General features: G+C 45.0%; 4 protein-coding genes and 1 long non-coding RNA gene across 12 annotated transcripts; 2 read left to right on the top strand and 3 right to left on the bottom strand.

The window, feature by feature from the left end:
* Positions 1–3448: 3448 nt before the first annotated feature.
* Positions 3449–40176, bottom strand: Traf5 (TNF receptor associated factor 5). 2 transcript variants are annotated; one of them, XM_051186656.1, is made up of 12 exons: positions 39857–40176; positions 25175–25321; positions 21103–21321; positions 20452–20509; positions 16542–16643; positions 13520–13684; positions 12503–12580; positions 12145–12219; positions 10263–10355; positions 6643–6783; positions 4730–4898; positions 3449–4261 (listed from the first exon to the last, which is right to left on the bottom strand). In XM_051186656.1, the coding sequence occupies exons 3-12, from the start codon at positions 21318–21320 to the stop codon at positions 3684–3686; spliced, it is 1677 nt and encodes a 558-aa protein (XP_051042613.1). In that variant the 5' UTR covers position 21321; positions 25175–25321; positions 39857–40176; the 3' UTR covers positions 3449–3683. The 2 variants fall into 2 exon arrangements, with proteins under 2 accessions (XP_051042613.1, XP_051042612.1); XM_051186655.1 differs by lacking the exon at positions 25175–25321.
* Positions 40177–50113: 9937 nt separating this feature from the next.
* On the bottom strand, positions 50114–89630 carry Rcor3 (REST corepressor 3). Of its 6 annotated transcripts, none has more exons than XM_051186658.1 (12): positions 89402–89630; positions 89095–89151; positions 81683–81760; positions 79264–79316; positions 77844–78005; positions 75964–76088; positions 75253–75331; positions 71323–71541; positions 67163–67240; positions 60063–60120; positions 53146–53261; positions 50114–52532 (listed from the first exon to the last, which is right to left on the bottom strand). In XM_051186658.1, the coding sequence occupies exons 1-12, from the start codon at positions 89562–89564 to the stop codon at positions 52188–52190; spliced, it is 1533 nt and encodes a 510-aa protein (XP_051042615.1). In that variant the 5' UTR covers positions 89565–89630; the 3' UTR covers positions 50114–52187. The 6 variants fall into 6 exon arrangements, with proteins under 6 accessions (XP_051042615.1, XP_051042614.1, XP_051042619.1 ...); XM_051186657.1 differs by having other exon boundaries at positions 53020–53261; positions 89402–89629; XM_051186662.1 differs by lacking the exon at positions 89402–89630 and adding an exon at positions 84029–84152 and having other exon boundaries at positions 53020–53261; positions 89095–89224.
* Positions 89063–98163, top strand: LOC127223957 (uncharacterized). Its single transcript, XR_007834675.1, has 3 exons — positions 89063–89176; positions 90248–90342; positions 95770–98163. It is a non-coding gene; the product is annotated as an uncharacterized LOC127223957 (long non-coding RNA).
* Positions 98164–136277: 38114 nt separating this feature from the next.
* On the top strand, positions 136278–399720 carry Kcnh1 (potassium voltage-gated channel subfamily H member 1). 2 transcript variants are annotated; one of them, XM_051186665.1, is made up of 11 exons: positions 136278–136579; positions 162493–162616; positions 166456–166562; positions 177340–177468; positions 181162–181280; positions 207746–208219; positions 252596–253025; positions 311395–311594; positions 317727–317979; positions 332620–332816; positions 398688–399720. In XM_051186665.1, the coding sequence occupies exons 1-11, from the start codon at positions 136501–136503 to the stop codon at positions 399543–399545; spliced, it is 2970 nt and encodes a 989-aa protein (XP_051042622.1). In that variant the 5' UTR covers positions 136278–136500; the 3' UTR covers positions 399546–399720. The 2 variants fall into 2 exon arrangements, with proteins under 2 accessions (XP_051042622.1, XP_051042623.1); XM_051186666.1 differs by having other exon boundaries at positions 136279–136579; positions 207746–208138.
* An 8120-nt stretch (positions 399721–407840) lies between these two features.
* LOC127223885 (protein-cysteine N-palmitoyltransferase HHAT-like) lies at positions 407841–471667 on the bottom strand. The gene is made up of 3 exons (XM_051186576.1): positions 471469–471667; positions 444402–444546; positions 407841–407932 (listed from the first exon to the last, which is right to left on the bottom strand). Exons 1-3 carry the CDS (start codon positions 471604–471606, stop codon positions 407841–407843), a joined length of 375 nt encoding a protein of 124 aa, XP_051042533.1. The 5' UTR covers positions 471607–471667.
* Positions 471668–520337: the final 48670 nt, after the last annotated feature.

The following is a 520337-nucleotide window of genomic DNA, read 5'->3' on the forward strand; positions in this document are numbered from 1 at the left end:
CCCTTACATACCCTCCTTGAGGATATTAACCCCCTTTTGTCTATTTTATTTATTTTCATGAGGAACCAAGATTATATGAAATGAAAATAAGAGCCTTAATCTTATTGTTATCTAGTGAAGATAACTATTCAATGCAGTAGAGAAAATTTTATTTATATGGATCCACCTTTTCTAGAATGAACCCTACTACTTTCATTTTGTGAAAAAGCCTGCTGTTTACTGTTTTGTCCTGTGGTCACTACTTTAGTGACAGAGGGACCCTGAACTTTAAGCAAACCACACCCCAACATTTTATATGCAGGGAGCCAGTTAAAATTCAAGGCCAGTCAGTACTTTGATAGGTTCACTATAAAATGTTTTCCATATCAACTACTTAAAACTACTTACAGTATGGGCTGGTGAGATGGCTCAGTGGGTAGAGGGACTTGCTACCAATCTTGACAACCTGAGTTTGATCCCCCGGACCTGAATGGTAGGAGAGAACCTACTCCTAAAAGTTGTTCTCTGCCCTCAACTGTCCCTAATAACTGTTTTTCTCTTTCCTAAAGCTCAAGTCACAAAATGACCTTCTACTTTAGAAGACACAGGGAAAGAAAGACCTTGGAAATTGTGTTGGCTATTTGTGGTTGTCATCTTGACTACATCTGGTTTGAACTCCAGTCTAGAAATGGTGAGAGATTATTTTTGCTTTGGTGGAGCCACTTCTAGTCTGGATTTTTGAGGCAGAACACATACCTTTGATTGGATCAGAGCCAGGAAGACACAACTTTAATCTGGGCCACACCTTCTGTTGGAAGATTTTATAAGGAAATAGAAAAAGGAAGCTCTTGCTCTTTTCCTGCTTGCCCTCACCCTGCCAGCACATCTGTTCCTTCACTGGCAACAAAGCCTGCTTCTCTGGGATCCCAGTGTCCACTGAAGACCAAGGAGGTACCCAGCCCTTTGGACTGAGCAATTACTGGCGTCTTGGACATTCTGTTCACAGGTAGTCATTGTTGCATTAGTTGTACTTAAGCCTATAAGTTATTTCAATGAATCCCACACATGCACACAGAGATTCATTCTTGCTACTCTAGAAAACCCCAACTAATACAGAGATGAAATAGTGAACAAACCTACAGCATGCCCCCAGTCTGGCATTGTGGGCAAGAGATTGGGCTTCTGGATTATTCTGAGGTCATGGGTAGCCATTGCTGTTCCAGAGCTCACCAGCAACCAGGTACTATGTGTTTCTAAGATGCACTGGTTTTCTGGGTCCTGACCTTTGGTGTGGTTCTATTGTCTTCACAGAAGAGATTGAGAGGGTTCCTGGACACCCAGGAGCTGGTCAGGTAAGTTGTTTCTACTTAAAATCAGTCTTTTATTTTATGTGTATGGGTGGTTTGCCTCCATGTGTCTGCGAATGCAAATGCAGTGCCCACAGAGGCCAGAAGAGGGTGTCGGATCCCTTGGAACCCAAGTTATAGGTGGTTGGGAGCCCACATGTGGGTGCTGGGAATTGAAACTGTTCTCCATAAGGGCATCCCGTGATGAGAGATGTCATTCTGTAAATATGTTTCTCTTATTTGTTAATGAATAAAGCACTTCTGGCCAATAGGAAAGCAAGATAGGTGGGACTAGGAGACAAGGAGGTTTCAGGAAGAGGTAGGGAGAATTAACATGTAAGACCAAGAGAGCAGAGGTCTGGATCCTCTCTCCGGTAAGATAAGACCACGTGGAAATACTTAGATTAATAGAAATGGGTTAGTATTTAAGACAGAGCTAGCTAATAAGAAATGCTAGTAACAGGCAAACAGCCTTATATCTAATACAGTGTCTCTGTGTATTATTTGGGGCTGGTGTGGCTCTGGGACCAGGATGGTTAAAAAACCTGCTTATAACAACCCAGTGCTCTTAATACTGAGCTGTCAATCCATCCTTCATCCCTATGTTTTTTGAGACAGGTTTTCTCTGTATAGCCTTGTCCTGCTTTGTAGACCAGGCTGGCCTCCAGCTCACAGAGATCCGCCTGCCTCTGCTTCCAAGGTGCTGGGATTAAAGGTGTGTGCCACCACCACCTGGCCCATATTTTGTTTTTAAGGTTCATTTTTAGTTATGTGTATCTGTGAGCACCTGTGTGAAGGTGTATGCAGGTGTGAGTGCAGGTGTCTACAGAGACGGCATCAGATCCTCTGAGCTGGAATTACAGGTGTTTGTGAACCACCTGATGTAGGCACTGAGAGCTGAATTCAGGTCCTCTGGAAGAGCAGCAAGTGTTCAACCATTGAGCCCTCTCTGCAGTCCCAAATCCCATTTCTTATATAAGTAAGTACTAATTGCAAGGTGCATGGCCATCATCCAGGTGAGCTCTGAATGGTCCTGAGCCATGACATTTGTCCTTCTGTGCTAAAGAGCCAACTGTACTAGAGCAATAGAGATGGCATAGCATGCATTTCCAATTGGAGAAGGTTGGCAGATGTCAGTCCCAGGCTTATTGAGTTGAAAGGACAGATGATGGCTTGTATTTACACACAGACCCAATAGACCAGTGGTTCTCAACCTTCCTAATGATGTGACTCTTTAATATAGTTCCTCATGTTGTGGTGACCCCCAACTCTAAAATTATTTTCATTGCTATTTCCTAACTGTAATTTTGCTACTATTATGAATTGTAATGTAAACATCTGTGTTTTCCAGTGGTCTTAGGTGACCCCTGTGAAAGGGTCAGTTGATGCACTCCCAAAAGGGGTCACAACTCACAGGTTGAGAGCCACCACAATAGACGGATACACAAAAACCTGGTCATTTCTGGTCACAGAGTATGCAGGAATCTGACAGGAAACTCCACAAGTTTCTACAAACGCCCATTTTCTTGTCAATACATGAATTATAAGTTCCTCCAAAAGAACAAGAGTGACTGCTGTACCAATGTTAGGAGCTGCTACCACAGCAATTGGGGTCCCCTTTGTCCTCTTCTCACATCTCCTCTATCATAAATTTTGATAATCTTCACACTATTATACAAACGTTACTTGGTTGAGCTTCGTGAAACTGAAATAGTTGGCCAAAGAGATGATTTTCATCTGGTCAAACCTAATGAAATCTGCACTCTGGTTCACTAAACATATACAGTTTGCACCTTCTGTCTTGTGTCAGTAGAAAGGGTGAAATGTTAACCCCATCTACCAGCTGTAATGCAACTTTGAAAATGGTGCTCACAGACTGCTAGTGAATCATATCAAATAGGGAAGTGGTGCAATTTCGAAGGGACAGGTACTACCCAAAGAACTGTACTCCAAAGGCAGCCTGTAGCTACATCACCCATACTTAACTGGGGCAGCCTGCCTGCCTCTGAAAAGATATATCTTGTCCACAAGGAATTCCAACTCTGAGCACTCAGGCACACTCAGCATTACACACCCCGGTGTCAAGTCCCTGACGTCAGTGAGAGAGAGAGGAGCCCCGGACCTTATTGTCAAGCTCATTATAATTTTTCAGAAGATATAAAAATATAAATAACAGCAATATTCTAAGAGTTTGAAGTTTCAAACCAGGGGCAGGATCCAAGAGAAAATGGTAACACTCAGACATTAAAGGCAAAAGGCCAACAACAAAAGCATGTTCAGTCTTAGAGGTAGGGCTTAAAGGATAGTCACCTGCCCCCTGTGCTTCTGGACCCCATAGGCATTTTTCTCTGTTAACACTTACAGATCCTCTAAGTCAGTTAAATCCACAGCCACTTTCAGGAACAGGGTATCGTCTTTAATGTAGGTGTTCTTGGAATTCTCCAGAGTGGAATGCGACACAAAGCGGGGACAGCCAGAGGCGATGTTCATCTCACCATCAGGTCTTCTGAAGCTGCTGCTGTTGGGGTCAGCTTTAAAGGTCTCCACAATGTGGTTCTTCTTGCCACTCTGGTCCAAAAGCATCAGGGTCACCCTCTGCCTGAATGGCCACTGTAACAGTGAGTCAAACTCACCCCGCATCACCACAAAGTACAGGGACAAGTGCGTCCCCTTCCCAGACCCATCCCCATTCAGGTATGCTCTAGCACAGAGCCGGTAGCCACAGCGGCTGGTGTAGAAAGGCTGGCTGAAGACAGACACAATGTGCCCCTCCACGGCCTTCCTCTTCTTCATCTTGTAATCTGTCACCTTCCAAATGAGCTTGCCACTATAGCAGGTGCCCTCCAGCAGCTTAAATCGTTCTTCGTTCTTATTCAGCTGGGCTTTGTGGATATTAATGTGTGCGTCATGCTTGCTGGTCTCCCCCTCTAAGACAACTGAAAGGAAACACATAACAGGAGGCTGTAGCTATCCAAACACTGCCAGGGAAGAAACACTGGCATGGATAGCACCCACACATGTAGCACCCACATTACTAACGTTAACTCAGGGGATGCCACGCCTGGTAAGCTGATGCCAAGCAAACAGGGATGTGTCCTCTTAACCCTAAGCTTACCCAAGTATAAGATGCACCGGGCATTCACCTCCAGTGGATTCTCATGCTGAGCGCTTTAACTAGTGTGTTCATGGGTGTGATGGAAATGTCTACACATTTCTGCATGTGTGTGAGGCACATGTGTGCATGCAGAGGCCAGAGTTGATGTTGGGTGTCTTTTTCAATTGTTCTTTAGTCTTTTGAAGCAGGTCTCTAGCTGAATCAATCCCTGCTGTTTTAGCTAAGCTTGTCCTGGGGATCCTGTCTTAGCCCCTACAAATGCACACAGGCAGAGTGGACCAACACACACCTAATCTCTGGTCACTGGCCTCCAGCAGGGTGATTTTCTGCTTGATGCTGTCAATCGCTTCCACCAGAGAGCGCAGGTCAAATCTGTTTTGCTGCTGGTTAACTATTTGCAGCAGCTGCCGCACCTGTGTTTCCAGCCAGGCCGACTTGTCAATGTGACTGGTCAGAGCCTGGCGGTGCAAAAAAACCAGCATATTTGGAAATTAGACAATTTTTGATCACTTGTTAAGGTCGAATTTTAACACAGATATTCTACATATAATCCACTAAGGAAAAGAAAGGGACACTGTCGAGACAGAAAAGTCAGTGAGCACGCCTTCCCCCCTCATCTCCGTCTGACCCTTCTGGTGAGTTTGTGAACTTTTCTTAATGTGTCTAAAGTGTCCCCTCCACTTACACACATGTTCTCTCTCTGACTGTCACTTCCTTCCCTGAGCAGCCAGTCTCTCAGGCCCCTTTCTGTAAGGAAGCTAACACTCAGCAGGGCCCCTGTTCTGGCCCAGGTAGAGCAGGACAGGTCCAGAAGAGCCCTACATGCTCTCTCAGATGGCATTAATCTGTCTGTCTTGCCCATATATAGTCTTAATCCCATCCTGGTGGCCTCTGTTTGGAAAGAAGTCAGGACTAACAGTATGATAGTTTCTTTTTCCTGAACATGTTCATACATGCAAATGCCTGTGTGCACACACATCTGCACATACATGTACAGCACGTGTAGAATATGTGTGTGTGTGTGCACGCACACACACACACACACACATATATATGATGTACTGAACAAGTATAGAGTTTATGTGGCCTAGATTTCTGGAACAATACAAATTGCAAATATATTGCCCACATTATGTCTTAAAATCTCCCACTGCCAATCTCGAAATGATGACTTTCATTCATTTGTGATTATCTAACATTTGTGATCCACCCTGTGAGTTTTTATGCTGTTTTAGTGATGTTTAATGCATGCTCTTCCCAGGGTAACTGACAATTTTGCTCTGTTGTCTGCAGAATGCAGAACTATGTCCTTAATATGCCTCAAATAGGGAAGTATTAACCCAACATTAATTAAAACCCGAATCTTCATACATACTATGAAAGCATGGTGTAAATGTTACAGTTAACAGCTGGGTGGTGGTGGTGTATGCCTATAATCCCAGCACTGGGGAGGCAGAGGCAGGCAGATGTCTCTGAGTTTGAGATCAGCCTGGTCTATGAGAGCTAGTTCCAGGATAGCTTCTAAAAAGCCACAGAGAAAGCCTGTCTCGGGGGTGGGGGGGTGGGGAGTTACATTTAGCAGCATTGGTAAATATACTGGGCCATGAAAGTGATTGCTGTGAGAGGCAGAGGCCACAACACATCCAGTATTCTTTCTGGTGGTGCATGGCCATACAGCCAGGGGAGGGGAGAGTGACTGGGACAAGGTGTTGTTGGGGACAGGACAAGGCTGTACAGGTGCTGCTAACTCTGGCAGCTTCTCTACACATTTGAAATGGTTTCCATTTAAAAGAGTTAAGAGGAAATACCCTAGTGAGGGAGTTCAGAGCATGTCTCACCTGGGTGTTTTATTTTATTTTACATGTGAGTGTTTTGTCTGCATGTATGTCTGTGAACATTGTATGTGCTTGCTTCCTGCAGCAGTCAGAACTGGAACTGGAGTAATGGATGGCTGTGAACTACCATCTGGTGTGTATTGGGAATTTAGCCCTGTTCCACTGCAAGAGCAGCACATGCTTACCCACTGATCCCTTCTCCAGCCCTTCTTTTCTTTAAAAAGTAATTCATTTTATGTGTGTGTGTGCCTGAGTATACAGACACGGAGGCCAGAAGAGAGTATCAGATCCTCTGAGCTGGAGTTACAGGTATCTGTGTGCCATCGAGTCAGCACTTTCAACCCCTGGCCATCTGCCCAGCCCTTACCTGGACGTTTGAGAGGAAACTTCCATTTTTGCCAAACATCTGTGTGAACTGCTTAAACTCCTTTTCGAACTTCTTCACTGTGTCTGCCAGCTGCTGGATCGTGCTTTCTTTCTGTTCGAGACTCTGATGTAAGTCAGAGATCTAATCACAGGCATGTGAGTGAAGAGAGACAAGCTGTTAAGTGTGTGCACATAGGCTAATGGGGGAAATGGTGCACATGCATTTCCAGGGTAGTGTTCATAGGCAGAGTTTTGTATAACTCAAGAAAGTATTTGCTGGTAGTCCCCCAAACCAGACCCATAGAATGTTCCATCCCTGACCTGTGGTGAGGGCCAGCCAGTCAGGGGTGTCTTATGGCTGAACTCAATAAAGTGCCTGGTGTACCCTTTTACTGCGTGCTGTCAGACAGCCATGACACATGTCAGTGCCTTGTTGCATTTCTACCAGCTCTGCCTCTGTCCTCCGAGTCCCCAAAGAGCTCCCTGTGGTAACTGTCAGCACACAGCAAGTGTAGCCAAACTAGGTGAGCACTGCTAAACTTAGACGTCGCGATCAATCTGTGTGCACACATGCATGTCTGCTGCTTCCTCCGCTGCTTTGGACCTTCCCCCTTGAGACAGTCTCTTACTGAGCCTGGACTTAGGCAGCTAGCCCTCCACTCAGGTCCTCATATTTTGTGTGGCAAGTGCCCTTACCCACTCAGGCAACCTGCCAGCCCAGAATTTGTAATCTATTTGAGGGAAACAACCAAAAACCCAAGAGTGATCCTATTCATTCTGAATGCTGGCCAACTTCCACTCACAACATTAGACACAGAAAAGTTCCTACATTCATTTCTCACATTGTCTCATTTGCGAATTTGGTTTCATAGGATGACCTGGCTTTCTTGCCTCCACCTTCCAAGTGTGGGATTTCAGATGTGTGTACCACACACATATACATGCAGACATACACACAGATACACACCACTCACACATCACATATACATACACATACTGACACATACAGACACGCACGTATAGACACACATCCTATCTGTTTTAGCAGTCACAGTCTTCATCAATTTTTGTCTAGGTTGTGACACTGCTCACCTGACCCTACCCTGAGAGCTACCCTCCATAGAAGCTGGGATCATCCTGCATCTCAAAGCAACTGGGTGAGCCTGGTATCAGTTGGTGCTTGGGAAATATCTGCTTAGTGGCAAATGTTCTCCAGTTCATACTCTGTATCACAACCAACAATATCAAGAGAGAAATCTGGTCTTATGTCTCTCAGTGGCATTTATTTATTTATTTATTTATTTATTTATTTATTTATTTATTTATTGAAACTTGGGGCTCTATATTATCTGATACCATTGTGGCTTCACACTCATTTCTAACCTACGTGTACCCAGCAAGGCTGCACAGCACCTAACTAACCCATGTGTACCCTGCAAGGCTGCATAGCACCTGGCTCCCATGAGGGAACTTCCCTCATCCAGAACTACCTTTCCAGTGAAGCCACTAAAAGGCATAGCCTCTGGGAATATTTCCTTACCTACATCACCCACCCAGGCCCTTCCAGTCCCATTGGTATCCACCCATAGCCTGTTTCATCCCTGTTACAGCTTGCTTTTATTGTTGTTTTTGTCCTTTTCCTCCACTAGCATGTTTGCTGAGTCTATGTCTCACTTCTTTATTCTCTGAACCCAGCACGATACCTTATTTGGAAGACACGGGATATCTGTTTCACAAATGATGTACAAATGGCCATAAGGCTTTCTTGACAGTCCCTCTCCTTACCTCTAACTTGTCCCTGTTCTTGTAGTGCCCACCTCAGTTGATAACATTCCCAGGTTCTTTGCCTCCCAAGCTTAAAGCAAGCCACTTTAACCTCAGAGTATCTCCATGTTATGTGCAGTCCACTGGCCTTATGGTTTCTACCATCACCTCTTCCAGCATCTCAACTCCTCTCAAAACTGAAATGCTTCTGGTGCACCGGGGACTATGCTGAGAATGCGGAAACATTCCCTTACTCCCATCTACCACACCCCAGTTACAAGCGAGGAGCTGGGGGCAGAGATGTGGACTGGGTGGGCATATACCCTGTAGCCTCAGGCCTTCTGGCTCTGGCACCCTCAATTATCAGCTGCTGCCATGCTATGACTTTTTTGTAAACATAATAATAGGCGATAATACCCATTTTAAAGGTAATACCACTATCAAATATTTAAACAGCCAAACACTGAAACTCATTGGTCCTAACTTTTGATCCTTAAATCCCTTCTGAATCAAGGCAGAATATGAATGAGTAAAACAGTAACTGAACAATGTCCGTCAATCTCCAGACATTCCTGTCTCACACTCCATTTCCTGAATCTTCAGCATCCTGTCTGGACACAAGCCCTCCTCCTGCACATTCCGTTTCCCTTCAGTGTCAGCTTGGAGATCTGGAGAGATGGCTTGGTAGTTAAGAACATGTACTGCTCTGCTCTTGCAGAGGATCTGAGTTTGGTTTCTAGAACCCAAGTTGGGCAGCTCACAGCTGCCTACACTCCAGGATATCTGACACTTTCTTCTAGCCTCCACACATGCACACACCTGCACTCATGCACACACTCCCCATACACATAATTAAAAATAAAATAAGTGAAGGTACATCTTGGGTGTCCTACCCTGAGAAGCCTACCACAGTTTCCCCAGAGTGCCTTGCTGTGGCCTCTGTACCCCACACAGCATTACCACAACTTATCTGCTGATATTTCCATGATTCATCATGGAGAGGCTATGTCCCCTGTGACTCAGTGTCCCTAGCAATGAATCCTATACCTTGCACATACTGTCTGTTCAATCAGTGGATGGATGCATAGGGAGAACATAAAGAAACTGCAGTTCCCAGGCAGCAGGCCTGTAACCAGTTGTGTCAAGATTTCTAATTTTCTCCTGGCGGTGACCCTGAAAAGCACACTGTAATGTGGAATTGGACATCACAAAAAAAAAAAAAAAAAAAAAAAAAAAAAAAACTGCAGTGGCAAACTCCTCTGGCAGTGGGCCTGAAAAGTCTTCTAAAATGGTTCTGCAACATAATTAACTTCCATAGCAACTACTCCTTAACAACAGTCTTTACAGATGCTATGGGTGCTCCAGGAACTGTGACACGCTTGGTCAACCATGGTCAGCGAGTATGTATGAAGTTAGTATATGTTTATCAGGTTACAAAGCTTTCTCCAAGGTAGATTAGGTCTATATCAAAACTCACAAAGCTCATAGTACTTGGAACAGATTGTTGAATAATGTAATGGGCTGACTGATTTAATTTAAAAATGTCGAACAGTAGGTGCTTGGTAATGTGCAGTGTACAGTAAGCCACTGAGAGTGCTGGCTTGAGATCCAGTCTGCCACTTGCAGTTTACAAACTTCAGATCTTAGTTCATCCTCAGGAAGTGATTAACTCAAAGAATTCACAGGCACCTTCTAGCTCAAATTTTCTATAACATCTAGGGCATATCTGGCCACAAGCAGAAAAGCACATACCTTTTTAAATCAGCTTACATGGAACCAGAGAGAGCATGGGAAAACACAGAGTAGCTAAGATGTCAGCAATTTTTCTGCCCCTTGACACGAAGTACCAAGACTCACCTGCTGTTCTAGTTGGAAGTTCTTTTCTAAAACCAGAAGCATGTGGTCCCTCAGGGCTGCCTGCTCATGCTCCTGCAAGTTCCCCCTCTTACCCTTCAATACAAGCAAAAGTGAAGTTCAGTTATCGAGAAGCTCCCCAAAATGAGGCAGACGACAAGTACTCTGTTAACACAGAACCTCAGCGACTTTGCAGACTTAGTTTCCCTATGCACTCTTTTTGTACAGAGCTGCAAGAAAAAATGACTCCATTGGGCCCTTCCCCTTCTTTAGACTTCTCCAGAAGCCAGGACCAAATAGGCTGTGTCAAAACTCTGCTGCTGACTTTCTTCCTTCCCGGGTTCAGGTACCACTGCCACTCAGCTACCCCTATGCATAGTCTCAGCAGACTGGTTTTAAGCCTGGGTCAGTTCCCTCTTCCCCAGAGCACATTTCTACACTGTCCTTCCCGTTGAGCCTGCAGCCTGCTTTTAATTCCAGCCTGTGCAAATTTGTCATACAACTGAGAGAAGGGATGGTTACATCTCCCCTGATGGTTACAGTTACAATGTTTATTGACCGACAGGTAACAATGTTTTTTGACTGACAGAGTCTATTGCTCATAAAGGCAAAGGTTCACATTCCCCTATGTTTCAACTTCCCTTCAGTGGAGTGCAGGCCCCTTGGTAGCTAGTTGGATGTTCCAAAGAAGGTTCCATAGAACAAGTTCCCTACCCACGCTTAGCTCCTGACACTGAGGTTAACACTAGAACACAGCCCAGCAGGAGGTGGAGCCTGACCCTAAAGAGTCTTTTCAGCACCAAAGGCAATGCTGTCATACTGCCCTGAAAGGTAACCCTTTTCTGTTGCTAACACAACCGCAGTTTTCACAATCTAGTTGAAGACTCCTAATGACATACATGTTGGGGTGGTGCTAGGAATCAACCAGCATGCTGTCCACATGCTCTAGCACTGAGCTACATGGCAACTAGTCAAATACCTTTAAACTAAAAAAAAAAAATGTGCTTATGTTAAAATATAATTGGGGTAATTAAATTTATAGAATGTATGGCTTATACTCAGCATGATGTCTCAATTTCTGTTCTGATCCAGTGGAATTTGCCAAGAGGCTTGAAGTAGAGGTCAAACTGTTCTCTTTAACTTATTTTATCCAACTTATTGGATAATTATTTTAAAGCATGATTTGATTTCAAATCACTTTATTTCATCAGTTTCTTTCCCCAGTGTGAGGACTCAAACCCTGTGCCTCCCTCACGTCTGCCAGGCAAGTACTTCACTATGGAGCTAGGACCATAGCCTCAAATCGTTTTGTTTCAAGACATTTGGTGGTATAAGGTGGTATAAGGTGGTTTAAGCATAAACCCAGGAATCACGGGAAGGATGACTCTGAAGGGTTCTGAACCCCTATAGACAAAACAGAGCAGGAGTTACTGCCATGGTTGGTTTTATGTGCTAATTAGTTAGATTACTATAACTGGCCAACCTTAAGTAAAGACGACCCAACCATAATGTGGGTGGGCTTTGTCCAGTCAGCTGAAGGTCTGGGCACAAACCCTGAAGCAGCAGACTTCTTATGACCTCAATATAGAAACTCCAGCCCAAGAGTTCACACTGCTGGGCTGATGTGCAGATGTGAGACACAGGAACCGAACAGTGGCAGAATGAGTTTTCCCACACATCCATAGGAACAGATATACGAGCATAACGTATACATATGTAAGTGAGCCTGTATGCATGTAAAAGTTCTGTTTCTCTGCAGAGCCCTAACTCCACTGTAGTCCAATAGTTCTAGTGTCCTTCTGCCCTCCCATATCCTGAAGAGAGTTAACAAAGTGAACTCACCAGGGAATTACAGCAGCAGAGATGAAGGTGACCCACACCTTACCTTGACAGTACAGCCATAGTGCTGAAACGGACAGTCTTGTTCGGCCTCAGGACACACAGTAAGGTGTTCATTTACCTACAAAACAGGACGGCCTATGCTGTGGAAACACATGGGTTCTTCATCTGTTTGGTATCATCAGGGAACCAGGGGCTACTTGGGAGGAAGTAAGGGCAGGAGAAACTCTGGTGAGGCAGAGTTAGGGCAAAAACAAAAGGGTGTACAAGGGGTGGCCCCAGAAGACAGGCAGGCATCCAAGGACCACACAGTCCCCTGCCTTTGGCTACAGTTCTCATCAAACCCCCACCACAAGGATTGCCAAGCATTTCCCCACACTCTGTAGGGAGGACTGTCTACTCACCTCAGTTCTCGGAACAGTCCTCAGACACTTGTTGGGACAAGACACTGGGTACGCAGGACACAAGTTTTCCTCATGATCCTGAAACAGAGCACGTGAGAAACAAAGCCAAGCTCTCTGGCCTCAAGGTATTCCTACACGTGTCTCAGGATATACACACCATGTGGCTTGCTCTCCACAGGAAATTATAGCCCAGTTTCCAGAAAAGATTAGAGATGTCTGCTTTCTTGATGTAAATTAATTTAACTAAAAATTTAAAATTTATGAGTGCCTGAAAGATCAGAAGGTTTGAGACTCCAAAAACAGTCAGCCTGGGGGTGCATCAGTGAGGCTCCTCCGAATATGTAAAAGTACCTGTGATCTCTATGTTGATATCCTGCTGCTCCAGCCAAATAACTGAATCCAGAGAGCAGCCATTATCATCGCCTCTATGTGACCCAGGCCTTGTATCTCACCCCCCACATTGCAGCAGGGGCCCTTATGCTATTTTCACCACCAATAAATGAAAGGGCTTAGAGTTCTTTGTGTAATCTCAAACTACTCCCCTCCTCTCCCCCCTATTTGAGAACTACCTATTTATGCAGCCAAGGATGAGCCATCCTTGAACCTCAGATCCCCTGCCTCCTGAGAGTACAGGAATATATCAACTGGTTTGTAGGGTGGGGAGTGGGGCAGGGTCAAACCTACGGCCTTGTGAATGTTAGGTGAGCATGCTACCAACTGACCACTTCTTTTTAGAGCCGGGGTCTCCTATAGCCCAGGCTGGCCTTAATGCTATGAAGCCAAGGATGAACTACTCATCTTCCTGGCTCCAAGTGCTGGGATGAGAAGTGTGAGCCATGCTGGATATCAAATCCAGGGCTTTCCATGTGCTAGTCAAAGACTCTATCAATGGAGCCATACCCCTAGCTAGCCAGGCAATTCTCCTCCTTAGTCCAAATTCAGAACAAATAAGTAAAGAGTGCACTTCCAAGTTCCATCTGAGCTGCATGCATGGCCACCCATGGTGGATGCTCTCACCTGCAAGTCAGTAACCACCACACCCTTCTTGCAGTAAAGGCATTTCTCCTCTCGGAACCGGCAGTATGCACTCAGATGCTCCTTCAGATCTTTCCGGAGCATGGCTTCCCGGCAGCTCTCGTTAGGGCAGGTCACGGCTTGGAAGGAGCAGTGTTGAAGATGATCCTGTAACAGGTGACAGTAGCCCCAGAGGCTGGGAAGACAGCCAAGTGCCAGCTGGGCTGGCCTCTCCCCAGCTGTCATGGAGACCCACTGTTTCTTCTGAGGACAAGGGCAGAGAGGCCACTGGGACTGGCACTGTGAAAGCTAGTCTGGCTCGTTGGAAATTAGGGGAGGGATAAAGATCGAGTGGGGTGGGGGTCTGGGAGGATTTGGGGAGCAATAACATGCAGTTTGTTTAAAGAATCCAGTGGCCTGCTCCTGTATGAAGGTGCCGGGCCATGCACGTTCTCCAGCCTTTCCAGAGGGTGGCAGGTCTCGGTGGCATTTCTGTCTCTTTTGTGTTTTATTTTCCCACCCTCATCCCCAGCACCTTCTATTAGTCTCTGCAGAGCAGAGGCAGGACAATCAGAAGGGAGGGAGGGAGCACGCCGACTCCACAGGGGTGGGTATGGAGACATGTAAGCAAGAAGGGAGCATGCCGGCTCTACAGAGGGGGGCACAGACTGACGGTGGGGACACACAAAGAAAGAGAAGGCAGGTCCCTGGACAGGAGGGGGACGGACGGTCAGGCTTTGTTCAGTTACTTGGAATGTTCTTCATCGGAACAGAGTGAACTGAGGGTATTCATTCAGGGCTTGTCACTCAAGACACTGCAAACACCTCACCACTGTGACACTGTGATGCTGCTAAGTCTTGAGAACCCATCCATGACAGCTTCACACAGCTGGCTCTCTAGAGCCCACGGCCAGATGTGGCCCCACTGCTTACCTAAGTCTGTAACCACCTCTTTTCCCAAGCTGTTTCACTCACATATGGCTATGGCAGGTTTGCTCTGAAGGGCGAGGGAGGAAGACATGGGAGCCATGCAGAGCCTGCTCTTACCGTCTGGCTCTTTTGTCTAAGTGCCATGTGTGGTGGCGCATGCACACCTTCAACCGTAGCACTAAGTGGGCAAATGGATCTCTGAATTCAAGGAGCCTGGTCTCAATCAAGAGTTCTAGGTCACTCAGAGGTACAGAATGAGACCCTATACATATATTTTAAAAAGTACAAAATTCCATTACATTTATTTATTTGTGGAGAGTGTGGGGATAGGTGGCTTGGTGGTGTTTGCAGAGGTCAGAAGACAACTTGTAGAAGTTAGTTTCCTTCCATCATGCAGATTCCAGGAATCCAGGTTAGGCCCTCAGACCCGGAAGCAGGCACCTTTCCCTGATGGGTGTTTCACCCTCCCTACTGTCAGGCTCTTGAGGGAGGGGCTGGCTGAGGAACTGGGAGAGATGCAGAGCCTGCAAAGCCCAAGTCATTTTTACTATTGACTCTCTTTGAAAATTTATTTATGAGTATGGGTATTTTGTCTGTGTACCACATGCATGCCTGATGCCCAAGGAGACCAGAAGAGGCACTGAATCCTGTGGGACTGGAGTTAGACACAGCTGTGAGCCACCATGTGGGTGCTGAGAATTTGAATGAGGGTCCTCTGGAAGAGCTGGTGCTCTTAACTGCAGAGCCACCTCTCCAGCCCCTACTAATAGCTCTTAACAGAAACGGCTTGCCACTGTTCTCAAGGGAAAGCAACCGAGTAGCTTTTCTTTCTCAGCACGAGACTAACATTATTTTCTTTTGTCCTTTGTAGTAAGAAAAGTGAAAACCTGCAGTAACTTGACAGTCTCCATGACACACGTAACTGCTGACACCCAATCAGACCAGTGAGACCCTTTACCTCACCGCACAAGCAGCCGGAGACAGGAGTGAGAGAGCTTGGCAAACAGCCATGGAAAGCAGGCCCGTTCTCCTGCAGCCTGTTCTGTGCTCTCCACAGCCTTCTGTGGTGGATGCAGGCCTCGTTTGTTATGCTGGCTTGGTGACAACACAGCTGGACAAGAGGTCCTGTCTAGAACTTGTCACTCAAAGCCATTGACAACAGACTCTTGCACAGAAAACAATAGTTCTGTGAGCTCCTCCAGGGGGACAAGGAAATCACCTACACATCTATCACCTCAGTGCCCAGGGTGTGTGTGTGTGTGTGTGTGTGTGTGTGTGTGTTTCTGGAGGCTTGATAAAGGGCTGAGTCATCTGACATGCATGTCCTAAACTGTGTGGGTGTGAGGGGAAAATCTCAGCAGCGGCCAAACAATTCCCTGGAAGCAAAAGGTGTCTGAGTCACTTGTGGTTCGACTGGGTCTGACAGGCGCTGTGCCTTCCCCAGCTGGAGGAAGCTGTACCTGGCAGGACTCCTTTTACCTGCACCTCCCTGATACCTCTGAACATTCCCACCAGTGCCTCACTCTCGGAGCACAGCCTGGGTGATCCGGCCCAGTGTTCTGTCATGGGTAGCAAACATTGGAGCAGAACTCACCGTCCCCAGCACCAAGAGACAAAGCAAAGGCTTGGAGGGGAGGGCCTTGCCTTCCTGATTGTGCTTTGTGCCAGTCATGCCTGCCTCCCATCTTAGGGTCCCACAATTATGCAACCCTGCTGGATCCTCTGTTTTTTGTTTTGTTTTTTGTTTGTTTGTGTGTGTGTGTGGTTTTTGTTTTGTTTTGTTTTTTCCAAGACAGGGCTTCTCTGTATAGCCCAGGTTGTCCTGGAACTCACTCTAGACCAGGCTGGCCTTGAACTCACAGAGACCCCATGAATTTGGCCTAGCATACAGATGGTGCTCTCTCCATGCTCCTAAAAAACAAACCCTTTGGTTATACCTCCACCCTTGGTGCTCATGGTACTGCTAGATTGGGGACAGTCTGAGAGAAACCCCAGGGAACCATTTACAGGGCTCAACCAGGGCCCAGCATAGAAAGATTAAGTGGGTGTCACTAGAAGGACGGCATGGGCAACACTGGTCACAAGTGATACCAACCTGGAATCGCCCCAGAATAATCCTGGCATTGCATCCAGGGGCGTTTTTACAGTAGACATATAAGTTGAGGACTTCCCTTTTGCAGCAGTTGTCTTTGAACACCTAAAACACAGATATGGTCAGTGTCACACCCTCTGGTGCGCCACTACGGTGCAGAGGAAGCTATGGTAAGATTGCTCTTTAAGTCTATCTCAGAAGCAGATGGAAACTTCCAGGCAGTGGCTGAAACGGAAATGTCACAAGACCACATTGAAGTAAAGGCTGCCTCAGACACACGCTTCTAGCAAGTCATATTAATTCAGTGCTTAACACAGCAAAGCTGCAGCTTAGGGGAGGCACAGGGTGAGCTTGAGGAGGCTGAGGCCAAGGGCAGAGTGTCATTTCTCACTCTGGTGTGTCAGTGCCCCCTCCCCCCCCAAGGCTGTGCTGGACTGTATAAGAAAGGTAGCTCAGCAAACGAGGAGAAGCAGTATTGCTTTGTGGGTTTTGTGGCCCAAGAGCACGCTGGAGATGCCAGGACCCTGGGAAGACTATTAAGGACAATGGCAGGTTCCTGAACTTACTGGAAGAGCTGTGTGTCGTGGACAGCACAATCAAAGTGTGACCACAGCTCTCCCTAGTTCAGAGAATGGTGAGTTCTAGACTTCAGATGCTGCACGATTTACCCTGTTGAAATTTGGTTGTGCTTTGACTCTAACTGTTCCCTGGTACTTCCTTCTTGGAGTAAGATATTTGACATTTTTGTTTGTTTTCAATGGGAGCCCACAGATTTTATTTGCTTTTGTTTTGTTTTTCAAGACAGGGTTTCTCTGTGTATCCCTTACTCTGTAAACCAGGCTGGCCTTGAACTCAGAGATCCACCTGCCTCTGCCTCCCACGTGCTGGGATTAAAGGTGTGCACCGCCACTGCCTGGCTAGGAGCCATAGTTAAGAGACTGGGTATTTTAAAGAGATGTTAAACTTGTTTAGTGTTTTAAAGATGGTAGGACTTTTAAAGTTTTAATTTGTTTGACATTAATATTAACATAATCTTGGTGACAAAAAAGAAGGGAACTGTTATGTATCTGTGTGTCAAGCTGACAAGGGGTCAAACTGTGCTGGTTACGTTTTTTTTTTTTTTTTTTGTCAACTTGACATGAACTAAGGTTGCCTAGAAGAGGGAGCCTCAACCAAAGATCTACCTTCATCTGACTTGTCTGTAGGCAAGGCATGGGTCATTTTCTTGACTAATGATTGATATGCAAGGGCCCAGCTCACTGTGAGCTATGTCAGCCCCGGGCAAGTGATTCCGAGTGGTAAAAGGAAACAGGCTCAGCAAGCCATGGGGGCAAACCAGACAAGAGCTCTGCTCCACGGTTCTGCTCAGTCCCTGCCTCCCTTGAGCCCCTGCCTGGACTTCTCTAGATGATGGTTTGTGACCTGGAAGTGTAAGGTGAAGTAAACATTTCCCTCAAGTTGGTTTTGTTCATGACATTTATCATAGCAACAGAGAAGCAAACTAAGACAACAGCAAAACCCACAAATAAAGAAAAACAGATAAGGCCTTTGATTCCAGCACTCAGGAGGCAGAGGCCAGCCTGGTCTACAGAGTTAGTTACAGGACAGCCAGGGCTGTGACACAGAGAGACTGTCTGGAAAAACCAAAAAAGAAAAAAATAACAGATAAACTAAATTTCAACAAATTGAAAGCCATATGCTTCAAGAAATACCAACAACAAGGTGAGAATAAATCATGTAATAAAAGAAAAATATTGGCAAATCTGATAAAAAAACCTGGTAATAATTCAAAAGCCTTGTAATAATTCCACACTTAGAGACAAAAGTCTAGTTACAATGGGCAATGGTAAGGCTGGAGAGATGGCTCAGGGGTTAAGAACACTTATTGCTCTTGCAGAGGAATCAAGTTCAGTTCCCAGCACTTGATCTGGTGGCTCATAACCATCTTTAACTCCAGATTCAGGGGATCTGATTTCTTCTTCTTCTGGCCTTCATGGGCACTGTGCAGACAGACACACAGACACACACACACATACACACAAAGAGAGGGACAGAGACAGAGAGAGAATCTTAAGGGGCATCCTGAAAGAGAAGACACACAGCTGGGCAGCTAAGCTGATTATGTCGCTAGCCATTAATGAAAGTGACTCCCACCCTGGGTAAGAGAGGGTTCACATCCATTAGAGAGGTGCATCAGAAAAGCTGAGGACTTGTTTTGGCGAGCTTTTGCTACCTAGAAACCACAGCATATGCTGTGGGAGGAAGGTACAAAGGGGGGCAACTGTCATACAAAACAGACTAGCACTTGCTGAAATGTTAACACAGCCTGGTGGTGGTGCATGCCATTAATCACAGCTCTTAGGAGGCAGAGTTCAAGGCCAGCCTGGTCTACATAGTCAGTTCTAGGGCAGCCAGGGCTACAGAGACCTGTAAAACCAAATTAAAAAAAAAAAAAACACAAAAAAACACACCTCAAAACAAAACATAAACAAACAAACAATTAAAAAATTAAAAAGAGACCTAGGTGGTGATGGTGTACATCTTTAGTCCCAGCACTCGGGAGGCAGAGGCAGGCAGATCTCTGTGAGTTCGAGACCAGCCTGGAACAAGAGCTAGTTCCAGAACAGCTTCCAAAGCCACAGAGAAACCCTGTCTTGCAAAAACAAACAAAAAAATTAAAAAGAGAAACGTTAAACCCCGGGCTATCACATTACCAAGGAGTTGCACTCTCAGGGACACATAGAATTGAACATCTGAGTTACACACATTCTGAAGCCGACATGTAACAGCAATGGTAGCTTCTTGAAGTAGACTTTACTGTCATGGATATAATCATATATTCGAAGTGTATTTTCCCTCCAGTGCTGGAAACTGAGCCCCAGTGTGATGAATAGGAACACACAGAAACCATACCCTCAGCTCCTAATATCAGATACCAACTTTTCTTGGAATCTACATATATACATCTCGTGTGTGTGTGTGTGTGTGTGTGTGTGTGTTTGTGTGTGTGTATGTATATATATATACATGTATATATACACACACACATATATATATATACACATACATACATACTATGTGCATGTAGTACCTGTGGAGGCCAGAAGAGGGCACTGGATCCCCTGGGACTGAAGTTACAATTGGTTGTTAGCCACGATGTGGGTGTTAGGAACTGAACTCATTGCTCTGGAAGAGCAGCCAGTGCTTTTAACCATTGAACCATCCATATCCCTAGCCCCATATTTAAAAAAAAAAAAATGAAGCTTCATACATGAAAATTTACAACAGCATTATTCATAGTAGTCCACAAAGTAGATACACTAACTGCTGACACAGAAACCAAATGTGGTATATGCACACAACAGACTAGTACTAATACAACAAACCATATGCATGAACCTTGAGAACCTGCTGAGTGGAGGAACTCAGACAGAAAAGGCAGATTTCCATTTAAATCAAACATCCAAAAATGCAGCTAAGTCAAGGCAGAAACTAGACAGTGATTTTTGTGGGCTAGAGGGGTGTGGGAGGACATGAGATTTCTTCTTGGGGGTCATTACATATCACAATGGCTTCTGAAAGCAGGAAAATCCGTCAAACCAGACATTTGAAAGGTAATGAACTGTAGTGATAAAGTTGTTACTACAAGACAACATGTCTTAGGGATTAGCCATTGAGGAGGTGAACCCAGGAAACATGTGTTCTACCTTTCTAGCAGCTTGATGTGGCTGGAGCTAGTGTAGGAAGGTGATGAGACCTGGGTGTGGTGTGGTCCAAACGGTCAGGAGGACCCACAGCAGAGGACTAGGGGTAATTACTTAATTCCTCAGTGTCTGTCCTGTCCCAGCCTGGATGTCAACCCCAAATGCTGGTGCTTTCACCAACACCCAAGCCAAATCAGTGACCTGCTCACCTCCTGAGGCTTGATGGCCTCCTTGTCTACAGGGCAGATCGGCACTGTGTTCAGCTCCCTGGAGAGGAAAGTAAAGATTTTAGGCTAAAGTTAACAGTCCTTCCAAGACCATTCAGGCACACATTAGCCCTGAGTACCCAGTTTCTGTACAGCACAAGCTGTATACTCTACCCAGGCGGCAACCTTGCACCCCACTTTGGCAACCTCACAGTCTCATAGCCTTCCTGGAAAATACTGTGAGCCAAAACATACCTTCCTGAGCTAACTACCTTGAAGATTTTGATGGAGTGATGCTACCGCAGGCTTTGCAGCTGCCTTGGCAGTGGACAGCCCCTCGGCAGTCAGGTCCCTTATAGACATGACAGCCTGCTATCTCAAATATGTAATCATCAGGGAAGCCACAGTACAGCTATGGTGACAGGCTGTGTCTGCAGGACAGGTGTAGTGTGAATTTTAAGGCAGGGTGAATGTTCATGAAGAAGTGGCGAGCAAAGAGAATTAGACTTCAGTTCTTGGCCAGGAGCCTGAGAGAGCCTCTCTGGAGCCACAACTTCCCAAACCTCAGTTACAGCCCCGCAGCCACAGCACCACCGGGAACACCTCCAGCTGTGTGGTCAGCTACGGTCAGCGCTGCAGGCCCTGGCCACTCACCTCAGAGACAGGACGCAGTGCTGGCAGAAGCGGTGCCCACAGCCCGTCTGGTGGGGGTTGTGAAGCACCGAGTGGCAGAAGGCACATCTGTAGCGCTCTTCTAGCTGTTCCACAAACTGGTACTCTGTGTTGGGCTCAAAGTCTAAGGAAATGGAGTTGGCGGAATTTTGGCGGATGAAGGCACAGGGGGCAGCTCCTTGCTCCTCAGATTGAGCCATTCTGGGGAGTCAGAGAGATGGAGCATTTCAGTGTAAATTAATAACCCAGGCAACAAGCAGTCACTATGCATGGGTCATAATTATCAGTCACTATATTCATCATGTCAGGATTATAACAACTTCCTGCCACAGGGGGTGTGCCTACAAGGGTGCAGATGGCTTTTAGCAAGGCTGTGTGATGGCCCCTCCTAGCTGGACTTAAAATCCCCTTGAAGACTTTTCTAAGGGGATTGATTAGCTAAGAGAGGACTCACCCAGAATGCAGGCAGTACTATCATGTAGACTGGGGTCCTGGGCTGAACAAAGGAGAAAACGCCGGCTGAGCCCGCATTTCCCCTTTCCCTGCTTCCAGATCCATGGACATGTGAGCAAGCAGCCCCAGGGCTCCCACCACCACAGCTGTGCCTCCCTGCTGTTGGGCTTCGCCTGCCATGCTTTGCTGTACCCTCTCTGTCTTAGTTAGGGCGTCTGTTGCTCTGAAGAGCCACCATGACCACAGCAGCTCTTATAAAGTAAAATGTTCCATTGGGGTGGCTCGCTTACAGTTTCAGAGGTTCAGTTCATTATGATCATGAAGGGGGGCATGGCGGTGTGCAGGCAGATGAGAGTGCTCCATCTTGCAGGCAACAGGCAGTTGACTGAACCACTGGGCAGTATCCTAAGCATAGGAAACCTCAAAGCCTGCCCCACAGTGACACACTTCCTACAAGGCCACACCTAAAGCCACACCCCTAGTGGTGCCACTCCCTGAAATTATGGGGTCAATTATATTCAAACTACCACACTCTCAAACCCTGGATCAGTAAGCCTTTCTCGATTGAGTTGCTTCTTTAGGTATTTGGACACAGTAATGAGGAATATTACAAATACACTTCACAAGGATAGGTCTTCATCCATCAGCATTTTACTGGACACCAAGTAGTCCAGTCAGTTGGGCCAGAAGCTGAACAGAACACACCCAGTTGTTAACTGTGGGATAAGCAAGTGGTTATGCTAAGACCTCTCAAGGGAACCTTACACTGTACACTTCTTGCCACCCATCTCAACCTCTCACTTTTCATCTCTCTCCCTCTTATCCACCGCTGCAGTCAAGTGATTGTATGTTTGCACAGAGACCTCTGTTGAGAAACTCATTTTCAAGGTGATGGTGTCTGAAGGTGAGGCATTTGAGAGGATGAAGTCCCCTCATGGGGAGGGTCCAGGAAACCCCTCTCCCTCTTTCTTCCTGCAACAATGCAAGGGGAGCCTCACCAGAGTCTGAGCATGCTCGACAGTGTTGGCACCCCATCTAGATGCCCAGCCCCCAGACCTCGGGGAAACAGATGATGCTCAAGAGTCACCTGGCCTACCACACCTGTTATTCACAGTGCTAGGACAGCACCAAGTCGCACCATGTCCCACTCAAACTAAGTAAGATCGAGTTGACTGCTGTCTCCTCCAATCCATTCTCCGAGCTATACAGCAGGATGGTGTTTTCAGTGCTACTATGATTCAATTGAGGATTCTTCTCCTAGCTCTGATTAAAAAAAAAAAAAAAAAAAAAAAAAAAAAAAAGTCTACAATGAAGGCTGGGCAGTGGCGGCACCCACTTTAATCCCAACACCGAGGAGGCAGGAGTAAGTGGATCTCTGAGTTTGAGACCAGCCTGGTCTACAAAGTAAGTTCCAGGACAGCCAGGACTGTTACACAGAGGAACCCTGTCTCAAAACAAAACAAACAAACAAACAAAAAGCTAAAATCTAAGGTCTACATGCTAAACAGACCACAGGACAACCCCTCAGCCACCTGCTGAAAATACCCAGGACCTCTCTTGCCTTTGTCTACACTCCAGACACACAGAATTCTTCTAGTTCTTCAAACTCACAAGCTTCCCTCTACCACAGGGCCTGTCAAAGCTGCTGTCTGTGCTGGGGGTGTGCCCCTTATGTGGAGCATTGCTCTCTAGGAACCACATGGCTATTGCTGTCTCACATCAAAGCAACAGCCATTTGCCACAAGAGACTCTCACAAGATTGGGGTCACTGACATTCCCTCAACTAGAGGGGTCTGATCCAAAGGGCTCATGAGCAGCTCAGGAGGTGGGGCACATGACGCTCTGCCCTTTCCTGAGGCTGTGTAAATGGTGAGGGATTGCTAGTGGGAAGGAGACGACTCTGGTAATATAACAGCCCACAGTGTGCCCACACTCCTGTTTGCAACACCTCGCCTGCACCCTTGTAAGGAACCTCAGTTAAACTCAGTGGATTTCCAAGCCAGACTGGTCTGTCATTGGTCCTACCTGGGACCACATACCCCTTTCCAGGCTTCTACTTAAAAGCACTCACTTGGGCTTTGCCTGACCGAGATTCCTCTTAGTCTCACAGCAGAAGGCAGACTAAAACCTCTTGTCAGATGTACACATGGCCTTGTGATGGTTTTTGTGAATTCCTACATAAGAGGAAGTCTACAACTATATATAATCCTTTTTAATTTTTGAATGAGTGCATTAGGAATTCAAAACTAAACATCTAAAACCAGAACATGGATGAAGTAAGGTCACCTTTGCAGTGCAATAACCTGCCTGAGCTTGAATGTACTTCTTTATGATGACATGGCTGATGATGCCTGTGTCCCTCAGGGATACGGTTCACATCTGGTGTTGCTCATCTCCCATCCCACCCCTCGAACCACACCTGCTGTGGGGACTCACTCAGTGATGGACATGGTAATTCTGAACAGATTTTTAAGAGGTAGCTGTGTTAGTGCTGACTTCAGAGCAGTAATTTTAAACGTGTGTGTGTGTGTGTGTGTGTGTGTGTGTGTGTGTGTGTGTGAGATTCCTACTTATGAAGCACCTGTGGTAAAAACTGCCTACCCACTTTGTGAGTGCACATACATTTGGGGCCTTCTGAATGTGCCTGGCCCTCAGCTAAGGAGCAGTGGCCTCTGCAACATGAATGTGGTGCCTCAGGCCATGCTGTGTCAGTGGTTTTCAGAGTCCAGCAAATGGTTAAACATGGGAGCCTCCTGGGTGATCCCTGGGGTTGTCATCCTTCTACATGTCTGAGTCAGGAGGCTTGCCCTACAGACTCACTCTGGTGGATTGTCCAGGCCTAGCAGCAGCTGTGTGGCCTGGCAAGCAGGGCAAGAGGTAAGTGGCCTCTGCTGTGGTCATCTGCCAGCCTTTTCTTCCCACTGCAGTCCTGACTCAGTTTTCTGTGAACCTAACATTGCTCTAAAATGAAATCTGTCTTTAGTAAAAGGAGAATGCCTAAGACTTCCTGTCTGTGTGGTCCTCTCTCTTTTGACTTCTGCTGTATTTGAGATTAAGATAGAGGAATTTAAAACATTTCATTAATTTAAAATTTCTAAATTTATTTTATGTGCACTAGTGTTTCACTTGCATGTATGTCTGTGCAAGAGTGTCGGATTCTCTGGAACTGGAATACAGTCACGAGCTGCCATTCAGGTGCTGGGAATTGAACCTGGGTCCTCTGGAAGAGCAACCAGTGCTCTTTACCATTGAGCCATCTCTCCAGCCCCTCATTAATTCATTTTAACATGATCCAATTATATGTTAACATAAGTAATGTTTAATGAAAAATCAACAGAGCCACACTCTTTCACCTTTTTTTGTTCCTATTGATGCTCAACCAGCCACAGCTGAATCCTCACTGGGTACTATAGCATCCCGCCCTCAGGAAAACATGGCTGTGCATTTGGGGGGGGGGGGCAAAAGTGGCCAACAGTGTGGTTTATTTGCATTGTGGATTCTCTAAACAGGAATTAGACAGCCCAAGGCAGAGCCACACCAATATTCTCCCACCATGGCCACTTCCACCGGCCAAAGCCAGAAGCCACCAGACTCTTCTTACCTAATTAACCAGAAGCCTCCAAGTATCAGCAGTGCTTTGCCAGAAGGTGCCTAGGCACCATGCTCATTTTGGGAAACATTTGGTTTGGCGCTGGACCTGTGGCTTGCAGGGCTAGCAGTTCTCATTGTCATGGATACCCTCTTGCTCCTAGTGAACAGAGAGCAGGGTGTCAGGACTGAATGTCTTTCTTGGCTCTTATTTGCACGTGCATTTCCTAGACCTAATCCAAACGCCGTTGCCTGTGCCTGTTAGCACTGAACACTCCGGAGTCTACTGGGGTCCAAACATTTGTGACTCAGCATGCATGTTCAGTTGTCAGGTAGGGATTTCTGATAGCTCAGGACAGAGTTCCTATACAGGAAAGAAAGTGGGGTGTGTCCTAAGGTGGGGTACTGCTCCTTCCTCCCAAGCTTCCTCAAGCCTCCACCCACTTGCTCACCCACAGGAAAGACCAGCAGAACCACAATAGGCAGGCATCTTTTCTCCTGACATACCTTCTAGTTAACTAGATGCTTCCAGTTGGAAAGGGGGAATACATGAGCACCCACTGTGTTAAAACCTTCCCCTCTGATTTACAAGAGCTGTGTAACAAGACCAGCAAAGGAGTCCAGTTCTACCCAAAAGGAAGAAGCCATAGATCACATTTATGCTCTCAACAGTGACTCTTCTGCCAACAACTGGCACACAGATCGCCAGAGTTACTCAAGAAGAGAAATTGCACACATCTGCTCTCTGAAAACTCAGTTTTTTAACCTTTTCCCATTCATAAACAAATGTATCTTTTTTAGGATTCATGAATTCTAAAGGAGAGCCATGAGAATCACATTTTAAGTACTTAAAAAAAGATTTCAGAGTGTATGTGTGTGTGCCTGTGTGTCAGATTCCATGGAGCTGGGGTCATGGGAGGTTGTGAGCTGCCAGATGTGGGGGATGGGAACTGAATCCAGCCCAGGAGTAGCAGCCTCTCCTTCACCTCCGAGCCATCTCTCTGACTCCCAAAAGTTCAAGTCCTTAACTCACCTTATGTTATTTGTTCTAACTCATTTTTAGGAGCACATAAACACTCTGAAATGTGGAAGCTGTGGGCATTTAGCTTTCTGCTGGGGCATCTTTGTTGAACTCGGACTGAGGGAGGCCATTTATAGATGGAAAATATAAAGGAATTTCAGAGGACATCATACAAAGTTCTAGATTACTTAATAATAAACTATACCCAGTGTGAAATGAAAGCAATGAACCAGTTGTTTGATGCTTGCTGAGAGCCATCCTATAGGCTTGCTATGCTGGGGTCTGTACCTGGAGGCAGGGTCAGGGTTGGCACCACGGACTCTTTCTTGTAAAGAGAATGAATCTAGTAGATGATGGGGCAGCACCATTATGTGACCTCATCAGTGTGGTTCTCACCAATGCCAGATGACCAGCCTTTCTCCACAGTGAGTTCTCAGGAGGTTAGTTAAGCACTGTCCCAGATGGTAATCAGCACAACCACTGACCATGCCTAGAGGGTGTGGCTTCAGCTGTGGACTGCCTCATCTCTGGGCAGCCTTACACTGGGTCTCCTGCTTGGCTTCTCAGTTTTCTGTCACCTGTGCACCTGATTCCTATATGACTGATCACACTGTCGGAAGCAGCTCAGAAAGTCACTGAGATCCCAGTGTGTAGAAGGAGGAGCCAGTGCAGATGCCACAGCTGGGGCTTTCACACCTTGTCTCTGGATTTGGTCTTGATAGGCTTGCTATATGTGGGGGATGGGCAGCTGGGCATTATGGGAAGAGACTACAATGGCGCACGGGACAGCCCTGCTGAGCCAAGGCAGAGCCCTCATTTGGGAAGCATTTCTGAGGTTCCATGCATAGGACTAGAAGCAGATCTGAAAAGAGGGTGAGACAGAGACAGAGACAGAGAGGGGTAAGATGAGGACAAGGCCCCAGCTCCAGGGAAGAACAATAAACGGGGGCAGGATGAGGAGGAAACCAAGGGGGAGGGCAGGAGATCGTCCAGGACTGGCTACCGTCCAGACCATCTTAGCAGGATGTGTGAGCTGGGAGGCAAACCAGCAGACTTAGCACATTCCTTGTACCAGAGCACAATTTATCACATTATAACAATTATCAGGGCCGCAGAGATGGGTCCATTTGTAAAAGGCTTGCTTTGCAAGCTTGAAGACCTGAGTTTGCTCCCCTGAACCCACATTTGAGAGCCAGGCATGGTGGGGCATGCAGGCCTGTAGTCAGTCACGGCGCTAGGGAGGTAGAACAGAGAACCCCTGGGGCTCACCAGTTAGCCAGACTAGACCACTTGGCAAGTTCCAGGTCAGTGAGTCATGTACCAGTTCAGAAGACCCGAGACTGGCCTCTAGCCTCCACATGCATGTGTAAAAGTGTACAGACAGACTCATGCACACATGAACACATGTGCGCACACACACAATTATCAGAATAGATCATGATTCCTCAGATCAAATATTCTTACCTACTTTCAGCTTCTAAGGTCAGGTGTCCTTCGTAATATCAATTTAAAACCTGCCCACAGATTGTTTAGCATATCACTGAGAGGTGCATTCCATGTCATGTGGATTTCACTTCACAAGACATGATGCTATGTCTAAGAATACCAGGATGTTCCAGTAAAGATACAGAATTTACCAACTAAAACAATAACAAAAGTATGCCCTCTTCTACCTCTGCAGGCACAGACATAAAACATTCATACATATGGAATAAATAAATCTTAAAAAATGGAAAACAAGTCAGCCAAAACCAACTGAACAGGATATATGGCCCAGCAGTGGTGAGTGGTGAGGTGGGTGGGGGACATAGGAATAAACAAAGGTGGCAACGACAGAAGGTGATAAGCTCTTTGAAGAAAATGAGGAGGAGCTGTGAGAGCCATCCCTGGGGGGGGGGGGCAGGGTATAGCTTGTCTGAGAAAGGGAAGGGAGGCCTTGCAGCCCAACTGCCTTAGGTGGAGGAGGGTGTTGGGAGAGAGCAGGAGCCAGTACTGTGGCAGCCAGGTGGACCAGGGAAGCCCTCTGGCTTGTTCTTCCAGCAGGATGCTGAGACTGGCTGCTCTGGAACCTAAAAAAAAAAAATCCTCTCCAACCAGAGGATGGTGGAGGTTCAGAAGTGTAGGGGAAATGCCAGGAGGCTGACTCCACCCAGGTGTGAGGGAGACAGGGCAGGCCCATGTGATGTGGGACTTGAGGGAGAGAAACTAAGGCTGACTTTGGGATTCAAGTCCCCCACACCTGGAGCATTTGGGGGCCCTAGAGAGATGGCCTAGCTCCTTTTCTCAAAGATACTGCTCACCTCTAAGCAAAATGTGCCACGCCTCCCCCTTCTTCCTGCCTTGCTTCCTCACCGTCTGTCTGTCTGTCTGTCCTGAAGCATGCTCTCTGGGTATGCCCTCTCCCCTTGCACTCAGAATGTGATGGCCCAGTGTGGCTCCAACACAGTCAAATACCCAAGTCTGGAATTCTGTGGAGGCTGGGGCCACAACTGTGGGCCTCCAGGAAGCACAGCTCCCTGCTGGCTGGCTGGTATGCACTTGAAAGTGGTGCATGTGTAATTCTAGGGTTTCTCTGGGTCCTGATGTATGTTTGAGCTTTTCATCTGGTACCTGCTGCCCCAACAAGCCCTTTCAGTAAGTTGCTTTCTTGTTGCCGGTTATCTTATCGGTGCATTTTCCTGCTCCCTTGCCCAGTGAATTGCTTAGAATTCAGTGACATTGGACCATCCCACCACTCAGTCAGTCAGACAGCTGCTGTGTGCAGACCATCCCTTCCCTAAAGATATACTGCCGAGTCAGCTCCAATTTTGCATTCCTTGGGCCCCATCCAAAGGCTACCCTCAGCCCAGGAGCATCTCCCAGCCAACTTTTCCATACTCTTCCTCATCCCTGGAGTTCCAGGGCATTGGCTGACAGAACCACACCTTCCCACAGGTAGCAGCAGATCCATGTCCCTTACCAAACAACCCCAGCACCTTCTGAGGTCTTCCCCATCCTCCTGAGCACATCTGTATTCTGCTCTTGAATAAACTGGGGTGTGGGGCTGAGTCATCTTGGGGTGAGGGTAAGCATGTCATAGCAGCCCTTCTGCCCTTTGAACTAGTGGTCTGTAGCATCTCCCTCTTCAGTCCTCCTGGCCTTGGGGACACCGAAGTCCTAGGTTCTCCTCTTGCCCAGCACCCCATTTCCTGCAGGGTTCCCTAGACAGAGCTGGTTCTCTGTCCTTGGTCTTGGCCACAGCTCCCAGTTCTCATCAGAAAGCCTCCCGCCTCTGAAGCCAGACTCCTAAAGGCAGATAGGCACCTCTCCATCAAGTGATGAAGTGAACAGCACAGATGCACAGTGCTTTCTCCTATTTCCCTTTCTGGCCATCCAAGTTGTTCACACAGACAGATATACAGGGCACATACACAAAGACTGTGAGATCCCAGTGACCACGCAGACACAGAACTATACACAGCCAACAACAAACAGGCTAGATTTAGCTTAGAATTCTGAAGCATTTTCAAGTGAGCTTGGTCCCTGGCCTCCTCCCATGGTCTGGAGGTGTCCTAAAGGAAGAGGAAACTGAACTCACTCTAGTCAGCTTCCAGAACATGCATGACAGTGAGTACAGTGGCTTCCCTTATCTACTGTTTTGCTGTTTGTGGTTTCTGTTACCTGAGATCAATGTCTCAAAATATTAAGGGGAAAATAGTTACAAAAATATGTAATTCTTGAGTTTTAAGCTGCACACACCATTTCTTGGTAGCATGTTGAAATCTAATGCCTTCCTACCTATCTTGCTTGTGATATGGATCTTCTCTTTTTTTGGAGGGGGGGGATCTGAGACAGGGTATTGAGGCTGTCCTTGAACTCACAGAGATATGCCTGCTCTGCCTCCTGAGTGCTGGGATTAAAGGCATGTGCCACCACCAGCCAGGTGGACCTTCTCTTTGTCCAGAGTATCTAGGCTGTGTGGACTACCCACCCATTAGTCACCAGGAAGTTGTCTTGTTATCAGATCAACTTCTGATTTCTCAGAGCTTCAATATTACTACACACAAATAAGCAATGATACTAGCTGTTTATTACAACATGTTGTTCTATTCTATTAATTATTAGCTGTTGTTCATCTCTTACTGTGATTAATTCATAGACTAAACTCAATCATATGTGTAGGAAAAACATAGGTGTAGGTTCAGTGTTGTCCAAGGTGTGAGGCAACCCCAAGGTATTTTGGAAGGAGTCCTTTGATACTTAGTCTGTCTTGGTTTGACAACTAGTGGCTTTTAGCTGCCAAAGGTCATATTCCAGCTTCATGTTTTTACTGATGCCTCAGTCCAGGCTCAGTAATACATATCCATTTCAAAGCTGGAAACTGGCCACAGACATGAGCTGAAACATGAGGCTCTATTTTATGAGAGGCAGACAGGGAAACCCCCTTCTAACTGGCAGGGAGGCCAGCATTGACTCAGGCCCATAGAGAAAACAGATGGACCAAAGATGATACTCACAGCCCAGCCTCACAGGGTCCACTACCCAGACACGCCTCGCCCATGTAGAGAGCATTCCAGGATCGGCTCCAACACCGTATCCCTTAGACGTGAAGCACTGGCCACTACCAGGATGGGTGGGCTGGAATAGAACCACAGGGAGAGGAGTAGCGGGTGCCCTGTGAGGCATTGTAAGAATGAATTCAGGGGGGATGAGGGGTGGCTCTTTCCTCCCTCAATGGGACAAGCTTCAGAAAGAATCATGAGATGAACTAGCCACAGACTTTACAAATAAATACTAGGCAAAAGTATGATAAAGCATGGTCAAGAGTGTTGGCACACACCAGCACTTGGGAAAGGAGGCCAGAGGATATAGAGGCCAACTGGGCTATATGTCAAATAACAGACAATAAAGAAAAAGAGAGGGACAGAAACTGTGTCCAGAGGGGCTGTCCTAGATAAGCAGTACCCGTGAAGGTAGTTCTATGGGACCTATAGTTTGCTTTCTTTTTTAAAAAGTAATTTATTTTATGTACTTTTTTTTTTTTTTTTTTTTTTTTTTTTTTTGTTGGCCTGTATGTTTGTGCTCAACAGGCATCATGCAATGCCCACAGAGGCCAGGAGAGGGAGTCCAGTCTCCTGGAACTGGAATTACAGCCAGTTATTAGCCATCATGTGGGTGACAGGATACACACTGGAGTCTTCGGGAAGATTGGCCAGTGCCCCTTTAAGTACTGTACCAGCCCTATAGCCTATTCTTCATCTGTTACAGTTTTAGCTTTCACATACAGTCTCTGTTGAAGCCTTTTACCGTGTAACAAAATAACTTGCCTCATTAAGTGTATTAATGTTTTGTTTGCATGTGTGTAAATGCACTGTGTGCGTGCAGTGCCCACAGAGGCCAGAAGAGGGTGATGGATACCCTGGAGTTAGAGTTGTGGACAGCTGTATCTCTCCATGTGGGTGCTGGGAAGTGAACCCAGGTCTTCTGCAAGAACAGCAAATTGTTTATTTTTGGTTTTTGTTTGTTTTCAAGACAGGGTTTCTCTGTGTTGCTTTGGAGCCTGTCCTGGAACTTGATCTGTAGACCAGGCTGGCTTTGAACCCACAGAGATCCACCTGCCTCTGCCTTCCAAGTGCTGGGATCAAAGGCATGCACCACCAACAACCAGTGTTTATTTATTTATTTATTTTAACCACTGAGCCACCTCTCTAGCCCCTGAAATAAAGATTTAAACACAGATTGCTCATTCTTGATCCAAAACACGTGGGGGTGATAGTGCTTTTGGATTTTGAAATTTTTAATTTATTTTAAAAACTTTGGAGTTTTGAAACATTTGTATATACACAACAAGATAACTTGGAAGTGAGATTTTTAAATTTAAAAACTCACTTAGGTTTCATAAACACCATATATGTATAGCCTGGAGCTAACTCACAGAGTGTGTGCACACATGCATGTACCTGAACCTAAGATCTCACATATGCTAAGTGAGTGCTTGAGATAGTCTCTCACTAAGTTGCCCAGGTTAGCCTTGAACTTACTCACCCTGGACACCAGACATGCTTGAATTTGCCATTTCCTGCCTCAGCCTCTACTTGTTCTGATCCTGTCTTAAGCCCCTCTCTTGAACCCCAGGCTCATTTCAGTCTAGCGCACTCCTTCACACTGGCAAGTATCACAAACCTAGCACCTAGTGCTCACTCCCACCTGCTCCTGGTGGCCTTTCCCCATCCTAGTGAAACTTTGCCACCTTCACCCTTCACCCTGTGGCTCCCTGCTATCTCACAACACCAAATCCTATTGACCTTCTGTCCCCAGCCAACCCCCATGGGACCACTTTCAATGTACCCATCCTCACCCAGGCTGAAGCCTGTAGTGAAATATCTATCCTGCCCCCTGTTGCACTGACCACGTCCATTGGGGCATGGGGATAGGTGCATGCATGACTTTGGGGGACTAGGTCTGGGGCCGTAGACCCCAACTCACTCTCTTACTTCCTGGTTAGAGACAGAGAGCATCCAGAGCCATCACTCCACTGGTGACATCAGTCTCAAGGCTGGTCTCTGAAGCTACTTTACTCCTTTATAGCCCTGTAGCCAGAATGACCCTCTTAAAGACTGGAAGTCGGTGGAGCCCAGTCCCAGGAGATACATCTATAAAACACTCCCATAGCCAAGGCTCAGGGAACACTCAGGAAGAGGAGGTAGGAAGGTTCTAAGGGCCAGAGATCAGAGAGTTTGCTGTGAGATTGTGTTCCCTAGTAATTGTCAGAAACTACACCTTTAAAGTTTCGCCAGCATGGGTACTCAGATGTGAGTGGAACAAAGATAACAACAATATACATGCCAAAGAAGATGGGGTTGGGGGACAACATCCAAAAGGTCTCAACCCTATACAGAGAAACTATAGGAAACTAACGAATGCGGTGAGTGGGAGAAATGGTCTTCCCCAGGGATTAGTGCACCAAGGAGATATCCAACACCAAGTGGTCAACCCTGAAAACATATGTACAAGTAACATACAGAGTGAACAGGTTATACTTAGGAGTATACACCACACACACACACACACACACACACACACGTAAAAACAATGAGAAAAGAGGTCAGGAATTTGAAAGAGAGCAAGGAGGGGTATAGAGGAGGAGTTGGAGTGATAAAAGAGAAGTGAGAAATGAAGTTGGCTGTCGCTGTTGGGCTCTCAGGGTCCCTCGGCACACAGGGTCAAGGCCGCTGTGCTGTGGTCCTCATTCTGAGTTCTTATTTTCTACCCCCCACTTGTCTACTCACTGCAGCCACAATAGCCTTCTGTGGGCTGTGGCAGCTGAAATGCCTTCTGTTTGCTGCTCTACCTGCCAGCACTCCTGCTCCTCTGCTTCAAACGACCTCATCAGCCGCCCCATCCCTATTGCAGTTTTCTCCAGGGCACTTATTTCAAATATATACCAAATGCTCCTGCCTTTGCTCTCTGACTTCCCTACCAGAGTAAAAACACTGTGGGGGCAGGAGTGTTTCTTCTGCTTCCTGGGGTCCAGGTCTTGGTGCATCATTCACCATAGGTGCTCAGTAAGTACTCACTGAGAGAAATATTTCACAGCCTCTGTATCACTGAGTACATGACTCAGGGATTAAGAGTTTTTATGCCAGTTATCTGTAAGCCTTGAAACCTTACAGGAACAGCAAGGCTGGCTAATGGCGGCTGGCCTACAGTGGGGTCTGAAGTGTGAACAACGTTCCCCACTCACAGGGAAGAGCCACAGAGGAGGCTCCAGCCTCAGAGCACTGTGCCTGGGTAAAGGTGAAAGGGCTGAGAAGGATGTACAAAGACAGGCAACAGTCCATGTCACCCAGTGTTCATGGGACTCTCATCTAGGTCCCACAACCTGAGGCACTCACTATGCAAAGTGCCAGGTCTGGAATCCCATTTACCAGGATCCCTTTTCACTGTGACAATAGTATGACACCAGCCTTTCGCTTTTAGCCCCTCTTGTTTTCAGTATCTATTTCAAACGTTTCTCTGCTAGTTTTGACCACTCCCTCCAGCCTCCCCGGGAAAGCTTCACTTCCTACCGCACAGAGAACACAGAAATCATCAGACCAGAACAGCCTCTGCTTCCTGCCAACACACCTGTATCTCCCAGCCTGGGGCCCCTGATCTGCCTCTCACAGTCCTCAGAATTCAGCCAATCTCCCCAGCTGTCAAACGCCTGCCCTGGACTCCTGGGCAGCGCCTGTGGTCTCTTCTCATGCATGCTCACCTGCTCCACCAAGTACCCTCCACAAGGACCAGCTCCATCCTCCAGCACTGGGTGCTAATTCTCTCATAGGACCAAGGAAAGCCAAAGCCTCCGTACCCTCAGATGTCACCGGAATCTGCTTGCCTTGCCCCCACTAGCCCACATCTCCTCAATCCACACAAACTCAGCTTCAAGAGAAAGACTTACACTCTCACCACCCCCAAACTTCTCTTTTCAGGGCCACTTGTGACTTCACTAGTACGGCTGGTCAAACTGGCCTTCCTCTTATCTGTCCTTGAGGCAGCTTGTGACACAGTTAACCCCTGACTACTCAGACTTAACACATGCACTTTAAAATACTGAAGAGTTCCCTTGACACCACCCTGAGCTGGCATGGAAGACAGTGTACAACAATGTCCTCTCAATCCGGACACCCTCCCTGAGAGACCCACCTGCACACCTGCAGCCCTCAGACAGTCCAAAGTCAGCCCGTCCATAAAGGAACAGACATCCCTGCCCTGGGTTGCTTCCTCCAGAGTTACTTATAGGAGAGAGTTCATTCTCTTCTCTAGTCAGCTCAAAGCACCTCACATACATGTTCTGCCCATGTCACTCAAACCCCACCTCATTCTGTAGTCAGGTCATTTTGTTCTGCTTCTTTTACTAAAATACTTATTTTTATGTGCAGGAGTCTTTTGCCTGTGTGCATGTGTGTGCACCACAGGGACACAGTGCCTGCGGAGCCCAGAAGAGGGCGTCAGACCATTGTGAGCTGCCATGTGGGTGCTGAGAACTGAACCCAGCTCCTCTATAAGAGCAGCCAGTGCTCTTAGCTGCAGAGCCACCTCCCCAGCACAGCTGTTTCTTTTGTCTTTGATTTATGCTGACTTGGGAGGTAGAACAAATTTTCCTAGGCTGTAACCAAGCTGTGCTCCTAGTTTCTCCTTCAGAAGAAGGTAGAAGGCCCTTTGCAATATCTACTTGATTTGGTCCCATTCCCTAACACCCACCTCCTCCAGTTCTAAGCCATCCATGGGGGCAAAAAAGAAGGGGGCGGGCCCTGGCTGGTGACTACAAGTAAACCCAGTCCCACTACTGCCTGCTCCCAGGGACCTGGAGTCCCTGGTCCAATTCTCAGGTCTGCCTTATTTCCCATGCTGGGTCCCTGTGTTTGCCTTCTGCCAACTGCTATTCTTCCTCAGTGTAGCAATCTGCTTTGGGGCTTTCCAAGGACCTAGAGTCCTGGCCCTAACCCCCAAACCTCTGAAGCTGCCCTGGACTTATTCTAGCTAATCCCCACTGTGTCCTGTCCCAATCCACCCACCCTGCCCCCGAGGTCTCTGGCCTAGATTAAGAAGTGACAGCATAGGATGGTGTAATTTCTGGTCTACCCTGGCACATGGAAGTTCATCTGTTAGTCTGTATCTGCTTTTATTTAAACCCAAATGGCTTTAGGCCAGGTGTGCCTTTCCAAGATCCACAGAGATCTCACAACTCTGGTCTGTTAAACACACAGCCTTCCTGAGCTCTCGGGTACCTCGCTTGGTGTGGATACTGACTCATCTTACCTGTTCAGGTGGAGACATCACCGTCTCTTCAAGCCAGTGGGACTACAGATGCTTATGACACTGGACAACTTGCCTTGATCACATGGCCACACCCAGAAAGTCAAAACCCCAGATCTGATTGCCTCTTGTGCCAAGGCACCAAAGATACACAGCCCCAGCATTTGGGAGACCAAGGCAGGAAAACTGTTGCCAAGTCCCAGACCAGTCTGGGCTACATAGTAAGTTCAAGGGAAACCTGGGCTATGTAGTGACATTTTAATCGAAAAAATAAAAGAAAGTGATCCATATTTGAATCCCAGTTTATGCAACCCACACTCTTCCACTCTGCCAAGAGAAGGTAATGTGTGCTAACCAGGCTAAGGCTTACAGAGCTCCTTTGCAGCATCATGGAAAGAAAACCAGGATATAGAAAAACCTGGGGCCCAAAGAGAGTAAATGGCTATTTCAGACCATCTAGGAAAGAGGTTCTGAGCCCAGTCAGGGAGCTGACCAGTACATAGAGACAGCAGTGGGCCTTGAATTGGCTGGACAGAAGAAGTAACTTGATATGCATGCCGAGGGAGCTCTTGAAAAACCACCACATTGAATCAAGGTGGTGAGCAACACTACAGAAATTAAGTGTCTCCTTAAGAGTGGAGGTTTAAACAGAGTGACCAAAAAACACCACCAAGAGAAGAGCCTAGGGATGGAAAACTGATTTCCAGACAGCACCACATCAGCACCTCCAAGGCAGGCAGAGGGTGGGAGGAGTAAATCCAAATTAGGGAATCCCAGTGGAGACACAGCCTGCTCCAAGGACATGGTTGACAGACAGGCTGACAGACAGCTGCAAGGTGCCTGCTGGCAACTGAGGATTACCAGGCCTCAGGAGCCTTCACAAGGCCTCGGAACAGCAGCACAGCAGGTGCAGGGAGCCCAGGGAGGCTGAAGCTAATAGTGCAGACATCTCTTCCCATATATCGGCTTTCAGTGAACCCTGGGAGAAAAGGAACTCTGGGAAACACAGAGCCTTCAGGTCAACAGCAGAGTGTAGAAGGCTGAGGCCAGAGAGCAGGGGTGGGAGAGATTGGAGGGAGCTGTAGAAGGACCTTGCCACAGGAAGAAGACAGACAGTTGGTTCTTCACAGAGGTGGAGGTTTCTGGCTGGGCTGGGAGGAGAGCAGGTTGGCCTTGAGAGAAGAAAAGGCTATGGGGGAGATTCCAGAGGTGTTTTGAATTGGTGAGGAGGCTGCTGTTATGAGGGTTGCCCTCTGTGCTGTCACAGATGCAGAGGACCTACCAGCACGTCTGAGTGCGCTGCACGGGGCACAGCACCACAGGTGCACACTGCCTTTGCTAGAATGTCACAGCCAGCTGCCTGCAGATGCTAATATGCAAAATGTGCCCGGGACTAGAGTTCCTGTCAGGACTAATGAGTGTTTTCACTTTTATTTCTTGAAGTCTGCCATTCTACTTCCTCATAAGACAGGGCCTGCCAGAGGCCATACATAGGAATTCCTCTAGCACTGTTTTCTTAGCAAAGCAATACAGAAATGCTGGCAAGGTCCTGGGAGTGGTGGTGGCAGCAGGTGCCCCAGCCCTCAGGATTCCTTTCCTGTCCCATAGAATGATTCACCTCTTCTTGTCCCTGTCATGCTGTAGACTTCCCACTGCTACCCCTCCCACCCTGACCTAAGCTCTGTAGGGTCACCAGCTCCTGTCCAGGGAACCTTGGAAAAGCAACCGCCAGGACAGAGGAAACACTTAAGAGACTGTGTCTGGGGCTGGAGAGATGGCTCAGAGGTTAAGAGCACTGGCTGCTCTTCCAGAGGTCCTGAGTTCAATTCCTGCAACCACATGGTGGCTCACAACCATCTGTAATGAGGCCCTCTTCTGGCCTGCAGGCATACATGCAGACAGAACATTGTATATGCAATAAATAAATAAATAAATAAATAAATAAATAAAATCTTAGCGAGACAGAGACTGTGTCTGTCCCTGTGTCTCCTTCCTCTGGTTTCTTAAGTCTTTAAAACTACAGTTTGGAGCCAATGTCTGGCTGGTTCTCCCATCCCTCATCTTGATAATCTTGGCTTCTTCTTGTCAACATCTAATGGCAAGAACACAGGAGCTGAGTCAGAAGACTTGGGCTTGGGTCCTGCCCACTCCTACTTGCTGGGAGAATTTCTCATCACTTCTGAGTCCCAGCTTGCCATCAGGAGGAGTGGGAGGAAAAGCACCTGCCTCTCTCTCTGGGGCAGAGAAGCTAGTTTGATGTGACAAGTTATTAATAACCTGCATCGTTAGTCTGCTTCCTGGAATCTAATTAAGTCTCACCAACACCTGTCCTCAGTAGCTGGGAGGCACACCCCAAATAAACTGAGTGTAACTCAGCCAAGGTCTTTTTAGGCTAACCAATGCCAGATCCCAGGCTAGACAAAATCAGACACAGGTCCTGCCCCAGGCACTTGGCTGGCTGAGGGGACAGAGTAGGTTTGTTCACACAGCAGGGGGAATCTGCAGAAGACTGTTGCCCACATTGCTGAAAACAGAGGCTCCAGGTACTTATGGGAATCTGGGTCCTCCTGCTGACCCCTCAGACTAAAGAGGAAGGTAGGTAGATGTGGCTCTCTGAGAAACCAAGATGACTCAGTGTCCTGAAGCAGAAACCTCAGAGTCCCACGCTTGGCCCAGCAGTGGAACTCAGGGGTTGTTGACACACGGTGCTCCCCCTCACCATCTGGAGGATGTGGAAAGTTGCCGTGACTCACAGGGTGTCATGGGGGACAAAATGAAGACAAGTGACATGAGTGATGAGCAAATGGGTTGAAAGGGACAGCTTCACTCATGTTCAGGAGGCTCTTTTTTTCCTTCAAGATCCCCCTCAGTAAAGCTGAGATTATAACTACATAAGGCTTATTTCTCCCACTAATCTAAAGAGACTGACTCAAAGGCCTTGCCCTCTCCTACCCCTGCAAGTCACCCCTGAGACACCCCAGACACCAAGGTTCCTACTCCTGGTGGCTGGGCCCCTGTGTCATCCACCCACATCCAAGGGGTTCTCCTCTGGTGTTGGGCATGCTTCTCCCATACCACAGGCCTCAGCCCGGGACTCTGAGAAAGTCACTCCTCTCTATCACAGTCCCTTTCTACAAGCCAGTCCTACAAGAGACCCAGGGAGACCAAAGTCCAGGACCTGGGGCTGACTGGCCCATCTTCTGAACTCACCACATGAACAAAACCTCGACATTTCTGACCTTCATCTTCCATTCATCTTTCCTGCTTTAATTTTTGCCTTTTTTATTCACACCAGTTGTCCAAGGTAGCAGGTTTGCACTCAAACCCTCAGTTGTATTGACACTCCTGGCTTTGGGCTGTGTGATGCAAGTCAGACTGTGGCAACGGGATTGGAGAAGTCTTATTAACCAAACTTTTGTTGTCTAAAATTATCTTGAAAATACCCAGAAAGTTCTATTCTCAGAAATCTTTAGCCAATTTCTTTGCATTTTAAGCCTTCCCTAACACTTCAAAATGCATATATTCCTGGAAAAAGGAACCATCCTCTTTGGCCCTAATCCAATTTTCACACAGCACCTATGCCCAATATTTACTACAATAAGCTCTTGGCTGGATGCAGGAGAGTTGGGGAGAAGGGAGCCTCTCCTCATCTCACCGACCTGGCCCGTGCCTGTCGCGGCAAAAGATACTGAGTTCTCACGAAAGTAAATCTGAAATAGCCAAATATGGAAAGTCAGCAGGAGAGGAGAGACCGAGGAAGAAGCCGACCAGGGTGGCCACACCACAAGAGTCCTCACTCACCAAGAGTCAGACCATACAGCTGGGTGGCAAGGGGGGGGGGGGTGTCAAGCAGTGGTGTGGAAACTGTCTCCGCCCACCTTGCTGGGTGCTCACCTCCTGGCGCCTGGGTCTTCTGAAGTCTGGAACTCAGCTTCTGGAAAGTCGGGTGCTGTCTCCAAACAAGCTCGCTCGCTATAGCACCGGTGCAGCTTTGCCTCTCTGGCATTAAGCTCATGTTAACGGGGTCCGCTCGCAAAGTGTTTCATAGGTGTCCCCAGTCGCCTCAGTCTGCCCGCCTACCACACACGCCTCCGGTCCGCCGTCCTGAGCCGCTTTCGGTTTCAGAGTAGTTGAGACTGTCCGCTCAGCAGGCTTTCGCCACCAGCGGGTTTCAAAGGGCACCACGGGCGCCCTACCGTGGCCGGCCAGCACCTGGCTGCTTAGCCTCAGCCGCAGGCGCCGTCAAGCCCCAGCGTCAGGCTCGGGGAGGGGCGGGGCTGGCATGGGGGCGCGGTCAGGGCGTGCAAGGGGCGGGGCGCGAGGCCCGGGGGCGGCCCGGAACTCTAGCAGGCTGGTAAAGAAGCCCGGTGCAGATTGAAAGTCACCCACACCCTTAAGCCTAGCCTTGTCTTTCTAAGACCATCAGTACCTCATGTGTCTTAGAACTGCATGTATTTCACTCTCCAATCAGTCTTTCTCCTGCCCCCCCCCACACCTGTCCGTTCTGGAGCAGACCCATCAAGGTCATAGGTCTGGCTCAAATCACATCTTCCAGGAGCTTCCTGCAGAGCAATACAAACCCACCACCAGCAACATGAGCAGTCCTAGCATTCATCTGTCAAAAGCTCCCCAGACAGCTCTTCTGGCCTTCAGAGCCGACTGGTGCCTGAATTCTAGATGTGACCCAAGTGATCTACCCAAGGACAGAACTTGAATCCTGGCCTCCCAACTCCGAAACACAGGGCTGTTAGAACGTAATCACTCTACACAGTGACAATAATCTCAGCCTATATGAATGAAACAGGCTAGCATCCCAGTTAATAGAACACATCCCCAGAGGTCTACTGACTCCTATGCTATCTCCCTCAGAGATCACACTATATTCCAGGCCTTTTAGCTATAGAACCCATCTTCATAGTCTCAAGTACTTCATTCATAAAGAGGTTTCTTTGTAGTCACACCTTAAGTTTTATTGTATATGTGGAATGGGAATGATTGTCACATGCAAACTGTTATCCAAATTCTATTGTGTTTAAACTGCCTGGCAAGATTCCCTGAGATTTGATCCAGGTTGTATGTCACCTCTTCGAAAATGGCTCCTTTGCCTGCCCTGACACCTGCAGAGACACCTTCACTTGTTTCAAAACAAAGCAAAACAAAACATGAAAATTTTTGAAGGTATATGGGAAGCACAAAGTATAAATACACATAGATAAGAAACAAAGCTGGATGTGGTGGTTTAAGCCTGTAAACAGTATTCAGGAAGCAGAGGGACAAAGATTAGTTCAAGTCAGCCTCAGATATATAGCAAGTGTGAATCAGCCTGGGCTGCAAGAGATTGTCTCAACAAAGCAAACAAACAAAACAAAAAGCCAGGTGCCTTTAATCCTGCCACTGGGGAAACAGGAAGTTTCCTGTGCTTTCAAGGCCAGCTGACCTACACAGCAAGCCCCAGGATAGCCAGTACTACATAAAGAGCCCCTGTTAAATGTGCACGTGTAGCTGAAAACTACATGTACTGAGGCTAAGTGTGCACAGAATGTCCAGCACTTGACCCATATTAACCCACTGTCTTGGTTGGTGTTCTATTGAGACACCCTGACCAAAGCAACTCTTAGAAAAGACACATTTCATTGGGGCTTGGTTACAGTTACAGAGGTTCATTCCAAGTCACCATGGTGGGAAGCATGTGGGCAGACATGTGCTGGAGACATAGCTCAGAGTTCTGCATCTGGATCTGCAGGCAGCAGGAAGAGCAAGCCACTGGGCCTGGCTTGGGCTCTTGAAACCTCAGAGCCCATTCCCAGTGACACACTTACTCCACACCTACTCCAACAAGGCCATACCTCCTAATCCCTTTCTTTCTTTTTTTTAATGATGTATTTTTTTGTTTAAATTTGAAACAAGGTTGTTTTACATGTGAATCCCAGTTCCCTCACCCTCCCATCCTCCCCTATCACCCCCACCAAACCCTAGCCCATCCCCTTTCTGCTCCCCAGGGAGGGTGAGGCCTTCCATGGGGGATCTTCAAAGTCTGTCATAGCATTTGGAGCAGGGCCTAGACCCTCCCCCATGTGTCTAGGCTGAGGGAGTATCCCTCTATGTGGGATGGGCTCCCAAAGTCCATTCCCATACTAGGGATAAATACTGATCCATTACCCGAGGCCCCAATCCTTTTCAAGCAGTGTCACTCCCTGATAACTACACATTTGAATAAATGAGCCTGTGGGGACCGTTCTTATTAAAAAACACATCCCAACTTAGTCACCATAATTTTGCAGATATGAAAATTCATCTGTTGGGCAATTTTCTCCAAACCACAATACATTGAGAGGTGGAAGATGGACCTAGGAAGTCAGGTTTGGGCCACTTAGCCACCATGGTACCCTGCCTTCAAAGCAGTGGTGAGTGGGAATTCAAGCAAAACAGCCTTAAGACAGAGGCAAATTTGAGCAATTTTATTATTTTAAAATATTACGTATTAATTTCCATGTCATATTTAACAGTCAATTAATTTACTAGTCCTTAAACTAGATTCACCTACAAAGAGAAGGGTTGAAAACTGTACACAAACTCTGTACTCTTGCCTACAACCAGTGGTTTAATTTACTGGAATTGACTAGCCTGGGCTGCCAACTTGAGGGCAGGCTGATGAAGAGAAGAGGCTGCCACCTGCTGGTCAAAAACATTATTTTCCCCATTCTACACCTCAAGATTGGTGAGGTTGTTCGTGGAGAACAAAAAGCATACTTCCAATCACCTAGCCATAGATGTGATCAGGCAAGGAGAAAACATTTTTTCCTTGGGCTTGAAACTGCACCTTTAACTGCCATTATGTGTGGCACATGGTAAGTGTGGTACAGCAGCAACACAATGGAAAGCTTTCCCAGTGGGAAGCAAGCCTGATTGTGGTGCCTGTAAAATACTCACTGGCTTACCAAGTGTGCTGCACTCACCTGTGGGCTTTCTTCCTGACCAGTGACAGGTGATCCTTTCTATTCCATCAAATAACCACCCTCAGCTCTGGCTGTTGGTAGGTTGACATCTTCCAAACGACAGGCAGCAGGCAGATCTTCTCCCCAAACTGATATTGGAGCTGGAGAGATGACTCAGTGGTTAAGGGCAATGGCTGTTCTTCCAGAGGACCCAGGTTCAAGTCCCATGGCAGCTCACACCTGTCGGTATCTCCAGTTGCTCCCTAGTGGCTGCTGCCCACACTGCATTCACCAGTGCAGATACAAGCAGGCAGACATACAAGAATTCCTGCCTAAGAAGTCACATCAGGAAAACCCACCCCTTATCAGTCACCTCTAATTTGTTACTGACAACTTGCAAATACCTCAGTGCAACTACCATCTCTCTTCATTGTTTCCTAATTAAGTGTTCAAGGATAAAAGAGATGCTGAGGAAAGAGGGGAGGGACAAAAGACACCACGTGACATGAAATTAGAAAGGGGGGTTTAGATGCAAGAGAGGGCAGGGGGCTGAAGATGAGAAAGTTGGCTTGAAAATTCCATGACATCTAATACTTTGTGTGATAAATTAAAAAACACAAGTAAAAGATCACCAGGAGCCATGGTCTTTCACTAAGGTGCTGATAAAGATGAAAGTTAGGGTGAGCTGTGTGAGTGATGGCTGGTCTTCACTGTCAATTTAACCACATCTGGAATCAACCAAACCCAAGCAGTTTGGGCATACCTGTGACAGATTTTCTTGATTGGGAAGAGTCATCTCAATATGGACCACACCTTTTGATGGGAAGCCACCTAAAAATGACATAGGAGAAGCTTTCTTTTGCCCTTTCCTGCTTGACCCCCACTCTTTGTGGCAAGTTCAGCTATCCTGTCGCTGAGGCATTTCTTGAGTGGTATTAGAACCCACTTCTTTTTGTTTGATTTTCAAGACAGGGTTTTTCTGTGAAGCCCTGGAACTATCCTGGAACTAGTTCTGTAGACCAGGCTGGGTTTGACCTCACAGAGATCTACCTGCCTCTGCCTCCCAAGTGCTGGGATGAAAAGTGTGCATCACCACTGCCCTGCTAGAACCTACTTCTTTAGGGTTCCAACACAGAGTGAAGACTGGCAGCTCTCTCAGAGATCCCCTGGACTCCAGTACCAGGTCAGGGCTGTGGAGACATCCTGTGTTGTGACGCAGATCCTTAGACTTTCTTCAGCAGCCATGGTTGGGCTACTCAAACCCTGCCTTGTAAGCCACTCTAATAACCCTGTATCTATATGGAAATGTGTGTTTGTACTCCTGCAGGTTAGTGGCTGTCAAACAGACTCCTACGCTTGATTATGGTCCTTTCTGCACTGGTGACTAGCACCTTACAGACAAGGTGATCTGTAAATGTCTAAGTTAAGAAATCTAACACATTCTGGTTTCTTGTTCATGTGTTTCCTGTTTCCTGCAGTCAGAATGTGGCTGTCATTTATTTTGGGAGTACACAGAGAAGGAAAAATCTTCAGTCCTAAACTACCTTCTTTCTGAGGGCCCTGGTGTCCCTATGTTAGCCAGGGATAAGAATATTTAAGGGACAGGAGAGAACATTAATATAGCATACTGTGGGTGCCCATAAAGATGGCTGCACTCCATCTTGGCACAAGGACAGAGTTCAAAGTTGTCAGTAAGTCACAAGACCTAATGGTCAAAGGTGTGGCTACAGAAGGATGTTTCAGCCATCTTAGTCTAAATAACAACAGACCTGAATCTGAGGTGTGGCTACTCCTGACCTCAAGGCTAGTGAAGGAGAAGTTAGAGCTAAGGTGTGGTTACTGAACCCTTAGAATGAGTAAGGAAGAAAAGTCTGTTCTGTATACATGATACTGTGTCCCCCATGTTGGTTATTGTATATAAGACTGGTGAAAAATAAACTCATGGCATTTTAGTATTGACTGATCTGCCCTCCTGACCTTTATTCAGTTTCCCTCTCTTTATTATTTACAGCTAGCCTTTCCCTCATCCACACTCTCTCACTCAGGTACGGACTTGAGGCTGTTCGGCTGGCTCCGATTGCAGCCCTGCAAAGACTGCTTCTGACAAATGGCGCCCAACGTGGGACTGAGTGGGGGGGGCATAAGTGATGGACACTGCAGAAGAAGACACCATAGGGGTGAAGTGAGCACTCGAAAAAAGAAGTGAAGTGCTGTGAGTGAACGTCAGGAGTAAAACTGTATATAATTGTAGATGTGAAGCAGAAATATCAGACAGATGCTAAAGAAGTGAGTTAGTTAACCTTGAGGGTAAATATGTATATAACTAGAGATACAAGACAGGGAAATATTAGTCAGATGGTTGTATATTTACTTGGGTATATTTTAATAGCTGGGATAGCTGGAGTAAAGTGGGAGCAAGTACAGAAATGTTCAGAATTTGAAAGTTTTATAAGGATCCTTCCCCCTTTCAGAAGCTGCCACCGCAGCTGTCTCAGTGCTGCACCAGGGATTGGGGAAGCAAAGGTGCGGTCCGGCATATGCACTAGGTCAGCAGGATCTGGGGATGCCAAGAACTCAGAGTTGCTACAATGAGCCCAGAGAGCAAAGGTAGGACGGGACCTAGAAGCCTGCAGCTTTAAGAGCTGCTGCTGTGGCTAATGCTCAACCAAGTGTATGGAAAAACTAATGCATCCTGTCAGAAACTGTTCTAAGATCTCATAGAAAAAAGAAAAAAAAGTGACATAGATGAATTTATTGGGATTTGTTTAAATTTAAGATATTCATAATTCAACAGTTATAGCTATCACAGCTGCATTACAAGAGATTTCAATTAAGGATGTTCTATTTCAACAAATTAATCTTGGCTTAAAGAAAAGGAGAGCTGAAAGATATATGTATGTTCTGTATGTATGGTGTGGACACACAAGTTTTTCTGAAGTGTGATTATGAATGTGTGAATCCCAACAATAGGTAAAACTTGAATTGCTTGGGATATAGTAAAAAAAAAAAAAAAAAAAAAAAAAGACATCAGGTCACTGTCTTAATTGGAAGGATTGGCAATCTGGGCCTCCCACAGCTGGCCTTCAGAGCAGGTAGGCAGGAAATGGTCAAAACCAGCATGGCTTGAGAGCCAGAGGAATCTGTATGGATGGTTCAAAAGAATTTAGCAGAGGAGAGGATAGAGAAATCTTTGTAAATTTTGATGGTTAAAAAAAAAATTGAGAGAATAGAGGTTAATATAAGACTTGAGAAAAGCTATTGAGAAAAAGCCTCAGAGAACTGCATCCCTGTTAGGCCCCACCTAGAAAGGTATCAATGAAGATGCAAATGAGACCATGTCAGCTAATGAAGGCTTTACAGGTGAGATTAGAAAAAGTCTGCGAAAGTATTTGGGACATATGTTACATCCTAAAGAAATTAGGTCTCAAAATTAGAAATTAGAAAAGATAGCTTACGATCATTGAATGTTTTTCATACGTTATTGGGAAATATCCGATGGTTATGTACTTTTTTTAAAAGCACCTACTGGTGATTTGAAACCTTTAAGTGATATCCTGAAAGGAGATAGTGATCCCAATTCACCTAGACAGCTGACTGAAGAGAATAAACAAGTTCTCTTACAATTGGAGAATGCAATACAGTATCAGCAGGTATGTTATATTGACTATGCAAAACCATGAAGGCATATATGCTTCCCACAAAGCATAGCCTGACTTCTATCTTATGGCAAGGGGGACTATTGTTATGGTTGCATTTACCTGTTTCCCCAGCCAAAGTGTTAAATCCTTATTTTGAAGCAGTAGCTTGTATGGTACAAAAATGCCGAATGGAGTCTAGGAGATATTTTGGCAGGGAACCAAGTGTAATACACGGTCCTTAAACCAAACAGCAAGTTGATTGGTTATTTCAAAACAGTGATTCATGGGCAATTACTTTTGCTCAGTTTTTGGGAAAAATTGATAATCAGTTTCCAGCTCATAGACTGTTGCAATTTATGTTAATGCATCCTTTTGTATTCCCTAAACTTATAAGGAGTAATCCTGTAAAAAATGCTATGTTAGTTTTTACTGATGGCTCTTCTAATGGAAAAGCAGCTTATGTTATTGATGGAAAAGAATATGTAGTACAGACAGATCCAGCTTCAGCTCAGATAGTTGAGTTATGAGCTATTGCAATAGTTTTTTCAGCTTCTAATGAATGATTCATTGAACTTATATACTGATAGTCATTCTTCAGAGCTCTTCAAGTTTATAACCGTTCCATACACTGAAACTAGTAATAATCAGGTTAAAATTCTGTTTGAGCAAATTCAAAGTGCCATTCACCAAAGAAAGGCACCGTGCTTGTAGGTCATATAAGAGCTCATTCAAACCTTCTCAGCCCACTGGCTGATGGTAATAAGTCAGCTGATAGATTGACAAGAATGGTTGCTTTATCTCAGGTAGAATTAGCTCAGCAGTCACACACCTTTCATCATCAAAATAGTAATAGTCTAAGAAAACAGTTTGGTTTAACTAGAGAGACGGCTCTGCAAAAATTGTCAATGTGATGTGTGCCCACAATATTTACCTGTAACTAATGTTGGAGTAAATCCTTGAGGCCTGCTTCCTAATCATTTATGGCAAATGGATGTTACTCATATTGCAGAATTACATATTTTAATCTGCCAAATGTGCACGTGGCAGTTGATACATACTCAGGCTTCTTAATGGCCACTGCACAAACTGGAGAAGCCACTAAGCATGTGATAAGTCACTGTTTAAGATGTTTTGCTAACATGGGAGTTCCAAAAATTATAAAGATGGACAAAAAAAAAAAAAAAAAAAAAAGCATTTCAGCAATTTTGTGCTCAATGGAAAATTGAACACAGAACTGGCATTCCTTATAATCCACAAGGGCAAGGAATTGTGGAGTGTGCTCATAGCTCCTTGAAAACACAACTTCTAAAAATAAGGAGAGGGGAGTTGTGCCCCCAGTCTCCACACCAGTCTCCACATGATTCATTAAATCATTCACTCTTCATTTTAAATTTCTTAAATGTGAATGTCCATGAGCAATCTGCCTCGGGCGGAGTCTGGCATGATGGAACTCGAGAGACATTTGCTCAAGTCAAATAGAGAGATCCATGCACTGAGCAATTGGAAAGACCTGGTCCTGTCCTAATATGGGGTCGAGGGCATGTTTGTGTTTCTAAGAAAATGAGGCTCGGCTGCCAGACTGGTGAGATTCGTGGAACAGAGAAAAACTGGACCTGAGACCACCATGGAAACCTGTCCAAGCCAGTTCAAGTGAGACTTGCTTAACTGACTTTACAGTCCGAGAAAGAAAGAAAACAATTGGTTTGAGATTTTCAGAAGGAAAGGAGATTAGAGACTTTCAGTTAGGTTCAAGACTTCCAGTTTCCCAACAAGTCTGCTGCACTGATCAGTTCGTTACACTACATCTTGGGACAACTGAAAGCTATTGTGAATGTGGTGTTGGGCAAAAGTCCATCTTCAATAATGGACAAAAGTTTTGCAGTTAATACTTTAGTACTCAAGGGCTGTGGTATCTCAAACTTATCTTTGAGTGCATTGGACTTCAGAGAGGTAAAAAGAAAGGGTTTAGAATTGTGGAGTTATTTGTACTTCATTTACCATGAGAAGATTTTATTGAAATTATGAGAATTGTAATTTAATCAATTATGTGTCAATTGTTAATGGACATACTGGAATCATCAATGTTTACAACCTTTGCTATACTAGATATGCTATGAAGGAAAAAGTCAGCTCATTCTGTAAGAGTCAGACATGATTATGAATCATTAGATACAATACAATTGAATAGGAAGATTTAAATTTTGATATAGCAAAAGCCACTCAAGACCATTTTTTAAAGGCCATTTTATCTTGATTCATCTACTCCTTTTGCAGATGCTGTGGCCACAAAAGCATATGCATTATCAAGCTTGCTTGTGAACTCTTGATGAAAAGTTGGCTCAGGTGTGTTGGCATCAAGCTATGCACTATCCCCTAATGTTCTTTATTACAGAGGCTGGTAGTCAGAGATGGATAAAGTCTTTTTGCCTCCAAGCTACCTAAGCCAGGACACACATGACGGAATGTGTGCTTCTCATGACTGGTAAGGCTGTAAGGTTGAAGAAGACTACCTAAGTAAGACAAACACAGTCATCTGTCCTGTAGCAGAAGCACAGGTACTTTTTTAATTATATTAAGAAGGGGGAATTTGTGGGTGCCCATAAAGATGGCTGCACTCCATCTTAGCACAAGGACAGAGTTCAAAGCTGTTAGCAAGTCACAAGACCTAATGGTCAAAGGTGTGGCTACAGAAAGATGTTTCAGCCGTCTTAGTCTAAATAACTTCAGACCTCAAGGCTAGGGAAGGAGGAGTTGAATCTGAGGTATGGGTACTCCTTGACCTCTAGGCTAGGGAACAAGAAATTGGAGCTAAGGTGTGGTTACTGAACTCTTAGAATAAGTGAGGAAGAAAAGACTATTTGTTCCATTTACATGATACTGTGTTCCCCTTTTTGGTTATGGTATATAAGACTGGTAAGAAATAAATTGGTGGCATTTCAGTATTGACTGATCTGCCCTCCTGACTTTTATTCTGTCTCTCTCTCTTTTTTTATTATCTATAGCTAGTCTTTCCCTCATCCACACTCCCCCCACTCAGGTACAGACTTGGGGCCGCTTGGCTGGCTCTGACTGCAGCCCTGCAAAGACCGCTCCCGACAGCATACCTACCTAATCATTGAATTTTGTACTTTTAGCCAAAGAAATTCATAATTTTAGAAATAATGACTGTCATTCTTGGCTTACTCCATACATGTATTATTACTAACTAAAGGAGCTCCACATTAAGACAGAAGCTTGCTGCCTTTCACCTTCTTGTATGCTGTTTTCTAAATCGTAAGGTTATTCTTGACCATAACTTACCTTTGTTTCCATCTATATTGCTGTTATTGGCATAAACAGATGTAGCAATGGTATGATTTATTTTTAGTTATGCTATAAAAACACTTTGGTGTAGATCCCTCAAAAAAGAAAACTTCAGAATTAACAAAAATGGTCATCAAGAGATTTCTAGGCTTTGATATATGTGTGTGTATGTGTGTGTGTGTGTGTGTGTGTGTGTATCTGTATTTAGAATTTCACAGTGAAGAGGTCCTAAATTCTCATACAACATAAGGTTATGTAAAAATAGAAGACATGGACACCTTTAAATCTTTAATCCTTTAGGCAGCAAGCATATTACTCTTCCAGGACAAACACTGCTCAAACAAAAAAAGAAAAATAAGGACGTGCAAAATATTTACAAAATATGCAAAGCACACAATAAAGACATTTCACTATATACATGTGTGATATCACTAATGGAACTACAACTTTCCTATGGTATGCTCTAGTGTTCGTAAATAAAATCGCAACACATCCCTCAGATACGGCACCTAGGACCACGTCTGGGATAGAACACATTTTAAATGAACCACAAGACACTGAACAACGGGACAGACACTGGTACCGACCAACTTAACTGACATTTCCCAGACTGTACTGAAGGTCTATTGACAGGAGACAAGACAATGAAGGCTGTCAAGGTGTGATGTGCACAGACACAAGACAAGTGCTTAAAAAAAATGCTCTTGACAGCTTAAGATACAAAACTGTCTTCCATGGCTTTTAAAGTAAAAATAAATCTTTAATATTACACATTATATGGGACATAAACTATTCAGATGATCGAATGAGAAAGAAAGACCCTTCCTTTCCTGCAAGCTACTCTCAATTATGTCAGAATGGAGTGTCCTTACGAAGGAAAACTTAAAAATTAAAACTGACCAATGAATTTAAATCTAGGGCTCTTTATGGCTGGGAAACCTTTACACAAAGGAACTATTTTTCCAACACTCAGGGAAAACGTGACCCCTTTGCTGTGGGTAGCCTGTGACACTAGCAATCTTTCTCTCTGCAACAAGCCATGCTTCCAATATGAGATTATTCTACCAAAACTACCAGTAACACACTTGAAATGCTATCATCATAAAATATTTTTTGTAAGTGCTAATGATTTCGTGCTGGAATAAAAAGACTTTCAGTTTCTTCTTAAAAATGGGTCTCAGTACTTTAGTTAACGGCACAATTATTGCAATAACACAACGGACTCTCAAGTTCACCTAGTGAAGGGTGATGATGGTTTAACCCTAAATCAAATCACAAGCACAGGTTGGCTGCAAGGATCCCACAAATGTATCCAAACATATAGTAGAGATTTATCAAGAAGAAAAAAAAAACCACAACAACAAAAAAACACCCTTTATATTAAATGAAGACCCTATTAATGAGTATGAGGGCAACTTTAAGTTCATAATATAAACTGTAAATAATTACTTCTATAACCACCACCTCCACATAACTGACAAAATACAATCTGTTCTAAATTTCCAGCACAGGCAGATACTAGCTAAAAGCAAATAGCATTTAGAAACATTTTTTCCCCCAAAATTAACATCTTCGAAGAACTTAAAAACATATCTCACCAAATTTAAAGTCCTTTTTCTGCAAGTAAATGATTCCAAACCTCTGTTACCGATAGACAACAGGGCCAGTGACCTTTAAACAAGGACTTTGCGCTAGGACCCCAAACTATATTAAAGGATTATTAGGTTCAATACATTCTTTGTGGTTTCATATAATTGCTTTGCAATTGATTTAATTGCTTTCTTTTAAAGGAATATATTAGAGTTCCTTTAGAAAAAAAGCAATGTATTTTGAAAAAAGGATATGAAGCTATAATTTCTTAAATATGAATATGAACATATCAAAAATCTGAAATGCAGGCTATTTATTCTTGCACTCCTAACATAGGAAAGTTTTTTTTTTTTTTTTTTTATTTAAACTAAAGAAAAAGGCAAAAAGCTAAAAATCCTTAAGAAACTTAAGGAGATTTTTTTTTTTGTTTTTTTTTTTAAACAATTCCTAAGTCAATATTTTTGTATTAACAGCTTTGAGTATGAAGAGGCAGGAAAGTAAGAAACCTCAACAAAATAAATACAGTCAAAATAAACAAACCCCTGGGTATATAAAACCCTTTTTGCTCCCATGAGATCCCACTAGTGAACACTGGAAAGGAGGCTCCCTGTGGTGTCACACCCACCTGCTCTGGTCCACTGCCACAGAGCTAGTTTGCAGCCTCAGTATCTAGGGAGGATGTTTTCCTCTTTTGGATCAGTCAGACGAGTGACAGTATAGTGATGGCTGAAAAACAACTGCCACTTTGTCCAGGTTAAGTCAGTGCAGTGGGGACTGTGACTCTGTCTGGATCCCAATGAGTGACGGTGGCTGTTGACCACCAACCGTGGTCAACACTGGTCTTGGATTTAGGCGGGGTGGCATAGAGTTAGCGGGGCGGATGAGAGGTGGTGGAGGCTGGTTGAGAGTTGGCCGGGGCTGGATGAACCGAGCCTGCTGCTGCAGTGGAGGAGGTTGCCGGTGAAGAGCTGGGGCAGCAGGCAGTGTTGGACGGAGAAGTGGTGGGGGCTGGTTCAGAGTGGCAACGGGGACTGTTGGTGTTGGAGTAGGTGATGGGGCAGGAGGTGATGGACCCAGAGTCCGAGGAGCCTGTGCAGTCTGTGCCTAGAGGTGAGGAGACAAAAAATATGCGTGTGAGATTTAAATCCTAACAAACTTGATAAATATAGTTTGGGCTGTCACAGGAAAAAAAAAACAAAACAAAACCAATCAAAACAAAACAAACCAGTGTTTATTGGAAGCACAAGCTTCTTTTATTTTTAACAAAACAAAACAAAATAAACCCTCCTTCCCCAGTAAAAAAACAAAATAAAACTAAACAAAACAAAACAAAAAACCCAAAACCCAAAAAAGTTACCAGACATCTTATTAGTAAACAGCTTAACAGTAGAGATAATACACTTTCCGCTCTGCTAGGACCAGAAGTTGGCATGTCATTATGACTTAGCAGCCACGAGAGAAGTGTCACTGAGGAAGTGTATTGTCAGCCTCAAGCTCTTTTAGCTAGTCCTCACATACTGCCCTCACAAAGCACCACACAGGAGGGTGGCTCCTCAGCTCAGATTAGCTCAAGTTGCAGACACAAACACACCTCCTCTTCTTCGCCAGCACTCTTCCCTGAGGGCACATTAGAAGCACTTTTTGTCTCCTCCCCTAAAGCAGAGGCATCACCATTAGAAGCCTGGGTTCCTTGTTCTGCTTCCCACTCCTGCAATACCTCCTCTAAGTTAAACCGGCGCCTGTAGTTTACAAAGAAGTTCTTCACTTGGCCAACAGTCTTGTTGCCAATTACATCTGCAATAGCTTGAAAATCTTTACCATATTTTCGGACACCTGGAAGGCAAAGTAAATAATACACCTGTGAAGGATCAGTAAGGAGAGCTGTGTGTACTACACATCATGCACACACAAAATACCAGCAACCAACAACCTTTCTGATAAATGTTGCTCATTTCCCGGTTCTGAGACAGAAGCTAAGCTATTAATCAGGGTCACAGTTGAAAGCCGTCAATTACGTCATTTCGTCCAGCCAGCCACTTGCCTTCAACTGAACAATCAGAAACTTACCATGTTTTTACATACTCAGTTATTTCCTCCATTCCTCTCTTGAACTCTCAAATACAGTCCATTTATTGTAAAGCATTGAATTCTTTGTTCCATACTCAATTCCACATTCATTTATTTCCCCCTAGTAGCCAGTCACCTAAATTTGAGCAACACCGTTTGTAAACAAAACTGGATGGGAAGGAACCATCTCTTTATCCCCATAGTGGACTGACTGAGTGTGCCATATTATCCTCCTCAGTGGGCTGAGCTGAGTGTGCCATAAGGTCCTCATAATGACTGAGTGTGCCGTATGATCCTCCTCAGTGGGCTGAGTGTGCCATAAGGTCTCTATAATGACTGAGTATGCCCAATGGTCCCCCTCAATGAAAAGCAATGCAATTTGGGCTTAATAGTAACCTTACCACGATTACTTGCTGACCCCACCAGGTTACCAACAAATACAAGTAATTAAATTATAAAATCAGAATTATCACGATGGATGGGATGGGTTAAGGAAAGGATCTACTCTCACTTTTAGCCCATGTAATCGCTCTAAGGCCCTGTGTGTGAGGATTTTTAGCCCATGTAATTGCTCTAAGGCCCTGTGTGTGAGGACTTTTAGCCCATGTAATCTCTCTAAGGCCCTGTGTGTGAGGACTTTTAGCCCATGTAATCGCTCTAAGGTCCTGTGTGTGAGGACTGCTAGTCGCTCTTCTAAAGGGTCAGGTCTGTGCTTATCACCCTGCCTTAAACTACAGTATGAAAGGCAGCAGCTGGTTTATGGATTGAGACCAACAACTGTGCTTCAGAACTTAAAACCGGTGCCAGTCTGCCCAGGTGAATTCCAAAAGAAATACAAGGATTCATATTTAGAAATGGATGGACCTAATTCAAAATGAAGTCAAAAGTTTTTCATCTGTACTGTATTGATGTCAGAAAAATAAACGTTCATGAAAGGAATGAGAAAGATGACAAAAAAGGAAGTCTAAATAAATGCCACTTAATGTAATCAAAGATGAGGGCATGCGATAACACGTTCAATACTCCAGAAATGCTGTATCCTTACTGATATTGGCTTATAGGAAACTACCAAAAACACCAACAGAGAATCTGGGAACAAATATCTCCAGATAAATTCACCCAGCTGGGCTTGGCGGATAGGGAGTCAGTCATCTCACTGCAGACAGAAAGGGGTTTGTAAACTATGCTCACATGTCCTGTACTAAAGGGGAGACGTGCATGACAACAGACATCCGTTACAATATTTAATTAACATAAATCAACATACTTTCTTCACATCCAAACTGATTTGCATGGTTTAAGGTGAATTCTAACAGTGACCTAGTTACACGGAGGGTTTATATGGCAACAGAAATACCAGCTTACCCACAATAGTTACTGTTAACACTCAAGTAGTTTCCCATTAAGTGTTCTTTAGGAAGTGGCAGCTTCAAAAGGGTTCTGTGCCATCTAAAGACAGACGTGAGAAAGCTGCACAGAACAGAGCTGATTTAGAAGCCAGGCAGGGTGCTCTCTCCGCACTAATTTTCACAAGGGCTATTTAATTTACAGACACCCCCTTCCAGGAATTTGATTACTTTTGACTGCTCCCTTCCTCCCAAATCCTCTCTTGTTTAACCAGCCTCATTTCGCATCGGTACTGCCACATTTGCAAAATCATAGACTCTAAGCTGAAGACTACTTCCTGTGAAAGTGCCGTATTTCTGAGGACTCTGGTGCCAGACTTTCCCGTGTTTACCCAGGCATGTTTATGATGAACTCTTGAGAGATTCTCACTGCCCTGCAGACCCCTCTGGTTTGGTAGATGACCCCAACTAGTGTCCCAAGGACAAGTGCACCCAGGAGCCTATCTCCTCAACCTGCAGGGCGGGCTTTGTACTAGCCAGTGCTCTTTAGTGGTCTCCTCTAGACTATGGTAGTCCCGCCTGCTTGCTCCTGTGTTCTCAGAGTTTCTCAATGTGGAAAAAATCCAGAGAAAAAGTAGAGCATCCCAGCTTCCTACAACGCTGTCTGTGCAATGTGCCCAGGAAATGAGATTTTCTTTATCATGAGGCTGACTCTCTGGTTCTTCCTCAAACTAAGGGGCCACACACAGTGGCCTGAAGTGTGTGTGTGCCTGTGTGAATGCCTGTGTTCATGTGGTGTGTGTGTGTGTGCACATGGTCTGAAGTGTGTGTGTGTGCCTGTGTGAATGCCTGTGTTCATGTAGTGTGCACACACGAGAATATGGAAGCCAGAGGACTAGCTTAGATGCTGTTTCTCAACTACCATCCACCTAGTTTCCTGAGACAGGGTCTCTCTGTGTCCTGGAGCTCACCAAGTAGGCTAGGGTGGCAGGCCAGAGTCCCAGGGATTGGCTGGTCACTACTGGGACTGCAAGTGCACACACTACCATAGCTTGCTTGCTTCCCTCCGTCCCTCCGTCCCTCCATCCCTCCGTCCCTCCCTCCTTCCTACCTTCCTTCCCTCTTAACCTTGGTTCTAGGGATTGAAACTAGGTACTATGCCTTGCAATTCCCTGGCTCAACAGTCTGTTTTGCTAGAAGATTGAATCCTTTAAAAATTATAATCTGGAAGCTGAAATACTTAAGGTCTATATCACGGTGAGCAGACAGCTGGTGTCCGGGGGCTGCTTCTTCAGAAAAGTCTCCATCAGGTAACCAGAGGACAGCCTGGTGCAGTAAGTGGCAGGGACCAACTAGACTAAAGACATGGTACTGCACTGGAGCCACCAAGTCCCACTCTGTACCCTGGGGAGAGGTGGCCCAAGCTCTTCAAGTGGCCTGTAACAAGCAGGGCAATCTATTGCTTCCCCCAGGAAAGGACTTAAATGCAATGGTTAAGTATGTCAAATGGTTTAAGACATATCTGAGTGAAAGTCCCACTGCTAAGACTAAGAGGTCAAATTTCAAAGGTCAGTGGGGTGAACATCTGGGGACCCCCTCCAGACCCAAAGCTGTAAATCCCCAGAGAGGTAAATACTCTTCTCAGTCAGCTTTCCCAACTTCCTGTTCTTGCAAGTGATTACTCCCAATACTTGGTAGATTTTTTTTTTTTTTTTTAAAGTGTTGTCTGGGAGTTCAGAAAAATGGAACCAAGGGATTGTTTCCATCACATTTTATGAAGGCCCACACTTCCTCATCACTATTCTACATTACCCAGCATAAACACACCACTACACAATGAGTTTTAAACATTCTATTCTCTGTCTTTCTTCTTTCTGTTAAAGGTAATTTCCTTACCAATAAAGACTGATGCAGGCAAGACCCGAACAGCCTGAACTCTGAGTTGGGGACTGCTCTAAGAACATGTAGACCGTGGCTCCCAATTGCAGTCATGGACTCCAGAGAGCATGGCATGGGCACCGCTTCTGGCACTGGAGACAACAGAAAGCCAAACACTCCACTCTCAATGCTGAGGAGCTCAAAGGCAGGAGAGCTTTAGGGGACTTTCCCCTGCTTCTCACATCAAAGTTTCTTAAAAGAGTAATTTAATGGATTGAATGTAATTGGGAAATACAAATTTATCAAAAGTCAAGTTTTGAAATAGAGTATGCTATCTAGAACCTCTGAGAATATGGTTCTTTTCAATAACCGAGAGATACATTCTAAACTCACAACTCTGGGATGCATATTTTGTTTTGTTTTGTTTTTGTTTTTGTTTTTCTCTGCCTCCAGTAGACTTCTTTATTAACTCAGCACACAGACAGTAACAGCTGTGTGGACAGTGAAGTCCAAAGCATGACTTCCCTTCCATTGTCTCCTACTTTCTCTCTGGGCCCTGTACTCACACCCGCCATGTTGTAAATTTAAATCCACTGCAAACACAAAACGATGGGAAATCTGAGTGATTATCGGAGGTAAGCTGACAGAGACTGACAGACTCTAGGACGTCCACTTTTATGGCCCTATTGCAACACAAGGGATACTTCAAATCAAAAGCGTGTCTTTAAGACAGAAAAGTTAAGAGTTTCCTATGTCTACCTCCTATTGATTATTCATGTACTAGATTTACCATCTTTACCTTTTTAATCAAAGGCCAAACCTACTGCCTTCCACTTTATGAACCATTCCAGTTTAGGGCTAACTAGGAGATAAATCTAAAAGAGCAATTTCTAGATTTGCAACTTCAACAGTGCGAGCTCCAAAGTGACGGCGACTTAAGCACGGGCGGGCGCGGCCCTCTGGACACTGCTTCCAGTCCCTGTTTTAAAAGCCATGGCTGGTAAAATGAAAACTAAAGCTGACATCTCTATAAAATTTTGTTTTTCCTGAAATAGCATAAAGGTCAGAGAGCTGAATCTCTAAGCACTAGGACATGAGCACACCGCACTCCTGAGCTATCACACAAACGTATGTTTCCCTGAGGATGGCCAATAGCCAGAACTTGTTCCACTGCACGAAAGAAGTCACACACATGGGTGGGAGAAGTGGGATAAGAGCTGTTCCTATTGGCGCACACACTAATGATGCCCCCTTGGACGCATAAAGAAAGCCACCGAGCTCACGGCAGAGCTAGAATGGACACACGGAATTTAACAGGCACAGAAACCTGCCACAGCCGGATGACTCCTGGCTCCACTTTCCACGAGGGGAGCGAGGAAGGGGGAACGCTTCGGCAGTCAGCAACTGGCTGATAACAACAGCAAAGGTGCTTATGCTATTTAAAACCTAGGGATGAAAGTGACTTCTTTTGCTTTCTGCTTTTAAAAGAGTTATCAAGGAAGTGCATTCAAATTGAGTTGCTGATCTCAACAATGGTATCCATTCATTTCTTTAGATCACTGTAACAGTCCATTATGAGCAAGACAGAGCATTTTACAAAGGGTATCATAGCAGTACACATGTATTAAATATCCTGAATGTAAAGTGCCACACAAATTAAAACATGTCAATATCAAAACAATTTATTATTGCTTTACAGTACTGAAAGGACTGCTAGAGGATTTACCACATAAAGATTTATCATAAATATTAAAGAAAAAAACTGCTCACTAAGTAGAGCCTTACTAGCAAAGTCTACATGTTAAACAGACACTACAGTTACCTGTACGCCTCAACCAATGAGACTCAAGCACAGGACACTGCCCTTAACAAGATACACTTCTAGGTATTTATGTAAATGTGTGGGCACGTAGGACAAAACAGTGCCATTTAGACATTTCTAGAACAATTACTTTAAGCACAAATAGACAGTTTTATTTTATGTACTAACAATAGAAACAAAAAGTCCAAACAGAATGAAAACAAAAATTCCAAATAATTTTAGTCTAAAGAACTAAAACCGAGGCATTAACACATTATTTTATGAGGACCTTTAAAATCCTAAGATTGAGCATCCTTCCAGGCAGATGCTGTTAGATTAATTTACTTAATAGCCACTTTCTAAATGTGCATCCTTGAACCCGCGCATGCCTCAGCAGGAAGGAAAGGCTTGGCTCTGAGCACTGGCACTGTCTTCTATCGTTTGAATACTTTTAGGATGTCTGCACACAGACAGCTCCTTCCATGTGTGCAGGTTTGTATAGTCCAATCAAGGTGGGCTCTGCCCCTGAAAGCTGTCAAATCTCAATACCATCAAATCTCAAGTGCTACGGGGAGAAAGATCACTCCAAATTTCCTTTGGGGATCCTATTCAGAAAATCCTTTGCCGGAATAACTCCTATTACGGCACAGAATTGACATATTAGCCAAACACTAAAAATCAGGGTTCGGTCTTCTCAGGTGACACTTCAGGGAGGAGAATGGCTTTGCATGAATAAAAGAAGGCCTACTCAAACTCTTAGCAGAGTTCTAAATGCACATGATGCAACCTCTACACAAAGAGAAGGATGAGTGTTTGGAAATATTATAAACTATGTGCTCACACTTCCCACGAGTGTCACTCTCACAGCAGTTAACCCCGTAAGAAAGCTCTTAGTGCTCAACACAATGAGGGCTCACCAAACAATAAGTAGAGCACATTTAATTTACACAACAAATTCTGCAGATAGTTCATCTTAAAGAGAAATAAAATCTATGCTCAACAGAAAATGTACAATTTGCCCTTAAGCAGCTCAAACAGAAGACAATCCAAGTTTACAGTGTTCCCGTTTGCCCATGGGTGCATGCCTTTGGGTGTTGTCACAAACCGCACCGGCTACGGTAGTGCACTTCCACCGGGTCTGCGGTCGCTTAAAGGTACTCAGTGGTCTGTCTCTTTGTGAGCCATGACACACCAAAAGCACATAGTTAATATTTTCACAACCTCACGCTTATCAAATAGAGAAACAAAGAGGGACTAGACAAGTAAGAAACTTATAGTTTATACTATACCGAGTCACCAATGTGACAGTAACACACCCCGTAGCTGAGCCACAGGGTGCCACATGATTGGCTGCACTCCTCAGGACCCTAAATGAACAAATTCAGTATGCTGCACCAGAGACAGGACACACAATCCCTGGTTACCAGGGCGGCGTGGTGAACGCAGCCCTTTCTTGACCCACTTCTACAGGAGGGAGAACTATGGCAGTTGCCTTTCATGACAGTCAATAATGAACAACAATACTGCTTATCTTTAGTATACCTTGCACTGCTAGAAGCTGCTCCTCTGTGGTCCAACGGGCATTAATTTTCTGATTTGACTACAAAATTAAAAAGAAGTTTCCTAATGAGGATATGAAGACAGACATTTTTCCAACTTGTTTTTTTAAAAACTTTTTTCACCAAATCATAGACATGAGACCGATATGCTGACTCATGGAGGTTTCACTTTCACAAGGCTTCAATATGTCTTGAGTTACCTTTTATACACATGAAGACTATGAGAAAAATGCACCCACTTGGGAGACTGAATAACACTGGTACATCACTCATTTTCAAGTTACAATGCTCCTGTTACATATCACAGTTTTTAACATCTAAGAGGCCATTTTCTTTGAGAAGGTCTGTGGCTCTAATATTTCGTCGCTTCACATTAAATAAAACCTATGCTTTCTCCTATGACAGTTGTATAAATCAGGTTGAGGATGGAGGATTAACTCAAGCCCTAAGCCATTTCTTTAAATTCCTGAGCTGAGGCAGAAAATGATTCATTGGTAAGACCTTTTATTTTATTGTTTTTTTTTTTTTTTTTTTTAAATCCCAGGACTTCCTAATGTTTCTCTCCAAGTCACTGTTAAAGCAGTAGCCACCACCTAGCCAGGTTTCGGTAGTTCAGTCCACTGATGAGTAAGTCAAGAGCCTTTACTTTACTAGGAGAGGGAGAGAAACCAGTTCACCGGCTCATAGATAAGCAGAGGAGGCCCTGCCAAGGTAAAGGCAGCTGAAGCTGGCACAGTGCCTGGACCCACTGGGCAAACGGGCAGGCAGTGTCCTTCCAGAGGGGACATCAGTTCTCACCTCTGGGTGACACCAGAGAAACAGGTTTACACTTCCTTATAAACAAGTATTCAGAAGAAAGAAACAACTCCAAAGTCAGAAACAAAATTTTGAGAGGACTTTTAAGGAAAAAGCTTAAAAAGACCCAGAGCAAGGAAGGAAGGACAAAAAAATAAAACAAAACAAAAAACCAAGGAAACAGAAATGACTGAATTTCAGGAGAGATAAAAGGGGACGACATACAGCCCAGGCAGCAGCCAGGTAACAAGCTTCAAGGACCTTGATGTGAGGCGAAGGATCACAGGTTCTGAGACACACGGAGCTGGCCAGCTGGGCCTGCCTGGGGTTGCAGGACTGTAATTCCAGCTACTTGGGAGGCTGAGGCAGGCAGTGTTCAAGGACAGCCTAGACAAGTTAGTGAGACCTATTTCAAAATGAAATATACAAAGAGGTCTAGCGACACAGATCAGAGAATATTTCAGTCCCCATTCCCCGCCCCTCAGTGAAAAGGAAACAGTGTAACAAACCCGGAAACTCAAGCAGGTTCCCTGAAAGACAGCAGCCTGGAGGAAGGGGCAGAAGCTGAGCTACTGCTGCTGCTGTGTGAGTACCTGAAGCTGCTGAGTCCAAAGCACAGGAGCTCACTGCTAATTCCTGGGAATTGGAACTGGAACCATTTAAAATGGGTCCAAATATTTCAGAGTGAATGGTGAAAGAAAGAAGGGGTCTACTGAAACTTAATCTGACCCAGGAAAACAAAAACATAAACTGGCTCATTCTTTTTATACAATACTTATTTATTATTGTTGTATGTATGGTGCATGTCTGTGCTGTGCACGCATGTGCATGTGTGGAGGTCTGAGAACAACTCCGAGAAGTCGCTTCATTCCTTCCAACCTAATGTGGGTTCCAGGGATCAAGCTCTGGTTGCCAGGCCTGTGTGGCACGCTCCTTTACCAGATGAGCCCTCTTGAGGGGGCCTGGCTCCTCCTTTGAGGCAGTGAATGGTTTGGTCGACATGCTTTCGCTTCATTTTGGGCATTGCTTTTCTAACTATGGATGGAACAGTATACTTTGGTTTTGAAAAACCACATGACCATGACATGGGGCTTTGTGCTTTGAAGGCTTCAATATTTTTCTCGAACTCTTTAACTCTCTGTTGCTCAAATCATTCTTTTTGAAGTGCTTGACTCATTTTTTTTTTTTTTCCAGCTGTTGCTTCTGAGTGAGTTACCTGTCAAGTCTTGTGGATGGTAGAGTCATTCTCTTGCACAGACATTGTCAGGTTTTCATCTGGGCAAAGTCTGCAGAGTTTCAGTGAGTTTGTACTGTATGTGCTTATTATCTATGGCAATAGACACGCACAGAGCTGTGATGGTCAGGCAAGCTCCTCCTACTGGGAGTCTCCTGGACAAACAGCAGTACTCACTTCACAGACTGCTCTGAGTGAGATAGGAGACAGTGCCCAGGTCAGTGAACAAAAATGAAACAAATATGCACACTATAAAAGTGCACTTTCATGTAAACTTTGCAGAGAGTCCTCAGGTCTGTGTGGGGAGAAGGGCAACTCCGCAGGGTTTAGAGCAGAGCAAAGGCCACCCACCACAGGAAGGTGACAAGAACAAGGCTGGGGAGCCTGCACTAAGACCGACAAGCCAATAGCTGTGTTGGGCAGGAGTGGGGGGAGGAAGAGGACCTGCAGTGGGGGCATGGTTTTACCAGAACATGGCTCTCAAGCTTGGAGAGCCAGCAGAAGGCGGCGAGGCTGAGAAGTGCTCATCTGGCACAGGGAAGAGGGGGAAAGGTGAAGCTGAGTTTCATTTGGGCACTGGGACATTCAGAAGGAGCTCCGGTTTCACGTGGACAAAAACACAATATTCATGTATCCAAACCACTTTTGAAGGTTTGAGAAAAAAATTTTTTAACAATGGAGCCATTCACACATTACTTAAATGTGAAGGTTTTATGCTAGCCTATAAGCTTTTTAAAAAAAGTTATATTGTGTCCCCTCCTAAATGGCTTCCGAGGACACAATGCTGTCCTCACATATCTTCAGCACTGGGACAGAACACTAGGTTTTTGGCTGAACCCAAATATGGCTGTTAAACTGATATGGAGCAGTGTGGAATGAAGATATGCATCATCCTGGAACAGTAGGAACAGCTGGCACACACGGGGAGTTGTGTGAAAACTACAAAGTGACTGAAGGAACAGGACTCAGTTTCCAGGCACTGCCATAACTACTACCACACATGCCTGCTGTCCGTAACCCTAACGCTGTGGAGGGATGAGATTATATTCCTCCAGGAGAAAGAGAGAAAAGTGAATTCTGAGTATAAGATCTGAGACCTGCCTGTATACATGTGTGTAAAAGCAACAAGATAACGCAATACCTCAGTGTTAAAGGGAAGGAAAAGGAGGGCCAACCATTTAAAACAGAACTCAGAAAAAGTTAAATAGTTAATGGTCTTTAAACCCTAGCTCTGGTGGGAAATTGCAGGAAGGGGATGCTGAAACTGGTTAGGCTTAAATGTTTGTTAAATGGAGATAGGAGGGCAGGGGAGGGTGAAGAGAAAGAGGACAAGGAATTTTAAACATACCGGAGTCCTTTACATTACTGACCCCAGAAACTTTAAAGAAAGGATAACTAGAATATGACTCGTGACCGAAAGCTAAACTCTGTAGTTGTCAGAGCACAAACTAATCCGAAAAGCCTGTTTCAAAAGCAACTACGTGGAATAAGACAGTAGGAGTAACAATATGCACTGAACCCTCCCTGTGAGTCAGTGTCTTCATCTGACAGTCCATTTTGTCAGTTGTACACTCACGTCCTCTCAGAAGGGCTGGGAAGTTACCAAGTCAATCTCCCTGCCCAGGGCTGGGAGCCTGAGCACCACCATAAGTCTGGAAGCAAACAAGGGGGGGGGGCGGGACTGCAAGTGTCTTCCCTGTCAGTTATCGCCTCCTCCCTCCCAGAGCCATGGATTTCACTGCCCCCCACCTCTCTGCCACAGTCATAAACCACACACAGCTCCTCCACCCCAGCCCATGTTTTCAGAGAGAAACATGCATTTCTAATTCTGAAGTGGATTTATCTCTTGTGTTCGTTCCCTCGTTCCTGTGGCTAAGCTATTCTATATACTTGTTACCACACACCTCACATGCCCAACATTTTAGCAGCAAGCATGTTTGCCCGGACACTGCCAAAACAGTTTTCCTATAATGACATCATTTCATCACCTATGTCTACGTTAAAGAAGCTGCAGGGCTTTCCCCTTGTACCCAATTGAAAGACATCTCCTGGCTTTCATGAAAGCATCTACACCCTGCTTAGCATCTCTATAACATCCTTGTTTATGTTTCCCATACCAGGTGTTCATTCCTCTCTGCATCTAAGATTGCCTTTCTAGGCAGGAAAGATTCTTGAGAAAAGACAAGCCCTATACTTTCACTGAATCTCAGTATCAGTTCACCTGTTACCCTCTCTCTGCCTGGGACCCCCTCTGAACTTTTCATAGGTGCACAAACCCCGTTTATCCCGTCCTCATTAGAGTCTCTCCTGAGGGTTCCAGGCAGAATGAGTAATGCTCAGTGGCTTTCCTTGAGCGTTTGTTTTTAGGTCTACACTTTGATCTGTTATGAGATGATATCTAGATTACAAGTATATTTTAATCAGGTGGGGGAAAATTACCTCATCTCTATGTGTTTTCTCCTCCTCCGACCCTTTACACAGTACCTAAGTCCTGGCTTGCATGAAATAAGTGATTGATAAATAGTTGTAGAAGTGAATGAATTTTCTTCATCAAATCTTATTCTAGATAAAATAAACTTCAAACTAAATTAATAAGCAAAGCTACTCAAGAAGGATGAATGCTGCGTTTAATGACATAACTCTCAAGGGTCATTAACAGTGCTCTTGGTGAAGTCTAACCTAAGAGTGAGAAGGTTGTCTTTCTATGTCCTTCATGTGATGTATTTCAGAATATAGCTAGAAAGCAGCAAGAACATGCTAATCACAAATTTACTGTGGAGACTTTCTGGATGATGGAGTTGCATGCACTTCAAGCTGGGTGAGATCATTAACTCAGCCATGTGCGTGCATCCAGACTGCAGTGAACCCACTTTGCTCATTGTTCTTATATCAAAACATTTGATAATTTCTATCCCGGTAGCTGACTTAAAATGTGAAAAATGACCAAACAGTTTGCTGTTCTATGACACTTTCTGCACATTTACAGTAGTACTATGCACATTAACCAATTGGGTCTAACAACCTGAGCTACAGGACATGCCACTATTTACTACATGGTGACCCTGAGTAAGTTAGCAACCTCTCTGAGGTGCTGGACTCCTGGCACGCAGCAGCCATACCACTTCAGTTGACCATCTAAAGACCAAGGGAGCACACAGTCAACGCCAGCTGCTTACGGCACTTTCCCATCTTAAACCATGGTAATGAGTGAAGCTACCCTGCAATATTATGGAAAACTTAAGGTTAGAATTTACTTTTCCTTGGGCTTTGGTATGTTTTTCTGTAAAATTATCTGGGCTTTCCCCACACCTCTTGGAAGTTTTAGTACATCTAGAAATTCTCTATTTTATTTAAAATCCTAAACATTGTTTTTGTTTGTTTTAAAATTTTATTTGTGTGGGTGTTTTTGTCTGCATATATGACTGTGTGCCAAGTGCATGCCTGATGCCTGTGGAGGCCAGGAGACAGCAGCAGACTCCCTAGAACTGGAGTTGCAGATGGTTGTGAGCTCTCATCATGGAGGTGCTGGGAATTGAACCCGGGTCCTCTGGAAGAAGAGCCAGTGTTCTTAACCATGGAGTCATCTTTCTCCAGCCTTTAAATTCTCAAACACAGCATACAGTTCTTATTAGTAGTCCCATAGTTGTGTTTTTTATATATAATGTTTATTTACTTATTTACTTGGGGGGGTACGTGTGTCACGATGCATATGTAAATGGGGGACACATGTGTCATAATGCGTGTATAGATGCATGTGTAGAAGTCAGAGGACAACTTTCAGGAATCAGTTCTCTGTTTTTGTCATGTGGGTCTTGGGATCAAACTGAAGCTGTCAGCATCCGCCTGAGCCAATTCCCCCCCCCCCCACCCCAGCTTTCTCTTTATGAAGTGATGCCTATCCCTCTGGCTTGTCCCTATGGTCTCTGTCTCCAGAGCGCTGATATTAAAGGCATGCACCACTACGCCTGGACCCTGTCCTGTGTTTAATACCTGCTGTACTCAGATAATTTTTAAGTTAGGAAATTGTTAGCATCTGAAAATTTGCTTTATATATATTTACTGTATGATTAGATATAAAATTAAAATAACTAATTCAAATTTTAAAGTTTTCTCTTGCAATAATATAGGAAAATAATATATCTTGTATTGTACCTCTCTTAATTGAGTGTCACTGGAGTGTATTTAGTTTACTTATGGGGCTTGAAATAAGATCCTGGGCTATGCATTTTCCCTTGTTGCCCTATCTAATCTTGAAGTGGGGAGCAATATCTACTCTATTGTTTTCTTCCCCCATTTTCTCTTTAGATATGTCAGTCAGATGTAGGAGGCATAGACAGGACCCACAGGGACACATACAATATTTGGTTACTATATACATAGAAAGACCAATTCAGAATATGAATTGAACTTGGAAGTCTTTAAAAAAAAAAACCAAAACCAAAGATTTTTACAGCCAAAATTTTATAAAAAGACTTGACTGGATTTTAGGGGCATTTAAGTTCTACTATAATTACTATGAACATAGAAACAAATTACAAATAAGGCTGAAAAAATGGGTAATACATATCTTTATATATGAGACTTTGTATTTTCAGGCAGAATATAAAAAAATAAATATGCACAGTAAAACCTTCATTGAAATTTAAGCCAAAAATAAGTGTTTTAAAATAAGACTTTGAGAAAAATCCCTTGTGATTTAGTCTTGCAGTGTTACCAAGTCACAGGGCAGAAAAAAGTCACAGGGCAGAAAAGGGCTTGAGCAAATACTGCTTGTTCCCAGACTGTGTATGCTTTTCCCTCCCCAGACCTTCTAGTCTCATGCTTGTCCTCAATGATGATGCTTTTCAAAGAACTTGCTGAGGGCAGGGGGAAAAGTGAATTAATTTAAATATGAAAACATCAGCCAAGACTCAAAAGATAACTATGTGAATGAAAAATTAGTCATGATAAAATGTATACATTGTGAAACGTTCAAAAAGGACAGGAGTAGAACCTGAGCACTGGGAAACTCAAAAGGAAAAGGTGCTTCATCACATGCGTGTTCAGCATCATACCTCAGGAGGTTTGAACTCTTCAATCCCACCTTCCATTTTCTGCTTAAGCGCACTGTTTACTTGCTTAGCGTTCTGAACCTTCACAAAACAACAAGATGTGAGTCAGACCATGTACTTGGTACATCTTTGTGAGCACTACAAAAATGAATAGCACTACATAAAAACAGGACATATGTCAAAACCTTCTTAGGGTTAGTTGAGGAGGACAGACATAATTATCACTGCGAGGTGTGCCCTGCTGCCACATACTTGGTAGATGGGTAAGTCTGAGTAAGACAATAACAGATTTTTTTTTGTCAGGGGAGGGGTCAGTGCTGAGTACTGATCAAGGTTTCTCTCCTGGTAGGCAAGCGCTTTACCACTGAGTACTCTGATCTTAAATCACATAATTTCTTTCTTTAAGAAATAAAACAAATTATTTGAAAAATACATATATGCTTCAAATGAAAAGTCCTATTGTTCTTTTTTGTTTGTTTTATTTTTGAGGCAGGGTTTCTTTGTGTAGTCCTGGCTGTCTTGGAACTTGCTTTGTAGACCAGGCTGGCCTCAAACTCAGAGATCTGCCTGCCTCTGCCTCTGAGTGCTGGAATTAAAGGCATGAGCCACCACTGCCTGGCTCATCCTATTGTCCTTTAAGCACCCACAGGGTCTAATACACAGTCTTTAAACATCATTTAACAGTGTCTTTTGTAACCAAAGGTAGCTGGCATACACAAAGATTAAACTCTATCACCATTTCTCATTACTATAATGTTCTGACAAAATGGCAAATGTTCCTGTAATAATAATGATAATAATGCCCAATATTTGCTAGGTATAAAACATCATTCTTGATACACTAAAAAACCACTCAATTCTCACAACAATTCTGTGAGGTAAATACAATTAGTTCTGATATAACACAACATACATGTTCTTAAAAGTTATTACATTATGTAAAATCTTCAATTAAAAAACCTACATCTTTTGGGGAAAGGATATTTATTGGGCAGAACATTCAAAATCTTCAATGAGAAACATGAAAAGATAGGAATGTAGCAAAAATGGTAATTTCATATACTTTAAATGGTTAAGAAATGAATAAATGCTACAGTAAAGATGGCACTTGGCCTTATAAAGATATTCAGGCTAGTGTGAAGATGGGTGTCAAACTGACTGCAACCTCTGAGTTACTATACGGTAGAATAAAGGTTACTTGTGATTCTCCCCGCATCCCACATCAGATGTGTGTGGTTCCCAACATACAGTGAGCTGCTATGGCTGCCACACAACGGAGGTGTGTGGGATGTTTAGTCAACTCGGTGTAGTTTTTCACTGACAGAAACCATATATTGGCCAACACGAAATTCACACTGTGCTTAGATTGTTCCCCGTCTATCAAAGCACTGGAACAAACAGATGTGACTCTGCTCCCATTGGGACCATTCATGGAAGAAACCTTTAGGGTAATCATGTAAGAGGGGCAATCTAAGGGTAAACCAAGTTTTAAACTATCACTCTATGATGACAGTCCCCTTTTAGAACACTACATGTGGGGGAGAACCGTTTGTTTACTACACCCCACCTCACCCACCCATCCTGCTTGGTTTGCTTTTCACCAGGACGAGCAGCCATTTTTTCCCAGAGTGTAAATCAGTTGACCATGTTAAAAAGACACACAGAGGAAAAGGGAGAGCGGATAAGACGATAAAGGTGGGGTGGGGTGGGGTGGGTGGTAGGGAGATATGTTCCAGAAGAGATAACAACCTAAACCAAGTTTGATAGCATTCAGCCAGGCAACTAAGGTTGGGAGGCAGAATGAACTCTAGGCAAACAGCATTTAAGAAAAAGGGAAGAATGTAGGACCAGAGCAGAGAACCAAAGTATCATGAACTATGCCAAAGAATTTCAATTTTGCTTAAAGACTGAAGAAAACAGAAGATTTTTTAAATCAAGATCATGATCACATTTGCTTTTCAGAAAGACATTTCTAATAGCAACGCAGAAGACAGAATGAGATGAGAATTTAGATTAATACAATTCAAATCAGAAATATTAATTACACAATTAAGAAACCTCTCTTTAAGGATAGGAACGATGGGCTGGGCGTTGGTGATGCATGTCTTTAATTCCAGCACTTGGGAGGCAGAGGCAGAGGATTTCTGTGAGTTCAGGTTCAGCCTGGTCTATGTAGTGAGTTCTAGGAGAGTCAGAGCTATGTAGAATGACACTGTCAAAACAATCAAACAAACAAACAAAAAAAAGCACCAACAAGAAACAAGAGTAATTTAGAAACAAAACTGAGACCCTTTTTGTTAAGATGACAGTAGAAACTCAAAGGAATCACGGATGGTGGTCAGTAAGTGACAGGTGGTGGTCAGTGAGTGACAGGTGGTAATGAGTGAGTGACAGATGGTGGTGAGTGAGTGACGGATGGTGGTAGTCAATGAGTGACAGATGGTGGTGGAGTGATGGGAGGTGGTCAGTGAGTGATGGGTGATGGTCAGTGACTAAGGGATGGTGGTGAGTAAGTGACGGGTGATGGTCAGTGAGTGATGGGTGATGGTCAATGAGTGACGGATGGTGGTCCGTGAGTGACGGGTGATGGTCAGTGAGTGATGGGTGATGGTCAATGAGTGACGGATGGTGGTCCGTGAGTGACGGGTGATGGTCAGTGAGTGATGGATGGTGGTCAGTGGAGTCAGTGAGTGTGTGATGATGCTGACAGATGCCAGGGAAGTTGGGAGACAGCCACTTGGTCGGTGTGAGAGGAAGTGCTAATAGAAAACTTTACTATGTCACAATTACATGAATAACCAAGGAAAAAAAACTTAAAATAGCCCACATGGGGCTGGTAAGATGGCTTAGTGGACAGGGCTGAGCCACCAAGGCTGATGACCTTAGTCTGATAAAGAAGGAGAAAACTGCATGCTGCACGTTGTCCCCTGACCTCCACAGGGTGCTGTGCTATATGGCATGCACAGACAAACAAACACAAAAAATGAAGGACTGAATAAATGTTAAAATAGATTATAAGTACAAAAGTGGAATTACAAGTGGAGATCATGGGCCTCCTCCCTCCCTCCCTCCTGTGGCGTTTCAAAAGATTACAGGCAAAGTAGCTATATCACGGTCCACAACCTGTGGCTTGAGACCCCTTTGGGGTCAAAGAGCCCTTTCACAGAGGTTTCAGAAAACAGATAATATAGGTATGAAGTAGCAACAAAATAATTTTATGGTTGGGGGGTCAACAGAACACAAGGAACTACATTAAAGTTTCGCAGCACTAGGAATTTAAGAACCACTGATCTAGAAGATATCCATGGAGAAGTGCTATAGTTTTGAAGATGGGAGTCTTTGATAGCAAAACTAACAAGAAATAGGAAAAGAACATAAGAAAGATCAGATGCTTAAGAGCTACATGGAGAACAAACTATGTCAGTCAGTGCTTTAAGTTCCCATCATACGTGGTCTTGCTTCCAACCCTGTATGCTAACTCACACCCAGATGACATGGAAGCTGAGAGAAGGTAAAAGCCCCCTAAGGGAAGACAAGCTGTAGTCAGCTTACACGAACTGACTCAGGTAGTTCATAACTGAAACCACTTAATTACGGCAACTGTTTTTTACTAATAGCAGAAATTATCAGTTGATTTACATAAGGTTTTATGGGTCATCCTCAAAGTTTACATACTAGGGTCTTAGCATTAAAAAGCCATGTGGACATGTAAAATCTACTGTTACTACTGCAACCCACAATGAGGGAGGCAGCAGTGATGACTCACTGAGGAGTTGCAGTGTGCCAAACAACCTACACAGCATTACAAACAGCCTTCAACAACTTTCAAAACAGTATGGTTATTGTTCCTTATTATACAGGAATACTGAAGGCCTGTGAGCTGTGGGATTTGCTCAGAATCCATGTTGATGGGTGGCCATACTGGGGTTTTTATCTAGAATAGCAGAGGAATTTCATCAGCTATACCAAGCTGGACATGTGGCTCAGCAGTACAGTACCACAGTTGAGGCTCTGGGGTCAAGTCTGCACTCAAAAACAAATACCGTCCCCCCCAAAAAACCAAAGACTGTAACTTCTAGAAAAGAGCACCTGAAAACTACAGAGTTCAATCCAAACAAAAGCAGATGGATAAAATCATAAAAGACGACAGTTTTATAAGATACCTGACGCTTTAGAGAGATCAATTCCATGTCCAGTTGCCTCAGGATGGTGTTGGCTGCATTGGGACTACAGGAAACAGCCACCACGTCCTCCTGGGTTAAATACATGCCCTTAGGTGGGCGGCACTTGGAACGCTGTGAGTGATGGCGGTGTTGCAAACTCTGGTAGTCCCTCCTCCCAAGGCCAACTTTGCTGGTTTGGACGGGCTGTTCAGTATTACCCTAAGGGAACACAGGTAGAAGTATAAGACCTTTGATTTTCACAAATGTATACAGAGTAAACAATCTACTACAAATAGAAAAGTCTTCAGTACTTCAAAATACTTCCAACAAGTTTTATTATTTATTAAGTCCAAATACAACACACACTGGGGTTAGGTGACACTGTGACAAAATATATTTTTGATTAACTCAATAAGATGTTTAGTTTTTACATCTTGAGGACTATGAATACAGAAAAAAATAAGTTACACTGTAAATTCTTCCCATTTTCTTATGCAATGAAGAACAAAACCTTGCCCCAAACTACAAATTATACATATAAAGGTCTACAAAAAGAGCCACACAAAAAAGACAATTTAAGAACTACATGTGCATATTAGGTAGCTGGTAAAAAGAAAAAGGTTTTATTTTACTTGGAGTTTCAGAACAATGTTTGGCTTTTGAGGACACAAGATGATCCTGGCTCTGATGATAAGGGCACTGTCAAACGTGTGCATGTGACTTGTAGATAACAGAACTCCAAACCCAAGTATTAGGTATCATCAGCTCATGCCCCAGAAGAGTTAGAAAGGTTGTTCCAGTAATGATGACAATGGACTATTAAGTAGCATCAATACTTAATGTTCTAAAATGCAAACACCAGTGTCACTTTGTGTTTCTGAGAGAAATCCATTGAGACCTGACACATCTCATTGATATCTCGAGAAGCGTTATTTAGAAAGTGGAGTTGAATTCATAGGACTGTAAAGTCAAGTGTAATTCACCTTACTGCTTGAAACTCAAAGCAATTAAGGCAAATCTGATGTTCAGAGATGCCTCCTAAAATCTTTGAATCAAAGATTTTTCAAGCTGGCAGTGAAGTGTGGCCATTCCTCAGCAGCTTGGAACCATGAGACAAGAAATCAGAGGGAGAGGGCATAGGCCTGAAGCTCCAGGCTTCAGTGGTGGCTGCGCAGGGCACAAGAGACAAGGGCAGAGTGCTAAAAGGTGCACCTGTCAATGTGTAAAGCAGGGAAAATACCCCCGTTTGCTCCACCACAGGAGAGGGCTAGAACCAGTCATGTCTGTACCAGTCTTGGCTGAAGAAAAGAAAACTTGAGAAGTCTTCCCTGAGACTCCCCATCCAGAGTCTTGCCTCAGCCAGGGTTAGGCCCTAAACTTATATGATCTTTGTAGCTTGAGAAGTCCCAAATAAAATATTTTAGAGGTTTAGGATGGTAGTGCCTATACACACTTAGAAACAAATGCAGATGCTATTTGGAAGAACATGGTCTAACCTCAGGTCTTAGAGATGTGTATGAATTTCTAAAGGATATTCCTTGGGGGGGGGGGTGACAAAGAAAGGACTGAATTAACAAAGAATGGTGAGCCAAATAATCAATAAATATACATGTTAAAAACAGCAGCTAAAAAGAAAACACCACATTTAAGTTTGAATAAGTTAAAGATAAAACCAAAGCAAGATGTGACTATAACTGTGGGTTTTTACACAAATCACAAACTGGTAGGGTTTGGAGTCGAAGTGTCTGCTGATCAGAAAGTCACTGGGAATACTAGTACTGGAATCTAACTTAAATATAGAAGATAAAATATCTTGAGTACACAAGAATAGAAATACAGAAATAGCTAGCTCAGAGTAGCAGACAGTAAAATGATGGAATATATACATCTCTAAAATAGGCCACAAAGGAAAGAAGCTGGAAAAGGCAAATAGGCTTGGGGAACAAATTCAGCCCAGAGTTTGCTGTGCAGCAGAAGGACCGGGTTGTGAACCCCAGTCCCCACAACAAAACATGGCATAGCAGCACATGTCCACAACCCCAGCACTGGGCTACAGAGATACAGGGGTCCTGGAAGCTCATTGGTCAGCTTTGTTCAGTTAGACCAGCAAGCTCAGTGAGAGGACCTTGCCTCAAGAAGAAGGAGGAGAAGGAATGAAGGCAGGCAGGCAGGCAGGCAGGCACGCGCGCACACGCGCGCGCGCGCACACACACACACACACACACACACACACACACACACACACTTTGGTTCTAAGAAGGCTACAGTAAGAAGAGTGAAGAGGGGAATTTAAAAAACCAGAAAAACCCCGGGAGATGGTGGTACACACTTTTAATCCCAGCACCAGGAGGCAGAGGCAGGGTTCCAAGGCCAGCCTGGTCTATAAAGCAAGTTCCAGGGTAGGCTAGAAAGTTACAGAAAAACCCTATCTCAGGGAAAACAAAACAAAACAGGAAGAAACCATTCTGAAAAGTGAATCATGGGGCTGAAGAGACACCCAGTGGTTAAGAGCAGGCCCTGCTTTTGCAGAGGACCTGAGCTGTCACCATCACCAACACTGGGTGACACAATTGCCTGCAGCTCCTGGTCCAGGGGCTTCCACAGGTGCCCGCACTCATGATGCACATATTCACACACAGCACACACACACACACACACACACACACACACACACACACACACACACACACACGATTAATGTGTCTATGGCTCAAGGAAGCAAAAGTAAAGCCAACAGGAGTGGTGAAAAAATTAAGGGATCTGCAAGTAGCTTGGCACTCGAAAACTATTAAAGTCTGAAAGTTAGGAAAGTTAGCAAACACCAGGCTGAGGTCATTCAGGATTTTAAAATGTCATTAATGGAGAATCTTCTTCAAGGCAAGGTAAGGAACCAATAGGCAGAGTCTTCTGACGGTGACGGTTGCTGGGGACATTATATACTTCACACACATGGATACCCAGGTGAAGACAGAGACAGTGGCCACCTCCATGCCAGGGCTGTGACAACTGCTCGCTCCAAAGCTGCCTCATCTGTCAATGCTTTCAACACTTTCCAAATGTATAACTCCTTACCTGATTAAACAGCATGGGTATCAATTTAGCCTTTTCTTAATGACTGAAAGTCTCCTTACCTTGGGCATGCTGAGAGAGCCCAGCACCTTCCTACCGGGCTCTCTCACCTCTCACTGATCAGCTGTCAGTGTTCACTCCACATACCTGCCACTACTTTCTAATTGGCTATAACACGGAAAAAACACTTCTGAGAAACCTTGGGTAACAAAATCAGAAACCTTAAAATTTTACCTAACAAATTTTACTATACAAAGGTGAGTTTAATTTTTTTCTAATGGATTCAAGACTAAGAATTGCAACAGAGCCATTCCATCTGTGACTAGAGGAGATAAGCCAATACTACTACTTAACTGCTAGTAGAGGTTCTAAATGTTACAGATTTAAAATCTACTTCCTAAACCATTATACAAAAAGTTTTTCCTCTTTTCCACGAAGATTTAGTTTTAATTATTTGTATGTGTGTGTTTGTGTGTACACTGAGGACAGAGGTGTTGGCTCTCCTGGAGTTGGAGTTAGAGGAAGTTATAGGCCAGACCAGAGCACTGGGAACCAAGCTCCAGTCCTCTGAAAGGGTAGTAAGTGCTCTTAACCATTGAGCCATCTCTCCAACTCTCCTTTTTTTTCATCTTATTTTTGAAACAGGGTCTCATTGTGTAGTCCTGGCTGGCCTGGAACTCTCTAGACCAGGCAGGCCCAAACTTCAGAGACCCACCTTCCTCTGCTTCCCAAATGCTTGGATTAAAGGCGTGCTCCACCACGCCTGGCTCTAGGCCTCTTTACCCCATTAGTATAGAGTGTTAGGTCAGTCTTTGTGGTCAGGCAACTATAACAGGTACAAGGACTTCTAAGGGTCATCACCTCTTTTTTGGCTTCTTTTTTTGGGTCATAGTCACTGTCGTTCCCGTCCATTGGGTGTGTTTCTTCCACATCATCATCACTGAAAGAAACAAGATTAGTGGACCTTCTGGTAACTTCACTACACATTCCTAAGAATTGTCGCTAGGAAGAACAGCTGTAACCTGGATTTCAAAAGTTCTAAGAAACATTCTTCCTTTGGGGATTACAGAACTATTTATACAACATTGTTAGCTAAAAAGTAGAGATGCAGTGGGAAAGAAATTTACAAGTAGCACTTGGGGAGAGAAGACATGCAGCTTGATATAAGGCTGTTAACTTCAGCTGTCTGTACTTTGTATAAGGAGACAAAATACAATTATAGTAATGGGGCCTTATCTGCTCAGGGATGATACTTCAGTAAAGGTACAAAGCCAATCTTGCACAGAACATAGTCTCTAATATATTTGTGTGTGGAGGATTAGGGTGGAACCCAGGCCTCACGAATACCAGTGCTCTATCACTGAGCTACATCCCCAGGGCGCCTTTAATTCACACTGAACAGCCAACACAAAGGAAGCCTTAAGAGTAGAGAAGTTCTTACAATCCAGACTTCGGACCACTTGCATCTTCCTCACAGCACTAACAGTGCTGTGGCAGCTTTTTGTTTTATGAAAAATACAGAACCCAATGAAAAGTCCCCAACAGTGCATCAAGGTAAAGCATTCAACCTACCTGTCACCCTGATTATGTCTATTGGCTAGTTTACGGGCCTGGCGATCCATCAAACTTGTCCTTGAGCGAGTTTTTTTCCAAGAATAGTAATATTTTACAAGACTTGCAATTGTCTTATCTGGAAGCTTAAAAAACATTCCTGTTATTATTAGAAAGTTTAATTCATAAACTCTGATCAACAAATGAATACTAATATCATATTTTTTGATAACCAAGGCATAGATGAAAACTGTCATGGGTACCTTTATGAATGACAAGAACTTAGACTTCTGAGTGACTGGGCAGTGGTGGTGCACACCTTTAATCCCAGCACTTGGGAGGCAGAGGCAGGTGGATCTCTGTGAGTTCAAAGCCAGCCTGGTCTAAAGAGCACAGTGAGTTCCAGGATAGCCAGGGCTGTTACACAGAGAAACCCTATCTCAAAAAACCCCAAAAGACTTCTGAGCAGCAGAGGAGATGTAAGAAATGAGCTTGAGAGTCATGCATGACAAAAACCAAAAAGTACTGTTAATAGTCACAGTATCCATTACACCAGCAACACTGACACTCCTGAACCAGTGTTGCTGTCTTTTCCTGGGGTGGTGGTAGGGAAGATGTTACAAACTAACTTAATGAGAACATCCCCTTACATCCCCAGCACAGCCATACTGGTATTCAGCATTTGCTTCCTCAGAGTTACTCAACTCTCTTTTTTCTAGTTTAGAGCCTTTGGTAAATGATGGACATCAACATAGGCTCATATCATAGACTCACAGGGTGTGGGCCCTTTGAGTCTGGCCTCTCCCATGTAGCAAAGAAGAGCTATTCGGTACTTCACAGTCAACTTTTAAAGTCACTTTCGGTTTAAATCTAGATCTTTTAGTAAATAATACAGACAGGTCTTAACCACTGACCGGCCTTTGAATATTACAGTAGCTAACGATCACATATACTGGTGTGTCACACTGGCAAGTAGGATGAGAACTAACCACCAAAATGTTTATGCAGATGTAATAACATCATCTGCCGAGTGTCCGCTGCTTGATGTACATTATTTTGATGCAACACTAAACATCTAAGAACTAGCCATATAGAATATGGCAACTGGCAGTGTAGACATTTTTCCTTGAGAAAACAAGTCAAAGCAGCACCAACAATCCCCAGCAGTTCCCAGACAACGCTGACATAACACCTAGACTTAAGATGTACTTCCACATCAGAATCCTGCCAGTCTTTCATTTCTGTGTTACTTCATTATTGCCCAGGCACTGCCTTCCAGGTCAGCCCTGGATACATGTACATACAAGCAGTATCAAATGGTCTCAGTAGGTTGTATGTACCTATGTTAGTGCCTTTCAACTGGTCTGTCCAAGTTTAGTGGTCAGCCCTGTACATATAAGTAGTATCAAATGGTCTCAGTATGTACCTGTGTGTGTGAGTGTGCATGTACATACACAAACATGTAACAATAATTAAAGTGCTCGTGAACATGAAAGGGAGTTGGGGAACGAGGGAATTGTGGAGGGGAGAAGCGACATACAATGCTCATGTATTCTTTCATAGACTAAAAATGTGGACTTTCACATACAAAATGAAAGAAAATCCTAAAGTTAAAAATCAAAACATGCAAAAATAAAGTTACTATTCCCCTATAAAAACAACTACCAAACTAAGTAACTATTACTCAATTGAGACCAGATCAAAGCCAATTCATTTATGTGGAAGCATATACCTCATATACATGGATGATTCCAGAAAATATTATATGCTAATGCACCAACTTCAGATACTTTTTAATATTAAAATGGAAAACGTTTTATATTTAACAGGTAGGTAGTATTCAATAGTGTCATAAGACAATTATTGTAACGATAACCTGAGTAAGATGGAAAACACCATACCATTTGCTGAATCCTGTGAAAGCTCTTCCCGTGAAAACTAAAGGCTTGTTCAAACAGGACTCTGTCTTCCACGGTCCACTCATCCGGAAAGGGAGTGAAGTTAGGGAGGTCAGCAAGGGACTTCTCAATGTTATGTTTATGCCAGAACAGCATGCCAAGTGCCTTTGAAGGGAAAACACCCCTTTACTTTAAGAAGCTAAACACAAATCAGATTACAATTCTGAGTCTATGACTTCAACTTAAGATAAACTCAGCTTGGGGCCTTTAATAGGTAACATTTTAAATTGGAGCCTCAGAACAAGTCTTTGTACATATCATAATTGTTGCAGAAGTAAGAGGAGAGTGCAGTTTGGAGTGACTAACTCTAAAGCTCATGACAATTTTATCAACTTGTTAATATGTAGGAAAAATAGTCCAAAAGAAAGCTATCTAGTAAGTGACTGCAACCAATAGCTGAATAAAATTATTAATTATAACACAAGAGCCAGAAATAACCAGTTGAACTTAGCAGAGAAATGTCAAGCTTTTAACCTTTTAGAATTGTTATATGCTAGACAATTCTAAGATTTAAAGGTACTTTCACAGCAACTACCTCAATTTAATTATTTTGTCACATATTTAATAAAATATTGGTATATTTATTTTGCTGTTAACATTATGAATACATACAACATTAGAAGTCATCTAATTCATCATTAATAATTCATTTCTAAAACTGTATTATTCTTCCCTCTATTTTAAGCAGCAAGGTACTACTACCTTTACTACAAGGTATTAAGAATTGTTTAATGAATAAACTTTCATTCTGTCAAAAAAAAAAAGAGGCAGAATTTTTAGTGGTGAGTTTAAAAGTAAATGTCTGTATTTTGATAATAGAATTGTAACATAAAGATAAAAATAAACCAATATACACTCATATTTTGGAAGATTAACTTTCTCAAAGATTAACAAAGAAGGCACATCTCTAATCCCAGCACTGGGGAGTCAGAGGCAGGAGGATTCTGTGAGCTTGAGGCTAGGCTGGCCTATATACTGAGCTCTAGGACAGCCAGGAATACACAGAGAGACCCTGCCTCAAACAAATGAACAAACAAGATGGGTAATAGGCATGGCTATAATCCCAGCACGGCGGAGGGAGGCAGAGGTAGGAGGACCACTGCAAATTCCAGGCCAGTCAAGGTTATATATACACAGCAAGACCAAAGCAGGAGATAGGAGCATACACCTACAGCCCCAGCTGAGGCGGGACAGTTGCCAGCTTGGGTAACATAATGAGCCCTGGTCTTTTGGGATGAAGGAAAGGAAGAGGAGGAAGTGATGGAAGTAGACAGCCTGACAATGACCTCTGGCCTCCATAGGCCCACACGCTCCAGCACACATGCATGCATGCACAAACATATACACACACTTCTCTACATACCTGTTCCACATTGTAGCCATGCTTCTCCTTTGCAATGGCGATGTATTCGTCCACTATAAAGGAACAATGGTACGTCATTACTTCATTACTTTCATAACCTTCAATTTCTCAGATCTAGGTTTTTTTTTAACATGCCAAAATGATTTATTATTCTGAGTTTAAAAAAAATAGCCAAAGCTACCAAAGCTAGCATCCATGAAATGTTACTAAAGGAGACTTACACACAGCATCAGTGGCTCCTTACCTGGTATAAAATTTCATTTAACCTGACAACCCTACAACCATATATGATACAATTACTAAATTACTATATTACTAAATTAAGTGACATTACTATAATTATTTTTGTATGCTGACAATCACCCACGTGGAAGGAGACAGTGGAACTTAATTACACTGTAAAATCCTAAAATAGTCCTTGAAATACTTGTCTGTGTAAGACCCTTTCTCATATTTATAAGTGAGAACGGCTCATCTACTGTTCTGCAAGCTATACAGGATGGTGTGATGATGTGTGTAAACATCCCTGCCATGCCTTTAGCTGCTTCTTTAGTTCTTTTGGTTGTTTCACAGTGCTGAGGTACCTAGTGTTCATTTATCTGCCACACATAGTTAAATGAACAGAATAGCCCAGGCACACAGCTTTAATGGTGGTGTGATGGCTGCTTATTGCCTTGCCATCTGTGGCCTTCAAAATTCACTTTTAGGTGGGTGTTCACAATCACTCATTTATCTTTGTAAAATTATTTTTTAAAAGCATATGCACATGTAATTTATTCTTTAAATGTATTTTTAAGAAGCAGGAATCTTAAGTATTCTGACCCCGGAGTAGCTTAGCTACTGTCTACCTGAACTTGCTTTTCTGTTCATTTCTATCATTTCTAACTTTGGTGGGGGGTAATTTGAACTTTTGCACCTTAATTTCTGGCTTTAAACTCATGATAAAACAATACAGTCTCTCAGGATTGAATGAGTTAACACCCAGAAGATGCTCAGTAGTATGTGACACTTCCTAAGTACTTCTAAGGATCTGCTGTTATTATTGAACATTACAATTAATATACTAATATGCTATTAAAAATACAATAGCTATTTTTAAGTGAATGCTGTATTATACTTCCCCAAGTATAATCTGATACAGAAAGTCCAAGTATTATATTTTGTTTAGAATCCACTTAAGTACACTACAGACCTAGATAGATGCTGATTGAATACAGCAAATTAAGTAATACCAATTGACCAGAAGTGGTCTCAGGCCTGGCTGGGCATTAGAACCAATGACAGAGCTTTAAAAGCATGTGCAGGTTTTGCCTCTGAAGATGTGGGCCAATCAGACACCAGTCTTTTAAAAGGTTCTAACATACAATATAACCAGGATTGATCACTGCCAAAGATCCACTCTGGCCCTCTCTGTGGACACTATCCTAATGGTTACATTACCTTTGTGCATTTTGTTTTTCTGCTAGAAATGCACCATCGTACCAAACAGTGAAATCTGTTTTATGAATGAGCCTGGTATGCAACAATGAGCAAACCTCTCTTATTGAATGCCTCCAGGGCACAGGATCCCTAGCTTTGCAGTGGATGGCCTAGCCTAGCCCTCTAAAGCTTAAGTCAGAAAAATCACTAGGCATATAGACACATACTAACTTTCCATTTTTTAAAAATCTTGATTGCATCAATTGGCATGATGTACAGGATAGATAAGACATGGTTATTTTTCCTCAAGACATACACGTTCAAACAATGCTAGGAAATGCTTTTAAAGACAGGCCTATTTTATGTCTGCTAGAATGGCTGTTTGGTGTAGCTGTTGTTGTTATCTAGTAAATTTGATAGCTGAATGGAGGGGTGAGGATCTTAGTGTTGTTACCTGTGTGTTTCCTATATCTGATGTGCCGAAAAGGGTTCAGGTCCGCTACATCACACTGAAGTCTAAAGCCATGAGTCAAGAAGTGCATGGTCAGGGATCCGGAAGGTCTCAGTCCAGAAATGGAGAGCACAAGATGACCTGATGGCTGCTGCGGTCACTCCTCTCACCTTCCCTCTTTAAAATGGTGATGAGAGTGGGCTCTCTGAAGCTTGAAGGCATTTCTTTTACTGCTCCATAGACTGAGGAAAAGCCTGTGCAGATGGCTACTTAGTAACTCCCTCCCCTGCTCGAGGATATAAGCAGCAGAGCCATCAGAGCCTAGGTTTTGCATTCTTCATGGGCCTGACACAAAACTGAAATGATCAAATTCACTACCTTTCAAAAGGAGAAACATCCTAATATAATGGAGGTTTTCATTAAGAGAAGAAAACAAAGGTAATTCTGTTCTTAAGAGAACCTAAGAGACTAAGAAACAAACGCAGATTACATTTTGAACAGGCAGATTCCCTATGGATCTTAACATTCAATCTCAGAAAAAAAACTTACATTTGGCATCTGGGACACTGTGGTAAGGCGACCACACAAGCATCCCTCCATTGTCTTTATCTGTGTACTTGGTAGCACCTGAGGAAAAATTAATTATTTTGAATATGATAGTTTTTTACTTATATTCCAAGTAAACACAAGCAAACTTTTATTTGTTTCGGTATAATACCTGCAAGTAAGGACAAAGATACAAGGAAACAGAATGAAAAGATTTACATGAAATACAGTAAATCAACTGTTTGTGGAAATGAAGGAAACTGCTGCAAACACTCTGCTCCCATTTTATAGACTTTCTGAAGCAATCACACCTTCCAGCCACCTGGGAGAGGTGTCTAACTCATCTGGCTTTCTGTATGCTAGGTAGGGATCTTCACTCAAAACTGACCTTTCCCTGACAGAACACGAGCCTCACTGGTATTCCGCTCTGTGTCTAGATGGGCCATGACTGCTGTGACTTAAAAACAGGAGAGTCTCCTTTCACGTCTTGTATTTTATCTCATTCCTAAGTCTACCAGCTTCCTTTTCAAACTTAATTTCATTATGTTTTATATTTATAAAAATATGTGCTCCAAGTCAAAGGCATAAAAGTAACACAATTTCTTCTTCACATGATCTGGTTAAGTCTAAAAATACATTGTCTTGTATTATAATCTATAAAGCCCTCATTAATGGAAGTTGATAGTGAACAGCATGAATGAAAGCCTGCACAGCTAACCTGGGGTTACTTCATGCCTGTAGATACTTTTAATTAAGCAAGGAGTCTTTCTGGCTTCTACTCAATCCTTAGGTACAAGTCAGTTGAAACTGTTAACATGTTAAGCACTATGGTGTTTTAAAATCTCTGCTCTTCATGAGGAAGATAGCTATTTACCACAAACAGCAAGAATTTCAAATTAGCTACATAAAATATTAACAGAATTCTGAGGTTAAACTGTTATTATTTGGCATGTGGAATAGAGACATTCCTTGCTATAGTTTGTACACAGAGATGTTAGTTATGAGTCAATAATTTACTTCAATTTGGAGAATCATTGTATAACTACTACTAAATGTTTGGTGAGAATTTTTAGTTGGAAGAATCATACTAATAAAATATTATTTTAAACCTATGTTTTAGGATATGAAAAAGTAAGAGTGGTGAATAGGTTATCTAACTATTAGGAAAAACCACAACTACAAAATACAGTTAAAAGCAAAACCTTTGTATTGTGTTGTAGCTTTAAGAAAAAAGTGACAAAAAGAAGAACTTAAAGTTTTTACAAAAAATCTGAGTCAGAAGTTTATGAAAATGTATAGCCAATCAAAGTAAACTTTGAGATATTCTTTAAAAATTAGTATATATCTATAATCCCATTGTTTGGGAGGCTAAGGCAGCAAGATTGGGAGTTCAAGGCCAGCCTGGGTTACAGAGAAACCCAGTGTCAAGCAAATCTCCAGCATCAGCAGGGTGTATGGCACCCTCAGGAGTGGAGGATTAGACAGGAAGATCAGGAGTTTGATCTGGCTTCCGTATTAAGAGTTTAGTGAAAATCTTCCAACCAATCAAGCAAGCCAACAAAATGCCAAACAATAAGGTTAAAAAAGGAAAACCAAATAAGCTCAAAACAAAACACTTTCAATATTAAAAGATTTAATTCTTAGTCATGGGCCTGACAGGTTAAAAACCCAAACAACCAAAGCTTATAAAGGCAAAAGTCATCTAACTCAATGGAAACCAAACAAATGCCATCTAAGCCTTTAGAAAATCAATTTTTTTTCCCAGTGAATATCCTAACTTCAATTCTTAATCAAAGAACAGATTCTTTTTACAAAAATTGTGTAAAAACTGTGACAATAAGATCATTTGTGCTACAATGATAAATAAATGTATTTTCTTGCACAATATATACGCATATATATATATATATATATATCTTTTTCTAAAAAAAAAAACCACACCTTTTCACATTAGTATGTGTGATGCTGTGTACATGGTACAGACTACGTATGGCAGGCAGAGAGAGAACCCATGCTCGGTGGCAAGCATGTCTTTCCACTGAGCTATTGTTCCAGTCCTTAGACCTCATCAGGAATTACACAAAGTCTAATGTTTCTCATTAAACAGTTCTCCTTAGACAAACATCTTTTTCTTCACTTAAAATACTGATTAGATTCTCCCCCAAATTTTCTGTATTGGGATTAAGGGTCTGATATGATGGAACCAGTGTCCCTGCTTGAGGACACTGACTGCTCTGCTAATGTGGGATGATAAAGGTGTTTATGTAATCGGCCTGACAGTGGAGAACATCCAAGTAGGCATTTCACAATGTTAATCATGGACCCCCTACCTTTTCAATTATACATCACCTGTCAACTAGGCCCAAGAAATAATGATGTTTACAGGAAAGAGTACAGATTACAGATTTCAGACTCCTAGTCACGGCAAGAGTGCCACCTTGGAGATGTCTTCTTGTGCCTCAGTTCCCCTCATCTATAATAACAAGGAATATATAAGTATCTATTTCAGAGCTGCTCAAAAGTAAAATCGGTAAGTTGATTATGTACACATACAGGACAGTCAACTACTAAGATACAAAGTAATCAACTACTGAGATACAAAGTGGTCAACTACTGAGACACAAAGTGCTTCCTGAAAGGGAGGATTTCCAGTCTAAGGCAAAATGCAAAAAGAGCAATCTGTTATTTTCCAAGACTGCCTTTGAGAGATTAAAGGACTTTGGTGCACAAATAACTACGCTAAGATTTTGGATCCTGAGACTAAGATGCTCTCAACACTTAAAAACTGTTCATATACCAGGTTCTATATTGTATTCTGGGTATATATCTTTAAATGGAGGGTGGTGGTGAAGACTTTCTTCATGACATAGAAACATGAACAAATTATGTGTGTGCACATGCATGTGCCTGTGCGTGGTCAGAGGTCAGCAGAGAGTGTCTTCTCTCAGGCTCCTATATTTTTATTTTTTTTCTGAGACAGGGTCTATGTAGCTCTAGGTGTCCCAGAACTCATTGTTACTATGTACACCATGTTGGTTTTAAATTCACAAGCAATCCATCTGCCTCTCCTGGAATCAATGACATTCATCACCACACCTGATTATAGACATTTTGGTGGTGGTGGTGGGGCAGGATTTCTCACTGAACAAATGCTAGCCATTTGTTTCCACCTTCCCAGAAATTGGTATGTGCTGCCATATCTAGCTTTTCTGTGTGCCGAGAATCTGAGCTGAGGTCCTCACACTCTGTGGGATAAGCACTTTGTCTACTGAGCTATTTCACCAGCACCATAAATTTTAAGGGATTCGACTTTCAGACTTTTTTTGTTCTCTTTCTCAACATAATCTGCCTAAAACCTCCCTCACCTGAGACCTAAGCTACACTGTAGTTTCCTTGACATCCGAGTCTCCCAAACCCAGAAATAAAAAAACAGGTAAGTTTAAACTCCACATTGATCTGAATAGCATCATGAACTTCACTCAGTGTTGCCTAGGAAACCTGTAACCCTGTATGCCAGGAAGACAACCACATGGACATTCTAGCTGTCATCACCTGTACTAAATGCCCTTTCACATCAAACAAAAATGTTTCTTACCTTACAGAGACAACATTCCTAAGAATGTAAAACTCCCAGGGTTCCAAGATTCTCATTCAAGCTCTGCTTTACTGAGGAAATCACAACTACTGGAGTTTTAGTCAATTATGCACTAAACCAAGCCAGAAGACACTTAACACCCAGAATGTTACATTCACAAGGATGCCTTATGAAAAGTTGGACATATGTAAAGAAGTGAAGGAGTTGGACAGTCCATCAATAAAGCACTTTGTGTATCTGTCTCAGTGTACATGGGCCCCTGTGGAGGCCAGAGGAAAACACCAACAGGACATCCATGTCTTCCCCCTACCACTTTCTGCCTCTTTGCTATGAGAGAGTCTTTCACTGAACTCAAAGCTAGCAATTACTGCAAGACTGGCTGGCCAGGAGCTCCCTGGATCTTACAAGCATGTGTAGCCAGTTCTGGCTTTTATGTAGATGTGGGTGATTCAGACTCAAGTCTTCTTGCCAGTATAACAAGTGTTCTTACCAATGGAGCTATCTCCCGGGTCCCCAATAAAGCATTTTTAAATATGCAAATATATTATGGAAGATTCTGTGGGGAACACGCACAAAAATTACTTCAAAGCCAAAAATTCCATGTATTTTATAAAATGGAGACGATCATATTGTTTATATATAGATGAATTTAAAAATAAAGAGTAATTTTATTTCAAAATATTAATATTTTAATACACCAAAGATTACATTCTTTATCAGTTATTTAATTCAGCAACAATGAAGATATGTCAGCTTTTGAACATGTAATTCTTTGTCTCTTCAGATTTCTTTTATGGGTCTACAGGTCACTGCTTCATACTTCTTTTCGCTTAATCTTGTGATGAACAAGAAAAAAAAAGCCTCAAGAAGTCAGGCAGCTCATCCCTGGTAACTAAATGTACCTCAGTGCCTTGAAGGCAAATGACCACCCAGCAAAGCAAATCATCAGGGGCAGCACAGTTAAGCAGCAAAGCCAAGAACTAGTAAAACAACTGATTTACAACTGATAACCTTCAGAACTAGTTAACAACTGATTTACAACTGAAAAATGACAATCACAAATCCAGTTAGTAAACCATAAAGACATTAGCATGGCCACTTACCATAAACTTTCCCTAATAGCCAAGCTCCAGGAACCCAATACAAACCTCCACTCCACCAGCTGGGGATTTGTCATGGGTGTCTGAGCACTAAGGGTATTTGGTTATCTATTCTATAGTGTGATTTCTACACCACCATTATCATCTTACTTTTCTACACTCTCATCACAATAGTCCCAGCATCTAAGGAATTTTTTCTTCCAAGTGACTTACATCTATGGCTGTAGTGAATATTTCCATAAAAATCGTGGTTTATGGGGAGAGGGTAGAGGTGCACACATTTTTAATCCCAGCACTGGGGAGGCAAAGGCAGGGGGCTCTGAGTTCCAGGACAGCCAGAGCTATGTAGAGAGAACCTGTCTTAAACAAGAAAAACAAACAAAAGGAGGTAATGAAGGAGAAAAAGAGAGCTTACTATTTCTCAGTTTCTATCAGTAACTAATAAATTCCCCTTCCTTTCTATTATGTTTTCCACAGCAACACTTACACCAAGTCAACATGAAATAAGACCTTCAAAAAATAGTAAAATAGTACGACACAGAATAGAACAGCAGCAAGAGGTGCAGGAAGCAGTGCTTCCTGGAGAAAAGCATCTCAATGATTCATGTAAAGAATAAATACTTTTAATCGTATCCTTGACTACACTGTAAAGCAGAAAATAAGCAAATCTAGGCAATATGAGGTTTATCCTTATTCTATTAAGAACTTACAGTCAGTGTAGATACATCGTAAATTCTAATTTAGAAACAGTAACATTTCATTGTGTGTGTGTGTGTGCGCGCGCGCGCGCGCGCACACACACACACACAGGTGGGGGACAGTGGTGGGTGGAGGGGGGTTGACACCTTTCACAAATGTTCTATGTAGGCAGACAAGCAAATCCAAATGATGGAATATGAGACCACCTAAATAGATGGACTGACTATACTTCCCAGTTTGAAATTTGTTGCATGATTTACATTTAAAATGACAAGTGTTTTGTTGCTGAATTGCACACAAGCCCCTCACCATTGCACAGTTACGGTACACTGACTGAAACCAACCTAACTGGGCAGAAAGGTGTATCTATGACATAATTCAGCTGCTGAGTGCCATCTGGAAATGACTTCACCAATATTAAAAACAAACAAACAAAAAACCCAACTGAGTCTCAGTGAAAGCTCCAAATAGTTCTTCATAATTATGAAATCTAATCTTTAGTGAGTAACTGCCTAGTCATTTAACCCTGGCAAGAACTCCATGCAATAGCTTTTTACAGCTAGGAAAATGGAAGCCCAGCGAAGGCCAGTGACTTGCTCAAAGCATAGAAACAGGAGTTGAGAGTTAAATTTTGTCTGTGTTGAGGCGAAGGTGTCTCCTTTCCAAAGTCTAACTAAGCCCCAAAGCATCTTGGTAATGCGGAGGAACCCACCTACTAGCTAGCTATGCCAACAAGAAGAATAATTTTTACAAGAAACATTTAGTACTTTTGGAAGCCCACCACGACAAAATATTCCAAAAGCTGTGTCACTCTGAAGTCGACCCAAATCCGGTGAGCACTCTGATGTCAATCACCAAGTGAAGAGAGCTCTCCTGCTCACCACCTCAACCTTCTCCCTCCAGAGAGGGGGTGTTACCTAGCTGGTAAATATCACATATCGCATTGTCTTTATGGGGAGAAGGATCGAAGCTCCTTAGACCCTTACAACTCAATAGACACGATTGTTTCTCTTGTGAGATTACAGGTACGCCCTGTGCATAGCTACTAAGGACAACTCGAGCGGCTGACCCTGGCAAAGCTGTTAGAATGCGCTCTGAACAAAAACTGACTGCAGTGGGAGGGCGGCCCAGGCAGGGCAGAGCACACCGAGGGAGCGAGCAAGCGGCGAGTCTGGCTGGGTTAGAGCAGCCTAGCACTTTAGGCCCAGAGGCTCCCACAAGGGCGCCTCCATATGCGGAACTCTCGCCCAATCCCCGAGCAGCCTCGCATCCCGTGACCGCCGGGGAGCCTGTTTGGAGAAAAGTAGAGAGGGAGCCCGCAAGCTGCGCTGGCGGAGGGCGCTGGAACCTGGCTGCTCCGGAGAAAATGTCTCCTTGGCAGCCGCGGCCGGTGTCCTGTGGTCTGGCTCCCCCGGGCCGGGTCGGCGCTGGGGGAGGGGGTGGCGGTGTCGGGCGCGGGCGTTTCCCGGTCCGGGTTCACTCGGCCGCGACGGAAAGAAAAAGCTAGGATTCTGTGTGCGCGGGGGTCGCGGGGCTCGCCCTTGCACGGGGCGGATGACAGCAGCCCAAGGCTGCCGAGCATGGTGCCTGCGGAGCGCAGCCGAGCCCCGGATTCCCGGGCGGGTCGGTGTGGCATCTGACCTGGGATAGGTTCGTGCACACACAGCCCGTACGCCCTTTTCTGCAGCCCTCGGCTCTGCAGCCCCCGTGCCCCGAGCCTTGGACCCACGACCTCGGTGAGATGCCAGCGGCGTGCAAGTGCCGCGGGAGGGAACCATGTTCACCTTGCCATGCACACACATCTACCCCCACGCCCTGTGTCACTGCCCAGCCGAGCCTTTCAGCCTCCCAGCCCTCGATGCCCTGCCCTGCCCTGCTCTGCCCTGCCCTGCCCTCTCTCGGTGCTCCCCACACCCGTATCGGTAATTCCCCCATTCCGATGCCGGCCACCCCAGAGCAAACCCGAAAAAAAAAAAGCAGAGACAGAGAGACGGGATTTTCCTGTGAGCAAATATATCTACCTGGATCGAATTCAGGGATCCGAGCTTGGTATTCAGCTCCGACTCTCATCCCAACATCTGTAAAGCAATGCCAAGAAATATGGTAAAATGATAATAAATAAGGAGAGGAGCGGGGAAAGGCAAGGCAGAGGCTCTCAAGCCGCGGGAGCGCGGGCGAGGCCGCGGCCGGGTGGGGGCGGGGAGGCGCGGGTCGCGGGCTGCGGCGGCACCGGGAGTTCCGGCGGCCGTGGCTCGGCTCCGAGGGGAGGAGGGCGCGGGGAGGGGGCCGGGCGGGCGAGCGGGCGGGGCGGGGAGCGCGGCGAGGTACCCCCGTGCTCGTCGTCGCTGCTGCAGCCGCTCTCGGGCTCCGAGAAGTGCAGCCCGCCGTTGGCCGAGGAGCCGCCGCCGCCGCCCGCCGGGCTCTTGGCGCCGCCGTTGGCCGATCGGTTCTTCCCTAGTAATTCGGGCCCTTTCTCCATCATGCCGGGCATGGTAGAGGAGGGGGAGAGGTGGCGTCAGGGAAGGGGGAGCCGGCTGGCGGGCGGGCGGGCGCGGGCGGGAGCGCGGAGGAGGAGGAGGAGGTGTTAATGTGGAGCCGCCATCACCGCCCCGGTCGGGCCGTAGCGCAGTCGCCCCACAACAACCCGCCCCGGCCCCGCCTCCCCCTCCAACCCCCGCCGCCGCCGCCCCGCGCCACCCGGCCGGCCGGCCCGCCGAGCGCCCCTCGCGGCCGCGCGCTCCCCACGGGGCGGCCCTGAGCTCTCCGCCGCCGGCCGAGACCGGAGATCCGAGACCCTGCGCGGTCCCGGCCGCTCGCACGCCCGGCGTTCCCCAGCGACCACAGCTCCCGGCTGACAGGCGAGCCCGGGGCTCTGGCCTCGCTGCTGGGCCGCACGGAGGGCTGCGAGCGCGGCCGGGGATGGCGTCCGCGGCTCCAGCAGGCGGGTGACGGGTGGCCGGAGGTGGCGGCTGCTCGGGTGACGGTGACGAGCGGCCGGGGATGGCCTTGGTGAGGAGGAGATGGCGGCCTCGGGTTGGTGGCGGGCCGCGTTCACTCCCTTGCACGGCCGCCCCGGGACCCGGCCCTAAGGACCTGGCGAGGCAGCTCATCTCTGCAGTGAGATCAAGAGCGACTAAGTCTTTCCACTTGGCATTTCCTCTTTTGCTGTCTTAGAAGCGAATGCCCTGAGTGGAGACAGACCCTTGCCAGTCCCAGTGCGACTCTGGCCTGGAGCAGTTCTTGAGGCAGTGGAACCCTGCGGCACAGAGGTGAGGCCAGCTGCCATCCAGCTGGAGGAAGATTCCCTGGGTAGCCTCGGCTGAACTGCATTTCCTCACCAGATTTAAGAGTGTCTGCTTTATGATATGCTGCCTGGCCTCGGAGGGGGTATTTGTGTTAGCCTCTCTTTCCAGGAGGAAGAGGGAGAACTTACAGGCAGGTGCGTGCATGTCCTGCAGAATTTGGGAGCAACGGTAAAATAGTTGTCAAAATTGTTCTTGAGGATTCCGTTACTGAGATATAGCATGTCTATATCTACTGAAGAGTTCAGCCAAGAAAATTCTAGGATACAAGTATCAGGCAGGTCACGTGTCTAGAGGAGGGCGTATTTTGTCCAGGAGCAGAAACTGATTCTGGAAATGGAAATTGTTGAATTTCTGTCTGAAAGCCTTATATTTGTCCGTTACTATTTGAATCACAGTCAACTTTTGTTTTTTAAACAAATGGGTTCCTGAAGAATATTTTAATTTTGTGATTTTTATTTTCTTCAAGGAGAAATGTTATGGACCAATGGATAGCAGGTACCTTGGGGGCAGCTGCATTTTTCACCCTGAATTATACATCCACATTTTGGTTTTTATATTCCTCCTAATGAACAATGTGATACATCTCAGCCTTGTAACATCAGCTCTTTTGGTCCTGGAACACAAAAGCCAGACCCTGTGTATAGGAAATTCTAGGGTGGGGGGTGGGTGGGTGGAGAAACCACTCCAGGTTTCTTAATAGGCTTTCCAACACCCCAACTCTGCAACGCTGTCCATGCTCTTTTCTGTAGGAAGAAGTCTGCAAATGGAACCAAAACACTGTGAAGATTCAGGACCTTTGTAACAGTTTCATCTTGCCTAGTTAAAACTTTTGAAGTGGAAAGGTTCTGCTGGAATATAGAAAAGGACAGAACAAAGATGACCACATTCACCTTTGGGGGAAGGAACTTGGGGCGAAGGGGTGTGTGTGTGTTTAAGGAAAAATATTTCCTGTTTTGCTTCTCAAGAAAAGGAAATCACCTTAAGCTTGCCTGGCTAGGAAGGGTGATAATAATGGACTTAAATGGTCTCTCAACAGATAATAATGCATTACAGACTAGACTGCTCTAGGGAGAAAGTGCTGAGAACACCTGCTTCTAGGTGCTGAGGAGGAGGAAAGCGCTGGGGTAGCAATGTCCAGTGAGACCGGTGGAGGATGTTGATCTGTTGACAGGATTTAAATTTTTTTTTTCTGATTTAACATTTTCTCAGTTACAAGGACCAAAGATAAGGTAGAGGATGGGGACTGGCTAACTTGTATAATGCTCTCCTATCGATGCCTGGGCTTGTCCTTGATAAGCACGGCAGTTCCAGAAGAAGCAAGGATACAGGCAGAGAGAGACCTTCCTTTCAGAGAGGACATGTACAAGGCCAAGGGATTAAGAACCCGTCTCTTTCAGGATGACTTGTCATGTTACATCTAGGAATGAGTCTTGTGAAAGACACCCAAGAACTGCTGCAAACAACACTATTGAGAACAAATGGCAACTCAGGGCATGCAGTGACCAGATCCCCACAGGGATCTGTAAGTCTCATTTCAATGAACCCGAGAAGGTTTCGTGTAAATTAACTGATTATAAAATTTAAATGGAAAAATATAAAGGTTAAGGGCAGCCAAGACAATCTAAAACATCGGTTCTCAACTTGTGGGTCACAGCCTCTTTGAGGGGCATTGAACAATGCTTTAGTTGGGGGGGGCTCTCCTAAAGACCATCAGATATGAAGTAGCAACAAAATAATTTTATGGTTGGGGGTCACCACATGAACTGTGTTATAAAAGGTTGCAGCACTAGGAAGGCTGGAAAAGCACAGATCTAGAAGACCAGTAAAGCTGGAGGACTTATTCTAACAGCTACTGATAATTTAAAAAGTATAGGCCTTGGAGGTAATCCAATTAGTAAAGTAATTTATGCAAACATGAGGACCTGTCTATGGCCATACCACCCTGAGCATGCCCCATATCTTTTCTGATCTCTGAAGCAAACATGAGGACCCAAATCCTCAGAACTCATGCAAAAACCAAGCCTGGGGTGGTGGCTTGGGGAAGGTGTGATAGGTGGCCAGTCTAATTGGTGAGTTCTAGGGACCATGTCTTAAAACGCAGGATGGTGGCACCTAAGGTTTAACTTCTGGCCACACACACACACACACACACACACAGACAGAGAGAGAGAGGCGGGGGAGGGGAACTGGCATAAGGATGGAAAATAAACACAGAAAAGGTGACCATTGTAGTAAATGACTCTGGGACAACTGAATATCTACGTGTAAAGACAAAAGTCATTGACACTTCTTCATTTGAAAGGGCTGGAGAGATGATTCAATGGTTATTCTTGCCGAGTACCCAGGTTCAATTCCTGGCATCTGCATGGTGCCTCCAGTTCCAGGGGACCCAGTGCCCTCTGAGGGTACCAGTCACACACAAAATTCACACAAATGCATCCAGGCAAAATGTTTATATACATAAAATCTAAAAAAAAAGTATAGCATAAATTTCTAAGAATTCTTAATAAAAACTCAGAGACAGATATTGGGGTTAAAGCTGAAGGTCAGAGAAGCAAAGCAGCCAGCCACTAGAGACTTCTCACCTCTACCAGTGCTCAGACTGAATGGACAATCCTGTCCTTAGACTGCATCTCCAGACTGCACTGCCCCTCACCAAACCTCAGACTGCACTGAGCTCCTGTCTCCTCCCTCCTTATATTCCCCTCTAGTTCTGGGATTAAAGGTGTGTACCACCATTGCCTGGCCTCTGTGGCTAACTAATGTAGCTAGATTTGAACTCTGATCTTCAGGCAAGCTTTATTTGTTAGATCAAAAGGTAACCACATACTCAATGACATATTTGCCCTCTAGTGACAGCCCCCTTTCTCCATCTTTACCAGTAAAGCACAGGTCACAGACTGCCAGTGCGAGTGAGAATTTAACTCATAATCCTCTAGATGGTTGTATTGTTTACTTTCCCATTTCTCTGACAAAAGCCTCCGGAGGGAGACAGGAGCTACTTTGGCTTATAGTGTGAGGATATGTCCTTTATGGCTGTATCATTTCACACAGAAAACATAGCAGCGAGATCAGTGAGTGCTGCTACTCTAGTAACTTTTAAAAAATCCATTCTGAGATTCAAGCATTGTAGGGTGGTGCCACTCACATTCACCTCTGTCCTCAGTTAAATCTCTGAGATATTCCCCTCCATGTACCCAGGGGTATATTTAAGTAATCCTAAAATCCAGCCAAGTTAACAGTGAAGATTAACTATCAAAAGTCCACTCCTTATCAACTTGACTCCCAAACACATCACTTTTAAACCATTATGTTTCACTTCTGTGTTGTCACATAGTTCCACAGGCTCACTGCCATACCATAATGTAAAATTCATCCAGATTACCTCCATAAGTCTCCATTACAGGAACACTGTTCCTACATCTAAAGTCTCTTCTAAGACTCAAGGCAATTTCCTAACTTTATATACTTCCAGTACACACAGAGTAAATATTACCATTCCAAATAGAGAGCAGCAAGATAAGATTGAACCAAAGTAAGGGCAAACACCAAACCCCACAGCCTCATGTTTATAGTGTGGGGTTTGTAGTGGCATCATTCCAACTTCAGTGAACGTGGGTAGCCTCATCACTCGTTTTTCTACTTGTAGTACATGTAGTCTCTGTCTCTCTTCACATACCTATTTTTTTTTCAGTACATCTGTGGTCTTGGCACCTACAATATTTTGGAGTCTTTGTTGCAACTTAGACTTAAGATTTATAGATTCACACTGTAACCCCTCAGGGCCTCCTTGTAGAGAATCTGGCCCTGCCACATCTGACCCTGTCACCTGTTGCTAGCTTTAGTAGCCTTCTGCAACCTTGGGGAAAGTCTTTACTACCCCTTCCTACTTGCATTTTCATGCATGCAAAGCCAGCACCATGTAGACAATTCTGCAGAATTCTGCTGCCAGGTCAAGATGCCTGGCTCTCTTCTACCACAGCTGCAATGTAACTCAAATAGTGCCAGTAGAGCCCCTTTTCCCCTCTGACACCTCCGGAGCCAGTCTTCCACTGAATGTATACTGGCATGTTAACCTTCCCCCTATGATAGCCCACTGAGCCCTGCTTACAGTATTCTAGGCCTTCTGTAGCTCACAGCTTCGAGCCCCTGAAGACCAGTTCCAAACAGTTCTGAGTCACACAGTTTAATTTCCCATGGAATGATCCACCTCTCAGTAATGTAAGCAAGTCCCTCCAGCCATATGAGTGGCCAGCCTCCCCACCCCCCAGAACCTCTAACTGCTAGATTCCACCCACAGCATACTCTAACTGCCCTAACTGCTGGACTCTGCCCTACAGAGTAAAAAGCCCAATCTCTGGACATGAAATCCCACCAATTTCTACCCTGAGAATTTCCACCCTCTTCCTGTTCAGTCGCCTGCTGTTTCTTACTCAAGCACAGGCAGCCACCCTCCTGGTTTTTCTCTCCAAATAAATCTCTTGTGTAAGGTTTGTTGTGTAGGGTGACTTTGGTATTCCTTGGCTTCCAGCTGCCAGGATACCTTTCCATCCAAGCTGCAATGCTTACATTTTCTGTATTAGTTACTTTTCTTACTGCTGTGATGAAAATACTGACTTAAGCAATTCAGAAAGGAGGGTCTAATTTAGCTCAGAGTTTGAGGGTGCAGCCCATCATGTCAGGGGCATTCATCCATTACTTTTCCATGGCTTTGATAAATCACTATTGCCAAAGAATAAAAAAGGAAAAGAGTTTATATTGGCTTATGGTTCCAGTGGGAATGGAGTCATTCATGATTAGGTGGAGCATGCCTGGAGTCAAGAGCAGGAGGAAGCTTAGAGAGTAAGGAAGTGAACTGAAAGAGGGGGCAAGGCTTTAAACCCTAAGAATTTGTTCCCCCCCCCCCCCACAGTGACATACTTCCTCCATCAAGGCTGCACGTGCTGCTGGGGGAGGCCAGAAGAGGGCGTCAGATCCCTTGAGAATAGAGTTCAGGTGTTTGGGAGCCACTACATAGGTGCTGGAAATTGAACTCACAGCCTGTGCAAGGGCAGGCTGTGCTTTTAGCCACTGGGCAGCTCCCTGGCCCCTGTCCTCACTTATTAATAAAACAAGAAAGGCTTGGCTGATGCTTAAAGTTTTCCTTATTTATAATTTCTTGGTTTGAAAGACAGTAAGCACACACCAAAGCCCAATAAATCTCAAGGCTTTAAAATTCACAGATTTATTCATCATACATTTGGGATCTCTGGGTAACAAAGATGAATAGTAAATAGCTCATGACTTTGTCAGACTCACAGTCTTGCGGAAGAAAAAGAGCACAGTCCTAGAACATCAGTGTAGAAGATCTTTCTTTCTGGTCACTCACCCTGCTTGCTTCTCATTTTACAGATGGAAATGGAAATCAACTGGTTGGGCAGACTGTGGTGAGAAGATCAATGGGCAAAAAAGGACTCTATCTGGGTGACCACTCTTGTGAGTGTGTACCGGGCTCCAGTGTAGCCTCAGAGAAGAATGCAGCTGTGTACACTGACTGGCACTGACCCCTGCATCACCTGCAAGCGTCCCAACAACCACTGCATTTTAGTTTTCCCTTAAACTCTGTGTGTGTGTGTGTGTGTGTGTGTGTGTGTGTGTATAGATGGCTCAGAGGTTAAGAGCACTGGCTGCTTTTCCAGAAGTCCTGAGTTCAATTCCCAGCCACCACAGGGTGGCTCACAACCATCTGTAATGAAATCTGGTGCCCTCTTTGGTATGGAGGTATACATGACGCAGGCAGGTGAGATCCAAGTCAGAAGAAGGCACCAGAACCCCTGGAGCTGGAATTGTAGGCATTTGTTATCCACTCAACATAGTGCTGGGAAAAGAAACCTGGTCCTTAATAAGAGCATCAAACTTTCTTAACTGTCAAGCTATCACCCCAGACCCTCCCACTGTGTTTTAAAGTCACCCTTTTCCTCAGCAAGGAATGTTTCAGATATTTCCCATGCCTCCAACTTCACTGCTTACCTTTCCTTAGTCTTCAGGGGTTACTTTCTTACCTCTTCCCACTCTTCCCCCAACTTACCTACCACCAAAAGGCTAGTGCCCCAATACTCTGCCACCAAAATCGCTTTCTTCCCTGTGAGATGGAGTGCAAGGTCGGCTCTTAAAATTCCCCAGCTATCTGTTCACCTTCCAGCCAGCACATCTTTTGGCCAGTTGTCTTTCCCATAGTTATTTCTGTGTAGTCACTGGGGTACAATGGGACAGGGGATACATAGCTAGACTGGAGATATGTACTGGCTGGTTTTGTATGTCAACTTGACAAAAGCTAGAGTCATCAGAAAGGAAGGATCCTTAGTTGAAGAAATGCCTCCATGAGATTCAGCTCTAAGGCATTTTCTCAATTAGTGATCAAGGAGGAGGGCCCAGCCCATGGACTGATGGTCCTGGATTCTATAAGAAAGCCATCTGATCAAGCCAGGGGAAGCAAGTTAGTAAGCAGCACTCCTCCAAGGCCTCTATATCAGCTTCTATTTCTGTGATTCTGCTCTGTCTGAGTTCCTGTAAGCCAAATAAACCCTTTCCTCCCCAAGTTGCTTTTTGGTTATAGTGTTTGGTTGCAGCAATACAAACCCAAATTAAGACAAGAAATATGAGTGTGTTCTAACAGGCTGGCCCAAATTGAAAACTTCAGCTACTGTGTGGGGTAGAAAAGGTTAAAAACTCTGCACTGAATGGACTTTGAGCTCTCTGTAGCCTTCTTTGCCTCAGGGCTTTCTTGCACCCTGGGAGCTGGCTTAGCTGTAGGCAGGCAGGGTATTGGAGTGAGTTTGGGTTCACCTCCAGAGGGCATGTGTGAAAGATAAAATCAGAAACTGCTCCTCCTCAAAGGTGCCTTGAGCTAACTTTGGTTCAGCTAAAAACAAAATAGAAACACCAGACCCCTGCCAATACCTTCTCCTCTAGTTATCCCCCCCTCCCCAAACTAGAAGTCTAGAGCAGAAACTTACAGCCAAGCTCATCTGTATTTGACAAGCTGTAAAATAAATAGGATGTAAAAATGCACAGATGAGAACATACACTATTTTTGTTGGGGAAAAGGTAAACACAAGAAAAGAAAAGACCTAGATAGTGTATAAGATTGTCCTGGTTATTAAAAAAGGGAGAAAGGGACACACATCTAATGTCATGGATGGATCTCGGCACTCAGCATAGCTGCCATTCTTGGCTGCATGGGTCTTAGGAAGTGAGGATCGTTGTTTCTCAGAGATGAATGGTAGGAGTGGATTCAGTCCCAGCTGTGTTCTTCTGGGCTTGAGAGGACCTTCATTCAGCAAGGTTGGTTCCCCATCACCAAATGAGGCAGCCAACTGTGTCTAACTCGCTTCTACTGGGTGTTCCTCCCTTCCTGGCCCTGCCTTCTCCATTCCTACGTCTGTCCTTGTCTAACTTCAGTCCTTGACTGAGATTCTCCGCCCATGCCTACCCCCACCCCATCCCTTTTCCAACAGAATCTTACTGGGTACATTAACCATACTTGGGTTGGCCTCACGCCTACAAGTAGATGGTAGATGGACGACACAAAGTGAACTCAATGACATTTTTGTAGTGAGATATCCACCCTGCCTGCACCCAATCGTGCGTGGTCACAGGTGTGGACCTGAGGGTGTGGGTGTGGGTTTAGGTCTGGGGTCCAGACAGGTGGCTCACTGTCTTGGTCTGGTTGGGTCACAGGGAGCAGCCGGTATGGATCCTTAGAGCAGGAACCTGTGGCAGCCATTTGCTTCTCCTATAAGAGACTTCTCCCCGAAATAAATTATATTTAATCTATATTTGAGCCTAGTCCTGTGAATCTTTATCCGAGCATCCACACATTTTTGTAGACATTTTATCTCAAATTGCATTGCTTTGCCCACTTTTTTTTTTTTTTTTTCCTTAATTGGTCTTTTTAGACAGGGTTTCTCTGTATTGCTTTGGAGCCTGTCCTGGAATTTGCTCTGTAGATCTGCCTGCCTCTGCCTCCTGAGTGCTGGAATTAAAGGCATGCGCCACCAATGTCAGGCTTTTTAAGAGAGAAAGAAGGGCACTGTAGGCAGAGAGATGGAAAGGATCTGGAGGAGTTGGAGGAGAGAATTGTCATCAGAATATATTATCTGAAAACATTGTTTTCAATAAAAAAAATTAGGATACAGAGTTGGGTAGATGGAATGAGTATGGATCTGGAGGAGTGAATTAAGATGACCAAAATACAATTATACACAAATTTCAAAGATTTAATAAAAGCATCTTTTTTACAAAAAGAAACTCAAACTAAGACAACACTGAAAATAGGATTCTTCAGGAAGAATATAGTATCCATGAGTTTCAGGCTAGCCTGGACTACACAGTGAGACCAAATCTCCACATGTGAAGGAGGAAGAAAAAGAGTCCTCTGATTTGAAGAATGGGTTAACTCTTTGTTGGATCCTCACTATGAGGGAGATGGTGAAAGGTTGGAGGCAGGGCCTAGCCATAAGATTTAGTGGGGTGTATCTTTGCAGTCACACTTCAGGCTGGCTATGTTTTGTCTGCTACAACGTTCTTGGTTCCTGGTGCCATGATATTCTTGCACAAGCACATGGGGGCAGGACCCCTTGAAACTGTGGGCTAAAATAAGCCCCTTGGGTTGTCTGTCATACATTGGATCATAACAATGAAAGCCACCCAATACATAAGTTTCTGTGGAGTGGGAGTTCTGAGACCCTAAAACACTGTTCCCGTTTTCAGGCCTATTTCTGTCGAAGATGCTCACAAACCAAGGCTGAGGATATAGCTAAGCAGGAAGAATGCTGACCTAGAATGTGGGAAGCCCTGGGCTGGGTGCTAGGACTTCAGAAGCTGGGTGTGGACTTATGTGCTGGTAACCTCAGCACCTGGTTGTAGAGGCAGGCACAGCTCAAGGTTACCTTCATTTATCTAGTGAAGTTGAGGCTATCCTGCGCTAAAAAGAAAGATATCCCAAACTGTTTCATAGCCTTGTGCCCCATATTTCATTCCAGTCACTGCTTTAGTTACCAGTTCTCTGTGCACCAGTTCAGTTTCCTCCAGATGCAACCTGGTCATGCCTTGGTGGTGGTGGTGGTGGTGGTGATGGTGGTGATGGTGATGATAGTAGCAGTAGTAATAGTAATCTTATAATGCATAATTGACACACAATTTAAAAGATATTATGCATTAATCTGATTTTCATGATTAAGGCATTTTTAACTAGTTTGCATTTATGTATGTATGTACTCTCTCTCTATTACTGTGTGTGTGTATGTGTGTGTGAGATGAAGGTATTCTCTCAGCTGAGGTTCCTCTTCTCTTATGCCTGTAGTCAAGTTTTGTCAAGTTGACAGAAAACTGAACATACTTTGGCTCACAATTTTCATTGTTTTGAAGTTTGTGGCAATTAGTACACCAAAGTGAGAGCATGTGTCAGAGGGAGCTGCTTAAGTTATAAAGTCACAAAACAGGAGAGAGAGAGAGGGAGAGGGAGAGGGAGACAGAGGCACACACACATATGGGTCCAAACATCCCCCAAACTCCTTAAGGCCTCCAACCAGTCCCTATTTCCTAGGTTTCCTATAACCCACCAATAGTGCCACAGGCTTGTATCCAAACCTTTCTACATACACCATCAAGGACCATATGAGTGCTAAACTATGTCAGATGTGAATCTTTCATGAGTTCACGTCAAAGTTCATCCTAGGACACTATGGTTTAGTCCCCTCAGCAAATTGAGAAACCACAATATTCTATTGAGACTGTATACACAGATCTCTTTGGATAGAATTGCATGGTCCTGGATATGTAGAAACTAGGAAGTAAGTTTATGAAGTACAGAGGAGAACTCCTTTCAGTCTTGTTGAGGAAAGAGGAGAGGTCTGGGAGCTGGTCCTTATCGGGATGTAAGACAGAACTGAATTTGCACCTTCTCAGCCTGCACTTTGCCAAGGCACACCAGCTAGCACCGACTCAGATGATTCTCTTAATTTCCACAGTGTCTAAAACTGGGGAGCATCTGTGTACATAGTAAAGAAAGAGTTACAGTTTTTATAGTGGAAGATTTGAAAGTTAATGTATCTGAAATATATACTGAAAAAATAGTAAGGGCAAGATGCTTAAATATCTTTTAAAATTAAAAAACATTTCATTTTTGTATTATTTAACCTGTTTGGTAAACAGCTTAGTTATAACCAAAATGACAATACACATGGAAAGAATATGCAAACTACATGGGGACTCCTCTATTTATTTAAAAACTATGGTTTTCCTTCTTCCCTAGAAAGAATAATTTTGAACTGCTAAGCTTTTTTTTTTTTTTTTTAAACTTTTTTATTTTCAGCCACACAAATTGAAACCTCACTGGCTAGTTTCCTGCTGCAGGCAGTTCTAGGTTTCACTTATTAGAGTTCTAGTTTTTAGACATAAGGAACACTGTTTATTTCTTGCTTTAATATTGGGCTCAATCATGTGACTATTCTTGGTAGTGCTTGCTTGAAAACCTAAAAAAAGAGTAACTTTAAAATTATTCTAGATAGGAAAGAACATTAACTCACTCTTGTGATCTCCAGAGGGCACAGTGTGACATTTTAGATTATGAAGAAAGAGAATCTTTCTTCATTTATATCAGATATTGATGACTTCTTAGCTACCTACCAACAAAATTTGTTACCAGATTCAGTATCCCACTATCTGTAAGCTTTTCAAAACTTAAAAATTATTTTCTTGAGAATTTGATATATGAGTATTGTCCTTACATCATGTCTACTCCCTTTTCCTGGCAATTCCTCCTATGTCCCCTTTTCTTCCTCAAAAATTTGTGACTTCTTTATTAATTATTATTGTTACACACACACACACACAAACACACACACATACACTCTCTCTTTCACACACACACACACACACCTTACTGAGTGCTCGTACTTATGTACATGTTTAGGGCTGGCTACTTGGGACTGGTTAAAGCCTGATTTGCAATTCTTGCACATAAATGCTCACTGATTGTTTACCTTGTGTCACTTTCAGTTTGTCTTAGAAGAAAGAGACAAGTCTGTATCCCTGATGAACATTGATGCAAAACTACTCAATAAAATACTGGCAAAGCGAATTCAAGAATACATCAGAGAAATCATCCACCATGACCAAGTAGGCTTCATACCTGGAATGCAGAGATGGTTTAACATACGAAAATCTATCAACGTGATCCACCATATACACAAACTGAAAAAGAAAAATCATATGACTATCTCCCTAGATGCTGAAAAAGCCTTCGACAAAATTCAACACCCTTTCATGATAAAGGTATTGGAGAGGTCAGGGATAACAGGAACATACCTAAACATAATAAGAGCAATATACAGCAAACCAACTGCCAACATCAAACTGAATGGAGAGAAGCTTAAGGATTCCTCTAAAATCAGGAACAAGACAAGGCTGCCCTCTCTCTCCATATCTCTTCAATATTGTACTTGAAGTTCTAGCTAAAGCTATAAGACAACAAAAGGAGATCAAGGGGATCCAAATTGGAAAGAAAGAAGTCAAACTGTCTCTATTTGCAGATGATATGATAGTTTACATAAGCGACCCAATAAACTCTACCAGGGAACTCCTACAGCTGATAAACACCTTCAGCAAACTAGCAGGATACAAGATAAACTCAAAAAAATCAGTAGCCCTACTTTTTTCAGACGACAAAGAGGCAGAGAAAGAAATCAGAGAAACATCACCCTTTACAATAGCCACAAGCAACATAAAGCATCTTGGTGTAACGCTTACCAAACAAGTAAAAGACCTATATAATAAGAACTTTGTGACTCTAAAGAAAGAAATTAAAGAAGATACCAGAAAATGGAAAGATCTCCCATGCTCTTGGTTAGGTAGGATAAACATAGTAAAAATGGCAATCTTACCAAAAGCAATCTACAGATTCAATGCAATCCCCATTAAAATCCCACCACAATTCTTCACTGACCTTGAAAGGATAATAATCAACTTTATATGGAGAAACAAAAGACCCAGGATAGCCAAAACAACCCTATACAATAAAAGAACTTCAGGAGGCATCACCATTCCTGACTTTTAGCTCTACTACAGAGCTATAGTTCTGAAAACAGCCTGGTATTGGCATAAAAATAGACAGGTAGACCAATGGAATCGAATTGAAAATCCTGATGTTAATCCACGCACCTATGAACACCTGATTTTTGACAAAACAGCTAAAATTATACAGTGGGGCAAGGACAGCATCTTCAACAAGTGGTGCTGGCACAATTGGATGAGGGTGTGTAGAAGACTGCAGATAGACCCATGTCTGTCGTTGCCATACACAAAACTCAAGTCCAAATGGATCAAAGACCTCAACATCAATCCAGCCACATTGAACCTCTTAGAAGAGAAAGTAGGAGGTACCCTTGAACAAATTGGTATAGGAGACCGCTTCTTGAGCATAACTCCAGGGGCACAGACACTGAAAGAAACAATTAATAAATGGGACCTCTTCAAACTTAGAAGATTCTGTAAGGCAAAGGACACAGGGACAAGACCAAACAGCAGCCCACAGACTGGGAAAAGATTTTCACCAATCCTATATCTGACAAAGGGCTGATCTCCAAAATACACAAAGAACTCAAGAAACTAGTCAACAAAACACCAAATAACCCTATTAAAAAAATGGGGTACAGAACTGAAGAAAAAATTCTCAATGGAGGAAATAAAAAAGACTGAAAGACACTTAAGAAAATGCTCCACATCCTTAGCTATCAGGGAAATGCAAATCAAAACAACTTTGAGATACCATCTTACCCCTGCCAGAATGGCTAAAATTAGAAACACCAGTGATGACTTATGTTGGAGAGGATGTGGAGAAAGGGAAACACTCCTTCACTGCTGGTGGGAGTGCAAACTCATACAGCCATTTTGGAGATCAGTATGGCGGTTCCTCAGGAAAATGGGAATTAGTTTACCACAGGACCCGGCAATCCCCCTCTTAGGCATATACCCAAAGGATTCACATCCATGCAACAAAGACATCTGTTCAACTATGTTCATAGCAGCACTATGTGTAATAGCAAGAACCTGGAAGCAACCTAGATGCCCCTCAATTGAAGAATGGATAATGAAGATGTGGCACATCTACACAATGGAATACTACAATGCGGAAAAAAATAATGGCATCTTGAAATTCGCAGGCAAGTGGATGGCACTTGAAGAAACCATCCTGAATGAGGTAACCCAGTCACAAAAAGAGGAACACAGTATGCACTCACTCATATATGGATTTTAGACCTAGATCAAATGATCACCAGCCTATAATTCACATCACTAGACGAACTAGGATACAAGGTGTATTCTAAGAGATTCATATAAAGTCCCTCACAGAACCAGGAAGGGACAAGTCCCCCAGAGCTCAGGTGAAGTGGGGGAGGACAGCGAATGGAGAGAGAAGTAGGAGAAAATGAGGGGGAGGAAGGGAAAACATGTGCGACCAGGAAGATTGAGCCTGGTTAGGAATGGAAGATAGGAAAGAGAGAGAGAGAGAGAGAGACAGAGACAGAGAGAGAGAGAGCATAAAAGAGGGAGCCAATATTGGTTTGAAGATAAAATTGAACACAAAGAAAGGTAGAGAGAACTACAAGACTGCTCCCAACTAACAATCTCAGCTTCCGTGGAAAGGCTATCATAAATGCCCTTCCTGGAGAGTGAGATCAACAACTAACTTCTCCATGGAGCCCTCAACTAATGCCAGTTGAAAATAGGAGCAAGCACCCATACATAAACGCTGAGTCGAACTAGAACCCAGAAGCAGAGGGAGAGGACAAGACCAGGCGGAAGAAACACATAGAGACAGCTGACCTGAGCAAGGAGGAGCTAACGGACCCCCAGACTGATAGCTGGGAAGCCAGCATGGGACTGACTCAGGCTCCCCTGAATATGGGTCTCAGCCAGAAGGACTGAGCAGTCTAAGAGACCTCAGACAGTGGAGCCAGGATGTATCCCTGGTGCACAAAAGGACTTTGCGAACATATCCCCCATGCCTTAATCTAGAGACAGGAGAGAAGCCCTAGTCCCTACTTCACAGGACCTGTCAGATCTACATGACCCCAACTGGATGGCATTCCCCTACATATGGAATTGGGATGGGGGGATGGGAGGGGAGGGTGTTTAGAGTGCATGTGAGAGGGCAGAGAGGGAAAAGGGAGGGAAGGAGAGAGGGAGGGGGAGGGAAGGAGAGGGAATTGGGATCGACATGTAAAATAATAAATTAAATTAAAAAAAATGCTTTGACTCCAAAATTTAAGTTGAAGGACAAGTTACTGGGGATTTCTATTTTTGTTTCCACAGAAAATGAAAAGATGTGGATTCCTTCCAGACTAATGTGGCTTGATCACGCCAGACCGCCTGAAACAGAGTACAAGCTGATCCTACATTCAAAACAGCTGGACAAAACTGCCCTACAGACTACAGCCAGGATATCTGAATCTTCTTCAAATCCCCCATGACAGTGCCCCTTACCAGCAGGAAGTAGTTTGGAAAGAACGATGCCCAAATTCCCAAATATTGTGTATAAATGTTTGTTTTCATTTAATTGGACTTTGTTATATAAAATAAAATAAAATAAAATAAAATAAAAAGAGACAAGTGTGTAGTGAGATAGTCCTTCTGTGGCACTGACCACGCCCATTGGGGGTGGAGCCATGGGCGGAAGTGACCTGTGGAAGGAAGTCGGAGGGAGAGCTGGGAAAAGCTCTCTTGCTTGCTAGCGTGACTCGGAGAGGATCGGGTTGAATTTCCTGGTGTTCATCTGTCTAGGTTGTAAGTTATTTCTCCCTGAATAAACATCTATTCGGCCTATTTGTTTATCCTGATTTTTATTTAACCATGATACAAGTCCCCTAAGAGTGGGAAAAGAGGAGGGGAGATGGGGAGGGTTCCAGTCAAAGGATACAATGTTTTAGTAAAATAGGACAGAAGGAGTATGTTCCAGAGCTCTGCTGTCCAGCATGGTAAGTGTAATAAATAATGATACACTGTTGTTTGAGACTAAATTACTATAAAGGAAAGAAATTCACTTTTTGCATAGTTCTAGAGGCTTAAAGGCTTAAGATGTATTTATGTATGTGTATGTATGTATATGTGTACCGCAAATGTATAGGAGCCCACAAAGTCCAGAAGGGGGCACTGGGTCCCCTAGTACTATAGTCACAGATGGTTGTGAGCTACAATGCGGGTGCTGGGAACTGAACTCAGGTCCTCTGTAAGATCACTCAGTGCTCTTCATCACTGAGCCATCTCCAAAGCCCCTGACAGCAGCCTTCTTACTGGAAAATTTCTAACACCAATTGTCATATGATGATGAGGGATTATCACAGTGAGATTAGCCTTTGGTCATGGCTTGGGAGGAGCTGTCTTAGTTGCCTTGAACTGATGTAGGAAGATCCAGAGGACTTGTGGACCACACAGTCTGGTAGTGGTCAAGATAAAAGGCCATGGAGGAAGCAAACTTGCTTTTTCTCTTGCCTGGCCTTCGCTCTTGCAGGTGAATCCTGTGGCTACTCTGGGTGTTCTAACCATTGTAGTGAGGGGTCATACATGAGTGGGATACAGGGGATGGAAGATGGCACTGATGGTGAAATGGATTGTGGTACAGATTTACATCTCCACTCAGGAAGCAGAATGAGGGCGGGAGGGACCAGGCCTGTACCTTTTATAATAATATCTCATTGGGCCTTAAGGGGTCACCAAGGATGCATGTGAATGCATTACATTACTGATGACCTAAAGACCACCCAGTACAACTCATCCTCTAGAGGTTCCATCATCTCCTGGTGCTTCTACCTGGGAACCAAGTCTTTGACAGCAATTCCATAACCCTTTCTCCTTCCCTAACTTTTTTTTATTATTATTTCTTTTATTGAGAATAACTGAATTTAACTAGGGTTCTTACAATAACATGAATAGAGGGGCATTATTTACAGAAGCACAGGCACCTTACCTGTGGTTAAACTATGGAGGAAAATCTCTCCTTCTCCTATCAATCATTAACTGCCTTATGTTCTCAGGGAGAGTGAAGCCTCCTCCCCTACCCTACTCTGAAAGAGTGTCAAAGGGCTCACTTTTAGCAGGTCACCAGAGTATAGTGAGCATGTCATGTCTGCAAGAAAGTACTTCACAGCTCACCACCCCTTCCTCTGGTTCTCACATTCTCTCTATCTCCTCTTCTGTGATGTTCCCTGTGCTGTCTTGGAGAAGTTGATGACCCATTTAGGTTTCTGCTTTCAGCATTCAGTTATTCTCGGCATTTTGGCCAGTTATAAGTCTCTGCAGTACTGCAGTAACCAGGGCCCACTGGGGGAAAAAAAAAAGCCTCTCTGGGGAGATGACAGTAGCTCTGACCTACGGCACAAACATAAATATTTAGAAGGCAATTTGACAGGTATATCATGTCCACTTAGTAAAACAACAGCAATATCTGGGTGTGGTGGCACATCTTTAATCATGCACCGGGGAGGCAGAGGCAGGCAGATTTCTTGTGAGTTTGAGGTCAATCTGGTCCACACAATGAGTTTTAGCTCATTTAAGGTTACACAGTGAGATCCCGTCTCTAAAGAAAACCAAAGGCAAATGAACAATGGCAGCTGCAGCAACTTCAGCAGTAGCATTGCTGTGACAACCAAGCCATGAGTTTTTGGCCAGGGTTACCTTCTCAGATATGAATTCCTTCTTGTGGAGCAGGGCCTCAGGAAGCAATTGGTTACTCCCATGACATACTTGCCATTATTACACCAGAGAGCATGTCAGAGAAGCTGGTTCCAGCTTCCATGGCACAACCCATGGTTGTGGTTATCATAAGTTACTTTTCAAAATGCCATCAATACCTCTGTACTTTCCACTAAAATTTATTATTCACAACTTTAGATACTTTTTGCAATTTGGTATCAACATGATTATCCATGATTCATTGGTTGAATGTCTGTCTTATTCTGGGCACTGAGCCTGTGGTGCTAAACACACAGACACATGATGATTCTAGTTTATGGTAAAAATGAGAGCAGAGGCAGGTAGACTATAACCCCTATAACCCCTCTCCTTCCTGAACGCCACCAGGCTGCAGCAGTGCCTCTGAAAGTCCAGGTTTGCTGGGCTGTGTGCCTCCCCACTGCAGGCCGCTATTCTGCTTTGGGTGATGGCAATTTTCTTTCCTGTTGGTACTTTTCTTCTTCTTCTTCTTCTTCTTCTTTTTTTTTTTTCACGGTAACTTTTTTTAATACTGCCTGAAGGATGAAACTTCTTTTCTCTTGCTTTCTGCTCAGCACCTCCTGTCTAGTTGCCAAGGGAAACCAGATAAGCCCTAAGTGCTATGTTAATTTAATATCCTGGGGCTAGTTCAAGTGCATGAGGCCCATGTTATCTCTTTGGCACTAGCCAGGCTCTTCCTGCTTTCAGGGCAGGTTCTTTGTCAACCCCATAGATGGTCCAAGGTTGAGGTTGCTGGGGTCTAAACTTCAGAGGTGAAGGCTCAGACAAGGTCTCTGAGGACCAGACAAAGCAGTGAGGCATATTTAAGATGGTCCTAATTTTGAGAAAGACTTCTCCATGAATAAGGGTGAGCCTGAAGTTATTTGTCACTCGTCTGAACAGCTCCTTCTATTCATTCCTGACTCTCAGAAAGAACTGGTGGAAATGCAGGCTGAATGAAGTCTGGGAACTCTGTCCTGTTCATCATTCCCCTCAGACACCACTTACCAGTGTCTCTCGGTCCTGGGATTTTGATTTGCCTTTTCATTTTGTGACTGTTAATACTTTCTGTCCCAATCCCATTGTTCTGTCCTGCACCCTGTGTTGCTGGACTGTGAAAACTGGCAAGCTATGGTAATAGGGATGCTAGAAGAAGACCACAGGGCTGGAGGGAGCCCTTGCTCCCTCTCTTTACTGTACCACCCCCCGTGGTGTCTTCCTCTCCACACTGATAGTTGGAGCATCTCTAGCACTGTAGCGCCATTTGATCTGTGTGTGGACTTCCCATGTTACCTTTCTGTGCAGTTCAGACACTGGCACCAGCTGACCCACTATCATCCCTCCCGGGGGCCCTGGTTCCAGACTGTACATTTTGCAAATGCAGCACCTCCCCTTTGTTTCCACACCAACAGTAAATTTGCTTCCTGCAGTGATTGCCTTGTGATGTCCCAGCTTCCACAGTTTTTCAGTTCTCAGTCTTCTATGTTAAAATCTTTCTTTGAAGTAGTTTTTATAGTTTCTCTTTGGACCTGGACCCTGACACTTGCACACATGCTAATCTGTACAAGAGATACTGTAGGTTTATGGTACACAACAGATGCACAGAGGGTGGCTAGCATTTCTGTTGCTGAATCCAGAGTGCTGTGTTCCAGGGGGAGGAGAATCTCTGCTTCATAAAGCTTCCTTGTTCCAACAGGAGCATAGCAGTTTGTAGACACTGATTCATAACATGAATTTATGCACGTTAATCCTCCCAGTGAAAAAGATGTGGTGTGGTGTATCACGGTCCACTCTGTAGAATACCTTACAACATTTCAGCTTGTTCCATGAAGCCAAGCAAGCAAAAAGGCTAGAACATAGAGACAACATACAAGTAGATGGAAGGAGAGAGGAAAGGATGGAGTGAGGGAGAACAAGCCACCAAAAGGGGTCAGATGCTTGCAGTTTAATCATGGAAGCAATATTTTGTTAGTGTTGCTGTATTCCGTTAATTGGAAACAAACAGTCAGGTGTTCTGGTTTGAGTAGGGAATGTTCCCCAAAAGCTCATGTTGGCTGCTTGGTCCTCTACTGATGGTCTCACTTTGGAAGAATGTGCAAACTCTATGGGTATGGTACCTGGTCAGAAGACCCATCCCCTGCTTCCTGACTGCTGTGATGAAAAAAAAAAATGTCTCTCATAGATACTTCCATAGCATCCTGCCTAGTCTCATGGGGCCAATCAACCATGGACAGGCCCCCTGAAGCTACAAGCCCAAGCCAACATTACTTCCTTCATGTGGTTTATGGCAAGCCTTTGCCACATCAACATGAAGACTAATGCAATAGGTTTAGCCTACCCCCTGGAGTAGTGGCTTGCACATGTGTGTGACAGAGGATGAGATCAATGGGAGGCCATGACTAGGGTTGCTTGGACACAGATTTCCTTGTATTTACTCTGCTTGGTGTTTGTTGAATCTGCAATTGATGCTTTTCACGAAATTTGGGAAAGTTTGTTCCTCATATTTTTTTTCTATCCCATTTCTCCTGTTAACTTTTATGCTTCTAGTTTCCTGTATCCATGTCCCTTTCATGTTATCCCTTAGCACTTAAGTCCTTACTAACTTTTAAAATATATTTCTATGTATTCTTTGAGAAGTTCCTACATGCATACAATGTATTTTTATCATATTCACCCCTTTCCTGAATTCTACCTCCTGAGTCCACTTCCCTATCTTCCTCTCCCAACTTCATTCATCTGATTTTGGTTGGTTTCAATAACCTGCTGAGTCCCATTAACACTGCCCACATATGCATTGGTGTGGGACCATCCCTGAGTATGGTAAATCCACCAGGACCACACCCCTAAAGAAAACTCAGCCTTCCTTCCCTAGCAGCCATTAGCTCCTGTCATTAGCTTCTCAGCTAGAGGTGGAGGCTCCTGTGCCCCCTTCCCTAACAATGCTTGTGTGTTGACTTGCTTGATCTTGTACATGGCCTGTGTGGGCAACCCCAGCTACCCTGAACTATGAGTGCAATGGCCGTCATGCCTCAAAGACACTGTTTTACTCCATTCCTCACTCACCTCTGGATTTTAGACTAGGTTACTATTTCTTAAACTTCTTAACTTTTACGCATGTATTTATATTTTAATTATGTGATTATTTGTGGGTGTGTGCACATGGGTTGCAGGTGCCTGAGGAAGGGAGACATCACACTCCTTGGAGGTGAGTGAGCTACTAACATATTCTTAACTGCTGAGCCATCTCTCCGGCTCCCATTTGTTATAGACTGAATAGTTTCTATTATTCTAACTTGAAGTTCACTGACTTTTTAAACCTTTGTTCTGCAGTAAAACCTGTCTACTGAATTTCAAAGTTCCAGACATGTTTTCAGTTTTAACATTTCATTTAAAATATTAATGTGTGAAGTTTCTTCACACTGATTTCTTCAAAGTCTTAGGTACAGCAACTTCAGGGATGGAAGCGTGTCTACTGAGATCTCTAACGGTTAAAATGTTTGCCAAATAAGCAAGAGATGGAGAATTGGCTCCCCAGAACCCAAGCAACTGTAGAATAGGCATGGTTGCTTTGGAAGTGTGAGACAAGGTATCCCTGGAGTAACTGGCTAATGAGAGTAGCTCTAGTGGCCAGCTCTAGGTTTGACTGAGAGAATGTGCTTCAAAAAGAATAAGGTTGAAGAGCAACAAAGAAAAACTCCTGACATCAACCTTCATACTGCCCACTAAGATGTACATGGGAACATGCATGCCCATACATGTGAATATGCACACACAGGTTAACATACATGCATATATGTGCATACACAAACCCATTAAAATTGGGAGCAGTTAAGATTTTTATGACATTTCAGAGAAAATCGATATCTAGAAGGTATTCAATGAGGTAAAACTACAGTTTCTAGGACTCTAAGTAGAAACCCCATTTACAGCAAAAGATGTATCTTAACTCCCCCTGTGTAACCTCTATGACCCATGCTTTTCTCTTGAAAGATAAAGATACAGTTCTATCCAAGGTACTGCTGGAGACAACTTCTAATATCACCTATCTACAAGGAAAAAGAGATGGTCGGGAGGTGGGATGGGGTGGGGGGTGGGGAACCTCTTAGATGCAAACTGATCAGTTCCAAAAGCATTTGATATACCATTGATACTAAGACACTTAGGTGTGTCATATAACATGGATAAATAAGAATCTGGGAAAATAGGCTGATGGATGATTATTTGGGGAGAAATCACTTATACCAGAAGCAGATGACTGCTGGCAGGTTCCTGTCCCAAGGATGCCTCTGGATGTTCTCTGTCTCCGACACGAAAGAGAATCGAGCTAGGATCCCCTTTGGCCACCCCTGCACCACCCTAATGGGCGTGGTCAGTGCAAAAGGTGCAAGTGGGGTTGGATATCTCACTACAGTGTTGGGTGGGGTGTCTTTCCTGAGAGGGCCACACCCTTCTCGGGCATGCCTCGTCATTTCCCAAGCAACCATCTTTCTATTAACTTGCTGTTTAAACCTGTTTAAACATTCTTCTTAATGAGCTCCAACTCTGCTTCAAAAGGCTTCCCCTGGGTGGAGGGCTCTGTGGGGAATTTCCCAGACTGCTGGAAGTTCCTGCTGCATCTCTGGCTTAGGGAACATGGTGATATATGACCAGCTTCAGGTATGGAGTAACTCCCGACCTTTTAAAAATTTGTTTCTTTTTCTGCTTTGATACCTGGGCTTTGGGTTTGCTTTGGCTTCCATAGAGAACAGGGTCAGGCTTCTGGAAAAACAAAGGCAAGTGTGTTTTCCACACTCTGGCTAAGGAAGCAGTGGGGGGGGGGTAGCTATACAGAATTGGGGCACTCAGGAGAGAGGGAGGGAGAAAGGGAGGGAGGGGGTGGGGAGAGAACCAGTCTGACTCTGAGGGCTAAGTCAGGGCTGCTGACAGCTCCTCAGCAGTAGTTTTCAAATCCCTCTGTCTTCCAACAAAGAAGCGTGGGTTGTGCAGGGAATGCAAGGTAAACTCCCTCCCCAGGTGTCGTGCGTTAAAGAGTGCTGAGGAAAACGAATCGACCAAATCAGAATGTACAAGAACACGTGTTTCCAGTGCATTTCAAGGACTGAAATTTCTCCCTTCTGCATCTCAAAAGCACATATTGTCCAGCATTGGATGGTGACTTGTACTCCAGGCTGGGAAACAGAGTCACTGTTCCAGTTTGCTTCTCGGTGGCTGTGATGAAGCCCCACAACCAAAAGCAATCTGGGGAGAAAAGGAATTCTTTCATCTTATGCTTCCAGGTCACAAGTCATCATTAAAGGAAGTCAGGACAGGAACCTGGAGGTAGAAACTGAACAAATGACCACAAGGGCATGCCTCCTACTAGCTTGCTTCCTCTGGCTTGCTCAGTTTTCTTTTGTAGCCCAGACCTACCTTCCTAGGGATGGTACCACACACAGTGGGCTGGGTCCTCCTACATTAATTGGCAATTAAGAAAATGTTTCCAAGCTGGGAGGTGGTGGCACAAGTCTTATTTAATCCCAGCATTCAGGAGGCAGAAGCAGGCAGATAGCTGTGAGTTTGAGGCCAGCTTAGTCTACAGAGCTACACAGAGAAACCCAGTCTCAAAAACAAAACAAACAAAACCCAAAAACTTAAAAACAACAACAAAAATAAAATGTTTCCATTTCCTATTGTAAAAGAAGGATCACAGTGGCTTTCTCCTAAGAACCCACAGGATGAATGTGAACAAGTTTATTTATGTAAAATGTATAGAATCCTGGCTAGTGCAGACCATGCTGTCCACAAAAACATCAGCTGAGGTGGTTGCTATCATTAACCCATTCACCAGAGCACAGCTTTCAGTCTCAAAAGTGACAATACTACTCCATGTACCATGAGTGGAAAGAAACCTTCTCTGTCATGTAGATTACAGGCACTACCTTCTAGCATTTGTCCCTCTGGACTCTCCTTTTATTTTAATTACTAATTAATTTTTGAGACAATGTGTTGCTATGTGACTCCATAGACCCGGAACTCCCAATCCTCTTGCCTCTGCTTCCTGAGGGCCGGAAAGCAGGCACACAGCATCATGCTTGGCTCCTCACAGTGTCTTCAGTCCATGGCACTGCCATCCTATTAAGTGCTTCATGCAGTGGACATACCTCCTCATCCTAGACGGTTCAGTGGGCTGGAGAGGATGAGGCAGCTCAGGGACACAGCTGCCCTAGCCAAGGATCCTAAGTTGTGTAAGATACCCATGTCTCCACGGACACACATGCTGACCCTGATCCTGAAAATGGTTATAGCCCTGACGTTAACTGCGCTAGCTCATTTCTCACTCTCAAATCTAATGAGGCATTTCATTTAGCCACACTACAGTGTGTTCTGGTTAGTTTTATGTCAACTTAACACAAGATAGAGTCATTTGGGAAGAGTAACTCTCAATTGAGAAAATGATCCCATAAGATCTGTCTGTAGTCAATCGTGTAGACATTTTCTCAAATAATGATTCACATGGGAGAGTCCAACTCATTCAGGGTGGGCCATCCTTGGGCAGGTGGTCCTGGGTAGGATAAGAAAGCAGGCTGAACAAGCAATGGGGAGCAAGCCTAAGTAAGAAACACCCCTCCATGGCCTCTGTTTCAGTTCCTGCCTTAAATTCTGCCCTGAGTTCCACTAGTGATGGACAGTTAGCTGAAGTTTAAGTGTATAAACCATCTTTTCCTCAAGTTTCTTATGGTCATAGTGTTTTGTCACAGCAACAGAATCCCCATCTAAGACATGGTGTCGCTTAAGAAATGGAATTCTATTCTCCTTTGAGTCAGGTTCTTGATGGGGGAATGTCCTTCTGTATATGTTTCTTTTATTGGTTAATGAATAAAACACTGATTGGCCAGTAGCCAGGCAGGAAGTATAAGCAGGGCTACCAGATGAGAATGCTGGGGAAAGGATACACAGAGAGAGGCTGCCAAGAGATGCTGTGCAGCCAAAGGAGTAACATACCGGATGGAAGCTATTTTTGTTATAAGATCGGAACAAGTTCATTTCTGTTTGCTGCAAAATTCAAATTGACCACTCTTTAACCTGTTTCTGGAATTTGACATGCTCCCCACCCAAATGAGTTTGACTAACACCTTGAATATACCCTGTTAGATAAGATGTTCTGCCAAACAATTTAAAAATGTTCAGCCAAGTTTCTATGTAACCAAAATTCCTCTGGAAATCCTCCAACCCTTAAAAACCCCTTAGTTTTGCAGTTTTGTTTGTTTGAGTATTGTTAATACAATCCCGTGGAGAATAAGACCACCATGACAATTCAAAGCCAAATTTGAATCAAGCTTTAATTAAATACTGACCAGGAGGATGAACTGGCCAGGTCCATACCTGGGTTTCCAGAAAATGGCCAGGAGTCATGTTTTTCAGGGCTTAAAAAGGCCAAACCCACAATTCACTGTATTTCCCATCAGGTCCAATTAGGGGCAAGCATACACCCTGATGCATTTCCTGCCTATTTATCTCCCACCTACATCCAATCAGGGGCAAGCATACATCCTGACTGTGCACCTCCTGCCCACACAAGATGAAGCACATCCAGTGCAGGTGCAGATGGGTCACACCAGCCTTTTTAGGGAGTGAAAACATAAATGACCTCTAGCATTTATATAGTGGTTCTCACACTATATAAACCCTACATTCTCCTGTGTTTCATGTTATATTTTCAAACCCCACTCTAGCGAAATAGCCTTTTCTGATAGAAAATAAAGCTTTCTTAATTTGATCAAAGTTTGGGTAATGTTCTTTATTCTTTTTTGGTGGTGTGAACACAGATGTAGAACTCTCAGCTATTCTCCAGCCCCAATTGCATGCTTTATAAGAGTAGAGTTGCTGTGGTCACTGTGTGCGTCACAGCAACAGAAACCCTAAGTAAGTAAGGCTGTCCTCTGATTTGTCCTGAAATTCCCTTCTGTAGTTTGCTCAGAATGCAGCATTATCTCCCCCACTTCTTTTTTTAAATAAGATTTATTTTTTACCTGCATTGGTGTTTTCCCTGCATGCATATCTGTGTGAGGGTGCCATATTCTCTGGATCTGGAGTTACAGACAGCTGCCATGTGGGTCCTGGGAATTGAACGCAGGTCCTCTGTAGGAACAGCCAGTGCTCTTAACCGCTGAGCCATCTCTCCAGTGTTACCTCCTTAAGGGAGGACTCCTCAGGCTGATATGAGCTATGTCTCCTCATAGTCATTGAAATGTGTATGTGGAGTGTGATGGGGGAGAGAGAGAGACAGACAGAGAGACAGAGACACAGACAGAGAGACACAGAGACAGACAGAGATTTCTAGTATGGCTCACACTTCACACTCTTTTGTCCCCCTCACAAGTCTCTTCACCTTGCTTCATTCTGAAATCAACAAAACACTGTCAATGAATTTGAAACAATTGCTTTTGCATTTTTTATGTTGAGTTTTGTGTTTCCAAATAACTAAATATATGCAGCCCCCCCCCCCAGGACTACAGTTGTAGGCCACATTGCATACCGGCATAGAAGGATTATGGGATTTTCATATGATCATTTGGAAAACCGAGTTTCCTCCTTGCTATCAACCAGCACTTAGACTTCAGCTCTTGTTTGTTTGCATCTGTTTTTAAAACTCACTTGGGAAGCTCTTCTATGGCCAGAGACTTATTTGTGCATTTCGTCATTGTGTCACTGTGAAGAGCAGATGGCGGTACATTTTCATTTGATTTAAGAACTCAAATTCCTGTTGCTTTTATAGACTGTCATTTTTAATGCTGCCATGCCTTTTAAAATTGTTTGCTCATGAACCTCTAAGAGTATATGATTCAAATCTGTTTCCTATATCTAATCTAGCACTTATGCCCGAATGTAGAAATTAGCAGATAGGGTGGAAGTGTCCAAATAAGTTACAGCTGGCTTCACACCTGGCTCTTCAAGAAATGGCTGAAGGTGTTTGGGTACATCTCTTCCTTTGTGGAATATTGACTGTCCTGTCACCAAAGACCACCTGAAAGCAAAACCACACCAAACAGATCTAAGTGTATTAGACTTACTTGAGTAAAGATCATATATGCTTAAGATACTTAGTTGTTACGAGTAGTTTTCCCCGCCATGGGTCTTGTCCCACCACCACACCAGCCCCAGTTACTTGTTTCTTGTCGGCTATCTCTGTCTTTAAGTATTAACCCATTTCTATTAATCTAAGTATTTCCACGTGGTCTCATCTTACCGGAGAGTGGGGCTGGCGACTGCTCACTCCAATCTCTACATGCTGACTCCTCCTTTCTACTTCCTCTTTCCTCCTTGTCTCCTAGTCCTTCCTATCTTCCTTTCCTATTGGTCAACAGTGCTTTATTCATCAACCAATAAGAGAAACATATTTATAGAATGGCATCTCCCATCACTTAGTAACGTCACAGAAGGAAGAAGCCAGGGGAGAATAATTACAGGGCATGGTCTAGGGCATTCATGCTGGTTAATTCTGTCAACTTGACACAATCAAGTCACCCGAGAAGAGGATCTCAGTGAGGAATTATCTAGACCGAGTTGGCCTGTGGGGACTGTCTACATTGTTAACTTATCCAGCCCACTGTAGACAGTGCCATTCCCTGTGCTGGGCCCTGAACTGTATAAGAGTATAGAAACTTGGCCAAATATTAATCAAGCAGATTGCAGGGGAGCATTCATTTTTATCTGCTCTTGTCTGTGAGCATGGTGTGACCAGCTGTTTCAAAATCTGAAAAAAATTTTAAACTTATTTTATCTATGTAAGTGTTGGCTTGAATGCATATCTGTGTATCATGTGTATGCTGTGCCCCAGGAAGTCAGAAGAGGGTGTAGGATATTCAGAACTGGAGTTACACAGGGTTGTAAGCCAACATGCAGCTGCTGGGAATTGAACTCTGGTCCTCTGGGAGAGTGGCCAGTGCCCTTGACTACTGAGCCATCTCTCAAGCCCATGGGCTCAAGCTGTTGCTAGTGACTTCTTGCAGTAATGGGCTATAACCTGGAATAGAATTGTGTCTTATTACGGTGTTATGTCACAAAGATACAAACGAAGCTAAAACAAGTGTGTCAACAGCACAGAGAGGGCTGAGACTCAGCAAATGTATGACATGGTGCACAGCTTCACACTGAGACCAGCACGTGATCACATAGTCCAGTCGTTGGGTATTTCGTTTGCTTGTTCAAAGTGTTGACTTACAAATGGGGGTGGCTGTCTCTGGATTCTTTCACATAGCATAAGGACTTTTTCTGACTTCAGTCTTTATTGATCATATATGCTGGGATTACTGTAGGTATGAGATACAACAGTATACTGGCAGTAAATGTGTTCATTATGATGTTAACTCTCTTCCTTCTTCCTTCTTCCCTCCCTCTTCCTTCCTTCCTTTCTTCCTTCCTTCCTCTCTTCTTTCTTTCTTTCTTTCTTTCTTTCTTTCTTTCTTTCTTTCAACACAGTATTATATGGTAGCCCAGGCTGGCTCAGAGCTATGTATCCCAGGCTGGCCTTGAACTCATAGCAATCCACTTGTCAAAATTGAAGGGTAGGAAGAGACACGGTTCCGCATTCCTACTCTCAGTTATGAGACTTGATTCTTCTAAACTTTATTGTCTTACTAAATGTAACTTTCTCACTAAATACTGCTAGAGGAAGACATCCTGGGAATTTAAAGAAGTTTAGATTTGGATTTCAAATATTTAGGGAAGTTATGTTAACTCCCATGATGCAACAGACTTCAGCACAACTAACACCATGTTGGAGACAGCACTCTAACCTTAAAGCCTGGCATGTAGACCCCAACACCTGCCCAGAGAGAAACAAAGACCTAGTCCATCAGAGACCTATACCATAGTTTTGGGATCCAGGAAAAGTCCCTAAGTGTACTAGTCCTGCTTTTTGGATTTTGTTTCTTGCTAACTCTCTTGCTAACTGAAGTGTGTCAACCAGGATGTCGTTTTTGTGCATAAAAGAAAAAAGAGTGGTGAGGGGCTTCATGACTTGGGCAAGTTCCCTGTGCAGCCACTGGCAGAAATACAGACTTTCTGTTTAGCTTTAAGGATGTCTGTGTGTTCTCTGGTGGATCTACCTTGCAACAATAGGGGAAAAGTTAATCAAATTAAAGTTCATCATTTAAAGAAACTAAGGTATTGTTAAAATAGTACAATATCAGAACAAAGTAGGACCATGTAAGATAGGTTTTTTGGGGGCCCATTTTCTTCTTTAAGCTTATATTCTTTGCTTCATAAAACATTTTAAATGTATTCTTTAAAGATTTCCTGCATGTATACATTGTGCTTTGATCTTATCCATCCCCCTACTACTTCCTTCCAACTCTTCCTGGAACCAACCAAATCACCATCCCCCAACCCATGTCCACTTTTGAAATTATTGTGATTATTCATTACTCCCCAACTCTAATCGTGCATGGATACGGGGCCATCCAATGGGGGCATAGGTAAGCTACAAATGGTCACATCATCAGTGAAAAGTGACTCTGCCTCCCTCATTGGCCATCAGCTGCCAGGAGCAGCAACTCAGCTAGGGGTGGGCTTTGAGTCTTTTACCCATCGATGCTGGGATTTTGACTGTCTTGAGCTTGTGCAGTCAACTAAAGCTGCTGGAGTTGATGTGTGCACCAGCCATGCCATGTCTAAAAGGCAGCATTCCACAGATCTTACAATCCTTCTGCCTGCTCTTCCACAGTGTCCTCTGAGCTTTGATGGAGGGAGGCTGAATAGATGACTCTCCACGGTTGAGCATTCACTGTTGCTTCTTCTCAGCTCTTTGGCCAGTTGAGAGCTCCTTGCATTAACCATTTTGTGCTGCAAAACAAAACAAAACAAACCATCTCTGACCAAGGTTGAAAGTAGTATAAATCTGTGAGTGTAGGTACTAAGAAGATGGTTTGGCAACAGGGTCGGTTAATGGAACAGAACATCATCACCAGTTCCCTTTCATTAGAAAGTGACTTCAAAAATTGCTCCTTCTGTTTGCTTCTGAAGATCCAAGTATAATTTGTCAGTTTTCTACATTTATTGATGAATGTTCTTATATCCAACACTCACTCTTTGTGTCTCTCTCCCTCTCCAACCTCTCCCACACACACACTGAATAATGTTTTCTTTAAAAAAATTATTTATTCTTATTTTATGTGCATTGGTGTTTTGCTTGCATGTATGTCTGTGAGAGGGTGTCAGATCTTGGAGTTATAGACAGTTGTGAACTGCTTGTGGGTATATGGGAATTGAACCCAGGTCCATTTAGAAGAGTAGTCAGTGCTCTTAACCACTGAGCCATTTCTCCAGCCCCAGAATAGTGTTTTCTTAAGGATATTTCAACCTAGAATGTCCGTGGTTTCAGAGCCACCCTTGGTCCTCACTTCAGGTGCAATTGCTTTGATGATTTTCTTTCTGTTGCTATTAGAGTTTCCACAGATGCAAGCAAAGCATGTCTAGTTCATAAATTGTAAGGTTAATAGGACTGTGACTTTCTTCCAGGGATAGCAGAAGTAGTAAGAAGGACAGCAAAGGGAAAATAACAAGTTCCATTCATATATTTCAGAACTAGAACTCCTTAGTCAGCCATGTGCACCAGTTTAGAAGTTGAGGTCTCAGCTTGTAGCTGATTATAAAAACTTCACCAGGGGTGTCTTGGTGCCACAGAGTTTAAAGGCCCAGACTGTTCTAGTCTATTCTAGTTTCCAGGCAGGAGCTTATACTTATAGCTACTACAGCCCTTTCTTAGTCTTTCATATGGCATTGGTTTGACAGTAGCTACCATTTTTCCACAGGTGCCATGTGCTGAGAACAAATACAGCATTTTCTTAGCTTTGGATCATTTAATCCCCACTACAATACTGAGGCCTGTTATCTTCCTATTACAGAGGAGAGACCGAGTAACCGAGCAAAGGCTAGACCGCCTAATACATCTCAGAGCAGCATTGGGGTACAGGGGTTGCTAGCTGACAAATGCCTCCTGAAGGCAGCAGGAGTGCAGTCTCTGGGCCTCCTGCCTGAGCTCAGGCTCAGCTGTGGGTCTTGGGGACTCAGTTGAACTCCTCTGGGCCTCAGTTACCTTCTTGAGGAATGAGGGGTTAAGTCAATCAAACTGGGCGAAAGATCTGGACCAATGGTATGAAAGGCAGCCTGAGCTACAATTTAAAAAACAATAGAAACAAAACAAAACAAAACAAACAAACAAAAAAACCAAAGCAACACAAATGGAATACAAAACAAGCATATTACCTAAAAAAGACTCTATTTTACACCCCAACCCCCCACGTGCACATGTGTGTGCAAAAGGTAATCGTGAATATTTGTTGCAATAGAGCAACAGTGACTGTTAAATGCCAGGGGCTGTATAGGTGAGAATGACGATTGCTACAAAGACATCTCTGATAGTCATGATAATATGGCTAAGATGATGATAACCACAGTGGTGATGGTGACGATGACTTCTAATGCTTAGTTGGAGATGATCTAGATATTTGCCTTATTGTTTCTGGGGCCTCTTGAACTTGGATTAGGGTTAGGCTATACCTCTGTTTCCTCTTCTGTAAAATAGAGTTAATAACTAGATTGCTGTGCAGATTGAACACATATACAGGATCAGGTATGTGAGTGTGGTAGTTTGAATGTAACTGGCCCCCATAAGCCTACAGGGAGTGACAATATTAGGAGGTGTGGCTTTGTTGGAGTAGGTGTGGTCTTGTTGGAGGAAGTGGGTCACTGTGGGGGTGAGCTTTGAGGTCTCCTGTGCTAAGGCTTTTCTCAGTGTGTTGCTGAGTTCACTTCCTGTTGCCTGAATGATGTAGGACTTTCAGCTCCTTCTCCAGAACTATGTCTTCTTGCATACTGTCATGGTCCCCACCATGACGACAATGGACTGAACCTCCGATCTGTAAGCTACCACCTTAATTAAATGTTTTCCTTTATAAGAGTTGCCATGGCCATGGTGTCTCTTCCCAGCAATAGAAACCCTAACTAAGACAGAGTTGGTACCAGGGACTGGGGCATTGCTGTGATAGATAGGCCTGACCGTGCTTTTGTTTGAGGAATTTGGGTTAGGAAAGCAGTGGACTCTTGAGCACTACTTATGGAAGACAGTGATGCTGATAATGATCTGAACTGGGGGGCCTGGCTCAAGAGGGTTCAGAGGAGAAGAATATTAATATGTGGCCTAGAGACTAGTCTTGTGATATTTTGGGGAAAAATGTGGCTGCTTTTTGCCTGTGTCTGAAAAGTTTGCCTGAGGCTAACATGAAGAGTTTTGAATTAATTCTGTTGTCATAGGAAATCTTAAAACAGCCTAGTTGGACTCTGTTGTGTGGTTATTGGTGCTGGCTGTAATGAAGATTTATAAGGAAAGGGAGCAAGCTGTGTAAGGAAAAGTATCTGGTGATAGAAGGAGCACCAGGGAGTGGAGCGGAGCTGAGTCCTGTGTTCAAGGAGGTAACAGATTAAGGAATGCAATAAAGTGAGTGGTGACCTCAGGACAAGGTCCCACCCAGCTAAATTTCTAATTTGTGGAAAGGAATTAAAGCCAGCTGTGGTGGTACATGCCTTTAATACCAGCACTGGGAAACAGGAAGACAGAGGCTGGTGGATCTCTGAGTTTGAGGCTAGCCTGGTCTATAGAGAAAGTTCTGGAACAGCTAAGCTTAGTCAGTGAAGGAAACCCTCAAAGGAGAAAGTTGGTGAAGATGCAATTGAATAAGGGGGTGATGTTCCAGCTCCAGCAAGCAGCAGAACTTGACAGCTTCTGGCTTTAAGGATAGAAGAAGGGGGTTGTGGAATTTTCTTCTGTGACTAAGGAAAGCCACGAGGCATGTGTCAGGGGTGTCCCTGAATGGAGGCCTAGAGAGGCCATTGCATGAAACTGAAGTTGAAGCCTGGATTGCCTGGGGAGACCCCAAGATGTTAGAGATGGCAGAGCTGTGGGAAACCTGCAGAGGAGAGCTGATACCGTGAGTGGAACCAGTCCAAGAACTAGGGGTACATCAGACATGGAGATGGAGAGTTTGAAGTTTCCCAGCTGGTTTTCAGTCTTGTGCTGGTCCAGTATTTCCTCACTGTGCTCCCTTCCCTACATTTTGGATAAGAGTTGCCATGGTGATGGTGTCTCTTCACAGCAATAGAAACTCTAAGATAGCAAGTGTATATGAGCTATTAGCTACCTAAACAATGACCGCTTCAAGCCTATCCCATGGCCTTCACATTTCTTGGAATCCTGCTCAAACACCCCACCTAATTGTCCTTTGCCTTTCTTTGTTTCCCATTAGCTCATAACCCCTATTTCTTAACTCTGTCTCGGGCCTGCCTGGGGCCAGAGACCAGAGCACGAGGAGAGGATGAACAGATGGGTTGGCAGAGCTCCAGCAAATAGGACTGGGAACAGCACTTCTCTTGCCGGATGCTTGGTATACAGCGCCTTGAGAATGGGTTGAGGCCTTAGTTACAGTGTCCATGTCCTATCAATGCTGAGTGATGGGCTTGCTTTCCCCCACATGGAGTTCCTTTATTATCCCCCTGAAACTCTTATTTTTTCTTATTTCTTGAATCATGCTAACACACTGGCATGTTCTCTCTAGTGTACTCTCCTCTCCTCATGGGGCTTGCTTTCCAGACTATCCTGCAATGAGTATCCACAGGATGATAGATGATTGTCCAGTGGCCATAGCTTCCTGGCTTATTGGTTGAACTTGAATTTAAAAGTATCTGTCTGGTAGACTGACCCCAATTTAATTGAAAAGAAGTTTATCTGTAGTATAACTTTATAATTTTAGATTTCAAACACCTTTAATAAAAGGGACAGAATTGTCATTTCTCCTAATCTCTGAACATGACTGTCTTTGTACTCTAGCCACCTCTGTGGCTTTCTGCCATCCCCAAGATCAAGTCAAAACTCGTCCTGCTTAGTTTGTACCATCCATGAGTTACCTATTGAGAGCTGAGTTAGGTCACCTCAAGACCTAGGAAGTCTACACTCCCCTCTACAAGGGACCTCTTTCACAATAGCGCCCCAACTTTGGATGCTGATTTTAGTGGGCAACCTCTGCAGTAAAATTAAGATTGGAACACTTGTTCTTTGTTAACAACAGATATCCAGTCCTAGAGAATTTTCCATATAATCCATGATGACAAAGCTGATTCTGGAAGGGTTTACACTGCTTCGGTACAGTGGTTTCATGCTGAGCCACAGACATTCCTATTTTGAACTGCTCTTTGGCTACTCCTTCACAGAGGTTCCTTACGGGCTCTTCATCTTCCTAATCTCCAGCTGTACACTGAATCCTAGTGACAACCAGGCCTTGCCATCAGCAAACAGCTCCCAAGTATAGTGGAAAATTATAGTAATATCTCTACAGGAAACTATGGCACAGCTGTTCAGACAATGTGGCTGTCACTGATGTTGTCACAAGGTTGTGTTAACCTAGCCTCTGTCATTCTAAGTCTCATCCCCTGTGATACTTTGGATCTCGAATATTCTCCAAGGCCTGCTATTTGGAAGTGGTGGAATGTTTAAGGGTTTGGTGGAAGGAAGGCAGGATGGTAGGGAGTTTGAACAACTTCTTCCCTGGGGAAACAGACACAATAGCTTCCCTCTTCTGATTAGGTCCCAACAACAAACCAAAGCACTGTGTCACTAAAACTTATGCAGTAGAACCAATGGGTTTATTGGCTTACATACAGATTATAGTTCAAGGGTTAAGGGCAGAATCCTGATGAGTCTAAAGCACCTGTATTGGGAAGTCTTCACATAGCATGGACAATGGCTTCCCCACAGCCATAGAGATGAAGGTCCTTTTCAGTTAACCTCCCCCAGCGAGTATTCTCACACCTTTGCAGACCCTGAGCTCACATGAAATTAGGGCAGAATTGCATGCAAATGGCTTGGAGATGTGGCTGGACTATCAGGTGAGGTGGGTCCAAGGACCCTTTCTACCTCCTGTGAGGTAGAACCTAACTGTGATGGTCTTTTGAAAGCAGGCACGGCTGATTTGGTCTTGCTTGCAGGGTAGTGAATCCACCACAAAACCCTGGAATACTCTTAAAGGAGATGCTGGGACCCTGGCCTCTTTCTGTCTCTCTTTTTGCCTCTTAGCTGCCCTGAAGTGAGCAGTTGCCATTACCACATGCTCCCTCTGTGATGAGCTGAAGCTTTGCCACAAGCCCAGCAGCAAGGAAGCCATCCAGTCTGTATCAGCTGCTCTTCTGTTGCTGTGACAAAACACTGTGGAAAAAGCAACTCATGAAAGAAAGACACTGTTTTGGCTTAGGGCTCCACAGGGCAGAGTCGGCCACGGTGGGAAGGCATAGCGGCAAGTGGCAGGTTTGGCTGGAGGAGCAGGAAGCTGAGAGATGACATCTTCAGCTACAAACACAAAGTAGAGAGAATGAAATGGGGGTGGGATGAGGCTGTAAATACTTTTTTTTTTTTTTCCAGACAGGGTTTCTCTGTAGTTTTGGAGCCAGTCCTGGGACTCTGTAGACCAGGCTGGCCTTGAACTCACAGAGATGCACCTACCTCTGCCTGAGTGCTGGGATTAAAGGCGTGTGCCACCACTGCCCAGTGAGGCTGTAAATTCTTAAAGACCCCCCATTGCAACCCCTTCAGGGGTGCTGCACTTTCACATTGCCCTCCCCAGACAGTGCTGCCCACTGAGGACCAAGGGTTCAAATGCACTGACTGTGGGAGACAGCTCTCATCAGACACTGCACACCTACAGACAGGGACCTCCGAGACCGACCCTGAGCCCAAACAGCCTGCCCTCCTTACAGCTCATCTGTCATCTGTCACCCCTCTACTTCTCCGACACCTCTCTGCTGCCAGTCCACCATGTCCTCATGGTTGTGTTTTCAAGACACACCCACACCCCATCTTCCAACACTTCTGCCTTCTCAGTGGGCCAGAGTATATTTTTAAAGAAAGAAACAAAACAAAACAAAACACTTTTATACATGTAAAATAAACATCAAGTATTTATCTAATTCACTGATTCATGAGGGCACTAGTAAAATATAAAACAATTGGTTAAAAGGAAAATCCAAAGAGCAGACACATATACAACTCCCTAGGAATACTGACACAAATATGCTTAAAAAAAAAAAAAAAACCTGGAGGACACAACATACCCGAACTTATGGGACACCTTGAAAGCAGTGCTACGAGGGAAGTTCATTGCACTAAGTGCCCATATGAAGAAAACAGAGGATAGTCACATAAGAGAATTAACAGCACAACCGAAAGCCTTAGAACAGAGAGAAGCGAACTCATCCTGTAGGAGTAGACTCCAGGAAATAATCAACTTCAGGGCTGAAATCAACAAAATAGAAACCAGGAAAACAATACAAAAAAATCAATGCAATGAAGAGTTGGTTTTTTGAGAAAATCAACAAGATAGACAAACCTTTATCCAAATTAACGAAAAAGCAGAGAGAGAACATGCAAATTAACAAAATCAAAAACGAAAAGGGGAACATAACAACAGATGCAGAGGAAATCCAGACAATTTTCAGGTCATACTTTGAAAACCCGTATTCCACAAAAATTGAAAATTCAAAGGAAATGGACAAATTACTGGATAACTGTCACCAAAATTAAATCAAGAACAGACAAACAACTTAAATAGACCTATAACCCACAATGAAATAGAAGCAGTCATCGAAAGCCTTCCAAGCAAAAGAAGTCCAGGGCCAGATGGATTCAGTGCAGAATTCTACCAGACATTCAAGGAAGAACTAATACCACTACTCCTCAAACTGTTCCACAAAATAAAAACAGAAGGTTCAGTGCCAAACTCTTTTTATGAGGCCACAACAACCTTGGTACCCAAGCCTCACAAAGACACAATGAAGAAAGAAAACTATAGACCAATATCCCTGATGAACATCGATGCAAAAATACTCAATAAAATACTGGCAAACCGAATTCAAGAATACATCAGAGAAATCATCCACCATGACCAAGTAGGCTTCATCCCTGGATTGCAGGGATGGTTTAACATATGAAAATCTATCAACGTGATCCACCATATAAACAAACTGAAAAAGAAAAATCATATGACTATCTCCCTAGATGCTGAAAAAGCCTTCGACAAAATTCAACACCCTTTCATGATAAAGGTATTGGAGAGGTCAGGGATAACAGGAACATACCTAAACATAATAAGAGCAATATACAGCAAACCAACAGGCAACATCAACTGAATGGAGAGAAGCTTAAGGAGATTCCTCTAAAATCAGGAACAAGACAAGGCTGTCCTCTCTCTCCATATCTCTTCAATAGCGTACTGGAAGTTCTAGCTAATGCTATAAGACAACAAAAGGAGATCAAAGGGATCCAAATTGGAAAGGAAGAAGTCAAACTGTCTCTATTTGCAGATGATATGATAGTTTACATAAGCGACCCAATGAACTCTACCATGGAACTCCTACAGCTGACAAACACCTTTAGCAAACTAGCAGGATACAAGATAAACTCAAAAAAATCAGTAGCCCTACTTTTTTTCAGATGACAAAGAGAAAGAGAAAGAAATCAGAGAAACATCACCCTTTACAATAGCCACAAGCAACATAAAGTATCTTGGTGTAATGCTTACCAAACAAGTAAAAAACCTATATAATAAGAACTTTGTGACTCTAAAGAAAGAAATTAAAGAAGATACCAGAAAATGGAAAGATCTCCCATGCTCTTGGTTAGGTAGGATAAACATAGTAAAAATGGCAATCTTACCAAAAGCAATCTACAGATTCAATGCAATCCCCATTAAATTCCCACCACAATTCTTCACTGACCTTGAAAGGATAATAACTTTATATGGAAAAATGAAAGACCCAGGATAGCCAAAACAACCCTATACAATAAAAGAACTTCAGGAGGCATCACCATTCCTGACTTTTAGCTCTACTACAGAGCTATAGTTCTGAAAACAGCCTGGTATTGGCATAAAAATAGACAGGTAGACCAAGGGAATCGAATTGAAAATCCTGATATTAATCCACGCACCTATGAACACCTGATTTTTGACAAAACAGCTAAAATTATACAGTGGGGCAAGGACAGCATCTTCAACAAATGGTGCTGGCACAATTGGATGAGGGTGTGTAGAAGACTGCAGGTAGACCCATGTCTGTCGCCATGCACAAAACTCAAGTCGAGATGGATCAAAGACCTCAACATCAATCCAGCCACATTGAACCTCTTAGAAGAGAAAGTAGGAGGTACCCTTGAACAAATTGGTATAGGAGACCATTTCCTGATCATAACTCCAGGGGCACAGACACTGAGAGAAACAATTAATAAATGGGACCTCTTCAAACTTAGAAGCTTCTGTAAGGCAAAGGACACAGTGGACAAGACCAAACGGCAGCCCACAGACTGGGAAAAGATTTTCACCAATCCTATATCTGACAAAGGGCTGATCTCCAAAATACACAAAGAACTCAAGAAACAAGTCAACAAAACACCAAATAACCCTATTAAAACTGAAGAAAGAATTCTCAATAGAGGAAATCAAAAAGGCTGAAAGACACTTAAGATAGTGTTCAACATCCTTAGCTATCAGGGAAATGCAAATCAAAAAAACTTTGAGATACCATCTTACTCCTGCCAGAATGGCTAAAATTAGAAAGACCAATGACCACTCATGTTGGAGAGGATGTGGAGAAAGGGGAACACTCCTTCACTGCTGGTGGGAGTGCAAACTCATACAGCCATTTTGGAGATCAGTATGGCGGTTCCTCAGGAAAATGGGAATTAGTTTACCACAGGACCCGGCAATCCCCCTCTTAGGCATATACCCAAAGGATTCACATCCATGCAACAAAGACATCTGTTCAACTATGTTCATAGCAGCACTATTTGTAATAGCAAGAATCTGGAAGCAACCTAGATGCCCCTCAATTGAAGAATGGATAATGAAGATGTGGCACATCTACACAATGGAATACTACACTGCGGAAAAAAATAATGGTATCTTGAAATTCGCAGGCAAGTGGATGGCACTTGAAGAAACCATCCTGAATGAGGTAACCCAGTCACAAAAAGAGGAACATAGTATGTACTCACTCATATATGGATTTTAGACCTAGAGCAAGGGATCATCAGCCTATAATTCACACCACCAGAGGAACTACGATACAAGGTGTATTCTAAGAGATTCATATAAAGTCCCTCACAGAACCAGGAAGGGACAAGTCCCCCAGAGCTCAAGTGAAGTGGGGGGGGGCAGCAAATGGAGAGAGAAGTAGGAGAAAACGAGGGGGAGGAAAGGAAAACACGTGCAACTAGGAAGATTGAGTCAGGGTAGGAATAGAAGACAGGAGAGAGAGAGAGAGAGAGAGAGAGAGAGAGAGAGGGAGCCAATATTGGTTTGAAGATAAAATTGAACACAAACACAAAGAAAGGTCTAGAGAACTACAAGACTGCCACCATAAATGCCCTTCCCGGAGAGTGAGATTAACAACTAACTAATCCATGGAGCCCTCATCTAATACCTATTGGAAACAGGAGCAAACACCCATACATAAACACTGAGTGGAACTAGATCCCAGATGCAGATGGAGAGGACAAGACCAGGCTGCAGAAACACATAGAAACAGCTGACCTGTACAAGGAGGAGCTAAGCAGCCCCCAGACTGATAGCTGGGCAGCCAGCAGGGGACTGACTCAGGCCCCCCTGAATATGGGTCTCAGCCAGAAGGACTGAGCAGTCTAAGGGACCTCAGACAGTGGAGCCAGGATGTATCCCTGGTACACAAAAGGACCTTGCGAACACATCCCCCATGGAGGGATAACTGCCTTAACCTAGAGACAGGAGAGAAGCTCTAGTCCCTACTTCATATGACCTGTCAGATCTACATGACCCCAACTGGATGGCACTCCCCTACATATGGAATTGGGGTGGGGGATGGGAGGGGAGGGTGGTTAGGGTGCATGTAAGAGGGCAGAGAGGGGAAAAGTGAGGGAGAGAGGGATGGAGGAAGAGGGAACTGTGATCGACATGTAAAATAATAAATTAAATAAAAAAATTCTGGAGAAAAGAAACAAACAAACAAAAACAAAAACAAAACAAAAAACAAAACAAAACAAAACAAAAAACCCTGAAAAACTGGCTTCATCACCAGAGGAAGGAAATATATTGAACTCTGTCTTAGGATTATTATTGCTGTGATGAAACACCATGACCAAAGCAACTTGGGGAGGAAAGGATTTATGTGGCTCACACTTCCACATCACTGTCCATCACTGAAGGAAGTCAGGTCAGAACTCAAGCAGGGCAGGAGCCTGGAGGCAGGAGCTGATGCAGAGGCCATGGAGGGTGCTGCTTACTGCCTTGCTCATCATGACTTGCTCAGCCTAATTTTTTATAGAACCCAGGACCACCAGCCCAGGGGTGATATCACCCTCCAAGATCAGTCAGTAATTAACAAAATCCCTAAAGGCTTGTGTACAACCTAATCTTATGGAGGCATTTTATTAATTGAGCCTCCCTCCTTTCAGATGATTCTAGTTCATGTCAAATTGACATAAAAAAATTATTCAGCACAATCACTATACCTTGGGTGTGAGCAACTTACACTTTCACTATTTGCCTACAACTTACAGGATTGTGTCTCAGAGGCCATAGCATACACGAAGATCCCACAGCATTGGATGCTCTCAAGCATGTGTTAGACACTGGCATACATCCTTTGGCCAGGTGAAAAGTAGTTTTTTCTGGCCCTATGCTCCTCTAGCTCTCTTTTTACGGGTTTATCCATCCTGGTTCCCAGTGGTTAACTTTTACCTTTTATCTTCGAGGTCCCAACTACCTCTAATAACCCATCATCAATTTATCCAGAGTGCATACCAACTTAAACTATGATTTAAGAAAAATAATTGATTTCTTATGCTTTGTGCTGGATAGTTTTATGTCAGCTTCACACAAATTAGTCATCTGAGTGGAGGGGGCCTCAAATGAGAAAATGCTTCCATAAGATCAGGCTGTAGGCAAGCCTGTAGTGCATTTTCTTAATTAGTGATTGATTGTGGGAGGGCCCAGCCCATTGTGAGTGATGCTATTCTGGGCTGGTGCTGCTGGGTTCTATAAGAAAGCAGGCTGAGCAAGCTATGAGGAGCAAGCCAGTAAGCATTATCCTCCATGGCCTCTGCACCAGCTCCTGCCTCCAGGTTCTTGCCCTGTTTGAGTTCCTGTCCTGACTTCCTCTGGTATAAGCCTAATAAACCCTCTTCTCCCCAAGTTGCTTTGGTCATGTGTTTCATCACAGCAATAGTCACTCTAACTAAGACATCCCCTCTGAATAAAGCCAGAAAAGCATACTCTGTGTTTTGGCCTCTGGTACCTCCATCTTTCTGTTTATCAGGGCTTGGGAACTTGAACTAACTTCAGCTATGCAATTTTTAAAATAGGCTTTTTATACCATATTTTAGGCTTCAGTTTCCTCATGACCATGGAGAGTTGTGCTCTGCTTATATGTTCTCCTTAGCAGCAGAGAAGGTAGCAGGAGCTGTGGGAGGCCATAGCCTTTGCCAGTTGTCAGATCTCTGCCCTCCACTTTCTCCATTTGGAGTGCCAACCCTTTACTCTTCCTTGTTCTGAGAACAGGGTTTTGCTAGCAGGAGCTCACAAGTGTCAGAAGGTCTCACTGGTTGGTATTCCCTTTGCAATTTATCTTTTGTTGTTTCTGCACTTGTCCTTCCGAGGAGGAATGGTCCAACAGGGTCTGCATGTTCTGGTTGCTTCTTGGGCTTCCTCACCCTTACCCTTAGCAGGGCAAGTACTCCAAGCCCGTTCTTCCACAGTCCAGAGGGCTTTGAAGGTAGGAACATATTGGTCAGGAAAGCCTGGCTGTTGTTTGCAAATGAACCAGCATCAAAGAGCAGAGGTCAGCAGAACCCAGGCTGCTTCAGAGAAATCTCATGATAATGAGGTATTGTTTAGGGAACACACCCAAGCAGGTTCACGGGTTATGTGTACAAAGTAGAATTATTATTAAGTTCTGAGTTTTGTTCAATGTTAGACACAGAGAAGGAAGGTCTTTCTGTCCTGGATTCTCTGGGTCAGACAGATGAATCTCTAGATGATCCAGGCTATAAAAGCTGATGCTTATGAGGCCATGGAGGACCCAGGACCCTTGGCCTGGGGAGGAGGGAAAAGAGTACTTGCCTGGGGGAAGCCACATGGATACAGAGCAAAGTAAAGTGGGTCTGTCTGCAGAGAGAGAGAGAGAGAGAGAGAGAGAGAGAGAGAGAGAGAGAGGAAGAGAGACAGGAAGAGAGGAGAGGGGGAGAGAGGGAGAGGGAGAGAGAGGGAGAAAGAAAGGAGAGAGGGGAGGGGAGGGAGAGAGAGAATGAAAGAGAGAGGAAGGGAGAGAGGGAAACACCTACCACCATGCCCGACTTATTCTATTGATAATATTTTTTATACTTAATTGATCTTTAGGTTCACAGTTTATTCTCCATTTTTGCCTTTTTATTTCCTATGGTTATTAATAATATAGTAGTCACCCTTTCCTGAGTTTTATTGTCTTTTTTTTTTTTTGATACTATTGCTATTATGGAAGTTTGTTTTCTTTTTTCCAAATGATATTGGGGATTGAGACCTCCAGAGAAGGGTTTTCATCCTACTGGATACACAAACTGTAGCAAAGAAACATAAAAAACATGAAAAACTAAACACACAGCAGCACAAAATACAACTCCTGCACAAGCTCAGAGCTCCTCAGTAACTCAACCCAAAGACAACGGAATGGTAGAAGTGCCAGCAACTAATGTTCAAGTGTAAAGCCTTGTTTTAAAAAGGTGTATGACCTCAAAGAGTATTCAGACAAACAAATGAAATCAAGTCAAGACATGGACAAGAAACTTAGCAACTTGGACAAGAAATTCTACAGAGGGATAAAACCATGAAAAAAGAGAAATCTTGAAAACAGAATGCTCACTAAACAAAACCGAGAAACCCGATGGAAACATCGCCAATAGAATAAAAAGATAAAAGAACACCAGGGATTGGATGGGTTATTAGAATCAGATAGCAATAATTGAAAAGCTAATCACAACTGCAACATGCAAGACCCTATAACATGATTAAGAGATGAAACCTACAAGTCTGTGGTGTAAAAGAAGGGTATGGGATACAGACTAAAGGGACAGGAGAACCCATTTACTGTAATCTTAGCAGGAACATCCCAAATTCTTGTGACGAATGTGGACTTCCAAATAAAGGAGGCATTTAGAATCTCTAATAAAGCAGGTCAGAAAAGAACTTCTCCATACTATACTTAAAATGATGACAGTGCAGAACAAAGACAGAATATGGAAAACTTCAAGGCACAAGGGCCAAGGCCAACATTGGAGTAACAATAGGTCTCCCACCAGAAACTTAAAGGTAGGAGGGAGAGAACAGATTGATGTAATTTAAATCCTGATGGAGAGTAACTGCTAACCAAGATTACTACATCTACTAAAGTTACCTACCTATCTTTTAAAATCAAAGGGTAGGACCAACATGACAACTCAGTGGTTAATGCATTTGCTGCATAAGCCTCTGATAATGTAAATCCAATCCCCTGAATCCTGTAAAGGAGGAAGGTGAGGAGGGCTCTATAGAGATCTCCTGTGACCTTAGCATATGTATGCTTATACACACATCAGATATACACAGCAGTGCGAAATTAAGCCAGAAATAAAGATCTTCAAGATAACCATAAGCTAATTTATGACTTAAATATTGCTAAAGCAATAATGACTACCATGACAGTGCCAGAGATATTTACAGGAGGAGATGAAAAGCATATATAAGGACAGCAGCTTGGGATAGAATAAACCTCAGTTGAAGAATTTATGCAAAAAACAAGGACAGAATCAAATATTATTAACTAAGTTAGCAAATCTCTAAGATGAATAAGAGAGAAATTAAGAGATACCTCCCAATAGTAACAATAAATAGAAGTCATAGAAGGCTAACCCCGGAAGGCAGTGCTACTTTTGTATAACATCCTTCAAACACCTGAGCCTTTTCAAAACCAAATGCAGTGTCTCCTGAATCTTTCAGAATGCAAAGAGGAGCTGAGTAGCATTGGTGAAGCTTGAACTTCACAGCAGGAGAAATTCCAAAAGTGGAGAGAGAAGGCTGGAGTCTAGAGTGGCTTCAACTGAGTCTGCCCCAGTCTCTGGCTTCTAAGTTCCTGGGCAGAATAACTATTCTCCTAAAAAGGGGGCTCTCCTGGGGGGAGAAGAAGAGTGGTCTTCAGTGGAGAAAGCAAGCTGAACTGTAGCTTACTTACAAAGAGAGAAAGAAAGACAGCATGGCAAAGAAGGAAAGTAGCTAAATGCAGAGAAGTGATGCAAAAAAGCCTTTATTAAATGTTAGTAATAATTAGATGTTAACAAATAAATTAAATTAATGCTGAGATTCCCAGAGTAGGTGTCTGTCACCATTCCTTTACTTCCTTAGAATCCACTGTGTTCAGTACAAATCCGACTCTGTGTATATAGCTTTGAAAATAAAATGTAACATTTGTAAGTAGCTTTAAATTATTCTCCAATGGGTGAGCATCATGGTTGGGGGTAGGGGAAGGATGGGGTGGTTGAAGTAGGGATGGGGAGGTGGAGGTCTAAGGACAGTGTCAGGTGTCAATCTTCAGGCACTGTTGGACCTCTGACTGCTCTGAAGCTTGCTGGGAAGATGATGCTGGCTGGCAAAACCCCAAAAAGCTGCCAGCCGCTGTTTCTCCAGTGCTAGGACTGTGTGTGTGTGTGTGTGTGTGTTTGAGTGTGAGAAAGTATGTGTGTGTCTCTCTCTGTGTGTGAGTGTGAGTAGGTGTGTGTCTCTGCGTGTGTGCACCTGTGAGTGAGTTTAAGTATGAGTCTCTCTGTGTATGAGTGTGTGTGCATGGTGTGTGTCTATATGTGTGTGCATGTGTGTGAGAGAGAAGACAGACAGAGAGAGAGAGAAAGAGAGAGAGAGAGAGTTTCAAGACAAGGTTTCTGTGTCCGGGCTGGCTTCAAATTTGCTGTGTGGGTCTATGAAAGATGGGGTACTTAGGGGCAAGAGCAGCTTCCTTCAATTCTCAGGGAAGAATGAGGCTATTCCTCCAGTCAGATGAGCCAAGGGCCAGCCACACACTGGGAACACTTGGGTGTGCATTTTAAAGAGCCAGAGAACTGTCACAAAGTGCTTAGAGATCATTGACTTTTAGTGTTTTGTGTGCCATGAAAATTAGTCTCTAAAAAGATGCACACTAACAATCTGCATGGAGAGACACAGAGATGGTGCATTTTAAACAGGAAGTGTAACTCTGAGCTATCTGTTCAACAGGTAGCTTACCAAGACTCTCACCCCAATAAATGTCATCTGTTTATCTAAGCCAATGAACATGAGAGTCTCTTTATGATAGGTAACCCCCCACACACACACATATACGCACTGTTTTTTCTCTTCCACAAACAGGTGCATGAGATTGACTGAAGGGTCTTTGTTCATTCCCCACCATAATTAGCTGTAAGGTGTTGCCTTATTCAAATGAACCTAATCAAATGAAGTGGGTAGTCATCAAGACAGTACATTCTGCCGGTACTGTGATTACCTCATTTGTAATAAGATAAAGGACCACTAGACGGAGCTAGTGTTTAAGAAATGCAGCTTGAGCTGCATGGGGGCTGATGATATCCAATGGGAGAAATTCAGCATTATTCTAAAGTCACAGCTTATGCCAGTCTTGTCCAGCTATCATCTGTTGGCAGGACCCACTGCTTGGATAGATGAAATGTGACATTTATAATGGCCCAGCTTATCTAGTCACTCTGACAATGACATTTGAGTCCACATTCCCACCCCGCCCAGATTTATTTTATGAGTGTGAGTGTTTTGCCTGCATGTATAGTATGAGTGCCATGTGTGTCTCTGGTGCCTGAAGAGGGCAGACAAAGGCATCGGATGCCCTGGAACTTGAGTTCCAGATGGTTTTGAACTATTGTGAACTAAATATAAGTCTTCTGCAAGAGCAGTCAGTGTTCTTAACTGCTTGCAAACCTTCTCTGCCCCAGGACAGACTTTTAAAAGTCAGTACCCTATTCTCGGATTTATTTAGCGCCCTGTCCACAACTCTGAGACAGTGCTTGGATGGAATTAGCTTTTGAGATTACACTCTGAGATAGGGTGACTTTGTAACCTATTAAGGTGTGTCAGTATGGTGATCTCAGGCGCCAGGGGTCCCAGGGTCAGTTTTGTTCTTGCATTTTATTTTGGATCTTTGTCCAAACTGAAACTAACCAGTTAACAACCAATCCACCTGTGGACACAGTGTCAGTCCCCTGCCACACTCACAGCAAGAAGACATGCGCAGCTGGAACACCCCTCTTCAAGGATCACCCCTCTTCAGGGAACAAAAGGTCGGAGTAGTTTCTACCTGGGGCCTGCCTGAAGCTGCACGTGCCTCATCTGTGCCCTGTGGATTCTCTTCCAAGACAGGGTTACTGCTGTTTAACTAACGTCTGGTATACTTTGGGAAGCCATCAGAGGCAGCTCACTTCTTTGATGCTGGGCAGCCTGCTTGTTCCCATTTTTAACCTCACACATGAATCTTAAGACGTTCCACAATGGCTCCAACTCACGTTTTGTTGTTTTTCTTTTTTGGTAAAGTGGTTGCTTTGTAAGAAAGGACAACAACCAAGTGGGAAGAGCCATTTATCACGTGAGGAGGTTGCAGGCATGTTGATGGTAAAGACCAAAAGGGCTCCTAGGAGCTGAATCTGTCAGTCATCCCACAAGTTGGTCCCCTTAGACACTTGGTTGATTTCTGGGGGAGCTGGGTAGGCAGGCTAAGAAACCGGGCAGGATGCTGTTTGTAGAGCCTGGAGGTCGCTACTCTGGCCCGGAGCAGCGCAAAGGAAGTCTTATCCTGGTGTTCCCGAGACTCCTTGTAACGTTCTCGTGGGTGACTTCAATCAAGAAAGCTGCTCACTTTGCTCTGCACCCAGCCCCAGGCACACTCTGGACACAGTTCCCGCTGTGCCCAGAGGGTGCCGCTGCAGTCCCAGCCTCACCCCGAGGCTCCTCGCTGCGGTTGGGTCCCCGAGGGATGCGCGCCCTGTAGGGGGCGCCCTGGTCTGGCTGGCTCCCTCCGCCCACGGGAGGCGGCCGTGGCGCACCGAGCTCTGGGCACTCGAGCGCACAGCCCGGCGGGCCGCAGCGGGGAGGTGCGGAGCGTGGCGAGGGCGGCTGCAGAAGCCAGCCGCCGCCCCTGCGCTCCGGGGCTGCGGGGCGCATGGGGCGCGGGGAGCTGGGAACCTTTGCGGGCTGCGCGCCCGGCCGCCTGCTGCGGTGAAACGCGGCACCGGACGCCCCCAGATCCCGGGCAATCGGGAGGATGACCATGGCTGGGGGCCGGCGGGGACTGGTGGCCCCGCAGAACACGTTTCTGGAGAACATCGTGCGGCGGTCCAACGGTAAGCGTAAGCGCTGCTTCTGGATTTTGGTTGCCCAGGCAGGTTTTGTTGTTTGTTTTATTATTTTTTTTTCTAATGAGTGCGGTGATTGCAGACGCCTTCTGCTCGATGTAGGCAGATGCAGGGACATCCGGAGCTCCGCGCTTCGTCCTCTCCCGCCTGCCGGCCCGAGAGGTGGGCAGGGTCGGAGGGGGACTGATGCGCCCTATCTCTGGAGGAGAGATCTCTAGGTGACGCCTTTGGGGCCTTTTCCCGCGCCCTCCCGGTGCCCTCTTCAGGAAAGACTGTCAGCTGGTGAGCAAAGTCCTGGGAAAAGTGGCTGCAGGCTGGCCACCTTTGAGCACTGCGCTCCTGATGCGCACTGCCTGCCTCCCAGGGGAGGCTCCCCTGAGTCCCAAGGTGCTCGGGAGGCCAGAGCCAGCAATAGAGCTGGGACCACTCAGGTCCTGGCCCTGTCCGGGTTCGGCGATGTGCCAACTCCACCTTCTATCCCTTAAGCAGGGAAGTCTGATCAGAAACGCGAGTTATCTTATTCCACTCTCTCCAACCAGCTACAGCAATGGTTTTCCTGGACTCAGCGGGGAAGTAGAGGGCACAGGCAGGAGCGAACTAAGTGGTCCCAGGCACAAATCTGATATATTTCTTCTCTTTAAAACCCGGTCAGTCTTGTTTTCCATCACTCCCAGACTCTCCAGTCTATGCCTTACCCAAGAAACCAGAGCACAGCATGAGGTTTTACTGTCTTTAAGAACAGCACGAAGCCAGGAGGATAGAGTCCTACTATGACCGATGGAAAGGGAACAATTTTCAACACCTTTTAACGAAGGGTTTACAATTTTCTGTGGGTTAGCACAAAACCCAGGAGGCGGGCCAAAGTTTTCAGAGCAGGTACCCCAAAAGAGCAAGCCTGCCACCTGAGCTGAAGTACACACACACACACACACACACACACACACACACACAGAGAGAGAGAGAGAGAGAGAGAGAGAGAGAGAGAGAGAGAGAGAGAGAGAGAGAGTTCTGACATTGGGGAATTGCTACAGACACCTGTTCACCAGGCTACCTGAATCTGAGGTGCCCCTCACAGGCTCCCGGGCCCCTCTCCTTCCAGAAGCAGATGTTCTTCTGCGGAGAGGCTGTGAGGACCTAACCCAAGAGCTGGTCAAAACCATGATCATGGCATGGAGCCTTGGAACTTGGCATGAAATGGATGAGCTTCCAGATGAATTCAGTTAGGGATTCAAAGGACGGGCATGAAAAGTGACCTCTGCCACCTAGCTGTTCTCTTAATTAAAAAGCAACTTGAGTTTGTAAGAAAAAGTCTATGCACTGCAGCTGCAAATCTCACATGTTCCTTAAGTGCTTCTTAGAAATTATCTCATCTCTGTTGTGTGCCCCTTAAAGATAAGAGCACTAATTGGCCAACACCTTTCCTCCAAGGTTTAAAGGGCTATTTAGAGCAAGGTCACAGTCATTACCTGGAGGTGCACGTGTGTGTGTGTGTGTGTGTGTGTGTGTGTGTGTGTGTGGTGTGTGTGTGTGTGATAATTGCTAAACAGGCAGCCACAAGGAATGCTCCTACCATAACAGCTGGAAGAGACCATGGGTTAAATTAGTGTATTATGACTATAGTAACTGATCTTTTATGGGCTCCGTCTTGCAGATTTGGGGTCCCACTGTGAGTGACATATAACTTTTGCACAAGCACCATGAACATTAATGAGAAGTCTGTTTGTTGGAGAGGAGGCAGCATCCTGTAAGTTAGAGGGGGAAACTAACCATGGTACACTCTGTGGGCTGGGGCAGGAAGAGGATGCTGCAGGCTACAGCCAGGGCTGCTTGGGTTTATTGGGAAATACATACTCCTACAGCCGACCTCCTGGTTAGTAGATCTGGGCGCTGTTCTCCTGTGTGTGTATAGGTAGAAGGTCGATAAAGCAAGCAGCATGGAGTAGTTTTAGCTCTGGCCCTTTTACCTCAGTATCCGTTTCAACAGCTTGATTCCTGTCAAGTAAAAAGGAGCAGCACAGACAAGCCCCAAAACCACGGAGGTGGGGGCTGGGGGAGGAGGATCCAGAAGGCCTCTTAAACACTCTGTTTTAGGGTAGAGTGCTGACTTGAAATATGGAGTTTACAGTTTTTGGTGATCGTTTTCATAATAGTCTCTGTTGAATGACTAAATACTGTGAATACTAGGAAGTATTTCAATATCTACCTGCATTGTAATTTACCTTTATATATTTATCGTCAGCTTGGAGGTGGTGGTGCACACTCTTAATCCCAGCATTGGGGAGGCAGAGGCAGGCAGATCTCTGTGAGTTCAAGGCCAGCATGAGCTACAGAGTTAGTTCTAGGACAGCCCAGGGTTACACAGAGAAATCACACACACACACACACACACACACACAGTTTCTTGAAACCTGGTAGCCTATTTTTGGTCATTACAACATTTTATTCACCTTTAAATAGCAATACTCTATAATCGACTTATGAAGAATTGTACTCCAGTGGTCCTATGTGGTGTTTCTATTAATCATCTATAGTGCAGCAAACTGAGTCTTATACTAAGTGTTCACACTGCCTGGGTGGAGGTGCCTGCAGCTGGTGTGTAGAGGGTAGCATGGATTTATTTCAGTGTTAGGGATCAAAGCCAGGGTCCTGCACTGTGCCACTGAGCTGTGCTCAGCTCTCATACAGCTTCTTGTGTTTTAGTTTTTCTCTGCTTGATGCGCCTTGGTTGGGAAATGTTTTTGTCATCTCTAGAAGAATGGCTGAGAGAATGTGCAAGGGTTAGAATGGGCCTTGTTTGGGGTGCCTAGAGGGTGTGGTATTTGGAATGTCCCCAAGCTATAGACGAGACCTAGATATGGTCTAGTCTGGCTGCTTTCTTACCACTGTGTGATAGCAGCCCCTCTACTTGGAAGGGCACTTGAGGGGACCTGCTCCATGCTCTGTAAAGTGCACCACGAATCAGCATTCTTTGTGTCACTGTTGCTCTAGCAAGAAGCAGATTTCCCAGTGGAGATGAAACAAAATGTTATATCAACAGGAACCGTGCCCATGTTGGCCAGCAGCCACACCGCCACATCCAAACAGAACAACAGGGTAGAGGAGAGCCCAAGAACATTCAAGACACTAGGGATTTTTCATCTTTTCAGGGTGAGGGGCTCCTGTGTTTGTGTACCCCCCACAGGTAACTCTGGGTAACTTTTATGGGCTTGTGCACCCTAGGATCCAACAGAAGAAGGACAGGCTCCTCTGTAATGTCAAGGAGTCAGGAGTTCGGTGAATAGTAAGAAGCAGACTGCTCAAAATGGGTGGGTAGAGTAGGGTCGGGGCAGCTGGTCATAGTGATTTATTGGACCTTGGGGATAGATGGTAACAAGAAACCCTCTTCCTCTTAGTTAAGTTTGCTGTGTGACTTTCTTTGGGGACCTAATAGGCCTGGATTAGGGGTTATGACCCCCAAATAGCTGAGTCACCTCACTCCTCCCCCAGGGCTGTTCATGTGACCACTGCTCCCCTAAGGCCCACCTCAGTCTCCCTCCTGTGACTCCATGTTGAACGGGGTCGGGATGGAGTGGCTGGGAGTGCAGGCAAGGCTCTGATGTCCTTACACCCATTTCTCAGATGGGATATTAATGGGTTGGATCTTGTGAAGGTCTGTGAGGTGATCACATCTGCTCTGTCAGGCCATGTGATGCCTGGAGGGCGGAGTTCTGGAAGAAAAGCCACACCCTGGTGAATCGAGATCTAAGCTGTTGCCCCTGTTTACAGCAGTGACTGGTACCAGTGGTTACTTAGGCCTCTCAGTATATTAAAAAATAAAACACTTTAAAGTGTTTACTGAAAGCCGGTTTAACTTTCTAGAGTTGGTTTTGAGCGGTCTATGAAGGACAGATCTGATCAGTATCTATGCTTTGGATTGTTAGCCATCAGCAGGACACTTGATGTGAGTTTCTCATGGTTGCATCACCCATTATTTAAAATCCTATTGGTGAGCTTGCAAAGATCGCTCAGCAGGGCAAAGAGCTTGTCAGGCAAGCCTCATGGCCTGCAAGAGACCTGCAGTGGAAGGAGACAACCAGCTTTTAAAAATTGTCTCCTAACCTCCACATGCACTCTGACACACACACACACACACACACACACACACACACACACACACGACACGCACAAGACACACAGAGATGCACACATGGACTCGCGCTCTCTCTCACACACATACACATACAGACAGACTCAGATACACACAGAGACTTAAACAGACACATATACAAAGACACACACAGATGCACATACACAGAGCTTCACACAGATACACAAGAATAGACACAAACACAGATACACAGACACAGAGATACATAGATACACACACAGACACATACACAAACATACACATAGGCACATACAACGGATACACACACACACAGAATTGGCTTTGTCACTCTTTCTGTTCATGGCAGGAAAGCAATCTACAACATTTTTTGATGATTGCTTAAGTCTGCAGGCACCTGTTGTCAGAAATTCGCTGAAGCAAATAGATCTGTCTTAGGAAGGCTGGCAGATCGGGGTGCCAGGAACCTCCAAAATATTATTCTAGATGGGCCTATTCTCAAAAGAACATATGTTTTGATGTTTGGGAACTTTTAGCTAACAGTTGTAGGTGCCAGTGAGACTGTCCATGTCAACAGGAAAGAAAACGCACCACTTTTTGGTGCAGATTTACCCACTTGTGTAATTTACAGACTGCTAAGTCAGCTGTGTTTGTGTGTAGTGTTAAGATGGCTCAGGTTGTTGATATAATTAGTTAGCAAGCAGGGTGGTCACCGTGGGTAATGTTATGGCTCTTCATAGATGTGTTGAGCTGTAGCAATAGTGGTGAAACAGAAATCAGGTTAAAATGTGTCTGAGAGCAGAGCTTGTCTGGGTCTGACCGGTGCCTGTTTCTCTGTACAGTCAGTGCTCAGGTAACCTTCAGTTGTCTTCTCTAAAGTGTCAAAAACCCTACTGTAGTGGCTGATGTTAGCTAGGAACTAAGAGCCTGAAGTACTGTGATGTAGCTAGGGCAGTAAAGCCTCCCAACTCCATAGCTTTAATAAGATCCACACATCTTAATTACCCACTTCAAAACAGTGTGTGCATTTGGGAAACACCAGTGGGAATGGAGCCACTGGCTTTCTTCTTTAGGGTCCCAGGTCTTCTCTCCAGCAGCACAGGCTCCTTGAGCATTGCCCTGGAGCTTTCCACGTTCAAAGATGCATTTAGAATTGGCATTAGCTATTTACCCAAAGGGAACCTTCTCATGGGTGGACATGTCATCTATGTGTGCTAGTACTTGCTTTGTTCCTGATTCTCTAAGTGGCCACAGCTGTAGTTGGGAAACATGAGAATTAAGAGTCTTGGAATCTCAATTCTGACAGGTGGTTTGCTGATCTCCTCTTTCAGTGTTGAATTCTCTCCAGAACGTTCCTCTCACTGGGTGTCCACTATCCGGGGATCCTCACCTTTTCCAAGGAATGTACTGTTTGTAAACAACTACCATTGAGAAGCACTGTTCCTTTTCCCCTGCTCTCCCCTCCTCTTCTGATGCTGCTGCTTGGTAGCACTTGACAAAGTCTCACCATCCATCCCAAGCTGGCCTTGAACTCACAACCCTCCAACTTCAGTCCCCCCTCCCTTCTCCAGGGTTGGGATCGATGGTGTGTACTGGTATGTTCAGCTTAAACCCTGTCCTCAGTGCTTACCCTCATTCATAGCTTGTCCTGTGGAATAAAACAGACCCAGGCCACTGGTACATATATATTTACTTGAAACATCTTTAAGTATTTTAAAAATGGTTTAATACAGTATTTGAAATGCACACAAAGCAACTTTGTGTCGCTTGTTGCCATTTCTTTGCAGAGTCATGTGCCATTATCACCTGGGTGAGGAGACAGACCAGTCAGCGGTGATCCACAGACTCTGAGAGTCTTCCTGACTCCAGCTCCTTTCCTCTTCCCACAGCAAGCTCCCCTCCCTGAGCAGCCTTCCTGGCCCTGGCTTTTCTGGCTGCTTTCTTACTTTCCCTGAGTTTCACTCCTTCAGTCTGCCTTCTGACGAGGGAAGCTTAGTCCCTCTGCATTGTGGTGTCACATGCATGGGTCACAGAACACATGTTCCTTTGTCACTGTGAGTCCCTCGGGGGTTCCCTGTCCTGTCCATTTCTTTCCTTACTGTCTGACAATTCATAGTGTGGCCACGTTTTAGGTGCCTGTTCTGATACTGTGGCACATGTAGGTTTCCAGTTTGGGCTATCATTCTTGCGCCTGCCTTTGGGACACATGACATGTGTTTCTCTTGGGGATAGACCCAGGATGTGTATGCTTCACTGTGCATCTGACAGTTGTGCAAAGAGTTTGCATCCATTCACACACACTCCAGAGTAGACGAGGGTCCCCCTGCTTCAAGTCTACAGCATTTGGTAGTCTTTCTGTTTTTTGCTCAGTCTAGTAACAAATGTCTGGGGTCATCCGAGGCTATTTTCCTAGTGAGCATGTGGCCAAAATGAAATGAAAACATAACTTGTTCTCATCCGGTGGGAAGCTCGGACATGGAGTGATTTTAAACATTCTTATGTGTGTGCACCCTTACATGGCTGTGAGTGACCTGGAGATGTCATCCTAAAGCTTATGTGCAAGGCTCGGGGTGTTTGCCTTGTGTTGTTTTTGTTGTTTGTATGTGTGTGTTTAGGGCATTCATTTTCTTGTATTGGGACACATTAAACTCAGGGGACAGAGATTATGTAAGAACACCAGCTGAAGGGTGAAGGAACTAGGGGGTCTTATTCATTTATTCACTTCCTCTTCCAGGACATCTATCATCCTCGTAAAGTTGGTTTTAAGATCGTTTTCCTGTGTATCAGCCGTGTTGGATTATTCAGGGCTGGTGTAGTGGGATAGTTCTGGTGGCGGCGTGTTGCCTTGTCTGTTATTGGTTGTGTTCTTACACTTGCATCTGGGCATCTGGGTTTAGGGTGACTGTAAGTCTTCTGAAAGAAGTGGTAAGAAGTGACTCAGGGGTCAGACTCAGTGGAGAACTCAGAAGCAAAGGAGATGCTAGAGAGGGAGAGGGCTCAGCAAAGTGACTTCAGCCCCAGCATCAGCATAAAAGCCTGGCACAGTGGTTTGTGCTCCTGATCCCAGTGATGGAAAGGTGAGGGGCCTGGGTCTTGCTGGTCAGCTGGTGAGCTTCAGGTTCAGTAGAAGAGCCTGTCTTGGGGGGGGTAGAGAGAGAGGGAGGGAGAGAGACAGAGAGGGGGGAGAGAGACAGAAAGAGAGGGAGGGAGAGAGACAGAGAGGGGGAGAGAGACAGAAAGAGAGGGAGGGAGAGAGACAGAGAGAGGAAGGGAGAGAGACAGAGAGGGAGGGAGGGAGAGAGACAGGGAGGGGGAGAGGGAGAGGAAAGGAAGAGGAAGTGAGGGAGAGACAGAGACAGACACACAGAGACAGACAGAGGGAGGGAGAGAGACAGAGAGAGGGAGAAAGAGACAGAGAGGGAGGGAGAGAGACAGAGAGAGACAGACACATAGAGACAGAGAGAGACAGACACACATAGAGTCAGAGAGAGAGAGATGGAGGGAAAGAGAGAGACATAGGGAAAGAGAAAAAAGAGAGACAGAATATAATTCTTTAAGTTAGACCCCTGGCCTTTACATCTATATGCATATACAGGGGCACACACACAACATGTGCATATATGCACAGAAAACAATCAGAAGAAAATTAAAATGCAAGAGCTAGCTTGTGACTCCATTTCATAACTGTGGTGAACCTCCCATGAGCTGGATCCTGTGCCTGGCAATTCTGGCATGAGGGAGACATTTGTGCCTTGGGTCTCATTGAAGAAGCCACAATGAAACCTAGCATGAAGTGTGAACCTCTCCTGAGGTCTAAGAGATGTTCTGCAGACTCAACGCTTACTACATATTTCCTCTCCAGCACACATCTCACCCAGGTATTCTTGGCTTTTATGTCTTTTTTTTGTGGGTGAAGTTGGATGTGGGATGGCCAGACCGTGTTAAGTCACTGAAAAAAAGATGGCAGGATGTGGGAAGATCTGTTTCCAGGGGTTGCAGCTTCCTTTAAACACTTCCCACCTCTGGCCTGTCGCTGTCCTGCCATTGGGTGCTCATACACACTGGTGTGATTCTTCAATGTATCTTAGATCTGGAATTTGTTGGGTGCTCTGGTTGTTGTCTGTGCTAACAGAGAGCTGTCTGTCCAGCTTTGGCATCTGTCTGGGTGCTCATGGCCCCTGCTGTAACAATCAGATGTGTATATCAATGACTAATCTCTTAAGGTCCTTCCGATCAGTTGTCAGTGTCTTACACCCAGGCAACAGCTCTTTTGATCAGTCCCGTGTTGCATAAAATGGATGTGCTGAAGTGAGCGGTGTGTGTGTGTGTGTGTGTGTGTGTGTGTGTGTGTGTGTGTGTGTGTTACAGTGCACATGTGGAGGTCAGAGGGCAACTTTTGAGAGTTCATTCTCTCCTTTTACCGTATAGGTCCCAGGGATCAAATTCAGGACAACCTTGGTGGCAAGCTCCTTTACTCCCTGAGCCAGCTCGCCTGCACAGTTGATTTTAGTTTTAGGTTTTTATTTTTTCTTTTCTTCTTTGTAGCTCTGATGAGCCTGAATAGATTAGAGTTGTGTGTAGCTGTCCTGAAGACTTGGTGTTTGTACACACAGGCCAGGGATCTGTGTGTGTTCTGTTTGGATTGATAGGTCCATTGTCTTTTGTTTTCCCAGCCTATTCAGAGTCTTGGGAGGCTGGTCTGTGTAGATCACACCTGCTGGCTCTGTTGCTGGCTGGTAGCTGCTGGCTTTGTCTTATTCCACATGAGATGGGAGGTGCTGGTTCTTCCCCTGCAGATGCATGGCGAATGGCTGTTTTCCCTGTTAGTGGTTACACCCTTGCATTCATGGGGTCCTGGTTGTCCCTCCAGGAGCTCCTTGGGTGTGGCTGTGCACTTCTCTTCCCCATTCCTGGATTGTCAACTTCATCTTGGTGTTTGAAAGCTGATGTGGTGGGCACACTTACACCTTGAGAGTTGGCAAAGGCTGTAAGCCACTTCCCCTTCCCGATAATCATCTTACTGCCATTCTGCTCCTCCATTTCCCCCTTACTCCTTTATGGAATGTTTCTTAAGCAGCCATCAAGCTCTCTGTTGAGCCGCTCAGTATTCTTGGTGAGACTGGCCCAAGGAACCAGTGACTTGTGCCACAGCTGCATCAGTCTCTCAGCCTTTGTAGGAACCAGTGTGTGTTGTGTGGGTGAGCTTGGTGAGAGGTTTGCCCAGAAGTGCTCCTTTCAATGTGCAAATACTTGGGCGTTTGGCCTGAGGAGGAAGGCTCCATGTACTAACTTCATGAAGAATGTTCACATTCTTTCCTCAGCTTTATAATCTCACATGTCAGAAGAGGGCATAAGTGGAGAGTTTATCACAGCCACCAGATGTTGACTAATATAAGTTATGGTCACTTATGGCAATTATCAGTTATTATCTAGACTGTGGACCAATAAATTGTCTTTCTTAGGTGTGTGCCAAAAGTTTAGTAGGCATCTTCTTTGACCTTCCTTACAGTTCTATTCTGTGGGAGCTGCCATTCCCATCTTACAAGTGTAGACACTGAAGTTTGAAGAGATGACCTAAAAACATGGGTTAATTTTTTGGCAGTAGAATCTTTAGAGGCTTAGGAAGCAAAGTCTCTTGTCTCACAACCTACTTAGTGTGAGGGTTAGTTCCAGTTGTTGACTTGATATACCCTAGACTCATCTGGGAAGAGGGTCACGATTGTTCAGATTAGGTTGGTCTCTGAGCATGTCCGTAGTAGAGTGTCTCCTTTACTGGGTAAGGCATCCAGTGGGCAGTGGGCAGCCCTGTTCTCTGGGTCTGGGCCTTGCACTGTATAAGAGAAAGCTAGCTGAGCACTGAGTATGCACCCATTTCTCTCTGTTCTTGTGGATGTGAGGTGACTAGCTGTTTCAGCCTCCTGCTACTGTGAGTCCCTGCTGTAATGGACTATAACAGAAACGAAAACAGAACACCCAGGAAACAAGAAACCCTGGGGATGAGTCCCAGCTTCCTATGCTTCAGTGAACCCTCCAGGAAGCTCCGATGGGTGTGGCAGTTGGGGAGCCCTGTTTTAGTGACAGCTCTGTCCATTTCTTCATGTGTGAGACAAACTTTTGGCTTCCAGGCACATGTGGATGGAGGAGTGTGTGTTGGATGAAGAGTGGATGCTTTCTCTGTAGACTTTCAGGCAGTGTCTTAAGTCCCACCCACCGCTTATTCTTCTCTCCCAGGATTGTGGGTTTCTCCTCCAATCTACCCATCGACCCCTGCTGGGTGTCTCTGAACTTTCATACCTGGCTCCTCTGTCACTCAGCACTCTCCATTTCCTTTCATGCTGATGAGACTTAAGAGTCCCTGTCTGTGGGAGGCTCCCTTTTCTACATTTTTTCTGACTTTTCAGTCATCAGTTGAGAATGAAGTGATCGGTGTGTCTGCCATTTTGAAATGGTAACACGCTTTTTCTAGAAAGAGGAAGCCCTGGGTTCTAGTCTCCTGCCCTTACTTCCCAGACAGCTTGAACACCCAGGGTTCACCCACATTCCACCACTCTACTTACTTTTCTCCTCGTGTTTGCATTTAGTGTCTCTTTGCACTCATACCTTCTTGCTCAGTTGTCATAGGGATGCCGTCTCTCTTTGTGCCTCTCTGGAGAGCAGAGAAGAGGATGATCACTTTCCTGCCCATCATGGGGGGTCATGGCTCACACACCTACAACATAAGAAACAGTTACAAGAGAAAAGTACAACAGGTTTACTAAAGTACTAAAAGTACATGGGGGCTACACAAGATGTGAGACTCAAAGGAAGGAGTGGGTAGTGGGAATTAAGTATTCTCTTTATGTGAAGGGCAGTGTGGGAGAGGCCTATTGGCAATTTCAGAGGTTATATATAATATATAAATATATATATATGTGTGTGTATATGTATATATATATACACACATATACATACATACATATATACATACACATATACATATACATATATATATTTAACATTTATTTTAGTGTGTGTGGGTGCACACGTATGCCATTGCATGTCTGTGGTGGTCAGCTGTAGGAGCCTGTTCTTTTCTTCTACCATCTGTGTCATCGAGCTCAACCTCAGGTCATCAGGCCTGGTGACAAGCATCTTTGCACTGATCTGTCTTGCCAGCTCTGTGATGAATAACTTAAGGGGTAAAAATGAGTTTCAGAGAAGATGAATATGTCCAGAGACCAGTCAGTGGCCCGAGAAGCAGTTTCCATGGCCTCCTGGTAGAGTTGGTTTTCAGTCTCATTCTGTGATGGTTAATCTTCTCTGGTTAATGAAAATCCAGTAAGACATTCTGAAGGCAGTTGCATTCCTTGTCTGAGATCTAGCCTCCAGGCAAATAAGGCTTTGGTTACCAGAGAAAGTCTCTTCTTGCTCTGTGGTGGACTGGAATGGTGGGAGGCTGGGGAGAGTCAGAGATGTTTGATTCCAAGGCTTTATCAGGTGCCACACTTTGGTGTCCCCCAACCCTGAGACATCACTCCCATTCTGAAGTCCACAAGAGTGTTCCCACACTGTGACATCATTCCCATTCTCAAGTCTCTCAGAGTGTCCCTGCCTTGTGACATCAAAGCCATTCTCAGGGCCACAGTCATAGTGGCCCACCCTGTGATATCACTGACATTCTCAGGTCCCCCAGAGTGTCCTCACCCCACTGTGACATCACTCCCATTCTAAGGGCCACAGCCAGTGTCCCCCACCCTGTGACATCACTGCCATTCCTTGAGCCACAGCCAGAGTGCCCCCCAACCCTGTGACTTCACTCGCCGTCCTATCTGTCTTTCACCTCTCCCCAGGGCCCTCTCCACATGGCTGTATTCATGACTAGGTCTCACCTGTGCTGGTCCACTTGTGATGGAGCGTCCACAGTTGGCCTGTCCCCATACTCAGACCCGTGTCCCTCGTCTCTTCCCTCTCCTCTTCTGTTCCCTCCCATCTGCTTCTTGTCTCAGCCTGTCACCAGCTGAGTCTGCTGCCTCTCTGTTTTGTCTGTCTACCTCACTGCCTTCTTGCCACTGTCTGCTAATTTGTATTCATCACTCTCTCTGTGGTACTGTCTGTCTGTACCGTCTGTCTGTCTCTGTTTGCCATCTGTGTTGTGGTCCATGTGTCCATTTATTCAGTACCTCCTACTGTGGCCCCCGTCTCTGTACCACAAATTACCTATTACCCTCCACTCATCAACATGGACGGTCAATAATGTCTGTTTGGCTATAGGTCACTCAGATAAACATCTCACTTCCTGTTCTCCAAAGAAAACCTAGTTGGACTAGCCTAGTAATGGCTTCTTTGGCGTAGCCTTCTGTACCTGAAGCCCTCATGGGATTTGGAGTTACGTGATATACAGAAGTGGGCAGATGAGGCTAGTTGGGCGAGCTGGCTATGGCTGTCAATTGTACAGTATATGCCCTATGCTCCCAGCAGGTCTGGGATGAAACACACACTCAAACCTTATCTTACTAAACTGAGCTGCTCTAGGAAGCTTCTGCCCACTGTTATGTCATGCCATGTCCCCACCAAGAGCTTTAAGTGACACAGTAAGAAAATAGAAAACTAGCTTTAGGGTTTTTTTCTAATACTATTGGATATTTGTCTGTGTGTGTTATACGTATGTGTACACATATATGTGTACACATATGTGTAAGTATGCTTGTGCATGTGGAGGTTGAGGTCAGGAATCATCCTTTGTTACTCTTCTGCCTTATTCATTGAGGCAGAGTCTCTCAATCAAACCCAGAGCTCACCGATATGGCTTGTGTTGGGGAATCCCCATCTTCACCTGTCAAGGCTGGGATTACAGGTGGTCACTGCACCTACCTGGCATTTTACATGGATTCTGGGGTTCTAAATCTGTTCTCATGGTTGAGTGGCAAGCACTTTAACCACTCTCCTAGTCAGGGTTTCTATTGCTGTAAAAATATTCCAGGACCAAAAGCAACATGGAGAGAAAAGGGTTTATTTTATTTTATAGCTTGTAGTCTATCATCTAGGAAGGTCAGGGCAGGAACCCAAGGTAGCATCCAGGAGGCAGGACTGAAACAGAGGTCATGGAGGAATGATGCTTTCTGGCTTCTCCTCATGGCTTGCTTAGGTGCTGTCAGAACTCAGGACCACATGCCCAGGGGTACCACCCACCTGGTGTGCTGGGCCCACACACATCAATCATTAGTTAGGACTGGCCAGTCTCGTGAGGGCATTTCTAAGTTGAGGTTCCCCCTTCCCCGATGACTCTAGCTTAGGTTAACTTCACCAAACCGTAGCTGGCAAGCCAGTGAGCCATCTCCCTAGTCTTTACTCAGTATTATATACATTTTAAGATTTATTTTAAAAAATTAATTGGGTATGTGCACATGTGTGTGGATACCTGTGGGGGACAGAAGAAGGCATTGGATGCCCTGGAGCTTAAATTACAAGTGGTTATCAGCTGCCCAATGTGGGTGCTGGGAACAGAACTTGGGTCCTCTGTAAGAGCAGTACATACCTTTAATATCTAAGCCATCTTTCCAGCCCCAGTAGTTTTACACACACACACACACACACACACACACACACGCATCACTGGTTGTAAATACGAGAATGAGGCCTTTGATTCATTAAGCTATTGAGCTGATTTTAAACTGACCACACGAACATAGATGTTTCTTAGTTTTTGGGTAGGGCACTCACCTCTAGTTTACTAAATGTCATCTAGCAATAGAACACACCTGTGCCTTGTGGCACATTTTTCATTCCTTGCCATGCTGATTGTGAGGCGGAGTCATCTGTTTTTACTGTTTTTTATTTGATGCTGGATGAAGTTGCCTTTGAAACTGAGTACTTTGGTATAACTACTCAGTAAACGGAGTGCTTGAGTTTGCTTTGGAAATTGAAAGCTGTAATTTACAGACTTAAAAAAAAAAGTGCTTCTGTCGAGTATTAAAATCACAACCAAATAGCTATTGAATCTCTTGGGTGTTCAGTTTGTTTTATGCAAATATTGGGCCCATGATGATTTAGAAGTACCGTATCCATGTGGTTTTATTGTTGGAAAACAAGAGGATAACATGTGAACATGTGACTTTTTCTTGTACTAAGGCCTTAGATGGTGGACAAAAGAGGTTTAGCTTTAGTGTTTCCATACCACCTGAATTTGCATTCTCCCAAATGTTGCCAAATTTTGACCAAGTTTTTCCTTCCTCCCCTTCTCTGCTTCTCCCCTTCTCCCTTTATCCCTTCCCTCCCTCCCTCCCTCCCTCCGTTCTTCCTTCCTTATTTCCTTCCTTGGGGGGGGGGGGAAGATGGCTGGTTAAGAGCATCTGTTGCTCTTGCAGAGGACCAGCTTCTATTTCCAGCACTTACATGGGAGCTCACAACTCTTTATTCCAGTCCTGGCAGATCCAATGCCTTCTTCTGACCTCTGTGGGCACCAGGCACATGCGCACTATACATACATACTTGTAAGAAAAACACTCACACTCATACAAAAACAAAATAATCTAAAAAAATTAAGAGGTAGAGTCAGGTGTGACTTACAGCTGTAATCCCAGTGCTGGAATGGGTGAGTCAGGGGAATTTGACTTCTGTGAATTCAAGTATAGTCTGAACTTCACAGGGCACAGTGAGTTCCAAGCCAGCCTAAACAACAGAGCAGTAGAGAGATTGAAAGCAGCCTGGGCTACATAGAAGGAGAGAGACCCTGTCTCAAACACTCAATCAAAACAGAAAGTAATTCCCGATATGAACTTTATGTGGGTTAAAAACAAAACAAAACAAAAACTTGAAGCCATTGCTTCCTGTTCTTTGCCTAGGCTTTATTACATAAATCTTGCTCTTGTCATTTATTGCAACTATAATTTTTCTGTTATTTCATTGTTCTTAGAGGAAGACAAATGTAGTTTTACTCATTTTTCTCAGCACACCCGATGCCCTCTGCAATCTATAATACCGTGGCAGTTCAGGGAGACCTGCTCCTTTCCGCGTGGAGCTTTGAGTTATTGGACATGCATTGTGTAGTAGTTGCTATCCTTTAATCACCAGTGTCGTTGGGGAATAATAAACCTGTGCAAATCTCGTGCTGGATGTGGTTTTATCTGCGTAATTGCCCATGCCAAGGCACCTCTCTGTACCATTGCTCTACTGAGTTCCTCCTTTGTTATTTGTGATAATTATGATGAAAAGCAATTTTCTAATAATTTCTCTTTAGAAGGTCTCTGTGTTTTGCTTTATGGGCAAATGGTAGGTTTAGGAGGATTGTGACTGTCATTCCTGCCCTAGAAAGGCTGGCCCCTTGCTTCAAGAGGCTCTGTGATGGGGTGGGGAGTCTTTTCCGATAAGACTTTTGGAGACTTGTTCTTTTGTCAGTGAACTGGAGGGGAACTGAGGAAGGTTGAAACGGGGAGTTTCAGTGAGTGCAGTCTTGTGGCTGCAGACACTCACAGATGAGGATGGCATTGGAGGAAGCAAAGCAATACCCTACAGATTCTCAGAAGACAGCCAGTGAACGAATCATGCCAGGCATGGGCAGCTAGGTTGAGCTCACATGTTTACTGAGCAATGCAGGGCAGGCTCAGTCAGTTCAGAGAGTACTCTGGGAGGTGTGTTTGATCCTCAGTGTAGACAGGCACACACAGGAACAACCAATTACACACCATTTACAGTGTTAGGCATTAGGAGTGGTGTAGAGATGGCTGCAGCATACAGGAGGATGGGGACACATAGATGGGCCCTGTGTATCTGCCCATTATAATACTCTGGGGGAGGAGCCATTGGCCCCTACTACCCACAGAGAGATGACTGCATAAGTAGCAAGAGTACGTTTCTTTTCTTTTTTGTTTTGAGAGAGGGTCTTTCCATGTAGTTTAGGTTGGCTTTGAACTGGCAGTCCTCCTGCCAGTTTGACTTTCAGTGTATGCTGCTGTGTCTGGCAAGGGCACATTTCTTGACTGGACTTCTCTGATTCCCAAGAACCCATTTAGGCATCTTCAGTGTGCACACACTTGCCACCACCACACGGCTGTCTTCTGCCTTGGACTTCTTAGAAGGGCTGTAATTAATTGCCTCTCACACCTCACTCCAGTTCAAGCAGTGTTCCACTGAGCAGCGGCCATATGTCCCTTTGGAAGGTTTCTCTATCATAGTAGAGTCAAGCAGTAGAGAAGTAGCTTTCTGAGTGGGGGCTGGCTGGTGGTCTTGAGCAGCTGGGCGGCTTAGAGGAGTCAGAGCCACCACAGGACTTGTTCTTTGTTCTGAGCACAGTGACTCAGAGTTAGATCTGTGGCTTCCACCTAATTCAGGACTCTCCTCTTCCCCAGTTCCACAGAGGGAAAGGAACTTCCCACAGGGCTCGTGGGGATAACTTGTCATCTATGTTGTTCTTTTGATAGGTCCCATGGAGGGCAGGGTTAATTGACAAGCTGTCTTTAAGTTTTTACTTTTGAAATGTGCTTTTAATTGAAATAGAATTACATCATGTTCCCTGCTTTCCTTCATCCAACCTCTCCCAGCTATCCTTCCTTGAACCCCTTCCGTGTCCTCTCTGAAGTTGATCTTTGATGGGAGATGTCATTCTGTAAATATGTTTCTCATACTGGTTAATGAATAAAGTATTGTTGGCCAATAGGAAAGCAAGATAGGTGGTGACTAGGAGACAAGGAGGATTCAAGGAAGTAGTAAGGAGGAGTCAGCATGTAGAGACTGGGGGTGGGGGGTGGGGAGAACAGAGGTCCAGGCCCACTCTCCGGTAAGATAAGACCATGTGGAAATACTTAAATTAATAGAAATGGGTTAATAATTAAGACAGAGATAGCCAATCAGAAACAAGTACTTGGCCAACAGCATTTATATCTAATATAATGTCTCTGTGTAATATTTGGGGCTGGTGCCTCAGTGGGGTCAGACCAGCGGGGGAAAAACCTTACTCATAACAGATCTTTTTCTTTATTGTTGTTACATACAAATTGATGTATGTATGCATATATGTATGCATGCATGCATGTATGTATGTATGTGCACAAAAGCTGACTATTTTTGTTGGTGTCATGAATACAGTTTCAAGGCTCTTCATTGGAAAGTCAATAGGGGATTGTCCTCATCCCCGGATAGGCTAGCAGTCATTAGGTATCTGTAGTGCTTTGTCTATGGGCAAGACCCTTGAAAATTTCCCCTTCCACATTAGAGCATCTATTGACATTACTATTGTTCCGGTCTTGGTTTTGTGGCCATTTCTAGGGGAGACTTTCACATCAGACTGATGTTCTGATAGTCTTTCCATCCCCTCTTCTCTCTTTGTTGTTTCCTGAGCCATAGATGTAGGAGCTGTGACATAGATGTTCCCACTGGGTTGGGCTCCCTACAAACTATTGATCCCCACCTTCTGTCCAGCTGTGGTTTTCTGCGATGTCTACACTCGCTGTAAAGAAAAGCTGATGAGTGGTAGAAGCTACGATTATCTGTGAGCACAAGGGTAGGATGCAGAATGTAGTTAGGAATTATGCTTGTCTAGCAAAGTGACGGTAGCAGATTCTCTTCTAAAATCCATGACCTCACAAGTCCTAGGTTTCCAGCACCAGGCATGATTTCCCACTTGTTGCGTGGACCTTGAGTCCAATTAGAGCGTTATTGGCTGCCACTTCCACCTGAGTGCCTCTTACTGCACTTTGATGCATGTTTTAAAGCTAGCATGAAGAGTAATGAATTCCATCCTGACATTTTCATACACATTCGCTTATTCTTACTCATCCCTTCTCCCATGCTCTTGCCCACTCCTTGCCTTATTCTCCACAAGTAGTTCCCATGTACTTGCGTGCGGTGTGCATTTCATTACTCCCTTCACCTCTCCCTCCTCTTTTAATATTTCTTTTTTCCTTTTCATTGCATTCATTCTACCTTCAACACACACACACACACACACACACACACACACACACACACACACACTTTAATACAGAGTCAGCATTTGAGAGAAAGAATGCATTATTTGACTTTCCACATCTGGCTTATTTAATGTAACAGTGATCTCCAGTTCCAACAACCTAGGAATGCCATGATTTCATTTTTTATGTACAGCTGCATAAAGTTCCATGCACATTTCTTTACCCATTCACCTGTTGATGGACATGGAGGCTGGGTCCCTATCTTGGCTGTTACAAATAGTGCAGCATGTGTAGGTCAGAGGACAGCTTGCAGGGATTGCCGTTTTCCTTCTACCATGTAGTTCCTAGAGATCGAACCCAGGAAGTCAGGATTGGCAGCATAAGCCATTTTACCTACCTTCAAAGCCATTTGATTTGCATTTTGGTAGGGTGGCTTTTATTCTTTAGTTTTTTGTTAGTTTTTCTCATCGAACAGATTTCTTGGTTCCGTGTGTAATAGCATCAGGATCTCTGTTTTGCTAGCTGGCCTCTGTTTTAGTATCTCCAGTGGCATAGATGAGCTTCTTATGTGACTGCTTGGGGCTCTCAAGACTGCAGAAGCAGAAATTTTGCAGAACTAGACATTGAGATATAGGACTGAGGTTGGCACACAGCACCAACTTTACTGCAAAGGAGGTGTGTGATAGACCCAACAGAGTCCAGGGGAGAAGAGTGCACCCTGACGGGAGATACAAACACCCAGGACTACAGAGTCATCTCAGCTGCCTAGAATGATGCTTTGACTATGTCATCTACCACAAAGCAGGGGCCTTGAGGCATATAAGGTGCTGTTCTTGTTTTTAAAAGAAGAAAGCAAGACAAAAATGCTCTTACATTGCTAGCAGAAGCCAGAGGGACTTACACTGTCCCCTTCTCTATGGGTATTTGTGGGGCTTTCCAGTGAGATCAGGCAGTACCAGGAGTCAGGGAAGTGAGGGTGACTGAGAGCCCTGGGTCTTGTTAATGTGTTAGAGCCCATTTTGCTTTCATGTCTCCTGGGCTTTCACTCAAATGAGCTGTCCAGGGCAGCCACATGAAGATCAAGGCGATGTATCATTGCATCATTATTAGATTGGATATCACAGAGCTTGGCATCTCCATTGTCTTCCTCTTGAGTCTTGACTTTGGCTTCTAGACCACAAGTGCTGTCCTTCTCCTGGAAACTGGCAGGCTAGAGAGGAAGGGCCATTCACAAGTAAGCTGTGAGTAATAGAGGGGTCACCTATCCCAATCTTTGTCTTCATCCTCTCCACATGGAGGCAGAGGCAACTGTGGGACCAATAAGCAGAGCTGAATCTTAATAGAACTGGGTCTTCAGAGAGTGGGGTCTTTACAGAGAGGGGTCTTCACAGAATGGGGTCTCTACTATGGGGTCTTCATAGAGTAGGGTCTCTATAGAGAGGGGTCTTCACAGAGTGGGGTCCTCACTAAGCAAGAACTTATTGAGAAAGTCTTCATAGAGCAGAATCTTCACAGAGCAGGGTCTCCACAAGACAAAGTTTTCACAAGATGAGGTCTTCACAAAGTGGGGTCTTCCAAGGGAAAAGAGTCTTCATAGAGTGTAATCTTCATCAAGTGGGGTCTCCACAGAGCAGGATATGTTCATGTGCGCGCGCGCACACACACACACCACAAAAATGCACTATAGTGCTGTATTGCAGTGTTAGTATGACTACTGCAGAACCTCAGCAGAGGGGTATTAGCTTTCATACTTGTGATGCTTAATTTTATGGGTCAGCTTGACTGGGTCTTGAGTTGCCCACTCTTGGGTATGGAGGTATTTTTGGATGAGCTTGACAATTCTGCATCCATTTTTATATTATCTCCATATTTTGGTGCAGATGGCATTAGAATTTTGATTGAGATTGCATTGGACCTGCAGGTCACTTTGGGTGAAGTGGCCACTTCAGTGATGCGAATTCTTGTAGACCATGAACCCTAGTTGTCTTTCCATTGATTTGTATGGGAGGTGATGTCTTTTTGATGCTTTCCTGGTGAGGTTTTGCTTGGCTTCAAGTTTTGATTTCATTTGCTGAGTTGAGGAATAGCACACTCCAGAGTCACTTAGGTGTGGATATGAGGACAGCGCCTGTGCTGTTGCTACCTCAGAGTCACTCTCTTGGTTGGCAATGTGGCCAGCCAGAAAAGAGGGAAAGCCCTTAGCTGAGCAGGGCTGCTGTCATAGAGTCTTGCTCATGCTAACATTTAACTTTGTTTTTACTTTATAGATTCTGTCTTTCTGAGCCTGTCTGTTCTGTGGCAGGCAGATGTCTAGACTCCCCTGTGCAGGAGTTTTTTTTTTTTTTTTTTTTTTTTGATAAATGGGTCATTTTGTTGCTGTTGTTCCTGTTAGTCCTAGTTAGGTTTCTAGTATGATAAATGCCATGATCAAAAGTCACTTTGGGGAGGAAAGAGTTTATTTCACCTCACAATTATAGTCTGTAACCAAAGAGAAGCGAGGGACTCAAGTCAGGAACCTGGAGGTAGGAACTGAAGCAGAGGCCGTGGAGGATGCTGCTTACTGACTTGATCCCACATTTCTCTTTTACCCTTTTTATGTAACCTAGGACCCAGAGTGAGCTGGGCCCTCCTACAACAATCGTTAACTGAGAAAGTGCCTCACAGACTTGCTTTACTGGCCTCCTGATTGAGGCATTTCCTCAGCTGAAGTTTCTCATTCCTCGATATGTCAGATACCAACCAGCACACTGGCCTCATCTTTCCATTCTTCTCTCCACGGCCAAGTTCACATAGAACAAATGATACTTGCAAGGACTCTGGTGAGTCACATGCCTAAATGCAGGCCCTTATCTTCCTGCCTTCAGTCCTTGGGTGCCCAGGAACTTCTGGGACCAAGTTTATACTTGGTCAACTCTTGTCTGTTAAACAGAACTCAGTCTCCCTGCCCCGACTCTGACAAGCCTTTCTTGTTCTGTTTCTGTCTCTCTGTTCTCTTTGTATAATTTATTGCTCCCTCTGTGTTTCTGTCCCTTCCTCCCTTCTCTCCATTTTTCTGATACCCCCACTACCCCTTCTGATCACCTACAATATTTGCTCCTTCCGCGCTAGTTGATCCTAGTTTTGGGCAGTCTGAGACCGGCTTGACTATAGGATCTGCTATGACAATTATCCGCTTATACAAATCCATCAGCCATGGGGAAGATTGCAACTTCAGTGTCCCTCCCAACACCAGGGGAACTGAGAGGCCCAGAAGTGTGTCACCCAACGTGGAGTTCTCTCCCACCCCTGAGAGTCAAACAGAGCCAGGGACAAACTTTCCCTTCTCATCTCCAGTCTCTTATCCCATCTGTCCCTTCTGTGATCATGTGGAGGAATATTCTGGAAATAGATCAGCATTCTACATTCTAAGAAGAAGTTTTTAAGCAAGGGAAGAGACTCAACAGAGAGAAGACAGATGGAGAAGCTAGCCTCTGGAGAAGGAGCTCCTTTTGCCCATGTCCTAAGGGCACCTTTGTGCATCATAATAGATGATGGCAAGAGTGGATTGCTGATTCACCCATTAAAAGTCAGTCTCATTATATTTAGAGTTTCAGAGGCAGAGAAATCACAGAATTGTCTTGATTTTAGTTAATGGAGCGAGGAGTCTATGTGATAAAATGATGGAAAGCATGGACTTTGAAGTCATACAGACCCAGTTTTGAGCCCCAACTTCATGTCGATTTAACTGTCTATTGGGTGTCCAAAGAGATTCAGTTTCCCCATGAATCAGATGACAAAATCCATGATGCTTCATTAGTAATACCAACTTCATAAAGGTTGTTGAAAAGGTTTAAAAAAACCTCATGTTATAGTAAAGCCTGTTTCAGATCAAATACCAGTTAATGGCTCCTGTCCTCAGTGATACCACTGACCGCTATCACTCCCCTCATTCCTAATGGTGTATGGGAGATCACAGGGGTATGTGTACCCCTAACATACAAATGGACTGGGCAGTAATGTTCAGGTCATTGTTTACAGCTAGGGTTAAAAGGGAATGTATGTGTTAGGAATGGAGGGAGGGGGAGAGGAGACAATGTCATGACTATTGGGGGCTTTGTGCTGGGATGAGAGCTTTCTCCCCTTCTCTCCACATCCTCTGGTAGAGGAGCTTACTAGACCTTCTGCATGTGGTGGTGAGGGGTCCTGCTTCTTGGGAGCTATGAACTCTAGCAGGGTGTTGTATTTACTGTCCTATTGCTGTGATGAAACACCACGACCAACCCAACTTACAAAGGAAGTAGTTAATTGGAAGCTTGCTTACAGTTTCAGGTTAGTTCAGGATTGTGGTGGGGGTAAGGCAGCGGCAGGCTTGGTGCTGAAGTAGTAGCTGAGAGCTCACATCTGATCAACAAGTTGGAGATGGGAAAGGGAGAGAGGGAGATGGATAGATAGATAGATAGATAGATAGATAGATAGATAGATAGATAAACATAGGTAGACCTGGTATAGGCTTTTGAAACTTCAAACCCCAGCCCAGTGACATATGTACTCCAACAAGGCCACACCCCTCTAAGCCTTCCCAAATGGTTTCACCTAACTGGGGACTGAACATTCAAATATATTAGCCGCTGGGAGCCATTCTCATTCAAGCTGTCACACAGAGTAATCAGAGGAAGGATGCATTTGGGGCTTTTAAGTGGTTTGAATATGTGTGAGTGTTCATGTGCAATGTGAGTGCTTTGCTGACTGTTGTGTATGTCAGGTCCTCTGGTCCAGGGAGTCCCTCGCCTTTGCCTACCTCTCCCCACCTCTGTGCTGGGATTGACAAACACCAGCTCTGCATAGATTTTAGGGGTCTGAGTTCTGCTTCTTGTGCCTGAACAGCAAATGATTAATTCACTGAGCCACTAACCTAGACCCCTCTTTGTATTATTCTTATGTATGTATGTATGTATTCTTCTGTAGCCAAAGCTGGTCTCTAATGTGCTTTGTGGCCAAGAATGTTGAGCTCCAGATCCTCTTGCCTCAGACCCTTAAGTGCTGTGATCATAAGGACTATCACTTGTTTCGTTTTTTGAGACAGGGCCTTGCTATATAGCCCTGGCTGCCCTTACATGGCAATCTTTCTACCTGGCCTCCTGATTGCTAGGGTGGCAGGCACATGTTACCTCCTTGCCTCCTTCCCTAGGTGGATATACACATGTCCATCTGTCTTGGCATTTGCTTGTGTTCAGGGACCACATCTCACCCTGAGGTCCTGCCTTGTGTGTGGTGCTCAAGAAGTACTTATGTAAGTATGGGTGTGGCTTTCATTAGAAGCTGATCTATGAAGGTAGGAGGTGTACACCATCATGTCTTGAAAGCTGTATTTATGTTCCTTTTAGGTAGAACAAATAGGGTCATCGGCATGGCTCAGTGGGTAAAGAGGCTTACCACAGAAACTTGGCAACATGAGTTTGATTCCCAAAAGTCCGAGTTAAGGTAGAAGGGGCAAACAGACCCTGTAAGGTTGTCCTCTGACCTCTACAGGTATTCCATGGCATGGTGCCCATTCATATATCATACACACAACAGCAGCAATAATAATAATGACAATTATAACAATAATAATGAGGTTAATAATGATAGCAATAAATAAACAGAGCTATTCTCAGGGAAGATGATCCCCATCCTCCCCAAAGGCCTTGGCTCAGCATGGCCTCTGATGTCTCTCTCTCCTTGCCTTTTCCATGAGTGGTTAAACATCCTCTGTCTTTGGTGTTTTTTTTTCTTTTATGAAATGTAATACTCTTTATAAACCTGCCAAATAAGAAATAAACTCATCTGCGGAGGCCAGAGCAGCCTGTCCGACTCCATGAAGACAGGAAGAGTGGTGACCTACACTGTGAGTGAATTATAGATGCTGTCCTTAGGGCCAAGGGATGGCTCAGTGGGTAAAGTGCCTGCTGCAAGCCCGAGGACCTGCATTCTGATCTACTCTGCCTGTGTGAATGGCTGGGCACAGTGGTGTATGCCTAGAATGCCAGCACTGGGATGGGTAGGGACAGGTAGATTCCTGGAGCTCACTCACCAGCCAGCCTAGCAGAGTCTATGAGCTCCATGTTCAGTAAGAGACTCTCTCAAAAATTAGGTGTACAGCAGTCAAGGAAGATACCCACCGTCAAGCTCTGACCTCTACATGCATGCGCGCACACACACACACACACTCATGTACATTCATTACATGTACACTCTCATGCATACATATGCACACATCCACTACATGCACACACACACACACTCATGCACACATTGCACACATCTACTTCATGCACACACACACTCATGCACACATGTACACACATTTACTATAGGCGCGCCCACACACACAAGTTATGAGTAGGTTTTTCTGCCAGCTTGGTCCCGCTGCACCAGCCCGAAATAACACACAGAGACACTGTATTTGATATAAAGCTGTAGGCCAGTTACTAGTGTCATATCAGCTAGCTCTGTCTTAAATAGTAACCCATTTCTATTAATCTAAGTATTTCTATGTGGTCTCATCTTACTGGAGAGAGACCCCAGCATTCTTCTCTCTCAATCCTCTATCTTGAATCTCTCCCGTACTATTTCCTCTCCTCCTCCTAGTCCCACCTATCTTGCTTTCCTATTGGCCAACAGTGCTTTATTTATTAACCAATAAGAGAAACATTCACAGAATGACATCTCCCATCACACACACTCTTGCACATAAATGTACAATCCACTGCATGCATACATACATTCATACATACATGTGCACATATCCAACACATGTACATATACACTCGTGCACACAAGTGAACATATCTACACAGACAGGTGTGTGCACGCTTAATGAACTTGCTTTGTGTCGTTGATGTGTATTCAGTGATACAGAAAATCAGCTACTGTGTCTCATAGGAACTCACTGATGCACATAAAAGTACAAAAATGCTATGTTAGAACAAATCAGCCTCCCATTTAGAAAGAGCCATCATTTCACCATGTGTACACACACATATGAGACATAATCTTTCATTTATATCAGGAAAGAGCACGCATGTGTTTCTTTTAGGGGGGTGAGATGCATGGGAATAAATGCAGAGGAGGGAGCCAGGCTAAATATGACAGTTATGTCGAAGACCCATATTTTATCTGTTCAATTTAAATTATTGAGATCAAGATGGACACTTGATTTCCTGAGCACAAAAGGTTCTGGTGAGTTCTGATTTTCAAAATGTTAGAACCATGAGAAAACAACTAAGCCAGCCTGTGTGCCTGCCTCCTTAAACTCCCGTTCCTGAGTGAGAGGGAGGCTGGCCACTGTCATGCCGCTCTGTGGCTACAGGATTTCAAAGTCAGAGATGGTTCTGTGGTGTGAGCCCCTTGATGGCTCTCTACGGCAGTTTCAGGAGGAAGGTCTGGCCACTGTCCTCATGAGATTCCTCCTGTGTGTCCTGTGAGGTGGTATGCTACCCACTTCCCTTGCTTCCATAGAAGGGCCTTGTAAAATGGCCAGGGCTAGTCAGGGTCAGCAAAGCCAATTTGTGTCCGTTGGCCAAGAGAATAAGACTAAGGTTCCACACAGAGCCCGGAAGAAACTGCTCTTGGCCCCTCATCTTCATATTATGGTTGTGTTTCCAGAGGGATGAAAAATTAGGCCTTGACCCTGTCTAAGAACTCAACAGATTCCTGTAGGTTCCTGGGTTGGTGGCTAAACACGATTCCTTCCCTAGGATAGATATTCTGGCCTTGGTTAGCATTTATGTTTATAGTTTCCAGTTCCAAAGCTTGGTTCTCCCTGTTCCTCCTGGGGACATGGTTCTGCATGAGATACTGTACCTGTAAGTGTCAGGACTACTGAAAATGTTCGTGTCAACTGATGTCCTGCCTCGTGCACTCTTTCTTTCTTTCTTTTTTCTTTTCTGAAACAGATACTAACTTTGTGTTGGGGAATGCCCAGATAGTGGACTGGCCCATCGTGTACAGCAATGATGGATTCTGCAAACTGTCTGGCTACCACCGAGCAGAAGTGATGCAGAAAAGCAGTGCCTGCAGGTACCTCCAGCACAGCTTTCTGGGGAGCCGAGGGGTGGGTGTCTCTTGGGAAAAGGAAGATCGCCTTGATCATGCTCTTCATTTCTGGTGAAATTCTATTGACATGACTCTTGTTGTTTGTGCATGTGCTGGAAAAACCAACAAGGATGTAGAACACAGCGCCTACAGCTGGCAAATCAGCAGTCAGTACGATGGGGAATGGAAAACTGAAAAATCTGTGTGACATTGTCTTAGGGTTTTTATTTCTGTGAAGAGACATCATGACCATGGGGACTCATAAAGAAAGCATTTAATTGAGGGTGGCTCGCTTACAGTTTCAGAGGTTCAGTCCACTGTAATCATGAAGGGTGCATGGCCGTGTGCAGGGAGCTTGGCAGTGGGCAGGCAGACATGGTGCTGGAGCTAAGAGTCCTGCATCTTGCAGGCAGCAGGAAGTCAACTGCCTGTCACACTAAGGGAAGCTTGAGAAGAGACCTCAAAGGCCGCCCCCACAGTGACACGCTTCCTCCAACAAAGCTACACCTGCTAATAGTGCCACTCCCCTTGGGGGCCATTCTTTTCAACCCATCATAGATGGGAATAGATAGAATTTAATGTAAGAGTTAGAAAATTAAACAGAATTTAATGTAAATAAATGCAGTTTTTGATGACTACATTTTAAAAAATTAATTAATTAAATCAAGACAACCACGTAGCTCAGACTGGCTAGCCAAAGATGACCTTGAGCTCCTGTACCTGCTTCAGACTCCCAAGTGCTGAGATTACAAACAGGTGTGTGCCAGTATGCCCTGTTTATGCAGGTCTGGGAATTGAACCCGGGGCCTTGTGCTTGTTAGGCAAGCAATCTACTAACTGAGATCTATCCCCAGCCCAAAAATTTAAAGCTTTATAAATACTTTATAGAGGATAATTACAAGGTAAGGCCTCTTTCATACACCTTTCCCTCTGCCAGAATTCTTTAGAGGAGAAGCCATATTGTCATTTGTTGAGTTGCAAGCACAGCTGTGTATTCGATATGGACGCCTCAGTACCTTGAGCCTGCATGTTAGAAAAGCTGCTTCCAAGGTGTGTAGCTAGTATGCATCCTGGACTCTGCCAGGCATTCCTCAGCAGCCATGGTTGGATCTTGGCACAGTGTCTGGGTATCCCCACCCCATCTTCTAAGTTATAGTCATGGAGTGGAGCTATTATCTAAACCAAGAAGTAAACTCATCACAGAGTGTGAAGATGCTTGCCCTGCCCTGTGTTTTCACCTAATAGATCAGCCACATTAACTGCTGGCAAACTCTATTACATGCTTGGACAATATTTGAATTCTGTTAAAGTCTAGATTGTTAAGCTTGATAAATGGGCAGTTTGTATTTTCTCACTGTTACAGATTTGGAAGTTGTGTCTCTAGTGCGCATGAATGTCCTGCATTCTCTGTGCTGTTTTCCATTGAGCATCTTTATCTGTCCATCTCCACCTGCAGATTGACAACTGACAAATCTCAGGGGTTAGCTTCACTTTTTAGGATGGTTGGAGTGGCGTCTCCCCTCTTTTCCTTATTGGCTGTACTCACCTATAGGACAACAGAGGCATTCCCTTGATGAGTTTGCCAACTTTTCTTTTATACAGTCCTAAGCAATGTGTTCAGCGGTAACACCTGAGCACCCTCCCCCACCTGTGTGTTCCCACTGCAGTCCTGGTAGATCAGGCCTTCTCTTTTTCTTATTTCTGCACAGTAAGCATTTGTATTCTGGTGTGCAGTAAAGGAAATGCCCACATATTAGTGGGCTACAGCTTGGAGAAGTCCATGAGCCTAGTGCAAATGGGTGTAACCCTACACTTTATCTGTGTAGGGAGACTCGATGGGATCTCTGCTTGCTTGTGAGGAAGCCGCAGCTGTGGGTACCAGCACTTCCCTTAAATGAAGACCACTGGTCCAATAAAATGTCTGAGAGAGAGAGAGAGAGAGAGAGAGAGAGAGAGAGAGAGAGAGAGAGAGAGAGAGAGAGAGGAGAAGCCCATCTTCTTCCCAGGTTGGGATGATTTTAGTCTTGAGCTATTCTTTGTAGAGGTATCTCTGGGCTCTCTTTTCCATTTTCCTGGCATCTAGTTCACAAGTACAGTTCCAAAGCCCAAAGCACTACATGAGCCTCTACAAGGAAGCCCACATAGTCAGTCACACCTCTCAGTGGCTAGAAGGAATATAGAATGACAGAGTGACACCAGAATCAGAAAATAGCACCTAGGACTCTTTCCTTAAAGAGAACCAGAGTTGGGAAGCCTGGAGTGAACTTTGGTCCAATATCCAGAGACATCAGGCTTGACTGGAGGTTTGGTCTAGGTCAGGAAGTGTACTTGGTGGTACATTTTTGTTTTTATTTTATTTTTTTGAGGTTTTTCGGGATAAAATCCCATGATTCTTTGAGTCAAGTTTTCATGAAAAAGCTAGAAAACATTCAGTGTAAAGTATTAGAAGATTGGAAATGCCCACATTCCCATTTCTGCATGGCCTCAGGCTGTAGGCAGGGTTCACTATAGTCTTCCCTTGTTACTGGAAGTTCTGGGGTCTGTGAGGGGTGCTTGCGGGACTCTGGGTGGTGGTATCAGAGAGTATACCTTTCGTGTCCATTTCCTCTTGCATTTTATTAGTGTTCTGCGCTATGGTTCATCTTAATTAGTTGAGAGTTTATTCTGCTCCTGGAGGATGATCCTTGGTGACTGGGCACTGGAACTCAGGAAAATGGGATGGTTCTGGCATCTTTCTTGCTTTTGGCTAGAGCCAAGGCTCATAGACAGTGCCCTACTGTCCTGAGATTTTCTTTGATCTTTTACATGCTGTGCATTTACTTTCTGAGGCTGCTTTTTCCAGCAGGAAGATATATTATTAAAGGCTTGTAGGGCTTTGTTTTCTCAGTGTTTTTGACCCAATGTTGTTGTCTTTCTCAGAGGGTGAGGAGGCAGGAAAAAGCTTCACAGTAGCAGAATCTTCTGTCTTTCCTTAGCTGTGTCTTTGAGCTAGATCATCAACTTGTACCCCCTTTCTTATTTGATAACTTCTTGTGCCCCTCACCCCCACCCCACTGGCATATTTTATCAGGAATCAGAAGAAAAGTCCATGGTTCAAATTTATCCAGTCATTTCCCCAAAATCTGGAGTTGTATTTCTAAGATATAATCTAACTTTATTTTTCCATTGTTTAAACCATCCCAGGCCTTCCATTTGGTTACAGGCTAAAATGTCAATTACCTTCATGGCTGAGAACGCCATAGTCTCTTCTATCATCTCCATGTTCTCGATTGCAATGTTTCCCTTCTTTGCCTGTACTCCAGTCATGTGGAACTGATGCACGCCCAGGTTCTGGGAGACCTGGTACATTTGTAATTGTCACACACCAGAAGCCTTCCCTGACCAAGCAGAGGACCTGCCTTGGTGCACTGAGACACTCATTCTCCCAGTTCCAGAGCTACCAGTTTCCCTGTTTAGTTTTTAGGAGCAGAAATGGAGACTTAAAGCAAACAAACAAGCAAAAAACACAGTTACATCAATAAGTCTTCTTAAATTCAATTAATGTTTTCACTGTGTGTGCATGTGTGTTCATGTGTATGTGTATCCATGTGTGCATGCATGCATGTGTTTGTGAATGTGTTTGTGTGTGGGTGCATTATGTATGTTTGTGTGTGTTCACATGTGGTATTGATGTATGTGTGTTCATGTTGTATGTGTATTCATGTGTGTATGTGTATATGTGTGTATGTGTGTTCAGTGCTTGGTGTGGAACAGATACTTAACATGTGCTTGCAGACAAATGAATACTTGTTGAGTTGCTAATGTGCTTTTTGGTTGACTTCCAGTTTTATGTATGGAGAGCTGACCGATAAGGACACGATTGAAAAGGTGCGCCAGACCTTTGAGAATTACGAGATGAATTCCTTTGAAATTTTGATGTACAAGAAGAACAGTGAGTATCAGACGGCTCTGAGCTGTTTTCATGTGCTTGGGGTAGAGAGGTGTTGCCTCATCTCTGTGGCTATTTGATTTTTCTTCCTTTCCCTCATCTAGTTACTGGAAGTAATTTTGTGTCACTAACTAAGACTTCATCTGTTTTTCTCTTAAGCCAGTGTTTTTCTTATTGGTTTATTTATGAATTGATAGTGGAAGGTGTCAGGAGTTCTCACGATGACCCCAGGAGACAGTGTAACAACAGGGAATTGTGCATTTGCCTTTGTTTTGACCACGATTACTTCCACCAAGTATATAATGCCATCCCTAGTCACACACAAGCATAGAACTTGCTTTTCTCTTAGGAGGATTCTTGCTCGACAGAGGTGAGCTATCGTAAGAAGTGAGGAAGGTGGAATGCATGGCCACAGCTAGACTCCTTGTTTCTGGTTTGGGGGTTGTGCTATAGATCAAATCCAGAGATTTATGTGTGCTAGGCAGGCACTTTACCAGCAGAGCTATACCCTCAGGCCCAGGTTCTGTTTTTAAAACCTGCTTTGTTTATAAATAATTCTACTCTTTGATTGAGGAAGACACCTGATGTCAACCTCTGATCTACTCACATCCTTGTACACATATGTGCACCTACGCACATGTATATACAACACAGGTAAGCATGCATACACACATGAATGTCACACACACACACACACACACACACACACACACACACACACACACACAGGCCAAAGAAGAATCCTGCTTTTTACAAAAGTAGGGTTGATTGACAGGTTATTGGTTCAACTAACATTTCTGGAGTGGCCCAGATGGGGTACTAGGGTGTGTTTGACGTGGTGGTATTCCAGGCTCAGTGATTGACAGTTTGCTTTGGAAAGCAATGGGTGTGCACTGCTTTCATGTGGAAGAAGCTGGGACTCTTCCTGTCTGTCTGGAATGCTGGGTCAGGCAAATGTGGGACTGTTTGCTTGGTGGTCATGTAGATGTTGACTCAAGAGCTGTGCTCTAGACATGAGCAAGATCAACAGCACTGCTCCTGCAGCATGTCCTCACTCTAGCTTACCTTTCTACCCTTTCTATCCTACTGTTAGCAATAGAGGAATGAGGTAAAGGACTTCAAGGGGCTCTCTACTGTCCTTCCACTAGGGTGGAATACGGATCCAAGGCTAGCTCTGACTAGAAACATGCCCACAGCAGCCTTCTCATGGAGGAGGCATGGGCTGCACATGTGCCCTGAGCGAATAGAGTGAAGGTTGTGGTTTTCCTCACCAGAGCCTTTATATGCTGAACAGTGTGACTTGCCCAATGGCACAGAATGCTAATTGGTAGGTTTATCACACAAAGAATGCCTTGCTTTTCTATTTTGCTTAAGAGTTTTAAAGCCTCAATAGACTATACCTTCAACTTGCTCAATTCAACTACATATTTGGAACAAAATGGAGGAGACAAAGTTTAAATTGTTAAGTGATTTCGCTTTCACTTTATTTATTCTGTGTGTTTTTTACATCATGTATTCTTGGTCCCATTCATTCCCCATCCCTTCACATCACCCCTCAGCTCCTGCAACTCCCACCCGAATAAAACAAAATTCAAGAACAAAGGAAGAAAATAAAGTGAGAAAAATAAAGAAAAGGGAAGGAATTAAACATCTCATCATGGAAGCTGCAGTGCAACTCAAGTCATGCCATAAACCCCTTTGTCCACACATCTGCACTTGCAAGTGTTCATTGCGAGGAGTCACTGGTCTGGTTCGAGGCCTCTGGTCTCCACTACATGTTCAATGATGTGCTCCTCCCCGCCTCCAAGGTCCCCTCTGGTATCCCTTACTGCTGGCCTGTGTAGTGGAGATCCTGCAGCTTTGGATCTGTGGGTCAGGTCCCTTCATGTACTCCAGCAGAGCACAGATGGGGTGGATGTTGGGCAGCTCTCCCATGCTCATAACTTTGGGGGTTTCTCAACCACACCCGTGCTAACAGGGTTGGCTCTATTTGTTGCCCTGGTGAGGTACAGGGCCCGTTCTCCTGAGTGTTGTAGCTGGTGGAGGTGTGATTTCACTTTTCATTCTTTCCGTGGGCCCCAGACCCCAGAGGTAAGAAAGATGGAGGAGGGGACTCCTTGCTTTCTGAGGCTGAAGTCCTGCAGGATGAACATCTCATTGCACTGGAACTGACTCTTATATTGGGAATTTGAGCTGTAGGAAGGCAGGTGCACTCCATGTAAGCTGACTAGTTCATCTACTTGACCACTAAATGATCCGCATCTGTTCCCACACCAGAAGTTGGGGTAGGCTTATAGAGGGGCAGATGACAGTCTCTGAACTAGCTCACTGACCTGAGCTCTTCTGTGAAGTTTCAGAGGAAAGTTTAAAGTCTCTATCAGGGCTACTTGTTATTTTGAATTAAGAGTCTGTGGTTCTGGTTATCTGGGGCTGAAGAATCATCTATGATTAACAAGATACCAGAACTAATGAATCGAAACCTTGCTTTGCTGGAATGCTTGATGCTGGTCAGCTGGAACTGAGAAATTAGTGGTGATTAAGAAGAGACCAGCATCGCTGAGGTGAGATCTTCTGGGAAGTATTTCCTGAGAGCACAGAGACATTGTATTTGAGGAGCAGCCAAGGTTATACCTTGTTCTGGCAGCTGGATTTGGTAATATGTGAGAGTCGCCTAGGTGGTGCTGATTTAGAAGGCATGAAGGGGTCATGGAGAGGCTCTGAGGCTTCTTGGCACTGTGAGAGGCCGGAAGAGGCAATTGGTGAAGCCTCAGCCTCACTGGTAGTTGAATGCTCAGGACTGAAGAGGTTATGCAAAGAAATTGAGGCTTGGCATCATGAAGAGAACCTATGAGAGGCTATTGCAGCAGAGACCCCAGCGTTTTGGAGATGACAGTACCATAGGATGACTACCAAGGACAGCAGCAGCGGTGGAGGGGAGCCAGCTGGAGCCTAGACAAGCTGTGTGAGTTGCAGAGAGGAGAGCTGGAGAAGTGACCCAGGCCCTTTGGAGGAGTCCAGAAGATCATTGAGTGGAGCCTAGCCTATGGATGGTTGTGATTAAATTTTCCTTTATTTGATTGTGACTGTATCCTGATTTTTCCCTCTCAGAATAAGAAAGTATTTTACTGAAGCCCATGATTGAGGATCTTCAATTTTAAAAGATTTTGGATTTTAAAAGAGATAGGTTATTTTAAAAGGGATTGAAAATTTATTATGTTTGAATTCGTAAAGGCCATGGGACTTTTAAAGTTGTTTATGTTTTACTGTGAGATCTTGGAGGTGAGTAAGAAAGGAAGAGTTGTGGCTGAATAGTGACATGTTTGTGTGTCAGGCTGACAAGTTGTACTGGGTGGTTTTGTGTGTCAACTTGACACAAGCCAGAGTCATTAGAAAAGAAGGAGTCTCATTTGAGGAAATGCCACCAAGGCATTTCATGGAGGGTGGTGTCATCCCTGGACAGGTGGTCCTGCTCTATTTAAAAAAGCAGACTGAGCAAGCCAGGGGAAGCAAGCCAATAAGCAGCTCCCTGTCACCGCCTCTACACCAGCTCCTGCCTCCAGGATCCTGCCCTGTTTTGAGTTCTTGCCCTGACTTCCTTCAGTTATGAGCAGAAACTTGGTTTTTGATTTTTGTGTTTTGTCACAGCCATAGAAACCATAACTAAGACAGGAATCAAAGGACCCCTTTCACAGGGTCACCTAAGACCATTGAAAAATAGATGTTTACATAACAGTAGCAAGATTACAGTTATGAAGTAGCAATGAAATAATTTTATGGTTGGGGGTCACCACAACCATATTATATTAAAGAGTCACAGCATTAGGAAGTTTGGGGACCACTGATTTAGGAGGTAGAACCTTGGTAGAGGAAATACATCACTCAGGATAGGTGTTGAGCTGTTCCTTTTCTGCTTTCTGACTGTCAGACCTGCTGCTATAGCTTGTCTGCCCTGAAACTTAGAGCCAAAACAAGCCATTTCCCCTTGAAGTTGTTTCTCAGTGTCAGGAAGGAATCCAACACACTGGGTGTTCACGAGACTCTTAAGTTTTTCTTACAGACAGAAATCATGAGCTGGGTGTGGTGATGTTCTCCTACATCCCCAGCACTCAGGAGGCTGAGGCAGGAGGATTGAGTTTGAGGCTAGCCTGAGCTACATAGACCCTGCCTCAAAAAAAGAAAAAACCAAACCAAACCAAACCAAAACCCAGGAAAACAAAACAAAGCTAATGCTAAGGTGAATGTCAGTAGGCAGGCAGGCAGGCAGGCAGGCAGGCAGGCAGGCAGGCAGGCAGGCAGGCAGGCAGGCGTTCTGTTGACACTGTTTCCTGGAGGATAACAATTGCTGTGTCAAAGACACACGTTCCTGAGACATTTGCCAAGTGGCAGCTTTCCATCATGCAGCACTCTGCAGAGTTCGTGGCTGACTCACTGTGCTGCACGAGCATGAACACTCACTTTCAAATGATCAAATTGCCCACAATGAAAGTTTTTGTCAACTTTTTAGTAGCAGTGAGATTGAATTGCTTTTTTCCCTATCGGTCTCCATCAGGGTTCTATTTCTGTGGAGAGACACCATGACCACAGCAACTCTTATAAAGAAAAGCTTTTAATTGGGGTCGGCTTACAGTTCAGAGGTTTAGTCCATGTCATCATGGTGGGAAGCATGGCAGCATGCAGGCAGCGTGGTGCTGGAGAGGTAGCTGAGAAGTCCGTATCTGAATTGTCAGGCAGCAGGAAGAGCAAGTGAGCCAATAGGCCTGGCTTGAGCTTCTGAGACCTCAAAACCCACCCACTGCCAGTGGCACACTTCTTCCAACAAGGTCACACCTACTCCAATAAGGTCACACCTCCAATAATGCTACTTCCTATGAGTGCCTGGGGCCATTTGCTTTCAAGCCACTACTCTATTCATTAAAATCACCATTTTAGTGTTACATGTTCAGATTCTAGGCCTTTCTGTCCTATTTAATCTACTGATTTTCCCACTGGTATTTATAGGCCTTTAAATGTTTTTGAACATGTGTATGTGTGTGTGCACATGCATGTGTATGTGGGAAGCTAATATGTGGTGTCTTCAGCAGTCTCCCACTGACATTGGAGCTCACAGATACTGGCTAGCTTACTCTGGGGATCCCCATCTCTGTCTGTATGTGAGTTCCGGGACCTGAACTCCAGTGCTCACACTTTCCTGGCAAGCTGTTCACCCACTGAGCCGTCCATCCATCGCCCCTATCCTGTTGACAAGCTTCTCTGAGTGCTGTGACTTTTCTTTCTCTTTCTCACTTTTCAGTGCTTATGGGGAGTTGGGAGTGAGTAGCCAAAGGCATCAGTGGAGTGGTTTAAGTAGGGATTTCATTACTTAGAAGATGGGTAATTTGGGAGCTTTTCTGTCCTTTGGTTGGTCTGAAAACCTGGCATTCCTAGAGTTCTGTACTTTTGTCAGTTACTGCGTCAGTTACTGCATACTCAGGAGGCTGTGTGGGTTCCTTGCAATAGTGATAATTACCACGAATGAGCTAATTCAGCAAATATTTATGTGCTCACTCTTATGCTGGCTTATTAGTTTCCTCATTTTGCAAACAAGAAAATCAAGAAACCTTACCACTGAGTGAAAGCCACACAACTCTGGCCAGTGTGTTGTCGTCTGCCCCTCCCTTCCCCATGACACACACAATGTGTGTATGAATCCATGGATTGAGGGTGGCTGGTACTGTGTCTCTGAGCTTGGAGTAGCTGTGCAGTTAGAGATGTCCAGGTAAAGTTATCCTACAGCAGCTAGGCTGGGTCAATGCTTGCAGAAGGGGCTGCTGGCCCGGTAGCTATTGATTTCTACAGGCAGCTCAGCCCTGACCATAGCTGAGCTGAGCCGAGTACATGAGAAATAGCCTCTGTTTTTCGAGAGTGGATGAGTGTGGAGACTAATGTAACTGCTGAAACAGTCATACTTTGCCCATTTTCCAAATGACTCATCTTTTTATTCTGTGAAAGAGCCGCTGATGTGTTATGGCTATCAATCTCAAATCAAACACACATTGCAAACTATTTTCCTTATTAAAATTCTCTTTTATGTTTAGGACCTTTTAAAAAACAAATAGAAGTGAAAAAAGGTTTTGGAGACAGGGTTTCACTGTATAGCCCCAGAGGGACTGAATCTCACCCTGTAGAGCAGGCTGACCTCAAATCCACAGAGATCTACCTACTTCTGTCTCCAGAGTGTTGGGTTTAGAAGCATGCACCTCAATGTCTGGCAGACATGAATTTTTTTCATATCAGTGGTTTTTTTTCCAGGTTTTTGAGTTTTATAGAAGTTTTTAGGGAATTCTTTTTCTTATCCAGGTAATAAATGTACTCTTCATTTTCTGCTCTGCTACCCAAGTAGTTATGTTAAAATACTCTTTAGAATATTAAACAATTTGGAATATTTTTATATATTATTCAATATTAGCATTTATAATGACTTTGTAATTGCTCATTGAATTGTCATAGTATTGTTTATTAAATAGTTTAGTTCTTCATGATTTTTAATTCTCTTTTCTATTTTTGTTTGTATGTATTCATGTATATGCAGGTGTCTGTGTATGTGCACATGCTTGTTTGTTTATGTGTGCACTTGCATGCATATGAGTATGAATGCATGTGCATATGTGTGGAGGCCAGAGGACAATCTCCATGTTGTTCTTTAGGAGTCATCTATCTTGTGTTTTGAGACAAGCTCTCTCATTGGCTAGAGCTTCTTAAGCAGGCTGGCTGCTCTAGATAGCATCCTGTCTCTGCTTACCCAGTGCTCGTATTACATATGTGAACCACTATGGCCAACACTTTTATATGGGTTATGGCAACTGAATTCAGATGCTCACACTTGCATATGTTTATCTTCTGAGTAATCTCTGCAGCCACACCCTTTTCTTTATGCGGTAAACCCTCACATCTGTATGTTTGTTTCTGTTTTCTTGTTCTTCTGCTGTGGGAGTGGGTGCAGTGTCCCCTCACTTGGGCTTTCCATACTTACTACAGGGTTAAAGTTACAGTAGCTACTCCACATCATAGCACTGTGAGGTATAAACTGTAGCTTCTCAGAGCCTGGCTCATTCCAAGTACTCAGGATTGTTTTTTTTTTTTTTTTTTTTTTAACAGTTGTTTGCAAACAGTGTTGGTGATGCTTAATTATTATAATAGGTAGTCATTGTCATTATCTTTCCCCTTAAGGCTGTGCTTACACCTTTATTTTTCTATTTGAGTCCAATTTATCAGGCTCTTAAGAAAAGGAAGGAGGCCCCAGTGTGACTCTGACTGAAACTACATTTTATTTATACATGAAGCAGGAGGTCTGACATCTTACCCAGTTATGGTGTCTTGCCTACAAGCAGCACCACTCTCCAATTGTTTAGGTTTTGTCCTATGTTCTTTACTTAGTCTGAGGCATTGGTTTTTTTTTTTTTTTTCTTTTTCTTTTTCTAGCTTTCCCCTTGTTGTGGTTAAGATGGGCCCTCTCCCCTCAGAGCATGGTGAGTTTCCTCACATACTTTGAGATATATTTTCTTTTAAGCCCTTCAAACAGCCCTGGGGATTTCAGTCATCAGAAGAAGAATTAGAAAGGAAGAAGGAAAGGGAAGTGGTTGCTTTAAGCAACTCTGTGTTACCTATGTTTATTTTTACTTAATCTTATGGAAGTTGGTTATCCCTATTTTGTAAGTTGGTAATTGATGTTGAGAGAAACTAAGTTGCCCTGACCAGGGCTCACAGTAAAGAAAGGATTTAGCCCTAGGCTTTGGAGGCCACTCCCCTGCTCCCTCTGGTGCCTTACATTTCTGCATTCATCATTTATCTTAGTGGAAGTTAACCCCAGACCAAATGATCTGTTCCTGGGCCAGGCTGCTGTTCCTAAGGCCAGTTTCTGGACCTAGCAACATGGCCAGAATGATGTGGCCCCTCCTAAGAGCCAGTCAAAGTAGGTTGGTCTGATGCCCAGAGCTCAGGTTATATAAACTACCTAGGAGGAAGCTCAAGGCAGAGTGATGGAGGTTCAGAAATCTCTCATACAGCAAAGTCTTGTGTCTTGTTATCTGGTCACAAGGTTGAGGAAGTGTCAAGGCCAGGCTGAGTGGTAGGTGACATCACTTCCTTAGGGATGAGGATCAGAGTGAACAGAGGTGTCCAACCTGGAACTCACCTCCCATTGACCATCCTTGGCCTCTTCTTGCACCAACTGCTGCCTCTCCATCAGCAACACTATCAGATGTTGCTTTCCTAGGCTTGCAATCCCTCTTCCTTAGACATAGCAGGCCATCAAATGCTTGCTTTTCTCTGAATCTGCATATCTGGGCTCATTGCTAGCCTGAATCATGATGGAATTGTCTTGTTGCAGCTCTGGGCTCTGAGACCTCTGGAGTCCATCTGCTCTGGCCTCTGTCAGCAGGAAGATCAACCCAAGAGCCAAAAGGGTCCTGGCTCTCTTTAAGACCTCCAGAGAGGGAGACATGAGACTGGATGGTGGAGTCCAGACTTTAGAAGGTTCATGTTAGGTGAAGCAACTATTTCATCTATTGAGAATCTGAGTGATGTTTCACTAGATCAGTGGTTCTCAACCTGTGTTGTATATCAGACATCCTACATATCAGATGTTTATATTACAATTCATAACAGTAGCAATGTTATAGTTATGAAGTAGCAACAAAACACTTTTGTGGCTGGGGGTGGGGGAGTTCACTACAACATGAGGAACTAACTATATTAAAGGGCCATATCATTAGGAAGGTTGAGAACCACCACACTAGAGTAGAATGCTTCCCGGTGAGGAGGATGGCGCTGGACTCTATGGTCTGTGCTGGAGGACTCCAGTTCTTTCCGGAGTATTTCCAGATGTGAAAAGTCGATCGGCTCCACTTGCTTTCTTAGTCTGGGGTAGAGGAAGGCCTGAGTGTCTGAGAAGGCAGTGCCGTGGAACTGGCGTCTTTGACACAGCTACCAGCAATGGCTACCTAGTACACACCATGCCCTGGGAGGACATGCAGGGTAGTAAGACAGAGGAAGTAGGTTGAGACTCCTGTCCACAGACTGGACTTTGTGGGGGGGAGGGACAATTCCCTTTCCATTATCAGAACCAACTGAGATACAGGAATCAATAAATAGAGGTGAAAATGTCACTGTTGTGACTGAGACAGCTAATCCTGGAGGTATAGTTTGTATCTGTGGGAAAGCTTTCTAAAAGTGAGCCCTGCAACACACAGACTTACTGCCCTCATGGGTAGCACCAGAGAACCATAGGCCTGTCCTCCTACCAGTCATCACCATGCCCTTTGTGTTTCTCCCACCATTTACGAAACGGGAGCAGAGTTCTTGTCACATGAAAAGATGTCCCCTCCGAAGGAAGCTGCACACCAGGAACAGGAGGTTCCTGCCTCCTTGCTAGTCCTGGGGACCACCTCAAGATGAACTTTATGGCAATGTGAACTTTGATACCAGCTATCTATCTAGGCAGAAAGGAAATGATCGGAATGAAACCTGTTTAATCAGGGAGCGTTTATTCCTAGAAATGACTGTGAGCAGAACTGGGCAGAGAATGAGGCATACAGTTTATATAGGCCCTGTTGAAATGTGGAGAGTTTATGATGAGCTGGAACTCTGGAAAAGGGACAAAGGCTCCCCAACATGATGGATGTGGTAGCTCTCAAGCCTTGGTTCCCACAAGCCTTGGTAGTTGGGAAACAAAGGGTAGACAGTGTGGCCCTACTGAACATGCCCAGCGGCATCGGGCCCAGCTGGTTTGTGCAGTGCAGGGAGGACTGAACCCACCCTGTAGGAGGTGGGGAGGATGGAGAGCTGAGGCTCCTGGTCTCCACAAGAGTGTGGCTCGCCCGTCTGGCTTGACCCTAGTCTGATAAAGTAGGAGTGCATCTTGATTTCCATTTGCAAAAATCTGCGTGGAGTTTTCTTTGGAGAAAATGAAGGTGTTTTCCGAACATGTTTGCTGTGTGTTGCCAGGTAGAATATGGCCGGGTGTGGGTTGGTGCTGCCATGCTGTCTTGCTTCAGTGCAGAAGCATTCAGGTCCCACAGGTTCTGCAGAGGTCCCCGAAGATGCAGTTACAGGACAATTCCAAGGTCATGCTTTTCTTGGTTTTGACATGCTGTTCATTTTGAACCGGATTTCCTTCAAAGCATGCTTTTCTTAGGGTGGTGTTACAATCTCTTGGCTTTCTCAGAGCACCTCAAATCTGATGGTTAAAATTATGCTGAGGGTAAGAAGAACAACTTCGGCCATGGACACGTATTTAAAACCAAGAATGGCATATTTTCATTTGATCTATTTTCTGACTGCTTATACATCTTAGGGTTATTCATGCTTACACACAAATTCAGGTTTTGGCCCATGTTTGCTCAAGCATGTTCACATGGATGATAGTTTCACAGGCAGTGTGTGAGCTGTGGGGATCTTTAGCCAGGGACAGAGTCTGTTCATGGTTGGCAGTGTCCACCTCAGCTTCCACTTTCTACTGTCACCCTGTGCTCTATCTAAGTTTCTTCCATGAGAGATAGTGAGATTTTCAAGCTGTTTTCTGTTTTATGAGATTTCAGACTCTGTGCTTAAAGGAAGTTCCTGCTGTGTAGTCACTGTAAGTTTTCACCCCAGCAAGAAAAAAAATGAGATATTCAATGCCCGAACTAACAGCAACATTTGACAGTGAACTAATATTTGCATCTGTTCACTCCCATGCCCTTGATTCTCCAGTCCCTCAGACGAGGGTGCAAACAACTGACCACCCTTTTGGTATTCCTTTCAGGGACACCCGTGTGGTTTTTTGTGAAGATTGCTCCGATCCGGAATGAACAGGATAAAGTGGTTCTGTTCCTTTGCACATTCAGTGACATAACTGCCTTCAAGCAGCCGATTGAGGATGACTCATGCAAAGGTTTGTAATTCTGATTTGTGCATGTATGTTTATATGTGTGGTTCTCCCCCTTTGACTCTCCATTTTGCTACAGAAAAGTTGAGGTTGCCAAGGCAATCTTGTGCATAGATCAGGATTTAGATCTTAGTTTGTGTTGGGTATTATGTTATTCTGTTGTGTGCTTGGGGAAGTGAGAGACAGAAAACGTTGTTTGGTAAGGCGTTTAGAAATGAACCCTTTTACACTTACAGTTTGATGCAAGAAAGCAGCCAGGCATACCTGACAGCACCAGGACTCTTCCAGGTTTCCTTTCCTTTTGCCTCCATCTTTCCACCGCTGGAGATTAGATGTATGGCCTTGCACATGCTAGGCAATCGCTTTTCCACTAAGCTATCACTCTTGACAGGTATTCATAGTCATCCACATGGGTAGGCGTGGCCATACCATGTTTATGACTTCCAAGTAGATGCCCTTGGGTCTGTCTTGCTTGCAGCCCCTTCAACACAAGAAATCAGACAATGATGAACCTGAAAGGGGAGAAGCCAAGAAAACTAAGATGTTGGTAAACGGCAGTGTGTCTGCCATGGTCTCGAAACCAAAATTTGGGCTAAATTAATCCATCTGAGTTGTGACACAATTAGGAAAAAGTTAGATACACTCACATATCCACCACCATGCTTTGAACCCCATGTATATGTCTAAATGTGGCTTATCTGTGTCTGGTTGCATTGTACCTGTGGCTGATTAATTGATTTCAAACATGATGTTACTGAGGCCAGGGACTCAGTAACATTTCTGTAGGGGTCATCTGGTCAGCTGCATGACCTTAGATTTTAGCCAGATTGTAGGTGTGTGTTGTTTGGATAATAGTGGGGGCTTTGGAAAGGAGATGGCAAGGTTGCTAGGAGAGAGAGTTAGGCTCAGCCCATTGGGGATAGGAGGAACAGCATGGTGTTGCCAGCTGTCTGAGGTTACAGGATATCAGAGTAGTGTTTCACACCCCTCTCCTACAATTTGCACTCAATTAACCAAGAACCCAGCAGCTATTTCATGTTGCCAGGCTACCTAGCTCCATGACAGGCTTTCTGCTCCAGAGCTCTGCTCTTGAGAATTCCTATGATACAGCTGAGAAATGCCAGCCATCGAGTCCAGAGGAGAGGCAGGCCGGGGCATTGTTACCTGGGATGTGACAAAGACTGTTAAATGAGCATCATGGGGGGGGGGTCTGTGTCTCTGAGGGTGTTTAAAATCCCATCACATTTAGACACATTTATGGATCACAATGCTGTGTGTGCCACCCTTTTCCAGGGTGTGGCGGCTCAGAGTGCAGGCATCACACTGCCCAGTTTCTAGTTTGGGTTTGAAGATTCCTCAGAGTGGCAGATAGCACATGGTGACTCACTTAGAAGGGCTGTTTGCTTCTGTCAACCTAACAAACTCAGAAGCGCTGTTCTGAGGCCATTTAGATTTTGACAATTACTTTTTAAGTGTTTACTTAAAAATTTAAAATATGTGATTTGCCTATGTCAAATGTTTTCTGCTGAGATAGAGTGGTATGTAATAATAACAATAATTATTATTATTATAGTAGGAAAGGCATAGTCTTCTGAAAGTTTCTTATCTGATGCATAAGTACCTACTTGATTCTCACAACACCCAAAAGAAGTGATGAATCAGAGTGATGGTCTGAGACTTGCTTGGCTTTATTTCCCAAGAATCATATGTTCCACTTACTCGGCCTGACCTGCCCCTGTGGTGCATCTTGTTGTTGATGAGAAGCTTGGTGAATTCCCTCCCTCCCTCTCTTTCCCTCCTTCCTTTTCTCCCTCTCAACTATTCCTTATTAGCCAAGGTAACATCTTGTCCTGTATTGATTCTTATTGTGAATGAAATAGCATGTGTAACATGCGGCTATTTGTAGTCAATTTAGAACACCTATATATAGAACACATATTTATACATAGACACCTGTGAATATGTAGAAACATACATGTATACATATACACACACGTACTCACATATGTGTATACATGAATATACACATATGTACACAGACATACATATACACATACATGTGCACACACACATATGTATAAACACATGTACATGCTCACATACATTAGCTTTCAATGTGAGAATCCTGGTAGGGAATCCAGCTTCATGCCACCTCAACGATATGACTCTCTAAGCCTCTGTGCAGTGCCATGTGATGCTACTGCTTCCCGCCACCATACCCCTGGCCCACTGTGGTATAGTGGTCTGCCCAGGACAAAATCAGACTTTATATTATCCTGTTTATGATGGAAAGGCCTAGCAATTGGTGCAGTCTGATCCAGATAGGAAGTGTGGTGGGCTGTGTGGCTGGATTGCTTTGGCTTGACCTTGCTTTCTGGAGATGCTCTTGGCTCATTTCCACTGCCCCTGTGGGTGGGGGTGGGGGTGGGAGGGTGGGGGTTGTAGTTAAGCACCACAGTCAGCATTGTCTTCAGAGACTTGCTTCCCTGGGCTTGTTGAGAATAGAAGCAAGAAGATACCATGCAGAAAACTCCCAAATAGCCTCTACTATCTGGCTAGTTTATTAACTTAGGTGTGTTCAAATCTTGTTTCAGATTACTTGGTTTTGATCATGTAATTCACATTTTGGGTGCCTGGGTAGTGTGGGTGTGTCCTGAGCAGGGAAAACTCCAGAGAAGATTTTGTAAGGACCAAGATTGGAATATTGGAGGATGAGGTCTCCTTCCTGGGGCTCATTGATGAGGAGTCAGATACACAGTGCAGCCTTTTTCCTTCTAATGTTGGATAACAGAGAGGTTGTTAGTCAGTGAAGCTGCTTATAGCCCTTGTAGACTTTGCATGTTTGCACATTCATGGGGGAAAAGACTGGATGGGATACTCCAGGGCACAGGCAGTGTTGTGGCCACTTGTGTGGGTTCACAGTTCACTGACATATAGGCAGTGGTTCATGCTGACTTCCCATGTGTATCCACTGTTTTGTACCAATGTTGCTCCAATTTGGAGAGATTTTAAAGCTGAAAGAGATTTCAAACAGTTCCCATAGCACATCCCACCAAGTTCACCCTGTAGTGGGGTGCGTGAAAAGATCTCAACAACCCCTGTAGAGTCTAGGCTGTCTCTCCTGCTGACCCCAGTAGAACTCCAACAGCCCAGTCACTGCACCACATCTGAAAGTGACAGCATTCTGCATTTCTCTTCCTAGCAATGCAAACCTGGTTAGTCACATCATTTACAAACTCCACCTTGTAGCTCAGTTTCTGCAAGATCATATGATGGAGGAGTTGAGACTAGCCTGAGGCAAGTCACCCAAGGCAGAGAGCCACCTCCATCACCTGCTGTGAGCCAGTGAGAGCCTTGAGCAGAGAAGTCTGGGTTCTAGACACTCTAGACACATCCTCTGAATGTGGGTGCACTGGGCCTCCTTTTCCTTATTTGTATAATGTTCCTGACCTGAAACTTGCCTGCTGTTGACTCAAGGCTGTGATCAGAATGGAGCTCAAGTATGTTGGAAAAGCAAGGTACTGCCCAAACCTCAAATACTTGAGGGTGCATTTCTGAGCATCAGGTTTTGCTTGTGGGATGGACTCATGGAAGCTCCAGAGGACACTGGGTGTTGTCCTGTGGCATGGATGGGTGAGGGCGCCTGTGTTCTCTTGGTGTGTAGCTGACCTTGTCTTTGTGCTCTCGTGCTTGCTTCAGGTTGGGGGAAGTTTGCTCGGCTGACCAGAGCCCTGACAAGCAGCAGGGGCGTCCTGCAGCAGCTGGCTCCCAGTGTACAGAAAGGCGAGAATGTCCACAAACACTCCCGCCTGGCAGAGGTAAGGGTGGGCGTAGCAATCAGCCTCACTTCCTGAGGGTGTGTGGGCTGTTACACTTGGTAGCACTTCTTGGGGGCATGTGGGTTAGTGTACCGGAGTGGAAGGGGACCCCTGGGACCTCCAGCTTCTTGGCTGGGACTTTGGTTTTTCTGGACTCCATAAACTGTTCTATGTAACCTGTTTTGGTTGTCACACTGTGTAAAAGCAGCCTGGAGACAACCCTGACTTTTGTGTGATTATAGGTGTCAGTTTACTTTTCTTTGGACACAGTAAGGAGCTGCAATTTCTTCCTATTTGTAAAGGAAGCCTTTAAAACAACTTATAAGTCATAGATAATTTTGCTATTTTAGCAATATGAATATGTATTCAAGGAAAACAATGATATGAAAATCAAAAGGAAAAATAAAAGTCTTCTGTGATTTCTGGCCATGTACATTTAATACTTTCTTTTGGACACATCCTGCTTCCTAAGAGGAACTCCACATTTAATGTTTATAGGGTTGAGGATGACCTTGTCTTCCTTTCTTCACTTTATATATCCATGGATCCTTTGCAGGTTAATACACATTCTTAAAGTTGTTGATCGATAACCTCTGAGGTAAGGACAATCTGAAGTGGTGGCATTCTCCCATTTGCTGGGGTGTGTGAAGCCATGAGAAGTATCTGTCAGATTTAATACACTCTCGTCTTCTGTACCCACCCTCAGTCAGGCATTGTCTTCAGATTCTCAGTGAGGTGAGGGCAGGACCTTCTTGGGACATGTCACACTTCACTCAGCAAACCATCATCTCACCAAATGTGTCAGCATAAGCTCTCAAGTTGCCTTGAGATAGACAGTCAACTTTTGAGCATTGGTTGAAAGTACAGCCCTACTGGCCTAACTTCTGGCTTCCAGTTTTTGTAAGGAAGAAATTCCCAGCATGCCGAGCTCTAAAGGGTGTCAGGTGCACGTGCAGTGCTTGCTGGGTAAGTCTATTACACAGGCTCCCTAGGAGCTTTTGTCAATAGTGGGAATGTACGCTGTGCTGAAGAGAATCATTTGGTTGTACAACTCACAGATGTGTTTTCTCTGTTTTTCCTTGTTGATGATGCAGTGACCTTTGGTCCTGCGTGTCCCTTTGCTCACTGTCATATGGCCACACTGGCTTCTGTGTTGTTTCTTTCATGTATATCACAGGCTGGCTTTCCACATGGATATGTCTGTGTGTCAACTACTTCCTTACAAGTCTTTGCTTAAATAGCATTTTCCCCATGTGGCCTGAGAAATAGCTAAGAGGTTTATTGCAATGAACTAGTCTATTTGATTGTGGCATTTGGCTGTACATATGTCTGGTCATCAGACTGGACATTCTCAGGAGGAGCCAAAGCTGCAGTTATGGGTACATTCCTTCTTTCCTAGGGTCTCAGTTTCTTATCTCTCTGACAAAATACTAGACAAAAGAAACTTGGAAGGGTTTGTTTGGTCATGGACTAAGGGGACAAATCCCATGGTGGTGGGAAAGTCTCAGTGACAGGAGTGGGAAGCAGTCAGTCGTGCTGCATCCACACTCGGGAAGTATAGTGAATGCAGTAGTCAGCTCACTTTCTCCTTGTTACCCAGCCTGAGGCCCCAGCCCATTTGGGGTGGGTCTTCCCTCCTCTCCAGGACCCCTTTCACAGACAAACACCCAGAGAAGTGTCTCCTGGGTGATTCCAAAGCCTGTCAAGTTGACAGTCAAGATGAGCATCACAGCAGGCAGACAGCCTTCCACTCCTCAGGCCTTTCTTCAGGTTGTATGAGACATGTCACATTATAGAGGACATTCCCTTTCCCCTCAGAGTTAACTGTCTAGATGCTAATGAGGGCGACAGCATCCCTTTACAGGAACACATCTGTGTTTTCTTGATGACCTAGCCAGGCCTTAGCTGAGCTGACGTAGAAGTAATCATTTTATTCTCTTGTCAGTGGAGTGCCCACACATTTACCTTAAACCACACTGACCTCCCACTAAGAAAATAGCAAAGTGACTCTTCATTTCATGGTCACTGTCCCCTGTTCAGTGGAAGGCACACCATTTCCCAGAAGGGGACACTCCATCTTCAGTGACCATACTTATAACCAGTATGTAATGCTGACTCCTAGCAGTACATGTTATGTCACAAAATAAGGAGAGGGGGCAAAGATAATAGTATAGTTAGACGAGGGAAGGACAAGTGCCTCACCCACTTCTTAACCTTTTCCCCCAACACATAATGTGTTTTATAATGTAATATACAGTCTGCTTAAAATTTTATTCACTCATTTAATTAATGTGTGAGGGTATGTATGCATGTGTATGCAGATGTGTGTGTACAAGGTTTCTTGCTAAATCTGGGGCTTGCATTTACATGGCTCGTTTACAGGCCAGCAAGCACCAGCATCCTTCTGTCTCTACCCTCCTTGGAGCTGGTGTAAAATCTGGTTTGTTATGTGTAAGCGCAGGGATCTGAATTCTGTCCTTCACTTCTCCTCAACTGTTCCTCCTTGCTGAGCCATCCCTGGTCCGAGTCTACTTTTTAGTTGTGTTTGTTGTTCTGGGATAATCCCAAGCACTTAGAACCACAGCACTTAATAGCTGTTTAGTAGTGTTACTTAATTTGTAGAAATCGATTTAATGAGTGGAAGAAGGAAATGACTTAGTGTTTTGTCTGTCTGTCCATCTGGTCCCTCGATTCAAAATGAGACAAGAATGTGTGACTCATTCCAGGGCAAGCTTCAGCTACTGGCTTGCTGATTTTATTGACCTGTTCAGATTACTAGCTTTTGGTTTTCACCGATTTCCTCTGTTGACTTTCTATCTACCACTTTATTGGTTTCTGCCTAGATTTCTTACTTATGATCTAATTTTCTCTTCTTTGTCTAGTTTTTTAAAGCAGGTATTTAGATTACTGATTTTGATTTTTCCCTCTATCAAAACATAAGTTTTGATAAATTATAGTTTTACTTAAATTGTTATATATTTAGTTAAAAGACATTTTCATTTACTTACAAGTGTGTATTTCTGTTGGTGCATGCACCCATGTACACTCAGAGGCCGGAGGAGGACATCAGGTGTCCTGCCATATCACTCTCTACCTTATTCCTTCGAGACAGGGTCTCTCACTGAACCTGGAGCTGGGCTGGTGACCAGCATGGGCCAGTAGTCTTCGTATCTCTGCCCCAGGCAGTGCTGGGACTATAGGTGTGTCTCTGTGTGGCCACACCTGGCTTTTTAAATAGGTGCTGTAGATTTGAACTCAGGTCCTCATGCTTGCAAGGCAAGTATCTTACCCACTGGGCTGTCTCCTCCGCCCTCCTCATAGTCCTTAGCTCACAGACTTAGATGCTATTGTGTGCCTGTGCAGATTGGTTATGTACTCTTGGAGTACTGGCCCCTAACTATAATGCTGCCCTTATCCTTGATAAAGTTGTTTTCTCTGAGTCTGTTGGAAATGAATGTAGTTACCTTCCTTTCATTAAATTAGTGATAGCACGGCACATCTTTCCCCATCTTGTCTCCATCTCTTATTTAATATGGGGCTGCAGACAGCATGTGGCTGGATTTTTTAAAATGTCAGTCTGACAGTCTAAGCTTAACATGATTATTGAAGCTCAGGCTGCTGGCTGGAGTGTCTACACTTCTCTCTTCACTGCCCTTGGTTTTCGCCCCTACGGCGTTGTCCACTTTTTTCTCTTCTTGTCTTGTTTTTAATGGAACGTTTTTATGATTTCAGTTTTTGATTAGATAAAATGTGCTTCTTTTGTGAATGAGTGTGGTGTATGTATATGTACATGTGAGTATGAGTGTGTACATGTATATGGGGGCATGTGCATGTGTGTGTATGTATAAGTTAGAAGTCAAAGTCAGGTGTTGTCCTCAATTACTCCATGTGTTGTTTTTTGAGACAGGGTCTCCCTGAATCTGAATCTGGAGCTCACGGATTTATCTTGGCTGACTAGCAGTATATTCATATATTCACACAACACTACACTGCTTCATGGGCAGTGAAAATGCATTCTTATAACAACATACCCCTATGTTCTGTTCCATGAACCATTGCTTTCCCTCATGTCATTTATATAAATGTACATCTACACTTACCTCCATAGTCAAATACATTGTCACTGTTATTTTTACTATGTGTGTGTGTATGACAGCCAAAGACAACTCATGAGAATCAATTCTGTCCCTCTATCATGGGGATCCTAAGTCATCAGGCCATCAGGCTTAGTGGCCAGTGCCTACTCACTGAACAATCTTGCCTACCATGTTATAATTATTTTGGTTAAACTTCAATGCTAGATATCTAATAATAACAAAATGGAACTCGTTTACCTCTGTTCTCTCTCTGAGAGTCTTCTAAACTCTAGGCATGTTTGTAGTAGGACATCTTCCTTCTTTGTAGTGGACTTCACCTCCTCTGGTATTATCTGTGAGACCCATCTACTAGCGGCATGTACACTTGATCTCTCTTTCCCCTTCACTTGGGAGGGGCGTGATTTCATGTGGAACAGATATGTAGGCTGTTGTACATTTCTGTCTGCATGATTTGCTGGGTTGTGAGATGTTGGTGGTGATCCTTAAGTTTATATCTCTGAAGGTTAGCGTTAATTGTCAGCTCCATAGACTCTGACCTCCCCTGGGAGGTCTCTGAGCATGCCACTGGGGGATTATCTAGATTGTGTTGATTGGTGTGGGAACCTGTCCACTGAGGGTGGCACTGACCCCTGACTGGGTAGCAGCAGGCATCCAAGCCCATGTCTGCTTTGTGCTTATAGGAGCTGCATGATGAGCGGCCGTGAGCACTTGCCACCTTGACTTGATTTGGCTGTTGTAGTAGATGTGTGTTTGAGCCATGAGTCTTTTCTCCTCCAGATGCTTTTGTCAGAGTATTTTATCACAGGAGTGGAAAAGACACTAAGACAGTTAGGCAATGTTTTTGTGTATGGCTCCTTTCAAGATTGTTATTGCCTTTGATATTTATGTGGTTTAATGCAACATTCCTAGGTTTTTGTTTTTGTGGCAGCATCCCGGTCCTGGGATCTGAGATCTGTCACTGGCTCCAGCCTGGTGAAGCCTGAGTGCTTAGTCTGCCCACACTTCTGTGTTTATGCCTTTAGTACTTACTTATCCTGGTTTTTGGATATTCCACTCTTGGTTACTTCTTTTTCAGTTTTTATCCATCCTTTGCTTTCCAGTTTCTGATATTTCTAGTGGTTTATACTGAAGCTTAGAGATTTGGGGTAGCCTCAGCCAAATTCTGCTGGCCTGAGAGCTTCTGGGGCTTCCCTATCCCAGCCTCTCATTACACCTACAGCATGCTGGGATTACAGGCACAAGCAACCACATCCAACTCTTAAGTAGGTTTTGAGGGTCCAAACTTGGGTCCTCATTCTTTTTTGGCAAGAGCTTTACTGATGGAGATGTCTACCCAGCCTGTTTTTAGCTCTGGGAAAGGAGTGTGTTGTTTACTCTCTTACCAGAAATGTGTGAAGACGTTGCTATGACCGCTTGGCAGGGTTAGAATTCTAAAGTTTTCTCAATCTGGTGGGTAACAGTATTTCATTTTGATTTCAGTTGGCTTAAATGGAACTGAGGTTCAACTTCTTCAGTACTTATTTGCCTTTCAGATTCTTCTGTGATTTCTTCCTCATGTTCTTTGCCCATTTTGCTGCTAGATGATTCATCTTTTCCTGGTAGAGTGTTCAACTTATCAGTTAGTCTTTTTTTTTTTAAGTATTTGTTTTTAATTTTGAGGACTACAATCTAACTACACCATTTCCCTCCTCCTCTTCCCCACTCCAAACCCTCCCATAGACTCTGTCTTGCTTTCTTTCAAGTTCATGGCTTCCTTTTCAATCAGTTGTTGTCACATACATATATGTGTATATGTATACATATATTCCTAAGTACATAACTACAACCTGCTCAGTATGTATAATATTACTATCTTATGTATATGTTTTTAGGGCTGATTGTTTGGCATTGGATAACCAATTGGTGTGCTTGTCCCTGGGGAAGAGCATTTCTCCAGCTCTCAAAATCCTTTAGTTGCAGTTCCTTGTGTAGGACTGAGACTTCATGAGCTCACCCCTGTCCATTTGCATTGTTAATTGGTGTCATCCCTGTTTGGCTAAAGTTTAGGCAGCCATGTTGGTTAGATTGCATGCGTGTAACTTCTGCCATTCCTAGAAGACATCTACAGCAAGCTCCCATTTCTCTGCCTCTTACAGCCTTCCCTCCTGTCTTCAGTGACAATCCCTGAGGCTTTGGGGCTGGAATTGTGCTGTAGATGTATCAGTTGGGACTGGGTTCTACAATTCTGTATTTTGATTGCTTGTCATTTTGTGTAATGGTCTCCAGCTGTTGCAAAGAAAACTTTCCTTGATAGGGGGTAGGGGTGAGGATCACACTTATCTGTGGGTATAAGGACAAACATTTGGCTTGTAGTTAAAGATGATTTGATTTAACAGAAGGAGAGTCATAGGTTCTCCTCCAAGATCTATGACTTCACCAGCCCTGAGTAGTTGAAAGCTTTCCAGTACTAGGCACAATTCCCTTTTGCTGAGTTGGCCCTATGTGCAATTAGAAAACAGTTGGTTACCACTGTTTGCATGCAACGACTGCACCCTTAGAGTTATCATGGCCATGCTGGTCACTCTTATGGTTCATGGATTGTCATAGCTTGGTATGACTGTTGGCTGCTTCCCTCTTTTGGAAGCATGGAGCCTTCTAGATAGTCATCTTTTATATGTACAAGCCTCTGCCTAAAATATTATTGTACTTAATATTGTGCCCGATTCTTTTGAGTTAGTATTTTCCTGGGATGTTTTTCCATCTGATTTGTAAGTCTTCCATGGCTCCGTATTCATATTCTTGACTCTTGCTTTTAACAAAGTGCCGCTACCACAGAAACATCTAAGTCGGACACAGTGCATAGTCTGTATATGACTCCAGTACTCTGCAAGCAAGATATTAACTATATACATGTTACCAAAACAATTCTCCTAACTTCCTATGAGGAAGGAATAAAGCCAGTCCCAGAGTGGTGAGGTAGAACTGGCTCCATGCTCCTGACTCCTCAGTGATAACATCTACCCTCTTGTGAAGAGTAGCCTTTTATGCCTTTGTCCTTTCTGACATACTCAGACTTCTTTGAGGGATCTGATTTTGTGTTTCCTGTTTAGTTCTTTTTTTTTTTTTCCTCCTTCTAACTCTTTTCCTACCCACTTTGATCAGTCCTATTTCTCTCTGTTGATTTAAAGACACACTGTTATCTTTTCTGCCCCTTAGATTATATCTATATAATTCTCACACATGCTTCTCTTGAAGCTAATCATTTTAAGGGGCTGCAAGATGGCTTAGAGGGTAGAGGTACTTGCTGTGGAAGCCTGATGACCTGAGTTTAAGTCCTAGAACCCAAAGGTGGAAGGAAAGAACAGATTCTATAAAGTTGCTCTTTGATCCCCATGTGTTACCACATGACACCTCAGTGCCCACAAAAACATGCCCCCCCAGAGTAATAATAAATAAATAAATAAATAAATAAAATTTAAACACTAATAATTTTAACTTCTTCCAGAAGAAAACATGGGCCTTAGAATAGCTCAGTTCTGAACACACCCCCCCCCCCCCCCCCCCCCGCCATGGATAATTTCCTTTGCTCTTAACTGCCTCTTGGCTGTTTATTCTTTGTCGTTAGTGCCTCACCTGATTTGTTAATGTGTGTCTTACCAGTTCATTGGCTCAGCATATTCCTCTGCGGCCTATGGCTTACTTACTATGGGCTTCTGTCCCAGGGAAGCACATGGAGTTTGAGGATAAGGAACTCTTAACTCTTTATGTGCCTAAATGCATCTCTAGTTTTAATCATTGCTTAAATGAGCATTTACTTTTATGCTGACATTTATTCCTCTTGCTTAATCATTGAGTTATTTGTGTTTCCTTTGGAAAATGTCTATACTTTTCATTCCTAGAATTCAATTTCAGTTTCAAGTCTATTTTTTCAGAAGCAATGTCCTGCTGGTTGTGGTGGCACACATCTTTAATCCCTGCACTTGGGAGGCAGAGGCAGCTGGATCTCCGTGAGTTCAAGGCTAGTGAGACCCTGTCTCAAAACCAAAAACATAACCATGTTTTTCTTACCAACTTCTTGCCACTGCTTAGAAACACCCCCACTCCTCCCATGTTATTTAATTTCCTTGTCTTTGAGCTTGTCCACAATGGTGGCTTTTTGGTGGCAGTCCCTCAGTTCCTACATGATGTGACAGCAGAAGTAGTGGCTCTGAGTTTACTACAGGAACAATCTTCTTCTGGTTCTGCCTGGCTCTTCTCTTAGGCTTCTGCTGAGTGATGGGAATGGTTTCAGTTTTGGCTCCCCAGCTGCATGTGGCATAGACTGGAGCTCTGGCCTCTCATAGCACCAGGCTCTGGTGCTTTGTTTTCCTTTCATCTCTCTGAAGCGTGGGGTAGAGAACTTGTGTCCAGTCTCTGTCCAGGCAGCCCCACAAGAGCAGGTGCCTTCCTCAGGGCAAACCTGGTTCTGCATAAGGCCTGGGGACTTGGGTTTCCCTCCTTCGGACTGTGTTAAACTGGGTTTCTGTTACACTTCTGTTCCCAAAGTCAGATTACTGTGCTTATTAAATGTTCCCATCATTACCCAGCATTTACCCTAGCAATCTGCCCATTTGGTTCTTTGAATGCTGATGCTGGTGTCAGTGTGAGAGGTAGCTTGTGTTACATAGGAGACAGAGGTTGTGAACAGCTAAAACTGGATGAAACTGCTCAGCATCAGGGTCAGACCAGCTTGTCCTGTCCCTCAGTGACAAAGGCTGGTACTGCTTTCCTCACTAAAACCCTGTCCAGTGGGTCAGGGGCTTCACTTAAGCTTAACATTTTAAATTCATTTTTAATGAAAGGCATTTAATTTTTGTGAAGTGCACTAGAGTGAGCTTGGGAAATATGAAAAAAGAGATGCCTTGTGTATGCACACGAATGGACTTCTTCCAGCTGCTCATCATTAGGAGTCTCCTGAGGGTGTTACGAGCCAGTTTGTTGCCTAACAGTTCCCTCTAGGTATAAAACATTCCATCCTGCAGGAGGTTCCTTAAGCAGGATGATAAACAACTCAAACGTAGCTTCAGGAAGTCCCCAAAACTGACCAGATTCACTAAGTCCCTCCCTGCCACCATGAGCAGAGACTCTGCCTCAGCTGGAAGGGAGCAGAGCTACAAAGGAGTCTCAGACCAGCCGACCTCCCTGGTAGAGGTCTAGACCACAGTTAGAAAGGACACAGGTGTCGAGCTGCCTGCAGGCTGTGCGCACATGTATGCACGTGTATGCACTTGTACAGAGGCCAGAGGATGATGCCATCCTTGATCACTTTTCATCTGATCATTCACTGTGCCTGGAGCTCACTGATTTGTCAAGGCTGGTTGGCCAGTCAGCCCCTGGTCCTTCTGCTTCTGCCTGCTTAGTATTGGGGAATTTCAAGCTCTTAGGTTCTCAACTAGTGTTTATCCTGCAACACTTTACCCACTAAGCTACCTCCCTTGCTCCATGAGCTCACTTTGCTTGTTACAATGATTTTTTTCTTTTTCTTTCCTTTCTTTCTTTCTTTCTTTCTTTCTTTCTTTTTTGAGCAGGGTAAAATTGGATTTTGATTTTTTTTTTTTTTAGGGAAACATGAGGGAGAATGCTGGATAGTGGGAGGAGCTCCAAGAGAGAGCTACCTGCCCCCAGAGACTCTTTGGAATGAATCCTCATTTTCTGCATGTGGACAGTGGGGCTGATATCATTTTCTGATGTCATTTGAGAGCTTAGGGAGGGCCACCTCATTATACCCTGGAGATGAGCTTGGGAAGAGGCTGTACTGCTAGCCTTCTTGCCTCCTGACCTTGAAGGTGGCTTGTGCCGTTGGCCCCTCTGCACATGGAGTCCCCCATCAGACTTGGGGGGCCAAGTCTCTGCCCTGCTGTCATGATTGTTTCCGGGACATACTTACTGTGTTAGTACAAAAGCCACTCATATTCAGCCGACACCAGACTCAGGGGTTCACGATAGCATCTCCTGTTCTGCTTCTTTCTTCTCTTTCAGGGTGATGTAGTGGAAAGAGAAAGAACTCTGGAGTCAGACTGACCCAGTCCTCCCTCCAACCTCTGCTGCAGCTGGCTGGTTGTTCAGCCCTGTTAATCCTCCCCCATCCTCCTGCAACCAGGACCAGGATGTCACTGACCCTAAAAGATGTTTGTGTGGATTCATGGTGCTTTAAAAGAAAGTTCGATCTAATCTCACAGTTACTGATCTTTTAAGGTCTTCTTGTGGCGTCTTTGGGCAAATTTAAATTTTATACCACAGCTGCAGACTGAACTCAGCCTGGTGCTCTGCTCATCTAGCTCCCATTGCCTGCAGCTCACTTTCTTCATGCTGCTCCCTGGGCCTGGAAACATGACCTCCTCAGTCTGACTTCATCTCTCTCTCCACAGGGAGTTTCTTTTCACTCTTTGCATCTCTGTGCAGAAGCCAAAGGTTTTGTCTCCTTGTCTACCCTCGGCTGGCCGAATGCTCCTCAGACCCTAAGTGTGAGGACACCAGGATGTGCTGTTTTCTGCTCACCTTCCCCAGGGGATGAAAGGCCCTTGTAGGCAGGGTCCTGTTTCTCCGTATGTGTCCTTACCACCAGGCACAGTCCTGGACTTGGGGAAAGTATGAGGACTTAAATTCAATCTTAGAAACTCAGTCACAAGAGTCTGGAGTATCTCATGCTTATAATCCCATCCTGAGGAACAGAGACAGACAGGTAGATCCCTGGGGTTGGCTGGTCATCGAGGGTGGGTGAATAAGTGAGCTCCAGGCCCATGAAAGATCCTGTCTTAAACAAACAACAATAAAAACCCAAAACTGGGTGGCCCTTTAGGAACAATATCTCAGTCTGTGCTGTGGCCTCCACAGACATGTGCACATATATGCACACACACACACTCACACACACACACAGCCACTCGTGACAGTAGTGTCTTCGTTGTGGACTGTGGAGAATGGTCTGTGGCTTATTTCATCAAAGAGACACTGTTCACTCTTGCTAGTGTACCTCAACTCTAAACCATCCTAACATTTACAAACATACCTGACATTTTCAAAACCATGGTTCCAAGAATGCAGCTGAAGAACTTGGCACACTGGGCAGAAACCAAGGCTGCCCAACTGCACTTACATGTGAGGTTTGATTTGTGAAAGCATCTCCTGGCGGTGCTTAGCTCTACAGTGCCTGTGAGTTAATACTCTTAATTGCTTCCTCTGCCTTTATTTCTTCCATTAAAGAGCAAGTGCATCATGGAAAACCCTAAAAATAGCACCTGCCTGGTTTATGGAGAAGACTGTTTGTAACAGGAGTGAAGCTGTGCCTGTGTGTTTTAGCTTAGGATGTCTGAGGCCCCAGCTCAGGCTTTCCTCTGGGGCGGGGCTGTGCCCAACCTTAATGTCCAGCAGTTTCTTTGAGCATGTGGATGAGTTTGTTCTCACACCATAGTCATAATCACCCAGGACGTTTTAAAGCTGAGGAGACTTTTGAAGCTGCTGTGGGGAAGTGGAAAGATAGGAACACGTAGGTCAGGGTGGTGCTGCCTGGAACAAGGGTGAGAGAGCCAAGGCTCGAGAGTTTTTCTCTTTGTCTACACGTCTTTAAATGATGAATGAAGACAGTTTGCTTGAGTGGGGAGGACTCTGGGATCACCCCCAGAAAGGCTGTGCCTGTGTCATGTGTACCATGGTCCTGCTGAGTGGACCCTTTCAGGTCCATTCAGGTCTCAGGAAGGATCATGGGTCTAAGTCCATGTCTTTTCTTCCTGGGGCCCTAAAGGAATTTCATAGCACACCTGTCTGCATGTGAACCATGCTGCTCATGTGGCCATGGAGTTTCCTCCTCAGCCTCAGCCTTGGACTTTCCAGGCCTTCCTCTACACTACTGACCTGTTAGCCTCACAGATCTTCACATAGCATCCTGAACTGAAACTTGTCACTTGTATGCCAGGGCCTCGTCGAGTTCACAACTCCCTTAACCCAGCTTCACCCCTAACCCAGCTTCACCTCAGGATTATACTCCTTGGTGCCTGAAAACAGTAGAAATCTACCCTCATGCCCCAGCCACTCCAGATTCTTCCCACAGTGAGCTTTTGTGCTTCTTGCCTGTAACATGTGGCCATTTACACACATCTCTTTGTGTGTCAAAAATGCACTGTGTGAGCATCAGCCTTGCGGCTCATCTTTCAGGGAAGAGCTTAAATGTCTAACAGTCAAGCCCTTCTGATGCCAACTTAGTTTGTTGTTTCTGTTCTCCAAGCATGTTTTGCCTCTTGTTGTTTTGTATCTTATCTCTCTGTTTGTATTTCTCTCTGTTGTCCTAAACCATCAGTTCCTTGGGGGCAGCTTCTCATGGTCAGCTGCCTGTCAGACATGTTATCAGTGGTTGTTTTTTTTATTAGAAGGTCCATAGATTCTGTAAGTTTCATCACTCCTCCTTAAATAAATTGACTTTATCAGTCCTATTTCACTTCTTCAGTGATTGGCCTGACTCTTGTGGAAGCCAGGGGCTTTCAGAGTCACTGCAGTTTTATTTGGAAGGATATATTTCCAGAAGATTCCACATGCCATGAAGTGACAGTGGGAACTTCCCCGATTCTCATTCAGAATCTCCTGAACAGTAGTATTCTTTGTCTCCTGAAGCCCTAGCTTTTGAGCACAGCCTCAGCTTTCTAAGACTATACAGAGGTACCCACATCTGCATCTCTGCTCTGGTTTGATCTGTGTGGCATTGCTGTGGTGTAGACGACAGCACAAGTTTTGTGGTTAAGATTGGGGAACCAAGGCCTAGATCTCACCTTGGCTGAGGTTGATCACCTGTGAAGCCCTGGGCGTGGTTCCTGGCAGAGATGCAAGGATGGGCCTGCAGAGGCTGCATTTGACTGATTCACTGTGTTTGTAGTTCCCTCTCAAATGGCATCCCCACACTTCTCACTTTCTTCCCTTTCCTCTTGTCCTTCAATGTCAGTCTTTCGTCATGTTCACATGGTGTTCTTGCCTTCAGTGCACACTTTTAATCCAAATATGTATATTTACCCACTATGAAGGGGACTTCTGCACACTGGGGCCTCCCTTCTAGACCCCAGATTGGGCACTAACCACACCTGTTTTCACAGAGGGATCCTTTATTAATGGGGGAAGAAAAGTTAAAGTGATGGCTGTGACTCAGGTAGAAAAACAGCAGCAAATAACCTTGCAGGTGTCATTTTGTTGTTGTTATTTTGAGGCAGGGGTTCTCTGTGTAGCTTTGGAGCCTGTCCTGGAACCCTCTCTGTAGATCTCACAGAGATCCACCTGCCTCTGCCTCCTGAGTGCTGGGAGTAAAGATGTGCACCACCACTGCCTGGCATTTTTGTTTTTGTTTGTTTGTTCTTTTGTATTTTTTAGAAGGGTCATAGGTGTAATTTTTAAGAGGAGAAGACAGGGAGGTCTGTGTTAGAATGGGCTAGGGTGCTGTGATAATGGGATAGGGGACCAGGGAGAAGGGGAAGGGGACAGAAGAAAGGACCAGGGATATTTGTCCTAGAGGGACAAAGGACTGCCTCTGAATAGAGAGGAAAATAGGCAAATAGTGGTTTATAAAGGTAAGGGGGTAACCCTGTGTTAGAAAGAGATGTTTAATTTTAATTGGTTGTGTTAATTAAGTGAAGAAAAGGGGCTTCTAATTGCTGGACCTTGGTAGTCAGCCTCAGGACAAGTGGCCAAGTCAGGGAATAGACCTTGATGTTAGTTTTAGGAAGGTAATCCTTGGTGCTAGCTTTAGGAAGGTAATGCTTGGTGGCTAATGGTTTTTAGCAAGGCAGAGGGAACAGGGGAAAAGGGTAAGGCCTGTCTGGGCCACATGCTCAAGTGGGCTAGTGTTCCTTTGATTTCAAATCTACTTTTGAGCAAAATGCCTGCATTTGTTGAACCCAATATAGGATGTTCCTGTGGTGTAGTCCCATGTTGCCCAGGATTCTGACCACTGGCCATTTGTGGTAACACAGTAAAGGAGATGGGGTGTCCCTGAGTTCAAATGTATCATATATGTGATATAAGCATGAATTTAGTGCGAAGAAATGTAAAATAAATCTCACTAGTCATATGCTGATTTAGTGTTGAGATAATATTTTGGGTATACCAAATAATTAGAATGAATGTTATATAATTTTATCTGTTTTCTGTTACTCCTTTTTATGTGGTAAGTAGAACCTGAAAACTGCCTGAGTATCATGTATGTGGTTTATATAATTGTCTACTGCTTCCTGCTGGGTTAGTTGATGGGATTTTGAGTTTTGCCCTTTGACTTGAGTTTCTATCTTGGCTTCTCTGCTTAATTGGCTTCATATTTATCCTCCATGAAGAAATTTTTTTTTGTCTATAAAATGAAGACAAGTACCTACTTACATGACCCAGTGCAAACTAAGTTGTATTAAAGCACACAACCCAGACCCCGCTGGAGGGCAAAAGTGTTGAAAGCATTACACGGAATTCATCTTGACAAGGTCCATGCTGGCTGCACAACTTAAAACTTTTTGGTTTGGAACAAATCTATTTACTATTCCACATCTTAGTTTCTTGATTGTAGAAAGTGCCTCATGTAGTTTCAGGAGTTAAATGACATATAAAGAACTTACTCATTTCTAGTGGCTTAGAGCAAACACACAGGAAATGGCATCCATAACCATAACATGATACTCTACTCCCAGGCATACACACCAGGTGAAACCTTCCCGCAGCTGAGTGGTCCACCCTGACTGGCTTTATTTTTTCATGGGAGAACCTGTGATGGCCTTCACACGTACCAGTTAAGACAATTTTTCTAGTCTATGTCACGGTTTTTTACTGTTTCTAAGAGCATCTATGAGATTATACTTCGTCAAGGACTACATCAGGAAATTAAATCAGGATCTCAAGGCAGGCATGCCCCGCTACAGATAGTTTACAGCAGCTGAGGCATGGAAGCAACCTTTGTGCATCTAAGTTTAAATCCTGCCATTTGCAATAATGCAGGTGAACCTAAAAGGCTATTACGTTTAGTACAAGATGCCACACAGAGAAAGAAAAATACTATATGATTGGGCATGTGTGAGAAACCTAAAATAACCAAGTGCAAAGGAGGGTGGCTTCCAGGGGCTTCAGGCAGGAAGGGGTCAGCTAACAGATATAGAGTTTCAGTTACAGGGAGCCCCAGGGATCTACCATAACTGTGTCCATGGCTGACAGTACTGAGTTATATAAGTAGTGTTTCCAGGCAGGGTGGAGCCTGGGTATGAGTTGGAAGGAGGAGCTGGAGCATGGTGAATGGACAAAGTGACAAAGGTGGCTGTTCTTCCTGACAGATTGGTTCTTGTGAAGGGGCACCCTAGCTGTACATCTCTATGGTGCAAGAGCTGGAGAGAAAGCCAGGCAGACAGCGTTCACGAGGAAGAGGTGTGGGCAGGAGAGATGGCTCAGTAGATGGGATGAAGTGTGCGCTGTGTGAGAGTGAGGGTCAGAGTTTACATCCCCGAGTAGATGCAAACACTGGGCAGGTGTGGTGGTCACCTATAACCCAGCAGGGAGGCAGAGAAGGGATCCCTGGGGCAAACAGACAGGCTACAACTAGCCAGTTGGTGAGCTCTGGGATAAACTGAGAGCATGCTTTAAAGGAAGAGAGCGATTGAGGAAAACACTCAACAGAACTCTGGGGTTCTACATGTAAATGTATCTGTGTATGCTCATCTGTGGATGGAAGTTTTCACAGCCATTTAGTCCCAAATACTCACATAGAGGCTTATATTAACTAGAGAGTTTGGCCTATGGTTCAGGCTTCTTGTTGGCTAGCTCTCTTTAATTATTAACCCATTTCTATTAATCTGTGTATCTCCACATGGTTTTGTTTTACTGGTGATGCTCAGGTCTCTTTCTTCCTTGGCAGCTACATGGCATCTCTCTGGCGACTCACTCTCTGAGTTCCCCTTCCCATAATTCTCCTAGTGTAATATCCCCACCTATATACTTCCTGCCTGGCTGCATCCTGCCTGTTCATTGGTGGTTAACTTCATTTTTTAATTTGCCAAACCTGGGAATTTGCCTGGGAAGAAACTTTCAGATGAAGAATAATCTAGGTCAGGTTGGCCTGTGGGAATGTCTGTGGCATATTGTTTCGATGGTTAATTGATGCAGGTAGCCCCATGTCGTGATGGATTCCTAGGTAGAGGTTCATGTATTGTATAAAGGATGAAGCTAGATGAGCCAGCAGGAAGCACAGATAACTTCATTCCTTTCTGCTCCTGACTGTGGACATGGTGTGACCAGCTGCTTTCAGGACCTGCCACCTTGAGTTTCCGGGTTCCCTACTGCAGTAGACCATAACCTGGGGTGGTCAGCCCCAGTATGTCTCACTTAGTCGGGATGTTTTTTATTACAGCAACAGTAATGTAGCTAGGACAAGGACCTTAATGGAAAGCTCTAGAGAAGGTGCACACTGGAAGGTGGTGCCTTCAACTAGGAGGTGGGGTTTCTTAGGTGACAGCATGACACATTGTGTTATCTCTATGGATACATCAAGCCAGCCAGAGTTGGCGTGTAGTACAAGAAGAATATTGAATCAGGAAACTGGATTTGGGTTAACGTTCTCTCTGTGGCATGCGGTAAGGCTGTGAGCAAGCCATTACCTTTGTGATCTGTTTCCCAGCCTGTAAGTAGGTGAAATCCTTTCTGTCTCCTAGGGTTTGGGGGGACATGACAATGTGTGTCACTGTGCTTTGTAAGGTGGCTGTGCACATGGAGCAGGGGTGACACCTGGATGCTTGGAGCTGGTTTGTCTCCTAGGGGGTTCAGGAGACATGACAGCGTGTGTCACTGCCTGCCTTCCACTCCTACTTCTTCTGCTTACTCAGCCCTACTGTGACTTAGGGCAGATCATGTCCTTTACAGGGAGCCTGGCTTCCCATCCAGAGCACTGTAAGGGTTAAAACAATGCGACAGAGGGCTTTGGAGGGGAGTGCTAGAGAAAGGTGCCTGGTGGGTTTTCTGAGCACATTTCCCTGTAGAATCAGTGTTGACGGGACTCATCCGAAGCCTATGGAGAGCACCCAGGGCAGAAACCTGCCTACAGAGAGGGTGAGACATGGACAGGTGACACCAATCTGCCTTGGGAGGCCTCATCCTGGCTGAGGGATAGATTGGACACAGGCCCACCATTAGAAAGAGCTTTATGTCAACTTGACACAAGCTATAGTCATCTGAGAGGAGGGACCTCAACTGAGAAAATGCCTCCATAATAGCTGGCGGAAAGCAGGCATGGAGGACAGTTTTAAAATTAGCAATCAGTGGGGGAGGGGCCTAGTCCATTGTGGGTGGGGCCATCCCTGGGCTGGGGATCCTAGGTTCTATAAGGAAGCAGGCTGATAGTCCCTATTCCAAATGACTTGACAGATTTTGCTGATTCCTCCTGGAAGGCCTCACCCTCCCAGTGGAGTGTGTGTGGGGGGGATGGGATGGGAGGGGGGTTGGGGAGCATGGGAGGGAGAGGGAACTTGGATCGATATGTAAAATAAGAAAAAATAAAAATGCAAAAAAAAAAAAAAAAAAAAAAAAAAAAAAAAAAAAGAGAGAGAGAGAAGCTGAGCAAGCCATGAGGAGCAAGCCAGTAAGCAGCATCCTCCATGGCCTCTGCATCAGCTCCAGCCTCCAGGCTCCTGTCCTGTTTGAGTCCCTGTCCTGACTTCCTTCACTGATGAACAGTGATGTGGAAGTGTGAGCCACATAAACCCTTCCTCCCCAGGTTGCTTTGGTCATGGTGGTATTTCATCACAGCCGTAGTGTCCCTTACTGGGATAGGAAGTACATGTAGAATGGATACTAGCTCTCTGCCTCCCCAGACTTGGGCTGTACAAGGAGGAAACTAGAAAGACTTGCCCATGCCATGAAGCTAAAAAAGAAGGGAGTGAGATGGATGTGTTATGGTCCCAGGACCTGCAGACCACTCATTCTCCATGAGCATCTGTTTTCCACACTGGGCAAAGCCTAGTTCCTTTGTCAAGCTTGTGAGCATGGAGTCAGGACACCGAGCACGGAGTCAGGACACTGAGCATGGAGTCAGGACACTGAGCATGGAGTCAGGATATGCACTTAGATCTGGGAAAGGTCTGTGTCAGATTTGCTTTGACTCTGAGCCCTGAGGATCTGGCCCTTTGGAGGATATGAGCCCCTTTTCCTGTGTCTTTCTGTTTCCCTCTGTGTCTGCCTCTGTCTCTGTGTCTTTCTGTCTGTCTCTTTGTCTCCCCTCCCTCTCTCCGATGCTCCATTCCTCCTCTCATGCCTCCTTCCTTCCCCCTTGCCTGTGTGTGTGTGTGTGAAGGTGAGAGGTTACCCTCAGTTTGTTATTCTCAAAGCACTGTCCACTTTCTCCTGATAGACTCTCTCACTGGCTTCGCTCTGAGTAGGCGAGGCTGGCTGGCCAGCAAGCCCCAGAGATCTATCTTCCTGTCTTCTCCTCTCCAGTGTTGGGATTACAATTATGGTCCACCAGGCTTGACTTTTCTATGAGGGTTTCAGGCTCTGAACTCAGGTCCTCATGGTTGTGCAGGAGGAAAATTATAGATGTATTCATCTCCCTAGCTGTCAATAAGCCCCAAAGGTCCCGGATGACAAAAGTCATTTGACGGGGTAAGGCTATACTAGACTTCCTGCCGGGAACCCATTGCCATGTTCACATCTCAGGGGGCTCTTTTCTGATCAATATGAATGATCAGTCATTTGTCATTGTCTTTACTATAAACAGTGATTGTTGCCAGACAGTTTACTGGATGCAAAGTGGTCTCTTGGTCAGGAAATTTTCTTACTTACGGGTATCGATTTTCTGTAAATAAAGTGCTTGCTCTGCAGAATTCCATGTTATTTCTGTTCTTCACAATGTCACAGGGATGCTTATTTCTCACATCAGTGTTGTGGCATATGTAGGAGCTTAAGTCAGACTCTAAGATCTCTCCTTTTGTAGTTGTTCATGGCTTTCTCTGGAGACTTGCAAAGAGAGTGCTTTCACTTTTGCCTGAGAGATGGCTCAGCAGGAACCTATGCAAATGGCTGGGTGTGTGGCAGGCACCTGTGTTAGCATGGACTATAGAGACTGGTTGTAGCTGGGAGCTCTGGGTTTGACTGAGAGACCCTGCCTCAGTGAATAAGGTGGAAGGTGAGTAAGATTGATTCCTGATATCAGCTGTGGATCTCCACATCCACATTCATGTATCCCACACAGGTGCTCATGCACAAGCACACACACAAGTCCAAATCATACAAAAATGAAAAACGGAAAGATGAACAAAGAAGTTCTACCATTCACATCTACTACAATGCTGGTGCCTGTGGCTAAAGTGTGAGGGGTGGGATCTCAGAGGGGAAGAGGAAAATAAACACATTTCTCTACCAACCCCTCCCGCTTACCTTGGGGCCTCCATCGATTCCTCTTGAGTACTCATGTAGGGATAGCAGCAGGAGGAGAATATGCTCAGCCTAGCACTGTGGAGAGATGGGAAAGTACCATTGACCCAGGCCTCCCTTAAGCAGGCAGGTTCTTATGGTACCCAAGATTTGGGCTGGAAAATCCATTTAGAAATAATTGTGGATTTTATCAAACTGTCTTGGGCACAGCCACTTCTCTCAGAAAGAACATCTCCTCCTGAGGGTTTGTTACCCAGAACTAAGGAGCTGTAGGTGGCTTTAGTTTGCAAGCAGCATGTGGCTGCTTGCTGCTGGATTCTTGACAGGTCTAGTTAGTGTATCATCCAGACTGTGTCTTGAAAAACACAGCAAATCTTAAAACCTCATCTTCTGTTCACCTGCCTTTCCCTTAGCTAGATTAATGGGGCCCTTTCTTTATAGCATTCATAGTTCACCTAAATTTGGTTGGTACTTAAAAATTAAACTTATTCATAGACAGTTCTAAATAATAGAACTAAATAAGTCCACATACCCACCTTTGTCTCCTCTCACCTCTTCTTCAGCCCTGATGGCCATTTATTGTGCTACTCATATAATTTTGATATCTCAAGTATGTTGTATAAATGGAGTCATCAGCCCGTAGTTAAAGGCTGGATTTTAATACAGTCCACAAAGTACCCGATTCACAAGTTTGAGGACCTGAATTTGACCCCAGAACACTGGTAAAAATGCTGGTGTGTGATGTTCTTTTGTTGTAGTTATGGGAATAAAACTGGAGAAGTCAGGGTGGGGGGGTCCCGAGTGAGGGTCCCAAGTGAGTGGGGTCCTAAGGTAAGGAACCATGTGGGAGAGCATAGCAGGTTCCATAGCAGGTGAGGGTGACAGAGGCGGCAAGGTGGAGGGAATAACACGCCAGGCCGATAGAGCTTGAATGAGGAGTTTATTTAGAAAGGGGAGCGAGGGAGAAGGGAAGAGACATAGAAGCACAGGGAACAGAAGAGGAGAGGGGGAAGAGAGAGAGAGGAGAGAAGAGTGGGTAGCCAATCAAAAGCAGAAGAGAGCAAGAGAAAGTAAAAGAGCATACATGGGCAGGGGTCTGACTTTTAAGAGGCCCTTTACACCTGCCTGCAGACTAGTACTCACAGAACCCTGGGCTGACCAGAGTACTGCCTGAGTGCATTCTGCCAGGTGACAGGGGCAGGCCAGCATAATGCCTGAATCCTTACAGTGTGTATTCTTAGTATTGCCAATGCTAAGAGATGCAGACATGTGGACCCTTGGGCTGGCTAGCCAGTTTGGCTTAATTGGCCAGCTGAAGGCAAATGAAGAGACTCCCCCCATCTGAAAATAAGAGCACAACACACACACACACACACACACACACACACACGCGCATCCATTATATCATTATATGCACTAAAGGTATATAAATCATAAACATGGAATTCTTTTACTCTGAGGATCAGGCACATAATGCCTGTATGTATATGTATGTGTGATGTACATGTTTCTGATGTTGCTTTGCTGCATTTCCTTATATAAATGTATTATGGGCTGCTTAGCTCTGTGCCCTGCTGATATTTTGTCTATGGTGAGTAAAGTGTTTAGAAATGTTTTTGCATGTTTTCATGTGAGCTTTGTTTTGGACTGAGTGTGATTACTCAACCATATGACAGTCACTCATTGAGTGCCATTAAGCTGCCACACTCTTCTGGGATGGCCATTCCTTTTGGTGTTCCTACTGACAGTACATGAAGGGTCCAGTCATTTCCTTTTCATCTGCATTTGGTACCCAGCATTGACGTTCCATGCCATATCTTGACAGGTGTGTAGAAATGCCTCCTTGTGGTTTTCTGTGTTTCCCCATGGCTAATGTGTGCATCTGCTCTCTGTAAATCATTTACAGTAAAAGGCTGGTCATGCCTTTTGCATGTTTTTTGGTTGGATTGTTTTCCTCTTGTTGAGTTTGAGGCGGTGTGTCTTTGTTGATGCTACTCTGCAGGTGTCCAGGGGTCCCCTCCTGACCATGCCTGCCCTTTCACCCTTGTAAAGTTCTATGTGTCCATTCTTTATTTGACATATTGTGGTTTTGCCACTGAGTCCAAGATCCTAAAGCTTTTCTCATATGCTTTCTCCTGAAATATGACCTTACGTGTACATCTGCATCCAGTGCAGTTTCAGTCCATTTTTAGATAGAATGTGAAGCATAGGTAAGGGTTTACTTTTTGGCCTGCAAGTGTTCACATGCCCTGGTGCTATGAAAGTCACTCGGGCATATTTGTGTGGGCCCCTGTTGTGTTCTGTTTTCTGTGTTTAGTCTTCTGCTGACAGTCGAGTCTTAATTACTGCAGCTGTAGTTGTCCTGAATCAGCTATCCCAGTCCCCCATTTCTTCTGTAATAAGGTATAATTGATACTCAAGTAAGGCCCCCCAAGTGGGGAGATAAACAAAAAACAAGAAACCTACATGTATTTTATGTATATAATTTGGCAAGTTTCAACTACTTCGTTCCTATTGAGCATTACTTCAGGCATTTTAATTCTTTTGCCCTTCCACATAATTTTAGCATGTTTTTGAGCATATGTATCTACAAAGATTCTCGCTAGCATTTTGATAGGAACTGTGCTAAACTTAGATGTCCATTTGGGGAAAATGGATATCTTTAGTCTGTTGGGTCTTCCAACTTCTGAGCACAGTGTCTCATTTCTTGGCTCATTTCCATCAACATGTTGTTGTTTGCGACATTTGAGTGTGACACGTTTCTTTCTATATTTACACCTACGTGTTTGTCATCAGTTATAAATGGTAGCATAACATTTTGGTGCTCATGTCTGTGATATAGGAATACAATGACTTTTGTATGTTTCTTGTGTGGTTGAACTTGCTAAGGGCCCTGTTCATTCTGCAGGTTTCTCTGTGGAGTCTACAGAGACCACTGTGCTCTTTGCAAATGGGCTAGTCGGTGACCTCCTTTCTGATTTGGATGCTTGTTCTTGCCCATTTGGCTTTACTGTATGGTGAAACAGGGCTGAGTATGACTCCAAGAGCCTGTGTCTTGACTTTTTTCATCATGAAGTAGAAGGTCACCTATAGGTCACAGGACCTGTGTCCCTTCACCCCCACCTGCCACCCGTCTTTCCCATCTTCCTTCTCCATTCCAGACTCCCTCTTTTTTGTCAAAGTTTTATAGATTCCCTCTTATTCCTGTTTCCAAGTTTTTTTTTAATTAATATATCATGAATGGGCACTGAATTTTATCAGTCATTGATTTTTCAAATACTCAATTAGTTTGCATTCCTGGAATATACTGCTACTGTAATTCATTTTTGAATACTGCTAAATTTTCTCTGCTGCCAGCTGTTAAGGACTTTTGCATATCTATTTATAAGGGATATTGGTAGTTTTCTGTGAAGTCTTGGTTTGGGAACAAAGGTAACACTAATTTCACAGAATGAGTTGAGAAGTGTCCCTTCTGAGTCTATTTTCTGCAAGAAATTGTGTAAAATTACTGTGAATTCATTTTCAAATTTGGAGATGTCTTCATTAAAACCAACTGGGCCTGGAAGGTTCTGCTTTGGGAGTTTTAACAGGAAGAAAGCAGTCTCCTTGTTTCTGGGCTGGGAGCTGACACACTGTGTGTCTTTGGGGATCCATTTGTGGTAGTGTCTAAGTAGGGAGCTGCCATTGCCCTTGCTTGCTGTCTTTCCTTGTCTCTGGGGTTTCCATCGATAATCTGACTCATTCATTGTTGTTTTTCTTTGTCAGTCCATGTTGCTTTTATTTTATATTTTGGTGGTGTTGAGTGAACCCAAGGCCTTAATAATGGAGCTATAGTCCAACACCCAGTGCCAGTGTTATTTATTAATCTTTTACAAACCACTAGCACTTCTCTCTTTTGCTTTGGCTTCCATTGACTGGTGTTTATTTCCTTCTGTTTGCTTTGGTCTAGCTGGTTTCTCACAGGGGTTCCTGAGGCGAGAGGTTGATTATTGGTTAGAGATTCTCACTTTTATCTCCCCACACTTCCCTCTCAGCTCTGCCTCAGCGGCATCCCACATGCTCTGCCGTGTTGAGTTTTAAATTGTCTCTTGATATTTTCATGTGCCCTATGGATTATTGAAGAATGTGCTGTTTAGTTTTCAAGTGTTTGCATATTTTCTTGCTGTCTTTCCACGATCAATTTATAGTGTGTGTGGGTGGAGGACAGGTGCTGTGTGGTTTTACTTAAGTGTTTGGGGTTGTCTGATAGACTAGCATAAGGCTCTCTGGATAATGTTCTGTGTACCTTCGAAGAGATTGGATGCTGTGTTCCTGTGGGAAGAGGGTTCTATCTGTATCAAATTCAATGGCTTCTTGGTATCATCAAATTCTATGTTCTTGTGAACTCCCTCCCTGCCTCCCTGCCTCCCTGCCTCCCTGCCTCCCTGCCTCCCTGCCTCCCTGCCTCCCTGCCTCCCTGCCTCCCTCCTTCCTTCCCCCTCTTTTTTCTTACTTCCTGCTAAGGATGGAACTTGAGCTCTCCACTACTGAACTCCTTCTCCCACCATCCTTGCTGACTTGCTACCTAGTGCTCTGTCATACATTGAGAGAGAGGTAGGGTGGATGAGTTTCCCCCTTCATCTCTATAAGTTTTTTGCTTCTCACACTCTGAAGTTCTTGTCGGTGTATTCATGTGAGAACCACCCTTCTTCCTGGTGGTTTGGTCCTCTTGTAACATGCCCTTCTCTCTGGGATGCTGTGGTCATGTCCATCACAGAACAGGAATTGCAGGATGATTCACATTGTGTTTTTATCTTCATGCTACTTACTCCTCCATCTCCCGAGGTCCCATTGCAGAGGCTACCTTTGGATTTATTTATTTGTTTATTATTTTTAATCAGCTACTGTATGGTGGTGGTGGTTTGAAGCATCTGTCTGGCTCTTATCCACTCTTTCTGTGCTGGGATTTTACATGTCTCCATTGTTTCCAAGCCTGTCCAAGAACTCCTGTGTTGGGTGCTTCTGATGGCCTTGCCATTGCTGGTACTGGCATCTGTGATAACTACTTTTCACCCAGTTTGCTATTCTTGGGGTTCTTTGTGAGTTTTGGTTTGGGCTGGCTTCCCTAGTTTCTGTCCAACTTGGGTCAAGGATCATTTTGTCATTCTGTCTCTATTAACACTGAAGGATATACTATGTAGCCTTGCATCAGACTTGCATCACTCCACCTTCCCTGGCCTGCTGGCATCACAAGTCATGCCTCTGTGCCTAGCACATTGCTGTGAGATGACAGGGTGGTTCCTCCTCCCAATTCCTTCTTCTTACATTGTCACCATTCTGAGATGTGGGTACCTCATACTGCTGGGGTTCTGTGGGCTCTCTGGCTCCATCCCCTGTATGATTCACCCCTATATAGAGAGAGGGTGGCTACTTCCTTGCAACTTTTGGGAAAAGGAAGCAGGTTTCCAAGTGGACCTTTGCTGTAGGGCATAATAGTCTTTGCAGCATATGGCTCCAGCAGAGTCATTGTCTGAGGACTTTCAGTCTTTGGGAGCTGCCTGGTACCCAATCCTTTAGCTGGAGAAACAGGCTTTTGTGTGGCGAGTGGCTTTGTCTGGGTGCCTTGGTATTCCTAGGTTACTTCTTCTATTCTAAGAGGGAGCATCTTGCTGTGTCTTTGTTCCTACGCTGAGTTTTCAGAAGCAATTCTATTTAGTTGGTTTTATTTGCTTTATTCTTTGAGCCCAAGTTCCCCTTTTTGGTGGGAGAGAGACAGGGTCTCATGTGTCTCAGGTCAATCTCAAACTCACTGTGAGCCAAGATGACTTTGAGCTTCAATTTTTCTGTCTTCCTCCCTCCTTCTCCAGTGTGGGAATTACAGGCAGGGACCACCGCACCTGGCTTCAGTGGGATCAAACCCAGGCTTTGTACATGTTGGCAGAGCCACTCTGTTATGATAAAGCTCGAGGGGGACCTTGGTGGATTCCATGGCAGGTGAGGGTGGCCCAGGCAGTGGGCGGGGGAGGCACCCAGGCAGACAGAGCTTAAGTGAGAACTTTTATTAGAAAGGGGAGGGAGGGGGAAGGAAAGAGAAAAGAGACAGAGAGACAGAGAGAGGACAGAAGAGAAGAGGGAGACAGGAAAAGTGCTGTCTACTTTAGGGGAACAGTGGGGAAGAGAGTAGGGGGAAAGAGAGAGGGAAAACATAGGAGCAGGGAAGATGGTGTGTGTGTAAAGAGCTGGAAAGAGAGTGTAAGTGGGCTGAGGGGGTCTGTCTTTCAAAGGCATCCTTTGCACCTTTGGGCAGACTAGTATCCATGGAACCCTGGGCTGACCAGGGTACTGTCTGAGTTCATTCTGCCAGGTGACAGGGGCAGGCCAGCATAATGCCTGAGTCTTTATACACTCTACTGACTGAGCTACCCTTCAGCTCCCAAGCTTCCATAGTTGCTCTAGGGAGGGGTCCTTTTCACAGGAAGAGAAATTCTGTGCACAGATGGAGGATGGACTGTCTTACCCACTTGCCCCCATTTCTCAGGGAAGGCGAGCAAATGAGCCCAGCACAGTTTGAAATGATCCTCGGTGAGTCTATGAGACTGAGCTCCAAGCAAGTAGGCCCCGTGTTCTTTCTTCACTGCTGGATGCCCAGGGCCTACTACACCACACTGCACTGTTCCTATCACAGAACGATAAATATGTAAATATTGGTTGAATAAAGTTGCTTAATTCTCCTGCTCAGCTTCTCACATATACAATAGGCTAGAGAGAGAGAAGCAAACAAACAAGGTGGCATTTAGAAATGAGCAAGACAATAAAATGCAGCTCAAGTATTTAGTGCACTACTCAGCTTACGCACTTGTGTTACCATGCTCACACAAATTCTCCAGTCCTCCTTCAGCATCTGGTACCTTGGCTAATGAGTGTTTGCCATTGGCAGGTATCAGCTGGTGAGATGGTTCTATTAAATACTAACACTGTCTCTCTTGGCCATGTTTTTCTGGACAGGTCCTGCAGCTGGGCTCAGACATCCTTCCTCAGTACAAGCAGGAGGCACCAAAGACACCCCCTCACATCATCTTACACTACTGTGTCTTTAAGACCACCTGGGATTGGATCATCTTGATCTTGACCTTCTACACAGCCATCCTGGTCCCTTACAACGTCTCCTTTAAAACCAGACAGAATAATGTGGCCTGGCTGGTGGTAGACAGCATCGTGGATGTCATCTTTTTAGTGGACATTGTTTTGAATTTTCATACCACCTTTGTCGGGCCAGCGGGGGAAGTGATATCTGACCCCAAACTTATCCGTATGAACTACCTGAAGACATGGTTTGTGATCGACCTTCTGTCCTGTTTGCCATATGACGTCATCAACGCTTTTGAGAACGTGGATGAGGTTAGTGCCTTTATGGGTGATCCAGGGAAGATTGGTTTTGCTGATGAGATTCCGCCACCACTGGAGGGGAGAGAGAGTCAGGTACATCCCTCAAATCTTGGACCTTGTTGTCATGTCTTTAAAGCTGAATGAAATGCGGGCGGTCAGCACAAGAATCACTGAGTGGGTGGGAGGCAGCATGAGCGATGACCACAACAGAGGGAGCATGTGCCATGGGTATCTTGCCTGCCGTTCCTGTCCGTTGGAGGCCCAGGGGTCCTGCATGTCAGTGAGGGGGTATGGAAGAGACCAAAGGCTCACTCTTCCTCCATGTGGAGTGTGGCTGCTGGTTCAGAGAGGGGAGGTGACAGAAGCAACCATGCATGGCCACCGCACCAGAGAGCCTTCCCTTTGGCATTGAACTGTTGTTGGATATTCTGAGGGTGGGGCCTTCTCTTTATCTGTCTGGACGCTGGCTGTTCCACAGGCTATTTACTCTCATTCTGTTTTCTGGGTAAATGGTGCAATGAGTTTGGAGGTGACTGTTTGTTGGGCAGCTCCGGTACATGCTGGGGTTGAGTGTGGTGGTTGTATGGTCTGTTGCTTTGGAATCTTAGTCTTGTAAATGATTTGCAACCATGCTGGGGAATAGGATGTGCTCTGGTAGACGCTGAATGGGTTTCTGTGGCAGGAAGGGGCCTTGGGACTGCTTAGGAGTGGGTATCTCCTTGGAAAAAGCAAGGATACCAAGTTACTTTGAGAACAGTATAGATTCCTATGCAGCTGGTGTTTGGTGGGAAGTTCTCCATTTCAGATTAAGATAAGGTGGCTTGCTTGATAAACCAGCATATTCAGCACTGGGATTATATTATCTCAGATGACAGAGGGTCAGGAGGATTAATTGTGGGTCTAGGCAGCCATTGGAGGCTGAGCTGAGGCATGGCACACACTTTGGGGAAAAGGGCAGCCAAGGAAGGAAGAATATACTCCCATCCATGGTAGGAATCCCTGGAATCACTGTGCGTCTGCCTTCAGCTCAGCATCAGCAGTTGCTGGGGACACCCGTTGCTTCCTGTAGGGAAATAAACAGCCATGCTATTCTCCCGTCGAGGGGTAGCTTTGCCACCAAATGCTGCAAAGGTGAGAATGTAGAGGATACAGCTTGATGCACATGCACACTCTTGATCCAGAACAGCCTCTGCTTTGTTGGTGTGCTATGTTTTAAAATACTATTTATTTTTGGAGACAGGGTCTTGTGTAGTTAGCCTGGTACTTGTAATGTAACTAGCTGGATTTAAACTTGTAATCCTCCTGCCTCAGCCTCCTCAGTGATGGTATTGCAGGTGTGTGCAAGCATTTCAAAGGCTAATTCCTGGGTGGCTTCTGAGTTTTGCAAGGAGAGTAAATGAGTCTGGACAGACTACAAGCTCAGAATCATCTCTGAAGGACATGTTGGCATTCTTCAATGTGAGTTGCAGTATGTATTGGGAGGTGCTTTTCCCTGTGAACACTTCTTCAAAAAATGTTGTGTCATTGGCTTGGATAATTCAAATGAATTATTATAATCTAAAGGAGCATTTCATATACACATGGGAAAGTAAATTTTTATTATAGAAAACAAATATTCCAACATTTGAGGGGCTGTGAGAACTCAGTGAGCAGTGTTTGTGAAAACAAGAGGGCCTGAGTTCAAATCCTGGTACACATGCAAAAAAGAAAAAAACAACAAACAAACAAATAAAAAAACAAAAAAACAAAAAAACAAAACAAATCCAAAAAACCAAGTTCTAGCTAGACTTGCTGGAATTGAGCTTTGGTTTCAGTAAGAGACCCTGTTTCAAAAAATAAGGTGGAGAGTGATAGAGTAAGACACCAGATGTCTTCCTCCAGCTTCTGTGTACTGTGAACACCTGTGTGGGTTCACACACGTACACCATACACACACATATACATACACAAATACATACAGACATGTCCACATAATATGCACACAAACACATATATGTATGTACTATACACACACCATACACACATGTCCACACACATTCACATGCGTATATACCATAAACACAACTCCACATACACACACACTATGCCATATACATACAGTATATATATGTACACACACACACACACACACACACACACACACACACACACACACATATATATATATATATATATATATATATATATATATGTACACATACTCATACAGCCACTTAGGGTAGTAAAATAAGCTGTGTGCTATTTATAGTGCTGGCATTTTGCAGCTAAATGGAACAAGTCTTCAGCTTCCTTGGGTTCACATTAGGATCTTGCAGGGCTATAAAGACGTATAAAAGCGTGACTCTGCAACCTGGAGGCTGACAGGACAGAGAGCTTGTCCTCAGGTACTGTGTGTGCTGGGTTGGAAAGCCTTTAATTTTCAGTACCCAGTGATGGGCTCTGACTTCCAGATTGGTGGGGTGGATTGGTAACGGGAAAGGTGTCTGTTATCTGCAGGCTTTGTGTTGGCAAAGGGTTTGGAACGTCATGATCATAAGCAGTAGTAGTTCCTGGATTAAGGTTTAAAGTTTTGGATGACTGCTCAAAGTATGCCTTTCACATCAATTGTGATATGAGGAAGATGGGGTTGGGTCCCAGGTCCTCCTGGGGTCACTGTGGTCACAGCTTCAGCCTGGTCCCTGTCACTCTGAGTTCCCTGTCACTTCCAAACTCACATTTGCTGGGCTCCCAGTCTATTCTGCATTGGCCTTACTCCTGCAGCCCTTTGTAAAGACAAGTGGCTTTGCCTCTGCCCTTTGACCCACAGTGCCATGGGAGGGAAGGGAAGGAGGTGGGGCATTTAGCAGATGGTGAATGGAGGTCACAGGTAAGAAGGCAGTCATGGAGACACCTATCCCACCCATGACCTTGTCACCTGCTCACTACTGGCCCCTGCTGCCTTCCGGATGGCAGAGCTGATGAAGCGGGAACCCACCACACTGACTTCTAATGTACGTGGGCACTCCTTTGCTTGTAAAATATGGGGAGAAGCTGGGTGTTGGGTACAGTGGGTTTGCTGGTGGGGAGGAGGCAGCTATGGTGTTGATCTGATACCCAGTGAGGGGCAGACCCACTGGTCCCCAGGGCCTCCCTTTTGGGAAAAGCTACCATTAGCACAATGGGAGGGAAGGGCCAGGCCTGTGGCAGGTAGAGGAGGTTGGGAGGCATCCCTCCAGTTTCCCCAAGACTGGAGTGAAGTCCCTTTAGTGTTCTGATTAATGGTTTGGTGGCTCATACCCCATGCCCGCCCAGACCTCACCTTTGGCTGAAGTTGTAGCATTCCTGGCCTAAGACTGTAGTCACCCTCTGGCCTAGAGTGTAAAAAGAATGTAGAAACCACTGACTTATTTGTCAATTTAAAAAGCACATGGAATTTAATTAACTGTCCCTGGTGACTTTTTAGTTATGCAACAGGCTATGTAGCAGTGGAGAGCACCAACAAGGAGGAGACAAGACAGCAGTGTCTTTGCTGTGCACGTGTGTGTGTGTGTGTGGTGGGGTGGTGGTGGTGGCAGGGAGTCTGTCTTGAAGGGAGAAAACTGGACCCAGCTCAGGTCTGGCTCAGGAAAGAGCTGGATAGATGGCTAGTGCTTGCGGTCTTGAATCTGGCTTGTGGATATCACCCTCCTGGTGGTTCAAGCTGAAAAGTGCCCCCTTTTGTTCCAACTTGCTTCGCTTATGTAGATGGCCTCCATTTGCATCCTTCTCTGTGGGTGATCATCTGCTCTGGAGGCTGCTTGGGAATATGTCTGCACATTACTTCAATGGGTTAAAGGACAAAAGATCTGGAAACTGGGTGAGCAGAAGCTTGGAAAGGTCATGTGGGAGCCCTTGGCAGATTGTGTTGACCTGGCATGCTTCCTGGATTACGTGTGTGTGTGTGTGTGTGTGTGTGTGTGTGTGTGTGTGTGTGATGAGGCCTTTCCCTCCCCTAAGGACACCTTGGTGCTTGTTGCTTTTGCAGCATGGAAGTGCAGAGGGAGAAAGGAGAAGGCCATGGTCTCTGGGACACTGTTTGGGTGTGTTGGCCAGAGGCATAGTCTTCCTCTTTGACTGAGTAGCATGTAGCAGCCCAACTAGCTGGTGCCAGGCTGATGTCACCAAGAGCAAGGCATGCTGATGATGGCAGCTTCTCTTCATCTTCTAAGAGCTTAAATGCTTTGCCCTGTGGGGAGTAACGATGTGGGAGGACAGTGACTTTACACTCTGTGGGGAGTAAAGAAGCTGCTAAAATGTGGGATGAGGATGATTTTCTACCAGGGTGTGACCCTGTACCTATCACTCTGCCTCCTTGGACTTGGTCTACCCCACTCTGCAGAGCAGGTGCTGTCCTTGTCTTGTAAGTAGGGGGAGGGACAATTTGTCCTTTTGTCTGGTGCCTGCTGCCTTGAGGCAGTGACCTGGTCTGTGGGCTCCCCCAGAGGATAGGCTGGCCTGGCCTGTGGGCTCCCCGTTTCTCAGTCTGGGCCTTCTCATGCTGCCTTGCTGGAGGATTGGGTAAAGTATGGAAGACCATACTTTAGTTCCTAGACCCTTGTTACCCGTCACTGCAAATCATTACTGCCTGGAAAACATAGTGGGTCAGCTTTCTGCTGTTAAAGATGCTGGCTACAGCCTGGTGCGGTGTTACAGACCTAAGGCAGGGGTTAGTGAGTTCAAGGCAAGCTTGGATATGTAGCAAAACCTTGCCACAAAAAAGTCAAACAAAATTAAAAACAACAACAACAAAAACAAAACAAAAAACAAAAGAAGTCTGGCTTTGTGTTGAAGGTTTCCATTCTCAGCTACTCAGGAGGCTGGAGCAGAAACTAGCCTAGCTTGAGACTAGCCTAGGCTCTATAGTGTAGCCTAGGCTATATAGGGAGACCCTCTCTCTGTCAACCTCACCCCTTCTCTTCTCAAAGTCAAGAACAGATTAACCCTCCAATCTCTCCATCCTCCCCTCTTTTCCACCCTCTGTTTGTATTTTTCCAACCCTTTACTTGTCCATACTTGATTCTGGACTGTTTTTTTTTTTTTTTTTTTTAACTTTTCTCCTACTTTCCCAATTTACTCTTGTGTTCTGCTCAATTACTTTGAAAACTTCCTATATATCTGGCTTTGATTATTGGACGAGTGCAAGTGAGTTTCTGTTACTGTATCAGATGAATGGTTTGGCTTACAGCTCTAGAGACCTAAGTCTGAGTCATGTGGCCCCATTGGCTTGGGCCTCTGGTAAGGACACTGTCCCAGAGGGAACATATCTTAGGGAAGGAAGAGTGAGAGGGAAAGAGAGACCTCATAGTCACCTTCAAGATGACTATATCCCCATGATGACCTAAGGTCTGCCTACTAGGGTCCTCCTCCTCCTCAAGCCCCCCCACTCCACCCCAGGGCTATCTGGTGACAGAGCCTTAACTCAAGAGCTTCTGGGACATCCAACATCCAAAACATAGCAGTTCTTAGTTTTTCAGAATTAGGATTGCCACTTGGCCTATTTTATACTTTAAATTTTCCCCTGATATTTTTGATTCTGCCTTTCATCTTGTCAAATACACTGAGTGTAATTATTTTAATGTCTTCTTTAAATACTTTGCAGACTGAGGTCTCTGTGGGTCTCTGCAGGTCTTGTGGGTCTCTGGTGTCTCTGTGGGTCTTCCCTTAGGGTCTCTGCCTCCTATGCTCTGTGGCTTTTATTGTTCATATAGATTCTTTTTCTCATGTGATGTTTAATTTTGATTAAGTACTAGATGTGCTTTGTGAAAATTATAGAAATACTTTAGAGTCTGGCATTGTGCTTTCTTTATAGACTATCCAATTTTTTTTTTTTTTTTTTTTTTTTTTTTGGTACATAGCTGAGAACACAGCAACAGCCTCACACAAGCAACAGCCGAAGAGCCCTATGGGAAGACCTTTTTCTAATTCCCTTAGTTCCAGCCAAGAGCAGGGCTACTAGGGCCCTGCCTTCTATCACCTCTAAATATTTGCCTGTGCTTCCTTAAATCCAAGAAGTTGTCAGAAGCAAAGTTCAGACCTTCAGCCTCTTAGCTTTGTTCCAGAACTGGCAATCTCAAGGCAGAGCTGCCTGGCTGCTGGGTGCACCCTCTGAGCATGCGATTTGACCCACAATGCCTCTCTGCTCTGCCAGCTTACTGATGCATTCAAGCTGATTTAAAAGCAATGCGTGTAGGTTCTTTATTGTTTTGAGTAAAAGAATCATGAGTTTATTAGTCTGCTGTTACCAGAAGACTTCAGTCATTTCTCAGGGAAAATCTTTTGAGTTTTGTATTCCTGTCACGTTAATCTGCATCTTAAAAGACTTGGTGCATGCCATCTGTATGCCCATCAAGAAAAGCATTAAAGTTTGCAATGGCTCCTGCTAGTTGTCTTACAGCTTGCCACTCACAGTTATTAATTAAAAAGCATTGCCTATTAAATAGATCAAAATTGGAACCATGTTGGTTTTCCATCAGTCACATTACTAGGCTGTCCCAGTCTGAATCTCTTATCTGAGGTGGGGCCTTAAGCAGTTGTGTGCAAGTCATTCTGTTGCTCACCTGGGACACTGAGATGTTGCGAACCTTGTGGGATTGAGGGACATGAGGGAAGTAGAAGGAAAACAGCAGGGCAGTGCCAGCACAGCCAACTCCCGGAGCCACTGTGGCTTTTCTTTCATGTTCATTACTAATATTTACCTGTCTCTTGACATGAAGGTCTCCCTAACTCCCACATCTGTTCTCAAGAGTTGTCACAGTCCTTTCTGGCTTAGCTCAAATGTGTCTTCCCTTGTAGTTCCTAAGCTGGTTCCTCTGAGCCAGGTATCGTCCATTTTCCTTCTCAGCCCCTACAGAACATTAACACATCCCTGGATTATAGTTCTTGTCTGTCTTATACTACAGACACACACTCCATAATTTATGATGCTAGAATAAAAATCTGAGGAGTATGAGTTTTAAAAACTCACTTCATGGCAAAGTCTTTATTGATCTGAATGTCCTTGGAGAAACTGAACTAATGGATGTGTGTTAACTGCATGACTATTGGCACTTGTAAGTAGAGAATCCCTGTATGCTTGAAGGAGCTGCCCAGAGCTGCTTTGGAATGCAGCATATATATGTATGTGAGTGTGAGATGTGTGTGTGTGTGTGTGTGTGTGTGTGTGTTGTGTGTGTGTGTGTGTGTGTGTGTGTGTGTGTGTGTGTGGTGTATGTATGAGTCCTTGTATATGCTTATGGAGGCCAGAGGAAGATATCAGATATTTTCCCATTTCAATTCCCACCCTATTGACTTTGTATGTTAGGGGAGTACATTTAGCAGAGGAAGAGGATGAGGAGACAGAGCAAGGCTGGCCAGTAATGGGTTTGATTTGATGAACACTGACACTCCTCAAACAGCAGTGGCCCAGAGACAAGGGCTGGTTTTGTTTTGTTTTGTTTTGTTTTTCAGCATGAGACCTGTGGTAGATTGTAAATAGCCCGTGTAGAAGAAAGGGACTGTTGTTGCTTCGATATTGATGTTCTCGAAGATAGCAGGCACTTAAATACGGACAGGTTGAGAACCATAGATGACTGAGTCAGGATCACACAATAGTAAAGACAGATAAGCCCAGGGAAATCAACTTTCTAATTAAAATGCTGCCCAGTTGGGGATGTCTTCACTTGGGCATGATTGGCACTGGCCTTTCATCCACGGGGTCTTGGTTTCTTTGCTGGGCATACCAACCATTTTGTGCTTTGAGTGTGCTGTTATCCTTTTAATTATTTTATTTCCCTTTAAAGTTCGGAAGACTCCTGTATATTTGTTTTCATGTCTAGACTGTTCTTCAGGTTTCACAAAACCCCTTCTAAATGCATGGTTCTGTTTATGTATTTGACAGTGATTTTCTAGACAAGAAGAGGTTGGGGACTTTGTCAGAACAAAGCTAGTTAGACCACCTTAAGGTTTCCATGGTGACTTGTTTAGCCTGTGGTCTAGGGACCAAACTGGATAAGTCTGGTTTCTTTGGAATTATCCAGCCCTTGCCACCCACTGGATACAGGATCCAGAAGATGGAATTCTCTATGGAAACCACTGCAAATGGTGCTGAGATGCTGACTTCTCTGGGATTTGTGTCAGATGTGTCCTCTCATGCACGAGAGAGACTATCAATGACACTTAAATTTGCAGGCTCGTTACTGTGCACTCCTGGGCATTGGCTTGGACAGAAGGGAGCATTGAGGATTGGTGTTGGAGGACTCGTAGCAATTAAAGCCCCAGCCTTCCTTTAAGAAGTTTCTCCATGTAACCTCTTGTATCGGGATGATTTGGAAACAAAGATCTCAGTGTTTATTCATGGACTACATGAGTGTCACACAAGTACTGAGTGCTGACCCATTGTGCCACTGGAAGGTGCAGTGGCATATATGACTGTACACACACATTGGGAGTTAACACACAGGTCCAAAGGCATACAGGTATGCTCTCCATGTTGAGAACTGATCCTCTGTCCCAGCAGACTTGCTTAAAACAGTGTCACAAGCACTTTCTGCCAGCCTGGGTCCACAGCCGTGTCACCCCAAATAACACACAGAGACACTGTATTAGATATAAAGCTGTTGGCCTGTTACTAGTGTTTCTTATTGGCTAGCTCTGTCTTAAATATTAACCCATTTCTATTGATCTAAGTGTTTCCATGTGGTCTTATCTTACCGGAGAGAGGATCAGGACCTCTTCTCTCATATCCTACATCTTGACTCTCTCTGCTACATCTCCCCAAATCTTCCTTGTCTCCTAGTCCTGCCTATCTTGCTTTCCTATTGGCCAACAGCGCTTTATTCATTAACCAATAATAGAAACATATTTACAGAGTGACATCTCACATCATCTCCTTTTTTCTGTCTACAATAAAAAGAAGGGTTTTAACTTTAAAATAGTAAAATATATGACAAAACAGTTATCAAATAAGAACTATAGTTAACAATATTTAGTCCATTAACATTTAGGAATATATTCTATCATCTATCTTTGTGAGTTTAAAGTCTTATATGTAACTTATCTTTAATTCTGACTAAGGAAAACTATAACCATAACTATCTGTCTTCAACACAGAAGGATAATATATAAACTCTAGAACTGACAGAGACATCTCGCTACCTGGACAGCCATCCATAGTTCTTTTGTAAATTGGCACATCCATCTTTGGCCCATAGGCCACAGTGTATCTGGCAGATTTCTCAGCAAAGCAGGAAATTTCAAACTGTCCCACCTGCATTGGTAGTTTGTCAGTTACTTTTTTGTGTCCTGTAAATGTCTGGCAGACTCTTCCATGAAGCAGGAACACTGTAGCACTGTCCATCTTGTATCAGCAGTCACTTTCCTGTGGGTCCTGTACGTCCAGTTTATATAGCATAGGGTCAAACAGTTCAGACAAGAGCAGTATCTTATTCAAGTGGCTAGTCTTGTCATATTGGAAGTAATGAGTTCTTTTTTTTTTTTTTATCCATCTTCCTTTATGATGCAGGTGGTGTTGCCAGGAGCAGTTATGTCTCACTGTCGAGCAAAACCCTAAACTATTGTAAATGCCATATTCTGTAGGTCTTTGAAAGGTTTGAAGAATGCCTATCCATTTGAAATATATCTCTGTATATCTAGAAAACCTAACTAACAACCTTAAGTTTTGATTATTATAGGTAAGTATCTAAAATCTGTACTAAATTATACATTACATTTTTAAATGAGCTATACTAACACAATACCTAAACAAAAGGAGAAATATACTTATCACAAAGTTGACCTTAAATTTGTTTTGATAAATGAAAATCCATTCTGAAACAAAGTATTCATTTCTATCCCATAATCCCCTTTTTACTTTTAAAAAGAGATTGGGTGTGATCATTAACCATTTATAACCAACCACATTTAAATGAAAACAAACATTTATAGACAATATTTGGGAATTTAGACATCATTCTTTCCAAACTGGTAGGGGTCACTGTCTTGGGGATCCAAAGAAGACAAAGAAATCTGGATATAGTGGTCTGCAAGGCTGCCTTGTCCCAGCTATTTTGAATGTTGGATCACCTGGGACACTGCTTTAGGAGGTCTTGCTTGTTCAAACCTGTTAATCTGGAAGGAATCCAGAACAAAGCAGAACAGAAAGTCTTTTTCCCATTAACCTGTCCTTAGACTTAAAATTTGAAGTTAAGGCATTTTTTTAAAAATAAAAATTGGATTAATTTAGCAGCATTGATAATCAAGTGAGTTTTAGTAGTTTTTCCTTTCTTAGTAATTGAGCAATTTAAAGACAACACAATAGCATACAGTATCCAGACACTCTGTACTTTTCATTTTTGCCTGTTTTTTTATTACTCTATTTCTTCTACGTTTATGTTTTCATGTATTGAGACAGGGGCTCTCTGTGTAACTTTGGCTGCCCTAGAATTGCTTGACTCTGCTCCTGTCACATTATGTTTACATGTTAATCAGAATAAGGATTTGAAAGTAGTGTGCACATTAATAACTGCTACAATTGTGAGGACACATGTGGGAGTCAGTCGGGGTCATTCAGGCGGGATGGACAGAGTGGGAGCTTCAGGGAGTGAGAAGAGAGCCATCACATGGATGAGATCGAGGTGGGGGCTTTGGGGGAGGGTTGGGCTAGTGTGGAGGTGTGGGCAGCATGGCAACACTGAGCAGAGAGAAGGGGACAATGGCACATGCTTCCAATTTAAATATTTTATAGAACTTCTGGGTCTCCATCCAGTAAGCATTTGTAAAGAGAATCTCCTAGAACAGATGAGTTAGTAAATGTGTTTTATGTTTCTGGGAAAAGGTATGGCACTCCCACCCCACCCCCCACACCACTGTGACTCCAAGTCTGTTAAGTGGTTATTGATTGACCAGCCCAGGAGCAGCAGCTGTGAGTACAGGGCTCAGGGAGGTAGAGAACATGGTTTCCTCAGGTTGATGGGTTGTGAGGCAGGTCTGAGAGAGGCTTAGCCAGAGTGAGTCAAACAACAGCACTCCCTGCTCTGCGAGGAGCAGGCAAAATAACAGTGGCTGCTTGGTTCCTGTGAGTAATGGAGTAATGTGACCATGAGCCTATTAGTTCCCACCGAACCTGGGCTTTCAGGTGTGTGTGTGTGTGTGTGTGTGTGTGTGTGTGTGTGTGTGTGTGTGTGTGTAGGTGAGTGCCTGCACTGTGCGTGCCTGTAAATATGAGTATATGTACATATGAGTGCCTGCGTATAGAGGTCACATGACAACCTCAGGTGTTCTTGGGGCATCTTTTACTTTGAGACACCATCTCTTCGTGGCCTTGAACTTTGCCTGGTAGGCCAGGCTAGCTGGCCTGGGAGTTTTAGGAGATTCCCCATCTGCTTCACATCTTGTTATTGCTGGGAGTACAAGGGAGCTGCCATGTCTGAATTAAAATAACAAGAAACAAATAGAAGCAAACAAAAAGAAAACCAAACCCACTAACAATCCCATGGTTCTGGGGATTGAACTTGGGTTCTCACACTTTACCTGGGAGTCATTTCCTCAGCCTGTTTCTCACCTTCATTGAGGGCAATGAAGCTGGACAACATACAGGGCTGGTGCAGTACCCTGCTTGTTAACCACCTAGTGACCAGTACTGCTAGTGCTGTTGTCAGCCCCAGGAACGTGATCCAAAAGGACAGTTGCTGGCTTCAAGCGACACATGGGTTCAAGAAGTATTCTTTCTGGAAAGCTGGCCTTCTCTGAAGTTGCGGGTGTGAGCCTGCTGACAGCCAACCACACTCCATTCTTGCTGGAACTATAGGTTTGAGTGGCAGGCTCCACTTTCAGGAGTGACTTACATTAGAGCCAGCTCCAAAGGCTCATTCTGCAGTCTCATTCTTTAAAAGCATGTCTTTCTAAATCTCATGTTAATTTTGGTCGGCAAACTGTTATACGCATTTATGATATGCAGTGGGATGTTCGACATTCATAGGTTGTGGGGCGATTAATTTGGGTTAGGTAATTAATGCATCTGTCATTTGGTCTACTTCATTTAGTATATATGTGACTGTATGTGGAGGGTGCACGTGTGAGTGAAGGTGTGGGAGTCAGAACACAGCCTCTGCTGGCGAAACTTAGGGGACTCACCTATCTGCTCCTGAGGCAGGGTCTCTCTCACTTGCTGGAATTCACTATGTGACTTCCCACAACCCTCTTGTCACCTCCCATCTTGCAGGCTGGGATTATAGGTGCATGCCACCATGTCTGTTTTTTTTTTTTTTTTTAAACATGGGTTTTGGGTATCCAGAGTCTGGTCTTCACATATGTGATGTGAGTACAAAACCATTTCCCTTGCCCCTACTAGTTACTTTTTTATACAGTGTGTACATAAAATGTTTTAGCCATTTTAGCTGTATAAGAGGTTGTATGTCGTCTGCTCCTCCATTGGTGGGCACCCGAGCTGATTGAGTAAGTGGGCATCATGAGTGAACTACAGTGAACATGGATGTACAGATGTCTTTTCATAGGGGTAGCAGCCTCCGTGGTGGAATTGCTGGGTCTTGTGGCAATTCTGCTGTTTGTTTTTGGAGGACCTTCTTTCGGTGGGAAGCACAGGCTGTGCTTCACCATCACCCAGACTGCTTGCTGAGAATCCATATTCTTGGGCTTCACTCCATCTGCAGAGTTCAAGTCCCCATGATAACATCTTCAACAGTCTCCTCACATGGCTCCTCCGTCTTCCTCCTGGCTCCCCATGGCAGACCAGCATTTGGTGTTGCCTCAGGTCATTTGAACATTTTCCCATTTGGCTGATTGATAGAATCCCTAATCTTCTATGCCTCTTCTTGGAATGTCTTTCAACTGACCTGTTGGCCACAGCAGCTCTTGTCTCTCATGTCTGTGAGCTATAGCAGCCCTTCAATTTTGAATCTGCTCATGTCTCCTGAGGAGAGGACATCTCTTGAGGCGAAGCAGACCGTGCAGCACCAGAGAAGTCTCAAGTCCTTGCTCTGTGTGTTGCCTCGCTATCTCCCTTATTCCATAGCAGTGGTAGAAATATGCCTACCACTTTAAATAGCAGCTTTGTATTAGGCATCCAGAGACGGTGTCAGACTCATTCTGGGCTTAGTAACCCACTCTTATAATTTAATTTAATGTTTTTCTTTACAATTCAGTGGAAGAAAGCTACCCCCATTTTACATAAGTTTTACCCATCAAAACCTGACACAACCTAAGAAGAAGTACCTGGGAAGAGAGCCTTAGTGAGAGATTATTTAAACCACTTTGGCCTGTTAATTGATTTTGACTGTTGACTGATGTGGAAGACAGAGTCCACAGTTGGTGGCACCATTCGCCAGGCAGGGCATGTGTGGAGGTCCCAGTCAGTGTAAGAGAAGAGAAAGCTGGCTGAGAGCAGTGAACAAACAAGGATCCATGCATTTATTCTCTCTCTGCTCTGGACTGTGAATGTGATCCAGTCCCAGCCTTGACTTCCATTCGGTAAAGGATTGTAACTCAGAATAGTAAGAAAATAAACCCTTTCTCCTCCCAGTTGCTTTTGTCAGTGTATTCTATCAGAGCAACAGAAATGAAACCAGGACATCCATTTGCCCTAGACCTGGCGCTGGTACAGGGAATCAATTTTGTATCTAGCCCAGTAGAGGTCAGAGTGAGGGCCATGGTAGACCATTCCCCTTTGGCCTGTCTCTTCAAAGCTTGTATTGGAACAGCACAGCACAGATTGCCCATGTTCCTGTGGAGGTCTGAGGGAACTCCATTTTATGATGATCTAACACTTAATATTTTTTATATCCCTTTCAAATTTCATCCTTGCTCCTCATCATCAAGTGATGAGGAATCTGCCATCAATAGAGGGTACCTTGTCCAGGGCCATGCCCCGTGGGATTCTAGAACAGTAGCTTTTAAGTGTTAGTGTGAGTCTTATTCTGCTACAGTTTCCCAATGGTTGGCATAACATGAATAACTGGAATGTAGAAGTATTCTTTCTTTTTCATTTTCTTCACAGTCCTCTCTCTCTTAGTGGGTGGGGCTCATAGCCCCTAGTGCTGTGGCTTAGTCATACTTCCTCATATTTACAATTGAATTCACCTTCCTTGGTATGTAAATCTGTAGAAAACACTGTTCATAAAAGGGCACCTTGACAAGGCTATAACTCCAGCCTGATTTGAAGTGCTGCTGTAATTAGTTATAGGTCGACATTAGCTAAATTGAATATAATCCATCATGCTTATTGGATCTGGTAGGGAGATATAGACCCTGAAGGATCAGCAAGAAAGCTACATTAAGTATAGATGAGCTGAGCATTTTCCTGGGTGGCGGTGTGTGCAGATCAGGGCAACCCTGTCTGTACCAGAACAAGAAACAAGAGAAGCTGGGGAAGGGAAGGTACTGAGAAATTAAAAAAAAAAAAAAAAAAAAAAAAAAAAAAAAAGATTGCTTGTGACAGGACACATAAGCACATAAGTCCTGTACAATCTCAAACTCAGCATGGAGCAGGGAGGGACATGAAATTCTACCCATAGCTAAGGAGCTCTATCAGAGATGGAGAGCCCATTTTTATTGAAGGGTGTAGATTCCAGTGGATAAACCAATACCCAAGAGTTTATGGGCAACACAAATTGAGCTTGATATTTTTCTACTAAAGTACATAAAGTTGGTGGATAGGGGAGGGAGGATGGATTTTGAATGGGCTGGGGGATGGGATTGAGTACATCAAAATACATTATATGAAATTCTCTAAGAATTAATAAAAACATTCAAAAATTCATTATTGAAAAAGCAGTGTGAATTGAGAGTAGTGTGTGTGTGTGTGTGTGTGTGTGAGAGAGTGTGTGTACATATGCTGTGTGAGTGTGAGCACACAGGTGTCGTGGCCTTCACATGGAGGTCAGGTCAGACAACAGCTACACAGGTGCCATCCTGACCTTCACGTGACGTTGCTTCTCTTTTTCCATCTTTACATGGAATCCGGGATTCCAACTCAGGCTCTAAGGCAAATGCTTACTTGCTGAGGCCCCTCACACACCCATCTATTGTCTAGACCAATATTAGGTTGTTTTCTGAGCACTAGGCCCTGATGGGCCTCAGAGGTTAACAGACATATCTGTGCACAGTGCCTGTTGGTCTTGTGTTCTCACAGAATCCACTTCTAACTTTGGTTCCAGAATTAACCACTTCGAGGATTCATTTTGTCTTGGGGTAATACTTTCTGAAGTCCTACTTCTAAGTATTTATCCTGCCCATTAGGAACCGGGTTTCCTAGGTGATGTCTTGTTGCAATGCACCAGTCTTATGTGCCCTAGGAAGGCACATTTTAGATTCATCTCAATTTTTAAGCAGTGCTCAGCATATCTTACAATCATAAAACATCTGTTGCTTTCTACAGCTTTTCATTAGCTGTTATTTAATTTTATTTCCATTGTCTTTGTGGCTGTTGAAAGTTTTATGAGACAGGAAGACAGAACGAGAGTGGTCAACCTGTTTAGTCTTATCACTGCTGGGACTGCAATGGATTTTTTTGTCCTGTAGATGGATTTTCAATTTTTGTCCACCCTGTGTTTGAAAGCAGCTTGAATTTTAAACCATACCTGGCAGTTTACAACCTTGACAGCAGACTTATCACACAGGTGCCCACAAATATGCATGCACACTGATGTTCTGGTGTTCCCACCTGCATGCATACACACCAGTGTCCTTATGTTCCTACTGGCATGTGTGCACACCAGTGTTCTGCATTCCCATATGTATACATGCACAGTGGTGTTATGGTGTTCCCATATGTATACATGTACAGTGGTGTTCTGGTGTTCCCACACCCTCTCCACAAAGCCTTAAAGCTTAGTTCCTGACTCTGTTTCTACACAGTCTCCTCCTTGAGAACTTCATGGGAAATGGAGGAAGCTTGGAGAAAGGTAGTAATTCAGGAAAGGCTCCCTGGGAAGTTTCCCAGCAAGCCCTGCCTGAGAGACTAGGAAACTGGTTCTGCCTTGCTACACAAGACAGATGGGCCTTGGGCACAGTTGCACATTACAGAGCAGATTCTATAAGGGTGGTTTTATAGCTAGACAACCAAGAGACTGTAATATTCAAAATGTGTCTCCATGTTAATGACTCGATTCATGTGGGACAGCTACCCCTGATCCATCATTAAGAAGGGCAGACTTCGAGCTTCATGCTGCTGCTGTTTTTCATGTAGCCAGTGTGTGATGAGGTATGACTCATTCTCTGTGTATGAAGTGTGATAAGGTGTGACTCATTCCCTGTGTATGATGAGGTGTGATTCATTCTCTGTGTATGATGAGGTGTGACTCATTCCCTGTATATGATGAGGTGTGATTCATTCTCTGTGTATGATGAGGTGTGATTCATTCTCTGTGTCTGTTGTAAGTCGCTTGTGCACCGAGAATGCCCTTTGCTCACCGAATGCTGTCATTCCTCTATGACAATCATGGATGTCTCCCTGTCCACTCTGCCTGGCCTGATGTTATGTGAGCACTGTCTGCCCAGACTTAAGGAGGTCTTGAAGTCTTTGTTTCAGCAATTTTAGTATGTTCTATCCACTCACGGAATGGATTTGTTCCAGAAGGTAAATGTTTATTACTTAGAGGGATGAACACAAGTGTTCCTGCAGTGGAGTATCCATGCATTCTCTTTTCCCTTTCTCTCCCCATGGTCCCTATTCCTCCTCTTTATCTACTCCCACCCCCTTCCTACTTCTCTTTGTTGTTGTTTAAAAGAATCTCTACTTGTATGCCAGGTCTCAGCTCCACCTACTGCCCAAGTGTTAGGATTACAGTGCGAACCACCATGCCCCAACTTACCTTAGTCATACCTAGGGAAGGCAGTTAAGCTTATAGGCTCTAGAGCTGCAGGGCTGAGATGCCTTCTTGTGCCCAAGCCTTTGGAATTTTGATGTGTTCTATGTATGAATAGAGATGCCAGTGCACACTGGCTGATCACTTCATTGCTTCCCAGGATGCATTGGGTACCACCCTGTCTGGAGAGCCTGGGATTAGAGAAGAATGGCTCAGTTACTGCTCTCTCCCTCCCTGTAATGATTTAGCTACATCAAACAGTTGCTTAGCCTTCAACCGGATTGCCAGGCCATCTTTTCCTCTTGGCAAATTTCCATTTCAGCCTTCATCACCATACTTTTGTGGATGCTGCAGCATCTTAGTTTATGAGACTTTAACCCTCACAACCTGGGTTGGCTGATTCAAGGCATCACTTTGTGGAGTGGGGACACATGTGCTCAGCACCAAGCCACTCCACGGTGCCATGATACCATGGTGCCACCAGACTTCATGCGGCCACTAGTTAATCCTCGGATGACTGCTTGAGGTGTGTGGGTCCCTGTAGCTCCTGTGGCAAAGGTGATCCTTTCTGTCAGTCATGGTGTCTGCATCTGAGTCTGTATTCTTGTCCAGCTTCCAATTTCGTGTTATATTCATAGGGCAGTTGTTATGAACAAAATCTGAACTAAAAGAGCTGTTTTGAGGATTAATGAGGTACAAGAAGCTGGCAGAGGTAGCTTAGCCTTCTGTCTTATATTAGACCCTGTCTCTCCATGTAGACCAGGCTGACCTCCCACTCTCCATCCTCCTACCTCAGCCTCCCTGGTGCTGAGATTACAGATGTGTATCACTACACCTGGCTTGGCATGTTTTGATATGTTAGAAACTGTGTTAAATCATACATAACTTCACCTGTTGAATATTTCACCAGAACCTGTTGATAGTATCTTTCCAAAGCTACAAATACCACAATTAATGTAGTAGAATTGCATTACATTTATGATTTTGGATTTTTGTTGGTGAATTGGATATTGCTTTCTGTTTATTTCTTGTTTGGACTAACTTAACCCACTTAGCATTGCATAAATGTCTTTTCTCTATATAGGTATAGGGTGGGTTAGAGAAAAGAAATTGGGAAATCAGAAGTTATTTTTACCTGGTTTTAGTGGCAAATAACTGAAAAATTTCCCTGATTTCAACACTAAAGAAATATTCTGATGCTGGAGACTAAAATAATTCCTGAGAAAAAAATGATACAAAGATAAGAATCATGAAGTTTAAAAGACTAAAACACAAATAATATTTTGACATCTAGAACATACAGAGATGAGAGACACACCAAACTCTATAGATGAGAAAAAAGTAGGAAACTACCTCAGGGGGAAAATGCATATAATCAGATGTCTAGCCTTATAGTAGTTGAAAAGGTTACTTGAAGCATTAATAAGAAATTTAAAATGTGGGCTGGGCATGGCTTACTGAAAATGGCCAATCCCCTCTAAAGGGCGACTCCTGCTTGAGATGGTACAACAGGAGGATTGCCATGAGTTGAAGGCCAGGTCAGGCTGCAGCGTGAGCCTGCCACAGAAACAGACACTGGAATGAAAGCCTAGCACAGTGGCCAAGTCTTTAATTCAAGCACACAGGAGACAGAGGCAGGCAATCTCTGTGAGGTCAAGGCCAGCCTGGTTGATGCAATGGGTTTTAGGCCAGCCAGTGCTTTACAGTGAAGACAAACAAAGCAACCAGTCCTGTTTCCCTCTTTAGGCATTGAGGCCGCACCAGGAAGGGGAGGATGGGTCCAGGGTTTGCACGGACTGCACTGGATCTGCAGTGACCCAGCATAGTCTGTTGAGGTAAATGGCTGAGCGGTGGCCATGACTGGGAAGGCAGCACAGGCTTCAGGGTGGTCAAACTATCTTGATGATGTGTGAGGGAGCAGGGGAGACACAAACACTCAGAAACTTCCGTGAACTTTGAGTACAGCCTTCCACCCACACATCTGTGCACTGGCAGAGGAGGAAAGCCAGCACACTTGAAATCTTGGATTATGTATTTCTTCCAGTCAAGGACTAATCACCAATGTGTAGCCTTAAGAGTCCAGGCTTAAAAAATTAAAAAAAAAAAAAAAAAAAAAAAAGGCCAGAAGCAACTTCACAGTTGCACATACTTAAGGGGAGAGAGGGATATTTTTTTTTTTTCAAATTTAGCCTCAAGGTACCAAATAAATACACTATTAGTATTTAAAGAGGGTACATCAGCATGGAGAATCTATATTGTTTATTATCTGTAATACCCACATCTGCCACACTTGCTAAAGTGCCCAGGGATGGAGTAGAGTTTGGCCTGTACTCAGGGATAATACAGCGCATTAGAAACAGCTTCTCCGGATCCTCAGATCCACAGCAGATGAAGATGTGAACATGTTATAAACATGATACAAGTGCTGCATGCAACTGTGTTTAAAGAATTATGGGGGTGGGGGTGGGGGAAAACAGCAACAAGGAGCTTAAAATCATAAGACAGAATGAAATGGGAATTCTGGAGTTGAGATATCCAATAAATGGGGTGGAAACTTCACCCTGGTTTTAAAACAGCTGATGGTAGAAGGCAGAAAATTGAGTTTGGAGAAGGATGGCTGGAAATACTGTAATCTGAGGAACAAAGAGAAGCTCCAAGAAACGTCTGAGGAACAGAAGACAAAATGGAAAAGTTGGAAGCGGCGAGAGAGAGGATGGCTAACAGGCTCTGTTGATTAAAGCGAAGGCAGTGAGTCCTCTGCAGTGAAGGAGATGGGAAACAGTAGGAGGCTAATAAATGTGGTAGATAGGGCTATGTACCACAAAGGCTGAACTCCTATCCAGAAGACAGGGAATTAACCAGGTTACCCAAACCCCCAGGAAGAAATGAGCAGTCCTGGAGAGATGATGCAGCGGTTAAGAGCACTTACTATTGTTCTTTGGAGGACCTGGGTTTGGTCCCCAGCACTAGTGTCACAAGGCTCATTACCATGTAACTCTAGCACCAAGCTGACATGCTCTTCTGACCTTTGTGGGCACCTACACACACACACACACACACACACACACGGGGAACGAGAGAGGGGGGGAGGGAGGAAGGAGAGAACAATAAAATAAATAAGGACTTCAAAATGTCAATATTTGGGCTAAGAAAAAGATATACATATATATGTATATATATCATTATATCATTTCTAACTTCTTTAAAGTACATAAAATCAGTAAAGCAATGATTAAAACAATGTTTTGTTAATGTATAGGATAACAAATTTGATGCCTCTGACAACAATATTATAGAGTTTTTCAAATTGAAAAAAAGGAAGGAAGGAGGAGAACATCCCACCCAGGAAGTTAGCATGCCACCCAGGAAGTTAACATCCCACCCAGAAAGTTAACATGCCACCCAGGAAGTTAGCATGCCACCCAGGAAGTTAGCATGCCACCCAGGAAGTTAGCATACCACCCAGGAAGTTAACATGCCACCTAGGAAGTTAACATCCCACCCAGGAAGTTAACATCCCACCAGGAAGTTAGCATACCACCCAGGAAGTTAACATCCCACCAGGAAGTTAACATCCCACCAAGGAAGTTAGCATGCCACCCAGGAAGTTAGATGCCACCCAGGAAGTTAACATCCCACCCAGGAAGTTAACATCCCACCCAGGAAGTTAGCATGCCACCCAGGAAGTTAGCATGCCACCCAGGAAGTTAACATCCTACCCAGGAAGTTAGCATGTCACCCAGGAAGTTAGCATTCCACCCAAGAAGTTAGCATGCCACCCAGGAAGTTAACATCCCACCAGGAAGTTAACATCCAACTCAGGAAATTAGCATCCTACCCAGGAAACTAGTATCTGTCAGAAACAAAGAAAATTCCAATTCCCCAACCCCAAAAGGCAGTCCAAATATCCAGAAAGGAGCTAAACCTGGACTATAGGAAGTTTTCTGGTATTTAGATAAAAGCATTCTTGGAGAATTTCACAACTGCCAAAAGGAGTCATTTCCTTTATGTAGTAAAGGGACATATGCTGGCTATCTGTGGTATCTATCAGCTTATCAAAGCACACACTGGCCTCCAGGCTCTCTCAGTATCACAAGTACCTGTTTCACATTTCAAAGTCTGTGCAAGTATCCTAGCTCTGCTCACCTCCTCCTCCACCCTAAACACCCTCCAGTTCCTGAGCTTCCCTCCCCACAGCTGCTTGTTCTCCTTATAATCTTGCTGTTTTTACCTCTCTCTCTCTCTCTCTCTCTCTCCCTCCCTCCTATGCTTTCCTCTATTCTCTAACCCCTGCTTTTCTCTCCTTGCTTTCAGATAGTCCTGGTGACATCCTGTTTGCTGCCACATTCAGTCGACTTCTTTGTTTTGCACTCTTCCAAATGCCCCTGGCCATTCTCTCTGTCTTACTTACAATAAAAGCCTTCCCCTTCACTGTACCTGGAGTGGTCCGTTTTATAGTATCCAAACCAGGAAGCTAGTATCCAAATGAAGAAGCTAGTATCCAAACCAGGGAGCTAGCAATGCTCTCATATATTTTCTTTGTCATGGGAAAATAAAACTAATACAACTTATGAACAACAACACAAAATTCCCTAATGACAAAATATTAGCAAACTAAATCTGTAAAATGTAAAAAGAGTTATTCACCATGACGCAAAGGATTTAACCAAGAAATGGGTAGCAGATTTAATATCCTCCAAATTAATTAATGTGATCCACCATGTTAATAAAGGACAAAGTTCACACAACAGTCTTCAATGGGTGTAGAAAATGCATTCAATAAACATAATACTCAGGGTAAACAAACCTCCCAAGAACAGAAGGCAGCTTCCTCACTGAATAAAAGCAACTGTGAGTCATCTACAGACAGGGTTAGGGTGGTGGGCTATGGTGGGGCTGCCTCACTCCACAGATTTCAGAGAGGGGAGAGGGACCCTTGGGACCCACAGCACCTCCCTATTCCTTAGACTGCAGGGAAGGAGAGAGAGACCACCAAGACTCACACTAAGACTCACACTATCCCCACATAGAATTCCTTTTCAGATAGGTCATAGTGCACCTGGAACGTTCACAGTTTGGAAAGTTGTTACAAACCTTAGGGGATACAAACATAATACCAACCACTATAAGATAAACATATAACTCTGAACACCTGGGCATATTCCACTCTTTAAAACAGTCACTAGGAGATAATTCAAAGGAAGAAAAATACATTGTGGAATGTCTCTCAGGCATTATATTTACATGTATAAACAGTTAACTGGTAATTTTTGGCTGTGAGCCTAGCCTTTAATGGCTGAGCCCTCTCTCCAGCCTAAGTTATCTGGTAATTTTATAGCTAATATGTCATTTGGTAAAGCATGGTGTTTCTGTTTTGAAATACCCCGAGAGGCAAGTGTCCTGGAAAAAAAAATCATGTAGTGTTTTCATATTTAAAGAAAGCAGACTTTAAACTACTTCCCGTAATTAAACTCTGTAGAAGTATGCACAGTGGGCCTGCATTGGAAGGAAAATTGCCTGCAAGGGTAGTTGAATTCTCCACCATTTAAAAAAAAAATCCCTTTATTCTTGCTGGAACTTGGTTATTACAAAACAAATATGATTCAATGAGGAAGAAATATGGGTCAATAAATTCAAAGCCATTAAAGATGGGATAGAAAGGAAGGAATGGTAGATATATTGTGATTTACTAATTTCACTTAATTTGGTGAAGTCCCACTTGTCCATTGTTAGTTGTCAATGTGTGTGGGGCCCATATGCCAGGGCGTGCATGTGGTGGGTCAGAAAACAACTTAATGGGAGTTAGTGCTCTTTTTCCACCATGTGGGTTGTGTGGCTGGATCTTAGCTCCTCGGGCTTAGCAGCAAGAGTCCTTATTCACCAAACTGTCTATCTGTGTCCACAGTGAATCACTACATAGAAGTCTGCAGAGCAGGTGAGCTAAGGGGCAGATGGGATAATCACACGGATCTGCTGGAGAATGGGAAGCAGCAGAGTGGGAGCCCTTGGGAAAGCTGAGCACAGGCTGAGTGCATGCGAGATGCCTGAGGTCAAAGTGCAGAGGCTGATGGGCAGCTGAGCTAGACTTTGCCCCACTTGGCACTGGAAGGAGAGATAAAGCTGGGCTCAAGTCAGTATCTGCTCACACAGGGCCACCGAGCTCCAATCTTTATCCACTCAGGCAGAACCACAGGGCTTGAATCAGTATCCACTCAAGGGGGTCACAGGACTTGAGTGTATATCCCCTGACCCCGGTCCACAGGGCTGCAGAAAGGATTTGGGGAAGCTTTTCTTAAGATTTCAGGTGGGAATTTTCCTGTTGCTTGGAGAACACCCCTGACTCACTGCTGCTGTGCGTGTGTTCTGGCCCCTTCTGACTGGAACACACACTTAACCCTGCACACACAGACCTTGGCCAGTGAGGCAAGATGCATCCCACTGGGTTCTGTAACTGAAGTGATTGTCACCCTAATGGTAATTTTCTCCTGCAGTGAGAAATGAATTTTAAAATCAATCTCTCATTTTTCCATTTCTTAAAAGAAATTGTCTTCATCAGAAAACAAACTGGCTTGCTGATTTTGACAGCTTCTTTGTTAAAAGCAGGATTTCATCTTTTCTTCTCTCCCAGTGCATAAATAAGTCTTTGGAAAGGTAATTTGTGGACAGCGCAAGTCATTACAGGGACTCTAGGGCCCTCCACCAGAGACCAGACTGACAGAAAGGTGCAAACTCCTCAGTTGGATTACAGGAGGAGCAGGACAATGGGGCATCAAGATGGCAAGAGTTAATGGTAAACTGATGGACCCCAGACCTGAGAACCAGAGGCCCTTTCTGTTATCACCTGCATGGGGGATGGACCTCGGTAAGGATTAAGAGCTGCCTTGTGTATGCAAGCACTTTTTAATCCACGAAACACAATTCATTGTTATTATTAGAACTTGTGGGTGGTGCTTTGGGAAAAATAATTAGATTGGGAGGGGGGAGAAATCTGCTTTGAAGTTGGTTTGGATGGGTGAGCCACCAAAGCGTAAACAGTGTGGTGTGCCCACAAGGTCATGGCCCCGCACCCAAATGAAGTTTTAAGAGCCTTAACATCGGTTTAGTACCTTCCATCGACCTCAAGGTCTGTCCATCAGCTGATGGGTTGGATGCACACAAAGTCTGTCAAAACTGTGCAGCATTTTAGAAGTTCTTCCAAATCTTGAAGTAATCTATACCAGAGAAGAAATAGACTTTGCAAGAGAAAAAAAGCTGTCCTGATTTATAGAATTTTCTAGCTCCAACGCTTCTCTTGTGATTCACTCCGGGCCTCCACAGAACTTCCCTGAATGCCAGTCAGGAAGCACACAAACAGGACTACATAAGCTGAGCACCATCCAGACGTGGATGGGAACAACCTTGAACACGGGTGACCCTAGACTGGGGTGCAGTAGAAAGTCATGTGCTATCTTTGGTTTGCACATAGCCTGTTTAAAGTTTATTAACTTTATTTTTAATCATGGTGTTTAAGGATCAGCTCCAAACATCTCTGGTAATTTAACCACTGATCTCCAGAGCTGGCTCCAGCACATGATGCTGTAAGTAGCATGTGGATTGGAGAAGAATAAATAATGGCAGCCAGAAATGGCTCAGATGCTGGGCATAATGAAAACACTGCAAACGAAACATTATGAAATCAAGCTATTACTTTGATGACTGTAAAATCCTAAATGCTTCTATTTAGCAGAGGATAGAGACTTTAAATAATGTGATAAGTCTTCTGCCAAAGAGTAAGGTAATTAAAGCTGCATATAACCATAAAGAGTAAAGACAGGAAGGATGGAGACAGAAATTAAAGAAATACTAAAGGATACAAAAGCAAGATTAGCAACAATGACCCTCAATTCACAAATGGACCATATCTCAGTGGACTTATTCTGGGGGAAGCAGGAGGGATAGACACATGAGAACAAAAACCAAGGCAGACATTTAGACCAGAAGAGAGAAGGAGGGACTTGATGGTTGTGGTGTGCTTGCAGATGCGGGAGAAGTCATGGAATTTCTAGGAGGAATAATAAACAGACTCAAGAAAAAGAAGAAAATTCAAATCCAAATGATCCCAAAGTCATTCAATCACCGTCATATTGAATGTGTTTATAATAACGTATACACACCAGGTGACCATCTATTTACCATATTTTAAATATGTATATTATGATATGTAACTGTAGTTTGTGTTTTTAAAATATTTCATTTATTCTTTAATGATTTCATACATGTATACAGCATACCTTGATCCCATCTACTCCTAGCACTTCCTAGACATCACCCGAGACATCCCTTCCTACTTCCGTACCTTCTCCTTCTTTTCCCTTTGTAACCATGGAGTCAAATTAGTACTGCCTGCTAATCTTGTTGGCTTTATCTTATCTGGGTGACCATTGTTGCAGAGAGTTCATGAGGACAGAGGCTATGTCATATTCAGAAACCAGTAGTCCATACACATCTCCTCATCTACTAGTTCTTACATTCTTTCTCTCTTCTTCTGAAATGTTTCTTAAACTGTATGCATGTGCATGCATGCGTATGTGTGCATATAAATGTGTGCATGTGTGTATAAGTGTGTGCATGTGTATGTGTGTATACGTGTGTGTATGTGTGTGCATGTGTGTATAAATGTGTGCATGTGTGCACATGTGTATGTGTGCACATGCATGTGCGTGTGTGTATGTGTGCATGTGTATGTGCATGTGTGTATGTATGCATGTGTGTGTGCATGTGTGCATGTGTGTGTATGCACGTGTATGTGCATGTGCGTGTATGCATGAGAGTATGAGTGAGGGATACATACAGATATTCCAGTTAGAGCTGGGCATCGACAGTGGCTTATTCTCAGTGCTTTCACTAGTCACAAGTCTCTGCATTAGCTGATACGCACTGTTTAAAGGATTTTTTTTTCTGGCAGAACTAATCTGTGGGCATAAACATACATGTTTAGAAGGCAGTTTGATGACATGTCCACTCACTAGAACAATAATAGCAGGTCCCTAGCCTTCCTGCAAAGCCTATGACTTCCTAAGCCATGGGCTTTTGAGCCATTTTCCGGTACCAAGCACATATTCCCTCCCATGGAACAGGCCTTGGATCCAGTCAGAAAGCGTTTGGTTGCCCCATAGCAGTCGTAGCACTGCTGCACAAGTGGGTGCCTCTTCTCTAGGTGGGTACTGTAGCACTCACGCTTGGCTGCGGGGTGATACTACTCTTGATGACTTTGCTCCCCTTGCATAGTGTTCAGAGAACAGAGAAAGAAAGCATAGGATAAACCCATAAGTTCAGTTAACTGAAAATACCAAAGTACACAGGTTACCTGCAGAAAGACAAACAGATGAGATTCATAACCAAACACGGGGTTGAGGATGCTGGAGTACAGAAGCTAGGCATCAGTATTCAGCTGGGTTTGGTCCAAAAGGCATGGGTGCTTTAATATTGGAAAATGTAGAAATATCATTTATTATAATAAAAATGATTATCTCAAAATTCAGAAAAGCCATTTTATTAAAAGTCAATATCCTTTCTTAATTAAAAAAATCTTAGCAAATTGGGATGTGAGCATGCCTTTAACTTGATAAAGAAGAATATCTGCTCAAAAGCTCTCAAGACATTATTATAATGAGGGGTATTTTAGAAACATCACAAAATGAATTAGGAAGATGACAATAATGTTTACCATCCCAGCTTAAAGTTGAGATTGTACTAGAAGTCCTGGCTGATACAGTGCAAGGAAATAGGTAAGCAGACTAAGCATTGTCTGGGAAGCAAGAGGCAAAAGGAGAAAAAAGACATGGGGAGATTCTCTCCAGCAGTTATGGGAGTTCTCAGGACAGCCTGGTTTGGGGGTACTGGATTGTTGATATAGAACAGAAACCTGGATTTCTGATGGGAATCACATACATAGACACACAGACAATACACACATGGATACATGTACACACATACACAGACAGACAAAAATGCAGATACAGACACACACACATACACAAAGTCAGACACAGACACACACAGACCCAGACACACAGACAAATGGACACATGCACACACGCATACACATACATAGACACACATGCACACAGACACAAATGCAATCAGAGAGAATTAAGGAGGCTGTGCTGGGAATGGAGCCTAGGACTTTGCATTCTGCCAGCACCAGCCAGGCGTGGGAGTGCACGCCTGTAATCCCAGCACCTGGGAGGTGGAGACCGAGGCGGAGGGTCAGGAGCTCACGGTCACCCTTGGATCTGCACCAGCCTGGACTACCTGAGATTCTAACTCAAACAACCAACAGGAAAAGGTGGCATGGCAGGCGACTGTGAGAAGGGCTCAGTGAGCAACCCTTCAGACATGGGTGCTCTTCACTCACTAAATGATAGCAGTCCTTTCTTACCATACACTAAAATAAAAATGCCAGGTAAACTCTTCATAAGCACGATGGACAAAACTTTAAAATTTAGAGGATGTTAAACTGCCATGTCTTTCAGACACGTGGGGCTTCCTAGGGCAGTTCTGCAGAGGAAAACCATGAGAGTATGATTTGACCACATTAAAATTCGAAATTAAAATAACGATTTCCATTCTGAAAAGACAGCATGACGAAAATGAACAGGTAGATTACCAGTTGTGAAAATATTCTTGCAAATATATATATGTTACCAAGAGGACATCTTAAAGAAGCCCTGTGATGTAATAGTAAGGCCAACAACTAAGACCGTCAGCATGGAGTAACTACACAGTGGGCTGTTACCACAGAGAGAACCAAGAGGCTGGTTACCTCAGCAACATGGCTAAGTAAAAACCCAAGTCTTATCAAGCCAAGTCCAGAGCTAGGAAAATGTGCAAGCAATGTTTATAATGTTCTTAAGGCCCAAGAGTGAGCAATACAGGAGAGAGGAGGGGGTAGGGAGGGAGGGAGGGAGAGAGAGACAGCAGAGGCCCCGACCTCTGAGGATAGAAGTACTGGCTATGTGTGCCCAGCTTGCTGCCTGCAGAGAATCTTCAGCAACCGTTGTGGTGCAGGGCCTCCCAGCAAATGTCAGTGTCTGTGTGGGGAGATGATGTGGCTACTGTAGAACATCAGAAAGACAAGAGCCACACAGAGAAAGCCTGGGCATCTGACAGACCTGGAGGAACATGGACAAGAAGATGCCTGAGGGCAGGAAGGAACTGCCAAATGGTTGGAGGGAGAGGTGCTTAGAGCACTCAAAGGCCCCGGCAACTTCCCACTGGCTAGTGGGAAAACCTCACAGTTCTGGGGAGTGCTCACTCACACTGTCCTGCTTTAGCTGGATGGTGTTACATGTTTGTAATTCTGAGGCAGGGGTCTTGTCACCAAACCAAACCAACCTAAATATACTTGATCTCAGTGTTGGAGGGAAACTTGGACTACATTAAAACTGCCATGGCTGTGTTTAACAGAAATGGGTGTCAGGAAGCACGTGACAAATTGTAAAGAAGGAGAGCACTGTGACCCAGAATGAGGACCATTCCAGTCACCTAAATCCAGACCCCAAACCATACAGTAGCTGCAGCAGCAGACAGGAAATAGTATTCCTCAATCCAGCACTCCATGTGTTCCAGAATGGAGGGAAAGATGGAGCTAATTAAGATATTCAGAATAACAGGAGCAAACTTCCTGCACTGGGATTCTTATACAGTGAGAAACATTCTGGGGCAACTAGAGGGATTAGAATTCACAGGAAAATTGTGCAATCTTGAGGATATTGTGACAGATTTCTGGTGAGGAAACATTGGAATGAGGGAGCACTTGAGGAGTCATTCTGCTTTGGGAAGACTCTGTTATAAGGATGACTGGCCTCATTCTGGGAACAGTCACGAAAGTCACATGTCTAATATGGGATTTTAATCAAAGCCTGGATTGAACTCTTACAACTCAGCAAGGAAACAAATGCTCAAATAGCAAAAAATGCAACATTCTAAACTATTTAGTCAGATATAAGGATGGCAGATGTATCAAACATTACCAGCTATGAAGAAAGGATTTCAAAGCAAGAGGATCACACTAAAGACTGGCTACAGCAACTGCGTGTGACAGCAGGGGGCCTGTGTGGAGAAGACGCTAGAGATGTGGGCTCTCAGCTCACTAGTGGGAATGTCTGCTGTGACAGCCATTTTGGAGTCAGTTTGGAAGTTTCTGAAAAAGTTTAACAGATCTTCTACCCAGCTACTTGATTTCATCTGTTAGAGAGAAGACAGTATATGGCTTTAGGCTGACACAGTTTATCAGATCTTACATGACTGCAGAGTCCCAAGTTGTCCTGTGGTTCATTTGTATAGCAGGTTTCCTCTCTTTTCAGCAATGCAGAGGTTGAACTCTGGGTGCATGACAAAATTTAAAACACTTTTCTTGAGTAAAAAGCCAGGTGGAGCACGTTTCCATTAATATAAGGTTGTAGAAAATGTGAACTCTTATGACCCACAGTGTCGGGAATCAGTTCGAGGTTTCACCCAAGGAAGAGGTGGAGTAGGCTGTGTGAGGTGGGGGATGGAGAAGGGTAAAGGAAACCCACAGGGGATGGGTTCCAGGCATACGTGTAATCACTATACCTCACCATACTTTCCTGTACAAGAATTAGGTATCTAAGGTTTCTTATTGTAGCTGCCTCCGAGGATGCTGGGAAAGAACTCATAGGTAGATGAGTCAGGATTGCTGGCCGTCTGGTCCTTACACTGGGGCATACATGTGGGATGATAGCACCTGCATATTTAAAATAAGCTTGCTTATATGAACATGAGGTAATATATTTAGCAGAATATATTATCTGACAGTAAGGGATATTCGTGGTACACACTGCCTCTTAATTCTAAATTCCAAAATGAGAGGACATGGCCAGAGGGACACTGCAGGTGTTTAGAGAGTTCAGGAGGAGACTGGAGAGGGCGGGGGGGGGGGAGGGGGAGGCTTCAGTGCACACTAAAGGACTTAGGCGCTTGTAGACTAGAAGAGCACGTGCAGGGAGGAGATGGGATTCTACCCAAATTTTAGAAGAATCTGGAATTATTTATGAAGCCCTGATTAGAAGGAATTATGCCTGAGTTGGGGAGTGGGTGTGCATATTGTTGGAGTAATCTCTGGAAAGGAGATGAGAGTTGTAACAATGGTGAGAGAGGAATGGAGTCGAGACATTTCCAGAAAGACAGGAGAAAGCAAGAGAGGGTTTTGGGCATAGAAGCCAGAGGCAGGGGGAATTTTAAAGAAAACTCAACCATGGCACATCTGCAGATACCCTCCCCCCCCCAGGCACATCTGGTAGCAGCCTCTGATACAACAGCTCTAAGGGATGTTGTCCTGGGGGTAGTGCCAGCTGGGCTAGGGTCAGCTCAGGTGGTGGAGAAGTGGAATCCAGGTGAGGGTTTCTCTAGCCTGTGTCTGGGCAGAGGGAAAGACCTGCTTACACACTGAGGGGAGGAGGAGAGATCGGGGGTACCATAGGGCAGAGTAATGAGATGCCCAGAGATGGGAACCAGCAGAGGCAGTCAAATGAAGATGCCTTTTCTTCTAAGCAACTAGAAAATAGCTGGTGGGCTTACAGGTGTGGGAGATAGGATTTGGGAATACTCCATAGCTTGGGTTATCTGGGTCAGATAAGAGTGGGGCTAACTTTTAAGATTGTATGAGAATTGAGACAGCTATTACTGTAAGCCAAAGAAGGAACCCAGCCAGCTAAAGCCCTCACAAAAACATTGCTAGGTTAAGCCACTGTACATGATTGTTCAGTGCCTGTAACACACAGGCAGATATATAAATCAGTGTGCACTGTGTCCTGGGGAGTTGTGAAGTAAGAAACCCAACAACCTTCCATGGAAGCTTTGGTTACAGGCTGCACTGAGGCAGGCCGTAACGATGCAGTGGCTGTGTGGCCTCTCTGTAAATGAATCTTGAGTTGATGTGGCATGTCCAGTGTTAGTGGACTTCTGTGAACGTGTCCTTTCTAGAGAGGTGAATGCTCTGGGTGGGAAAGATGACGGTCAGAGATGATGGAATGAATAACTGTGATTACTGCTCTAGCTCAGCTCTCTGATATCCCTAATGTTCTTATCCCCCTTTGTGTCTGCCTCTCTTAAAGAACCATAAGCTTCATGAAGTGGGCAGCCTGGTCAGTGTGAAAGGTAGTGATGCCTTGCAGACAATTCACACTTCTGGGGTTTGGGTTTGGCTAATGTGGAGTTAGGGTAAATCTGTGTGTTCTCTGCCTTTCTCTGTATAGGACTAACACAAAGGGTCTTGTGAACTATGTCCTTTTTTTTTAAGGCTTGGAATTTGATGTAGGATATGCTGTGCCTAACAGTATATACTATATTCATACCCAGTGTCTACACTGAGCTTTGTGACTTTGAATAGTAGCTTTATTGGAAATGAAGAGAAAAACTTAAGAGTTATAGTTCATTGTTTCTAATGCCAGAGTCAGGACTGGCTCCTAGTGAGGACTCCATGAACTCTTGCTGTGTGTATTGACAGGTAGAAGGAGCATCATGGATAGAACTCATGTCATCTATGTTAGGCACCCAGGAGAGAGGGAAGATGTACTATGTATCGATGAGTGTCAAGGACCCATGGGAGTGAAGCCTGCGTGGTTGGGGATCTGAGAATTCATACAACCCCGTGAAGTGACAAGTCCTTAGACATGATGTAGGTGGTCATTGAGAGGTGGAAAAGAGAGAAGGAACTCAGGGCCCAGATCTCACAGGCATATTTGAAAAAAACAGAAAGTTCCTTGGGATTACACTGGGGACTGATGCTCAGTGCTGTGAGTCCTGAGCAAGTGACAGAGTGGCAGCTGGAGAGAGGGAGTGGAAACTGGTAACTTAAACCCCAAAGAGGAAAGGGCTTCAGCAGTGGGAGGAGGGGGAGAGTTCTAGATGGGGTGCTTGTTACTGAAGAGTTCAGTCTGGGAGCTGTCCTCTTTGGAATGAGGGGCCGTAGCTGGCTCTTTGCCACCAGTAACATATTTCTTTTTTATTCATGATACATAGTTGGTTGTTTTAGTAAGGATTTGATATTATAAGAAAATGACAGTATTAAGAAGATTAATCTCCTGGATTTTATCCTGTGGTAGATATTGTTTTTCCATTCCCAAGAAAAGCTTATCTTGTTAACCCCAGAACTGTGACTGGGGAACAAGAAAGAAATGTTTCTACAAAGCAGTTTCATAAACAGGGTCCTGCAAGCTGTGGGTAGATTGATAGCTTCCCTTAGCTTGGCTATGGAGGAGCCCGTCACAGCAACTCAAGCCCTGTTCTGCGAGTTACACATGTTGTGGGTTCAAGTGCATTTGCCTCCCTAGAACATGCTCTTTGCTGTACACTAGCATGCCTCTGTCCCACATTGTGTTTTCTCACAATCTCAGTGTCTTTAAAGATGCCTGGGTTTCCTTTGCCTCGCCTTCATTCCTTTTTACCCCTGTGTAGAGAGTTCTGTCCAGGGGAACTCCCCACCCCCCAGACCTCAGAGAACAGAGCCTGTCGGCCTGATTTTGGAACCTCGGGGTCAGTTCACCCCACAGATATTCTTGCTGCACATGTAGGCTGGCCCTTTCTGGAAAACCTCTTTCCTCCTCTTCATTAGAAAGGACTCTACTTAATTTAACCCTTCTATATTCTGTGTGGTGCTTTGTACAATCAGATAGTATCTTGTTAAGCTCTGTGTGTGTCTGTGAGTTTTCCTGTGTGTGTGTGTGTGTGTGTGTGCGCGCGCGCGCTTGATTGCCTTCTGTTTCTCCCACTGGACGGTAAGTACTGTGAGAATGGAGATCCTTTGATTTGACATTGAACCCAGGGCCCAGCCTCTGGCATACAGAGCCACCCACACATGGGTCTTTCAAGTATTTGTCAGTTGTTTTGAAGTCTTGTTTTAAAAGGACAAAGGCTTATATGTCATGTAGTGGTTGTCGTGACAAAATGATGTGTGTAGATCACTTAGCCTGGTGTTTGTCATGTAAATTGTTAGTCTAGGCTAGAGGCACTGAGTAGTTGGGCTTTGGTGTAGGTCTTGACCTGCCTTCTTCTGGCACTCTGGAAGACCGAGGAGGGCTCTAGAACACATGTGCAGGGGGACAGGGACTCCTGCTTATACATCTGCTTTTGTTCTTGTGTCTCTGTGGCTTGGTGGCCCTCCCCTCACTGGACCTTGGTTTAGGAAGCATGCTGTGAGTCCCTTAGACCAGATTGCACTTGGCTGGATAGCTTTTCTACTGTTCTGCCTTTTTAAAAAATCCTGCCCATACCAGTAAGACCACTGGGTCAACAGTGTCTGTGAGAATAGTATGTCATAATGTCAGTAAGGCCTGTCACTATAGTAAGTGTGGTTTTGTACACAGAATAAAATTATTTTTGCAGCAGCTCAGAATGCTCCAGGATAATGACCAGATAAATCATGTCATGGGCAGCAGAGGACCTTCCTGTGACAGATCTGTGGAGTGCTGACATGTCAGAGCCTAGAGGGCCTCCTATCCCCCCACCCCAGCATCTGAACACCTCTCCCTCTGGTTCCTTGCTTAGTCTTTTTAGCTGAAGTGTTGTGTTCCACCTCCAGGAGCATGTAATCGGCCTCATCTTGCTGTCTTAGGGAGAAAGAAGGTATCATGGGATCTGATGGATGGGGCCTCTGTTAAACAAGCACTCATTCCTATACATGAGTTGGATAATCTACAGTGACCTATAGGTTGAGGTCAGTGAGGGAAGGCTCTCTGGATGAAGGGGGCTCAGGATTTGGTCTTGAGGAAAGCAGAGGTGAAGGCTGGGACTTAGAAGAGTTTGGAGGGCTGAAGTTGATGGAGGAAGCCAGTGTTAGAGCCTCCAGGGAGAGAAAGCAGCTAGACCTTGGGGTCGTATGTGTGTGTGTGTGTGTGTGTGTGTGTGTGTGTGTGTGTGTGTATGATACAGACCAGCTGGCTTTCAGTGGCTCTAGCAATCCCAGAAGAACTCTGTCTAAACACCCAAATCACACTATAGTATTAAAGGAATTATGCATTGCATATTCCCCTGGCTTCGGAGTCATCCATCTGTGGCCTATAGGCCAAAGCTGGTCTGAACTTTTTCTTAACATAGCCTAGGAGTTAAAAATAGATCGTCACACTTTAAAGAGTTTAATAAACTCGAAAAAAATACTACTTTGTGATATTAGAAAATTATACAAAATTCAAATCTCAGTGTTTATAAAGGAAGCTCTGTGAGGACAGAGGCATATCCCTTTGTTTATACTCTGCCCACAGTTGCTCTGGGACTCTTAAGAGCTGAGTGGAGATTCAGTGCAGCATGTATGTCACGAAGGCCGAAGACTCTGAGGACCTCGCTCTCTGCAGACAGTGATGGCTGACCCTGCCCCAACACAACAAGTTTTCATTTTTCCCTGTTTCCTTCCAGGTTTTAGCTAAAATGCACACATAATTTATGTAGTTATACATATTATATATACAGAGTGTCTCACTGAGCCATAAACCCTTTTCTTGTAATAGTTACAGTAATTATAATTTTAATGAGCTTGTATTTGTATAGTGCTTTGAAATGTAAAAGAATGGTTTATAACCATAATCTTGGTTTATTATCACAACCACCCACATGAGAGGAGGGAATACTCATTTCACAAACGTGCATGTGATTAAGCCATGTGCGGGGACCCCACAGAGACCCAGCATAAAGCCAGAATATGACCAAATCCTTCTTCATGTTACTTTACTGATAACTGTGTTATCTTTCCCCAAGTTAATACAAGTCTTTTTCTTTCCATTTTTCTTACCTTTGTGTGTGCGTGTGTGGTATGTATGCATGTCTGTGTGTGTGTGTGTGTGTGTGTGTGTGTGTGTAGGTGTGTGTATAAGTGTGTGTATAGAAGCCTGAGGTTAATAATGTCAGGAACTATCCTCAATCACTTTCCCACCTTATTGAGACAGGGTCTCCTAATCAAATGCAGAGCTTATCCATATGAGTGGTCTTAACAGCCAGTTTGTTCTGGGCATCCCCTGTCTCCCCATTCCAAGGTTGGAAATGTGGGCAGGCCAGGATATCCACCTGGTGTTCATTTGGGGATCTGGACCCCAGCATTTACCTGTGCAGCACTTTAACCTCTGGGTCATCATCCCAGCCCAATGGAGGCATTTTCTCAACTGGGATCCCCTCCTCTCAGATGACTCTAGACTGTGTCAAGTTTACATTAAACTATTCCTCAGAGTCACTGTTCAGATGAGTCATGACTTCAGAAAGCACCTGTAGATGACCCTAATGTTGCCTCCAGCACTTGCATACCAACCTTCAGAGTGTCCTGCAGGACATTTCTTTGTGGCCTCGGACTGTGCTGAGAGCCCCGTGAGAAGTGACAAGTGGCACCTCTGTTGCTAATAGCTAAAATCTCAGAAGCCAGCAGGATTTCTGTTGGAAGATGAATGTCTGCACCATGCTACCTACAGAATTGTGAAGGCATGAAAAGACAGAAGGAAAGCTTGAAATGCATTATTTATGAATGAATTCAGTTGTCAAAGGCTACTACATGCTAGATGATTCTATGATAGGACATCCAGGAAAGGACAAAACCAGGGAGATGGTAATAGGACCAGTAGCTGCCAAGAGTTATGTGTGGTTGGGGTGGGGGTAAGTGGACAGAGAGCAGAATTCTAGAAGGCTGTTGGGTTTGGACAGGTCCCTGCCCTTCTCTGAGCAACAGTGACTCCTCTGGGGTCAGGTCAGGTTGAGACTCTTGGGACCCTTTGAGTGTTCCAACTCCTATCTGTTGAGCCTAGCATGCAGGGAAGTCTCTATCTACTGAGTGATGGTAACTAGCTGCACTTTGCTTCCACAGCACTCAGAAATATATTTTTTCCCCAGAAACTTCGGAAAGGAACCATTATTTTTCTTCAGGATGTTCCCACAGAGATTTACACTCAGAGGCCTGAGGGTTCTGTCAGGGATGAAATGGCAGTGTGATTTTATTCTTACCCACCATTTTCCCTGTATTTTCGGGAGGAATGGCCTCTGAAGGCCTTGAAGGAAGGGTAGGCAGCATCAAAACCATGAGCCGTCATCCTATGTGGAAAGTCATTGGTACCTAAATCTCAGGTACCCAGAATCCCTTTCACCCCTCTGCTTTTCAGGGTTAGGCCTGACCTTATGGACTCCTTTTCCGGGCTCAGCCTTGGTCTTCCCACAGTCACGCAGAAGTATGTCCCATGGCTTGCCATGTTCTTTTCTTTAGAGTGCTCTGTCCCTCAGGTCTGACATACGAGATGGTCCCTGAGCTTTGGTGGTACTTGGGTGTTACTGGAGTTGTTTGGGTGGGAACATGAGCCCTGGAAGCCCTAGCAAGGTAGGCTCAGCCACAATCCTTAACAGACTAACTAGAGAGAGGAGGAAAAGAGAAGTGGAGGCAGGAGACTAATTTGGTGTGTCTACAGTGGGAAACGGAGCAAGGAAAGATGTCTAGTGACCTTGGGTTCACCTTCTGAGGGTCCTGGTATGAGGTTTAGTTTACATAGATGCCAAGGGGTTATGACTAAGCAGTCCTGTCAGGTGTGGTCTTGCTCATCATAGACCTGTCATTGTCTGGGCTCCATGATCTCATGCTAAGTGGTAGACAAGTTGTCAGAACCGTATGAAATCTCTTCCTGGGGGACAAACTCCCCTTGTGGCTGGCACCAAGACCCAGTCTTTTCCTTCTTTTACCATGAGAGTTCTGGGAAAATTCCTGTTTCTTGGGGGCCATTGTTTCAATAGACTGATAGCCAAGGGAAGGACACAGTGTCTCTCTAGAATGTCTTTATTTTTGATAGGATGATTACATTAGCACCTCAGCTAAATCCCCATGGACACAACTCAGGCTACTGACCTATACTTTGCAGCACCACACTCCTGCTTCTTATATCCCAGGAAACCATTCACCCATCTAAACCAGCTGGTGGAATTCCTCTCTTCACCGCTCATCTCCCAGGGGACCTGTGCCACAAATTCCCAGTGCTTGGCAGAGGTCATGTGTTTGGGAGCTCCTGCTCACACCTTGGCCATAGTAACATTTGTCCAGACAGTGCATGTGTGAGGCTTTTAGATCCAAAGAGACCACATAAAGAATCATCCATGCCCGTCCAGTGCTTCCTAGAAGGATGTGTTCCCAGTCACAGGACAGTTTTGTGTAAAGAGCTCTAGGCAGTGGAGCAATAAAGGACCAGCATTCTCCTCAGGTCACAAACCTGAGATGTCTGTGTCTTTGACTTTTAGGGAAGTCAGTTGACTTTTCAGCCACACAAGACTCAGACCTCTGTTGTCCCTGAGATTTTTAAATCAAATTATCCTAAAGAAAATTGAAGCCACTGCTCACACAGCTGTAGCATCCAGGCCAAGCAAAGCATAGCATGGCTACACTGTTGCCTCCCACTGATAGAGAACAGACACCCCAGACTACTTGGATTCATCTCTTTTTCTTGGAAGAAGACAACTGACTTTAGTATCCTGAGCAATGGACATGCTACATGATAAAACCAGAGTTTCCGTCCTTTCTCCTTTGAATGTTGTGGTCAACAATAAAAAGTTTATTTCCAGTATCTCCAGAAGGGAAAGTTCACAAGGGAGCACACAGTCTTCTTATGCTTCTGGGTAAGCACAAAGGAAGTCTGCGGCTTTAGGCAATGATTTCTAAACTCCCTCCAGTGACGGTTTCCTGCAGGGACTGCGTATGTGCCTTCTGGGTGACATTATTGGATTAAACAAAGAGAAGGGTGCAGGTGATCCCATTTCTGGTTAAAAGCTCCCTTCGGGCTCGGAAACTGCATCCTTTCCCGGAATATTGTCAGCAGACATGCTGGATGAGCCAGGAGAGGTCCCCTGCATTCACAACCTCAATCACACAGTGGCAGGTGTAATTTGCCCCCAGTGCAGCTTGCATTCTGCTTGCTCTGGGCCAGACTGCAGGCAATGTGAGGGCAGTCCCTTGTTTTTCTATCTACCCTCAGTCTAGGGTGTGTCTTCCCATCCTACATTTCAGGAAATAATCGCTGGATTGAATTAAACATGGCTGAAGTACAATGTTGAAATGAGGAAGGGGAGGCAAATTAAATTTTGGCTTTGGAGAGTAACTTCCACTGAAACCTGGTAAAGCCAATTTACTCCATTATCAACAGAAACGGCTGTGAGTTCTCAGAGCGTGGAGCTTTCATGGAACATTCTTACAGTCATTTTTTAAAAGACAACACACAGGCAGTTTCTGTTAATAAAGTAGTAAATCTTCATATTAGGCAGGCTTCCGCAGAGAAGGAGAGCCAGTGGCGGCTGGGGATGGGGCTCATACTTGCTTACCATGCATGAGGTCTTGGGTCCCATTGCTAGCACTGTATAAATGGGTGTGCTGCAGCATACCCATCATCCAGCACTTCAGAGGTAGAGACAGGTAGATCAGGAGTTCAAGACCATCCTTGGCTGCATACTATGTACTATGTTCAAGGCCAGACTGCTACATGAGTCTAGAGAGGGAGGGTTAGAGAGAGACCTCTAGTGAAAAAGTGGTGTATGTATATAAATATACATACAGGAACACACACACCACACACACACACACACACACACACACACACACACACACACACACACACAAGAGGCAAGGATGGGCTGTGTCAGGCCGACTCACATGATCACAGTGGCTGAACAGGCCCATAGTGGTTGATTGCCTACTAGCTGCACAACCAGGGAAGCTGGTTTATGGCTTCATCCAATAGGTCAGAATTCTCAGAGACACCCAAGGTATAACCCCAGTTCCCCTGGCCTGAGACCAGAGTACTAAGAGGCCTCTACCTGTGGTCCCTAGTGAAAATCTGAGTTGAAGGCCAAAGATCATTGGTCCAAGCCCCAGAGTGGCTTTGGCTAGCACTCCTGCTAGGAAAGGAACTGCTAGAGGGAAGGATATAGCTTTCTTCTCTTCTGGTTTGCTTTTCATTCATTCAGGACCTTAGTCCTGGTTGCTGCTGCCCAGGGTCTGAGTCACTCAGCCCACATGCCCATCTTCTCTGTAGACACTTAGACACACCCAGATGGGTACTTCGGATATTCCTCAATCTGGCAACTTGACACCCCACATTAATATCACAACCCTTTTTAACAGAGGTTCAATATCATCACAGTCTAGGTTTTCATTCAACCTCTGAAGATGGAGAATGAAGATGGAGTCTGTGGTGCTAGTCACATTAATGTCCTTATCTGTAATAGGTGTATGATGAACTGCCCTGGGAAGGAATCTGTGAGATGATATCCCTGATGTCCTCAGTGCCTGGAGGCTAATAGTAGGAATCTTCTCTCTCTGGCAGTGTCCTTCCAGACCTCAAGGACATGTCAGTCTATGGCAGAGCAACAGAGTGTGACATGCCCTTCACACCTCAGGGTGCTTTGTACTGGCCATCACTTCAGTCTGGAACTTCTTTTCCTTAGACCATCTCATGGTTCACACCCTTGTCTCCCCTGGGCCCTTGCCTTGTTGCCACAGTCTCTGTGAATACCTGAGTGACACTGGCCAGCCACCTTTCTTGTACATCTGTGTTTATTTCTTGTTATGATGCCACCACATAGCAGCTCTGACTCTGGAGTTTTAGTCTATTGTCTGTCTCTCTTAATAGAAAATCCTAGAAAGGTAGAAGTTTGGGTCTTGTCTGTCACCAGGGCTTGAGTTGTGAGTAGGGGCTCAATAAGAATTAGTTCAAGTTGGCATGGGACAGCCCTCCCATCCTATCTCCTTGGGGGACTGAGGCAGGAGACTTCTCTGACTTGCATAATAAGTTCAAGGCCAGCCTAGACAATTTAGTGAGATTACATCTCAAGCTAAAAAGTAAAAGGGGGGCTGAGATGCAGTGCCCCAAGACAGTGCTTACCTACTCCACCTGAAGCTCCACCCACCCCTCCATATTGGCTGAAGAATGATTGGACTACCATTCATGGAAGCTTGGGGGGGGCACATCAACCCAGAAGGAGACAGTTTTCATTGTTGTGAGTGCTAAGTCATTCTTGTTTGGAATGATGCAAACTTGAAGCCTAGATCTCACTGTTTGAGGGAGAATAATAGGGAAATCTGGCAGGTGCCAGGCAGGCTCAGTCCATCAGGGTGTCAGGTCATAGACCTTCTCACCATGTGACAGCAGGGAAGCATGAACTGGAGAAGTGGCCTTCCAGGCAAAGGGGGTGGAATATGATGACAAGAATAATTTATAGTTCTAATTTGCCGTGACCATCGTGGTGTCCCCATGCAGATCTGGGAATCTGTCGAGACTACCTAAAAACATAGGATCAGTCTGTGACTTTAGTGTCGATGCCGATGGCAGGAAAAAGAATGTTACCAAGCAGAGAATTGGTGGATCTAGTTAGAAGAGAAGGCAGGGGCTGGAGAGATGGCTCAGTGAGTACAAGCTTACTGTGCAAGCATGAAGACTAGAGTTTGGGTCAGAGCTCTCACATAAAGAAGAAAACCAGGAACAGTCGTGTACACTTGTAACCCAGCACAGTTGGAGCAACGGGGCTTCTTGGCTGCTTGCCCTGCTCCAGATTCAGTACCACACTCTGACTCAAGGAATACAAACGAAAGCGGTGGAGCAGGATTCTTGATTTCCTCATTTGGCCTCAGCACACACCCACCCACCCACATGCATATACCCTCTTCCAACACACATACATACACACACACACACACACACACACACACACACACACACACACACAGCAAGATGAAGATCAATCTAAGCGAATGTTTTTTTTGGGGGGGGGCTGCATATCGCATGATGAATCTGAAGCCTGCCCAGTGTCCATCTCAATTCAGATCCATCAGTGCTATCACAGGAGAGCCACTGAGATTTCCAGTCTGCCTCCAGGCTACTTGAGGCTTTCAGGGACAAAGCTCAGTAGCTTCTGTTTTTGCTGCTCCTCTGTTCACATTGACCCACCTGGAAACTCCTGGTGTTTCCTAATGTCAAGATTCCCATCAAACATCCAGAAAACTACCTGCAGCTTGAGATGGTTTATCTGTTACAATGAGTCACTCGGGAAGCCCTATTCTCTAGCACATGGTGTTGTCATGTTTTCTCATACTCAAAAACAGAAGTTTGGAGGGCTCTGTTTTATTCATCTCATGTACTGCACCTCAGGAACGTGGGGCATGGCTTGAGTTGCATTTGAACAGCCAGGATTCCAGCTGCTGATGTGGTAAAAGAGAATTTATAGGAGCACTGAGTAATGGCGTTCCGCTGTGCAGAGAGACAGCAGTGATGTGCCAGACCCTCCATAGAGTGAGGAAGAGAAAGCTTGCCATAACCTCCATGTCAGTTTTCAGCTTCTCAGACTCCTTCTGGATGTGTCACATGCTCTACACTTTGGGTGGTGTCTTCAATTCCAAAATGAGGGTGACACTGTTCAACCCACTTGCTTCTGGCATGCACGGCTGGTGGCTTCTATCTTTGGGAAGGTGTACTTCCTGGTGACATTTTGGGGAATGAGGACCTTATCAGACAGGCAGTCATGCCCAAGTGGTAATGGACACATGGAGGAATTAGGGGTGGGTTCTGACTTGAGGGTCAGAGTCACCCACAATCCTTAAGGATGATTAGATCACCATATGGCTAATTGTAGGCCAGGTCTTCTGGGCTGAACAGCCAGCCTGTGGAAGCACTGCATGTAGACATGCAAGCCATTCGGAACATACAGTTAGAACATAGCATGGGCTCTGAGTGGCTGTTGGATGTCTTGTGGTGGCCATTGTGATGGAAGAGGAAGGAACGGGGATATGGTAGACATAGCCAACCAATGGCTTGTGATTGATTTCCTATGGTGAAAAGGTATGTGTGAGGCATGGGAATGGACAAAGGGAAGGTTAAGAAGGGGCAAATCACCTTTGGGGGCCTCTGGACTACTAAGAGTTGCTTTGAACTGTACATGCACTAGGAGAAATGAGAAGGTGGTTTTGCCCTGAGAAGCAAGCTTTTCTTTGAACTGGTTTCAGGGACCCTCAGGAGGAGGTGGCATGTGGGTGGCTGCGTACGTGATGTTTGATTTCTGACTCATCCCTAAGACTCCTTTGCCTCCCAAAATATCTCCTCCGTGGCAGCTGTAGATGCTGCTCACTCCATTACTGCAAGGAGTGCAGGTGCCTTTTGCAGAGAGATATTCCCTTAACCTGTCAGCTGACCCCTATGAGGGCCATTTCCACTCTTGTGGAATGGCTGTGCTGATGTGAACTTTATTAATCGATAAGAAGCCATCATATCTGTTGCAATTCTGCAGCTGGGAAGGCTGATTATTCATTTTGTTGTATTTTATTTTGTGGCACTGGGAATAAAAGTCAGGGCTCCACAACACACAAGCTAGGCAAGCCTTCTGCCATTGAGCTAAATACCCAGCCTTGCTTTATTTTTCTGAGAAGGCAACAAGTCCTACTTCTGCCCTGCTCTTTGCACAGCCTCATTTGGGGCCTGCTTGGACAGGACCCTGGAGTTGGTAGGAAACATAGGTCAGTGTTTATTTTAGTGATTTCTTCCTTATCCATAGGCTACAACTTAAGTTAGCTTGGGTTGTGCCCCCACACAGCACTTTAGGGACCCAGGTTTGTCTGTAGATCCACCATCCCCCCAGGGTATAGCTTCAAGAGATCACACAGACTTACCTGAAGACAGGGCAGGAAACAGACAAAGCATATCTACAGGGACTCAGGTAGATGGACAAAGCCTGAGAAATACAGCTTAGTGATGAACCCTTGAAGGGAAAGTGACCCAGGGTGACTCCTTACACAGGCATGGGGGAGAAGCATTTGTTTCTTTTCCTTTGGCTCTCATAACTTGACATGGGGGCGGTGGCTTTGGGAGGATAGAGGGTGAGAGAGTGGTGGAGACATAGAAACTGCCCAGTGGTTGGAAAAGAGGAACACTGCATTCCCCATGGTGAAGGGCAGCATCTTCCCTTGGGTTCTTACTAGGTAAAGTCTGACAGAGTCTTGACTCAAAGAAATGTCTCTGTGTTGTTTGCTTTCCAGTTTGTTTTTAAGGGGAAGTGGGAAAAGCTAATGGAAATTTTCAGTGCACATCTTTAGAATCATATCAGCATAGGAACCACATAGGGAGGGTTCCAAGTGCTGTGGCATCTGTAGTGTATTTTGAGTCTTCATAGAGGGTGCTGAGAGCTGGTAGGTTAGTGTTTGTGGAAGGCTGAGTGGCACTCTGGGTCACCCTCTCCTTGTTTATACAAGAGCACAAGCAGGTCATCAAAGTGTTCAAATGGACACACGTCTTCTACCCTGGTGTTCTTTACACTGTGCCTTAGTTCAGCTTTCTAGACTGACTGACTGAATTTGTGTGTATGTGTGTGTGTGTGTGTGTGTGAGAGAGAGAGAGACAGAGACAGAGAGACAGAGAGAGAGAGAAGGAGAGAGAGAGAGAGAGAGATACCCTGGTATTCTTTACATATCACTGTGTTTTAGTTCAGCTTCCTGGACTGACTGTGTGCATGTGTGAGTATGCGAGTGCATGTGTATGGGTGTGTGTATACATGTGTGTGCATGTGTATGGGTGTATACGTGTGTGTGCATGTATGGGTGTGTGTGTGTGTGTACGTATTCAGTGTCTGACTGTATATATCCCCAGCCTTACAGAAGTAAAGCCCTTCCCAACAGAACCTCAACTCTGTATTCCTCCAGCCCTTCCTTTCTTTATTTCTTTCTCTTACTTTAATTTATTCTTGTTTATTTACTTATTTGTGGTTTTTGAAGCAGAGTCTCACTATGTAACCTTGGCTGGCCTGGTACTCACTGTGTAGACCAGGATAGCCTCTAACTACAATCTCAGCTAGTGCTGAGATTAAAGGTGTGCACCTCATCCATTTCTTAATCCACTTTAATTTTAAACATGTCTTTTCCTAATTATTAAATTAATGATAATGACAGAGATTAGGTAAGTCTATACCCTTATGACCAAATAGATGAAAATAGAATAAAAAAAAAAAAACAGCCTGTGATTCCTGATTGCTTTCTAGTATGCACATATTTATTTTCTTATGTGCAATGCAGTGTTTATATAATTCATTGCCACATGAAATAAATATGATACAACTCAAACATTTCATATTGTATAATATGAAATATTATACAACCCTTGAAAGTTTTCTTAAAATAGCTAGTGGTACAGAAAGATGCATATATATTTGTTCTTATCTATAATAACTCTACTTGTTTTATTTTTTAATCAAAATGTAAAACACTAAATAGAAATATCTATTCTGTACACCTTGGAATATAATTCTAATTTTAAAGGGATGGAGAGATGGCTTAGCAGTTAAGAGTTGTAACTGCTCTTACAGAGGATGCAGGTCTGGTTCCCAGAGTGCACTTGAAGCAGTTTGCAATTGCCTCACAGGGCCCCCAAATTTCCCTTGGTCTCTATAGGCACCAGGCAAGTACCTGGTATACATATGTAGCTGCAGATAAAATAGTCATGTGCATAAAATGAAAATAAACAATATCTTTAAAAAAAGGATTCTGTTTCTTTTAAGGGTTGTATAATATTGCATGTCATAGAAGCATACATGATGCTTAAACTGATGGTAGTGGTGGGGTCCAGGGATGGAGCATTAGCTGTGTTCTTTCTCTCTGAAACTGTCCCTCCCCTTCCAGGGCATCAGCAGCCTGTTCAGTTCTCTGAAAGTTGTGCGGCTGCTCCGTCTTGGGCGAGTGGCCCGCAAGCTGGACCATTACATCGAATATGGAGCTGCGGTACTGGTCTTGTTGGTGTGCGTGTTTGGGCTGGCTGCCCATTGGATGGCCTGCATCTGGTACAGCATTGGGGACTACGAGATCTTTGATGAAGACACCAAGACGATCCGCAACAATAGCTGGCTCTACCAACTGGCAATGGACATTGGCACTCCATACCAGTTTAATGGGTCTGGCTCGGGGAAGTGGGAAGGCGGGCCAAGCAAGAATTCTGTCTACATCTCCTCACTATACTTCACCATGACCAGTCTCACCAGCGTGGGCTTTGGGAACATTGCCCCATCCACAGACATTGAGAAGATCTTCGCGGTGGCCATCATGATGATTGGCTGTGAGTATGACACTCAGGGTGGAGCCAGGGGACTTGCCCGGAGGCTGGGGCTGTTGCAGGCTGAAAATGAAGTAGGGATTGCTTCGCTAGTAGGATCAAGGAATGTGTGCTTAAGACGATCAGTGCTTTCTCCTGAAGACTAGGGTTATGGTATTCATGATCTTTATGTCAGCTCATGTTCATTGAGAAACAAATTTGGGAAGTGTCAAAGAGGAGTGGGACTGTAGCTCAGTTGGTGAAGTATTTGCCGAACATGTAGAAGTCCCTGGGTTCAATCCCCAGCACCATGTAAACTGGGTGTGGTAGAACATGTGGGTAACCTGAAAATTCAGAGAGTGGTGACAGGACAGTCAGGAGAGCAAGGTCATCTTTAGCTAGAGAGGAAGTGCTAGGCAGTCTGGGTTACACAAGACCCTGTTAGCAGAAAGAATGGGAGAGAGAACAGGAAAGGGTGGAGGGATGGGGAGAGGAAGGAGAGCAACTATTACTACTTTTTCGTGCCTTCACTAGTCTGCTTTTTCTTGTATACATGGTCATCTGGATACTTGATTGTTTTATTAAGTTTGGAAAAACTGTTTCACATACAGTTATGCTAAGAATATGGAGCTGTGGCAGGTTCTATGTCCAATTTAGTTTTAAAACAGTGACTATGGTGTTTCCATAGTTTCCAAGTGAACTGGTCACAGCACAGCCAAGCTGACCACCGTCTTCTCACATGGCTGTCTTGATTTTCTCTATTATTTTCTTAATGGGAATGCTGAGTTAACACTCATCAGACATCTAAAGTGTGTCTTGTGCTTTGTGTTGGCTTAAACACAGCTTAGATCTGCATAGTCCAACCTGATACGAGAAAAAAACAATGTCTGAGAGAAGAGTTTAGGTTGTCTTGTGTTCCTAGAGTTTCTTTCCTGCCAGGTCCCGCAGCCCCAAAATAGCATACAAATAAACATACAGATACTATATTAATTATTAAAGTGTTGGCTGATGGCTAGGGCTTCTTATTGGCTAGCTCTGACTTAATTATTAGCCCATTTCTATAAATCTATGTTTTTCCACGTGGTCTTGGCTTACTGAAGAATATCTGTTACTCCTTTTGTGGCTACATGGCATCTCTCCAAGGTCTCTCTCTGCCTACCTTTTCCAGAATTCTCCTCGTCTCCTACTTCTCCCATCTTTCTGTCTCTATTGGCCAAACAGTGTTTGATTCATCAACCAATAAGAGAAACATATGTACAGAAGGACACCTCCATCAGTCTCGGTCATCTTTATGTTGGCTATATGTTAGAGTGAGGATACTGCTGTAGTTCAGGGTTAAAAGAAATAATGTATTACAAGTACTTTCCTTTTTAGTGTTTCCTAGGGAAAGTTTCATTTCTCTAGGAGAGTTAGTCTGAGTCATTGCTTCCTTCCTCATGCTCCTCTTTCCTTGCCCTTCCTCACCCTGTTTTCTCTTGCAGTGAAGCCCAGAATGAGTTGGGACTCACTGTGTAGCCTAGACTAGCCTCAGACTCCTGCCAATCCTCTTGCCTCATCCTACCTGAGTGCTGGGATTGTAGACCTGAGTCACAATCATTCCCAACTAGATCAATATTTTCATGTCTGCCTTTTGGTGGAGGAGTCTCCATGCTTGATATATAAAGACACACACACACACACACACACACAGAGAGAGAGAGAGAGAGAGAGAGAAAGAGACAGAAACAGAGAGATTGAGAGAGATTACTGGGATAATGCTCCTGCACGGAATATACTCCCTAGTTCTTGAGACAGTGTCTTAAATCTGAGTCATTTTACCACTGACAAGTGTGTGGTTGTCTCTGTAGAAGAGTCTAGAAAGTGGCTTTGGCTGGCTGATGACATTGACCTCCCTTTATCCCAGGAAGTCCTAATGGGGCAGGAACCTGGCTGGCTGGAAGCATCAGTGAGCCTGGGTTTGTGCTCATGTTGCCATGATGTCCACTGTACTGTGTTGGTACTTCAGTGACAGAGGACATGGGACAGGCTACACTGCAGAAGCTTCCATTTGCAGCGGTCTGATCACACAGAGAACTCAACCTCCATAGTCCACAGCCAGTGCTTTCTCTTCTCAGATATGGTCCTTCAAGGTGACATTGATAAATGGATTGATGTCCTGTCCCCTGATCACCACCAGCTCCCTCCTTATGTCTGACACAGGCAGATTCCTGAGAGTTTTTACAGATTGTGTCTAAAGGGGTAATTGATTCTGAGAACTGGGTGCTGCTGGTTAGCTGTTGCGTTTGCTCTTTATTTTAAAATGGGATTTAATAGAGATGATTGCCTGGCCATGAGAAGCTGAGTGAAGGATCCGTGGGTGGCTAATTGCTTCAGTTTAATTAGAACTCGGGGTGCTTTCTCATGTCTCAGGCAAGGATTTAAGACTTTTTCTCTTCTAGAAGGGCTTCAGCCTCAACTGCACTTGTTTCTAGTCAGGGCTTGCAACTTACAAACAAAATGAAACTCCAGTGCTGGGGATTAATCTTAGCATCTTTCACATGCTAAGCATGCATCCCACCACAGAGCTGCTTCCCAGTCTGCTCCCAGAATTTTTATGAGCCTCGGAGTACAGAATAATCAGAGTGATATGCTGTGCATAGTGCCCAGCTTCCTTCTCTTCGGGGGAGATGAACGCCCCATTATAGCCATTACCGAGAAGTTGCTAAGAGTGGTCAGTTAGAAATGGCCACATTTCATGGTCTCAAAAGGTTTTTAGGGCATCCTTGCAGTTTGTCACCCAGAGGAGGAAAAAAAAAAAAGCCCTTGGGCATGCAATGAATAATTTCCAAATTATTTTCCCATGAGAGTATTATTTCCTAGTACCCAGGGGAAACCTCGGTCATTTCCATTATTTTTTTTATATTCCCACCTTCTTGGAGCCAGGCAATGCTCCCACTCCTTAGGATAATGGAAGAATAATACTCAGGCTGCTTCCTCTGTGTGGTGAAGCATGAGGACTGTTGGGCTAAGAGTTTCTGTTCAACTGTTTGCAGAGCTCTTGTAAGTGCCAGACACTGCTAAGCACACCCACCTGCTCCGTGACTTACTCTGTCTGTTATTGGATAAGGAAAAGGAGGCTCAGAGAAGTGTCATCAACTTGTCAAGAATATGGGGCTGGTGGGCAGGAGGGAGAGGGTCCAATGACCCCTCTCCTGTGATTGGTGATGGAGTCACACTTGGTGTAGGGGCCACCTGCTCACATACCCCATGTTCGATCACTGGCACTTGGCAAATTTCTCTGTGAACTTGAGCAGTCTCCCCATGCATGTTGTGGAAATTATACCCATTTGTTGTTTTAATTTAAGAACACAATTATGCTCTGGATTCAGGAGTGGGTGTTTAGGAAAGCAGTTACTTTTCAGCAACCTGTCACTTATGGTTACAGCTGTGGTATGTGTCAAACCCTTGTGTTAATGAGAAGGGTTTTACACCATGTGCAATGGTTGGTAATCAGCCTTGTAAACCCACATCTGGGAGAGCCTTGCTCCAAGATGGCTGCTGGTATGCACACATGTGTACACTTCTATCCCTTGTGAACAATTCCTGGGGCCAGACTTACACCAGGACTGAGATACCTGCAGAGGGTGCCTGGGCATATCCCCAAGAGCTCTGTGCTGTCTTCCTCTGGGGTTATCTGACAATTCCTAAAGTGAGGAATGAGACTCAGTTTCCCCCCTCTGTACTGAATGTTTCATGCCACGGGGATGGCATTTCTTGGCTCTTCTGGGGCGGTGTTAAGTTTGCTATAGACGATGTGTGCTTTCTGTTGTTTCTTCTGTCTGCTCTGAATGTCTCATTACAACTTACTTGTTCTCCAGAGAGTTCCAAGGAACAGGAAAATGAAGCATTTACATTACTTTTCTCCATTCTAATAGACTATCCCATTAGGAAAATGTGCTATCTTCAATGGTCTGGCTTTAGATGTAAGTTGTAGCCAGGCCTTGCTGTGGCCTCCCTGTTGGCACAATTCAGTGACAAGGCTTGGAGTTGGAGTCTTCACTGTGGCTGATCCATACCCTGGCATTTGAGGGATTCCCAAGGAAGGAAATGTATGTGGGAACAGTGAGTTACCTCAGCCTCAGGTTGGGGCCCAGCTGTACTTTGAGTGGTCCTCAGGAGGGCTTGATAGTGAAGAGACATTGTCATTTTCTGAATGTGTGCTTGTACTTTTCCGTTTCTCCTCATAATGTCACCGCTGTCACTCTGTCACTTTAAGTGGCACTCACCCTCCCTCTCTGGTAAGGACAGGGGATCCAGACAGCATACTCCAGCTCTAGACACCCCCCCCTGCCCTGTGCAGCTTCCTGTGTCTGTGAATCACATCTTTCTTCCCAGTCTGCCCCCAGCTCAGCACCTTTCAAACCCAGGCTGGCACCAGTGCTCAGAGGATTCTGTGAACACCCAGAGTCCTCCACAGTCCCTCCTCTCACCCTCCTGTCTCCTGTGGAACCCAGCCTTGCAGATGAATGCTTTCAAATGCTCCCTAAGGCTGTCACTCCTACACAACACTGGGCCCACTCTGAGTGGGCTTTATTTTTTTTTTTATGTCACCTTCTGGTTTTTCTAAAATGATACAGTCACAACTCTCAGAGGGAGGGGAGAGAAGACTCTGAGGCGATTTTAATACACTACTCTCAATAAATATTGACTCGTTCATTCTATGCTACCTACTGTGGAAGCTTATTAATTGTGGGTTACAGAATCTTCTATTGGGTAGAGACCCAAAATATGTTTCTAAAAAATTCAGGCTTAACCTGGCTACCTCACAGATATCAGAGAATAGCTTCTTGACTGTGTTCATGTGTCTCATGTGTCTCTTCTGTGTTGGGATCCTATGTGGCGCTTCCAGCTTCACCCATATTTTTGCTTCAGAAAATGGGAAGGAAGGGATGGTAAAGGCCAGTCACACACCTCTCTTTTGAGAATGAGGCTAGGGAGTTATCTATATTCATTTTTTTTTCATATCTCATTGACTGGGATTTGATAAACTAGCCACATGTAGCTGCAAGAGAGTCAGAGAAATGTAATATTATCCAGAATCACTGGTTGAGGGGGGAAAAACAAAACTAAAACCAAAAAACAAAATTTAGGGGTGTTTAACCAGGGAGAAAGACTCTGGTTCAAGTTTGAGATCTGCTCTGTGGTTTATGTTGTACAGTTTAGCTTTGAAGAGAGTGGAGGGACTGCCTGGCTCTCCCCATGTTGATGGAAGCTAGAAGGACATCCTACGATGAGATATGACAGCCTGCCAAGAAGGCAAGAGTTTCCATCTGGAGGCCAAGACTTTCAGTGTCATTTATGGTGGCTGCTCCTTGCTCTTCATAGTTAATTTTGTGTTCTCTGTTCTTAGAAACAACAAAACAAACAAACAAACAAACAAACAAAAACCAAAAAACAATAATTGCTGCTCTGTCTGAGGAGAACAGGGATGCTATTTAATTTCATTTTTGGTTTATGTTTATTTTGGGAAGTGGGGTAGTGTTCAGAACTCTCTGGGAGAAATAAGTACTTATTTGTCCTTTATTCTTAGATGTCTTTTCTAGCCAAGGAGTGCTCTGCTTTTCCTCTGGAACTTGATTCTCCCCTACCCACCAACCACGACCATGTGTATCTCCAACTAACTCAGCCCCACATGCCAACCATGGTTATGGGTATCTCCACCTGTAGCCAGCCTGGAGCTCCCTCTCTCCTCTAATTACTCTCTTTCAGAAAACAAGCTCTACTTAGTCCCACCCTGTCCCCAGCCACATTGATTCTTCCCTTAAGATCACGGGTCCTTTTGCAGGGCTGTTTTCTTGCACACGGTACCTTTCTCTGAACATGCCTCTATCTCATTATCTTTTCATGGTGACTCTTGTTCACCACCAAGGAGACTTTGGAGGGCTGGACCTGTGGGTTTCTCTGTGCTTCCTCTTCTCTTCTATGCCTGGTGACCATGTATGTGCTCCTGGAGTGTGGGAAGGACTGCCACTTCAAACCAGCCAGGTCTGGCTGCCAGAAGAACAGAGTGGTATACAGTGTCTGGCACAGAGGTCCCATTAGGGTACCAGCAGTAGGAGCTCTTCCCAGCTCCCCATCTCCTTCTTGTAGCACATTTATGGACAGCGATAAGTGGTGATGCTCTCAACTTCATTAATCCTGTGTATGTGGTCTTCTGAAAGAGAATTTGAACTTGCCTTGCATGCAAATGGGCAGGTCCCTAACTACAAACACATCTGGGTGTGAATTTGTAGATACCAACAGACCTTCAAGAAGTAGGTTGGCCTGACCACAGAGCAAGTTAAGGGAAGCTGTTGGTGTGGTTGGGGAGGCCTGCCACAGCCACTACCCATGCCTGCCTGGCAGCATCTTGATTGGGCAAGACAGAAGGCCAAGAGCAACAGGAGCATCTGAAAGAAGGAGCCAGACACTGAGCACCTAGAACATCTTGAATAAGGCATTCCCAGCCCAACAACCCTTAAAACGGGTCCCACTGCTCTTTGACAGTCATGAAATAGCTTGCCCCAGGGCACGGCTTTGGAAGTGGCTGAGCTGGATTTTGATTCCAGTTTTATCTGACAACAAAGTCTTTCTCTTTGTGTTGTCGCTTCCCTTGCTGATTATTTTGGGACACAGCAAGGTAAAACACCCTTTGTGTTGTGTGTTGAGGGCATGAAGAATTAAGAGGAGCTGTGGAGGGTGGAGAGACAGCAGGGAGATGCAGTCCTAAAAATTGTCTGATTGTATCTACTGTGGGAGGACACTGGCCTTGATTACAGCTGGACACTGCACCCGGAAAAATAATTTACAACAAAACAATCACTAGGTGTTAGGAAGTTCAGATGCTAATAGAGGAATTGTCTCTGGCCTTACAGATGCGCACATTGCAAAATCCCCCCCCCCCTTTTTAAAGTGCAGTTTCTACTGAGTGGTAACATTGTTAGAACTCAACGTTTTGTTTCTTCTGTGCTTCTGTACCTGTCTCCTTGGAAGCTCACAGCACTTTGTGGGGAAGGTAGTGCTGCCTCTTTCTGTGGCTAAGGAGACGGTGGTGTCGCTTGCCACAGGTCATGCAGCTAGCAAGAGGGGAGCTGGAAGTGCCATGACAACCATTGGTTTTGGTAACCACAGATGATGCTGGTAGAGCAGCAGCAGCTGGTTCCTTCATGGGTCGTGTCAAAGCACAAGAAGATAGGAGACAGGTGATTGTGGACCACTTTCTGTTTGCAGCAGAGCAATTACTGAATGTCATTTCAAACCCCTGGATGCTTTGTGTCAAGTATTTATCATGGTTGGCAAGACCGATAGAAGACACACACCGGCAGCTCAAGAGGAATAATACTGAGGAAGAGAGAACTTTTCTTTCTTTGAAACTGATAGATGAGAGTCTGCTAGGGAAAATTTCAGAAGATCTATGAGTCATCATCTTTCCACAAGTCTCAGCTACCACCCCAGTTCCCAATACAAACAAGGTGACTTGAGAGAATTGAGCCACCACCCATTCCCTGGGTTACTCCAAGCAGTAAGGCGAAATCTGTTGTCTGAGATGAGTGCCTGCCCTGTCCCTGCCTGTCCTGGAAAGTCCCTCAGACTCTGTCCTGAGGTAGACTCATGTTTGTGACCCACTGAGTCTTCCATGTGACAAGAGATTGGGATTGCACCGACTTGCCAGGAGGCCAGTGTGCTGAGCGTTTTGAGCAACCATACTTCTGTCCTGTAGTCTTCCACTTAGATGGTGTCTGGGTGGCAAGCTGGGTCTTTGACCCGAATGATTCCTGCAGTCTATGGGGACTGCATCACTCATCTCTCAGACAAAAGACTCCACAGCCCATCTGTCGGTCAGTTTATCCAAAAATTGCCCACTTTAGCGGAAACTAACTGGCTAAGAGAGACTTAGGAAAGTGACTCCCAGTGCCCACAGAGCCAGCCAAGCTCATATGTAGCCAGCAATGGGTCAGGAGCCACCTTTATGTTCCCGAAGTCACAGAGCTTTGAAAGCCCCAAGGATCAAATCAGACAAACATGGAAATGGGTCCTGGCTCTGTTCTGCTACTTGATAGGATGAAACCACTGTGTTCCTGAGCCTGCTTCTTCATCTGGGAGTGCTGCAAATGGAATGGCGGTGCTGAAGGCCAAGGATGTTTCTTCTAGAACCTTTGTTTCTGCCAGGCATTTGGGTGGGAGCCAAAGACAGCCTTATGCCAGCGGCAATGCTGTTCTTTACTGTGCCTTCATGGGTTTGAGTTCACTGACATTTCTGCCAGGGATTTTGGTGGGTGTTGGTTAAGGGTTTAAAGGCTGGAAGGAGGCATGATAGAAAAGATGATGGTGAACATAGGGATTGCCCATCTTGTGTGTGAGAAGTGCTTAATGAAGGCTTGTGTGTGGGACTCACTGCAGGAGAATCTTCTGGTGAGGATACCTTGAGGCAGGCACTTAAAGGGCCAGCTCTACAAATCCGCCACTGATCTGACTCTCTCCAAACATTTTTCTCTTCTCACTTTTCTTCGCTGTAGTCCTTCATGACCATGTGAGGGGGAATGGTTATAGCTCTCATCAGCTAGAGGCCTGGCTCTGAATTACAGCTATGTGGTGACAAAATCCACCACTGCCTCAAGGAAACTTGGCAAGGAACAGAGGCTGGAGAGGAGCCCAAGTTGAAGGGCAACAGTGTTTGGAGGAAGGCAAGTCAGTGCAGAGTCACCCTGAGCTCTGTAGAGCCTGGGGCTACCATTGGCCAGGTTGACCCTCCATTTGTGCTATAGGAAAGGAAGGGGAGAGGCCCTAGGCTGAGCTTGAGTGGGGGTGGCAGAGCCAAAGCAGGGGGAAGGGAGCACTCCCCTTCCTGCTTAGAACTGGCACAGTGGCAGGCCATACTCATGGCTCAGTGAACCCAGGTTTCCTGTGGGGGAAGTGGAATTATCCATTGGAGAAATGAAAACATACTCAAAGAAATCCCCATAAGCCAGCTCAGAAGTGTAAATTAGCAGAGGAGGCAGGGACAGCCCAGCAGAGAGGCACAGTGATGGGTCTGCTGGACAGACTGCCCAGCAGGCCAACTTGGTGAGGTGGAAGGTAGGGACAGAGGCAGGGGCAGGTGGGAGCCTGGTTCTTCCTGGCTGGCTTTGGAGTCCTCCCTCCAGGGAAGCTCAGGTGTTTACTTACACTGAGCTGAGATCAATCACATGGAGGAATGATAGCCCTTGGCTGGAACCCAGAAGTTTAACAAGTGGGAAGGAGGCAGGATTTCAGAGCACAGGGCTTTGTGAACATGACTCAGTGTCATTTTAGTCTCTCATCTTTGCTTTCCTCTTCTACCCCCAACCCCCTCATAGATCAAACACTTAGACACAGTGTGAGGATAGATGGGCAGCCGCTGTCCTCTAGTAACAATGAACCAGATCTCCAGTGGTGTGGGCACTCACTGAGCTCCAGGCTCATTTTGCAAGATGTCCCATCAACCATGTTCCCAGGATTCCCTTCTGCAGTTGGCTTTTTGGACCCAACCCCACAATGTGACATTTATCCAAATGAGGCTTTCCAAGCCTTGACTATATTCATCTAGGAACATGATGACATGAGCAGTGATGTAATAACCAGAACAAAACTCTACTTTTCCTTTCAGTCATGTGTAGCAAGATTGTTAGAATTCAACTCATTTTTTAGTTACATTTTTTTCATGTGCATGTGTGTGCGTGTGTGTGTATTTGTGTGTTGGGGGACACATGTGTGTGGGTACACATGCATGTAGAGATTCAAGGTCAATGTTAGGAATCATTTTCAACTGTTCTGCCATCATATTCTCTGAGGCAGGGGCTCTCAGTCTCAGTCACTAATAGGGCTAGTCTCACTAGCCAGATTTCTTTGGGGGGATCCTTTGTCTCTGTCTTCCCATACTGGAATTACAGGATGGCTACAATGCCTGTCCAGCATTTCCACGGATTCTGGGAATCCTGTTCCTCACTTTTGTGTGGCAAACACTTAAAGCCACAGAACCATCTATCTACTCAGCTCAGTCTTTAATTTCTTTTAAAAATTTAGCTAGTTCACAAAAACATAAAAGTTCTACATATATTCATGTGTTTCTGAATAATATCCATTACACACATAGTGTCATTTATTTATCTAATCTATCTATCTATCTATCCATCCATCCATCCATCCATCCATCCATCCATCCATCCATCCACAGTACTAGGGAGTAAACTCAGGGCCACAGATGCTAGGCAAGTTCTCTACCACTAAGCCATGTCCCCAGAGCTCTACCACTGAGCCATTTCCCCAGCACAGAGTACAATGCTTAAAGCAAAAGACATATACCCATCTCCTCAAGCATTCACCATGGTCTTCCAAGGGAAAGCCTTCACAGTCTTTTCACATTGGTTTCTATAGTCCATCATTGTCATCTGTCCCACAGTGCTCAGAGCTGCTGGCTTCCTTCTTTATCTCCATAACCAGTGTTCAACTCCTCTCTTTTGCATTTGTTCCTCTCCCCTTGGCTTCTCCAACCACAGTTCTAGTCTTTATTTCTGGGAGAGCAACTCTTCCAACTTTCAAATATGTGTGAGATCATGTGGTATTTATCTCCCACTGCCTGGCTAATTTCACTCAACACAGTGACCACTAGTTCCATTCATGTTGTTGCAAATAACAGAACAAAGCTTATTGCCTGAGGCATGTTAGTGGTTTTGTTGTTGTTGTTAACCCAGGGCCTTAGTGCTGCATATTATTATTATTGTTTTGTGGGAATGGTATGGGGAGCCATGTATTATAAGTACACATTCAAGGGTGTGGGGGCAAGGAACATGCATGTGTGCACAAGTGTGGAGGTCAGAGGTTGATGTCAGGTTCTCTGGTGCTCACCTTGATCACTTCTCCAGTTTTTTTTTTTTTTTTTTTTTTTTTTGTAGTTGTTGTTTTCTGGTGAGACAGGGTCTCTCTCTGAGTTTGGAGCCTACCAATTGGTTAGATTGACTGGCTTGTTTCTGCTGCCCTAGAACTGGGGCTACAGATGGGCACTGCTATGCCTTTGGCTTTTGTGTGAGTACTGGGGGGGGGGGTCTGAACTCAGGCATGTGTTTATGTGGGAAGCACTTTTTTGATGGAGCCATCTCCCCAACCCAGAGCTGCGTCTTCTCTCATCTGGTTGTTTCTCCTTTCCATCTCTGGCTATTCCTCCAACATCTCACGTGGTTTCTTGGTTGCAATGGGATCCTATCACCGTGAGTGGATCTTTCTGGCCGTTGCAGTACTGATGTTCTGTGTCATCCACAGTGACTTGCAGGAGCTCGATGCTTTGCTCCAACATGGGGAAAGCACCCTTTATCACCCGCTAAACTATGGGACTGAAACAGTCAGGGTCCATTGTGTTCAACCGTCTCTTGATGAAGCATTTCTTTATCCAAGTCTCTTTCTGTAGAATCTGCTTGAGTTGGGGCAGGAAGGCTGTGTGTTCTCTCTTCTCACAGAGCTTCAGCTAGGCAAGGCTTGCTCTTGGCCAGCATCTACATGTGGAAGACTGTGTGTCTACACCACGCAGAAGGCTATGTGTCTAACTTCTCTTGAACTGGCTTTTGGACTCAACTCCATAATCCCAGTAGAAAGAGCCATTTCCCACAGGCCACAACCTCTCAGTAGTTAAGGAGGACTGTAATTCTCTCTCTCTCTCTGCAGAGCTGTAACCCATGGAAGTGGCCATTAGTTCCCACTCTCAGCAGAGTGATTCCCAGGGTCTCATTAAATATGTTCCAACTTTTTATCCACGTGGACTTTGATGTGGATTTAGCTGAGCTGTAATTTGAAATGTACCTTTGTGATCCTGGACTGTCTGTGAGGTACAATCACAGGCATCCCCTCACCAGGGTGGATCACCATTCCCTTTTTTTTTTCTTACGTGCATAGAAGTCAAAGTGCTTAAGAAGTCCAGTTTCACTGGGCAGTGATGGTGCACACCTTTTATCCCAAAATTCGGGAGGCAGAGGTGGGCAGATCTCTGTGAGTTTGAGGCCAGCCTGGTCTACAGAGAGAGCTCCAGGACAGCCAGTGATATACAGAGAAACTCTGTCTCAAAACATCAAAATGAACAAAAATAGAAGTGCAGTTTATTTTCTTTTGCTTTTGTGCTGTATTTCACAGTCTAGGTCTTGTATGCATCCCCAGATGCTCACCTCTCTGGCTTCCAGTCATGAATGGCGTGATCTGCACCATGGGCCGTTCATAGATGTCACCTCATTCAATCACACCCATATCTGGCACCACCTCTGGCTGTCTTTGGGAGGTTCCCATGCTAGGAGCCCCCTTCTGATCAACAGCTTCTACGAATGCAAACTGTAGGTGATGGTGGCTGCCTGACAGGGTGGCCATGAACCATAGACATGGTGTTTGTGAAGTCCTTGGTGGGGGCCTGGATAGTGGTAAGTCCTGAGTGACCGATATGATCCTCTGGGATTACGCTGGGCATTCTTCCTCATCCTCTCTGTCCCCTCACTCCAGATGGAGATGTGAACGTTGCCTGATGAGAACTTTCTGTAACGAGTCTGGCTTTAGCCCCTCTTTCAAAGTTGATGCAGATGTCCACGATGGCCATCCTTCGTGCATTGAAACTTCTCCCTCTGTCATAAAATACAGGACTGATTGTTTGTTCATGCCACCAGCCCTTGAAATAAATGCTGTTGCCTTAATGAGAATCCTCCCCATGTTTGTCTTCCACCAAGGACACCAAATCTCTTCCCATTGCTTGTTCACAAAAGATGGAGGTCCTGAGGCCATGGAGACTGGTGGGGAGCTCACAGGGTCGGAAGAAGAGGACAGAGAAAAGCACTCTTTTTCTCTCCAAGCAAGTTTTGGATCTTGTCACCACACTGCAGGGCACCCTCTGGTGCTGCTCTCTCACCACCAGGCTTCTTATAAAGCAGTTATCTCCTACTTAAACATCCTCTGGTTGAATGTTCTCACATTCATAGCTTCATGACCTTAATTGGTGTATTAGTGCTTGGCTTGACTTGTGCTGCCTGTTGACATTACAGGACACTTTAGGGCCCAGGTTGAGCTTGCACCCTTTGTCTACTCTCCTCCAGGTGAGTGTGTAAGGCAGCAGCTCTGTCCCAGGGGAGGGGCCAGAAGGCTAAGTAAATACAGGGCATGGACATCTCTGTCTGCTGCTGAGTAGAAGCTTTGCTCTCTGTCACATTTCTTGTGGAGATGGGAGAGGTAGCCTTCATCTTCTTCTGAGGGGGATTTGACATCTGCTGTGTGAAGCTCCTTGGGCTTCCACCTGTATTCGAACATGAAGGCAAACCAGATGCTGATCTCTCAGTTACTTCATTCCACTTGCCCACTCTTAACTCTTATTGAACACCTACTGTGTGTGAGGCATATATATATAGTATGTATCCCTTAACAGCATTTATTTTATTCTGAACTTACAAACAACGTTTTTTTCCTATTTTCTAATGTAATAAAACCTTATTCCCAACATCCATGCCTGGAGTGGATGGATAGATGGTAGGAATCTGGGAATCTGGCTGAGTTATCCAGGTGGAGTCAGACCTTCTTGTAGACCTGGCCTTCTGGAAGGAGCTTGACATGATCTTGGGTGCTAATTTCTCCTAGCGGTAATCAATTTCTTGCCTGCAGTTGGTGAACACGTTTTTTATTCATTCACTTTACAAAAGACTGAGCCATGGGATGCTGAGCTCAATTGAAAGGATAAACTTGCAGTGTAGAAAGGGCAGGCAAGTATGTAATTTTGATTGTCTGGATTCCTCAGGGAATACATGAGTCTTAGGGGATGAAGGAACAGTGGGAGTTTACTGTGATCTGGGGGACAGAGTCTCATGGTGGGGGTGGGGGAGTGGGGGAGGGCAGACTGAGGCAGACTGAAGGATCCAGCATACTTGGGCCTGATCAAGTGGCTGGTGTGCTGGAGTGAGAGCAGGAGGTGGGGATGATGTTCAAGCAGACAGCTGCAGCTGGCATGGAAGGGCGGATGTGCTGAAGACTGGACCTTTCTGAGAGCAGAAGAGGCGTCCAGGGGTACAGCAGGGGATCCTCTGTTAGATCAAAGTGGAAAATGCGACAGCAGAGTTCACCTTTGCTTTAGTGGAGAAAGTGGCTTGAGTGGAGGCTGCGGCAGCAAGGACAGAATTGGAGGGATAGCAGAAATACTGGAACATGCAGATGGATAGCTCTTGGCAGTGTCCCTTCCAAGGGCGGGGGCTTTCTGTGCCACTGCATTATGGAGGCTTGCCTCGCCATAGGCTGGATTCCCTGTCAGGTAGGCAGAGAAAACAAGTTCAAGACTACAGCTGTCAGCCATGTGGCATGCTTGTGGGCTGGGCAGCTGGGTGGCAGCTATGAAGACAGCCTCTCCAGCATCTATCTAGTCAGAGCAACTCCCAGCCCACTGCCTTTGTGAGCACAGAGATGTGGACTCCTGGCTCTCCTGGTGTTGTTTACATTTCCCAGGAGTTCAAAGATCGTGGTCAATTCACAAAGGTCAAAGGTCATGGTCAGCTCACTAAGGTTATGGTCAACAGCTCACTAAGGTCAGGGTCAACTCACTAAGGTCATGGTGAGCAGCTCTGCAACATCTTCATTGTTCTCTGGCTCTTCGTGTGAGCCTCACTGGGGTGGGCTCAGATCTAGCCCTCAATGCTCTGTCCCCATGCCTCCCTGTGTCCCCTCCCCACACTGCTGCCTTTGCTCATGGTGACAATGTCTTCACAGGGTCCATTAATTGTGTTCTCCCGTGGGTCCCCACCCCTCTGGGCCACCCATGTATGTATCTTGAGTGGTGCAGTTCAGTGCCTGAGCCTGAGGCAGAAGTGCCTTGTGTTCCCCTTCATTGTGCAGAGTATAAAGTGTGATGTTTTAGAAAGGGACTATCCTCTGTCCTCTGGAAGCCTGACATTTAGTGGTCCAAGTGCCCAGCAGGTCTTCCGGGATCATTGTTTGCTTTTGCCTGGGGGCCACAAGAGCTTTGGCACAGCTTAGTTCCACGTTTGTGTTCCTGCAGACCTCACCTTCCCATCTTGGTTATGACCACATGAAATTTGTCTAATCCAGTTTATCCCCCACAGTCCCATGGTCCTATGGGGAGTTGGTGGGATCTCCAGGGGTAGGACTGGTAGAGGAAGTTAAGTGGTTGGGGGACAGTAGGACTTCTGTTCCTCCCTGTCTGCTTTTTCATGCCGTGGCTGCTGGGATGGTGAGACGTATGCTCTGCCTCCCAGCCATGTTGTTCGTCGCCACAGCCACAGATGGAAGCGTATGCCAAGTGAACCTTTTTCCATTTAAGTTGATTAGCTCAGATGTCTCATGACAGCGTTGGAAAGCTGACTTGTACTCTTCCTGGTTCTATTCTTCCTTCTGACTTCTCATTTCCTGTGTGCCTTTCTTCCCCCAGAAGAGTCTCTGATGGTCCTCTTCCTGCATACACCCAGGGCGTAAGTCTTAGCTGCAGAATCATTTTCCTAGCAGCTTCCCGGGGATTTAAAGGAGATACCATCTCTCACCCTGTGCCAGGTTTTGGGCCCCATGCGTTGCTGCCTGTGAACGGTGAAAGCCCTATCAGGGCTCAGTCTGCCTTCTGTGGCTCTGAAACATGACCTGGGAAGCCCATTGGTGATGGAGGGAATTGCTTTCTGCCTTTTCCATTCTTGATCTTTCTGCTCTAGCTCAGACCCTATTGTTGCTGTGGATAGAGCAAATTCCTCTGAAACTCTTCACTGAATTAACCTACCAACTTCCCTGACAGTCCAGACATGCTAAGAAAGGTAGATGGGCTGGGATGGAATGCAGGGTGCTCGGTTTAATTTCTGTTGCAGTGATAAAACATCTGACAGAAAGAATCATGGGCAAACAGTGGGTTTAGTTCGGCTCATGATTCCAGGTCATAAGCCATCACTGCAGGGAAATCACAGATGCAGAAGCTGGAGACAGCTGGTGACACTATATCCATAGCTACAGGCAGAAAAGCAAATGCACCCATGTTGCCTACTTGGTTCTTTGCTCAGCTCTCTACTCCTGTGTAGTCCAGGGACCCAAACCAGGGAATGGTGACAGTGACATTAATGCAAACAAGACAATAGCCCATCAACATGCCCACATCTCAACCTGATGAAGACAGTCCCTCGTGGAGACCCATCCCCATGCCCACAGTCCAGCCTGGTGAAGACAGTCCGTCATCAATCACAAATTAAGAAAATGCCCTACAGGTGTGCCTACACCTGAGGTTCTCTCTTCCCAGATGACTCTAGCTTCTGTCAAGTTGACAAAAAATTGTGACCTCTGTGTGTGTGTGTGTGTGTGTGTGTGTGTGTGTGTGTGTGTGTATGTGGTATGGTGTGTGTATGTATGTATGTGTATGTGTGTATGTTGGTGATGGTGCTGGCATTTGAACCCAGGGCTTTGCAAATGTGAAGCCAGAACTCTATGTATATACTGTTTCCCAGCTCAGGAAGAAATACTTTCTCTGGATCAATGAGCAGGTCTCCATCAAGCAAATGGCAGTCTGCTCTTTAAAGGTTAATTACTATTGTTGCTGGTGAGGTAGGGGTTCATTCACAGGCCATGTGTCATCTGAAGTGCATCTTAAAGAAGGGTCTGTACAGTTGGGATGTGGGCTACATGTGTCTTTGTTGGTCTGGTTATGGGGATGTGCCTGAGGAAGTTGGGGCCCTCCCAGCTTAAGGTTGGTCTATCAGTTAGTAGGCCTAGGACATGGAATTTAAATGAAACAGTTTGCAAACATGGCTGCTCATAGCCTGGGAATGCTAGCACATGAGACAAGGGGGTCCAGGAATGACACAGTAAATAAAGCTGTGTGGAACAACACAGGGTCTGCAGAGGTCAGGGATCCCAGGTCACACAAATGGAGCCACAGTGGGCATGGGCAGAGGTGGGGAGATTGGGATAGGTTTAGAAGAGGGGATCCTCAATACCAGGCTGAGCGAATGGCTTTGGAAGAGTGAGGCCAGAGGATTTTTATACCGGTGCCTTCTGTAGAGTTGGGAAAATGGAGACTGACCACGTATAGAAGTGGATAGGGTTCTGGCGCGAGCTTGAGCTCCCCCAGGCATCTAAGTAGACAGTTGGCTTAAGTGGGCTTTGTGGAAAAGCTTGGCTCAGAGATATAAATATGGAAGCCAGTCATATACAGTGCCACAGTTAGACCAAGTAGTTAACTGAGAGTACACTGTACACCAGAACATATGGCTTCTCCTGTAGGGATCCCAGAATGGCGTGTGTGTGTGTGTGTGTGTGTGTGTGTGTGTGTGTGTGTGTGTGTGTTTCACAAGGGGGTGTGAGATGTATGCAGGCTGTGGGTTTTGTGACTCCTTGCAGTCTGGCTTAGCTGAGGAGGAGGAAGATGGTTGGAACAGTGGGGGACAGGGAACACAGGTGAAGAGCAGAGCTTCAGTGATGTTTAAGAGAACCACTGACCCTTCACCAGTGCCTACAGACAGATACATCTGCGGTTCTTCTCCCAGTCTGTTAGAGAGAGGTTGTGTGACCCAGACTCAACTCTCAGTTCAGTGGTGGCCTGGGTCTAGTGTCTGTGTCCCTATCACTACTGTGACCAGCTCTGCTGAGTATCCAGTGTAGCATTTGCCACTCTCACCTCTTGTTCCTGTCTCAGCTCTGAATCCTGCTCCAGGAAGCCTCTGTGCGGCCAAACCATCCCAAGGACCTCACACTTCCCCCAGCCTTGCCAGCCCACCAGCCTCACAAAACACATTTGCCCTTTCCAGGGAAGCCGTCGTCATCTCGACTGATTCAGATTCAAAGATGTCTGCAGCTTAAATTAGACAGGAGAACTTCTAAATGCCCTTCTGCTCAGAGTGATGCATGAGCAGCTCCAGCTCAGCCTGAGACTGGAGCCACAGGGAGGTCCCTACTGGTGTGCGGTGGCCTTGAAACCTCGCTAGGACAAGATGGGACTGCTCTGAGCCAGCCCGAGACACATCCAGACACTAGTGTGCTTTTTGTTTGTGTCACTGTTTGTCCAGAGCCTGTCTGCCCCACCCCCTTTGCTGTAAACTCTGAAAAGGGAAGAGACCCAATTGCCTCTTTCTCAGCGTGCAGCAAGGAGCCCCACAACAGGTGGTCAGGGTTAAACAGTCAGAACCATGTACCCTCCCCCCTTCTACGGTAGTTCTTCTCTGTCTTTTCTCATCACAGGGTTGCTCTTTTTGTTTTAAGTCTGACTCTAACATGTATCTTGGTTTGTGAGGACAAGGTGCTGCTATAGACAGCCCAGCCTTAGCACATGAGAGGCAGGCCTGGATCCTGCTTTGCCCAAGGGACAGCACTGAGACTAAGCACGCAGCCCTACTTCTCTGAGCCACCTTACCCAGAGAGTGAATACGTTTGTTTTTCTTCAAAATGCCATTGACATTTTAACTATGTTAATTTACTTATCATTTATTTACTTTTTTATATATTTATGAGAGTCAGTGATGCTCCTTGGTCCAGGTATGGAGGTCAGAGGACTACATGAAGAAGTCAGTTCTCACATTCCACCATGTGGCTCTCAGAAGCTGAAGTCAGGTCTTTGGGCCTGGTGACAAGTGTCTTTACCCACTGAGCCATCTTGCTAGTCTTGAAATAAATTTTTTACCTAATAGTGTTGTAATAATTTGATCAGACCACCAGGTCAGACCATAGTCTGGTGTATGTATATCATTGTTCGTGTGTGTGTGTGTGTGTGTGTGTGTGTGTGTGTGTGTGTACTTGTGCCTGTAGAGGTCAGAGGTCAATGTCAGGAGTCTTCCTCAATCATGTTCCCGAATTACATGTTGAGACATGGTTTTTCACTAAACATGGACCTCAGTGATTAGGCTGTGCTGGGTTCAAGCCCCATCCAAACCCTGTGGTCATCTCTCATCTTCCATCCTTCAGAAATCTGGAACCATCCACTGCCTGAAGCTGTGGCACTTGGCCTTGATTTTGAATATTTTAAACCAGACTTCATAGTCTGCCTTACCCATTTGGATTGTGGTAGGTCTCTTTCATTCTAGAAGCCAGAGGAAGCATGTGGCAGACTCTTATAGAATGTGATTCTATCTCTACCAAAGGATCAGCTGAGCTGTGCTGCTTACAGGAGTCCATCAGGACTAGTCATACTGACTGTTGGCATTCCCTCGTGGAAGGATGGGTGGGCAAGGTCACTGTCCTCACCTGGGCTCCCAACAGCTCTTCCAGCCATCTGTGTGCAGTTCTGTCTTTGCACACACCTTTGAGCTCTCCAGAGCTAGAGTACAAGGCTAGGGAGGTTAACCAAGAAGGGCTTCATCTGTGCAGACATGGGGGAGCCTGTATCCATGCTAGATGGAGACTGTGGGGTCCCCTACACTTCTGCCACTAAACCTCACCCATGCTCTATACACAAGTCCAGTCCATATTTTGGTTTCCTTTGGTGAACTTAGGTGGAATGATGCTTTGGTTTGTTGTTTGGACCTTAAAAAGAGGGGTAGTTGTTGAAGTCTTCCTCAGGGAAGAATCCTTGCAACACAGCCTTTCTCATAAGACCCTTCCTTGACTTGAAAACTCAAAAAACAGCCTCTCTCCTCAGAGATTCATGTCTCCATGGTAACAGATCATCTCTAGTGCTGGCATAGGGCAGAGTCCCTTTCTGATCCTGTGTGAACAGAAACCCCTTGAAGATAGCCACAGGCAAGGATCTGCTTGCCTAGAGCAAATACCCTGCACAGAAACCCTGCAGGTGGGCTCTCTGGCAGACCTCAGTCTGAGGTGGCCAAAGTCCTTGTCCTCTAGCATAGTTTCCTTTGCTGTTCTTGCTCACATCCCCTCCTTGTATCCTCTCCTCTTCCTTCTTAGCATCTTCCTTTGTGTGTGATGATACTCTTCCTACAAAGAGGTGAACTTTCTCTGGGATGCCAGACATAGTAATTTCCATGTACCATAGCGTATCGCTAAGTGTGGGTTCACTCTAGCCTTCTGCAGTAGACCTACATTTTAGCCTGGCTCACATACAAAATAAATTCAATTCTCAGAGACTTAGCTGAGGTTCAGGGCCTGAGTCACTCACTTGTAATAGTGCCCCCTCCCTCCCTCTCTCCTTCCCTCCCTCTGTTTTTTGCCTCCCCTTCTCCCTCTCTCCACCAGACTCAGCCCATCTATGGTAAACAGGAAAATCCCCTAGCCTGCTTCTCCATGTTCCCATGAAGCTTTTCCCGAGTAACAGTTTTTGCTGGCACAATGTCATCTCTTACCTGGGATTTGGGGTAGCTGAGATCAGGGGAGATCAAAATTAAGGACTTGCCATCTCAGCACTTTGTACTCTGGTTCCTTGGTATGAAATGGGAAATGGATGCTTCTATTTCCACCGGGGTCATGTCACAAAGCCCCTCCATGTGTAGCTTACATTTGATATCTTCTCACACGCCTTGTTCATGCTCATGCTCTGTGTTTGCTGGTCCTTTGTCTTCAGTCACCTATTGATGATGATGATGATGTGTGTGTGTGTGTGTGTGAGAGAGAGAGAGAGAGAGAGAGAAAGAATATTAGTGTGCGATGTAATTATAGATCAGAGAAGTCCTCCACTGCAAAGTGTCCCAGCTATGTGAGGTATGATGATGCTTCATCTCTGGACCTCTGCAGCTAGGCACAGATCAGCTTCTAGTTTGGTAGGGTTGAACTTATGTGCCATAAAAAGATAAGCCCGAGCCTTGTGGTGGTCCACACCATTGTCTGTGGTGGTGAATAAATCACAGGCTTTAAAGGATGGGCAAACCCAGTCTTAAAATATTGTGTGAAAGGGGCTAGCAATGAGGAGGAACTGCAGAGAGCTAGCAATGCAGACAAGCTAGCAGAGGGCTTACCCACATTCACGAAGCTAAAACTGAGCATGGCAGTAAACACCTGCAATCTCAGCACTTGCTGAGATCAAGATCACCCTCAACTATGTAGGATATTTGAAGGTGCTTAGGCCTTACCCCTCCACCACATATGCACCAAAAGAGCCAGCCATATGATTGATCCCACCAACACCGAATAATGGAAACTGGAATTACCTTCTTACCTGAATCCAACAAACAGAAGGACCCATGGAACAATGCCCGTATGACACTGGAGATCATTCTAGCCGGAACAGCCATCCCTAAAGCACAGGGACAGTGGGAGTAGCCTTTGGTCACCCCTATTTACAGCCTTGTAAAACTCCCTAGCTGGGGCTGCAGGAAGGAACAACCCAGGCAGAGCCCCAGGAGAGGGAGCTCAGAGTCTGGGGTGCACTGATGCACTGGACTTCGTAGGAATAGGACATCAGAGAAGACTTCAGGTATGGGGAGGGCCTTCCTCTCACCCGTAGCAGACACCTGCATGTGGTAATACACACACTTTGGGGAACAAGAAGACTACAGAAAACAGTAGGCAGGGCTCATGAAAGGCCAAAAGAGACAGCTCCCACCAGACACATGAATGCATGGGTACTGGGATGAATTCTCTGATGAGTCCTTGGCAGTAAAGATGGATTTGCTCCACACCAAGCACAGCCATGGACCCACTTAGCAAATCCTTAAGGCAAGTCCTGTAATGACCAATTTATTTCCACGGTAGTGAACAGTGCCCCAGAAGAAAGCTCAAAAATGTTTATAGCATACAAAAATATCTTGTACCCCCAAAAGTAAAATCTGTTGATAAAAATTTATTAGTTATCCAGAGAGGAAAGAAAATCCAAGGTGCAGTGAGGAGATAAATCAATGAACCCAGAGCTGACACTGGTGTTAGAAGCAGCAAAGACAGTCAGTAATTATTACTATATCTTGTAATGGTTAAAAAGAGAAGTGGGAAGTCATTAGTTTTGTTTTTATTTTTGTTGTGGTTTAATCAAAGCCAAACTTTAAAGATGAAAAGAATAATGTCCATGCTAAGAAGTATACTGGGTGTATGACAGAGGAAAAATAGGAACTTGAAGACCCAGCAATAAAATGTCCATAATGAAGCACACGAGGAAACAAAGAAGCCTTGTAAACACAGAGTACAGTGAGCTAGCCGACTTGACTTCATGAACTATGATGCATGAAGCCTGAGCGCCTGAAGAATAGGAGAGGGTCGGAGAGTAGAACCAGTGCTTGAAGAAATAATGACTACATATCACTAATTATAAATTCACAGGTACAAGCCAAAAAATGAATAGCAATTGCTCATAAACAGTCTTGGTGCTGTGGGTAACTACTGAGGTTGGTCACTTCCGCCCTGTCCCCTGTGCAGTCGGTGACAGCCAAGTCCATAGTTACTGCTCAGTTGGAGGCCGCCTCTGTGAAGGTGGACAGTGATTTCCATATCCACTCCAGTGTCAGGAGCCCAGGCTTCCTCAGCCTCCAAGAGAACTCCAGGACTTCTCCGAAGATTTCTGTTTCCAGATTTTAGGCCTGGCTGTGGTGTCTGTCCGTTTGTGGCCTTGGATAGGTGGAGAATAGCATTGGGTGGAAACAAAAATCTGCTTAAAGGAATGAGGGCAGTAGCAATGGCTGTCTTTCTGAGTTTCCCCCTCCCTCCCTCCCTCCCTGGTTGGGTATCACTTTGTGGCCACGTTGGCCTTGAACTCCAGTGATGAGTAAGCCCCCCACTCATCCTTTAGAGTGACTAGGACTATGGGTGCTACTGTACCCAGACATTAGCCCTGACTCTCTTATTTCTTGCTGGCTTGTCAGTATCCTGCTGACTCTGCTCTAATCAGATGGCTGTCATGTTCCTAACCTGGGGGCTGGAATCTGTGAGCCTTCCACAGCACTCTGTGATGACCTTTGACCTTGCATTTGTAGGAGTATTATTGACTTTAGGATGCACAGTGTGCTGATGGTCTCTGACTGCTCATTGAGAGGACCGGTGTCTGAATCTGGGCATGACAATAGAGATATGACAGAAAGGGCACTGTCTGGAGACACATCTGAGGCAAAACCAATTAAGAGTCATTGTGAAAGTGTATGCCAGGCCCTAGGTTCAACCCCAGCAAAAAAAAAAAAAAAAAAAAAAAAAAGCTGTCACAGCAAGAAACTTACCACGCATGAGGTGACTGGGTGGAGCCTGCCTCACTGTTGTCCACTGTAGCCATGTGGCTTCCATTTTACCCAAGTCCAGCCACTGTCATTGGCCTAATGCTGCTGTTTAAACCGATTTGCACATTTTACACAAATATATTTAAAATACACAGATACTAATTTCTTGTTGCACTTTAAGACAGGAAGCATTTGCTGGGCAGTGGTGGCGCACACCTTTAATCCCAGTACTCGGGAGGCAGAGGTAGGCAGATCGCTGTGAGTTTGAGGCCAGCCTGGTCTACAGAGCTAGTTCCAGGACTGGCTTCAAGGCAATACAGAGAAACCCTGTCTCAAAACAAACAAACTAACTAACAAAAAGACAGGAAGCATTTATGTTGGATCACAATTTGATCTGTGATGGCAAGAACCTCCTCAAAGCCAATCAGGAAAGTGTGACATAGAAAGCACTGAGCTAGGGTAAACACTAAGTAAGAGAACTGGTCAGGAGCAAAATGAACTTAGCGGAGTTAGCAAAATGGAGTTAGCATGGTTCTCTTCCATGTTGTCTAGGGTCTGCAGGACACAGTGAAAGTTGCTCCCAATCTGGGCTAGGACAAGCCTACAGAACTTGAATATAGTCACTCTAGCTTTGGTGACTTTAGCTCTGTGAGGGTAGAGACGAAGTTCATTGCCTCACATTGCCAATCTTAGGCAAAGACTTTAGCTCTTAGCCATCTGACCCCAAATCAAGGTACCATGTTATTAGTTATCTATAACACAGCTGTAGGAGGTCAGTGGTTTTAATAAAAGCAGCTCTTAAGCCCATTCTCTAAGAGCCCAGGCTTCGAGGAGGTTGACCTTGGTTGACCTTGGTGTTCAGTTCTTCTAAGACTCTTGTTCCATCGTCATCTGTGGAAACCGTTATTATCTGTGGGCCATTTTCCATGCAGCATCTTGCATTTCAGGCTCTAGGACTCGTGCGTTTCCATGTCTAGCCTGCATCAAGCTTGCTTGATGGGTTGGACTTCTCAAGACAGAATAGTGTCTTTCTTTGTAGACACAAAGCCTTCGCATGCCCCACCCAAGGCTCTCATTCTGAGGTCTATGATGTGACTTATGTGTCCTTTAAGTCTGTAACCTGGCATGTAGGGAGGTAAAGGGCCATACAGCAGGTAGTGGTAGACTAGGATTCCAACCTGTTCTAAAGCTAGAATCCTGGGGGCCACCCTAGATTTCCCCCACACTTCCTACCTTACCAAGGATCTCTGCCTCTCTCACTTGCTGCATGGCAAAGTTACCCTGATGCGTGAAACATACTAGGTGTTGTATACTAAGGACAACAGTTCACATGACTGTTCTAATACCAGAGCAGCCCCAAACCTACTTTAGTCTTTCCAGTGAACAAAAGCCAACATGTACGACCCAGACAATGTGAGCACTGGTGTTTGGCCAGAAGGGTCGTGTCATTTATGTTCATGGCAGGCATTTGCTGCTTCGAATGAGGCATGGAGTCCACACCTGTGGCTGAGTTTGTTCTGCCTGCACAGCCCACAGAATGCTTTTTTCTAAATCTCTTCCCCACATCCTATCTCATGCTTGCTTCTGAACTGCTTGAATCGGTAACTAGGGAGAGAATGTGGAGCCGGGGTTTGTTTCAGGGAACTAGCCACGGCTCCTGCAGTTTCTCACTCCTCCTTCCACACTGTGTCCCCGCTAAATGCCGGTGCCTGTGGGCCTCACAGGCGTTTTCACAGTTTCTGTGTTTCCTGGGTATTAGGGACTCTATTCCAAGGAGTGTTAACTTGGTGATGCTTTTTCCTTTCAGGGCCGAAAAGGCGTAGAGGTTTTGCCTGGTGTGAGTTCTAATTAGTGAGGAGTTTAGATGCAAGCTTCAATTTCTTCTCTCCAAACAAAGAGAAACACATCAGCATCTTGAGGGAACACAGTCAGCCTGAAAAGGGAGTGATTTTCCTCCCACTCCCCTGCCTCCTCAGGCTGATGCTTCCTCCCCCTCTTGGCTGCTCACAAGGACACTGGAGGCTTCTCTGACTCATCATGAAGAATCCAGAAAGCTCTGCTTTCTAATCCTAAAATGCTGCCATGCTTTGAAGGAAGAGGGGCAGTGGGTTTGCCAGCTGAGCTGAGCTGGTTCTGGGAGTGTCCTGTCTGAACACAGAAGACAAAGACCTGTGGGTGGCTTGTGAACCAATTCCTTCCAGGCTCAACTTTCTATGAAGCCATCTTGTGATTCTGTCTTTCCTTGCTCCACCTCACCCCACCTGTTCCCAAATGGGCCCTGACCAACCACTGCTTACTGAGAATATTTATTATTTCCTAAGGATGTTGTATTTACATATGACTACCACCTCTTTGGGATCAGTTTTAAAAATCAAACAAACAAATAAAAATATTAGACTTTCTGCATTAGAGTTGGTTTTTGGCTATTGGCAAAATTGAGTGGAAGGTACAGAGATTTTCTAATATTCCTTCTACCCTTCTAAGTATACAATCTGCCTCATTATCACCTTCTCCAACAAGTATTTTTGTTACAACTGCTGAACCTATGTTGACACATCATTATTAAACACCTTTTTGGTGCTCATTCCATGGATTAGAACAAATGTACATAGATCAATCGTTAGAGTTTCCTGCTTTATATTTGCACTGCCCACACCTCTTCACCCCATCAGTTTGCCACACCACAGGTGGCAAACACTGATCTTTTCATCATTTACATAGTTTTTCCTGAGCCAGCATGGCTCAGGAATACCAGCACTTAGGAGACAGAGACACAACTCTCTTTGAGTTTCAGGCCAGCCAGGGCTGCCAGTAAGACCCTGTCTCAAAACAAAACAGAAAGACATGCTACTCTTCCAGAATGCCATGTAGTCAGAACCATATAGTGGGCAGTCTTTGCATTTGACTTCTTTTTAACATAATAATATGCATTGAATGCCTTTTCACAGCTTGATGGTTTCTCTTATTTTGGTACTCTGAAAGTACCATCATTTGTCCATTCATTTGATGAAGAACATTTTAATTGCTCTTCCAGGTCTTGGCAATTATGCACAAAGCTGCCATGCCTATGTGCAAGTGTTCATTTGAGTGTCAAGCCTGTTGGGTAGACACTGAGAACTGATGGGTTGCATGGTGAGACTGTTGTCTTCCATAGCACTGTTATTTTGAGTCCCACCACAATGACACAATGAGTGAGCATTGCCAGCACTTAGTAATGTCACCTCACCATCACCTCAGTTTGCTGTAGAGTGAATGGGACTTATTCCTCCCACTGAATTCCGGTTTTAGTGCACGTTGTGTGAACACTCTCTGTCAGCTGACACAATTTCTTTTTCTGCTGCTGTGATTAAAAACACCCCGACAAACACAGCTTCAGGGAGAGGTTTTGTACTGCTCACAGTTCTAGGCTACGGCCCATCACCATGGGGAGGTCAGGGCAGCAGGAGCTTGGAGCCGCTGGTAGGAAGCAGGAACAATGAATTCTGTGATGCTTGGCTCCCTTTCTCTAGCCATGCAGTCCAGGGGATGGTGTCATCCAGAGTGGGCAGGCCTTCCTGCTTCGGTGAACTCTATCAGGATACCCTGCCATACACAGAGATGTGCCCAAAGGCCCCTCTCCAAGCTGAGTCTGGATTCTGTGTTGACCTTCTCCCTCACCCTTCTTTCCAGACTGCCTGCACCTCCAGGGATTGCTATTACTCTCTTATTTGAAATCAGGGTTTGAAGTGTCTACTTGTGAGTGGGAACATGCAGCATTTGTCTTTCTGTGCCCAGCTTACTTTATATAATGTCCTCCATTTCCATAAATGACAAAATTTCATTTCTTATGGGTAACATCACAATATTTACTGTATGCTTCAAATTTCCCTCAAAGCATTGTTTCTGCTACATCACGCTAATTTTGACAAATTTTCACTTTCATTTTCATTTAGTTCAAAATAGCTTGAAATTTCCATGCAAATTTGTTCCTTGACCCCTGTGATGTTTAATCTCTGTCCTTTACTTTCCAAGTTGTCTTTTTTGGTTGGTTTCTGTCTTCATCGCCTTGTTGCCAGAGAGTAGACATCATAGAGTTTCTGTTCTTTCTTATTTGCTAAGGTGTTTTGAGTGTTCAGGACTGTGGCAAATGTTCCATGTAGATCCAAGGAGAATGTGTGTTGTGCTGTAGTTAGATGACATAGTCTGTACATGCCCATAGCCCCAGGATTGATGGTATTGCTGAGTTAGACTGTGTCCCTGCTGATTTTCTGTCCCTTACCTTTGTCTTATTTCAGGTCTAAGTCTCTAGCTGTTTTAATATTCACCTGTTTCTTCTTGCAGTTGCATTTACGTTCCTCCCTCTACTTGGGCATTCTGTTGTTGGTACACACATGGTAATGATTGTGTGTCTTCTGGAAGAATTGAGCTATTCATGTCACATAGTTTGGCACTTCTTAACATCATACCTAAAGGAACTCTTTAAGCTATAACCTACATAAAACCCAAAGATGGTCAAGCGATAGAAATGGTAGAATATAGTAAATTTATATGCCTAGTTTATAATTCAGGCAAGTAAGCTTAAGTATTTATACACTTAATTTCTTACATTTGTATATTTGGCTTACTTTGGTAATAGCAGCAAAAGAGAGACCATTCATTCATTCATTCATTCATTCATTCATTCACATGAGTGTGGCAAAGCAGTGGGTAGGATAGTACTCTCTGGGACTCCATCATCTGGCAGGAAATGCAGACCGTCAAATAGGTCTTCGTGTGGTTGCCTCTTAGAAGGACATACACTGATCTGTTCACAAAGCACTGTTGCACTCTTTGTAGAATAAATGGGTTGAATAAGTCCTGTGGAGCAGTGTGATGGCAAAACAGGGGCAGACTGAGGAGGAAACCTCTGGTGTTGCTGGCTGGTGCAGGTGGAAAGGCAAAGCATCCTTCATGCCCAGGTACCCTTAGCCTGTCCTCTAGTGATTCCCACGGTCTACCGGGCATCTGAGACTGTGACTTCTCTGTCTTCCCCATGGGAGCTGGCTCAAGCCACCTTCTTTGCTGATAAAACTGCACCTAGTGTCTTTGCCACCAGACCTTCTACCCTCCCCACCTCCCTGCCCTCCCCACTCCTTTCCGTGCAGATGGGAGAATAGGCAGAATGTGACTGGGCAGACTGTGTCAGCTGCAGGGACAAGCCCAGCTGAAGACCCTTGAACAACAGGATGTTCCCTGCCTGTTGTTCACTGACTTGAGCATGAGGTAGTCAGATGACATATTGGTGGATGCCATAGCTCTATGCTGTGACAGATATCTACCTCTCTTCGGGTGTGGGCGAGGGAGTTATGCTCTTCCCTTTAGTTTTGTCATCAAATTACCCAATAGAGGTATAGGGTGGCATCTTATGTCCTTCCAAGAATGAGTCCTCATCAGTCTGTGCTGCTTGGGTGGTGACACACAGAAGGTGATGTTCACACCCATGTGTCTACCCAGTGCAAAATGAAGTCAAAAGCTGCTTGTAAATTGGATGTTGCAGGGCAAGGCCCTATTTGGAAAACAACCATTGTTTTATATGATATAGAGGGATGGAGAGCACAGTAGTATCCCATCAAGGGAAAAATCAAATAAACACATTTTAATATATGCACACAATTGAAACCAGCAACAAAAATAGGTATGAATTAGATATCAGCATAACAAGTTATTTGACTATAATATTCATTATTAGTGTTTTCCTAAAGATTTGTTTTTTATGTGGGTGACAGTTTTCCTGCACATGTCTGTGCACTACATGTGTGCCTAGTGCCCAAGAAGGCCACAAGAGGCCATCAGAGTCCTAGCACTGGAGCTATAGATGTTTGTGAGCCACCATGTTGGCACTGGGAATCAACCCAGGGTTCTCTGAAAGTGCACTTAACAGCTGAGTCATCTTGCCAGTCCCTATCCTGTGGTGGCTTTTTGTTTGTTTGCTTGTTTGTTTTTTGTTTGTCTTTAGGTATGACTTAATTCACAGGAAGTTTTAGGCAGATCAGTAGCCTCCCAGGGCCTCTCAGTGGGGTCCAGATAGAGAGGCACAGAGGAATTTTGTAGCAATAAAAATGTTTTAGATATGATTGCACATTCCCCTAACTTCTCAAACTAAAAACTTCAAATAGGAGTGTGTGTGATGGGGATACAGCAGCCAGGCAGCCCCCACACAGAGTTTCCATCCCATCTGCAGATAGGATTCTCTCAAGTCTTTGCCTCATAAAATACATTTATTGCAAGAGAAAGCAAGGCTCAGCTGCCGCACCACATGCATACTGTGGACATTTAGGCATCAAAGGATCAATTTCTGGCAGATGGGGGTGAGCTGTCTTTTAATTTTGTTGTACCTTGTTCCTGATACCCTACACCCTTTACTGTGTAGCAGGCACCATGAACTTGGCGTTTGAATGAATTCCCCAGAGATTTTGGGTTGACTTCTTTCTTGTTTTTAAATGGATTTATTATTTATTGCCAGTAAATGTCTGATTTGAATAGCTATTTTATATACCTATACACCCGAGGTCGCTTTCTCAGGTGAAAGGGATTGTAAATTGAAAGGATTTACAAGGCCTGTTCCAGGCTAATGATATCCAATGTGTGGTGTGCTCTGGAGAGCTGGAAAAATTTTGTCTAAACATTTCTACACTTCTGTGCATTTTGTAACTGATCACACACACACACACACACACACACACACACACACACACACACACACACACACTTTCCAGCTGAGGCCCCAGATCCAGGAAGCAGAGACAGGCTGTGTCTTTGCACAAGAATCCATGACCCTAATAAAACAGCTCCCTCTTTAAGCAGCTGTGGTTGGAGTGGTTCATTCTACACCAGTTGTGACTAATGTCTTGGCCTCTTTGGGGTGATGTACAAGTGTTCCACCTGCCCCAGGTGCCAAGTAAGAGGACATGGGGATCCCTAAAGTTACCTTCTGTGGACTCTTTACTCTGTCCCATTGGCCACCACAAGTTCTGTGACTGACATCAGTACAGGATATGTCCCCACCCCTTCTCCCTTCCTCATTTCCATTTTGCTGGTTCAAGAGAAGGAAGTTGGGTCACAGGAAGTGAGGGCCCAGAGTATCCAGGTGGACCCTAGACTCATTGGCCATTGAGCTCTCCGCTCCTGAGCTATATACCTGGTCCCTTTGTCCTCACTGGCCAGCATGCCATCGCATGCCAAGTGGACAGAGCTTGGCTAGTCAGGGGGGACAGCTGCTCTGCTGTCTACCTGAGGGAAGCAGGTTCCAGCCAAGCTCCTCTGTGCTGTGGGCATGTGAGAGCAGGGTTCCGTAGGTACCAGAGGGCACCCAAGCAGACGTTTTGTGTACTTCTTGTAAATCAGCTTTGCTTCCTAACAATGGACTTTTCGGCTCTCTGGCACGTCCTGTTCATTCTTCACTGTTCCAGTCATTGCCTGCCCGGGGGACCTCTGGCAAGCTGCTTCCCTCATTTTCCTCCCCCAAGGAGGGTGCTTCGTATGCAGATCCCGAGCTTCTGTGAATCCTACCATCTGTGGGTTTTTCCATGTTGGGATAGAGGCCAGGCTATCAGCAGAGGCCAAGGGCAATGCCAGCGGAGCACCTGGTGTTGGTAACAGAGAGCAGGTGCCTTCGGTGTAGAGACCTGCCCTGGGGAAGGGTGACTTGTCTTCCTGGCTACAGCCCTTACACAAGGTGTGCTTCTGAGACCCCTGCCCAGCTTAGCATTGGTGGGCAGGGTGGGGATATTAATCAGAAAGACAGAGGTAGCCAAGCCACAAATGCCTTTTCTATGAAAGATGCAGGCTGGGGTGTTGATGAGACCTTACCAGGAGGAGGTTGTGTGCCTGTGAGCAGGTCCATGGGCAGTGGCAATGTGCAGGCTCTTAAAACAGGTCCTCTCTAGTCTGCCTTTCTGGGCTAGTCTCTCTGGAGCAGTATAGATCCTGGGGAAGAGAGACACTACCCAGTCTGCCTATAGGACACTGTGCTTGGGGACTTGAGGTCCATTGTCTTAGACACTGGTGAGGTAGAGCGTATGGTGTCTTGTGATGTGTGCTAGCTCTTTTCATCTGTCTCAGTGGCCAGTCTGTGAGAGCATCCTGGCAGCAAGTACCTAGGTACATTCCCAGCCTGTCCTTTTGTTACTCTTTTGTTTGTTTATAGGGGGCTGCTTTTTGCTTTGGGTTTTGTTTTTGCCCCTGTACTTCAGACTCTATCTCTTTTAAGCCACAAAAGACCCTGAGAGGTTGTTGCTATCTCTGGCTGACAGAAAAGGAAACTGAGACTCTCAGCCAGTAGAGGAAGAGCGGGGGTTGGGTGTATCCCCATCTCTCTCCAAATCCCCTGCTCTTTGTATCACAGCTCTCAAATGTTGTCTTGGGGAAATGGACATTTCAATGGATCCACTCTGCCGTTTTCCACTGTCTTTATCCTGAACATAAAACCCCTGGAAAAAAAGACAAGAAGCTGGTCAGGGACACAGTGATGAACTGAATTCTTTGCCCCATAAAATGTTGGCATCATTGTGCCTGGGATGTCTAAATTGCCCTTGGCTTTGTGTATCTTTTTAATGCCTAGGAAACTCTGCTCTCTTTTCTTGATGAGTCAGGCCAGTATTTGTTGCTAAAGAGGCGGACCATGAAGTGATTTTAACCTGCCACTTGCAGAATGCGTGTGGCTGTAGAGGCCCCTCCGTGGCTCCTTGGACCTTGCATGTTTACCTGAGCAGTGTTTAAGTGGCACACTCTTACTATGGGGGGGTGCTCTGAGGGCATTATTTTCTTGAAATGTTTTGTCAGTCATGTGGCCCAACTGATTGGGACTCCTTCAGAATTTCTCCTCAGCAAGTTTTTGGAACAGAAGAACTAAAATAGCTAAGTCCTCAGAGGTTACTTGGATTCTGAAGTCCCAGTTACTATTGCTGTGATGTAACACTGTGACCAACAGCAAGTTGGGGAGGAGAGGCTTATTTGTCTTACACATCCATATTGTAGTCCATCACTGAAGGAAGTAGAAACCCGGAGGCAGGAGCTGATGCAGAGCCATGGACAAATGTTGCTTACTCCCCATGGATTTCTCAGCTTGCTTTCTTATAGAACCCAGGATCACCAACCCAGGGATGTCACTACCCCAGTGAGCTGGGCCCTACCCCATCAATAAAGAAAATGGCCTACAGGCCTGCCTGATCTCAATTGAGATTTCCTCCTCTCAGATGACTATAGCTGTGTCAAGTTGACATAGAACTAGCCAGCATGCCAACTGAATTTTGTTCTGCTGGGCAAACAAATCCTTCATACCCAGCCATATAAAATCAGGTATATATTGGGCTGAGCACAACACAAGGGTTCTTCACTTAATCTATCATTTTTCCAGCCTTTTCTCTCACAGCTTTTCTTGCTCCTTGAGTCTCAAATACCCAAACTGCCTTCGAAACTATGTCATGCGGTTTCTCTCCTGGGTCTTGGCCAGTGTCACCCTTTCAGGCCACACTGTTATCTGTCACTGGCTCCTTGGCCATCTTTTTCTTCCCTGTGATACATGCATTTGCCTAGAGATGTGTTCCCAATTCCTTTCTAGGCACACTGCTCTCAAGCTTCAAAACTTCTCATTTGCAAGTTCATATTCACATATTTGAGAGTGCCCATTTTTCTGCTCACTGATACTTAAGTTGTGTGAGGGCAGGGGCTATGTCTGACATGTTTTCCAGAACACCCTTGGTCTTTAGCATGATTCCTTACATGGTAGGCAGTCATTCAATAACTATTTCTAGAATTTGGAGTTAATATTACTTTCTCTAATCAACGAAACTGCAGAACAAGGATATAACATAACTTTTCAGTGTATAGTGGACCATTGACTCTGGTCTGGTCTTGACAGCTCAACGAGCTTTGGGGGAAGCTGTGACTTCAGGGCCTGGGTCCCAAGTCTAGTGCTCATGTGGCTTAACAATGCTGCTGCCTTTGAGTTTGAGAATCTGTAGTTCTTGGGTTGATAGGAACAGAATCTTTGGTTATTACTGTTATATCTTAGCTTAACATTAGACAGTGTTCAGTAGGGCACTTGGGTGTATTAGACCAAGAATGTTATGAGGGAGAAGATTGCATCATGCCCTCCATGAGTTAGAAGCAGTAAGAGACTGCTCATAATTACCTCTTTTCTGTGTCCCAGAGCAGATAGCATGGCTCTGTTTTCTGGAGACACATGGGCCAAGATTGACTTTAATGGTACTACAGGTGAGCAACACTTGCCTGTCAGGCACCAGAAGCACAGAGCTGTGAAGTGTGCTGCTGGCTCTTAAATGGAGCCCCATGCATGAGGGAAGATGCTGAGCACAGGAATCTGAGGCCGGTAGCCCTGAAGAGATGACAGAAATTCCAGGAACAAATTTTAGATGAGGGCTTTCATTTCCCTGCAGGCTGGCAGGCAAAGCCAGCCTGATGAGGGCCTCTCTTGCAGCCCTCACTCTTTGTAAACCATGTTATCATGGCATTTCTCTGTCTCTTGGATGGCTGCTGTGATAGGCCTAAGCTGGCACCCCAAAGTTACTGAGAAACCCCTGCTCTGCCAAGGCTGAAGAGCTGAACAGTGGGCAGAGAGAATGGCACCCCATCTCTGGAGACCTTTGACCCAGAAGTTAGTCTCAGGTTCTATTTCAGTGGAGAGAGAGAGATGGAGGGAGGGAGGGAGGGAGGGGGAGAGAGAGGGAGAAAGAGAGAGCTTATACACACATGTGGAAATTTTGGGGGACTTGGTTCTCTTCCTTTACCATGTGTTTTCCGGGACTGAACTCAGGTTTTTAGGCTTAGGACAATCACCTTAACCCACTGAGCCATCTCCCCAGCCCCAAAGGCTTTAGATAAAATGGATGGATTTGCATGTGTGTCTCTCTGTGGGCGTTTCTCCTTCCTCCTGTGGACTTTACCTCCTCTCCTGCATTCCATTCTTCCTGAGAGGTATCCTTACAGCTTTGCTTTCCTTCTTGTCTATCTGAAGTTTCTTCTCTAACTTCCTGATGCTCCCAGGGAAGACGGAGTCCCATGTGGCACTTTGCTCCTCTAGACTTTCCTGTGCTTCAGTCAGCCCCGTGCTCCCCAGAGGCATGGTTATGACTCATAGACATGAACACAGGAGGCTGCGGCTCTCCCTGTTACAAGGTTTCTACCCTGGGCTGCTGGGTGCAGGGCAGCAGTATGGAGGGAGTGCCTACACAGTGGTTTTACACACTTAACTTCTGTCTAGGATGTTGCTAGATCATACTTTGACAAACACTCAAATTCTCCTGGATTTTGTGGTAATCTGAATGAATTCATATGGAAGCAACAATAATTATTATCATTGTTGTATTGTTTTCTGAAAGAATCTTTCTCTGTTGCCTAAGTTAACATGGAACTCACTACATAGCCCAGACTGGTTTTGAACTCTTACCCTCCCAAGTTCTAGGATAATAAGCTTGTCCATCTTCATGAAAAATTTTCATCTGTATAGACTTTGTTGAGCTTTTACTGGGTGTTGCATGGTTTGAAATTTTATCTGTATTGTGACCACAAAGTGGAGTGCTTATAGAATTCCATACGTGTATGTATATTTTAATCTACACACAAAACACACAGTGCATGCACATAAACACATTATCCAAGGCCAGGTTTTCAATGCCCACATCTTTGAAAATGTTGTGTCCTTTTATCCCATTGCTTGCATCATGTTGCTTACCTTTCTCCTCTTCTTAGACCAAATTCCATTCTGCCTCACATGTCTGTGTATCTCTCTCCTGGCTAAATACTAAGTCATTCAAAGTTCAAGACGCTGCATCTTTGTAACCTTGGTTATGCCTGGAAGCATGCTCTACATATGCAATTAAGGAATCATCTTTATCTGAGGAGATTATATTAGAAAATAATAGAGTAGGAAGATCTGTCAGTAAGACTTTGTGTTTTTGTGGAGTTGGGATGTCATGCTTGGACCTCAGAAAGACGCTTTGTACATGGGATAGATGATATGATATAGAGTTGTGTGCTGTTATTCTTTTTATTTTTATTTTATTTTTTTGGTTGCTTTGGTGTTTGACCTGCATGTCCTTGTGAGGGAGTTGGGTCCACTGGAACTTGAGTTACAGACAGCTGTGAGCTGCCATGTGGGTGTCGGAATTGAACCTGGGTCCTTCAGAAGAGCAGCCAGTGCTCTTAACCACTGAGCCATCTCTCCAGATCCTGAGTTCTGTTATCCTTAAGGTGGGACACAGAACATGGTACTGATGGCTCAGTACAAATTTCCATCCTTGGAAAAACATCTTTAGGTGTGGGGATTATGACAGGGATCAAGAATGCCAATGTTCTAAGGGACAGCATATGGATGGGATGCCTGGACACCTCATTGCTCCAATGACCTTGTGTGGACAGTTATGTATTCTGTAGTATCGTGACATAACTCACCTCTAACTTAATCTATGTTTATTGAATTGAACTGATTAAGGTGGGGGGGGCGTCAGAGAGAGCAGCCAGTCAATTATAGAACTGTGAACATCAGCAGATTTGTGTGGCTCTTTTCCTACATTCTCTAAGTCAAACCACCTTCTAAGTTGTAAAATGATAGGAATGCTCTTCCTGTAGTACAAGCCAACAGTTATTGAATGCCACTATCAGCAAGGTGCTTTGTAGTAGACCCTGTTAAGGTTCACACTTAAACCTTATAACTGGTAGTGGCTTTCCTGCCTTGCAGATTCTTCATTATATATTGCCATATATTAACTTTATAGCACAAAGCCATATATTAATATTGAATTCTCTTGAGCCCCATTTGCCCCAGGAGACCCTTGTTTTTCTGAGAGGGCATTTGCCTTCCAGGTTCTGCCTTGTCTTGTCTTTTAGTCTTCTAGGGCATGGCTACATTCTATCTAGCTTTGCTCATGGTAATTTTGATGACAATGGGAATGTAAACAAATAAACAAACAACAAAACCCCAAAAAATAAAACTTAAAAAGAAAAATAAAGCAAAAACCTAGAGAACTAGAAAAAAGCAAGCCCATGTTTTGTAAGAACTATGGCAGGGAAATTTTACTTAGTTTAGGCCACTGTGGGAGTACTGGAAAATGAAATGTAAGTGGATTATAATTTCTTGTTAGGCGTTAATGATGCTATTGCAGCTTCACCTCTAACCAGTCATGTGACTTGCAGTAGCAGAACGTGGCACTTCCACTGGGCTTCCATGCAGTCACCACACTGCTCTTCAGCCAAGACCAGAGCAGCCTTAGCTTTTGAGTTCAGTGTCCCTGGTCACATAAAAGAGATATTTTCTTCCTTGATTTTAAATCTCATATTTATTTCACGTAACAAGCAAAGACCTTCCCTACCTTGATGATGCCTTTTTCTCTTCTGTCTTCTTAGCTAGGGTAGAAACCCAGCTGTGATGGAACACCACGACCAGGGCACCTCAGGGAAGGAAGGGTTTATTTCACTCACCGTTCCATATAACAGTTCATTTTCAAAAACAGTGAAGGCAGGAACCCAAGCAGGGCAGGAAGCTGAAGGCAGGAGTTAATGCAAAGGCCAAAGAGGAAAGATGCTTACTAGTTTCTTCTGGTGGCTTGCTCTGCCAGCTTTCTTATAAAACTCAGGAGCCACCCCCAGCCCAGGGATGGTACCACCTACAACTGGCCAGACCCTTCTCCATTGATCACTAATTAAGAAAATGCCTTACAGCTGAATCTCATGGAGGCATTTTCTCAGTTAAGCCTCTGTCTTCTTGGATGACTCTGGCTTGTGTCAAGTTGACATAAAACTAGCCAGCACACCTTCAATAATTGGAAGGGCTGTAATCTTTACATTTGTAGGGCAACTAAACCTTTGTTGGTTAACTGGCAACATTCACACATTCAGATTAGTCTCATTATGCCCTGATTATATTCATTAAATCGTGTCCTGTGGAGCAGACATCTACTTGCTTTTCTGCCCTGCATCCCTCCAGCAAGCATCTGGAGGGTTTCTTGTGGCATCATGAACACATCATGGCATGTCCACCCCTCTGTGCCTGGCAAAGCTCTGGAATAAAAGTCTTTTAACAGTGCTGTGGCAGAGTTGATTCAAAGATAAGTATGTAAGGAATGACCATGAATGGTGACCCCAGCGGCTTCTACCCTTCTTCTCTTAAGTTCAGCAACACAAATGCCTTGCAAGGCTTCCCAGCCCCCCTTTCTATTGCATTTATATTATGTATAAAACAATAAGATGAGAGATGGGAGAAAAGAAGGAGCCACTAAAATGCCAGCCTTATGCCACCTCATATTCTGAGAGCAGTCTTCTCCCCTACCTTGTAGTTTTTATAATCATTACAGCCTTTGTTTATTTGCTGCACAGGGTGAGGGGTACCACAGCAGCACATACAGACCAGAGGACAACTTACAGGAGTCAGTTCTCTCCTTCTGCCTTATGGATCCAGGATATGGAACTGAAGCTCTCAGTCTTGGCAGCAAGTGCCCTTACCTGCCCAGTGGGCATTTTGTTTTGTTTAGATGTTAAACAAAACGCCAGCTGTTATAAAAAGGAGTCGCTGGGCTTGCTGGAGTTTCCTGGGAGCATAAATGCTGTGGAAGGGGATTTGGTACACTCTGAGAAGCCCTTCTTTGTTGACTCATCAGTGACTTAACATTTAGTGGAATTAAAAAATGAATTCCAGGTGATATAATGATGACACACTGGTTCCAAGGCTGATTCTTATCTGTTAAAAAGCCAGACCAGGCAATTGCTGTCTTATAGTTGGGATATTTGTGAGGTAGAGGTGGGACCTGAGTTGCCTCTAGTTGGGTCAGCTTTAAGGGATGGTGAAATAATTAAAAACAAAATGTGAATTGAATAGCTACTAGGTAGAATCTCTAGCAGCTGGTGACAGTGGTGGGTGTGGTCCTTTGACTCTGATGGCAGAATCTGTCTTTTGGTTCTTTCTCTTCTCTTCTTCCTTCCTTCCTTCCTTCCTTCCCTCCCTCCTTTCTCTGTCTGTCTGTCTGTCCCTCTCTCTCTCCTCCTATGGGGTGTGTGTGTGTATGAATGTCTGTTCATATGTATGCAGGTAAACATTTGTGCATATACATGTGGGTGTAGGCCAGAGGTCAACCTCAGATGTGATTCTTTGGCAGCTGCTCACCTTTTAAAAAAATTCACGTATGCCAAGATAATTTAATTTCATACATGTATATAAAACATGTGGTCATACTCATCCCCTCCCTTGTAATCTACCCTCCACCCCTTCCACCAAGTTCCTGTGCTACTTCTGTGTCCCGTTGTGTCCACCTGATTATACACATCTTATGATGGGCTGGACAGGTGGCTCAGCAGTTGAGAGCACTGACTGCTCTTCTAGAGCACCTGGGGTTCAACTTCCAGTACCCACATGGCAGCTCACAACTGTCTATGACTCCAAGATCTGACATCCTCACACAGACAGACATACAGGCAGACAAAACCTCAATGCACATGAAATAAATAATCTTAAAAAAAAAGAATTCTTATGATCTCTTAAAGTTAACAAGCCCATCATTGTTGAGAGATAATGATGAGCCTGTAGAGTCCCTGTGTGGGGCCTAGGAGCCCTCAGCCAATATTAGTTGAATTTGACTTACTCCAACCTCTCTGCTTTGTCACCAATTGAAGTCCTTGTAGCTTTGCCTGGCATGTAAGGGGTCTATTTTTTTTAAACCATGTCCATTTGTTTGGCTTAATGCCCTGCCATCTGTGTTCCATCTACCAATCTAGAAAGCCCTGTGCATGCCTGCATGCCTCTGACTGAAGAATGTGATGTGCTTTTTTTTCTCTCTCTTAATAGAGGAGTGTTGTAGAGTATGCTTATCTCCAAAGCATCGCTTAGTGTCTTCTTAAGATATAGCTAACTCTCTGTGAGCTCTATGGAATGGGGACAGGGGGCAATGTGCTCCTGTGTCCCAGCACTAGTGTTGTCTCAGGAGGTGAAGAGAAGCAGTGCAGATGGGATGGAGTCCTTTGCCAGAGTGTTCAATTCATGTAACGGTCCATTCTGGCTCCATGTCCACAGCCAGAGCTTGCTAGAGGGGGGTTGGGGCTGCATGGCTATTGGTCTGGGTAAAAGTTTGTTTAAATGGAGTTCATGTTTTTAAGTCCTATTTCAAATATGACTCTCAGAAGTTTTGGGATTCTTTCACACAGAGTGAGATGGGTTAGAAGGCAACATGGTGTCCCTGACACATCTCCAAATGCTGACATCCCAGTAGGATTAATAATCCCCAAAGTGGTTCTTGGAGTCAGAGGTTCCCTGGTCCTTAGCAGGCGGAAAGCATATTCATATGCATCCAGGGGGAAACCCATCAGCAGAACACCAGGGTGTAGGAGCACCGAGGACAACATGGTGGTGATGGAGATGCCACCCCAGAGTCCAGAATTGGAATCCTCATGATTCTGTTGCTCTTTCTCATGTCCCTGCCCTTAAAAGTGACAGCAGTGATTGGTTAAGAGGAACATGTATGTGTTCTGTGTTCCCAAGAACATCTGCGTGTCATGCAGCCATGAGCCATGTATCAGTAAAAAGTGATTGCTTCATGATTCATGGCAGCGTTTCCCACTCACCCTTATTGTAAGAGGGCAAAATGAATTCCCAGCCCCGGGTCATTCCTTTACAGGAGTAAGAATTTCAAAGCTAGGGGCTGGTGGGAATCATCTCAGACCTTATGAAGGTTCTCCAGGGCCTTCAAGGCTGATCTGGTATGTGTTAACTGCCCAGGTCTGATGTGAGGTCCACAGGGGACCTGGGCCAGAGCCTCCACTGTCTAAGAGGGGCTATGTACTGGACGCCCCTTCTTTCCTTCTTGCTCAGGCCTGTGCTCACACCTTCAGCTCTGCTTTCAGGTTTTTTTTAATCTCTTTCTCCTCCTGTGGGATGTGTTTTCTTTCTCTGACCCTTCATTTAACATCTTCAAAGACAAGAAACAGGAGGCAGGAGGATGGCTACAGGCTTGGGATTTTTGTTTGGTTTTTAGACCTAAGATGGCCTTTTGAAAACAAGAGAGAACACCAGAACCATTATCTGAGGGTTTTCACCTCCTTGGCTGAAGGGAAAATGGCTTCTCACTACAGCTGAGAGATGTGTATTCTTTGATCTACTGTTTAGTCCCTGCTTTTTATAAGAAAATAAATGTGTGGCCAGTTATTCCTGGGAAGTCAGTCAACATAATGACACCCCCTTCCACTCTCAGCTCCTGTTAGTTACTCTGGGCCCTGGGGCAATGCCCTTATTTCAGAAGGACACCCTTAGACAGGCAGGTATACAGTTCTGCATTCCTGCTGGGGAAGGTAGAATCCAGCCCAACCTAGCTAAGGCAGTGTGTGTGTGTGTGTCTTTAAAACTCTGTCTTCCAAATTAGAAAACAACCACAATAATATTTCTAAATGAAACGGAGTGGGCTACCATGTCAAAATCATGGTCAAATTTGATACAAAGTCGTTCCCTCCCACAGTTCTCAGGGGTGGGGGCAGGGTTCTGTCCACTGTAATCTTGAAAAGGCTGTTTTACTCCTAAGAAAATAGACATCTGTTTGGCAGTTTAGAAAGCATCTGTGTGAAGCCACATCTGTGTCAGCAACAAGCACACCCACCATTGACTGCTGCAAGGGACACCTCCCAGGCCTTCCAGGCCCTGTCACTCCATCCCTCAGTCTTTCTGTCAGATTGGTACAAGTGTCATCCTGGCTTCACCTGTGGAAATGGGGGCAGCAAATGCCAAGTGACTTCTGCCAAATCACAAAGCAGCAACTACAGTCCCCTTGTGTCTGTTTAATTATCAGACCTATCGCCCTGATATAACCCCACTTTTTTAGGGCAGCAACATCTGTGGTTTTGTTTTTTGTTTTCCATGTGTGCACTTGTACAGGAGTTCTGTGTCTGCTTCCTGTGCACACTTCAAGTCCATGGCGGGGGGAGGGTTGATCCAAGGCGGCTGTAGTCTAGTGTGATTAAGGGTATTTGGAAGTGATGGAGGGGGAGAAATACTTTGCTCTACACTCAGAATGGTGTCTATATGACAGAACCTCGTTAGAGTCTGCACTGATTCCGCTATAGTGCATCAGCATGCTTCTGAGACTTCAGGTAACTTCCTGGCGGGCTTGCTTGTTTTCATTATGCTGCCCGACTTTCACTGCATAGCTCAAAAAATAAATTAGATTTCAGTGCGAATGATTAGAGGCGGAAACAGTGCTGGCTGCTTCTCTTGTTTGTGTCTTCATGTACAAACATATCCTTTGCTCTGTCAATGAGACCTTCTCTTTGACTTAGAAATGTGGCCATTGAGCTTAGGAGCTTGTAGAAGTTATTTGTCTTGTGAAATAGCTCTCCACCCTCTTGCACAAAGGCCAAAATACAATTGGGATACTGTTATCATCTTCTCCACTCCATCCCCACCTCTAGGGCAATGAAAACCACTGATTATAGATAGGAATCTCACCCTAATTATTTCATGTTGCTTTGCACAGGTTCTGACTGTTAACACATAGTTTTGCACAGAGTCTGACCATTAGCACAGGTGGGTTTGCACAGGGTCTGACTGTTAGCCCAGGTAGATTTGTACAGGGTCTGACTTTTAGCACAGGTGGATTTGCACAGTCTGTCTATTAGCCCAGGTAGAATTGCACAGGGCCTGACAATTACCTCAGGTAGGTTTGTACAGTGTCTGACTGTTAGCTCAGTTAGGTTTGCACAGGGTCTGACTGTTAGCACAGGTAGGTTTGCACAGTGCCTGACTATTAGCACGGGTAGGTCTGCACAGGGTCTGACAATTACCTCAGGTAGGTTTGCACAGGGTGTGACTGTTAATACAGGTTTGCACAGGGTCTGACTGTTAGCACAGGTAGATTTGCACATGGTCTGACTTTTAGCCCAGGTAGGCTTGCACAGGGTCTGACCATTAGCACAGGGTCTGACCATTAGCACAGGGCTTGACTATTAACCCAGGTACCTTTACACAGGGTCTAATTGTTACCCATTACCTGTAGGTTTGCATAGGCACTTGGTGGTCTTATTTTTGTGGTCTAAATATCTTTATTATTCTTGGGGCCTGTGGTCTTCTGTGAACAGATCTGTGTTCCTTTCCCACTGCTTTCCTCTCCCCATTGTGTCTTCTACCTTCAGACACCTTTCCTTGGGCCTGATGGAGCATTACTAGGGGAGGCAGCACAGGGCAGACAGAGGGTGTCTTGCAGCCAATGCAGTCAACAGAATGGCCAGAGTGTGTGTGTGGGGGGGTTGCATTTGTGTCAATCACAGTAAACCTGGCATGCAAATGAAGGGTTAGTTTTCTTTTTGCCAATCATAGCACTCTCCTTTCTGTACCAGTCACAGCAACCCCTCTGCTAAGCCACCAGGGGAAATGCTACTCTTTCTTCACAGGGCATTGTCTACCATTGCCAAGCTAGCTTATGCATCTAGCAGTAGATGTCTGTGAAGACCCTTGAAAATGTATGGGTTATGGGTGTACAGGATTTCCTTGAAAATGGGAGAAGACAGTTTAGCTGGTAAAGGCTCTGATGCACAAGTGTGAAGAGCTGAGTTCACACATCTGTACATATGCACAGGGATGTATGAATATACACCCAAAACCCATACATACCCCTACCCCCAGATTTCTTTGAAAAGACAAGTGCTTGGAATAAAACGGTCCCCTTGGATTTATTCAGTTCAGGACTCCAGTTCAAATTTGTTTACATGTCATAGAGTTTGGGCACAGGTCTTTGTGTTTTCACTGGATGTGTTAAAATTAATACTTAGTCTTATAGGAGGCTGAACTCTGTGCCCAAAGACATTTTAGGAAATGTAAGAGGCTCTGAGGCACCAGAGAGATCTCAGCTTGTGTGTGCTTACCTTTCATGTGAACAGCTGGTCCTTTCTTTGTTCTTACTAAGCACACAAGAAGGATTTGCACACGGAGTATTTGGTAAAGAATTGCTCATTAGAGGACGCGGAAGGTACTCTGTGTGGACAAGTTTGGGGGCTGCCTGTTTGAGGTCACCAGCACAGTTCCCCCCTTTTGTCTTTTAGCAAGCTTCACAGCTCCTTCCTAGAAACATTTGTAGGGGTAAAGTGAGATGTTTTTTGTTGGCCACACAAAGTGGATTTCTTAGACAATATGATCTGTAATGGGGAAAAAATTCCACAAACTTGGTAACTTTGGAACAGTAAACGTCTCACAGTTGTGAAGGCTGGGAAGTCTAGAGTAATGGTGTCCTCAGACTCACCCACTTCCTGGCTCACAGGCCATCTTCCAGTCTAACATCTTCACGCAAGAGGGATAGTCTTTTTTTTTTTTTTTTTTTTTTTTTTTTTTTGACATGAGTATTGTCTTAGTTGTTTTCCTGTGGCTGTGATAAAACACCATGGCAGCTTAGAGGAGAGTTTCTTTTGGATTATGGTTCCAGAGGGCACAAAGCTCATCATGGCAGGAAGGTTTGGTAACAAACAGGTGGGACAAGAAGCTGGGAGATCACATCTCAGTAGCACACAGGGAGCAGAGAGACTGGGAGTGGGGTGAGGCTGTAAACTCTTGAAGCCCACCCACAAAACTGTACACTTGTGCCAACAAAGCTCCTAAACATTTCATAGCCTCCCCATACAATGTCACCAACTGCAGCCCAAGTCCTCAAATGTCTCCTATGTTTTGCATTTGATGCCTGCTGTTCTCATAGCTTTAATCACTCACCAAAGCCATACCTCAAATGCTTTGAGGAGTAGTGTTTTAATGCTATGGAACTTGTGAAGGTGCATGCCTTTGATCTGCAGTGGGGGGCCTTTCGAGGCTTTCTTTCTGTCTCAGATTGTGTCCTGCTGGAGAAAAGTCTGACTGTAAACATTCACTGTTATTGCTAATTATTCTCTTTGCAAGCAAGTATATTTACTAAAAAATTTTAAAATAGTCCCATCCTAGAGCTTCCCAGGGGTTGTTTACAGATTGCTAGCAATGTGGGCTAAAGAAGAGAAAGACAAAGCTGAGATGTTCAGGTCTCTGCTGGCTCTCTGAAGACCAGCAGGCAATAAGGGAAAGTAGTATCCAGGTGTGACTCACTGTCAGCCTCACTGTGGGATTCAGTGAAAGCCTTCTGTCTTCCCAGAAGGCAACAGCTCTTGAATCGGTTGTCTAAAGGAGCACAGCTATTGTAACGTGCTGGTATTTAGTTGTATAATCTATCAAATTTTTCAGTGCTTACAATATCAGAAATCCTCTCTCAAGTGGCTTCTAGGGCTGAATGAAAAAGGTTGGTCCTGTGCTATAAAGCATAAAGAATTCAACATCACCTGACTATAATTAACATCACCTGTGATTTCTGAAAGGCCATGTTTGCCCAGAAGTTGGATCCAACAGAGAATATTGACTCCACTTTGGTTATGGTTTGGTTTCTGCTCATAGAGGGCGACCAAATAATCCTTGTTACCCTCAGAAGCACATATATTTTAATACAATTTTAATATAAGACTATTTTTAGATCTGAAGAGAAACAAATCAGAATGGAAAAAGAAAACATACACACATATATGTCTATGCACACATATACATGCAAACACGTAAATGTGCACACATGCACACATTTATACACATATACATACAAGCATGTATATACATACACAAATATCCACATATGCATGTGAACACATACATATATAATTATATAATACATATAAGCATATGTATTGTACATACACACACAAACACATACACATACATTTATATATATGTATATACATGCATATATATAATGTATGTATACATACCAATATATATGCACACATGTATACACATCTACACATACATCTATGCGCATACACACATACATTTATATACATATATATGTACTTAAGTATACATACCTATATATAAACATACATGTATATATATTTACACATACATCTACATGAATAAACACATACATATGCTTTCACAGATATAAATATATACATTCATGTGTGCCTATACATACATGTATATCCATGCATACATTCCATATACATGCACATATACATCTCTGTATATGCATAGACATAAACAAAATGCTGACACATTCATACACACATATACATATGTATACATAAATGTTCATACATGCATATACATTCACATTCATATGTGTGGATAAGTAAAATATAAAATCTGAGAAGACTCTGGAGAGTTGGGAAAATGGGCTCATTAAATTATGGTGGGATATTTGGAGTATGCCTTTAAGCTTTAAGTATTTCCCAGACACCCAGTGTATGCCAACTACTCTGACTGGGTCTAAGGAGATTTGTCAGATGTCTGAGCAGACTCAGGCCAGAGGTGACCACCTGTCTGTTAGGACAATCTCACCAGATGTTCTGAAGTTTTTCTTTTTTTCCCATTGATACTCTCTGCGTTTGGGGGTGGGTAGGAAGGGAGCTTTCCCATGCATGCACACACACACGTATACATACGTGCGCATGTACAGGTGAGAGGACAACTTCAGGGAGTCAGTTGTCTTCTGCTTGTGTTGGTTTGAGGGATCAAACTCAGGTCATCAGGTTGCATGGTGAGTGAGTGCCTTCAACCTGCTGAGAAATCTTGCGTTTGAGGACTGAGCCTGGGCCCAATCATTTTCTGTTTTGTGACAAATTTGGTAAGTTAGGATATATCTATAGAGGACTAACTGCATGGAGAAGGTTCTGGAAGCCACTTGTAGAAATGTTGCTGGGGAAATAAATGCTGTTTTTCTGTAGAATTTTGGTGTGGGAATCATAAGAAAGGTCTGTAAATCTCAACCTCCCAATAAGCTGTGAACCAAATATTGATGCTCAAAATGATTAAAACTGAATAAAAGCTTCAGAAGGAGGGTTTCTGTGGTCCCAGTTCATCCTAGGCTGCAGAACCACGTGTATGTAACTGGTCTGGCAGAGGCTTGTCTTAACTCTTTCTATCTTAATTTGACTTAAATCCTCCCTGGGTAGGATAGTAGTTTGTGAAGATCATTAAAGCTTTCAATGAACTCATGTCTAATTTATTTCTGGGGATATAACTTCTACATGTGAACTCGGTTACATGGTGAGGGTTTCAAGTCCCCCTCCCCCACCTTTCTAACCCATCTCAGCTTGAGTAAATTTAAACACACAAACTCAAGCAGAACTAAGCTTGGTTAGATGTTGGCAACAGCGATAAGCCACAAAAGAAGTTGTTTGCTTGTATGTTTATAGGGTGTCTTTACAGCAAAGGTATGTTTTTAAATACTTAGTCAGACTCACAGTGAACTGTAAGGCCATAATTAGTGGGGATTAAAAAGCCCTTTAGCATCTTTTACAAGACCCAGGTCTATGAACTCCAAAGCCAGGGCTGGTTACCTAAGCATATTCCTTAGCCAAAGCTTTATGAGCTGCCTGGCCCAAGAGCTCAGCTCTGGTCAAGCGTGGATAGCTTTATTCTATTCTATTCTATTCATTTATTTATTTACTTGTACATTTTTGACACAACATGTTCAAAGCCCCTGAGGGGAGAGCGATGGAGGGAAGTGGCATGATAAATACATTAGGACTGTTTCCCAAAGAGATGAAGAGAAGGAATTCTCATATAAGAGTGTCTCTGAAGACAGACTCCAGGCTACATACCTCATCACTGGCATACCATCATATGCTTTCTGTTGTTTTTGTCATAGTCTGCTATGTAGTTGAGGATAGCCTTGAATGCTCCATCCTTCTTCAGTGCTGGAATCACAGGTGTGAGCTTTTTGCTGTTTGTTTTTAAACAGCTTGGCTCTGTGGCTCATTTCTTCCTCTGCCTTCTCTCCTGTTTGACTCAGAATCTGGTGTGTGTCAGGGCAAAATTCAACTTTCCAGGTGTGTGCTGCCATGAAATTGTTCCATCCCAACCAAGGCTTGCTGGTCAGGTGTTGAGTTCTGACCTTTGGAGGAAACATCACCTCAAGAGGTTTGCTAGAAACCCCTATCAGGAAAGCACCTTAGTTTCCTGGCTCCCTTGAGAAAGGAACTCTTGATCTTGCTCATGGTCATGGAAAAGTCTTCATGGGAGGAGATATTTGAGTGAGGTGGAGAAGTAGGGTCTGGGGACAAGGATATACCCAAAGGGAGAAAGTAGCTCATGCCCAGGGGACAGATTCCAGAGCTTGGGTTACCTAAGGGAAAGTTCTATGAAAAGAAACAGTAGATTTTATGTGGGCTCTGGGGATTTTAACTCAGGTTCTCATGCTTGTGTAACATGAGCAATCTCCCTAGCCCATAACACATTTATTTTTTTAAATTAATTTTAAAAAGTATGGGCATAGGTGTTGGCTTGTATGTCTGTCTGTACACCTGGTGCACATGGAGGCCAGAAGATAACATCAGTTCTCCTATAATTGGAGTTATAGACAGCTATCAGCTGGGAGTTGAACCCTGGTCCCTAGAAGTGAAGCCAGTTCTCTTAACTGCTTGACCATCTTCCTAGCTCATAAGTCATTTAACAAACGTTTATTGAGAACTCCTACTGTGCTAGGTACTGATCTAAGCACCAGAGATACTTTAGTGAATGTAACTAAGATGCTTGCCTTAGGGAGCTGAGGACCCAGAAAATAAATATTATTATAAATGGATTAGATGGATTAGATCCATATTTCTGAAGAGCTCAGGGCCATCTTTGGAAGGGCTATGGATGATACTAAATGGATGATACTAAATGCATTTGTTAAAAGGAAATAGGGGAGGTCATAGAGTTTGGTAAAAGAAGTTGGATATGTAAGAAGCAGGTGTTGGATGTCCTTTGAGAAGCTATGCATGCACCAAGATTAAAACACACACACACACACACACACACGCACGCACGCACGCACGCACGCACGCACTGAGGTCTTCAGGAAACAGCCAGGGTGCTGGGTGGAGGGATGATAATGAAGGGTAAGAAAGGGAGGGACAGAGTAGAGACCTCTGGGCCATAGTAGGGATTTCAGGGAGCTTTGATGATGGTCACTCTGCCTGCTTTGTTGAGAACAGACAGGACGTGGACAATGTCAGTGGGCCCATGAAAAGGCAACTAGCTGGGCAGCTGGGGAGCAGAGCAGAGAGCAGCCATGCAAAGGGGCCTGGGACCGCCCTGGGCAATGAGCTGTTCCCAGGAGCTCTCACTTTAGGGGAAGTACACAGGGAGGGGAATGTGGTCCCCCTTAACAGGATCACAGGTGGTGGTGGCGGCGGTGGCGTGGGGGGGGGGCAGAGCTTCATGTCAGTCTGCTGTCCCCAAATGGCCTTGAATGTCTTCCACAACATATGGTATCATACTCCTTTCCTGCCTCCACAACCCTGTCTTGTCCATACTCTCACTCTGGTCTTCAGGGGTGGTTCCTACTACTGACTAGTGACTACTATTCATACCAAAGGGGCCTGATTTCTTGAGTTTTTAGCTGAAAATTGTCCTGAGAATCATCTGTTGTAGTCTTAAAGGATGGGGGTCTCTGATGTGGGGGAATGGCCCCCTAAGGAAGGACAATCTGGTCTTTAGAGCTGGCTTTGGTAAAGTACTGCCTTTTCCATTTGAGCTGCTGTAATAAAATACCATGGTCTGGGGAATTTCTCACAGTTCTTGACATTCGGAAGTCTTGCTGCTGTGTTCTTACATGCCGGAAGGGCAAAAGACATGGACTTTCTCAAGCTCTTATTAAGGGCATTGCTTCCAGTTCCAAGGACAGAGTCTTTGGGGCCTAATTACCCCCTGAAACAGCTCACATCTTAATTCTTTTGCATAAGGGATTAAGTTTCAGCATGCATTTTGGAGAGACACCAACAGACAAACTGTAGCAAGTATGTTCTTGCTAAGAGCTTACTGCACAGTGTGTCCCATGGGAGTGAACCCTGGCTCTGTCCCTGCCCCTCACCCCCCCCCATCAGTCTATGCTCAGAGGGTCCCACAGGAGTGAACCCTGGCTCTGTCCCTGGCCCACCAATCCCCCTGCACCATCTATCTATATTCAGAGGGGAAGCAAGGCCTTCCTTACCTGGACTTCATAGTTGCCTGGAGAAGGGGGGGCTGTTGAGAGACCCTCCTGCCAATAGAAGCTTGTGTTTGAGTGTGTCACATCTCCTTGTTACTATAGCAACACAGAGGTGGCCCTCTTCACCAATGCCCACTTCGTAGCTTTTGTTATACTGGGTCACAGCCTTTGCCTGCTTGTCTTAGCATGATGTTGTGAGTCTTGGTATTTATATTGTCCAAGTATTGTTGTGTATGTAAATGGCACTCAAGGAAGAACTCAAGTAAGTGTAGCTACCACCAGTTGAGTTCTTCACAGCCTTCACAGCTCTTCCTATTTCACAGGGATCAGAGTAGTGTGATGCTAACTATGGGCTACAGTGTACAAACATTAGGTTTTAAGTAACATGTCTTCACTATATGGGAAAAGCTCTTTTTGTGCAGAAATTATCTTGTCTTTGATAGTCCCACTTCTTAGACTGGTTCCTTGAAACCTCCTAATGTTTATTATAAGATAAAGCTAGTATTTAGGGAGAGGATAAGGCCTTGAAGTTGTCTGTGACTGGTTTGTTAAAAGGTGCAGTTGCAGTATTATTAAAGGCTATTTATATTCAGTCCAGGCTTGAGACACCGATGCTCTGAGGGTCAGCATGTTTCCCACTGGGCTGTGACTGTCCATGTGCCAACTCTGCAGGCCCACGTCCCCGGGCTCTGTGCCCATACAGTCTGGTCAGAGGGGACAGGTAATTGCTCACTGGGCTCTGCACACAAAGACACAATGTACAAAGCTGTTTTTTTTTTTTTTTTTTTTTTTTTTTTTTTTTATAGCTTTTAATGGCTAGCCTTTAAAGGCTGAGCCATCTTTCCAGCCCAACAAAGCTGTTTTTTACATTCTGTCCTTTGGAAGTGTAACTTGATGAATATGGTGGCTTTAGTCTCTGTGTGCTTGGAACAGTTTAATGAGTAGAAAAGATATGCTTCATACATGTTCTCAGCTGAAACCCTGACACTCAGCTGGAGGCTGCCCACCATCTTCTCTCTGGGGGTAAGGTCTCTTCGAAGGAATGACTTCAAGGTCTCTTTCGAAAGACTTAGGCTTTATATCATCCAGGTCCCTGTTTGAACTTCCTCTTTATCCTCTAAAGTGTACAAGGATCGGGTTTTTCCGCCTGCCACCTGGTCTTGTCCCGCCACCGCGCCTGCCCCAATTAACTCACAGAGACTCTGTATTTGATATAATGCTGTTGGCCAGGTGCTAGTTTCTTAGGGGCTATCTCTGCCTTAATTATTAACCCATTTCTGCTGATCTATGTATTTCTCTTACCGGGGAGCCAGCCGGCATACTGCTTTCTCCAGACTCTCCATCTTGGCTCCTCCTTACTACTTCCTATTTCCTCCTTGTCTCCTAGTCCCTCCTATCTTCCTTTCCTATTGGTCAACAGTGCTTTATTATTAACCAGTATGAGAAACATATATACATAATGGCATCTCCTATCATCTCCTCTTTTCTGTCTAAATAAAAAGAAGGGTTTAACCTTAACATAGCAAAATATATAACACAACAGTTATCAAATAAGAATCACAGTTAACAATATTTAGTCCATTAACATTTAGCAAGATTTAAGAAAATATTCCATCATCTATTCTATCTTTGTGAGTCTAAAGTCCTATATGTACCTTATCATTGAGTCCTAACTAAGGAAAACTATAACCATAACTATCTGTCTTCAACTCCTTCAAAGACTACAGAAGGATAGTATATAAACTCTAGAAATGACAGAGACATCTTGCCTTTTCAGTCACCCGAAGTTCTTCTGTAATCTTCCATCTTCATCCCATAGGCCATAGTGTGTCTGGCAGACTCTTCAGCAAAGCAGGAAACTTTAAACTGTCTTTTTGTATTGGCAGTTTGTCAGTCCTTTTTCTCTGTGTCCTGCAGACTGTCTGGCAGACTCTTCCATGAAGCAGTAACTCTATAGCAATGTCTATCCTGAATTAGCAGTCACTTTTCTGTGGGTCCTGTATGTCCAGTTTATACAGCATAAAGTCAAACAGTCCAGACAAGAGCAGTATCTTGTCCAAATGGCTAGTCTTGCCATATTGAAAGCAAACTTCATAATGCGTTTCTTCAATGTCCATCTTCCTTTCTGACGTAGGTGGTGTTGCCAGGAGCAATTGTGCCTCATTGTCAAGAAAAACCCTAAACCATTTTAAATGCCATATTCTGTAGGTCTTTGAAAGGTTTGAAGAATGCCTATTTATATCTGTGTATCTTGAAAATCCTAACTAACTTAACTCTAAGCTTTGACTATCATAGGTAATTATCTATAATCTGTACTACATTATATATTACATTTCTAAATGAGTTATATAAAGACAATACCTAAACAAGAGGAGAAATATACATATCACAAAATTGACCTTAAATTGTATCAATAAATGAAAATCCATTCCAAAACAAAGTATTCATATCTATACCATAATCCCCTTTTTACCTTTAAAAAGAATTGGCTGTGATCATTAACCATTTATTACCAACCCCATTTAAGTGAAAACGAACATATATAAACAATATATGGGAATTTGGGTGTCGTTCTTTCCAAACTACTTCCTGCTGGTAAAGGGAGCTGTCATGGGGGAATCCTAAGAAGATGCAGAAATCTTGGCTATAATCTGTCTGCAAGGCTGCTTTGTTCAGCTGTTTTGAATGTAGGATCACCAGGAACTCTGTTTCAGGGGGTCTGGCTTGATCAAACCATATTAGTCTGGAAGGAATCCACAGCTTTTCATTTTCTGTGGAAACAAAAATAGAAATCCTTTTCCCCAGTAACTTGTCCTTAGACTTAAATTTTGGAGTCAAAGCATTTTTAAAATATATAAATTGAATTAATGCAGCAGCATTTCCTTTATCAGTTGTTGTTATTTCCTCAGCAGTCAAACAATGCAGAGACAACACAATAGCATACAGTAACCAGATTCTCTCTGAGCTTTTCATCTTTACGTGGCTTTATTATTACTCTGTTTATTTTACTTTTATTTTTTCATTTTTTGAGACAGGGTTTCTCTGTGTAACTCTTATCTGTCCTGGAATTCACTCTGCATACCAGGTTTACTTGGAAATCCCAGAGATCTGCTTGCCTCTGTCTCTCAAATGCTGGAATTAAAGGCGTGTGCCGACACACCCAGCTGTTCTCTGTCTTTTTAAAACCATTTTTTTTTCTTTTTCTCTCTCAAGCCTACATATATTTTAGAACCTTTAGCGCTTTTTCTTAATGTGAATCTGTCTTTACTGTAAATCTTTATCTTTTTCTGGCCACGAGTCTTTTGTTTGATAAACAACAACATTGCTGAAATGAAAATCATAGCTGTGTTAGCCGCGATCTATCCAAGATGGCGGCGGCTATTGTACAGCCAGCACTGAGAGCTGTGCTCACTGCCTTAGTCTGCAGGCTGCCGGCTTGGAGATGTGGTCACTGCCATTGCCATCTCTCATACACACCAATACATTGTTAGCAGAGTTTCTTAAACGCCGTGTGGTTTTTTGCCCTTTATGCTGAGTCAGGAACCTTCCCTTAAAGGAGCCGCGCAAATATCTGCTTGTCTCTCGAAAAGCAGAGTTCAACTGAGAAAAATGCTGCTACCAAGAAACCTTGCTTGTCTCTGTTCTTTTGTTTCTAAAACCCTTTTTTAAGCTTTTGTTAAATTTTAAGCCACGTGGGCACCATTTGTAAGGAATACCTTTTATCTTTGTAGGTGACATCCATGGGGAACCACCTGGTGAAATTATGGCAAGGGATGGGTGGCAAGAACTAGGTGTGTGTAGGTCTTTCTCTTAACCCATTGCTTTAAGTAGGAAGCAGCTTGCAGCCCAACCATGGGTGGTGCTTTTAGAGTCAGGTACAGATAAAACCTAAATTCATGTTTGATCTTTTGCAACTAGCCATCTCAGACTGGACACTTCTGATAAAATATAGCGTTAGAATTACAAAACCTTTAGTGGATGAATGAAGAGCACACCCCTGTTTTTATTATCCTCAACAGACAAATTCCTATGTGGGCAGCATGCTCAGAACAGAGAAAAAGGCAAAGCCCATGCCAGGCAAGTTCAGCAGCTCACACTCAGTGATTCACACAGAGCTCTGCCTTCCATCCTCCTTTGCCTTCCATAACTATAACCAGACAATGCCTGTTGAGCCCCAGCACTCCAAATGCCCTTGGCCTGGGCACAGTCTGAGAGCCTCGCTCTTGGCTTTCTTGTTGATCTAGTGTAGGTTGGACTGACAAAAGCCTAAAATGAGAACACACATGCATGCATGCACAAATGCACATGCTTCTTTTTTCTCTGGTACTTTCTAGGACAAATTTGTCCATGGATGTAGGTTGGGGAACTCAGATGGGGGAATGGACCAGGGGCCTAGGTCCTTTTCTGTGTGGATATGTCCATGGGCTTGGCTGCAAGTGAGTGCCAAGAGATGAGGAAGAACTGTGTGGCTTGCAGTGATGTTCACCCATGCTCTGTTGGTTACTGAGCATGTGCGAATATTTCTGTCTCAGTTGGCCTCCACATGATCCAGAAAGGTCTGTAGGTTCACAGAACCTGCCAGTGATTTGTGGGCAGCTCCTGAGGAAGTAGCCTTAGGCTTTATACCCACCCAGACCTGCTTCCCAGCCCCTCTTCTCACATTATTCCCTACCCACATTCTGCCCCCAAGCTCTGAACCAGTTGCCTTTCCCACTCTTACCATCAAAAATGCCCACTTACCTTACAAGATCTAATCTGAGTGGAATGGATGTCCTGACCATGTCCACCATCCCTAGGATAGGGTGGGTAACCCTTCACAGCACCTCAGCTGCACACTGTCCTTTATTCTCTCGAGACTAGGCTTATTGGGACACAGCAGCTGAGTGCTAAAGCCTTGCCTGGCACAGGAGTGGCTCATTACCATTTGTGGGACAGATGAGTAAAAGGAGAGCCAGGGGCAATGCAGTATCGCTGGCTATCAGAGTGTCAATCTGGTAACACCGTGCCACCACCTGGGGTAACAAAAGTCTGGGGAGTACCCAAGTGATTAACAGGGTAGAAGCAGTCCATGTGGATGGATGAAAACATTCGTTAGAAGAAGATGGTCTAACTTTTATTGTCCCTGTATGCTATCTGGAGTCCATGCCTCTGATTCGGGTGTTGGAGTCTTGTGGTGATGCTCTAGGTGGGACACCTGAGGGGCTGGTAGTCATGAAGGTAGAACCCCTGTGAAGAGATTAATGCCCTTATGGGAAGAGACAGAGAGATGACCCCCTGCTTTGCTGTGTGGAGAAAAGATGGCTCCAAGTACTTGGCTACACTCTGATCTAAGGGTCGCTCCAGCTTCTGGAGTTGTGATAAATGCATGCCACTTGTCTAAGCCACCCAGTCTACCATGCTTTGATGTAGCCACTTAAGCAGAGTCAGCCACCATGTGTAGCACTGTATGCTCATACCCACTGACTTCAGGGCACATACCCCCACCCCCAATGAGCAGCTTATGGCCAGGATAACCCTCTCAGAGCCCTTTATACATGCTTTGACCCATAATTTCCCCTTTCACACTGGAAGTCAGAGCTGGCAGCATGTGAGTAATACTGCCTTAGGCCTCCCAGACAAGTGAGGCCCTTCTAGAACTTTTTTGTACCCTTCCTATCAGATCAAGGGGGTCCCATTGGCTCAGAAGGCCCTCATAGAGTAGAGTTGAAATCCAAGTTTTGGAAGAAAAGTGTAAGGATTATCCTTTGAGGATTTGTGTGGTCTTGGCCCCTCTGTGCATATGCCTGAGAGGAGCCATCTATTGCAGGGCATGAAATGAAGATGAACTTTTAGGACCTGTGACCTCTCACACCCATCGCTAGCTCTCAAACACTCACATGACTTGGTAGACTTTACTCTATGGGAGCATCATTCCTGGTACTCTGCTGGACAAGCTGTTCCCAGCATTAACCCTGAGATTCACCAGGGAAAAACCAGTCCCACCATTTTGGGCCAAATTAAAGCTAGCGCTATTAAAATTTTATATACTGAACAAGATGGAATTTGGTCAGGACAGATCCTTGGAAACTTGAAGCTGAGAGTGGCCCCAAGACACATGTCATCTGGGCTTATAAAGACAAAACCCTTAGGCTCCTGTACTTTCCCATAAGGCTTTGTTGTTTTCAAGAACTATGTCTCCCAGCATTCCAGGAAGTTACCTGATCCTTGGGCAGATGGGGTTTACAGATTAATTTAGGGTATAACACCAGGACTCTTTCTGTAGGGAGGAGTGGACAAAGGCATCCAACAGATCTAGATAGTTGGCTGACTGACCTCTGCTGTGCTCTTCTCTTTGGGGGGGTGTAGCCCCCTGTTCCTGTGTGTCCCTGTCTTGTCAGGTGGAATGTTTGTGTTGACTTGATCCTATATCTAACCTGCTGATCCTCTAGCTAGACATCTTTCCCTCCTTCCTTTCTGCTTTCTGATGTCATCTGAAGGGAGGTCTGTTTTCTCCTCCGTTTGATTGTCTTGTGAGTGTATCAGGGTTCCCTCCCACACCAGTTGGTCCATAGGTGTCAAAGCACTTTGCTCTGCCATGTGAGGAATTAAGACCACTGACTTTATATAGAGAGCAGGACTCTGCTTCCTGAAATCCTATGAGGTCAGAGGCCTAGTGATCCTCATTCTGTGTGATTGTGAAAAGGGGTGTGAAAAGAGGTACTATGACCTACACTGTCACTAATGACTCTTTGAAACCTGAAAGGTGAAGGCCAGTCAATGCAGAAAATCACAACATGGTCAAGGTACCAAGAGCAGAGCAGTCAGTTGTCAAAGGGATTTAATCTCTCCCTCTCACGGTCAGTGGGAGAGGCATCATGTTAATCTCCATCCTGCACAAGCATTGTGATGTCTGGATTTGTGTGGTCAGGAAGACAGCAGTGCCTACTGAGAAGTCTTCCACTTTATTTTTGGTTTGAGATGTAGAGGGGAAAATCCAGGTTTTGTGAGAGCTTTAGGCCTAACTGCCTTTGGAAAATGGGTCTGGAGTCCCTGTGTATTTAAACAGCTTTAAAAGATTGCCCTATTCTATGTAGCTAGTTAATTAGATTCTCTCTGATGACTCATGTTGGAGCACCTTGGCTCTCATCATGGAGTGAGGTAGTGTGTGGGCTTCCCAGCAGAAGCATACTTGCCCTGGAACCAAGGGTCCACCTGTGGCCTGGGACTCAGTGTAAGATGACCTAAAGCATCGAATTACTGGCAGACCCTTGCAACCAGGTCTGACCATCTTGGTTCCTTCCCAGGAGCAATTGCCTGTGGAAATTGTTCCTTTTATCTGCAGAGCTAATAAAACACTGGTGCTGCTAATGGGTTATAGTGCGGTGGGCACTGTTGTTTCTTTCGACAGACAAGAAGTGGCTGGAAGTGACCTTCTGTCTCCCTATAAGGGCTGTACTTGTTAAGTGACATTCCCTAGTGCAGCAGAGTCTGAGGTAATGTAGGCATTTGTGCTATATTTAGCACAGTATTAAATGAGTTTTCAGGCTTTTCTTGCTATAAATAGAGGGATAGGTGTATTTTATAGTATCTGCCTTGAGAGCCACTTTCTGACCTAGGCGGTGCTGGGACAGTGGAGATGCACAAGGCCAGTGGCTGGCAAGAGATCCAGAGCTGAGTGTAGTCAAGTCCATCCCAGTGTCAGCCTCATGGGCATTGCCTGCTGTGGGGTCCCATCTCCATCCTGGGCCATGTGGCTCCCATCCTGTCCAATGGTGTGAGGTTAGCTAAGGGCCCATGTGTACCTCACTATAGCCCAACATCTTCCCAGACAGTCCATCTGTCATGGAACATTGCACTCAATTCACTAGTGCAACACTGGGGCCATGTGTACACTTAGCACATTCAGACTTAGCACACTCAAAGCTGTCGGAAGAGTCTGAGAAAACACCATCATGAGCCTTGCTCCTGAGACCCTTGCTCAGGGTGCGTGTGTGGGGGAGCATAAGTCTGCATTCCTCCCACAGATGGAGGTAATATGGGACCTCTGGTTGATGTGAACACACACACACTAACCTCTTAGAAACAGCCTTTTAGTCATTGATCTACAGCACCTGCTGAATGCAGAGGAAGAAGCCCCTGAAATGACTCCATGTGAAGAAAAGTACAGGCCAGCATACTGCTACAAGGCACAGAGATTATAGCCAAGACCCAGGGAGCAGTTCTGGGACAACTGAGGTGCAGCTGTGGACAGTGGGTGGTCTAGAATACTAAGGTTTATCATGCAACTGGTCCCCCAGCATTGCTCCTGCCATGTGCCTTGCTGATTCATTGATGATGTCGTCATAAACAGGAGAGTTATATTAGTTCCCCTTTTTCCCCCACTATGACAAAACACCTGACAAGGAGCAGCTTCAGGGAGGAAGCATTTGTTCAGGCTCACAGTGTGAGGGGACACAGTCCATCATGGTGGGACATAGTGACAGCGGAAGCTTGAAGCAGCTGGTTGCAATGCAGACTTTGTGTTGCATCTGCAGTGAGCAGGGCTGGGCTATAAAACCTCTGACTCAACTTTTCCAGTAAAGTTCCTGCTCCTCACAGCTCCACAGCCTGCCCAAATGGAAATGTCCAAACCCACAAGTCAGTGGGGAACATTTTACATGTAAATCCAACCACACTGCTAACCCCAGGATGTCCTCTGTACTGTGTTGCCTGCCAGGATTGGATACAGCATACCCAAATACTCAGTGTTTGTTGAATTAAAATATCAGGTGATTAGGTTTCTGAGGGACCTTGGCCAGTTCTGTAGACTGTGACAATCCTGCTGTTAACTGTGATTCCATGTTGAACACTTAGCAAGACCTGGGTCCTCCACTAGGCACTTACAGACATTAGCTTGTTTATTAAAATTAAAACTAAGTCAGGTATATGATATATACTCATTGTTGCAGCACTCGCGAGACTGAAGCAAGGGGATCATGAGTTCTAGGATAGCCTAATTTATATAATGGATTTCAGGCTACCCTAAGCGATTAGTGAGACCCTCCCTCAAAACTCAACACCAAAATAAACAAAACTTCTCTAAGGTAGTTAGGAACTCCATAATATATGAAACATCTCAAAAGGGTGGGTGTTTGCCCCGGGTCTGCAGTGGACCTGGGATCTTGAACTGAGCTTTTTATCTCCACGGCAGAGAGGCTTTGTTCTCCGGGGTGACCTTCTCTCCATTGGTCCTAGTTGCCTGCTGTTGCAAACTCATTGGCTTGAGATTTGAGGCTTCCCGAGGTATGGTCACCCTTCTGAAGAGCACAGCTCTGGCTCCAGGCCTTCTCAGATGGAGTGGCACACTCTAGAGTTTGCTCATGGGCTACTCACACATTGTCTCTTCTCTGTCTCCAGCTCTCCTGTATGCCACCATCTTTGGGAACGTGACAACCATTTTCCAGCAGATGTATGCCAACACCAACAGGTATCATGAGATGCTCAACAGTGTCCGGGATTTCCTGAAGCTCTACCAGGTGCCCAAAGGGCTGAGCGAGCGGGTCATGGACTACATTGTGTCCACCTGGTCCATGTCCCGAGGCATTGACACAGAGAAGGTAAGCAGTGGGAGACCCTTAGCCACACCACCTGTCCCCTAGCTTTCCCCAGCGGGCTGGGCTCACAGCTCACCTGGGACATCTGGGATTCTCAGGTCCTCCTTCCAGGGGTTTTTACATCCTCTCTGTTGTTCTTAACAAGGGACCAGAAAATAAGAGCCATCACTTAAGAAATCAAATCATGGAGTGAGGGGGACAGATATCCTGCTGTCTAGGGTAACTTCCCAAAGTTGGATCATGATAAAATGAAGAGCCTGGGCAGGGGAAGCTGCTTCCTTTTTCCCCAGATGGTTCCCTGCTTGCCAGCTGATTTTCTTAAAGAACCATTGCATTGGGTATGACTTGCCTTGCTTATTTTTGATCTCCTGATTTGGCATGTCCTGCGGCCACTCTCTCACATTCCTCTCCCTCCTCTCAGTTCTGATAAGAATCCCAAGGTGCTGTCATAAAACTAGACTCCTGACCCATGAGCACCAGGGGTGGTGGACAGGGTCAGTAATTACCCTGGCTAAGACTGTACCTCAGACAAGCCCAGGCAATCCTGGCACACATCAGCTTAGCCATCAGCTTGTGGCTGTGTTGGACTGTGTGATCCAGAGAGTAGCACACCGGCCTGTGCTTGGCTGTTCTCCAACAGTTGTGTTATTCCAGATTCGTGTCAGTAAAGTGCTGAAATGTGTGTGGTTTCCCAAAGAGCAAAGATACAGAGGGCTAATTTGTGAATTATCGCTGTGCCTCCCACTCCCTTTGAGACATACCAGGTTAGCCTGGAACTCTCTTTGTAGCTCAGGATGACATTTTCCTGTGCCTACCCACAATGTGCTGGAATAACATGTGCACACCACCACACCCACTTTCCCAAGGCCTTTACATGCTAGACAAGCCCCAAGCCTCAACCCAGCCCCTGCTCTGTGTATTACCCATGACCAAAGCCTTATCCTCGATCAGTTTCTACTTCCCTCATTGCCAAATCCTATCTATCCACTGTAGAATTAGGAAAGCGGTAACACTATGGCAAAAATAGTTATGGACACATTGAAATCCAGATTGATCCAGCTTTGGGGTCAGCCATCTCATTTCCGTCCTTCTCTATCTGAACAGATGGTTGAACGCTGACAGTTTTTAAGGAATGCTCAATTCTGCTGACCCCCCCCCCTTAAAGGCTCATTGCTTTGGGTTTGCTGTGTACCAAGATAAAAACCACGGCAGCACCAACTACCACATCTTAAACATGCACGGAGAACAGGCATTTCGCCAGGTGTGGTGGTGCACACTTGTAATCTCAGACTTGTGGGGATGGAGGCAGGGCAACTGTGAATCTGGCAAACATTTGTGGGGGCAAAAAACAGAAAGAACCAATGTTAGTTTGTATGACTGTTACCCACCATGCCTTGTGTGAGCTTTGCTTTGCCCTTGGGAAAGCTCTGTTAAATGAGGACCAGAGGCTCAGTTCATTCTTTTACTCCCCCTGGTCTAGGGTGACACCAGGATTTGAACCCAGTTTTCGTCTGGTTTCAATGCTCATATTTTTCCTTCTAGTCTTCCTCTTTTAACTTTTTTAAAGTAATGTTTTAGTGTGTGCATGTGCATAGGTGCGTGCTTATATGCATGTGTGTATGTGTGTGCATGGTGTCACAGCCTGTCTGTCTTGTGTGTTTGTTTCTTCCTGTCATGTGGGTTTCAGGGATTGGCTTCAGGCCCTCATGCTTTTAATACTGTGAGCCACCTTGCAGGCTCCGCCTCATCTGGATGTGAAGTGCACCCTAGAGGGACAGAGGATGAGGTTCAGGCCTCCCGGATGGGCAGGGCCTGGGTTGGCTTCTTGACCCCTGGCTTTGCCAGCTCCAGGCCCCAGCTGTGCCTGTTGTCCCTGCTCATCACTGGCAACAATGCCTGCTGGTTCTGTGGGTGCCTGGCAGCTGATGGGGCAGAAAGAACTTTGATCTCTGCCCTGAAGCTCCTTTTTCCCAGGCACTAGAATGACTGTGTAGATCGGGCTGTCTGGGAGAAGTCCTTCCCTGTCTCCATCCCTGCAGGGTGGGGCAGGGGGACCGCCTGGGACACTGCTCTGTCAGCACTGCATTCCTGCCCTGCTACCTGCTCGCCCTGGAGGGTGCTGGGATCCACCCACTTCCTGGCTCCTCTCAGGGCAGAGAAAGGAGGCTGCAGCAGGTGCAGAGAGAGGCAGCACTGGACTCCATGTTTCCCTTGTCCCTCCAGTCACCAAATGGTTACCTTGAGCACTTCTGTGTCTCTCTTCCCCCAGTTCCCGTGTCTAGAACACACCGAAGTGAGGTGACCTCGAAGACCACGTGGCCTCTATGGCCTTTGGGCTAGCTATGACCTCCTGGACCATAACAGCTGTGTAATGGCATTAAATAAGGACCCACAAGTACCTAGGTACCAGATGTTTTAATACAACAGCATGTGAAATCTCACAAAACCCCCACACACAAAAAGGAAGACACGGCCCTGGGAGCTAAGCATTGTTCAAGTTCACACATGCAGTGTATGCTGGGAACAGGACTGAATCCAGAGCCTCAACCTTGCCCAACCCAGGGGAGGCTTTTCCAAGCTCACAACTCTCCAGAGTCATCTCAAAGCCTGGCAATTCAGAGGGCAGCCCTGGGAGGCTGTGGGTCAAATGGCTGAGCCCTGCCTTCAGAGAGAGACACAATATCTCTGCTTATTCCAGTGTAGAACTTGCAGATGGGAACGAGACACTGCACAGCACAGAGTCTCCCATCCTTCTCTTCAGACAGCCTACACACACACACACACACACATACACACACACACACACACGCGCACATGCACACACACATTCACACACACATTTATACACACATTCACACACATTCACACACACACCATTCACACACATTCATACACACATCCACACATATTCACACACACACACATGCACACACACATTCACACACACATATTCACACACACACCATTCACACACATTCATACACACACCCACACACACATCCACACACATTCACACACATATTCACACACACACACCATTCACACACATTCATACACACATCCACACATATTCACACACATTCACACACACACACACACACACACACACACACACACATTTTTCATGGTTTTGAAATCAGTGTCCTGGAAATGATCTCACCTCCTGGTCAAACCCTTGTGCAGGCAGGAGCCTAACTCAGGGAAGCAAATATTCGGATGTGAACTTACTTGGAGAACCTAACTGCTATTGGGTACTGCATGGACATGATGTGTGTGATCCACACGGAGAAAACCCTTGGGTCAGCACTTTTGCAGCAGTCTCGTGTGTCATGATCTCTCTGCCAAGGCCTTGTGCCTCCACCCCTCCTCCATGCATTCTCCCCAAGAGACACTCATGTTTTGGCCATCCTACAGCCCAGCACAGGAACGCAGAGGCACCCAGAGGCATGGATGTATCTCAGACGGGTGCAGCGTCCCTTAGTTTTGGAGTCAGTGTTGGTAGTCTGTACTTCACAGGAGAGTCGAAGCACTGAGTAGTTAAGTTACTACTCAGTAATGGGGGAAGGGGGTCAGCAGTCATGTGACCTCTCTCCACCCACTGCTCCACCTCCACGTAGACACTGAAGGGAGGGTGTGAAGCCATTTAGGGCAAGAGCTGATCTGATCTGGGCAGGCTGTTGCGGAAGCCCCCAATGCAGAGGCAAGTGGCTGGTGCTAGGAAAGGAAGTCCCCCAGCAACACAAGAAGTAGCCACTGAAAGATCACCCTTGATTCCATACCTCCTACCTGGTTTACAGAATAACACAGGGAAAAAAAAAAAAAAAAACGTTTTAAAAATACTGCTGACTTTTCTGGAAAAGCCCACTGGAAAGTGTCCTGTCATGTCCCTTAATGTTTGCCATAAAAGATGTGCAGTGGTTTCTTGCAAACACTTCGTCCACAGAAATACCTTTTGCTCTGAAAAGCTGGTCAATTTTTCAATTGTTTAGGGGAGAAAACAAAACAAAACAAAACAAAAAAACCCGACATCCATATGCCTTGCTGTTCCTAGTTTGTTTTTTAAATGGTGCAACTCAGGACTGGGGACATAGCCCAGATGCTAGAGTGGTTGCTGGCATGTGCAGAGCTCTGGGTCTCCTCCTCAGTATCATGAGTGGGGGTGGGGATGCTGCCAATCAAATTGTAACCCATTAGCTTTGCAGAACTGCCTGGCATAGGAGTTGGTTAGGCTGTAACCAGGCTCTGATGCCAAACCACCTAGTGTGAAAGCTGAGATCTACTGTTTCCTGGCTGGGAAACTTTGGGCTTCCCTGTATCTCAGCTTCCTCATCTGAACTCACAGAATTAAAAGCACACCCTAGAGTTTCTGTGGGGACCAAATTAGCAAACACACTTTCAAATGTAAACACTTCCATTGTTCTCTGTCCTTTCTGTCTTCTTTGTTGTCCTCAGTGATTGCTACCAAATTTTATTCATTTTGCTTGTCATTTGCCTCCTCTTGCTAGATGTAAATTCCACAAGAGCACATATTTTTGTCTACTTGTTTGTTTTGTTTTGGTTTCTTTTGGAGACAGGGTTCTCTATGTAACAGTCCTGGCTGTCCTGGAACTCACTCTGTAGACCAGGCTGGCCTCAAACTCACAGAGATCTGCCTGCCTCTACCCCCTTGCCCAGAGTGCTAGGATTAAGGGCGTGTGCTACCACCACTGCCTGCTTATTTTTTTAACTACAACATTATTACAGCCTAGAATTAGAGCCTAGTGCCCCATGGATGTTTGGCAAATAAATGTTAACTGTGTAACTTACTGAGGTCATGCCTGGTGACAAAAAGCCCTCAGGAAAATATGACTTTATGTATCTCATTTTTGTAAAGTATAGTTGTGTTTTGAAAATTAATACATGTGTAAATTTTTTAATCTTATCTACCCCAACTACCTCACTCTAATTGACCCTGTGTCCCCATCAATTTCCTGTGTTTTTTCTTCTTCTTCTTCATCATCACTATCCCACTGTACTAACTAATAATGACCATGTGTAAATGGGGGTGAGGCCATTCACTGGGGCATGGATTACCTACCAATGGCCACATCCCCAAAGAAAAATGACTCTCCCTTCCTCGAAGCTACGAAGTGCCAGTAGCTGCTCAGCTAAGGCCGGGGACGCAGGAGCACTTCTATCTATAATGGAATTTCGACTGGTTTGTTCTTGCGCAGGTCTCATGTAAATATCTCTCTTTAAATACCATCCCATACACCTTCTATCAGCAAGTCAAGCCAGCTATATAATCAGAATACACTCCGTAGTTTAATGTGACCCTATTGTGTTACTGAATGCTAGGCTGTTTCTCCCACCTATAATTTTGTACCTCTTAACCAATTTACTGTGTGTTCCAAATGGCCGGAAGAGTGTTTAATGCTCTCCACACAAAGAAATGATGAATATTTACAAGGATGGATACACTGATTACTTTATTCATTTTTGTATGCATGTCAAAATATCATGCTGCACACCTGAGACATATATATGTTTGATGTGCTTACTTGTGGCTGTAATCTGAGCATGGCCACTTCTTGCTGGCTGCACTGGACCAGCCCAGTCCTAGCTCCTCTCACTTTTCCCCTTGACTCCTCTGCTGGAGCCCCTCTCCCCAGGTCAGAGCTCTCTAATCCCTTCCAGGGGCCTCAGATGACTTCACTCCCCTAAAGCTGTGTCCCTGGCTACAGTCAGTCACTCACAATTGTCTCACATGCTCAGTGTTTTCTCTGCACAATGTCCCTTAGATCTCCCTCCCCCTGACTTGGGTGGACGATTGCTCAGGCCTGCAGAGCCTTTGTATTTGTGATCCTGCTGGAATGTTCTACTTCCTCGAGGTTTAATCTGACACATTCTGAAGCTGTTGGTTGAAATGCCATCCCCTTGGAGAGCCTTTCTTGTGCCCCATACACTCCTAGCCCTGGCTTTCAGACCCATGTCCTGAGCATTCAGCAGACTGAGCTAACATCTAGACACTGCCTGGCTTTCCCACATAAGAAAGCATAAGAGTGCATTCTGGCCTCCTGGGTGCTGCTGTGCCCAAGGGCTGAGTGAATGAGGCTGTGGAGTGGTTCTCACACTGTCTCTTCCTTGTCTGGCCAGGTCCTGCAGATCTGCCCCAAAGACATGAGAGCTGACATTTGTGTGCACCTGAACCGCAAAGTGTTTAAAGAGCACCCAGCCTTCCGGCTGGCCAGCGATGGCTGCCTGCGGGCCTTGGCCATGGAGTTCCAGACAGTGCACTGCGCCCCTGGGGACCTCATCTACCATGCTGGGGAGAGTGTGGACAGCCTTTGCTTTGTGGTCTCAGGCTCCCTGGAGGTGATCCAGGATGACGAGGTGGTGGCCATCCTAGGTATGTACCTGCTGCCCATTATCGATGTACTTCTGGTCCCATACTTGGGGTTGTCTTAGTCACTAGACAGCCACATTTAATCATAGATTGCTCCTCAGGGCAGGCTCATTTCTAGCATCTATTCATCCAGTTGAAGTATCTGCTTTGGGCCAATCTGTTTGAGACAACTAGGTTTTCTTCTCAAGGGGCTGCAGGCCCCTGGGAGAGACGAACAAACAAGCAATCATTCAGAATGTAGCAGAAGGGGCATCTCACTGGGGAGTCAGGTGAGCAGGCTTCCTAGATGACATGGCACCCAAGAAGAAGCCAATGAGTTGAAAATGAGTTAGCATGGAGCAAGGTGAAGACAGGATTCCAAAAAGAGGTGGCAGCCTGTATGACAGAGGCAGGCAGGTGTGATTCACAGGGGTCAACTACAGTCACTTTGTGTGTGGCAAGCACACAGAAGGACCAGGGTAGGAGATGAAGTTTGGAGAGAGTCCATAGACCAAAGGCTCTAGGAACCACACTAAAGGATGTAGATTGTACTGGGAACCGAAAGCAGGGAAGGGGCACTCATCAGGTTTGTATGTTTGGAAAATGATGGCAGGTATAGGCTGGACTGCAGGGGCAGGGAAAGCAGGTGGGAACTATGTTATCTAGGGGCTGAATGAACTAAGATGTGGGTTGAGGTAAAAAGTAGAATGTAGAGAATCCAATGACAGGTTTGCTGTTAGGAGAGGGAGAAGTCAATGGGGATGGTAGAGTTTCTCATCTGCATAACACCAGAGCTAGTTCACCATATATGGCAACATGGCAACAAGGAATGTGAGTGGGGGGATGCATGGGGACATGATGGTATTTGAGAGGCTGACCATTAGCAGCCTTGGAGAAACTTTCTGAGGCAGCCACTAGTCTAATTGTCATTATGGACATTTGCTTGGTGTCCTGTATATACAGTGCAGATGGATCCCCATTTAACCCTTACATACAGAAACCCTGCAAAATAGCTTTATTATTCCCAGTTTTTAGGTGAGATGACAGATGTTCAGAGAGGCTAAGGAAATGTCTTTATAGTAGTTGAGGCCCATGGAGTCCCATCCCAGCATCCATCCTTGGGGCTTCAACCCCTCTGCTCCTGCCCAGGGTTTGAACTGAAATCCTAATGAATGAGTGGGTCCTGGATGTGTGTTTTAGGTCAAAGTGTGACTGCTTTCTCAGAGAACTGAGAGGGGTGAGATGCAATTACACTGCTGTTAGAATGAGGAGGCTGACTATGGAGTGGTGGATGATACTTTTAAAGCCTGATTTTTGTTCCTGTCTGATTTCAGAGTACCTGAAACACAGCTTCCTTCTTGCTCCTGGGGCACCTTGCTAACCTTGCATTTTGGTTATGCTGCTCAGGGTAATCCAAGGATGATTTATATTCCTTCAGCATGTGCTGGCAGATGGTTGGGGGAGTCTTTTTATTCTGGGTTGGGGCTGAAGTCTGTCTTGTCTGCTGGGTACCATGGAGCCCATGGAGCATAACAGCCTCATCCTACTGTCCCTTGCTCCCTCATCTCAGAGAAGGGAGGCTGGGAGCCAGACACAGGAGTGGGGAAGACATTTTTGTAGTGTAGATGAAGGAAGGGGTTTGTATCTCTGCCTTTAAATTCACCAATGAGGGCATTGGATTAGCCAAGATTCACCAATGAGGGCATTGGGTTAATCAGGATTTACCAATGAGGGTGTTGGGTTAGCCAGGATTCTTGGAGTACTAAGAGAAATTGCTGAGCAAGCCTTTGAATCTGGATTTGAGATAGCCCTTTGGGGTCATGTATCTTGGACCAATTTCCTCACAGATCACTCACTATTTTCTCTTCCAGGAAATACATCCTGAGGCCTGGTACTATCTGCCTGTGTGCTCATGATCAGAGATGTATTATTATTAATTAATTAAATGTATTCATTTATTTTACATCCTCTCCTCCCATTCCCTCCTCTCACCTTCCCTGTACACGCCCTGCCATCTACTCCTCCTCTGTTCTCTGTTTCTGTCCAGAAAGGGTCAGGCCTCCCATGGTTGTTAACAAAGCATGGCATATCTGTTTGAGATTGGACTAAACTCCTCCTCTTGTATTAGGACTGGGCAAGGCAACCCACTATGAAGAATAGGTTCCTGGAAGCCAAAGTGTTAGGGACAGAGACCCTGCTTCTAACACTAGGAGTACCACAAGTAGACCAAGCTACACAACTGTCACACAGATGTAGAGGGCCTAGGCTGGTCCCATGCAGGCTCCCTAGCTGTCGGTCCAAAGTCTGTGATCTATGAACCCAGGTTGGCTGTTTCTATGGGTTTCCTTGTGATGACTTTGAACCCCCAGCCTCCTGCCTCGTACAATCCTTCCTCCCTTTCTTCAGTAGGAATCCCCAGGCTCAGTCCCATGCTCAGCTGTGGCTGTCTACGTCTGTTTCCATCAATCACTGGATGAAGGCTCTCTGATGACAATTGGAGTTGTTACCAGTCTGATTACAGGATATGCCAGTTCAGGCTACCCTATCCACTACTGCTAGGATTCTTAGGTGGGATCATTTTGTAGATTTGTGGGAGTTTCCTTTGCATCAGGTTTCTAACTGACCCCCAAAATGCACACCTTCATCAAGACATCATGGCAACATGAGAGATTGGGTTGAGGGGCAAAAGAAGAGTAATGACCAGAGATTTTTAATGCCCTGCCATAGATTTAGGTGTGGAGGGACAGTAGCCTTGAAGAGAGATGAGAAGGGCACTCCCCATCCTCTCCTCCTCCCTGCTGATACTGTCCTTTTTAAGAAGCAGCAGCCCCACAACCTGGTTGATTTGACAGGTTTACTGCTTCTCCAAATCTAGTCGTCTGGGCATCCTGCCTGTTCCAGTTAGCAGTATGGTTGGACCTCAAATATAGCTCAGCAGTTTCATATTCAAAATGTTGGTTGTTCTCAAGATGTCCAGGCTAGAAAAAAAAAAAAGCCTCCTCTATGCTTCCCAAGAGCCAGTTGGGCCCCAAAAGTAGGTCCAGGCTTGATATCCTAAATAACTTGCCAAAAAACTTTTATTCTATAAAAGGAGATGACAAGTTCTTTGAGTCAACCTGTCCTTTGGGCCTCGAGGCATACAACATTCCAAGCTGTTTATTCCCTGGAAATACACTTGGGCCTTTTTATTTTATTTTCCATATCGATCCCAGTTCCCTCTCCCTTCCTTCCCTCCCTACTTCCCTCTTCCCCTCTCTCCCACCCTCCCATGCCCTCCGAATATCCTCCATCCCCCCATTCCACATGTAGGGTGATGCCTTCCTAGAGGGGTCATCTAAATCTGTCAAGACATTTGGGTAGGGACTAGGCCTTCTCTCCTGTCTCTAGGTTAAGGGAGTATCCCTCCATGGGAAATTTGCTCCCAAAGTCCTTTTGTACACCAGGGATACATCCTGGTTCCACTGTCAGAGGTTCCTTAGACTGCCCAGGGGGTCTGAGTCAGTCCAATGCTGGCTTCCCAGCTATCAGTCTGGGGGCCCATTAGCTCCCCCTTGTTCAGGTCAGCTGTCTCTGGGTTTCTATAGCCTGGTCTTGTCCTCCCTCTCTGAATCTGGATTCCAGTTTGGCTCAATGTTTAGTTATGGGTGTCTGCTTCTGTTTCCATCAGCTACTATGATGGTGGATAAGTTAGTTATCAAATCTCATTATCAGGGAAGGGCATTTATGGTAGCCTTTCCACTTTTGCTCAAATTGTTAGTTGGGGTCAGTCTTGTAGGTCTCTGGACATTTCTCTAGAGTCAGTTTTCTCTTCAAACCTATAATGGCTCCCTCTTTTATGGTCCCTCCTCTCTCTTCTCTCATCTATTCCTCCCCTGACTCAATCTTCCTAGTCCACACTTGGGCCTTTTAAAAATTCCTTTCTCCTTAGAATAAGCTTTTCTTACGAAGTTTCTTCTTACGAAGAGTTTCAGCATCAAATGGGGCTGCGAACTAGACCATCATTGGCCTCTGACACCCTTAGTTTAGTCTTGCCCAGAATTGTTGAACAGGAGCTGTCATGAGTGGGACGCTGTGGCAACTAAATCTTATCCCAGCCATCAAGAGCTGAGTGAGGAGCAACTGTCCCTAGACAGCTGCCACTCTGTCACGGAGAAGATGAGGAATGTTTCTAGGGGATTGTGGGATGAATAGCTACTGAGCAGTGCTGTGTGCCCCTAAGGAAGGGAACTATGCCAGTGTTCAAAGCAGGAGGCTGTAGAGAGAACACTAGGATCTGCTGCCCTCACCCTCATCTCTGGTCTCCTGTTGCCAGTTCACACATTTGCAACCTGCTGATGTGGCCTCTCCCTTCCGTTATACTATCCCATCCCCATTTCCCATTTAACTTTAGTGCAAAAATCCAAGAACAAGGAGAAGGGTCAGTATTCATGACTGAGCAGGCTCAGCTTGTGCCCAAAATAGAATCCCTGCCCCTCAATAACTCTAGACTTTTTGTGACAGCCACCACAAAATAAAATGCTGATTACATTGCTAACTGATGAACACACAGTGACTTTAAAACTCTACTCACCATGCTATAGGAAATTCAGCCTCATGTTTTCTATTAGAGTCTCTTCTCTTTTGCTTAAAAAAATTGAACATGGTAACCTAGTAAATCGGTTTCTTGACATGATCAAAGGTTACAATTGGAAAGTGTGGCCCCCACGAGCCGTGACAGTTTCCAAATGAAAGCATGCTGTCCCCTGAAGACAATGATAGTGCTAGGTAGAACTCTCTTATGATCCCTCCTCTGCCTTGATTTTGATGTGACATCACCTTATTTCCTTCTGGAATTCTCTTAGAAGTCACTTACTGGCTTTTCATATGTGCAGTTGTTATTGTTTTACCTTATCATGATATTTATTTTTAATTTAATTAAACCATTCCCCCTTCCTCTTCTAATTCCTACTTCTCTCATGCCAAATCTCCCTATTCTTGGCCTGTAACCATTGTTGTTACGTGTACATATAAACGAACAAGCATAGACGTGCAGTCTGCTGTGTCTATGCAGTGATTCCTGTGTGCAGGTATCCTGTGTGCAGGGGTTGGTATTTGATAACCAATCAAGGCCTCCTCCCTGGTAAAGACTAATTCTCCTTCTATCAGTACTTATTAATTGCTTATAGCTCTTTAATTAATTAATGTTTTTTGATAATGTCATAAATGAGCCCTCCATCTATATTACTCTCCCCTGCTCTAATGCCCCTATGTCCCCACCCCATCTTCATGTTCTCTTCTTTACATAGATACATGCACACACTCACGCATACTCACTCACACACACACACTAGATATATGCACACACACATATATATAAAACCTAGATTTATACACACATATACATACAACCTAGATAGATGCAAACATATAGACAACCTAGATATATGCACACACACACATACACACACAACCTAGATCGATTCACACACACACACTCTCTAGATATATGCACACACACATATATGTATATAAAACCTAGATATATACACATATATACATACAACCTAGACAGATGCAAACATATATACAACCTAGATACATGCACACACACACATTTACACACACACACAGAGCCCATTTAGCACTGGTGATCTACATGTGTCTAGGGCTGACCACTTGGGATTGGACAACCTGTAAAATGTGCATTTTATTCATCAGAGTTGTACATTTATTTCTTTATTTTATGTTGTGGTGGGAGGCACATTCCATGTCATGCCTATAGGTCAGAGTTGATTCTCTCCTTTTACCGTGTGGCCCCCCAGGGGTGGAGCCCAGGTTGCCAGACTTGGTAACATGTCCCTTTATTTACTGATCCATTTGTTGGCTCTCATCAGAGTTTTCAGTGAAATCTTTTTCAAAGCAGTTGGAATGAAAGGGTACAGGTATTGGTTTTTGCCAAGCCTTCTGCTGGCATCTACCTGCCAGTTGTATTGCTGTTCCGTGACTGCCCGACATGAGTGAACCCCAGCCTAGCATCCCCACTGGCTCAGGGTTGCTGATTATTTCCCAGCATTTCTGTCTCAGGCCTGCAGTGTTCCTAGGAGCTCCTTTGACAGGGATTAAATCAGTTGTATGGATTTTACATCTCAGTACTTCATTTACACTTTCATCAGATTGTCCTGTTTGTTTGGTTTATATTCTAATAGGTGAGGTCAAAGTCTTCCACCAGGCTGTATCTCATAGTAGAAGTAGGACACAATTGTGGCCCAAGAATTTGCCAGTAAATTGTCTGAGTCCCCAAGGCCTCCCTCCCAGTGTCTACTGAGCCTGTACTCTACTTACCCTCTTTTCTAGGTCTATTTGACTTTGTCTCTCTGGCATCAAGCATGTAGCCATGGAAGGTGCCAGGTGCTGTTTACTGGACAATGGAGTTGGAAGCAGGCAAAGGAGCTGGGGAGAGAGCTTGTCTACTATGTTGTGATGCCCTGGGTTTGGTAGTTACTACTGCAAGTAAATAAGTAGGCAAATGAAAGAATAATAAAAGCAGGCAAAGTCTAGACTGAAGGCACTCATGATCTTGAGTAAGCATATGGACCTTTTCCTGGAGAAATGAGGGATCCAGAGAGAGTTTCTGATAGAGAGTGGCATGAAAGCCCTGATTCCAGACACGCAGAGGCATGAAAGGAGCCAGGAAGGATGCCTGTGAGAAAGGGGCAGGTGGTGGAAGGTAGGTGGGAAGGATAGCCAGGGCTCAGAGGTGGAACAGTAGTGCTGCTGGTGCAGTGCGATGGGAAGGACTAAGGAATGACTTCCCATGGATACTGGAGAGTTAACAGGGCTGGGGGGGCAGGAAAAGAGGAAGAGGGAAGATGATGGAAGAGGAGAGACGGGCACATGATGCTTCTTGCAGATGCAGGCACAGCTCTTAACTAGAGTGGTTGTTCTTGTTGGATATTAAAGCAGCACATGCTGTCATGGGGATTATGGTGGTGTTCTCTTCCAGGGATAAAGAAAGAAAGCTTTTGTCTTAGAGGAATGGTGTGTTTAACTGAGACAAATGCTCAGTGACAATGAACACAGGTGGCTCATTGTGTGGCTCTCCTGGAGCAAGCTGGTGAGCAAATGCTCACAGAAGTCAAAGCTTGGGAGGCTGGGCGTTGGGGTAGAAGAGCAGCAGGGTCTCTTCAGATACTGCAGGGGCGTGTGAGTGGCAGGTTCAGGCCAGTGTGAGTGAATCCAGCCATGGTATTTTGTCAGGTCATGGCTTCCTGCTTCTGTGCTCCAAAGCCCATGCAACCCTGTTGCACTCTGCCAGAGCCAGTAAGCCTTGATCGTCATTCATGTATGGTCTGACATCTTCAGCCTTAGCTGTGGAGAAGAGGGAGGTGATGAATACAGAGAAGGATATGAAATAAGAACCCTAGGCAGGGGGACTTTCATGAACTTTGCTTCAACCATGTGAAGTTGCTGGTTTTCAATGTTTTTGCTACTTTGCACTATTTAGCAGGAGAACCTCCCTAGTGATTGATAGACAAGGCCATGAAATCTTTGCCTTGATAGCAGCTGGAAAGACAGAGTCAGATGTGGTACAGTGAGGTAGGGCATGGATTATCCATAGAGAGTGCACTTATGTGGCGGGTGATATAACCTCAAAGTTCAGCATCTGAGCTAGAACCAAGAGCCCCAGAGGACAGTGATGAGACACAGTGCTTGCTTGATACATCAAGGCTGGTGTGGTGGCACTGTGTCATGCTGAGAAGCCAGGCACTGGCAAGTGAGGTATGCCATTCTTAAGGCTGTGATATGAAAGTACTTTGTTGGGCAGAGGGACGGGGAAACTGTTAGGACACTGTGGGTAATGGCAGTGTGCCAAGCAACGGTGGAGAAGTCCCGCTAGGGATGTTTAAATTTCATAAAACAAGGAATAATTATTAGCATGAGTTTTCCCCAAAGATTGCAAAAGAGGCAATTTTAGGGAGATCATTTATTTATTAGAGTTCAGCTTTGACTGGACATACATATTTTTATTTGCCGAATCTGCCAGACTTAGTTGGGAGGTATAGGTGGGTGTCCTGCTTAGTTAGCGCAAGTTATCTGGGAAGAGGAGCCTCAATTGAGAAAATGCCCCATCAGCCTGGCCTATACGTAAGTCTATGGGTAATTTTCTTGATTAATGATAAACATGGAGGGCCCACTGTGGGTGGTGCTACCCCTGGGCAGGGGGTCCTGGAAATATAAGCAAGCTGAGAAAGCTGCAGGGACAAGTCAGTAAGCAGTGAGCTCCACGCCCTTCACTTCAGTTTCTGCCTCCAGGTTCCTGCTTTGAGTTCCTGCCCTGACCTAGTATTAGGCTGCAATCACAGGGGTACATAAGCAAAGCAAACCCTTTCCTCCTCAAGCTTTTGATGGTCAGTGTTTTATAGAAAACAAGCTAGGACAGAGTCTCCCAGGTTCTGATCTTAATACCAGAATGTAAAGGGGGTAAACATGGAGGCCAGAAGGGGGATTCTGAGGTCAGGGAAGTGGGCAAGAGAAATATGAACAATGAAATGTTAACTGGGGAAGAAGGGACCATGAAACAGAAAGCACTAAGCATCCATTACATCCATCCAGAGGCACAAGGACATTACATCAAGATGCAGCCAGCATTGCTTGGAAAGGTGGGCCAGGAACTAGGACAAGAAGATGGTTCAGAACCAGAAAAGGATGCCAGGTCTCAAGCTAGAGACTTAAGATTTGACAGAGAAAAAAAAAATGTCAAATAGAAAAGAGAAAGGAAAGCCACTGCAGAACTTAGGATTCTTTTCCTAAATGACTGAGCATTTGAGAGCATTTTTAAAGAAATGGGATGTAGCCATTCAGAATGCTTATAAGTGATCTTAAATTATATTGGAAATTGTTATGGTAAGTCAAATATTACTTAAATATTCTGTGATCCCAGTTATGTGGGGGAGAAGCACACCAAGCTGAGAATACATAAGCATCCTTGTCATAAAGCTGAGATAGATGTTTGTGAGGCAGGAGGAGAGTTTCATTTTCTTTTAAAATTTGCCTGGGCTTCGAGCTATCTATAAAAGAGCATGTGTGGGTCTGGAGAGATGCTTCAGGCAGTAAAGAACTTGTGTAAGCGTGAGAGCCTGAGTGTAGATCACAGTACCCATATAAAAAGGCGTGTACGTATTCTGTGATCCTAGAACTGAAGAGGACAGGGTGAGAGGGTGCCGAGGCCTGACAAGGCAGCTGCTGACATGTGGGTTCTACACATGGCTTCCCATGTCCAGTCATCTTCCCAAAGTCATCCACTGCAATCGGGTCTTTCTCGTGGAACTTTCTTTGGGACTGCCGGCCCCCAAATATGACACAGAGACTTCTTATTAATTATGAAAAGTTGGCCTTTAGCTTAGGTTTGCTCCCAACTAGCTTTTATAACTTAAATTAACATGTTTCTATTAATCTACATTCTGCAATGTGACTTTTTTTTTAACCTCTCCTTCTCTCTGTACATCCAGCTTGCTCCGTGCCTTACTGGTTGTGGTGTTAGTGGCCAGAGACACAGCAGTGAACAAAAAGGCCAGTCTCTCATGGACTAATCCTCTCATCAGGGAGACAAGGCAGTATACCTTATAAGCTTATAAGCCAGGGCTAAGAGCTGTGACGGTGCTAAGAACAAGATGCAGTGATAGTTCCTACAGCAGGTGTCTAAGCCAGCCCAGCCACAGAGAGTACAGGAAGACTTCCTGACAAAGTGGCATCAGAGCGCAGCGCCACCGGGTACAGTTGGCTGGGGCAGGGCTAGGAGATTAGAGAGTGGGAAGTGAAGTAGGGGCAACGTCATCTGCAGCAGGGATGACACTGACAAAGACTGGGAGCCACATCTAGTAATAAGAAGCAGCTCAGTTTGCCTGGGACAATGTTGTTCCGCCTTTTGCCTTAGTAAGATGGACGTGGAGTAGTAATGGGGATTCAGTGACAGCATTAAACAGAAGAGGGAGAAAATTGCACTTGAGCTTAGAAAAGTCATCCTGGCAGCTGCTTGGGAATTGAATTAAAGATCCAAGGTCAGAGGCAGGGGACCAACAAGGAGGATACTAGAGTTAAGAGTAGCCTGACCTGATTCCACAGCTGTTTAAATGAGGGGAGAAAGAGCCCAAAAGTAGTTGGTAGATGAAGTGGCCGTAAATCGTTCATTCACTATATAAGGAATAAGAGGGGTCGTTACCGGGGTGAACCATCCAGGAGGATGGTGGGCTCACCTCGGAGGAGACCCACTCATTCCTCATATATAAAGGTCTGAGCTGAGTGAATGTCCAGTGGAAGATTCTGGACTCAGAGTAGAGAATAGGAAAATAGGACTTGAGGTACAAGCCTGGCAGCAACGTGGTCTGGATGCATGAAAACAAAAGTCGCATTCCAGCAGAGGCATAGGGGTTGAGGATGAAATCATAGGCTGTGTGTCCGGGAGCCTGGAAGGGACTACTAGAACAGGGAGAGTGGCCAGGGCAGTGAATGTTATAGGAGTCAGGGATGGGGGCAGGGACTGGCCCCCAGCTCATGAAGATATCATAGGATGAGTTTCACTGGACAGAAATGTCACCATTGTAATTATCACCAATATTTTATAGCCTGTCTGACACATGTTGTGCTATGTGTGTGCCCACATGACTACATCACACACACACACACACACACACACACACACCACTTTTTTTTTTAATTCCAGAACTGGACATAGTAGCATATACCTTTAATCCTAGCATTAGGAGGCAAAGAGAGGTGGATGTCTGTGAGTTTATAGATAGCCTCATCTACAGAGCCATTTCTAGGACAGCCAGAGTCATATAGAGGGATCCTGTCTCAAAAATAAATAAATAAATAAATAAATAAATAAATAAATAAATAAAATAAGATGGGCAGTGGTGGTGCACAGCTTTAATCCCAACACTCAGGAAGCAGAGGCAGACCGATCTCTGGGAGTTCAAGGTCAGTCTGGTGTATTAAGAGAGTTCCAGGACAGCCAGAGCTGTTACACAGAGAAATCCTGTCTTGAAAAACCAGAAATAAACTAATTAAAATATAAACAAAAGAACAAAAATTAAGCCACATAAGAAGTTATTAGAAACAATGTGTCATAGCGTGTTGGGGTATAGTGAGTATGGTAGAGACGTTATGGTTGACTGTGGTGAGATGGGTGTGTGGCCTATGAGGGTGAGGAGCCTGGTGCTGTTGGGTTGTTTTAATTAGGGTCCCTGTAGTCATTCCCTACCTCCTCCCCTCCCCCAGCTCAGAACATCCATTCAGAATGACCTAGGCAGTCATGGTAAGCTTTTAATGTTCTAGACTCTACACTCTGATTGGTAAGCTGGTTGGCTGAGTGGTTTGAATGCCCGGTGTTCTTGAGTGGATGGTCATGCCACTCTCACAGCTGGAAGAATGTGCACAGTACCTGTCACCGCTTTCTTCTTTCAGTCTCTGACCTGGGAAGTCTCTTCCCAGCCATTTGTGTCGCACCTATGAGGCCTGCAAAAGTCCCACTTTGCTCCTGCTGGCTTTTGTGGGTTACACACTTCTTAAAAAACAGTTGCCATCGAACTTGTACTATTAACTTGCATGTCTTAAACATCTTTACTAGTTTACAATAAATTAGTAGCTTTATAAGATTAAGATTAGGTTTTTAAGTTTGAGCTTTAAAAATTACAAGTTTTGAATTAAAACTCTTTTAGTATGAAAATAAATCTAAACATTTTATTTATAAAAACCAAAACAAACAAACAAGCAAACAAACAAAAAAAAACCAATTGCCATTTGCTTGAGGAGCCTGGGGTTTGTTTGAGATTCAAGGAGTCTTGTAAAACGTATTCTTAACTCCGACACCCAGATCATCTACACCAAGCAGCTGTCTTCACAGGAAGTTGGGTGAGACGTGGTTGAACTTGGATTGGAAGTCTGGCCCATGCTATGATAACACCAAGCCCTGTGGAGAACTTCGCAGTATGAGATGCTGCCGTCTCCGGGGCATTTGTTTCATGTGTGTCTCACCCCAGCATGGTGGCCTATGCTCTGTGCAATAGATGCGCCCCTTGAGAGGGTTCGTAAGTGAAGTCTGTACAGCTACATTCATTTATTACATTTATTAAATGCACACGAGGAGCTATTATTTCACTTTACCAGGTTCTCCTATAATTAGAAAATGATTCCCAGTTTCATTAAAGGAGCATAATGCTTCTATATTGGGTCTTGTTTAAATGAGGTAATCTTGATAAGAAACAGACAAAATTACCAATCAGCTTCTACTCAGTAGTTACAGCTTAATTATGCCATGTTTCCTCTAGTAAGAACAGCAGAGCTTGTAACGCTGTCTTTCTTGCTGGTGCTCAGAACGTGTGACCAGGGAAGTCAGCCTGTTAGAGATACTTCGTGCATCTCACTGGTGGGAAAGTTTGCCCTTTCAAGAGGATCTTCGCCCTCTCTTGGCACAAGGGGTGCCAACAAGAGCTGGGGTGACAGGTGATGCTCTGCCATTTCTCACCCCAGAGCTCTGTGATCTGTGTGTTCACGTGTCTGCTGCCAGGTCACAGCTCCTTCCATGTTTTGGTTAAGACATTCATTCTTGTCTCATGATAGGCTTCTCAGCTGGCTGTAGGCAGGTGGTTTCTAAGCCTGTACTCACCCAAAGGCCCGACTGGGCAGGCCCAGCCAGAGGCCGATTGATGTAACTGGTGGCTATGGCTATCAGAAGAGACCTGGACAGGCGACCAGAGCACTCACATGACACCTTGTGTAGCTCTTTCTCCCTCAGTCTTCCCCAAGCTGATCATATTTCAAGATAGAGACTTCCTGGAATGAATATTCTGAGACCTGGGCTGCCGGCTTCCTATGACCTTGTCTCAAAATCCAAGAATGTCATTTCTACCAGACTGTGTTGACTAAATAATGAAGTCCAGTTGTAATTTACCTACCTAAGTGAGTTAGAACTGTAACCACACTGCCAGAAGGAACTGGTGGCCAAAGATTTGCCATGTTTCTTCAGAGGAGGCATGTTTTCTAAAAGAACAACATTACATAGCTGTGAAGGGCACATGAGTTGTGGTGGACAGTGTGAGAAGGCTGTAGGATTACAGGTGAGCCCCCAGAGTTCAGTGGGAGAGCTCCATGGAGAAAGCCTGTTTCCAGAGTAACCAGGCAGCATCCCACAGCAAAGCTTGTAACTATTGGCCATACCCCTGTCTTAGTTGCCCATATCACAGTCAGAGAAAATTAGAACTTGGCAAAGAGAGCTAAACAGCATTTATGTTTACCTGGAAGTTACCCCATGAATGTCATTCACACTGAATTTAAACTCACTTTCATACTGGAACAAGAGACACATAGGGAACCATGACGTAACATCCCTAAGCTGTGCATGATTTACTTGTTTTGAGGGGGAGATTGAGGTATCGATTTGCATTTTAGAGGTGCTAGACAAGACTAGGGAGTGTCTTATAGACTTGAATCAGACACTTGGTACTAGAGAAAAAGTTGTCAGATGCTCCTCTCAAGTTACAACAGTTTCCTTTGCCTTTCGCAGAAAACAGTTTCTACTTGAGCACCAGGGGTACCTGGGTCTAGGGAGCCTGGCCAAACATTTCCTGATTTCTCCTTCCTCCTGTGTGTTCCTCTCTGGATCCCTGGGAATCCATACCTGTGATTGTCTGCCCTGAAAACTTAAAATCAAGATGAACAATCAAGTCATGTAGCTGGAGACTGTGCCAGGAGTAAATTCTGCTTTGCAATATAGTTATGAAAGAATATCTCTGAGTCAGAGGAGATGGAGAAGCACATGGTGGCGAAGGTTACTACATGTCTTATTTGGGGCTGCTATGACAAAATGCCATGGGAAGGTTGCATATAGGCAAAAGAATTTTCTTACAGTTTTGGGGTCAGAGGTCCAACATGGTCAGGTTCTTATGAGGAACTTCTTTAGCTTCAGACTGCCCACTTTTATTGTATCTTCAACAGTAAGAAATAGCATAAGAAAGTTCTCTGGGGCCCTTTTGTGAAGGGTGCTTACACAAACACATTTAGCTCAAAGGTGGATGGATACACCATTAAAGCCCACTGCTATATGGGTGGCAAGCAATGAAAGTGGTCACCCTGGAGCTCTCTGCCTGGCTTTCAGGTAGCTTACAGGCTGAAGAATCCCCTCTTCTTAACAGTCCTTACTGCTTATATAACCCTGAGAAGTGAGGAGCCTTGGGAATCTGGTATGTTTCAGGGACTTCCTGGGACTCCAAGTTACTTTGAGACTTCCCAAGTCTTAAGAAGCTTTCCCTCCAGGGTGGAATATTCCAGTTCAGAATAAGTTGATATCCAGCAGATAAAGCATTGTGTTATGAGGAGAGTAGGGCATGTGGCTCTTGTGTGCAAAGGTACACAACAAACCACAAAGTTGCAGGTTACACGGGGTGCTGTGGGTGAAGAATAATGGGGACAGGTTAGGGTTAGGATTTCTAGGGCGACTAGCATCATCCTTGCAAAATGGTAACATTGCCATCATTAATTATGTGCTATCTCAAAGGCTCTTGAATTGCACGTTACTAAGGTTTATGTTATGATTTCTTTTTTACCCCTCTGAGCCCAACCTGCAGGCTGCCAGTGATGGCGGATCTCCTTACTGACCCTGTGCTCATGACAACTCTCTCTCTTCAGGGAAAGGAGACGTGTTTGGAGACGTGTTCTGGAAGGAAGCCACACTTGCACAGTCCTGTGCTAATGTTAGGGCCTTGACCTACTGCGACCTGCATGTGATCAAGAGGGACGCCCTTCAGAAAGTGCTAGAATTCTACACTGCCTTCTCCCACTCCTTCTCCCGGAACCTGATTCTCACATACAACCTGAGGAAGAGGGTGAGCTGGTGGATTTGATTCCTTCTGTGCTTTACCCTGTACACTTTGGATAATTGCTGGGGCTGGGATAAATCCTTTTGCTTTTACTTTATGTGGAGAAGTGTGTTCTGAGCCAACCCTGCCCATTGTTTGCTCTATAGAGCTTTGTCCTACAGTGGTGAGGAGAGCAAGCATGCTGGGCTAGAAGATGGACCAGTATTGGTGTAGACGGGCTTTTTTGTGTCAGTTTCTGGACTGGGTAGTTCCTAGAAGTGCCTGGACCTTCTGGTACTGTGAAAAGATGGGTATATGGTATATGTGGCTTGTCATCAATAGAAAGGCCTCTTGGAACCACAAGATTAATGACCATTGTGTCTGCAGTGATTGGGACATGCAGAGTGGGGTGAAGCCATTACCTAGCTGATTGGTAATGGTACTTTATGGAAATGATATAAAAGCATGTTACTTGAATTCAGCAAAGAAAGCCATGGAATTTGGCTGTCTGGAGGAGTTTTAAGAGAAGAAAATGTCTTCTCTGAAGCTATTTCTTTCCTATCATGTCACCTGAGTTTTGCCATCTCTCTCTCTCTCTCTCTCTCTCTCTCTCTCTCTCTCTCTCTCTCTCTCTCTCTCTCTCTCTCTCTCTCTCTCTCTCTCTCTCTGTGTGTGTGTGTGTATGGTGTGTATGGTGTGTGCGGTCCTTGCCTCCTACAGTTTCTCATGATAGGCTTTTCTCTTTTCTTCTTCTTCTTTTTTTTTTTTTTAAAGACAAGGTCTCACCATTCATCCCTCAAACTTTCAATCCCCCTGCCTCAGCCTCCCAATTTCAGACCTGCCTTTGTGACCGACTTCCTTGTGCTTCATCATCACGTTGGGTAAACACTAGCAGGTTCACTCCTGACCAAGGAGGTCTGTCCCTCAGAAAGGTTTTCATAAGGTTTCCCATGGTGGCATCATATCACCCCACTGACTGGCCTCTCACAGCCCTGGTTCCTGGCTGTAGTTGCATGCCTGGTTTGTGCTGGACTTTCTCATGGCCAACACTGATCTTGTACCTCTCCCAAACCTCAGGTTGGTCTCTGGGATCTGTTGCTTTTGCCTCTGCTTTCCAGTATGAATTCATGTTTTATTTCCTTTCTTGTGGATCCTGGCAGAATCTTCAAGGCCAACCTGGAACTCTCAGGATTCTGGGGAAGATCTCAAGGCTCTCACAGAATCCTCAGGACCTGTGGGATTCTTAGCTACTTGCATGGAGCCTTCAGGGCACAAAGCCCCTTATTCAGGCCTCTCCCACAGGCAAAGGCTGAACTAGCCTTTCTGCCCATGTCTGCCCCCACCAAATAACTCCTTTAATGCCTGTGCATCTCAGCACACACCTCATCTGCTTGTGCCCATGTGACAGAAACTTAATCCCAGCTCTTCCCACGGCCCCTCCTCCCTACACCCGTCCCCGTGGTCTGAGCTGCCACTCTAAGGATGTCAAGTAGTTTCTTCAAGCATAATGTGTGTGCTTAGAAATATTTCCCCTGTGTGTGACAAACTCCTGCTAGCCATTCAGACTCTGAAAGATTCATTGCTTCATTAGGAATCTCCTGGTGCCAGATGAACTGGACTAGATAGAGAAAACCAAAGACTATCTCCCTGCAGGTGCCCAAACCTAACAGAAGCATTGTATGGGCAACATAATGTCAGTCCATTAAGTTAATACAGTCAGTGATTGTGACTCCCCCAAAGTGTAGCAAGAAGAAGGAAGTGGACAGCTAAGGAAGAGTCAGAGGACCATGTGCAGCGAATGGGTCAAGTGTAGAGGATATGATGGCATAAGGGAAAGGGCAGGCAGTCTGCTAGGAGAGTGTTTCAGCAGAGTCTAGAGAAAGAAACCTGAGCCTAGCCCTTGAGTCCCTTGTGCAAGTTTTGTTAAGACCAGCTTTAACTATGCACACAGTAGGTCACTTCCTGCTCAGTACCTCAGGTGACATTGTCTTGAGTATCATGCTGAGAGACCTGGGAATACCACAGCATCCTGCATCCTCAGTGCATAACTAGCTACAGAGCACCTACAAGTCATGCAGCATTTAATGACAAGGGGGAAGATATTGGGTCCTGGGCCTCTCTTTCCCTAGCATGCAATATGAGATGGTAGGGAGAAGAATCCTCCAACTCCTCAGTTTGAAGTCTGCCTACCCAACCTCCAGGGTAGGCTGGGCACTGCTGGAGAAGTGTCCCGCACTTGTCTGCTGGCTGGGAACATGATGCTTGACGGAGATACTTTTAGCCAAATGGATTCTCTTAAAATCTATTTTTTTTTTTTTTTGTTTATCCCTTCTTTCTGTCAAAGCCAGTTGATTGTAATCAGCTTTCAGTGTTGGTGATATGGAAAAATTATGAGATTCGAGTTATTTGGAGGAGTAATCACTTTAGAATAATTATAGATCAAATAACAACAAAAACCAATGATGCCTCTGGTTGGATTATTTTTGTGCATGTAGAGTGATTGACAGCTCTGGAGAAGAGGAACCAGAGCTGTGGATAGTCCAGGAACATCCTTTTAAGTGACAGATCCCCAGAGAAGAGGAGCTTTCTCCTGTGTATGGGGGTATTTAGGGTCTCTTAACCTCCCCTCCCCACTGAGGAGCATCATGGGAGGAACTCATGCATCTGACCTCATGCTGCATGACCTGTGAACTTTCTTGCCATCCCAAGCCATTCTAAGTCTGGTATTGAGCCAAAGGAATTTTAGTGGCAGCTTTGTGTAAAGAGCCATTCTTTTCTTGGAAAAAGAGACTTGTCATTTTGGTGCAACCATTGTCATCTCCCATTGTGTCCTTCTGCGAATTAATTCACGGTTACACAGGGCACTGGCGATGAGAACATAACATGCATGAATTATCCTTCTAGCTACATTTTTTTTTCTGATAAAGTGAAGTTATTCTTGTGGCTGTTTCTAGCTTGGCAAAAACCAAGTGAATTATGTTTCTAAGAGTTCTGGGGACACTGTGCCATCTCAGCATCTGTCTGGGGATTTGTCTCATCCACATCATCCCCCTCCAGCTCACAGCAAGACTCTGAGCCAGAATGTGCCTCAGTGGCCAGCCCATCTCCCTCCATTGTCTTTACTATCCTCTTACTATAGATAGGATGTTTTTAGAGAAATGCCAAAGAGCTGGCCGGGGAAATGAGAAAATTAGAATCCAGATGATTCCCAGACCAGAAATGTCTGCTGGCTTCCTCTGGCCTCCATATTCTAAGCCTTAGACCTCAGCCCAGGTGGATAAGCATATTCCCCAGGGGTCAGCACTGTTTTAGGGTACAGATCAGGAAGGTACTTGCCATGTCATTCCGTCCTACAAAGCCATGTAAGGTAAACTTGGAGTCAGGCCTAGAATCAGCATGGGACCCTCTTTTTTTCTTGCTATGAGTTTCAAGACAAAGGAGACTGGTTTGGATCCTGCCTCTGCTACTTAATTATTCTCTAGTTATAAACCAGTAAGAAGACCTTCTCATGTTGAAGATGGAGAAGTTGACGTGATAGCATGTACTGGGTGCTTAGAGACACAGCCTAGGACACAGGGTTAAGTTGATCTTTACTGTTTCCTCTTCAGTAATATTCCACACATTATCATCATGTGCCTTTTCACGGAGGGAACCTTCTGCCTCTGCTCAGAGGTTTTGCCCTGCAGGGCACACTATGGATAGCAGTAGAGCTATGTTTAGACTGCAGGTCTATCACCAGGGAGTGAGGAGAGTCTGGCATCCATGTCTCTTCTGAGTGGAGTGGCCTGTGGAGAGTCACGAAGGGAAAAGAGTGGAACCATCATCCCAAAGCCTGGCTAGGGTACTGGGTCCACCAGCATCTTCCTGCAGGCCCTGAAGTCATCCTCAGCAGGCTGCTGAGAGTAAGAAGATGTCACCAACTCCAGGAGGGTGCAAGCAACAGCACTGCTCCAGTGGTGATTTATGTTAGCTCTGAAATCCTTAGAGCAGCCGGTGGCATTACCAGGCCATTGTCTTTCCTCAAGCAGTAACCCAGGAGGCTGTGCAGAAGAGATTCCTCTTCCAAGATTACCCAGATACTGACTGACAGGTGCTGAACTGCCTCTGTACCTGTGTGCCCCATGACTGTGTAGCCCTGGGGGGTTGGTACTCGGCCTTTCCCACTGGGACATCCTTTAGCTTTCTTGGGGTTGTTGGCTTGAGGGGACAGCCTGGCTGTCTCCTAAGTATCTCCAGTCACTTCTGCTTGCGCCAATGAACTCAGAAGCAATGAACCCTATCAGACCCCAGGCTAGAGGTTAGGACACCACCAGAAGTGCACATGGAGACTTATAATCTAGATGGTATGATGGGGAGCAGGCTGACAGATCCTCTTCAGAGAGGCCCTGCTTTGGGGCTGAGCTCCTGTTTGAATGTAGAATTGTTGCTAACTAGCTGGGCAACTATTGGAATCTAAGCCCCTGCTCCTTCATTTGTAAAAAGAAGGGAATATTTAGGATGTAGTGACTCACAGCTATAATTCTAGCAGTTTTGGGAAGGAGGCTGAGGCTGGAGGATTGCTGCTAGTTCAAGGCTATCCCGGGGTGCAGGGAAAGTTCCAGACTAGCCAAAGCTATAATGGGAGATGTCTCCAACAAAGCAACAACATCAAAAGGGAAACAACACAATGGCTTTCTGATTAATGCTGTTGCCAGTTTTGTGCACATTGAAACAAAGTACAACATGGTATAGCAGAGCTGGGCATGATGTCACATGCTTAGAATTCTAGCACTTGTAAGGTAGAGGCAGGAGTATTGCCAATTTGAGGACAAACTGAACTATAGACTGAGTTTGAAGCCAGCCTGGGCAATTTAGTGAGACCCTGTCTAAAAACCTAACACAATAAAAGTAACCCATCCCTGTGGGAGGCACCCTGTCCACATTAGTCCCTTTTTCTGTCCCTGTTACCCATCCCATCTCTACTTGAAGAGTTGGTCATGCTTGGTCCCTTTGCATTAGGAGCAGATCTGTTTCCTTGGTTAATGATTTGTGTGGGCTCCACATCCCTGGGAGTGGAGAAGAGGTGTCACCTCTTGGTGCTCAGGGATTGATCATTAGGACAGTAGATCAAATGTACCACAATTCAAGGATGCCAGCATACAAGCAATTAGGTAATTACCAGCAGCCAGTGCCAGGGATAATTGGCATGCAGGTAATTGGATGGGCGCTTCTCATCCCTGAGTGTAGGGCTTTCCTTTCAAAGCTAATATTGTTGTGTATGCAAGTAGTTTTTTTGCAGTGTTTGCTTATGATAATTTATATAAGGAGGGATTTTTTTTATTATAATTAAGGCTCAACCTGGTATGTTCGGGAAAGAGCACCAGTACTTTCAAAACAGGGGCTTTCTAAAGCAGAGGTTGCCATGGTGAACGGTCTTGAATGCCATGTGTACACTTCTCCACCTTTCACCAAAAGACATTTTCTTCTGCAGAAGAAGAGCTCAGAACCTAAGAGGTTTGTAGAGAGCTCTACTCATAGATGGTGTTGGGAACCCTCTGTGTACTTCCTTGATCTTGAGGAGCAGTGGTAAGCTAAGAAGACAGACTATAAAGCCAGGTGCTTAGACAGCACCTACTTTCCTGTTGAATGCTGGGCTCTTAAATGATCTCTGCATAGCCAATACTTTCCCTGTCATCCGCCATCGCAAAGGCTTCTGTGAAATTAAAATCATCTATTAGCCTGTCAAGCCAGAGGGATAATAAAATCATGGTGCTGGAATTAGAGGTGGCAAAGGGGGACTGGCAATGGGAGCGACACAGCTGTAATCTTTGTGAAACAACACAATATAAATCAAAATTAGCCTCCTTTCTTCTCAGCAGGATCAGGACATGGTGCTGGGGACCTGCACAGTCTTTCCTGGTTCCTGTTCTTGCTAGGAACACAGCAAACATAAAAAGAGTCTCCCATGACCCTGGGAAAGACAAGGAGGTCACTCTAAATTATGCCATCTGGGCTGAACTTAGGAAATGTCACCTCATGGCTAAGCTCTGCCACTTGTTGGTTGGAGTAAGGACTGGTGAATAAGTATGTGTAGTGGCATCTTGTTCTCCCAGTGGACAGTAGACTTGGGGTGGTAGCACATGGCTTCAGGTGTGGCCAGTACTCCTAAGTTCACTGGCAGAACAAGATGCCACTACAAGTATGGCTAGTTGTAGACTATGGATTCATACTGGGAAGCTAGGCACATTGCCTCACATCTGGTAAGGTGCAGCCTTGTTACATTCCTTTCATCATCTGTAGGAACAGAAGCCATTGATAGTCAGAGTAATCAGATGGGACAGTGTAGAGTGGTTGTTTAAAAAGTGGTCTTTCTTAAGCTAGTCTCAGACAATTTTTTTTCTCTCTTAAGAGTGGTTCCTAGATCTTATATGAATACATAAAATCATACATGTATACATGCTATGAAAGTAAAAGTAAGGCTGTCCAGGGGACATGGAAGAAGGCAAGGCCATGTGGATTACTTTTTGGGAACTCTATTGTCCCATCAGCTGCCAAAGAGCCAGAGGAATAGGGGATGGGGAACTGAATTCTAATCACCAGGAATCTTTTGGTCAGGTCTTTCCAAAGCCTGGTCTTAGTGCCTCAATTAGCACCTTAGAACCACAGCTATCATCAGAGAGGTTACTGGAAGGATGGTGATGCCAGCTGCATCATGGATAGAATTTTTCCCAACCCAGACTGCATGGAGGAGGGACATCCAGGGGTGTGGCTGTTTATGTTAGCTGCAGTCTGTTTACTTGGCATATTGTGGCATGCTATGTTTGTACAGGCTGGGAAAGATCTGACCTAGTGTAGAGAAAGCCCCAGGTCCATGCACTCTGTGGGGAGCAGCATGCTTCTATCATGTTTTCTCAGGTGTGCAGTGAGTCCCAGATGGGGAACTTTATAACCAAGACAGCAATTTGCATTCATGGATATAGAAGCTCTGTGAGGATGGATGGTGGCTGGCCCTGAGAGAAGAGCCCTGTCTATGAAGCAGAAAGATATTCCAGGATGGAAACATCCCCTCTCCTCCTAATACTACACACACATTCATGTATGCACTCAGACCTACTCTCTCTCTCTCTCTCTCTCTCTCTCTCTCTCTCTCTCTCTCTCTCTCTCTCTCTCTCTCTCTCTCTCTCTCTCACACACACACACACACACAGTCCTTGGTAATTCAGTCCCCCTCCCTCCTGCTATCGGTACCCTTAGTGCTTTCATTTCGGAAGAGCAGACAGCCTTCTGCCCTCCACTGTGCCATAGGTGCTTTCTAACCAGTCTCAAAGCTTTGCTTGTGAGTTCCTATTTCTGTTCTATTAGCCTAGGCACATTCTGTGTCCCTGACACATCTCCTGTGTGCTTGTGCTTCCTGTGTTTATGTAAGTGCCCTATAGATGCTTACATTTTTCTCTTTGACTTTGAATTTATCCTCTACATTTCACTTTATGGCTAGGCATAGATTTTATTCTAGTATATCCTAGAAGGTTGGAGAGTCAGAATGTGAACCCAGGCTGCTGCCCTGTAACTTTCATGACATCTGCCTTTGAAGAGACCAGATGAATAGAGTCCATCCATGCCAGCTCATCGCCTCCAAAGAGAACTGAACACCTGCATCAGGAGTCATGTGTCCCACCTCTCTTGTGTGTCTGTGTACAATGTATCTTGGTCACAGTGTCATATACCCGCTCTGGTTTGAATCTTCTCACTATAAATTTGTTTGGCTTTGATACTGATGTCACCTATCAGCCCTGCACTTTGCACAGACCTCTAGAGGGAAACTTCAATCCTCCTGGTACCCTCTCTCCACATAGCTTCTCTGCAGTCTCAGTCTAGGGGAAGTCTAGGGATGAGCACCATCTCTTGCTAGCTCTCATTATACTTCTAATTAACCACTTACTGAGTATCTCCCTTGCTGTCTAGAAGTTCCACAGGGGCTGGGCCATGTCTACTTGACCCATTTCTCTGTCCTGCCCAGCTTGACTTACAACATTAAGACCTGAATGAACAAACACTCGAACCTCCAACAAGAAAACAGACTTCCACTGATCAATGCTGGGCCTCCCTCTTGTTGCTCCAGGTATTTAAAGCCTTGCCTGCAAGATGGCATCTGTAGAGAAACCTTCCTTCCTTCTCCCTCTGGAGCTTTGCTCCTATAGTCTAACTATCCCAACTCTTTTCTGCCCAGGAGGCCTGGGTATCGAGAATCTCAGCCAGCAACAAATAATAATCTCCTTTGTTGAGTGTGTGCTAAAGTCTATCTTTGTATATATTATCATCTCACTAAGGTGCTGAGAATACAGATGCCCCACAAGTTAAATAACATGCCCCTAAGCTGAGAAGCTGGAGTTAAAATCTGAACTGATCTGACAATGGCCAACATTGTGCTCTTGGATTTGAGGTGGTGGTTTGTCTTGCAAGTGGTGGCCATACGTCTCTCTCTGGTCAGCAGCTCTGGCCTTCAGTGCTGTGAGGAAGCTGCAGCATCCATGCTTGTTATCTCCTGAGAGGCTCTGTGTAAGCAACAGGTTCCTGGACACCACCTAAGTGCATCTGGACACAGAGCAGACATGCTAGGGCCTTGATAGTGTTGGTGTTGGGTTGCTCAGGAATGGGACCTGGGGATGAGGCTTCATTCACATTGTAGAGCCATAGAACATACTGAGGCTGGGTGATCCTAACCAGTTTCTCTTTGGCTTGTGGTTCAGCTCCACCATTGCAGAGAAGACATAGAAACCTTCCATGGCAGGAATACTCAGGGCTGAAATTTGCTTCTGTCCATCACAAGAGGCCAGAGGATTGACAGCTTACAGCCAGATGCCAACCCAGGGGGAGATTCACAGCTTGGCAGGGACCGGAAGACTCAGGCAGGCCTGGGACAAAGGCCTTAAGCAAGGAGCATGAACCAGAGTAGCAGTTAGGAAAAGCTCTAGGTTGACATTGGAAAGAGGCATTGGTTTACTGCTCAGAGAAAAAATTACACCCTTCTGCCTATGCCTAATCTTCATGGAGGCTGTTTCCTTGATGGTTGGCTATGGTCAGTGATCATGTGTCTGCCCAAATGTGCTCAGTGAGAACAATAAAATTGATTTGCTAAGTACTAAGGACTGAACAAGAAAGTCTGCAGAGGGAAACCTTTGGCCAGTTTCACATTTGTTCCCAAATCCCAAATGCATTTCTAGATCTTTTATCTGCTTTTGCCTAAGAAGAAGTTGCCTGAAGAGCCCATGGGAGCTTCCCAGGCTTTCAGGGTAGGGCATCCTTCAGGGTTAGCTTCCTCCCCTATAGAAAAAGTGGCCAGTATGGATGGAGGAGTGACTCTCCCAGGGGGCTGAGTGAGTTGGCCGCATCCTCTCCAATTCCCACAGCACATGGCAATATTCTAGTAAGTCAGCAGCTCCCAAACCTTTGGCTTCCCAGGCCATTTCATCCACATAACTGCTCCTGGGATGTGCATGGTAATGAGAGCCAGCATATTTTCCATGACATTTTTAATTTTTAAAAAGCCCCTTGCTTCAGGGAGCATGCTGAGGATTGTGTCTTATTCCTCAGAGATCTATTTGCAGACAGCTTCTGTGCACAGCTGTATTTCCTAGCACACTTCTTGCAAATGCCTAAGCTAGACTGGGAGATAACTTCTGGTTTATGGAGTACAGATTTTTAAAGGAGGTCACTTGTTCATGTTATATAGCATTTAAAATCCTGCACTCTGCAGCCCACACCTGATGCCTCCTACTGGTGATGTGTGGTGTTGCACTCTAACTCTAGGAGCCCTCTGGGACCAGCTGGGTGAAGTGGTAGGTTTGCCTCACCATAACCCCAGAAGAGAGGCTTCTGCAGGTTTATCCCAAACCCCACGGCAGATGGTGGAGGTGGGAGGACAGTGTGTCGAGAGAACACAGGAAACAGGGTGTTGGAACTCTCAACAAAGAGAAGCGCTCTGGCCCACAGCTAGCAGACACCATGTTGTGTACTGTCAGCCCTTTCCTTCCCTGAAGTCCTAATTCCAGCAGTTGGAGGAACTTATCTGAACTTGAGTTCATAAAAGAAGTTATGAAACAATGGTGTGCAGTTCAGGCAGTGTGCTGGGTGCCACTCCTTTGTTGGCAGTGGGAAGTACTCCTTCAGATATGGAGGATCCTAGGAAAAGCCTGCTTCATTGCCGGGGCGGGGGGGGGGCATGAAGGGAGGGGGTAGCTCAAGAAATAAAAGCAAAGATGCCTATGCCTGGAAGGTTTGGGAATGTGAGTGGGTTTTCACATATTGTTTTTGGAGGAGAAGAAGCTGTGCCTGTTTGGCACAGCCAAACTTCTTGCCCTGGGAGTCAGACGCCTTTGCAAACCCCAGACTGTGAGCTGGGCTAGAAGAAGGACTTGTATGCCAAATTCAGGTTTTCCTCCCCCTCCTATCCAGATGAGCACAGCAGCAGAGTGGTTTGGTTTAGCTGTTGAGCCACAGGCAGAGGCTGCTGGAGAGCTGCCAGCATCTTCATCCTGGGCTTTGTGTTAAGCACTTCCTAATTCCTCACTGACATTTCGCTCAGGTTGGAACCTGAATAGGAATGTGTTCAGCTCTAAGCCTGTTGACTAGTGCTGGAGGCAGCGCCCAATTATCTGTGGTCATGGGCAGCAGAGCTTCCTCGGAGTCCATCAGCAATCTTTTCTTCCACCCCAGAGAACCTGCCAGCAGAACTATTTGCTGTCCCAGAAGCAGCACAGCTCCCCATGCACTCTGGGCTTCTTCCTGCCCTCCCTGTCACTGCAGATGGCTATTCTGGGTATTCTGGGTATTCTGGGGTCACGGTATGGTAGGGCCTAAGCAGAGTCCCCACCATTACAGCACAGGCTCTGGCCACTACTGCCTCCTTCTGCAGAGCTGGACCCTGTCTGCAGGTGAATGTGCATATACCCCTCATATCTGTGACTTGACGGTTGCTTGCTACCCAGGTGTACTGACCTCTCTGTGGGCAGTGGTAGTGGTGGTGATGGTGGTGGGAGTATCCAAGTGTCTGTCTGTATGTTTCCCTGTAAATGGGTCATCCCAGAAGCTGCACTGGGGAGAAGATGGTGGAGAATGCATTCAGCCCCTCCCAGCTGCCAGTTCCCCGAGTGTTTCCTACCCCTGCCAGTCAAGCTTTGATTGACCAGGGAAGCTTTGCTCCTTCCGTGGGGGAGAGGTTAAGATTGTCAAACACCATGAAGTGGTTAGCAATTTGTGGACATGTTGCTTCAATGGAGACTGAGTGTTCACATCCAAGACCGTTGGCTTTGTGAAAAATCCTTAATATTTAAAATGGACTGGCAGGAGAGGGTGTTGAGAAAATTAGAAAATGGGTATATGAGGCACCTGAGGGCCAGGACCTCTTAGCCAGGAACCCTTCACTGGTTTTAAAAATAACTCCTGTCTACTACCTTCAGAGTTGACTATGGCACACTTAAAACCCTGCAGCTTTCACTGGGGCAACAGTGCATGCCCCACTAATAGGGTGGGAGCCATGCATCTGAATACCTGGGCTTGAGATGAGGGTGCTCATGGCAACCCTGCTTTCCTTTCACTGTGACCAAGGGCAGCCAATGGGGCAGCCTGGTTCTGGGCTGTCAGTGGCATCTGGACCTTGAGTCACAACTACTCTCTTAGCATCCAGCTGCCTTGCATGGTTCTTCTAGTATTTGATTTGTGTGCCCTGCATTTCCTAGGCTTCTCAAGCTTCACAGCGGGCAGTCATATGGAAAGAATCTAGAAAGGGTGCCCTGACACCTTGTGACAAGTTGGCCTTACAGACAGACAGGGTTCTCTGTGTGTTAGTGCCCTGGGGTTGCCACCACACACCAGGAAGTACTTTTATCTCACAGCTCTGGAGATCATATGTTGGGAATCAAAATATTTGTAAGGCCACACTTTTGTGTCTGTAGGGGAGGACCCCATTCCAGCCTGTGGTGGCTTCCGTGCCACAAGCCTGTCCTTGGCTACTGGCAGGCAGGCCTTGGTCTCTGTCAATATTCAGATCCCCCATAGCCCCTTGTCTGTGCAAAAGAATCTCCCTCTCCTTTTTCCTGTAAGGATACCAGTATTTGGAAGTGGTCCAACTCTGAACCCAAGGAGGGTCCATCCTGAGATCTTTGCAGAGGTGACATTTGCATAGGTCACAGATTTGGGACATGGAAATATTTAGTGGCATACAGAGTAATCTATAACCCCACCCTGTTCCCCCTCTGTATCCTCTCTTTCTGCTCCTCTCCTTTCTCTTTCTGTACTCCTCTTCTCCACCCCCCCCCATCCTTCCCAGGCCTCTCTAAGGGCCTTAAGCCCAGAACAGACAATTTCTCTTCTTGCAAACAATATTCTTGTGTAAGCTGCATTTCTTTGTCTTGGTAGTTCTGGGAATGGGGTCTAAGCATTGGGTTAATCGCCAGTTTACTCTCAGAGTAAAACATTATTTTCCTTAGGCTTCTTATGTCTCTCTGCTACCCAGAGGAACCATCTGCCTGAGAGAGGGATTTACAAAGCATCTCAGGTCCTGGCCTCAGCTAGGCAGTAGCCACAGCTTCCTGCTGATATTGGTGGTGATAGGGGTGATGATAGGGGTGGCGAGTGTGGTAAGACACAAGGGGTCATGAGCATGCCTTCATTTCAGGTGGTTAATGGTCTATGGCTAGCTTTCTAGCTCTGTGTAATTTTCTCGTTCTAAATGTTTTGGTAATTCCTTATAGCTTCTGAATAAGGTCCAGATCTGGAGATCTCTTGCAAACTCTGTTTCCAGCTGTAGTTGAAAGTGGCTTTGTTCCCTGGCCCCAATGAGCTGTCATAGGCAGTCTGCCAGGCACTTACTTCTGCATATGTGATAAGCCTCCTCTCACAGCCAGGTCCAGCCTTCAGGTGTTGTGGGTTTATCCTGCTCAGACACCCTTGGGAGAGGGGGTGAGAAGACACTATCAACTCAAGCATTCTGCAGACTCCTTTACTATGGAAGTTATCCCTGCCTTTATACGCCCTCCCAGGGTCCTATTGGCTCAGGCAGCTGACTCTGCTGCATTGTCCTTTCCTCATTGGTATCTCTGGGTCAGGCATCTCTTTGTCAGCAGTTTTTGGGCCTGGGGGCAGACTTGACTCAGGGAGGAAGTGCTTGCCCTGCATGCCCATGTGAGCTGGCCTAGGTCCCTGGGCAGAGTGACTGCAGCTTGGGTAGGCTGGCCCAGTTTCTCCTACATTCAGGTACCAGCTCTAATTATCTTTCCTGCTCGCACCTTTCCCCAACGTTGCCTCTTCCAGAAAGCTCTGGCCAGGAGACTCCTGCTGACCCACAATCACTCTCTTTTCCTAAGGGGGGGGGGTATGAGGGAGTCTCCATGGTGGAGTTAAGTGGGGCCACTTGCAATAAGTACCTGTTGCCCTGACTTGTGGGCCGGACTGGGGGGGTCTGCTCACATTTCCCCCTGGAACAACCTGAAATGGTAAAGTTAAACGAGTCCTTTGGGTGTTGAGCAGCCTTGCATGGTAATAATCTCCTATCCCATTTGCTTCTGAGAGCAGAAAACCCAAGTGACATTGTGAGGTGGCCCTGGAGTAGGCCTCTGAGCCTCCTGAGCTGGCACCCTTTCCACACCTGTCCCTGCTTGACTTGCAATTCTAACCTTGTTCTCTGGTTCCCCTATAATCCTAGCCCTGCCCAGCCAAAATGAGATTCTACCTACAGCTCAGCAGACTTTAAAATACAGTTGGAAGACTGATTCACTCCTGTGACTTGGCTTCCAAAATTAAAGATTTGGGAGAAAGGTTAAATTCCTAAGCCTTGTCTGGGCTCTGTTTCCACAAGAACCCAAACTATGTCTAGTTTTGTCCCCATCCCCCATGCCCTAAATAAGTTTGTCAGGGCTTGCATTGTTGAGTTTTAGATGTGGTTGAGTCTCAGCTATAGGCTGGCCTTTCTGACCTAGAACCAAACCAGCAATACTCAGTTATCTCCCTCTAAGAAGCAGCTCCATGTTCCACCCAGGACCTCAGTGGCAGGGTAGGGTGTAGGAAAAGGCTTCACAGCCAACTAACCCTGCAGACCTTTCCTTTTCCTGTGCCTTCTGAGGGACTTTGTTTCTCCTGCCCAAGCCAGTCAGTTACCTGAGTGCCTGGTGAAGAACATTTCCCTGCTCTCCTCAGCCTGGGCCTACAGTTCTCCCACACAGAGTGGGCCCTGTTGAGAGGCAGTCCATGCATCAGTAGCACCATAGCCCTGGGTGCTTGTTAGAAATGCAGACTCTTGCTGCCTTCCCTGATGATCTGCTATTCAACAAGTTCACAGCTGATGTGTTTGCACATGAGAGGTGGAGAGGTAGTGCTCAGTCAACAGAGAGAACAGGGATGGAAGCAGCTCCCCTCATCTGTGTTGATGGGGAGGTTGTCAAGGGCCTGAATAAGGACATCCAGGACTGTCCACCTTGCTGTGGTCACACAGGTGGGCTAGTGGGAGGGACCTGGAGCTGGAACTGGAGTGTAGATACAAGATCTGATGACCACATGTCCTTTAGCCTTTGTTCCTCATATGAAAAATCAGGAACACTGCCAAGATATAAAAACTATGAAAATTGTCATGTTCAAATACCAAAGTGTGTTTATTGCACAACACACACACACACACACACACACACACACACACACACACACACAGAGGTGGCGGGGAGAATGTTCTGAGGAAGAACTGAATTGTTGTCCTATCCAGATAGGACATAAAAACCCAGTTTTTATAAAGGGGCAGAGTGGACATGGTAAGAACTCTCCTGGCATTTGTGGAGACACAGGCTTCCAAGGGCTGAGTCTCCATGGTGAGACCAGACCTGGCTACCATAATCAGGTGGACAAAGGGAGAATTAAACTGGGACAGAACAAGAAGCAAAGGCTGGAAGCTCGATCTCAGTGGGGGTCATGAACAGGAGGCCTTGAAGTGACAGGCCGAAGCCTGGGCAGCAAGAACAGTTAGGACAGGCCTGAGGCTCCGGGTGGAGCCAGGAAGTGGTTCAAATGAGTGAATGCAGGAAGTTTTGTGGGACCACAGGGCAGGGCAGCCCAGACAGAGAGGATGGGCAGGTGGCCAGAAAGCCAACCCAAGCCCAGGCAGTGAGTGAATCCTTGTTATTAGTGGGGTCTCTTTGGAGGAAGCAGCAGCAGATTGGCCTTGGCTGAGCATTTCCGTGAGGTAACATGCTTGGGCAAAGTTCTTGTAGGATGCTGTACCTCACACTGTACCTCAACAGTCTCTCTTGATTGGTTCTTTTATTGCTGTCCCCAAGTAGCAAGTTTCTCTTCAGCATGCAGCCCCGTGTTGGGTGCAGAACTGTGACTGCTCTGTGGAGCAGAGGTTTCCTTCTCAGTCTCTGCAGCCGATTGGCTGTGGGATGTGCAATTGTTGTTTGATGGCTGACGGGTGTGCAGAAGTGGCGTGCAGATGTGCTTGTGGCTTAAAGGAGTTTGGGATGGCCCTTCTGCTTACACCTATTCCCACATGAGACTCTCTAGGCTGTGGGAACATGGAAGCATGGCTCCTGTTGGTTTCCTATACCTCCCACACGATACTCACCTCAAGTCCTGGTTTCACATGATCAAAGCTGTGCTCCCCCAAGAGTAAAACAGAGCCACGGGATGAGCAGAGGCCACAGCACATGACTACAGTGCCCTACACAGCCCTGCCACCAAGTGCACACACCCAGTGTGGAGCTGGCTGCTCCCTAGCCCCTGCTCAAAGAGGGTCGTGGCAGCGAATGCCGTGTGTGTGGTTCCCTTTAGATGATGCTCCTGAATGCAGTTGGGTGACTGTACAGTTCCTTACCATGATGGTTATGTCTTATTTCACAAGAGTAAACCAGTTGATAGGATGCAGTTTGAACTGGGAAAACTCCAAACTGTAGAGTGTCACACAGAACCGTGTCATGTTCACTTGTGTCCCGGATGGATTGAGGACAGTCAAAGGGCCCTTTTCAAACTGTGAAGTAGATTTCCAGTTGGCAGTGGTGTGCTTATTTCCTATGGAGACAGGGATGAACCATGTGTGTCTCTTGCAACTTCATCTTCTCTCCAAGTCCTCACTGCTTACGAAGCTGCTCATTAGGTTTCCAGGAAACACAGTGGCACATGCCAGCCCTATTCTTTACTGCCCAAGTACTGACCCATGGGATGAGGATTTAAACCACTTTGCTCTTAAGTGACTTTTTCTTGCCCTTCTTAACTCTACACTCAGAAACTACAATGAAGGAAAAGCTCTGAGGTCTAGACCATATGTCCCATGCCAAATCCCCACTTCCTGAGACCTGGAGCCCTGATCCAGCTTCTGTATAAAAGCAGGCAGAGAACATGCAGTCCAACAACTGTAATTGTATCTCTCTGCAGATCTCTAGACAGCTGTTAAATCCAGTAGCATCTGGAGAGGAGGCTGCATAGAACCCCGCATTTTGATAAAGTCACTTTGGCAGTTCCCCTCTGCTCAGTAAAGACAGCACTTTCTATTTAAAACTCAGCCCCTGCCATGTCCCTTGCTTCTCCAGCTCTTCTTTGGTTCTTTGGGAAGCCTTTCACACTTCTGTAGCATATCTGTGATCCATCTGCATTGCTGATCTAGGAGACCCCAAAGCAGAACCCACGCATACCCTTCCTCTGTTCCCTTCTGCAGGAAACCCTAGTGCTCTGCCTGAGACCTGAAAGGATCACGGGTTCATAGTCTATAGGGTGAAATTGTAGCCTCCTGCCATCTCAATGAGGGACTAGAGTATGAGCAATGGCATGTAGGGTCTTCAAGGGCACAGAGATGATTCAAAAGAGCTAAAAAGGGTTACATTTGAAGGCACTTATTGCTGTGGGATTATTCTGCCATTGTATGACCCTGAGCAAACCCCATCTCCAGAGCCTGCGTTTCCTCATCCAAAAGGAGAGAAGCCATATCCCTGCTTCACTTTTACAATTGTCGGGAGGGTTAAATAAGAACATCAAGGGGGAATGTTCATTGTTAAAAATCTGCCTTAGTGAAAAGTACATGCTGAGCCTTGCCACAAAGCACAGCGGGGCAAAGTGTGTGTGCACAGCCCGACAGGTGCAGTTTGAATGGAACAAGGAGGCCTGGAGGAGGGAACCCTGGAGCTGGGAACTGTGATAGCCCCAAAGGTCATGGTCCCTGCACTGTGTTCATCAGCAATGGCACTGATTAGATCCTGGGGTATTGTATTGTAAGGAGTTGCCACACCTGCCTCCTCCCTGTGTAGCTCTTCTTGCTCTCCCTCCCTGTTCATTTGCCACTACTCTGCCAGTGTTGGACTCCCTCCCAGAAAAGGGCTTCGGGTCACATGTTCACTGTGGTTTTCCTTCTGTGGTATGCCTCTGTTCCCAAAGCCTGCCTTGAAAATCCAAGAACAGAAGCATCTGGGTACTGACTCAGGTGGCCCCCAGCTATGCTTGGAGGGAGGCAGGGTGGGTGTGGCAGAAATGGCCCAGTGGAGTTGAAGCACTTACCTGATGTGTTTCTGGAACAGAATGAAGTGTGTGTGTGTGTGTGTGTGTGTGTGTGTGTGTGTGAGAGAGAGAGAGAGAGAGAGAGAGAGAGACTCTTGCTAACCCACACTTTCTACTTGGCACCATTGTCCCAGACTGATAGTCTTTGTTTCCTGTGACCACCATTTCTTAGTTGTCATGCATGGTCCAAGATCTTTTCAGGTACTTTTAGGAACAGGAGTCCATCTGGAAATGTAGTCTGGGATGTTCAAATACTGGAATTTCCAAGCTCAAAAAAAAAAAAAAATCAAGTTGACTATTTAAATCCTGGCTATTCTATAAAAGCCAAAATATTGGAAGTTACCCTAAATGATTTCCGATTTCCTCAGCCCTCCCTGGCTCCCCTGTTCCTTATCCAAATTAGTTCCCCATCAGTTTTTATTCATGCACCACTTTTTCTCCATTCATGACACTTAAACATTTCACTATTTATTCTTCATGTACAGTATTTGTTTAATGGTTTCTTCTCAAAGCGATTGATGCTCCACTCTATCCCCATAAATTAATTAATTTTTGGCAGGTCTACTCTGCTTCCCAGCTATCAGGCTTGGTTCTTCATGTGTGGTCCTTGGTTTAAAAAGAAGCAAGCTGTGACCCCCATCATGGGCTTGATGAGCTAGAACCTTAGGGTTAGGATGAGACACAGCAGCCTGTGTTTTGCTCAAGCTTCAGTGGCTCTGGTGCCTGCTGAGCCTGAGAGCCCTTTACTTTGGGACAGATTCTGCAATGCATTCCAGGTTGCAGGGTGGCCCTTCCCAGGCTGAGGGTCAAACAAAAGGGAGACATGGGTCCTCGAGACCTCTCATTGTTTCATAGAGAGGTACTGTAGATGGTATATTCTAGATCTGAACTCTGGTGAAGGGTATCCTCTGCTGCCCATCAAAACCCCTATAGAAGGCAAGCAAGAGAACAAGCTGCTAGTAGAGAGTATAGAAACACTATAGAGGAGGACTGATCTGGGGTGTTGGATCCTTATCTTAGCATCTGGGACAGCCTGCTGCATAGACCACACACATCATGCAGTTTCTGGCAAATGGAGCTAGGTGCAGCTACTTCTGTGGCAGAAGTGGCAGTCGCCTGACTCAGCCAATTAGGGACCTAGATAGTAAAACATAAACTATGCAGGTCCATGTGAGCTAAATCAACCTATAAACTGGCTGATTTCACTTATGTTTTCATTCTTGGATCATTTGGGCCCCTAGTTTTGACATCTTACCAGGGAACATGTTTGTTAGAGAAAGGTAGTATGTTGTGGTGAGTGTCCTGGACCAGTGTTCCCTTCGAGGACATTCATTTTGTGACCTTCCTTCTTCCACTGGAACCCACCTCCTAAAGACTCCAGCAATTCTCAGCAGTGCTGTCAGCTGGCGACTGAGGGAAATTCAAGATCCCACCCACAGCAGTAAAGATGTCCCTTGATGGGCATACATTTACATGAGTCCTGTCTGCAGACCCCAAAACACCCTGCTCTTGGGTTGGGACAGCCACATTCCAGTCTCACACAAGGTTCTGTTCCAAGGTACCAGGCCTATACAGGCCAGCTGGGTCCCAGGATCCTTGGATAACCAGGTTGTGTGTTGCTGGGAGTGCTTCTGTCTCCCTGAATGGAAAACAGAGCTAAAGACCTGCCCCAGAGGCTTCAGAGAGGCCGCCTGATCTCCTGGGAAAGTGTCTCTGGCTTTGATCCTGAGTTTGCCACAGAATCTGTCCCAGGCCACTCTGCCCATCTTGAGTGTTCACTTAGTAACCCTGAATAGCTGGAAGGACCTCTTTCCTCCTCCCTTCTCTATTCCCTGACCCCCTCCCTGCCCGACTTTGTCCCAGAGATCACTCTTCTTTTGTCTTTTGTGAAGCAGGCTGTTAACTTTGGTACATGAGACATTTACAAAGGACCTGCTCTGTGACTCCTAATTTCTTCCCAGTGCTTTCATCTTTACCTTTTCTTTTCTTTATTTTTGTTTGTTTGTTTGTTTTGTTTTTTGTTTTTCCCTTCCTAGTGGGATGCATTTTCAGGAACTATAAATGCTGTAGGTGATAATACTTTGAAGCCCTTCTGCAACATTCTTCACACCTGAAGCATTCTGGTGTATGTGTGTGTGTGCATGCATGCGTGTGTGCATACACACAAGCATGCACATGTGTGTGCACATATATTTCACACCCACTCAAATGCATACATGTGCATATACACCTACATCATGAGCTGAGCCTTTTCCATCTCATTTTACAAAGTGCACCTCATGGGTTCACTGTTATTCCCTCTTGCTTTGTGTCAGGCTCCCAGTAGCCCCTTCCTGACTTCTCCTTGAGCTTTTGTCCAGAAGCTACTGCTGGGAAGCACAGGCCTTGTGGAGATTTTTCATTTATGAGTATAACTATGAATATTCCTGGGACAGCTGGCTCAGACCCAAACCACATGTTGTCACTCAAGTCCAGCCCCATCCAACAACCTTATGTCCCACCCCATGCTGAGAGAAATGCAGAGCTGTCTTGTCTGTGTACCTCCTTCTGCAGCCCAGAGGAAATTGTCACCTATGAATGATCCAGTCCTGTGCCCTCTAGATGTGATCACACATGGCTCCCCTGGGGACTTGCCAAGAAAACAGATAGGGAACCAGTACCTAGGACTCCAGGTGGAGCTGTGGGAACCCTCTCAGGGTAAACCACTGCTCTATGGCCAAGGTAACCTTGAGCAAATGGTCCCCTTCGCTGAGATTGATTCTACCCAAGCTCCCAGAAACACAGAAGAATTCTTCGCAGTCACATTTCCAGAAATCAAATAATTCCTTCAGAGTCCATGGTGGCTAGACCTGGTCCTTTATCCTTTTGTTCTTGCTTTTGTTTTCTTGGGCTTTGCATGACCTAGCGTTTCTGGGAAGGCCTCTGCTTGTGCTGCCATTGCTTGCTGTCCTCAGCTCCAGCAGGTGACACCCTGACTCAGCCCTGGCAACTCCCCCAGCTGTCTCCCTTCCAGGAGTCCTGAGAGCACTATCTTTAATCAATTTGTTTCGGGAAAATTCAGCAAGATTTTCCTGCCAGGAATTCCGTCCGCTGCACTGCCTTTAATCTAACAGTTCTTCTCAGCACTTGCTGTGTGATTCTGTGGAGTCCTTCAGCATCCACTCCACGCTTGTGTTAGGTTAAACAATGGAGAGCCCCATTGCAGAGGCCAGAAGGAGCCTGGGCACCTGTGGGATGGAGGTCTGTTGACTGTTAGCACTTGGTACCAACAGCAGAGGTAGACTCTGCATAGAGTTACACATGCTGTGGTTCAGGGTTTGCTGCAAGGGCCTCCCGTCCATACCTGTGTCTTTACACTCCCCAAAGCTGTGTCTTTGCAGAGTTGCTCATTGCAGCTGGGAATTAGGATTCCCAGGAAAGAGGGATGTCGCGGTATACACATGTTATCCCAGCAACTTGGAAGGCCAAAGTAGGATGTCTTGAAATGAGTTCAACGACAGCCTGGGAAACCCACCTTCAAAAGGCTCCTGGGTAGGAAGGTGGCCTGAGAATAGTCTGTCTTCTAATTGCCTGTTAGTTATACCTGTTGTATCTCCCCCCACCTCACTCCTTACTCATTTGTCCTCCATCTGTACACAGAGAAGGACTGGGGACTAAGACTGCTGAAGAGACACTCCTGGCTTGGGTTCTCCTGCCTTCCTCTTGTCTTTGGGGATTTTTTTTTTGTAACATATACATGGAATCTACTATTACCAGTGTGTTTCAGTTTATTAAAAGGGATCCCTTCATCTCTCTGTTAGTAAGCTCTGTGTAAACATAAGCTGAAATGAACAAGAGTTTTACAGGATGGCCTTACTTTCCTGTCTTTATTGTCTAGCATCTGTGGTCACTGGGTTCAGAAACCTGTTTGTTCAGCCAACAACATCTTCCCCTCCCCTATCCATTTGAAGGATCCCAGATACTATTTATCACAGTCTGGGATAGACTACATGAACTTGTTCTGCATTGGCAAAAACTGGTCCTTTCAGACCCAGCTTTTACGAGGATGTCCTAATTAGTGCCAGCTGCTGACTTGACATATCCCAGAGTCATCTGAGGAAGCTTGAGGCGCTACCCACACTAGCCCATGACCATGCCTGTGAGAGATTGTCTTGATGACAGATGCAGGAGGGCCTAGTCCAGTGTGGGTGGTCACATCCATAGGCTTGGGGTCCTAGGCTATGCAGAACAGCTAGCTTCAGCAAGTCAAAGAGAGAGCCAGGAAGCGGAGCTCTTTTGTGGCTCCTGCCCTGACTTTCTCTCAGCGATGGATGTAACCTGGAAGTGCAAACCAAGTGAGCCCTTTCTTCCTCAGCTTTGCTTGTGGTTAGAGTGTTTTACCCCAGCAACACAATGGAACAAGAACAGAGGACTAAGCAGGCACCTTGGTCTCCCTGGTTGGAGTGCCTGGGGGTGGGGGCAGTGTTCTCGGTGTTGGTTTTGAGACAGCATTGCTTCTCATTCCCACTTCTGAAATCTGTTTGGCCTGGTGGTCTTCAGTTCTCTCTCATGCAATTGTCGCAAAGATGTTTACACACCTTCCTTTTAGCTCCCTATTATCTTTGAGTGAGTTCCTTTTGACTTTCCCCAAGCTTTTTACATAAAGAAAAATATTTTTTTAATCATCAAATTTAAACTGACGGTTTTTTTTTTTCTGGAGCAAGGATGAAAGGAAAGAGAAGGCAACTGTTGTAACCAGCAAATGAAATAGAGGGCAAGGCAAGGCCATCAGTGGCTGCTGCAGGTAAAGCTCTGAAAAGCTCTCCGGGAGGGCTCAGCTTCTGCACAGAGCAGGACTGAGAATGTAGGCGCAGAAGAGGAAAAATAAACCCACAAGCAGTCAAGCTAAACACTCAGGCAGACTGAACTGAAGGTAGAAGCCTCACATCATGGCAAGTGTTTCCTTGGATCTAAATATAGTCACGGTTATCAGAAGTTAAAAGTCCGTTTGTTTAATTAAGATAATGGGGTTGAAAAGAACTTTATCAGTGAGTGAATTCTGAGACTGAATAGAAATCTGGGTGGGGCTTCTTTTCAAAGATGGTTATTCCAGACACGGTAGGGATATCGACCAACATGGGCCAGTAGTGAGATATCCACCCCACCCACACCTGTAGCACTGACCAGGCAGCATGGGCCTGCAGGGTCAGTCTGTCTTGTCTGCTGCCTGTTACCCCTACTTTGTGAGCATGTGTGTAACATTCCCGGTCCCCTCCTCCAGTTCATCTGCTTTATGAGGTAATTGGAGTTAATCCTTTAGAATCAGGTGCAATGAAGATTGGCTTCGAAATTGGATGGCAAAATCCCCCAACTTTGCCTGCTAGGACTCTGGTTGGAACCCTTGGTCTGGCAAGGGTTGCTGAATAATGGTTTCTGACTCTGGGTAGGTATGGTTTTTCCAGGAAGCTCTTCATTCAGCTGCTGTCCCTCTGACAGCCACAACTCTCTGGAGTTCCTGCAGATTAATATTCTACTTGTTGAAGTGTTTGTTTATTTTTTTCTTGCTGGTATCTGGAGCTACCCTTTAATACAGAATCTGAGACAGAACAGCATGGCCTCCTCCCAGACTCCCCCCACCCCACCCCAGGAGCCTGTCCTTATGATAGGATCAGCCTCCTTTGGACATGGATGTTGCTGTCCAGGGTGCTGACCAACTCTGAGTTGGTCTGTGGAGGCTGTGGAGGTCATTCCCAAACCTAAAGGGTTTAGGCTGCCCATTCCAGAATAAAACTACAAGTGTTTTTATTTAGAATTGGGCACTTGTATCAGGCAGCTAATGAGATTTATCAGCTCCTGCCTGTGTCTGACCCTGCTTGTCTCTGCTCTGTGATAACAAGCCAGGTCATGTCAGCAGAACAGCACAAGGCCAGCCCTGCAGAGGATGCCTGTGGTACAGCTGGGGCCTGCCAAGTTGGCAGCATCTCTTTGGATACTGCACAGCTATCTATGACCTCCTAAAGGCAAGGAAGAAAGTAATGTGATCTGGAGCAGATTCTGAGGGTCAGATGCCCTTATACAACCACTGATCCTAGAAAGCCTGGGAGGAAGAGCAATGTAGACAATGAAGATGATGAAGATTGACATATTCTACCTCCGAATTATACTTTTTCCACAAGACTGGGAGCATGAGGTCAGTTAGGCATGAGCAATAGCAAGCATCCTAGATCAGTAACTCTGGCAGTATGGGGAAAGTTCTACAAAACACTGTCTGGAGTATCTGAGCAGTAAGTGTAAGGCTTGTGTTCTGACTGTTGGGATTATGAAACTACTTATGAGTTGATCAAGACTTAGAGACAGTGAAGTTTGTAAGTGTGCAATGGATGGTGTGGAGAACAGGTGTGGATCAAGAGCTGAGATTCAGAAACTAAAGTGGAGTTCTAGTTGGCTTTAGGATTTTTGTATCTGCCAGTATGTTGCAGGTATTTTAAACAACCTGGTGTGGTCATTTGATTAAAAAAAATATGGGTAAAGAAAAGGTCAAAGTCTGGGTTCTAAGAGGCAAGAAGAGATGTTTGTTGATTCAGTCAATTAGACAACATTAATATTAAATGCCAAAAGACTAGACATTACACAAATAATGGATTGTCCTTTGTTTAAACAAAAGGCAGCAATACAAATTTAGGCTTAAAGCCCACTTTAAAAATTACGTTCTAACTGACTTTGGAATCAGACTTCCCCTCCTCTTACTTCTCACTAGCAATACTGTAGTAGAAACCCAGGCGCAGAACACAAAGCTTAAAAAAAAAAAAAAAAAAAAAAAAAAAAAAAGGCCAAGGCACTGAAAGGGGCCTTTGTTATTCCAAAGGTTTAGGGGGTTGAGTTACATTAGTATAAAACCATATGCTTTATGGAGTAGGATGCAGACTTGACTTACAACAAAATGTGGGGTTGGAAGGAAGAAGTGCTCTGTGACCTCCCTCTTACTTATTGCCTATCTTCTCTGAGGCATAGTGGTAGAAGGCTTTGGGAGTGAAATCAAACACCTTGTCACCCCCAAAGAAGAGAGCTGCTGATGAGGCCCCAAAGTGGGTGCTGTTTTGGAGCAGTTGGAGCTGGAGGAGGAAGCACATCCCACGTAAGGGTTCTGTGGGAAATCCTTTCACGTAACCAGTCCCCACGCCCCTCCAGTTCATCTGCTTTATGAGTTAATTGGATTTAATCCTTTAGAATCATGTGCAATGAAGATAGGTGTGGGAATTTGGGCTTCAAAGACTGTAACTTGGATTGCAAAATCTCCAGACTTTGCCTGCTAGAACCCTGGTTGGAACCATTGGTCTAGCCAGGGTTGTTGAATATGGTTTCTAACTTGTAAGGAGATCAGTGGAGTGATGTAGGCATTGGTTTGTTGGGAACTATAGGCAAAAGAATTTGTGACAGGACCTTGCTGTGGGGAAATGCCTAAGATGTGCCCTCCTCTCCTCGCGGGCTGCCTCAGATGACATCGTTCTGTATTCTCTACTCTGCTTCTCTTCACAGCCCTCCCAGGCCAACTTCCTCAGAAGCATCTATTGTCCTTTCCCTAAGTCAGAAGTCAGCATTTGACCTATGACTCCCAAGTTACCTTCGGTCTTCTTCTTAACTAAAGAAGATTAAGTGTGCCCTGCTAGATTCCCATAGCTTCTGTGGCACACCCTTAGAACTAAGCATGTTCCATTTTGAAACTTGAGCATTGTGACCATGTGGGAGGTTGGGGGTAAAGGAGCTTCCTCTGGGCTCCCAGAAGTCATGTTTCCAACTGACAGACAAGGCAGGTATAGTCCTTGGAAACTTCCCCCACATGCTGCTGCCTAATCTTGTGAGCTGTGATCTGTGAGCATCCCCTTCCTCAGATGTGATTCCACTGATGTATTTCTGTCTGCTTGCACAGCTCTCTGAATATGTTATCTCCTCAGTGTGTCTGTGTGCGTGTCTATGTGTGAATGTGTGTGTGCCTGTGTATGTGTGCCTGTGTGTATATGTGGTGTACATATTCCTATGGGTGTGTACATGTATCTGTGCACATGTGGAGGTCAGAGGTTAAATGCATCTTCTTCAACCATCTCCACCCTATCCTTTGAGCTCGTGTCTCTCACTTAGCCTGGAGCTCTTGATTCAGATGGACTGGCTGGCCAGTGAACCTTAGGGGTCTTCCTGTCTGCCCTACCCACACCGAGCTTACACCTTGTGCCATGACTTTTATGTGAGTTCTTGGAATCTGAACTCAAGTCTTCATGCTTGCATGCATGAACTTTACCTCCACAGCCTGATGTTCTGATTGTGTTGTGAGAACTTCAGATTGAAATTTCTCAGCCTTCAGTTCAGGAGGCACACCAAGCCTGATTTCTTGGGGTAAGGAGTTTACTAGAAGAGTTATTAATGCCATAGACAGACAGACAGATAGACAACAACATGGTGGGGTACTGAAGAGAGGAAAAGAGCTCTCCTATGGCAGAAGTGTCAGTCTCTGCTTATCTCTGAGGACAGTGGAGGTTTCACAGCACAAGCCAGGCTCTGATTTCCAGGCAGGAGGTGGGGAGGGTGGGGAGCAGATGAGTGGCTACCAGTACCCTTTGATATAAAGTCACTCCCCAGTGAGAGCTCCTGGAACTTAGAAGTTGTTAGCTAGAGGTTCACATTGTTCTTTGTGTGGCTGCGGTATCTGTGAGAGGGGCTACAGCCTGAGCAGCAGACGGATTCTGATGTTACATTCTTACACAGGTGAGATGGAAGGCAATCAGGCTCTGTCAAAGTCTGCATATTTTCCTTGTAGCTTGTCTTGTTTAAAAATCTGAGCAGTTCTGATACCAGAAGCCTGAAGTATGGGGTGATGTGAGGCTGGTCCTCTGGCAATGAGGAGGTGACATCCGTGGAGCTCACTCTGCAGATTTATCAACCTGGGGCTTTTGGTGACCTGTCATTTGATCCAGAATATGCTGGGGATTTCCCTTGGTCTGTATATTTGTGTTGAAACCTAATCATTGAGGTGACAGCATTAGAAGGTGGGGCTGTGGGCTGTGATTAGATGGGAGGAGGCACTGGCCCTATAAACAGCACAAGAGTGCTTACAAATGAGACTCTCCATGGATGACTTGGTGTTTCTGATGACCCACCAGGCACTGAATCTACTGCTGCACCTTGACTATAGACTTTCCCGACCCTAAGAGTATTGAGTAAAAAAAAAAAAAAAAAAAATCATGTTGCTTACAATTTATCCAGTCTGAAGTACTTTGTTATAGCCACACAGATGACTAAGACTGCATCAAACTCTCTCTAGATAGAAGATGGAAGCCAAAGCCTCTCCCTGCTAACCATGAGTGCACAGTAGGTGAGGTGGCTCATTTGAGATCCAGCATACACAGCAGGAGTGTCTGTTACAGGAAGTCTGCTGGGGCAGAGACTGGTGCCCACTCCAGAAGCTGTGAAGAGCACCAGACTCTATGCACAAATTGTGCTCCTTTCATCTCTCAGCCCTTCCTCCCAGACAACAATCTCCCAGCCTTCTCATGGTCTCCTGAAAGACATGCTGGCTACTTTCCTGGCTCTCTGGTTCTGTCAGTGGGTGTCATTTAGGAGGCAGTTCCTGTAAGGGCCACCCATCTTCAGCCACACACCTGTCAGGGTGGTAGACCAGCGCTGGGGGCTACAGTCTGTCCTCAGTGTTGGCCTTAGGGCAGAGGTGGCCCAGGCACCTTCTGATCTAATGGTCAACTCTTAAATGACTATTGGAAGTGCTTGAAGATTGCTGTCCCTGCATGGGACAGTGGACTTGGGTCACACAAGCAGCCTTACAGCAGTGGGCATCAAGCAGGAAACCGGAAGTGTCCTCAGCATGGAATGGTGATGAACACTCTGCCAGGCTGGGATGAAGGGCTAGGAAGGACCCACTTATATCTATCACTTTTCTCCCTTACTCCAGTAGTGTTTTGTGGTCTTAATTGTCCCTAAGCTCTGTGGGTTTGAATGTTCCCAGAGCCTCCCCAAGACAAATGTGTGTTTGAACTATATTTGTGTATTTAAAAAGGCAATTTGATTTACATTTGTACAACTCCTGTTTTTCAAAGAGCTTGTGGCATTTCTGGAAGTATACCATTTTGAGAATTTTTTTCCTGCTATATTCTCCTACTTCTTGACTTTCTAGAACTTACCATTCTTCCTGAAGCTCACCGAAGCTTGCCAATGCTGAGGGAGGATGCTGTGATAGAGTGAGAGGGGCCATGGACAGGCCACTGTAAGGAACTGGGTGTGGTAACTCAAGGTGTAGATCCCTGCTCAGCACTTCCTACATGGCCATGGGGTGGTAGAGAGGCCTGTGTCAAGCTATGAATCCAAGACTTTCTATACCAAGAATAATCACATTTTATAGTCTCTGCAAGAGCTGTGTGCACAGTATTACTATAACTGCAAGTAATCTTTCATAGGAAGTCATGGGTAGGAGGCAATGGGAAAGCCAGAAATATCTCAGCTCATTTCTGCTCTTAAAATGCTTGCAGTGAGCTGGAGAGATAACATTTCAGGAAATAACAGGGTAGTGACAACTCTAAGAACTTTGCCTCATTCTCTGGTCACTTGGGAGCTTTCCTGTCATAGATCCAATTGTCATTATTTCATTATTATTAAGAAAGGAGAGAGTGTATCTGTGTATGTACATGTGTGTACAAGTGCACATGTACTGTGCACATTTGTGTGTGTAGAGAGTATGTAGAAAGCCCTGAGTGCCTTTCCTGAAGTGCTGTCCACTTTGTTTTTCAAAATGGGAACTCTCATTCGCCTAGAATTTGCATCTCACCTGGGTTGGATGTCCAGAGAACCTTGGAGACCTGCCTGTCTCCAACACCCCTGTGCAGGAATTTCAAGGTCATGACATCATGCCCAGCCTTTTGTATGCAGTTTCTGGGAACTGAACCCAGGTCGTTGGGCTCACAAGACAAATGATTTACAACATTTGTAAATTCCCTAGCCTCTTGGCTGTCTTGAAAACCACCGAATCTTCCTCTCACATAATGAAAAAGAGAGTTTGAGACAGATAAGTAAAGCAGCTTGGGTATTGCTACCTAGATGTCTGTTATTTGTCCATTTACCTCCGTTTGACCATTATTCATCTATCTCATCATCCACCCTTCTCTGTGGCCTCCTCTTACAATCCATTCACTCACTCCTGCATCTTCTATTCATAAGGGATTCCTCAGGTGCTAGGGGTTCAAAGTGAAAGTATTTCTCCCATAGTCTGTGTGGCCTCAGGTTCTGGGATCTATCAAGAGTCTCCCATCCTGAAAGCTTTGTCTTGATGTGACTGAGCAGGCACTTACCAGCTTCCTCCCCTGGAGGTCTCAATTTAAACCATAATGAGCTCTGGTGTCAGCTGCCAGATTGATGTCCTCTGGGACATTGTATTTAGTATGTACCTGTATCCTCTGTGCTGGCTAGTTTTATGTCAACTTGACAGAAGCTAAAGTCATCTGAGAGGAAGGAACTTCAATTAAGGAAATGCCTCCATAAGACCAGGCTATAGGCAACCCTGTAGGGTGTTTTTTAAAATTAGTGATTGATGGGGGAGGGCCCAGCCCATTGTGGGTGGCACCATCCCTGGACTGGTGTTCTATAAGAAAGCAGGCCGAGTAAGCCATAAGGAACAAACCAGTAAGCCGTACCCCTCCATGCCCTCTGCATCAGCTCCAGCCTCCAGGTTCCTGTCCTGTTTGAGTTCCTGTCCTGACTTCCTTCCCTGATGAACAGTGATGTGGAAGTAGACACCAAATAAACCCTTTCCTCTCCAGGTTGTTTTGGTCATCACAGCAATGATAACTCCAACTAGAACACCTCTGCTACCTCAGTTTATCAAGGTTCCTCTCTGCACCCACAGTAAAGGACACAGGGTGAGTCTCCATGCTCATCTCCCCTCTCACTAGACTGAGAACAGCTCCTGGGCTGCAGCTGTAACTGCAGCTGCCCAGCACTGTCCCTGGTTCTGAAGTTTGACTTGTTTTTCTCTTTGACTCACTCTGGGGTTCACCACAGTACATAAACAGATTGTGTCTAAGATGTTTCCTTAACCACCCCATATGTACCTGAAGGTTCTGTCATTAAGACAGCTTGAGGGTTCCTGTTTGGATAGAAGGACTAGGGCTATGGCCATAGAAATATATGCCCCTTTTACTTGTGAACTGGGACTTGAGCTGCCGTTGGCCCTTCTGGCACAAGATCTAATGAATGGAGCTGGACTGCCACACATGGTTCACTACACTCCTACCCAATGTTCCTGACACATCAGCACCCAGATGACAAGCTGGCAAGGTTCCCTTTATCCTTGTCATGAACTGCTGTAGGCATCTGAGTCTGCTCCTTTGTGACATGGTTACAAAGCCATGGCTTTGTGACTGGTTGTTTCTGCTTTCTGTGACTGCCTGGTGAATCACATCTGAGTCTTCTGTGAGAGCTGCATGCCAGCAACTGTTGGCTTACCAGGAGGTACAGGATTCTATTCGTTCAGCACTTGTAGCCTGGGCTGAAGAATCTTTGCCTCCCACACTTAGATACATGGACAGTTGTGTTGATTTGATGTGTCACTCCTCTGTTAAGAGGAGGCATCTCCCTGCCAAACACTGGATAGAGAATGATTAAGAAGCCACCTGTCCTCTAGATGCATTAAACCCAGGCAAGCAGGGAGGTCCTCACAGAGAACTTGGCACTTGCCCTAGTCCCTGAAGGATAAGAAGGCACTCAGTAAATAGACAGAAGAGGTTATAGGCATTCCTGATGAAACCCAGGCCCAAGCAATACTGAGGGGTTGTGCATAGTTGTGGGGACTCAGCACTGTGGGATAGGGAGGAAAAGTGTCAGAAAGTTATCTTTAAAGAGTGTCATTGGGGACTTCATCATGGCTGTCATGCAAAGGGTCTTCATGCTCCCTCCTAAGGCCTCTGGGCTACCATGCAGCCTCCTCTCATTATCCATGTTCCTCCCCATCCCCAGATGACTGAAGAGATCCTTGGCTAGATCCATCTCTTGGTTTCATAGTGGCCAATAGTGACCTTCCACCTATCTTATATCAAAGCCAGGTTGGATGCCCTTTTAGATAAAGGCTGGACATTGGTATTTTTTTCCAGTGTCACAGGTATCATAGAGATGAAACTCAGTGAGTATTTACTGAGTGAATACTTAAAAATCTAAATGAATACTCAAAACCCCCTAAAGAGTTGGCTATTGTCATTGGTCTAGAGGCTTCATGAGTGTGACTGTTAGCCAGGGAGGCCAGAATGCATTTAGGAGCCTCAATCTACCCTGGAAGAAAGTTGATCAGGTGGCAGTGATGAGCTGATGACTGTGATTAACATGCCTTTATGTCTCAGCCAAAATATCTGAGTTACCAAGCTGGGGAGGTACCCATCCTCAGAAAAGCGAGCACTATATCAAGGAAAATTGCCTTCCATCCATTCCCCCTGACAGGAGAAACCAGGAAGATGGGATGTTCTGTTCCAGAGGAAGACATTTCAATCCAATTCCAATGATGTTGTCCTAGAAAATGAGGACTATTAACTGGAGTTTTCTTTGGAATTGGCAGCAGGATCTGTCCATCTGAATAGATGAGGTATGAGACGCCCTTTGAGAGTCAGTGTTCTTGCTGTGAGTCCCAGAAGGTAGCATAAGGCTATATCAGTCAGGATTTTCAAGATGAATGAATGAAGAGAGAACAAGACAGAGAAAGAGACAGAAAAACAGAGACAGAGACAGGGCAGTCCAGCCATGATTATCCCAATCTGGTGATGAAGTATTGAAAGCAACTTGGAGTTGCTGGTTAAAGAAGCATGGAGTGGCAGTAGCAGCAGCAACAAGAGAAGGATAGGTGCATTGACCAGCAAGAAGCAAAGGCAGTTAAGCAATTCTGCTTTTTGTTTTATTGAACCTTTGTACCTGAGTCACCTGATGGTAAGGTGACACCCACCTAGGGGAAGGTCTTTTTCTGTCTCAAGGTAATAAGGACACCTGACATTCTCCTCTTACCTCCATGCATGTACACAAAAACACACACATCAAAAAGAGAAGGCTCTGGACTGTCCACAAATTCTGTTCACAAGGGCTGTATACACTGTTGCTTGTGCAGGATGCTTAACTCCCATGTATAAGGCAAGTGAACATCGTACACCAACAGAAAAACTATTTGATGATCATTTTGTTAAGTCCCTGGATAGTCCTTCCTTCCTTCCTTTCTTTCTTCCTTTCTTTCTTTATTTTATATAACCAAGTCCATTTAAAAGAAAACAAACATTTATAGACAATATTTGGGAATTTGGGCGTTGTTCTTTCCAAACTACTTCCTGCTGGTAAGGGGCGCTAACATGGGGGATTCGAAGAAGATTCAGAAATCCTGGCTGTAGTCTGTAGGGCAGTTTTGTCCAGCTGTTTTGAATGTAGGATCACCTCGTACTCTGTTTCAGGCAGTCTGGCTTGATGAAACCACATTAGTCCGGAAGGAATCCACATCTTTTCATTTTCTGTGGAAACAAAAATAGAAATCCTTTTCCCCAGTAACTTGTCCTTGAACTTAAATTTTGGAGTCAAAGCATTTTTTTTAATTTAATTTATTATTTTACATGTCGATCCCAGTTCCCTCTCCCTCCTTCCCTTGCTCCCAACCTCCCTCACTCCCTCCCTTCCTCCCTCCCTCTTTCCCTCTCACCCTCCCTCTTTCCCTTTTACCCTCTCACATGTACTCTAACTACCCTCCCATCCCCCCACCCTAATTCCATATGTAGGGGAATGTTATCCAGTGTAGGGGTCATGTAGGTCTGACAGGTCATGTGAAGTAAGGACTAGGGCTTCTCTCCTGTCTCTAGATTAAGGCAGTTATCCCTCCATGGGGGATGTGTTCGCAAAGTCCTTTTGTGCACCAGGGATACATCCTGGCTCCACTGTCTGAGGTCCCTTAGACTGCTCAGTCCTTCTGGCTGAGACCCATATTCAGGGGGGGCTGAGTCAGTCCCATGCTGGCTTCCCAGGTATCAGTCTGGGGGCCCGTTAGCTCCTCCTTGCTCAGGTAAGCTGTCTCTATGTGTTTCTGCCGCCTGGTCTTGTCCTCTCCCTCTCAGTTATTATGTATGGGTGTTTGCTTCTGTTTCCAACAGGCACTAGTTGAGGGCTCCATGGATAAATTAGTTGTTGATATCACTCTCCAGGAAGGGCATTTATGGTAGCCTTTCCACGGAAGCTCAAATTGTTAGTTGGCAGCAGTCTTGTAGTTCTCTAGACCTTTCTTTGTGTTCAATTTTATCTTCAAACCAATATTAGCTCCCTCTTTTATGTTCTGTCTCTCTCTCTGCCTCTCTCTCTCTTTCCTGTCTTCTATTCCTAACCAGGCTCAATCTCCCTGGTCACACATGTTTTCCTTTCCTCCCCCTCTTTTTCTCCTACTTCTCTCTCCATTCGCTGCCCCCCCCCACTTCCCCTGGGCTCTAGGGGACTTGTCCATTACCAGTTCTGTGAGGGACTTTATATGAATCTCTTAGAATACACCTTGTATCCTAGTTCCTCCTTTGATCTAGGTCTAAAATCCATATATGAGTGAGTACATACTATGTTCCTCTTTTTGTGACTGGGTTACCTCATTCAGGATGGTTTCTTCAAGTGCCATCCACTTGCCTGCGAATTTCAAGATACCATTATTTTTTTCTGCAGAGTAGTATTCCATTGTGTAGATGTGCCACATCTTCATTAACCATTCTTCAATTAAGGGGCATCTAGGTTGCTTCCAGGTTCTTGCTATTACAAATAATGCTGCTATGAACATAGTTGAACAGATGTCTTTGTTGCATGGATGTGAATCCTTTGGGTATATGCCTAAGAGGGGGATTGCCGGGTCCTGTGGTAAACTAATTCCCATTTTCCTGAGGAACCGCCATACTGATCTCCAAAATGGCTGTATGAGTTTGCACTCCCACAAGCAGTGGAGGAGTGTTCCCCTTTCTCCACATCCTCTCCAACATGAGTCACCATTGGTGTTTTTAATTTTAGCCATTCTGGCAGGAGTAAGATGGTATCTCAAAGTTGTTTTGATTTGCATTTCCCTGATAGCTAGGGATGTATAGCATTTTCTTAAGTGTCTTTCAGCCTTTTTGATTTCCTCTATTGAGAATTCTTTCTTCAGTTCTGTACCCCATATTTTAATAGGGTTATTTGGTGTTGTGTTGACTAGCTTCTTGAGTTCCTGGTTTCTATTTTGTTGATTTCAGCCCTCAAGTTGATTATTTCCTGGCGTCTACTCCTATGGGGTGAATTTGCTTCTCTCTGTTCTAAGGCTTTCGGTTGTGCTGTTAGTTCTCTTATGTGACTATCCTCTGTTTTCTTCATATGGGCACTTAGTGCAATGAACTTCCCTAGTACCACTGCTTTCAAGGTGTCCCATAAGTTCGGGTATGTTGTATCCTCATTCTCGTTGAATATTAGAAAGTCCTTAATTTCTTTCTTTATTCCTTCTTTGACCTGGGAGTGGTGCAATTGCACGTTGTTCAGTTTCCATGAGTTTGCAGGTTTTCTGCTATTTGTGTTGTTATTGAATTTTAAAGCATGGTGGCCCGATAAGATACAGGGGACTATTACTATTATCTTGTATCTGTTGAGGTTTGTTATGTCATCTAGTTTGTGGTCGATTTTAGAGAAGGTTCCATGTGGAGCAGAGAAGAAGGTATATTCTTTTGTCTTTGGATGGAATCATCTATAGATGTGTTAAACCCAGTTGAGACATCACTTCTGTTAATTCATTTGTTTCTTTTTTGAGTTTCTGATTTGTGGTCCTGTCTAGTGTTGAGAGTGGTGTATTGAAGTCTCCCACTATAAGTGTGTGAGGTTTTATATGAGCTTTGAGTTTTAGTAGCGTTTCTTTTAAGAATATGGGTGACTTTGTATTAGGGGCATAGATGTTCAGAACTGAGACTTTGTGTTGATGGATTTCTCCTGCGATGAATAATGAAATGACCGTCTTCATCTCTTTTGACTAATTTTGGTTTGAAGTCTAACTTGTTAGATATTAGGATAGCTACGCCTGCTTGCTTCTTATTTCCATTTGATTGGAAAATCTTTTCCCAACCCTTTACCCTGAGGTAATGTCTATCTTTGAAGCTTAGATGTGTTTCTTGTATGCAGCAGAAGGATGGATTCTGTCTTCGAATCCATTCTTTTAGCCTGCGTCTTTTTATAGGTGAGTTAAGACCATTAATGTTGAGGATGAGTAAGGACCATTGATTGTTGATGCTTGTTTGATTTAGGTTTGTTGTTGGCAGTGGTGTTGCGAATATATTTGTTCTGCTTTACCCTTGGTTTCTGGTATAGTTGGATTATCTATTGCCTACATTTTTGTGGGCGTAGTTACCTTCCTTGGGTTGGAGTTTTCCTTCCAATACTTTCTGTAGGGCTGGATTTGTAGATACGTATGGGGAAAATCTGGTTTTGTCATTAAATATCTTGTTTTCTCCATCTATAGTGATTGACAGTTTTGCTGGATATAGTAGCCTAGGCTGGCATCTGTGTTCCCTTAATACTTTTAGCACATCTACCCAGGACCTTCTGGCCTTGAGGGTTTCCATGGAGAAGTCAGGTGTAATTTTGATAGGTCTGCCTTTATATGTTACCTGTCCTTTTTCCTTTGCTACTCTTAATATTCTTTCTTTATTCTGTATGCTAGTTGTTTTGATTATTATATGTCGAGGGGTCTTTTTTCTTTGGTCCTTGTAATGAGTACTGTTTTTCTACCTGCCGCTGCCCGGTCTTGTCCTGCCGCAGCGCCAGCCCCAAATAATACACAGAGACTCTGTATTTGATACAATACTGTTGGCCTGGTTACTTGTTTCTTATCGGCTAGTTCTGCCTTAATTATTAACCCATTTCTGCTGATCTATGTATTTTTCTTACCGGGAAGCCGGCGGCATACTGCTTTCTCCAGACTCTCCATCTTGACTCCTCCTTCCTTCTTCCTATTTCCTCCTTGTCTCCTAGTCCCTCCTATCTTCCTTTCCTATTGGCCAACAGTGCTTTATTATTAACCAGTATGAGAAACATATATACATAATGGCATCTCCCATCATCTCCTCTTTTCTGTCTAAATAAAAAGAAGTGTTTCAACCTTAACATAGCAAAATATATCACACAATTAAGAATCACAGTTAACAATATTTAGTCCATTAACATTTAGTAAGAGTTAAGGAAATATTCCATCATCTATTTTATCTTGTGAGTCTAAAGTCCTATATGTACCTTATCATCGAATCTTAACTAAGGAAAACTATAACCATAACTATCTGTCTTCAACTCCTTTAAAGACCACAGAAGGATAGTATATAAACTCTAGAAATGACAGAGACATCTTGCCTTGTAAGTCACCTGAAGTTCTTCTGTAATCTTTTATCTTCAGCCCATAGGCCATAGTGTGTCTGTCAGACTCTCCAGAAAAGCAGGAAACTTTAAACTGTCTTCTTGTATTGGCAGTTTGTCAGTCACTTTTCTCTGTGTCCTGCAGACTGTCTGGCAGACTCTTCCATGAAGCAGATTTCTGTAGCAATGTCCATCTTGAATCAGCAGTCACTTTTTTGTGGGCCCTGCATGTCCAGTTTATATAGCACAAAGTCTAACAGTCCAGACAAGAGCAGTTTCTTGTCCAAATGGCTAGTCTTGCCATATTGGAAGTAAACTCCATAACGTGTTTCTTTAATGTCCATCTTCCTTTTTGACACAGGTGGTGTTACCAGGAGCATTTATGTCTCATTGTCAAGTAAAACCCTAAACCATTTTAAATGCCATATTCTGTAGGTCTTTGAAAGGTTTGAAGAATTCCTATCTATCTTAAATACATCTCTGTGTATCTTGAAAACCTAACTAACTTAACTCTAAGCTTTGACTATCATAGGTAATTATCTATAATCTGTATGTACTACATTATACATTACATTTCTAAATGAGCTATATAAACACAATACCTAAACAAGAGAAATATACATATCACAAAATTGACATTAAATTGTATCAATAAATGAAAATCCATTCCAATACAAAGTATCCATATTTATACCATAATTCCCTTTTTACCTTTAAAAAGATATTGGTTGTGATCCTTAACCATTTATAACCAAGTCCATTTAAATGAAAACAAACATTTATAAACAATATTTGGGAATTTGGGAGTCGTTCTTTCCAAACTACTTCCTGCTGATAGGGGGCACTGTCATGGGGATCCTAAGAAGTTGCAGAAATCTTGGCTGTAGTCTGCGAGGCTGCTTTGTCCAAGCTGTTTTGAATGTTGGATCACCAGCGACTCTGTTTCAGAGGGCCACATTAGTCTGGAAGGAATCCACAGCTTTTCATTTTCTGTGGAAACAAAAATAAAAATCCTTTTCCCCAGTAACTTGTCCTTGAAGTTAAATGTTGGAGTCAAAGCATTTTTAAAATATATAAATTGAATTAATCCAGCAGCATTTCCTTTATCAGTTGTTGTTATTTTCTCAGCAGTCAAACAATGTAGAGACAACACAATAGCATACAGTAACCAGATTCTCTCTGAGCTTTTCATCTTTACATGGCTTTATTATTACTATGTTTATTTTACTTTTATTTTTTCATTTTTTAAGACAGGGTTTCTCTGTGTAACTCTTATCTGTCCTGGAATTCACTCTGCATACCAGGTTTACTTTGAAAATCACAGAGATCTGTTTGCCTCTGTCTCTTGAGTGCTGGGATTAAAGGCGTGTGCCACCATACCCAGCTCTTCTCTGTCTTTTTAAAACCATTTTTTTTTCCAAGCCTACGTATTTTTTTTTTAAAAAACACAATGTAAACCTTTAGAGGTTTTTCTTCATATGAATCTGTCTTTAATGTAAATCTTTATCTTTTTCTGGCCATGAGTCTTTATCTGTTAAACAACAACATTGTTAAAATGAAAGTCTTTGTTGTTTCTGCCGCGGTTATCAAAGATGGTGGTGGGTACCTTTACTGCCAGCAATGAAAGCTGTGGTCATTGCCCTGGTCAACGCTGCCATCCATCCGCATGCTGCCTGCTTGGAGATGTGGTCGCTGCCATTGCCATCTCTCATACACATCAATAAATTGTTAGCAGTACTTTTTAAAAGCTGTGCGGTTTTTTGCTGCTTATGGTGAGTCAGGAACCTTCCCTTAAAGGAGCCGTGCAATCTGGTTGTCTCTCACAAGTCAGAGTTCAACCAAGAAAAATGTTGCTATCAAGAAACCTTGTTTGTCTCTGTTCTTTTGTTTCTAAAACCCTTTTTTAAGCTTTTGTTAAATTTTAAGTGTGAGTTCTTATTAGCCACATGGGCGCCATTTGTAACGGGTACGGTTTTTCCGTCCGCCGCCTGGTATTGTCCTGCCGCCGCGCCAGCCCCAAATACAGAGACTCTGTATTTGATACAATACTGTTGGCCCGGTTATTTGTTTCTTATCAGCTAGCTCTGCCTTAATTATTAACCCATTTCTGATGATCTATGTATTTCTCTTACCAGGGAGCAGGCGGCATACTGCTTTCTCCAGACTCTCCATCTTGACTCCTCCTTCCTCCTTCCTATTTCCTCCTTGTCTCCTAGTCCCTCCTATCTTCCTTTCCTATTGGCCAACAGTGCTTTATTATTAACCAGTATGAGAAACATATATACATAATGGCATCTCCCATCAGGTCCAGCTTATTTGGGGTTCGGTATGCTTCTTGTACTTTCATGGGCATGTCCTTCTTCATATTTGGAAAGTTTTCCTCGATGATTTTGTTGAATATGTTTTCGGTACCTTTGAGCTGGTCTTCCTCACCTTCCTCTATGCCTATTATGCTTAGGTTTGGCCTTTTCATGGTGTCCCATATTTCCTGGATGTTTTATGTTAAGGATTTGTTGAATTTATGATTTTCTTTGGTCGATGAATCTATTTCTTCTAGTTTATCTTCTGCGCCTGAGATTTTCTCTTCCATCTCTTGAATTCTGTTGGTTGTGCTTGTGTCTGTAGTTGCCGATTTTTTTTGCCCAGTTTTTCTATTTCCAGCATTCCTTCGGTTTGTGTTGCCTTTATTTTCTCTATTTCAGTTTTCAAGTCTTGAACTGTTTCCTTCATCTGCTTAATTGTTTTTTCTTGGCTTTCTGTACTTTTCTTAAGGAATTTGTTCATTTCTTCCACTTTTTTTGTTTGTTTTTTTTCCTCCATTTCTTTAAGGGATTTTCTCACATCTTATTTGAGGGCCTCTATCATTTTTATGATGGTAATTTTTAAGTCGTTCCCTTTTGCTTCCTCTGCTTTGTTGTTTTGTTCTGTTCTAGTTGGTGTAGATTCCCTAGATTCTGGTGGTGTCATGTTTGACTTTCTGTTGTTAGGTGTTTTCTTGTATTGCCTCATTCCCATAGCTTCTTCTAGTAGGTGTTGGTGGGGTCTCCCCCTCTCTCTATGGTACTTCCCCGGTGGGCTTATGAGGGTCTGAGATTCAATATCTGTAGCTCTGTGTGGTCCAAGCTCTTTAGAAGGTCTCTCCGCAGACAGGGACCTAGGGATGGGGTCAAGGATGAGGATCCAGTAGAAGATGCCAGCAGGAACTCACAGTGGTCCCGTAGAGATAGGCAGATCTCTGGGAGGGGCCCGGGACTCCAGCAGAGGACTGGAGGTGGGGTCAGAGACCAAGCAGGTGGCAATTACGGGTGGTCCCGCGTGGATAGTCAGGTCTCCTTTGTTCAGAGTTGCTCTGAGAAGTCTCCGAAGTAGGGTGGACTGTTGGCTCCACCCTCTGTCCCAGTGCTCAACCAGAGCGGCAGGACCGTAGGTGGGGTAGGGCACAGGATAGGGGGGCAGGCTCGCGGTGGGGATGGGTGGGGGTGTATCAGAGCTCCAAGGGTGCTCTCAATGGGGACAGGAGATAGGAGCAGCAGGATCAGGGGCCAACCCAGGGAGTTCTGGGGAGGAGAGAGGTTGTAGGGGACAGGCAGCCCCAGTTGTGCCCAAACTCACCTCTGGCCAATAGCTGGCAGAAGAGGACAAAGGCTGAGCTGAAACTTGGGAAGGTTTTGCAGGATTGTCGGATCTCACTGGAAATTGGAACTCTCCATCTGAGGCCTCTTTCTTTAGCAGAGGCCCGGATTTGGGAGTCAGGGATCTTGCCCGCAGGAACTCAGAGTGGACCCGCAGAGATAGGAGGATCTCTGGGAGGGGCCTGGGACTCCAGCAGAGGACTGGAGGTGGGGTCAGAGACCAAGCAGGTGGCAATTACAGGTGGTCCCACGTGGATAGTCAGGTCTCCTTTGTTCAGAGTTGCTCCGAGAAGTCTCCGAAGTAGGGTGGACTGTTGGCTCCACCCTCTGTCCCCTGGATAGTTCTTTTAGTGGCCTGGACTCAGAATCAGCCCTGGACAGTTCTCAATAGCTCAGTGTTCTTCAGTCATGGCTGTACATTTAGAAGCTTTAAAACATACTCTATCATAGAGATCTTGACATACAAGGCATGGGGCATGACCTTGGCACTGGCATTTACTGTTCTAAAATATACCTAGGTGGAACCCTGCACTACAAGAACTAACTTGGAAAAATTACCCAACTTTCCCCAGGCTTAATTTTTCTTGCTTGAAAATTAAGGATGTTGATATGAACCTCATACTCTGATGACAATTAAATAAGATAAGGTCTGTTCAGGAAACTGCATCTGCTGTCATGGCTGTGTTTCTGAAGATGAAGTCACAGTTGGCTTATGTGCCCTCATCACCTTGAGTTTCCTGTGATTGACACAGGCCAGACTCACTCCCCAGCTGTGGCAGAAAGGGGGAAACTGTGGATGACTGAGAGAAGTGTGCAGCTAGTCCATGGTAAGGATCGTTCCTTGCACACCAAGGACAGACCAAAGACTGTCCACATGAGGACTGTGTGTTGACCACCACAGCCCCTGTGTGCCAGCTCTGCTTCATCTCACTGTTAGCCTTTCAAGCACTTAACTCTTTTTAATGGAGGTGGTTACCTTGTCTGTCCTCTTTGTTGGGGAATTATTGATTGTTTGTCTTTCATGCTTACAAGAACATGGAAGCAAAAGCCAGAGGTGCTAAGGGAGTGCAAGCCTTGACTTTACATTTTCAGGCTGCTAAGCACATTGAGTGGCAGTCCTCAGACTTGTTTTGTTTTGTTTTGATGAGGTCATTAAAGTGACTGATAAAATTTATTTGAAGGAAAAGAACAAAGGGGAAGGGTTTCTCTTCTTCCTGGGGAGGGTTTCCTTTGGAAAACCTGTTCTCCATCTCTCTGGGGTGGATCTAGCCTCTTGGCATGGGTCACAGTGGTGGCTCCTACAGCAAAGATTTTTAACCATGAGCACCATGCTATTCACCATGATCCATCTAACAAAGCAATGTTTTGTTGTTGTTTTCTTATTTTGATGGCTAAAGATTACAAGTTGTCATAGATATTTTTCTCATTATTGTGACAAAATACCTGACCTAAACAACTTAAGGAAGGAACCCCAACTGGGTTCACATATGAAAGGCACACAGTCCTGATGGCAGGCATCTGGTCCTGCTGCATCCACAGTCAGGGGAGACAATGAAAGCTGATACTTGTCTGGGTTTCTTGTTTTTATTCAGTTGGGAACTCCAGCCCATGGAATGGTGCCACTCACATTTAGAGTGGGGTCTCCCACCCTAACAGTTCACAGAGTCCCTCACAGATAGGTCCAGACCATTGTTTCCTAAGTGATTCTCAATCCTGTTGAGTTAACAATAAGTATTTACCATCACAAGTGACCAGTTTTACTCTATATAAAATATTATTTAAATCTCAAGGGTTTTTGTTTTCTTTTTTCTTTTTTGATCGAGTATGTCATTTGTTTTTTGAAAGGAAGAGAGAGACTCTGAGAGATGCTGGCTCTGGGAGAGGCCAGCTGATTTCCTCTGGAGGCTCTCTATCTGATCTTTGCTGCTTGCTTAAATACTTTGATCAAACATCTTTACTGATGAGTTTTCCGCTTACAGTTGTGTGCCCTTCAGAAGTCTATTTACACTTCCATAAACGAGTGTTGATTTTATCAGGTTAAGTTGTCTTTGCTGAAGCCTGACAGGAAACAGAAGCACTTTAACCCCAGCAAGACAAGTGTGGAACTTGTCCTAAAATGCCTTGGCTGGTCCAAACAGATGAGGCTAAAGTCAAAAGTGGGATTTCCAGGAATCAGGCCTCTGTCAGAATGTAAATTCAGTTTCCTTCCATCTCTTGAGTTTAAATTGCTAGGTTTTCCTGGACTAATTATTAAATATTTAAAAAATAATTTATTGATGGGGCCAGTCATCCATTTCATACCATTCACTGAGTCCATACATTGTAACAAAAAAGGGGTAGACAGAGAGGAACCAACCATAAAAATTGTCTAATATAATTCGGGAGAAGAAGACAAAGATGGATGCTGTGGATGTTGAAGAGAGCAAGGAGACATGAGTGGTGGAGGGCAGATTTTATCTGTGTCATGAATGGCTCCACTCACACACCCCTGTCTTCTATCCCCAAAGGCACAAAACTGCTGAGCCTGTTCACTGTGTGTGTGTGTTCAGAGGGTTCCTGTGAGATGCTCTTACAGCTTGAAGGACAGCCAGTGGTTATGATGACTAAATAACGGGGGAGGTAGTTATGTCTGCAAAATGTGTTAGTAAAATACGTATGTGTGAGCAAAATGTGTTAGTGAAATGCAAGTAGGTGTGCATGAGTGTGAGCACACAGAAGAATGAACACTGCTATTCGAGCAGCCTTCAGGGCACAGAGACCTCCTGGGGAATGACGGGCGCCCCCTCTTTCTGCAGACATCCCCTTTAGGAAGGACCTTCGCCCTTCCTCACCTCTTAGCTTCTGGCCAGGGTTGTGAAACTGTGCCCACACAGACAACCCCAGCCCTACTTAATAGCCCCAGAAGAGCTGCTGGGACTGAAGTATGGGGCTTTGGCTCTGGGGCAATTCTCTTTTCTCTGTATTTGTGAAACTCTGGTCCCTTGAGAAGTTCAGCCCAGCCACTGAGCCTGCTTAAGAGTAGAGCTGGACTGCCCTAGTGAACTGAGTGCTCTGCTTGTCAGTGGAGGGAAAGAGCTGGGTATGTGGGGAGGTCATCTTCAGTAGACCATGAAGCAGTTTAAACATGAAGGGGAAAGCTGGCCCACCTGATGTAGCCACAGGAAATATAGGATGGGTCCAGACTTTCCCAGAACACCTTTCTGTACCTTCTGAGGCCTCCTGGGGAAGCAGGAAGAGCCAAGACACTTTACTCTGTGCCTTGTCCCTGTGCCTAGGAGCAGCTACATGCTTCTACCAAGGGGAATTTAAATCTTACTCCAGCAGCACACTTCAGCAAGATCTCCCCTTCAAGTCCCAGACTACTGCCTGGAACCTCATTATTCCAAAAACAACTCAGAAATACCTTCAGAGAAAATTCTTTTTTTTTTTTTAAAAGATCTAAAAATGTTATTAATCCACACCCTTGAGTGCTCAGGCAGCTAGTGCCAGCCTCTGTGAGTCCTGTTCCTGCTGTAGGATTTCATTAGAGTTCAAAACCGCTCTGATCATCAGGTGAGATCATGGCAGGGCAGAGAGCCAGGGCAGTGCAGTCTGGGCTTGGGGGAAAACTTGAAAACTTTCAGGCACCAGGAGCATGTGTCACCTACTCTGTATGTAAGCCCAAACTGGTGGAGGGGCCCTGAAATAAGGCCAGATAACCCAGGGAGATACTCCTCTTACGGAGCTGGCATCTTAGAGCCCCCTAAATCTCCAGAAGAAGTGCATATTCCTTTTACTATTAGTATTAATCCCACCAGTCAAGAATAAGACCACCACCACAATTTTTGGACGATGGATCCTGGCTAGGTCTGTACCCTGGATTCCCAGAATATGGTGCTGAATCACATTAGTCAGAGGCTTATAAAGGCAAAACCCACAAGGCTATGTACTTACCCCCTTCATCCAATCAGGGGCAAGCATACATCCTGATTGCTTCCTCCCTATGTGTGATCAAGCACTTCCTGTGAAGTTGGGGCAAAGGAGCTTCTATTCAGAAGCAAGAACACATGGCTTGTTATTGTACATGAACAATAGCCCCTGGCATGCCAGGAAGTTAACTGTCCTTGGGCAAGTGGGGCTTACAGTTAGAGGCATTTTTGTTCAGTAGGTCTCTTAAGCACAGTAACCTAAATTTATAATTTTAGCCCTCACGTGAGGAAGAGGATGCAGAAGGGAGAGGCACCATCAGTCCAGGGCTGTCCCTCATGGAGGCATTGGTAGCTTTGCTGAGTCTTCTGTTTCCAGTGCTGTGAGGAAGCCCAAGTCTCCCAGACAATGGAAAGGAACAGGGAGCCCTGCCTGAGCTACTATCATTGTTTCTGTCCCCAGTAAAAACACTCTGCTGCCTTTGCCCAGGCTGGGGTCTCCAAGCCAGAGATCCCACTGAGGAGAGCAGGTGATGTGGAGATGGGCCACAGCATAACTTTTGGCTGAGACTGCTGGTGGGGGGAAAGCCATCCTATCCTATTTACAAGTCTTGAAGCAAGCAACTTTGAGTTAACCCATCAGATAGAATTTTAATTCTGCCCTAATGACTTTGTCCTTGGCACAGAGCCCTCCTGTCTTCTTCATCAGACTGCCTCCAAACCAACTTGACCTCGGCAACTATTTAATTAAGGGACTTGACCTTGAACAACTGTCTCTTTTCACTATGTATCATTATTCTTACTTTGGTGTCTCAGTTTCTTTCCCTGTTGCGTGATAAAGTACCCTGGAAAAAGCAATGGAAGGGAATGAGGGCTGATTCTGACCCCAACACAGTTCAAGGATACATACAGCCCATCCTGGTGGAGAAGTTGAGGCAACAAGTGATTGAAGCAGCTAGTGACCTCATATCCCCAATCAGGAAGCAAAGAACAAGGGTGCATGCTAGCTCTCTCAGCTCACTCAGTTGCAATGACCATACTCCAAGGGCACATTTGCCATGCAGGACAGGAGGCTTCTTACAGAATGTCGGCACAGACAGTTCTGTTGGGCAGTGCTACCTGTCTACGATGAGTAGCCTGAAGACTTAGCATGCAAACAAATGCGAATTCTGGCAAGATGGTGTGAATTCTTGTCTAATTAAAGATGTGGAACAAGGCTGTTCACACCAAAGGCAGACAGAAGGAGCGTATGAAGAAGACTTTTTACACCATGGCAGATCAGAAGAAGAGTGTAGAGAAGGTTGTACACACCATGACAGATCAAGAGGAGAATGTGGAGACAGCTGTTCACATCAAAGCAGACAGGAAGAGAGTGTGAAAAATGCAACACACCATGGCAGATCAGGAGGAGACTGTGCAGAAGGCTGTTCTTGCCAAGGCAAATAGGAGGAGAGTGTGAAAAGGGCTGTACACACCATAGCAGATCAGGAGGAGAGTGGAGAAGGCTGTTCACACCAAGGCAGATCAGGAAGAGAGAACAGGTCTGAAGCCCATGGATATAACTTTAAAAGCCTGGCCCCAGGGACTTCTGCCAACCAGCCCCCACCTACTAAAGGTGGCACAGTCTCCCCAGATCAGTGCTGCCTTTTACAGCATTTCAGATTCAAACCACAGCTAATATTATGTATTATTTAAATCTGACTGTGTTGGCTGAGGCTTAAAGCACAAGTGGAAGGGGCAGGAAATTCACTTAGTGCCTGGTGAGTCATTTGGTACAGACAGTCTGTTGGTTCTTCCAGAAATGGCCACATGACTGTTAGAGTAGGTGAAAGCACGTCCTTGCCTCTAATAGGCAGCAAGGAGAGTGCATTTTCAGAATTTTCACCGAGTCATCATGGATATGTTCTGCCACTAGTCCTGCTTGCCCCTCTCCTTAGACTCCACACAGGCCCACATGAGCTGTCAGTTCAGAACAGCCTGTCTGAACAGTCCACAACACCATCAGGCAGTCAGGGGAAGACGACTCAGCCTTAGCCTTGTGAGGCACAATGCAAATCAGAGGACAGGGACATATTTCTTGCCTTCTTGGTTGAACCCTCAAGCAGCTGTCCTCAGAGACAGAGTGCTTTTAGAAGCCTGATATACACATGCTATTAAAGATTTCAAAAGTTATAGGTGTGACCACTGTGTGCAGGAGGGTGTATGGATCCTCAGTCTCCACGGAACCCAGTGTCTAGCTCATACAAGCTATGGATGCCTGCCTGGTGAAAGGAGGGGAATGGCTGAAATATGGCCATGGGCATGAGCAACTGCATGGGTGTATTCAAACAAACCTGTTGCCTGTGCCATTGTATTTAGTCCTTGACAGCTTATTCACCAACCCTAACCCTAACCCTGAGATTTTTTGTGAAGTGACTTGACTAAAGTTACACCATGAAGTCCCCAACCACAGGTCAAGGCAAAAAAACCTGTAAAACAAGCAAACACACACACACATACACACAAAACCCTCAAAAGAGGATTACCCAAGTGTATAGCCCAGGGTGAGTGACATGCAGAGATCTCCAGCAGGCAAAGTTTCTTATGTGAAGACATTGTGCTCTTCTCCTTCGTCTATAGAGATGGACAGAAAGAAACAGGCTTGACTAAGAGTGGGCCAAGGTTGACCTCCATGAACCAAAGGAAGTTCTGGAGTTAGAGGCAGCAGGAGAGGAACGTGAGTTGGAGAGCAGAGTGTGAGTGAGCACAGGTCATAGGCTGGTGCTGAGAGCCAGCATCTTGAAGGGAGCAAGTTAGGGTTATGGAGCAGAGGGTAGAGCCTGGAGATGATCCCTGGTTGTCCTCTAGTTGCTACAGAGGTGCAGGCCGCTGTTCTGGACTAGAGGAGGTATAGACACAGCACATCTGTGTCACCTTCTAAGTCATATAGATCTCTGAATTGGGACTGTTGAGCCCACTAATCTGAGCACAGGACATGATATCAGGTTTGTAGACTAGAGGATTGGACAAAAGCAGCCCATGTTGAAAGCAGGAAGACACAAGTCCTGATTCTCCCTAGCCATGTAGCCTCAGGCAAGGGGTATACTTTCTCTGACCTTCTGTCTCCCTGCTGTGGGAAACTGTGCCCCTTAAACTGTGAGCCAAATGAAGAAAGCCTTCTTCCTATAAGTGTGTTGGTGAGGTATTTTGTCACAGCAGCAGAAAAAGCAAGTAATGTGCATACCTAGAACTTTACAGAAGTGACTTTCTAGGACTTAAAAAGGAAAGAGTTAGTGTCATCTACTGGACCATATCACTTTGAGTCATACATGCCTGCCTTTGTCCTGGGCATAAGAAAGTGAGGCAACAGTGTGTCCTCAGTGCACACTCTGTCCATGTAACTATACCAGCCATGGTCCCAACCCTGTCTGAAATGAAAGTCATGCTAATGGAAGACTGACTTGTCAGAGTTACCCAACAGAGAATTTACATTTGCAGTTTGGGAGTGTGAATGTTTCAACAATACCAGTTAAGCCCCAGCCTGGTCTAAAATATGTCATACTTCAGCCTGGGGTGTTGGACTTTGGGCCTTGGTGGGAGAGAGGATGCCAGGTGGACAAAGCCAGTCTTTCTGTTCCCCTTGGAGAACAACCTGTACAAGGAAAGGAACTATGTACCAGCTGGGCAATTGGCAAGCTTAAAGAGGCAGTTTACAGGAACCGTAAGTAGGAGGATGGTTAATGATGGTCACTGTGTAAATAGGTGGTGTTTACTGATTCATTAAAAGGTCTGATGGTGTTTACTGTTTCATTAAACATTCAGGCACAGAGGTAAATGTTCTGTTGTGTGGGTCTCAGGATTCCTGGGTAACCAGTTTCCATGAGCAGAAAGGAAGTCTCGTAGGTCATATATTTGTGTGTGGGGGGGGGGGGAGGAGAAAAGAGAGGGAGAGAGAGTATGTGCACACATGCGTGTGTGAGAGAGGATACTGAGATCCAGAGCTCTGGGTGTTGTAGGGGGCTAAGAACACTCAGTGTGGTGCACAAAGGAACCAAACACCTCCTTTCTGTTCACACAGGAAGGATAGGAGTCTCTTTTCTTGGTCCCAGCCTTCTCTCCAAGAGTCTTTTCCCCCTGAGGGTGCTGCCCTTGGAGTTGGTTGTAACATGAAAAATAAAAAATCAGAGATAAATATTGGAGTTCAGGCTTCAAGCTGAAGTTCAGAGAAGCAAAGCAGCCAGCCACTAGCTCTTACCTATATCTACTCCTGGCTCCAGTCCTCAGAGACAATAACATTCCCTGTCTGGAAACTAACTCTCCACATGAGACTCTTTTATGCCTCCCCAGTGCTGGGATTATAGGTGTGCGATCCCAGGTGTTGAGATCACCTTTGTGTGAGCTATTTCTCTTTAGGACTGTATCAATTTTGTGTAGCTCAGTGTGGCCTTGAACTAACAGAGAATCATCTGCCTGTCTCCTGAGTCCTGGGATTAAAGGTATATACCATTACCACCTAGTTCTATGGCTAGCTAATGTGGCTGCTGGGATCAAAGGTGTGTATCACCCCTACCTGACCTCTATGTGGCTAGCATTGTATTCTGAACCCTCAGGCAAGCTTTTCTCAAATCATAAATAATATATCACCACAGTTGGCACCTGGCTTTTCAGGTCCTGAAAAGGAAGCACCTAGACAGCTCCCTGCCTCTTTTTGTGGCCTCTAACCCTCTCCTTGCACACATTTGCTATGTCACTGAGTGACTCACTACAAGGCATATCGAATGTCCATCCACCAGCTTCATGGAGAAGCGAAGACAGGGAGACAGGGACCACAAGAACTTTCCCACCTCCCTCACGGGCACATGACATGTATCTGAGTACGAGGTTATGTTCTTTCATTCTGAAGAGATTTATTGAGCATCTACAGAGTACCATGTCTGCAGCCCTGTGTGTGTGGGGTATGGACATGAATCCATCCTGCATGAGGAAACTGGCCTCAGAGATTTCTTGCATGGCTGTCTGCCCCAGGAAGGTGACAGAGTGGGAAGAGCTACAATATTCAAGTCAGAGACAATTCAAGGCAGAAGCTGTTTGGAATGGTTTGTGCTGCTCTGGCTGAGATGATCAGGAAAGGCTTCATGGAGGAGTCCTTAGGCTCCTACAACAGGAGGGAGGATTGGATCTGTGGTTGGGGCTGAGAGCAAGAACAGCCTGGACTGAAGGAAGCAAGTACAGGACCCAGATGGGATGGGGATGGGTATGGGTTGAGTCTGTATGGAGCAAAGGGTTGTTGTCTGGGCCTGGGCATGTGTCTGTATGATACATGTTACCTTGACCTTGGGTCACATGTCAACCTTGACACCTGAGTGAGGGTGGCTCTGTTTGCCTGAAAATTCTCAGCTGACATTTTGAGAGGCAACAGATAGGCACTTTCCTTCTGGCCCAAGGACGAGACATGCTGATGGCTTCTTGCAGTTGTGTGTGTGTGTGTGTGTGTGTGTGTGTGTGTGTGTGCTTTAGAAAATGCAGGCTGGGGTGCAGAAGTAGCAACCGGGTAACCTGGTCCTTCCCCACCTGCCCACAGCTGTGTGTGGCCAGCAGTACCCAGAGGATGTGTGCTGGAGCTCTGCCTCCAGCTCCTTGGCCTTTATTGACTGTAAAGAACAGAACAGAGTCTGGGAGAGGCTCCTTGCCCTCTATTGACTTTATGAAGAGAAAAATGGAGCCTGGGAGAGTCTGGTTGGGGCTTTTGCTGCTGTAATTGCTGAGCATCCCTGTCCTTCAAGAGTTGTTAATGTGAATAGCTCTCTGAGAAGACTCCGGATCAAGCTAGATTGAATGCCTTCTGCTTCATTATAGACAGACTCACGGGTATCTACTGGATTCCAAGGGTTCCTGCTTCCCTATGCTGGAAATAGGTCATCACATACCCATGTACACCTATGTGTACACAGAGCCATACACAGATACACCTGAATTTATAGACAGATATACATACATATATACCTATACAGGTATCTGTATACACACATATGCATACATAACATACATACACAGATTCATGCATACACATACAAAAGCACATACTCACATACATATCCCCACATATATACACACATACCCATCTACACAGAGACATAACTGTACTCTCACACCCCTGTACACCTCCACATATATACACACAACCACACAAGGAGCTATGCAACTTTACATACACACACTCATACTCTCATCCATATACACCCTACACATATGTACATCTACACAGAGAGAGAGAGAGAGAGAGAGAGAGCCATACACACACATCCATCTGTAGTGCATACTTCCGCACACTCATACATGTATAGCCATGCCACACATACCTGTACTCACCCACACTTATATACCACACTCCCCCACACACCTGCTACATCCTAGACTGTGAATTCACAGAACAAGGAGGGCAGGCTTTCTCCTCTGCACCCAACCTTCTGAATGGAGTCTGGCATAACTTGGGCTCAGAACATTTGTCACCTATGAGATGACAGACAGAGCAGGCTGTGCTAGCCAGAGTCTGCCTACAACCCTGGAGGTGTTCTGTCATTGGCTGGCATGTCCTTGAGCCTCACTTTTGTCCTCTGTAAAATGCAAATGGCAGTGTTGCCTGAGGCAGGTGGTGAGAGCTGCCGCCCTGCTTGGCTCAGCCAGCCGTGAGAACTGTGTGAGAAGAGGCTAGTCTGGGCTTGGGGAAAGCTGGCTCCTAGGCCAGACTGCCTGTTTCTGACTGTAAAACCTGGTGGGCATCAGTGCCTGCTCTGGGCCTTGGTTTTCCCATCTGTAACCCTGAGACATTCGGTGTTAGCAGGGACATGTTTTTTTATAGTTAAGTCATTAGATATCTGTCAAACAGTGCTGGGTCAGTCACTGGGGCTCATGTGATCCCACAGAGTCACTAAAGCAAAGGCCGGTTTTATTGGACTTTCAAGTGCAATGTGTGTTGGTGTGTTGTCCCTAGCTCAGCAGTGGCTGTTGGGGGCAGGGCCTCCACAAGCCCTCCAGGGAACATGCCCCACCCAGGTGGGTCTGCAGATTGATTGTTGGGGGCTGGTAGCAGAAACTGGGTGAACACAGCAAGCACTTCCCTCCTTCTGTCTGCTCCAGAAACCTTTGTGGGGGGCAGGTTCCAGTAGGAATAGCGCCAGACACAATTAGGAGCCCTGCTGAGGGCTGAAAGGATGGAGTCTGCAGACCAGTGCTCTGGCCTTGGCCCCCAGTTCTTTCCCCTTCCCACCCCCCCCCTGTCCAAGTCTTCTTTTCTGCATCTGTGCAATGGGGCCAGTGAGAGGAGCCACCCTAGGGAGTCCTAGGAGTTATCTATCGAGAATACAATATTCAAGGAACCTGGCATGTCCTCTGGCCTCAATGTCCAGTGCTGGCACCAGAATTGATTATAATTTTAGTGGGTAACACCCTACCACTCCACCTCTCCGAAGCCCCCAACTGCCCCAAGACCCAGCCCCTGACTAGTAGTGGAGTGAAGAGGGGCTGGGCTTGCAGCAGGGTAGAGAGGACTCTGCATGAATCACTTGCTGTCCCAGAGGAGCCAGGGTCCCGCCTTCCTTTTGGCGCCTGGAAGAAGGCTCCTGTCAGAAGCACTAGCCAGCTCCAGCTAGCATGTTGTTAATGACGGGTGGAGTCAGGGTTGTCTGAACAGGGCACTATAGGAAGTGAAGACCCCCCCCCCTTCTGGCTCTAGCCATGGGGGAAGCAAAGGAGCAGGGACAGGAGTGGCAGGCAGGAGGAAGGGTGGTGTCAGGCCCAGTCTAATCTCCCCAGCTTGGTTGGAGACTGTCGCTGGGAATGCAGATGATAACCTAAACATCCTAATTACCAGGAAGCCATGGGCCCTCCTCCTATTGAGACCTGGGGCAGGCTGTTCCTCCTGCCTCCCTTCCCTTAGACTTCTCAGCAGAGGGCAGGAAGGGCCCCTGCTATTCAGACATGGTTTCAGGTGACCCCAGAAGCTTCCTACCCTTGACCCACGGGGTTTGCTTTATGGTGTCGTCCACCCAGCCATGCGCACCTCTTCCTGTGTGGGTGTTACATCTGAGTGTGTGACAGCCCCGAGTGATGTGTCTTCTCTCACAGTGCTGCCAGATGACTGGGATGTTCCTACACATCACCCTGTGCGTCAATAAACACTAGCCTATCCCTGCCTGACTCATCCAGCTGCTGGCCTATGCCCTGCTTGGAGTCAGGGCTGGTTCCAGTGTTGCTGTACACTGAGATTCCAAGCCCAAGGAAGGACACCTGAACAGTGGACTGTTACCCTTAACACCAGGTGTAGTGGGTATTTGCTGTGTGCCCTACATGTCACAGGACAGGGCAGAGTTAGGAAGGCAACAGTGATACTCTGTAGCAGCACCCATGAAGAAAACCTACATGAGATCATGTGTTGCTGGAGGTTCTTTCCCGCCAGGTCCCGCTGCCCTCAGCCCCAAATAAGCACATGGGCGCTATATTGGTTATAAAACTTTTGGCCAATGGCTAGGGCTTCTTACTGGCTAGTTCTGTCTTAATTAAAACTAATCTATGTATTTCTACATGGCCTTATCTTACCAGAGAACACCTGGCATGTCCTATCCTCCTTGTCTCTGCCTACCTTTCCCAGAATTCTCCTCATCTCCTAGTCCTGCCTATCTTCCTCTATTGACCAAACAGTGTTTTACTCATCAACCAATAAGAGAAATATATGTACAGAAGGATAGCCCATCAATCACCTGTAGGCTAAGATATTACCGGGTGACATTGGGCTGTCTGTGCTATGCATGTGTGAGGTACTCATTCATGGGTATTTGGCAGGTTTCAAAAATGGCCAGCAATGCCATGTGAGATGCTTGCTCCCCAACACCCTCACTCACAGTGCAGACTGTTACACCTGTAGTGTGCACACTTCTTGCTGTGAATGGGATTGGTTGTTTTCCCAAGTGCTGAATCACATTTACATTCCCTTTTCTGTGGCTTCATGCCATCTTTGAACCCATAATTTAAAAACTGGAACAGTCCAGCTTTCTTCCTTTTCAATCTCTAAGAGCAGTTTTTGGCTAATCAATTACAAATATTTTCTTTCTAGTTTGTTGTTTGTCTTTTAGCTAACATGAAATACTTGTGTATACTTTGTGATTTCTGGATACTTAGTTTAAAAGGACTCCAGTTGGGACCTTTTAAACATTTAAATAATAAAATGGAGTGAAAGCTCAGGTAGGTAGAGACTGGTCTGCTATTGTTGCTTTCCTAAAAACCCAGTGAAATAATACAAGGTTTCTTTGGTGTTTTGTTTGTTTAGACAGAAGCTCTTGAGGACAGAATAAGAAGTGGGAGAAAGTAGCAGAAAGGTGCTTTATAAAACAAATTTCTGAAGAGTAAGTAAAGCAGAAGTGGTAACTGTTTTAGCAAAGCATAGGGAACTACACAAAGCCCCCCCAAGGGAGAGGTAAGCTTTAAAAAGGAATTGTGTCTGCTTGCTTTCTTCTGCAAAACTCTCAGGGGTAGACAGAGGCTCAGCTCTTCCAGAGGACCTGAGTTAGATTCCCAGCACCCACACTGGGAAGTTCAAAACTGTCTGTAATTCTAGTTCCAGAGGAACTGACATCCTTTGGCCTCTATGAAAACCAGCAGATGCACATACATCCACATAAAGTTTAAAATTCATTAAAACTGTAGTCTTAGAGCACAACCCATGGTGGGACTGGGATATAAACTTCAGTGTTAAAACCAAGGTGTTGGTCTGGAGTCCTGTGCTGCAGCCAGAGCCTGGCTCCGCATCTTCACCTCACACACCTTGGCAAGTGCTAACAGAGATAAAAGTACTCAAAAACACACAACAGATGTGTCCATGGGACAAAACAGTTCACTGTGAAAAAGAAATGATCAAAAATAAGAAAGAGCTTTATGTTTTGGAGAATAATATATAGTAGAAGGTGTAAAATGACACAAAGCCTGGAAGATAATTCCGGGGGATCTTTCCCAGGGTAATGAAAAGATAAGATTGAAGGAAAGGGGCAGAAGGGGAGAGAGTAAATGGAGACATCGATGTTCAGAGAACTCAGCTTCAAAGATGAGGCAGAAAGAGGAGAGGAAAACCATCCAGCAAAATACTTCAGAACGCTACAATGAGCTAATCCTCGGCTTGCTGGAGCATCAAATGTGTGCCTGCTTGAATGAAAGAAATCTTAATAAAAGTACACAGCTGGGAGATGCTGGGACTTTGGAGACAAATAAATAAACAAATCCCAAAGTTCCACTACAAAGGGCTTTGTAATCAGTGTGCATCATTCTCAGATATAACATTGATACATGTAGCTAATGTAGTGGACCAATATCATCACAGTTTTGATGGGAAAATAAATTATGCTGTGTTGGTTTCTTTTCTCATCACTGTGACAAAATACCTGGCAGAAGTAACTTAGTAAAAAAGGGTTTGTTTTGGCTTACATTTCATCATGGTGGGGGAAAGTGTGGCAGAAGTCATGGCTTGTAGATGTTGCAGCAGGAGTTGGTGGTTGAGTAAGCACTCCGTACATAAGACAGCTAAAGCTTGGAAGAACCAAGCAACTCCCTTGAGGTCTGCAGCCAGCACACAGTGGGGCAGGCACTGCACTAGGCTCTTGCCAACATTTCTTCTAGCTCTTAGATGCTTAAGGATAAATACTGAACCAGGGACCCCAGATCCAGCCACCCAAAAGATGATGGCAAGGAAAGATGGTTTCCTTTGGGAAATGCATGCTGTAGTTCCTGGTGAGGGCCACCTAGAGTGCCACAGCTGAGTGACTTAAAGCAACAGAAACCATTTTTTTTTCTCCAGGCCTTGCAGACAAGAAGTCCATTAATAGCACTGGTCCCTTTGAGGAGTCTGGGAGATCTGCATTGGGCCTCTCATAGCTTCTGTTTATAGTCATCCAACCTTCACTCCAGTGTCTGCCTCCATCCCCACAGCCTTCTGTTCTGAGTCCCTTACAGGGACATCCATCCTTGGATTTAGAGCTCACTCTAACACAGAATTAGGTAATTTCAATATCCTTACCTTACATCTGAAAAGGAAAAAAAAAAAAAAAACATTCCAAATACAGTCATATACTGAAGTTCTGAGTGGGCTTGTACTTTTGAAGCCATAATCTAATATTGCACTAGAGAGCACAGAGCATAGAGGTGACAAGTGCCACCTCTGGTAACATATGTCAGGCCTGAGGCTCCTGCATGGTGGTGCTGTCTCCACATGCAGCAATCATGAAGCACACACTGTGTGACCCTGAGACCGCATGTTACTGGCAGCCAAGGTTTCTTCTCTGTCTGGGGCAGAGCACAGAGCACCAAGAATAAGGCTCTCTGTCTGAACTCACCTTGGAAGGAACATCCTAACGTGTGTCCACGGTCCGTAGGCAGACCTTCCGGGTCTCTGTTCTCAGAAGCCAGATGTGCAACCATGACGAGGATGTGCCATTCTCCTCAGGTTGTCCCTGAGTGGTCAGACAAGACATCCTCTTCCCTTTCCTCTTCATTAATCGTTTCCCCTTAGTATACAAACTAACAGGTTTCCTTGTGACATTCATACATATATAGCATTACATTTTGTTCCTGTTTACCCCTTGCTGCCCTCCTGTCTTCCCTCTTCTCTTGGCTGGCTCCCATGATCCACCGCCCCTGTCCAAATAGGCCTACCTCCACTTTTACATCACATGTTCCATTACTCTCTCTTATTTCCCTCTCTCTTTTTAAACCTCTTCCCTCACTCTCTTTTCATCAATATGCATATATATGCATATACATACATATATTTAAATGTAGGACTCTGTAAGTGGAAACTATAATATTTATCTTTTCTAAGTATGATTTGCTTCACTTGACAGCTGATCTCTCCAGTTCCATCCCTTTTCCTACAGATGTTATAATCTCATATTTCCTTATGGCTGGATAAAACCCCACTGTGTCTGTAGACCACATTTTTTTTACCCAGTTGTCCGTTGGTGGATATCTTGGCTCTCATGACTAGTGCAGTAATAAATAAGTCATTCATGGATAATACCAAGAGAAAGTGCTGAGCTGTATGGCGGTTGGAGGGTTGTGCTAGCACACCATCTACGCAGAGCCAGCAGTCCCTGAGGACACATCTCCACCATCTAGAATGTTCCTGGCTGACCCCTGAGACTCCTCTCTCCCAAGAATGTTCTTTAAGGTCACTGGTTGTTAGCAGGGTGACCAAATAACCTGCAACTTGAAAGAAACTATTCCAATAACCAAATACTAGCTCTTTCTTGTGTCTCAGAGTCCATCTTGTCTCGAGCAATCGAAGTGAGAATTTTGCCTGCAGCCATTCCTCCCTTTCATGAAAGGATCAGGGAGCCTAATGTAGCCATCCATGGGAATCCTAGCAGTCTCTCACCTCCCCTAGGCTGATGATGTTCCCTTTTTACATGTTCTGCCCCCAGAATTCTTTTGGGATGTTGCTCTGACAGAGTCCTTGACAGAAACATCCGAAGGGAGGAGGGAGGTGGGGTAGGGGAAGGAAGGGAGGAAGAGAGAGGGAGGCAGGGAGGGAGGGAAAAACAAAGGATCATGGGTTTGTTTAGGCTCACAGTTTGAGGGCACAGCCTATGGTGGCAGGAACAGCTTGTAGTTATGGCATCAGAAACATCAGACTGCTTGCTCTGCAGATCCAGAATCAGAGAAAGGGGAATCCTGGCCCTTTCCATATGTCTCCTTCTTCCCAATTTTTCCTATGCCAAGACTAGTGCCCATGAGATGGCACTGCCCACATTTGGGATGTATCTCCCATCAGTTAATCCTCTCTGGAAGGCTCTCTCAGACACTCAGACACTCTCAAAGGTGTGCTTCACTAGTGCCCTCGGGTGACAAAATTAACCTTCACATTGGTGGACCGGGCTTCTGTAAAGGAAGTGGGCCATATGTCTCGAGAGAACGTGGGCATTCTCTAAGCAGACAGGCCTAGGATATGGGCCAGGCAGAGGCCCAGGCTACCTGGCTCTTAGCCATTGCCGTACACATCATGTCCTTGGGAATTACCTTCTATAGACTCGTTTTCATCATCTGAACAAAGAGGACAGTGATCACTCTGTGTTGTTAGGGTGGTGGGACAGCACATTGTCTACACCTAACACAGTTCCTGGACCTAAGTGTTGTCCCTCAGAGTCAGCCCCTACCTCTGGGACTGCTGTCATGTCTGCTTTACATGGCATTGTGATCTTGGCATGTGCTGTTCCCCATATAGAACACCCTCACTCAGATCCTCCACACTTTATCCTGTTTCTAGCTCAGCCTCTGGAAACATCTCCAGGGTCACCCCCACAAAGAAAAAATAATTGCCAATACATCTACTGAGCAACTATCCACTTCACCCTGGGGATATCCCTAGAAACTATATTATCCACCATGACGGATGAGGAAACTGAGACTCAGGGACCATGGTCATCCCCTGAATGATGCCTAGAACATATGCCCACACTGCTATCCATCACTCAAGCTGACGTCATGAGTCTGCCTTCCTCCAGCCTGCCGAGAGCTTCAGCTGTGAGGCCATCATGTGACTTCTGCATCTTGGCATCCCAGGAGGACAAGGCCATGCTTTATCCCCTCCAGCCCCAGGTCCTGAGAACACAGTCCAAGCTCAAAGAACACTAGCTGACCTACTCTGCTGCCTCCTCTACTCCCTGAGGTTCAGAGCATCCAAAGTTCCAGGCAGTAAAGTATTTCCAAGGCTGTTGAAGGAAAAAAACAAAACAAAACAACAAACAAAATATAGCATTTGATTCTGTAATAAGTGGAAGGGGGTTTTCAAAAGCAAAGTCCAGCCAGCTGCCTTCCTTCCTATCAGCCCATCTGTAGTTTGTTTTCCCAAATTTTAAGTTTCTTAAATGGTCTGGTTTATAAATCTTTGTGTTTTATGCTCAGCTATAAAACCAAGCAGGGTTACTGATGGAGGCTTGTGGCTATGGAAATAATGAAGAAAGCTACGTCACCCAGGTCTATTAGGATGTGAGGGTGAGGCATGGCCCCCTGATGCTCTGTGTTCCAGGATAGCCTGAATCAGCACCAGCCTGGACCCAGCCCTGAGAGTGAGAAGTCTGGGTTCTTAGCTGCAACAGAGCTGCCCTGTATTGGGGAGAGCTACATCAGGGAGGTGTCCTGTATGGGAGGGTCCCTGCATGGAAGGAGCTCTCCATGTGAGGGAGGTGCTGCAAGGTAATGTCCTGTGGGAGGAGCCTTTATGCAGGGGTCCCACAGGCAGGAAGTATACTCACTGTGTATCGCTGAGCCCTGGGAGCTCCATTTCACAGAACAAGCTGGCTTTTTAAAGCTTAAGGGAAAATTATTGAAAAAAATAATTGCAAGGGCTAGCCAGCCTGTCCAGTCATCCTTCAGGGACCAGCAGCTGGGATATTCACATTCATTGGAACACACAAACACACACACACACACACACACAAACACACACACACACACACACCATAGGAAAGTCCCAAGTGACACACAGAAAGGTCTGGGCGCATAAGGCAGAGAGGTACATGGGGTCCTGGGAAGGGCTGTGGCCACTGTCACACACATAGGACAGCAGAGTGTCAATGACTGAGGCAGTCATTGGGTGCTGTTTCTGAGAGCTTGGTGCATGGGCTGTTATGCTGTTATGCTGTCTATAGAAACTTCTGAGGTTCAGCCTCCTTTGATAACTATCCAGCTAACCCCACTAAGGACAGAACTTGCTGGAGGTCACACAGAGGCGGGTCAGAAGCAGAGTCAGGGCTACACCAAACTTGTGCTCTTTCTGTTTCCCTCTGAGCTTTTCAGACGGGATATGCATCGGTATTCGGTATAAGCTAGGATAGTTTTCCTTAGGTTTGTAATGATTTTCTCTGATTCATACCTTAAACCGTTCTCATTCACTTTCTGTTGCTATGCTGACCAAAAGCATCTTGGAGAGGAAGTGGTTTCTTTGGCTTATACCGTCATATCACAGTTCATCATTGAGGAAAGTCAAGGCATTAACTAGAGCAAGGCAGGAACGTGGAGGTCAGAACTGACAGAAACCATGGAGGGGTACTACTTACTGTCTCGCTCCTTGTGGCTTGCTTAATCTGCATTTTTAAAAATAAATTTTTATTTTAATTAAAAACTGTCTTATGTTACATAACAGTCCCAGTTCCCTCTCCCTCCCATCCTTCCATGCCCCCTACCTACCCTCATCGGCTCCCCAGGGAGGGTGAGGCATCCCATGGGGGAGCATCAAAGTCGCCACATCAATTTGTGTTCTTACACTTCCCAGAACCATGTACCTAGAGGTGGGCTCTGCCCACTAAACATTAACTAAGAAAATGCCCCAGGCTTGCCTGCAGACCAGTGTTATGGAGTATTTCTTTTCCCCAGCTAAGATCCTCTCTTCCCAGATGACACTAGCTTATGTCAAGTTGAAAAAAAAAAAAAAAAAAAAAAACAAACAAACAAACAAACAAAAAAAAAACCTAAGCACATAGCCTGTACTCGTGGAAGGCACTAGAAATGGCGGGTTTTAACTGCCATTCTGCAGCTGGAGCCCTCTTAAGTAACTTGCTCCTACTTGGGTAACCTCCATTCCCATTGTGTCAAGGTTTTACATGGTACACTCCTCTCCCAGACCTGCTTTTCCTCTATTTGTATGGCTGAGGCCCTCTTGTACAGTGACCTTGAGGAGTCTTCTGCTCCCCTTGTCCTAGTATTCACTGTCACTTGAGTGGGGGTCAGAGCTATGAGAAGCTAGCTAGATCTTTCTCGTGTGTGTGTGTGTGTGTGTGTGTGTGTGTGTATGCGTGTGTATGTGTATGTGCATATGTGTTTGTGTGTATGCTTATGTGTATGTGTGTGTATGCATGTGTGTATGTGTATATGTGCGTGTATGTGTGTGTATGCATATGTGTATGTGTGTGTATGTGTGTATAAGTGTATGTGTGTGCATATGTGTGTACATTTGGGTTATCACGTGTGTGTACGTATAATAGAATCTTATTTACTTTATTTGTCTTAAAATGTAGTCTTATGTTTGAACACAGAGCTTGCCGATTGGCTAGACTGACAGTGAGTCCTAGGGATCCTCCTTCCAAGTGGTGGGTTTGCAGTCAGGCACCATTGGGCCCAGTCTTTTTGATGTGGGTGCTGAGGACTAAACCCGGGGCCTCACATTTATGTGAAGAACACTTTAGTGGCTTTGCATCTCTCTAGCCCTGCGGACTGTCCTCCGAGAGAGCCAGACAATCGATTGTCCCGACTCAGCTCAGATCACAAGAGATTGAAGTTTTTCTCAAATAAAGTTAAAAATAGTTACTCACAAAGCGTTGCAGCTTAAGGATCTGAGTGTCCATTGGTTCAGCTCAATGACCACTTATTAGCAACCTCCTGGGCCCAGGCTCAGTGTGGTCTCAGAGGGACATAGAGATGCATGAATGGTATACAGTGACCATCCCTGCCCTGTGAACTTACTCTGTTTCCTGACCTTTTAGTAAGACTTGGGATGTGCAGAATTCAGCTTGGGCCTCCCATCCCTAGTGTATTATTCTGAGCTGGAAGGATTCTGGCTGGACTCAGGAAGGATTTGGATATATCCCATCACCTCCAGCAGAGAGTTAGCCTGTCTCCAGAGCTGAATCTTCCCAGCAAATGATATGACTCTTTTCATAGTCCACAGCACCCCTCTGTTGGAACAGTCCCTAAGTTTATTTCATGGGAAGGAAAGAGCACAAGCCATACTCCTGCTTTTATCTGTCCATGTGACACTGAGCAGGTCACTAGTTCAGCTTCCTCTGTTGTCAAATTGCAGTGACAATTCTTGCCTGCACATCTCACAGGAAGCATTGTATATTAGGCAACTAGAGGAGGGGAAGAGTTTATTTTGGCTTAAGGTTTCAGAGAGTTATGAGTCCATCATGGTGGAGAAATGTGGCAGCTGGTGACAAAAACCGAGACATGAACAAGAACCTGAGAGCTCACGTCCTCAACTGCAAGCATGAAGGACAGAGGGATCCCTGGGAGTAAGGCAAAGATTTAAGCTCTCAAAGCCTGCCCTAGTCATATACTTCCTCCAGCAAGGCTGCACCCCACAACCCTCCTCCTACCCCCTCCAAACAATGCCACCAACTGAGAACCAGGTGTTTAGATACTGGAGTCTATGGGGGACATTTCAACACTATGCCTTAGTTCCATAAGAGGACATTCTTAAGTATGTAGGCCAAGCTATAAAGCACTACTCCAACTTATAATAAATTATTAAAATCACTAACTGCATTCTGGAGGGGAACCTTGAATTTAATTTCTGGGGTCATGGAAACTTTTCTTGAATTCTTATAATGAAGCCCACAGAAACAAGGCTGGCATTGAGTTGATGGGACTTGGGGAGTCAGCAGAGGGGACCAGTTTGGGAAAGCTTGCTCAGCATGTGGAACTCCAGTCATCAGGTCCCCCCAAAGCCAGGCCCTCCCCTTGAAACTGGATGGTCTTCCCTAAGAGGATCCAAGTTTATACCAAAGCAAAATTCAAGAACAGTTGTCTTCATTGCAAAAAACAAAATATATATTAGGCCTCCTTCTAAACATCCACTCTCTGAGGTCATGTAAGAGTTTGAAAACCAGTCAGACAGAGATAATAGAGTCAGTTAAGTTGGGTCTGAAATGACAAGAGGTAACAATGGAAGTTTATGTTACACACTACACTTCAGGAGCCTACATGTTGTGCATAGAATAAATCTACCTGTTATCTCTTCTTTCCTCATGGGATCACACACATTAGAAGCAAACTTTATGGGACATGTGGATAGCATCTTATGCAGAGCATTGACTTCACAAACAGGGATGGTCATAACTTGGGCACTGGCTTGTTTGAATGCTGTAGACACTGGGCATGGTGATGAAGATGGACAACATAACAGTTTCTGCCTTCAGACAACTACTGTCTGAAGAAAGTGACCAACTAGAGAAGGAAGGGTTGTCTCACCATGAGTTGCAGTGAGTGGTGGAAACCTGTCGCTCCCTACTGCTTGGCATCATCAGGTCTAGTTTCCTGACATTGAGTGGGGGAGTCAGGGAGGGTTGTTGGACTAGATGACTACAAAGTTCAATCTTGGAGATCACAGTCAAGACAAATTGAAGGGCCAGAGTAGAATGTGTGACAGGAGGAGGCCTCAGGTGGAGTGAACCAAGCTTTGCCTGGGACCTGAAATTATCTAGCATGGCTGGGGAGAGGTGAGCTAGGACCATATCAGGCAGGCCCCATTAACTGAGTCTTAGAGTTTGGATCAATGCAGACCCACCATTGGGCCAATGCATTTTCAGGGAAGACCCCCACATTCTCAGTTCCTAGGTGCAGCAGTACTGAGGAGCCATGTAACCTGGGACAGGAAACTATATACAAATACAGAGTGTGCCCCACCCCATAGACTACTCATTTGAAAGAAGGATTTGGGGAATTGGATTAAGAAATTCTACATACAGGGCTGGAGAGATGGCTCTGCAGATAAGAGCACGGACTGCTCTTCCTGAGGATCCAGGTTCTATTTCCAGCACTCATGTGGTAGTTCACAACCATCTGCAACTCCAGTTCCAGGGGATTCCACCATGTCCATGGTACACAGGCATGCATGCAGGCAAAACACCCTTATGTACACACAAAAGAAAACACCCTTATGTACACACAAAAGAAATAACTTAAGTAAAATAAATTCTCAATATAGCTTTCCTCCCAACATGCCTAAGGTATATTTGTACTCTCAGGTTCCAGGAAGCCTTATTATAATAAAGCATAGATTGAAACTGTGTCCCCCCCCCCATAGCATTTTTAAATCCCTATGAAACATTGCAAGGGTTGGGTAGCCATGCTTCCAACCAGAGCCTTCTCTGCACAGAAAGTATTGGGGTTACAGGGTTGGAGGCTGGGGCATACTCCTGCCTTGGGGAAGAAACTGTGACTGTTTCTGGGCAGATGGGTGAGTGCTGATCCTGGCAACATGGACCTCATTGTTACCAGTTGCACGCAGCCAGCCCTATCCACTCTATCTAAAGTGCTTGTCAAAATGCATGGTCATGGCTGCTGCTGGCACAGATTCTGCTAATGACTTCAAACCAGCAGATGAAATCAGAAAAGTTCCCTGAACTCAGTATCAGCCCTTAGTCTCTTCCCTGGGCGGGGGAGGGATGTTGCTGTCCAAAGAGATCTGTGTGCTTTGGTTCCCCTGCCTCTTGGTTCAGACCTCATACAGAGGCCAGAGGTTCCCAAAACAGTTGGAATGGACCTGGGGACTGGGATCTCAAAGGAGAGACCCTGGAGGAAGTGCTGGGTTGACCAGACCATCTCTTCAGATGCTGTCTGAGTCAGTTCCAGACTCTGAGCCAGAGCCAACTGAAGAGCACAACATAGGCACCCTTCCTGTGCACACTTACATGGGTGCTTTTAAGCCTTGACAAGCCTATCTGAATTCTTATGTGCACCCTCCCAGGGTGAGTTTTGTGAAGCCTTCTTGATGTCAGCAGAACTTCCCTCCCCAGTCCTGGCACAGCTCATCTGAAGCCTCAAGGGTTGCCCTCGACTCTACACAAAGAGAGATCAGCCGTATGCTATGAGCCAAACCTTTCCTGTTACAACCGTGACCTCTAGAGTGTCATCTTTCCAGTAGAGACATTCTCCCTCTGGCTCATTAACCAATATTACCTGCTTCCATTCATTCAGTCTGCAGATATGAACATCCTAGGGAACATCCTAGGCACTCGGAAGAGCTAATCATGGACAAAGCAGACAGGCACTGCTCTCGTAGGTCAGGTGACAGGAAAATGAAAGTCAAAGATGATGTGGCGTGCAGAATCCTGCTCTCAGTCCTTAGGGTTTTCACTGGGGATGGATGCAGACACAAACAACTAATGTCTTGTTTTGGAGGAGTAGAAACCCACCCAGTCTAGCTCAGCAGGCAAAGGCTAGGTATAACATGAAAAATAAAAGACCCAGAGACTGATAATGGGGTTCAAGGTTCAAACTAAAGATCAGAGAAGCAAGGCAGGCAGCCTTTATCTCTTACCTCTACCTTAGACCAAAAGGACGATCCACTGAAACTAAGATGGCAATCCCAGACTGCTATGCTCTCCTCAACAATGCTCTCGGAGACTCAGGCTCCACATGAGAACCTTTGGTTCTTGCTTTTATACCTCCCTAGTGCTGGGATTAAAGATGTGCGATCCCAAGTGCCAAGATCATCTTGGTGTAAGCAGTCTCTCTTTAGGACTGATTCAATTTCGTGTAGCTCAGTATGGCCTTGAACTAACAGAGACCCATCTACCTCTACCTCACAAGTGGTGGGATTAAAAGGTGTGGACCACCACCACCTGGTTTCTATAGCCAACTGGTGTGACTGACTTCACTTCCTGTACCCTCAGGCAAGCTTTAATAAATCATAAATAATATATCACCACAGCCATGGAGTTGGGAGGCAAATGTTAGGAGTCAGATATGCTGTAGAAATTTAGGGCAGCAGTTAACTCCAATAGCCATCTTGTCCTCATCTGCTCCCTCTCCATCCGGCTACATTTCTGTGTTCCCTTCTAAGAAAAGGTAGCTTCATTAGCACTAAACATGGGCGCACAAAAAAGGGCAGCAGAGTTGGGTGAACACAAAAGATGTTAGAGCTACAAGGCAAGGAGGTCGCACCCAGTGGAAAGAGGCAAGCTTTCTGTGGAAGTTTGCCCTGGGCCTCAGCTAGAGGGGACTTACAAACTTGATGAAAACCTGTGCAGAGCATTGGGGGGAAGGTGCTGGTTGCTTTCCTTTTGCTACGCTACCCCTCTGCCCATAGATGTTTGTAGCTGGGTTTCTCAAAGTGGATAGGATTCTTCTGAGTCCCCTAGCCTTACTCATAGATGTAAGCAGCTCATGAGGCAGGGCCAAGGGAGGGACAAGGGGAGTAGAACCTCAGCTAGTGAAGGCTAGGACCAGTTTGGGACTAAATGAGAGAAGGGCTACCCAGTGAGGACCGGAAAGCCACAAATGGGGATCCATGCAAGTAGCCTGAAGATGTGACATCCACCTACTTGCTATTGACCTTGGTGTGAAGCCATCTGGTTACAGGTGCTTTGACCAAAAGTCAGGGCAGAGGCAGTAGCCGGTGACACTGACAGCTGGTTAATCACTAGTGTCAAGCAATCTGTGTTTGTTGGGGTTCTCCACGTTGAGTGAGACACAATCTTCCTGTTGGTCATATGTGAAAAGCTGCTGAGTGCTGTTATTAGAGAACACTGGGCCAGGGCCCTTGGAGCAGGTGGGACAAGCTATATTTCTTGTGTATCTGGGGTTCTTGGAGGGAACATGGACAACAGAATTGAATGCAATCACTCAGTCACCTCAGTCTGACAAGCATATTTCTCCTACTTCAGTGAAGATGTCTGATACATATGGCAAGGGTCTTACACACTTTGCTTGACCCCGAAGGCCGTGAAAGAGGCATGCCACCACATGTACCTCACCATGACCCGGGGGTCTGTGATAGGTCCTAGGACAGATTCATGGCACGTCTGGGGTTTTCTGCAGGGGCACAGGCACTCATACAAAGAGGATAGCCTGCCCCAGGCACTTTCAGAGCATATCCTGGAGTCTAATTGCCCCTGTGACATAGCCAGAAAGGACAAGCATCCTCAGGGATGGACTGCTGGCCGAGCGGACACCTACCACTATGTGTAGTAGATCTGGTCTTGAGGGGTCATCTGAATGGAGTGATGATAACAGATCTGGAGTTCAATGACTTGGACACATGACCCATGTAGATAGCTTACTGTATTCAGCAACATTCAGACACTCTGGGTCTTGCTTTGATCGTTTCTAAATTGGGATGCTGTGTGTCCCAGTGACTCTGTAATAGGGAATACACAAGATAACACAAAAATGCCTGTGAACTGCAAGTGCTGGGCATTATTGTTATGACAAGCATGGGTTTAAGGCTGGAAGTCTTTGTTCTTAGGTTAAACCAAAGAAACTAGCTTGTAATTGTCATAGCCAGCCACATCAAGATCTGTGGATAGCACTGACTGTTCCAGCAGTAGCCCTGCTGGTGATATAAGCTAACTTTCTTACACTGTAATGTGGTTTAGACTCAAGATGTTTAAACTTCATGGTCATAATCCCCAGGACTTTTCACCTTAGAGGCTCAGTGGTTTTCTAATTTACTAGGCTTCCTGAGAGGATGCAGTCTGGCAGTCAGGCTCCCACATGTAGGTGGACGTTGTTCCTCCTGAGCAGAGTAGGAGTAAAAAAGCCCATGCTCTGGTGTTGGAGAGCTAAAAGAACCAGGACAGGAGAAGGAAGGTGATGTCAGCCAGTCAGGAGGAATGGCCTTGAGGGCTTGTAGTGCTGAGAGTGTGCTGTGGGCTGCAGCCCTTGGTGGCTGTACTGACCGCATTGACAGGGTGACTTGGCATCTGGAGCTCCTCCCAGCTAACACAGGGTATCCTCTTCCACTGCAGATTGTGTTCCGGAAGATCAGTGATGTGAAACGAGAAGAGGAGGAGCGGATGAAACGGAAGAATGAAGCCCCTCTCATCCTGCCTCCTGACCACCCTGTCAGGAGACTGTTCCAAAGGTTCCGCCAGCAGAAAGAGGCCAGGCTGGCAGCAGAGCGAGGGGGCCGGGACCTGGATGACCTGGATGTAGAGAAGGGCAATGCCCTTACAGACCATACCTCAGCCAACCATAGCCTGGTAAAGGCCAGCGTAGTCACAGTGAGGGAGAGCCCTGCCACACCTGTGTCCTTCCAGGCGGCCTCTGCCTCCACAGTGTCAGACCATGCCAAGCTGCATGCGCCAGGGTCTGAGTGCCTAGGTCCCAAAGCAGGCAGTGGCGATTGTGCCAAGCGCAAAGGCTGGACCCGCTTCAAAGATGCTTGCGGGAAGGGTGAGGACTGGAACAAGGTATCCAAGGCAGAGTCCATGGAGACCCTGCCAGAGAGGACAAAGGCATCAGGAGAGGCCACACTGAAGAAGACAGACTCCTGTGACAGCGGCATCACCAAGAGCGATCTGCGCCTTGACAATGTGGGTGAGGCCAGGAGTCCCCAGGACCGCAGCCCCATCTTGGCCGAGGTCAAGCATTCTTTCTACCCCATCCCTGAGCAGACATTGCAGGCCACAGTTCTGGAGGTAAAGCATGAGCTGAAGGAGGACATAAAGGCCCTGAATGCCAAAATGACCACCATTGAGAAGCAACTTTCTGAGATACTCAGGATACTCATGTCGAGAGGGCCGGCCCAGTCTCCTGAGGAGATGTGTGAGATTTCCAGGCCTCAGTCCCCAGAGTCAGACAGAGACATTTTTGGAGCAAGCTGAGAGGACCATTTCAAAACAAACAAAAGTCAAAGACAAACGCCTGCCCCCTTGCCCTTGACACCCCTCACCACACCGCCCACATGACCAACAATTTTCAAAGTAAGCTTTTCCTGACGGGAAGTCAGAGTGGGACCAAGGGGCATAGGTGTGGCTGTGTGGTCCCTGGAAAACATGAGCAGGATCATGGTCAGGGGCTCACCCTGCAAGATGACAGCTGCATCTCAACAACTACTGAGAGTTGGGGAAGCAGGGGCATGCCGTCTGTCTAAAGAGCATTTCCTTTAAAATGTTTAGCTGATGTGATATTTATAAAAGATTAAAACTACCAGAAAAGGGGCAGCAGCCACGTAGAGACTGGTGGGAGAGCCCCAGGATCCCTGGAGAATAGACCCAATTGGTCTTCTTTACCAAGCACCCCCTGAAGACCATGACAGGCACTGGGACTGCTGGGCATTCACCACCCCTATGTGGCTACGTCTGACATCACCACCTGTTTCCCTACTCTTGTCATCTCTAACAATCTCTCAGTGAGGGAAGCTTGGTGGATGGGAGAACCTTCCCCCTCTGGTGGCAGGTGCCGTACCATGGACACGTAGGCTGGGCTCCTCCAGTTTCCTTGCCCAGAAGAGGCGAGGCCAGGGTAAGCGGAGAGGGTCCTCAGCTCTGAGCAGGCTCTGTTGTGTGGTCCACAGCCTGCTCTGTGTGATGGTTGACGTGAAAGCTCCCGGACCCAGGTGATCTTCTTGTGGTGCACCATGCCTCAGGCCTCACGATGTGGGATGCTCTGCTGCTTCTCTGTCATTCTCTTCCCAAGTTTGCCCATGGCTTTCCTCAGGGTGTGGGGCATCAAAAAGAAGAGGCAGGAGCCCAGCATTGCTTTCCTAACAAACAAAGCAGACACACACACAACCTCAAAAATGATTGTAGCAAGTACTAGGTTTTTATTTTGATTCTTGTGGGGTTTTTTGTCCAGTGCATGGGGTCATTAGAGATCACATGGGAGCCACACTTAGCCTTATTTGAAAGCCAACCTATTCCCTACTCTAAAAGTAGGACCATGATTGTTCTCTCATAGGGAGCTGGAGAATGACAGTGCTGCACTGCTTTTCAAAATGTCTCAGTGATAAGTTGGGGGGTGTTGACAATGGAACTGTGGGAAGGTTGGGGGTCAGAGCCATGGTCACAGGGCCATGTCTGTAGCATCCAGGTTCCCACAGCGTGGCACTCAGGGACACTTGCTGCTTCAGTTACTCAAGGTCAGGCTGATTGGTCCTTTCTTGATGGCATCGAACAGGACACAGGACAAAGGCAACAGCTTAGGTGCACGCCTCGTCCTACCAGGTGAGTCTGGAAGGTCAGCTCTGCAGTGACATTTGAAAGAACAGTTAGGAGACTGAGTGACATGGGTGCCTGTGCTTAGCATTGCTTTGCTGTCGCGATTCAAAATGCCTATCTAGGGAACCTGATATCCAAGACCTGCCCTACCAAAGACATTTAGTGTTCTGCTCGGAGGCCATGGCACATGCTGGAACTTGATGCATGGCTGTCTGTACAGAATGGATGGCCCTGGGAGATCAAGTGTGTGTACACATGTAGCTTTTAACATAATGCTTAAGGGCTGGCTCTTGGTGTCCCTAGACTAAGACACTAGTAGGTTCAGTGTCAGATGGCAGCATTCAAAAATACCCACTGGTGACTCTGAGTAAAGCAAGTCCCAGCTCCTGAGCTGCTGCCAGCTATGCCTTGGAACAGACTGAAATACTGGAGTCACATATGCCAGCTGCCCCCTGAATGCCAACAGGGTCACTCCTTACACATATTCATTAGCCAGGTTTTGAAGTTTAGGAGTGCTAACCTTAGGGTAGGATGGACCCCATGGTCATGCCACACTCAGCCTTGGACACACCTGCTCCTAGAGATCTGTCTGGAATTCTCTGGGACTTAGTAGGCCCTCTAGCACCTTGCCAGCCAGGGGGCAGAGGCCCTGCTGCTCCTTGACAGCTCTTTCTGAGGGGGTGAGTAAATCTTAAAATGTGTTTCTCCCCAGCTCTATCTGAGTGACCCAGATGTTGGAGCTGCTGGAGAGCCCACCTTCATGTCAGGGGACAGATAAAGCTTTGGGCTGCACTCTGGGGTCAATGCAAATTGGGCTGAAGTCCTGTTAGACTGAGGTCCACACTCTGCAAGGGATGCCTCTGCTATCTTTGGGTTCTAGGAGTCCAGGGCCTAAAAGTTCCTGAAGTTGAGAGTGAAGTACATGAGGCTGGCTTTTATTTTTCTCCTTTTCTACAGCATTTTTGCTATGATTGCCATCTCTTAAATAAATTTCAAATGAGCCAACCCATCTCTCTTTACTTTCATGGCATCCACTGGCCCAGAGGCTGTATTGTGTCAACTTATACCTTTACAAGAACACAATTAGTGTCTTGAGCAAGGACCACAGGATTTAGATACCAGTGGCCAGCACCTTCCTGTCTTAGCCATTATATGGTGGGCAAAGAGATATTGGGGAGACAAAAAAGTTATTGGGTATCAGAGTGAGTAGTGAGATTTCAGAAAAAAAAAAACTATGCTGAGAGACACTTTGTCCTTTTGGAGGGGACAGCACATGATGTGGTATGTCACTGTCCAGGGACAAGCATTTGATGTGGTACACCCCTGTCTGGTTAGTGCTGGCCACTTGGTCTCTAGATGAGCTACTGTGAATGTCATCCAAAGTGAAACTCCATTTCCCAGTGGCTATCCTGACAGGCCAGTTTGAAGGGAGGCAGTCCCACTTGGACTAATGAACCTGGTTTTTCCCTGAGTAGTGTGGGCTAAGCATCAGAACCAAAATGGTAAAGTCAGTGTTCTCGTTTTGGTAGGCATGTTGCCTGGTCGTCCATGCCTGGGCACATGACAGGCTTTGTGATGCTCTGGTCTAGGCACAGCTAACTCCACCAGCCCAAGTGTTTGGTGACTGTGCCTAATATATTTCTTTTGTTTGTTTGTTTGTTTGTTTTTGTTTTTGATGCTTGAGGTCAAAGCCAGGGAAGAGTTCTACCACTGAATACTTGTGGCTCTCCAGCAACACATTTGTTACTTGGTTACATTTGGAAACACATTTGTTACTTTGATTTCTTTTTATCTGGTTCCAAGAGCCTGTATTAGCTTCCCCCTCTTAGAGCCTGTGTTACTTCCACAGTGGGGATGGCTGGACAAGAACTAGAAATACCCAATACACGGGCTTCAGCTTCCAAATCCTTAAATGGAGGGAGAGAATATTAAGCCAGGTATGCCCAGGTTGGAATAGGGACTGGATGGGCTCTTTAGAAATATCAATCAGAGGCAGATCCTCATCCTTGTCACACTGACATCTTACAGGTATACCCCGGGCTCAGGAGCCCTGGAGAAGGTACAAGTTGTAGATGTACATGCAACTAAATTGGTTGTACTGTTTTGCAATAAAGATGTTTAGCCTTAAGACCCTTGAATGGAACTCTAGCTGCAATGGGGGTGCCAGTGCCCCTTCCTACTCCTCTCCTATTGTTGCTTAGAAAGGAGGCCTGCCTATGTTCCCTCAAACCCTCTAATGGTCTCTCCTAGCTAAACATCCCTGTCACTGCTACTGCTCCGTATACTGCCTTCTTACTCGCTTCAGTAAAAACTATCTTCACCAGCTCCCATGCTCTCCACCTGGAGGAGTCTCCAGTGTCCCCAAGGCACTGGCCCACAGCTCAAAGGAACCAATGTGAATTCACCTGCAGCTTGTCAGTTTCTAATGAAACTTCATCTTTAGAGATGACCTTGGATTCCTGCCAGACCTGATGGGGGGTGGTGGTGGGGGTTTCCACCCGCCACTGAACCTTCCTTAGAGCCACTGACTCTTTATCTGTGACTTCTGAGTCATCCAGCTGACCCATTGGTCCTTAGGAAGTTTGCAGCTCTCCTATCAGAAGACAGATTGCATTTATGGTAGAAATGCAATGCCCCTCATGAATGTAGCCTCTTAATATTCAGACGCCTTGTTTGTGCATCAGTTGGAGACATTGCAAGTACATTTATACCCATGAGCAGTTCATCATTCTGGGGTCTTCTCATATGAACACTCACCATCAAATCCTGCCAAATCCTTTGTCAGGTTTTTCATTTCTTTTTCCTCTGTCCGAATGAGCATGAATAAACGGAAGTGCAAATGAGCTGAGGCTATTTTTGTGGTCAGCTGAGGGAGGATGCTGCCAAGAGCTCCGCTGTGTGCCTGTGGCGTGGGATGTGAAGAACATTTGGGCACTCTATGGATGGTACCCCCTTCTTGACATTTTTAAACAAGCACAAATGATATTTGTAAAAAAAAAAGTTTAATTTTATTTATTATGGTAATAAACTATTTTATACGTGACACTTGTGTTTGCCTTTCTTTACATGCCATCCAGGAATGTGCTTTCTCTTCTTCCGGCGGTCCTGAGCTCGCTTCCCATGAGCTATGTGAGTGGCTGGCTTACAAACAACTGCAACTGCAACTCCAACTTCAGTTGGTCCAGTACCCTATTCTGGCCTCTGAGGCACCTGCACACACATGGCACACATAAACATAACAATACATCTTTTTAAAAACCTGACCTGGGAAGCTGTGATGTGGATGGCCCCTGTGCATTAGTCCATTTTCTTGTTGCTGTGGGAAAAGAGCAGACAAAGCTGTTAAGTTTCAAACCTGGAGCAAATGTCTGAGGTGCCAATATGACATATCAAAGCCCACACTGGATGCCAGGTTCTGCCTGCATCTCTCAGTCCCTGCATGTTACAGGGCCCTCCAGGCTGGCACATCCCACTCTCTATCCTAAACTTCTCCAGCCCAAGGGGCCGGACTGCTCTCCCCTATATAGTCCAACAATTTTGGCTATTCCTCCTCTCTTTGGGCCTCCTGGCTGCTGCTCCTGGGTACCCCCATCCCCTCTCTCCTACCCCTCCCCTCCTCACTCTTAAATCTCCCAGATATCTGTCTCCAGCTATGCTTGCCCATATATCTATAAAAAACTTTCTCCTCCACCATACCTAGAAGCAGCCATCTACCTTTTATTTCTTTATTTTTCTTTTAATTAAAAAATCAACTTGTAGGAAGGATTTATTTAAGCTCATGGCTTGAGGGTACAGTCTGTCATGCTGGGCAAGTCATGACAGCAGGAGCTTGAGGCAGCTGGTCACAGTGTGTCCTCAATCAGGAAGCAGAGGGAGAGGGATGCTGGGCCTCAGCACTCTTTCTGCAGCCCAGGATTCCAGCCCAGGGAATGGCACCACCTGCATCCAGAGTGTGTCTCCTGATATAGCAATCCCTCACAGATAAAAGAGATTTGTCTCTGAAGTAATTCTGGATCCTGTCAAGTGGACTGCTGATACAAACCTACAATGGACTGGGGGGGGGTATGAAATTCTAGAGACAGCAGGCTTTATGTCTGAGCGCTATTCACTGAGCATCCTCGGGAAAGCAGAGCAAGACTAGTTCTCACTGAAGTTCTGGCTCTGCCTTGGAGCCTGTGAGGCTGCCTCTAATGTCTGGGCCTTAAAGATCTGAGTCCTACACAGCCAACCCCTAACATAGGCTGTACTCCCATCACAATGGCATCAGAGGGGTCAAGCCACATTCAAACCATAGCACTCACACAGGGTATTTTTTTTAAAAGATACTCCTTCAGCCCTCTATTCCATTACATCACAGAAAGGCATGGCAAAACTAATGATTATATTGTTTAAAGTCTCAAATATCTAATGCTCATTTCAAATGCATTACTAATAAAAGACCAAACATTAATTGCATTTTTAATGAAAAAAACATAAATAGGATTTTTGTACTAGTCAACTAGACTAGAAACAGAGGCAAAACTAACTCATACTTTTGGGGTAGCAAGTGGGATCAAACCCTATTGTATACACACATCCTGATGTATTTGCTAAAGGTAAAATCATGACATCAAAGTTAATTTCTATTATGTAGCCAGTAGTTGTATTTTAGAGATATAAACAGTCTCAATTTCTGGAAGGGTACTCCCCCTTTCCCCATCACCACACACAATGGCTAGCAGGTAGAACCTACAGGTGTAAGTAATTTTCTCTCTAGATCATTATCTTCAATAGGACAAAAATCGTCTCACACAACCTGAAAGCATAATGCCATTTAGCATTCTGCATGGCTCCAAGAATTAATCACGATGACCATAGGACTCAGTTTCTCTTTGGGCATCTTGCCTCCCTCCTTGGGTGTGGTCTTGGCAATTGATAAGAGCTCCTGGCCTTGCTCATGAAGCTGTCAGGGTAGAGGGTCCTGGGCTGTCAGAGACTCAGGACCTTATCCAGGGTTTTTCCAGAACTGTTGCTGAAGTTTCCAGGATCAGATGGCTGACTACTGCCCAGGAGGCAGCCTCATGGGTCTATTTACAGTGAGGGGAGACTATAGGGGAGGGTGCTGCTGTCATGTCACAGTGAGGAGCAAGCACAGGCAGGGCAGCATGGAAAACTAACAGCTAGTGTCCACTAGGTCCTGAGACCACGACCAAAATCAGATGGTTTTAAGAAACTTCAGGGCTATAACAAGTGCACTCACTGACTCTTCCAGAGTGGTCTCATGAATAGGTCTGCCTTTCTGTAAATGACTTCCCTGGAAAAGTTCAACACTACCTGCATGATGCTCCTATACATTAGACACTTCCCCATAACCATTTTTACACTATGGTTTTTCTTAGCACGTTATTTCCCTACTTGAAGGCCTCACCCAGACTCCCTCTGGCCAACCACAGGTCCTTACTCTGTTGGTCCATGAAATTACACAACATTCATTTCAATGCTCATTGCCCCCAATCCTTAATACCTTATAGTACCGTACAGCTGCCTGCCTAGGGTCTCACCTCTTAGCTGGTATTAATAACACACAGCTTACCTGCCCCTTTCTGGTTGTGCTTTGTCCAAACGAACACAGCATTCTCACCCCAGGTCATCAACATTTGCCCCCTCCCATCCCCTCCTAGTGTGGCCGCTAGGAAGAAAGGGGGATCTACCTGGTGACTGGCATGTAAGGACGAATGTTCCACTGAGTTGATATTCCCAGGGGGGACTCAGGATAATATCCCATAGAAAATGCAGTGGCGCTAAGCCCCATTGTTCCTTTCACCAAACTGTCACACAGTAACAATTCACATAGTTGGGGTATTAAGCATTTGTCCCACACACAGAGCTGAACCCTCTTCCCTCACCACCTTCCCTGTGGAACCAGGCAGAATCACCATCACTGACCATTTGTCAGAAGAAGCCTGCCCAACATATCTGGAGGGATGAAGTGTCAAGTTATGCGTGTTTAGATCTCAAAATTTTTATTTAAAAATATCCAAAATAAGTCTAGAAAAAAAAAAACAGTGTGAATTATCTATGTAACAAAAGGGCTCTGCTTTATTTGAATCAGAATAAGGCAATAAAATCCAGCAAGCAAAGCGTACTTAGCATGTGGGACCTTGGGATACCACTTTTCCCTGAGGATTTGCTCAAAAGCACCTGTTTGTGGACTCACTCATTCTCGGGCTTTTAAAGTCCCATGCCATGCAAAACAGCCGTGAAAGGAATGACCGTGTTACTCCGTGGCTACAGGTCTCAGAGAACAGCAGCTCCACATGGATGCCATACTAAAGTTCAAACTGCAGAACTCCTTGCAATGCCCCACCTGTACATCACCCACCCTAGCCAGGTCACTTGAAACATGACTGTGGCTTTGCTGCCTCCCTGCAAAGAACCGTCCATGTGCAGGGCAGCCCAGAGTTCCCAGTAGAAAGGGGTCACTAAAACATGACAGAATGTCTCGGAGAGACAGACTCATCCCTGACCAGGACTTGCATGCCCACACAGTGTCTACCACATTGAATCTTTGGTAAAGAACTCAATGGGTCTACAGTAGGTTCTAGAGCAAATGTCACCATGTATAGTTGGGAAAGACCTGAAACTGCTCCAGACTCTAGTTTATGCACCAGGAAGTCTGTGGGGGTAGTAGATACTCTTTGAGGCTCCAAGATTAGAAGATTTTCAGGTTGTATATTTTCTGTGCTAGATTAAGCTGTCAGAGTCAGAATGAAGCATCTTCAGGAGAAGACAAGTGGAAGGTAATCCCTCAGGGATGGTTTCAGATTGGAAGGTGGTGCCTCAGGGATGGTCCTGGAGTGGAAATTGTCCCTTCAGGAATTGTCCTGGAGTGGTTGGTCCTTCCGGGAAGGTCTCAGAATGAGAGGTTCAGGGTGAAATGTCCCTTGAAGCCTGACAGCTAGGTCGACCTGGACCAGCACATTAGAGAATTGTGTATGTCTGAGCCCAGGCGATACCCACAATTGAGTAGCAGTACAGGAATCCCAGGACAGACAGGGTCACCCATGGCCAGCCTGTGTGAAAAGGCAAAGGGAAAAATGGTTAGAAGGCCTGGGCAGCTGCCCCCACCACACACACACACACACACACACACACACACACACACACACACACACACACACACACACAAACTGCAACCGAAACACAGGTCTGCCAGAAAGCCAGCTTTGTCTGGACCCAGCAGGTGGGATCCTGTGTTCTCACTGGGGTCACCATGAATCGGAGAAGTACATTACTGTGAAAGCAAACACACTTAGAAATAGGGTGTGCTTTTAAAGAGACTAAAGCTGATAATCAGAAGACTTGTTTGTAGGAACCTTGGTCAATCTCCAAATACAGACTGGCTATTACACTGAATACAATGCATTTTTCTTTTAGCACACAGAGCTACCCTAGATTAAATATTATATTTCAAAATTCAAAACTTAGGCTGGAGAGATAGTTCAGCAGAGGATGAGAGTTCAGTTCCTAGCAACCATTTGGTGGCTTATAACTGCCTGTTATTCCAGTTCCAGGGAATTTGATGCCCTATTCTAGCCTCCACAGTCACAGCATGTAAGGAGAAATGGTGCTGTCACTGTAGCAACCACAATGGTTGCCTCCAGACATCAAACCAAACACAGAATTATTATAATATATATGACCAAAGAATCCAAAGCAGAACCTACAAGAGGTAACTTGCACACATAGTCACAATATATTCACAAAGATACAAGAAACTCAAGCTAACCCATGAGTATATAAACAATGTGTATAGACAGATGCCAGTGAGAAAGTAAATTCTGACAAATGTAACAGCTCCAAAGAACTTAAAGACATGGTGTGATATAATAAGCCAGAGACAAAGGCACAGATATCAGATTCCACTTATATGGGGCTCCAGGGTGACCGAACTCATAGACAGAGGGTACAAACATCAGCATGGGCTGGAAGAAGAGAGGAATGAGAAGTACTTGATGGAGACAAAGTTTCTAGAGATTGGATGGTGGTGACAGCTACATAACAGTGCAAATGTTCTTAATGTTCCTAGCCATATTTTACAATAGCCAAAGCCATGTTTAAGTTATGTAAAATTTATCACAATAAAAAACGAGGTTGGAGCCCTTGAGAAAACAATATATAGTAGATTATGCCATTTATATAAATTACAAATCAATCACAATGATAATATGCCATGTTTATCAAGAGCTGGGACAGAAAGCATGAGTGTAAAAGTCTCCTGGGGAGATGAAAGTTTCTTTACTTCCCTCATCCACCCCTACTCCTCTCTCCCTCTAGTTCTCTTTTGTGATAAGGTCTTACTGTGTAGCCCATGCTAGCCTCTCACATGTGACCTTCCTGCTCAGCCTCCCCAGTGCTGGGATCACACGTTTGCACCTTCACACTAGGCAAATATTTTATAATTTGGTAGTAAGAATGGTTTCAAATGTTTACTACACAGCTGGCCAACATCCACCCAGCATACATATGAACAGATGCTTTTGACTATGCTTCTCAATGATGCCAGAACAGAAACTTCAAAACCAATCAGACATTGCAAGTCACAGACTGGCAGCACTGGCCCTTGATGTCCTGGTTTATAGGCACACCAAGGAGCTCAAACAAGACAGGTGAGAAAACACACTTTGGATTTTAGATGAGATTGAGCGTTCAGTACTGCATCCTCCCAGGGAAGGGTCTTCTGAGTGTGTCAGGACCCAGTTTTGGGCTCTGGCCAGAGCCCTCCCTCCCTCCCACCACTGGGGTCTCTCGGGTAACCCTTCTCTCTGCAGAGGGTTTGGCAGAGAACAAGCTGATGGGACCAAGTAAGCACAAATCAGTATCCCACGGAGAAACCAATCCACTCCTGATGGAAGGGGAGTTAACTGAGTTGCTGGGTAATGCAGGGGCTGTCAATCACCCCCATCAAAGGCCCTCTGCAGCAGTCCAGTGGCCATCCTGCTCTTTCAAAAGCCACACCCTACTATTTGCCATTCCTAGCAGAAAAATGTCTGGTGGCCAGCTGTTGAACATGATTTTCAAGGATATGGTCTTCCTGCCCAGATTCTCAACCACCCAGTACCATGTGTCTTACCCACATGTGAAGTTTACAAACTGGACAGCTTCTGCTATGTTTACAAAGATCACAGTCTCAGGTAACCCTTTCAACACTGAGGCAGGAGGTACTGCTCTTTTTAAAGGGTGGAAAGAAAAAAAAAAAAAGAAGTTCATGAAGAGTCTGAGTTTTCAGGGACTACAGAATCTACTTAAAACACAGCATTGGGGGCTGGGTAGATGGCTCAGTGGGTAAAGTGCAAAGTGTTTGCCAGGCAAGCATGAGGATCTGTGTTAAATCCCAGCACCTATGTAAGAGGCAGGTGTGGTAGCCTCTGTGACCCCAGTGTTAGGGACTTCTAGGAGTCACTGGCCAGCCAGACTAGCCAAAATAACTAGCTCTGGTTCAGTGAAAGATGTCCCCGAAAAACAAAATGAGGGTTTTTTAGAGGGAGACCTCTGAGGTTGAACATGTGCAGGTGTGTGGATCTGCACATGTATGTATAATACATACACACATATACAAATATACACAACCATACACATCATACATGCCCCCACATATACACACCACACAGATGCATACAGAGGCATACACATATACATAGAGACATCACAGAATACATATAAACGCATTCCATACACATACACACATTCCCCTACATGCACACACCACACAGACACACATACATAGAAATATATCACAGGCACACACAGCACACATATACTACATAGACACACATACCATACACATGCACACATATAGGCACATACAAAGGGATACACATAGACACAGAGACATCACAAAAAGACACACACACACACACACACATAGATACACACACACACACACACACACACACATGCTTTTGCTCAAAACTATACTACCTCAAGGGCCCAGAGCACACCCCATGCTTGAATGTGAAGATTTAGAGTTGGCTAAAATATGTTGCATTGTTCTTTCATTTCTTTTCTTTAAATATTCTAGCCACTGTTCTCTGTAACTAAAACTGCCTTAGCGTATCTCCATCCACCCAAGCAAGCATTCCAGCATGAGGCTGCTGCACCTTCTATCCACTGTCTCTCTAGCTCTCCAGTGCTCACAGACCACCTCCTGGTGGACAGTTCTCTCCAGGGTGGAGAAACTCATGGTTTTTTTTATAGCCGATAGGCCCCTTTCTGGTCCCATGAAGCAATGTCACCACGAGACTCAATGACATTCTGAGAAAGGAAAAGGACCACAAGGTTCACAGTAAACAAGGTCTGCCTCCTGATGCACCTTCCTCTGGCTGAGGGAGTCCCTGGGGTTGCAGGGACAAATGGCCCAGCCAATTCTGGTTAAGGTCAAGGTGAGGTCGATGCAGCAATGGGTTGGCTCAGTGGAACACTGAATAAAAAGGTGATTTTAGGCAATGATGCAGAAGAGGAATTCCAGAGTGTTGGGGGTTGATGGGTTGGGGGGCAAAGAGCAGATTCTTTCTCATTGCGACCAGCCCCAGGCAGAACTCTTGGGGCTGACACTAAGCAAGAACATAAGAGGATACACCAGTGTTAAAGACCTGCACACGTGCCAACTAGTACAAGCAACATCTTTACATTTCTGCATTGTTTACTCTCAAGTCAGAGGAAGGCATTTCTCTCCTTAGATCTTGCCTTAAGTCTCAGTTTTCTAAGGCTCTGAGAAACACAGGTGCCTGCCTAGGCACTCTCTGTACTTCCTGCAAGGTTTAATATCACCATGCCATTAATTATTCAGATGCTTCTTTGCAAGGCTGCTTTCATGGAAAGTGCAGCTCCCAACAGCATATTGTGTTTAACGATGTACAGATCGGATGGGGAGGGTGTCGAGGTGCTTCATTTAAATCCTATTTACTCCTGTCTCTGCAGCCAGAGCCTATGAGCCATTCATCAAATGGTCTTAAGCCCAAGGCCCTTCCTCCTGAGCTAAATTTAGATCTTTAATAAGCTGTGAGGCAGGAGCCTTTTCCCGGCAGAGGGCTGGCTACTGGTACAGGGACAGGCACACGAGAAACACACAGCTGTCCAGGTATCTATGCCCATGAACTGCTGAGCTCATTCCAAACACATGAGGAATAATGTCGGAACCAAACCCAGGTTTTTAGATCTTATTCTGTCTCTTTCCCATCCTCTCATGAGGAAAAAAAAAAAAGCAAAAACAAAACAGACAACCAAAACCCCAAATGGTTCTTGTATGTTTGCAACTGAAGCCCAAGAGTAGAGAGACTACACCCATGTCCCCAGGGAGCTAAAGCCAGGACCCACTCTGCAGCTTCTGAGGAGACTCAGACCTGAGACTGAATTTCTAACAGTTTTCCTGGAGGAGTCAGTACTGTGAGTGTAGGGGCCATACTTGTTCCAGAGACTATGCAGGATGCTGAAGAAAAGGCCTTTGCCATAGCTGTTCATCACTAGACCACAAACAATCATTCCTCAAGATCTATGCAATCTCACAGCCTGTCTTAGCAGGAAGCATGTATCCCATCTGTAGCCACAGAAAGTCTAAGGATCAGAGAAGGCAAATCATTCTTCTAACATATAACAACTAATTGGCCATCCAGCCAATTTGCAGAGTAACTTCATCGTGTACCTGACTGTAGGGCTCTGCAAAGTTCCTTGCTTCCGGTTACAGCAGCAGGCTCTAAGCAGGTCCTGTTCCCTAGCCTGTTCTTGCCTGCTTTCAGTCTCACACTATTCCCTGACCCCAGGTGCCTAAGGTCACTCACCGGAGGCTGGGAAGCCACAGAGTTTTGAGTTTAGAGTTAGCTATCACTAATTCCTGAAGCCTTACTACTCCACAATAGGGGACAGAGAAGCTGTGGCAAGTTCTCGGGTATCCTGTTCTTCCATCAGTGTGAGATTCTGTCTGTAGGTGTGAAGGGCTCATCCCAGGTGCCCAGATCATTCTTTGACAACATTGTCCAAGTCACAGCCATTTAGCCCCCATTATGGCCTAGATCCTCCCCAGGATCTTCATCAGGGAGACAGAGCACAGCTGCTGACCACCCAGGGAGCATCATGTCATCCTCAGCAGAGTCTCTTGCTAGGTAGGGTGCCTTGTGCCTGTTTGAAAGAGCACCCACAGCAGCCTATATAAATCACCTTGTTCACAGTCAATTTCACATCCTGATGAAGCCAACCCCTGCACATTTCTCATCCTGTCCCAGCTCCCAGTGCAAGCAGCAGGCACTTACCACAACACTCACCACCATAAAATAAAATTATTTCATGTGATGTAGAGGAGGTGAGAAGAACACCCAGAGTCCCTTATCCTGATTCAGACAGGAATGCAGAAGGAGGTGCCAACAACAGAGTGGGGCATCTGCTTCCCAAGAGACTGTCCACAACACTTGTTGCTACTCTGCTGCACTGTGGCTGGAGGCTATGCAGTCATGGGTTGTTCCCAGCTGTTTCTCCTTCTTAGCTTGTGCTGTGGTTAGTGGTTTATTTGTAACTAAGTTATGCAACCAACTCATGGGTACCACTCACCTAGCAAATGGGTTAAGGAAAGCTGCCTCCTGACACAAAAGGCCACATACTAAGAATCCTGTACTTTGTGTATCTGCCTCTGTACAGGGTCACATCACCCACAGACAAGCCTGTCAAGACCCCTATGGATGCCTGAAGCAGTAGTTTTCTTCTGCACACATGGCTGCAACATTGTTCAACAATAAGTCAAACACAATCAGAGATTAACAACCAGTAGCAAACCAAGCCAGTGTAACAACATATATCCTATGACTGTGGACTCTCTGTTAGTGTCCTATTGTTTAGTAGCCACTGTTCATCTTGGGATGATGGGAGATGATACAAGGCCTGTGTGATAAGATGAAGGAGGTGAATGACATAGGCATGTGGCGTAGTAGTAGGCTATTATTGATTGATGGGTCAGGAGAGGGCCACCTGCTTATACAAGTCTGGCTCCATGAGCACATTGTGGGCGTACTGGCCCGAGGGGTGATTCACACACAGGGTGGGATGGGGTGTGACTACACTATGTTTCATCATGGTTCTCAGAGAGATTCATAGCTAGAAATTTACATATTTTTTTCTAGAATTTCCCATTTAATATATAATATATTTGGACTGAGGTTTATCACAGACAACTGAATTCTCAGAAGGAATGCATTGATGGGAGCTGAGGAGATGGCTTAGCAGGCAAAGTGTCTGCTTTGCAATTATGAGGACTTGAGTGATATCCCCAGGCATGGTGACCTAGGTCTATGACCCCAGGACTATAGAATCCCCGGGGATTGCTGGTCAGCCTACCTGTGCCAGCTGGTATAGTTCCCACAGGAACTTCTGTTCCCACAGGAAGGCACCCAGCATTAGTGTGTGGTTTCCACATTCCCATGCATACACAGCAAGCAGACATGGCATTTCCCTGAGGGGTAAGGAATCACCATCCTTCTTCCCAGGACATGCATGGTTAGTAAACAGTGAGACTGAAGAAACACAGATATGACATGTTAACTTACAGTTCTCATTTATAAAGCTGCATGGCCCTCCTCTGGGTAACTAAGAAATGTGAAGGACCCAAGCCAGATCCACACATCATATATCTGCTCAGCCTTTGGCTCCCAGACCATGGGGTGTAGTCAGGCATCATCTGCACTTGTAAGTGTGTCTGGGAGAGAGGAACCTTGGTGCGTGCTCATCATGACTGCCTACACACTGAAGACAGCAGGACAGAGAAGTTCCCACCACTGACACCGTCAATGAATCCCCCAGAAGGACCTAGTGAGGAAGGAAAGCACTACTGGAGCCGTGTGCACATCTGTAAAGGGGTTGCCGGCAAGTGCATCCCATGTGCCCCATGCCTAGCACAGCTGTGAGAGTAAAGATCCCAAATGACCCAACTTGAATTCTGTAACAAACAGAACAGCATGCTCCCTGCGGCAGCAGCAACAGCAGGGGAAAGCTGCTTCCTGGAGCTCTCAACACCACAGTGGGCTGGGAACCAAGGCAGCCACGAGGGCAAGAAAGGAGATGTTCCCACTTACTGTCAAAGTCGCTGTGTTCCCATTTCACCTGCCCACTTACTGACTCTTCAGGAGTCTGCTTTGCTCACGGGTACACTATGGGACAGGATGGAGTAGAGGAGAAGCTCCCAGTTCCAGCACCCCCTGCAGAAGTGCAGGAGTGGTACCCGGCTTGGCAGTACCATCATTATTCTCTCCCTCCCACTCCCATCATTTGGTCAGTGGCAGGCTGGCTGTAGTTTTCCTTGGAGGGCCCTGAGCCAATCACCAGTGCAGATTAGAACTGAGTCTGTCTTTTGCCTCTCAGAAGGAGAGTCCCAGAAAGTTCCCAGATTGGCTCAGAAAAATGCAGTTCAATATTCACAAATGGTGTTTGGGAAAGGCTTCTCAGCTCCTAGAGTAGAGGGATTGGAGGGGCAGAAGTAAGGAAGTGTCCAGGCTTGGGGAATGTGATGGTGGGGACACTGTCCTCAGCCTGTCCTCTTGCTGCTGGTCAAAGGGCTGCAGCCTGCTCATGCTTCTGAGTGCTGAGACTGGGCAAGGTTGGGGAAGGCAACTGGGAACAGGACATGTTCCAGGCTCCCTCTCTCCTCAAAATGCATCTGAACTCACTAGGGATGGGGCAAGGGTTCTTATGTCACTGTCCATAAAGACAAAAGCCTCCCAGGACCCTCCTATGAAAACCATGCACCCTGGAGACCAAGGGCTCTGCTGACAGTCACGGGGCTTCAGCTGCCATAGGAGCCCTTCCCCAGGGACCCCCTTCCGTCAGAGTCTCAGGCCACAGAGCCATGTGGGATCATGAAAGAACACAACTACTGGACCAGGACAGGAGCCAAGGTCACTGCTGCTGTCATCTTGGGAAAAGGGGACTTGGAGGGGCATTCAGCTTAACATGGGGGGTGGGGTGGTTTGGTAAGACAAGGCATAAAAGCGGACTCGATCCAGGCTGAGAGGTCCGAGGTGTATTGACCATGAGACACTGCCACAGGCACACCACTTGCTGGTCTGGAAGGACCCTCCAATGTAGGTGTGTGACAAGCCAATATCCCAAATGGGAAAAGGCCACAAGGTCATCGGGAGAGGGGATCAGGCTTATTCTATGTCACCCCAGAAGGCAGGACCAGAGCCAGTGGGTCACAGGCAACCTCTTAGCCTCCCAATGAAAAGTGAGCACCCTGGTCCCCATTACTTGGCCTTCAGGCAGTATAGACATCTCCCAATAGGAAGCTGAACACAACAGAACAGGCATCTGTCTCGGGGGGGGGGGGGTAAGTAGGAGGGGACTGGCTGACACCTCCATATTTCTTCCGACCCTCAGAGAGCACGGTCCTGTGAAACAGAAGCCCCCCCAAGTCATCCTTCCTCCCTAGGAAAACATAACAAGTCCAGTTACAAACTTCTGGCCATGTGGCCAGGCTCAGAATGAACAGGAGTCCTGTGTCAGACAGAAGGTGGCACTCCAGCAAGCAGTGACTATGTTAGAAGACAAGGGAGGTGCTCCAACAAGCTGTGACCCAATCAGAAAGCAAGGCAGAGTCTTACTGAAGGGTTTAGAACACTGACTTGGCATATGAGGTGTCTCATGCCTTTCTCAACTCTCAGATGACACAGAAAGATGTTCACGCATCTAAAAGTTCTCACTCTGAAGAACAGTGTGTTCCCCTTTGCTCTCTCATGGCCCCAAGGGTAGGTCTGCCGGGGACAGCAGGCACATGCCACTGGATACTGGACTCCAGCTGGTATGTTTGCACAATTCCCACTCCAAGGACCCTTCTGGTAGCTCTAAACAATGGATCATCTGGAATTTAGGATACACTAGGGCCCTCTGCAGGGCAAACACTGCAGCTTTCCCATCAAAGCTGTTCTGCTGGAAATCTACTCTGGAGCCAGCCAGCCTCGGCCAGAGAGGCTTGGATGTGGAGAAGTGGAGGGAAGCAGCCTGGAGCTTGTGAGTTAGGGTAGGAGATACTCAAGTTCAGCAGAATGACCGATAAAGCAGCATTTACACAGGAGCAAGGAAGCAGTAAGTCATGTCTTTTAGGAGCCTTCCTGAGTCTACTCTGTATTCTCTTTTGGGCTAATAGTTTCCATTGACAACAATGGAGATATTCTGAAATATGTGCTGGGTTGGAAGCAAATACCACACTGTCCCTTCACTCTTTCTATGGCTTCACATCTTGGTCACTTTCCTAAATGTATATTGTGGTGGTCTCAATGAAAAATGCCCCCCACTCTCTCATGTATTTGGACACTTGGTTCCCAGTTGGGGGTACTGTCTGGGGAGGTTGGGGAACCTTTAGGAGGTAGAGCCTCGCTGGGGGAAGTGTGACAGAGGGGTGGGATTTGCAGGCGTACAGCTTCACCCTGCTTCCTGTACTCTGTCTGTGTTTCCTGTGCGTGGATGACAATGTGATCAGCTAGCCAACCGTGAATGTCCATGAATTTTACTTCACACATGCGAGCTCACCTCTGAATGACCTGGAAGTGGAATCATTCAGAGCACCCAGCCAACCTTATATTGAGAGTGAAGTTGAAGGGGTCAGAGGTGTGGCTCTGCAATAAAGCCCCACTTAGGCTGTGTGAGTCCTACTGGGCCATCACCAGCCTCAGTGTGGTGGAGAAGAAACACTAAAGTTGAGCATCTCTTTTGTTTATTTCCTTTTCCTGGGATTGCTCTGTTCCCATCCTCTCTCCACCCATCTCCAGTCTGAAGCCATTTCCCTTATAGAATTGTAGGTGTGAAGTCATGACTACATCTTCCCTGAATGGTATTCTACAGCTGTTCACCCCAGGAGAGCAAGGCCAAGGCACTGAGTCAGAGGGGCCGCCGCACAACTCTAGGGCTCTCTACTTTGTCGGAAATGGTTATGATGTCTGGGCACAGTGCTGTGGGTAGATGCAGCTGGAATGCATGTGCAAAGCACGCGGCCAGGACATCTGCCCTCCAGGGCAGCTTGGGTCTCTGCTGCTTCTGATTATTTATTAACTCAGCAAGGAGGTCACATGAGCAGAGCTGGAAAGGCCGTGTGTTGCTGTTTTCATTCCATGGGACTGCGGGCTGGCCAGCTGGGAAAGGGAGTGTATTAGCTTCCTCTCTTCTCCCTTCCTTCCCACCCCTTACTTCTGTCTCTCCCTGTTACTCTTCTCCTCTCTTGTCTTCTCTCCCATCTATGTGTCCCTTCTACTGGTGCACCACTTCCTACTGACTGAAGGGTGGGCAAAGCTTTGCCCCTGAGGTCTCTATCTAGCTCTTCCAGTCACTGCCCTTTCAGATCGGAGCTAGTCTGTGGCTATAATGGGTGAAGGCAGGGTTACTCTACCACACCCCTGGGAATCAGGGGTCAAAGTGGCAGGAACCTCCCCCTCCACATCCACTAAGCGCTTCTCTGGGTTCCTATCACTACCACTGAAGCCCTGGCCTAGGGTCTACCAGGAGCAAGCTGAAGGGCCTGCTTTATTGACTGTGAGACCCAGGTTTTCCCTGTGCCTATGCAGAGGGCCCTGACCCTGTCACTAAGCGATTTTCTCCTTTACCCTGAGCAATGCCCACTGTGGAGAGGAAGGAGAAGGATGGACTTCTTATTGCAAGCTGTGAGTCCAGAAGGCAGCAGGAGCTCCAGCCTCATGAGCACTCTCCTCCTGGGGTCTGCAGCCTGCTGGTGAAGCCTAAGGAGAGGCCCCTCCCAGAGGTGTGAGCATCAACCTTGAGAACCTATTCTTCAGCTCCCTCTTAGCCTGGTCCCCCAGCCCTGGGGCCACACTCTTACTATAGTTAGTAGAGTCTGGGTCACCAAGTGTCCCTGCTGACTTGCCTGTCTTCTAGTCTTGTATATTTCCCCATGTCAAACCTCTTCTGCTTGATATACCCAGCATGCTCTGTTTTCACAGGTTAGACCTCCATAAACACACCATCTATGTGGTGATACCTTGTTTGTACAAATAAAGCCTGTCTGAAGATCAGAGGATGGAGCTTGCCACTAGCTAACCATAGAGGTCTGGAGGTCTGTACAGACAGACAGGAAGTGAGATGACTGGGCAGAGAGAGGATATAAGCAGGCAGAAACAGGAACTCTCTTGTCTTCTGAGATGCTAAGGAGGTAAAGGTGTGGCCGTGGCTTGCTCCTCCTTCTCTCTGATCTCGAAGCATTTTCCTCTATATCTGACTCTGGGTTTTTATTATTTAGATCAGTTAAGAAATTAATTTACACATCTATAATAGTTATTATTAATGGTTGACCTGACAAAATGTAGAATCACTTATGAGATGTGCCTCTGGGCATGTCAGTGGGGGTTCTCTTGGTTGGCTTAACTGAGGTAAGAAGATACTCTCTCACCCTTTTACTAACTTCCCCTTCACCTCCTCACACCCTTACCCCCTCATCCCCTCACCCCCTCACTCCCATCCCAGTGGATGAGACCACTCCCTGGCTGGCTGGGATGCTGAACAGTATAGTGGAGAAAGGGAACCTATTGTTCTCTGTTCTTGATTAGAGATGGGCCAACTGCTTCAGGTGCCTGCTGCCTTGACTTCCCTGCCATGATGGGCTGTATCCAGAACTACGATGGATGCGACCAATACAATATAAACCCTTTCTCCCTGAAGTTGCTGGCATCAGATTATTTTATCACTGTAAAAGGAAAAGAACCTAAGATACCAGCTAGCTCTGTCCAACAATAGACAGGCTGATCAGTGTTTCCATGGTAATGGGGAAGCCTGGTGAGGAGAGGCAGATTTGCTCGAGTCTGGAGAGATGGATACTTCCATGACAGAAGCATCCAGACCCCAGGGGCTCAGGCTTAATGGGCCACCGGCTAGGAGGAGTGACCATCAACACATCTTTCTGTCTCATGGTCAGTCATATCTGTTTCAAGTGCATCACTCCAGGCTCCCTGGAAGGCTGTTCCTCTCTGCCCAGGGTTAAGACTGTGTAGCTGACAATCTCCCAGGGCTTTCTAAGACAACATTTGTCAATAAATTTTATGTGGCTGGTGATTTTTTTCTTTTTATTTCTTTTATAATCTGAGGATGTGTAAAATTTTTATTTGGTCCATTTAGACAAAGCGGGGTGGGGTGCAGTAAGGCCAAGGAAGTTCCCAGGCTGCTGCTGCCCAGGGCCCACCAGCTCCGCCTCCTGCCTTCATCTCCACTGCTCATAAGAGGGGAAGGGCTCAACGACTTACCTTGTCAGAGTGGGAACTATCCCAGAATATCCAGCTACTCTGGAAAAAGACTGATGACACCTAAGAATTTCCAAATATTCTAAGTTGTCTATAAATCTCCTTAAATATATTTATATTTGCTAAATTACAAAGCCACAAGTCAAATACTCCTCTGTTAATTTGCCCTGTGTGTCTCTCTCTCTCTGTGGCATGCACATACACTTGCACATGCACAGGTGTGTGAGAGATCACATCTACCTATTGGCATGCATGTGGAGGCGAAGGAGGGCACTGTCTTGCTCCACAGAAGTCTGAATGGGATGAACCCCCCCACACACAGGTTTTGGGTATTAGAATACTTGGTTCCCAGTCAATGGCACTTTGGGGAGGATTAGGAGGTGTAGTCTTGCTGGAGGAGGAATGTTACTGGTTTTGAGGACTAGTACCATTTCAAGTTTGTTCTCTCTGCTTCTTGTTTGTGGGTCAAAATGTAAGTTCTCCGCTGCTCCTCCAGTGTATGCCTGCCTGCCTGCAGTCCATAAGATGGACATGGACTCATCTCTCTGGCATTGTGAGCCACAAATAAACCCTTTCTTCTGCAAGTTGTCTTGGTCACAATGTTTTATCACAGCAACATAGTAACACATGTTCCACCACTGCCTGCCCTACTCCCTTTAGACCAGATGCCCTGCTGAGCCTGAAGTGTTGCTTTTCAGCTGGGCTGGCTGTCCAGAGTGACCCTCCTTTTTCTGCTTCACCCAATTCCCAGCCATGGGATTAAACAGCTCTGTGGCCACACCGGGCTTCCACACGGCCAGTCCCTAAACTCAAGTTCACTCGGCAAGTACTCTTACACCTGAGCTGTCCCCCTGGCCCTATATTTGTTCTCTCAATAAAGAAAAGCATATTTTGCTCCTATCTGTTAAACCCTGGAATGCATGGATAGCTCAATCCTTCCTTTCCTGGAAGCTACCACACTTTAGAGGAACCTCCAGGATGAGGACCCAGGAGGAAGCAGCAGCATCCCTTATCTCCATGGATGGAGCCACTTTCTGTACCGAAACTTCCATCCCTGACAATGAGAAGAGCCCTGGGCACACTTAAACTAAGGGTTCCTGGGCCAGCCTGTTAAGCTGGCTCTGGATGTCGGTTCTGAGCCTTTTGCTTTCTTGAGTTTAAAACCCACTCTAGGTCAGCCACAGCAATGCTTGGTTCCTGTCTTTGCTGTCTGTATTCATTTTGATCCTAACCACAGCACTGTAACTACCCTGGGTTGACCAATTCAGGCCTAACCAGCTTACGGTCTCCACTTCCTTTTCTGATGCTGGGATATGGCTCAGGGCTTTGCAGATACTAGCCAAGCAGTAATGTTTTTGAGACCAGATCTTATTACATAGCTCATGCTGGCTGTGAATGTCCCATGCTTCTGCCTCAGCCTCTGAGTGCCAGGGTTACTGTGTGTGTTTTGGGGGTTCTACCTCCAGAAGTAGGGTTTGTTTGAGGTGTCTTTATGACAGAAATCCCGAAAGACTCCCTGTTACTGATCAGAGACTTCAGGAGAAAAAGGTGCCTTCCCAGGAATCCAGACAAGAGTCCAAACTGAAGATGGACATGTATCCAAAGACAGCCCTTTGCCTCACATACTAGAGCTGAATACACAGCCAAATATACACTATATTGTATTTGTCCCTTTTACCCTCATTAAGTATCTGTAGAGGCCAGCATTATACACTTGGGCTGATTCCAAGGCTTCAAATTACAGGAAGCTGTTTTCATATACACTAAGTGGGTTATTTAACATGAAATCCAACAATTCTGGATATCTGTGTCTTAAGAAATTATACAATCATTACACTTAGAATGGGCTGGTTTTTTTCAAAGGCTCCATCCTGGTGTCACTTGAATTGAACCCCAAGTTTCCTGCAATTCCTTCATGTAGGCTTGTTAATTCAAATGTGCCAACTGCCTAATATGACCTGTGCTTACATTTTGCATAATGCATGTTCAGGGCTCTGTGCAATTTTCAGATTAATCTTTTACGCTGTATTATCATGCATACAATACACATGGCCACCAGTTTCCCTGTGGAGAAGCTGGGAATGCACACACGGAACTACAAAATCAGTCAGCTTTGATACTGAGTGAGTGTAGATTCAGAGATTAACAGCCAAACAGCCTGAATAAGCAGGCTGAATACTGAGGGCAAGTTTTCAGAACTCAGCCAATGACTGCAGGTCCAGAGCTGGGTGATAGCAGAAGAAAGAAAAGCAAAGCCTGCTGAGAAAGAGGGAGGAAGGACTAGATATTGCATGGATGGCTTCAACTCCCCTGCAAGAAGCATGTGGTGGCCAAACTGTGTTGAGATAGATGGGATGTGTCACCTAGAAAAAAACAAAAAACAAAAAACAAAAACAAAAAAATCCAGCCTGAACTGCTGTTGTCCAGTGCCCCTGTTGTCCTGTGCCCCACCCACACAATGAGGTTTTGTGGGGAGATAGAGAGTCTTAAAATGAAGGAAAAGCAAGAGGCTTTCTCTACACGGGGGCCATGAACTGACAGCTAGGTTTTCATGGCTGGAACATCCCAAAAACACACTTACATGTGTGTATGTGTCCACTTATGTGAGTGATTACATGTGTTGGGGGCTTGCATGGTAAGGTATGGGAGGGTGGGAGAGGAGGAATACAAGAGCAAAGTTCCTTCAGTCACCTGCCCAGAGATGGATACAGGAAAGAAGGCTGGACGTGGATGTTGTCAGCAGTCAGGAAGCAAAATCAGCAAGACTCATGACAATTCTTCTTTTAGCCACCTGGGATTTACAGCCCTATAGAAGTCTACCCACTGTGGAACCAAACTTACCTGAAACTGTAACATCAGCAAGACAAGTTGCAAAGCACTAAAAGTAAACACTGCAGTGATAGGAAACTGGCCCGGTACCCACACATAGCAGACCAATAACTAAATTTAAATTTAAATTCTGCTTCATCCCTATATTGGTCCCCAACCTACCTAGTGTTCTTGTGAATACCAGAGAGAGGCCTTCAGATATAGTCAGACTCTAACTTTTATTTATAGACATATTGGGGTAGGGATGTAGAGACTATCAGAATGGAAGAAGCTGTGAGGCAGTAAAGACAGACACCAAGGTGAAGAAAATGGCCCCAGTGGGTAGGGCAAGAGCAAGAAGGGACAGGTCTTACGGTCCCCTTATTCAGAATGTGACTGGGGGAAGGAGCTTCCTCAGAAGGAATCAGGATGAGTCAATCTCCACTAGCAGAGGCTCTAAGGCCAAGAAGATGGCCATGCTCTGTCAGAAGGAAAAACAGACATAGACAAAAAGACAGAGAGAGTGGCATGTCATGAGACAAGTCAGAAGAGATGCAGCTACAAGCCAAGAACACCAAGGGTGGACAGCTACCACCAAGGCGAACATATAGGACAGACAGCCACTGCTAGGGCTGACACCAAAGACCAACAGCTACTGCCCATGCTAGGAGGAATGAGAAGGACCTATCCAGACTCTCAATGACAGAGGGTTTTCCCAGGGTTTTGGTGGCAGCCTTGCAACCTTCAGGGCTGTTGTCAAAGTCATAATTGCCATGTCAGTCTTAGAAAGATAAGAAGAAATTGCCCATTATTTTAGTCCATAATGAGGGTATGTAATTTTACCACAAATTGGAATAACTGGGTTATTACATTTTTTTTGATTGTTTGTTTGTTTTGGAAATAATGAGTAAACTGGAGATGTGTAGATATGGTCAGCATGTTACTAAATTCCTCAACATTATTTTAAATATTCAACCAGGCATTTCATTTAGAGTTCAGGATCATAGTCATTTTTACCGTCCATGGTTGATATTATAGAAAATTTGTAAATTAAAGATAAAGATGCATTTCGGCAAGATGTGCCAGCAGAGAGCAGCAGGAAGTGATTATGTCTGGGCTCTGAGATCACAGGTCATTTTCCTTCCTTTTCTGTTGCTTTGAAATGCTCCTCATTATGACTTAACATATTTTCAAGAGAAATACAGTTTTTACTTGCAAGAGCTATTACTCTTTCCATAAAGGCAAGAAAGAAACAAACAACAACAGAACAAAACAAAACAACCAGGATTCAGTGCCTTCTTATCTTGGGGCTTTTATCTTGACCCCAGGGCTTAGAGTTGTGTTGATAGCCCAAGAGGATATGAAGCAATGACCCTGCCAAAGTCAGAAGCTTGGCTGGGGAACAAGTGGGGGGTAGGGCTTTTCTTTTTAGTGTCATAACATGGATAGTTATGTCCAAGAAGTTTTACAAATAGGCTTTAAAGTCAAGTTGCTCAGTCAATAAATACTCTTGTGAAAATAACTAAGAAATAACTAAGCATATTTGGAGTCTGGAGACAGAGCCCAGTGTCCTAGATAACTAGGTACATCAATTTACCAGAAATCAAAGGAAGTCCTTCCATCCCCCCACCCTCTTTTTTTTTTTTTTTTCCCAGAGACAGGGTTTCGCTATGTAACCCTGGCTGTCCTGGAACTTGCTTTGTAGACCAGGCTGGCCTAGAACTCAGAGATCTGTCTGCCTCTGTCTCCTGAGAACTGAGATTAAAAATGTGTGCCACCACCTTGGTTGGCATTTTCTTAATTTGTGATTGATGGGAGAAGGCCCAGCACACTGTGGGTGGTGCCATCCCTGGGCTGGTGGTCCTGGGTTCTATAAGAAAGCAGGCTGAGCAAGCCAGTAAGCAGCATCCCTTCATGATTGCTGCATCAGTTCCTGTTTCCAGGTTCCTGCCCTCTCTGAGTTCCTTTCCTGACTTCCTTCAACAACAGACTACAATGTGGAAGTGTAAGCCAAATAAATCTTCCTCCAACTTGCTTTTTGAAGATGGTGTTTCATCACAGCAATGGGAACTCTAACTAAGACACCCAGTCAGTAAAAAAAAAAATGCTCACTGTGAATGTATGAGGACCTGAGTTCAAATCTTAGAGCACATATAAAAATGTGGCATCATAGTTGATGCCTGGATCCCAGAACTTGGGAGGTACAGATAGGTGACTCCCTGGGGCTTGCTGACTACCCAATCCTGACCAATTGGAGAGCTCCAGGCAAATGAGAGACTGTCTCAAAACACAAGTCAACATTCCTAAGAATGACACCACGGCTGACCTCTGGTCTACAACACACACAAGCATATGTGTGTGTTCATCCACACAAACACATGCACCCACACTCACAATTATATTCACACACACACACACACACACACACGTCCACAGATACACACACACACATGCACACCAAACACACACACACACACATGCACACCACACACACACACACACACATACACAAAGAAAGCATAACAGAAATGAAAAGTTCTGATTCTGCTGTGTATTAAAAAAATATCTATACCATGTTATATCTGTTGTAAAGAAAGGTGGTCTGGATCCCTACAACATGGAAACAATGTATGCAAACAAGTACCTGAGTCAGCTGGTTTTGGAAGATCCAGACTTTGAGGAGATTCAGCTGTGATCTTTTGATCCTGCCCCCTTTGGTGTCTAGACAGCAGGTACCAACCATGGCAAAGCAAGATAGGCAGGCAGGAACCCTGTCTTTCTGGCCCCAGCAATGGAAAGAAAGGGGCTTTTTGAGTTAGAGAGGGTGAGGGAACTCGAGAGTACAGCAAGCTGGCTAAGGAATCCTACACATCCAGACTCGTGCCTGTACCATACAGGAGAGACCCAGGCGGGAATAAGAAAGACAACGGCAGAAGACCAAGGTTTCAGCCACAGCCAAGTCCCCTGTGAAAGCAAGAGTGGACTTGAAAGAAGAGACAGAGAGTAGGAGCACATAACTCCTCTCAGGAGTACAGCCAGGCTGTGTTCATCTCCTGATGGAGGCAGGGTCCACATAGGGCAGTACATGTCCAAATCCAACACTGTACAGTGCCGGAAATGGCTGTATTGTATTTATTAGTTTAAAAAGGAGGTTTTTAAAACACTGACAAATGGTAGTGTAGTGTCTCCCTAGAGTCCAGGAAGGAGGTGGGGGGTGTCGTGGGAACTTCAGCTTGTCTGTTGAGCTGGGGGGAACATCCAAATTTCCCAACATTTCTGAAAAGATATCTACTTTTCAACCCTGAAGTGCAAAAAAAAATTTATTCCCATGTGGAATGAGAATTTTTGAGAGTGGCACACCTCCATTCTTGCCTACTGGGTATATCATTTTCTACCACTCTGAATACCACTGGTTGGCTGTGGTCTCTGGATGCTTTGGCCATTAGCTCTGTTGCATTTAAAGTCTGTCCATTAAGATGAATAAACTGCCCCCTCTTCCTCCAAAGCTGCCTGTTGGAAAAAAAAAAAACTGTGGTGCTAATGAGGGGGTCACATAAAAGACACTGTCTTCAGGCAGGAAGCTCACATAAAACCCATGATCTTCCACTGACTTCTGTATTACCAGCTTCCACTGGCAGAGTTATGATGATACCATGCAAAAGACAGAGGTAAGCCACTCTCCACATGTCTTAGTTAGGGGTTCAATTGCTGTGAAGAGACACAACGACCACAGCAACTCTTATAAAGGTAATTAGTTGAGGTAATGACTTACAGTTTCAGAGGTTCAGTCCACTGTCATCATGGTAGGGAGCATGGCAGTGTACAGGCAGACAAGGTGCTGGACTGGTAACTGAAGAGGCCTACATCTTGCAGGCAGATGGAATCAACTGAGACTCTAGGTATTATCCTGAGCACAGGAAACCTCAGAGCCCGCCCCCACAGTGACATACTTCCTCCAACAAAGCCACACCTCTTAATAGTGCCACTTCCTATGAGATTATGGGTGCCAATTACATTCAAACGACCACACCATTTGAGTGGAACATTCCAGAACACATCAGAATACATCAGGCAGCTACTTTGTTGTGTATATAAATGATTTTACTTATAACTGATCAAAAGTTACCATGGATTAGTAGTTTTGTATTTTATCATCTCTAAATAAATCAGGGTTAAACCAAAGGCTGTAAGAAATTTACAGATATTTAGTGTAGCTTCAATATGAAGCCAAATACACTTTTGTTTTTGGTAGAAGTTGGTGAGATGTTTCAATGGCATGACAATTCTAAAGAAGGAAAATGGTCACCTTGACTGTGACAGACATATACAACTTCACTAGGGACAGTATTGACCCAACAACTGGGACTTCACATCTGTGCAAAAAGAATGGTTTTTTCAATCTGAGGTCCAAAATGACCTTAACCTCACAACATTCTATAAAAATAGTTCCAAATGAATTTGAGATCTGGGTAGGAAAAGCAGCAAAGTCAAGCTTCTTGGGGAAAATAGAGAGAGAGAGAGAGATCTGTGTGACCACAGGCATACTTCCTAAGCACTGCAGAGGGAGTCCCAGTGGTGACTGAATGATTGACAAATGGGACTTAACAGAAAGCGAGAACTGCTATCACCAACAAACATCATTAGTGTGGGGGAGATGTCCCCTGTAGTCTTGGGCATTTGTCTTGGTCCCTGTTGGTAGCTGGAGATGTCTAGGGGGAAGTATGTCAGGTACAGGGGCAACAGGCTTTGGATAAAAAGAAAAAAAAAGAAAAAAGAAAAACCTCTTTTACCCTGAGTTTGCTCTCTCTCTGCTGATGCTGTAGGTAAGAAATGTGACCTCTCTCCTCCCTGCTCTGGCTACCATGCTGGCTGTCATGGTGGACTCTTAGCCTGCTGCCACGATGGACTCCTAACCCTCAAACTAGCTCTCATTAACTCTTTCTTCTGTAAGTTGTCTTGTTCATGATGTCTTATCATAGCAATGGGAAAGTAACTAATAGAGCCACAAAGCAGAAAAAAGATAATACATCACACCACAGGAATGGACACAAATCTATACAGAGAATGCCTAGGGGCTGAGCAGATAGCTCCAACAGTGAAGTGCTGACCACACAAGCACAGAGACCTCAGCTCAGACCCCCATGGCAGCAGGCACCTGCAGCCTTAGCCTTGGGGGGCTGGTGGGGCACAGGCAGGTAGGTTTCTGAAGGTCACTGGAAGCCAGTCTAGCCATCAGTGAACTCTGGGTTCAGTGAGAAACCATAGCTATCCCCAAAAGTGAATGTAAAGAGCAATAAAGGAAAACAACCTAAGCCATGTCTAGTTTCCACTCTTGCACACATGTGTGGCTGTGCCTGCACACACATACAAGCATGCACTCACACATATGCTACACACACACATATATATATACACACACACATAGTCACACACTTAAGAATGCCTAGAAACCAAGAAGAAAAGGAAAATCGACATACTGCTTTGAAAAAATGGTCAAAAGACATCTAAGAACTTTTCAGCAAAGTGAGGTTGGAAAGAAGGTTTAGTGATTAACAACACTTAACTGTTGCAGCTGGAGAGATGGCTCAGTGGTTAAGAGCACTGGCTGCTCTTCAAGAGAACATGGCAGCTCACAGTTGTCATGTCTCCAATTCCAGGGGAACTGGCTAGCAGGACTACATTATGGGTGAGCTCAGGCTTCACTGGGAGAACCTGTCTCAGTGTATAAGGTGCAAGAGAAACCAGGGATCCTGATACCAACCTAGGGTCTTCACATCATACACACCCATGTGCATGCATGCTCACACACATGCAAAAACATGCACACACAAACATACACACGTGCATGCATACACACACATGCCAATACATACCACACACACACCACACACACCACACACACACACACACACACACACACACACACACACCACTGACAAAGGGAGAAGAAGAAGAGAGAATATATTGTCTTTTTCAGAACACCAGACAGGGAATGTCTCCCTTAAGTGGTTTCTAACACACTCCTGCAGGTCAGGAGGGCTTCCACGGCAGCATCTGTGAAGAATGCTAGCCATGATGGGTTTTTCCCTCACCAAGGAAAGTGTTATATTTCCATACAGTGTCATAAGGTGGGCGAAGATTGAGGGATACTTTACTACCCTCTGCTCCTCTCTAGAGCCAGGCATTTGCTTGTCACACCCATGGCTATGATCTTGTCACTTTCCAAAGTGCCCCTCTGTCAACCTATAAAAATCCAGTAACAAAAATTCTGATATTAAATGGTATATATCTAAACCCAGATGCTGGCCATTAGGATAAATGGGACAGTAGGTTGATGGGCTCTTATCTCCTCGAAGAACCTCAGGCTGTGTTAGACTTAGACTTACCATACTCACAAATAAGAAAATATTGTAGGTTAGCTCTTCTGTGCTGAAGAAATGGGCACTTGTGGGGCACAGGAAGGGAAATCGGGAGCTTCCTATGTTTTTAACTAAGGCGTCCTTTAGCAGATCAGTTACGATAGTTTCCAAAAGTGATAAACTGGAGTGGCTGAGTTCCTCTGTACAGTATCCCAGGGCCATCCCAGACCTGCTCCACCAAAATCTCTTACATGTAAGAGCAAAGTGATCACATTTTAAATAAGCTGTCCAGGCGATGCTGACGGACATTAGAGTAAGACAACAACTGAGCTGGCAGCTGGGTGGCGGAATAGCTGACATCACACTAATAATGATGGCACAGAGTGGGGCAGACCAGGCATCCGACCTGCACGAGGCCTCAGACATGAAGGGGGGAGTGAGTGCCATGTGTGTTTAACACTGAGTTGTCACAGCAAATGAGCAAAACTGGGAAATTTGTCACACATCATTCTAAGGACCCAGCAGAGCTGAGATGTGGTCCAGGTGTCCCTGCCTCCAGAGCAAGTCTGGGTCTGTCTCATAGTCTTCACTTCTAGGCATCCATCTGTTTCCGGATGGATTGATAAAAAGCATGTCCCCTGGAGAGCCAGGGAAAGTCACCTTATGCTAAGTTATGAAACCCAAGGACACTAAAAATGACAGAGTAGCATGATGGAAAACAGCGAATAGCATGGTTCCTGGTCTTCAGCATCAATTATTACTGTGAACAATATTTTTGATTGACAGAATGAGAAGTGACAGGGGTGGGCAGAATTGCATGAGACAGGAGGAAGGGCAAATGATAAATTATTGGGTTGGTGGAAGGCAGAGGGACACATGGACAATTAGAAAAATGTATAGAGGAACAGAGAGAGAAGGGCCAAGTCTGGCTATGGTGTGGCTATTTCCTCACAACTGAAAACTCTCTCCCAGAGACAGGAGGGAGACTCACAAAGCTTACAATAACCAAGAAGGTTATAAGCTCCACAAGCCCCCGCCCAAGGCTACACAGGTGGGAATGACTGCTGGTGTGTGTGATGGGGGGGGGGGTAAGACTCTGACAGCATTGCCTGCAAACAATGCAGGAGGTTCTCATGGGGTAGCTTTTGTGGTTGTTGCTGTGCCATAAGGCAGCTGTCTCTGAGTTACCCATGATCCTATGGGCAACCCCAGTAAGCTCACTGCTTCCCTAAGCCAGTCTGGAACTGGTGTGTGTGTGTGTGTATTTCTCTGTAGCCAGTGCCTCGGTTGAGCTGAACAGACATTTGTTCACCTGGCTCCAGGTAAATTCCCACAATACAAACCAATTATTGTTTATTCTCAAGTGATTTCTATCAGCTTTTTCTGAGAGAAATCCTTCACATAGCACATGATTTCTGTGTTTTGAGTGCATAACTTGGAGCACAGTCTGCAAGTTGTGTCACCACCACCATAGTCTATCTTAGAATATTAGGTCACCTTCAGAAAGGAAACCTGTGCCCTCTAGTCATCACCCTCCAGACTGTGTTGCTCAGTTTTGGGTAACCACTGGTCCAGTTCCCATCTGTACAGCTTGGCTGGCTCCAAACATCTCACATCAGGGGAACTACTCCACGAGGGGTCATCTGTCCCCTGTCACTTATTAAGTCTTCAGGTAGCTCCTAATATCTTAAAACATCCGACTCTGTGGGATGCTTCACACACTGTGTCCTTTGATCGGCTGATGGCTGCTGGGTTGGTTCTGTTTGGCTCTCCTATGTAATGGTGCCATGAGCACACATGCACCCGGTTTTCTACGGACCTGCATCTTTATTTCTCTTAGGCTGGGTTATGCAACTGCATTTAAATTTTTAAATCCCCGAAAACTCGTTTTCTATTTTCATCTGTAGTAGTCGAGTGCTCCATTTTCCCAGCGTCCTCAGCAAAACATCTTCCTTACTCCTTCATGTTTGTTTTTGATTACAACCATCCTAGAGGTTGTGAAGTGGTATTCCATTGAGGTCCAGGAAGCTTCTCCTGATGAGTCCACATTGGGTCTTTTCTCTGTGCTCAAATCTTCTTTTCAGAGCCTTTATCTATTTTTAGTGGAGTCATGGCTTCTAGCTAGAGCAGCAGTTCTCAACCTGTGGGTTGTGACCCCTCTGAGGGGTCGAGGTCATCTAAGATCATCAGAAAACACAGATGCCTACATTATGATTCATAATCATAATAACAATAATTTTATGGTTGGGGCAGCACAACACAACAAACTGTATTAAAGAGTCTCAGCATTGGGAAGGTTGAAAATCGCTGAGCTTGAAGGTTCTTACCTGACACATGGATTGCAAAACCTTCCTCATGTTCTAATTATATTCCCATTTCCTTAATGATGCCTTTTAAGCACAAATAATCTTTTTAATTAATGTATTTATTTTTGTTGTGCTTTGGAGACAGAGTCTCACTCAGTGGGTCAGACTGGCCTGGAACTCCTGTCTCAGCATCCCATGAGTTTTTAACTTCAATAATGTTCAGTTGATCTGCCTTTCTCTACACTGTCTGTGCTCTGATGCAATGGCTAAGGCACCACCACCTAATGGCCAGTCATCATGCATATTTTTCCTAAGAGCTCGATACTTCTATTTCTTGCATTTAAGCTTCAATACATTTTTAGTCATTGTTTGTATGCAGTGTCAGGTACAAGTCCAGTGCTTTTGCATGTGGACATCAGTAACAGGCAGAATAATGTTCCATAGTTTTATCAATATTGAGTCTATTCCTTGCTTTTTCATTGCTGTGGCAAAAACAATATATGGATGGAAGGGTTTCTTTGGGTACACAGTAGAAGCTGTAGTCCATCATGGTGGCATGAGAGGGAAATTACTTGTCACATGGTATCTTCAGTCAGGAAGCAGAGACATGAGTATCCTGCCTTTCCCCCCTTTATTTGGTCTATCTAGGGTGGGTGTTCCTTCTTAGTTAATCCTCTCCAGAAACATCCACATAAACACACCTGGGGTGTGTCTCCTAGATGACTCAATTCTGTCAACTGCCAATCAAGATAAGCCATTGCAATGGCTATGGAAGGGACTTCCCTATACCTAGGCTAAGACATATTTAACTTACAGGATCACCCATTTTCTTAATTCACAGATGAGAATCTTAGTGTCTGAGAGGCTGCACATGTGTTCCAGGTCTCACACCAATAAACAACTCCATGTGTTTGCCTCCCAAGCCCTTTACCACCCTTTCCCATTAGCAGTGTAACAAAGATCCCAGAACCATGGACACCTCCAACACAGCAAACATCCAGAACGCATGAATACAGTACTTACCAGAAGCTCATATTTACATTTAAAGTATGCTGTCATTTCTTGAACATTCCAAATGGCATGTTTGACTCAAGCAAATATTAGGGTTTCTACAAAAGATTCCTGTTTCTAAGTAAGATTTCTGCTTCTGATAATGCTGTTTTGAACAACTGTCTAAGCAGGAGGGGGGAAAGCTGAAAATAGCCAGCTAGATGTATTTATTAATTTGGAAAGCTGGTGATATAAGTAATTAAGATAATGAGGTGGTAAGGAACTAAAGTGGGACCCCCAAAGAAGCAAGAGGGGCTCTTAGCCTGCCTTGCCTTGAAGATGTCTGTCTGTTCATCCGTCAGGACTGTGCTGCTACTTTTTCTGTAGTAGAGTTGCAGACTTTCTGAAGCGCTTCAGAGCTTCCTGAAGTGCTGAAATGGGTAAGTTACCAAAGATCAGAAGCCAAGGCCCAGGGAGCAAGGACATTCCAGGACAGGAAGCAAAGCAGGCTCCTCTAATCTGGAGGTGACCGAGAGGGAACTGACACCTCCTTGAGGTGTCCAGGAAATGCAAGCACAGACTTCCCAGAGGTTGGTACCTCCAAGCATGGTCTCAGAAACACATTCACCAGCTCTCCAGATAATGGGCAGTGTGCAGAAAAGATACAAGGAAAGAGACATTGTTGGGTAAGACCCAGCAGCGAGGAAGGAATCGTAAATATGGACACATACAGACTTAAAATACTAAAAGCAAAGCAGAAGAGAAGAAACTACACTTATAACAAACTTTTAGAAGGAAAAACAAGTGAACCTGAAAATACCTGGAAAACGTCCATAAAGAAAAAGAAACTCTCAATGCACTACTTCAGAAAAGCACACATTCTGGCTATTGACTGAGCAAAGCCAGACACAGCTAGAGAGAACCATTCCTTGAACATGCATACTTCCTCAGTCTCCAGAGTCAAAGGTCAGAAAACAGTGTGGAAGTCTACTATTTTTCCAAAATCCAAAATCTAGTCTAAGGCTGGCTAGCAACAACAATAAACAAAACTGGAATATTTTTTGTTCAGTCAGTTACCCAAACCACTGACCTGTGCACACTGTGAAGACCCAGCTGATACCCTACAGCCCCTTCCATCTTCCCGGTCCTTGTCACCTGGCAGCCATAGTGCAGGGCCACAGTCTCCCCCACACTACCTCTTCTTGGTCCCCCTGCCTCTGGCATAGACCTCTTTGCTATCCAGCTTCAAAAATGAGGATCATGTCACTCTTGTAAAAAATCTCCATGTCTGACCCCAGGCTCCAGGGCACTAAGGGCACAGTCTAAAGTCCTCAGCACTGCACTGGCCCTTCATTAACTGCTGTTCCGGTCGCACCTGGACCCTCCAGTACAGTGTCTGCTGACCTGCCTCACTCACCTCACCTTGTCTCCCCACAGAAGCTCCTGAATGAGCAATTACATCTCCCCGTGTTCATGGCTGTGCCCCAAACCCTGGCCACTCATCCTTTATGTCTACCTCTATGTCACTTCCTCTGGATGACTCTTATCCAGAAGACAGGGAAGCAACAAAGCAGGGGCAGGTGGATGTTTTGTTTCATGTGATAATCAGCTTATGGCATCTACCTGGACCATTCACCATTTTGTCCCAGAGTGCTACATCCCCAAACACTGCAGCACTTCTTTCAGTTGGGCCCATGATCATATGACCTCAAGCCCCATGAAACACTCAGCAAGAGCTGTGGGGACCCCTCTGTTTCTATCATGTCTCTCTAGTAAGGGTCTTAGCCTCAAGCCAGACTCCACTAGCCACTGTCCCCTCTCTCCTGCCTCAGGTAAATTGAGAGGCTCCCTATGGTTCTTATTTCCTCACTGTGTACTTTTACCTCCTTTAGTGAAGCCCCCCACTGATGACAGCAATCTTGTGCATCAATGCAGAAGGCGTGATCCAACACTCGTGCAATTCTGTTGGGCACAGCCAAGGAGCTGAGAGGAGTAACCAGGACACTGGCTTTACATATGAGAAAACTGAGTTATGGGGAGTCGTGAACACACAGAGAATGTTAAAACAGGACTGGGAACAATTCCATTATGTTTAAATTCATCTGGTTTCTTCTAGCTGAATAAAAACAAGCTGAGAAAAAGCGGGGCTCCAAAGACAGGTCTCTGTGACCAGATGTTCAGGCTGTTTTGTTACAGAGGAGCAAAGACAGAAGCATCAAAATTAACACAGGAAAGGGACCAGTAATGAAGGATGATCAGGGGTCCACATAAGGGACAGATCACACTCCAGAAAGCCCTAAATCTTTAAGCAAGGAAGAAGGCAGACATAGTGGGTGCTATGTAAATAACTCATAAAGGGTCACAGCTTTCTGAGCCCAGAGCCCCAGAAATCCTACCTTCCCCCATCTCTCAAACCCACCCTTGGAAACATTTCCATAATGAAACAATAGGTGCTCCAAACTCAGACTGCAGCTTGTAATAGTTTGGCTGTAGCATTATGGTCTGACAACCTTCAGAATGCAGCCCCTGTGCTGTAAGTGACCCTCACCTGAGACCTGATCAAACACAGGAGAGTGGCCCACCACCCAAAATACACACAAGCAGGAGAGAGACCTGGGTTAGCATGGGAAAGCTGCTGCATCTCTTGGTCTCTTACTGGGTGTCTTGGTCCCAAGCAGCCCAGACACACCTCTAAATTCCCTGGCTTACACGTCCCTCCTGCCTCTAAACAGCACAGGTGACAGGCTTTCCTTAAGGACCGTAAGGACAAGCAAAAGGACATGGCCCTATGACATTAAAAGGTTGGATTTTTAAGACAAATGATTATAGTTTTCCTTTTATTTTACTGACATCAGGTGAAGCCCCCCCCCCCCATTATTCAGGATCACACGAATATACAACCAGGAAAAGAAAGAAAGGAAGAAAGAAAGGTGTTTTTTAAGCTGTGAGTCCTGCTGCCTGGAGACATACTCGATTTCTAAAATTAGTATCTACATCCACCTCTGTGCTGGAGAGGGCAGCAGCTGGGCTGTTACTTCGGTCAGGGGGCAAAGGGAACCCAAGGCATAGTTCCTGCTGCAGCAGCTGAGCCCGTGGGGCTGGGGGCCCTGAGGCTCCTGCTGGCTGGATGCTGGTCCTATGCATGACAGCAGTTCTGCCTCCCCCTGCCAGCCTGGCACAGGGTAACCTGTACTTTCCTTGCTATCTGCTGTCCCCCACCAGTCAATACTCTACTTAGAGCAATGTGGCAGACACTGGTGAATAAAGACATGCAGAGCCTCCCCTTTGGACTTTGTTGGTGTTGCTTGTCCCCTGGGATTGTCCACAACTTTTCCTGCACCCCAGCCACAAGAGCTCCAGCCCAGGGAGCATCCCTCAGGGCCACTGGCTCTGCCTTGGAGTCAGCTTGCTAGTACCTCCTAGATGGGCTGATGGATCTGCCCACCCTCCTCACCCACCCCAATTCTCATATTTACAGCTTTTGTTTTTGCTTCTACATTTCTAAGAGAAAGCCTTACTATGTAGCTCAGGCTGCCTTCAGACTGAGGGTAATATTCTTACTCTCCTTCCAAGGATGTTGGGATGACTGTGGCCACCACACCCTGTTAGTGTGGGATTGGTTTGGGTTCTGCTTGTTTAGTACCAGGAATGAAATAAAGTATGGCCTTCACATGCTCAGATGTTGCTTCCCCCTCCCCTGAGCTATCTTCCCAGACAGTTGCTTCTCTTTAACTTAACATGGATCATCACAACAAACAAGATCTCCCTAAGAGTTCCATTAGTTTTCCTTGGCCAATAAATCTATACCAAGGCCAACCACAAATACATTCACTAGACCAGACACCCTTCTCTTGGTACAGAGGCTGGTGACCTGGGCAATTGTTTGCTCCAGCCATTAAACTCTAGGGTGACTTGTTACACAGCAGTAGCTGATTGATAAATGCTAGTCCCAAACTCTTCCCAATCTATACTTTTTTTCTTTGAGGCTAAGATAAAGATAGTGAAGTGGGCACAAAGCACAGCCGGGTCTCTGCCATCCATTTTCAAACCAGATTATACACCACACAAGCTTAACACACAGAAAAAACAGTATGGATAATGCTGAAGATATTTCTACATCTTCAACTAAGACACACAACACACATACACACATGTACACACATGTACACAAACATACACCTTTGCCTAAAAAGTAATCTCACTACCAAATTGTCTCAATTTGCAGAGGAAAATCCCTTCCCCCACCTTATCTTGTAGCAAGGTGCTGAGACCTCTGGAGAACTGGGATGGTATCCTGAGACACTGAACATCACCCTATATATGACTGATTGGACAAGAAGATGGAAGGTGGTGGCAATAAGAGGTCAGTGGTTAGTGAGAATACAAAGGTTCAAAGTCTGTAGGCTTAATTATCAGCAAAAATAAAAAGTCAGCCCATTTCTACTTGATCAGTTGCATCTATGCTAGCAGTTCAGTTAAAGATACTTTACTATGTTCCCACCTTTCACAGAATCCCTGGTTAGCAGGAAGGGGGTGCACAAAGAGAGTGAGTTTGCATGTTCCTGGATGAATGCCTTTCCTAGGCACTGAAGAAATTCCCCCAGTGCCAGTGAACCTCCAGGTACGCTGCTCCCCAGTTCTCACTTCTCACCTCATATGCCTGTGGCATAGCCTGAAATACTCCCGTGAAAACCTAGACATCTGGGTGACCCACAGGTTGGCCTGTGAGTGTGTTTGTGGAGTTGTAAGTAACTGAGGTAGGAAGACTCACCCAGAGGGTCCTGGATATATCAGCCAGGAGAAGACTATGTGAGAGCAAGCAAGCAGGGATCCATTTGCTTCTCTCTGCTCTTGATGGTAGATGTGATGTGACCATCTGCTTGAGTCCCTACTTTGATTCCCCCTCAATGATGGACTTTAATCTGGATCTGTGAGCTGAAATAAATCATTTCCTCCCATCAATTGCTTTTGTTAAGAGTGTTTTATCACAGCAACAGGAATGAAACCAGGGCGGATGCCAAGAATGGCCACCATGGGCCCATGTCTAAGCATAGGTAAAACACTCAAAAGTATGAATCAACTTCACTGGGCAGGAGGCATGGGCTCATCAACCCTCTAGAGTCTAAGAGAGGAGGAAGAGTAAGAAGCAGTGAGAGGCTGAGGTCCAGTGGAATTAGTCCCTGAAGTCCTCACGAACAGCCGGAGAGGCACTGACATCTGCCCTCTGCCTTTTCCCGTGCATACTGAAATTTCATCCCAAGAATGTGACAAGATGTCAAGGAGTGAGTTTTACTTCACTACAGGCCTCTTGGGTCTCCAGTGCCACACTTCTCTTTGTCTGTAAATAGAATCCCTGTCTAGAAGCATTTGCTTCAGGAGATGTGTAAACCGTCTGGACAAGCTAGTAATTGGGGACAAAATACATTTTCTTCTCTCTTAGGTAGAAATAGCAAACAAATTTGGGGAGTGCCAGGGCTCTGGCTTGAATGAGAACCTCACTCTCTTCCTATACTGGAATCCAGATGCAAAGGAGCCAGATTCTCTGGGGCAAGAGGCTTCTTGTGGAGTTAAGAGTTGAGGCACGGCTTGCCAAAATATATGGGGTGATCAGGAAGGAGAAAGACAAACTTTGTATACCTGTAACCTATGTGCACAAGTGTGTGTGCTGCACATGGCACACACAAGCAACTGTGCAAGGAGTCAGGAAGGAGAATGTTAGGGTGGTCTGCATGCAGGTATGTGTATTGTAGTGCATGCATGTGTGTGTGTGTGTGTGTGTGTGTGTGTGTGTGTGTGTGAATGAGAGAGAGAGTATGCAGAAAGTGCATACATATGTGTTTGCATACCTGTATGTGTGCCAAGGAGTGAGGATCTTGCTGGTATGATCTGTGTGCAGGTACATTCATGTGTCTAGCAGTGAAGCTGCTTTAGTCACATGTGCTCTTGCAAGTAACCCCAATAAACTCATCGGTTCACCAAGGGAGGTTGGATGGAGTCTGTGAGTACCCTATCTGTATGGACAGATGTCTGTTCATGTCTCATCAGGAAAAGTCACAAGATATAGAGTTCTGTCTCACTGATATCTTTACAGAGCAGAACTCGACAACTGCCTGCTGAAGAAATCAATTCACACGTCAGTGTGGAAGGTGGAAGGGTCTCCATCACTAAGGTTTTAGAGACAAAGGTGATATAAGCAGTATTAGTATTCAGGCATCTATACTGGCCTGCCTTTGGAGTTCTGACAGGATAAGCCCTCAGCTGCTTATTATTCACCATGTTCCTTTTAAAAGGGCCCTGCCCACCCTCCAATCCTCCCCCCCTCTCTCTCCCTCTGCTCCTGTCCCCAGAGGCTGGTCTTCCTCTCCCCTTTCCCCTTTTCATGATCCTTTTCCTTGAATAAAAAGCCCTCTGCTTGAACTCTGCCACATGGTGTTTTTCTCTCTTGAGCTTCTTCTTCTCCTTCTTCTTCTTCTTCTTTTTTTTTTAATTACAACAAACAGCATAGTTCATCCTAGAGCAGGTGGCCAAACCCCAGCCACATTCCCCTTAGAGCCACAAAACTTTAGGTACTTCAATGCATGTTTAAATGGAAAATATTTCTAGGTTTTGTTGTTGCTGCTGTTGTTTTGTTTTAAGAGTGAAGACACAGGCAGGGCATTGGTGGCACACATCTTTAATCTCAGCACTCGGGAGGCAGAGGCAGGTAAATCTCTGTGAGTTCAAGGCCAGCCTGGTCTACAGAGCTAGTTCCAGGACAGGTGCCAAAGCAATAGGGAAACCCTGTCTCAGAAAACCAAAAAAGAAAAAAAGGAAAAGAGTGAAGACAGATTTCTTAACCTCTGCTGAATTATCTCAGCAACAGAGGTGAGTCTTGTTGTTAAAAATATTTTGTGAGTTGGGTAGAGGTGACACTTGCCTTTTACTCCAGCAGTTGGGAGGCAGAGACAGGAGGATCTCTGTGGGTTTTGAGGTCAGCCTGGTCTACAGAGCTACAAAGAGAAACCCTGTCTCAAAAGAAAAAAAAAAGGAAAGGAAGGAAGGAAGAAAAAAAAGAAAGAAACAAAGAAAGAAATGTTACGTGTATGATATACCCAGAGCCCCTGGTTTCTTACTGGGCATGTCTGCCTTCCATTCTTCACCAGAGTGGGGAAGGCACGCAGTAGGAAAAGATCTAGTCCTGCAGCCTCCTTTCTCACCCAGAGTCCGCCACCAAGGCTGCTATGAAAGCACTATGATGAACTTGGCAGCTTAAAGCAAAGCCAGCTGTAGCTGAGTTTACTGTGCTGGAGACAAGGAGGTCCTGACTTTGGGGTCAGTCTTCCATAGTACCTCATGAGATACTTGGGATATCAGCAGTGTGGAGAAAGAACTCCCCGAGAATTAGTGAGTGTTTACTATGCAGTAAAAACCAGTACGCAAGCATCTGAGTGTACCCATGTATCTTAGATTTGGTGACTGTGTACCTGTGGTTTCCATATCCCTGCAGAATTAGCAAGCTTGTATCTGTGTGCATTAATGGCTGATTTTCTGAGAGACACAGTAGCTAACTGCAAACTGCAATACTCCCTACTAGAGGGAGGCTCCTATGTCTCCACAGCCAGAGACCCAGGAGACTCAGGAAGCTCAGGGTTGAGTCACTAAGGCCCTCCCCAAGCTGACAGGAGCAGTGGGAGTCTATGGTGGGAAGAGATGCTTCTTTGTAGCTGCCTGCAAGCTGATCAGGGGAACTCCAGGGTTGTAGTTTTTGTGAGTCAGAGTCCAGTGGTGCAGCTGCCTTTGAGTCTCCATGCTCCTTAGTAACCTGCACACCATAAGGAACCACTTTGAACTCACTGGTTCACCAAGCTAGACCTGTGTGAAATGATTTCTTCAGTTGGCCATCAAGCCCTGTCTGGGGCGAACAGACATTCATTCATATCTTCCCAGGGAAAGTCTACAACAGCCTGATGGTTACTGTTTATTATCAACTCAATGGGATCTGGTATCACTGGGAGGCATGCCTTCAAGCGTACTTGTGAAGGATTGTTTAGAGTAGGTTACCTCTGGCATGCCTGGGAAGGACTATGGCAATTATGCTAACTGGGGAAGACCCATCCTAAAGGAGGGTGGTACCATTTTCATGGGCTGGGATCCTGGACTTCATAAACGGGAGGTCCAGATTTAAATACAACATTCATCTCTCTCTGCTTCTTGGCTGAAATGTGACCAGCTTCCTCAAGTTCCTGCCTCTACAACTTCCCTTCATAAGGGACTGCACCTGCACCCTCAAAATATGAGTCAGGTAGGCCCTTTCTCCCTTAAGTTATCATTGTCTGGTGTTTTATGCATCAGAAAAGTAACTAAGACAAAGGTATTTACAACCCCTCAATAATCCCTGTCCCCCAGGCAACTGTCTGTCCCTTCCCTGTGTGGCTTGACTCCTTGAGCTGGGCTCTCTGGGGATGACTCAGTGGTTCTGTCTCTGAAGGTGTACCGAAGCCATCACAGCACAGAGGGAGGGGACTTCTATTAAATCTCAAAGTCTAGATGCTAAGCTTGAAGATGCTCTGTTCCCTAGAGACAGGTCCCCTCACATCTTTCCATGTCCTCTGTGTCTTGAGCAACAGGAACTGATCTTATACCCAAAGGCAGAGATCAGAGATGGTCAGGCTGCCAAGGCCCTGACTCATCCATCAAAGGCTACATGTACAGGGCAACAGGCTCTTCTGGGGTCCTTGGGGACCAGATGATTTCAGAACTCAGATTTTCTTTTTCAGTTTTAGAATGCTGGTCTATTAACACCCCCACCCAATAGGAGCTGAGGATGCATACTACTAACTCATTAATTGTTTCTTGAACCTAAGCATGAATATTTATAACAACCATCTCTATCAGGTCAATCTAAATTTTAAGACACCCAGGCTCACCAGAATACCAGATTTGGCACCATCTGGTTCACTTCCTCCCAGGAGAGATCTAAACTCAGCAAATCGGGGCAAAACCCTTGGCAAGAGAATGACAAAGGGGGCAACAGACAAAAATCCCAGCAGACATTCCTTGACTCAAGCAGCTCATGAAACAGACAGGCTTGTCTGGAGAACCCCTGGCTTCAGAACCCTAAAGAGAAATTATTTCACAGTCGTGTACAAAGAATCAGAGTCCCGAATCAAGGACAGAAACACTATGTCCTATCACTAACCACAGAAGGATGCAAAGTGCTGGCCCCACATACTGGCAGATCTGCATGCTGCCAGGCAAGTGGTGCTGTAAGCCTCCTGCCGCCCCCCCCCAGCAGCAGCAAGAGCACTCTGAAGGTGTTTTTCTGCCCTCTTCAGCACCAACACACCCCAGAGCTACTCCTGGCTCTCAGTCCACACCCATGGCCTTGACAACCGGTTTCCAAACAGTTGACATTTACCTATCAATCACTAGTCTTCACCCTTTCTCAAATCCAGCTAAACTTTCCACAGCCTCTAGGACACCTCCATCTGGGTGACCATGTGACATAAACATCCGATTCATTCAATACATGCCTGCTTCCCACAGATCCAGCCTGGCATTCAGAGGTGTAACATAATTGGTTCTGGCCAATGAGACATGAACAGAAAAGTCACATGTTATTTCTACCTAATGTATTTAGTGTCTGATGCACAGACCTCCTGTTGTTCTCTTCCTCGAAGCTAAGACAACACAGTCAGTGGACAGTCATCAAACATCCTAAATCCTACAATTATAGCTTAGAAAAAGGTACTGGGTTTTCCATAAAGTATGAGAAAAATAAAATTATGTGTATGTGTGGGGGTGGGCACATGTGATGAGTATGTGAATATTCTGTATGCATTTAGAGGGCAGAGGATAGCATCTGGTGTCTTGCTCTACCATTCTCTGCCCTATTCCTATAAAATGGGGTCTCTTACTAAACCTGAAGCTGGGCTAGGTCAGTAGCCAGCAAGCCCCAGCAGCCCTCCTATCCCCAGCCTCCCACCCTCCCCCCACACCACCACCCCCTTGCCTGCCCACAGCACAGTCCTGGAGTCACAGGAACATGTGTGGTCATACAAGCTTTTTATATGGGTGCCGAGGGTTTGACTCCTACCTGCTGACCCATCTACTCAGGCCTGAGGAGTACAGTGAACATTCACCAAGATTTGGAGTTCCTGCTATGGCGGCCACCATTAGTCGCTCCAGCACTCCAGCCTTCTTGGACATGGGTAAATCCTTGCTTGGTGCTTAGCTTAAACAGCACTCCCCTGGAAAGCCAGTCACTCTACTGTAATGGCTTCTGGCAGCTCCCTCAGACATCTGCACAGCAGTTACCGCAATCAAGTGTCACATGGGAAACAACTATATTTGGCTTCCATATTTATCTGTGTTAAATTCATTCTCTTCCACCTCTCCATCGGATACAGGGTCTCGTGTGTGGCTCAGTCTGGCCTCAAACTCTGAAACATTCTTCCCCAACCTCCTAAGTGCTAGGACTTTGGGCGGAGTCTCCATACCCAGCAACAGGCTTCCTTTACTCACCCTTGTGTTCACAGTGTTTTGTAAATAGCAAACACCTGAGGTATTTGATTCACTGAAGTGAAAATCAGAGCCTTCTCATTAGGTGACAAGAAACCCAAAGTCAGTATCCCCAACCCCCAACCTGAGTCTCCATGTGTTCCAGGTTTTGCAGGAAACCATGAGCTGAATGTCCCAGAAAGTATGTCAAAGAGGGGCTTTTACAGTGACAAGATTAAAGTCATATGGGACCTAATGAACCCACCGAGCCACAAAGTCTGTCTATATTTGTGACTGATCAGGCAACTAGAAGTTGTGTTAGGTTAATATTTCTGGTCTTAAAAGAGAGCTGCAGCAAAAGTATCTCTGGATCCTTGGGGACCCTGATGCAGAAATGACAGACCAGTCATGTCCAGCCTCACTGCCGCAGCTCAGCCAGGACTCCCCAAACCCAAGCACATGTGGGGGAAATAGAAGAGAGGACCCTTCATTTGGAAGCATGGTAAGCAGCTACAGCAATACACACAGTGACTATCCTATTCTCACTGTTCAGAGGTTGCAGTGATGACCACAGATAACAATGATCCGTTGTTATTGTAAAGTTTTCACAACTGCCACACACTTGCATTCTACCTGCTGCAGACTGGCCTTGCTGTGGATGCCGAGACAATCCACTCAGTGCACATGAAATTTGGGCCAATGAGATGGCCCAGTGGGTGAAGGTGCTTGCATCCCTCAGACCCACGGGAAAGCAGGAGGAGAGAAACTACTACACAAAGTTGCCCTCTGACTTCTTGCATTCATATGCCACTACACACATGTGCCTTCACACACATGAATACTTCTTTTTCTTTTCAAAACAACTGGGTGGTGATGTTCAGAAACAAATGCTTAGGTCCAGAGCTGGACACCAGACCCAGAGCCACAGCTCCAGAACAGCACAAAGGCCATCCAGGAAGTGTTGCTAGCAGGAATTCAGAGCACAAACAGAACAAGGTTAGAATGCATTAGACCTCATGACACACCTAGGGCTGGAATCTGGGAACAGTGGGAAAGTGCAGGCAGAGTCCTGACTTTGGGAACATATTGAAGAAGGAAAGAGCCTGGAGGGTGCGGGACATTTGGATGTCAGGCATCATGGGCAGCCGATATGAGGTCCCTGAAAACAGATACCTCTGCAGTCACAGTGCAGCCGAAGGTGTTCCCAGCTGACACCAGGTTGTCACATGTCACATGCATGGCTCTCCCCAAGACTCCCAAGTCAACAATCACACCTGAATGCAAAGGAGAAGACAACAACGTGACAGTGAGCAGGGCTGTGCTCACCTTGTAGGAAGATCCTGTACCAGTAGGTTTTTCCAACTTGAATTCCCCCGAGGAACACCAGGTTGAACAGGATCAGCATAGAGGTGGAGCAGGAGGCGAGCAGAGCATGCAGCCGACGGCGAGCTTGTGGGGAGAGGTATTGGGTCTATGAGGGAAGCACAGAAGTGTTTATTTCGCTGAGAGGGCAACAGAACTAAGGCTAAGGTTACTTCCGTCTTGGTATTTCTTTTGCTGTGATAAAACACCATGATAAAAACAACCTAGGGGAGAATGGGTCTGTTTCACCTTATGGCTTATAGGTCCATCATTCAGGGAAGTCAGGGCAGGGACTCGCATAGGCCAAGGAGGAGTGCTGCTGACTGGCTTGCTAACCAACCATGGTGTTTTGATACGGCACCTAGGACTACCTACCAACTGTGGCACCTGTGACTCACAGTGAGCCAGGCCCTCTCACATCAACGATCAATTGAGAAAATGCCCCATAGGCCAATCCCCCTCTTCCAAAATTACTCATGCTTCTGTCAAGTTGGCATAAAACCTGCACAATATCATCTTGTGGCCAGGTCCAGACTCTACCTCCTGCATCTGGAGCCAGGTCACTGTTGAGACACTTTAAATTGTTCCCCCACAATACAGCTCCATGCCAAGGCCAAGGTGACCAGAGGTCAAAATCACAGTGACCTTCTAGATTGGTGGACTTGACTCTAGGAAGTTGGCCAGCTCCCCTGAAACTTGATGTGCTTTGAAGGGTAACACTTTGGGTAGATGGGAGACACACTGTGATTGTCAACTCAATGGAATTTAGAATCACCATGGAAACAAACCTCTGGACACATCCATGAGGGAGTTTCTAGACTGGGTCAACTGAGTAAGAAGAGTCCTAAATGTGAGTGCTAGACTGAGCTGAGCTCTGGCGGAAGTACCTCTGCTTCCTGACTGAATGACATGTAGCCAGCTGCCTCATGTTCCTGCCGCCATAACTTTTATAGTGTGATAGACAGCACCCTCAGACCACACACCTAAAATGAACTCTTCCTTCTTGAAGTTGGCCTTTGTCAGGCATTTTGTCACCACAGAAAGGAACTGATGCAGTTTCTCAACAGCACAGAGCAGCAGCTAAGAAGGTGGCTGATCACGGTGCCTGTAGTGAGCATAGAAGTTCTATTATCCTCCCTGGGTCTTCATTCCATGCCCCTTTTTAGTATTTCCTTGGGAATTTTCCAAATAAATCAAGCCTTTGTACCTCAACGCTTACATTGTTGTTGGCCCTCCTGTAAGGTCACCCCAACCATGGGTGGAGGTATGAGAGCCCCACAAACACATCTGTGAGTTCAGTGTAGAGCCAGGGGTAGTGCTACAGCAGCCATACACAGTCCAGGGTTTCTGACAAATGCTTCCATGGGAAGGAGAAGCAATTAGAAGGTCAGTGAATATGTCCTAATGGCTCTCTGGAAACCTATAGGTCTCTGAGGCATCCAGCTTCAGCTGTGCTATGAATTCAGAGCCCCCACGGCTACAACCTGTGTGAGTTTCACAGGCAGAGACCAGTCTGGAAGGTAAATCTCAGCAGGGTCTGGCTGTGATGACCTGCCGTGACTGTTACTTGGTCAGGGATTCCTCACTCTAGAGAAATCAATCCCAGCCTGGTCCTTCTGTCTATTATGAGCCCCAGGCTGTTCCAGAAGCCCAGATCTCACTGCAGAGGGACATCTCCCTGATACCAATCTCACTCTCTTCCTAGATTACTTTAAACAGGGATCTCCTGAACACTGCACACCAGTGTGGCCTCTGCATGAATAAGCCACTTGGGGGACAGTGTGTAACTGGCTGTCTGGATGTGGCCTGGAAAGCTCTCCAGCCCAGAGGTCTCAGAAACGATGACACCCAGTTGCTCTCAGGGCCCCCGGAGGCTATGAGCAGGATCAGAGGTGTTGTCAGACAAGGCAGAGAAGGACGCTCCAGAAGGAAGTGATCATTACTCAGCTGCTCACTTCTGAGAATGTACGTCCACTGTGGTTTCTGCATTTTAAAGCAGAAGATCATGTTCTATGAGCAGTACTGACTCAGCTAGCAACAACTGGGGAGGTGGTTGGTGAGGACATGAGGATGAAGAACTCGGAATGATAAGTCAAGAAACCACGAGCTGTCTGGATCAGTGTAGATGTGTCCAAATAATTCCCTGTAGGTACAGAGGCCACTGTGACAAATTTGACCCAGTGAGCCAAACCCAGTCAGCCTGCTCTCCACCCTGAACCTGACCCCCAAGAGGGACTTGACATCACCCTCCCAGCCCTTCTCCTTTATTGTTGTAACCCATAGGCAGTGAGTAGCATCTGGCGAAGCTCAAAGACGCTCTTCTTTTATGAGAAGTCACTAAAATCATTTTTTTTAAAGAGTCAACAGAGAGATGTTGACTGATTAGGCTTCCATGGGATTGTTCAGCCAGCTGTGATGGACTGGGGGTGGATAGTGGATGGGGGGAGGGCAGAGGAGGAACAAGGGAGGGTGAAGAGTCAGGCCTGAACGGCCCCTGAGGGCCATTTCAACACTAAGATGTTGGATCTGCCTGTTACACAAGGGCTACTTGAACACGGGTGCCCAGCGGTCAGCCTGATGGCCAAGAGGGTACAGAAGCACAGGAAGTGGATAGATCATGCAGCCTGGACACACTGGGAAGAGAGAAGGGTCACCCTTCAGGTGAGACAGACGTAGGCTCTCGCTCAAGAGCTCTCCAGGTTACCTGCTGCTCTGAGCAATCTAAACCTTTCCAAAAGGGAAAAAAACAAAACAGGATATATTCCTTTGGTCCAGATAACTATACCAATAAGTAGAATGTTCTAAGTCCATATTCAAGTTTATTTCCTTCAAACTCTCTGACATCGCATAACAGTCGCTCCTGTGGTATCTTATGTCAAGGATGCAAGCTATCGGTGCAAATAGAGACACTTCCTCAGCTCACTGATCCATCCTCCTGTCTCATAGGCTTACAAATTGTCAGTGAGACAGGAATATCATTGTACATCAAGGAGACATAAATTATGACCATGAGAGACCAGTTGCCTATTTGATCAGATAAAAACAGTGTGACTGACAAACAGAATTTGAATTTCATTAACATTAATTTATCAGGATGAAAGGGATATGCCATTAATATACTGTGTACAAATATCTGGGAGTGGTGCTGTCCCCAAGACATGTTTGGAAAGTTGTTAGAGTCTCTGAATGATTGCCCCACCAACCCTGAGAGTGGGCAAAGCCCCCTGTGCCTCTAGCTGCAGATGAACAAGGCCATAAGATCCAACAGCCACCGGGTCCTAGCCTCCTCACCGCACACCTCTGGGTTCAGAGCGCGGAGTGGAGGGGAGATAGAGTTAGTAAGAACCACTCTGTCCCCATGCAGGCATCTCAGACACAGCAAGGAGTGGGGTGCTGCAGTTTCTTTTCATGTTAGTATAACCCACCCTCCAGGTTCTGGAAAGGTAGGGTGGAGATGGAGGCTTCTGTTCCACCACATTCCGCAGACACCTTGCCCCAAATAAACACATGAACACTATATTAGTTATTAAACAGTTGGCTAATGACTAGGGCTTCTTATTAGCTAGCTCTGTCTTAATTATTAACCCATTTCTAAAAAAATCTACGTATTTCCATGTGGTCTTGGCTTACCAGAGAATGCCTGGATCTGTCTCCTTTGGCAGCCACATGGCATCTCCTCACATAGTCTTTCTCTGCCTACATTTCCCAGAATTCTCCTCACCTCCTAGCCCTGCCTATCTTCCTGCCTCTATTGGCCAGTGTTTTATTCATCAACCAATAAGAGAAATATATAAACAGAAGGACAGCCCCCATCAGTAGGGGACTTACCTTCATTACACAAGTGTCTCAGAACACCAGGAAGCTCAGGCCTTTGCTCAACCACCTGTTTCAGACCAAAGGGGTTGATGAAGGGAACATAACAGCAGCTTCCCAGCCTTCTCTAACACACCTACTTCCAAAGTGAGGAGAGTAGCAAACCAGGTGAATCTCAGCTCAACCAACTTCTGTCAAACTAGTTTGCACTTCCTGATGTGAGATGTTGACTTACATCTCCATAGAAACGGCCCTGTCTTTTGCAGCCATCATCCTGTCCCTGGAAATACCAAGTTTGTCCGGGCTAGCAAGCTGGTGCCTGAGGTTTAGGGGGCAGCATGTGAGTTAGAGTGAGGCAGAGAACAGTGGGGTGTGGGCAGGTGGTACTGCAGAGCTGAAGGCTGCTGAGCTTGGCCCCTTGACTGTCCACAGGGGAGCTGAGACAGGAGGGAGCAGCCAAGCATCTGGGGGAGCAGATGGCTGGAGGAATGGCTGCTGGAGACTATGACAAAGGCTTGGCAAGCACGACCCAATGCTGTTTATTTTTAAGTAGGGTAGAAGCTAAAAATGGAAACTGGGTGGGCTTGAGCAGCTGGACACGGTTCCCCACTAAATCACAGATTTTTCATTTTCTAATGACGATGCTAACTAGAGGGTAAGACGGGCGGGAGCAGCAGCAGGGGAGGGGACATTGGACCTCAGTGTGGACAGGTGGGCACCCATGAGCCATGAAGAGGCCACAAAAGAAGAGTGGCCTGATAAAACACTCAAGGTCAGAAAAAAGATCTCAAAGTCCCGTGTCCATCTCAAAATGTTTCATTGGGTTTGCATTAGACATCTGTGTTCCAGCCTTTGCTCCCCTCCTCTTGCTCATGTAGGCTCTCAAGAATGGGGCTAGGCCAAGTTTGCATTACTCTTGACCCAGGCTCACACATGAGTCTTTAGTGTACTGTCCCATCCTCTGCCCATGCCACATGAATGTATGAAAATATTCAGAAAGTAATGCCTCCATCCTTCAAGTGCACTGAACTTCAAAAAGTTCTTAGTCATATTTTGTATGTTAATTAAAAGTTTTAAAATTTAAATTTAAAAGTACCCATTCACCTCAGCTTCATTTCCTAGTTTGCTGATGAGCTCTGAACATGCTCCCAGAAGAGAAGCACCTGCGGCTGTGGCACAGTGTTCTTACACACACACACACACACACTCACACACACTCATACACACTCACACATACACACATTCTCTCACACCCACTCACACATGCACATACCTACACACACACATTCACACACATACAGACTTATATACTCACAAACACTCATTCACACAACTTACACACACTCACATACACACTCTCACACACTCACACATGCACTCACACACCACATATACACATACTCACACATTCTCACACACTCTCATGCACACACACACACATACAGACACACTCACATACTCTCATGCACACTCAACACACATACACTCTCATGCACACATACACACTCTTACACACAGTCTCACAATACAGTCATACACACTCACACATATACATACTCACACACACATTCTCACACACACTTACATGCTCACACACACTCACATACACTCACACACACACACACACACACACAGACAAGCACACATCTCATGCAGTAGTAACCTCCCTTCAGCCTGTGTTCTTGCTCTTGCTTCAAGTCTCAGCACAGCATTAGCGCAGGGGACCAGGGGGCCAGGAGTGCTGCTGCAGATCTGAATCTCCACCACTTAACTGTGCCAGCTCCTTACTCAGTCAGTTCACAGCCCTGTCTGATGAACATAATCCTGACGGAATCAACAGCCATCTTCAGCATGCTCTCCCACCAACAGGACACATCACCCACCTTTAAACTGACCTAATTTTAGCCTATGATGCAAAGAGAGTTTGCTTGTATAAGGAATGACCCACACTGCAGAGTCAAAAAAACTATTCCTGTCTTACAAATAGAGAAGCAGAAGAGCTTCCCAGTTAAAACACTGACGAGTCAACACAGGCCTTCCTGCTACACTGCACTTCCTGTCTGGGTGGCAGGATGCACCTCTGTAGGCTGCAAGCCCCGAGACCTTCTTTCTCTTTCTGGTCAGCTACAAAGTAGACTTTCAAGAAATGTCTATTTGCCAGATGATTCGCACACAAGGTTTTCTAACAAGGGTTGGCAGGCACACACTGTGTCAGTCCGCTCTCCCTCACTGTGACAATGTACCTGAGATGAACAACTAAAACAAGGTGCTCTTTATATTCACTCATTGTTCAGCCCATTGCTTTGAGCCAGAGCAAGGCAGAGTAGAATGGTGGTGAGAGCATGTGGTTGGGTAGACTCCTTACCTTATAGTAGCCAGGAAACATGGGGAGGGGTGTGAGGCATGAGATAAGACATAGCCTGCAAGATGTTCCCCCAGCATTGCCTATTGCCCCCCAGTAGGTCCTACCTCACCTCCTATGAGCCTGCACAGTGTGAATTAGAATCAGTGGATTAAACTATGGATGAGGTCAGAGCCTTTAAGATAGAATCACATCCCTGAAGCCACACCTCTAGGAACATTGCTGCCTTGGAAACCAAGCCTGGGGGAAGGGGAGGGGGGATTCCCACTCCAAACCAAGAAAGCCAGCAAGCATTGATTCCAGAATCAGAAATGTGTGGCTGATACTCACACCAAATCTTAAAAGGGGACTCAGTTACACCGGAGATTCACCAAATCCCTAGAAAGTGACTGATGAAAGAACACAGGCTACCTTACTAAAAATTATCAGGTCCTGTGGTGGGGTCCTGGGACTCAAGATTTCAGTTAGACAGCAAGAATGAATGCAGAAGTTCTATTGTATAGAACAATGGGGAAGTAATAATATATATTATCATTCTTTTTAAAAATACTTATTTTTATTTACGTATATGAGAGTTTTGCCTGTATGTATGTATGTATGTATGTATGTATGTATGTAGCATACCATGTGATCTCCAGGTGCCCATGGAGGCCAGAAAAGGTTATCAGAACCCCTGGAACTGAAGTTATAGACAGTTGTGAGTTGTCATGTAGGTGCTGGGAACTGAACCCAGGTCCTCTGCAACAGCAACCAATGCTCTTAAACCACTGAGCCATCTCTCCAGCTCTAACATATTATTAAAAGCTGTATTAGAAATCAGACTTTTCAGTGTTCTCACTAGAGAAAATAACTTTATAAGATTATGTCCCTATGAACCAACTCAACTGCTCCACAACAGGTCAGTAGTTGAAAATGTAATTTATGTGATAAATATACAAAATTTTCATTTTGTCTAGTTAAAAACATGAATACATTAACTAATAGGCATCACACCTATATTTGGAAAGGAATATGTAAAATAATCTCAGTTCACAACATGAAAATACAATTTTTAGGAAAAGCAAAAGAAGTCTTTGGAAGAATGAGAAAATTCAGGAAAATTTTAGGATTATGAAATTAATATGCAAAAATTGGTTGCTTTATATACTAGAACAATATTACAGAAAATTAGGGAGTGCTCAATGGGTAAAATGCTTGCTGTGCAATCATGAGGCCCTGGATTTGGGTCCCCAGGACCCATAGAAAGCTTGACACAGCAGCCCATATCTCCCAATACTCCCATACCAGCCAGATGACAGAGAGAGGTGGGAGATACCCTAGAAGCTTGCAGTCTAGCCAGCCTGGCATATACAGTGGCAAACAACAAGATACCCTGTCTCAAACATGACAGACAACAAGATACACTGTCTCAAACAAGACAGACAACAAGGACCAACATCTTAGGGTCTGACTGAGTGCACCACAGAGGATGAACATACACACAAAATAATACTTTTTTTTAATAAATTAAGAAAATTTATATTTGTAGCAGCACAAAACGAAATACTTAAGACTATTCTTAGCCAAGAAGACAAAATTCTTATACACTGAAACTGCAAAACATTTCTTTGAGAAGACATTAATGACAGAAAGGCATCCATATTCATAGACTCAAAGGTTCATGTTGCTGAGTAACAATAATACACAGTTACCTACAGGCTCAACAGAGTCAGAGTCCAAATACCTTCTCTGAAGGAATAACCCCATTCTAAAGTCATATGGAATCTTAAAGGACCCCAAATAACCAGAACAGCTCTGGAAAACAGGAGCAGAGTTGGAGGACCCACATTTCCTGATTTCAAAACTTACTACAAAGCCACTACAGCTAAAACTGTGTGGGACTGGCCTAGAGATTGACATATGAGCAGATGAAATAACAGAAAGCCCAGACACAAACCCTTGTGTGAAGTTACATCATGGTCACCGTGGGTTCCTGGAGCACCTCATGAAGCTGGACCCTTACACTCTGTTAAAAATGCATCCAAAGTGGATCAAAGAGCTAAAGATAAGGACTAACGTTGGAAAGTTCTCCATAGGAAATAAAAATAAGAAACATGTTTCTAGCATGGGTTTGCTGTGGCTTCTGACCATGGCTGCAATTGGAACATGCCTCCAACACAAGAGTTTTTGAGGGAAATTTCAGATTCAAACTGTAATATCCACCAAGTGTCAGTTTCAAAAGCAAAAGCATATGGCTTTCAGTCACACCACAATTTTAAAAATCATTTTGGATTTACCTAAAACACAAGCAATACAAGGAAAAACAACTAACTTGGGCTTTGCAGAAATTTAAAGTGTCTTGTATTACAGGATGCTATTGACAGAGAAAAAAAAAAGCCACCCAGCAATAGGAAACACCCACAATCATATGTCTGTGAGGGATTATTAATATTCAGAATAAGTAAAAAAAAAACCTGCTACAATTCAACAACAAAAACAAAAACCTGAAAAATGGGGAAAACTTGAGTGGCATTTATCCAGAGAGTCAATACCAATGCTCAGTAATCAGATGGTGTCAGTCAATGTTAATAATCATGGGAAAGAATAAATCAAAACCAGGAGATACTGATTCACACCTTCCACGATGCATATTTTGAAAAAGAAGAAGAAAGGGCTGAGGAGTTGGTTCAGTGGGTAAGCACCTGCAAGCATGATGACTGGAGTTTGAATTCCCAGAGCCCATGTGAAGCTGCAGGCACACATGTCTGTAATCTCATCCATCACTCCTACAGTGAGAGGGAAGATGAAGGCAGGAAAAACAAACAAACAAACAAACAAACAAACAATCAAACAAACAAACACCTCCCCAGAAGCTCATGGGTGTATTCTGTGGCAAACAAGGAAACTCTGTTCTCCAGTAAAACAGAAGATTACAATTGACACCTGTGGTGGTTTGAAAGTAAATGACCCCCAAAATGAGTGGTATTATTAGGAGGTGTGACCTTGTTGGAGGAAGTGTGTCACTGTGGAGGTGGCTTTGATGTCTCTACTTGAACTTCCCTCAGTTTGACAGGCAGTCGACTTCCTGCTGCCTTCTGGTCAAGATGTAGTCAGCACCATCTGCCCATATGCCACCATGCTCCCCCATCATGATGATAATGGACTGAAGCTCTGAAACTGTAAGTAAGCCACTTCAGTTAAGTGTTTTCTTTGTGAGAGTTGCTGTGGATATGGTACAGCAATAGTAAACCCTAACCAAGATAACACCCAAGGTTCTCCTATGCCTTCTATCTACTCAGATGCCATGACACCTGCATGCCTTCTCTGTGTCTCTATCTCTCACACATGTGTGCACACACATATACATACATACACAGACTCACATATACACATACACTTACACACACACACACACACACACACACACACACACACACACACACACACGACACCACAGTTAAGTATGGCTGAGGCTGTAAAACAATCTGGAGTCTTGTTTCCTGCTCGTGAAAGTGTGAAATGCTACAGAAACTGTAAAAATGCCCCCTGGATCATCAAAAAATTAACACAACATTACCATGTCCCACAGCAACTCAGTTCCACTGATACTGATAAGAGTAAAGCAGTAAGTCAGGTATTTACACACCCATAGTCACAGCTGCTCATTCAAATGAGCAAATGACAGATGCAATCCAAATGTTGGGCAGTGAGAGACCTAGAGTGTGAAGTGCTTGCCTGCCCAGTTCTTATCTCTGCCTGTGGTCCTAGTGTCCCCATGCTCCTGTTGTTCTAATGCCCCATGTACCTGTGGTCCTAGTATCCCCATGATAAAATGAGGGGCAAGGACAGATGAAGCCCCAAAAGCCCACAGGGTATGTAGCCTGTTGAACATGATGTCAAGCAAGAACTGAGTCTCAAGCAAGGTGAAAAGGAGAAACACCTGAGGCTGTATTCTCAACACCACTCACACATCATGGCACATACACAAACACATACGTGTGCACGCATGTGTGTACACACACACAATACAGAGGTCATACACTGGAACACACGCATGCACACACAGAGATTTTAAAAGGGGGAAAAACAAGAAACCACACAAACGCCTATCATTAGATTAGTGAACTGACAAAATGTAGCATATTAATATAATGGAGTACTACTCAGCTTTTAAAAAGAAACTCTGATACATAATGCAACACAGATACAGTTTAGGGACAATAAGCTAAATAGAACATGCCATACACAGGGGATACACACTGTGGGACTATGGTTGAATGAGACACTTGAAACTGTTGATGTCACTCAGGATATACAACAGCACCTACCAGGGAGTGCCTAACAGGGACAGAGAAAGTTGATGGAAACCTCTGGAAATTCATGAGGTCATGGTAGTACAGAAATACAAATGTGTCTGCCGCTGAACTTTATGCTTAATGGTGATTTAAATGGTAAGTTATATTATCTTTATTACAATGAGAAGAATTAACAGGCCTTGTCTACCAGACAGATATACAGAAGAGATTACCTGTGATTTTCAAACACATCTGGCCCATGGTCATATTGAGCCTGTGCTACATTCTACAGTCATGAGTGCCACACTCACTGACAAGGTTCAGTAAGCAAGACATGGGGAAACTAACACTTCATCAAAACTCTAAGTTCCATTCTAAATCAAAGTCTTTATTCCAGTAACAATAAAATGGGCAAGCCTCAGCAATTATGATCATGAAACTAAGGTGGGGGGGGGGGAGATGAGAGGAACTTATGAAAGGGACTTTAAAGCCTTTGCTGTCTTTACTTCAATATATTTGGAAATCTTGATGAAAACAGTAATTATCATTACAAATAAATGACCTGAAATTTCAATAGAAAAGCTAGAAAGACTGAAAAATCACAGCCAAGGAAGATTGGAAATGACCAAAGCTGTAGGGACAAAGAACACACAGGAGGCCTCAATGCACAAGTTTAACCAAGTGAGGAAGGGAAAGGTGATTTTCATTTCACAGAAACTATTTTAAAAGTTAGCATAATCCTAATATCCATGTTAAAAAACAAAAGATAAGGGGCTGAAGAGATGGCTCGGTGGCTAAGAGCACTTACTGTTCTTGAGCAGGAACCAGGTTCAGTACAACCACCTGTAACTCCAATTCCAGGGGACTTGACACTCTCTTCTGGCTTCTGAGGACATCCACACACTGCACACATACGTTTCATAGAAAACTTACATAGGCACACACATACACATAAAATAAACCTTAAAAAGATGTAAAACCAGAAGCTAACCTTCTACACACTGCCTGAAAAAAAATACCAATTAAGTAGCATAAATAAAAATAAGATTGATTTCAAAAATACTCCCAATGTGCAAGCTGAAAGGAGGGATCCTCAATTAAGAAAATGGCTCTATAAGATCTAGCTGTAAGGCATGTTCTTAATTAGCGATTGATGGGAGGTGCAGCCTGTTGTGGATGATGTCATCCCTGGGCTGTTGATACTGGGTTCTCTAAGAAAGCAGGCTAAGCAAGCCATAAAACAGTACCCTCCATGGCCTCTGCATCAGTTCCTGCCTCCAGGTCCCTGCCCTGCTTGAGTTCTGGTCCTGACTGCTTTTGATGCTGTGGAACTAATTAAAATAGACTCTTACCTTCACAAGTGTTTTTTTTTTTTGGTCATGATGTTTTGTCATAGCAATAGAAACCTTAACTAGGACAAGTTTGTACCTTTGTAGTGGGGTATGGCTGTGGCAGGCCTGACAATGTTTTTGGGAGGACTGTGAAAGGACTTTGGAACTTTGGTATAGAAGAGCCACTGAGTGTTGAGAGCTCCATAGGATGTTCTGTAGAAGCTTAGAGATGAGATGAGAAAGTTGAGAGCAGTGCCGAGGATGGAGGCTTGTGAAGTTTCTTGGGGAGCTTAAAGACTATCAAGGTCAGTTGATATTGAGATATAAGAGTCTGTCATTCTGGTTAAAGACCGGAATGAAACTGAAAAATCAGCCCTGATCAAGAAGATACCATAACTACTAAAGCAAAACCTTTGCTTTGCTGGGACACTTGATACTGGTCAGCTGGAGTTGAGAAGTTAGTGGTTATTAAGAAGAGACTAGAATCACTGAGGTAAAATCTTCTGGGAAGGCAGCACACAGAAGCTGTGTCCCAGAGGTGGCCAAGGTTGTACCCCATGCTGGCAGCAGAATTTGGTAGTGTAAATGTTGTCACCCAAGTGGTACTGGTTTTGAAGGTATGAAGGGGTCATGGAGAACAGCTGAGGCTTGGCACTGTGACAGGTCAGGAGAGGCCATTGGTGAAGGTGCAGCCTCAGTAGCAGTTGAAGACCCAGGACTGAGGAGTCATGTAGAGCAGCTGAGGCCTGGCACCATGAAGAGAGGCTATGAGAGGCTATTGAGAAAGTGCAGCCCAGTTGCAACAGAGACCCCAGCATTTTGGAAATGACAGTACAATGGGATGACCAGCAAGAACAGCAGCAGCAGTGGAGTGAGCCAGCAGAGCCTGGAAGACAGCTGTGTGTGCCGCAAAGGGCAGAGCAGATGGCGAGTGAATCCCAGACATTGGACATTGTGTTATTCACACACTTTGAGTTTGGCTTTGCTTTGATTTGACTGTGACTATGCCCTGTTCCCTGGTTCATCCCTCTTGAAGTAAGCAGGTGCTTAAGTTAATTTTGATTTTTTTACAGGTACCCACCATTGAGGAACTTTGAACTTTTAAAAGAGATGTAGGGTTTTTAGAGAGATTGGATATTTTAAAGAGACTGAAATTTTAATGTGCAGGATTTAAAAAAACTGTGGTATGTTTAAAGTTATTTATATTATTAATTTGAGTTCTTGGGGATGAATAAGAAAGGAAAGGTTGTGGCTAAACAGTGATGTGATTGTGTGTCAAGTTGGCAAGGGGTCAGTTGTGTTGGCTAGTCTTATTTCAACTTTACACACAAATGAGTTATCTGAAAAGAGTGAGCCTCAATTGAGAAAATGCATCCATAAGCTCCATCTGTAAGGCATTTTCTTAATTAGTGATTAAGGGGGAGGGCCCAGCCCATTGTGGATGGTGCCATCCCTAGACTTGTAGTCCTGGGTTGTCTACAAAAGCAGGCTGAGCAAGCAAACCATGAGGAGCAGGCCAGTAAGCAGCACCCTTCCACGGCCTCTTCATCAGCTCCTGCCTCCAGGTTCCTGTCTTTCCTTCAGTGATGGGCAGCAATATGATGTGTAAGTCAAACGCTTTTCCTCCAAACTTGCTTTTTAGTCATGGTATTCCATTTCTGCAATAGAAACCCAAGCTAAGACATCTGATTTAGAAAAGTTTATGCTGGAGTGGAAAGATGGTTCAATATTAGAAACACCAGAAAATCCATCTAACTCATGGCATTAAAAAATTAAAGAATAATCCTGTGGTCACTCAATAGATGCTAACACAGCAGCAAGCAAAAATAGATACTCATGTGCAACATAAAGTCCTAGGAGGCTAGAAAAAAATAAAACTTCTACTGAAGAATATAATCTGCCAACAGCCCAGATGCAGCAGCCCCACAAGCAACAGGAGGACAGGGCTTCTTCCCTCTCTTGCTAGCCCAAACTGAAAGAATGACCTCATCAGTACTGTAGGACAATGAAATTGTTAGAATTATAATTTTTGGCAGTACTGAGCTGTCAGGACATGTGGATGACATGATTATCCTTGAAGAGGATCCAAAAGGGACAAACTGACATAAGATTTCTGCAAGACACACAAAGTCATCATCAGCTTTCCAGAAACCAGAAATAAGAAAGGAAGGAAGGAAGGAAGGAAGAAAGGAAGGAAGGAAGGAAGGGCTAAGGAAACATCAGAAACATGCAGGCTAGGTTTGGGGAGGATGTGCCTTTCAAAATTCACACCAGCAGTGGTATGAAGAGACACTTTGAAAAGTGATTAAATCATGAGGGCTCAACTTTCAAGAGTGCATCAAGTCTTACCAAAAGGATACTGGAGCCCCGTTCAGTCAGGAGGACAGAGCTCAGATCCTGGAAAAGGTGATTGGTAACATCTGGGACACAGAGGATAGAATTTCATGTGTGTGTCCATGTATGTATGTCTGTGTATCCATGTCTGTCTGTCTGTGTGTATTAGGGATGTGCATGAGTGTGCACCCATGCAGAGGCCAGAGGGAAGAACAACTGGACTCTCTTTTGCTCTCCTCATTCACACCTTGAGATGTGGCCTCTCTCACTGAACTGGAAGCTTGCTGTCAGCCAGGCTGTTGGACCTGAGGGTTTCTGGGGATTCTCTTGTGTCTGCCTCCCATCTGACACAAGAGCTCTGGGGTTACAGATATTCATACTCAGCTGGCTGTTTGTGGTATCTGAGGATCCACCCATGCCTTCATTCTTGCACATCAGCACTTTACCCACTGTACCCCAGCCCAAATTTCTGTTGTTTATAAATTACTTGGTCTCAGAAATTTTGTTTCAACAGCACACACAAGTTGAGGCAATGGAAATCATTGAAACTGTGGTACAATTCAAAGGACTCCCAATATATTGCAGTAAACAACTAGATGGAGCTTTTGGGAAGTCTCATCAATTCCTAAGTTCATGTGCAAGAGTCATGTATTGGCTGGAGAGCTGGAGAGATGGCTCTGTGGGCAAAGCGCTCCCTGTGTGTGGCATACAACAGAGCCACATATGGCAAATACAAGCTACCACAGCAACACAAATGCCTGTAATCTCATTGCTTGCTGCCAGGGTGGGTGGAAGGCTGTGACTAGGGGACGGCTGGAAGCTCATGGGCCAGCTACCCTGGCTTGTGTAATGCTGAGCAGAAAAGACCTCGTCTCAAACGAGGTAAAGAACAAGGACATGAAGTTTTCTTCCATGTCCACATGCGCATTGTGGTGTGCATGCAACTGAACACACACACACACACACACACACACACACAGAGAGAGAGAGAGAGAGAGAGAGAGAGAGAGAGAGAGAGAGAGAGAGAGAGAGAGAAGAGCACTCCAACATGTAAAAATTAAATTAAATTCTGGAAAAGAATCAAAAGAGGAATAAGATGTTTGCCTACAAGGAAACACAGCATGTTATAAAACCCTAGGATTTAAAATAAAGCTAATCATCTGGGTCAACACAATAGACTAGAGAGCCTGGAAATGGACCCTTCCATGCTTGGATATTTATCTACATTTTATGGCAGGGGTGGGTGAGGAGCAGTTGGTGGAACAGTTTTAGCTTCAGGCCATCCAACAGCAGACAAGACAGTGGGCCAGATATAACCAAGAACTAGTTTGTCAGTCAGGGTATCTGCCCTGAAGCAACATTTGCACATATGTGTGAGGAGCTTGGATTGGAAATTTTACTGAAGCTCCATCTGCAAATGAAAGAAAATGAGAAACTCAAATTCGACAATAGGAGAATTCTATCAGAAGGATTAACTGACCACAGGCCCACACTACACACAGACCATGTATGAACACAACCAACTCTATATGGAGCATGCATAAAGACACACCCACTCAACACAGACCATTCATGAACACATACCCACAACATATAGGTCATGCATCTCTGCATCACCAAAGACTTATCTTTCCAGTATATCATTAAAGAGTAAAAGAAGTTCTTGGTCCATGCACATTGAATCTTGCAACAAAGGTGAACAGAGCATATTTGTTTGGTACGGACATTCAATGTGGCTTTAGCCTTCACACTGCATATTTTTAAAGTGTATGAATTATCATCTAGAAAGAAACAAGGGAAAGGGAATTCTAGGAATCTTTCCACTAAGTGACCCTATACCCTGGCCACCTCCCTTGAGCATAAACAGCCATGGTGCAAGGCTGGGAAGCTAGAAACCTGATGACCATCATGAAAGTTATAGCTGCCCATGGTCCTGATGCCTCCCTCTCCAGGCAACACTGAAGTCCCCTGGGAACACTAACTAACCTAGGATATTGGGTGGGAGGGTGGCTTCAGCTGTATCCTGTTCAACCAAAATCAACAGCTTTAGGGGAAGGCCTGCTTCCTAATAAACCTTGATATTTAACAATTAGAAACCAAGGAGAGGGGAAACACTCTGATGTGCTCCATCGAGGAACCTCATGAAAAGCTCCTCTAAGAACCACCTATTCAATGTCTTCACAAACCCTGTGCAATCTATAATAAACACTGGAAAATAGCACAGAGCCCTAGATAAGGAAGTGGGTAAGGAAAGTCAACCCAGTGTTAGGAGACAGCGAAGATGAGGGATTCACATAGCAGAGATACCCAAATACATGTCCCCAAAGAGAAGGATAGCATTGTACTCCAGAACAGGACATGCCCCGAAGTGATATATGCTCCCAGAAAGAAGTTAAGAGAAAGGTGCAGAGGAAAACAGGGAACTCGTTAAAGATCTGGGCAGTACTCTGTCCTCATCCACATCCACACAATGCCTTAGCTGGAGTTTCTATTGCTGCCATGAAAAACCATGATCAAAAATCAACTTGCTGCGGAAAGAGTTTATTGAGCATAAACTTCCAGGAAGTCAGGACAGGAACTAAAACAGAGCAGGAACCTGGAGGCAGGAGTTGATGAAGAGGCCATGGAGGGGCGCTATTTACTGGCTTGCCTCTCATGGGGTACATAGTCTGCTTTCTTATAGAACCCAAGACCACCAGCCCAGGCATAGCACCACCCACAACCCTAACCCTCCATCAATCACTAATTAAGAAAATGTCCTACAGGCCTGTCAACCCTATCTTTTTGTTGTTGTTGTTGTTTTGAGACAGGGTTTATGGGAGATGCCATACTGTAACTATGTTTCTCTTATTACTTAATGAATAAAACACTTTTGGCAAATAGGAAAGCAAGATAGGTGGAACAAGAAGACAAGAAGAATGCTGGGAGATGTAGGAGGAGAGTCAAGATGTAGGGACTTGAGGAAGAGGTCCAGCTCCTCTCTCCAGTGAGATAAGAACATGTGAAAACACTTAGATTAATATAAATGGGTTAATATTTAAAACAGAGCTAGCCAATGAGAAACACTAGTAACAGGCCAACAGCTTTACATCCCAATGCCCACAGTGACAATGTAAACACTGAGTTTTGAGAGAAGGGGGAAATAAGACTAAGATGGCAAAGTCTCATACAAAACACCATCACATAAGTCAGAAGAGTGAGTTAGCATAGACCAGAAAGATGGATGTAATATCAGAGGAAAGACTACGAGAATTCAAAGTTGCTGTTAAGGAATGGACATGGGAATCCGGAGTCATGGGTTTGGGGCAGCCTATGATAACCCACTGTAGAACAGCACTTCCATCAAACAGAATCAGAGACACTATGGTGGTCCCCTAAGAGTCTATCACCTGGTGATACGACAGCCATTTAGTCTGTGCAAGTTCACACTATAAAGTTCACATCACTATAAAACACCTACATCATTGTCATTAAGTTGCATGTGACTAATCTAACTGCCTCTATTAAGCCCCACTTCACTTAGTTTTCAGATTAGTTACCCCATCCAAAACTGTGTGACTATGATTAAATTCCAAATTGTGGAGCCTGGAGAGATGGCTCTGAGGGTCAAGTGCTGGTCAGGCAAGTGAGACAGCCTGAGTTTAGATTCCCTAGAACCTATGTAAAGATCTGGACATTGAATGACTATAACCTCAGTACTGGGAAAGCATGACAGGAGGACTCCTTGGGCTTATAGGCAAGGGTGAGCTGAGGGTTCAGTGAGAGACTGTCTCAAAAACTAAGATGGAGAGTGATTGAGAAAGATCCCCAACATTGACCCCTGGAATCCACATGTTCATTTATATATGCACAGGTACAGACATACAGACACAGACACATGGACACACACACAGAGACATACACATGTGGACATGGACACACACACAGAATACACATATGGACACTCACACACACTTTCTTGCTTGTCCAAGAATGGACAGCTAAAGGCTGGAATGTCGCTTAGTCAGAAGCTCAATATGCTTAAGCAGACAAGATGTGCAGAGCTCATGGGCAGGTGCTTCATGTGGGGTGTGGAGCGTTTATCCAGGAATATCCTTCATGTCTGAAATTTAGGATGCTCAAAGAAGTCACATATGACTGCTTCCCACCTCCACAGAGTAAAGATAAATACTTTTTCCTATCTCCACCTCCCTCATCTGTGAAGCTGGTAGTATTAACTTATCCAAAGGGGCTGCTGCCACTGCTAAGTAATGACACATTTCGAGGAGCCCCAGACAGTATCCATGTAGCCTTTTCTTTAACAGCCCTATGCTCATTCCTCAGGGTGACAACTCTACTCTCCTGTCTCTAACACAAGTAAGACACAAGGCCAGCCAAGCAAGGCCTCCAGAGGGCAAGTCTATCTCTGCCTAGACCACAGTACAGGATGGAAACAACAATGAGCAGAAACAAGAAGGTGTGCAGCAGAGGTGATATCCCCTGAGGAGGTGAGAAACTGTGACTTCCATTGCATGCCTCTGACTGCTTTTCTGTATCCCTGTGTCCTTTATAAGTAAATCTTATAACATGCATGACTTCTTCACCCAAAACAAGAACATATTTTCTTACAACAGCATTATGCCAACACCATCCTTACACCAACAACATCACTTTAAAGAGCACAGCTGGCTTGTTGAAGGTCCTGAATCTTTTATATCATGGTCTTTTCTGTCACCTTTGTGAGACACAGTCAAGGGTCATTCTACCATTGACTCCAATCTGCTACATGAATGGGGCCAACAGCAGAGGAAACAGGACACGACTTAAAGCATGCTCTTCACTTTGTGTGGATAGTTGCAGGCACGCTGCTGCCAGCCCAGCTCATCTCAAACAAGGCCAGCAGCTGCTCAGCGTGCTTTTTTAAGCGGGGTTTATTTCTAGATCTTTGGAGGACTGTGAGATGTTTTAGGAGGATTTTATTTTAGAAGTCCTGTACTCCGTGCCTTCTCAGAGCTTTAAAATGAGCACTCACACATGCTATATACACACAGGCAGAACACAGGACACACACACACATATACAACTACACATCATAAAAATATATTGCACTTAGTATAAGCATATTTTTTAGGGAAATAAGCAAAAAGCTTCTTTCTCCTCTCAACAACAGAAACCTTGGCAGCTCCAGCCCTGCTGTTTCCAGAATTAATTTGGATTTGTGGGGAAGAAACGAGACCCAGCCTTAGGGAGGAATCCCAGAGAGGACTTCAGTGGGTATGTTAGGAGTTTTTCTTTTTCCCAAGTTCATCTGTGGAGGACCACAAGGCACTCGCCTGAGTCTATGCTGGGTTCTTTGATGAAACAACAGTACCAGGAGACCTGCTGCAGCCTGAGTTGAACAGGTGGGAAAAGGAGCTGAAGGGAAGAGTTAGCCCTCCAAGAGAAACTAGACACTGTGCCAAAGCCTCCCCTCCTTTCCTTCTTCCCTCCCTCCCCTTCTCCCCCCCCCCCATCTCAAACATTACCATGCATTCAAAATAGCATCTATATGCTCACAAATCTTTATTTATTTATTTATTGGGGAGGGTGGCTGGGCCTTTCGTCTGATCCATACCTGGCAAGGTTAAGTAAAACAGTGTTTTCTGATATTTCAAAACAAGTTAATTTTTCAATAACAACACTTTGCTACTGACAGAGATAAGCTTTATTCCACAGTCTTATCGTGTCTGCCACTGAGATGGTCTCCTGATGAGAAGCCAAGAAAGGCTCTTGTCCATTTATAGAAGAAGCTGACTAGACAGACTCCCTGGTGCACAGTGGCTAGAACACCATCCAGTGAGACATGAAGGGAGACACAGAACAAGGGAATTGCATTACACTTGGCTGAGAGTTCTCCACTGTCTGACAATCTGTCCCCCACATAAGACACTAGATTTAAGAAATGAAGGGCCAGGTTGGTCATGCCTAAGTTGGCTCGGTCTTGGCAGGCCTCTGATCCCAACAGGCTTATGTCCAGGAGCACCTGGTCTCTCATGCTTCGCAGGACTCAAGTGGGTGAGCAGTAGGTTTGTTTTATATTCCCTCAGAGCAACCCTTGGGGTCATGACCTCTGATCACTTAGCTTTCTAGTTGAGTAAGCTGGCATCTGTGTCTTGTCACTTGGTGAATTGAGATCCCACAGAATCAAGTCATACCAGTGTGAATGTCATTGGGCCTTAGTAGCCATTTGTCTGCTTGTATTCTAACCTATCACAGTGTGGATGGCATTGACCCTTCATGGCCTGCCAATTGCTTTCTTCAGCATTTATCTGCCAAGTGCAAGGGACCACCCTACTTGTTTGTTCAAAATCAACCAATAAATACAGCCAAGAAGTTGAAGGAACAAAACCAAAAGCCATGGCATGTGTTCTTTCTGACACCAGAACATCATCAGATCCTTCTAGAACCATTATACTAACCCTTAGTGGTTAACCCTGGAAGTATGTCTCCTAAGTTAAGCTATAAGCAGAGATGTCACTGCTCCATAAGGGGGAAATTCAGTCTGCTTAGTCAGACACTGTGGGGGAGAAGAGGAGATATGGTAAAGGGAGGATATATTTAAATCATGCATTGAAATGGAAATCAGGAGTGAGTTGGGTAGGTCACGTCTTTGTGATATGGATTCACCTTTGCATAGGAATAACTGACAAGCAGCCTGGGAGGGTCTCCCTCTAAAACAAGATCAAGTCCAGGCTGCCAGAAAGCAGGGTCATTTCACTGATGCTTTAAAATGCTAACTAAGAGATTTCAAGGCTGAAGACAAATTCTGGCTCCCTGGAGAGCACCTTGTCGGGAAAGAGTGAATTGCCTCAGCAACTCCTCTACTTCCAGCCAGGAAGGGAGCTTGGTGGAAATGCCTTTTTGCCAGCTTCCTACAGGTCTGTGCCTCCCAGAGCCAGGGCTGATAGGTTCCCTCTTGGGAAGCATCGAGAAATAAAGCAGGTGGCATCTTCCCCATCCTTTTCTTTCACATATGGACAAATTCTGCATGGAGCACTAAAACAGCATTTTGCTATCACTGGGCCCGTCAGTATCTGCAGTGCTATGAAATAATGTCCCAACACAATGCTCAATAGCACTCTGCTTTCCAGCAGGCAGCCTGCACTGTCCACACCATCACCCTTTCTCTTCTACTCTTCCTCAATGAAGTCAAAAACACCATTCTTTCACTCAGAAAAGCACTGTGCCAGGTATTATCATGACTATTATTATATGCTGTTCATCTGAACCCCTGACACTTGAAAATCAGTGAGGGAGATGGGGATAAAACATCTAAAATTATTTCATGCTGTGACAGTTGGATAGGAGAGATCATGTGATATCCCAAATGAATGATCCAGGGGGGGGGGGGGCCTGCCTGAACCAGGAAAACCGGCACAGGGTTCACAAACAAGATGCCTATCAAAACAATCTGAAGAGTTGGGATGTGGTGGGCAGAGAGGGTACCCCAGAGAGGGGTCTGTGGCTGGGGGAGGGGGGAGGCCTTAAGGGGCAGGGACCAGCAGGACAGGCTTCAAGACAATGCCCATCAGGACCTCTGAGGACTTAGTTCTAAGAAGACAGGAAGCCACAATTGAGGTTTTTTGTTGTTGTTTTCTTGAGTTATTTATTTTAATTTTATGTATATGGGTGTTTTTGCCTTCATACAGGTATGTATGTATGTCAAATGTATAAAGTGTCTGTGAAGACCAGAAAAGGGTGCTGGATCCCCTGAATTCCTTACAGACCATTGTGAGCTGCCATGTAGGTGATGGGAACCGAAGCCAGCTCCTCTCTCAACAAGAGCAATGGGCGTTCTTCACCACTGAGCCCTAGCAACTGGGTTTTAAAGAGACTGACATGGTTGGGTTTTTACTAATAAGCATCACTAGGCACTAGGAGGATGATGAACTGAGGGGGTTAAATGGAAGAAGAGCTACTAATTAGAAGTCATTTGGTTACCAGGCACTAGTTGAGAGGACTGTGGGTCATGAGGGTTCCAGTGGCTACACATCGACAAAACAAAACAAAACAACAACAAAAAACCCTCTCAAGATCAAGCTAAGAAGCAGAAGAAATGAAGAATCAGTGGTGCATATGAGAAAGGAAAAAGCTAATGATTTGGGGTAAAACAGCTAATGGGAATGTCTGAAGATAGGCAACACAGGTTCAGAATTAAGATAGCTGCAAGGGAGCCAAGAAAGATGTCCAGCAACCAGCTGAATCCATGAGACACAGCACCATTAATGAAGATAATTTTAAATGACTGAAGTCAGGGCTGGAGAGATGGTTCTGTGGTTAAGAGCACTTGTCTGTCCTTCCGAGGGACCTGTCAGCACTCATGTGGCAGCTCAGTAACTCCTGTCCCAGAGGATCTGGGATGCCTTCTTTTTGCATTGCATGCAGTGTGATACACAGACATTCATGCAGGCAAAACATTCATATACATAAAATAAAATGAAAAAATTGAATTATCAGAGTCGAATATGCTATTTTTAAAAATGTTTTGTGGAAAAAGGGTATGTTCTGGAACTTTACTATTCAAGATGGTGGCCACCTAGACTTAAATTAATTAAATAAAACAAGGGGGTGTGGAGAGATGGCTCAGCAGTTAATAGCAGTGGCCACTCTTCCAGAGGACCTGGGTGTAATTCCCAGCAACCACATGGCAGCTCACAACCATCTGTAACTCCAGTCCTAGGAGATCCAATGCCCTTTTCTGGCCTCTGTTGCCAGCCATGCACACAGTATAGAAACACACATACAGGCAAATGCTGACTAGTCTTACATTAACTTGACATAAGCTAGAGTTATCTTAATGACGGGAACCCCAATTAGGAAAATGCCTCCATAAGATCCAACTGTAAGGTATTTTCTCAATTAGTGGGAGGGCCCAGCCCGTTATGACTGGTGCTATCTCTGGGCTGATGGGTATAGGTTCTGTAAGAAAGGCTGAGCAAGCCATGAGGAGCAAGCTAGTTAGCAGCACCAATCCATGGCTTCTGCATCAGCTCCTGCCTCCAGGTTCTAGACCTGTTTGAGTTCCTGTCCTGACTTCCTTCAATGATGAACAGTGATACAGAAGTGTAAGCCAAATAAGCCATTTTCTCCCCAACTTGCTTTTTGGTCATGGTGTTTTGTCACAGCAATACAGAGCCTAACTAAGACAAGGAAAAACACCCATATACATAAAATAACAAAATCATTTTAAGTGTTTTAAAATGAAATAAGTCCTAATTCAGTGTCTCATTGGCACTAGCCACATTTGGAGTGCCTTGTGTAACTGGCGACATGTGTGTTACCATGGTGGCCACATCTATCACCTCAGGAAGTGGTCAGAGAATCCTCTTACAGAAACTCTGGGGCTTCCTGTTCATAATGCTCTTCTGTGGTGGTCTTCTGGAGAATGTCCAGCTGTCAGTCAGCCAGACTAAGAAATCCTGTGATTCTGAAACCCAACTAAGGCCCTGTGTCTGAAGGTGGAATGGAAAGAGAAGGAACCCTGTTTGTAGAGACCTGTCAATCTATATTGAAAATTGTCACCATGAGAGGAAAAAAAAGCTAAACAGGTATGTTGGTTAGTTTTGTCAACTGGATTGGACCACAACATATTTAGTTAAGCATCATTTACAGCTGTGTCTGTAACAAGAGTGTCTCTGGATGACATGGACATTGGACTCTATGTTCCAAAGAAAGGGTACTACACTCTCCAGTATATTCCAGGCTCATCCAGTCTACTGAAAGTCAGGGTTTAAATACTAAGGCCAAGGGAACATCCCTATGCTTGAGTTTGGTCTGATTAATACAGATCTCCTGTGTTCTGAAACCATCTAGAACTTATACCATCAGCTCTCCCAGGTCTGGATTGCTCAGCCTCCATAACCACATGACCTAACTTCCTACCCTAATACACACACACACACACACACACACACACACACAGAGTTCTGTTTTTCTAGAAAACCCCAAAGCAAGGAAGGGAGTGAACTCACTGTGAAAAAAAAAAAAAAAAAAAACTAACAGATAAACCAGAGAGATTAAAGTCCTATGAAACCAAGTGCCAAGAGGGATGTCAGGTCTTTATTTGGATTTTTACAAAGAGACAGGAGAGAGGATGAAATCATGGAAAGAGAAGAAGAGGAGGCTAACAGGGTTAGAGTCCATGCAAAAGCTGAGAGAGCCTGTGAGATAGCTGGGTGGGAAAAGGTCTTGCAGCACAAGCCAGGCAGCCGAGTTCTATCACAGGAAACCATGAAAAGGCAGAAAGAGAGAACCAACTCCACACAAAGTTTTCCTCTGGCCTCCACACATGCACCCCCACCCCAATGATAGCAAATGTGTTATTTTAAAATTCCAGTTGTGTGCATTTGAGATGTCAAAGGAAAACAGATTCTCTGCTAAATTGTAAGAGAGATGAAAGGGAGAGGGACTCTGGAGTAAGACAAAGAAGAGCTAAGAATGGTATTGATTGTACACTGACAACCCCAGGCCAACACAGATACTGAGATAAACAACGGGACCTAAGTGATCATCAGACACTCACCCGGTGCTCAAGAAAGAGTCTGAACAGCCAGCAACACTATGGTGGCTGACTTGGGCTGTCAACCTGACAATAGAATCCCCTGGAAGACAAACCTCTGTGCTCATCTTGAGGGAGATTCCACTGGGTTGACTAAGGTGAGAAGACCCATCCTGCACACGAGAGGTCGTCATCTTATAGACTGGGACCCCAGACTAAAATGTAAAGGAGAGATGAATTGAGAGAAACAATCCTCTTCTCTCAGTGTCCAGGCAGCAAGCAGATGCAATGAAAACAGCCTTATTCTCCATGATGGATCCCTTGAACTGTGAGATGAAACAACCTTTCTTCCTCAAGTTTGTTCCACAACAATAAGAAAATTAATACAAACACCACCCAGGCTTCCAGGACAAAAGAGAGCTGATGCTTTAAAAAAAGCTTTATAAAATATATTTTTAAAAATACTAAATTTAATATATTTGTAATATATAAGAGAGTTATTTCACCAAAATGTATCTAAAGTTATTGTGCACTTGCGTGCCTGAATTGTGGGTGTAAAGTCAAATGCCATAAGTACAGGAGGGCCTTGGGGTCAGGTCAGCAATCTACAAAGTGGCAAACCCTGTGCCCATGAGCTTTCAGTGAGTGAGCTTTCCTCTTTGGTTTATTCCCAACCCAATTTAATCAGCAACAAGTCACATAGAACAGTTGGGTTACTCCCTTAATAGTTCAACTCCGTCAGTTTGTGACTCAGAACCCTGCCTCATATTCTGTTCAGGGTTAATATCAGTGCCTTCCTGAAGGAACATGGAGACAGAGTACCTGAAGCTGACTAGGAAAGAACTCTCTGGACTTCATGGGACGTCCCCAGGATTTGAGGACGAGCATTCCATCTTGAGAATGAAAACACCCATAAGACACAGCCTTGTATGACATTCTGCACCGTGTTTCCATAGCTTTCACTATTTTCCATAGACTTTATAGACATCCCTTGCCTTCTGGTTGCTGAGTACCACTATTGAATAAAACCTTTATCTTTTTTTTTTAAGATTTATTTTAATTTTTGTTGTGTGCCTGTGTGTGTGGGTCTGTGCATGTGAGTGAAGTACCCTCAGAAGCCAGAAGATGATGGCATCAGATCCCCCTGGAACTGAAGTTCCAGATGGTTGTTTACCTCCATATAAATGCTGCTTTTGCTGTGTGATCTCTGTGTCAGTTTTTGCTGAGATAACCACCCGTCTATGTGAGGCTATCTTTTTGAAACATGCATCAGTGCCTTCATTTCTGTCTCAATGGTGTGTAAGATGTATTTGCTTTAGCCTCATGCACTGGGTAGAGTTTATCCCCATTAATCATTTTTTTCCAGTGGAATCTCTGGCATTTTACAACCTGCCATGAGAGCACACACTGACACATTTCCTTTTGGGCCATTCTTTGGGTTGGCAGAGCACTGTTCACATTCAGAAACACTGATTCCCTATGAGATTTTCATGTATCAGCTGCCACATTTACAAGGCAAAATATATGTGTGGTGCTTAAGATAGCTACAGAGGGGAGTGTACAATTAATTTCCCAGTCATACCTATAGATGCAGAATGCAGCTTTATCCCTCAACTGTCTGCTAAGCTGGCACCAACAGCATCTATCAAAATTGAAAATGCCAGCATCACTCAGGACTGGCAAGGGCATCTGGGAGGATGGGAACTTGATGCCTTGTCTACAGGCTGGTAAGTGCTGTTATGCAGTGAGCCGTGAACATGAGAAGACCCTTTAACCTGACAGTTTTACTCAGGGGACCTCATCCTGACTATGAGATCCGTATCGATTTATAATGAAATATTTGTAATTAAACAAATTATGAAGTATCCACATAAGGGCTCTACACAGGTCTGCTGGCTTGGAGAGGTGGTTGAAGCACCACCACAGCATTCACTGTAAATGGTTGTGCTGAGTGTGCATGTACAAACACCACCATGGCAATCGCTGTAAGTAGCTATGCAGAGCGTGTACGCATATGCGGATCATGTACACACAGAACATGCTTAGAGGAGTAAGTTTTATTGTCAATTTTTAAATTATTTACTCTTATCTGGATTTTTAAATTTATCTATAATAAATGCCTAGACTTTTATAGTTATAAAACCATTCATGTATCCATTTGTCCATCCATCCAACCAACCAACCAACCACTCAGGTAATCAATGGTTTTGAGGCCTCCCCACCCCTATCCCTATTCACACTTCCTAGAGACACATAGACTTTGAAATTGCCTGGCAAGAACTGCTCATTTTAAGTGAATCTGGTGACCACCATCCCAGCCAAACTAGTTTCTCCTTGCTCAGCTGTCCCCTACCACACCCTACCACACCCTACCACACCGGCAGTGATGGATCCTGCTCACCAAGGTCTCCCGGACACAGGGCCTCTCCAGCAGCCTCTGGGCTCCACTCTCCACGGTGACTCCTAGCCAGTTGAGCGCTGCCCAGCACCAGAGGTCCTCATAGCTGCCATGCCAGTAGCTCACAAATGCAAATGTCATTGCAGTAGAGAGCAGTGTCCCCAGCAGGCCATGCTGGGACCCACCCAGTGGAATGTACACATACCTGGAGAAAGAAGAGGCTATGAGAAGCTATGCTGATGGATAGAGGGATGCACTCACCTCTCTCTGCTCTGGCTTGACTCTCTCAAATACCAACATTATTGTTTAAGGTACAAAGATCCCACTTCCAGGCATCTGTAGGCCAAACCCTGAACTCTCTGCCTCACTCGTCGTCGGCAAAACCCCAAACTTGCACAGGGTGTATCTTTAGTTCAGATGAACATACATATCAGGGAGCCCTTATTGTGGCAAAACTGCACTTAGAAGATGGGTTTATAGCTGGTGAATGGATGCATCTAACCTTGGAGCCCATCAAGGTGAACCTACTAAGCTGCTGGCATTGGGAGGACACTGACCATCACAGCAAGTGTGCATTTTACAGCTCAGACCAGTAAGCTTATGGTAAAGCCATATTTAAAATAATGGTAAAAACCATTATTTAAACACAGTTGCTAAAAGCAGGCCCTTTCATGGGAGCATAAGAAGGGTAACAGGGCTGGTCCCAGATTCCCAGGCAAGTGGCCAAGAAACAAGTCCAGAGAGGAACTCTGGACTCACATGAGTGCTGGACCAATGCCTCACCCTCTGCTCCAGTGCATGGTGTCCTCACATCTGTCTCCATCTCTGAGTGATTAATGCCCAAGTATGAGAATATGGAACTTCAGGAGCTTATCTTCCTTTGTGGCTTCTAAAATACCACAGGCCTCAGTTGGTTAATTCTGGTCAGTTCTGCTTTGCCTCACTTCTACTTGATTCATTGAAGCACCGTGTTTCACACCTGTCATCCCAGAATCCTATTGGTTTTGCATTCGTACTATACACACTACTTTCTTATTGTGGAAGAAGTTTTATTTAAAAATCATTTTAATAGAACTACTTCTTAGAAACCAAAATTAAATAAAATTAATCAGATCAAAAGACAAATGTTAAAAAAAATGTACTTTACTTGAAATAATTTAAACAATGCGTAAAGTCAAGCTTATTACTGAGACACTGAGTGTCCAGTCAACAGATGTGTACATTGTAGTTGGCCCTCAAACTCTTTTTTTCTCCAAAATGCTGGGGCTAGAATTGAAGACCCTGTGAACGCTTGAAAAGTGCACGGTCATGTCCCCGGCCTCCTTCTAACTTCTGTTTTTCTTTATGATGAAAAGGTTCAGAATCATTTTTTCCAGGCTTCTCTAAACAGGCATGTTTCACACAATATGCATGGCTCCTCCCAGCATTTCTCACCACCCTCTCCCAGAGGCTGGGCTTGGCTTCCCTTCCCTCAGTTTCTGATTCCTATGTAGCTCAGTGTTCTGGCTGTGGGCCTTCTTGGTTCCCATGGGCCTTCTTGGTCCTCTTGGTCCTTGGTCCTCCTCTCCTCCCTTCTCTACCCCCACCCTCTCCTCTCATGGCCCAGTCTGTTCTGCTGGCCACGCTCAGTCTGGACCCTTCTAGATGCCTCTGGCCATTTTTTTCCCCTCGTCTCTACAATAAAAACCTTCTCTTTAATCATACCTTGGGGCGATCATGTCCTCATTTTCATTCAGTCACCTTACCATGCACCAGGACATTTGGACTTGTTGTCCTAGCTAGCTAACTGTGATGGAGACTACTTTTTGGCAGTGCCTGAGGTGAATTCTAGGTCTCACACAGTACTCTGCCACTAAGCTGCATGTCCAGCTCCTCCTCCACAGACTAAGCTTTATCAGGTCTAAGCCACACACACACACCCTGGCTTGGTGTTCATGATTGGCTTGCACCCCTGTTATAGCAAGAATGCTGCTGGGTCAGTTTAGAGAATATCCCTCTCTGCCCCACCCAATCACCCTTGATATACTGATTCCTTTCCCCTCCCTCAGCCACCTTAGCCTAGCTTCCTTTCAGCAGAAACCCAATTAGGTTGGAGACTAGGGTGGTGACTTAGTAGGCAAAGCACTTGCAGTGCAAGTCCAAGGATTGAGTTCAATTACCAGAGCACCCTCTCTCCTCCAAAAGTATAATTTCAAATACGCATGCAATTCCAGAGCCAGGGAAGCAGAGGAGGCTCGCTCTGTGGCTTGCTGCCCTCATCTACTTATTAAGTTTAGGGCAGTGAGACACCCGCCACTAAAAACAGCTTGATAGCACCCGAGAAATGACACTGACGTGGTCCCCTGGTCTCTACATGCATACACACATGCACATGTACCTGCATACATGTGTACCTACATGGACAGGTACACAAAGCATCCCATCAGGTCTGTTCAACAGGAGTCTCCCTGAATCCCAATGTTCCATTCAGTGAACACATATGCTCTGTGGGTTTGCATCTTGTTTGTCGTGTTCACAATTGAGTCCAGCCTCATTCTGAGCCTTCCTCCATGCCCCACATCTTAGTAGTCTCTGCACAAAACTGCCCTTAACACTGTAGTGTCTATCACTGCTTTCCTGTAATGCCTTTCACTTCAAAATGCCTTTCTAGTTTGGACAAGAAATCATACAATCACATTAGTTAACCCCACTTTATGGGCAAGAAAACAGAGGCTGAGAAGTTAATTTGATGAAGAAACCCATCAAAGAGGAGAAAAGTCAAGGTATACCATACACCAGGGCCACAAAAGCTAATGATGTCTTCCTTGCACCAAACATCCCCATCTTTCTCTTTAGTCAGGAAGAATGCTAAAGCCATGTAACATTGAAGCAAACAAATTAGTAACTATGTTCCTAGATATTATGTCCCTGAAGGGGCTGAAGAAGGCTCAGCTGTGAGCATAAGGACCCAAGTTCAATCCCTGAACTGAAAAACTAAAATAAAATCTGAGACAGGTGGATCACTAGAAAGTGCTCCTGGACTAATAAGCAAGCTCCTGGGAAAAGGGAGACCATGCCTCAAAAGCAACCAGCAACAAAAATGTGGCTGGTACCAGAGAAACAACATCCAAGTCTATTCCCTGGCGTATACACACATGTGCTTACACACACACACACACACACACACACACACACACACACACACCTGCACATGCACAGATAATGCTGTACACACTTGCATGTTCTTTCCATTTCAGGCATTTACTTTTTAAGCCTCACAGGGATTGGGACATCCAAGAGACCCAAGGTATTCTTGCCATGACATGGGCATACCTGGCTGTAAGACAACAGCAGGTCCTACTGTGAGGCTACATGCCATGGTGCTAGGTCTATCAGGAAGGCTTCCAGTGTGGGAGAGGTGGGGTTGAGGAAAGTCTATTGGAGTGCAGGGGGCTGGACCACAGAGTGTCCCACTTTGGTAACGAGTCAAGGAAGTGGTCCTCTAAGCAGAGGGAAGGCTGGATGCTGCTACAGGGGCACCTAGGAGAAGGGGACAGTGAGCCTGAGAACACCTGCAGAGGCATAGGTTTTACTTGGAGCTCTGCTGCCTCCTACAGGCTGCTTGGTTATCTGTGTGCAATAGGAACAGAATATGGGCTGGAATCTCCATGGTCTCCTATAGGCATTGAGGTAACCCCTTTCTACCACGATGCTACTACTGTCAGGTACCATAACATTGTAAACTTTAAAAAGATGATCATTTTCAATAGCATTAAGGATGACTGTAGCTAAAGGAAACATTGCAGCATTTACAAACCTGTTTACATGTTAAGACCATATGCACTAAAGAAAAGTAAGCCAGTGAGACTTGGCATTGGGTCCAACTCCAAAAAGGACCGTCTGCAAGATCAGGATGCTGCAGTGACCTCCTCTCCCTTACATGTAGCTATTTTAAACCATAAGTCCTTACTTTGCTTCTGAAACTGACAACTGACCAAAAACAGTCCCTGAAAATTCTTTATATTCCAGGAAGTAAGATATTGAAGGTCCCCCAGGACACAAGCATTCTTTGTTCCAGAACAGAAGGAGGGTAGACTCTTCACTCTTCATTTCTGGAAGACAGTAAGTTTGGCAAGAAGAAGGAGGGGGCTCTCTCTTTAATACATTCCAGCAGCCTGGTCTGTGATCAGTAAGAATAGAGGCTTGTCTGCCTCAGAAACACACACCAGCCATTTGGATGAGCTGCACAGCCATTGATCTCCCAGTGGAAGACATGCTCAGCACAGCAAAAAACCCTGAGTGTGTGAGATGTAAAGCCTGATCCTGCCTGGTCTGTTCTGCGTGGTCACTGTCTGCAGAGAATGCTGATGGAGGTTGGCACCTCTCATGCAAAACAAAACAAAACAAAACAAAGAAACCTCACAGAATTAACACAACATGGAAACCCCAAGCCAGCAGGAAGCTACCAACAAGAGATAGATATCATTCACAGTGCCAGGTGCTTTCTGCAGACTGTAGACAGTCATTAAGACAGGTTTCAGGGAAATACTGATAAAGCTTGTTTTCCCCCAACAGGTCCAAGTTAAGCCTGGTGTGTTCCCTGTCACCATTGTCACAACGGGAGCCATCCTTGGTGATAAATGCTCCCCTTATTTAATTTGGTGTGCAGATTACTTTCTATAGACATGCCCACTAGTCTTTTTTGAGTAGACCAGCAGGTCTCAAACTCACGGCGATCTTCCTGCCTCAGCCTCCCCAGTGCTGGGGATTACAGGTATATGCCACATGTATTGTCTTTTATTAACTAAAACCTGGTTATCTTGCTTGGGAAGATAATGTTCCCTTATGAAGATGTGCATCAATTACCACATTCAAGATAACCCCAGAGGTACTAAAATGCATCAATGTCACACTAAGCAATGAAACCAAAGCAGTGTCCTCTTAGATTAATTTAACCAAGAACAAGCCCACATTGAAATTCTTCATTTCTCTCCCTGAGTCTGCCTGTAGTTTGTGGTTACAAGCTGGTCTTTCTGCTGTGTGAGTCTGAAACTGTTTTGTTAGTTGTGTCTGTATGCCTTGCCTCTCCCTAATCAATGGCTTTGCTCTGTGTTTGTTAAAGAATACATAAAATATGTCACAGGAATTAAATGAGGGAGTTTTACAGAATTTTCAACAGAGCTTTACAAGGAAAGAAGTTGCTTTACTGACCCCCACTGACCCTGAGCAGCCCTCAAGATGACAACAGACATTATCAAGCTATATCTATGTTGCTTGCAATATTTATGGTAGAATTTATGGTTTTATGGTTGCTTTCAGTCTGTTGCCTGCTTTCAACAAATGATCACCACAATATACATACACTCATACAATATTCTGGCTTGGCTCATGGAAGAATACATTATTTAAGATTAAAGCTATGTACTATAAAAAGCTGTAAAAGCTGATTGTGTGGGAAATCTAAGGCAAGCAAGGTTGGTTGTATTGTTCTCTTAAAGGCAAGTAAAACTTAAATAGACTGAGTACACAGTAGGCTATCAGGTTAATTATACAGTCTCAAATGATGTCAAGACATATAATTAACTTGGCTGCAAGGTCCAACAAAAGTTCAGTCTCTTTTGGGGGTCAAGGGATTTTCAGAACAATGTATCACTACAAACGTGTTTGGGCTGGTGAACTTCATTAGCTACTACTGAGTGTAGTGCCAGGGGTCAGAGTTATAACATTCATTACAGGACAGAACAAATGACTACTCTCAGAGATATGTGCTACAGTGACCAGGCTGGCACCCTGAAGATGTCATGTGAGTCAGAGGTAGGGCACAGGAAGTCAGTGGGAAGGTGGGTATGTGCCTGTGAGCAGTTCCCATGATGGGAAATCAATGTGTCTACCTCCCCCCCCCATGCTCACCACAAATAACACCTCACAAATATGCCTGCAGCAAGGATAGGTTGAGAAGTCCATGCATGTATCTGTTAGTCTTAAATCTATTCTGTTTCTCACCTTTCCCAAGAAATGTCCTTTGAACTTTCTTTCTCTTTGACCTAGGGAGTCACACAATAGGTACATTGCTTCCTGAAAATGTCTTCACAGGTCATGGCTTTCCTATTATGGCTATCATTTCAGCTAAATTACAAGATTTCCACAGGGCTAAACAGGTAAGGAAGTGTGTGTGCATATGCATGCATGCATGCTTGGTTGTGCGTGTGTTTGTATGTGTGTGTGTGTGTGTGTGTGTGTGTGTGTGTGTGTGTGTGTAGGTGTCTGTACATTTCACTGTCCTATATTAGCCAGTAATGGTGTGCTAGTCAAATCTCCATCTTAAGGGGAATATATAAAGGCCTAGTGTTTTTTCTCACAAAGAAGCTAAAGATTACTTATAAAGGGTTTTAAAGTAGTATATACACACAAAAAATATAATTTGCTTTTAACATTTTTAGTTCGGTGCAGACCATAATGGAACTTTAATAACAAGCAAGTCACAATTGGTCAATGGGCAGCCACAGACTTGATCATTTCCAAACAGAGAGGAGAGGACCACTTTCAAAGCAGAGGGGATATTCTGAGCCATTAAAAGGAGCTGATTAGAGGTTTCTTGAGAAATTCTGAAAAGTTACCTAGTAAGAATTCTGTGTCCTGTCTCTCAATAGAAAACTGTAGAGTTTATAAAATAAAAACTAAACCAACCATGGTGGTGGTTCACACCAATAATCTTAGCAGGTAGGAGGTGGAGAGGCAGGAGGATTGCTGTGAGTTTTGAGGCTAGCCTGAAGGGAAGAGTAAAGCCCTGTCTCAAAACAATAGCAACAACAAAGTTAGTCAAGCCATATCTAGCCCATACTTAAACATTCATATTTATGTAATTATATGACCACATTTTTAAAAGCCATAATCTAACAGTCCACAAGCTCTGAGGGCTGATGTACTATGCTAAGACCAGACTGTGCTTACAGCTGAGAGAAATACTCAGCTTGTTCTTCAGCTCAAAACCGGGAGCAAATCCCTCCAGAGTTCTGCTTCTTGGGGCAGGAAGTATTGAAATGTTGGGAAAGGCCAGTCCAAGCCAGCAGCAAAGTGCATGACAATGAATGGGGGATACTTAGAAGCCAGAGGCAAGGCTTTGGGCCTGCTGGACCATCTCAGGTCCCAGAGCCTGTCAGAGTCTGCTCCACTGCAGAACCTTGGCCAGTGTAGATGGAAGGTCCTCACACCTTCTTTTAGAGCATCTATGGAGATCAGATGAGATGGTAGTTCCAGGAGGCTTCCAGAGGTTCAGGAGGCTCCAGGAGACTTTGTTTCTGCTTCATTGTAGCAAGGATACTTGGTGAGAGACCTGGGCAACGTTGTGAGTGCAAGGACAGCAAGGACTGGCAGATCTCGGGAATGCCTTTATCTTGTTGATATTTGTACCCATTGATGCATAACACACTCTCCTCCATCACCCCTACAGTGGAAACGCCCACTTTTCCCTCTGCCCCATGCACTTCAATCATATTCAATCATGATGATGGGTCATACAGGAGACGTTCCTCTGGACCAGTTAGTTGGCTTCTCTTAGCACAATACTCCCCAGGTTTATTCATCAATGTTGCTCCAACAGAGAGGATTGCCTGATTACAGATGAAAGCTTGTACACTTGCTAGTTGGCCAGCAGCACAGGGAATATCTTGCTACTTATTATGGATTGGATCTAAAATGCCCCGTCCCCAGCAGGTGTTCTTGAAGACTGTGGAGCCTTCAGGATGTGAGATCTATTTGTCCAGAAGCAGGCAAGGAACCAGAGTGAGCCTCCTAAGCATGTGAGGCAGGCACCTGGAGCTCAGACCTGCATCTCTTCCAGCCTACGTTCTCTGTTCCTTACCTATACCATGCAGACAAAGCAGTCACATACTTCTGCTGACAGAGTTGCTGTAGCCATCAGGTTTCCCCATCCCTGCCATCCTGTCCCCTCAGAAACTCAGCCAAAATAAACTTCTCATTCCTTTAACTGCTTCTGTCTGGTCTTTTGTCATAGCGATGAAAAAATGAGACACTATTTTTTTTTACCCACAAAAAGGAAGAAACCAAAAGTTATGAGGAGAGTTTCATAGGTGACAGTTTATTTACTCCTCTGAGTCTGGACTAAACTGTTTTGATATTTCCTCTGCCAATTAATCCCTAACTTTAGCCTCAGGCAGACTCTTCAGCCATATTCTTCACCAAAATATCACAGGAATGACCTCTAGGCAACATGTTAATATTCGTCTCTTCTGAAACCTCTTGGACCAGACCCCCATTTTAACTCACACTCAGCACCACTACCTTCCATGTTCCTACCAGGATGGTACATTAAGCCCCACTTAAAGCACTCAACCTCGTTTCTAACTCAAAGTCCCAAAGCCCACACTCCTTCAAACAAAAGCACGGTCAGGCCTATCACAGCAATACCCCATTCCCTGGTACCAACATCTGCCTTAGGATCTGAACTGCTGAAGAGACACAATGACCACAGCAAGTCTTATAAAGAAAAACATTTAACAGGGTGTCTTACCATTTCAGAGGTTTAGTCTATTGTCCTCATGGTAGGACACAAGGGGCATTTGGACAGACATTCAAACTACCACAGGGTCTAAGTGTGAAGAGGTGAGAGCTATGGATTCAACCTACACTACACAGCCTGATGCTGACACTTAATCCAGATGTCATGAAGGTGTCCTTCGCACATGCAGAGTTGAGGATGTGTTGATGTGTAGGTGAGGGATTATAATGAGTTTACCAGACTCAAGATAAATGATAAATGGGTGTGTTATTTGGGATGAACTTTCACAGGTAACAGTAAGTACTGTTGCAGTGTTCCTGCTTGAAAAATGCAAACCCTGCATCTGCAATGCTCTCCGAGATCCTGAACGGGGCTTCCATCCCCAGCTCCTCTAACGGGTCATATCCTAACCTGAAACTATACCTATAGGGCATGGCCACTGTTACAGGTTCACAGGAAAGATGCTGCTACTTTGATGGACGAGGATAAAGACAACCAACCCTACCACAACCCAAACCATCTTCAGTACCCTGCAACAAAGGCGCAATGGACTTTCCACATGATACACCTTACCTACCAAAGTCACCTGACAGTGTCCCTTGAAATGAGTGATTTGTGTGTGTGTGTGTTGGTTTGGGTTTTTTTGACACAAAGTCTTGCTATGTATTTGCCTGCTACTCACTGCATAGTCTAAAATGGTCTTGAATTCAAAGCAATCCTCCTGCCTCGGCCTCTGGAGTGCTGTGGGATTATAGGTATACATTAACATGCCTGGTTTTCACTTCTCCATCTTAAAGGTTCCTGACAATGCTCTGGAGGTTCAGTGTCCCAGTGACACACAAGCCTTTGAAATAATCCTGAGCAAACAGCCCTAGAAGATGCCATCTTCAGAATTTACCATGACAGAGACAGAGGCATGGGCATCCTTGGGGCAAAGGGACACCTGAAAGCAGATTATAGTGTCTTTCCATGGGGGCTTCTAACCCTTTTCCAGGCCTGCCTTTGCCTCTACCTATAAATGAGCACATAAAACAGGTTTGATTAGAGGGGATGGAGGGAGAGTATCCACCCCTTAGTGCTGTTGCACAGAACCTAATCAGTAATAAAAAGGTCCTCAAAGACTCAGTTTAATAATCACCAAGATTTCCTGGCTGTCTGCCTGTCTTCCTATCTTCCTCCTAAGAAGGCACTAAAAGCACTTACATGCTTCTCCAGGCCACATGGAAGGGGGTAGCACATGGCAAGCCAGAAGCAAAGGGGTGAATCCAGATGTGTGCGTGACCACATAGCCCTATAGTCAGCAGGGGAAGGAGAACCCCATCCTCCTCCTTCCCTTCTCCTGACATGCTGTCCGTCCTCTGTTCTGTCAGCACCTCCTAAATCTAAGGGTCAGCACTACGCCATTGGACGCACAGCCCCTCTCCTTAGTGACTGTGCTATTTGTTCTCCTGGCTGCTTCTTGGACATCTGCCTCTCACCCCACATCCTACCCACTATTGGTCCTAATCTTCACACTCATGCATCACGGCAGTTGGGAAAATACGTGCTATAAAAGGACTGTGTAAAATGTGAAGGTCACTGTGCCGGTGTGGTGCCTTGGGCCCTCTAGAAGAAAGTATTCTAAAGACAAATGCAGTCAAGAAATGCCAGGAGGCCTATGGAGGCATGTCACGGTGCAATGATGAAGGCAGCCATGCTGGACAGGGCCTCCCAGATGCAAGAGGAGAGGCTCTGCCAATTGTAGACTCCAGGTTTCCATGGCAACACAGCATCACATGCAGAAAGTCTAGTTAGTGGTACACATAAAAAGAAGATGGCCACACGCAAGTTTCTTCTCCCTAGGGAGTATGTGTCTGTCGCAACTGCCAAGTCTTTTCCAAAAAGCCATCTTGCCTATGGTGGCTCTCTTTGCTTTATGACCCAAATGGAGAACCTATCAGCCTGGCTCTACCGAAGTCAGCTTCCAACAGGCTCCCTCCTGGGTTGCCACCTACACTTAGGAATCACCAAATAGACTCTACCCAATCAATGAGCTTGCTCTGGACCTGGGCCCTGTAGTCCTTCCAAGGTCTACCCCAGCCATATTTTTCCTTCTACTTGGGGTTCAATACTCACTTTGAGGAATACTTTTCTCATCTAATCTTACCCTTTGGTTGGTTGGTGTGTGTGTGTGTGTGTGTGTGTGTGTGTGTGTGTGTGTGTACATGCACCAGAGGTTAACCTCAGCTGTCACCCCTCAAACACTGCCTTGTTTTTTGAGACAGAGTCTCTAACTGGCATGAGGCTTGCCAAGTAGGCTAGGCTGTCTGGTGAGGGAACCCTTAGGACCTGCTTTTCCCCACACCCCCAGTACTGAAGTTAGTAGCACATGCTACCACACCTGGCTTTCCCTAACCTGGGCTCTGGGGGACTGAACACGGGTCCTCTTGTTTGGAAGGCAAGCTCTTTACTAACTGAGCCATCACCCCAGCCCTCACACTTTGATTTATCTCCTGGAGTAACATGCTCATCCCAGTCTAAATGATTTCATTCGCCTTTGTGCACCAGGCTTCTGTACTGTACTTAAACCAATGCTTCAGGCCGGGGACAAGCACCATCTGTCATCTTATATCAAGACACAGGGCAGAAAATCAGAGCCCTTCTTCTCCTGAGGCTTCCCCAGAGTCCAAGTCCAGGGGTCCAGGATAAATGCTGACACCTCTGTCTTCTATTCTTTTCCTCATCTTCCTCATCCAAATTCATTTTCCTTTCTTCTTCCAGTGCCTTCCACACTGTATACAGAGTTCCTACAGCCAGCCAACCTTATAAGTGCCACCATCTTCATAGGCTGCTGCTGGCTTCCCCACCTTGCACTGTCTGGAGAGTGCTGTTTAGGAAGTCAGGCTAAACCACTCATGACAGCTAGCAGGATCCGGCAGGTAAGACATCTCTCTGCCAACACTTTCCCAGAAAAGCTGCCAGGAGTACCAAAAATACAGGGGCATATTTATCCAAAGAGCAAAGCAATGCAGTTAAATCTCTTTAAAATTAAAGCACTTGTCTAGGCATGGTGATGCACACCTCTAATCTTAGCATTAGCACAGCCAAGGCATGCAGATTTCTATGAATTCTAGACCACCCTGATCTGCATGTGCAGTTCTGGGATAGCCAGGGCTACCTAAGAGACCCTGTATCAAAACAAACAAACAAAACTTAAAGCACTAAAGTTGGGAGTGTTAATTTGTAATCTTGACTTTCAGAAGCCTTACACAAAACCACCAGCATCAGGTGAATGTGCTCACAAGTCTGCAGGGGAATGACTTTCTTTGCCCCTTTTGTGGTGCCCAAGTCAAGTTTCCTAGACAAACAAACAACAACTCATCCTCTGCCATCCACACCACTCTTTCTGCAATGTTAGATGGTCACAGGGAAGTACAGAATCTGGACTATGGTTGGAAAAGAACAAAAGACACAGCGTGCCTTTGGGCTACAGTAGCTCCATGTAAAGCATTCCCCTTGCAAGCAAGTGGATTTGAGTTTGAACCCTGCGACCCCATGTAAGAGAGCTGTGCTGACAAGAGTGCATGTTTGCAATTCCAGAACCTGGGAGGTTGAGAGGGGATGACCCCTGGGGCTTGCTAGAAAGCCAGACAAGGCTACTTGTCAAAGTCCATGCTGGTTATAGACCCTTGCTTAAAATATAAGGCAAACAGAGCCTAAGTAATGACACCAAATATTGTCTGTTGACTTCTACATGCCAAAGATATGTACACACTCAGGTGCATGTGCACACAGGTACATACGCACACAGGTGAATACACACACAGGTGCAAGCACACACAGCTGAATGTACACTGAAGTATACACGCACACAGGTGCATACACACACAGTTGCATATACATACAGGTGCATATACATACTGATGTGTGCAGGTACTGATAAATACATACACAGGTGCAGACACACACGGGTGCATGCACACACAGGTGCAGACATTGGAGCACACTGACAATCAAAAAACTTTCCTGTGGGGACCACAGATGGGGTTCAATGGCCAGAATGAGAAGCAAGTGAGATGAAACAGCAATGGCTATCATACAGGCAACAACATCAAAACACTGCCACTCAATGCTGTCTTCAAGAGGAAGGAAAATAAAGGTCTCAAGAGCTGAAGTGATTTTCAGAAAACAATCCAAGTGTGACGGTTGCTGGTAGTAACGATGAGACCATTCCCATCCTGGGCTGAAATCGAGGCTCTGACAAACCAGCTTTGATAGAATCGTCCAGGCCGCCTCTCACTTATCATAATTATGATTCACAGTCCCTATCAGAGATGATGCCTTTTAGAACTGGGTGCTGGCAGGGAAAACTGATAAAGCTTAAGCTTGGGTACAAATGACAATAGATCTGTGACAGCTGACCCCACCCCTGTGCCTATTGTCTCTGTGTTCAGGAAACAAGGGCCCTGGAGCATTTTCTCAGGATGTAGTGAGTGATACCACCCACTCAAATGGCCCCATGACAACTGAATGAACCCTCAAGTGCACATTAGAGATTAACATTTTAAGACTGGCATGTTACAGAGACTGCCTAAGGATAGCATTACATGTGACACACAATGTAGAGCCTGCTACAGATTATAAGTGCAATAGGGTTTTAAGAAAATACAACAGCAGTGTCCACAGACCTGGAGAGTGTGAAATAGTCACTTCATGAAAGCTGGGGATAGAAGTGAGCATACAAATGACATCCCACCTACTCTTAAGACCCCCCTCAAGTGGAGTCAAGAGGAGGAAAGGCATTTCTAGGTGAGAGCTTTCCCTGGGGAAGGCAGCTCAAGATTAACTCACATGGGCTGCAGAGGGAAGCCATGTCTTGGGTCTAGGGAACCAGAAAAGCAGCTGGATCCACCTGACAGGAGTGTGATCCCCAGTTCTGCCTATATCATTCTCCTGACTCCCAAGACAAGGTGGATGAAGCTGTGAGCCAGTGCATCAGCCACTACTGAGTGGATAAAGGGATACAGCTTTGGAGTGGGGCTCTATCTTGCTCACATAGACACATAGACTGCCTGTTAATCAATTCCAGCACAGGCCTGGTAAAATGGCAAACCTCCCAAGACAGCAACAGAGGAAGAGGGGACCACCCCCTCCCTGATGCTTTCAAGAAAAGATCTTAAAAGTTGACAAGACTTGGGTCTATCTGCAGTCTTCTACACACCATCATCCAATTGTGCCTGCACCATTTGTTGAAGATACTTTCCTCGCCCCATTGTATTCTTTTAGCTGTTTTGTCGAAAATCAGGTGTTCATAGGTGTGTGGGTTTATATCAGGATTTTCGATTAGATTCCATTGGTCTACCTGTCTATTTTTGTGCCAATACCAGGCTGTTTTCAGAACTATAGCTCTGTAGCAGAGCTAAAAGACTGGGGTAGTGATGCCTCCTGAAGTCCTTTTATTGTATAGGGTTGTTTTGGCTATCCTGGGTCTTTTGTTTTTCCATATAAAATTGATTATTATCCTTTCAAAGTCAGTGAAGAAATGTGGTGGGATTTTAATGGGGATTGCATTGAATCTGTAGATTGCTTTTGGCAAGATTGCTATTTTTACTATATTTATCCTACCTATCCAAGAACATGGGAGATCTTTCCATTTAATTTCTTTCTTTAAAGCCACAAAGTTCTTATTATATAGGTCTCTCCCTTGTTTTGTAAGCATTACCCCAAGATACTTTATGTTGTTTGTGGCTATTGTAAAGGGTGATGTTTCTTTGATTTCTTTCTCAGCCTCTTTGTCATCTGAAAAAAGTAGGGCTACTGATTTTTTTTTTTTTAGTTATCTTGTATCCTGCTAGTTTGCTGAAGGTGTTTATCAGCTGTAGGAGTTCCCTGGTAGAGTTTATTGGGTCGCTTATGTAAACTATCATATCATCTGCAAATAGAGACAGTTTGACTTCTTTCTTTCCAATTTGGATCCCCTTGATCTCCTTTTGTTGTCTTATAGCTTTAGCTAGAACTTCAAGTACAATATTGAAGAGATATGGAGAGAGAGGGCAGCCTTGTCTTGTTCCTGATTTTAGAGGAATCCTTAAGCTTCCCTCCATTCAGTTTGATGTTGCCTGTTGGTTTGCTTATTATGTTTAGGTATGTTCCTGTTATCCCTGACCTCTCCAAGACCTTTATCATGAAAGGGTGTTGAATTTTGTCAAAGGCTTTTTCGGCATCTAGGAAGATGATCATATGGTTTTTCTTTTTCAGTTTGTTTATATGGTGGATCACATTGATAGATTTTCGTATGTTAAACCATCACTGCAATCCAGGGATGAAGCCTACTTAGTCATGGTGGATGATTTCTCTGATGTATTCTTGGATTCAGTTTGCCAGTATTTTATTGAGTAGTTTTGCATCAATGTTCATCAGGGATATTGGTCTGTAGTTTTATTTCTTAGTTGTGTCTTTGTAAGGCTTGGGTACCAAGGTTATTATGGCCTCGTAGAAAGAGTTTGGCAATGAACCTTCTGTTTCTATTGTGTGGAACAATTTGAAGAGTATTGGTATTAGTTCTTCCTTGAATGTCTGGTAGAATTCTGCACTGAAGTCATGTGGCCCTGGGCTTTTTTTTTTTTTTGGAAGGCTTTTGATGATTGCTTCTATTTCATTGCGGGTTATAGGTCTATTTTAGTTGTTTGTCTGTTCTTGATTTAATTTTGGTAAGTGATAGTTATCCAGAAATTTGTCCATTTCCTTTGAGTTTTCAAATTTTGTTGAATTCAGGTTTTCAAAGTATGACCTGAAAATTGTCAGGATTTCCTCAGTGTCTGTTGTTATGTTCCCCTTTTTCGTTTCTGATTTTGTTAATTTGCATGTTCTCTCTCTGCTTTTTCATTAGTTTGGATAGAGGTTTGTCTATCTTGTTGATTTTCTCAAAAAAAAACAACTCTTTGTTGCATTAATTTTTTTTTATTGTTTTCCTGGTTTCTATTTTGTTGATTTCAGCCCTCAAATTGATTATTTCCTGCTGTCTACTCCTCTGGGGTGAATTACTCCTGCCAGAATGGCTAAACTTAGAAACACCAGTGACAACTTATGCTGGAGAGGATGTGGAGAAAGGGGAACACTCCTCCACTGCTGGTGGGAGTGCAAACTCATACAGCCATTTTGGAGATCAGTATGGCAGTTCCTCAGGAAAATGGGAATTAGTTTACCACAGGACCCGGAAATCCCCCTCTTAGGCATATACCCAAATGATCCACAACCATGCAACAAAGACATCTGCTCAACTATGTTCATAGCAGCATTATTTGTAACAGCAAGAACCTGGAAGCAACCTAGATGCCCCTCAACTGAAGAATGGATAAAGAAGATGTGGCACATCTACACAATGGAATACTACTCTGCAGAAAAAATAATAATGGAATCTTGAAATTCGCAGGCAAGTATATGGCACTTGAAGAAAGCATCCTAAATGAGGTAACCCAGTCACAAAAAGAGGAACATAGTATGTACTCACTCATATATGGATTTTAGATCTAGAGCAAAGGATCACCAGTCTATAATTCACACCACCAGAGGAACTAGGATACAAGGTGTATTCTAAGAGATGCATATAAAGTCCCTCACAGAAGGGGGAAGGGACAAGTCCCACAGAACACATGGGAAGTGGTGGGGGCAGTGAATGGAGAGAGAAGTAGGAGAAAGTGAGGAGAGGAGAGGAAATCACGTGTGACTAGGAAGACTGAGTCAGGGTAGGAATAGAAGGCAGACAAGAGAGAGAGAGAGAGAGAGAGAGAGAGAGAGAGAGAGAGAGAGAGAGAGAATGAACATAAAAGAGGGAGCCATTATTGGTTTGAAGAGAAAACTGAACCTAAAGAAAGGTCTAGAGACCTACAAGACTGCCACCAACTAACAATTTGAGCAACTGTGGAAAAGCTACCATAAATGCCCTTCCCGGATAGTGAGATCAACAACTAACTTATCCACCATCATGAAGCCCTCATCTAGTACCTGTTGGAAACAGAAGCAAACACCCATAACTAAACACTGAGTCGAACTAGAATCCAGATGCAGAGGGAGAGGACAAGATCAGGATGCAGAAACACATACAGACAGCTTACCTGAACAAGGAGGAGCTAACGGGCCCCCAGTCTGATAGCTGGGAATCCAGCATGGGACTGACTCAGACTCCCTGAATATGGGTCTCAGCCAGAAGGACTGAGCAGTCTAAGGGGCCTCAGACAGTGGAACCAGGATGTATTCCTGGTGCACAAAAGGACCTTGCAGACACATCCCCCATGGAGGGATACTGCCTTAACCTAGAGACAGGAGAGAAGTCCTAGTCCCAACTTCAAATGACTTGACAGAGTTATATGACTCCAACAGGATGGCATTGCCCTACATGTGGAATTGGTGTGGGGGGATGGGAGGGGAGGGTGGTCAGGGTGCATGTGAGGGGGCAGAGAGGGTAAGAGGGAGGGAGGGGAGGGAGAGGGAACTGTGATCGACATGTAAAATTAAAATAATAATGATAATAATAATAATAATAAATTGACAAGACTTAAGATGGCACCAGTGTGCATTTCACTTAGGAAACCTGAACAGTGGCTTCACGGGATAAGGGAGAGTGATACAAAAATAAAAAAAGCCTTCTCCACAAGCTCCCTGAGAACAGATACCATGGAGGATTGGACAGACAGGTCCCTGGGCTTTGTCCCCATCCAATAAGCATAAATATCAGTGTAGCTGCTGGACCCAAGTCTCCTCAGGCACGCACATATGATATGTGCTCAGTTCACCCCTTTAGGGTCTCATAGGACAGCTTATTATGATGAAATAAAACAAAGGGTCCTGGAAAGGAATTGAAAAACAGCATAAAGCAAGCAAGTACCAGAATAATGCTACCAGGACAATAATGCTATCAGGACAATAGCAAAACAACAACTGCTTAACTGCTTTGAATGGTGATTAATTAAATTAATGTTCTATTGTTAATACAAACTTATTGAAGTACTTGCTATTAATATATATTCATTGTAGTAAATAATGGGTATCATTAAAACATCTTCACATATGATCAGAGCAATCCCACATAAACCTCTTTTTTTTATTTTGAGACAGGGTTTCGCTGTGTCGCCCTGGCTCTCCTGGAAATTACTCTGTAGAGGAAGCTGGCCTTGCATTCACAGAGATCCACCTTCCTCTGCCCCCTGAGTGCTGGGATTAAAGGTGTGCACCACCAGTGCCTGGCTCCACAGGAACCTCTTAACTCTTTCTTTCCCAACAATCACTCTCTTTTCCCAAAGTGTCCTTTTCATTTAATGTCATATATATCCATATACCTGTAAACATACATATATACAAATAAACATATATATCATATATTCATTCTAGATTCCACATATGAGAAAGTGTATGATTCATGTCTGAGTCTGGCTTACTGTGTTTAACATGATTTCTAGTTCCATCTATGTTCCTGAAAATAAAGAGCTTTCTTTTTCATGGCTGAATAAAACCCCATTGCATATATTAACTACAATTTCTTCAGTGAGACCTCTGTTGGTTGACATCTAGGCTCACTTCCTAATTTGACCATTGTGAATAGTGGCTTCATAAACATGAGTGTTCAGAAGGTAGGGAACAGGCTCTCTAGGGAAAGTGCTTACCTAGCAAGCAAAGGGACCTGAGTTCAAGTCCCTAATGCCCACATAAAAATAAACAGGGGATGTTCAAATGTCTCTATGATGTGTCATTATAGAATCCTTCAAGCAAATACCCAGGAGTGGTTTAGCTGGATCACACAGTAGTTCTAATTTCAACTTTGGGGGTGGGGGACTCCATGCTGATTTCTGTGGGAACTGCACTAATTTATGTTCTACTGGGGACATTAATACTGAGGAGAGGGGAAAACACTGGTAGCCATACATGCACTAAACATCTTATGGGATTGATTCAATTTGCAAATCTATCCTGGGAATTTCCTCTCTGTTTGCAGATGGAGAAAAGAAAGCTTGGAGAAGTTGTTTACTTCTAACTGAGTTGCTGGCAGGTTGGCTTCACTGCGCACCAGCCTCAGAACCTGGAGCAAGAGGCCCAATCTCTGTGATATAGGATCATCTATCTGATTTGTTTCTGAATAGAAATGGCTACAGCCAATGGTAGAGGGGAAATTGAGTCTAAGGTGTGTCTGTTTCCAAAACATGTTCTCTTTCCACTAGACTTCCTTGTTTCTTCTGGCAGTTATGAAGGGTCATGTGCAAAGGAAGTGACAGCCAGTATTTAATCATTCTAGCCATTTGAACCACTACTGAGTCCCTATTAAATACTAATGACTGTGCTCAGGGCTTTATATGGTATTGTATTTCATTTGATTGTTTTGTTTGTTCATTTGCTTGAGACAGGGTCTCATCAATTGTAGGCTGGCCTTGAGCTTGCTGATATGGATGACCTTAAACCCCTGATCCTCCCACCTCTACCTCCCAGATGCAGGGGTTACAGGTATGCAACACTATGTCTGGCAATTACTCCACTTTATTTAGACAGTTCTTGGGCATATTTTAGTAATCAAAATCATGTCTATGAAGTTAAATTATCATAGCAGCACAACATGGCAAGTCCAGATAAGTATCCAGCTTACCACAAGGAGTCTAAGAGAAGCTCATAATATCACAAAGATGAGAGCACACAAATGATCTGTTGTAGGTACAGAGAATGCTAGACATGTAAATCATGTCAAGACCATCTGAACATGTGGACCCCTAAGCTATGCTCAAGAGTCCCAGCCTGATGGGGGATGTCCTTCTGTATATATGCTCCTCTTATTGGTTGGTGAATAAAACACTGTTTGGCCAATAGAGGCAGAAAGATAGGTGGAACTAGGAGAGTAGAAGAATTCTGGGAAAGGTAGGCAGAGGGAGCCCGCAAAAGAATGCTATGTAACCAAGAAAGGAGGGTCCGGACCCTTCTCCAGTAAGATAAGACCACGTGGAAATACTTAAATTAAGAAATGGGTTAACAACTAAGACAGGGCTAGCCAGTAAGAATCCCTAGCCATTGGCAAACAGATTTCTAGTTAATATAAGCCTCTGTGTGTTCCTTTGGGGTTGAGAAGGGCAGCAGGACCTGGTAGGATAAGAAAATTCCAGTTACACCAGCCTACACCCCAGACTTCTCAGTGTCTGAGAAACTCTTTGAGACATGTGTTTCCACTTTCAGGCCATTTAGAAGGAAGAACACTTGCTTCCACTGCTTTCTGCCAGTTGGTCCTGGCTTTCCCCATCCAAGCAATATGGACCTAGAACCAGCTGCTCACCGGCCACCTATTGAACGTCCAGTGAAGGCGTCATCTCTTCCCAAAGGCCCACTTGGAGCAAGCCCATTATTTTACACTTAGTTCTAGACCCTCACTATCAGTTTCTCTTACAGATGGTCTCTGGTTTGTTCTTCTGTAGAACTGTGGTACACCAACAATGAAGAACAGACAGGGAGAAAAAACATCCCTTTTCTGACCACATATCTGTGCCATTATTACTGTTTTCCTGAACCCCTACTATGTTGCAGACACACTGCTGAGCACTGGAGCCATGAAGAAACATTACAGCTAAGATGCTCTCATGGAACTCACATCCCTCCCATGACTGGCAAAGCCTGTGGTGACAAGCACTTCTGAACAACTCCCACCAAATTTGAACCTATTAATTTCCTAGAATGGTTGTTCTCATCTTCCTAACCACAGACACTCATGTCTCCATTAGCCCTCACCTACCCATGCCTCTCCACAGGAGAGGTGTCCTCTCTGTGACTTCAAATGTGGCTGCCTCCCATCACACACCTCTTTTACTAGTTCTCTCTTCAACATGAAGGCATCCTTCTAGTTTCTCCCATTTTATAAACACCAATGTGCCACCCTTCAAATTTTTCCAGTCTCAATTCTAATCTTTCTGGGTCCTTGATAGGGGAGTTGACCCAGTTTATCTTCTCCTCCCATTCACCCCTTGGCCTGAAGTATCTGACCTCTGCTCCTCCCTGTTCTACTCCAACCACTTTCATCAATGTTGTCAGTGACCTCCATACAGCCAGAGACAATGAACAGTCTCCATCCCCTCCTTTGTTTTATCTACTCTTTCTGCATCGACCCTGCCTTCCATTTTCCTCTTTTGATAATCTCTGCTTCAAGCCTTGGCAATATAGTACTACTCACACTCAAAAGTAGACAATCTTTTTAAACATTCAGAAATAGCTACCTCTTGTGTATGTCCTCTCTGACCGACTTCTATAAATACACATAGCCTCATCCAGGGTTGCACATAAACCATTTTAGAAACCTCTCCATTCCCCCTAATCTATCAAGAGCGTCCTTCCTCAGCCCCACCTTCCTTGTTAATTTCAACATTCTATTCTCTTGAGGATCCTTTCCTCCCACCATCTCCAGTGCCCAGCATAGGGTGCTCATTCACTGCTTGGATCTAAAAATATCAGCAACCACCACCAGAATCAAGTCCCTCTCCCTCATCTTCTCCACACCCATGCTGGAGCCCACACCAGCACACTGACACTATTCACAGTTATGCACATTAATCTGTACTTGCTGGCCTTCAGGTACCGAAAATACACAGGCATTAATACACAGCAGCACTTTGAGAAGCATCTGCAGATATATTTGGATGACAAGAGGAAGAGAGCTGGGGAATTCGGCACTGGCAAAAATTAACATGGAGCGGCGGAGAGGATGCAAGAGGAGAGGACTGGGACTGGAGAGAAGCGTTAAAACCAAACTCCTCCATGTTTTTGCCCAGAGCTGTGCAGCTACAGAGAGCTCTGCTTCACTGGCTCCTGATTCCTGCTCTGACGATGACCCCATCACTGTGAGATTACCCCTGGAGGAGACCTGAGGGGTTCTCCCTGGATCTCACCCCGCTGCACTCCAGGAAGGTTGTTCCCACAGCCACAGCCACCATCCATCAACAGCACACACTCCACACTGCAGACACACCTTTAGAGTTCTTCTGGAAGCCTCCCCAGATTAACATTACCCCTCCTCCACTCTTCCTGTGGATACTCAGTGTTTACCACCTCTGTAAATGCTGTTATTGTTCTCCTGCTTCATTTTCATGGAACACAGAAACCTTGGCCTGTCAGATACTGGAATCAGTACTCCATCCCCAAATGCCCAGTGCACTGCTGTTTCCTTATCAAAGGAAGACCCACTTTGCCTTGAGCCCTGTTAGCATCTCATTGTGATAAGGGCACAGACTCTTCCTAGAGTCTAATCTTGCTCTCACCAGTAAGACTGTGAAAACAGTCCATCTTCTCAGAGCCTCAGGCTCCTGACAAGGGGTGAAAATGACAAAATCTTCACAGAGATTGGGAGGGCTAGGTATGACTCTGTGGGTAAAGAGCTTTCTGTGCAAGCATGAGGACCCTAGTTAAGGTCCCCAGAGCCCACATAAAAGCCAGGCATGGTGGCAAGCACCTGTAACTCCAGTGCTGAGGGATGAGGGAGGGTGGACAGGCAGATCCCAGGAAATTGCTGGCCAGCCAGTCCATCTAAGACAGCAATCTCCAGGTTCAGTGAGACCCTATCTCCCTAAAATCAACAAGGAGCATCAAAGGGGAGCACCTGAGGCTGACCTCTGGCATGCATATGATTACTTGTCCGCACACACACACACACACACACACACACACACACACACACACACAGCATGCACGTGCATGCACACAAACTCAAATAATAGATTAAGACATGGAATGTAAAGATCTTAGAGGATGGACTGTCATACAGCAAGCATTCAATAGATGTCGATTGCTAGTTGGGACAAATACCACCTTGTAAGAATTGAATAGGGCCTCCCACTCCATTCACCAAAGTGCCAAGGATCCTCATAGAACAGCAGCTCAGAATCCTGGGCCCACACCCACCACTCAACCCAACAGGGTTTTAAAGACTTGCTAAACATTCCTTTCTTGATGAACATCACTTTCCTTAACAAATTGGCTGAGTGGAAATCCCCAGTGTCAACAATCCAGATTAGAAAAGCATATCTCTACTCCCAAGCACCCTCTCTCATTAGTGTCTGTGTGATTTGTGTGGCTAATATATTTCTCACTAAAGGGCACCCTGGAAATAGCACTGAGTTCCTGCTGCAGACCACCTGACAGTTCCTGGAAGCTAACTGCTTATCAGGCAGAGTTGTGGGCTGTGATCCTGCAATTAAGGCTTCCCTGGGGTCTACAAACCAGTGCCCTGCAGTGGCTGCAATCTTATGTCATGCAAGTACATATTGTGTTTGGTTACTCTCCATCACATTTGCTCATTAATTCAATGCTTCTACACCCACTGGGAGCATTCACTGTGCACCTTCACTAGGGAGTTACTACATGGTTTCTGGGTGTCGGTCAGCATCTGTGCACAATAAGGACTGGAGATTCGGTTAGTGTAGCTTGGAAGCTGGACCCGGTCTTTTCCGGAAAATTTCCAAGTCAAAAGAAGAAATGTGCTCCCTCACACTCTCCTCTGCTTAGCTCTGTTTATTGACAAGCTGGCCCCCAAACTCACTATGTAGCCAGGAAAGGTCTTGAGCTTAACCCAGCCCCTGTTGCCTCCACCTCCCATGTTCAACTACTCCAGGCTCTTCTGTCCACCCTGAACGGGAATGTCACCTTCGACCCCTTTGTACCTTCAGTTCTGAGAGAGCAGATGCCTCCCCATCAGAACTTCCTGTCCGCACATGCCTGGGAAACATGGGGTTTGTGCAGCAGGTGGTAGATAGGTAGTCCCCTTTCCTAAGATAAGAAACCTTTGACCATGAGGAAGCCAGACAGGCCTCATGGGCTCCTCTTTGTTCATGACTGTAAAGGTCTAATAGACAACAAAACACAGGAGAGCCACACAAGCACAAAAGTGAGGCCTAGTCTTCACAATAATGAAAAAGGGGACCTGGGGGCTGAGCACCCCAACACAGGAATCTCCAGGGGCCTCATGGGAAAGAAAGGACAGAAACCCTGGCAGCATGCAGAGTGAGGAGATACCCCTGACCAAGGAAACAAATAGGGTGCTGGGCCTGGAAAGGCCCAGGGAGGAGGTAAGTCAGAAACAAGCACAGCTTGCCCTCCTCTGCCAACGGCAGATACTCAATCCAAAGTTACTTCAGACAGCCCTGTCTCACTTGGGACAGCAATGCTATTTCTCAGATAATACCTACGGCCCAGAATATGCTTTCATTATGTTGCTGATGTAACACAAAGGCTTTTACCTTCCTGGGTAGCATCAGTGACCACATAGCTGAAAATAGAAACCAAGCCTGCAAAAGCTACCCCACAAGGCTACAAGCACTGAGCCACAACAAACTCAGCCCTGGGTGGAGCACACACAGACCAGCTTGAGACCTCTGTCTCTTTGCCAGTCAATCAGAGGACATCTGATGGGAAGGCATCTGATGGCATCCTGTGCAGGAAAAAGACAGCCTGAAGTCCAGGCCCCAGCTATGCCACACCATTGGCATGGCTGCAGTATGAGCTCAGAGTGGCACCTAATACCTGCTAAGTGACACACTGAGTGGAATTAGCCAAATCTGTTATTAAATCCCACCTTCCAGCCACTTTTACCAAACCTCTTCCATCTGTCCAACCGATATTTGCTGAGCAGAGGGAGATAACATTTTTTTTTCTTTCAGATTACTAGCAGAACAAACAAGGGAAGAATTAGAAAAGTTTGTTAAAATGAATAGGTGATTTGATGCCTGAACTCACAGAGGTAATAAAACTGATTTGCAAAGGGGTGCAATGGAAAGACAAAACTAATTAATACAGAACAAAGCGGACACCGCTACTGATCCACAGCCACTCGTTCTGTCTAACCACGCCGAGCACGAGCCAGAGCAATAGAGCCAGCTCGCTTTCCTCTCAGGCTTATTAGTTAGTCCCTCACATAGCCCCAGGCCATGCTGTAAGGCCAGTACCCCAAAGCTATTAAAGAAATAAATTCCCACAACAGTGATATGCTCCTAGATGAATGCTAAGTAGAAAAATATCAAACCAGGGTTGAGGAGAGGCTCTGCTGGTTAAGTGCTCCCTGTGCAAGCATCAGAACCTGACTTCAATCCCAGATCCTCATTATCCACATTTAAATAGACAGACAGACAGACAAAGTTAGGCTTACCAGTGCTTGCTTATAACACCCCAGCACTGAGAAGACAGATATAGGTGAATCCCTCAGGCTTGCTGGCCAGCTAGTCTAATCAATCTTCTTAATGAATTCCAGACCAATGAGAGATGCTGTCTCATAAATACAAGGATTTTATGCTTCTGGGAGAACAACACCCAAAGTTGACCTCTGGCCTCCACACTCATGCATGTACATGCACAGATATCCACATACCAACACATAACACATACACACAAAATCAAACCAGATAGGGCCCTATGCCTGACAGGCAGTTTTGGGATCTTGCTGTGGATGGCATTACTCCCTCAGCACTCCCAAGTAGGCTCATCTATGCTCATGACAGAGACAGCCTTGCAAGCCTTTATTACCAGGTGCGGGTTAGTGCTCGGCAGATCTATCAACTGATGATCAGTGAACTATCCAACAGCATTCAGCAGTCACAATCTATTGTATCAGCCCCCGCTGGATGTCACAGTGAAATATACAGGAACGGCACCAGCATGGAACTTTACTTACTCATGTTTCTAAGCTCTCCCAAGCAAAATCCTCTAAAACGGGGGCTGAAGGATTACCTGAGCCTGCTGGCCACCAGCTTAGCTAAAAATGGAGGCCCCAGGCTCATCGAAAGACTGCCTCAAAGTGACACGGTGGAGTGTAATAGAATAGACTCCCAGTGGCCTCCGAACATATGCATGTGCTACACTCAATGCCAAATAAAAAAGGTTTGCATTGTCCTGAAACAGGGTGGTGTCTGCACTCCCACTGCCTGAGCTGTGCAGTGAGTGTCCCTCATGGGATGACGATGAGAGCCAAGCAGCGCTGTGCTCTTCCAAGCCTCTGGGACAAGTATCCAAGTGTCCACACGGGCAATCCCATCTGACCTGCTTTGTTCACATCTGCCGAGCCATCCAGAGAATCACAAGTGTCTTTCCCACTTCATCCCTGTCACAAGAAACCGAGTCCATGCCCTCCTTGGGAGGAGATGTTGATGCAGATATGAGGCTTGGGTCTCTGACCAGCGGTTTCTGGAGTCAGGAGGGGAAGGCATTGGGGAAGGCAGCATAATGGGCTCCTCTGGGACTCATCTGCCATTCAAGGATGCCCTGAGGTTATGGGGACATTTACTCCATGCCCACCCATGCCACACCTGTACATGTATGAACTCCCACACATACACACACAAATGCCAAAGACCAAACTCTGCAGACCACAGCTTTGATTCTTCACAAAACAGTTTTTCAAATGAACACTGTCACTCCAAAAAGAGGAGTCAAGGGGAAGGAAATTCAGAGCCTGAAAGGCATAGAAGGGCTGCTCCTGCAAAAACAAGGACTCCAAACACCGTCATTAATAAGCAAATTGATTGGTAGGAAGAAATTCCAATCAATACTAATCAGGCTCAGCTGGCCCACTTTGCTGACAGAAATAATAACCCTTCCCAGCCCTTATTTGACTGGAGTCCACACACTTACATACTAATGAGGCTCAGAATTTACCTTCAGGCTTGGGAGGCACAATTTCTACCCCATTTGCATCAACCAAGAATACACCAGACTCTGGTCATTTGTTGAGTTTGGTTAATAGTTCTGGGCCATACGGTTGGTGGCTGGACAAACTGAATCTGTTTGTCTAGAGATGAAGAGGCATAGGAAGAAGGACTGGGGTGTTAGGAATCACACGCATGCCCTTTTGGACATCTTCCTTCCATAGCTATTGTATCCAGTGATTTATTTGTGGCTGTAACCAAATATCTAGTGTTGTGGTTTAAATGAGACACCATACCCAGGTGCTCATGAATTTGAACACTCAGTCCCTGTTTAGTGGTGCTGTTTGGGGAGGCTGTGTAGCCTTTAAGAGGCAGAGTCTTGCTGAGCCAAGTTTACCCCTGGTTGGCAGTGGGGAATGAGTTTTTACAGCCTGGCCTACATCCTGTTCTTGGTGCGCCCCTGACTGCCATGCTCAAACTGAAGCATGCTCACAGTGCTGATGCCATACCTTCCCACAACGGTGGACTGTATCTTCTCTGAAACTGTGAACCAAAAGATAAAACCTTCTCCCTTTGGCTGCTTTTGTCAGAGTTACTTGATCACAGCAACAGATAAGAAATTAATGCACCCAGAAAGAAGCACCTGAGGAAGGAGGGATTAAGTTGGCTCACGGTTTGAGAGGATACAATCCATCATGGCAAGGAAGGCACGGCACCTTGAGGGGCTCACAGCTGTGGTAAGGGTGTCTTACTCACACCTGGGCAGGTCAGGAAGCAGAGGCAGAACAGAAAATGGGGCCATATTATAAACCTCAAGGTCCACTACTTTCTCCATGAGGCCCCACCCCCTAAAGGTTCTGCCTCCTTCCAGAACATTGTCACCCAGCTGGGGCCCAAGTGTACAAATACATGAGCCATGGGAACATTTCAGAGTCAGGGCACAAAGAGCAATTTCATGAGACATTCTCCTTGGATTTCCTTAACTGATCCCAGCTGCTCTGTGCCATCTCCTCTCTTTGGGACTCCCAGGGATGGTGACTGTTGTTTTCACAGACTCGGTCACAACTACAGTCTTGCTGATGCATTAATTAAAGCTCATCCTTCTGTCTAGCTTGGGGAGGGTCTATCAGCTGGATCCTATTAGCTGGGGGGAGGAGAAGCTCTGCAGCAGTTCCCTCTTCCCTTGGGTCTGGGCTTTCCCCAGGCCACAGTAGTTCCAGCAGAGCCTTCTCTGTGAGTCTGGTGATTAGGAGCTAGCCTTTCTCCTTGGAGTGTCTTCTGCCACCTGCCTGTTTTCTAAAAGCAATGTTCTCAAAGGGGCTTTTATTAGTTTCTCGGGTGGGCATCTCTCAAGCATGGCCTGTCATACTGTTGTAGTTGGTATAGAAACTGTCTTGAGTGTCCTCCAGCTGATGGTCCTAATTTGGGGGTGGTAAAAACTGTTTGGAAGAGCTGGGTCACTGGGGTGCACCCTTGAATGTCGCCTTGTACCTGGCCCCTTCCCTTTCTCGCTTTCCCCATTTCCTGGCTATTACGATGTGAGATGTGAGCATCTCTACTCTACCAGCCTCTTCTGCCATGATATTCTGCCTCATCACAGCCCAGAAACAACCATGACTGAAAACTCTGAAACCTGGTCCAAATAGATCTTTCCTTCTTAGTTGCTTTCTTGGGTTCTTATCACAAGGGACACAGATGTTAGTTCACCACATTCCTTCCCTCCTCTGGTCTCTCTCAGGGGAGACCCAGTCCACAGGCTCCCGCCTGTGGAACCCCCTTGTCTTGTGAGTGCACCTTTTTGCAGATGAAAGAAATGGGTCAGAGGAAAGACACCAGCAAGATGGCTCAACCCAGCCACCTCTCATAGGCACCAGACAGCTGTGCCTGGTATGTTCCAGCCCAAATGCCAATGGGCCTGGGATCAGGAAGTCTTTCCTGATCATGGCCCCTTTCTTTGATCCTCTTTCTCTCCCCTAATCCTGCCTCTGATCTAAAGTGTCTTTGGCTGTTTGCAAATTCAGTGCCTCAAAAACCATCTGAAGTAAGGCAACCATGATATAACTGGACAGGAAGAGGTAGGTACTCTAGAATTCATGAGTTAGTCTCTTAGTGTCTCTCCCCAGCCCAGAATGGAGAGTGGAAGAGGTTAACATTTTGTGTTTATAGACAAGCTGCCTCCCTAGACACTCGCCTGAGCCTGGGCACAAAAGTGGTAGGAGGCTAGTCAGGCTGGTCCTGACTCATGAGGAGCATGGGAAGGCACTCTCAGAACATAGCACAGAGCCCACAGCCTCTGCTCAGTGTCAGGTCTCTCTACCTTCCCTGAATAAAAAACTAAACCCTCTCTTGACTTTATGCTATTATAGCCACCACTCTCAGCTCAGATCTCCAGCACCAGATGTGGCAGCTTGAGGAAGGCTTCAGGGCGCCACACAAATTCATCCCCAATGAGAGAAGTCAAGGACATACCGCTCTCCTGGTTTAGGGACACCATCTCCCCATTCAACAGGTATTTCATATTCTTAAGCTTAAATCTCCCTACTTACACCCTGACATACTCCTGGGTACTCAGACACATTTCCATGTCAATTGCACACGCACACACATACACGTGCACATGCAGTCATGCATGCACTCACGAATTGACACTCACACATCTGCTCCAATTGCATCTCTCACAGCACAAACTACCATGAGCTCTGGGCACCCCTTTGGAGCAGTCTGTCCTCCTCAGGTGGTGGTGACAGCATCATCAAAGGACACATCAGACACCTGTCCCTATCAGAAGCCAGCATGCACCCAATAGCCTGTGGCCTTCCTGGGTTAGAAGCCAGGGCTGTCTGTTGTCCTAGAAGAAAGCAATTGACTGTTGGCTGTTTTGAACCCCTCAGTACACTGCATGTGACAGACACTACTGGTGTGACACAGCAAAGAAACTAGCTGTAATTATCAACCTCCTGCCACCCCCTCCCTGGCTCGCCTAGGTGTTCCAACCCTGTCAGCCCTGGGTTCCAGGGGCTCGCTGCAGGCCTTGCAGGACCTTGATATATGGCAACATAAACGGAGCCTGCTGTCACTTGACGTTTTCAATAAAAATAGAGATCTGAAAGATGGTGAATATTTTATATAGAGAAAAGAATAAGTTCAGAGCTATTTTTCAGAACACATCAATCCCAGACAGGAGTGGGAGGAAGCTAGAGAGTCATCGTATGGGAAAGTGTGGGGAGGAGTGGTCTGTCACACTGGTGGGGGTGCTGGGTGCCTGCATCCCAGCTTCAGAGGCTGAAACCCAGGCCTGCTAGAGAAGCTCCCACTGAGGGGGACTAAGGCAGTCCTGAGAGGCTGTGATCAGTGCTGCCTCAGAGGACAGGGTTGCCCTGGGATTGTTCAGCAGGGTAGATGAGGCCTCGGAGAGCCTATGAAGCCTATGATCTAATGCACTGTGGTGCCCACACACAGGGGTTGCTGCTGGGTGGGGGGGGGGAGGGGTTACCTGCACTTAGTTCCAGCCCGGAAGCCTCTTTCTTCTACTTTCATCCACGTGTGTTTCTTTCCAGGTTCCCAGAAGCATCCCAACAAAGAAAGCATGTTACCTTGGCCATCTGGGAGGTTCCTAGGGCCAGGGAAGCTGCATAACGTCTTATGCCCTGAAACTTTTCAAAGCCTCTAAAGGCAGAGTGTGAAGAGGGGACTAAGTTACAGGCTAAAGAAGAACTACACTACGGGGTGTAGAGGCCACATCACAGTTCAGCCAGGGCTCTGTACAGGAAGAAAGCAACTGTTCTTACTTCAGGCCAGGACAGCAATCATGGCTTCCCCTCCCTAGACAGCAAGGGAGGACCTGGAAGCAAGAAGCATTTGCAGCTTAAATCTCCCACCTTCCTCTCTCATGCCAGCCTGGAGCCTGGAGCCGCAGGACAGAGGGATGCACAGACACAATCAAGATTGTGCAGTCACTGAAGAACCACATTCAGCACTCACACTTACACCAAGGCCAGATACTGCACTAAATATGATGGTATCAGATGCAGGCGAAGTACTCCCTTCCCTCACAGTCCAACACAGAGATAGACAGCCACATTAACACTCACATCAGACCCCAAAGAGGGCTGGGTGGAGTGTAGGAACCCAGTTGAGACTTCTCAAGGGGAACACAGCACGGCATATTGGCATGCTATCGTCAAGCCCAGGGTTCCTGCTTGCTTTCTTGGTGAAGAGCTGGCTTCAGAGAACTGCCACCAATCGGGGACACTGAGACAAAGACTCTTGCCCACTGCCCAGAAGTTCCATTCTCCCTGTGCTTTATCATGTTCCTCTCCCTCCCTCCCAGGTGTCCACACCAGGGCAAGAGTCTCTATCCCAGAATCCATGCCAAGACAATCCCATCTCTGCCAGGCACTCGATCTGGGCAGAGGTTTGCAAGGAAGACATCTCAGAGAGAGGCAAACAGGCTGCACAAAGGAACTCACACTGTAAGAAGACAAAGTGTTGTGCCAGGCAGTGGTGGTGCATGCCTTTAATCCCAGCACTTTGGAGGCAGAAGCAGGTAGATCTCTGTGAGTTTGAGGCCAGCCTGGTCTACAAAGCTACCCAGAGAAACCCTTGTCTCGAAAAAGAAAAAAAAAAAAAAAAAGAAGAAGGCAGAGTGCCAAGAATTTGTCACAGGTGTACACACCCCACTGAAAGCCTCTGAAAGCTTGGTAAAGACCTGAATAATCTCTGTAGAATTCCAATGCCCAGAGGAGCTGTCTCCAAACTAATTCCTCCACTGCATTCCCAGGGATCTGGTTCATTCCACTGACACAGAACATCAGTGGCACTGTGAGAAATGCAAGGGGACACAGCTACCCAGACAATCAGTAATGCTGAGGGGACATGGGCCTGCAGGACAGTTTATACCCACCGTGTGTGTGTACCTGTGTGTATGTGTGTGTGTGTGTGTGTGTATATTCTTGCATATAAACATGTTTGTGCAGTTTGTACAGGTCAATGTCAGGTGTCTTCCTCAATCACTTCTTACGAATTTTTTCTTTAATATTTTTTTTTGTTCTTTTTGTTTATTTTTAGACAGTGTCTTTAGCTGAAGCTGACTCTCAATGGATTGCCTATACTGTCTGGCCAGCAAGCCGCAGGGGTCCTCCTGGCTCTCATCCCCAGCAGTGATGGCATGGGTGCATGTTGTTGCACGCAGCTGTTTACATGGGTATTAGGGATCCAAACTCATGCTTTTATAACAGCAATTTACTAGCTGAGCGTGTCCCCAGCCAGCCCCCAGGCTCTTCTGCCCAGGGCTGATTGTGGACCCTGAAGCAGGAAGGAAGGAAACTCTACTCCTGTCACTGTAGCTGGCTTCCAGTAAGGACAGCTCCTTTCCTATCAGATTTTACTTCATTTACTATGGAGAATGAATGACAGGCCAAGCACTAACACGATATCCTCAAGTGTGAGTAAAATTGCCACATTCTTCTTGCAAACCTCCACCAATGCTAGCCTTACCACAATCCTGCCTCTGTGAGGTTTCATGTCTACTGACAAAGGCAAAGGCTTCTGGAAGGTACCTTGACCACAAAAGCAGGCTGCTGCTGTGACATTTAAAATTGTTAAATGGTTATGACTAGAGACTGAAAAATACTTGGTCCAATAAATTTCTTATAAGCAAGAGGATTCCTGGCATTTTGATTTAGTGGCTCCTTGGGATGATAAAGTTTTATCATGAAAATGAAGGGGACACCATCAATCTCCCTAAGTTGCTGTTGCTTGGTCTGCAGAGTAAAAGCCCTGCCCCTCCCAAAGAATTACTTTGAAACACAGTTCTAAAAACACAGACAAAACAACTCCCAGCAGTCTTCTAAAGATTGCTTATAAGAAATGTATTAGACTGGCTCTTTTGCAATCTCACTGCATAAGCTTGCTGTCCAAAGAATAGTCAGCCCCTAAAAAGGGACCTCCAAATTGGTGCCAGGGTTCTCAGAGTGTGCGTTTCACACAGCCAGGGGGAGGTGGTTGATAAGGCAGAGGTGGTGGTGTCAAGAAGCCTGGCTGTCCCTTCAATGGCTCTATGGCTTCACCAGTCATGTGCCCTCAGCCTCTTCAGATGCTATCTCCCTGCTCCTGGGTGAAGGCAGTGCTAGGGACTTAGGCTTCTACTCACTATTACCACTCGCCATGGGTGCAAGGCAGTATTATAGATGGCTGCAAGAATGACATTTGCCAGCAGTCCATGGGGAATGCTAAGAGCTGACTGTTTTCAACCAAACTGTGGCGAATATAGAGCTCTTTACTACCTATGATCTTTGTGCCCATCTGTGTCATCTTTGAAGGGCCTGTGTCCTGGTTACTTCCTGTCATTGTGATAAGACACCATGGCCAAGGCAACTTATAAAGGCATTTCGTTAGAGGCTCGTGGTTCCACAGGGTTGGAGTCCATGTCCATTGCATGAGGGAGCATGGCAGAAGGCAGGCATGGTGTGGGAGCAGTGGCTGAGAGCTCACATCATGATCCACCAGTGCATGGCAGTATAAACTAACTGGGAATGGTGAAGGCTTTTAAAACTTCAAAGCTTACCCCAGTGACACACCTACTCCAACAAGGCCATACCTCTTAACCCTTCCCAAATAGTTCTGGAAACCATGAGCCTATGGGAGCCATTCTCATTCAAACTATCACAATATCTGTGTGTTTGTGTGCGTATACATGTGTGAATATATACTTTAAGGGACTCTAGCCAATCTGGGCCTGGCAAGAATGTTCCTTTATCCCATTCCCTCTGCCTTGGTAAAACCATTAGATTTCATTCCTAAAGCTAGCATCCAAGGTCTATTCCCTTATTTGGCCATTTCCTCCTCCATAGGCTGAATACCAAGATCCAGCAATTGAAATACTGAAGACCAGCAATCAGAAGCTCCCATTGACTCACCTATTTAACATACCCAATTAAAGTTAAACACCTCATCCTAACACAGGGTTTCCCATTTTACCTTTATAAGTCACCATTTTCCTATGTGCCATGTCTGTCTCCCTCTCCAGAAGCAGGGTCTCTCACTGGCCTGCACTGCACTTACTGGGCATGCTGGACAGGGCTGACTGATCAGTGAGCCACAAGAATTTGCCTGTCTCCACCACAAACAGCATTTTTATTTTCGTTGGTTTAAAGACTCCAAACTCAGGCTTTTAGGCTTGTATGGCAAGCATTTTGCCAGTTGATTGTCTCCCTATCCTTAGGAAGTTCTTGCCTCTCTTGAGATTAGCCACTCCTCAGCATGCTCATTACTTGAGAGCATTTAGGCTGCACCACAGTTTTACTATTGACATCTAAATTGCCACTTCACTGCTGAGAACACTGAGGTCCAAGAGCTGGCCCAACTCACCCAACCACACACACTAGGTAAAAGGCAGAGCTAACAGACCAATCACTAGCTGCGCTTTTCCAACCTCACGAGCTCATTTCATTGTTATTGTTAGATGCTGAGTATTAACCAGCCACACTTCTGAACATCAAGTCATTTACAGTGTGCTTAAAAACTCAAGCAAGCTAAAGAATGACTCAGCAGGTGTCTGAGGGGGTTTCAGATAAAAGGAATCTGCATGTAGCTTGAGGAAGGAGTAGACACAAGCTGGGCTGGAAGGGGTAAAAAGCAAGAAAGTAAATATGTTTGCCAACTGCTCAAAACTTGCAGGTGCAGTCAGCCCAGTGCAGTCACAACATGTCACCTTGTGTGGTCCCAGGAGCCACTGGTACATGTGTCCTGGGACAGGAGATAGTCCACTGTGTTTTCCAGCAAGGCTCAGAAAGAATGCTCTCTGGTCTTACAATAGTACTTTAATCCATTTGTGGATCTCAATTTTTTCAAACAATATTCTTGTTTTTATCCTATGACTTGGGCATAGAGTGGCCAAGGTATATTCTGTTCAGCTCGTTATACGGGGCTCGGGGTGGACACAGACACATGATGCCTAATGTGGTCAAACTCTGGCAAGCAAATGATAAACCTGAAACTCAGAGTTCTAGGAGCCTTGAAGCAATGAATGACTTACCATGTTCTCATCTCTCCCGGCATTCTTCCTCTTGCCCTTTCTGGAGTTCAGACACCCTGCCAGATGACTTTGGACCGAGGGACCACAGACTGGACATAAACCCATGCTGCTGTGGTTTGAGTGTCCAATGTCACCCACAGGCTTGTGTGTTTGGATACCTGGCCCTCACTGAAGTGCTGTAGTTGAACCCTTAGGGGTGGAACTTTGCAGAGGAAGTAGGTCACTAGAGGCAGCCTTCCAGTGTTTACAGCCTGTCTGTAGTTACCCACATGTCTCATTGCATTTCAGAGACAGAATGTACCAAGAGCATCAGACTTGCATGCAGGATGCCATTTGGTCCTCACTGTGAGCCTAAGGGGCAGGCGCTATTACAGCCCCTATTTTTTCAGATGAACAACAGAAACACAAAGAGGTAGGTGACCTGCCCCAGTTAGTAAGCGACAGAAAAAGACTGATATCTGGAAGTTGAGCTCAGTGCCCATGTTTTTACTCACTGCCCCACAATGCCCTGTTCCACAGAGAAATGCTGCCCAGGCACCAAACCAATGCCAGCCTAGCAGTAGTGCCCACCTGCTTGGGAGTGGCATCTGCATGTGGCCAGTGCCTGGTCCCCAAAACAGCAAGCAAAATCAGAACCTGCCTATGCCAGGAGTGTCCAACCTCAGCTGGGTGCCCATCCCCCACTACTGTCTCCATCTGCCTCACTAGACCCATCAAGACTCCCAGTTCCTCCTCCAGGTCCCTGGCTTGGGTCCTAGTTGCCATTCGTTCATTCATTCATTCATTTATTCATTCATAGGACTTATCCTCATTATCACCACAACCCAGCTCCCCTGAAGCACTACACCCCTCCTGGCTGCCTAGAACATTCTTCTAAGCCAACACAGAGACCAAGATCAGCCAGTGGTTTGTGGCTGCTTGCTTGATCTTGGTGATCTGCCCCTTCCCCAGGTGTTCTTTGCCTCCCCCCAGTCCACGTGTGGACACAGAGGACAGAATGGAAATGCTGGGGAAGGAGACTGGGAAAGACCCAAGACTTCTGAGATGAGCAAGAGATGAGGGCCCAAAGCCTACATCTGTCTCCTCAGCATCTTCTCTAGGACATTCTGAGGCTCAGTTTGATATACACACCACCTTGTCGGGCAGTGGTTTGCATCCAGCCCAGATAAGAGCTCACATTTGGGCTGCTGAACACCTCCCCATGCTTGGAGGCCAATCTGCTGAACTATGCACACTTGAGATCAGCCACCTCCATGACTTGATTCACACTTGGGGTAGGTGAGTGGGTCTACAGAGAGCAGGCCTTAGGGGTCATGGTATGACCCCTTTGCTTCCTAACTGCTACCTTGAGGGAAGTAACCAGCTGTCACCATGCCTTTCCCAATGAGCTAGACTCTATCCTGTCAGACAACGAGCCAGAACTAATCCTCCTTTGAGATTTTCCTGTCAGGGATTATGTCAGCAACAAAAGTGAACAGCAGAAAACTATGAAATTTAATTATATATATTATATTCTCACCACAAGATTTCACCATCCCACACCTGACAGAGAACTGATCTCCAAAACATATAAAGAACTCAAGAAACTAGACATCAAAAAATCAAACGATCCAATTTAAAAACAGGGTTCAGATATAAACATAGAATTCTCAACAGAAGAATCTCAAATGGCCGACAGACACTTAAAATATATTCAACATCTTATTCATCAGGGAAATGCAAATCAAAACAACTCAGATTCCATCTTACACCAGTCAGAATGGCTAAGATCAAAAACACTGACGACAGCTCATGCTGGAGAGGATGTGGAGTAAGAGGAGCACTCCTCTATTGCTGGTGGGAGTGCAAACTAGTACAGTCACTTTGGAAAACAGCAGAAAAGTGGGACTCAACCTACCTCAAGACCCATCTATATCACTCTTGGGCATATACCCAAAGGATGCTCAATCATTCCACAAGGACACTTGATGAACTATGTTCATAACAGCTTTATTCATAATAGCCAGAACCTGGAAACAACCTAGACGCTCCTCGACTGAAGAAAGGATAAAGAAAATGTGGTACATTTACACAATGGAGTATTTACTCAGCTGTTTAAAAACAATGACATTAGGAAATCTGAAGGCAAATAGATAGAACTGAAAAAAAATTATCCTGAGTGAGGCAACCCAGACCCAGTCATATTGGAGAGCTCTAGGTTTGACTGAGCACCTCTGCCTCAGAGAATGAAATAGAAGATAGATAAAAGGAACCCTAATGCCAACCTTGAACCTCCACATGCATGTGAAGTCTCTCTCTCTCTCTCTCTCTCTCTCTCTCTCTCTCTCTCTCTCACACACACACACACACACACACACACACACACACACACACACACACGCAAAATAAAAAGAATTATATCTTCATCCACAAAGCACCTAAAGTACTTTAAGCAACTGTGTGGCATCAGAATCAACAAAATATATTTTTTAAATATATTACTCTCCTGAAATCATGGAGAATGGAATAGGAGTGGATGTAGAGAATAAACAAGGACTAGCCAGATTGGAAGCAACTTTTCCCATTAATGAAGATTGGCTCTTACAGCCATCTTTCCAAGGTTTTTGTCAGTCAACTCGTGTATGCAGAAAGACTTAAGACATCTGACTTTGGTCATGCCAGCTTACTCACAAGAGGGTAACCACATTGGGTTGTCTTAATTCTTTCTGTTTCTGTAACTAGGGAACACCAGTTTGGGCATGTGCGTAGGAAGGAACATAGCCTCAGAACTCAGAGATGGCCTCTACCTGTCTGCATACACTGGCTGAACTGCCTCACTCCTCAGCTTCAGTTTTCTGATCCACCAAATGACTTAATCTATTCCTACTCCACCCAATGCCCAGTGTCATGTTAGTTATTTCATTTTTGTTTTTCTGCACTCGGAATCACACCCAGGGACTTGTGTTCGCTAGGCTACACTCTACCACTCATCTAGAACCCCATCTCCTGTGCATTTTTCTTGTTAAGACTTTTTTCCTCCTTTTGACTGAAGGTGCTGAGTACGCATGTCAGTCAAGAAGAAGAAATAAAATTTTAATGAAAAGTCACAGGCCAGATGGTCAGGCAGCCCCGTTCCCAAGCCATTGTCCAAGCCATGCTGTGTGTGGCATAGCTTGTTACAAGATGCTACGCCTGGCTGTGTCACACTTCAGAACTACACCCAATAATTTTCCTTCCCAGTCAGGCCCCGATGTAAGCAAGAAACAAGTCTCCTAGATAACTTGTTCAGACTAACCCAAGAGCAAGAGGCGAGGAAATGCACCCACCGCCACTTGTTTCACAGACAAACTGAAGCTGAAGTGAAAGGTAAGACTTGCCTCAAATAACATAATGTTCATTGAGCTGAGTGATTGCTTTTCTCAGAAGACTCCCAGAACTCTTCGCAGGACCTGCTCATCCCTGAGTCCCTTACCATGCCACTGCTGGGACATAATATCTCAAGTCCCACTGCTGTCTGAGACTTACTCAGAAGAGGCAGTGACGTGGCGTACTGACAGACAGGTCCATTGGAGGGATCAAGACCTCAGAGTTGAGTCCTCAGACATAGCTCCTGCACCCATGAGGCCTTGTCAAGCTGGAAAGCCAATACTTCCTCAGTTACAAAACCCTCACACCCTCCTCAGGGGATTCAATGGAAGATCTTGGCAGACAAAGCTTGTGTATGCAAGTTAGGAATAGCCTGCCAGGCTCTAGGTCTCTAGTTTACATTTGCTAGGCTCTTAGTCAGTACCTAAGCTTGCTAGGTAGTCAGTACCCAAGCTTACTAAGTACTTAGTGCCTGAACTTTCTAGATTCTTACTACGTAAGTTTGCTAGGTTCTTAGTCAAAATACCTAAGCTTGCTACATCTTAGCACCTATACTTGCTTGGTGCTTAGTTTTAGTCCTTCCTGTGGCTCTCCTGAGAAGAGTCACTTGTGGCTGGGCCTCTGCAGGAAACCCATCTATTGATGCTGGACCACCTTGAGTCCCTGCCTGCCACATCCTTGGGCCTCTGCTGGAGATGAGTCCCCCCCCCTACACACACACACACACACACACAACCTTCCCTGGGAACTCCCTGGGTTGGCCCTGAATTTTGCTTCCTGCTATGTCCTGTCCCCAATGAGAGTACTCCTGGCTCTCTGATGCACAACCCCCCCAACCCAGAGCCTGCCCTCCCCCCACCCTGTGCCCTGCCTAACCCACTGCCCCACTGCTCTGGTTGAACACTGGACCAGAGGGTGAGTTAGGTGGTCTCACCACCTCTAGGGGGTTTCCTGGATCTGCTCTGGGCACACTGGACACGCCTGTCCACGCAGGACCACCCTGAGTCCCTGGCTGCCTGATCTTTGACCCCCATCGCCTGGCCCCTGCTGGAGGAGAGACCTCCTAAAAAGCTTGGACCAGCCAGAGCTACAGACATCAAACTCCTGACCCACCTAAGCCCACCAGGGAAGTAGCAGAGAGAGAGAGAGAGAGAGAGAGAGAGAGAGAGAGAGAGAGAGAGAGAGACCCCACCTGCACCCACTGGAAGAAGCAATGGGAAGACAGCAATACAAGAAAACACCTAACAATAGAAAGACAATCATGACACCACCAGAATCTAGGGACTCTACACCAACTAGACCTGAACACACCAAAGCAGATGAAGCAGAAGAAAACAACTTAAAAAATATCTTCATAAAAATGATAGAGACCCTCAAAGATGATATGAGAAAATCCCTTAAAGAAATGGAAGAAAAAACAAACAGAAAATTGGAAGAAATAGAGGAAAAGACCACACACACACACATCCCAAAAAATGCAAGAAATGAACAAATCTCTTAAAGAAAGTAAGGAAAGCCAAGAAAAAACAATCAAACAGCTGAAGGAAACAACTCAAACAGTTCAAGACTTGAAAACTGAAAGAGAGACAATAAAGAAAACACAAACTAAAAGAATGCTGGAAATACAAAAACTGGGCAAATGATCGGGAACTACAGATGCAAGCATAACCAACAGAATTCAAGAGATCAAAGAGAGAATCTCAGGTGCTGAAGATAAACTAGAGGAAATAGATTCATCAACCAAAGAAAATCTTAAATCCAACAAATCCTTAACACAAAACATCCAGGAAGTGTGGGACAATGTGAAAAGGCCAAATCTAAGAATAATAGGCATAGAAGAAGGTGAAGAAGCCCAGCTCAAAGGTACAGAAACCATATTCAACAAAATCATTGAAGAAAACTTTCCCAATCTGAAGAAGGACATGCCCATCAAAGTACAAGAAGCATACTGAACACCAAATAGACTGGACCAAAGAAAAAAAGACCCCTCAACACATAATAATCAAAACATCTATCATACAGAATAAAGAAAGAATATTAATAGCAGTGAAAAAAAAAGGCCAGGTAATATATAAAGGCAGACCTATCAAAATTACACCTGACTTCTCCATGGAAACTCTCAAGGCCAGAAGGTCCTGGATAGATGTTTTACAAGTACCAAGGGTCCACGGATAGCAGCCCAGGCTACTATACCCAGCAAACCTCTCAATCTCTATAAATGGAGAAAACAAAATATTCAATGACAAAGCCAGATTCTCACAATATGTATCTACAAATCCAGCCCTACAAAAGTTCTGGAAGGAAAACTCAACCAAAGGAAGTTAACTACACTCACAAAGACATAGGCAATAGATAATTCCACTTCACCAAAATTCAAGGGTAAAGCAGGGCAAATATATTTACAATACCACCACCAACAAATCTAAAACAAACATGAATTAACAATCAATGTTCCTTACTTTCCCTCAACATTAATGGTCTTACCTTGCTTATAAAAAGACACAGGCTAACAGAATGGATAAGAAGACAGAATCCATCCTTCGGCTGCATACAAGAAACAAATCTAAGCTTCAAACATAGACATTCCCTCAGGGTAAAGGGTTGGGAAAGGATCTTCCAATCAAGTAAATCCAAGAAGCATGCAGATGTAGCTGTCCTAATATCTAACAAGTTAGACTTCAAACAAAAATCAATCAAAAGAGATGAAGAAGGTCATTTCGTATTCCTCACAGGAGAAATCCATCAGCACAAAGTCTCAATTCTGAACATCTATGCCCCAAATACAAAGGTACCCACATTCATAAAAGGAATACTATTAAAACTCAAAGCTCACACACTCATAGTGGGAGACTTCAAGACCCCACTCTCACCACTAGACAGGACCACCAGACAGAAACTTAACAAAAGAACTAACAGAAGTTATGTCTCAATTGGGTTTAACAGACATCTATAAAACATTCCATCCAAACACAAAAGAATATACCTTCTTCTCTGCTCCACATGGAATCTTCTCTAAAATCGACCACATACTAGGCAACATAATAAACCTCAAAAGACACACACACAAAAAAAATTTGGAATAGTCCCCTGTGTCTTATCAGACCACTATGCCTTAAAGTTGGAATTCAAAAACAACATAAATCGCAGAAACCATACAACCTCACGGAAACTGAACAATGGGCAATTGTACCATACCTGGGTCAAAGAAGAAATAAAGAAAGAAATTAAGAACTTCCTAGAATTCAATGAGAATGAGAACACAACATACATGAACTTATGGAACACCTTGAAAGCAGTGTTACAAGGGAAGTTCATTGCACTAAGTGCCCATATGAAGAAAACAGAGGATAGTCACATTAGAGAATTGATAGCACAACTAAAAGCCTTAGAACAAAAAGAAGCAAATACACTCCGGAGGAGTAGCCACCAGGAAATAATCAATTTGAGGGCTGAAATCAATAAAGTAGAAACCAGGAAAACAATACAAAAAAATCAATGTAACAAAGACTTGGTTTTTTGAGAAAATCAACACGGTAGACAAACCTTTATCCAAACTAACCAAAAAACAGAGAGAGAACATGCAAATTAACAAAATCAGAAATGAAAGGGGGGAACAGAACAATGGACACTGAGGAAATCCAGACAATTTTCAGGTCATACTTTCAAAACCTGTACTCCACAAAATTTGAAAATTCAAAGGAAATGGACTACTCTCTGGATAACTTACCAAAATTAAATCAAGAATAGATAAGCAACTTAAATAGACCTATAACCCACAATGAAATAGAAGCAGTCATCAAAAGCCTCCCAACCAAAAAAAGCCCAGGGCCAGATAGCTTCACTGCAGAATTCTACCAGAAATTCAAGGAAGAGCTAATACCAATACTCCTCAAATTGTTCCACACAATAGAAACAGAAGGTTCATTACCAAACTCTTTTTATGAGGCCACAATTACCTTGGTATCCAAGCCATACAAAGACAAAGCTAAGAAAGAAAACTATAGACCAATATCCCTTATGAACATTGATGCAAAAATATTCAATAAAATACTGCAAATAGAATCCAAGAATACATCAGAGAAATCATCCACCATGACTGAGTAGGCTTCATCCCTGGGTTGCAGTTATGTTTTAACATACAAAAATCTATCAACATGAGCCACCATATAAACAAACTGAAAAAGAAAATTATCTTGGGGAAACGCTTACCAAACAAGTGAAGGACCTATATAGCAAGAACTTTGTGTCTTTAAAGAAAGAAATTAAAGAAGATACCAGAAAATGGAAAGATCTCCCATGCTCTTGGATAGGTAGGATAAACATAGTAAAAATGGCAATCTTGCCAAAAGCAATCTACAGATTCAATGCAATCCCCATTAAAATCCCAGCACAATTCTTCACTGACTTTGAAAGGATAATAATCAACTTTATATGGAAAAACAAAAGACCCAGGACAGCCAAAACAACCCTGCACAATAAAGGAACTTCAGGAGACATCACCACCCCAAACTTTAAACTCTACTATAGAGCTATAGTCCTGAAAACAGCCTGGTATTGGTACAATGGAATTGAATCAAAAATCCTGATATCAACCCACACACCTATGAACACCTGATTTTTGACAAAACAGCTAAAAGAATACAATGGAGGGAGGAAAACATCTTCAACAAATGGTGCTGGCACAACTGATGATGGTGTGCAGAAGACTGCAGATAGACTGATGTCTATCACCATGCACAAAACTCAAGTTCAAATGGATCAAAGACCTCAACATAAATCCAGACACACTGAACCTCTTAGAAGAAAAAGTGGGAGGTACCCTTGAACAATTTGGTACAAGAGACCACTTCCTGAACATAACTCCAGTAGCACAGACACTGAGATCGACAATTAATAAATGGGACCTCCTCAAACTGAGCAGCTTCTGTAAGGCAAAGGACACAGTGGACAAGACCAAACAGCAGCCCGCAGACTGGGAAAAGATCTTCACCAATCCTACATCTGACAGAGGGCTGATCTCCAAATTAAACAAATCTCAAGAAACTAGTCACCAAAATACCAAATAACCCTATTAAAAAATGGGGTACAGAACTGAAGAGAGAATTCTCAATAGAGGAAATCAAAAAGGTTGAAAGACACTCAAGAAAGTGCTCAACATCCTTAGCTATCAGGGAAATGCAAATCAAAACAACTCTGAGATACCATCTTACTCCTGCCAGAATGGCTAAAATTAGAAACACCAAGGACAACTTATGCTGGAGAGGATGTGGAGAAAGGGAAACACTTCTCTACTGCTGGTGGTAGTGCAAACTTGTACAGCCAAAATGGGAATCAGTCTACCACAGGACCTGGCAATCCCACTCTTAGGCATATACCCAAATGATCCACATCCATGCAACAAAGACATCTGTTAACTATGTTCATAGCAGCATTATTTGTAATAGCAAGAACCTGGAAGCAACCTAGATGCCCCTCAACTAAAGAATGGATAAAGAAGATATGGCACATCTACACAATGGAATACTACTCTGCAGGAAAAATAAAATAAACAATGGAATCTTGAAATTCACAGGCAGATGGATGGAACTTGAAGAAAGCATCCTGAATGAGGTAACCCAGTCACAAAAAGAGAAACATGATATGTATTTACTCATATATGGATTTTAGACATAGAGCAAAGGATTACTAGTCTATAATTCACACTGCCAGAGAAACTAGGATACAAGGAGGATTATAAGAGATTCATACAAGGTTCCTCACTGAAGAGGAAAGGGACAAGATCTCTTGACCATGTTGGGAGTGGGGGGTGCAGTGAGTGGAGATGGAACTAGGAGAAAGAGAAGAGGAGGAGAAAGCACGTGGGACTAGGAAGATTGCATCGGGGAGGGATAAATGAGAGAGAGACCATAAAAGAGGGAGCCATTATAGGTTTGAAGAGAAAACTGACTCTAGAGAAATGTCCAGAGACCTACAAGACTGACCCCAAGTGACAATTTGAGCAACAGTGGAAAGGCTACCATAAATGCTCTTCCCTGATAATGAGATTGATGACTAACTTATCTACCATCATAGAGCCCTCATCTAGTAACTGATGGAAACAAAAGCAAACACCCACAACTAAACACTGAGCCGAACTGGAATCTAGATGCAGAGAGAGAGGACAAGACCAGGCTGCAGAAACCCACAGAGACAGCTGACATGAACAAGGAGGAGCTAATGGGCCCCCAGACTGATAGCTGAGAAACCAGCGTTGAACCGACTCAAACCCCCTGAACATGGATATCAGTTAGAAGGTCTGAGCAGTCTAAGGGACCTCAAACAGTGGAACTAGTATGTATTCCTGGTGCACAAAAGGACTTTGGGAGCACATTCCCCATGGAGGGATACTCCCTTAACCTAGAGGCAGGAGGGAGGGCCTCCTAGTTCCTACTCCAAATGACTTGACAGATTTAGATGACCCCTCCTGGAAGGCATCACCCTACATGTGGAGTGAGGGGGATGTAAGGGAAGAATGATGGGGGGCATGGGAGGGTGAGGGAACTGGGATTGACATGTAAAATAAGAAAAATAAATAAATGAAAGAAAGAAAGAAAAATCACTTGTGTCTTCTTTGATTATTTTAAATAAAGATTATTTTCATTAAAAAGCATTATTTCCTGCAACAAACACACAGAACAAACACACTTCTATGCAGTACACATATTGTGTAAGTGCACAAGCATGTGTATATGTGTGAAGAAAACACCAGCTACCTGTCCCACTAAAGAAACCACACTGGCAATTTGGCATACTCCCAACATATCCCTCGGCAATAGGGTCCAAATGTTCACAACTTTCCACATTTGTTGTTAGACTAAACTGCAATTATAATGCTAATGATAAATGCTACCTGGGAGAGAGTCTGTTCCAGAACATCTTTTATGATTACAGGATTATTGCTTAAATTAGGACTAACGATCCCTGAAGACAGTCTTTACTACTAAGGTTTCTCCAGATGCCTCTGTGTACTGCTGTATTATTAGCACAGCTAAGTTGAGAGGCAGTCTCTAGCTGACCAGTCAGTGACAAATGAGAATTCCATAGAGCAAGCTGACACTCCCACACTTCCCAATAAGGTTTGTAATATTTTCCTAAAAATTACAGGTGCTTCCTAAGTCTGGTGTCGTTGGGAAAACCCTTACACAAAGACCTTTCCTCTGCTGCTAGGGACAGTCATCTCCTCATGTCTGGGAGGGTTAATCTTAAGGACGTGGGACAGAATCCAAAGATTTTTTAAAAATTTTTATTTATTTATTATATATAGTGTTCTGCCTGCATGTATCCCTGAAGGCCAGAAGAAGGCACCAGATCCCATTACAGATGGTTGTGAGCCCATCATGTGGTTTCTGGTACTTGAACTCAGAACCTCTAGAAGAATAGCTAGTGTTCTCGACCACTGAGCCATTTCTCTAGCCTCCTGCATTATTTTTACTATTTCTAAGATAGCTAGATGGTTCTCCTACATCCCTGAAAATGGGAGAGTTTTCTACCTTAGAGAACAGAGAAGGGCCACCACATCTCCCTGGTTCTGGCCCACAGCATTATACACAGGGCATGACTTAGAACCACATACTAGGAATTCACTTCCAAGACAGCAGATGTTTGCATTTACAAACAGATAATCTGATCCATACCTCACAAAACCTCATGACCCAGGTACTACCTCCCATTCAGCAGACCATGACCCAGAACCTGAACAAGGCATTTTTCTGGCCTGGATGAAGAGGTACTTCCTCTGTGGCCAGATGCACAGCAGCTACCATCCATCCTCAGGTCAGGATTGCACAGGCAAAGGAGCCCGCTGCGCTCCCAGGTACCTCGTAACAACTGAACAATCCCACGAAAATCAGGAAGCTGTTAGCAGGGCTAGTTCAGAATGCTCAGCCACCTCTCTGCCCCCAGCATCCTATTCTACCAGCATTATACCTGTGGGACGCAGAAAGTTTAACCCAGTCCAAAGAGTTGGGTGGCCAACAGACACAAGGACACAGTTCCATGGGCACTTTATCACTGCAACAGTGGGCAAATCCAGGGCCAGATCCCATACACTTTGGTTTCTTAGTGCTTATGTGTACAACTAGGCAGTGATTCTCAACCTGTGGGTCGTGATCCCTCTGGGGTTGTTGAACAGTTTTTCCATGGGAGTTGCCTAAGACCATCATAAAATACAGATATTTACATTATGATTAATAACAGTAGCAAACTTACAGTTATGAAGTAGCAATGAAATAATTTCATGGTTGGGGGTCACCACAACATGAGGAACTATACTAAAGGGTCACTGCAACATTAGCAAGGTTGAAAAACCCTGAACTAGGGGGTGCTAATAAGAAAATTTAAAGGATACTAATAAAAATAGATAAAACACAACAAAACCAAAACATGTTTCTGTCTCTTCCCTGTGAAGCAAGAGTAGCCACCTCCCCATGACCTTGGGCACCAAAGTTAAATATGACAATAATGCACAAAGCCACTAGGGCACCTGCCACAGTGATGCAGAAGGAAACTCTGGAAGAAAAGCAATTAGGTGTAGTCTCGATTTTTCTTTGGGCCACCAAAAAGCTCCCAAATAAAGACATGGAGACTTGTTGTTAATTATGGATACTCGGGCTTAGCTTAGGCTTGTCCCACTAGCTCTTTTAACTTAATTTAACCTATTTCTATCATCTATGTTTTCCCTCAGGGCATTTTACCTTTCTCTCATTCTGTATGTCCTACTTTCCTGCTTCCTCCATGTCTGACAGGCTGGCCCCTGGCATCTCCTTTTTTCTTTTCTTTCTCTCTAGAACCTAAATTCCTCCTCCTCCTACTTATTCTCCTTGCCCAGTTCTGCCTATACCTCTTCCCTCACTGTTGGCCTTTCAGCTTTTTATTGGACCAACCAGATGCCTTAGGCAGGCAAGGTAAAACAACAACATATCTTTGCACAGTTGAACGAATATTCCACAACAGTTAGGCTCCATGTGAGCCAGCAGGTTCACCGATGAGGTCAGGTGCCACCAAGGAGCCACAGCTGCCTATGTAGGGATGCCACATGAAACAGCAGAGTGACCAGCCAGAGAGCGTCCTTAGCACAGAGCTTGCAGCCAACACCTGCACATACTGACTGCTCTCACTTCCGGTCAACCTCATGCTCCTAGCTTCCCTAGCGATTCCCCACCTCCCATTTATATCCCCCAGGGACATGGACATGGGAACCAATGCCTTTTTTTGAACAGTGATACCATACTCTGTGATTTTAAAGTAAACCTGGTATGCAGAGTGAATTCCAGGACCGATAAAAGTTACACAGAGAAACCCTGTCTGAAAAAATGAAAAAATAAAAGTAAAATAAACAGAGTAATAATAAAGCCATGTAAAAATGAAAAGCTCGGAGAGAATCTGTATACTGTATGGCATTATATTGTCTTTATATCATTTGACTGATGAGGAAACAACTGTCAAAGGAAATACTTGTGGATTAATTCAATTTATATGTTTTAAAAATGCTTTGACTTCAAAATTTAAGTCTAAGGACAAGTTACTGGGGAAAAGGATTTCTATTTTTGTTTCCACAGAAAATAAAAAGCTGTGGATTCCTTCCAGACTAATGTGGTTTGATCAAGCCAGACCCCCTGAAACAGAGTTCCTGGTGAGCCAACATTCAAAGCAGCTTGAACAAAGCAGCCTTACAGACTTATAGCCAGGATTTCTTCATCTTCTTAGGATCCCCATGACAGCGCCCCCTATCAGCAGGAAGTAGCTTGGAAAGAACGACACCCAAATTCCCTAATATTGTTTATAAATGTTTGTTTTCATTTAAATGGCATTGGTTATAAATGGTTAATGATCACAACCAATATTCTTTTTAAAGGTAAAAAGGGGATTATGGTATAGATATGAATACTTTGTTTTGGAATGGATTTTCATTTATTGATACAATTTAAGGTCAATAAGGTGATATGTATATTTCTCCTCTTGTTTAGGTATTGTGTTTATTGAGCTCAGTTAGAAATGTAATGTATAATGTAGTACAGATTATAGATAATTACCTATGATAGTCAAATCTTAGAGTTTAGTTAGGTTTTTCAAGATACACAGAGATGTATTTAAGATAGATAGGAATTCTTCAAACCTTTCAAAGACCTACAGAATACAGCATTTAAAATGGTTTAGGGTTTTCATGACAGTAAGACTTAAATGCTCCTGGCAACACCACCTGAGTCAGAAAGGAAGATGAAGATGAACATTGAAGAAACTCGTTATGAAGTTTGCCTCCAATATGGCAAGACTAGCCATTTGGACAAGAAACTGCTCTTGTCTGGACTGTTTGACTTTGTGCTATATAAACTGAATATGCAGGGCCCACAGAAAAGTGACTGCTGATTCAAGATGGACATTGCTACAGTGTTCCTGCTTCATGGAAGAGTCTGTCAGACAGTCTGCAGGACACAGAGAAAAGTGACTGACAAACTGCCAATACAAGAAGACAGTTTAAAGTTTCCTGCTTTACTGAAGAGTCTGTCAGACACACTATGGCCTATGGGCTGAAGATGGAAGATTACAGAAGAACTTTGGTTGACTAACCAGGCAATGAGTTGTCTCAGTCATTTCTAGAGCTTATATATTATCCTTCTGTGGTCTTTGAAGAAGTTGAAGACAGATAGTTATGGTTATAGTTTTCCTTAGTTAGGATTAAAGATAAGTTACATATAGGACTTCAGACTCACAAATATAGGATAGATGATAGAATAGTTTCTTTTAATCTTGCTATATGTTAATGGACTAATTGTTAACTGTGATTCTTATTTGATAACTGTTGTATTATATATTTTGCTATGTTAAAGTTAAACCCCTTCTTTTTATTTAGACAGAAAAGAGAAGATGATGGGAGATGCCATTATGTATATATGTTTCTCATACTGGTTAATGAGTAAAGCACTGTTGGCCAATAGGAAAGCAAGATAGGAGGGACTAGGAGACAAGGAGGAAAGAGGAAGTAGTAAGGAGGAGTCAGGATGAAGAGTCTGGAGAGACTAGAACTGCCAGCCGCCTCTCGCTGGTAAGACCATGTGGAAATACATAGAAATGGGTTAATAATTAAGACAGAGCTAGCTGATAAGAAACTAGCACCTGGCCAACAGCATAATATCAAATACAGAGTCTCTGTGTGTTATTTGGGGCTGGCGCGGCGGCGGGACAAGACTCGGCAGCGGGCGGAAAAACCGTACTTCTTACACCATACAAAGTGGTTGTGTGGTCAGATTCATTTAAGCTACATCCTTTTCTTTTTCTCTTAGTTTTTATTTTTTTATTTTTTAGAGTTATCATTGATTTCTTATCAGTTTAACAA

The sequence above is a fragment of the Phodopus roborovskii genome, unplaced genomic scaffold (genome assembly GCF_943737965.1).
Source record: "Phodopus roborovskii unplaced genomic scaffold, PHOROB, whole genome shotgun sequence".
NCBI lineage: Eukaryota > Metazoa > Chordata > Mammalia > Rodentia > Cricetidae > Phodopus > Phodopus roborovskii.

Bases quoted from the DNA above. Each gene is read 5' to 3' on its own strand.
- Traf5 (XM_051186655.1), bottom strand. From the start codon at position 21,320: ATGGCTCAATCTGAGGAGCAAGGAGCTGCCCCCTGTGCCTTCATCCGC. The intron at 12,581-13,519 runs GTGAGAGCATCC...GCTCTGTTTCAG, and splicing joins TGGTGGTTACTGACTTGCAG to GATCATGAGGAAAACTTGTG. The intron at 4,899-6,642 runs GTAAGGGCTGGG...TTGCACCGCCAG, and splicing joins GTTTCCTCTCAAACGTCCAG to GCTCTGACCAGTCACATTGA.
- Rcor3 (XM_051186657.1), bottom strand. From the start codon at position 89,564: ATGCCCGGCATGATGGAGAAAGGGCCCGAATTACTAGGGAAGAACCGA. The intron at 89,152-89,401 runs GTACCTCGCCGC...ATTGCTTTACAG, and splicing joins CAGCGACGACGAGCACGGGG to ATGTTGGGATGAGAGTCGGA. The intron at 67,241-71,322 runs GTATCTTATAAA...TGTTTTGTGAAG, and splicing joins TGATCTCTCTAAAGCGTCAG to GTTCAGAACGCTAAGCAAGT.
- Kcnh1 (XM_051186665.1), top strand. From the start codon at position 136,501: ATGACCATGGCTGGGGGCCGGCGGGGACTGGTGGCCCCGCAGAACACG. The intron at 253,026-311,394 runs GTGAGTATGACA...CTCTGTCTCCAG, and splicing joins GGCCATCATGATGATTGGCT to CTCTCCTGTATGCCACCATC. The intron at 332,817-398,687 runs GTGAGCTGGTGG...CTTCCACTGCAG, and splicing joins CATACAACCTGAGGAAGAGG to ATTGTGTTCCGGAAGATCAG.
- LOC127223885 (XM_051186576.1), bottom strand. From the start codon at position 471,606: ATGACATTTGCATTTGTGAGCTACTGGCATGGCAGCTATGAGGACCTC. The intron at 444,547-471,468 runs GTGAGCAGGATC...CTTCCCTCATAG, and splicing joins CCTGTGTCCGGGAGACCTTG to ACCCAATACCTCTCCCCACA. The intron at 407,933-444,401 runs GTGAGCACAGCC...CTTTTCACACAG, and splicing joins GTACAGGATCTTCCTACAAG to GCTGGCCATGGGTGACCCTG.